The 566,755-nt window shown below is 44.0% G+C and overlaps 9 protein-coding genes, 3 long non-coding RNA genes and 3 pseudogenes across 30 annotated transcripts; 9 read left to right on the forward strand and 6 right to left on the reverse strand.

Annotated features, from left to right (window-relative positions):
- Nucleotides 1-12,472: 12,472 nt before the first annotated feature.
- LOC149127299 (uncharacterized) lies at nucleotides 12,473-56,152 on the reverse strand. 2 transcript variants are annotated; one of them, XR_016231463.1, is made up of 3 exons: nucleotides 55,436-56,152; nucleotides 20,455-20,556; nucleotides 12,473-12,754 (listed from the first exon to the last, which is right to left on the reverse strand). It is a non-coding gene; the product is annotated as an uncharacterized LOC149127299 (long non-coding RNA). The 2 variants fall into 2 exon arrangements; XR_016231464.1 differs by lacking the exon at nucleotides 55,436-56,152 and adding an exon at nucleotides 48,465-48,715.
- Nucleotides 37,685-38,168, reverse strand: LOC100358255 (cytochrome c oxidase subunit 4 isoform 1, mitochondrial pseudogene; annotated as a pseudogene).
- On the forward strand, nucleotides 50,584-78,065 carry C3H2orf80 (chromosome 3 C2orf80 homolog). 9 transcript variants are annotated; one of them, XR_016231462.1, is made up of 9 exons: nucleotides 50,600-50,759; nucleotides 52,392-52,515; nucleotides 54,296-54,377; nucleotides 56,162-56,244; nucleotides 56,701-56,788; nucleotides 57,524-57,595; nucleotides 69,778-69,928; nucleotides 71,097-71,212; nucleotides 77,603-78,065. XR_016231462.1 is itself a non-coding variant. In XM_002712561.6 (9 exons), exons 2-9 carry the CDS (start codon nucleotides 52,475-52,477, stop codon nucleotides 77,609-77,611), a joined length of 579 nt encoding a protein of 192 aa, XP_002712607.2. In that variant the 5' UTR covers nucleotides 50,600-50,759; nucleotides 52,392-52,474; the 3' UTR covers nucleotides 77,612-78,065. The 9 variants fall into 9 exon arrangements, 8 of the variants coding, with proteins under 8 accessions (XP_089185139.1, XP_089185136.1, XP_089185134.1 ...); XM_002712561.6 differs by having other exon boundaries at nucleotides 69,778-69,865; XM_089329012.1 differs by having other exon boundaries at nucleotides 50,634-50,733; nucleotides 69,778-69,865.
- A 1,651-nt stretch (nucleotides 78,066-79,716) lies between these two features.
- On the forward strand, nucleotides 79,717-81,872 carry LOC100355936 (gamma-crystallin A). Its single transcript, XM_089329006.1, has 3 exons — nucleotides 79,717-79,740; nucleotides 79,839-80,081; nucleotides 81,537-81,872. Exons 1-3 carry the CDS (start codon nucleotides 79,732-79,734, stop codon nucleotides 81,807-81,809), a joined length of 525 nt encoding a protein of 174 aa, XP_089185132.1. The 5' UTR covers nucleotides 79,717-79,731; the 3' UTR covers nucleotides 81,810-81,872.
- A 17,974-nt stretch (nucleotides 81,873-99,846) lies between these two features.
- Nucleotides 99,847-101,732, forward strand: LOC100355450 (gamma-crystallin B). The gene is made up of 3 exons (XM_002712615.6): nucleotides 99,847-100,034; nucleotides 100,138-100,380; nucleotides 101,389-101,732. The coding sequence occupies exons 1-3, from the start codon at nucleotides 100,026-100,028 to the stop codon at nucleotides 101,662-101,664; spliced, it is 528 nt and encodes a 175-aa protein (XP_002712661.1). The 5' UTR covers nucleotides 99,847-100,025; the 3' UTR covers nucleotides 101,665-101,732.
- Nucleotides 101,733-108,724: 6,992 nt separating this feature from the next.
- LOC100354942 (gamma-crystallin C) lies at nucleotides 108,725-110,363 on the forward strand. Its single transcript, XM_070071594.2, has 3 exons — nucleotides 108,725-108,815; nucleotides 108,912-109,154; nucleotides 110,021-110,363. Exons 1-3 carry the CDS (start codon nucleotides 108,807-108,809, stop codon nucleotides 110,294-110,296), a joined length of 528 nt encoding a protein of 175 aa, XP_069927695.1. The 5' UTR covers nucleotides 108,725-108,806; the 3' UTR covers nucleotides 110,297-110,363.
- An 8,444-nt stretch (nucleotides 110,364-118,807) lies between these two features.
- LOC103344942 (gamma-crystallin D) lies at nucleotides 118,808-120,761 on the forward strand. The gene is made up of 3 exons (XM_089328528.1): nucleotides 118,808-119,080; nucleotides 119,148-119,423; nucleotides 120,432-120,761. The coding sequence occupies exons 1-3, from the start codon at nucleotides 118,808-118,810 to the stop codon at nucleotides 120,702-120,704; spliced, it is 822 nt and encodes a 273-aa protein (XP_089184654.1). The 3' UTR covers nucleotides 120,705-120,761.
- A 6,919-nt stretch (nucleotides 120,762-127,680) lies between these two features.
- On the forward strand, nucleotides 127,681-130,325 carry LOC100353921 (gamma-crystallin F). The gene is made up of 3 exons (XM_002712609.6): nucleotides 127,681-127,809; nucleotides 127,910-128,152; nucleotides 129,987-130,325. Exons 1-3 carry the CDS (start codon nucleotides 127,801-127,803, stop codon nucleotides 130,257-130,259), a joined length of 525 nt encoding a protein of 174 aa, XP_002712655.3. The 5' UTR covers nucleotides 127,681-127,800; the 3' UTR covers nucleotides 130,260-130,325.
- A 71,757-nt stretch (nucleotides 130,326-202,082) lies between these two features.
- On the forward strand, nucleotides 202,083-429,162 carry PLEKHM3 (pleckstrin homology domain containing M3). 6 transcript variants are annotated; one of them, XM_070070290.2, is made up of 9 exons: nucleotides 202,083-202,280; nucleotides 211,043-211,310; nucleotides 229,511-230,423; nucleotides 255,424-256,359; nucleotides 286,651-286,796; nucleotides 304,399-304,592; nucleotides 327,903-327,966; nucleotides 391,919-392,076; nucleotides 423,268-429,162. In XM_070070290.2, the coding sequence occupies exons 3-9, from the start codon at nucleotides 229,814-229,816 to the stop codon at nucleotides 423,443-423,445; spliced, it is 2,286 nt and encodes a 761-aa protein (XP_069926391.1). In that variant the 5' UTR covers nucleotides 202,083-202,280; nucleotides 211,043-211,310; nucleotides 229,511-229,813; the 3' UTR covers nucleotides 423,446-429,162. The 6 variants fall into 6 exon arrangements, with proteins under 6 accessions (XP_069926391.1, XP_069926390.1, XP_069926395.1 ...); XM_070070289.2 differs by lacking the exon at nucleotides 211,043-211,310; XM_070070294.2 differs by lacking the exons at nucleotides 211,043-211,310; nucleotides 423,268-429,162 and adding an exon at nucleotides 405,385-405,834.
- LOC127491856 (U4 spliceosomal RNA) lies at nucleotides 210,180-210,248 on the forward strand (annotated as a pseudogene).
- Nucleotides 395,644-405,375, reverse strand: LOC149127300 (uncharacterized). Its single transcript, XR_016231923.1, has 2 exons — nucleotides 396,171-405,375; nucleotides 395,644-395,969 (listed from the first exon to the last, which is right to left on the reverse strand). It is a non-coding gene; the product is annotated as an uncharacterized LOC149127300 (long non-coding RNA).
- LOC149127301 (uncharacterized) lies at nucleotides 409,393-438,393 on the reverse strand. Of its 3 annotated transcripts, none has more exons than XR_016231922.1 (4): nucleotides 438,211-438,393; nucleotides 423,603-431,196; nucleotides 421,906-423,346; nucleotides 419,771-420,932 (listed from the first exon to the last, which is right to left on the reverse strand). It is a non-coding gene; the product is annotated as an uncharacterized LOC149127301 (long non-coding RNA). The 3 variants fall into 3 exon arrangements; XR_016231921.1 differs by having other exon boundaries at nucleotides 419,771-422,602; nucleotides 423,244-423,346; nucleotides 438,211-438,392; XR_016231920.1 differs by having other exon boundaries at nucleotides 409,393-423,346; nucleotides 438,211-438,391.
- A 48,190-nt stretch (nucleotides 438,394-486,583) lies between these two features.
- Nucleotides 486,584-487,360, reverse strand: LOC149127302 (uncharacterized; annotated as a pseudogene).
- On the forward strand, nucleotides 486,960-494,230 carry FZD5 (frizzled class receptor 5). The gene is made up of 2 exons (XM_002712605.6): nucleotides 486,960-487,584; nucleotides 487,860-494,230. The coding sequence occupies exon 2, from the start codon at nucleotides 488,122-488,124 to the stop codon at nucleotides 489,883-489,885; it is 1,764 nt and encodes a 587-aa protein (XP_002712651.1). The 5' UTR covers nucleotides 486,960-487,584; nucleotides 487,860-488,121; the 3' UTR covers nucleotides 489,886-494,230.
- Nucleotides 494,231-500,069: 5,839 nt separating this feature from the next.
- Nucleotides 500,070-540,243, reverse strand: CCNYL1 (cyclin Y like 1). 3 transcript variants are annotated; one of them, XM_051848244.3, is made up of 10 exons: nucleotides 539,763-540,243; nucleotides 528,290-528,364; nucleotides 526,338-526,372; nucleotides 518,021-518,121; nucleotides 515,273-515,308; nucleotides 512,336-512,387; nucleotides 511,190-511,309; nucleotides 507,650-507,816; nucleotides 503,513-503,675; nucleotides 500,070-502,134 (listed from the first exon to the last, which is right to left on the reverse strand). In XM_051848244.3, exons 1-10 carry the CDS (start codon nucleotides 539,986-539,988, stop codon nucleotides 502,018-502,020), a joined length of 1,092 nt encoding a protein of 363 aa, XP_051704204.1. In that variant the 5' UTR covers nucleotides 539,989-540,243; the 3' UTR covers nucleotides 500,070-502,017. The 3 variants fall into 3 exon arrangements, with proteins under 3 accessions (XP_051704204.1, XP_089186092.1, XP_051704205.1); XM_089329966.1 differs by lacking the exon at nucleotides 518,021-518,121 and adding an exon at nucleotides 525,506-525,564 and having other exon boundaries at nucleotides 539,763-540,129; XM_051848245.3 differs by lacking the exons at nucleotides 512,336-512,387; nucleotides 518,021-518,121 and having other exon boundaries at nucleotides 539,763-540,129.
- Nucleotides 540,244-566,755: the final 26,512 nt, after the last annotated feature.

A 566,755-nucleotide genomic window follows, 5' to 3' on the forward strand; every position in this document is an offset into this window, starting at 1 on the left:
TGACCATTTGTATAGTGAACCAGCGGATGGAAGACCTCCTTCTCTCTCTCTCTCTCTCTCTCTCTCTCTCTCTCTCTCTCTTTCTGTCTTTACCTCTCTCTGTAGCTCTTTCAGATAAAATAAGTCTAAAAAAAAAAAAAAGAAAAAGAAACAGCATCAATAACTCCATTAAAAAAAAAAGTCGGGACATGATTATGTTTTCATTTTATAGCACTCATGATAGTGGGGGGTGGTGCGGGGGGCACAACTACTGAGGCAGGGCACCAGTTGGGAGGCTAGAGCAGTACTTAGGCAGGAAGTGGTGAAGATCTGGGAAGCAGAGACAATGACTAGAGGACCAGATGGTCTCTGAGATGAGGAAGTTGAATGAATGGGTGATTTCAGAACGGGGGACTTGTGGGAGTTGAAGGAACAACAAACCAAAGAAGCTCCCCAGGTTAGAGAAAGGCTACTCTGCATCCCAGCTTCTTCAGGAGGGAGGCACTGGTGAGCTTTCACTCTCACATCACAAAAGACAATAAGTAGGGGGTACACATCTCTAGGTTATTCCTAGTCTGCTTTACTGGAAAGCCTGGAGTCAGGCAGGCCCTCAAAACTGCCTCAACACAAATGCCCTTGAAGACTCAGGGGAACATGGAGTCTTCCAGAATGCTATGGAGGAGAGCTGATTCAGATGAACTTTTGACCCTTTTCTCTGAATGCTGCCCCTGAGTTACACACTGTAGGCCTAGAGTCATCCGCTTGCCAGGAGTCCCTCATGCAGCAGAGGGGCCCATGTGACCTGGGCAGTTTATCCCTGACCAAACTGAAGTTAGAATCTGAACCACAGGAACTCTCCTGCTGGGGAAAACCAATTTTCACGTGGGATCAACTAGGTCTCTCAGGCAGTAAGAAAACAATTGCTTCTAGTTAAAACTATTAAGAACACCAAGAAAAAGGCAATACATATTTTCATCTTTTATAAAAGCTTGTAAGATACTTTATTATAGAAGCTTGTATAAGGGAACAGGAACCTGCAAACGTTAGAACAGGAGAAACAGCACAATATTGGGTTTGTTGGCTTTGGTGACATGGTGAGCTGGTGAATGCATTTTCAACTAGTCTTTGCCTCAGTATAAAGACATGCCAACAACTCAGTTTAACATTTATGCCTCTTAGCAGATTGGGATCAGAAAGGAAAAAAACATCAGTATAATTAGTATAATCCTTCACTATCTTTCATTTAATGGTCACCAGAATCCTATGAGATTGGTTGTGTACACTGATTCTTAATGAGAAGGAAACCAAAAATTAAAGGATGGTTAATTAGAAGTAGAGTTGATATTCTTTTTCAAAAGGCTACAGGTATCATTCCTCTCTCTTTCTCTCTCTAGTATATTTTTATTTTTATTGATTCGAAACAAACAGAGCTCCCATCCAGTTTACTCCCCAAATGCCTACAATAGCCAGAACTGGTCCAAGGCCAGAACCAGGAGCTGGGAACACAATTCACACCTCCTATGTGAGTGGCAGAAATCTGAGTACTTGAGCCATCACTACTGCCTCGTAGGGTCAGCATTAGTAGGAAGCTTGAGCTAGGAGCCAGAGCCAGAAATTGCACCCAGATACTCTGACGTGAGATGTGGGTTTGTCAATTGTAGCCTAATGCCTGCTCCAAACTCCTAACATCCAACAAGCTGGTCAAATGTAGTGCTCTTTGAATCTTTGGATATCTGGCTTGAACTTTACATCCAGAAAATATTCACCAAGTCAGATGTGTTTTGCACTTGCCTCCTGTCATCTAAATTTATCACAATCTCTTCAGATTTTTAGCCCGTCACATATCCATAAGTGCTAGGGCATTCACTGTCCTTCTGTCAACAGGATTTTAATAGATTTTAAAGCTGTTGTTTTCACTACCCCTTTGTTCCAAATAGTAATGTTTGTGGTAGATGAAGATTCTGGGTTATCACTGTATTACGAGGAAGGAAACAGACATTGAAAAGAGCTTTGTTCAAGGTAGCAAAGTACATGAGTGGCCATTTTGGACTGAACTCAAGGATCCTTACTGCTGAAGTAGGATCCTTCCCGCTATACATGCGCATTTCAGGTCTGGGTGGAAGAAGAGAATGTCTTATGGAACAAATGATGGCCTGGGCTTGGGCGATCTAAAATCATCCCTGCAGCACTCGGACACCCTGGGAGTTGATCGTGCCAGGCCAACGTCTACCAGGATCAGCACTGGCCAAGAACCTGTTAATGTTCTAAAATAATCAGCAAGTGAACAGAAGCTGACCAGTTCATCCAGAGGCTGTTGGCTTATTTGTAACAACTGAGGGTCACAATTGTTGACCTGGAAAATGGTTCCCCTTTAGAGTAACATTGAAGGCAGCAGAATCTAGGGACAAGGAAGGTAAGAGTTTCAGACAGGAATTCTCTAAATTCTGGGACTGCTTCTTAGGAGGAATTTTAAACTAAAAATATTTAATCTTTTACAGTTAGAGTCAGTTCCCCTGTGTTCTTGCCTACTACATAAAATCCTTCTATGACACTGACAATTGACCAATCTTCAATTTGAATATACAATAAAAATTCCCCCCCAAATTAAGGGTCCTGTTAGGAAGGAAATAAGAACTTAATATAAAAAGTAATAATGAGGCCGGTGCCGCGGCTCACTAGGCTAATCTTCCACCTTGCGGCGCCGGCACACAGGGTTCTAGTCCCGGTCGGGGCGCTGGATTCTGTCCCGGTTGCCCCTCTTCCAGGCCAGCTCTCTGCTATGGCCCGGGAGGGCAGTGGAGGATGGCCCAAGTGCTTGGGCCCTGCACCCCATGGGAGACCAGGATAAGCACCTGGCTCCTGCCATCGGATCAGTGCGGTGCGCCGGCCGCAGCGCGCTGGCCACGGCGGCCATTGGAGGGTGAATCAACGGCAAAGGAAGACCTTTCTCTCTGTCTCTCTCTCTCTCACTGTCCACTCTGCCTGTCAAAAAAAAATTTTTTTTTAAAAAGTAATAATGAAGGCTTTGAATATTTATATCAATACTGTAATTTTTGTTCTGTTAACACATTTGGTTTAATTTAAAGATTCATTTCTTTATTGGAAAGAGCTACAGAGAGAGAGAGAGAGAATCTTCCATCCATCCACTGGCTTACTCCCCAAGTGGCCACAACAGCAAAGTCTGGACCAGGCCAAAACCAGGACCCAAGAACCCCATCTGGGTCTCCCATGTGGGTGACAGGGCCACAAGCACTCGGACCATCTTCTGCCGCCTTCCCAGGCACATTATTCAGGAAGCTCAACCAAATGCAGAGCAGCTGGGACTTGAACTAGGGCTCTGATTTGGGATGCCGGCATCAAAGATGGCAGCTTCACCTGATATACCACAACACTAGCCCCTGTTATCACATTTTTAAGAGGTCTTATTTCAGAGTCCCTGTTTTTAATATGAGAGAAAACGTAGCTTCCAAACTGCCAATTTCTCTGAAAGGTGAAGCTTGGGGAATTCTGAGCTGAGATGCTATCTCAGACTCTGAAGCATGTGAGTCTTTCAGACATTCTGGCATTCTGTCTAAGTTTCAATTTGGATATTCCAAACATACAGAAAAATCAAAGTCATATGAATAGTATATAATTTTTACAATTCCACCATGTGGGTGTATCATTCTCTCTCTCTCTCTCTCTACACACACACACACACACACACACACAACCACTTTAGTGTTTTCAAGACATTGTACCCCTAAATATTTCAATGTGTATTTCCTAAAAATATAATGACATTCTCTTGTATAACCACAATATGATGATCAAAATTAGGAAATCTAACATTAATTAAATAGTATACAGGTTTTATTTAAATTTCAAGAACTCCAATAATCTTTACAACTTCTACTTTCCCTCCAGGATCCCAATCAGGATCACACATTGCATTTAGATGTCATGTTTCTTAAGTCTTATTTTAAAAAAAAAAAAGAATTTTATTTATTTGAGAGACAGAGTTACAGACAAAGAGGGAGAGACAGAGAGGTCTTCCATCCACTGGTTCACTCCCCAAATGGCTGTAATGGCCGGAGCTGGACAGATCCAAAGCCAGGAGCCAGGAGCTTCTTCTGGGTCTCCAATGTGGGTTCAGGAGCCCAAGCACTTGGGCCATCTTCCACTGCTTTCCTAGGCCATTAGCAGGGAGTTGGATCAGAAGAGGAGTAGCTGGGACAGTAGCTGGTGCCCGTATGGGATGCTGGTGCCTCAGGCAAGAGGCTTAGCCTACCATGCTAAGTCTACCATGCCCCTAAGTCTCCTTTTGTTTGAAACAGTTCTTCAGCCTTTCTTTGCCATTTTTGGAGAATACAGGCTAGTGAAGGGGTGAGGAAAACCTCACCACCAGCCTCTGAAGGTTCACTGGAATAAACTGACAAAGATTAAATAGGAGAAAAGGCATGTAAATTTATTAATGCACAAAGGGGGAATTATCCCAGTATGGGAAAAAAAACCACACATGATTTAGAAAGCTTATACCCCTTCATAGTGGAAGTGAGAAATGGAGAATGTCGGGGGAACAGAACAGACATAGACAGTGTCCATCGAGCCCACACAACAGTCAGTGGATCATAAGTGGTTCCCTATTGTACTGAAAAATAGGACAGCGGTGTGTGGCAAAAGTCTGTCCAGTGTGTTGACAGCCTTCAGTCTATTTGTCTGAGATATAAGTTTGTTTAGTTGTCACTGATTAATGAAATTTCAGTAAGAGGCTGAAGGCAGTTGTGTTCCTCGTTTAGTGGAATCAGTCAGGTAGATGAGGGGGCTTCGCAGAAAGCTTCCCTTCCTGTGCTTGGAGAGGGAGAAGCAAGGGCAGGTAAGGGAGACCTGGATTTTGAGGTGGATTATAAGTCCTCCGAGCAGGTCAGAGTACTCCAGGCTTCAGCATCCTGTTCTCTGAGACCCAACACTAGTTATTTTGTAGAATTTAACTCAGTTTGGATTGTCTTATGTTTGCTTGCAAATAGATTCAAGCTATGTGTTTTGGGCAGAAATACCACTGAAATGCCGGCGCCGCGACTCGCTAGTCTAATCCTAGTGTGCCAGCACCCCGGGGTTCTAGTCCTGGTTGGGGCACCGGATTCTGTCCCAGTTGCTCCTCTTCCTGTCCAGCTCTCTGCTGTGGCCCGGGAGTACAGTGGAGGATGGCCCAGGTCCTTGGGCCCTGCACCCGCATGGGAGACCAGGAGGAAGCACCTGGCTCCTGGCTTCAGATCGGCACAGTGCGCCAGCCGCAACGCGCCGGCCATAGCAGCCACTTGTGGGGTGAACCAATGGAAAAAGGAAGACCTTTCTCTCTGTCTCTCTCTCTCACTGTCTAACTCCGCCTGTCAAAAAAAAAAAAAAAAAAAAAAAAAAAGAAGAAGAAGAAGAAGAAGAAAAAGAAAAAGAAACACCACTGAGATGATAGAGTATCCTTTGTAGTGTATAACAGTAGGAGAAAGGGGAAAGGACACATGTTGGTTTGTCCCAGTGTTGGTAAAGTTAGCTTTGCTCATTTGGCTAATGTGGTAACTGCCTTGTTTCCTCACTGTTAATTTACTTTTTTTTCCCACCTTCATGAATATGAGTATTGGGGAGCAAGATACAATTTATAGATATTGCTCATCCTTGAACTTCACCCATAGTTTTAACATCCATTGGGGACTTTACACTTCTACCATAGTTTCTGCAATTATTACATATGAGGGTACTTCAAATAGAATTAAATGATTTTTTTTGCTGCAAAAATACTTTAAACTCATGCATAATTTTTATAATAGGCATCTTGATGAACCTCTTGAAGTCCCCTGGAGTGTGTGACATATTTATTTTCTATTATAAAGAGCAACTTTCCCTTTTCTCCACTCATCTATTCATTCATTCATTTATTTACATTAGTATGGATTCACAGATTTTTGTCTATTCGGGGGCTATCATATAACACCATCAGTATATATTTTAACACTGAAATTGTCTGATTTTGCCAGTAGGAATCCCATCAGATTGGGTCTTGTCAGCCTTATAACATGAATTTTTAAAAAAGTTTTTTTTTTTTATTTATTTGAGAGGTAGAGTTACAGAGAGAGAGAGAAAGAGAGAGAGAGAAGCTAAGAAAAGGTCTTCCAACCATGGTTCACTCCCCAAATGGCCGCAATGGCCAGAGCTGGGCCAATCCAAAGCCAGGAGCCAGGAGCTTCTTTCATGTCTCCCACGTGGGTGCAGAGGCCCAAGCACTTGGGCCATCTTCCACTGCTTTCCCCGCCATAGCAGAGAACTGGATCAGAAGAGGAGCAGCTGGGACAGAAATCAAAGCCCATATGGGATGTTGGCACTCCAAGTGGTGGCTTAGCCTCCTACGCCACAGCACAGGCCCCATGACATGAATATTTTGCAAGCAGTTAATTTGGCTAAAGATGATACTGCCTTGTGTATTAGACCACCCACTAGAATGATTCACGTAAGTGAGGTTTCTTGTGAGAAAGGTTTTCAGTGAGATCTTTCCTACCAATCAGATGTCCTGCTCCTTGCCTTCCTGTCCAGACCCAGACCCCTAGTGGTTCAGCAGTGTTTTAGGAGTCTCCTTTTCATGACAGATCTGCACACTGGAAAATTACTTAACAATGAAAGCTAACATTAAAGCACAGCTCTGGTATAGAAGCAAACAGCAGTACTACAGTGCGAGGGTTACGAGCTCCTGACCCTTTCGAGAGATGGGGTTTCTACTTCTAAAATTCTATTATTAAGACTATATCACAGTCTATGGGATGCACATGTGGGTGATAACAGTGTTCAGGCACAGCAAGCAGACAGGTACATGGAGCTTCAGGGCAGTGGCAGAAAAGATTATTTATTTTGAAAGAGTTACAGAGAGAGAGGGAGAGAGAGAGATCATCCAGCCACTGGTTCACTCCCCAGAAGGCCACAATGGTCAGCAATGGGCCAGGCCAAAGACAGAAGCCTGGAGCTTCATCTGGGTCTCCCACGTGGGTGGCAGAGGCCTAAGCACTTGGACCATCTTCTGCTGCTTTCCCCAGGCCATTAGTAGGGAGTTGGATCGGATTTGGAGCAGCTGGGACACAAATCAGTGCCCATATGGGATGCAAGTGTCGCAGGTGGTGGCTTTACCTGTTATGCCACAGTGCTGACCCCAGAGTTCTATTCCATAATGTAGATAATGATTATGAGTGTCTTATAAAAGTTATTTAATTATAAAGTTGTTTTGTGGTTTCCTGTATCCCCCTTTTTTATATATACAATTAAAATGTTTTTTAAAATGTTTTAAGGGACCAGTGCTATGGCATAGCCTGCAGTGCTAGCATCCCATATGGGTGCCAGTTTGAGATCCAGCTACTCCACTTCCCAGTCCAGCTCTATGATATGGCCTGGGAAAGCAGTAGAAGATGGCCCAACTGCTTGGGCCCCTGCATACATGTGGGAGACCCAGAGGAAGCTCCTGGCTCCTGGCTTTGGATCTGTCCAGCTCTAGCCATTAGAATCATTTGGGAATGAACCAGAGGATGGGAGACTCTCTCTCTCTCTCTCTCTCTCTCTCTCTCTCTCTCTATCTGCCTCTGCCTTTCAAATAAATAAACATAAATAAATCTTTTAAAAATTTAAAAAATAATTATGTTTTAAAACACATATTTTAGGGGTGAGTGCTATGCCACACAGATTAAGCCACTGCTTGGGACGCTCACATCTCATATCAGAGTGCTGGTTACAGTTCTGGCTACCCTGCTTTCTGACCCAGATCCCTGCTGATACACCTGGGGAAGGCAGGAGATGATAGCTCAAGTACTTGAATCCCTGCTATTCACGTTGGAGACCCAAATGGAGTCCCGGGCTCCTGGTTTCAGCCGGTACCAGCCCTAGCTCTTGTGGCCATTTGAGGAATAAGCCAGCAAATGATTGTCTGTCTGTCTGTCTCTCTTTCTCTGTTTGTCTGTGTGCATGTGTGTCTGTGTCATTCTGCTTTTCAAATAAGTAAATCTTTAAAAAGTTTTGCCTTTGATAGTGACACAGTTCTGGCCACATCATCTTTAATCTTCAAATATAATCTAGAAGCTTGCTCTCTAAGAATGTGCTTTATCTTGTAATTCATTTTTATTTCGTTTCTATTTATTTATTTTATTATTTTGAAAGGCAGAGGGTCAGACAGGGAGAGATCTCCTACCTGCTGTTTCACTCCCCACATGCCTGCAGCAGCTAGGGCTGGACTAGGCCCACCCTGGGAGCTGGAAACTCAATCTAGGTCTCCCACATGGGTATAGGAACCCAAATACTGGAGCCGTCACCTGCACCTCCCTGGTGTGCATTAGCAGGAAACTAGGATTGGGAGGCGCAAAGACTCAAACCCAGGCACTCTGATATGGGATGTGGGCATCACAAGTGGTTTTTTATCTGCTGTGCCAAATGCCCACTCCTGTTCTGATATTTCAATTGTACTATACATCAAGTATTATTACAAGTAGAGACAGTTGGGTTTTTGGACCTCTATTTCCTATTTTTGATGAATCCATGACTCTTTCTTGTTAGGAATATTTGGATTAAAAGCATTAATTTGATTTCTACATGAAGATTATCCTCTTCTTGCTTGAACTTGCCTTGTTCTGTCTGGAAAAGAATATCTTAGGCATTATTTATACATACAGAGACTAAGCTTCAAGACATTCTAACGGAATTACATTTTCCTATTCTCAAGTTACTAAATTTTTACTGATTTCAAATTTTTTCCTTCTTTTCAGCCATTTCCCAAGAAAACTCCCAAGTATTTAAACCATATTATAGAAGCCACTATTGACTCTGAATCTTGAATCTAATATTCTAGGACAAATCTCACTTATTTAAAATTTTTCATATTTTTTGATGCAGTTACCCTTTTGCTAGAATTATTCTATGAGATTTTTCTTCTGATTATATTTCTATTTTTATTGTTGGAGGGAGCCTCCATGAAGAATTCTAACAGGAATCTCGCCAAAATTTTGAACTTTGCTTTTCCATCTGGATGAACTTCTTTATATTAGAGGGATTTTTTTTGTTTGGTTGGGTTATTTTGTTGTTTATTTTTGTTTGTGTTTTCTGATGTCTCTGAACACAATTCACACCACAAATAGATAAGTGCATGTCCTCTAACCCTGACATCCTGACAACCTTTGGGAAGTCAGTGTCCCACAGGACCATATCCTTCAGATAAGGATTCTTCTTTCCCAGTTCAGGCTATTCTAGGTACTTTAAGTGTCAGTGCTGAGCACAGTCCGTGTGGGCTTTGTTAGTTTCCGTATAATTCTGTACTGTTCTAATGGGAATGCAAGAGTTTATTTGAAGTTAACTTTGCTGTCATTTTCCATGAACACATTCTTCAAATGTCCTAAAGTTGTAGCAAGATGAGCAACACCTTTATCTCTACTATGAGTGCTTTAATTATTAATCTTTTCAGTTTAATTGATCATATAGATAGGATTAAGTGTCAAAGGGATCACATAAATAAGACCAAGTGTCTGCTAATAACAATAGATAGAATTAAAAAGGAGATATTCCAACATGGGAAGCAGTCCACACAGCAGACTCATAGAATGACAAACGCCCTAAACAGCACTCTGACCTCAGAATCAGCCTGTAAGGCACTCTGGATTGGCTGATAAGCCCATGATAGACACAGTGGGTAAAAAAAAAGAGTCCTACATGAAGGATCTCTGTGAATGAGACCCCAGAGGAAAGAAGGGACCATCAAAGAAGGATATACTTTTCTCTGAAGGAAAGAGAGAACTTCCACTTTGCTTATTGCCCTGTCTAAATACTGACAGTTTGAGGACTCAAAAGTTTTCTATAGCCTTGGCAGCTCATGAGAAGAGCCTCTGGTGATCATTGATGTTGCAAATAAGAGTGTTAATTGTTAAATTAACAACAGGAGTCCTGTGCACTTAGTCCCCATGTAGGACTTCTGACCTTAATGAGTTGTACTATGAGAATTAACTGCAAAACTTGTTCTCAAACAGTACTTTATACTTTGTGTGTGTGTGGGAAAGTGCAAATTATTGAAATCTTTACTTAGTATGGAGTTGGCATTCTGTATATAAAGTTAATTAAAAATGAATCTTGAAGAATGGGATGGGAGAGAGAGAAGGAGGTGGGACAGGAGTGGGAGTGGGAGAGTAGGTATGAGGGTGAAAAACCACTATATTCCTAAAGTTGTACCTATGAAATTTGCATTCATTAAATAAAAGCTTTCTTTAAAAAATTATTAATTTTTTGCACGGCTGTGAGTAACTCACTGGGTCCAGTGGTATCAACGCCATATCACTAATGCACTCTGCTTCCTCAGGTAATGACTGGAAAATTGGCAGGCCTGTTAGACCACCTCACAAACTCCTGAGCACAGGGGGAGGGGACTTAAGACCCACCATGTCTTGGGAATGACTATATTTGCTTCCATGTGGTCTACTCATCCATCAGCCGTCAGATGTCACTGATTGTCTTCAAAATAAAAAGAGGAGAGACCCTCCACTAGGGGATCTTCGCATCCAGCCAGTCCCTCCTCCAAGGCAATCATGTGTGACCAAAAGACAATTATAAACAATGCTGACACATTGGAAGAGATGCAACAAACTTGGAGGAGTGAGTGACTCAGGCACTGGAGACATATTGTAGCCATGTCCAGAAGGAATAAGATAAGAAGTAGAACTCACCTGGCATTCTATCCTGGAGAGAAACTGATAGTTATGTGACACATGAAACCAAATGCCACATCTGCTTCTGTCTGGGTCAAGTGCCATTCTGTTCAAACTAGTCAAAAACATGGACCATGGCCAACACCTGGTGATTCATCCAAAAACAAGGATTGTAACCTAATTTCCAAACATTCAGCCTTTAATTGACTTACACAGGGCACTCTGTACTGGCTTGTTGTTATATTAAACAATCAGCAAAACAGCTTACACTTGTATTATTTATTTTCTAAATAAATATTTATTTTGTATTTATTTTCTATTCTAAATTTCTCTGCCTCATTTTTTTCTCTCAAACTTCATTCCTTTAAAAAATAAGTTGAAGTGGGCATTGTGGCACAGCAGGTTAAGCAGCTGCCTGTGATACTTGCATCCCATTTTGGAGTGCCTGGATTCAAGTCCTGCCTCTACTTCGGTCTTCCCTTCATGCTCATGCACTTGGGAGGCAACAGAAGATGACCCAAGTACTTGGGTTCCTGGCACCCACATGGGAAACCCAGATTGTGTTCCTGGCTCCTGGCTTCAGCCTGGTTCATCCTCAGCTATTGCAGGCATTTGAGAAGTGAAAGGAAGATCTCTTCTGTCTCTGCCTCACTGGCTCTTGCTCTGCTTTTCAAATACATAACATTTTTTGTAAAAAAAAAAAATCTGTTGAAAAAGTTAAAAAGAGAAAATGCAGTTTAAAAATCACTCTTGTGGTCCACTTAAAGGGCCCACTGTCAAAAACAGAGATGTCTCAAATAGATTACTAGTTCCAAGGCAAGGATAAGTTCAGTTACAGACACAATGTGTCTGAATAGGCAGAACATCCAATAGAAGAATTTCAAGCAGCATTTGAATACGAAGTATCAAAATCAGGGCTGGAGATTTAAAAAGCAGCTGAAGTCTTAAAAATAAACCAGCCCTGACAAAGAACATCAAATGAGAACAATAGATGGGCAATGATTGGTCACACTTTGGAAACAGGAAGGAGAATCAGTGAAGCACAAAGAAAGACTGATCTGAAAACCTGTTGGAGAACCAGGGGAGGTCAGTGTCAAAGAAAATCAGAGGAAAAGTTAACTCATGTGGAAAGGGGTAGGCATTCTGGTCAAATGGTAGAGAGCAGAGAAGCTGAATGAAAACTAAGAAAGTAATATTGCAATTCAATTGACAATTGTACTCTATAAAACAACTCAAGATTTTTAAATAAACTAATATGAAGCTTATCACATTCCAAACTTCTGAACTGATATTTCTACCATCTATGTAGACAACTAGTGTAAAATAAGCATCAATTGGTTGTTTAGTTATGTCAGTTGTTCATGGAAGATCTAGTTTTGTTGTTTCTTCAAATACAAAATGAGTAAGCATTTCTGAAGTTCTAGTCTCAACTGGCAATGTCTTAAATATTGTTTTCTTAATCTGATCTGTACAAACCTTATGGAAAGTGATTTAGGTAATATTCTGTGGGACTAGAATGGACGAGGAATGAACTATAAAGAAAACTGAAGAATGAATGCCTGCAGAGTCCTGAGATAGTGAGTGGTGACACATTCTAGACACTCTAATATACTAGAGTAGTTGGGATATATAAGTGGAATTGTGCCATGCAAATTCGAGTTATGAAAACGCAGTGTGACTCCCACACAAAAAGTCTGGCTCCTATACAAAATCAACGACTAGCTTTTTTTTTTTTAAAGAATTATTTATTTATTTGAAAGTCAGAGTTACACAGAGAGAAGAAAAAGCAGAGAGAGAGAGAGAGAGAAAGAGGTCTTCCATCCACTGGTTCAATCCCCCATTGGCTACAATGGCCGGAGCTGTGCCAATCCAAAGGCAGGAGCCAGGAGGCTTCTCCGGGTCTCCCACATGGGTGCAGGGGCCCAAGGTCTTGGGCCATCTTCTATTGCTTTCCCAGGCCATAGCTGGATCAGAAGTGGAGCAGCTGGGACTCATATTGGCACCCATATGGGATGCTGTCTCTTCAGGCAGCGGCTTTACCCGCTACGCCACAGTGCGGCTTGCTGACTAGCTTTTACGCTGACAGTCTGAAACAGTAGAAAGTAAATTGTTTTCAGTACACAGGTTTCCTCATACCAGCTTCAAGACACAAGCTTACAAAGACTACACTTCAAAACAGGGGAATTCAGTTGTGTGGCACTAGAATACAACTTCTCGGGGAAACAATGGAGTAGTAAGTCTTCAGTTTCTAAGTAGGGTAAAGGTTGAGAGAACTCATGTTTGAGTATATGGTCCTTTACAGATGTTTTCCTTAAATTCCTACCACCATCTGTAACTGCAGTTTATACAGGAAAAAAATTGGGGCCCAAGAGAATAAAAGCAACTGGGGCCGGCACTTTGGTGTAGCAGGTAAAGCTGCCACCTGCAGTTCTGGCATCCCATATGGGGGCTGGTTCGAGTTCTGGCTGCTCCACTTCTGATCCAGCTCTCTGCTATGGCCTGGGAAAGCAGTAGAAGATGGCCCAAGTCCTTGGGCCCCTGCACCCGTGTGGGAGACCCAAAAGAAGCTCCTGGCTCCTGGCTTCAGATCAGCACAGTTCCAGCTGTGGCGGCCAACTGAGGGAGTGAACCAGCAGATGGAAGATTTCTCCCTCTCTCTCTCTCTCTCTCTCTCTCTCCCTCTCTCCCTCCCTCTCCCTCTCCTCTCTCTATGTAACTCTGACTTTCAAATAAATTAATAAATCTTTAAAAAATAAGAATAAAAGCAATTTGCTTAGGGTCATCCAGTCAGTAGCAGAACAGCAATCAAGCCACCATTATCTACTGCATCTAGACAAGACATTTCCCAAAATAGGAACAAGCCCCACCTATGTGAGAACTGTCATGGACATGCAGATTATCCAGTTAGAGATCTCACTGGGAAACCCAACTGGCTATTCTAATGTCGATTCCTGAGCTTCACCTACTGAATCAGGATCTGAAGGCACGGCCTGGGGACCTCCAGTTTAACAAACTCCCAGGGTGACTTTTATGAAAGCTAGAATTTGAGAACCATGAAGGGGGCTAGGCAGTAGGTAAAAGCAACAGAAATGGTAAATTTACATGAAATTTTGATTGGTTAATATAAGCTATATATAATATATAATATAAAAAACAGGATGATGATAATTAATTGAAAGTAGTTTCTAATGTGTCAGCTTCTCTGGGTGTACACTTGCAGAAAGCTGGTGTCAGAAGGTGAATATTGGGGCCAGCACAGTGGGTATAGTCAGTTAAGCCCCTGCCTGCAGCATCTCATGTGGGCCCCAGTTCAAGTTCCAGCTGCTCTACTTCTGATCCAGCTCCCTGCTAATATGCCTGGGAAAGCAGCAGAGGATGGCCCAATTGCTTGGGCCTCACACCCATATAGGAGACCCGGATGAAGCTCCTATCTCCTGGCTTCGGATCAGCCCTTCTCCAGCCATTGCAGCCAATTGTGGGGGGTGAACCAGCAGATGGAAAATCTCGCTGTCTCTCCCTCTCTCTTTGTAATTCTTTCAAATAAATAAAAATAAGACTTTAAATAAAAGGAGTTGGTTATTGAACTCATGTATCCCGATATGGGATGTGGTCATCTTATCTGGTTACCAGTAGGCTAAATGCTTACCTCGACACTGCTTTTTTTCAACTTCCTGTATTCCATTTCTGAATCCATAGATGGTCTCAAATGATTGCCCTGGAATTCCTAGTTAGTGGACAGTGGAATTCCAGGACAGTGGCAGGGCTAGCTATGGCCCTTTGTAAAGCAGTCTTTTCCTAACTCAAGGGTCCTTGATTCTGTAGCTGCTGGGATACTTGCCTAGTATTCAGGCAACTCTGTTATTTTCCCCAGAATCTCCAGGGTAGGATACACATTTGCATTCAGAGCCAATTTGGAGGTGAAGGCCTTAGTCTTAAAGGCCATTCATCACAGATACATCAGGAAATACGCTATGATAGTATTTTCACAGCTGCATCAGGGAGAACTGATGAGCCCAGGTTATTGTTTAATGTTGCTTTGGGACAACTCTGATAAATAGCATTCAAGTTGGTGATGCAGAAACCACTGTGTGTGTGTGTCTAGACCTTTGCATTTGCCATCATCCCTCTCTCAGCATCCCTCTCTAACTTCCTCCCTGATGCACACATCAATCTTTCTTGTTTCTTTCTGTCTAGGGCTTACTTATTACAGAGAAGATTGAATGGACTGAGTCAGTGATATTGAATCCAGATTTCAGGGTGGCCAACAAAAAAAAACACGGATATCAGGGGCATGACCAGAACCTAAGGGTTAAGGATTTGGCATATTCCAAAGGCTGCAGTAGTAAGTATTTTTCCAAATGATGCTTGAACGCTTCCATCACAGTTTTGCATGCCTGCCTGCAGTCAGCATCTTTGGGTGAAATGGGCCCTCAGGGATTTCTGACTAGGCATGAGCCCTTACGGAAATCAGACTGCCTGAAGGTGAGCTCAGGACTCCAGACTCTTTTGAATCAATTCTGCTTATTTTTCCTCCTGAAAGTTATCTGTTGGCATTACCTGTAAGAATACTGTTTAAAACTATGTTTTCAGGAGGTAAGAATATGGTGAAAATTATAGGGTACTTATTTATTTTGCTAAACGATGTAGAGAAAAGGGGGCCTTAAAGATACCTTGATTTAGCTCAAATTGGAAATGAAGAGAGAAGTTATTTTTAGTGCTATTTTACAATAATGGACTTTTTCCATAGCTCAAGTGTTGCTCAAGCAATAGACACTTGCCATGAAAGAATGTTCTGAGACTCCAGGAGGCAGATTAGCACCTACAAATAACTTTTGTTCTGAAGATTTTAACCACATAGAAGAAAAATGTTACTGTGTCTGGGGTTGAGGGAGACAGGGATAATCTAATGTAACCATCATTTATATTTAGAATGTATGCTTACACCACTGTCAAACCAGAGGATAAGGGTCATCCGAGGATGTGCCCAAGATAGAAGCCATTCTATTGCCAAGTTCTGTGATTCAGTCTCAATCTCTGGGGATAAGAGGCAAAAGTCATCCATGCCATTCTGGAATTGACCCAAAGCTATGCAGGCTTTTCCATATCTTTCTTTCCTTTTTGTTATAATTTGGGTATACAGTAATAATAGCTGTAGCTAATATTTATAAACTTCATGTTAGTTCTAGCTAATTCTTCACTTGACTACTTGTTTAATGCTTGCAATAATCTGTCGTTGGTGCAGGGATTCATTTCATTAAGAAAGAAACTGAGAGACAGAGGTTCCAAGATCACAGTAAATTGTATTCTGTTCCTCTTTTGAGGAATAATAAGTTATCACAAAACTCAGTGGTTTGAAACAACAATAATCTGAGCAGGCATTGTGGCATAGGGGGTTAAGCCACCTCTTAGGACACCTGCATCCCAAGTCATATTACCTGGGATTAAATCACTGTATTCTTAGAATTGTATATATGAACTATATTGAGTCTGTTAAAAGCAAATTCAAATTTTTTAATTTTTTACTTAGTAAATATAAATTTTCAAAGTACAGTTAATGGATTACAATGGCTTCCCCCCTCCCCATAATTTCCCCCCCACTCACACCCCTCCCATCTCCCGCTCCCTCTCCCATTCCATTCACATCAAGATTCATTTTCAATTATCTTTATATACAGAAGATCAATTCAGTATATATTAAGTAAATATTTCATCAGTTTGCACCCACACAGAAACACAAAGTATAAAATACTGTTTCAGTACTAGTTATAGCATTACTTCACATTGGAAAACACACTAAGGACAGATCCCACATGAGAAGTAAGTACACAATGATTCCTGTTGTTGACTTAACAATTTGACACTCTTGTTTATGGCATCAGTAATCACCCTAGGCTCTTGTCATGAGCTGCCAAGGCTATGGAAGCCCCCTGAGTTCACCGACTCTGATCATATTTAGACAAGGCCATGGTCAAAGTGGAAGTTCTCTCCTCCCTTCAGAGAAAGGTACCTCCTTCTTTGATGGCCCCGTTCTTTCCACTGGGATCTCACTCGCAGAGATCTTCCATTTAGGTCTTCTTTTTTTTTTTTTCTCCAGGGTGTCTTGGCTTTCCATGCCTAAAATACTCTCATGGGCTCTTCAGCCATATCCAAATGCCTTAAGGGCTGATTCTGAGGCCAGAGTGCTATTTAGGACATCTGCCATTCTATGAGTCTACTGTATAATTTATTTTTTTGAAGTTCTTCTGCTTCTAGTCCAGCTTCCTGCTAATGTGCGCCCTGGAAAGCAGCAGATGATGGCTCAAATACTTAAGTCACTGCCAACTCTATAGGGAACCAAATGGAGCTCCTGGCTCCTGGCTTTGGCCTGGCCCTGCCCTGGCTATTGTGGGCATTTGGAGAGCAAACCAATAGTTGGAAGATCTCTGTGTGTGTGTGTGTGTGTGTGTGTGTGTCTGTCTGTAACTCTGCCCTTTAAAAAATAATAAATAAACTTAGAAAAACAATAACCACTTTCTTGTTGATTCTCATGGTTCTAAAGATTGACTGGTTCAGCTAGGTGATTCTCAATCAGCAATATTCATTTAAGGTCTTGTGTGGATTTGCAGTTACAGAAGGGCTGTGCATGGAGTCATCTTGAATGTTTCTTCTAGAACCCCACACATGGCCTCTCCCTGTGGCTGACTTCCCTTTGGTATTGAAGCTGGGTTCCAGAAGCAAGCATCCCAAAATGGACAGGTTAAACTTGTATCACCTTAGCACTTTTAATTTTGAGTTAATTTAAAAATATAATAATAGACTAAATGAACTCTTCACTTAGTTTCCCCCAATGGCAAAGTCTTCTATAACTGTAAAATAAGATCAGAAGCAGGAAACACATTACTGTTAATGAGATTACAGAACTTATACCAGTTTTTCAGATTTTACATGCACTTTGTGTGTGTGTGCACTCCACAAAGATACTCTCTAGTGTTCTTCCTTTACAGTCATGCCCACTGTACTCCACCCCACACCTGTCCCCTGGCAACCACTGATCTGTTCTCCATCTCTATAATTCTGTCAGTTCCAGAATGTTATGTAAATGGAATCATACAATAAGTAATCTTTTGAGACATTTAGATGGGGCTGGCATTGTGGCATAGCAAGTTAAACCATTGCAGTCCTTAGGCCTGCAATGCTGGTATCCCATATTGGAGAAGCCCTAGTTGCTCCACTTTTAGTCCAGCTCCCTACTAATGCACCTGGGAAGGCAGCAAATATGTCCCAAATACTTGGGCCCCTGACACCCACATGGGAGACAGGAATGGAGTTCCAGGTTCCTGGCTTCAGCCTGGTGATTGCAGAAGAAGGAAGAAGACCTATCTCTTTCTGCTTTTCTCTCTGTCTCTGTCTCTTTCTTTCTGTGCCACTCTACCTTTCAAGTTAAAAAAACAAGTCTTAAAAAAAGAAAAAGAAAAAAGAAATATTTAGGTGAGCAGATTGGAGGTAAAAAGATATAACACCCTTTTCATTCTCCAGCACTTCTGATCTCCTTACTTTCTGTTTACGGGAGTGCTTTCTTTTACATCTCAAGACCCCCAAGTGGAGGCCCAAGACTGTAGACAGGACCAAACCCATTATATGCTGTTTTCTCTCTACACACTATACCTATGATAAAATTTAATATATAAATTAGAGGCTCAGTAACATTTTTTTTTTAGATTTATTTTATTTATTTGAAAGACAGAGTTACAGAGAGAGGTAGAGACAGAGAGAGAGAGGGGTCTTCCATCTGCTGGTTCACCCCCCAAACGGCTGCACTGGTTGAAGCTGAGCTGATCCAAACTCAGGAGCCAATAGCTTCTTCCAGCCCTCCCACATCGGTGCAGGGGCCCAAGAACTTGGGTCATCTTCTGCTGCTTTCCCAGGCACATTAACAGGGAGTAAGATTGGAAGTGGAGCAGCCAGGACTCGAACTGGTGCCCATATGGAATGCCAGTGCTTCAGGCCAGGGCTTTACCCCACTGTGCCACCAGTACCAGCCCCTAAGGTTTAGTAACATTATTAACAGCAATGATAAAAAGACAATATTTTAACAACATAATAAAAGTTGCTTAAAACTCATGATTTATTTACATCTGGTATTTTCCATTTAATATTTGTTACCTGCAGTACCTGCTAAGCCCATCTGTGTACTTCCAGGTTTAGCAAAGAATCATGCTAAGTTAGTTTAGTGAGAATATCTCCATTCTCAGTATCTGATCACCTTCCATATTTTTTAAGATTTTATTTATTTATTTAAGAGGTAGAGATAGAGAGAGAGGGAGAAACAGAGAGAAAGGTCTTCCATCTGCTGATTCACTCCCCAAATGGCTACAACAGCCAGAGCAGAGCATATCTGAAGCCAGGAGCCAGGAGCTTCTTTTAGGTCTCCTACATGGGTGCAGGGGCCCAGGCACTTAGGCCATCTTCTACTGCTTTCCCAGGCCATAAACAGAGAGCTGGATGGGAAGAGGAGCAGCCAGAACACAAACTGGTGCCCACAGAGGATGTCAGCGCTGCATGCAAAAAGCTTAGCCTATGACGCCACAGCCTAGCCCCATCACCCTTATATCTGATCAGACTCTTCACCCTCCACCATTCCCTCCAGGGGTTATCTGATCACCTTGGACTGTCTTCACCAAGAATCCTGCTAGGTCGGTTCAGCCAGAAATTCCCTTACTTCTGATGCTTTCTCTTGACAATTTTCCATTCTTGGACCTCTGCCCTGTTCCTTGTCTATTTTTTCTTTTGTTTAAGATTTATTTATTTATTTATTTATTTATTGGAAAGAGTTACACGGTTATACAGAGAGAGAAGGAGAGGGAGGAAGGGAAGGAGGGAGGGAGGGAGGGAGGGAGGGAGAGAGAGAGAGAGAGGTCTTCCATCTGATGGCTCACTCCCCAATTGGCCACAACGGCCAGAGCTGCGCCAATCTGAAGCCAGGAGCTTTTTCTGGGTCTCCCACGTGGGTGCAGAGGCCCAAGGACTTGGGCCATCTTCTACTGCTTTCCCAGGCCATAGCAGGGAGTTGGATCAGAAGTGGAGCAGCCGGGTCTTGAACCAGCACCCATATGGGATGCCAGTGCTGCAGGCCAGGTCATTAACCCACTGCACCATGGTGCTGGCCCCTCCTTGTCTATAAATTCACACTTGCCCATGGTGTATTTGAGTTAGACCCAATCTCCCTTTCCTACTGCTGCAAGACCCCATGATAGGGGTTCCTGTTTCTGTAGTGATGATCCTAAATCATGTCTTCCTTACCATACTTCAACAAGTATCACTGAACAGTTTTTTCTTAAACAAACAGTATAGGTAGACACCTAAGAGATGGATGGGCCATATTAGTTAGGAACAGAAAAAAAACAATGAGAAGACTATTGCAACAAACCAAGAGAAGGAGGGCCAGACTGCAGCAATGGCAGTGAGGACAAAAAGGAAGACACAGCTACGGAAAACAGAGCAAAGGCTCACAGGATTTGGAACTGGGAGGAGCAGGTGGGAGACAGAGCCCCACATCTCTGTGTAAATTCTGGTACCACACAGAAAACACAAGAGGAATAATAATTTTAGAAAGTGATAATGATTCAGCTTGGGCTTTGTTTAGGATAAAATGCCTTAGGAAATATCGAAGTGGAACTCTTTTTGAACAACATAGCTAGCTGGGAGTTCCAGTGTGAAAAACAACTAAATTGCAAGGGTATCATTTTATTATCTTAAGACAAACAAAAATGAAAAGTTGGCAGTTTCAAACTGGTTTTTGTAATCTGACCTTCTAAGCGTCTGTTTTTCCACTTCCTTCTGTAAGGGAGTTCTTTTGTCTTCCATAAGCTTCTTGCTTCAATGATTTCTCAGAACTTTGAAACCCTAAAAACTGAAATTATCATATTGTTATACAGAAGAATAAATAACCTTATATACAAATATATCATCAGAATAATTACTTTCAAAACACTCCTTCTTTACAAACAAAATTCCATTTGCTAATATTTCCTTAAAATTTAAACTGTCCAATTGTAATTAATAAAATCTGATATCATATCCCGAAAAATTAGCAACACCAATTTCATGCTCTTTTTATCCTTAATTTATAGATGAAGAAACTGGTTCAGAGAAGATAGGCCATTTGCCTATCTGAAATTCTCAGTGGAATCTTCAAAAACAAAAACAAAAATAACAGTGGAATCATTTCCCCTACAGGCACTCCTGTGTGTTGAATGAATACATCAGTGGAGCGCTGCAGCTCAGCCTATGGTGATTATGGGTTGACCTAGATGAGAATTGAAGTCTGTTATTCCAAGCCTAAGTTCGTCACTAAGCCGCATCAGTTTGTCTCTCCAAATAACAAAAGGTACTCTTACAAATAATCTGCAGAATTTACTAGTCTTTCACACTAAGAATCTGGTTAGGAATGAGGCTAAGCTCTATTTAAAAATGATAATAACAGGCAGGCACTTGGCACAGCAGGTAAGATGCTGCACGGGATCCCTGCTTCCCATACTGTAGCAGCTGGGATAGGATCCCCCCTTTCCATCCTTGCTGCCATTCCAGCTTCCTGCTAATGTGCACCTTTGAAGGCATAGGTCATGACCAGCATACTTGGATCCCTGTCACCCAAATGGGAAGTCTGGAGTGAGTTCCAGGCTGCTGGTTTCTCCTGGCTTAGCCCTAGCAGTCAGTCTCTCTCTCTCTCTCTCTCTCTCTCTCTCTCTCTCTCCCCCCAACCCCTGTAAAACAAAATGTAAATAAATAAATAGATAAAATGACAATTTTAAAGTTGGATCTAGTCCAAAAAAGTGATAATAATAATTTGGAGACTATATCAATAGAAATTTAAAGAACATAAAGCACAAGGGAATGCTAGAGAAAAATAGCCTTTTACTAAATTTTTTGATTTTTTCTTCAGTTTATGTGTATAATACTATACCATATGTAGTTAAATAAGGTTATGAGATTTGCAAATAATTTTTCTGTCTTTCTCTTTTTATCTTTACCCTTCAAATTAATAAAAATTATAAACATTTAAAATACATCCTAAAGATGTAAGATGTGGCAATCTTGAAATCTAAGGATTTTCCAATCCTTTATCTGAATATTGGACCAGATTTCAGATGGTTAACAAGGGACATAGTCTGCATATTGCAAACTACTTTCAGAAGAGTATAGAACAATTCCCTCTATGAATAGCTGAATTTCCTAATATTTCTCCAGTTAAACATGGATTTTCTCACTGAATGGGACAAATAAAGACTATAGCCTTGGACCAGTTCACATCAGATTATTTAAAAAACAAAAACAAAAACTCTGAACTTTCAGGACTTTGTAGACTTTAAAATTGCTGAGACAGAATTGTAGACGTATTTGTAATATTTCATCACTTCTCCAGGAAGGTAATGATTACCTAGAGTGTATCCAAATGTTCCAGATGCAACCTACTCCACCCATGCCATCTGTCCCTCCTAAGCCCTGACAACGGACTAGGCATTCAGGACTCCAATCACCCCTGTACTTCATTCCAAGGTCACACAGACTGTGATGCAACTGGAACCAGAACCTAAGACTATAGACTTCCAATTCTAAATGCATTAATTGCTTACAGAATTACATTGTCATTTTAGTCCACTTTTTTTAACAAGCAAGAATAGAAATTCATTTTTTAGCAAAGGATTATAAAGGTTTTTTGTTTAAAAGAAAACAGAGAAATGTAGCATATTTTCATATGAGGGGTCACTTGATAAATGTCAATTGCTCACAAATTTTAAAGTTTAATGTGTTTTCTTTTTTTTTTTTTAAGATTTATTTATTTATTTGAAAGTCAGAGTTACACAGAGAGTACAGGAGAGGCAGAGAGAGAGGTCTTCCACACTTCCACATGCTGGTTCACTCCCCGATTGGCTGCAACAGCTGGAGCTGCACTGATTCCAAGCCAGGAGCCAGGAGCTTCTGCCAGGTCTCCCACGTGGGTGCAGGGTCCCAAGGACTTGGGCCATCTTCTACTGCTTTCCCAGGCCATAGCAGAGAGCTGGATCAGAAGTGGAGTAGCCAGGACTCAAACCAGAACCCATATGGGATGTTGGCACTACAGGCAGCAGCTTTACCTGCTACCCCACAGTGCCAGCCCCATTTAATGTGTTTTCAATCAAAATCCAAATGAGATTGTGGAGAAAATTTGAAAAACCAATTAAAGACCAGAAGAAAAACATGAAAGAACAGTTTAAAAAGTTTGTGAATGGAGAGATATCAGAATTCGCAGATGTCAAGTACTTAGCAAAGATGATGTGCTACTACAAGAATAAAGTGATATCCATTCATGTGGTCATTCATTATTTCAACCAAGATCTCCCGAGAATATACCAGGTGACAGGCTTTGCTCTAGGCCTTACAGAGATAGCAAGAAACAAGATCCACAGGGTCCCCCTCCTCATGGAGCACATACTGTAGCAAGAGAAGGAGATGTTGAAAATACACATCAGTTGGTCTTAGTCTTGGATGAAAAGCACGCAAGGGGGACCAGTGCCATGGCTCACTTGGTTAATCCTCTGCCTGCGGCGCCGGCATCCCATATGGGTGCCAGGTTCTAGTCCTTGTTGCTCCTCTTCCAGTCCAGCTCTCTGCTGTGGCCCGGGAAGGCAGTGGAGGATGGCCCAGTTGCTTGGGCCCTGCACCCCATGGGAGACCAGGAGGAAGCATCTTGCTCCTGGCTTTGGATCAGCGTAGCTCTGGCTGTAGCAGCCATTTGAGGGGTGAACCAATGGAAGGAAGACCTTTCTCTCTGTCTCTCTCTCTCACTGTCTAACTCTATCTGTCAAATAAGAAAAAAAAAAAAGAAGAAGAAGAAAAAAGAAAAGCAAGCAAGGAGTGACTGTAGCAGCTACTTTTGTTAATGTGCTCAGGAAGTCCCAATAGTGTCTTGAAGAAATCCGAGAACTTCAGGAGGTTAAAGAAGATGACACTTGATCAGATAACATTTTCTGCATGTTTTAATCAAAAAATTATTCGAAGAAGGAAAAAAAGCAGCATTAAGAAAGTTTAATTTGATTAAAAGCAAAAATATATGAAATAATACATTACAAAGAGCTTGTTCAAACAGTTACTTAGAGAAGTGGCAAACTTATTCTATCAGAGCCTGTCGCTCCCCCTCTTCGTGGAGGAACGACACAGGACCCTGCGCTGTTCTTTCGTCTGCTCGGCCCTCCCCGGGTTTGCTGCTGGTTCTTCCCGGGTTGGCTACTGTCCCTTCCACCTCCGTGGAAGGGCGGTTCCCCCTGCCACATTCCCCACTTCCGCAGGGGAGCGGCACACCGCCGGCCGGCTCTCTTGGGGGTTGCACAGGTGTTCCCTTAGATGTTCCCCTTAGGTGTTCCTGGTGCATGCCGTCTCTCTCCTCCTTTATAGTCCTCCTCCGCCAATCCCAACTCGGCTGCCCACACGCCGAGCACGCTGCTCTCCTCCAATCAGGAGCAAGTCCTACAGTTTATTGGTTGAACTGGAGGCAGCTGTGTAGAAGCTGTTTTCTTCTCTCCCAGCGCCATATTGTGGGAGAGCAGATGCACAGAATAAGTCTTAATTCCAGTAACCTAGTCTAGTCCGAGCTGCTCCCCACAGAGCCATTTTTACAGATATATTTAGATAAATTATTTTTTTAAAGATTTATTTATTGGGGGCCAGTGCTGTGGTATAGTAGGTTACACCTCTGCCTGCAGCACCAGCATCCCATATGGGCATAAGTTCAAATCCTGACTGCTCCGCTTCCAATCTAGACCCCTGATGACCTGGGAAAGCAGTAGAAGATGGTCCAAGTCCTTGGGCCCTTGTACCCACATGGGAGACCCTGAAGAAGCTCCTGGCTTCTGGCTCCTGGCTATGGATCAGTCCAGCTCTGGCCATTGCAGCCATTTGGAGAGCAAACTAGTGGATGGAAGACCCCTCTCTCTGTGTTTCTCCCTCTCTCTTTCTGTAGGGAGCTGGATTGAAAGCAGAGAAGCTGGGATTTGAACAGGTACTCCAGTGTATGATGAGGGCATCACAGGTGGCTTAACTCATTGTGCTACAGTGACAGCCCCATAGGCAAATTCTCATGGAAATTTGTTCAAAGCCTGTTGATGACTCTCACCGAGCATTTTGAGGATAATGACTCACATAATTCAGAATTTAGTCCCGGCTTTGTTCCCTGATCTAATACCTTCAAAAGAGAGATTTACTGGTGATGAAATTGTTACTAGTGCCAAGCTTAATAGTTTAAAGAAAAGAACCTTGTTTGGAGGTCAGAGATTGAAGCTACTTCATATGCCAATCATAAGGTCTAAATTTTATCTTTTCAGAGATGTCAGGTTTCAAATATAACATTCTTTCTTCTTTAAATGATAAAAGAAAAACATTTCATTGATCAAAATTTACTCACTGCACATACACAAGCAGGAGTCAAACTCCTTTTGTTTAGATTATTCTAGTCCCTATATATTTTATTTTCTTATTTACCTGTTTTATAACATGTACTATATGAGTATATAGATCTGGAACACTTTCGGATAATGTTGTTATCCTTCCAAAGAAAGAGGATTTTAAACACCAAAATGTTGTCTTTGAGGGCAGGCATTGAGTGGTACAGCAGGTTAAGCCACTGCTTGCATCCATATCAGAGTCAGAGTGGGTCCTAGCTTCTCTGCTTCTCATACAACGTCCTGCTAGTGCATTCTGGGAAGCAGCAGATGATGCTCATGGGTCTGGGCCTCTGCCTCCCACCTGGGACACCTGGATGGCGTTCCAGGCTCTCAGCTTTATCTAGACCCGGCCCTGGCTTTTATTGGCGTTTAGGAAGTAAATCAGCACATGGAAGAATTCTCTCTTTCTCTCTCTCTCTCTCTTTCTCTCTCCCTCTGCCTTTCAAGGAGATGATAACAAACTTTTTTTTATTTATTTGAGAGGTAGAGTTATAGACAGTGAGAGGGAGAGACAGAGAGAAAGGTCTTCCTTCTGTTGGTTCACTCCCCAAGTGGCTGCTAAGGCCAGTGTTACGCCGATCCAAAGCCAGGAGCCAGGTGCTTCCTCCTGGTCGCCCATGTGGATGCAGGGGCCCAAGTAACTGGGCCATCCTCCACTGCCTTCCCGGGCCACAGCAGAGAGCTGGACTGGAAGAGAAGCAACCACAACTAGAACCCGGCACCCATATGGGATGCCGGCACCGCAGGCAGAGGATTAACCAAGTGACCCATGGCATCGGCTGATAACAAACATTTCTAACAAATTTATTGGATACATCTTTTTAATAATTCCTGTAATGTTCCAATGAATATGCATTATTTCCATAATTAAAAAATAAGTTAGTAAAACGAAAATGCCCCAAATATCTTTCTTTTACTGATAAATTGCACAAGATTAAAAAATCACAAAGTCATGTTTCATGTCATTTCAAAGCCCTTCTCATAACAGTCCCACATATTAAAGGGCATTCACCTGTCCACAAATATTAACTTAGGAAATATTGCCTCTAATGATAGTATTTCAGGCAGAAGAGCTGTGTAGACCTGAAAAATAAAAAACTGAACTTGGAGTTATTTAGCAACACATTTCCAAACCAGAATGCCAAATTTCTCCTAAACCCTTTGGAAAACTTTGAAGCACACCCGAAATGATGCTACTATAGACTGTAGTATCATTTACATAGATGGATAGCTGATTGCTAACTGTGGCAGAAAAATGAGTTACAGAGAGGAACAAAAAATAAGTCTTCCTGCAAAATACAACTTCATTTCAGGTATGAGAACTTGGAATATTGAATTCAATATCAGCAACAGTGATTCTGACTTCTTCCTCTCAATGATAACACACAGGTTGTCAATCATGGTATCATGGTACCCAAGCTTCTGTCATTAAAGAAGTTGCCCTTTGTGGACTGCAAAGGCTCAAGCTTCCAAGAGTTCCCTGTAAAATGGGAAAATGCGATGGTCCTCTGTGACATATCCTCACCTGCCTCTCTGTCTGGAAGGAAGTAGATAGAGATGTTACAGCTACTCTGGGCTACAGAAGAAAGACATGGGCCGCCTAAGAGGGAGATGAAGTCAAAGACGAATGTCCTATTGCACAAGTTCTCCAAAGGTCAGTACTAAGAACTGGCAGGATGGTTGAACACTGAGTCCCCCAATCCACTGTACCCACAATTACAGCAACACTCCCAGTCATCCCAAAGGCCCAGAGAGGAAACAGAGTTCTTGGGCACTCCTGAGGCCGTGGCTGCTACCAGAAGCAGCCACAAGCAAATCTGACCAGGCAACCTCAAAGATTTTTTTAATGCTGGGGTTAATGCTATACAGAAATAGCTTCAATGGCTTTGCTTAACACCCACATTACATTTATGCTTTTACTGTATGAGCTTATGGTATCATTCACCATGTCTTATACCCCCAGAGCTACCATTTTAAAATGTACCAGTCTTGACAATGTGCCAGGGGCATACAGCTTAGTGCCCCTAACTGTCCTCCAACTTTGTAAAGGTACCTTCCATATACATTTCTTCATCTTTTAGTGCCTTAATCTTATGTTGTAAATGCCTCAAGAGTAAGATGTTTGAATCCTGCAGAGAACAAGCAGTGCTTGTCAGGCGCTAGCAGGTTCTGGTTGATTTACAACACTGGCAGAACAAGTTCTGAATCTGATCATGGTTGGGCATAACTGCCCCCCTCTGCATATACTCTCTTCAGAATAGGTTTTGTATTCTGTAAGCTAAAATCTGACCATTTTAAACCAAAGGAGAAGCTCCTCTGCATTAGCTAAGATAGAAACTGAAAATCTTTAACCTTACTGTCTGCTATGGTCTGGATATGGTTTGGATGTATCCCCCAAAGGTTCACATGGCAGAAGTTGGATCCACAGGGTGAGAATGCTATGAGGTGGTGGGATCTTTAAGAGATGGAACCTGGTAGGAAGTCCATGAGTCACTAGAGATGCTGCTCTCAAAAAGGATTAAGGCAGTTCTCTTGGGACCCTTAGTTAGCTCTTGTGAGGACGAGGTACTGTGATTCCTGAATCATTCTCTGGTTTCCTGTGTGACACGGTGAGCTCTTCCTCTAACAGGCGTGCCCACCACTGTGGCACTGCTTACCATGAGCCCTACATCAGAGCTGAGGTAATACCAGTCCTATGCCCTTGAGCCTCCAGATTTATAAGTTAAATAATATTTTTTTAAAATACCCTGCCTCAGATATTTAATTATAGTAATGAAAAAATATGTTAACAATGTCCAAAATGGAAATAAAAATTCAAATAAGGATTCAAATGGCCCTGACTAGGCCAGTTGATTTAGGGCTGTGTTAATAATCATATTCTTGCTAAAAATTGTTATCAAAATCCAAGATGTAGGGAAAAATATTCAGGCATAGGTCATTTAATTGGGAGGCAGGCAAAGAAAAAGATAAAAAGAGCACAGGAAGAAAGATAAGAACAAATGAGAGAAGAGAAATTTCCACACCTTCCCCAACCTTCTGCTTGGTCTAATAGAGTAGGGAATCTAGGGTTGCCAGATTGAGCAAATAGAAATATAGCACATCTAGTTAAATTTTTTTTTCACAGGCAGAGTGGACAGTGAGAGAAAGAGACAGAGAGAAAGGTCTTCCTTTACCATTGGTTCAGCCTCCAATGGCTGCTGCAGCTGAAGTGCTGCAGCCAGCGCACTGCGCTGATCCAAAGCCAGGAGCCAGGTGCTTCTCCTGGTCTCCCATGGGGTGCAGGGCCCAAGCACTTGGGCCATCCTCCACTGCACTCCCGGGCCACAGCAGAGAGCTGGGCTGGAAGAGGGGCAACTGGGACAGAATCTGGCGCCCCAACCGGGACTAGAACCCAGTGTGCTGGTGCCACAGGTGGAGGATTAGCCTATTGAGCCACGGCACCAGCCACATCTAGTTAAATTTGAATTTCATAGAAAAGATAATTTTTTTAGCGTAGGTATAACTCCATAGAGTATTTGAGATATACTTATAAAATTATTTGTTGCTTACCTGAAATTCAAATTTAACTGGCACAAACTGTGCTACAGTGAAAATAGCAAAGATTTGAAACAAGACAAACACAGGCTTGTGGGGTAGTTGTTGTGGTACAACAGGTTAAGCTTCTGCTTGGGACATCCATATCCCATATTGGGTTATTCCACACTTCTGAGCAAGCTTCTTGCTGGTTGGCAGCAGATGATGGCTGATGTGCTTGGGCTCCTGCCTTCCATGTGGGAGATCAGGATGGAATTCCTGGCTTATGGCTTCAGTGTGGCCTAGCCTTAGCTATTGTGGGCATTTTGGGATTGGACCAGTGGATGGAAGATCTATCTACCTTTCATTCCCCTTCTCTCTGTCATTCTGCCTTTCAAATAAAATAAATAAACATTTTTAAAAAGAAGTGAAAATTAAAACAGTGTGTCAAAAAGATATCTGGACTACTATCTTCATGCAACATTATTCACAATAATCAAGATATGTCAGTGATCACCCAAAGCTCTTGACTTGAGCTGCTAAGGCTATGGAAGCTTTTTGAGTCCACAGTCTCCATCAGTATTTAGGCTAGGCCATAAGCAAAGTGGAAGTTCTCTCCTCCTTTCATAGAAAATTGCATTCTTCTTTGATGGCCCCTTCTTTCCACTGGCGTATCACTCACAGAGATCCTTCGTGTAGGACTTTTTTTTTGTGCCACAGAGTCTTGGCTTTCCATACCCAAAATGCTCTCATGGGCTTTTCAGCCAGATCAGAATGCCTTAAGGGCTGATTCTGAGGTTAGAGTGCTATTTAGAATGATTGTCATTTTATGAGTCAGCTGTGAAAACTATTTATTTATTTCACTTGAAAGTCAGAGATAGTGAGAGAAAGAAAAGAAAGGAAGGGAGAGAGAGAGAAACAGATCTTTGATTCACTGGTTCACTTCCCAAATGTCCACAACAGCCAGGTCTGGCACAGGATGAAGCCAAGAGCCCAGAAATCCATCTGGGTCTCTTACATGGGTGGCGGGGGTCCAAGCACTTGTGTCACCATCAGGTACCTCCAAGGATCCTTAGCAGGAAGCTGGATTGGAAGTGGAACAGACAGGACTCTGACCAGTACTCTGATATGAGTTGCAGGCAATCCCAAATCGTGGCTTAACCTGATATGCCAAAACTCCTGCCCTGTTTATCCTTCTTAGTGCCTAAAACTAAAACTGTTCAGATAAATTATAACAAGTAAGAATGATTTTATTTTGATGCAGAAAATTTTTGAAACCCATGCATAGTTTTTCATTACATACATCTTCCATAAGCTTTTTGAACACCTCTCCTCTATAAAATGAAATATTCAGCCACTATCATTTGTGATGACATGGAAGAACATGAAAAGCCTTGACTGAGATTAGCCAGATACAGAAAGTTAAACACCAGGTGATCTCACTTACATGTAGAATCTAATAAAATTGAGTTCCTGCAAGCAAACAGAAGAATGATGGTTACCAGGGTCTGGAGATAGGGGGAATAGGCAAGTGTTGGTCAAAGGATGCAAAGTTTTAGTTATGCAGGATTAATAAGTTCTAGAGAGCTAATATATGGCATGGTGACTATAGTTAATAAAATAGTATTGTATACTTGAAGTTTGCTGAGAGAAATTATCTTAAATGTTCTCATAAAATTTATTCTTATAAAGTGATGGATGTGTGAACTATCCTGATTATTGTAATCATTTCATAATATAAAATATATTAAAAACTCTATACCTTAAATGTATATGATTTTATTTGTCAATCACAACTCAATAAAGCAGGGAAAAAATAAAGTTCCATTTTAAAAACTGAAAAACAACACTTGAAATTGGGGGTTGCATATGTGTATTTCAACAAATTTGAAAGTACATAAATTTTATATTCATGTTTACAAAAACCATATATGGAAAATGCAATGAGAATAAACATTATATCCAATAAGCTTTCCTATCACACCTATGAATTTGCTACATTAGAATAATTCAAGGTCAGTGCTGACACTGTGGCATAATAGGTAAAGCCACTGCCTGCGACACTGGCATCCCATATGAGTGCCAGTGCAAGTTCTCACTGCTCCATTTCTGATCCAACTCTTTGATAATGTGCATGGGAAAAGCAGCAGAGGATGACTCAAGTGCTTGGACACTTGCACTCGACATAGGGGGTCTAGAAGAAGCTCCTGACTCTGGCCATTGCAGCCGTTTGGAGAGTGAACCAGTGGATGGTAGATCTCTCTCCCTCCATCTGTCTTTTCCTCTCTCTGTGTAATGCTGACTTTCAAGTAAACAAGTAAATCTTAAAGCAAGTAAGCAAGCAAAGGAAGGAAGGAAGGAAGGAAGGAAGGAAGGAAGGAAGGAAGGAAGGAAGGAAGGAAGGAAGGAAAAGAAATGAAGAAAAGAATGTTTCAAGATCTCAGAAAAGCTAAATAACACTGATGATGGAAGGCATTTCTGTGTTGGTTCAAATAACCTAAGAACTTCATAATGCAAAATCAAAGGAACAAAACCACCAGAGTATTATCAGTTCTTACAGTTATTATTGAAACTCCATTGCTTTGAGCCCAATTTGGCTGTGGAAAACCAGCTTATATTTGAAAACCAAGCTCACTGTAGAAGTCTTTGTGCATTTCTGAAATCTTCCATCTGATCTACTTACTGTTAATAGTTAAACTAGATCCTAAGCAGGAAGGGAATAAGAAAATGAGCAATGATTAATCTAACTGAAGTGAGAAAGAAAAGTAAAGTTTTTCTCCTTCTTGACTCCATGTTTTTCATAATGACTTCATTAAATGTTCCATGGAGTGGGGGCAGGAAGTACATCCTCTGCTTGCATGGTTCCATAAGTAACTATCAAAGAAAGGTAAAGAGTAGCAACAAGGAAGAAAAGGTAAAATGTGTTGTTTGATAAATGATAAAAGTATGTTCTATATTATATTATAATGTTATTTTGTGGAGCCTTGTAAAAATCTTCTTGTTTCTATAACATAAATATTTAAGAAAGATGCAATGATTGAGTTTACCAACATAGGAGATGGCCTTTAAAATTATACAACCAGAGGGAGGAGCCAAGATGGCGGAATAGGGAGGGAGCTTACTGATAGTCTGGGAGGAGACAGATTAATAAAAGTGAAGGTAGTGTAATCTCAGGGAAAAATTAGGGGAAAAACAGCAAAGGAAACTCTTCCATAATTAAAGGGACTTGGTAGACCAACATGGAGGGAATGGGCAACCACAGCTTGGGGCCCCAGCTGCCGAGAGGCTCAACACCAGCACTGGAAAGAGAGGTGAGATGAAACCACAGTAGCCCAAGACACTGGTGGAAAAGCAGCAGGAAAAGCCTAGAGAGAATGAGGTTTGAATCCCCATGGGGGAAAGTATACCAGCCTAACTAGAGGAGAGAAAAAAATAAAAGGGACAGTACAGACACAATTCTCTCTCTCCACACACCTTACAAAGGTGAGTGAGACAATAGAGCAGGCACCATTTTGGACATACATAACAGCTGCACCAGCTCGGGTCTGCATCCGCCCTCAGCCAAGCAGAAAAACCTGACTCTGGTGGGAAGTAAAAACAGGAGACTAAGACCTAGTGAATGTGTGGCGCTTATGAACTGGACTGTGGAAAAAAAAAAAAACACCTCAGGGTGCATGGGAGAACTCACAGTGCAGCTGAGATGTGAGTAGTTTAGGTGGGAGATGACACAAACTCAGGCAGCCTTGGCTACCTGGTGAGAGACATTGCAGGGGAATCTGAACTTACACTGAGGACTGCACAGATCCTTTCTATGGTCCTTGGGACAAAGCAGACAAATATTATTCCCACTGGGGCTAGTGCTCAGGCACTGACTACCATCTGAGCAGAATTACTTCCCTTCTGAATAAAAAAAGAGAGAGAAAGAGAGAGAGAGGGAGGGAGATTTACCATGCCAAACTTGGGTGTGTCACCTTTGGCACACCCTTAACCCTGAAGAACTGAACAGAGCTCTCTGGCCACACCCACCACAAGCCTCTAGAGATTCACCAAAAGCTGATAGTCCACTTAATCTAGAGTCATAGTATAACGAGAAAAGCCATGGGGGGGGGGGGAGGGAACCAAAGAATATCTCTACAATGCCAAACAACAAATGCAAAAACCGAGGAAACAAGAACAAGGAAGACATCATGACGCTCCCAAATGAAATTGACACTCCAATACAAGATTATGAAGATAATGAGATGGAAGAAATGCAAGATACAGATTTCAAAAAATTTATGATAAGAACATTTAGAAGTTATCAAAAACAAATGCATGAACTACAGAAGTCCATACAGGACAGGACAGAAAATCTCTCACATGAAAATGAAATCTTAAGGAGGAATCAAAATGAAATGAGGAGTTTAGTAGAACGTGAAATTGAGATATTGAAAAGACAAAAATGAAATGAAGAATTCAATAGAACAAAGGAAAAACAAATTTGAGAGCCTTAAAAAGGGAATCAGTGAGGCAGAAGAGAGAATATCGGACTTAGAAGACAGAGCACAGAGCACAGGAAAGTATACAGACAAACCAAAGAAAAGAAGAGGAAATTAGAAATCTAAAAAATATTGTTGGGTGGCCGGCGCCAGGGCTCACTAGGCTAATCCTTCGCCTGCGGTGCTGGTACTCTGGGTTCTAGCCCTGGTTGGGGCACCAGTTCTGTCCTGGTTGCTCCTCTTCCAGTCCAGCTCTCTGCTGTGGCCCAGGAAGGCAATGGAGGATGGACCAGGTGTTTGGGCTCTGCAGCCACATGGGAAACCAGGAGGAAACACCTGGCTCCTAGTTTTGAATCGGCGCAGTGCACCGGCCGTGGTGGCCATTTAGGGGGTGAACCAACGGGAAGAAGACCTTTCTCTCTGTTTCTCTCTCACTGTCTATCTTTGCTTGTAAAAAAAAAAATATGACTAAAAAAGATCCTCAACACGACACATTGTAATCAAACTCAGCATAGTGAAACATAAAGAAAGGATTCTAAAATGTGTAAGAGATAAATGTCAGATTACTCTCAGAGGATCTCCAATCAGACCCACAGCAGACTTCTCATCAGAAACCCTACAGGCTAGGAGGGAATGGTGAGATATAGCCCAGGTACTAAGAGAAAAACAGCATGATACTGGTACAGAAACAGATAGATAGACCAATGGAACAGAATAGAAATACCAGAAATCAATCCAAACATCTAAAGCCAACTTATGTTTGATCAAGGATCTAAAACCAATTCCTGGAGCAAGGACAGTCTATTCAATAAATGGTGCTGGGAAAACTGGATTTCCACATACAAAATCATGAAGCAAGGCCCCTACCTTACACCTTACACAAAAATCCACTCAACGTGGATTAAAGATCTAAATCTATGACCCGACACCATCAAATTATTAGAGAACATCAGAGAAACCCTGCAAGATATAAACACAGGCAAAGATTTCTTGGAAAAGACCCTGAGGCACAGGCAGTCAAAGCCAAAATTAACAATTGGGATTGCATCAAATTGAGAAGTTTCTGTACTGCAGAAGAAACAGGAAAGTGAAGAGGCAACCAACAGAATGGGAAAAAATATTTACAAATTATGCAACTGATAAAGGGTTAATAAGCAGAATCTACAAAGAGATCAAGAAACTCCACAACAACAAAACAAACAATCCACTGAAGAGATGGGCCAAGGACCTCAATAGATATTTTTCAAAAGAGGAAATCCAAATGGCCAACAGACACATAAGAAAATGTTCAGGATCACTAGCCATCAGGGAAATGCAAATCAAAACCACAATGAGGTTTCACCTCACCCCAGTTAGAATGGCTCACATACAGAAATCAACTAACAGCAGATGCTGGAAAGGATGTGGGGGGAAAGGGACACTAACCCACTGTTGGTGAGAATGCAAACTGGTTAAGCCACTATGGAAGTCAATTTGGAGATTCTTCAGAAACCTGAATATAGCCCTACTACCATACAACCCAGCCATCCCACTCCTTGGAATTTACCCAAAGGAATTTAAATTGGCAAACAAAAAAGCTGTCTACACTTCAAATGTTTATTGCAACTCAATTCACAATAGCTAAGACCTGGAATCAACCTAAATACCCATCAACAGTAGACTGGATAAAGAAATTATGGGATATGTACTCTATAGAATACTATACAGCAGTAAAAAAAAAATGAAATCTAGTCATTTGCAACAAAATGGAGGAATCTGAAAAACAACATGCTGAGTGAAATAAGCCAATCCCAAAGGGACAAATATCCTATGTTCTCCCTGATTGGTGACAACTAACCGAGCACCAAAAAGGAAACCTGTTGAAGTGAAATGGACACTATGAAAAAGAGTGACTTGATCAGACCTTGTCCTGACTGTCGAGGAACAACTTACTATTTTATTCCTTTTAGTATTTTTTGTTATAATTAATACTAATGGTTGAACTCTGTAATTAACACACAATTATTCTTGGGTGTTTAAATTTAACTGAAAAGTGATCCCTGTTAAATATAAGAGTGGGAATAAGAGAGGGAGGAGATGTACAGTTCAGCACATGCTCATTCAGACTTACCCCTAATGGTAGAGTTAGAAATGTGCCAGGAGGTTCCAATTCAAACCTATTACAGTGGCATGTACCAATGCCATCTTACTTGGTAAAGTGATAAGTTTAAGTTCATAATTGATCAAAAAGATAGGATTGGCCAGTGCCGTGGCTCACTTGGCTAATCCTCCACCTGCAGCACAGGCACCCCAGGTTTTAGTCCCAGTTGGGGCGCCGGATTCTGTCCTGGTTGCTTCCAGTCCAGCTCTCTGCTGTGGCCCGGGAGGGCAGTGGAGGATGGCCCAAGTGCTTGGGCCCTGCATCTGCATGGAAGACCAGGAGGAAGTACCTGGCTCCTGGCTTCGGATCAGCGCAGCACACTGGCTGTAGTGGCCATTTTGGGGGTGAGCCAACCGAAAGGAGGGCCTTCCTCTCTTTCTCTCTCTCTCACTAACTCTGCCTGTCAAAAAAAAAAAAAAAAAGTTAGGATTAAGTGTCAAAGGGATTACATAAACAAGACCAGTGTCTGCAAATAATAATTGATAGAATTAAAAAGAAGAGAATGATCCTACATGGGAAGCAGGATACACAGCAGACTCATAGAATGGCAAATGCCCTAAACAGCACTCTGGTCTCAGAATCAGCCGTTAAGGCATTCAGATCTGGCTAAAAAACCCATGAGAGTTTCGTAGGCATGGAAAGCAAAGACACTGTGAAAAAAAAAAAAAAAAACCTAAATGAAAGATCTCTGTGAGTGAGATCCCAGCAGAAAGAGCGGGACATCAAAGAAGGCAATACCTTTCTCTGAAGGGAGGAGAGAACTTCCACTTTGAATATGGCCTTGTCTACACAAGATCGGAGCCTTGTCTATCACAAGATTGCTGAACTCAAGAGGCTTCCACAGCCTTGGCAACTCATGACAAGAGCCTTGGGTGATCACGGACATCATAAATAAGAGTGTCAATTGTTAAATCAGCAACGGGATTCACTGTGCACCTCCTCCCCATGTAGGACCTCTGTCCTTAATGTGTTGTACTATGCAAATTAATGGTAAAACTACTACCCAAACAGTACTCTATACTTTGTGTGTCTTTGTGGGTGCAGTCTGTTGAAATCTTTACTTAGTATATACTAAGTTGATCTCTTGTATATAAAGATAATTGAAAATGAATCGTGATGAAGAATGGGATGGGAGAGGGATTGGGAGATGGGATGGTTGCAGGAGGGAGGTTTGGGGGGGAGAAGCTGCTATAATTCAAAAGTTATACTTTGGAAATTTATATTTATTAAATAAAAGTTAAAAAATAAATAAAATAAAATTATACAACCATTGAAGTAAATCATTTATTTTATCGCCCAGATCCTTTTATAGCCTTTGTTAATTTTTATCTACTACTGAGTCTAGTAGTTATAAACATTTTCTTTCATCTGGGTCTTGCTATATTGTATCTGGAGAATATTGTTCAAAGTTTATGAACACTGGAACTATTTCCTGGTTTCCAAGATAATAGAACCCTCTTCTCTATTTTTATGATTTTTAAGAGATTTTTATTTATTTATTTGAAAGGCAGAGTTACAGGGTGGAGCAGGGAGAGACAGAGAGAAAGATCTTCCACTTGCTGGTTCACTCCCAAAAATGGCCACAACAGCCAGAGCTGGGCCAGTCCAAAGCTAGGAGCCAGGAGCTTCTTCCGGGTCTCCTACATGGCTGGCAGGGACCCAAGCACTTGGCCTATCTTCCCCGACTTTCCCAGGCCATTAGTAGGAAGCTGGGTCAGAAGTGGAGCAGTCGAGACTTGAACTAGCACTCATATGGGATGCCGGCGTCACACACTGCAGCTTTGACCTGCTACTTCACACAAGGCTAGCCCCAAACTTTTAAGATTTTTTTAAGTTCATTTTGACTAATACTTGAAAAAGTGTATAAGCTTGTATAGTTTATTACACATTCTTTTCCCAGATTTCAATACATCTTTTAAAAGAGGAGGCAACATTTGTTGTGGAACCTTTAGACAGAGAAATACATGGCAGTCATTAACTCTACTGGTATAGAAGTGTATCTGTGGGCATACAATGATACTTGTGATGTGGGATTGGCCAACCAAAAAGGGCACGGCAGTTACAAAAAATGCATGCTTTATTTTTGGTGAAAATATTATAAATAACAGTCAGCATCTAATGACTACTTTTGACATGTCATGTACTATTCTAAGTTGTATACATGAATGAACCAATTTAGTTCTTCTAACAGCTTCATGAGGTGGACACTATTAAAATCTTCCTTTCAGAACTGGGAAAAGGAGGTACAAAAGGTGGAGCAGTTTAGGGCACACATCCAAAATGATTGATTTTTTTTCACAGTTTCACATATGAGTTTCCAGTAAATATGCAGCATTGCAAGAGGCAACAGAACACAGGAAGGTTTGGATCCACAGCAATGAGCTCTTACTTCTTCCACTTGTTCTTGTAGTTCAACTTAGCCACGTGGCCTCACTGATACTTGGCAGAGAAGCCCTGGATGTGGCTGACCTTCATGTCCAGTATCCTCTTGGTCTGCATGGCCACCCACTCTTTGTCAAAGGTGTGCAGGATGGGGCTGTACACAGTACTTCTCCCTTATCAGAACGAGGGCAGTGACGACGATGGAGAACAGGGCCGTGCCTACAACTGTCTCCCATTCATTTGCGCCCCTGTTCCTCTCAGCAAAGCTCCCATTGAACTGAATGAAATACAAATCGACTTTCTCATCTCTGGTGACACGGCTCCAGCAGGCCTTTTCCTTCTCTTTCAAGGCCCTGTGGCTGGCAGACACCTGCTTCATATGGGCCACATTGGGCAAGGGGTAGTCACGCCAACCCACATAGCTTGGGAGGGCACAGTCCTCACTCTTCACAACACTTCCAGGAGCCCACACACACACCGAGGTGGAAATTGCTTGCTTGCCCATTAGACTAAGTACCCTGGTGGCCAACATTCTGCTGCCGCCAACCCTGCCTGCTGCCCATCCTCTACACCCCAGCTGCCAGTCACCAGAAGCCCAACGATTGATTTCATAATCCTTTCTCTGCACCCACTAATAGAGTTAGAATTTTAGGGGGCTGGCCGGCGCCGCGGCTTACTAGGCTAATCCTCCGCCTAGCGGCGCAGGCACACCGGGTTCTAGTCCCGGTCGGGGCGCCGGATTCTGTCCCGGTTGCCCCTCTTCCAGGCCAGCCCTCTGCTGTGGCCAGGGAGTGCAGTGGAGGATGGCCCAGGTGCTTGGGCCCTGCACCCCATGGGAGACCAGGAAAAGCACCTGGCTCCTGGCTCCTGCCATCGGATCAGCGCGGTGCGCCGGCCGCAGCGCGCCAGCCGCGGCGGCCATTGGAGGGTGAACCAACGGCAAAGGAAGACCTTTCTCTCTGTCTCTCTCTCTCACTGTCCACTCTGCCTGTCAAAAAAAAAAAAAAAAAAAAAAGAATTTTAGGGGGCTAATAATAAAATCTGCTTTTTCTCTTTGCCCAGATTTAGAACTGTGAGAGAGACACAGAGAGAGAATAGTCATTTGATGACTGAGAAAGCGGATATGGAAGGAATAGCTTGGATTTCTAGCCAAGTGGCCTCACTGATATCTCACACTTTCTGGGTGAAGGTGACATTTGTAAATTTCACTGTAGAATTCTCGAAGCTATTTATTACTCAGTGTTTCCAAGAGTCAAGCTCACTTTCTCCATCTAGTCTTGCAGGTATTCCTTTTTCACAGATCCTCATACAACAGCAGATGAAGTGAGTGTTCATATCTGATAAACCAAAGCATTTTTGGAAGACAGAAAGAGCTATGAAAATAACCTAGAGGGGGATTAAAATGGCAGAGAAGGGAGGGAGCTTACTGCTCTACTCTAGGAGAAGATAGTTTTAAAAAAAGTGGAGAGAGGGCAGTCTCAGGGAAGGGTTAGGGAGAAAACAGCAGGGGAAACTCTGGACAAATTAAAGAGACACAGTGGACCTAGGTGGAGGGCATGGATGCCCACAACTCTGGACCCCAGCAGCCAAGAGCCTCTGTACCAGTGTTGGAGAGTGAGGTGACCAGACTGTAGCAGCCCAAGCCACTGGTGATAAAACTGCAGGAAGAGCATAGAAGGAACCCAGCTTGGAGTCCTGTGGGGAATATTGTGCCTATCAAAGTAGAGGAGGGAAAATAAAAAGGAGAGGCATGTTTCTCTCTTCCCAGTCACATGGTGTCCTTTAACAAGCCAATAGAGTGGCTGCCATTTTGAACATACGTAACAGCTGCGCCAGCTTGTGTGTACTCCCAGCAATAAGCTGAGTGGAAACTCCTGACTCTGGTGGGGAGAACTGAAAGTGAAAGGATGGAAAAAGATATTCCATGCCAACATAAACCAAAAAAGAGCTGGAGTAGCCATCCTAATATCAGATAAAATAGACTTTAACACAAAAACTGTTAAAAGAGACAAGGAAGGGCACTATGTAATGATTAAGGGATCAACCCAACAGGAAGATGTAACTATTATAAACATATATGCACCTAATTACGGGGCACCTGGCTATTTAAAAGAAATGTTAACAGATCTAAAGGGAGACATACACTCCAATACAATAGTAATGGGGGACTTCAATACCCTACTTTCAGCAATGGACAGATCAACCAGACAGAAAATCAGCAAGGAAACAACAGGGTTAATCAACACCATAGACCAAATAAACCTAACAGAGATCTACAGAACTCATCATCCTACAGTTGCAGAAAACATTCTTCTCATCAGTGCATGAAACTTTCTCTAGCGTTGACCACATAATAGGCCATAAAGTTAAGTCTCAGAAAACTGAAAAAAAAAAAAAAAAGAAATCATACCATGAATCTTCTCAGATAACAATGAAATGAATCTGGAAATCAGACTCAGGAATCTCAAGAACATATGCAAACACATGGAGACTAAACAACATGTGCCTAAAAGAACAGTGGGCCATAGAAGAAATCAAAAAGAAATAAAAAAATTTCTGGAAACAAATGAATACGACAATACACATATCAAAACTTATGGAATACAGCAAAAACAGTGTTAAGAGGAAATGTTATAGCAATTGGTGCCTTCATCAAGAAATTGGAAAGGCACCAAATAAATGAGATATCAATGCATCTCAAGGATCTAGAAAAACTAGAGCAAACGAAACTCAAAACTAGCAAGAGAAAAGAAAGAATTAAAATTAGAGAAGAAATCAACAAAATTGAAACAAACAAATTACAAAAGATCAGCAAAATGAAGAGCTGGTTTTTTTGAAAAAATAAAAAAAGCAAAATAAAACTGACACACCATTGGCCTAACTAACAGAGAGAGAGAGAGAGAGAGAGAGAGAGAGAGAGGGAAAGACCCAAATCAATAAAATTAGAGAAAAAAAAAGTAAATGTAACAACAGACACCACAGAAATAAAAAGAATCATCAGAAATCACTATAAAGAGCTGTATGCCAAAAAAAACTGGGAAACCTAGAAGAAATGGATAGATTCCTGAACACATGCAACCCATCTAAATTGAGCCATGCCCTGCACCTGCATGGGAGACCAGGAGGAGGTGCCTGGCTCCTGGCTTCGGATCGGCACAGAGCACCGGCCTTAGCAGCAATTCAGGGGGTTAATCAATGGAGGGAAGACCTTTCTCTCTGTCTCTCTCTCTCTCACTGTCTAACTCTGCCTGTCAAATAAAATTTTAAAATAAATAAAATAAAATAAATTGAGCCATGAAGACATAGAAAACCTAAACAGACACATAACCAAGACAGAAATTGAATTAATAATAAAGACTCTCCCAACAAAGCAAAGCCCGGGACCAGATGGCTTCATTGCTGAATTCTACCAGACATTTAATGAACTAACTTCAATCCTTCTCAAGCTATTCAAAACAATTGAAAGAGAGGAAATCTTCCCAAATTCTTTCTATGAAGCCAGAATCACCTTAATTTCTAAACCTGAAAAAGACACAACAGAGAAAGAGAACTACAAGCCAATTTGCCTGATGAACATAGATGCAAAAATCCTCAACAAAATTCTAGCCAATAGAATCCAACAACACATCAGAAAGATCATCCACCCAGACCAAGTGTTTTTTTATCCCTGGTATGCAGGGATGGTTCAATATTTGCAAATCAATCAATGTGATACACCACATTAACAAACTGCAGAAGAAAAACCATGATTATCTCAATAGATGCAGAGGAAGCATTTAATAAAATGCAGCACCCTTTCATGATGAAAACTCTAAGCAAATTGGGTATAGAAGGAACATTCCTCAACACAATCAAGGCAATTTATGACAAACCCATGGCCAGCCTCCTATTGAATAGGGAAAAGTTGGAAGCATTCCCACTGAAATCCAGAAACAGACAAGGATGACCACTCTCACCCCTGCTATTCAATACAGTACTGGAAGTTTTAGCCATAGCCATTTAACAAGAAAAAGCAATCAAAAGGATTCAAACTGGGAATGAGGAAGTCAAACTATCCCTATTTGCAGATGACTTGATTCTACATATAGGGAATCCAAAACTCCACCAAGATACCAAGATACTATTTGAACTCATAGAAGAGCTTGGTAAAACAGCAGGATATAAAATCAATTCACAAAAATCAACAACCTTTATATACACAGACAATGCCAAGCCTGAGAATGAACTTCTAATATCAATCCTATTTACAATAACTACAAAAAACTCAAATACCTTGGAATAAACTTAACCAAGGATGTCAAATATCTCTTTGATGAAAATTAACAAAACATTAAAGAAAGAAATAGAAGAGACAAAAAAAAAGGGAAAATCTTCCATGTTCATGGATTAGAAGAATCAATATCATCAAAATGTCCATTCTTCTGAAAGCAATTTAGAGATTCAATGCAATACCAATCAAAATACCAAAGACATTCTTATCAGATCTAGAAAAAATCATGCTGAAATTCATATGGAAACACAGGAGACCTTGAATAGCTAAAGCAATCTTATACAACAAAAACAAAGCTGGAGGCATCACAGTACCAGATTTTAAGACATACTACAGGGCAATTATAAGCAAAACAGCCTGGTACTGGCACAAAAACAGAAGGATAGAACAATAGAACAGAATATGGGAGAGGGTTGTTACAAAAGATCAAGCCTGGCCCCTCCCCAGGCACTCTGGCTTCCTGTCTTACCATGTGATCCCAACCTCTCCCTTTCACTTTTGCCATGATGCATTGAGTACAAAGTGACACAGCTGGAGAGGACTTTGTCAGAGCCATTGCCACACTACTCACACTATTTGGACTTTCAGCATCCAAAATTGTAAGCTAAATAAATCTCTTTTCTTTATAAAATACCCAATCTCTGGTATTTCAGTAAAGTAACTGAAAATGGACTAAGACAGTAACATTTTGAGGCAAGTTTGCTTTTGAGAATCTAAGGGTGTGGAATGAAGTAAGTTTCACAGGATTAGCACAGGCATCTTGCCTCTCTTCATTTTAGGGTTTAACGATGCATGGCTTATGACTCATAGTGTCCTAAGACAAACATTATCCGTCATTTATTTCTACAAAGATCTAAAAAAAAATAGAGAAGTGATTTGAACAGCTCGGGCAACTGCTCTGCACTAAACTTTCTACATAACATTTATAACAACAAGGTCACTTGAGTTGTCGCTTAGAATCCTAGCTTCTACTTTCAGCTTGTCTGGGCCTCAGGGACATTTCTTATCTCTCTAAGCCAGAGGAAACTTTACTACATAATCTCAAATTCTTCTAGTTTTACAGCCTATGATTCTAGGATTCCAACTCAAATCCACTGAACTCCTGTCTGCTTGCACAGCCCAGATTCTATCACTGACTTCCTTCCTACCAACAAACCAGCTAGCACAGAGAAAAGTCACAAGTTAGAGGTGACAGAGTTAGCCTAGTTTTGCATATTTTGAAAAGTAATACATTCATGCTTATATTTAACATGTAACATATTTTAAATTTTTTTCTTTTCTTTATTTTTATTTTACTTGAAATGTAGAGAAATACACAGAGTGAGAGATAAAGAGAGGTCTTCTCTCTACGGATTCACTTCTCAAATGCCTGCAACAGCTAGGGCTGGGCCAAACAGAACTCAGAAGCCCAGGATTCCATTGATCTGGGAGGCAGGGACCCAAGCACTTGAGCCATCACCTGCTGCCTCCCACTGTACACATTAGCAAGAGCTGGATCAGAAGTGGAGTAGCTGGGATGCAAACCAGGCATTTTAATATAGGATGGGGGAGTCCCAAGCAGCGATATAACTATACACATACCTACAACAATATATATATATATATATACACACACACACACACACCACATACCTACAACAATAGTTAATATTTTAACATCCAATTTCTGTAACATCAAATTTCTATTTTACGTGTTTTAATAGCCAGTGTGTCTAATAAACTAGAGCTATCTTGAAGTGCAGATAAGGATGAAAGAACAGAGCTTGGGCCAGTAATTCACATTCTCCCCACTCTTTATATTATTTCTAACTGTATCTAAAATTAAAGTTGAAATAAACAAAAAAACTTTAATTGGTCAGCTTTACACATATCTTATTTCTGGATCACCATAGATTCAGAAATCATTTTATAAAAATGACATTCAGAGATCATTGTTTTATAAAGAGCACACTTATAGTTCAATTTTAAAAATTTTTAATTTCAACATTTAAAATATGCCACATTTTTATAAACCAATTTTGACCTTTTTTTCTCATTTTTCTGACTATACTGCAAGTCTGTAGAGGCAGAAGTGCTTCTCAGTCTGAGAGTTATTGCAAGCAGGAGACTGGGAGGGTCTGTCCTGCATACTGTGCTCATAAAGGACACAAAATCCAACAGGATTGGGGCCAATATTTGGTCTAACAGTTAAGATACCACTTGGGGAGCCCGAGTTCCACAGTGGAAGGTATGAATTCAAGCCCGGGCTTGGCTCTGGATTCCAGCTGCATGCTGATGTGCACCCTGGGAGGCAGCAGGTTCTTGGGTCTCCACCACCCATGGACTGAGCTCAAGTTCCTGGTCCTGGCTTTGGTCCCAGCTGTAACAGGCATCTGGGGAGTGAACTCTTAAATGAGAGTTCTCTCCCTCTCTCTTCCTTTCTAAATGAATGAATGAATGAATGAATGACTCTGCCTTCAAGAAGCACCGGAGAAGAAAAAACAGTTAATGTCACCACCTTAGTTTTTTCAGGTCACATTTTGAAACCTGGCTGTGATTAGGCTTACCCAATCCCTTATTTCTCAACAAACTTAAGGAGAGCAATCATCCTGAAATGCTACACTCGCAAATATCTGCCTTGAAACAATAAGAGCAGAACAACTCAGAAAATATTTTAATAATCCAGTTGGAAAAATAAACTTTTTTTCATGTACTTTTAAAGTTATCATGGCTCTCCTACCTAAAAAGTTTTGCTTCATAATAAAAGGAAGATCCCTCTTTCAAGAAACTAATATAAACACTAGGAGGAAAAAAGTCATTGCTGATTAAAATGTTTCAATGACAGCCTGCTTTCTGCCATTCTTGGCACTATCAGTGAGATAGTCTCCTACATCAGAACAAGTACAGTATTTGTTTTGAGAGCTCTTCCAGCAGAGAAAACACCTTTCACACACGGTTATTTGTTGAACTGACAGAAACCAAGTTCGTTGAATCAAGATTTTGTTGCAAGCACTGTACTGTTGCCTTCTCACCCATTGCCTAAGTTTATCTGCACTCTTCACATACCTGCTATCATACACAATGTGCAGATGATACCTCAGAAACATTGGGCATGTTTCTTAAGGCCATTCACCTGAACAAATGACAAAGCTTGTTTCCAAACCGGGTCTTTTCTGATTTAGGAGCATCCTCATCAAACTACAAAAATGTGAGCAAAAAAAGAAAGAACAGTATTGGATTGTAGCCCTTAGAATAAAGACATCTATGAGAAAATATTGATATAAATCAATTAAGTAATACATGGAGAAAACAGGACAGTTCTTCCTTGCAGAATTCCAACTGAAATTCCAAACCCAAATGACTAATGAAGATAAAAGGGAAATAGAGAACTTCCATTACTTAAATGGCATAGTAATATTTGCCGCAGTGGATCCCAAATATATTGATCGATCAATTGATTGATTGATTATTTTGATAGGTAGAGTTATAGAAAGTGAGAGAGAAAGAGAGAAGGTCTTCTTTCCGTTGGTTCACTCCTTAAACGGCCTCCATAGCCGGAGCTGTGCTGATCCAAAGCCAAGAGACAGGTGCTTCCTCCTGGTCTCCCATGCGGGTGCAGGGGCCCAAGCACTTGGGCCATCCTCCACTGCCCTTCCGGGCCTCAGCAGAGAGCTGGACTGGAAGAGGAGCAACCGGGACTAAAACCCTGCACCCACATGGGATGCCGGCGCCACAGGCAGAGGATTAATCAAGTGAGCCATGGCACCAGCCCCCAAATATATTTTTAACTACCACTTCACAAGTTTCCTTGAATAATGACTACATAGCGGCACCACTTAAACAAAATGGGCAAGGTTGGGCCAACACTGTGACATAGCAGATTAAACCACCTTCAACATCAGCATCCCACTTGGGTGCCTGTTTGAGTCCCAGTTGTTCTACTTTTGATCCAGCTCCCTGCTAGTGTGCCAGGTGAAAGCAGGGAGAGATGCCCCAAGTGCCTGGGCCCTTGCATCCATGTGGCAGACCCAGAGGAAGCTCCTGACTCCTGGCTTCAGATGAGCCCATTTCCAGCCATTGCAGCCATTTGTGGAGTGAACCAGTGAATGGAAGATCTCTCTCTCTCTCTCTCATCTCTCATCTCTCATCTCTCTTTCTCTCTATAACTCTGATTTTCAAATAAATAAATCTTTAAAAAATGGAAAACACTAAAATTAAATTGTGATTTGATGTTTAAAAAAAATAGTCAAGGTTAAAATCATCAGTAACAAGACATAGCAGCACCACGAACCCCATAATACAAGGCACTCGGAAGGACACACGTCATTTAGGTGATGTTTTTGCCAAGATCACAAACAAATCATGGCACATTCTAGAGAATATCTGTCCTTCAAAGGGGACAAGGTTATTGAACAAAGGAAAAACAGAGACAGTTACCAGTTGGAGGAGCCTAAGGAGAAATAACTAAATAACTAGAGGAAGACGGAAAAAATTCAAAAAGGCCTTGATTCTGACACCCTTGGAGTATCATGTTCTGACTGACAGAAGCTTTGACATAATCATTTCTGTTGCTGTGTATTGTTATATAACAGGCTCTCAAGGAAGGTGAAGGATGAAAGTTTATAAACAATCCTGCTAAGGATAGTAAGTGGAATATGATAGACACTTCCTTTAATGTGTTTAGAAATGTTATTTATTTTTATTTATTTGAAAGGTAGAGAAACAGAGTTCTTCCATTCACTTGTTCACTCTTGAAATGCTGACAACAGCTGGGGCTGGGCCAAAATAAAGCCAGGAGCCTGCAACTCAATCCATATCTCCCACATGGGTGGCAGGGACCCAGGTAACTGAGCCATCACCTGCTACCTCCAAGAGTATGCATTAACAGGAAGCTGGAATTGAAGTGGAGCTAGGATGCAAACCTGGGAACTTCCTTAAGGGATATGGGCATCCCAATCAGCATCTTAATTGCTATGCCAAACATGCAACCCTAATAGACACTTCTTGCTGTAATTTCCTATGCACAAAGTCAGGTAAGGATAATGTGTTAGTCCAAGTCAATGTTTCTGATTCTAACTGAGCAAGTCCCATAGGAACTTTAGAATCTTTCAAAATCCTCCTAAGAAGTTTTAGAGTTGTTTGCATAAGTCATGTATGATCTGTAAATTCAATCTCTAGGTTACCAAGCAACAGTCACCACTAGTTTCTTTTCTTGTTACAGCCCTTTGGGTTCCCCTCTTCCCTTTCTTAATGTTATTGGTGCACTGGGACTCAGTGTTCCTCTAATGATATCTTGCTCCCTGGATGCAGTTGATGAAGCCAGTAGTAGTCCCATGGCAGTCTGTGAAGTATCTGCTGGAGAACTTTCAGAACTGGAGCGGAGGCGAGGAGAGCAGCATGTGTCTGTGTGTCTGCATAGAGCATACAAACTTGGAAGCAGTCAATCAGCCATTTTCTACTTTGGGGGCTGGGAATCAGAGAATTCAGGTATGAAGACACACACACACACACAGAGAAAGAGAGAGAGAGAGACAGAGAGAGAGAAAAGAAAGCAGGTACCAAGAGCAAAGATTTCTTGATTCTCCAAAATACCACACACTGAGTTTAGTTCCTCAAGGCCAGTCAGCTATATTCCTGCCCTTTGAGTCCACAAATATTTTTAGTCTCCTTCCAATAAATGCTTTTTTTTATGTAAGTTAGCTCACACTGGGTTTCTGTAATATGCAGAAACATCACTTGATGTTGTCTTAGCCTAAAATAGTGCCTGGCTCTTCCATAACGGAAAATAGTAGCTTGTTCCCACCAAAGAGAATATCATTGCAGCTCTGACAGTGACCTCCCAAGGTCTGCATCACACATATTGGTGACACCTGACACCAGGCTGCTGCTGTCAGAGACTAAGGGCACCTGCCTCTTCCTGCCACAGTTGGTGCTACAGTCCCCCTTCATGTCAGAAGCTGTGGTACCATTGTTGCTGCCAACATGCTCCTCCCACAAAACCCTTTGGTGACCATGTGAAAAATATGCTTTCTGATTTTATTCATTCCTTTCTACTGCAGCCCCTCCTACCAAGGATTCTGGCATGAGCTTTTTGTTTTTTAAAGCCCAATTCAGGGACAAGTAAGATTTTACTTATTTCTTTGAGAGGTAGAGTTATGGAGAAAGACAGAAAGGTCTTCCGTCTGCTGGTTCACTCCTCAAATGATTGCAACAGCCGGAGCTGGGCCAATCTGAAGCCAGGAACCAAGATGTTCTTCCGGGTCTCTCATTTGGGTGCAGGGGCCCAAACACTTGAGCCATTTTCTACTGCTTTCCCAGGCCTTAAGCAGAGACCTGGATCAGCAGAGGTGTAGCCAGGACTCAAACCGGCAACTGTATGGGATACTGGTGCCACAGGCAGAAGCTTATCCTGCTACACCACAGCGCCAGCCCCCTGACATGAGTTTTGAGGCCAAATTTAGAGGAATGTACCACTCAGCACATCTTTGGCTAAAGTTCCCATCAATTTCCAGCTGGAACTGGTTTTAAAAATAAGATCTTTTTTCAAAACAAGAACAACTTTAAAACTTAAAAACATACCCAGAAGTTCATTGACTCCACTTTCATCCATGTAGTAGCTTCATCTTCAAACCAGCAATAAATTGGCTGCCACAGCACCAAGCATCATGTATGACAATGATTAAAGGAACAAAGAGGTCTCTCTGTTTTCTTCATGTCTTTTTTAGACAGTGAAGGAAACTTTCCCTGGAACCAAGGATTAGAGACTGCAAGACTGGAGCATTAGTAGGCTGTTCCTCAGACCCTCACAAGCACTGAAGCCTCCTTACCTGGTTTTCATATTAGAGCCATCAGAGAAATGGAAAGAACATGGGTGTCTGCGCCCTACTGCAGACACTGAGTTATTTGTCCTGGGAGTTTTACAAGCTCCTCAGGTGTTTCTGAAGTGTAGCCAGTGCTGAGGACCACTGAAGCAAATAGAATCCCAGTAACCCCACACCTCTGGGCCGCCAGACCTAGCCAGGTGTGCTGAGACATGCGTGAATACTAGGGTGAGCCCAGTTTTAGCCTTTTACTTGAATGTCTGGTCTGTTGTGCTCACAGAGTTTGCTAAATCACATGTTTTGTTAATGCAAAAGTGCTGTGCTTACTTAGACTGCCTGCAGTCTCCTCTACCCCCACCACCAAATACACCATCCTGCAAATACTGCCATCTGGTTGTAGGAGAGAGCTGTTTTCCTCGCCCATTCTATATTCATGGCTGAGGCCCTTGTAACAAAAGACAGATTAACAAGAGAAAAGCATGTGTGTAAGTGTTACACGACATGGGAGTCTTCATAAGGAAATGAAGACTAGAGAAACAGTTTAAAATTGTGTACTTTGTGCTATATTTGATGAAGAGTGGGCAGTCAGCTGTAATTGGACATAGAGTGTCTGCTGTAGTGAGAGTAATCAGGGGGACTTGGCAAGTCCTGCTCAGTCATCTCTGTTCATTCAGGTTCCTTGTGACCCTGCGTCTTCAAAGATAAGAATATTCCCTTCCTCTTGGGTAGAGGTGGGGTTGGAGGGGTACAGGGTGGCCGGTAACTCTCAGATGAGGATCTTAAGAGCTGCTTCAGGGGAAGGACAGAAAATCCTTCTTAGGTCCTATGACTTGCTTCAGGAGAATGTGGTAGGAAGGGTCAGTGAGAAGGGACACCCTGCTTTTACATTTGCTCAAATTCTTTCATCTTAACATGTTCATTATGCCAATGTACCACTTTTAGGAGTAACATATCCTGAACCTCATCACAGTTTGCCAACTCCTAGCATTCAACCAATAAGGGCAGGAAAGTTTCTACAAATAAGAGAGCAGACATTTTGCCTGTTAAGATGTTGATGGGACTCAGAATATGCAAACCCAAAATACAGTAACAACATTTGAGAAAACAGCAAAAGCAGGAAGGTATCTCTGATCTTTTTCGTCCCTTCTCCACTGAAGAACCTCATGTGACAGGTGACCTGTTACCATACGTGGAGGAAAAGAAGGGAGACATGCAGATGTCAAGAAGAATCTGAATGAGTGAAGAAAAGACATTTTTGCTCCTCTATATAGCAAAAGACTTGGTTGATGGGAAAAAATAGAAATGAGGATTAGAAGGTATTGCTGACAGACACCCAATCTTAGACCAGCCAGAATAACAAATTCTGTCTCTACCCAATGGTGTGTAGGAGACACTTGAAGCCATGATTAGGAGTTCAGATTTTACTCTAAGAGAAATGAGAAGTCATTAGCAAGCTTTAAGCAATGAACAGTGTTTGAGATATGGAGGCAAGTGATGAGCTGGGAGCCATTCAATAGGAGAGTGATGGTTCCTCAGCATTTTCACTGCTGTTTGTCTACAGCCATCAAGAGCAATGACCCTAAGGGTTTGCAGAACCCTAATTGTGGAGAAGCCAGTGTTTCACTCGCTTTTCCAGCAATCCTGCTTTATCAGTTGGCTCCTATGTCTGCAGTCAAATACTATTAAAAAAAAAAAAAAAAACAGCCCTGAGGAAGATGTGTTTCTTGTATCATCTCGGTTTTCTGATTAATCATTCAGATGAGAAACCTAAGCCTACTCAGGTAAAAAGATACATGAACTTCAGGTCAGGATCACAACCCTGTCCCCAACATAGGACTGCTTTTTTTCTCCTTCAGGACAGAAGTGTTTTAAAAATAAATTATTTGCATTTAGCCATGGTTTCCTAGCAACCAGGAGAAAGCCTGTCTTTGCCTGATGTCTGTGAGCACCAGCCGAATTCCAGCCGATGCTCGAGCAGCGTCCAGAAGCAGAGGAAGAACAAACGCACTGGGACCACTCTGCAGTGGGTGAGAAATTTCCCAAAGGGACTCTGGTAAGAATTGAGCACCTGAAAGAACACAGGCAGAGAGACCTGTATCCCATCGGTACCATATGGAGAAGGACCTGCATGAAGTGTGCAGATATTCTCTGTGGGTGGGATTCCAATAGACATGGGGGCTGTGACTTTCGGAGTGTTGGTTTCTATGACACAGCTAAAGCCCAAGATGGCTGACATCTTTCCTGTTCCTCTCTTGTATGTGCTTTCCAGCCATTGCTCTTGTTTTCTTTATGCTTTATAGATGGAAAGGAGGGTTGACTGACAGAATTCAAGACTAACTGTGCTTGGCCAGTTCAAAATCTGATGGAAGAGGCTATCCGACTGGAGACTAAGGGAAGAGTTACAGTTTGAACCCAAAAACTATCTGCTGACAGAATTTCTTTTTGTTCAGGAGTGGTCAGCTTTTGTGCTTCCAAGGTCTTCAATGGATTGGATGAGGCCACTTACATTACAAAGAGTAACCTGCTTTACTCAAAGTCCACCCATTTAAATGTTAATGTTATCCAAAAACTTTCATAGAAATATTCAGAATAATATTTGACCAAATATCTTGGTATAGTGACTCAGTCAAGTTGACACATAAAATTGATCATCCCAATTTGCTTCAAATTTTTTCAAAGAAAAAAAAACCATTGCAAATAAAGCTAAGATCTCATTTATGACTCTCTTTGGGTACCCCCATTCAATAGTGATAATTTTTTAAAAAGATTTTTTTTTGAAAGTCAGAGTTACAGGGAGAGAGGGACACACACACACACACACAGAGACAGACAGACAGACAGAGATGGAGAGAGAGAGAGAGAGATCTTCCATTCACTTGTTTGCTCCCCAGCTGGCTGCTCAGACAGGGCTGGGCCAGGCTGAAGCCAGGAGCCAGTAGCTTCATCCAGGCCTCCTAAATGGGGCCCCATCTTCTGCTACTTTTCCCAGGCCATTTAGCAGGGAGCTGGATCGGAAATGGAGCAGCCGAGACATGAACTGGCACCCATATGGGATGCCAGCATCATAGGCAGTGGCTTTATCTGCTATGCTACAATGCCAACCCCAAACGTGACAGTTTTCATAATCTCCTTTTCGTGACTTCTTTCCCCTTCTGACCTCATCACCAGATCTCCAATTTCTGGCTCAACTGTGTCAGAATTTAAAACACATTTGCCATGACCACATGTTATTTCAAGGGCCTCTTGCCCATAGGAGGAGGATTGTAGATGGAGTTCTACAGAAAAATCCATCATGAGCCATTCCATCAGGATAGACTCTCTGGGAGTCACTATGTCGAATACATAAAGAAAATCTCAAGCATATTCAGATCACAAACCATCTGTGTTTGGGGGGTTCTGCCCAAATAGCCTTATCAACTATCACACGAACAATATCTGATTTACTTGCAAGGATAAGTACATGATAAGGGTTAGAAAACCTTGGAAGGAATAAAAGATGTCGGATATATACAGGGTACAATGCACTGGCCTGCAGATCAGCATTCTGACCTGGCACTTGCTGTGTAAGAAGCCTGAACTCTGAGCACACTCGGATCCCTTCCAAAGCCTCGCACTCCATGACTGGTATTTGGAGTGATAGCATCCCTAACTCAAATTCTCTCCGATTTGCTGCTGTGGTTTCTAGGCTGAGAAAGGCTGGGTCTTCCCAAAGAATATTAGGAGCAGCGCAAGCTGCAGATACCTGCTCAGCGGAACAAGCTTTTCATCATGGAAAGGAAGCTTGTAAAGAAGGAAATAAAAAAGCTCCTGTAAGTACGATTGAGAATAACTTGCATTTATGATACTTGGCATCTAGTGAGTTTCATGTCATACATAGATGGTCAGGAAAATGGCAGGGTGGTAAAAATCTATGAAAGAATCTATTCCTGCACTATAAGAGAAGGACAGGAGGTGGTCTGGCTTCTGACTGCTGCCAGGGAGGCTCCCCACGTGGTGCAAAGCAGGATGCTCTATCTCTGGGGAGGATGCTGGCAACTAGCACATCTGAGCCATCTCCATCCTAGAGCCTGGGAGCTGAGCCCACAAGCCCAGTAGACCTCCTGGGCCGTAACGGAGGTGAATGGGTGGGTGGGGGTGGGGAGTATATGCCAATGAAAGGAGCTGGCCCTGCTGGTAAGATACAGGAGAGATCCCCAAAAAAACGTGCCAACAGCCCAACATTTAAATTGCAGCCTGTGCCTCTGTTACTGTCAGCCTTTTTGACTAAATAATGTATCTCCCTTCTCTGACATCTAAATTTTTTCCTTTAACTAAAAAGGAAAACAGCAAATTTCCCATGGAAATTTTTTCTCCTCCCATGGTAGCTTTTCTTTGACATGGTACTTGACAAAGGTTGGTAGAAAATCACAGACCATATAAAAGGGGGAAAGGTTATGCTCCATTTTACATATATTACACTCACAACAATAACACCCTTTCCATTTAAAACTTATCACAGTTCCCATCAAATAAACTTTCTTAGCCCAAATGACAATCATCTCTCAATAAGTCCGAGAAATGCTAGAATAAACTATGTATGAATTGGCATATGTTCAAATGCATATGCTTGGATGCCAATATGATAATAATCATAATAATAGCATTCCATGATCAGGAATGATAACTCCTTGATGCACTTCATCCAAAGAATTAGAATTTTAAAACTTATATAAAAACAATTTTCTATCCAAATAAAACATCTTGGCTACCTCAATTAATTAAAGTATCTTGGAATTTCACAGCAAAAATTAAAGGATTTTTATAATCCTAGAAGTTCTTAATGACTCAGTAGAAAATTTCAGTGGCCAGAAACCAGCTTTTCCTGCACAGAGCAATTAGCTCAGAGTGTCCTAGTGTGATAATTAAATGAACAGAACTGGCCTTCTAGGAAATGGCGAGGATCACTCAACCTCAGAGACATCTGGGTCCTTTTCCTGCATCCAGTTCCTCTGACAACCCCAGGGTGGCACCTCCTACATTCTCTTCCCATGGTGCTTATTCTGGACGTCATCACTAGAAAACACTCTGATAGGAATGCACTAAAGTGGAATTACTAACATATTTCCATGCATAACTCCTCCTAAGCGTTCTAGCATTCTAATGGGAAGAAGCTTTAGGGAAAAAGAATACATTGCCACAGAATCTATGTATCTGCAATTTATCAACTTTGGACATTCTGCCTGAATTTAACATGGGCAGCAGGAAAATTGTTAAACAGTGGGTCTCCATCCCTCGGGTCGCATAAAGCTTTTCTCTGTGTGAGTATCTGGCATGGCATTTGCTTTCCAGTAAATTTCAACTAAGTGAGTTTAATTTTTAGATAAATGTGATTTCAGCTAATGATGGTTGAAGCTTTTTTTAAACTGCAGGGCTGCAAAATTACTGTGTAAAGCAAACTCAAATTACTGTGTAAAGCAAGCTCAACTTGTCAGAGCATTCGTGATTTCTCTTGTATTTGGGGAGGAGAGGATGGGTTGGGAAGAAAGCCTCTTTTTGTAGACTGAACCCCCTTGTCACCCCATAGTTCAATACTGCTCTCTTACTTTTAAGGGGAGATTATATTGGCATCAGACTCCGAGAAAATGAATTTGACCCAAAAGGAAGAAGGCAACTCACCTTTCTAGATGATATGGTAAAGAAAGGCATGCTACTGCCAGTCACATTCATGTTGTGTGTGTGTGTTAAGGGACAGCACAAAATCTAGGTTATATAATAAATAAGGCTAATACACATACACAAACACACACTATATCCTCTTCCTCATCTTCTCCTCTTATGACTGTCCACATGAGCATTTCAACCCACTGAGCAGAAAGCCAAAAGAACAAGAAAATAAAAGTCCTAAAAGTTACTTGTTATTAGGAGAGAGACGATTACAATGCCAAATGATTGCAGGGTGCGATGCTGCATATCGGTGTTTAAAATTCTGACAAATTTAGCTCTCAGGTACGTGTAGTTCTCTAATTGCTTTACCATTTGCATGGCTGGGAGAAATGCAAAAGCACAAGTAGTCCTAAAACCCTTAGTGTTATTCATGCTGAAACCCAAATTCATGTTGGGCTCTGAAAGTCCACCTAATTCAAGAGAAATTGGTAAACCCTGCCCCCCACCCAGTTTTTTATGCTGCCTATCTACATGCTAACCCTTGCACTGATAAGGAAGAAAGGGTCTCCTCCCTCTCCCTCTCTCCTAACCTTTGCTCCTCCCTCCTCCTGTCTTTCTCCCTCTCTCTGACTACAGCAAGGCTCAAGGATACTTTCAAAACCTTCCTGGAGCTAAGGAAGTAGTTCAGCCTTATGCTGTGTGCACACATATTAAATGGAGAAATGAGAGGTGGAGTAGCGTTTCTGGAGTATGAATGAGATCCTGCAACAGAGCTGCTGTGATTCCAGCGATCGGGGTGGGCCGGGAATTTACATTTGTAATGAGTGAACAGGTGATGCCTGTGCTGCTGGTGCAGGCATCAAACTTGATCAGGATCAGGTTTCAACTACTGAGCACGGCCCAGTTTTCCCCATTTATTTCTTGGTTAATCTTCCGTTTGGGTCTGTCCCTGGAAAAACTACTTACATTGTTTAAAGAATGTTAGAACCATAGAACTCAACCAAAATTATAACTTTCTCTTTTCCCAGTGTGGGAATGGGGAGGAGAGAAGGAAGATTCGGACAGATATGTGGTAAATATACTTACTAAGCAAGAACTCCGAGAAGTGACCAGGAAAAAGTGGTCACTATGACAGGAACAAGAGCTGGTCCTCAGCTTTGCACTCTGCGTAGGAATCTCAACAAGTCATTTAACCAGGTCTACCTCTGGTCCTTGGCTCACGCTGCTCCCTCACACCTGTAGAAACCCTCCTCCTCCTTCTCATCCTTCCAGCCTCAGCTCCAGTAAAGCCTCCTCTCTAAAATCTCCCAGGATTCGCCCCAACTTCCCAGGTGTAGTCACAGTCCCGCCTCCAGGTTCCCACCAGATTCTAAGAAGCACCTTTCTGACATTTACTTACTGAATCAGAAAGTTTCTCTGCTGCCTTCTTCTCCCATGCTCACCTTTTTCTATTTCAAAATTGAAGGAAAATGAGGCTCAGAAAGCATCATTCACCCATGGATGTACCACAAATTGTTGGTAACACCTCGATGTGAACCTGGGTACCCTGATCACCAGTTTAGTAATCTTTCCACAAATTCATTCTTTATTTTCTGGATGACATAAATCAAATAATTGCTCTAATGGGAGATGCCTGAAGATCCCTAAATACTTTTGGCTGGGCCTCGGGTCAATAGACGTAGCTAATGACCCTTCCCATTCTGGACATGCCAACAGAGAATAGGCTTAGCAGGGCCATTGTCATTTGGTCTGGGGAGTTCTCCAGTCAACGTCCATGCCCGTTCTTTTGCTCTGTGTGCTTCCTGCTTCCAGGCACACTATGACCTGACCATCAGTGTTGCTTTGCAATGGCTGGATCACTCAGAAGACTTCTGTTGGCTGAAGGAAGAGGAAGTGTAAGTTGAAATAGGTTTGTTGTTTATCTCTTTTAATGTGTGCCTCTGATTAATGATAGAGTTCCAGCCATATCTAGCATCATCCAACACGAGGCACCCAAATTTGAGCACACCCCAGGGGGAATATCCCTCTTCAATTAGAGACTTGAAGAAACCCTATAGGTGCCAACCAGAGATAGGATAGTGATTGGTAAAACAATCAACACCTGCGACAGTCACTAGTCTGCCAGTTTTTGACAGCTGCAAAAACATGGACAGAAGAGAGCAAGTTCATCACCGTTACAGGCAGATTAATCATTCTAAGTGTGTATTTCACTGAGGGTCAATCATATCAGCTTTATAAATCAGCAAATAGCACATAGCCATGGCAGATGACTTATAGACCAACACCTTAGCAGCTATTGATGAAAACAATAACTAAACCCTTCACTCTTATTCATTCATATTCCCTTTTAGGAAAATGCCATTAAATGGTAGATCCAGATATCCAAGCCGTAGAGAACGAGAAGCCATGATTTTATCATCTTATGCTGGAATCTTAATGGTAAGGAAAAGAGCACTATTTGCATAGTTGATAGAGGCATAGATGAATATTTCATATCTACTATTTCCATATTGATATTAATGCAGATTTACATTACTTTTCAACCAATGTTTCTAAATATTTAGGATATACCAGCAGTAAATATTAAGACATGATAAAGATTGTGACTTTTTATACTGTTCTTTAAGAGAGAGAGAGAGAGAGAGAGAGAAGAAACAGACGTAACTAACCGATTTCTGGGAGACTGATTTATCCTTTTATGCAAAGTTATTTATTTAGTTCTTACATTACCCACAGTACTAGAGATACTGGAGCTATGGTAGCTTTTGTTTTTGTATAAAAGAAAAGCCATTGAGGGGCTGGCACTGTGGCGCAGTGGGTTAAGGCCCTGGTCTGAAGTGCCGGCATCCCATATGGGCACCAGCTCTAGTCCCGGCTGCTCCTCTTCCAATCCAGCTCTCTGCTATGGCCTGGGATAGCAGTGGAAGATGGCCCAAGTCCTTGGGCCCCTGTACCCATGTGGGAGACCAGGAAGAAACTCCTGGCTCCTGGCTTCGGATCGCCACAGCTCTGGCCGTTGCGGCCATCTGGGGAGTGAACCAGTGAATGGAAGACCTCTCTCTGTGTCTCTACCTCTCTCTGTAATGCTTTCAAATAAATAAAATAAATCTTAAAAAAAAAGAAAAGCCATGATATGATAATACAGTTGTTGTTGTTGCTGATATTGTTTAACAGAACAGTACCCCTATTGAGGAAGTCTTCAGACTTTATGGGGCTGATTCTTCTGCTCACTCTGGTACAACCAAGGTATGCATGACCTAAGATCAACAACAGAAGGGATTTTGAGAAACTTAATTTAGTCTACAAATTTAAAATGCTAAATGTTTGGGTGTGAAAAATGAAATCATGATTTATATCAAAATGTGCAAAAACACATGGAGCCATATCTTACTTGTGTAGCATGCTTGTAAAAGGCCATTCTTAGGTAGAGGACTGTGTGAGTAATGACAAATATATTTTGTGTAAGTTTCAGTAGGGGCAGCCAATAGAACTCTGGGCTTGGAGTCCAGATTCTATTTTACTTCTGGTGATTGTAATTCTCATTTCAACTTCTGTAATGTAGATCTTGCAGGTCCACAGTCATCCCTTGTGATGTACCACCTCATCTAGGATGAGGACAAGGCCTACCAGGTCCATTCTCAGGATAAATTGCCCAGTTCACTGCTGTCATGTTTGTTTTTCCCGAGAGACTGCCTTGAAATTGTTAACAGCGCAGTGAAGATCTGGGAGTCCATTGCCCAGGATTTGAGTTCTGAGACCAGTCCTTTCCTCTTTTTGGACCTTCAAATATTTATCTTTTCTTACAAAAATAAGTGTTTTGAATGATTTTAAAATCAGTCCAATTCTTGTCATTTATGAGTATATGAACACTCAGCAAGCATTTTTTAAAGATTTATTTTATTTATCTGAAAGGCAGAATTAGAGAGAAAGAGAAATCTTCCATCAGCTGGTTCTTTCCCTAAATGGCCACAATGGCCAGGGCTGGGCCAGGCTCAAGCCAGGAGCCCAGAACTCCATCCAGGTCTCTCCTGTGGGTGGCAGGGGCCCAAGCACTTGGGCCATCGTCTACTGCTTTCCCAGGCCATTAGCAGGGAGCTGGATCAGAAGCAAAGCAGCTGGGGCTGCAACAATATGGGACGCTGGCATTATAGGTGGCAGCTTAACCCACTTTAACAAAGCACTGGTCCCACTCGAGAAAGCATTTTAACGTGGTGTGCTGTTTAGAGGTGAATTTCTGAGCCCTTTATCTTAAAATACCCCCTGCAGAGGGAAAACAAAAAAGAAATTGGGGTGGGGTGGGGGCAGGCGGCCTGAAGGAGGGAGGGAAGGAAGTTTGGGGGAGGGGGAGCTGATAGCCTCCTACCCAGGCCTGTCCACACTATCACTCTTGTTGCTCCTCACCTGGATTTGGAAGGGATCCAAGGCAGTGGCAGGGCTGTGGCCACAAGAATGCCTGCGCCTCCTTTGTTCTTTTAACTGCAGACCATACTGCAAGCCATGGAACTCTGTAAAGGACAAGCGCTCACTGGGTCCGCTCTAAGAGTCCAGTATTTACCAAGTGTTGTAACTTTGAAGCCAACCTCTGCAACCTGACTGCAGTCCCACAGCTCCAATTACCTGGGTCACACACCTGGAAATCACGGAGGAAGTCTCTTCGGTCACTCTAGTTTCAGCTCAGTCCATTCCTTCCTTCATTCACTGGAGTTGCAGGTGCTGGGGACAGGATGGGGAGAAAACTGGATGCAATTACTCTTCTAAAGATCTTACACCCTATTTTAGGGGCTGCCTTGGTTGACATTTAAGGCACCCAGGCCTGATGGTCCTCAGAGATGAGCTGTTGTTCTTGGATTTTAAAGAAAGCCTAGCTCTCTGGGTTCCTTTGCTAGGCATGCAAACCATACTGCTTCTTTGTTGCTTGCTTCTTTTCTCCCTGCCTGGATGCCCTCCGTTCCCCTCCCCCAGCCCCCCAAACACACACACACATACACACACACAATCCTGGGCCCCAAACCCTCCTGTTTCAGTCACTGTTTCCCCTGGCATCTTCTGATGGCAGTGGGAGCACTATGGCAGGCAGAAGGCAATCACAACATAGCAGGGCAGAGAGACAGAAAATCACATCCTAAAGAAGGCACCAGGATCCTTAGTCTTAGTGGGTTCTACAACCAAGAAGGTTTGCAAACATGGGTGTCTATGTAGGTCGGATGAGTCAGGATCATCCACAGGGGCTAGAACAGGAAGGCGTGCCTCTTCAAAGTGGCCCAGCCAGTCTCTACCTATCTCCCTGGTCACTCATTTATTCATCAAGTAGCCTCTGCTCAGTGACCCATGCGGCCCACCTCAGCGAGGGGCCAGCAATGAACAGCCTAGGGGTGGATGCAGACTACATAAAGACCAGCTCTGAACAGACACAGGTAACATCACCATGCTTCTTTCAAAGGCTTGCATTTATTTACGACTGAGGGATGTGGGATATTGGCTTACTTATGATTTATATGTGAGTGGCAGTTTGCAGAATGTTAAGCACTAGGATTCTAAAGTCTGGCTACCTGGGTTTGACAGGCAACTCCACCAGTTTTAAGCAGCATTTTCCTGGCAAATTTTCTAACCTCTGTAGACAGCAATTTCATTTATAGAAACAAGGACTAGAAGATGGAGTTATTGAGTGTATGAAGAGAGTTAGTATCAAGAAAGCCTCAGTGGCTGGCACGTGGTGACCTCAAAGTAATGGTTATCTTGACGTTTCAGGTGCTCAGGGGTTGGACGCCTGACTTCTCTGTTCCTCTAAACCAGGATTTCTCAACATTTGGGGCCAGATAATGCTTTGCTGTGTTTGCAGGGGACAGGGAATGGGAATTCTCCTGTATGTTATAGGGTATTTAGCACCATCACTGACCTCTACCCATTAGATGCCAGTAACTAGAGTAACTCTCTAGCTGGGACAATTAAAAATGTCTCCAAACTTTGCCAGATATAATAATAAATGGTTAATCAAGCAATATGTGTATTATTAACAATTGCTAGCTCCACCTATTTTCCACAATCTGTTATCACAAAGGTTATGAATTGAGTCACCAATATAAGAATCTTAGAATCTACCCTGTGAACCTCACAAGCTCCTCCCTGTCTCAAGAATGCCAGCTCTGGGCTTCCTCTTGTGGCTACACATTAACTCAGCCCACGGACCTTCTCCATGTCTTGAATAAGGAATTAGCAGGACCTCTCAATGGAAACATAGCATCTAGAAGATTACACAGTAAGGCTATTTTAAAACGGTCAATTAACATAATTTTAAAATGTGATTTTGACTAAGGGAATGCAGTCATTAAAAAAGAAAATAGCTATTGCCAAAGATGCTTCTATAATTGCTGCATCTATCTGAATGCCTTTTGGTGCCCTTGGATAAAATGTCTCCTAAGCAATAGCTAAAATTCTTCCCAAGCAAAAGCTTAAAATCCTGCTGAATACTAATCAGATTAAGTAGAATGTTTGCCAACTGTGGAGTTGCCCACACGATACAATATGGGCAGTGTGCTCCAGCTTGTTAGCTTTCTCCAGGACTATTTGCTGCCACCTAGTGACAGAAGGGCATCATGGCACAGAGCGGTTCATCACCTCCATTAACCTTTGATTTTTCTTCATGATAGGGAACTATTTTTTGCTGATAGGGAGCTTTTTTTTTTTTTTTCCTACTAAGTACTCTGGACCCATAGAAAAAAAATTAAACTAAGGGCCTTTTACAAGTGAGGGGCATTGACAAGTAGCTTCAAATGACTATAAAGTACCCTACTCCATTTTAAACTGACAGAAAAGAGCAAGTCTTCTTTCAACAAATATAGCAAGTGATACAAAATATCCTTCAGCTCCATTGATGGAGAAAGACAGAAAAGAGAGAGGCCAAAGAGCAAAAATGAGGGCACCAGAAACAAGAAGGGAAAAGGGAGTGGTGAACATAAAATACCGGAATTCCTGCTTTCCCTTTTATTTTTTTAAATTAGAGACAGAGCTCCCATCCACAGCGACCACACATCCCACAGTGACCAGGGCTGTGCCAAGCCAGGAACTCAACTCAGGTCTCCCACATGAGTGGCAGAGACCACCTATTTGGGCCATCACCTTCTGCTGCCCAGAGTCCGCATTAGCAGGAAGGTAGAGTCAGCAGCAGGAGCCAGGACTCTAACCCAGGTACTCCAACATGGGATGGGTGTCTTCACCGTCAGGCCAAATGCCTACGTCTGCTTTCTCGGTTTATTCCTTGAACCTGGTCAGCCATCGTTGGAGCCTATCCTGGTATCCAAAGTCCAAAGCATGCTTCTCAGAGGTAAACAGACTGGTGTCCAGTCCCAGCTCTGTCACCCGCTGGCTGTGTAGTCTTGAATAAGTTATTTAATTGCTCCGATTCCAATTTCCCTGTCTGTACATAGGGAAACTATGTATGATTACACTTACCCAAACACACCATGTTGCTCCAAGGACACAATGAGACCTTGTATGTCAAGTACACAATGAAGTCCTCCTGTATTGGTGCTATTGTTTCCAAGCCCCCCCCCCCCCTTCCCCAAAACCAGGAAGGGCTGGCCTCCTCCTGAGAGGAGCCTTGTCTCTGTAACAGACCTAGCTTCTACCCTCTCACGCTGACTTCAACCATCTTGGAGGATGCTGACTCAGACTGAATTGCAAAAATTAAAAAGTGTCTTTAAGACACAGTTAAGGACCTGTATATTATTTTTTTGTTTATCTCTTTTTTAAAAGATTTATTTTATTTATTTTAAAGGCAGAGTTACACAGAGAGAGAGAGAGATCTTCCATCCACTGGTTCACTCCCCAAATGGTTGCCAACAACTAGAGCTGGGCCAGGCAGAAGCCAGGAGCCTGGAGCTTCTTCTGGGTCTCCCCTTCTGGGTCTCCCACATGGATGCAGGGGCCCAAGTACTTGGGCCATCTTCCTCTGATTTCCTAGGCATATTAGCAGGGAGCTGGATTGGAAGTGGAGCAGCTGGGACTCAAACTAACACCCATATGGGTATGCCAGCACCACAGGCAGCTTTATCAGATACATCCCAGAGCCAACCCCAGGACCTATATTTTAAAACGAAAGTTCAATATTGAGAGATCTTAGTACTGAGGGATTAAAAAACATGATTTCAATATGTCTACATGTATAACTCAGTAGACCATCAATATTAATTATGTCCAAATTAATACATAAGATTTATGTTTAAAGTATAAAAATTGGGGCTGACTGTTAGAAAAAGAGTCACAGACTGGTACCTCCTCACACGTGGCACCAAAAATGTTAGGAAAAGAGGTGGAGAATAGAGAAGAGGCAGTGTATGAATCTATAGCCAGACCTACTTTATTCAGAGAAAATAAATTCGTACAGGTGGGTGACCAGCTGCCCATGTGCCCATGATGGAACACATGGCAGAAGGCCTTGGCCCCAGAGGCCGGACCTTTTTATATTTTAAGAGGGCTAGGGGTGGGGGTATCAGGCAGAGGGGAATTCCTGGAACTGGTCTTTCAGATGGCTGTTGGGGGCCGTGGGAACCTGCAAAAGAATGCAGGGGTGGAGTATGAGGGTATAGGGTATGAGACTCAATTGAGATTCAAGAGCAAGGAATAAATTCCAGTGTTTACCTATGTTTTGGGCAGTGAGTGAGAATAGCTGAGGCTTATGTCTTTTTTCCATCACTGACATTGTGGTATAGCAAGCAGGTAAAGTCACCACCTACAGTGCCAGCATCCCATGTGGGTGCTGACTGGAGTCCCGGCTGCTCCACTTCTGATTCAGCTCCCTGCTAATGTTCCTGGGAAAGCAGTGGAAGATGTCCCAAGTGCTTGGATCCCTGCACCCATGTGGGAAAACTGGAAGAAGCACCAGGCTCCTGCCTTCAACCTGTCCCAATGAGGCCATTTGAGAAGTAAACCAGCAGATGGAAGATATCTCTGTCTCGCTCTCTCTCTCTCTCTCTCTGTAACTCTGCCTTTCAAATAAATAATCATTTTAAAAAAGTATATATAAGTCAAGCAACCAAATCCAAGAAGTATATGAAATAGAATAACATCAAAAGGAATTATCATTCTGTTTTACCTCTTTATAATTTCACCACATGGCATCTTTCATCCATATATTGTTTAACTTTACACAATTTTTGAATTTTATATAAATATAATAGCAAGTGTGCCATTTTGTGGCTTTCTTTTTCACACAGCATTATGTTTCAGAAATTCATTCATGCTGTGGCACTAAGCTATAGTTTACTTTTCCTGCATATAGTACTCCATTCTAAGAAATATACCAATATCACAATATATTTATATATTCTTCTCTTTTAGACATTTGGGCTATTTCTTTTAGATGTTGCATATTACAGAACAGGAGTTTCTGTATGGTGCAAAATTACTGAACTATAGGGTATGAGCACTTTCAACACTCTACATAAAACCAAGTTCTTTCCCAAAATTGTTGTAATTTCCACTATGGTATAATTTGCATCCCTATGATTACCAGTGGACAACTATTCATATGTTTCTTCTTCCATAAAAGTGCATGTTAATGTCTTTTGCCCATTTTTTCTATTGGGTTATTTGCCCCTTCTTTAAATAATGAATCTTAATTTTTGGAATAACTGCTATAAGATAAAATCAGCCACGTCCTAGATTTTATAGTGCTTTTCAAATACGAAATGGGCCTTTTTTTCTTCACAAACAACATGTTTAGAAAAATATAGTTTTTACAATATGCCAACCACACTGGGAATCTTATTGGACAGAAACAAACTGTCTTTCCAAACTATGTGCCCTGCTTTTGCTTTGGGAAATCTGACTGCTGCAAGCATGTGTTCAGTTACTTTGACACTGAGGGTCAGAAACTCCCCCAGCCTCCACCCCAGCGACACAATGGTGATGTGGTTGTAAGGGGCTGCTCCAGGAGGAAAGTCAGCGAGGCTTCTGTCTATGCCTCGTCCTTAACAATCGCCCCTTTCCCAGCCTTCCTTGTGTGCTCCTATAACTGTACACATCCTCATCTCCTGCACCGCCTCCTCAGTCTCCTAGTGAGGAGAAATTTTTGTTGAAAATGCTTTGTACATAATTTGTCATTAAGTACTTGAATTGAGAAATAATCCTAATAACACTTTTACATTGAGACAAGATGCTAATAAATAGTTTTAAAGTCAACAAGAGACTATGAATAACTGTAGATTTAGAATTTAAATTCCATCCTACATTTAAAATGATCTTCCCTATAAACTATACAAGATGCTAAATTAAACTGCTTGCGTGAGGATTCAGGGCAGTTTATAGAATATTCAAGCTGGGCATCAGTATTTGGTACAGCAGTTAAGGACCACTTGGAACACCCACATCGCTTATCTGAGTGCCTGCATTAGACTCATACTTCCACTTCTTACCCAGTTTCCTACTAATGTACACTCTGAGAGGCAGCAAGTGATGGCTCACATGCTTGGTTCCCACACACATAAGAGACCTGGATTGAGTTCCTGACCACTGGCATTGTCCTGGCCCAGCCATGGCTATTGCAGGCATTTGGAGAGTGAACCAGAGGATGAAAGATCTCTCTGTCCACTGTATCTGTCTCTCTGACTTTCAAATAAAAATAAATAAATTTTTAAAAGTCTATTCACAGGGCCGGCACTGTGGAATAGTGGGTAAAGCTGCTGCCTGGAGTGCCAGCATCCCATATGGGTGCCAGTTCAAGTCCCAGCTGCTCCACTTCCAATCCAGCTCTCTGCTGTGGCCTGGGAATGCAGTAGAGGATGACCCAAGTCCTTGGGCCCCTGCACCCATGTGGGAGACCCAGAAGAAGCTCCTGGCTCCTGGCTTCAGATCAGCACAGCTCCAGCCGTTGCAGCCAATTGGGGAGTGAACCAGCAAATGGAAGACCTCTCTCTCTCACTCGCTGCCTCTCCTTCTCTCTCTCTGTAACTCTTTCAAATAGATAACTAAATCTTAAAAAAAAGAGAGAAACCATTCACTCTAAAAGTGATTTTTAAAACCACCAAGTCATACATTCCCCATCTGAGAGGGAAATTAGAACATGCAAAACACCAGTATTATATCTAATAAGTGCAGACCTGCACCAAGAACAACACGTGAGCCAGTTCCCTTTTCTTTATATCTGACATACATTATCCTGAAGGGCTATTATCATAGACATAGTCAACACTCAGACAAACATAAAGCCCTCTTTTCAGTATTTTCTGTGTTTTAGGGTCATCTTTCTGAATACATCTTTCTGGAGGTTAGAGCCATAGTTTGTGCTTATCTTTAATTCTTTGTAAAATTAGATATGAAATAAACCCTCAATATTTTTGCCATTTTAATAAAAGATCAAGGTGAATTTCAGTAGTGCCCTAGTAAGATGGCTATAAATTGTTCTGTTAATAAAAGGAACACAGCCTCATGTATTGTTTAATCCATGTTTCCTGTGTGCAGTAACAGAAAACCCATAGTCATAGTGAAAACCAGTAGCTCACTTCCTTAATGAAAGGAGGCTGGAAGTGAGCAGACTAAGGGTTATACCACAGTTCCACAAAATTGTGCAAAAATAGGGTTTTCCAGTTATCTGTTCAGTCATTTCTATGGCATGGCCATCAGCCTCAGTATTTAAGGTGGTTGCTAGAATTCCAACCATCACAACTATGTTGTAGGCAAGAAAGGGCAAAGAAAGATTGCCCTTTCCTTCCATGGACATATGTAAGGCATCTCACAGAACACTTATCCTACATGCCAATGGTTAAGGGAATATGTTTAAGACTATAGCATAGGCAAGCATTTCTCAAACAGGATATAAAAATCACCAAACATAAGAACAAAAATGATAAGTTGACATATATTAAAATTAAGATAATCTTTTTTTTTTAGATTTATTTGAAAGATAGGGTTACAGAGAGAGGCAGAGACATAGTGGGGGGAGTCTTCCATCTTCTGGTTCACTCCCCAAATGGCCGCAATATCTGGAGCTGGGCTGATCCAAAGCCAAGAGCCAGGAGCTTCTTCTGGGTCTCCCACATGGGTGCAGGGGCGCAGGCACTTGGGCCATCTTCTATTGCTTTCCCAGGTGCATTAGCAGGGAGGCAGATAAGAAGCGGAGCAGCCAGGGCCGGCGCTGCGGCTCACTAGGCTAATCCTCCGCCTGTGGGGCCAGCACCGGGGTTCTAGTCCTGGTCGGGGCGCCGAATTCTGTCCCGGTTGCTCCTCTTCCAGTCCAGCTCTCTGCTGTGGCCCGGGAGTGCAGTGGAGGATGGCCCAAGTGCTTGGGCCCTGCACCTGGATAGGAGACCAGGAGAAGAACCTGGCTCTTGGCTTTGGATCGAATCAGCGCAGTGCGCCAGCCGCAGCGCCACAGCGGCCATTGGAGGGTGAACCAACGGTAAAAGAAGACCTTTCTCTCTCTCACTCTCTCACTGTCCACTCTGCCTGTCAAAAAAAAAAAAAAAGTGGAGCAGCCAGGACTTGAGAACTGGGGCCAATATGGAATGCCGGCACTGCAGGTCGGGGTTTCAACCCACTACACCACAGTGCAGGCACCGAGATTAAGATCTTCAATGAAATGAAAGACCAATAAAATAGTGAAAAGTTAACTCACTAAGCAGTGGAAGGTATTGAACAAAAAATAGCTGCCAACAGATTTCTATCCCAAACATATAAAATTATCATTTATTAAAAATGAATAAGGAAAATAAAAAACTCAATAGAAATATGAGTGAAAGATGTTAAAATTTTATGGAAAATAAATACAAAGGGCCAATAAATCTGAGAAAGTTTACAACTTCAGTAGTCAATACAGAAATTGAAATCAAAATCAGAATGCCAACCAACCATACCACTATGCACTCCTTTGGAGGGACACCAGTTCTATGGGAGCTTGATCACTCGGAGCATGATCATTAAAAGTTTTGGGTGACAGAGTAGAAAAAATGCTTGCCTGGAAATCTGAAAATGGATGTTTGTTTACTTGCTAATGTCTTCTGGTGTTTGCCTCAGTTGCATGTCATATAAGGATGTTTTATTAGGGAAATGACATATTTGCTGAAGTACATACTTAAAAATAATTGTATAATCATCTTTTGTTGCGTGGAAATAGAGTCCTGTAATATAAGCCACAAAATCAGCTTCTGCAGAGGGATATTAATTATTTAGGCTTCCAAGCTCAAATGACGTCCTTGTCAGTAATTCACTCAAATGGTCCCTGGTATGTGATACAGTCCTGTTAAGGAAATGGTGGCTCAGGAGCTGCCAAGGGTAATTCCATGCATTTACTGAGTCCATGAGAGAAACTGGATGATGCTGATGATGAAGAAGAAGAAATAGCAATCATCATCATAATGAAAGCTAATTTACAAGTATTGCCAATACTATGTACAAGCACCATTCCTTTTACATATGCTAACACTTTAATCCTTAGCACAATCTTATCAGGTAGTTATCAGTATTATTGCTATCACATACAGAAATAGGCACAGAGAAGGTAAGTGGTGTGCCCAAGATACACATCTTAGAAATAAATGGTGCATATTGCATTCAGTACAGTCAATGGACACTCAAGTCCATGCTGTGAACCACTATTGCCTTGACCAGTCTGGTTTTTTTATAGTTTCTCCAACTAACCAATAATATTTGAGGGCCTGCTATGTGCAAGGCACTCTCTAAGTCACTGGCTTAAATTAACTAGCTGTTAAGATGCTGATTAAGATGCCCATGTCCCATATCCAAGTGCCTGATTCCAGCTTCCTGCTGATGCAGACCCTGGAGGGAACAGGTGATAGTTCAAGTGGCTGGGTCCATGCCACCCACGTGAAAGACTTGAATTGAGTTCGCAGCTTCCAGCTTCAGCCTGTCTTAGCCTCAGCTGTTGCAGACATTTGAGGAATGAACCAGCAGATGAAAGCCTCTCTCTCTCTCTCTCTCTCTCTCTCTCTACCTCTACTTCTACCTCTTTGTCTCTTTCTATTTAAATTTTAAAATATTTTTAAAGTAACTGGCCTTCCAGCTTTCACCCTTCCATCTATTCTGCACATAGCCGCCAACATGATATTTCTCCAAACATAAATCTAGACCTTCGCACAGTACTAAAAAATACTTCAGAGGCCAGCAGTGTGGCATAGCAAGTGATGCTGCTGCCTTTGACACCAGCACCCCATAGAGGTGCCAGTTGGAGTCCTGGGTGCTCCACTTTCAATCCAGCTCCCTGCTGATGCCCTGGGATAAGTATCAGAGTATGGCCCAAGTGCTTGGGTCCCTGACACCCATGTGAGAGACCTGGATGAAGCTCCTGGCTCCTAGGAGTGAATCAGCAGATGGAAGATTCTTCTCTCTCTCTCCCTTCCTCCCCCTCTTTCTGTAACTTAGACTTTCAAATAAATAAATATTTTTTTTAATTTCCATGGTTTCACATTTCATCTTGGAATGAGTGTCGCTGTACATCTCCCCAGCGTGACCAACAAGGACTCTCATAATCTGGGTCCTGCCTCCCTCATCAGTCTCATGACCCCTTCCCCTGTTCCATGGCTTCCTTTCTGCATCCGGAAACCCATGCTTAGCAACAAGACCTCCCTCGGCTCCTTTACATTCCCTTGGCTCCTCCCTCCACCTGGCCGTGGCTCAGCCATCTCGGCCAACATGGTGTCCTTCTCAAGACTCACCCTGTCCATTCTGTCTGAAGTGGCGGCTGCCCATGCCTCTGCCACAGCACCTTGATTGATTCACTCGTTAAACTTAACCTAGTAGGTAATTAATGACCTTGACTGTCTTGTGGTTATTGTTTGTCTCGCCTTACTCAGTCCCAGAAGGTTAGGAATTTCATCCACCTTTGTAACCACAGCTCCTAAAAACAGGCCTTGGCCTGTGGCAGGTGCTCACTTGTACTTGATGAAGGAAGGAATGAAGGGACATTGCCAGCGTATTGAGGGACAGCTAAGTCATAGACATAGCACACGGCCTTGATTGATGTGCCTGCATGCCCCAAGTTCACAGAGGAGTGAAGCAGTAATTCTGCGTTTGGAGTGGAGGGGGGCAGGGGGCAGGCAGTGCCATCAGTGGAAAGTGCCATCAAGTGCACAAGCAAGTTTGTCAGAGAAGAAACCAAACAATAACTGCTAGACAACCAGGTTTGATATTTAAGCTCCATCTCACAGGAAAAGTAGGTCCTGGAGGCAGAACAGGAAGAAATGGCCATTCCCCACCAAGGGAGCTGTGAGAGGAGCTGCAGTTTTTGAAAGGTGTTCCAGGCAAGGAAGCCATGCTGAGGAGCAAAAGGTAGTGCAGGAATGATCTTAACCATGAAACATGAGCTCAGCCATGAACTAAGGACTCAGCTGGTTGAAAAGACCGAGTACAACAGCAAGCAGGTGTTAACAGCACGAGGTGTGTACAACTTTAAAAAACAAGACTGTGTTCCTTTTCAGGTTCCCCGAGCTCCATCTCTCCACCTCTCCTTGCACCCTTTTGCCATGTTAACAGCGCCCAAAGCAGCAGAATATGCCCGCAAACAGAGTAAGCCTGCCAACTTCCATGTGCTTAGAGAAACTTAAGTAAAATTGGGAGGTGGGCTCAAAGGTAAGGTCCAAAGTGTAGAGGTAATTAGATTTTTCTGCCTGGTTGAATGAAAATGAACCAGGAGCTTTTATGGTTTGATTTTCCTCCATTAATGGGATCAAGGAAATTGTCTTTCTTAGACCCTGGGGGACAGGAGCTAAGCAGTACAAAAGGGACAAATCTAAAACTGCGAATGAATCAACCAAGGTGTCCATCATCAGATGAATGGACTTTTTAAAACTATGGCATATACAGACATTGGAATAGTATTGAGCTAAAAAAAAAGGATGAAATTCTATCATTTGCAGCAAAATGGTTGGACCTGGAGGACATCATGTTGAGGGAAATAAACCAGACACAGAAAGACAAATACCACATATTCTCCCCTATATGTGGGAGCTAAAAATTTTTTTTTTTTTTTTGGACAGGCAGAGTGGACAGTGAGAGAGAGACAGAGAGAAAGGTCTTCCTTTGCCGTTGGTTCACCCTCCAATGGCCGCTGCGGCCAGCGCACTGCGCTGATCCGATGGCAGGAGCCAGGTACTTCTCCTGGTCTCCCATGCGGGTGCAGGGCCCAAGGACTTGGGCCATCCTCCACTGCACTCCCTGGCCACAGCAGAGAGCTGGCCTGGAAGAGGGACAACCGGGACAGAATCCGGAGCCCCGACCGGGACTAGAACCCGGTGTGCCGGCGCCGCAAGGCGGAGGATTAGCCTAGTGAGCCGCGGCGCCGGCCAGGAGCTAAAATTTTTTAAAATACTAAAAATTAAAAAAAAAGAAATGCCTGGTGTGTATCAATTTTGCTGCAAATACAGTGTTTTGTCAAACTTTATTTTAAATCTTTGTTAAACAAATTGATAGGAATTATATACCCCTATAGTTTTAATGATTGTTTGTGACTTTTAAAAGCCATATTATATGAGTGAAGTTGAACTTCTTTTCATTTGATTATTGTGTGTAACTTGTGCCTATGTTCCCTCTGAACCATGATCTTTCTACGCTCTATTTGTTGAACTCTTAATTTAGTGGAGCACTAAGTCTTCAACTATAATGCAAATTAAAAATATGTCATCTCAAAAATAAATAAGTAAAATATAAAGTTGAAAATATTTAAAAATAAATAAAACTATGAGTGGACATATGTTTTATAGAAGTTTTTATGCAGTATAGCTACTGTCTCTGTCTGCAGGTATCAAGTTAAGAAGGGCAACAAATAGAAATGCCACCAAGTGCTCCACAAAGGAAGTAAATGCCACAGAATGGAAACCACCAAAGATCCTTTCAGATGCACAGCCAAAGAACAAAGTAGGTCTAAAAACAGACTGAGTCAAGCTAATACCACAAGTTTTGAGAGTACTTTACTTATATGGTGGTTAACACCTAGCCTTTGTAGTTAAACACTCTGGGTTTGAACATAAAGCCCTCTATTTCCCAGCTACGTGACACCAGGCAGGCTACTTAACCCCTCTGTGCCTTCATTTCCTCCCTGGAAAATGAGAAGAACAATGATACTCGCTTCTCTTAAGTGGTTGAGATGATCAACTGAGACTACGTGAAGAGTTAAGATTATGCTTATGTTAAGAGATGACAACAGTGCTTGTCACAGAGTGAAATCTAAAATATTAGCCATTATTATATTTTCAGGATTTGACAGACACTATTCAGATCAGCTGTTGATTCAAATCAGTCTGTTGAGAAGAAGGTTAAGATGAATATCTGCATCACAAAAGTTCCCGTTCTTGGTCCCCCTCTCAGACCATTTCCTGCTGAGTATCTCCTCAGTCTGCCTGGTTCCTGAGTTGTGGGTTGCAGAACCCAGAGCATGGCCAGACATTGACAGGCTGGAGGGGAAGGTAAGAGGGAAGAGGGTTCTTTGTGTTCCCAGCTCTGGGCTTTCACCTGTAATGTGCAGATGCAAAGAGGGTTTAAAAAGAAGTCAGAGAGCAAGTTGGTCCTCCTTGTGAAAGCTGAGGGGGAGAGAATCAGAGAAGGGGCCAGGACTGGGGGTCTGGGACACAGGGCTTTGTTACTGAGAGACTCCTGGTAGCTGAAGGGTAGTGAAAAAGGAAAAGGAGAGGCAATGTTGAAAATGGATGCACTGAGTTGTGAATCGGGCTTATATCAAGAAACACATGTTGAAAATTGAAATTTGGCCTTGCGGCGCCGGCACACCGGGTTCTAGTCCCGGTCGGGGTGCTGGATTCTGTCCCAGTTGCCCCTCTTCCAGGCCAGCTCTCTGCTGTGGCCAGGGAGTGCAGTGGAGGATGGCCCAAGTGCTTGGGCCCTGCACCCCACGGGAGACCAGGATAAGCACCTGGCTCCTGCCATCGGATCAGCCCGGTGAGCTGGCCGCGGCAGCCATTGGAGGGTGAACCAACGGCAAAGGAAGACCTTTCTCTCTGTCTCTCTCTCTCACTGTGCACTCTGCCTATTAAAAAAAAAAAAAAAAAGAAAATTGAAATTTGGTTGCTGTACTGTGCAATTTTTGAATGAGAATTTTGTAATAGATTGGGATTACATGGAGTTCAGGATTAGTCTGGGGTCCAGAGGCAAACTACTGATTGTCTTACCCACAGCAGCTATAGGAATGGCCTGAATTTTGGGGGCGCATCAGGATTTCTTTATGTGTTATCTAATACCAGAATAATTGCACTGTTGGGAAGTCATCACTATACTGAGTTTTCAAAAGTATTTACTGTGATGAGATTTGCAGGTACAGATTTTGTAGCATCATATTTTTATTTCTGAAGAAGTTTTTAAAGTAAGATGTTGTCTTTTTTCTTATGCATTTGGGGACAGCAAACTTTAAAGACAAAAACAAAACATGTCAAAAACAGTAACAACAGAAAAAAATCACAGAAACAACCAAATGTGCACACACAGACCTCCAATAATCTAGATTTTAGGCTTAATCATGAAAAAGCAGGTCCCTGAAACGGGTTCACAGACAGCCCCACCCCAAGGCTCACCTGTGGTCCCAATGTAAAGAAAATCAAGCTTGAACAATCAATCATTAGTGTGTTTTTTTGAAAATAAAATTTTGTAAAAAGATAAAAACAAAAAAAAAGAAAACAAAATTTTGTCTCATATGTATTTTCTTCCGCAACCTATAACGATGGTTGGATTCTTGATGAAAACAGATCTTTTAAAAAAAAAAAAAAAGATTTGTTTTATTTACTTAAAAGGCAGTGTTACAGAGAGACATGGAGAGATAGTATGAGAGAGAGAGAGAGAATTTCCATCTGCTGGATCACTACCCAAATGAACACAAAGGCCAGGGCTGAGCCAGGACAAAGCCAGGAGCCTGGAACTCCAGCTCTGTCTCCCATGTTGGTGGCAGGGACTCAAGCATTTCTGCCATCTTTGTGTTCCCAGGTTCCCATGCACATTAACAAGGAGATGGATCAGAAGTGGAGCAGCTGGGACTCAAACTGATGCTCATTTAGGATGTCAGTGTCCCAGGCAGTGGCCTAACCTGCTGTACCATAACAGCTGCCCCAGATCTTTATTCCTTTATCATTTCCCACGTGTATGAGAAAATTCATAGACAAATGGAGTAAAATGTGAATTTTGCAGCTCACATATGAAGTGCTTTGCAGGCAGTGGAGTCTCAGTAGCTATTGTCTATGAATGGATTGGCAGTAAGTGGGTGGCCCTTGGGTGACCGCTCTCAAACACTGTGCCCTGTGTATATTGATCAAGAGGCTCCTTTCCAGGAACCAGCTGGTCTGTAACTAATCAACCCAGTGAGCCCAGAGAGTCAGAAGAACAAAGGCCAAGAGCCAGCACTGTGACAAAACGAGTAAAGCCGCCACCTGCCATGCCAGCATCCCATATGGGCGCCAGTTCAAGTCCGGGCTGCGCCACTTCTAATCCAGCTCTCTGATGTGGCAAGGTAAAGTGGTAGAAGATGGCCCAAGTCCTTGGGCCCCAGTACCCATGTGAGAGACCCGGAAGAAGCTCCTGGCTCTGGCTCCTGGCTTCTGATTGGCTCACCTTTAGCCATTACAGCCATCTGGGGAGTGAACCAGTGGATGGAAGACCTCTCTCTCTCTCTCTCTCCTCTCTCTCTCTCTCTCTCTCTGCCTCTACCTCTGCCTCTCTGTAACTCTACCTTTCAAATAAACAAATAAATCTTAAAAAAAAAAGAAAGAAACAAAGAACATTCTGTAACAGGACCAAGTCCTGAGATGAATCTTGTCCATACATACCCCTTCTAGATAATCCAACAACACAAAATCCATTTGGTGTTTCTTTCATGCTGTTATTTGTATACTTCAGGCATCTTTTTCCAATTCCTGGGTAGTGTGTGTAAAACTAGTTTAAAGTTTTATAGTAGTGAAGTAGGCATTGCAGCACAGTGGCTTAAGCTGCCACATGGGATGCCAGCATTCCCTATGAGAGCGCCAATTAGAGTTCCAGCACCTCTGTTTCTGATCTGGCTTCCTGCTAATGCAGCCTGGGAGGCAGCAGGTAATGATTCAACTGCTTGAGCCCTTGCCACCCACATGAGAGACCTGAATGGAGCTCCAGGCTCCTGGGCCAGCCCTGGCTGTTGCAGGCATTTGGGGAATGAACCAGCAGATGAAACCCACCCCGAATCCCTCTCTTCCTGTCAACCTGCCTCTCAAATAGATGAAAATAAATAAATTTTTAAATTACACATATAATAGGGTTATATGCTTACAAGTAAAATTTTCAAACCATACAGAAAATATAAAGTGAAATGTAAAAGAATACCCTCTTCCCCATACTTCTTTCCCATGTCTAGAACTAACCTCTGTTAATACTTCTGGTTATATTCCAATGTTTACTATACATATACGTATAAGTATACAAATGTGAGGAGGCTATAGAAAGCTTGTGGAAAATGGAAGTGATATTTATTCTGATTCAAACATTTTTAAATTCATGCATATGAGGGGCCTTCAAAAATTAATGGAAAATGCTTATTAGGAAAAGACCAGTGGCCAGTGTTGTGGCATAACAAGTTAAGCTGGCACCTGTGACACCAGCATCCCCTATGGATGCCAGTTCAATGCTCTGCTTCTGATCCAGATCCCTGCTAGCATACCTGAGAGCAACAGAAGATACCCCAAGTGCTTGAGCCCCTGCACCCAGAGGGAGCTCCAGGCTCCCGGCTTCAGCCTGACACAGCCCTGGCCGTTGTAGCCATTTGGGGAGTGACCCAGCAGATGGACGATCTCAATCTCTCTGTCTCTCCCCAACCCTCTCTCTAATTCTGCCTTTCAAAATAAGTAAAAATAATCTTTAAAAAAGAAAAAAAAAAAAGGAAAGACCAAGCATGGACTTCAAAAACTTTCCACATTGGAGTGGGCATTTGGCTTAGTGGTTCCTACTGCTTAGGGTCCCAGCTCCACTCCCCATCCAGCTTACTGGACAGAGACAGAGACAGAGACAGAGAGGGACCTTCCATCCACTGATTCACCCCCCAAATAGCCCCAGTAGCTGGAGCTGGGCTGGGCCAAAACCAAGAACTCAATCTGGGTCTCCCACATGCGAAAAGAACCCGAGTACTTGCCTGCTCAGTCCCGAGGGTGTGAAGTAGCAGGGAAGCTAAAATTAGAGCACAGGTGGGGCTTGAATCCAGGAACTCTGATATAGGATGTGGATGTCCTAAGGCATCAACCATTCATCACTCACTCACCTCCTAAACTTGTTATTTAACTCCATCTTCCCTGAGCTTTTTGAAGCCCACATGTACTGGTTTCTAAGAACTGTTTTTAACATAAGAGAAATTAATCTGAGCTTGTGGGGGTTCTCAGTAAAAAAAAAAAAAAGAGAGAAATTAATCTTGTATTTAAAAGATGAAAAAATATACTTTTACATTTGTTGTTTGAAAAATTTTTCATTTGATATACTTGAGCTGCTTAGTTTTTTTTTTTTTTTCCTTTATGGCTTGTGGATGCTGTATCATGACTTTTAGCTAACCTCAAGATAAAACAATGCCTTATTCAGAATTTTTTATGTATTTTCCAGCTGTGAAATTTCTTCATAAAGTGAGAGAAAAGGGAAAATTACTCTTTAAAATCTAAGTATTCCTAGAAACAGTTTTAAAATTTTTTATTATATTGGTGTTAGTTGCTCATTTATTAGTCAAAATAAGTATGAGCAGGGAGAGTACTAGGCAGAGCAGTTGAGACACCACTTGCAATACCCACATCCCATATCTGAGTGCCTGGGTTAAACCCTGGCTTTGGTTTGATTCCAGCTTCCTGCTGTTGGGAGTTAATTAGTGTGCGGGACCTCTCTCTCTCTCTCTCGCTCTCTCTGTCTCTCAAATAAAGAGACAAACATTTATTTTAAAACCAACTACCAGCATCACTGTTTCCTAGGATACTGTGTCAGTACAGAGCACATTAGTAGGAAATCAGCTTGGAATGTACAAGACGATACTGAAGAGTTAGACAACAACATCTTTTTTTTAAAGATTTATTTATTTATTTGAAAGGCAAAGTTACATAAAGGCAGAGACAGAGAGAGAGAGAGTCTTCTATCTGCTGGGTCACTCCCCAGATGGCCACAATGGCCAGGAACTAGGTAGATCCGAAGCCAGGAGCCAGGGTGCAGGGGCCCAAGGACTTGGGCCATCTTGTAGTGCTTTCTCAGACCATAGCAGAGAACTGGATCAGAAGTGGAGCAGCCGGGACTCGAACCAGCACCCATATGGATGCCAGCACTGCAGGCAGTAGCTTTACCTGCTATGTCACAGTGCTGGCCCCCAACAGTAACTTCTTAAATCCTGGCTCCCTACTTAACAACTGGAGTGAGTGATTTGATCTCTGTGCTGCAGTTTCTCATCTGGAAAAAAGAATTTAAAAGCATTCATCATACCACCTTCCTCAAAGTGTTGCCACAAGGGCTAAATGAGCTAGAATGCACGCAAGGGCTAGAAGTGCCAGGACCACAGCAAGCAGAGATGCAACTGCTTCCTTGTTACCACCCCTGAAGAACTCAGTGTTATACAAACAGGACAGGAGTGGGCAGTTTAAGAGTAAATTCAAAACAATGTATCAGAAATTCAAATTATTGTACTCTACGCACATGATACATAACTGACCCAGAGATCAAAAAATGATTTGTTTTGAGAAGGGTTGGTCACAAAAGTGTAACTTTTATTATTTATTTATTTGTAAATAATTTCAAACTTAGGGAAAAGTTCCAAGAATGGTAAAGAACTCACTTATTCCTATTACCCAGATTCACCAATTCTTTTTTTCTATTTGCTTTATCCTTCTCTCTCCCCACTTCCAAAATCTTTTCTGAGTCATTATGGAATATATATACACACACACACACACACATATATATATATATACACATATATACATATACATAAAATAACTTTACTATTATGTACTTTGGTATATATTCCCTAGGAACAGTAAAACATTTTAGACTATCTACATTAGTAGGTCTGTGTAATCTGTCCTCTCTATACCAATTTTGTCAACTGTATCATTTAAAAGCATTTTTTCTTCTGCACAGGATCCACTATGGGATCACATAGTGCATACATTGATAAATATAATCCAATTTCCAAATCTATAAGAACAGGTTCATGGAAATTTTTTCCTACCAACATATTTGACTTTAATTTCCTATATATTGAGAGCTAGTGGCTGTGTGTCCAAGCTATATTATTGGTATAAAATGATCCTTTATCCTCTATAGGTCACTTAAACTCTTGGAATTGTACCGTGGAACTTCATAATGGAAGACAATAATGGGAGAAGACAAGAAAGATCATCTTGAAGCTGCAGCTCTTGCCAGCACAGTTATCTTTACAGTTCGCTTTGGATGCACTGAAGTGTTATTTTTGTTGTTGCCCTTTCTTCTCTTAGAAGCATATTGCATGGCAGCATTTCGTTAAAAGAAAAAAAATGTATCTTTCTTATGCTACTGCATCATGACTGGAAGACTACTGGAGAATTCAGAATATATTGCATTTCTCTGTCACAGCAGACTGGCTTTGTAGCTATTTTACAAAAGTATAGCATTGAATTTTGCACAGTGGTAGAGTAAGTGGCAGTTTGCCAAGGTTTTAATCCAAAATAAAATAAACCTGTCACTGGTGGCCTTTACTGTATTCTCATATGATAAAATTTAAAATCATTTCAATAAAGCATTAAAAGAAAAGTGGGTGCAGGCTTTCTGTCAGTATAATATGACTACTAGAAGAAGAAAATATTCTTTTTTTTTCAGCACCTTTTCAAAATGTAGGCACATGTCTTAGCCTGCCCATGTAGGTAGTAACAACTCAGTCAGATAAGTGCCAATGCAGATTACACCTCTCTCAAGGCTCTGGTATCCGCTCTTCCTGAAGAACAATTTCATTAATACATGCAAAAACATGGTGCAGTTCACTGGCTTCTGCTGAAAAGGGTGGTGTGTTCCCATGTGAGGTGTGGCTGGGGAGACCCTTGCAGCCTTTTGCACACTGGTTGCTTATGGCTGTAACTGAGATAGCCCAGTAGACTTGCAGCACAAGCAGGGAGGCGCAGATGGTGTCTGTGACCTGGGATCCCTGCGTATGCTGCCAGCTGGCTAACTCCATGGGGTTTTGCCCAGCTTCCTTCTGTCTTAGCTCTGCTAGATATAAGCCACTGCTGCCTCTCCTTTAACCCTTTGTACACGAACCTTGGATGCTGCCCAAGGATTTTCACAAATGGCATTGTGAGTGTACTGCTCGCTGTGGTTTTATAGAGTTCCTGCCTGGGCCTGAAGCACAAAGACACTTGATTTCACCTTCCTGCATCCAAAGATGACCTGGGGTTTGGGGTCATCCTCTGCTCCTACATGTCTGAATAGTGCTTCTGAATCAACAGGATGGCAGCAACACACAAGGTCTTCAGGCAGTCACCCCAGTGACACGTTTGGGAGGGAAAACAGGAAATCGTGGTGCTAATTTTAAAAAGAGAAAGCAAGCTGGAAATAAGGGTGGAGGTGAGAGAGGAGCAAAAGGGTCCTGTATATTTTCCTACTCTTTTGAGTATTCCACAGACTCTCAGGAAATATCTTTACTTTTAGTTCAGAGAGGTGTTAATATCAAGATGAAATATACATATTTCTGAAATTAACTGCTTTCCATGATTAATTCAATGTCATAGTTTTACAATGATTTTACTATGCATCTCAGGAAGGCAACATATATTATAAAATTAAGGAAATAAAAAGCAACAAAAATAGATAAAAACATAAAAGTAGGGTCCGTAATCTTGCAATTCATTGATGATCATGGTTGACATGTTGGTGTAGACATAGTCCTAATCCTTTCTTTCCTATATAAAAATATGATTTTTTTAAACAAAAGCAACATCATACTGAAGAAATGTAACTGTATTTCAATTAGAGGGCTTTTAGTTTGAGATCTGGAGTTGCCTCTTCACACTTCCAGTCCTGGAACTCACGTGAGTCTCACATGTACCTCAGATGAAAGCTCCGAGCTCCATCTCAGCAGTTTCCATAGGCAAACATTGCACAATGCAGGGCATGTAATGTATTTCTAGAGTGCTGCATAGGATGAGAAGTGCGCCCTTTGTCTCCAAGGTCATAATGGCTCTGCTGACTTCAATACCTTTCACTGGAGCTAGTGAGGACAACTCGAAAATGCCAGAGAGAATGGCAGCCCCTTGCCCCATGATCCCAAATGAAAAACAGACAGAACGCAGAAATCCCCTTACACACTACCCCCAGGTCCCTTTTGTGTTGTTCTTGCCAACGCAGCAGCCGTCCTGCTATATATACTGGCTGCCACTCTCGTCCCCATCACAGTGGACGCTGAACACCCACTATCAACAGCCATGGGGAAGGTAAGCCCCTTGAGGCGTCATCCCACGGCTATGGACTGTCTACTCTGGGGGGCAGACCATCCAGCTGACTTCTGCTGTCACCTTGTTTTCCACTGCAGATCATTTTCTACGAGGACCGGGGCTTCCAGGGCCGCTGCTATGAGTGCAGCAGCGACTGCCCCAACCTGCAGCCCTACTTCAGCCGCTGCAACTCCATCCGCGTGGACAGCGGCTGCTGGATGCTCTATGAGCGCCCCAACTACCAGGGCCACCAGTACTTCCTGCGCCCTGGCGACTACCCTGACTACCAGCAGTGGATGGGCCTCAGCGACTCCATCCGCTCCTGCCGTGCAATTCCTTACGTGAGTCTTGCTTCCAGCTGCCTAGTGTGAAAGCAGTGGCCAATGGCCATTAATTTCTGCTTAAAAAAGTCAGTTTGTTCCAGCCTAGAACTTCTGTAGAGTAAGGACAGGAAGGCCTCCAAGGAGAAAAACATCAATTGTCATCTCTATTTTTCTTACTTACAGACATCAACATTGCTCTAGGACACAAGAAATCACATTACAACCTTTAAAATTAAACTTGGTACCATCCAAGTGATACCTAATTTCTAAATTAAAATCACCTTGATTAGTAAAGAAAGATATCTATCTGGATAACAATTTTTTATTGTAGTTTAATTTAATTTTATTTGAGAGAAAGGGCAGGTAGAGAGAGACAGAGAGAAAGAAAGCATTCATCTGCTGGTTCATGCCCCAAATGCCTGAGAGCTGGGATCTCAGTCCAGGTCCCCCATGTGGCTGGCAGGGACCCAACTACTTGAGCGATCATGAGTTGCCTTCCAGAGTGTGTATGAGCAGGAAGCTGGAATCAGGAGTGGAGCCAGGACTCAAATCCAGGCTCTTGTATGGGATGGTGGCCTCCCCAACCAGCATCTCAACCACTGCACCAAAGGCCTGCCCTATATATAATTCCTTCTTAAGGATTAAAAATCTAGCAGGCTATGGGTAAACAATGCAAGTATAATATATTCTGACTGCATTCGTGGTTTTTCCAGAACATTCTATGACATAATAAGTTGGAACTTAGAACAACACATCTCAGCATGTAAGTGGTTTTGTATTTCCCCAAGAGTCATTATCAACCAGTTTCTTACAAGAATATCAGAGACAGATAATTGATTAGGATGCACAGGTCACAGTCCTCACCAAAGTGCAGTTTCATCTTTTTTAATCAGGCAGAATGTGTGGTTATGCTTTCTGATGGCACCAAATTGAGCAGCAGGTTCAGGACTGAAATCAAATTTAGACTAGAACGATATGTAGATATGCAAGAACATATTTCTTTGGGCTAAGAAAAAACTCAAAAAGTCCAAATGGTTTGCAAAACATCATTTGAAAAGGTGTGTAGACTCAGAGTAAATACAAATCATGGAAAATTACAAGTGCCAAAGTGACTTAGAGGTAATCGTGACAGGTCTCGATGACAGGGAATCTGGAAACAGGAGTGAAAATCCTCCGGCAGCCTCACTAACTAGGTTGTGAGAGACGGTTGCTGACAAAGGCAATGCTTCCACTCTCTGTATTTCAGTGTTTGTTTCTTCAATTAGATTTCCAGATCACTGACCAGGGCAGCTTCATTTCAACACTCCTCCTGATTGGCTAGAACAACAACATCAGGAGTGGGATTAAGGAGAAGGCATATTTTACAGGACACTGTGAAAGCCGAGCTTCCTCTGGATGCAGGTTAACGAGGTCACTTTCGTTGACCCCAGGGATGCACACCATTAATTCTTCTTGTGTTTACTGTCACGACAGACCAGCTCTCACAGGATAAGGCTGTACGAGAGAGATGACTACCGGGGTCTTGTACACGAGCTCACTGAGGACTGCCCCTGCATCCACGATCGCTTCCGCCTCAATGAGATCTTCTCCCTCCACGTGCTGGAGGGCTGCTGGGTCCTCTACGAGATGCCCAACTACCGGGGGCGGCAGTACCTGCTCAGACCTGGAGACTACAGGCGGTACCACGACTGGGGGGCCATGGATGCCAAAGTCGGCTCTCTGAGACGGGTCATTGACTTGTACTAGACTGTGCTTTTCTTGTGATCCACATTAGAAAATGCAATAAACACACCAATCATGTTCCTGGCACTCAGTGGCTCTTGTTTATCTTTAAGTAATAATTGAATTTTAGGAAGCGGTGACCCCAAGCAACTCCCGTGATCTTGAAAGGTGTTTTGCATTTTCCTTCAATTTCTGTTGCTCAGACAACTGTATCTATAGAGTATTCACTGCTGTCATCGAAAGGAGGCAGACTGTTTCTGCCTTCCATGACCTACAGTCTGAAGGAGAGAGAAGAACATAATAAACAACTAATAGAACCCACAGAAGGGAAAGAATGTAGAACCCACCTATGGCTGGGGCACCAAAGACAAGGCATTGCTGAAAGGATTAGGGTCACTGAAGATAAGATCAGACAAAAAAAGACAGATGAAGAGAGGGGAATTTTCAAAGTAGAAAAGATCTAGCCTGTTTGGTGTTAAAAGTGTCAACAAAAGTTAAACAGCATGATTTCTTTTTAATCTTCAGATTTATTTATTTCAAAGGCAGAGACACAGAGGGAGAGCTCCCATCCATATGCCCAGTCTCCAAATGCCCACAACTGCAAGGGCTCGGCTGAGACTGAAGTCAGGAGGAGGGAACTCACTCAATCCAGCTCTCCCACTTGAGTGGCAGAGACCCAATTATTTGAGCCGGAGTTGGGAACCGGAACCAAGAACCAAACCCAGGCACTCCCAATGTGGAGCAGAGGCATCTCAACTGGTGTCTTAACCACTCGGCCAAATGCCCATCCTAGACTGCCTGATCTCTTATGCTACCTCTGCTACTTACTTGTAGAGAGACCAGCTCAGCTGCCCAGTCTTCCAGGGACTCTCCCAGAGTTAGCACTAAAAGTCTTCCATCCTAGCCCTTAGTTTCAGGGAAACCAGGAGAGCTGGTTACCCATTTATAAGCTTACTTCATTAAACAAGTAATTTCTTGTCTTCTCTGTGCCAAATGACCAATAAAAACTAACATGATAATAAACTCCCAGGATAATTATGATGAAAAGAAAGGAAAAAATTGGCCGGCGCCGCGGCTCACTAGGCTAATCCTCCGCCTTCAGGCGCCGGCACACCAGGTTCTAGTCCCGGTCGGGGCGCCGGATTCTGTCCCGGTTGCCCCTCTTCCAGGCCAGCTCTCTGCTGTGGCCAGGGAGTGCAGTGGAGGATGGCCCAGGTGCTTGGGCCCTGCACCCCATGGGAGACCAGGAAAAGCACCTGGCTCCTGGCTCCTGGCTCCTGCCATCGGATCAGCGCGGTGCGCCGGCCGCAGTGCGCCGGCCGTGGCGGCCATTGGAGGGTGAACCAATGGCAAAGGAAGACCTTTTTCTCTGTCTCTCTCTCTCTCACTGTCCACTCTGCCTGTCAAAAAATTAAAAAAAAAAAAAGAAAGGAAAAAATTGTGAACACACTGTATCACTTTTAAGCTATTATACCAATGTAAGTATGAAAAATTGATATACCTGCACTATCCTCTCAAATTCAACATCACGATATGGTCTTCTTTATTTTGGACTTGAATATGAATTTTTATCAAGCCAATTATCAAAGATTCCATTATGCAGAGTGAGGTGTTACTATTTGCTATCCAGCTCATCTCTGGAATTTCTTCCCACTGACAGAGCTACTCTCCTAGCGTGTTAGTTTCTTTTCCAAATTTATATAAACTAAAATAATGTTCTGTCCCGGTTGACTTTTTGTGGAAATTGTTAAGCTTATTCCAAACTCTATATAGACACAGAATATCCAAAATAGTCTTGAGAAAAAGCAAATAGTAGAAGAATTCACATTTCCTAGTTTCACAACTTACCACAATGCAATGGTATCCAAGACAGTGAGGTACCGGCGTAAGGTTAGACATACAGATGAGTGAAATAGATCGAAGATTCGGAAGTAAACCAAGTGTCCATGTTCAACTAATTTTGGAAAAGGATGCCACTACCATTCAATAGGGGAAGAATAATTTTTCTCAACAAATGATGCTGGGCACACTGAGTATATGCAAAAGAATGAAGCTAGACTCCACACACCTATGTAAAAATTAACTCACAGGGCCAGAGCTGTGGCACAGCAGGTTAAAGCCCCAGCCTGCAGTGCTGGCATCCCATATGCATGCCAGTTCAAGTCCTGGTTACTCCTCTTCCAATCCAGCTCCCTGCTAATGTGACTGGGAAAGCAGCAGAGGATGGCCCAAGTCTTTGGGTCCCTGCACCCAAGTGGGAGACCCAGAAGAAGCTCCTGGCTCCTGGCTTCTGATGGGCTCAGCTCCAGCCATTGTGGCCATTTGGGGAGTGAACCAGTGGATGGAAGACCTCTCTCTCTCTCTCTTTCTGTGTGTGTGTGTGTGTGTGTGTGTCTGTCTGTCTGTCTGTCTCTGTCTCTCTCTTTCTACCTCTCTCTCTGTAAGTCTTTCAAATAAATAAAATGAATCTTTAAAAAAAGAAAGAAAAAAACTCAAAATGGATCAAAGACCTAAATGTAAGAATTCAAACTATAAAACTCTTGGAGAAAACATAGACATAGTTTTGTAACCTTTTATTAGACAATGATTTCTTTTTTAAGATTTATTTATTTATTTGAAAGGCAGAGTTACAGAGAGGCAGAAAGAGAAAGAGAAGTCTTTAATCTGTTGGTTCACTCCCCAAATGGCAGCAATGGCTGGAGTTGGGCCAATCTGAAGCCAAGAGCTTCTTCAAGGAATTGGCCATCTTCTACTGCTTTCCCAAGCCATAGCAGAGATCTGGATCAGAAGTGGAGCAGCCAGGACTTGAACTGGTGCCCATGTGGGATGCCTACACTATGGGCGCAGCTTAACCTGCTATGCCAAAGTGTTGGCCCCTAGACAATGATTTCTTAACCACGACACCAAAAGCACATGCAACAAAAGAATAAATTGTACTTCATCAAAATTTTAAAATTGTATGCATCAAGGAACACTGTCAAGAAAGCATTAGTGGCAGGGGCTGGTGCCATGGCTCACTTGGTTAATGCTCTGCCTGCAGCGCCGGCATCCCATATGTGCACCAGGTTCTAGTCCCAGTTCCTCCTCTGCCAGTCCAGCTCTCTGCTGTGGCCCAGGAGTGCAGTGGAGGATGGCCCAGGCGCTTGGGCTCCTGCACCCGCATGGGAGACCAGGAAGAAGCACCTGGTTCCTGGCTTCGGATTGGCGCAGCACCAGATGTAGTTGCCATTTGTGGGGGTGAACCAACAGAAGGAAGACCTTTTTCTCTGTCTCTCTCACTATCTATATCTCTTCCTGTAAAATAAATTTTAAAAAAATCATTAGTGGTGAGCATTTGGCCAAGCAGTTAAGCCACTGCTTTGGACACCTGCATCCCACATTGAATTGTTTGGGTTTGAGTCCCAGATTCACTCCTATCCCCCCAGTTCCAGCTTCCTCCTAATGTATACCTTGAGAGGCAACAGGGGATGCCAACTAGTTGGGTCCCTGCCATCCATGTAGGAGACCTGGACTGAGTTCCCACTCCTGACTTTGGCTTGGCCCAGTCCCAATTGTTATGGACATTTGGGGAGTGAACCAGTAGACAGGAGAGCTCTCTCTAGCTCTGTCTCTATGCTTTTCATATAAATAAATATTTTTTAAAAGAGAAAGTGTTGGGGCTGGTGCTGTGGTGTAGCGAGTAAAGCCATCACTAGCAATGGCAGCATCCCATATGGGTGCCAGTTCAAGTCCCAGCTGCTCCACTTCCAATCTAGCTCTCTGCTATGACCTGGGAAAGCAGTGGAGAATGGCCCAAGTCCTTGGGCCTCTGCACCCATATGGGAAGACCCTGAGAAAGCTCCCGGCTCCTGGTTTTGGATCAGTGCAGCTCCAGTTGTTGCAGCCAATTGGGGAGTGAACCAGCAGATGGAAGACCTCTCTCTCTCTCCTCTCTCTGTGTAACTCTGACTTTCAAATAAATAAACGGATTTCTAAGAAAGGAAGGAAGGAAGGAAGGAAGGAAGGAAGGAAGGAAGGAAGGAAGGAAGGAAAACAAATGTTGAAGCAAAAATTTATAGACAGATGTTCATAACAGCACTATTCACAATAGCCAAAAGGAACAAACAACCCAAACGTCAAAAGTCCATGGACTACTGGATAAACAAAATGTGATATGCAATGAAATATTACTTGGCCATAAAAGGAAGAAGGCAAGGCCAGTATTGTGTCATTTCAGGTAAAGCTGTTGACTACATGGGGGCCAGTTCATATCCTGAATGTTCCACTTCCAATCATGCTTCCTGTTAATGACCTGGGAAAAGCAGTGGAAATGTTTGGGGCTCTGCCATGGGAGACCTAGAAGCTCTTGGCTCCTGGCTTCAGTCTGGCCCAAACCTGGCCATTGCAGCCATCTTGGGAGTGAAACAGCAAGTGGAAGATCTCTCTGTCTCTCTGTTTTTTGTTTTGTTTTGTTTTGTTTTTGACAGGCAGAGTTAGACAGTGAGAGAGAGAGAGAGAGAGAGAGAAAGGTCTTCCTTTTTCCATTGGTTCTCCCCCAAGTGGCCACTACAGCCAGCGCGTTGCAGCCGGCACGCTGCGCCTATCTGAAGCCAGGAGCCAGGTGCTTCCTCCTGGTCTCCCATACGGGTGCAGGGCCCAAGAACCTGGGCCATCCTCCACTGCACTTCCCGGGCCACAGCAGAGAGCTGGACTGGAAGAGAAGCAACCAGGACAGAATCCGGCGCCCCAACCAGGACTAGAACCCGGGGTGCAGTCGCCACAGGTGGAGGATTAGCCTAGTGAACCGCAGTGCCGGCCTATCTCTGTTTTTGCCTCTCAGTAACTCCAACTTTCAAAATAAATAATGAAAAATCTTTTTCAATAAAAAAGCACTATTACATGCTACAACATGAATAAACCTAAAAGAAGCCAGTCACATAAGACCATATATTATATGATTTCATATATGTAAAATACCCAGGATGAGCAAATCTGCAGACAGTAAGCAGATGTGTGATTGCTCAGGGATTGGGCAATGGATGGTAAAGGAGTGATTGCTAAAGAGTACAGGCTTTTTCTTTATGGTGATGAACGTGTTCTAAAGTTGACTGTAGCAACGAACGTACTTATGTGTACATACATTGAAACCACAGAATTGTATGCTTTACATGCATGGACTGCTTGGGAATTATATCTCAATAAAGCTGTCTCTTTTTTTAATTTGAAAGCCAGAGTCACAGAGAGAGAGGGAGACACACACACTCAGAGAGAGAGAGAGAGAGAGAGGGAGATTCCATCTGCTGGTTCACTCCCCAAATGGCCACAATGGCTGGAGCTAGCTGGGCCAGACTGAAGCCAGGAGCCCAGAATTTCATCCAGGTCTCCCGCATGCATGCAGGGGCCCAAGTATTTGGACTCTCCTCTGCTGCTTTCCCAGGAACATTAGCAGAGAGCTGGACTGGAAATGGAGCAGCTGGGACTCAACCCAGCACCCATACTGGATGCTGGCTTTATAGTCATCAGCTTAACCTGTTACACCACAATGCCAGCCCCAGTAAAGCTGTTTTTTTTTTTTTTAAATTAATGCCCTGCTCACAATGAAATAATGAAGATCTATTTTAAACAGAATTCCTCCTGTTGAAGAAACATACAGGATAAATCATGAATAGGAGGAAGTTATACATATTATCAAAAAGTTTGTACTCTCGCCAACACCAAATATTTAGATTTGTGATTTTGGTGCTGCTAACCTAGGTCCTTCTATGTTGTACTCAGGTGAGTAACAAAATATGAGTTCTATTTTAATAAACAAGGGAAAAGTATGTGATGTGTCTCACTGAAAATAATTTTGTTAGCTTGAAGTTTTGCTTTGTTTTAATCTGAGTGAATAGATAGGTTTAGAAAACTACGTTTTATCTAACAAAGCCAAGTCCAAGTGTCCCTCTCTATAAAATGAGGAATGTGGACAAGATGAGCTCCAAGTTTCCTCCTAGCTCTGACAGGTTGAGAATATTGGGTTTCAGATGGGTATGTCGGCGGTTACCGATGTATGCTTTCAGGTTCATGGACTTGGGTTCTGGCAGGACTGCCTACTGGCTGTGTGATCTTGAGCAAGTTCATGATACTCCTCAGCCTCAGGTTTTCCACTTTCACATTTGCATGAAGAATAAATAAAATGTCTTCTATAAATAAGCCAGCATATGGTAGCAGTCGACAAATTGGAATTACCTTTTTGACAGTTTTGTGCTAGTTGTGCTATGTGTGTGGATATTGTAAGAAAAGAAGGTCAAAGAAAGGTACCTCCTTCTTTGAAGACCTGTTCTTTCCACTGGGATCTCACTCACACAAATCTTTCATTTAGGTTTTTTTTTTTTTCCAGAGTGTCTTGGCTTTCCATGCCTGAAATACTCTCATGGGCTTTTCAGCCAGATCCGAATGCCTTTAGGGCTGATTCTGAGGCCAGAGTGCTATTTAGGACATCCGCCATTCTATGAGTCTGCTGAGTATCTCGCTTCCCATGTTGGATCACTCTCCCCTTTATTTATTCTATCGGTTAGTATTAGCAGGTACTAGACTTGTTTATGTGCTCCCTTTGACTCTTAGTCCTTTCATTATGATCAGTTGTGAACTGAAATTGATCACTTGGACTAGTGAGATGGCATTGGTACATGCCACCTTGATGGGATTAAATTGGAATCCCCTGGTATGTTTCTAACTCTACCATTTGGGGCAAGTCAGCTTGAGCATGTCCCAAATTGTACATCTCTTCCCTCTCTTATTCCCACTCTTATGTTTAACAGGGATCACATTTCAGTTAAATTTCAACACTTAAGAATAACTGTGTATTAATTACAGAATTAAACCAGTCATATTAAGTAGAACAGACAAAAAAAACTACTTTCTCTGAAGGGAGGAGAGAACCTCCACTTTGACTATGACCTTGTCTAAACAAGATAAGAGTCGGAGAACTCAAGGGGCTTCCATAGCCTTGGAAACTCAAGACTGGTGCATAGGGAGATTACTGATGCCATAAACAGGAGTGTCAATTTGTAAAGTCAACAACAGGAGTCACTGTGCACTTACTCCTCATGTAGGATCTTTGTCCTTAATGTGCTGTACATTGAGACTTAATGCTATAACGAGTACTCAAACAGTATATTTCACTTTGTGTTTCTATGGGGGTGCAAACTGTTGAAATCTTTACTTAATGTATACTAAACTGATCTTCTGTAAAAAAAAAAAAAAAAAAAAAAGAAGAAGAAGAAGAAGAAGAAATTATCAATTCCCAACTTGACTCTCACTGGGATTAAACATGACAATAGGTCTGATCTGATTTCATCATCATTTAAAAAATCATCTATTATTTTTCACTTTATGTTTCTGTGTGGGAGCAAACTGTTGAAATCTTTACTTAATGTATGTTAAACTGATCTTCTGTATATAAGGAGAATCGAAAATGAATCCTCATGTGAATGGAAGGGGAGAGGGAGTGGGAAAGGGGAGGGTTGTGGGTGGGAGGGACGTTATGGGGGGGAAGCCATTGTAATCCATAAGCCGTACTTTGGAAACTAATATTCATTAAATAAAAGTTAAAAAAAAAAAAGAAAAGAAGGTCAAAATAAATAACCTGCTTCTAGAAATTTTCCCTAATGAAAGGAGATGTGAACATCTTTGATATCCTTTTGACAGTCATCCATTACTAGGCTAATCCTCCGCCTGCGGCGCCGGCACACCCGGTTCTAGTCCCATTTGGGGCGCCGGATTCTGTCCTGGTTTCCCCTCTTCCAGTCCAGCTCTCTTCTGTGGCCCAGGAGTGCAGTGGAGGATGGCCCAAGTGCTTGGGCCCTGCACCTGCATGGGAGATCAGGATAAGTACCTGGCTCCAGCAGCCATTGGAGGGTGAACCAACAGTAAATAAAGACCTTTCTCTCTGTCTCTCTCACTGTCCACTCTGCCTGTCAAAAAAAGATTACACACAAAGAGGTGAACCAAGAATTACAAAGTCCTTCACACTCAGTTAAATACTGAGCTCTTAGAGTGAGATTAAGAAACCAGTTGATCAATTCACTAGAATTTACTAGAACTCCTGTTATAGTCAAAGATTCTCAGGGTTGGTAGTGACATAGCAGGCTATTTGGGTTTTATGCCTTGTGGACATTTCTTAAAAAGTATGAAATTTGATTGACTATGAGAAATATATGAGAAAAGATACAATATGCACATCTGAAAAGATAGCATCTAAATAGACCATTGATGTATGAAGAGGCAATTATCCTGGGTCTTAACAGCAAATAGAATTGATTTCAATTCCTAGTTCCTCCGCTCACTAGCGGTGGGTACCTTTCTGGATTTATTTCTCCAGAAGGACCACTACTGCAATTAGACCTGGTCTATCAGAATCCCTAGCCTGGGTTATTCAGAGAAGTTCACTCTTGCCTTGTCTAGCTGAACTCTTTCCCATGGGCAGGAGTTTGCAGGAGCATGGGACATGTCCATACCTCTCCTGGTAGCCCATACTCCTAAAAACTGGATCTCCAGAAATCCCTCCGTGTAAACCCAAGCTCACTTCTAGGATCTAAGTCTTCATGAGAGCTATCCTCCTGAGGCCACTGGTAGCCAAAGGGCAGCTGTTTGCCAGGGGAGGGGCATGTGGGTGGACCTTGGACATGTGAGGCAGCAGGAAGAGTGAAAGGTAGTCAGTGGAGAGGGAAAGAGGTCTCTAATTTCTTTGTCCAGATCTCTCAAATGCTGTATTTGGGGCAGTCCTAATAATTGTGCTGGGTTGACTACACGTAGTACACTGTGTGGAACATGCTAGGCACTTTTTTTTTATTTTTATTTTTTGACAGGCAGAGTGCACAGTGAGAGAGAGAGAGAGAGAGAAAGGTCTTCCTTTTGCATTGGTTCACCCTCCAATGGCTGCCGCGGCCAGCGCGCTGCAGGTGGCGCATCGCGCTGATCTGAAGGCAGGAACCAGGTGCCTCTCCTGGTCTCCCATGGGGTGCAGGGCCCAAGCACTTGGGCCATCCTCCACTGCACTCCCTGGCCACAGCAGAGAGCTGGCCTGGAAGAGGGGCAACCGGGACAGAATCCGGCGCCCTGACCGGAACTAGAACCCGTGTGCCAGCGCCGCTAGGTGGAGGATTAGCCTAGTGAGCCGCGGCACCGGCCACATGCTAGGCACTTGTTATAGCGTAAGCTATCATTAGGAGCTGTTATTATTTTTATCATCATGAGCTAAATGAGTGCAAAGTTTGCTGTGGGTTTAATCCACTGACAGAAATGAAAGCTACTGTGGCTTCCTTCTGCTGGGCCGCATCAATGATGATCACATATGAAGATTCATATGCTGAAAACACAGCTGGTTGCCAGGAAGCCAGGAAAAGAAGTCTGCAAATGTTACAGGAAAGCCCAGATTCTGAACTAAAACATTTGTATTGGGAGTGGAAAGGAAACTTTGATGGCTCCTGAATGAATTTTATTTTGGAAGAAGCCAGAGTATTAGATCTATTGAAATATTTTGATATGCAAGCTTATTTTAAACATAAGTTCCTAGAGGACCTTTAATGGTTCAATAAATATTTTTGACTTAAACAAGACCTGTCAGCGTGGGCATTTAGTCTAGGGGTTAAGACGCCAGTTAGACACTTGCATACCATATCAGAATGTACCAGTTCAATTCCCAGCTCCAGGTCTTGACTCCAGCTTCCACCAATGCAGATCTGGAGGGGCAACAGTGATGGCTCAAGTGACTGGGTTCCTGCCATCCACGTAGGAGAGTTGGATTGTGTTCCTGGCTTCTAGCAGTTGCCTCAGTCTAGCCTTAGCTGTTGCAGGCATTTGGGGAATGAAATAGTATGTGAGATTTCTCTATCTGTCTGTCTCTGTCTCTCTCTCAAATAAAGAATTTCTAGAAAGAAAATATTTTTTTAAAAGGCCTGTCTTTTTAAGAATTTTGTATTTACTTTTGAGAGAAAAAAAATACTTCTCAAAATTCAGTTAAACTGGATATTCAAATATTTGTTATAAAAGGCTCAGGCACTGTCTTTACCCCTCAAATTCTAGGATAAGATATGCTGGCTGATAACACAAAGATGTAGCAAGTCATGTCTTGTGGAATACAAGACCCAGTGTCTCATTCCATTGATCCAACCATCAATGCAAGGAAGTGGCTAGAAATCTCTTTCACTATTTTCTTTCACAAAAATGCTGCTTGTCATCTCCAATTCTCCACCACCACCATTTTTACTCTTTTCCAACCCTTCCCTACAATCTCTCTACATGAGCCACTGGGTATTTCCTAAGACCTTAACCTGACAGGCATGATTGTTGTGTTCTTGCTCTTCCTAGCAAACCCTTCCACCTCCCTCCTCCCTTCCCCACTCCCACACACATTATTTTTACCTCCCTTTAGTCTTCCTGGTTCATCAGGGACAGGAAAGAACTAACAGTATCAGAACAAGTGAATGTGGGGTAGGCCTTGAAGCACAGTGAGTTAAGCTTCCACTTGGAATGCCTGCTTCTCATATGGCATGCCTGGTTTGTGTCCAGGCTACTCAGCTTCCAATCCAGCTTCCTACTGGAACTTGGCCATCCTGTGCATCCTGGGGCTGCAAATGATGGCCCAAACACTTGATTGAGCCCCTACACTCACAAGGGAGACCTGGATAGAGGTCCAGGCTCCCGGCTTCAGCCCGGCCCAGCCTCAGCTGTTGTGAGCATTTGGGGAATGAATCAATGGATGGAAGATGTCTCTACCTCCACCCTTTTAAATAAATAAATAAATAAACATTTTTAAAACAAAGAACCACTAGCTTGTCATTGTGGCGTAATGGATTAAGCCACTGCCTGCAAGGCACAAATCCCATATGAGCACCTGTTCAAGTCTCTGCTCCCTATCCAGCTCCCTGCTAATGCACCTGGGAAGGTAGTTAAAGATGACCCAAATGCTTGGGCCCCTGCACCCCCATGGGAGACCTGGATGAAGTTCCTGATTCCTGGCTTCAGCCTGGCCCAGCCCCAGCCATTGTGGCCATTTGGGGAGTGAACCAGCAGATGGAAGCTCTCTCTATTTATCTCTCCCTCCCTCCCTGCTCTGTAATTCTGCCTTTCAAATAAATAAAATAAATATCTTTTTTAAAAAAAGGACCAGTGAATGTGGTGAGGAATGAGTGGGAGAAATCAGGTGTCTACATATATGTGACTTCTGTATCTCTGAACACCCATACAGGGTGGCCTTTAGGAGAGTCATTGTTGGAATAGAATTTGTGATTGGTTTAACTTTTTTTTTTATATTTCCAAGGCTCTATTGACCCATTTAGTTGATAAGTATTTCTAAAAAACAGAAAAATGTCACATGGTTCTCATCCTTGAGCTTATAACTTTGTTAAGACTGAATCTAGAAAAGAAAAAAAATATTTGAGAAAGACAATGCTTAAGTGCTAAGTTGTGTGGGAATGAAGGGGCTTGTTATGAACTCACAGTAACATGTTCTCTGGAGGATTTCGCTGATAATTAGCACAGCATGTTCCATTGCAGAATACTTTCTATGAGTGCAACTGCCATTCTGACATGCAGTCCTGCTTTGTAGACAGGAAGAATTAGATGTTTTGTGCTGGGGCAGATCCATCAACCACCAGCAGTGGGTGGACTTCAATGATTTCATCCGCTCTGACTGCACAATCCGCACAGACGTTACTTCTCCTCTTGGTTCCTTGCTCAGTATCACACACAAAAACCAATAGTCATCATTTGACTCAAATGTCAAAATAACCTAATGACAGATCTGTGCTAAATTACATCAAAGTGTTCCAATATATGAAATGATCCACTGATCACATTTAGTCTCCATACCATCAGCAAAACTGCAGACACAACATCAAAGCTCAGAAACACAAATATACTACTAATTGACTATCAAGGCTACAAATAAGATCATTTTAGCATTTATTAAAATATTGACAAAACCAAAATTTTACTCAGGGTTCACTGAGACTTTTACTTGACTAGGTCCACCCTTGTACCTCTCTCTGCATCCTTGTAGAAAGCAGTGTTAGCAAAAATCCTGTTAAGTTAATTTAGTGACTATGTCCCACCCTTAGTATCTGATCACTATGGTCTGTCTTCAGCAATAATCCCCTCGAGTCACTTTAGCTGGAAATCCTTTACCTTTGAGTAAGATTCTGCTCCTTGGCTGTAAATCACCACTCGTGCTTGGAGCGGGAATTGAGTTCAATCTCTCTTCTCCACTACAAGATCCCACGGTAATGGTCTCCTTATCTACCTCCATAATCCCCTTTGATCTAAGTCTGCCTTAACATCTTTTTTTTTAATTTATTTATTTTACATGTAGAGTTGTAGACAGTGATAGAGAGAGAGAAACAGAGAAGTCTTTCATATGCTGGTTCACTCCCCAACTGGCCACAATGGCTGGAGCTGTGCCGATCCGAAGCCAGGAGCCAGGTGCTTCTTCCTGGTCTCCCATGCGGGTGCAGGGCCCAAGCACTTGGGCCATCCTCCACTGCCCTCCCGGACCACAGCAGAAAGTTGGACTAAAAGAGGAGCAACTGGGACTAGAACCCGGCACCCATACGGGTGCCGGTGCCGCAGGCAGAGGATTAACCAAGTGAGCCACGGCACCAGCCCGTGCTTTAACATCTTTAACGACTGTCATGAATGATTTTTTTTTCTTTAACAATATGATTTGTTAAATCATTAGTATTACTTTACAACTTACCATGTTCTTCCAAATCCATTATCTCTTAGAGAAAGTGACTTTCCAAAGATTATAGAAGCAGTAACAGAAAGTACAGAAGTGCATGGGGTGTGTGTCGCCATTGCTTCCCTGACTGTGTACTCCACAAATACTACCTATTCAACAACTTCACAGTGGTGGATAGTACTGTGACGAAAAGTAACAAACAAAAAACTTTAGAGGAAGCAGTGTGAAAGTAAGGCCATAGGTCGGGCCCAGTCAGTGGTCACAAGTGGTATCGTTTGCAAGTGCTGGCTCCTCAATCAAGCATTGGTGCAGCCCCTGAAAGCTTCACTCACCCCTCTTTTCCACCCAGGCCAGGTCCCAGATGCTCCAACATCAGAAGGTGATGAAACAACTGAGAGGATTTGCGTGCAGACCTCTGGCTTAAGAGACATTCCCATGGCTTTGGAGTCAGCAGATGAGATTAACTCTCTCACCAACCACTGGAACAAATATTTCATTTCTAGGTATTTTAGTTTGTCCCCAATATGTCTTAATAAAGTTATTTGCTTAAGGGATCCTTTAGGAGTGCCATTGGCTTTGCAAGAGGTTGGGACAAATTCTACAACGTTATGTAGCATAGGTTAAGAAATGAGCCAGAGCCAACCCATACTCTATCATTCCATGGGGAGTCCTGCCAGGGACTGGTTATCTGCTGGATACCATGAGGGAAGCCTCTACCCTGAGTTTCTCTTTCTATAGAGTTAGAGTGCATTAGTGGAGGGACTGGGATTGAGGGTACCCGTTATTTACAGGTGTTTTCTGAGAAAACCAGTGGCCCTGTACCTAGAAACTTAGAAGCAGCAGGGATCTTTGGGGCCCATAGGTTCTTAGGGCCCCAGCCCCTGCCCAGAGAGGAAGTCATCAGCACACTGGGAAGTGGGAAGAAAGTGGCTATCTTATTCTACAAATTATGGTGAGTGCTGGGATTGCAGGTGCATTGATGTGTCTGATCAAAGGCAGGCTTCCTGATTTGTGTGACCTAAGCATGGAACAAATTCAACTTTAGTTAGGCTTTATGTGTTAAAAAAGATCTTATAAAGTCATAATAATGCCCTCATTTCTTCTTTCTTCTCTTCTGTTTTTCATTCCAGATGAACAGCCCCATAGAAAAAGGCTGCACCAGATAACAACAGAGACCTCATGCTGGAGCTCCCTGAAGACTAGTTCCTCATCCAGCATCACACCCTCTCAAGGACACCCTCCCCCAGTCTGCAGTCCTATCGAAGACTCTGGATCCCTTATGAGAGGCCCATCTGTAGGGGAGGCAAAACCTCATGAGGTTCCAGAGAAAACAGGCATCCCGCCCCTGGAGGACAACAAATGCCAACGGGAACCCTTTAAAAGGAGTAAAAATTGATACTGAAATATGTTTACCATTAAATTTCTTCTTTCAGAATCAATGATGTCCTGACTTTATGTTGCTGATAATTAACTTCCCCTTCATAGGATTACTCGTTTCTCCATCCATCAGAATCAGAGTCTGCATGAATTTATGTGACTTAAAGGATGCTTCTCTAGGGTCCTAATTCATTTAGCCTTCACACTATAGTCAAAAATCTGGGTAATCACATTAGTGCTTACCAGGTGATATTTCATCATCATCCTCAAGCGCTCACCTACAAACGGCACTGACTATATTGGGTCTTAAAAAACAGGGTTGTGAGCTGGTCACACGAACTCTTAAAGAGTTTGAACTGTCAGCATACGAAAGATTGTTTAGAATTCTCAGTGAAGCCATCGGGTGAATGGTGCTCTCCTAAAGACTGTGTAGGCCTCAGATGTGAGTATGGCTAACAAAAAGAGAGGCCAGAATAATTTCTCATTCAGTCTTTCTCTACCAAAATATAATGCTTTTATTAAAAGGTTAAATATAGGGGCCAGCACTGTAACACAGTGGATAAGCCGCCACCTTCAGTGCCGGCATCCCATATGGGTGACAATTCAAGTCCTGGTTGCTCCACTTCTGATCCAGTTCTTTGCTATGGCCTGGGAAAGTAGATGGAGATGGCCCAAATCCTTGGGCCCCTGCACCCACATGGGAAACCCAGAGGAAGCTCCTGACCCCTGGATTGGCGCAGCTCCAGCCATTGCGACCAGCTGGGGAGTGAACCAGCATATGGAAGACTTTCTCTCTCTCTCTCTCTCTCTCTCTCTGCCTCTGCTTCTGCCTCTGCCTCTCTGTAACTCTGCCTTTCAAAATAAATAAGTAAATCTTTTAAACATATATATAAGATTAAATATAATCACCTTAGTCAGCATTATTAATCACTTTATTTAAAAGATGGCTTTGGGCCGGCACCACGGCTCACTAGGCTAATCCTCTGCCTTGTGGCGCCGGCACACCAGGTTCTAGTCCCGGTCGGGGCTCCGGATTCTGTCCCGGTTGCCCCTCTTCCAGGCCAGCTCTCTGCTGTGGCCCGGGAGTGCAGTGGAGGATGGCCCAAGTGCTTGGGCCCTGCACCCCATGGGAGACCAGGAGAAGTACCTGGTTCCTGCCATCGGATCAGCGCGGTGCACCAGCCGCAGCGCACCAGCCGCGGCGGCCATTGGAGGGTGAACCAACGGCAAAGGAAGACCTTTCTCTCTGTCTCTCTCTCTCACTGTCCACTCTGCCTATCAAAAAATAAATAAATAAATAAAATAAAATAAAAGATGACTTTGAAGAAAACCAGAGCATGTCATACAGTGTCAATTACACACACACACATGGGTTTTTCATATATAATAAAAACCTGGGGGGCCGACACTGTAGCCTAGCAGGTAAGGCCACCGCCTGCAGTGCCAGCATCCCATATGGGTGCCAGTTCAAGTCCTGGCTGCTCCACTTCCCATCGAGCTCTCTGCTACAGCCTGGGAAAGCAGTAGGTGATGGCCCAAGTCCTTGGGCCCCTGCACCCACGTGGGAAACCCAGAAGAACCTCCTGACTCCAGGCTTTGGATCAGCACAGCAACGGCAGTTGTGGCCAATTGGGGAGTGAACCAGTGGATGGAAGACCTCTCTCTCTCTGCCTCTCCTTCTCTCTCTCTGCCTCTCCTTCTCTCTCTCTTTCAAGTAAAATAAATAAATCTTTAAAAAAAAAAAAAACCTGGGATATAAAACCCACAATGTTCAATGTTAACTGTGACTGACTCAGCTAGGGTTCATGATCATCCTGATTTTCCTCCTATGGTACACATAGAGTATACATATGGTACACATAGAGTACACGTATGGTACACAGAGCATACATATGGCTCCCACTCACGCCTGAGGCACTCCTTCCTCCAGCAGCTGGCAACTTAAAGCTGAGTTTGTCTCTAGGAATTTTCTGTAGCTGAAGGGGTCTGCCTTCCCCAGGTTAGCTATCCACAATGGAAACCCACAGCAAATTACTGAGCAATGCAAGAGCACAAAATTCCAGTCCCTACGCCTCAATCACAACTCTAATTCAAAAATGAGGTTGACTTGAGGCCACCACTATTCCACGACTTCCCTCTCAACTCACACTTATAGCTGTACAAGGGTCCCTTAATAGCCAACTGATAGAGGAGAAAAAAGGCTAAGCTTGTTTACTAATGGGTCGATTTGGTATGTGAGTAACAGCCAAAGATGGAATACTGCTGCACTATAGCTCACTCAGGGTGGCCCTAATATAGCGGTGAGAGAAATCCTTCCAATAAGCAGCCTTCCAGCAGTGCACCTGGTCATCACTTTGTATAGGAAGAAAACTAGCCTGAGATCAGAACAGATACAGAATCATTAGGCCATGATGAGAGCCTTGACTAGTTAGCTCAGGACTTGGAAGGGGAAAGACTGGAAAATTAGGGGCAAGAAACTCTGAGATAGAGGCAAGTGTATGGGGAAGTGGGCACACAGTGTAAAATGGTTGTCTTCCTTATTAATGCCTTTCATAAGACATCCATCATGGAAAAGACACTAAACACTCAAGTAGACAGACTGATCAGTCATCTGATACCAGCCAGCTTCTGCCATCAGCCACCTGAGTGCTGGCACAATGGGCTCATCAGCAGAGTGTTGATGGTAGCCAATGAAGCTTGTGCATGAATTCCCCGCTCACCAAAGCTACTCCTGCTACTACCAGTGTAGAATGGCCAATCTGCCAGCAAGAGAGACCACCTGTGAGTCCCAATGTGCTCCCACCTCTGTAGGAGACCAATCAGCCCTTGGTGGCAGGTTAGGTACCTGGATTCCTTCTACTTAGGAAGGAACAATGATTTGTCCTCATGAGAATCCGTATGTTCTGGACATGGGTTTGCCTTTCCTGCTCTGAAAGATCTTTGTCAGTAAACTTATTACATGCAAACATATTTTTGTGAACCATAGCTATTATATTCCAAAACAAAAACAATGAAGGGACATGTTGTTTTACATTTTTGCAAATCTCCAATATAAAATAGCCTCTAAAAAAAAAAAAAAGCGGCAGCCTAGTTGAGAAAGAATATAGGTGAAAAGGGTAAATAGCACCTTAGCATTATTATGGAAACTGTGTTGACTCAAGGAGCAGATTGAAATGGCCTCAGGGATTCCAGAGTCCTGTACCCCACTGTGATATGAACCCCGCTGAGATGCCCCACCCACCAGCATCTCAAGACTGAAGCAGAGAACAGAGCGATGCTTTAGGGTTTCTGCATGACTCCTTACACTACTCAACTCAATCTTACCAAGGGAGCAAGTGTTTTAATTGTGAAGAATAAAGAACTGTCCTGGGACCTTTGAAGAATGGCAGAGATATCACAAAGCAGGATTCTGGGCAGCCACCAGCAGAAAGAAGGATCTAGGTGCCGGGAGATGTGGCAAAGGGAGCAAAGTCACAACCATCTGCTTTATTCAGGACACAACCAAGTACTGAAGACCTACTGTGTGCCAACACCCTCTGCTCCAGGGCTCGGGAAAATGGAGAATTCCCAATTAACTCTCAAATGTATTCAAGATTAGCCCCCAAAGAACCACAAATACGGTTACAAGATCTGAATTTGAATTAAGTTTTATTCTTTTCACAGCACGCTGTCACAGGTTATTTCACTTGATTCCCTCTTCCTTAATACTCCGAATTATTTAAATTCTGGCTTTTTTAAAAAAAAAAGAAAAGGTAAAACGAACAAACAAACAAAACCAGTGGCAGAGCAGAATACACAGTGAAGTTTAATACCTTTGAAAAGTTAATTAAGCAGAGTAAGCTATAGAATAAAAGCACGGGGATAGAATTTCGCTCATCCTTTTGCTCAACCCAAAGAGTAAAGAGTCTTTTATTTTGGTGGCCACAACAGCTTTAGTGAATCAGAGCAATCCGAACCTACCAGAAAGAATGAGAGTAAACCATTCAGCCAACCCCAGTGACCAGGGGGAGGGAGAGCGGGGAGTTTGCAAATCCCCTTACTCACCGAAATGGGCCCTTTTGTGTGATTTCCTGTGGAGGCAGCAGTCAGGGCTGCTATATATACAGCGCCTCCCCCGGTCCCACACAGCACCGAGAGACCATCCCCTGCTTCCTCTCTCCACCATGGGAAAGGTAAGTCCTGGGCACTTGGGGCTCAACCTCGGTCCTGAGGCAGCATCCTCGTTGGGGGCAGGCGTCACAAATCACCCGCACGCTCCTGTGTGTTCCTTTGCAGATCACCTTCTACGAGGACCGGGGCTTCCAGGGCCGCTGCTATGAGTGCAGCAGCGACTGCCCCAACCTGCAGCCCTACTTCAGCCGCTGCAACTCGGTGCGCGTGGACAGCGGCTGCTGGATGCTCTATGAGCGCCCCAACTACCAGGGCCACCAGTACTTCCTGCGCCGGGGCGAGTACCCCGACTACCAGCAGTGGATGGGCCTCAGCGACTCGATCCGCTCCTGCCGCCTCATCCCCCAAGTGAGTGTGGCTCTCCGTCATTGTCACTGTCTCTTGGGAAATGAAACGCGTTTGAAAACATCGTCTTAAACCAAATAGTCCCACATAGAGAGCAGAAAGAGGAAGTGACTCAATGCTTGTAGTTCAATCTAAAGTTATCTCAGATGTACAGCCCGTTTTTCCCTCTACAGAGGGATTGTTTTTTGTTTTGTTTTGTTTTTCAATTACATGTTCCTAGACTTTAATTTTTATGTAATGAAAATTAAAAGAGCAAAGATTAAGAAAAAGCAAGCCATGGGAGAGACTGAATTTACCATCTCTTTCAGATATAACTTCTTTAAGTATTCATTCAGTGCCACATCAAGTCAGAAATCCAATACATGAAAATTGACAAATACTCTGGGGCTGCTCAGTTCATTAAAAAAAAAACTTCAGCTGCCTGGCCTTACTTTTCTACTGGATTATTCTTCCCAGAGAAGATAGGCCTCTAGCTTCTAGTTCCTCTTCTAATCTAGCCGCTGCCTCAGAGAGATAAGTTAGAGTAAGGTCAAATCCAAAACTAGAGTTTGAGATTGAGTGTTTTCTGGAGAGTGACTGCACACTTCTTGGGAGAGTGGCGTGCAGGAAGCACAGGACACTGGGTTAAATAGAGTGCAATGAGAGTGAGTCTTGCTGCTCAGGGCAATGAATAAACTGAGAGTAGGAGGCCAGAAAGGCAGCGTGAGACTCAGCTAGTTTTCAAATAGCAAGCACTGAATCGATGTGATAAATTTTATCTTAAGCAAATCTGAATTCCCAAGAACCGGAGACTGGGGAACAGAGATTGAGGAGCTGGGGAGCTCTGCCCCAGCTTTGCTGGTGATTCGTTTCACTCATCAGTGGTGGGCTGCTGGGGTGGGAAGGCTCCTACACTCTGCAACATGGCTATTCTCAAAGCAAACTCAGACTTCGGGGCATGTGTGGCCAGGGAGGTGCAGGGACTGTAACCTTCTCTCTTTATTGACGATTTGTTTTCTGTCTTCCACCCAGCACTCTGGCACTTTCAGAATAAGAATCTACGAGAGAGATGACTTCAGGGGACAAATGTCAGAGATCACGGACGACTGTCTGTCTCTTCAGGACCGCTTCCACCTCAATGAAATCCACTCCCTCAACGTGCTGGAGGGCTGCTGGGTGCTCTATGAGCTGCCCAGCTACCGGGGCAGGCAGTACCTGCTGAGGCCGGGGGAGTATAGGAGATACCTTGACTGGGGGGCCACGAATGCCAAAGTTGGTTCTTTCAGACGAGTCATGGATTTTTACTGAAGCATTTACTTTCCCCACTTTTTCTCCTGTAGAATCTAATAAAAATACATAGCTTGTGTTTCTGGCAATAATAGAGGCCTGTCTTTCTTTCAGTCTGTTAAGGTTTCCTAAGCAATCCTGGCACTTGGCCAAACATAATAACCTGTGTTCAAATTCTCATATATTATGTAACAGATATTACTTCCGGTACTCTTCTAATAACTAAAACACATAGGCTTAAAGGAGCGTTCAACTAGACTGAAGCCGTTTGTGGTTATTCTCACAGGATATATTTGCAGGTGCAATGATTGATTAGCACTTACTGAAATACCCCAAATTATCCCTCCAGGTTAGTTCCTTTCCTTTCTTATAGCATCCAAGTCTTAGCTGATGAGAAAAGCGGTTCTCAGCACGTAGACTCTTGGTTTAGCTCCATGCACAAACTGGTATGCTCTTACCCATTGCACTCCTTTTCCTAACAGCCAACATCCCTTTTCTCCCAGTTCCATTTCCAATAATTCATGTCACTATGAGACTTACAGTCCAAGTATAATTCACTGTCTCTTTGCTGTATGTACTTTGTAGAAGAATTTCAGGACATTTACAAAATCTCATGCAGTTGGGAAACTCAACTTCATATCATTTTTTTTTAATTTTTTTTGACAGGCAGAGTGGACAGTGAGAGAGAGAGACAGAAAGGTCTTCCTTTGCCATTGGTTCACCCTCCAATGGCCGCCACAGCCAGAGCGCTGTGGCCGGCGCACCGCACTGAACCGATGGCAGGAGCCAGGTACTTCTCCTGGTCTCCCATGGGGTGCAGGGCCCAAGCACTTGGGCCATCCTCCACTGCACTCCCTGGCCACAGCAGAGAGCTGGCCTGGAAGAGGGGCAACCGGGACAGAATCCGGCACCCCGACCGGGACTAGAACCTGGTGTGCCGGCACCACAAGGCAGAGGATTAGCCTAGTGAGCCACGGTGCCGGCCAACTTCATATCATTTTAATAGGATGTAAAGTGTTATGATTATATGTGGAAAGTAAAATCAACTGGAAAATAAGTGATTGAAATTTTCTGGAGAAGTCTGTATGACTATATTATTTCCCTTACTTTATTAAAATGGATGCAATATGCTAATAAAATATATAATGTGACAAATCAAAGATAAGTGATCAGAGGAAAATCAAGAGTAGGAGAGATGAGAGAGCCAAGAGCAAAGTACAAACCCAAAGTTGTACACTGCAAGGTGCTGGGTTGGTGATAGATAGAATCATTTGACTCCAGAAGCCCAGCCAAAGAAGGAAGCAAGATCAGTTCTATGACTCAGCGTCTAGAAGACAAATCAATTATTTATCAGGATAAGTTTAATCATCCCCAGCACAAAACCTAAAGGAGCATTTTCTTGTGGGACCTTGTAAAAGGGTACTGAGTAAACATCCTCAAAAGCATAATTAAATAAGGTTCTTGGGATGGTTTCTTGTAAAGTTAATCAAAATTCATGGCAGAATCCCACTGAGATACCAATGAATTGGCTCACTCTACCTCACATAGAGTAGGAGCTGCTTTACCCACTTCCTTCAACACATATGTCTCATGATTCTGAAGGAGTGAGTGGCTTATGCATGTCCCAGTTCCCTCTGAACTCCTGCCTCATCACTAGCTGGTCATCTCATTCTCCACATATTTTGCCCCTGCTATGCAGTACACTGACCCAGACAAGAGACAGAGTCCCTTTTCCTTCCTCCTGAACCATCCATTATGTTGATGTGTGTAGCTTGATTGATTATACAGGTGCTGGGGGAATAGATGCAAGTTTATACTATAATAGTACAATAGTATCAAATTTAATATTAGATGTCCCTGTGTTAGATGGTCTACCAGCTACACCCTGCTGCAGAGGACCTGCCTTTTGTCTATCCTTTGCTCCTCTCCTCTCAGTACTTACCCATACCTGTGGGGCTATTCTTCTTTTAAAATTTTTTATTTATTTATGTGAAGAGCAGAGAGAGAGGGGAGAGAGAGAGAGAGAGATCTTCCATCCCCTGGTTCATACTCCCTGAACTGTGACTGATCCAGGCTGATGCTAGGAATTCCATCCGGGTCTCCCACTTGGTAGCACAGTCCCAAATACTTCGCCATCATCTGCGGCCTTCCCAGGTGTGTTAGCAGGAAGCTGGATCAGAAGCAAAGGAGCCAGATCTAACTGGCACTCCAATATGGGATGCCTGCATCACAACGTGGCCCCTGTTCATTTGTTATTGTCTCCTTCCATCCCATGTCCTTTAGGAGCTCCAATGCAACACCCAAGTGTCTTATAAACAGAGCAAACATATAATTTGTTGTTTCAACTTGCTTACTTTTTTTCAGTGAACAGAGTTTACTAAAATGTTCATGTATAATTATACAAGTAATAAAAGTTATTTGATAGGCCGGCGCCGCGGCTCACTAGGCTAATCCTCCGCCTTGCGGCGCCAGCACAAAAGGGTTCTAGTCCGGGTTGGGGCACCGGATTCTGTCCCGGTTGCCCCTCTTCCAGGCCAGCTCTCTGCTGTGGCCAGGGAGTGCAGTGGAGGATGGCCCAAGTCCTTGGGCCCTGCACCCCATGGGAGACCAGGAGAAGCACCTGGCTCCCGCCATTGGATCAGCGCAGTGCGCCGGCCACAGCGCGCTGGCCGCGGCGGCCATTAGAGGGTGAACCAACGGCAAAGGAAGACCTTTCTCTCTGTCTCTCTCTCTCACTGTCCACTCTGACTGTCAAAAAAAAAAAAGTTATTTGATAAGGTAATTACTGGGACCTCAAAAAGTGGTATGGGAGGAGGCATATCCTATGATATTCACCATTGAAATGTACCAACAATTTGGGATAATCCAGTGTTATCTGCACTCTAGATACCTTACAAACACCAGTATTTCCTGCACATCCTAGTTTGTAATACTAAGCCCAGATTTAAATATTTTTGTTCCTTTTCCTTTCTTTTCTCCCCTTGAACTGATGCTGTCTTCTGGTCTATATAATCTCATAAAAGGCCCACCAAGCAAAGAACTGAAGTAGCAACTACTCCATTGAGTTATGCCCCCCAAAAAAGCTTCCCTTCATCTTACCAGCTTTCTTCAGTTTTGCTGCTCTGCTTCCACGGGGTTAGGTCCTGACGTTAGTATATATCTTATTCTCTCCCCCTCCAACCCTTAGGAATTCAAATTTTCTTCTTTGTGAGTTTGTTAAGCAAAAGTGACAATCACAAGTACCTGTTGCTTAAACAGGAAGAAATATATGTCAACTTTCTTTCCAAAACAATACCACAAGTCAAGAAGAGATGAGTCAATGATTACTCCCTGCCTACTGGTCATTGGTTGCATGGTCACTAAAGACATGTTGAGAAAGAGGATTAGATGATGGTTCCTAGTCCTTTACACAGTATCCTTGCTTAGGACATTTTAGTCTACATGGTCAGCACCCAAATGATGTCTGCTCACTGAGCCAAGCATGAACATGATACACACATTCATTTGTCATCTCAGCAGACATAAAAATTAAATTATGAAAGAGTGGAAAGTTTAGAGGCCAACACAAAATCTCTGCTTTATCCCTTTTGCTTACTCATCTCCACTGTTATACAGGACCATTAAATAGATCAAGTTCAGGGTGCTTGTGTCATCCTACACACTGAAAGTTGCAAATGCTGAATTTTGATGTGTGCATGTATGCTTGTGTGGGCTGAGCAAATGAATTTCAAACTGGAGGATAACAGTCATTCATTCACTCCCCAGGTATTTACCAGTATCCTTTATGTGACAGCCCATTTTACCAATTAGTAGGCATATAAACACACAGATGGGCTAGCACTTGCTCTCATGGGGCTTCCTCCATCCATTTTGAGGGACTGATGTGAGAGAAAATAATTAGATAAGTGATAGGTACTATTACAGAGGTATGAACATGATGCTAATGAGGCAGTGCAAAATTCAACTCAGAAGATTGGAAAGGGTTCCAGAAAACCTTTGCAGAGAAACTGATGCTTGAGCTCAGCCTTGAAAAGTGAAAAACAGAGAACTGGTATCTCAGTGAGAAAGACCAGTATGTTGGAAATGAGAGCAACGTGAAAATAAGGTGGTTCAGTTGGGAAATGGGAAGTGGTTCCTCGTGGTAGGACTGAAAGTCTGGAGACAGACGGGTCAGGTCTGGAGTTGCATGCTAAGGAATCAGTACTCTGTCCCAAAGACAGTGAGTCTGTGGAGTGTTTCAAGCAGTGAGCAGCATGACCTGGCATATTTGATGTGTTTCAATGCTCATGACCCTGGCATTCCGCACAGTGCAGGCAGGAAGAAGGCAAGACTGGGCAGATTTGGGAGGCTGTTGGAAGTCCAGCTGAGATACAAGAGCCTACTTAAGGCAGCTGCTTGGACAGCTGGGAACAAGGAGCCAAAAGGAGAAGCAAAACAATTTGAGAGGAGGTAGGAGGAAGTCCAGAATATGCCAATCTGAGACAAGACCAAAGTTCCATAATACGCATTTCCTGACCTTCTATCTCTTTTCTTGTCTTACCCAGTTCTGTCATTTAAGTGCTGATATCTCTGTTTTGAATCTCTCATTGCGTGCTTATGAACCTTTAGAGAATAAGGAAGCACACTGTAGAGCAGTTAGAACACTTGCCTACCAGTTTAAAGAGGATGTCAGTACAATTGCCAATAAAGCCTCACCTGGAGATGCCTAAAATACCTGTTTTTCTTAACAAAAATGAAGGCCTAAGAGTGAGCATTTGGGCCTAATGGTTAAGATTCCATGCATCACAAATCAGAGTACCGGGTTTCAATTCTCAGTTCTGGCTCCTGACTCCAGCTTCCTGCTAATGGCAGGCCCTGAGAAGCAGCGGCAGTGGAGCAAGTTATTGGGTTTCTGTCACCCACAAGGGAGACCTGGATTGAGTTCCCAGCTCCTGGCTTCAGCCTGGCCCAACCCTGGCTGTTGGACACATTTGGGAAATGAACTAACAGAGGGGAGTGCTCACTTTCCTTTCTTCCTTTCTCCCTCCCTCCCTCTCAAATCAATAAACTAAAACAAACAAACAAAAAGTCTAATGAAGGAATAAACCACAGCGGTATTTTTCCCAAGTTTGGTCCAAGAACTATCTGGCATTCACCAAAATTTAGCTTTGAAGGATCTTCTGATCTAATGTAGAATCCTGGGAGAGCGTAGGGACTGGTGATTTGCATTTTATCAAACAAAGTGATTCTTATGTACACTAGAGTTTGAAAGTCATCAGATGAGTTCTAAAGTCCTTTCCAAGCCTAGCATTTTTTTTAATCCACAAAATCATCTTGTAGAGGAGAAATTTTTCAGGAATTTTTGAGAGGATTGAATATCTGAGAGTGACAGACATGCTGAAGTCATCATTAATAATGTCACTCTTTACTACTATCTAACATTTATTCAGTGTTCATGTGTGCCAAGTATGTGCCAACCACATTATACACATACCACATCATATCATATTGATGTCCTTAGCTGAAAACCAACAGAAATTCAATTGTCTTTAAATAAATTGAGTTTCTTACTCATTGCAGCAAAGGAGAACACACACCATGGGAAAGCATGGACTGTCTCAGTAAGAGTTAAAAAGAACCTATTAGGGCTGGCATTTGGTATAATAGTTAAGATGCCACTTAGGATGTCCATATCCTAGAGAGGAGTACTTGGGTTCGAGTCCTGGCTCCACTCCCAATTCTAGTTTCTGGCTAATGCACCCTCCGAGAGGCAGCAGATGATGGCCACAGTAGCTAGGTTCTTGCCATCCACATGGGAGACCTAGATTCCAGCTTTGTTGTGGTCCAGCACCAGTTATCTTGTGCATTTGGAGGGTGGAACATCAAATAGGGAGTTTCTCAATCACTTTCTCAAATAAAGAAAATAAATACATTTTAAAAAGAATTTTTAAAAAGGATTTTAGTCTGGTTGGATAATTTGGGGAAGAATCTAAAAACTGAGGTTCATTCTAGATAGATGCTGTCCCAAAGCAAGATTAAGTTTATGATTGGTTATCTCATTAAATCTTACCCAAAGAGAGAGAAACTAGAATGAAGATTAAGCTATAATTGATAAAGAAATAGCCGAAAATCATTTTGGATGAGGGGGTAATATTTGGTACTGTGTGTGTGTTTTGCTGGCATTGTTTTTGCCTGTGCTTAGATAGACTAATAAAGTGGCCTTGCTTTATTTCATTCCATCAAGGGAGATTGTTTACATCCACTAGAAGAATAATACATCCCAGCTATGAGTGCCAGGCCTGCTTCCGAATGTCAGAGGTTATTCCTTTCTGTCTTTCTCACTCATCAAACCTTCTCCCACGAGATGGGTCCTGCTCTGAGAGGTAGTGGGACCTGCCATCTTCATACAGCCACCCCATGGGCCTCCCCAGCCCAGGCAGTCTGTGTCAGAATGCAGCTTCATGGTCTCCCCATCCTTGGAAAAGGGGCAACAACCAACAGAGCAACACACTTCGCAGTCTTGGGCCCATGGTCGCAGGAAGCCTTCCCTCGTTCCTAGCACAAGTTGACTCCCAGGGGCTGACATCCTGATACATGATGTGCACCTGTCAATGCGGGGTAGAGAGATTAACTACTGTGTTTTAGTGAATTGAATCAACGAAGTCAAAACCAGCTTAGATCAGAATCTAGACTTATGTCCTGCATTGAACTGACAAACTGTGTAAAGAAAAACATTTAAGACAGCTAGTTCTGTCTTCCAGAGAAAGTGGGGTGTGTAGCAGTCTGTCTCCCCAACAGCCTCTTGGAACCAGGGGACCCTTCAGGAAGGCAGAGCTTTCCCCCGGAAAATTCGTGGGTTTTAATTAAATCGTACTCCTATGCATGCAGACACGAATTTCGGGTCAAAAGTTCAGACTGGTGTGCTGATAAATTTAAAAAACACGAAGAATCCAAATAAAAGAGCAGCAGATAGAGGCCAGCGTGAGAATATACCAGAGAATGAGGGCAAAATCTGCAATCATTTCCAGTGAATGCAGCATGTAAAAGGGATCCATAAAATGCCCTTACTCACCCCCGCGGGCCCCTTTTGTGTTGTTCCTGCCAACGCAGCAGCGCTCCTGCTATATAGACCCGCCGCGCTGCCGGCCCCACACACTGAACTCCAGCATCGGTGTCAACCAGCCATGGGGAAGGTGAGCGGAGCACACGTTTAATAAAAAGAAAACAGAGCTTTATACAAGGCTTACTGGGAGCAAATGATTTAATTCGGAATCATTCTTCCTTTGCAGATCATTTTCTACGAGGACCGGGGCTTCCAGGGCCGCTGCTACGAGTGCAGCAGCGACTGCCCCAACCTGCAGCCCTACTTCAGCCGCTGCAACTCGGTGCGCGTGGACAGCGGCTGCTGGATGCTCTATGAGCGCCCCAACTACCAGGGCCACCAGTACTTCCTGCGCCGGGGCGAGTACCCCGACTACCAGCAGTGGATGGGCCTCAGCGACTCGATCCGCTCCTGCCGCCTCATCCCCCAAGTGAGTTTTGCTTGATTTGGCTCATGCTGCCTGCGTGTTCTCACTGAGTTACTGATGTGGGTTGGGGAGGTTTTACTTTATAAACAACGAGGGGCTATGTGGGTTTTCTGCACTTGCTTACACATAGAATACAGGCAAGAATCCACTTGGAGGAAGAGTCAGTTTTATGTTTAATTCTTGCTATCATTAAGACAATCAAAGTTGTCGATCAAATAGATTAGCATAATGAAATTTAAAACAGAACTTGCCAACGGGAAGCTGATTAGGCTGGAGATGGCAGTAATTTATAACAAATTCCATTCGTTTTCATTTATTTTAAAGAAATTTCTAATGACTGCATTAGGTTCTACTGTGGACTAATACACACTGAAGACTTGTTCGTATAGGATACTCAATAGCTCTTTAATTTGGGAAATCCCTTGAATCCTGGTTCCCAGGGACTATTTAAACCAACTTTTCCCTGAAGTACAGAAGTTCAAAATCCTACTTTAATGATAAATTTATATGTATATAAATAATTCTGGGAGAGACATTCTTATTAAAATATAAATTAAAATAAATTATTTAAGCTTTCCAAAAAATATATTTGAGTCACCCAGAGGGAAATAGGAATCAAAGAACTTGAGTTTCTGATGAATTCCAAGTTTGAACCTCACAAAAATATCACCTGCTAGATAAGAAACAGCGATTGATGTGCAAGAATTTGTCAGATGTTAGCAGAAGGCAGATCCACGCACAGCTATTTCAGAGTCATGATTCTTACATTGAAAATCCATGCCCAGTCTATCAAGGTCATCTTTGTTTGATTGGATGAATTCCATAAGAGGCTCATTTGCTTTTCTGGTTCCTTCTTTTTGTGCCCCGAGCAGACAAGCTCTCACAGGATGCGACTGTATGAGAAAGATGACCACAAAGGCCTCATGATGGAGCTGAGCGAGGACTGCTCCTGCATCCAGGACCGCTTCCACCTCAGTGAGGTCCGCTCCCTCCACGTGCTGGAGGGCTGCTGGGTCCTCTACGAGCTGCCCAACTACCGGGGGCGGCAGTACCTGCTGAGGCCTCAGGAGTACCGGCGGTACCAAGACTGGGGAGCCATGGATGCGAAAGCAGGCTCTTTGCGCAGAGTGGTAGATTTATACTAAAATAGGTTAACACTACCATTTTCTCATTTTGGAACCTAATAAAGTATTTAGTCTGTATTGTTGGCAATTACTGACTTCGAGTTTTTCTTGCATTGTGTGCAAATTAATTCACATATAAATACTCGCTGCTAAAGTTTGTGAAGGGCATAAGGGAGTGGGTGGAGTGGATTCAAGAGCCTGAAGGCCTGGTGAGTATGAGCAAGGCTCAGACATCAGGGAGGAGAGAGGATGCAGCCCGAATGAGAAAGAAAAGACAAGGCAAACTAGAGACAGGCAGATGGCGATGGGGGAACCCAGGCACTCCGCAGAAGGCTCTGAGGAACAGTGTTCCAAAAGTTTCCTTCCGGCCTGGAAAGTGGTTGGAAACTACAAAAGACAAAGTCAAGTGAGTTGTGAGGCCAAGTCCAGCTTGGCAAGAAGCCTGAGTAGACTGTGAGGAATTGGAGTTTTGTTGACTTTCAAGTGCAGTGTTAACATAACGAATACCAAGCTGCCATGCCTTTGCACCAGGGTAAACCTTTAGTTATTTCGGAGCCTGGCCCAAATGCTGCGTGAAGTATAGAAACTGCAGAACTGTACATGGGGTCCAGATAATGCAAATAAATTCATAAGGGAGACACATCAGTAGTTTAAGTGGTTTACATGATCTAATATATCACAAACATAAAAAGCCCTTTAACTACAAAAAAATAAGGCTCAAATTTATCTTGATGAAGAATGGGGTGGGAGAGGGAGTGGAAGATGGGATGGTTGTGGGTGGGAGGGAGGTTATGGGGAGAAAAGCCGTTATAATCCAAAATTTGTACTTTGGAAATTTATATTTATTAAATAAAAGTTGAAAAAAAAATAAAGCCATTATCAGCCTCAAAAAAAAAAAAGAGAAAGCAAAAAAAAAAAAAGGCACATTGAAGAAAGCTGTAATTTCTGGAGCTCCTTGATTAAACTACAGCCTGTGTGTTCACAAGTTAAGCCCTGCAAATTTGAAAAACAGAAAAGAAATAAAGGTGGGCAAACATTTGGAGATGGAGAACTAATGTGTTTTAACTTGAAAATTTCCCTCCAAATTATAAGCTGCCATTGGTCTGACCACTTTATACATTCTATAAAGTAAATAGAGGGGTCCTTCTGACACCTTGTTTTTGCTAATCCCTGTTGAGATTTGATGGACACCCTTCTGGAACTCCCCCCTCATTTCCATAGTTCTTTCATGAAACATAGCTCTTTTTACAAGAATGAAATCATGCTATGTATACTACTCTGAAATGTGTTTTCAAAATGCAATATAGGAGTGTGCTTTGGCCTAGCATCTGAGCTTCTAGTTGGGATGCCTACATTCCACATCTGAGTTGCTGGATTCTTCTCCCAGTTGCTGCTCTTCTCCCAGTAATAGTTTCCCTCTAATACACACTCTGAGATATAGTAGTGATGGCTCAAGTGATTGGGTTCCTGCTTCCCACATGGTAAACCTGGGTCAAAGTCCTGGTTCTTGGCTTTGGCCAGGCCCAGTTCAAGCCACTGATGGTGTTTGCAGAGTGAGCAAATAGGATATCTGATGGTCTATCTGTCCCTATCTCTGTCTCTGTTTTTCTGTTGACATAGTGTTTGAGACTCCACTTTGGATACCTGCATCCCAGATACCCGCATACCTGAGTGCTTAGGTTAGAGTCCCTGCTTTGTTTCTGATTCCAGTTTCCTGCTGATATGCACCCTGGGAGGCAGCAGGCCATGGCTCAAGTACTTGGGTCCCTATCACCCATCTATAAGACTGGAACTGACCTCTGGGTTTCCAACTTGGGTCTGGCTTGGTCCTGACTGTTGTGGGCATTTGGGGAAGGAATCAGTAGATGAAAGATCCCCATCAGTCAGTCTCTCTCTCTCTCTCTCTCTCTCTCTCTCTCCCCAGCTGCCTTTCAACAAATAAAAATTAATTAAACAGTAATAATAAATTAAAATGTAATATAATGAGGACACATATCGAAGTCTGCACCATATTTTGTTTTATGGCTGAATTGCATCCCGTTGTTCAGAGCTCTCCAAGATCATTTCATCATTTCTCCCATGATGACTCAGCTTTCCCAACATTGCTTTTATAAAGAGTGCTGCAAAGAACATTGTTATATGTGTACCCTTGCCTTGGTGTGTCATAATTTGAAGAGGATGGAGATCCAGAAGAAAGATTGCTTGTTCAGAGTGCAAGTGTTTTTTTTTTTATTGTAATACACTTTCTCAACTGTTAGCCACTAGATTTCCTACCATCCATTAGACAGAATCTTTGCCATTGAGTACCTCCCATGGGTCTACCATCTGTAGCACTGGGGATGAAGACACAATCAAGGGGGGTGGGAGGGAAGTGATGGAGGGAAGCCATTGTAATCCATAAGCTGTACTTTGGAAATTATATTCATTAAATAAAAGTTAAAAAAATTTAAAAAAAAAACAATATTCCAACCCATGGTTCACTCTTCAAGTGGCCACAATGGATGATGCTGAGCCAGGATGAAGCCAGGAGTTGGAACTCCATTTTGGTATTCCACATGGGTGGGAGAGGCCCAAGTACTTGGGTCATCCTCTTCTGCTTTCCCAGATGCTCTACTAGAGAGGTAGATTGGAAGAACAGCATCAGTGACTGGATCCAGCACTCTGATACGGGACAAAGAATTTTTGGTTGATATATTTTTTTTCTTTCAGCACTTTGGATATATATTATCCCAGTATTTCATATTGTTTAATGATATTCCAATTCTTAATCATATTAAAAATTCCATTGCATGTAAAAAAAAAAAAGACACAATCAAAACAAACAGGGGCGCAGCAGGTTAAGCCACTGCCTGGGATGCCAGCATCCCATATCAGCAGTATCCAGCATCAGAGTCCTGGCTGTTCAACTTCTGATCCAGCTCCCTGCTGATGCACCTGGGACAGCAATGGATGATGGCCCAAGTACTTGGGTCCCTGCCACACATGTGGGAGACCCTGACGGAGTTCTGCCTCCTGACTTCAGCCTGGCACAACTCTGGTTGTTGTGGGGAGTGAACCAACAGATGTCATCTGCCCTTAAAATAAATAAACAAATAAAAACTTTTTAAAAAACTAAACAAGTGAAAGTCTTGTTGCTACCACCACAAACACTACATAGAAATAATTCTACATATCAACACTAAATAATAATAATCACTTTTCAAATCAAGTACTTACCAAGTACCAAATAATACATAAAATGCTTCTGAGTACTTTGACTAAGCAATTATGACAATAAAATTTATGACAAATTTCTAGAATAATTAAATGCAACGTATTTACTTAAATATTTCTCATGGTATGAGCTTTATTCCATAGCATTCTGGAAAGGAAAGTGTTTTCCTGGCATAACATACAAACCTGACACTTCCTCACACATCTTAACTTCCTACAGAACTGGTTATTTGTGCTTAGGAACGACATATCCCATGAACACAGTTTCCTGCACGTAGAAAGCCATCGGCTGAAGTTCTGCATGGAGGAGCAGCCACTTCCTGCCTTTGACACCTTCCCTGGAACAGGAGGCTGGGAAGGAACTGGTCATAGGTTCCCTACCCCTTCCACCTCCAGGTAGCTGACCCTACTTCCATCTCTCCCCTCCTCCCACCTACCTCTATCTCCTATCTTCCTGCCCCTTTATTCTGGTCTTGGGGAACAGGCAAAGTGAACCTTCCAATGCCTATCTCATTCTTTGGGGAGAACTTTGATCATGATCCAGAGAAACCTGTTGCTTGTACTAACAGGGCTTGGGAATCACATGCGAATCTTCCAAGGAGGAAATTTCTAAACATGATACATGTTGTAAATGACTTATCTTCTCTCTTCACACACATAAAATCACAGTAAGCTTGCAATCCAACATGTAATGGCCTTTTTCTTCTTCAGAATTCTAAGACACATTCCAAGGAATCAGCTTTAGCCACTGTCCTAATTTCACAAAATTTGGATTTGTACCTTTGATGGTGAATCATGCATCTTTAGTAAAGAGTTCTGAGAACAATAAAAATTAATGATAGCCATTGATAGTGGACAAGGATGTGGGTGCTTGAGTGATATTACTTGATTTAAAGTGAAAATACTGGGACCAGAACTGGGTGTTGTGGGCTAAGCCTCCTCCTGCCACACCAGCATCCCATATGAGTGCTGGTTCTAGTCCCAGCTGCTCCTCTTCCCATCCAGCTCTCTGCTATAGCCTGGGAAAGCAATAGAAGACAGCCCAAGTCCTTAAGCCCCTGCACCCATGTGGAACACCCAAAGAAGCTTTTGGCTCCTGGCTTTGGATTGGCCCAGCTATAGCCATTGCAACATTTGTGGAGTGAACCAGCAGATGGAAGACCTTTCTGTCTCTCTGTAACTCTACCTCTTAAATAAATAAATAAAGTATTTTCAAAAAGAAAAATAAAGTGAAAATACCTGGGACCGGCATTGTGGTGCAGCTGGTTAAGCTGCCACTGTGATGCCAGCCCCCACATCTGCTCTGGTTCGTGTCCCTGCCATTCCACTTCCAGTCCAGCTCCCTGCTAATGCACCTGGTAAAGCATTGGAAAGCGGTCCAAGTGCGTGGGCCTGTGCACCCACATGGGAGACCTGGATGAAACTCCTGGCTCCTAGCTTCAGCCTGGCTCTGCCCTGGTTGTTGCAGCCATTTGGAGAGTAAACCAGCAGATGGAAGATTTCTCTCTCAACCCTCTCTGTAATGGCCTTTCAAATGAATAAATAAATCTTTAAAAATAAATAAATAAAATATCAAGTGACACAAGAAGAAGATGGCAATTTTAGACTAACAGCTGTATAAATGAAGAGCATTATCTCAAAGCAAACAATTAGCTCAATCATTTCAGCTTATCATTCTTATGTCTACTCTGGACGACATAAGTCTATTGTTTGTAATAATTGTGGAAAAAAACAGATGGTTCATTACTTTAATAACACATCCATGTTTTCAAAGCTAGTAAGAGACAAGGATGGGAATCCAGCTTGGGTTTGTCACATGTCCTTAACTGCTTAGTTGGTCCTAACATGGGGAGCTCTATGGAGGAAAATCTTGCGAAATAAACCTAAAATAGAGTTTGGAAGCATTATGATAGTCCTCTTCCTAGATGCTCACCATCTTTCTCACATTCTTTAGATCAAGTGATTCTAAATATTTTAATTTCCTGGACCAATTTTATTTAAATTAGAACCAACATAAGACTTTCAATTTTCATTTTTGCCAAACAAAGACATTTAAGACATAAATACAAAACCAAAGGTGCAGACGTGTGCACAGCAGTTAGTCACTGCTTGGGAAGCCTGCATCTGAGTACCTGCTTTTCTGAGTACCTAGCTATCCTGTTTCTGAACCAGCTTCCCGATAATGTGCAAAAGTGCTTGGGTTCCTTCCATTCATGTGGGAGATCCAGACTGAGTTCCAGGCTCTAGGGCCTGACCCTGTCCTGGCTGTTGTGGGCCTTTGGGCAGTGAGCCAGCACATGGAAGACTGATTTTTTTCTTCCTCTCCCTCAAATAAATAAATTTTTTTTAATTTTTAAAAATGTTTAAATTAAAAGCCAGTCAGCATCTATTCATTTTTTTTTTTTTTTTGAAAGTCAGAGCTACAGAGAGAGAGAGAAGTCCTCCATCCAATGGTTCACTCCCCAATTGGCCGCACGACCAGAACAGTGCTGATCCAAAACCAGGAGCCAGGAGCTTCTTCTGGGTCTCCCACGTGGGCGCAGGGGTCCAAGAACCTGGGCCATCTTCAACTGCTTCCCCAGGCCATAGCAGAGAGCTGGATCGGAAGTGGAGCAGCCGAGTCTCCAACCAGCGCCCATATGGGGATACTGATGCTTCAGGCCATGGCGTTAACCTGCTGTGTCACAGCGCCAGCCCCCAGCATCTATTCTTACATTATTTTATAAAAAGACATCACATTGACAAAAGGACATTTCAATGCTTCAAAATAAACTTCCTAAAAATGTATGGTTGAGGCCAAGAAAGAGTATCTGGAATTTGACTCAGTGGGTAGCTTTTTAGTTAGTAAAAATCAGGTAAAACTGGGAAGAATTTGGAAACTCTCCTTTGGGCTGCAAGCCAATACATTCAGGGACCAAAGAGATGATGTAATTAAATGAAACTGCCACCTTTAAGACAACAGGGAGTGAACGGGATAATGGTGAACTGTGAAAAAGTCAACCAATCCAAACCATTAAAAAAAAATCTAAATACTTCATCTGTCAAACAAAACACATCTACAGTTCCGCTGGGAAGTGCTGTCAGCCAAGAACATCATTTGATTCCCTGAGCTTCCTCTCTCCCCCCATGGAATGACGTGGTGCCATCTATATAATGTATACACACAGAACTTTACCATGGAGCACACAGAAGTGAGGAAAGATACCCCAGCAATGACTAACATTAAATTATCTCTTTTTCTGAATAGGATGAGACTTAGATTCATAGAATATTTGCATTCCAGAAAATAAGGAAAGTGGTATTCTTATAAACTTTATTTTGTAGACTGACATTTATGCTACCTACACATATTATTGACCCTGCATGTAGCAAAACCCTAACCTGAAGTAGTCTCTCTTACCATCATTTTTGTTTTGTTTTTAAAGATTTATTTATTTATTTGAGAGGCAGAGTTACAGACAGAGGAAGAGACAAAGAGAAAAGCCTTCCATCTGCTGATTCACTTCCCAAATGGCCGCAACAGTCAGAGCTGCGCTGATCCGATTGATTAAAATATTTAAGTAGTAACGAAGGACTATTTTCCTGGACTAGAGTTCAGGGCAATGTTGTCTGTTCATCATCTCTTGTTCCCCCTCCAAAGACAGTCACCATCAGTCATTACAAGTAATTTGTGTTCTAAAATTTCAATTTCTATACCACAGGAGTAAGGATTCTCATATATTCATATAGCACAGTAAACACAGCTTGGGGCTTGGGACTTACACTCATTTGTCACTCTTGGAATTTTCTGTATATCATTGAAGTTAAACTGCACTTTGGCCCAAGCCAGTCCCTTTTCAATGCTATGAAAAAACTGAGATTTTTTTTCCCCAGGCTTCTTCAACCCCAACTAAAATAATGCTTTCTCTCTTACCAGTCAATGGGAAAACCAAGGCCAGATTCCCCTTGTCTCAGTCCTCCAGGTGTATTCTCAATGGTAACTGCATCTCAGCACAGGCAGTGTCCCCCACAAACATCCCCATAACACTCCCTGAGCTTCCACGAGTTCTAATCTCCCCAAAGCATTCAGTCTGTGTTCTCAGAGACTCTGACTGCTGATTCTTTCTGGTATTTTACTATGCATCTATCAACACTTTCTCCCACAGAACACTGGACCCCCAAAAAACTCTTGAGTGAAATAATGATGATTTTAAAATATTATAAATCATTTAAAAGTTTAATTAAAAAGATGATTTTATTCTTTAGATCTAACAGCTTATTTTCCACCAAACATAAGTACATTTGCAAACACATGCCATTATACAGTGGATAACAAGAAGCCGGAAAATAGGAGTTGAAGTCATCATAATGCACATAGTTGGGGTTTAATTCATAAATACCTACTTAGTAAGATTTATGACTCAAAGACAAGACAGACTACTTCCACGGGTCAACACAGGACTGTGAACAATTCTTTGAACATGAAAGAGGCTAGACTCATAGGTCATCTTCCACGCCAGTGCTCTTTCCAGCCCGTCAAACTATTCTCTTCCAGGCCAATAAATACTTTCTAAAGTCTTCCTAGAGTCCCAGCCTTCAGATATTTATTCCTTCCTCTCGCTACACCATTCCAGCCATAGCTCCTCTTTGTATTCATACAATTGATTTCCTCTGAGTCAAAAGCTTTGTGTACTCTTGTTCGCCAAAGAACAAAGTTGTAGCCTAGAGTCTACCAGAAATGCATTTTTAGGAGCTTGGTTTTATTTTGTAGAAAGTCTAAAGAGAATCCATTTTTGAGGCTTAAATGTATTAATTTTCCATATTGCCTCAAATTTAGCACTTTCCCTTTCAATTCTTCTTTCTGAAACGATGCATCTTGAAACTATTCTCCCTTTGGAATCATAGAACCACAATGAGCCAAGAGAAAAATATCTAAATCTCAGTCTTGTTCTAAACACGATTGCAACTAAATCCTACTCAATACTGGAGACCCCTGTTTGACCCGTTTTCTCCCATACTGAAAGTCTGAAATTCTGTGGACTGCCTTGGTAAAACATCCCAGTCTCATATACTCCTCAGTGATAACGTTCTCTAAAAGGACTAATTTGAAATGTTTGCCATTCAGTTAAGCTCATTTCTTTCCTGCGATCAGGGTTGGGGCACATAAGTAATATGGTAGCTGGCTCCTACGGATTACTCTGTGCATGCCCTAGGAGACTGCATTTGTTCATTTTTTTTACTCCCCCACTTACACTTTTTTGTTTCCCTCTAACCTATACAAATAAAATTGTGGACTATATATGAAATGGCTGAAGCTCTACTTCTATTATTAAATAGACAATGTCCCAAATTACTGGTTTTGAAACAATCTCAATAGCATCCGTCAGTGATAGCAACCCGAATACTCCAGAAAGAATGGGACCAAAACCCACAATGAGCCCCGTGGACTCTGACAGCAAAGGGAAAAAAGAGAACACGAAACGCCCTTGCTCCCCGCGGGCGCCTTTTGTGTTGTTCCTGCCAACGCAGCAGCGCTCCTGCTATATAGACCCGCCGCGCTGCCGGCCCCACACACTGAACTCGCATCCTCCGGGTCAACCAGCCATGGGGAAGGTGAGCCCGCCGGGCGCCCAGGGCCCCGGGAGGGGACCGGGCACAAGGGGGCCGGGGGTCTGCGCAGGCCCTTGAGCCGTCGCCTCGCCTTGCCTTGCAGATCACCTTCTACGAGGACCGGGGCTTCCAGGGCCGCCACTACGAGTGCAGCAGCGACCACTCCAACCTGCAGCCCTACTTCAGCCGCTGCAACTCGGTGCGCGTGGACAGCGGCTGCTGGATGCTCTATGAGCAGCCCAACTACTCGGGCTGCCAGTACTTCCTGCGCCGGGGCGAGTACCCCGACTACCAGCAGTGGATGGGCCTCAGCGACTCGGTCCGCTCCTGCCGCCTCATCCCCCATGTGAGTCCAGTCCCGCATCAAACCTTGCCCACACAAATGTTAAGCATTCGGGGTGATGCCGCCTATGCAGAGTGACCCAGACTGGGCAACAGAACCTCAAGAGCTAAGGCTGATGTGTTTGATAGAGCGCTCCCCCACAAAAGCAAAGTGTTACCCAGATAAGGATCCATCGACAGATAATTTATAGAATAGGAATGTGCCGGCAGCCCTAGGAGGGGATGAGAGAGAAAAGTCCTGTCCTGGAATCATTGAGAATGGAGCTGTAGAAAACCCACTAATACCTAAGAGAAGGAGAATTAATAGGGTAGTTAGAGTATATGGGGGGGGGGGGAATAGGTATAAGGTATAAATAATAAAATAGGGTAGTTACTGTGCACATACACTATAGTTTTTAAAAGACTTCTCTCACCACTTTGCTCCTCTCTTGCATATTTTGATTATCCTCAAACTGTACAAATAATACTTTCCCTCAACGGAGAGCAGCAGAGATATTTTACACACATGCCATATGTATTTCACATATGTGTTTTAAAACACAAAACTTTGTGAAAAATTAGCCCTTGAATTCACTGATTTCTCTTTCCTATTCGTCTTCACATTCATAAATTATTGACAGTGTTCTGAGATTTAAGACAGTGACTATTTTAATATGTTCAACATAGTGACATTTGAAGTGTATTGCTATTTTAATGCATCTATTTTAATATACTAACTTTCTACAAAATGCCAAAAATTATTAATAAGCTCTTAAAATTTGACGCGGGGTACTGAGCGCTGGAGGGAATTCCTCCTGGGAAATACCTGAATGCATAAAGAGTAGGATCTCCTTCTCAATTGGTCTTGAAAAAGTACTGAATCGCTGCCCTTGGTGATAGGAGTTGATGAATAGTCAGAATTCATTCACTTTTACCATCTTTTTCAAATGGCTCAAGCAGATCCTCCCCAGGCTGGATTGCATGACTGCGTTAGAATTATTTCATGGTTGCTTTCCGTCTCTGCCTTTGCCAGGCCGGCTCCCACAGGATCAGACTCTACGAGAGGGAAGATTACAGAGGGCAGATGGTGGAGTTCACAGAGGACTGCCCCTCTCTGCATGATCGCTTCCACTTCAACGAGATCCACTCCCTCAACGTGCTGGAGGGCTCCTGGGTGCTCTACGAGCTGCCCAACTACAGAGGGCGGCAGTACCTGCTGAGGCCCGGGGAGTACAGGCGGTACCACGACTGGGGGGCCATGAACGCCAGGGTGGGCTCTTTGCGGAGAGTCATGGATTTCTACTGAGACACATGCCCCTTCACCGTTTCTCAATCTGGAAACTAATAAAATACTTTCTGTGTGTTCCTGGCACCAACCTGCCGGTGTTGTTCCTTTTGTCCTAATTTGATTTTATTGTTTCATTTACCCAGACACAGTGCAAGTGGCAGTCAAGGTGTGTGATCCATGGGTAACTGAGAACGCCCTCACAATAGAAATACGCCTTCATAGAAGCAGAACGTGGCCGTGCACACAACACCTTCACAATGCGAACGTTACTTGATTTTCGGGCCTTTTAACAACTTACTGCTTCAAGCCAGACTATCAGAAATCTGTTCCGATTTCCATTTTTCTCTGAGGAATGAGGGTCTGAGGTTCAGATACTGTAATCCACTTAAGTCACATAGTCTGAACCTGGGAACCCCGAAGGGCTTCAGAGGTTTGCCTAATCCCTGCGATGGTGTGCAAAAGTTCACCAGTCTCTATCAGACACGCTGCCCAATGCGAGGATTATGTAACACTCTCTGACCCTTGCGTCCTAAGCGGAGGAATGCTGATAGCAAGGGAGAGGACGAAAAAGTTCTTCCTTCCTCATATGAAGGGAGCAGAGGCCCTGGTGCCACAATTCCCTCTAGTTTCCATTATCTTCCGTTCAGCGGTGACAAGTAAGAGGGACAGGCCAGGAAATTTTCAGATACGTCCCTGAATCACCGCCAACAACCTTTTACCTTCAGACCTGTAATGGGAGTATAAAATAAGACCATGTTTGTTTAAGACACTGGAATTGAGTGTTCTGTTATTTGCAGCTCCACCCATGTTTCTAACTGATACAGAGAATACTTGAATTTCCCTGAGTGGCTGTTTGGAACATGTTTCAGAGTCTCAAAGAGATCCCTAATTGAAACAATGAAAAGAAGAAAGAAAGAAAAGAGGAAGCCGGCACTGCGGCTCACTAGGCTAATCCTCCACCTGCGGCACTGGCACCCCGGGGTCTAGTCCCGGTTGGGGCGCCGGATTCTGTCCCGGTTGCCCCTCTTCCAGGCCAGCTCTCTGCTGTGGCCCGGGAGTGCAGTGGAGGATGGCCCAAGTGCTTGGGCCCTGCACCCTCATGGGAGACCAGGAGAAGCACCTGGCTCCTGCCTTCAGATCGGCACAGCATGCTGGCCGTAGCAGCCATTTGGGGGGTGAACCAACAGAAGGAAGACCTTTCTCTGTGTCTCTCACTGTCTAACTCTGCCTGTCAAAAAAAAAGAAAAAGAAAGAGAAGAGGAGAGGAGTGAGGGGAAGAAAGGAAGGCAGGGAGGGAGAGGAAAGGCTGTTATGGAGGAAGAGAGAAAGGAGTGGGGGGGACCCAATAGGATAATGAGGAGCTGGAGGTCATAAGAGCAGCAGCAGAAGAAATTTGATCAAGCTTTTAATCCAGCGAATCCATTTGTAGGAATCTATCCCAACAAGTAAATTCTAAGCATGGAAAAAATTTTATGTACAAACTATTCAAATAATATTTACAATAGAAAGTTGCTAATTTTCCACTGGGAGAGGAATGAAGTAAACAATACATATATACTTAATGAATGATTTAATATTTTTTCAAAGAATTATTTATGGAATGGTAACCTGAAAAGATGTTTGATATCATTTTTCATTGAAATTAAGATTCAAAATTATATTCATGGTATATTTGCTACCTAAGCATTAAATTTGTTTACTGAAATGCAATAGAATTTTAACAGTAGTTTAATAATGAGCACCTATTGCTCTTTTTGCTCTGACTTGAGGTAAAACAAATTTGTCATTAAAAAAAATGCAGAGACCTGGGGCTGGTGCTGTGGCACAGCATGTTAACGCCATGACCTGAAACACCAGTATCCCATATGGGTGCCCGTTCAAGACCCGGCTGCTCCACTTCTGATCCAGCTCTCTGCTATGGCCTGGGAAATCAGTAGAAGATGGCCCAAGTGCTTGGGCCCCCGCACCTGCGTGGGAGACCCAGAAGAAGCTCCTGGCTCCTGGCTCCTGGCTCCTGGCTTTGGATTGGCGCAGCTCCAGCCGTTGCGGCCAACTGGGGAGTGATCCATCAGATGAAGACCTCTTTGTCTTTCTCTCTGCCTCTCCTCTCTCTTTGTGTAACTCTGACTTTCAAATACACAAATAAATCTTTTTAAAAAATGTGGAGACCTGAAAAAATATAATAGAAAGTTATCACCAATTCTACTCTCCCACCCAAGTGCTAACCAGGCCTGACGCTGCCTAGCCCCCAAGATCAGATGAGATCGGGCACATTCAGGGTGGCATGGCCATAGACCCCAATTCTACTCTCTGCCAATAAGCAAAGTTAACATTTTGGTTCACATAATTTTAGGCATCTGTGTTTTCTTAACTAGCTCATAATGCTTAAAGCATTTTTTATATAATTATTTGTTTGAAAGGTGGACTGAAAGAGAGAGAGGGAAAGGCAGAGTAAGAGAGATCTTCCATTCACTGGTTCACTCTTCAAATGCCCACAACAACAAAGTCTGGGCCAGGCTGAAGCCAGGAACTGAAAATTCATTTGGGTCTCCCACATGGGGTGGTACAGGGGCCCAAGCCTTTGGGTCATCCTCTGCTGCCTTCCCAGGCACACTAGCAAGAAGCTGGGTGGGAAGCAGAGTGAATAGAACTTGAACCAGCACTTGGATATGCTATGTTGGCATCAGAAGCCATGATTTAACCTACTACTCCACAATGCTGGCCCTACTTAAAAAGTTTTGTAACCTGCTTTCTTAATTTCTTTTTTCCTTTGGCATACACACACACACACACACACACACACACATACACACACACATCTTCAGACTTAACAGAACTGAACTCTGCACCCATTAAAATTATAATTCCCCCATATCCTGTGAACCAACATTCTACTTTCTGTCTCTACAAATCTATTCCAGATATCTCAAATAAACGGAATCTTTCAATAATTGTCCTTCGATGTCTGGCTTATTTCATTTACTGTGTTCTCAAAGTTCATCCATGTTGTGGCATATGTTAGAATCTCGTGTCTTTTAAGGCTGAACATTCCATCATATATACACCCTTTGTTCAACCATTCTTCTGTCAGTGGATATTTGAGTTGTTCCCACCTCTTGGATATTGTGATTAATGTTACTATAAATATGGACGTGAAAATATCTCTTAGAGATACTGTTTTCAATTCTTTTGGCTTTATAAATGGAAGTGGAATTGTTGGAGCATATGCTAACTTTATTTTTAACTTCCTGGAGTATCACTTACATCCTCACCAATAGAGCATAACAGTTCCAATTTCCTCACGTCCTCATCAACATTTGTTCTTTTCTGCTTATTTATTTATTTAAAATCAGAGTTACAGAGAAGCAAAGGCAGAGAGAGAAAGAGAGGTCCTCCATCTGCTGGTTCGCTCCCCAAATGGCTGCAACAGCTGGAGCTGAGCTGATCTGCAGCCAGGAGCTTCTTTTGAGTCTCCCATGTGGGTGCAGGGGCCCAAGGACTTGGGCCATCCTCCAGTGCTTTCCCAGGTCATAGCAGGGAGCTGGATCAGAAGTGGAGCAGCCAGAATTGGCACCCATATGGGAATGCCAGAACTACAAGGGGTGGCTTTACCCGCATCACCACAGTGCTGGCCCCCTGTTGTTATTTTAATAATAGACTTTCTACTGAGTGTGAAGTGTTATCTCATTGTGGTTTTAATTTGTATTCCTCTAATTATCAGTGACATTAAGCATCTTTTCATGTACTTGTCAACAATTTGTTCATCCTCTTTGGAGAAATGTCTATTCAAGCCCCTTGCCAATGTTTTAATCAGTTTACTTCGTCATTGTTCAATTATATGAGTTCTTTATATAGCCCAGATAATAATTCCTTATCAAATATATACAATTTGCAAGTATATTTTCTGATTCTACAGGCTGCCTTTTAACTATTGATCATGTCCTTTGATATACAGATATTTTTAATTTGGTTAAAGTTCAATTTATCTGTATTTTACTTTGATTGCCTGTGTTTTTGGTGTCATATACAAGAAATTATTGTCAAGTCAATTTCATGAAGTTCTTACCTATGTTTTCTTCTAAGAGTTTTATAGTTTTAGATCCTACTTTTAGATCTTGGATTCATTTTGCATCAGTTTTTGTATCTGGTGTAAGGTAAAGGTCCACTGGATTGTTTTGCATGTAGAGATCCAGTTTTCCCAGCACTATTTACTGAATACATTTTCTTTTATCCATTGACTAATATTTGCAATCTTGTGAAACTCATCTAACAATATGTTTGGGGCAAGCATTTGGTGCAGTTGTAGGCTGCCACTTGAGATGCCTACATCCTGTATTAGAGTACCTGGGTTCAAGTGCTGCCAGCTTCCATGCAGTGTGTACTCAGGAAGGCAGCTGGTAATGGCTCAAGTACCTGGTTCCCTGCCACCCACGTGGAAGACCCTGATTCAGTTCCTGGTCCTTGACTTCGGCTTGGCCCAGCCCAAAATGTTGCAGGTACTTGGGGAGTAAGACAACAGATAGGAGATCTCTCTCTCCCTCTCCCTCCCTCTTCCTCCCTCTCTCTCCTCTCTCTCTCTCTCTCTCTCTCCCTCCACCCTCTGCCTTTCCTTCTCTGCCTTCTGAATAAATAAATTATTTTAAAAGTACACTCAAGGTTCTTTTTCTGGACTCTCTGTTCTACTCCATTGGTCTGTTGTCTCTGTCATTATGCCAACATCACACCGTTTTGTACACTATGGCTTTGTGGTTTTGAAATCAGGAGGCATGAGTCCTCCAAGTCTGTTCTTTATCAAGACTGTTTTGGATCTTTCGTGTCCTGTGAGATCCCATATGAATCTCAGGATGCGTTTCTCCATTTTTTAATCACAAAATAACCATTACGATTTTAATAGAGATTATACTACATCTTTAGGTTGCATTGGGTAATACTGACATCTTAACAATATGAAGTAAGTGGGGCTGGCATTGTGGCATAGCAGTGCCAGCATCCCATATGAGCACTGGTTAGAGTCTCAACCTGCTCCACTTCCGATCCATCTCTCTGCTGTGGCCTGGGAAAGCAGTAGAAGATGGCCCAAGTGCTCGGGCCCCTGCACCTGTGTGGGAGACCCAGAAAAAGCTCCTGGCTCCTGGTTTCAGATCGGTGCAGCTCCGGCCCTTGTGGCCATCTGGGGAGTGAACCAGCAGATGGAAGACCTCTCTCTCTCTCTCTCTCTCTCTCTCTCTCTCTGCCTCTACCTCTGCCTCTTTGTAACTCTGTCTTTTGAGCAAATAAATAAAAAAACTTTTAAAAAATGAAGTAAATTTTCAAATCCATTGGCACAAAATATGTCTCCATTTATTTATATCTTCTTCAATTCCTTTCAGCAGCATTTTGTAGTTTTCAGGGTACATTATACTTGCTGTCTTGTTAATTTAATGCATAGTGAGCATTTTCCATACCCTTAAATAAGTTATATGAGAATAGGACTTTTAATGGCTGCATAACATCTCTCCAATCAGGTATTCCATACTTTATTTAATTAATGCCCTATTTTGGACATTTCATTTGCATCTAATTTTCTATATCATAAACAGTGTTCAGACAAAAAGCCACTGTGCATAATTTTTGTATGCACTGTTAAGGAATTTCCTTGGCCAAATTCATAGAGATGGAAGGATTAGATCAAAGGGTGAAAATTAAGAATTTTAAAATACCATCAACAGTTCTTGTTTTTATATAGGACTGCAGTTTAAAATTCTTTCTCTTTTCTACCAATTTATCATTTCCATATTTCCCACAAAATTTGTAGTTTTTAAAAGACAGAGATGGACTGTGCTTATTATACTTTTATGGATCATATGACATTCATTCAAGGAAAACTATTTTTTAGTGTTGGTTTAGGTAGCAAGAACCCAAACTCAGGAAGGAGATAAGGTACATAAGAGGAGGATTAGCTTCTTCTAAAGCAATGATTCCCAAGGACAAGAGAGAGGGAGAATTTGCTTCCCAGGGGACACCTGACAACGTCTGGAGACATTTTGGGTGTCACATGGCAGAGTGGTGCCACTTGCATGTATCTGATAGACATCCTATCATGCAGGGGACAACTCCCTCCCTGAATCAGAGAAGTTTGGGGCCCAAAATGTCAAAATTGTGCTGAGGTTGACAAACTCTGCTCAGGAGAGACTGGATCACCAAGAGCTACTGGGCGATGTGAGGAAAGGAAGACTCTAAACCCCAGAATCAGAACATCAACCAGAGAGTAGCCAAGGTGGAGCCCAAAGGAGCAAAACGCATGGTCCTTGCAAGAATGTGGGGTTTAAAAGTCTTAGATCCATGAATCATTTTGCATTTGTCAGAGGCGAAGCTCACCTAAGCTTAACCTTAGCAAAACCACTGAACAGAAAATTACCAGTAATAACTACCAGGGGTCACCCCAGGAGTCCCAGAATTGAGGGTTTCATTGCCTGCCATGTGGGGACAGATGTCCCTGGTCTACCCAGGCTCCAGGAAGCAGAGCTGAGAGCAGGTGCCTGAGCAGGGCTTCCCCATCATTCTTCCATCCTGAGGAGTGTTAGTTATCTCATATCCGCCATCTTCACCGACAGCCAGGACCACAGAGCGGTCTTCCCAGGCAAAGGAAAATCCCACTGTCCTTTGAGCACCCTATGGAGAAGCCAAGATCACGCCTGTGTTCACTTTTTTGCATCAATATCTAATCTAAATGCCAGCCACTGTGACTTCAGACTTGGTCTTGACTTTCCATTACTGCCTGAAAAGAGACCATTTTGAAATTTAAAAGGTAAGTTAAACATTGCATGACAATGATTAACTCGTTAAGCTTCTTCACTCAGTTCCAGTTTCCCAATTGGCTTCATTGAAAGGCCCGAGAGGCATCAGGTGACAGGTTTATCCAGGTCATCAGTTCGAAAGCTCTGGAGAGTCTAAGAGAAAACATACAATAAATCCGCACTCCCGCGGTCATTATATAGAAAACGAGAGGGAAAGAGAGAGGCTCCCGCGGGCGCCTTTTGTGTTGTTCCTGCCAACGCAGCAGCGCTCCTGCTATATAGACCCGCCGCGCTGCCGGCCCCACACACTGAACTCGCATCCTCCGGGTCAACCAGCCATGGGGAAGGTGAGCCCGCCGGGCGCCCAGGGCCCCGGGAGGGGACCGGGCACAAGGGGGCCGGGGGTCTGCGCAGGCCCTTGAGCCGTCGCCTCGCCTTGCCTTGCAGATCATCTTCTACGAGGACCGGGGCTTCCAGGGCCGCTACTATGAGTGCAGCAGCGACCACTCCAACCTGCAGCCCTACTTCAGCCGCTGCAACTCGGTGCGCGTGGACAGCGGCTGCTGGATGCTCTATGAGCAGCCCAACTACTCGGGCTGCCAGTACTTCCTGCGCCGGGGCGAGTACCCCGACTACCAGCAGTGGATGGGCCTCAGCGACTCGATCCGCTCCTGCCGCCTCATCCCCCACGTGAGTCCATCCCTCCCGGCCCCTCTGCCCGGCAGTCACATCAGCAGGTGTCATTCACACTCTGGGCAAGGATGGACCGCAGCCTGCTGTGTCCTGGCTCTCCCTCTACTCTCTTTTGTTGATGTCTCTAAGGTTTCCTGCTGCTGAAAATGTGTGCACACAATGCTTTTAACTGGGCACTTTATTTTATTTTGCTAAAACCAAATCCCCTGTCCAGAAAATAAGTAGTCTCGGTTAGGTCTGAGTGTTTATGCCAAGGTGATGAATGAGCAGCTGATGAACTCCTTGCTGTCAGGAGGCCTTAGGTCAGTTCCCTGAGCTATTTCCTCCTTTGTCACTTGTAAAATGGAGCTAACAAGTGTGGTTAATGTGTAAGATATCGGTGAGCATCAAAGGAGATTCACCGGTGTATTAAAGCCCCCCTCAAACTGTCATCATGTACACCTCTAACCCTGCCTTTTGTTTAGGCAAAACAAGCAACCAGCAGTGAGATTCCAGTAGCTCCTGCTAAGCCCTCTGTTATCCAAATGAAGCCCCAGCAGCCTGGAATTCCACAGTTAGGACTGCCTCCCATGGGAGATGTACTACTGTTGTGAGGTTTAAACCCCCTCAGAGCATGTCATAGCTTGACAGAATCCAGGTTGGCATTAGGAACCTGAAAAGTTGGATTTCTTTCATTTGTTCCCAAAAGAAGAAAAGGCTTATAATGATTGATCTTCATGTGCCAGGCTGTCATGAAGATCAGATTAGGCGGCACCTCGAGCATCCTCTGTGAGCCCTGGAGCGCTGACCAGGTGGAAGATGCCTTATTAGCAGCACTGTATGCCTCAGAGCCGCCTATTGGAATCCTTCCTAGGGCGAGTCTTAATGGCGGAAGAAGAAAACCATGTAGACAGTGGGTACCTGCTGGGAACGAAAAGCAGAGGAAGGGAGAGCAAGTGCTCCAGAAAACAGAAAGGATTTGCCCGTGACAAATTGCTCAACTTCATGTTTTCCTAAAGGCTTTATACTTGCTTGACCTTGAAGGCCTCCTTCATAATCTTGAACTTCTATGTCCGTTAATCACCTAAAACTGAGTTGTAGAAGCATATGTTAGAGCTGAGAACAGAAATTCAATCTTTATGATGGCTCTAGCTTTTCAGCATTTTAGCGTAGCGGGGCTTAGAGCAGAAAAGAAGGGATTAAGGGATTGCCTGGGCTGAACTTTCTTCCTGAATAACCAACAAGCTGTGCCTCACTTTGGGGAAAGCAATTTGACTTCCTCTCCCCCAAGCCACTTCTAATGCTATTGAGCTTCAAAACAATGTCTTTTGCCAGGGTCACGTTGTCTTTTTATTTTAATATGTGATTTCTTTTACATATCATCCAAGAAGAACCTAAGACCATCTAAGTATAGAATAAGAGCACAAAAGAAATCAATAAAAATTGTTATGTAAGAAAAATGCTAAACGGGGCCAGCATGTATGATGCATGTAGTTGTGGCCCCAGAAAACCTAGGAAGCACCATTTCTATCATAGTCAATGTGAATGGCACCCCCTTGACTTTCACAGTGTACAACCCACCCAACTCTGCATGGCAGTCTTGGTGTTGGTAGTTTCTTCCTTTCTTCCTTCCCTCCTTGTTGTCTTCCTGCCTTTTTCTTTCTCTTTCTTTCTTTCTTTCTTAATGGAATATATTCATTTTTTGTTGCTGCTGTAAGAAAAATTTGTGATTTGGTCATCTTTAATATAAAAAAGGAAAAGAAATACGCATTCCCGGGGACATGTATGATTGTTTGCCAAAACAAGGTCAGCTCTCTGACTTCTCGGCATCTGCTGTCTGCTGAATCCACAGGCCAGCTCCCACAGGATCAGGATCTATGAGCGGGAGGACTTCAGAGGGCAGATGGTAGAGATCACGGAGGACTGCTCCTCTCTTCACGATCGCTTCCACTTCAGTGAGATCCACTCCTTCAACGTGCTAGAGGGCTGCTGGATCCTCTACGAGCTGCCCAACTACAGAGGGCGGCAGTACCTGCTGAGGCCGGGGGACTACAGGCGGTACCACGACTGGGGGGCCGTGAACGCCAGGGTGGGCTCTTTGAGGAGAGCTGTGGATTTCTATTGAAATATTTTTATTCTACCCTTTTCTCCATCTGGAAGCTAATAAAATACTTCCTGTGTGTTTCATGCAGTAATGTGGTCCTGTGTTCCTTTCAGTCTGTTTGGAATGGTTCAGCAGAGATAAAGCTAGGAATGATATGGGTTTGCTTACATGCTTCAGTAGAAAGAGTGGAATGGGGTAGCAATTGAGAACACAGCCTCGAGCCAGCACTGTGTCATAGCAAGTAGAGCCACTGCCTGCAGTGCCAGCATCCCATATGGACACCGGTTCTAGTCCCGGCTGCTCCACTTGCAATCCAGCTCTCTGCTATGGCCTGGGAAAGCAGTAGAAGATGGCCCAAGTCCTTGGGCCCCTGAACCCACGTGGGAGACCCAGAAGAAGCTCCTGGCTCCTGGCTTCAGATAGGCACAGCTCCAGCCACTGCGGTCATCTGGGGAGTGAACTAGCAGATGAAAGACATTTTCTCTCTCTCCCTCTCTCTGTCTCTCCCTCTCTCTCTGCCTCTATAACTCTGCTTTTCAAATAAATAAATCTTTTTTAAAAATTTATAACTGTGTCCCTTAAAAAGAAAAGAGCACAGCCTCTGAGCTCCAACACCTGGGTCCAAATCTACTTACTAGCTATAGGTAGAAGGAGAAATTTCTTACCATGTCTGAGCCTTAGTTTTCTAATTTGCAAAAATGAGAAATAATACTTTTCACCTCATAGGGACTAAACACAGATTATTTAATCTTTGCAAGTCTCTTACAATGGAACCAGGCACCAACTAACTACTACAGAGTAAGTATTTATAAGGCAAGTGCTGCTGTGGTTGCATGTGGTTTGTCCTGGTTTGTCCCCAAGGGTTCGTGTGCTGGAGGCTTGGCACTCAGTGTGATGCTGGTAGGTGGTGAGACCGTTAAGAGGTAGGGTCCAGTGGGAGGTCCTTTGGTCAGTTGGGAGCGTGCCCTTGGAGGAGATTATTGGACCCTAATTTGCTCTCTGGTGTCTGGTTTTGTGTTATGAGCTCTTGCTTCCACCTTTACTGGCACTGTGCTGCCATCTGCTGTTAGCCCTCACCAGAGGCTCAACCAAGGGAGCAGCCTGACCTGTGACTTCCAGCCTCTAAAACTGTGAGCTAGATATACCACTTTTCTTTACAACATTGGCCTGCCTCAGGTATTTCACTATAGTGATGAACCACAGATGAATACAAGTGCCTTGGTTATTATTGAGCATTTGGACCCTATAAAATCAATTTTTCAAAATGTCAATAATGAATTGAAGATCTCCAGCATTGGAATTACCTGGGATACTTGTAAAAAGGCAGATTTCCAAGGTGATGCTTATGCAGAGGAAATTTGAAAACCACAGTTCTGGATCTACTTTTTTATAAAATAGACTTATATCTGAAAAGATGAGAGCCTCCATTCTAGACACTCTGTTCTGCTCTGGAGAACAACAACGAATAGGACAGGGTCTTTGCCTTTGAGAGTACATAGGGGAGCAGACGACTCAACTGAATCCTAATATTACAATTAAAATAGGTTTAACTGTTAATAAATTATCCCAGTTGCATAATAGAGATCTGCAAGTTCAAAGGGCTATAGGAGCATCATAGAAGAAGTATGAGACACCGATCTGAGTATTCTGAGATTGCTTCAAATGCAACCCCATTCAGTACTAGAAAGGATTTTGAATGTTGCCAGCACCATACTGAGAACTGTAAACAAAATTACCTTTCTAAAATTTATCTTGTAAAATCTCTAACATTTTCTAGGAAAAAAAAAACTTGAAACAGAATTATCACACTGAAATGACAAGCAATATTAACAGAGTGATTAGAACTCAAAAATTTGATTGGAGTTGAACCAGTTGGATTTGAATCTCAACTTGACCTTGGACTTGCTAGGCAAGAATATTAGGTTGAGTTTCCTAAGGCACAGATCATAGACCAGGGATTGGAGAAGAGCTCCCAGGAGAAAAGATGAGGGAGCAGGCAAGCGAGACAGGCAAGAGGAAGAAGTCAACCTGGGCTGAGCTTCGGAGACAGCCATGGACCAGGAATCACACTTTGGTCTCTCCTGCCTTGAGACAAAGGCTCTGAGTGCTTGCGTTCCCACATTGATCCCCTTTACCACTGTCCATGGGGTGGAGAGACACAAAACACCTCAAGCCTTTACCTGTCCTCCTTGGTGAGAGGCCATCTGCAGGAGCTGGAGTCTGAGGACACAGATCTGGCAAATAGGAGCTGAGGGTATCTGGGCAGGGCACCCCCTGTCAGGGCAAGTGAGGATCACGAAAGGGTCTACTCTCTTTGGGGTGAAGTTAAAATGATAGAATGCCTGTAAACACTTAGCACAGTGTCAGGCACACAGTCAATGCTCCCCAAGGGTCTACTTTTGTTACTGTTGGGTTCTGTGCCTTTGGGAATATGGGCATAAAGGAGACAGAAATGTCACAAATTAATCTTGCCCTGTAGGAAGGGAAGCACGGCACACACAAGGGAAACACTGATAATTCAAATTGGCTGAGGAATTAGGGGCCCAGCGGGTAGGAGTAAGAGAGAAGACAGGAAGATTGCTACGGCCAGATCTGGAAGGCAAACAGCTTTGTTGATCAGATCATAACTGAGACAGGGGTGATGTCTTTAGAAGGCTCACAAAGAGCATCTCAAACCTGAACTCCAAAGCAAGAATGACGTGAATAGAAGGTGATGGAACGTGTAAAACTGCTTCAAGTTCACATAAGCAAAAACCAACAAGGAGAAGCATATTACACTGCTGCTTCTGCACAAGCATTGCAACCACATCTCTTCCAAGAGGCTGCAGCAAGCTGGCCACAGGATCTGTGAGTGTGAAAAGGTCCTGAAAGAATCAGCACAAGCTGACTTTTTTTTTCCACTTTCACTACCACCCCACTCACTTCCTTTTATCTGAATTGTTCAAATAATTTCTGAGCTACCTGTACCTAGGGCTTTCCAGCTTTCTTCGAAAACCAAGGATTTTTTTTTTCTAAAAGCAAAATTAGAATAGTGAATACAGTATTTCGTAATATGGGTTATTTTGGTTACTAGTAACTGCAAAGACTATTTGGATAAGCTTTAAAGCAAGAAGAAAGGAAGGAGTGAGGAAGCAAACAGATGAGCACATCCAGGTAAAAGCAGGCCTTCAGGTACTTCAGGCGGGTAGTGAAATTGAGATGAGGAATCAGGTTTTGAGTACAAGGATACTTCAAAAAGTTCATGGAAAATTGGATTAAAAGATACATGTATTTTTGGTGCAACAAATGAGATCCATACACAGTTTTTTCATGATAAATATTTTCCATGAACTTCTAAAAAATACCAGCTTGGGCCCGGTACTAATGGTGTAGCACATAAAGCCACTGCCTACAATGCCGGCATCCCATATGGGCACCAGTTCAAGACCCAGTTGCCCCACTTCCAATCCAACTCTCCACTATGGCCTGAGAAAGCAGAAGAAGATAAGCCAAGTGCTTGGGCCCCTACACCCATATGGGAGACCAGGAAGAGACTTCTGGCTCCTGGCTTCAGATTGGCCAAGCTCCGGCTACTGTGGCCATTTGGGGAGTAAACCAGCGGATGGAAAACCTCCTTCTCTGCCTCTCTGTAACTCTGACTTTCAAATAAATGAATAAATATTTTTTAAAAAACAGCTTTTATAAAAAACATTTATTTTTGAAGGGCAGAGTTACACAGAGAGAGGGAGAAGAGACAGAGAGAGAAGAGAGAGAGAGAGAGAGAGAGAGATCTTCCATCTGCTGGTTCACTCCCCAATGGTCACAATGGCTGGAGCTAGGCTGGTCTGAAGCCAGGAGCCAGGAGCTTCCTCCGGGTCTCCCACGTGAAAACACCTGCTTTTGAAAAGGTGAAGCCAACAAAATATCTTGATGGGTTAAATGTGGGTGTGAGAGAGAGATGTGGTCTGAGAAACCAACTAGAAGGATGAAGTCACCTTCCACTCAGAGAGGACTACAGGGGGAAAGGGTGTGCACCCTGCTTTAGAGAAGAAGAGTTTGAGATGTTCCTGTGCATCCAAGTGGAGGTGTTAACCAGACAATTGATTATACTCTCCTGGAGTTCAAGAAAGAGACATGGGTTGGAGATCTGTTTGCCAGTCATCAGTACACAGATGGTATTTAAAGTCAGAAGTGCTGAGGCCAGTGCTGTGGCACAATGGGTTAAGCTGCTGCCTGCAGCGCCAGCATCCCAAATAGGAAGTCATTGGAGTCCCAGCTGCTCCATTTTCAATCTAGCTCCCTGTTAATGCACCTGGGAAAGCAGCAGAGGATGGTCCAAGTGCTTGGGCCCCTGTACCCACGAAGGAGACCTGGGAGAAGCTCCTAGCTCCTGGCTTCGCTCTGGCCCAGCTCCAGCCATTGTGGCCACATGGGGAGTGAACCAGCAGATGGAAAATCGATCTCTCTATCTCTCTCTCTGATTCTCCCTCTCTCTCTGTAACTCTGCCTTTTAAATAAAATAAATAAATCTTTAAAAAAAGTCATAAATGCTGAGAGTGGACCTTGTGGCACAGGGCTTAAGCCACAGCTTGCATGACTGTATTCCCATATTAAACTGCCCATTGGAGTCCTGGCTCCTCCATCTCCCATCAGGCTTCCCACTAACACATCCTGGGAGGAAGCACATGATGGCTCAAGTCCTTGCACCTGGAAAGAGTTCCAGGTTCTTGGCCTGGGCCTGACCTAACCCTGGCTATTGGCAGGCATTTGGGGAGTGAACCAGTAGATGGAAGAGTTTCACTCTCTCACTCTCTGCCCAAAAGAAAAAAAGAAAAAATGGGGGGCCAGCGCTGTGGCATAGCAGGTAAAGCTGTAGCCTGCAGTGCCAGAATCCTGTAAGTGCTCCAGGTCAAGTCCACTTCCAATCCAGCTCTCTGCTATGGCCTGAGAATGCAGTAGAAAAATGGCCCAAATCCTTGGGCCTGTATACCCACATGGGACACCCAGGGATGCTGGCATGGCAGGCAGTGGCTTTCTTTACCTGCTATGCCACAATGCCAGCCCCAAAATTAATTCTTTTTAAACTAAAGAGGTTTTTCTTTGAATAGTAATGATTTTTTTTGCCACTCCCTCAGACCAGATAAGTGTGGCAACACTGAGGTTAGAAAGAATAATGCCAACAAAATTAAAGAAGTGGAATGAAAGTGTTGATTTATGCCATTTTCAATTTTTACTCATTGCACTAGAAAGTGCTACCTACCAAATTATAAAGGGAATATTGAAAGCTATAATGAATATTGAAAAATACCATGATGCCTCTGCACCCGTGTTTAGAATTAAGAGAGAAACTAAGACTTTGGAGCTTTCATAAGTAGAGTGAGTAAAATCAGGTACACAATCAACACCTGAGATTGAGGTGAGGCAGCCTTTCCGCACTCACGGACCATGCGAATCATCCGGGCACTTTTTTAGCACACAGAGCCCAGAGACTGCCAGGGAGTGCCCTGTGCACCTGTGTGTTCAAAAAGCTCCCAGGGGAGGGGCTATGCTAAGGAACACTGAGACCCACTGAGTGAAAGGCTTTTCTCCCGAAGTGAGGTCCATAAGCCATCAGCACGGAGCATACCCTGGGGCCCTGCTAAAAATGCAGAATGCCAGGCCTTACTCGGTCCTATTGAGATCCCCAGATGAGGCCTATAAGCACATAAGTTGGAGAAGCCTTAGACTAAAGACTGCTCAAATCCCATAAATCCAGTAAAGTGGAGGTCACTGGTTCTCAACCCAGCTGCACGTAATACTCACCCAGGGAATTTTTTTATTTTTCATTTTTTAAGATATATTTTTATTTACATGAAAGTCAGAGTTACAGAGAAGGGGAAAGACACAGATCTTCCATCTGCTGGTTCATTCCCCAGATGGCCGCAACCATCAGGGCTGGGCCAGACTGAAGCCAGGAGCCAGGAGCTTCTTCCAGGTCTCTTTCATGGGTGCAGGAGCCCAAGCACTTGGGCCATCTTCTACTGCTTTCGTAGGAACATTAGCAGGGAGCTGCATCAGAAGTAGAGCAGCAGTGCTCATAGGAGATGTTGCAGACAGCGGCTCTTCCTGCTACTCCACGATGCGGCCCCCCAGGGAGTTTTTTTTAAATGCTGCTGCCTGGGTCTCTCTCAGGCACTCATTCTGAATTAATTACACAATTGTCAATGATTGCTCTCCTCTGATTTAAACGTTACTGACTTATGTGTTTTTATCTTATTTATTTTAGCTTTCCAAATATGCCTAGTATTTAATAATGATAAAACTTGATTAGAAAACAAGATTTGAATCCAGGGCCAAGTTGGGACTCACTTCCTTCCTTCCTTCCTTCCTTCCTTCCTTCCTTCCTTCCCTCCCTCCCTCCCTCCCTCCCTCCTTCCTTCCTTCCTTCCTTCCTTCCTTCCTTTTTTATTTTTTCAAAGAATACTAATCCTCAGGTACAAGCAGAACAAGCTTTCGAAGGCAGGCACCCTCCCCAGAGGGAGCAGAGCCTGGCTTGGCAGCAGGGTGATGGCCACAGCCCCAGGAGGTGGGTTGGGCAGACAGCCCCAGCAGAGAGAACCATGGAGAAAGACGGTGACAAGAGGGTCTTACACCTTCCAAGCCAAACTACCTGTGGACCAAGGAGACATTTACCAGGCTTTAGAAAAGAGTCATGAAGTGCAAAGAAGTCTTGAGAACCCAGCTATTCTTTAATTCACCTTCAGAGAGGTTAGTTAACAAGCCAGCTTTCCATTCACAGACAGGATGCCTTCTTTCTCTATGTAGCCTGCCTCTTACATTTTGCTTTAGCATTGATTCATGGCCCCTTTAAATTCTATTCTGTTTTCTTTTTAGTGAAAAGTTGGAAGCCTTTTGTACTACACATGGAGACTAATTGTATGGCAATTCCATAAGTACCAGTTCTGTAAAATAGCTTCCTTTTCTCCCTTTAGATGTGACTTCTACTTGATCTAGGTGAGAGCTCCACCCAGTGCCCACCAGAAGGAAGGCAAGTATAGTTTAAAGCTTTCTGCAAAATCACACATGGTAAGAGATTATTCTGAATCTTTTCTCTTTTTTTTTAAGATTTATTTATTTATTTGAAAGTCAGAGTTACACAGAGAGAAGGAGAGGCAGATAGAGAGAGAGGTCTTCCATCCACTGGTTCACTCCCCAGTTGGCCACAACAGCCAGAGCCATAATCCGAAGCCAGGAGCTTATTCTGGGTCTCCCATGTGGGTGCAGGCCCAAGGACTTGGGCCATCTTCTACTGATTTCCCAGGCCATAGCAGCGAGCTGGATCGGAAGTGGAGCAGCCAGGACTCAAACTGGCACCCACATGGATGCTGGCACTGCAGGCATTGGCTTTACTTGCTATGCCACAGTGCTGGCTCCTGAATCTTTTCAATAAATAACAATATCTATGCAGAGTTAGCTTATAATTTAGCCAGAGTGTTTTTCAAGCAAATATCAATCAGGGGCTGGCGCTGTGGCACAGTAGGTTAATTCTCTGCCTGTGATGCCGGCATCTGGGCGCCAGTTCGACTCCCGTCTGCTCCACTTCCAATCCAGCTCTCTGCTATGGCCTGGGAATTCGGTAGAAGATGGCCCAAGTCCTTGGGCCCCTGCACCTGCGTGGCAGACCTGGAAGAAGTTCCTGGCTCCTGGCTTTGGATTGGCAGCCATTTGGGAGTGAACCAGTGGATGGAAGACCTCTCTCTCTCCCCTCTCTTTCTGTAACTCTGCCTCTCAAACAAATAAATAAAATCTAACATATATATATATATCAAATTTAAAAGTAGAGTTTGCAATCTTGTGACACATCGTCTTCTGAATCTACTGTATGTGTCAACTAGAATTGAGCAAGTAAGTGAATGAATGATAGACAGTGAGAAAGAAGACATAAATAAGGAAAGGGGTAGGCTAAAAGGAATGCTATAGTTGAAATTCTTTGAGCGTCTGGAAATTTAGTTCCATGTACGGGAAGCTGGCCTATTGGCTCTGTGCGATGTAACCCACACATCAGGGGACTGAGCGGCTGCTCAAAGCATGGCAGGCTTGGAAGGCTGTCCTACTGCTCTCATGGTTTTTCTTTTCACCACACAGCCTATAATAATAACTGACAGCATTTACAGACGGTTTCCAATGTGTGTAAGGCACTGCATGTGGGTAGTGTGTGGCAATTGTCCTTCCACAGCAACCATATGAGTTACATACTGGTACATCTGCTTTTCAGCAGGATACAAGTTCAGGAATTAAGGGATTAATCCAGCAAACACGAATAGGAGGAGAACCAGGATTGGAAACCAGATTTCACTGCAGACAGACTCTCTGCCTTTCGTCATTAAGTTATATTGCCCTGTGAAGATACGGAGACACTTAACTAGGAAAGGGGAGGGGTGTTGTCACAGAGAGACGTGCATTACAGTTCCTGGGACATAGTCCTTCTGGCAGTAATTAACTCAATATCAGTAACAGGGATATAGAAGCAGTAAAGATAGATATCATCTGCTGCCTCCAGGGTGCACATTAGCTGAAAACTGGACTTGACTTGAACCCAGGGACTGTGATATGGGATGTAGATATCCCAAGCGGTAACTTAACAACTGCACCAAACGCCCACACCCTCTCAGTTAAATTTCTGCACAATTATGAATAGAGGAGGGATTTAAAAATCCAGACTGTATAGTTTGATAATTAAACTCTGGAGGTAAAAAGGCCTGGGTTTACCAGCTCTCTGCTGTGGCCAGGGAGTGCAGTGGAGGATGGCCCAAGTGCTTGGGCCCTGCACCCCATGGGAGACCAGGAGAAGCACCTGGCTCCTGCCATCGGATCAGCGCGGTGCACCAGCCACAGCGCGCCAGCCGTGGTGGCCATTGGAGGGTGAACCAATGGTAAAGGAAGACCTTTCTCTCTCTCTCTCTCACTGTCCACTCTGCCTGTCCAAAAAAAAAAAAAAAAAAATGGCCTGGGTTTGAATTTCTTCCCACTAACGATGAGGAGGCCAGGGGCAAGTTAGACAGCCTCTGTTAGCCTTGGTACAAGAGTGCACACGTTTGCTGGGATCAGTAAGTGAAGCAATGTAAACCAAGCACTTAGCACAGGACCTGACAAATTATATGTATTCAGTATATATAAGTTTCTGTTGTTGTTATACCTATTGTATTATATCATATTATTGTCTAGTCATGTATGATTCTTCATTATCATAAGATAGAATTAAGTTTTTATTTAGACTCAAAGCAACATAAATAATCACTACAACCTTTAAAAAACTTATTTTTGCTATTTTTGAAAAATTAAGAAAAAATTGGCATTATTTATCCTCTCTTTGGGGTAAAAAAATATAGATCCACTTTTCAGTGGGTCTCTCCCCAAGAACATGTGCTAATTTTATTTTCTTTAATGAGCCTCATCCTGTGGGGAGCAACTCGGACTAGACTGTTACTGGAATTAAGACTTATTCTATGCATCTGCTCTCCCACAATATGGCGCTGAGAAGGGAGTAACAACTTCCACGCAGCTGCCTCTCGCCAGCTTGAGTGATGACCTGCAGGAGCTGATCCTGCTCCTGATTGGAGGAGAGCAGCGTACTCGGCGTGTGGGTAGCAGAGTTGGGATTGGTGGAAGAGGACTATAAAGGAGGAGAGAGACAACATGCACCAGGAACATCTATCTGAAGGAACACCTGAGGAACATCTGAGCAGCCCCCAAGAGAGCCGGCCGGCGGTGTGCCGCTCCCCCGCAGAAGTGGGGAAAGTGGCAGGGGGAACCGCCCTTCCACGGAGGTGGAAGGGTTGGTAGCCAACCCGGGAAGAACCAACAGCAAACCCGGGGAGGGCCGAGCAGACAAAAGAACAGCGCAGGGTCCTGTGTCGTTCCTCCACGAAGAGGGGGAGCGACATAATGGTGCCGTGACTTGGATATGAAGCCTAGGCAGGGTTTAGTGTCGTTCCTCCATGAAGAGGGGGAGTGACATAATGGTGCCGTGACTCGGATATGAAGCCTAGGCAGGGTTTAGTGTCGTTCCTCCATGAAGAGGGGGAGCGACATAATGGTGCTGTGACTCGGACAGGAAACCTAGGCAGAGTTTAGTGTCGCTCCTCCACGAAGAGGGGGAGCGACATAATGGTGCCGTGACTCGGATAGGAAACTTAGGAGGGAAGAAGCAGGAAAAAGTGGGAAAATACCGGAGAGAGAGACTAGCAAAGAGCCTAGGGAAAAGCCGGACGGAAAAGGTGCCGGAAGAAGCTATTGAAAGCCTAGGCATAGACTCGGATACGGACTGTGGGAAAGAAGTTAGGATTGAAAGTGAAAGTAAAAGGAAGAAGAAACTTAAACTCGGATGCGGACTATGGCGGGGAAGCTAGGAGATTAAAAGCGAAAGTGAAAGCTAGAACAAACAGTTGGATACGGACTGTGGGGAGAAGCCAGGAGAAATGAGAGGGGAATATTGTTGTTGGAAGAAAAGTTAGGGAAACATACCGGGTAGAGAAAAAAATGTTAGGAGGATGAAGCCGCGGGGGCAGGCTGAGGCGGAGATGTAAACTATGTTGGGATTCGTCGAGTCAGCCCAGGGAACAAGGGGCGAAAATCTGGAACCAGAGGCGGAGACGTGGGCCAGGTTGGAATCCGTAAGATTAGCCTGGGGAGCAAAAGATGGGAAGCCAAACTGAAAGGCGGAGACGTGAGCCAGGTTGAATTCGCCAGGTTAGCCCGGGGAACTTAGACTGAATACCGGTGGCGGAAACGTAAGCTAGGCTGTGTGATTCGCGGAAGCCGCCGTGTGCAGAGAGCGCACGGGGCACGAACGGGGAGAGCGCACTAGGCGCAAGTAGAGAGAACGCGGGGCTAGCGCGAAGGCCATGGTGCGGGTGCAAAACCGGGAAGCCACCGCGGGGCAAGGCACCAAGAAGCAGCCTCGGGGCGTGCGCTGGGAAGCCGCGGGGATAAGAGAAACAGAAGTTTAGAAGTAAAATGAGAGAATTAGGAATTCTGGCAGATAGAAGTAAAATAGGAGAGATAGGAATGCCCGGAGATAGAGAAATAGAGAAAAATAAGGCCTCCCCACAACATGGCAATGAGAGAGCTTGGATTCGGTCTGCCTGATTAGTAAGACGATAAGCACCTGTGGGCGGCTGCAGGTCACTGAAGACAGGCACGTTATCAACACCAATAAGTCTCCCCACAATACGGCAATGAGAGGGCTTGGATTCGGTCTGCCTGATTGGTAGGGCTTGTAAGCACCTGCAGGCAGTTCTAGCAGAGCAGAGCATGCGCTGCAGGGCACTGAACACAGGCACGCATCAGCGCCTAAAAACCTCCTCACAACATGGCAAAGAGAGGACCTGGATTCGGTTTGCCTGATTGGTAGGGTTTGTAAGCACCTGTGGGCAACTCCAGCAAGCAGAGCAGAGTGTGTGCCACGGGGCACCAAAGACAGGCGCATATCAACGCCAAAAAATAAAAAGAAAGGGGGAATTGTGGGGAGCAACTCGGACTAGACTAAGTTACTGGAATTAAGACTTATTCTATGCATCTGCTCTCCCACAATATGGCGCTGAGAAGGGAGTAACAACTTCCACGCAGCTGCCTCTCGCCAGCTTGAGTGATGACCTGCAGGAGCTGATCCTGCTCCTGATTGGAGGAGAGCAGCGTACTCGGCGTGTGGGTAGCAGAGTTGGGATTGGTGGAAGAGGACTATAAAGGAGGAGAGAGACAACATGCACCAGGAACATCTATCTGAAGGAACACCTGAAGAACACCTGAGCACCCCCCGAGAGAGCCGGCCGGCGGTGTGCCGCTCCCCCGCAGAAGTGGGGAAAGTGGCAGGGGGAACCGCCCTTCCACGGAGGTGGAAGGGTTGGTAGCCAACCCGGGAAGAACCAACAGCAAACCCGGGGAGGGCCGAGCAGACAAAAGAACAGCGCAGGGTCCTGTGTTGTTCCTCCACGAAGAGGGGGAGCGACATAATGGTGCCGTGACTTGGATATGAAGCCTAGGCAGGGTTTAGTGTCGCTCCTCCACGAAGAGGGGGAGCGACACATCCTTTCTCTCACTTTGAAATCTTGCAGTTAGTTTTTAATTTAGAAAAATTTTCAGCTTTCATTTTTAGTAATAATGGAGTTTTGTAGACATTTTCAGTGATCTCACCTAAATTTGTAATTAAAGCCCTAAGTTGGCTACTTACAGAATGAACAAATACCAGGGCCAATGCTGTGGTGCAACAGGTTAACACCCTGGCCTGAAGCACCGGTGTTGCTGTGGATTCGTTCTGAGAGGAGGAGCGCGGTGGGGGCAAGAGGCGCAGAGTCACCACACTGACACCAGGAATCAGATGAAAGCAGGCCAGAGGCGAGCAGCCCATAGACTCATTTATTTCAGTTGGTACAGCAGTTTATATAGCCGAGGCAGCCAATCCAGTCAAGGGGCGGTTTATGCCCTAACCAATCACAGCCTGTTGCCAGGCAGGCTCCATTGCCATGTGGTTTCCAAAGCCATTCCTGAGTAACTGACACTCGCTTGCCAGTGGCCATCTTGGCATGGCCTTCTCATTCCACCATACACTGGCATCCCATATGGGCGCCCGTTCAAGACCCAACTGTTCCACGTCTGATCCAGCTCTCTGCTATGGCCCAGGAAAAGCAGTAGAAGATGGCACAAGGCCTTGGGCCCCTGCACCCACATGGGAGACCTGGAAGAAGCTCCTGGCTCCTGGCTTCAGATCGGCGCAGCTCCGGCCATTGCGGCCATTTGGGGAATGAACCATCAGATGGAAGACCTCTCTCTCTCTCTCTCTGCCTCTCCTCTTTCTGTGTAAGTCTGACTTTCAAATAAATAAATAAATCTTTAAAAAAAAAAAAAAGAACAGGCCGGCGCCGCGGCTCACTAGGCTAATCCTCCGCCTAGCGGTGCCAGCACACCAGGTTCTAGTCCCGGTCGGGGCACCGGATTCTGTCCCGGTTGCCCCTCTTCCAGGCCAGCTCTCTGCTGTGGCCAGGAAGTGCAGTGGAGGATGGCCCAGGTGCTTGGGCCCTGCACCCCATGGGAGACCAAGAAAAGCACCTGGCTCCTGGCTTCTGCCATCGGATCAGCGTGGTGCGCCGGCTGCAGCGCGCCAGCCGCGGTGGCCATTGGAGGGTGAACCAACGGCTTTTGCCTTTCTCTCTCTCTCACTGTCCACTCTGCCTGTCCAAAAAAAAAAAAAAAAGAACAAATATCTCCTTTGCTGAAGATTAAGTGCTCAGTGCTTTACACTTAATCCTCCAAACACTTTAGACACACTTTGCTTAGAGAGCCTCCAGTAGATGAGCAGCAGCTGCTGTGAGAATGGCTGCCCATCACTCAGCTTTCATTTCCTTCTAGCAAAACAGAATAGTAAGAGTCGCCTATGTGGGGTTAGTATACAAATGTCTCTGAACTGAGATCACTGGGACAATGTGTTTGGCAGGTCTCTTTTAACCACAGGTGACTAAACACCAACTCACACAAGGAAACCTACTGCTCCACATAATGGAACAGCTTCTGATATGGCTGGATGTAGGAGTTCAAATGAGATAGTCAGGAGTTATTCTCTACAGCTCCACCAGCCACCCCCACTTGGCTCTGCTGCTCTCTGTGTTGGCTGTACTCATGAGCAGGCTCTTTCCACATGGTGGCTGGGATGGTTAATTGTAGATGTCATCTTAACTGAGTTGAGGGATCTCAAACCCTCTAGAAAATAGGGTCAAGGTGCTTGTTGTTCTCTTAGAGGAAAGTCTTGGCAAGACCTACAAGTAATCCCATTTCTCGGAATGAACAAATCCCCTCATCTTCTGCTGCCTTCCCAGGTGCATGAGCAGGAAGCGGATTGGGAAGCTGAGCAGCTGGGATTTGAACCAGGGCTCTGGTATGGGCTGCTGGCATCACAAGCAGCACCTTTACCTGCTGCATCACAGTGCACCCTCCCTCTCCACATTATCCTATAATTCCATTTCCCATGAACTTTTTGAAGCTCCCTTGGATAAGAGGAAACATACTATGGAAATTTGCTCACGGGATGATTATGGCCAATAAGTCCCACCATCCTTGTCCATATTCAAGGCCCAAGACCTAAGAGCACTAATGTGCAAGGGTAGAGAAAAACAGCTGTCCCAGAACAAACAGAGAAAGCAAATGCACTCCTTCTGGGCATTTTCGTTCTGTTTGGATTCTCAAAGCCCGGGATGATGCCTACCCATACTGAATGAGAGAAGATCTTCCTTACTCAGCCCACTGATTCAAAGATAATCTCTTCTGGAAACACCCTCACAGACATAACCAGAAATGTTTATCATCTTTCTGGGCTTCTCTCAGCCTAGTCAAGTTGACACCTAAAATTAACCATCGCAACCACACATCCAACGTGATCCTTCCATCAATTTTCTCATTTTGAAAAGCAGATTTTGAACTTCTGTGAAGTTCTAGAGGGTTCTGAAATTAAGGGCTATTAAATCTCCTGCCTATAGCTGGAGGTGGAATTGCCAGTTAGATTTGGGGTTCAAGTCTCAATCCGTGCTTCCTCTCTCCAAGGAAGCAATCTCAGGCAACCCTCCGATCCTTCATTTCCTTTGCTTTCCAACACCTATAGGGTTTCCTACCCGATCTACCTCACCAGATTTTTAGTGAGAAGCAACCATAACCATGATCAGGAAGCCAATATTTAAATGAGAAGGTGTTCTTCATTGCAAGGCTGACAGGTGGAGTTACTCACAGAGCCCCTTGACATCTCTCCTCTTCCTGAACTCTCCTCCTCCGGGTGGGTGCCTATTCATATTTGAAACCTGTCATAAACTCTGATAGAAGTTAATTGAAGGCTTAGCCTGTCTTCTTCAGAGAAACAAAATTATTTTTTCTGCTTGAATAAGCGTTATCACTTATTTAATGAATTTTCTTCTTTTCATTGCAATTAATCTGTTTGCTTCAAATATTGTGAGACAGTCTTTCCTTCTTCTATATGTTATATCTGGCTGCCATATTTTTCCTTCTTGAATTTCTAAATCCCATAATTGGTACACACCAGTCCCCTGTGTCTGGCAAGTTCTGCACAGCCTCTTGAGGCACTTTCTTCCTCTTCTCTACCTCCTCTGTCTGTGTGACAGAAAAATCACTGCTGGGTCTCTTACGCGTCAGGCCATCCCACTGGGACATGCCACCCACCAGGGTTTCTTAGGCTGGCTGCAAATTCCAGTCCTCTGGCAGGCTTTTCAAAAAATCCCACAGCTTAGCCTCATTCCAGAAGTGAGACTGATTTGAGCTGAGACAAAGCCTAGCCATCCAGCGTTTGTAAAATTCTTGGTTTATTCTATTTGTTTTTAATTTTAAAAATTTATTTTATTTATTTGGCTGGCTGAGAAAGGGAGGACTCTTCCAACTGCTAGTTCACTCCCTAAATGAATACAACAGCTGGAGCTGGACCAGGGCTGAAGCTAGGAGCCAAGGACTCCTTCCAGGTCTCCCTGATGAGGGAGAGAATGTCATGTGGGTGGCAACAACCCACCTACTTGCGCCATCACCACTGCCTCCCAGGGCTCAAATAGCAGGAAACTGGAGTCAGGAGCTGGAGGCAGGTGTTGAATGCAGGCAGTGTGGTCCAGGATGCTGGCCTCTCAATCGACATCTTAACTGCTAGCCCAAATGCCTGTCCCCGCCTCCCCCCAACAGCTGATTCTACTGTACAATCTGGACTGGGAACTACCAGGGCGATTTTCCTAAAAACAAAGATTTTAAATAGCTGCCACCATTGCAAGTAAGGCAAATATTCTTTGCTGACTATATTTGCATTTACATTTTTTTTCCTTTCTCTCTATGGCTTGGCCACTGTATTCTGTTTGTAATGTTCTTGTCCTCTCAAAGTCAATAAAAATGGTAGCATGGAAAAGAGCAATACTGCCTTGGAGCAACAATGAAGCTGATGTTTTCATCTGTTTTTATTGCTCAGTTATTTTCTGTTATTACATTGTGTTCCTTGACCATATGAATTTGTCCATTCTTTTAAAAAATAATATAGAGCATATAAGAGTGTTAAGTATTAATTCCAGTGTCACTATGAATTCATAGATGCATTAGTTGTACAATGTTTGTGACAATTTTATTAATACATTCCCCTTTCCTTCAATCACTGGACATTATAAAGCTTTGAGGAGGTGGTAAGGGCAATAGAGACTAGGGAGCTATTACAAATGCAATGCCCAGGCAAGACACGGCAACACTCAGACAAAATCAGAACCCATCGTTACCCAGTGGAATTATTGCCACAATTCTCATCCTTGGCTTTCCTACCTCCAACCTTCTTAGTGCAAATCTGTCCTCCACTTGGAAGCCAGACTGATGTGTTGAAAGTAAACCTGTTTGTGTCGGCATCATTCCAGTCCTTTTCTACAAACATCATGATCTCCTGTAAGCATCCAGCCTTCCTCTCTTAAAAGCCCCTGCCTGCGTCTTCTCATTCCGGCCCTATCTTACTCTCTTGGCCCTTCTCTTTTTTTTTTTTTTTTTTTTTTTTTAAGATTTATCTATTTTACTTGAAAGTCAGAGTTACAGAGAGAGGCAGAGGCAGAGAGAGAGAGAGAGAGAGAGAGAGAGAGATGTTTTCCATCCACTGGTTTACTCCTCAAATGGCCACAATGGCCAGAGCTGTGCCGATCCAAAACCAGGAACCAGGAGCTTCTTCTGGGTCTTCCACATGGGGACCCAAGGACTTGGGCCATCCTCCACTGCTTTCCCAGGCCATAGTAGAGAGCTGGATCAGAAGTGGAACAGCTGGGACTTGAACCAGCACCCATATGGGATGCTGTCACTGCAGGTGGCAGCTTTACCTGCTATGCCACAATGATGGCCCCATCTTGGCCCTTCTTAACTGCCTTGCCAGCATCTTTCTGCCCAGGGCCTTTGACATGCTTTCCTTACTTGGTTAACTCCTATTTCCTTGGCTGTCCTCTCATTCTGACTAGACTCTTTCCCCCAAGTTTACTGTGTTGTGGTACCATATACTTGGCCTTCCTAGAACTTATAACCACTGAAATTTGACATCTTTTCCTGTCACTATGACTATATCATTGGCTCCAGTAGAGCAGGGATTATGCATGGCTTTTAGCTAATGGCATATCCCTGCACTGAGCACAGAGCTGACCTAGAACAGATGTTCAACGGCAAATTTTTTTTTTCAAAGAAAAAGTGAAATTTATTTAAATATTACAGTTACATTGTGTGCTGCTGGCACACTCATATTCACAGTTTATAATGAATGAATGAGAGATGGACTTGCTAAGGATCAGTAAAGGAACACAGGCCAGTAGAGTCCAGACTAGAAGTAAGAAGTAGGAGAAACTGAGGCTGAGTAGATAAGCTGAAGTCAACTCACAAAAAGCCTCAGCTGCCACACTACAGCCTCTACTCTGCAGACAACATGGCACTGCCACATAAGATTTATGCAAAGGAGGGAGGATGCTATCTCAGAGGTAACCCTGGGGGCTTGCTGAGCTGGTTCAAGGAAGCGCAGAAGGCAGTGATGACACTTCTGGGTACTTTCCTGTTTCCAGCTGCACTGGCCACTCAATCTGATGGCTTCTTCGGCCTGACTCTTGACAATCCTTCTTGCACACAACTCTGTACACTACTGGATGCAGTTTCTTCCTGCTCTGTTAGGTAAACACCATAGGCAATCAGACCCTAATACCCTTCTATCAAATTGGCCAAATTCACCAGGATTCTTCCTAACAATGCACCAGACAGGATCAGGATGTTCTACTTAGTTAAACTGTTTCTAGGCTCATCCAATTCTTCAACTTTAGTTCCCGTTGCTTTTCTATCAGTCAGTTTTTGACTAACACCAACTGGAGCCTTGGTAGTAGATGAGATGACACAAGAGAACCTGCAGCATGTGAAGAGAAAAAGACTTGAGGAAGAAACCGCAGGGGAAAATGCATTTATAAACGAATCTCCCAGCTTCAGCTCTGTCCATCTCTTTCCCTTGTGCCTCCAGACATTCAGCTTCACACTCCCAACCTCAACCCATCTCTCCACCTCTAAGCAGGAAATGGCAAACATATCACATATACAATATATGCACATGCATGTGCACATGTGTGCATTTTCACACACAGACAGAAGAAGAAACAACGTCAAAAGGCAGGAAGAAAAATAGGAAAGCGGGAATAAAATGAACAGAGGAACTAAAGAGTTATGAGCCATTGCCTAAAAACATCAGTTAACCTTTACAGTTTGTTGCTTTTTTTTTTTTTTTAACTTGAGGGGCAGAGACAGGCAGATAGACAGACAGGCACACAGAAAAAGCTCCCATCCCCTGGCTCACTCCCCAGATACCATCAAAGGCAGGGCTAAATCCTGCAGTGGGGAATTCAATCCAGGTCTCCCACTTGGGTGACAGGAACTCAGCCACTTAAGCATCACCTGCTGCCTCTCAGGGTATGTATTAGCAGAAAGCAGGAATCATGAGCTGGAATTCAAGGGCCCTGATAAGAGGACATCCTAGCCAGTACCCCAACCATTAGGTGAAAGACCCATCCCACATTGCTTCTTATTTTTCAATTTTTTTTTGGGGGGGGGAGGAGGACAAGCATTGTAGTACAGGGGGTTGAGCTGCTGCCCATGACACCAGCATTCTGTATGAGTGCCAGTTCGAGTCCTGGCTGCTCCACTTCCAATCCAGCTCCCTGCTAAGGCACCTGGGGAAAGCAGCAGAAGATGACCCAAGTGCTTGGGCCCCTGCCACCACATGGGAGACCTAGATGGGGTTCCTGGCCCTAGCCTGACCCAGCTTAGGGCTGGAGTGAACCAGCAGGTGGAACAATTTCTCTCTCTGTCTTTCAAATAATTAATAAAGATAAATTAATTTAAAGGTGTTTATTTAAAGAAAAAATATGTTGACATATGAAATTGTACATATTTATAGTGTAGCAGGGTGATGTTTTGATACATGTATACATTGTGTAATGTCCATTCAGGGTTAAATATATGTATTTCCTCAAACATTCAACATTTCTTTATGGTGAGACCACCCAAAGTCCTATCTTCTAGATAGGTATGCATGACAAATACATGAACATGTCTATCATCACCCTACTGTGCAATAAAGCCCCAGAACCTGTTACTGCTATATAGCTATAACTTAGCACCCACCTTGCTTCTTTGACTTACCAAGTGTGTGAGAGGTCATGTGTGGCTTCAGAGACATTGCTTGTGTTATTAGGATAATTTAAGCAACCTTTGTACTTTTAGACAAATGTATTTTTGGACCTTCAGAATCAATTTTGAAGAAGGAATGTACAAAACAATATGGATGAAACTCAGAAATATACTATTGGGTGAGCAAAACCAAATGTGAAAGAGCACATACTGCATGATTTAATTTTATGCAATGCAAAAGTGGGCGAAAGGAAGCCGGGCTGTTAAATGCATGATCCTGGTTACCCTTGGGGTAGGGAAGTGATTGAACGGGGCACACGTGTGTTTCTGGCAAGTTCGGTTTCTTGGTCTATATACTGGTTGCATGACATAATCAGTTTGTGTATTTTTCTGTATATATATATATATATATATATATGTTACACTTGAATAGAAAGGGTTTTTGGGAAGTTGCCTAAGTTGCTTTAAGAAAAGTTCAAGTACAGATGCCTTGAATTTGTATTTTCTCCTTATTGCAGTTATCAGGAGATAAGAAATATGAGAAGCTTGACATCCAAGCCTTCACTCCTCATTTATTTGTTTGTTTAACACGTGTTTTTTGAAGAAAGTGTCAGGCAGAAGAAGGCAAAGGAAACCTCTACCCTGCTACAGACTACAACCTCCTGTAGAGGGGAAGGAGGCCCCTGCTGTCAGTAAAACGGTCACGCAGATCCTAAGAGGCGGTGAGAAGGACTGGACCGGGGATGCTCAGAAGCCTTCGTGAGACCTGAAAGATGAGCCGGCTCTGGCAGAACCGGTGTCAGACGGGAAGGGCGGTCAGGGAGGCTTTGGGCGCTAGGCTTCACTGGTCCAGTAGAGGGCGATCACAGACAGGCGTTTGCGGCAAGTCCTAAACCAGTCAAACCGGAGGCCGCAAGTTTGCAGTTTTCATCTTTTCGTTGACTGTATTAGAGAAAGGCAAATTATGCGACAGAAATTAGAATTTAAGTGTAAATCTACAAAACGTAAACGTTACTGTATAGTCTTGTCTTACAGTATCATGCAGATTCCTACCAAATGCCTAATGACCTTGAAAACAAAGAGGATGATAAGGCATGAGTAAAAGAACCTAAATAGAAACCCCTTTCTTGGCTTTTACACATCGGCAGAGACCTGACTGCAAGCATGGTTACGCTATGCTTCTTATTTATTAGTAACTCACACATACGAGTCCCTCGTATCTGCTGCATCCCACACCACCACCTGCAGAACACATTCCGCTATAGAGTTGGTACATGGCAGTAGCTGTTTCTCACCAAGGCAGCTAACAACAAATGTAATTGTATACATTGACTATAAACAAAAGGCCAAACCATCAATAATTTACCACATCCCTATTAATTGCTCATGGATGGAGCCAGGATTGAAGACAATTCAATTCCAGTATTATTAAGAGTAGGTTTCTTGGGGCTGGCGCCGTGGCTCACTTGGTTAATCCTCTGCCTGCGGCGCTGGCATCCCATATGGGCACCAGGTTTTAGTCCAGGTTGCTTCTCTTCCTGTCCAGCTCTCTGCTGTGGCCTGGGAAGGCAATGGAGGATGGCCCAGTTGCTTGGGCCCTGCACCCTCATGGGAGACCAGGAGGAAGCATCTGGCTCCTGGCTTTGGATCAGCGTAGCAGTCATTTGAGGGGTGAACCAATGGAAGGAAGACCTTTCTCTCTGTCTCTCTCTCTCTCTCTCACTGTCTAACTCTATCTGTCAAATAAATAAAAACTTTTAAAAAAGAGTAGATTTCTTTAGCATCTACTGTATGTCAAGTACTCAAGTAAGCATGTAGGGATGTTGCTCACCTCCTTTAAAACTAATCCCCACTACAATTGAAATTCTGCTTTTTCTAGCAATGAAACAACTCTCTTGCTGTGATAGAGGGAGACCTGGATGGGCAAGCCATTGCCCATCTCCTGGACGCATCTCCTCTCCTTCCTTCCTTCCTCGCAATGCTGCCGTTCTTTCTGGTTTCCTGAAATCCCCAACTCTTGTCTTTGTTGTCTCCCTTTCCTGGAGCATTCTGTGCCCATCACTGGCAGGAAGCGTCTTGTCAGTCAGGTGACAGGTTAACTGTTACTTCCTGGGAAAGGACTTCTTAGCCTGCCTGTTCCTGTCTGCCTTGCCTGCCATGGGCAACAGATCCTTAGCTAGACACTTGGCTGCTTGGCATACCATGTTCATGTTCCTCGGCCTCCCTGGCCGCTGGATGTAGCCACATTTCTGGCTAATGGTATGCAAGTACAGGTATTTCAGTGGGCCTTCCAGAAGCTTCCTTGAAGGGAAAACACAGCCCTTCTTCCTAGTTTCTTCTTTCCTGCTCTCTGGCAGACAGATGTGATTGCTGGGGCTCCTGAAACACCCAGAGATGGCAGCAAGGATGGGGAAAGGGTGAGAACCTGGAGGGCCAATGACTCTGCAGGGTGTGGGCGGAGCACTCGAAGCCAGCCACTAGGTGCCATTCGTGTGAGAAGGAACTAGACTGGCGTCTCAGTTAGCTCACTGTTATTTGTAGCTTCCCTATCATATGCCACCAAAACCTCAGTGCTACACAGATGCAGCACACCGATCCTCAGACACATCTGCCTGTTTCCTTCAATGGCATTTCACTCCCTGGAATAGCTAGATCACTTGCGCCCTCATTTCTACTTACATGACAGGAGGGGACCTGGTCTCTCTGTCTTGTTCACAGCACCTTCTTTTTTCTTTTCTTTTTTCTTAATTTTTTTTTTTTTTTTTTGACAGGCAGAGTGGACAGTGAGAGAGAGAGACAGAGAGAAAGGTCTTCCTTTTGCCGTTGGTTCACCCTCCAAAGGCCGCCACGGCCAGCGCGCTGCAGCCGGCGCATCACGCTGATCCGAAGCCAGGAGCCAGATGCTTCTCCTGGTCTCCCATGGGGTGCAGGGCCCAAGCACTTGGGCCATCCTCCACTGCACTCCCTGGCCACAGCAGAGAGCTGGCCTGGAAGAGTGGCAACCAGGACAGAATCCGGCGCCCCGACAGGGACTAGAACCCGGTGTGCCAGCACCGCAAGGCAGAGGATTAGCCTAGTGAGCTATAGCGCCGGCCTCACAGCACCTTCTCAACGCAGGGTTTCCATGTGCGAACACCTTCCAAAAATTTCTCAGGCAATTGATTATTTTTCTGAATACCCCGCTCCCTCAGAAAGCAACCAAAAACTCAGGGTTAAATATAATAATTCTTCCTCAAGGAAAAAGTTGAACAAACTTCATGGAGATAGTACTGGTTTGGAATTCTACCAGGATCAACAGCTAGTGGTGGTGCCGCAGTAATGGAAAGATTTGGGACATTTCAACAGGTGCGCTGCTTCACCTTGCTGTAATAGAAGTGCTTTGCTCAAAAATTTGAAAAGAAAGCACCAAATGCAGCTAGTGAAGGAAGTGAACCCAGTGTGGATGTTGACTAGGGAAAGACGAAAGCAATTGCTCTGATTCAGACGATGCAAGCTGGAGCTTGCCTGATGATGTCTTTCTGGCTGTCTTTAAGGAGAATTGTAAAGCTCAACATTTTCTCTAATGAGAACTGTCCTTTGGCAAAAAGAATGAAGAGAAAAAAAAACAAGTGAGTTTGAGCTGCAAAACTCTCTGAAACACACACACAAGTGATTGAAAGATTTTTGAAGGGGCTGGCGCTGTGGCGCAGCAGGTTAAGCTGCCACCTGCAGTATCAGCATCCCAAATGGGCAGCGGTTCAAGTCCTGGTTGCTCCACTTCCAATTCGATCTCTGCTATGGCCTGGGAAAGCAGTGGAAGATGGCCCAAGTCCATGGGCCCCTGCACCCATGTGGGAAGAATGGGAGGAATCTCCTGGCTTCAGCTCCAGCAGTTGCGGCCATTTGGGGAGTGAACCATTGGATAGAAGACCTCTCTCGGATGGCCCAAGTACTTGGGCCCCGCAGCCCGTGGGAGACCAGGAGAAGCACCTGGCTCCTGCCATCGGATCAGCACGGTGCGCCGGCCGCAGCACGCCAGCCGTGGCAGCCACTGGAGGGTGAACCAATGGCAAAAGGAAGACCTTTCTTTCTCTCTCTCTCTCTCTCACTATCCACTCTGCCTGTCAAAAATAAAAATAAAAATAAAGAAGACCTCTCTCTCTGCTTCTCCTTCTCTAACTCTAACTTTCAAATAATAAATAAATAAAGCTAAAAAAAGAAAGATTTTTGAAGACCATAAATATGATAAAAAATTATTTTATGACTGCTGAAGCTAGGTTATTCATGGAAAGAACAACTTTACAAAATTGTGAAAGAGATATTAAATTGCTTAAAATTTGTTTATTGGTAGTTGAAGCATTAAGTAGTCACGATGCAAATATTCCAATCAGAAACAGAATTGTTTTGAGCAGAACATTTTACAAAGAAATTAAAATCAAGCTACTAAATGCAAAAAACACACAAAGACCTATTATCCCTAATTAAATATTTAAGCAATGTCAGCAGTCTTTATGAGGTGGACAAATTTTTGCTTTAGCAAACATGAATAAAATAGTACAATTATCAAAATCATTGATGGGAAGATGTTTGTGAAGGAAAGTATGCTTTATCAGAGGAAATGCAAAGGGGGAGTGAATGCTGTTAGAAACTACACGTGAGGCTGGCGCCGCGGCTCACTAGGCTAATCCTCTGCCTGTGGCGCCGGCATCCTGGGTTCTAGTCCCAGTCAGGGCACCGGATTCTGTCCCGGTTGCTCCTCTTCCAGTCCAGCTCTCTGCTGTGGCCCGGGAGTGCAGTGGAGGATGGCCCAAGTGCTTGGGCCCTGCACCCCATGGGAGACCAGGAGAAGCACCTGGCTCCTGGCCTCAGATCAGCGCGGTGCATCGGCCGCAGTGGCCATTGGGGGGTGAACCAAAGGAAAAAGAAGACCTTTCTCTCTCTCTCACTGTCCACTCTGCCTGTCAAAAAGAAAGAAAGAAAGAAAGAAAGAAAGAAAGAAAGAAAGAAAGAAAGAAAGAAAGAAAGAAAGAAAGAAAGAAAGAAACGAAACTACATGTGAGATCAGAAGCAGATATAGATAATTGTGGTGCCTAGGTGCAGTATCAGGAGTAGCTCCTGACTTCTGCCTCTTGCTAATAATGCAAACCCTGGGAGGCAGTAGTGACTTTTATGGGCATTTGAGAATGGACCAGAGGATAGGAGTGTATTTCTCTCTCTCTCTCTGTTTCTCTTTCTCTCTCTCTCTCTCTCTCTCTCTCTCTTTGCCTATTAAGTATACAAATGAAAGCTTTAAAAATAAACAAATAAATAAATATGAATTAACAAAGATAATATCAACTTCAAGGGAAAAAATCAAAATCAGGCAAATAAGATAATGCTTTCTTTATACTAAGCAACATGTTCCCAAATGCCCAACTTAGAGATGTTTCTAGATTCACTTTAATAGTTCAACTAATGTCAATACAAAATGAAAGCAATGTTTTATATCTGGAATATTTTTCATGAAAACAAGACCAAAATAAGCATAAAGGACAATTTTTACTTTAAATGTTTTAAAATTTCACTTAAAATTACAACTTTAAATTGTTAAATGTTAGACTATCATCTTCCAATTGTTTACTTGGCATTTATTTTGTATTAATATTCCCTTCTGTTTTCTTAGGTTTATTTATTACTTTTTTTTATTTGCAAATCAGAGACAGATCATCCATTCATTGGTTCATTCCTCCAATGCCTACAACAGCCAGGACTGGGCAAGGTCAAAGCCAGAAACAAGAACTTCCATCCAGGTCTCCCACACTGGTAGCAGGGACCCAAACACTTGAGCCATCATCAGCTGCCTCCTCCCATGATGCACACTGCGGGAAGCTGGATAGGAAGTGGGGCCAGATTTGATTCCAGCACTTGAACAAAAAATATTGGCCTCCCAGGCCAAACCCACTCCATGTTTCCTTCTTTTAGTATTTTGTCTTATCAAATGTCTTTATCAGGTAGGAATCATTTTTACATATCACTGAAATGTTGTATAATCTTGTCCCAATATATATGCACATAACAATAATAGTAATAAACCATACAAGCCATAGGTTTATTGTCAGTCAGTTTTGTCTGTTTTGCAGAAGTACCTGAGCCTCCTTTGAGGTTGATGTGGGATAATTCCTGTAAGATTCTTTCTTTTGTTTTTTAAAGACTTATTTATCTGAAAATCAGAGTTACCAACAGAGAGAGGGAGAGACAGAGAGAGATCTTCAATCTGCTGGTTCACTCCCCTGATGACTGCAACAACTGGGCTGGAACCAGGCCAAAGCCAAGAGCTTCATCTGGGTCTCCCACCTGGGTTGTAGGGACCCAAAGACTTGGGCCATTTTCGGATGCTCTTCCCAGGCCATTATCAGAGAGCTGGATTAGAACTGGAGAAGCCAGGGCTCAAACTGGTGCTCATGTGGGATGCCTGAGTCACAAGACCTGCTGCACCACAACATTGACCCAATATTTTTTTTTCTTTTTTTCTTTTTTTCTTTTTTTGACAGGCGGAGTTAGACAGAGAGAGAGAGAGGGAGAGAGAGAGAAAGGTCTTACTTTTTCCTCTTCCTCCTGGTCTCCCATGCAGATGCAGGGCCCAAGCACTTGGGTCATCCTCCACTGCCTTCCTGGACCACAGCAGAGAGCTGGTCTGGAAGAAGAGCAACAGAGACAGAATCTGGCACCCCAGCCGGGCTAGAACCCGGGATGCCGGGGCCATAGGTGGAGGATTAACCTAGTGAGCCATGGCGCCGGCCTGACCCAAGATTCTTAAAAGTGCTATTGTCCACTGAGATGGTACAGGAGACATACCCTTCGTATTCTTAGAGTCATTAGACTTTCCTGAAATTTTTCTGACACAGCCACACCGTGGGTTTAATTTTGGTCCTGAAGCCATCTCTCATTTGGGAATCTTTTATTGGGAGGTGCTGGGGATGAGCCACAGCTTTATTTTAAAACCCAGTAAACCCTGACTTCTTTGTATTTCCTCCCAGTTATGCTAAAAACTTGAACAATTTCTTTTTTAGATCATCTCTCTGGTCTCATATTTTACCACCAACATCTAGAAGAACAGTTGGCACTTGCTACCTTCTGCATGGACCCTGAGTTATTGAGCATGCTTTTTATTTTCCACACTACTGCAGGTAACAGTGTTGCCACACTTTCTGCCACCACCTAAAAAAAATCTCCCTCTTTTCCAGGCTCAGTCTTTGTCCTCAGGGCTTCTGCTTCTCTCTGACACCAGGTCCTAAAGCCAGGGTTGCATGGTCTGGATGTCTGCGGTAGTAGCACCTGATGCCAACTACCATGTCCTGTCCAAGGTGTCTGAATTTGCTCTACTGCTCAGGCCCATGGCAGGATGGGCAAGCGTTACCTTCACATATTGCCAAGAAGCTCTATGGTCACACACAGGCCAGGAGTGGCATGTTAATGCTGTGGCGTGGTGGGTAAAGCCACCACCTGCTGTGCTGGCATCCCATATGGGCACCAGTTCAAGTCCCAGCTGCTCCTCTTCCAATCCAGCTCTCTGCTATGGCCTGGGAAAGCAGTAGAAGATAGCCCAAGTCCTTGGGCCCCTGCACGCATATGGAAGACCCAGAAGAAGCTCCTGGCTCCTGGCTTTGGGTCAGCACAGCTCCAGCCATTCTGACCTTCCGGAGAGTGAACCGGCAGATGGAAGACTTTCTCTCTCTCTCTCTCTCTCTCTCTCTTTCTCTCTCTCTCTGCCTCTGCCTTTCTATAACTTTGCCTTTCAAATAAATAAATAAAGCTTTTAAAAAAAATCACAAGAAAGCCCGTTGGAACAGCCCCTTTGGAGGTGCTTTCCACACAAAGGGAATTGTGCTGAAAACATAGGAGTTGGGGATTGAAGCCAGACAAATTCTGCCACCAGGAAGTGTGTCAGGGTCCAGCCGATCAAGAACATAAAGAAACCACAGTTCTGTACCCAGTGAAGTTTGCTGGAACTTCCTGGAGGAAAATGATAAAGTTCTGGTTGCGGGATTTGGCTTAAAGCTCATGGTGTTGGTGACGCTCCTGGAGTCAGCTTTACCGCTGTCAAAGTAGCCTATGTCTCTCTTCTGGCCTTCTACACAGGCAAGAAAGAAACACCAAGATCACAAATTTTGATGATAAAAAATACAGCAGTAAGCTCCCTTATGCCCCGCCCCCCCGGTAACAGGCATTTGTTGCTGCATAATAACAAAGCATTGCTTATTAATAAGTTGTTATTCCAGCAGCGCACTCCAAGGCCAGTTCCTATCCGCTCCAGAACGTCTGGGGCTGTGCTGCAATGACTTGAATCACTGAGGGACTAGAGCTGCTAGGATCCGGCTGGTCATCTCTCCCTGTCTCTCTCTCACTTCTCTATTTCCACAGTTTCCTCATGTAGCTAGTTTAGGCTTCCTTATCTGATGACAGCTCCACATAGTCCGACTCCTTATAGGAAGCACGGGGCTCTGATCAAGGTCAAAGAGATAGGGTATGAAGCTGCCAATCCCCTAAGGTCAAGCCTAGAAGCTGGCACAGAGCCACTTCCCCTACTGGTCAAAGCAGGCCCACAGGGAGGACACAGGTCTAGCTCACTTCTCAATGAGCTTGTGTCACAGAATGTGGGGTCACTTTCATCTGCCACATTTTTATTACTGAGGTTATCATCATGTAACAAGTCTTCATGATAACAAAGATTCAGTTATAATTAAACTCCTGCCCAGGACCTTTCTTAAAGGAGTGAACTCAAGTCCTTATCTGCCACACAGTGGTATCTCGTGATCGTCTTGACACTTGCAGCTCAGCACACAGTATGCCCTGTGTTTAAAATCACTGGAGGCCGGCGCCGCGGCTCACTAGACTAATCCTCTGTCTTGCGGCGCCAGCACACCGGGTTCCAGTCCCAGTCGGAGCACTGGATTCTGTCCCGGTTGCCCCTCTTCCAGGCCAGCTCTCTGCTGTGGCCAGGGAGTGCAGTGGAGGATGGCCCAAGTGCTTGGGCCCTGCACCCCATGGGAGACCAGGATAAGTACCTGGCTCCTGCCTTCGGATCAGCGCGGTGCGCCGGCCGCAGCGCACCGGCCGCGGCAGCCATTGGAGGGTGAGCCAATGGCAAAGGAACACCTTTCTCTCTGTCTCTGTCTCTCTCTCTCTCACTGTCCACTCTTGTCTGTCAAAAAAAAAAAAAAAAAAATCATTGGAGTGCTAGCTATTTGCCACTTTTTTCTCCAGATGATGTATTTCCCCCCCTTCTCGTGCTCCGTGGCCCAGGAGGCACATCTTCATGTTCTGGTTCTGGTTGAGGTCAGCCACTGGGCAGTGCCAGCGGGAGGTCAGCGGAGCCGCTGGGGGTGAGTGAGGTCATTGTGTTTATTCTCCGGCTCTGTCCCGGCTGAGTCATTGTGGTTTGACTTCCCGGCTCTCCAGGCAGCCCTCCCCATTTGGCGACACCATGTTCTTTCTGGGTTCATTCAGAGCTGAGGGTGGGGGTGCAGGGTAATGGCTTGCTGCCTCTTGCCAACTCCAGGCTACTGTGTTGGGCTCAGTCACGTTTCCCTTAACTGACTCTCTGCTAAGTTCTCCCAGGGTATCCTGCTTGAGTCTTCTGATGGCTCATGGAGACTGTTACATGTGGCTTGTTTCTTATAGAACTAATATATTAAACTTCCCTCCTCTTCTCCCTTATTTGTTGAGCTGAAATTTGAAGAAGAAAGAGATCTATATGTATCAGTTCTGCTGCAAATACAGTGTTTGGTCAAACTTTGTTGTAAATATCTGTCAAATAAATTGCTAAGAATTATATACTACTATAGTTTCAATGATTTTGTGACTGTTTTCAAATTTACTTTATATAAATGAAATTGGACATCTTTTCATTCAATTATTGATTGTAGTACTTGCCTATTTTCCTACTCAACTGTGATCTTTTTACTTTTTTGTGTTAAACTCTTCATTTAGTAGGGCCATTAATCTTTCGACTATAAATTAAAAATATCTCAAAAAATTTTTAAGATTTATGCACGTATTTAAGATGCAGAGTTACAGACAGAGTGAGGGAGAGACAGACAGAAAGGTCTTCCTTCTGCTGGTTCACTCCCCAAATGGCTGCAACAGCCAGAGCTGGGCCCATCTGAAGCCAGGAGCCAGGAGCTTCCCCCATGTCCCCCAACGTGGGTGCAGGGGCCCAAACACTTGGGACGTCCTCTATTCCTTTCTCAGGCTATAGCAGAGAGCTGGATTAGAAGAGCAGCAGCAGGGACACGAACCATCCCGTATGAGCTGTTGGCACTGCAGGCAGAGGCCTCAGCCCACTACACACAGTGCCGGCCTCAAAAAAAAAAAACTTTTTTTAAACTTTCCCCCTTTTTCTTACTAGAATTGCCTTTTAATGTAGACAATTTTCCCATTTATCTATTGGGTTTTGGTCTTTTGTCCTTCCATTAAGGGTTCTTTACATATTAATAATATCAACCTTCTGTCTATGATACATCTTAGAAATATTTCTTCCTAATCTAATAGTTGTTTTTGACTTTGTTCATAGTGGAGTTTTTAAACATGCCACCTCAGATTTCTCAAGAGTCAAGTTTACCAATCTTTTACTGCCTCTGGATTTGAGGCTTTCCTCACACGAAGGTTAAAGGAAAATTCACCCAGGTTTTCTTCTTCTTTTTTTTTTTTTTTTTTTTTTTTGACAGGCAGAGTGGACAGTGAGAGAGAGAGACAGAGAGAAAGGTCTTCCTTTGCCATTGGTTCACCCTCCAATGGCCGCCGCGGCCGGTGCGCTGCGGCCGGCACACCGCGCTGATCCGATGGCAGGAGCCAGGAGCCAGGTGCTTTTCCTAGTCTCCCATGGGGTGCAGGGCCCAAGCACTTGGGCCATCCTCCACTGCACTCCCTGGCCACAGCAGAGAGCTGGCCTGGAAGAGGGGCAACCGGGACAGAATCCGGCGCCCCGACCGGGACTAGAACCCGGTGTGCCGGCGCCACTAGGCGGAGGATTAGCCTAGTGAGCCGCGGCGCCGGCCCCAGGTTTTCTTCTAGCATTTGTATTTAATATTTTATGCTTTGATCTCTGAGTTTTAAATTTGTTTTGCATTTGGTGAGAGGTATGAGTTTAATTTCATCTTTTTCCAGATGCGCCATTTGTTCCAGCAACATTTAGTAACAAGTGCACCTTCACTCCATGGCTTGAGATGACATGTCATTCTTCTAGTAAATTTTCATTTTATTTCTTTCTATTTCTGGGCTTTTTATTCAATTCCATTCACTTACTGGTCTAGCCAAGGGCCAGACTTCATTTTATGTTTTAGTATCTGATGCTGATAATTTCCCCCAAATGTCTCCTTTTATTTTTAAATGTTTTCCTTGATACTTTTGGACATTTATTTTCCCATATAAACTTTACTGTCAACTTGTCTGGCTCCATAAAAAAGCCTGTTGCTATTTTTATTAGGATGATGATCATTAGTGAGTTGACTTAGGAACAACTAACATCTTTGTGATGCTATCATCCTATCAAAGAATAAGAGGCGTCTTAATTATAGTTTGTTATATAACATCTGTTGATATTTTCATTGGAATTGTAATAAATTCACTAAGCGAGAACTGACATGGCCACCATCAAGTCTGATCTCTTCAATACACACACACACACACACACACACACACATACACTCCAGAATCTAAAAATTCATTCTGGATCTAGAAAGGACCAATTTCACTCTGATCAGCCATGTTCACATATTAGGTACTATTTGCAAAATGATTACCATAAAATCATGTCTCGGTGCTCACAAAGACAGCCACCTGAAGGGGGCGATAAATGACCATGGTGAGCCTTCATAGCATTTAATGGAGTATCTTTCAGTTAACAGTATCCACGTGCAGTGCTTGCTGGCTTCCACAGAGACCCACGGTGGAAATGCAGTTGGTTTACTCTTGCCTTTGCGCAGGCTGATGTATTATCATCCATTATCCTTGACACCTCTGACTCCAATCCTCACCCCAGGTGTGCTCTCTTCCACAGTAGAAGAAAGGTTCAAGATGAGACCATTCATTCATCCTACAGACATTTATTGAGTGCCTTCTGTATATGAAGGTGCCCTTGGAGCTGAACAAGAAGAAGGACCACATCCCAGCTTATGGGGTTTGAATTCTCGGGGCAGAGCCAGAAAACAAGCAAGTGAAATAACATAACCTAATTCCAGGCGGTGAGAGGGGCTTTGAGGGAGAGGAAGGTAGGGCCATTTTGGATCAGACAGTGAGGGAAAGCCTTCCTGAGAGAGAGCCTTTGGGCAGCCTGGAATGACATGAATGGATGAACCACAGGAAGAAGCTTGGAGAAGAATCTCCCATGCACAAGGGAGCATGTGCAGAGCAAGGGTCAATACATGGAGGCCTGCCTGGAAGGGACAGAAAGAGGCAGAGAGAAAGAGCAAAAAGGCCTGGGGTAGGCAGTGCCAAGATCAAGTAGGCAATCTAGGCCAAAAGGAGCTTGGATTTGGTTGTGAAAAAGGTGCATTTAGCAGAGGGAGGGCATTCATGACCTGGTGTATGCTGTAAATCTGCCATGGAGTAGATGTCTATAGTGAGGGTGAAGGTGGGAGACTGGTCAGGAGCCACTCGGCTGTTCCTATGACAGGTGACAGAGCTTGGGCCAGCAGACAGCTGTGGAGAGGAAAAGAAGTGGTGAAGTGGAGCAATATGGGAATGTTCTGGAAGACTTGCTGGCAGACTGGATTTGGGTGTATGGGGAACATAAGAGCCAAGGTAGCTCTCTGGTTGGGGCTTAAGCAACTTGGTGGCACCAGTACTATATTTTGAGAAGGGTGACCACTGGAGAAGGAGCATGTTTGGGGCAACATTACAGAGGTACGTTTCAGACACATTATTCAAGAGACTTGCTTGGAATTATATATTTGAAAGGCAGAGTGACAGAGACAGAGAAGGATGGAGAGATTTTCTACCAGCTGGCCCAAATGGCCCCAACACAGAGATCCGGGCCAAGCTGACGCCAGCCAGGATCTCCATCCTCATCTCCCACATAGAGGGAAGGGGCCCGGGGACTTGGGCCACCTTCCACTGCTTTCCCAGATGCATGAGCAGAAATATGGATCAGAAACAAAGCAGGGAGGACTTGAACCGACACTCAGTATGAGATGCCTGCATTACGAACAGTAGCTTAACAAGCTGTGCCACAATGCCAGCCCCTTGGTTACTAATTTTTAATGTACCAGCACCAGTTATATTTTCTTATTGTATTCTTCTCACATTTCCAGTTGAAGTTATTCCCAGCAAGATGTTTAAGCTGGGTGTAAAAGAAGATAAGATAAATGATCATTTGATTATTTCTTCAAGTCTCAACATTATCTTTGTATATAAATGATTAAGTCAGTGCTTTTTGATATTCACCATTGCTTGGGTTTGGGCATTTAGTGCATATTGGAATGCCTAATTTGAGTCTTGCCTCTGCTTCCATTTCCAGTTTTTTGCTAATGTGCACCCTGGGAGGCAGCAAGTGATAGCCCAAGTGGTTGGATCCCTGTCACCCACAGGAGAGACCCAGATTGAGTTACTGGCTCCTGATTTCAGCCTAGCCCTAGCTTTTGTGGGAATTTGAGAAGTGAGCCAGCATTTGCAAGATTTCTGTCTCTCTGTCTCTCTGCCTTTCAAATAAAATGCATACAAATAAGTAAAAATCTAAAAAATAAAAAACTTAGAGTTGTGATGAAAAGTTGCCTAGCATAGATATAACAATTACTTGTACTTCGTAGCATATCTAATGTGTATTGTTTCTTTAGTTATTATTGTTGTTAGCATGATACTAATTATAATTGCACTATTAAGGAACCGAGTAAAAAAATACCTTGCGGGTAGGCGTAAGTCCCAGTGAGCCTCAGTTCACCAGCATGGACTAGATGAAGCCTGGGGCCTCTTCCAGTTTTAAAATCCTCTCCAAGTCTCATCTGGAATACGAGCACTTGCTTAGATGCATTTGCTGAGATGCAAATTTTTACTTTCAAATATTATATCTAAAATACACCTGTTTTCAAGCTAAGAAAAATGGATCACATTTTGAAGGAAATTCGAAGGCTTTGAAGATGGGGCCTATTTACAGAGACCGATTTGTGTTTCTGCATTATTTTAGCGTGCACCTCTTCTCCAGTCCTGCAGCTTCCTAAGTATCTGAGGCTTCAAGAAGTGGGGGTGGAGGAAGCTTATTACCATGGAGATAGATGGGAGCAAATGGTCACATCATCAAAAGCAAACTAGAAATGTACAAAGCTTTTGTGATGCTGATCCTTTTTTTTTTTTAAGTAAGAAGAAGAAGGAAAAAAAGGCACAAATAAAAGGACAGATCTCTCTCATTAAATCTAACACTAATTTAGTAATCAGTGAAATAAAGCTACCCTTGAAAGCCTGCTGCCAGCAAATACAGCACAACAAAGAAGCACAGAAGGTTGTTGGCTGCCAGGTGTAATTTTCAGGTACTCCAAGTGCATTTCGACTCCCTGTTCTCTTAGCTTTTCTTTACAGATTGGCCATCTTCATGGTGGATTCGAACTATCCATTTAGTCACCCTGGTGTGTTATCCAAATATTTAGAAGGAGAAAAATTGCAGGAAAATAACCTTAGATTTTATAACTCTCCAAAGGAAACTGCTCAAAATTAAGAAGTATGATAAGAATGAGTGCTAATCTATTTTTCTGTTGCTATCACTTTGGATAATCCAGACAAAATATTGACAGTCGGGTAAGAGTCAAGGTCAGATAGGAGTCCAAATTATATAAAGTAGCTTATATTAGAATAAAGTCACCATCAATTACATTGCTGGCATATATGTGTGTGTATCATTCCTATTACATCTAAGTCTGGCAGAGGCTGCCAAAAACCCAAAGGCAAGAAAGGTTCACACTCAGTTCTTCAGAAGTACCCCACAGAAAGGAAGTCATTGCAGAGCGATAACACGAAAGTTAAAGAATCTGTTAAGAGTTTGCCTTCAACTTTCAGCCTATTGATTACAGATGGTAATTGCAGACTTCTGGGATGGTTTAAAGATTGGGGAGGGGGTGTTTTTAAAGTGCTTTGTGCTATTCAGAGGGAGCATACAATTACATTATATTTAAGATGTTAATTATGAGGGAAATCATCTGTTCTTACTCCTTACTTCCCTCTTTCTCTTCCTCCTCCTCCCCTTCTTCCTCTTCCTTTTCCATCTCAGATTTTTCTTCTTTGCCTACAGCATCAAAAGAGAAGGCTATCCACAATTACAAAGACATTGATTTCCTTAATTGATCTGTGAATTCAGCGTACAGCCAAATAAAACAAGGTAATTTTTTTAACATGGCAGGTCAAAACAAGAGCCGAAGTTGTGTGATTCCAATTACATAAAATTCCCAATAGGTAAATCCAGCAAGACAGAAAGTCATGGTTGCTTAAGGTTGGAGAGTGGGAATGGGGGAAAAATGGGAAGGGAATATTAATGGTACAGGAGGGTCAGGGAAGTTGACCATGTGATGTTTGCACAACTCTGATATGCCAAAACCAGTGAGCTAAACACTTTATATGAGTAAACTGTTTGGAATATGAATTATGAACCAATAAAATTGTTATTTTTTCAAAGCTTATTTAAAAAACCAATGGGGCAGCCGGGGGCCGCGGCTCAATAGGCTAATCCTCCGCCTGTGGTGCTAGCACACCGGGTTCTAGTCCCGGTTGGGGTGCCGGATTCTGTCTTCCAGGCCAGCTCTCTGCTATGGCCTGGGAATGCAGTGGAGGATGGCCCAAGTGCTTGGGCCCTGCACCCCATGGGAGACCAGGACAAGCACCTGGCTCCTGGCTTCAGATCAGCGCGATGCACCAGCTGCGGTGGCCATTGGAGGGTGAACCAACGGCAAAAGGAAGACCTTTCTCTCTGTCTCTGTCTCTGTCTCTCTCTCTCACTGTCCACTCTGCCTGTCAAAAAAAAACAAAAACAAAAACAAAAACAACAACAACAACAAACAACGGGGCATGTTGGATTTACTCATATTACAAAGCTGGATAGTAATAAGAATTTTTAAGGATGTGGACATAGACGTTCTCATGTGCTGTTGCTGGGAGTGCAAATTGGTACACTTTTTTGAATATAACTTAGTCATTGGAATCTTTCAAAATTTAAATATACCACTTTTGGGGCCAGCGCTGTGGCATGGTGTGTTAACGCTCTGGCCTGAAGCACCAGCATCTCATATGGGTGCCAGTTCAAGGCCTGGCTGCTCCACTTCCAATCCAGCTCTCTCCTATGGCCTGGGAAATCAGCAGATGATGGCTCAACTCCTTGGGTCCCTGCACCCACATGGGAGACCCGGAAGAAGCTCCTGGCTCCTGGCTTTGGATCGGCACAGCTCTGGCCGTTGTGGCCAACCGGGGAGTGAACCAGCAGATAGAAGACCTCTCTCTCTCTCTGCCTCTCCTCTCTCTGTGTAATTCTGACTTTAAAATAAATAAATAAGTCTTTTAAAAAATATATACCACTTTGTACATTTTAAAACTTAAAAATTACCATATGGATAAACTGCAAAAACCTGCCAAGATACATATGAAAATATGCTGAAACATATAAAAGTAAAATCTGAATATCTGCAGATAGCCATTTCAGGGAATATTACAGAGCTTTTTAGAAATGTTATAGTTACATGAACTGGTAGGGAAAGATCTTCAGGAAAACAAAAATAAATAAATAATATTTTCTAATTACTTGCTATGTACCAGACACTTTTCTTTCTCTTTTTTTAAAGATTTATTTATTTATTTGAAAGTCAGAGTTACACAGAGAGAGGAGGAGAGGCAGAGAGAGAGAGAGAGAGGTCTTCCATCTGATGGTTCACTCCCCAATTGGCCGCGACGGCCAGAGCTGCACCCATCCAAAGCCAGGAGCCAGGAGCTTCTCCTGGGTCTCCAACGTGGGTGCAGGGGCTCAAGGACTTGGGCCATCTTCTACTGCTTTCCCAGGCCATAGCAGAGAGCTGGATCAGATGTGGAGCAGCCGGTTCTCAAACTGGTGCCCATGTGGGATGCCAGCACCGAAGGCGGTAGCTTTACTGCTACACTACAGCACCAGCCTCCCGACACTTTTCTAAGTGCTTTATGTGCAACAGCTCACCAAATCCTCTTTGAAATCCTACATTTCTCCTATCTTTTTTTTTTTACCTTCTTTTTACTGATGATGACGCTGAGAGGCACAAATAAGCATAAATAGCTTGTTCAAGATTATACAGCCCTTTGTTGGTAGAATTTAAGCTCATTTGAATAAATTTTAAAGTATAGATCTATCTAAATAAGTCTCCATAATTCATTCTTCTTTCTAAAATACACATAAATAACTGTTGAAGTGGGGACTGGACAACCTCCTCATTGATTGCTAGAAGGAAGATCAACAAAGGCTCAAGAATGAGGTAGGATTTTGGAGAGGGGATGGAGATTTGGGAGAGCTGGTGTTCAGTTTCTGTGTTTTATGGTCTAATGTCTCCATTCTGAATTTAAACATATTGTGGAATCCATAGTCCAGTAAGACACAAGCAGTATTTTCCTGACTTTTTTTTAATCTAAAAAAATCAAAAATCAAAAACTTTGGTTTCATCACATCATTCCCTTGTACAAAAACCTTCACACTACCCCCAGGAGGAAAAGACTCTTACTCTGAGCTCAGATTTCAGCCCTGCCTTGATCTGGCTCAAATCTCTCTTTCCACTCTCCATACTAGCATTACTGCTTGCTGTATGAGATTTTTGCTTTCTCCCTAAATCAGCCAGTCCCCTTCCTCCTTCCCATCTCTATCATATCATATCCCATCTCTTCAATGTCCAACTTCAATGCATTTTACCTAGAGCCTTCCCTGATCACCCAAATTCATTATGGTAATTATAATTGCAGCATCTCTTTGTAAGTTCATCCAGAAATTCATTATCTTTATGACTAACTCTGGAAGTTCTGGATTTCACCTTCTTTCACCTGACCAGGAACCTCCTCTATAGATAACTCTCTTTCCTCTATCTTTAATATCTCATCCTTTACTGGCTCCTTCCCATCTCCATTTTAAACCTCTCAAGAGACTTTGAAGAGTCTCCAAACATAAACAAAGCAGAAAGTATGTGGCACAGTGAAAGATCTAATTTCCCTAAGAAAAGTACTGAGCAGGGAGTAAAAAGGAAAAATACTGTAGCAGTGACTTCCTGGGGCTTACACTGCATTAACCTTCAATTATCAAAGAATTAAGCAATGGACTGGCGAAGAGAGTAATAAGCATTTGGGAAAAGAGTTTAACAGGAAGAGTTGAAGATGAGTATCTCCCAGCAATTCCATCCCTAAAAATATACCCTACAGAATTCCTGAATATGTGGACCAAGAGGCAAATGTGGACCAACAACACAAATGTTCATAGTAGCATATTTATCATAGCCCCAAACAACTCAAATATCTATCAAGAGGAGGGCAAATAGTGGTGGGCACTGTTCAGGTCCTGGTTCCTCTGCTTCAAACTCAACTTCCTGCTAATGCACTTGAGAGGTAGTAAATGATGGCCCAAGTTCTTGGGGCCTTGCCACCCACATAGGAGACTAGGATGAAGTTCCTGGCTCTTGGCTTCAGCCTGGCTCAGACCTGGAGGTTTAACCAGTGCATGGAAGATCTCTTTGTCTCTCCCTCTCTCTTTGTCACTCTACCTTTCAAATAAATAAGTAAGTCTTTTTAAAAAGAGTAAATAAATGCACTTGTATTGTAATTCACGTATGTGAATTATGATGCATATGGAATGTAGAATATTACTGAGTGGTGAAAATGAATAAACCATAATGACAGGTAATAATATGGATGAGTCGCAGCAATAATTGAAAAAGAAAACCCCTGACACTCAGGAGCTGCTCTGCTAATATCTGTTAACCACTTGTAAATACATGTTGGTGTTCTGTTGAGTGACAATAATTTCACATCACATAACATTGGACAAGGCCAGTCTATGACCATGATAGATCAAAACAAAAAGAAAACTACTCTGTAATCACATCTGACCACAGACAAAACATGGATACTGCACAAACCACAACAATGACCAAATATCATCTTAGCACAGCTAATCTGAGTGATGGCTGCTGCTTTCCCAGTTGCAGCAGTAGCCTTGGGTTAGCCTTCCCTCCTTCTAGATAATAGTTCATGTGGTAGCCAGTGTAAGAATCCTCACTTCCTGATAGTATTCAATAGTGGGCAAAGTCCTTCTTCCTTAAATTCTCCCTCAAATCACCAAAGAGAAGCCCAGATCCTCTAAGTCCTAATACCTTCTTAGTAAGCTGCTCCCTGCTTCCCCCTTCCCTCAATGTAACACTGGTGAACTCAACTTGTTCAATTGCAGGAGTGCTCCTGTTGGACCAGAGGACACTGAGACACTGAAATGAGTGAAAGAAGCAAGTCCCCCCCACCCAATATAAACTTACACTGTGATGAGTTAATAAATGGCAATACTACTTAAACTATTTAGGGATGCATTACCATTGTTTACCATCGGTGATAAACTGCAGACATAAAATTATTATTACGAATTTTGACATAGAGTGAGTTCTAAGGGGAAGGGAGGGACGAGATGAGTTGGGCAGAAACAGGGAATGGGCATCAGGGTATGGCACTCCTGCAAGAGAGCCTGGTTTGGAAAGTGGCTAAAACCCAGAACTATGTAGGTGATAAATTCTCTAGAGATGTTGGAGAACAGAATTCAAGCATCATTCCACTTGAGGGAGAATGGATTCAGGAGCATATTTGGCAAAAAGCCTTCAGCCTGAACGTAGCTTACCTTGCTCAAGGATGAGTAAGAAGAACTAAACTCTGCAGCCTCGGGGAAAAAAATTGCAGAAAAGCAGAAAGGAAGCAACAGCCACAAGACTGCAGGGTGGCTCCTGCCCCAGAAATTGATTCACTGAGGAATATATAATAGGAAACTGATAGCCTGAATATGCACAAGATTGATTTCTTAAAAAGGGACAAGGTATGAGTTATTAAAAGAAGGGAATGGTGTGGACATTTGGCACAGTGGTTAAGATGTCATTTGCCAACTTGTATCTCATAGTGGAGTCCTAAGTCTGCTTCTGATGCCACCTCATGCTAATGCACACCTTAGGAGGCAGCAGGTAGCAGCTCAGGTTCTGGGGTCCCTTTCACCCCTGTGGGAGACCTACATTGACTTCTGGGCTCCTGGCTTTAGCCTGACCAAGTCCTGGCTATTGAAGGCATCTGGGGAGTAAACAAGAGAATGGAAGATTTCTCTGTCTCTCAAGTAAAGTGAAAACAAATAGAGTTTTAATTGTAAATAATGGAATAATGGAAAAACATTAGATGAAATTAAAATGCAGTGTATTAATCATTTGGCGCTGCTATAACAGAAAAACATAGACTGGGTGACTTGCTGTGGTGTAGTGGGTAAAGCCACCGCCTGCTGTGCTGGCATCCCACATGGGTGCTGGTTCAAATCCCAGCTGCTCCACTTCCAATCCAGCTCTCTGCTGTGGCCTGGGAAAGCAGTAGAGAATGGCACCCAAGCCCTTGGGCCACTGTACATGCATGGAAGATCCAGAAGAAGCTACTGGCTCCTGGCTTTAGATCAACCCAGCTCCAGCCATTGTGGCCATTTGGGGACTGAATCAGCAGATGGAAGATCTCTCTCTCTCTCTCTCTCTCTCTCTCTCTTCTTCCCTCCCTCCTTCCATACCTCCCTATGCCTCTGCCTCTCTGTAACTCTGTCTTTCAAATAAATGAATCAATATTTTAAATAACTTTCTCAAAATTCAGGAGAAAAATGAGACAAGATAGACTTTGTGAATAGCAGGTTAAGTAGCCAATTGGCATGTTCTTATGCATGTCAAAGCACCAGTTTATAGATATGCCACTTCTGATCCGGATTCCTGTCAATGCATCCGGGGAGGCAGCAAATGACGGATCAAGTGCTTGGGCCCCTGCCCTAAATGTGGGAGACCTGGATGGAAATCGTGTTTCCTGGCTTTGGCTTGGCCCAGCCCTGGCTGTTGTGGGCATTTGGGGAGTGACCCAGGGAATGGATCTCTCTCTCTCTCTCTCTCTCTCTCTCTGCCTCTCCTCTCTCTGTGTAACTCTGACTTTCAAATAAATAGCCAGCCCTAGCTATTGTGGGCATTTGGGGAGTGACCCAGGGAATGGATCTCTCTCTCTCTCTCTCTCCCCCCTCTTCAAGAATATAAAAATAAATAAACATTTTTGAAAAATAACAGTGTGATAAAAAGATAAAATGATAGAAAGGGCAGAGAGCAAAGCATAGAGAGTTGATTGCTGTTCTTTAATAAGAATTTGGAAAAGATGGAAATTAACAATCACCAAAGAGTGATTCTCCCACTGGACAGTGAGAGAAGCGTGTGTACCAGAGCCCTGGGTGGGCATATGACTGCGATAGCCCTGGAAGGAGCTGTGTGTTTTTAAATTGCAATAATGAGTGGCTGCAGGTCAGACTGTACTGTGTCTTTCAGTTGTTTTAGTTAATAAAAAAAATCAGAATCACTGTGCAATAAGATAATGCAAGACAAGATATTAAATAAATGGATGAGTGAGGGCATGAATGAAGTTGCTTAACTGTATTAAAAGTGTTAAGCCATATCGCAGATGAAAGTAGTCAGGAAAAACCCACACTGAGACACACTGAGAGGCAGACACGCAGAGAGAGACACACACACAGAGAAAAACAGTTATAGAGAGAGAGAGCGAGCTCCCAGCCACTGGTTCACTCCCCAGATGCCTGCAAGGACCTGGGCTGGAACTGGCTGAAGCTGAGAACTGGGAACTCAATCCAAGTCTTACCTGTGGGTGACAGGAATTTAATGACTTGTGCCATCACCACTGCCTCCTAGGGTCTCTGTTAGCTGGAAGCTGGAGACAGGAGCAGGAGCTGAGTATTGGACCTCGGTACTCTGACATGGGACACAAGTATTTTAACCAGTGGCTTAAATTAGGCCAAAATACCTGTCCCTGGACAAAATTTTTGAAGCAAGGATCAAGAAAAAATTTTCTACCATATTCACTTCTCTCCTTAAAAAGAAAAAAACTACCTAAAACCAACACATTTTTAGAAATACAAGCTTATCACAAGCCTTTCTCTGTTTCAAAAAAAATTCTGATGACAGTAAAGCAATGTTTAGAGGATGCTAGGAATGAGGTTGAAATAGTTTTTAGCTACCTTTCTGTTCAGGTGATGGTAATATAAAGACTTTTCCAGTTTATAAGTGTTCAGAAAGTATCACACCTCTGTGCCTTTCTTGAGAATTACTTAAGATAGACTTGAACAGACTTGTGAATCGATAAGTCATGGAAGGATGCAATCAGTGATGAGTATTAAAGTCAATTAAAATTGAGGTGGGTGGGCTTTGTGCTGCAGTGGGTTAAGGCACTGTTTGGGATCTCATGATGAAGTGTGTGGTTCAAGGCCAGTTACTCTGCTTGGGTTCCAGTTTCCTGCTAAAACGCCTGGGAGGGCATAGAAGATGGATCAATTACTTGAATCCCTGGCACCCATGTAGGACATTCAGTGGAGTTCCTGGTTCCTGGCGTCAACCTGACGCAGCCCTGGCCTTTGTGGAGAGAACTTTGGAGAGAGAACTAGCAGATGGAAGATGTCTCTCTCTCTCTCTCTCTCTCTCTCTCTCTCTCTGCCTTTCAAATAAATAAATCTTTTTTTTTTCTTAAAGTTCATGGAAGGGGCTGGCATTGAGGCACAGTAGGTTAAGCTACCACCTGCGGCACCAGCATCCCATTAGGGCAACGATTCAAGTCCCAGCTGCTTACCTCTGATCAAGCTCCCTGCTAATATGTCTGGGAAAGCAGCAGAGAATGGTCCTAGTGCTTGGGGCCCTGCACCCCTGTAGGAGACCTGGAAGAAGCTCTTGACTCCTGGCTTCAGAGCACTCCAGTTCCAGCCATTGTGACCACTTGGGGAGTGAACCAGTAGATGGAAGCTTGCTCTCTCTCTCCCTCTCTCTCTCTCTCTAACTCTCCCTTTCAAATTAAAAACAAGTTCATGGAAAGTAGCTTTAAAAGATAAGTTTATGTTGGCTCAAAACTTTTTGAAATCCATATTTTTTTCAAAATATGTATTTTTCATGGACTTATTAAAGACTTTTGGGGCCTGTTCTGTGTCCCAGCAGGTTAAAGCCCTGGCCTGAAGCACCAGCATCCCATATGGGCACTGGTTCTAGTCCTGACTGCTCCTCTTCTGATCCAGCTCTCTGCTATGGCTTGGGAAAGCAGTAAAGGATGGCCCAAGTCCTTGGGTCCCTGTACCCATGTGGGAGATCTGGAAGAAGCTCCTGGCTCCTGACTCCTGGCTTCAGATTGGTGCGGCTCTGGCCATTGCAGCCATCTGGGGAGTGAATCAGCAAATGTAAGACCTCTCTCTCTATCTCTACCTCTCTCTCTGTAACTCTGTCTTTCAAATAAATAAAATAAATCTTTTAAAAAAATGGCTTTTGCATAAGTGGATTTCAAAGGTTTTTTGCACCAACATAAAGTTACCTTTTAATTCCATTTTCTATGAACCTTTTGAAGTGAATTCATACACCTGGGAATTCTTGGGATTAACTTCCAGGTAAAACACAATGTTTACTGAAGGCTAAGTAATAAAAGGTGCAACGCTGAACCTTGCATGCACATTATTAAAACTCAGCAAACTTGGGACCGGTGCTGTGGCATAGCGAGTAAAGTTGCTGCCTCCAGTGTCAGCATCCCATATGTGCACCAGTTCAAGTCTTGGTTGCTCCACTTCTGATCCAGCTCTCTGCGATGGCCTGGGAAAGCAGTAGAAGATGGCCCAAGTGCTTGGGCCCCTGAAACTGTGTGGAGGACCCAGAGGAAGCTCCTGGCTCCTGGCTTTGGGTCAGCAAAGCTCCAGCCATTGCTGCCAATTGGAGAGTAAACCATCGGATGGAAGACCTCTCTCTCTCTCTCTCTCTCTGCCTCTCTTTCTCTCTGTGTGTAACTCTGACTTTCAAATAAATAAATAAATCTTAAAATAAACAACTCAGCAAACTCAACCATTGGTCTGAATTTGGGCCAAAAATTATTTTTCCAGGGGAGAGCATTTGCTCCCTGACTTGGCTGCCATTTGCTGGCACATGGTGACAATAAGGAGCAGTTTTACCACTGCTCCATTGCCCTGCCCCGGCCTACCTCTGATTGTAATAATTCTGGTAAATCTGGCTATAAAAGTCAATGTCAGAGCCTAGGCTAACTTTTTCTAATTTTTCTCCAAAAAAAGATTGTGGTTTAATTATTTGTGATAATGTTCCAACTGCATGTATTGGAAAGCCAACAGAAAGGTTTAAAAAAGAGGGGGAGGGGCTGACGCTGTGTGATGCCCTGGCCTGAAGTGCCGGCATCCCATATGGGTACCGTTTCTAGTCCTGGCTGCTCCTCTTCCGATCTAGCTCTCTGCTATGGTCTGGGAAAGCAGTAGAAGATGGCCCAAGGTCTTGGGCCCCTGCACCCATGCAGGAGACCCGGAGGAAGCACCTGGCTCTTGGCTTCGGATCGGTGCAGCTCTGGCCGTTGCGGCCAATTGGGGAGTGAACCATCAGATGGAAGACCTCTCTCTCTCTCTCTCTCTCTCTCTCTCTGCCTCTCCTCTCTCTGTGTAACTCTGACTTTCAAATAAATAAATAAATCTTAAAAAAAAAGAGGGGGAAATATTTTTTATGTGTCACAACCGCGAGCTGGTGGACCAGAGCTTTGCATTGCCAACCATCATCCATGTTCCCTCCAGCTTTTTTCTCCAACATCCTTCACTTCTGTCTTTCTTCCTCAGCTTCACAGGATGGCTGCTGAACCTCTAGGTGTTATGCTGACCTTCCACTCAGGAAGTAACAGAAAAAGCAAAAGCAAAATGCCTGCAGAAATTAAATCTGTCCATTTTAATGAGGAAAACGATAGCTTTTCTAGACTTCGCATCTACCAGATTTATGTTTACATCTCACTGGCTAGCACTTGTTATCTGACCCTTCCTAACTGCAAGCAAGAATGAGAAATAAAGCCTTTTTATCTGAGTGCATGACCACCCCCAAAAAATTGTGACCCTTTTGGTAGGGAAGAATAGGTATTATTTGGGAAAACTGTCTGTAGATTAAATACTGGTTATTAAATCATTTTAGATGTTGAAAAGCTACTGAAATAAATTTGGGATAAACTTGAATTCCACATGAGGAGAAACTTGTGATTGGGAATCACTGTAATTTTAATGGTTCCAATGCTCTGGGCAATAGCAATGGCAATTGCTCCAAACCCAAATTAGTTCACATTTCTGTCCATATTTTGTATTTTAATATATGTTCACTAAGGTCACTCTCCTTTTCGGGGGCCAAAAACAGTTAAAATAGTACCTCAAGATACTCAGTCACCATGAATAAATGTATGGAGGCCTAAAGACTATCAATGTAGAAGAAGACTGGCAAAAACCAGCATTTCTTTCTCCATCCTGTCATCTTTCAAGTTCTTGAATCTGCCCGGAGTTAAAGGCTGCAGTGGTACCATAGCAGTGTTAGCTACCAACCGGTTGCTTCCATCACTGGCCCCACCTGCAAAGCTACTCCTGGAAGGAAGGGAATGAGGGACACCAGTGCTGCTCTTTGGGTGGTGTTTCTCAGGGCAAAGCTGCCCAACTTTGAGGAGGTCTCAGTCTCACCCAATCTGGTCCCTTCGCTTGTTGTGTTAGCCCCATGTGCAAGATCAGATATCTGTTTTCTCAGTATCTCCCACCCCAGCAAATAGCATGGTATGAAGCATGAGCTGAGAGGAAGTAGGAGAGAAGAAAAGACTCCCAGACCAAACAGTGGTGACTGAAAGACATTTCTGATTCTAAAGATTTCCCAAAGTCTGAAAGTCTTCCCCAGTGAGCTGAGGGAACCGGTAGTGTGTGGAGTTCAGGAAGGTCTCTCTTAGAAAGATGACTCTCAACATGTCTGGGCCAGGGTCTTCCCTTTAGATTTATATGAGGTTTTGATGGATATAGATACAGAGTTAGAGCTGGATCTGGATCTAGATCTATAGATAGTAGTAGATGTAAATATAGATGTGACAATAGAGATATGGATATACACACAGAAATAGATATGAAGATAGAGGTAGAGATAAAGGTATATGTATATAAGCTATTGGCATAAAGGACTAAAGTTACTACAAGTAAAGAGTTTCAGGCCACTTAAAAAATTTATTTGGGCTGGAGTTGTAGTGTAGCGGGATAAGTCATCACCTGCAATGCCAGCATCCCATATGAGTGCCAGTTTGAGTCCTGGCTGCTCCACTTATGATCCAGCTCCCTGCTAATGCACCTGGGAATGCATTAGAGGATGGTCCAAGTGTTTGGGACTCCGCCACCCACGTGGTAGACCTGGAAGAAGCTCCTGGCTCCTGACTTCAGATCAGTCCAGCTCTGAACCATTAAGGTCATTTGGGAAGTAAGCCAGAGTATGGAAGTCTCCTCTCTCCATCTCGCCCTCTTTCTGTGACTCTGCCTTTCAAAAAAAAAAAAAAATCTTGGGGCCGGCACTGTGGTGCAGCAGGTTAAAGCCCTGGCCTGAAGCGCCAGCATCCTATATGGATGCCAATTCGAGTCCTGGCTGCTCCACTTCTGATCCAACTTCCTGCTTATGCACCTGGGAAAGCAGCAGAAGATGGCCCAAATCCTTGGGCCCCTGCACCCATGTGGGAGACCTGGAAGAAGCTACTGGCTCCTAACTTTGGATCTGCTCAGCTCTGGCCATTGCAGCCATTTGGGGAGTGAACCAGCAGATGGAAGACCTCTCTCTTTCTCTGTCTCTATGTCTCTCTGTAACTCTATTTTTCAAAAAAATAAAATAAGTCTTTTAAAGATTTTTAAATTAATTATAAGTATATTTTTAGTTATTTAACAGGCAGAGAGATCCATGTGGGTGGCAGGAGCCAAGAGACTGCTGCCTCCCAAGGTGTGCTTGGCAGGAAACTGGAATCAGGTGCAGAAACAGAGCAGGAATTAAACCTAGGTACTCTGATGTGGGACACATGTGTCTTAACAGGCATCTCAACTTTCTAATGCCTTTCAAACTTTAGTGTGTATAAGAATTTCCTGGCAGATGGCTGACGCTCCTGTTACCTGCTCACCAGAGGCTCTGATTCGGTATGACGAGAGTTGGGCCCCAGAGTTTGCATTTCCAGCAATACTTCCGAGGGATGTTGATACAGTGGGTTGTGGATCGCCCATTTAGAGGCACTGCTCTAGAATGGAACAAAGTAGGACTCATTAAATTCTAAGACTTTCTTTTTTTAGGAAGCATGTATCTCTTTCTTTAGATTGTAGGTTTCTTGCAGATAGGAACCATGTTCTACATTCTTCTACATTCTCTGCAGTGTGAGAGCCAAGAGACATGCATAAGATACATATTAATTGAGGACTGCACATGTTCTCAGAAATTTAGACAGGAGTAAAGGTTATACAAGAGTTAGCAGCAGTCTCTTCCACTAGCACCAGAAATTTCTCTGGCCCTGGCCCTGATCCTGAGCTTGAACATGTCTAGAAGCCATGAGTGAAGTCAAGGCATAGTGACCACACCTTCCTCCAAAGGACAGTTCTCACATTGTCTAAAGACACAATTTTAAAATCGGACTTCTCTCTTCGGTTTTTGGACTGTCCCCTAAATTGCTAACTCCTGAGCCTGGCTGGTGCAGCTTGCATATAGTAGAGCAGTCTGAATCTCTGTGGGCACACTAAAGGTTACATTTAAGCAGGAAATTCACTTCTAACTTCATTTTGAGAAGTCTGATGGACTTCATCACCGCATGAATGCCTGGTCCTGCTCAGTGTGAGTCAGGGGGCTGCCTGTCTTCCCAGGACAGCCAAAGCAACATGACGCAGACCTAACATGCGCTGTTGTTTTGAGCCCATCCACATCCATCCAAAACCCCATTCATTGTCCAACCAGTAGAGGGAGTGCCCAGTTTTCTTGGGGACCACAGACAATGAGAATGATCCCAGCCACACACCTTTATGCCAGCATGCCTTAAGTGCTAAGAAACTAATCCTAGACACTTCTTTGGCTAAACCCTACATTCTTTCCCACTGGATCTTGACATGACAGGAGGTATCACTAAAGCTTGGGTGTGTTTATTTGTGTCTGTGTCACCATGTGAAGGTCCACTCATTAGGGAAGTAAGGATGTGCTTCTAGTCCTACCTCTGAAACTAGAAAATTAGTCTTTAATCCTATAAGGAAGGAGATTTGACCCTCTATATTGATATGGGATCGTAGTTTCCAAACATGGTAGTCATGGAAACCTCTTAGGGAACTGAGAGGTTTGTGCTGATAAAATGAAAACAGGCATGGAGACATGGGTTACAGTACTTTGAATTGCTATTTACAGAGTAACCAATATTTATTAAGCTCTCAGGTCACAAACACTGTATCAGGCTCTGGTGCTATAATGGTACACACAACAGATGTAATTATTGCTTATGGACTTAATGGCCAGTCTTTTGAAGCTTACAGTCTCACAAGAAGATAATTGTTAATGTAAAAGCATTCTGGTGAGTATAAGAGTTTAATTACTGTTAATTGCTGTCAAGAGGAGTATATGGTGCTATAAATGCATGAAATAGAAGTCATAAACCAGGCAAAACAGCAAGGGAAGGGTTTCTGGAAGGTCTTATTACTGAGTTGAGAGCTAAAGAACACATGGAGGTGGTGCTGGCAAAGCTGGATGCATATATATAGAAAGAAATTAGATCCATACTTCCACCATACACAAAAACCAACTGAAGATGGATCAAAAACCTCAACTTAAGACTTGAGACTATGAAATTGCTGGAAGAAAATGTAGGGGTAACATCCAAGACATTGGCTTAGGGGGGCGAATGACTTCCTGGGAAAGAAGCCCAGAGCATAGGCAATAAAAGCAAACCTAAACAAACAGGATTATATCAAACTCAAAAGCTTCTGTAGAGCAAAGGAAAAAATCGAAGAGTGATGAGACATCCAACAGAATGGGAAGAAATATTTGCAACTACTTATCTGACAAAGGCTTAATATCCAGAAAAGATAAGCAACTTTAAAAACTCAACAGAAGGCCAGCGCTGCGGCTCAACAGGCTAATCCTCTGCCTTGCTGTGCCGGCACACCGGGTTCTAGTCCCGGTCGGGGCACCTGATTCTGTCCCGGTTGCCCCTCTTCCAGGCCAGCTTTCTGCTATGTCCCGGGAGTGCAGTGGAGGATGGCCCAAGTGCTTGGGCCCTCCACCCGCGTGGGAGACCAGGAGAAGCACCTGGCACCTGGCTTCGGATCAGCGCGATGCGCCGGCCGCAGTGCGCCGGCCACGGCGGCCATTGGAGGGTGCATCAACGGCAAAAAGGAAGACCTTTCTCTCTGTCTCTCTCTCTCTCACTGTCCACTCCGCCTGTCAAAAAAAAAAAAAAAAAAAAAGAAAAGAAAAGAAAAGAAAAAAACTCAACAGAAAACAAAATCAACTAATCCAGTTAAGAAATGGGCCAATGACCTCAATAGACAGTTCTCAAAAGAAGAAATACAAGTGGCTTATGAATATATGAAAAATACTCAACATCACTAACCATCAGGCAAATGCAAATCAAAACCACAATGTCAGAATGACTAAAATACAAAAGACAGAGAGTAACAAATTCTGGTGAGAATGTGGATAAAGGGGAACACTTACACACTGTTGGTGGGAATGTAAATTAGTGCAGCCACTGTGGAAAACAGTGTGGAGATTTATTTAAAAAACAAAAGCTAGAAATAGACTTGCCAGATGATCCAGCAATCCCACTACTGGGTATATACTCAAAAGACATGAAACACTGTATCAAATAGATACCAGCACCATCATATCTATAGCAGCACTGTTCACAATAGACAAAATTTGTCCAGTATCAGATAAATGGATAAAGAAAATGTGGTAAATATACATAAATGAATATTATTCAGCTAGAAAAAAGATGAACTTCTACCATCTGGAGCAAAATGAATGCAACTGGAGGACATCATATTGAGTGAAATAAGCCAGACCCAGAAAGACAAATGTTGCATTTTCTCCATTATATGTGGGAGCTAAAATGCAAAAAGAAGGAAAGAAAGAAAGAAAGAAAAATACTTGTATCAGTTTGCTGCAAATATAGTTAATTATGATTAAGAATGCTGGGTCCTGCACCGTGGCTCACTTGGTTAATCCTCTGTCTACCGCACCGGCATCCCATATGCGCACCAGGTTCTAGTCCCGGTTGCTCCTCTTCCAGTCCAGCTCTCTGCTGTGGCCCGGGAGGACAGTGGAGGATGGCCCAAGTGCTTGGGCCCCTGCACCCGCGTGGGAGACCAGAGAGAAGCACCTGACTCCTGGCTTCTGATCGGCACAGCTCCGGCCATGGCAGCCATTTGGGGAGTGAACCAATGGAAGGAAGATCTTTCTCTCTCTCTCTCTCTCTGTCTATAACTCTCTACCTGTCAAATAAATAAAAAAATAAAAAGTTTAAAAAATTTATAATCTTATAGTTTTAATGATCTGTCATTACTTTAAAATTTACTGTATATATGGGCAGGTGCCGCAGCTTACTAGGCTAATCCTCCGCCTTGCGGCAACGGCACACCAGGTTCTAGTCCCGGTCGGGGCACCTGATTCTGTCCCGGTCGCCCCTCTTCCAGGACAGCTCTCTGCTGTGGCCTGAGAAGGCAGTGGAGGATGGCCCAAGTGCTTGGGCCCTTCACCCCATGGGAGATCAGGATAAGTACCTGGCTCCTGCCATCAGATCAGTGCGGTGCGCCGGCCGCAGCGCGCCAACCGTGGCGGCCATTGGAGGGTGAACCAACGGCAAAGGAAGACCTTTCTCTCTGTCTCTCTCTCTCACTGTCCACTCTGCCTGTCAAAAAAGAAAGAAAGAAAGAAAGAAAGAAAGAAAGAGAGAGAGAGAGAGAGAGAGAGAGAGAGAGAGAGAGAAAGAAAGAAAGAAAGAAAGAAAGAAAGAAAGAAAGAAAGAAAGAAAGAAAGAAAGAAAGAAAGAAAGAAAGAAAGAAAGAAAGAAAAATCTTACAGGCAAAAGAAACCTCTAAAATGCTTAATCAAGTTTCTGGTTTCAAAGAGATACTTTGGATATTTGGGGGAGGATGGATAGGAAGAGCCAATAATACTACTGGAAGATTACTACAGTCATCCAGAGAAGAAGAAAGCTCTTCGTCTAGCTTTTGGGCAGAGCAAACGAAGAGAAGTGGACAGCTCTGGACGCTTCTGAACACATGCTGTTCCCCCACCGTGGGACGCATGCTTCCAGGAGAGCTGAGTGTTGGCAGCTGACTATAAAACAGTTTTCTGACTTTGGGTGGCCATCCCAAATTTGAAGTGTAAGTGAGTGAGTGACTTCTAGCTCTGTGTTTTTAATGAAGTAGTGGGACAGGCACTTTTTCGAGAAACAGTCCTAGGAAATAAGTAGAAGCGATGAGCTCAAGGCAAAATTCCTCAGGGGTGTCATTCTGCTTCGCTGCCACTGAGAGCTGCTGTTTCCAGCGACAAGCATCCAGGAGCCCAGTGGTCCGAGGACCCATAAGAGAAACTGGGGGATGCACCTTAGGATGAAAGAGAGAGCAAGACAAAGCTGGTTTCTAATTCTGAAACCCGAAGTCCTCAGCAGCAGGGGGCCACCCCAAGTTTTTGTACAGGTCATTTTGCAGGATGGTAACTTCTGGCTTCACTGTCAGCATCTTTAAAGACAGTCCCCCTCATAAAGGGGCCAAGAGGGGGCTGTTTTAGAGCCATTAGCGTACCCCTTCCCCCACAGCCCCATTAGGCGGCCTTATTAAGCCGACTCAGACAAAGAGCAAAGATGCCCTAGTTAATGGAGAGTCTCTGATAATTACTCTGCTCAGCCGCTCCTTTTAGGGTCTGAATGGTCTTTAAATAATGTTTCTCTTGCTGTGGTCACAGACAATGACCTAGTGGTCTGCTTTAAGCGGTGCCAATCCCATTAGCAGAAGAATAGCAAAGCCCTGTGTTTCTGCATGCCAAGGAGAGAGAGTATGTGTGTGCATGGTGAGAAACTCAGCCCACAACAGGAATCAGGCCTCAGTGTTTCTACCTCTTTTCCTCCCTTCCCTTAGACACTCATCCTTCCCAGGAACCAAACACACCCCTCTGCCTACTGAGCTATCTTTAGTGACAACCTACCCTTCCTTAACATGGCAAGAGATTCCCTCACATTCTTGTTCCCTAAGCACTTCCCTGTTGGTTGTGATTTTAAGCATGCACCTGCCCTCCAAGAGCTGCAAATAACTAAGGTCATCCCAATATACGTCTGTTGCTCACAGAAGATGTCAAAAAGCTCCGTAAATGTGGAAGAGAAAGAGTGGAGGGAGAAAAGTTCTGGGATGGATCACTGAATCCTTGAAATATCTTCCTCTGTGACCTTGCTGATGCTTACAACTCTTTTTTTTGTCTCCAAGTAATTAGAATAACTGTATTGGGGTGGGCCTATGACACCAGCATCCCACATGAGTGCATGTTGAAGTTCTAGCTGCTCCACTTCGGATCTAGCTCCTAGAATGCACCTAGGAAGGCAGCAAATGAGTGCCCAAGTGCTTGGGCCCCTGTCAATTATGTGGGAGACCTAAAGGAGTTCCGAGATCCTGGCTTTGACCTGGCTTAGTCCTGGCTGTTGCAGCCATTCAGGGAGTGAACCAGCAGAAGGAATCTCTCTCTCTGTCTCTCCCCCTCTCTATCACTCTGCCTTTCAAATATAATTGTATTTAAAGACAGTGTATACTCTGAACAGAGAGTGTGGGAATAGAATAACCTTAATTTATGTAGGGAGGATCAAATGCTCTAATAGGAATCTGGATAAGTTCAGCCATGAGCTTCTTTGTAATGAAACATGTGAAAGAGCATTCAGGAATACCTTCCATAGGGGATGGAACCCGGTGGGAACCCACTGTTGCCCACCACCTCTCTCTGAAGGACTTTTTCTTGGATTCCAGAATGGTCTGATTTGACCATAAAGAAGCGGGGTGACTCCGGTTACACAAATATATGGGAACAACTTATTTGCCCTTCAGAAATCATCATGAGGCCTCCCCAGTGCCCACACAGCACTCACATGTCAACTCCTGGGAGGAAATGAGAGCACTCCTTTCATTCATTCAGCATCATCCAAGAGCCATTCTCTGGTTCTAGCAAGACACCACAGGCAGAGAAATACTCTACATGGGAAACTAGGAGAATGCTCCATTGTTCTCCTTGTAACTTTGATCTTTTACTTTAATAACTATGAATAACTCATGCATGGGGTTCTTTCTGAAGACATTTAAGTGTCTCCAAAGTATGAATTGATAATCATTTGAGAGGTACTTATTATACACATAACATTAACAGCCTTAACAGCCATTTGCATGGCAGTTAATGTTAATACTAATAATTCAATACTAATTAATTAAAATACATAAAATAGGGCTGGCACCACGGCTCACTAGGCTAATCCTCCCCCTATGGCACTGGCACCCTGGATTCTAGTCCTGGTTGGGGCACCGGTTCTGTCCTAGTTGCTCTTCTTCCAGTCCAGCTCTCTGCTGTGGCCCGGGAGGGCAGTGGAGGATGGTCCAAGTCCTTGGGCCCTGCACCCACATGGGAGACCAGGAGGAGGCACCTGGCTCCTGGCTTCGGATTGGCGCAGCGCACCAGCTGCAGCGGCCACTTGGGGGGTGAACCAACGGAAAAAGGAAGAACTTTCTCTCTGTCTCTTCTCTCTCATTGTCTAACTCTGCCTGTCCAAAAAATAAAAAATAAAAAAAAAAAATTGCATGAAACAGGGGATGATCTGGCAGACCTGGACACCTCAGTGTTTTGTTTTTGTTTTTGTTTTTTTTTAAGATTTTTTTTATTTATTTATTTGAGAGGTAGAGTTACAGACAGTGAGAGGGAGAGACAGAGAGAAAGGTCTTCCGTCTGTTGATTCACTCCCCAAATGGCTGCAACAGCTGGAACTGTGCCAATCCAAAGCCAGCAGCCAGGAGCTTCTTCCCATCTCCCATACGGGTGCAGGGACCCAAGGAAATGAGCCATCTTCTACTGCTTTTCCAGGCCACAGCAGAGAGCTGAACTGGAAGAGGAGTAGTCGGGACTAGAACTGGTGTCCATATGGAATGCCGGTGCCAGAAGCAGAGGATTAACCCACTGCACCATAGCGCCAGCCCCCAACTCAGTGTTTTGAGTCTTGGGTTCTTTCATATTAGTGATTCCAGTGCTGGTGGAAAAGACTAAGTCATTTTAAAGCTCACTTGGGGGGCCGGCGCTGTGGCTCACTGGGTTGGCGCCCTGGCCTGGAGCACAAGCATCCCGTGTGGGTGCCTGTTCAAGGCCCGGCTGCTCCACTTCCGATCTGGCTCTCTGTTATGGCCTGGGAAAGCAGTGGAAGATGGCCCAGATCGTTGGGCCCCTGCACCTGCGTGGGAGACTCAGAGGAGGCTCCTGCTCCTAACTTCGGATCGGCACAGCAGCTCCAGCCATTGTGGCCATCTGGGGAGTGAACCAGCAGATGGAAGACCTCTCTCTCTCTCCCTGCCTCTCCTCTCTGTGTAACTCTGACTTTCAGATAAATGGATAGATCTTAAAAAAAAAAAAAAAAAAAGAGGCCGGCGCCGTGGCTCAATAGGCTAATCCTCCACCTTGCGGCGCCGGCACACCGGGTTCTAGTCCCGGTTGGGGCGCCGGATTCTGTCCCGGTCGCCCCTCTTCCAGGCCAGCTCTCTGCTATGGCCAGGGAGTGCAGTGGAGGATGGCCCAGGTGCTTGGGCCCTGCACCCCATGGGAGACCAGGAAAAGCGCCTGGCTCCTGGCTCCTGCCAGGATCAGCGCGGTGCGCCGGCTGCAGCGGCGGCCATTGGAGGGTGAACCAACGGCAAAAGGAAGACCTTTCTCTCTGTCTCTCTCTCTCACTGTCCACTCTGCCTGTCAAAAAAAAAAAAAAAAAAAAAAAAAAAAAAAGCTCACCTGGGGGGCCGGTGCTATGGCCTAGTAGGTAAAGCCTCTGCCTGTAGTGCTGGCATCCCATATGGGCGTGGGCTGGAGTCCCACCTGCTCCACTTTCGATCCAGCTCTCTGTATTGCCTGAGAAAGCAGAAGATGGCCCAAGTCCTTAGGTCCCTGCGCCCACTTGGGAGACCCAGAAGAAGCTCCTGGTTCCTGACTTTGGATTGACACAGCTCTGGCTGTTGTGGCCATTTGGGGAGTGAACCAGGGGGTGAAGGTATCTCTCTTTCTCTCTCTCCCTCTGCCTCTCTGTAACTCTGCCTTTCAAATACAATCAATGAATCTTAAAAAAAGAAATAAAAGCTCACTTGGGTCTTAGTGCAGTAAGGAGGAAAGGTTTTTAAATCATATAAGAAAGGAAAACAAGATCTACTCTTAGGGATAGGTTGTACCTTGAGTTAAATTTAAACAAGCAAAAATCAAATCAAAACAAAACAATCTTAGGGCCAGCATTGTGGCACAGCAGATTTAGCCACTACCTGTGACCCTGGGTGCTATGTAAGCACTCTTTCAAACCCCGGCTGCTCTACTTCTGATCCAGCTCCCTGCTGATGCACCTGGGAAAGCAGTGGAGGGCAGCCCAACTGTATGGGCCTGCACCCACATAGGAGACCTGGAAAGAATTCCAGGCTCCTGGCTGTGGCCTGGCACTGCCCCAGTCTTTGTGGCCAATTGAAGAGTGAACCAGCAGACGGAAGATATTTGCCTGTGTGTGTCTCCCTCTCACTCTATAACTCTGCTTTTCAAATAAAACTTTTAAAAATCATCTTGAAAACTAAATGGAATCCTGGAACCGACAGTCTTCAATATTGCAAGGATTGTTTACATCTTACTATGGGCCACGTTGTGAAGAATAACAAGTCAAGTAGAACAAGTACAACTCATGATTCTAGACTTTTTGACTAGGATAGTAGTTCAGAAGTTGTGATTCCCAACGAAGATCTTTCTCCAGTATAGCAAGCCTCTCTTATGACATAATCACATTATTACAATCCCATATGTTCACAGACAGAATATTGCATCAGAAAAGTTGATCCTCACAGAATCTCCAAGCACTGACCTGAGCTCCTCCTCAGGGGCCTGACTCCAGCCTCTCGCTCTCTAGCGAAACAGGCAAATCACCTGGAGCCCCCTCTGTCTGGATCAGTTACCTAGGGCCTCAAAAGTCCCTGCTTTACTAGTTTGGGGTCTGCCTTAGGGCCACATGTTTTTTTATCTCCAAGGGCCTGTCCTCCTGCTGGCTGACCCAGCTGCTAGTGTGTCCCCCAAAAGTTCACGTGTTAGAAATTTGATCCCGCTGGTGCCTCGGCTCAATAAGCTAATCCTCCGCCTGCGGCGCTGGATTCTGTCCTGGTTGCTCCTCTTCCAGTCCAGCTCTCTGCTGTGGCCTGGGAGTGCAGTGGAGGATGGCCCAAGTCTTTGGGCTCTGCGCCCCCATGGGAGACCAGGAGAAGCACCTGGCTCCTGGTTTCGGATCAGCGCGGTGTGCCGGCCACAGCGCACCGGCTGCAGTGGCCACTGGGGGGTGAACCAAGGGAAAAGGAAAACCTTTCTCTCTGTCTGTCTGTCTGTCTCTCTCTCTCTCACTGTCTACTCTGCCTGTCAAAAAAAAAAAGAAAAAGAAATTTGATCCCTAAATTCATATGCTAATGTATTTGGGATTGAGACCTTTCGGAGAGAATTGGGGTTAGTTGAGATCATGGGGGTGAACCCCCCGCGATGGCACTAGTGGCTTCCAAAGAAATGGAAGACAGACTCCACTTACCACGCTTGCCATGTCTAACCATGTGATGCTTTCTACAATGTCATGATATAGCAAGAAGCCCTCACCAGATGCCAACGCCATGCTTGGATTTCCAAGCCTCTAGAATCAGCCAAATAAAATTCTACTCTTTGTGAATTGCTTAGCCTTAGGTATTTTCTTATAGGAACAGAAAACAGTCTGACAGCCCTCACAGGTCTCTGGACTGGCTGCAGATGGGCACGCAGTAGATGAAGTTAGGACTTGGAGGTGTCTCCAGGCACACATGGATCCTTGTGGTGCAGGACAGGGCCTGGACTGGGAATCCCAGTGCTCCCATTTATTTTCTTGCCCTGCTGCCTGTAAACATCAGGCGTGTGCTACCATTGAGTACCAGTTCTGGGCGAGTGAGTCTTTGCTCTTTGAAACTTCTGACAGTTTAGTTCAGAACATATGTCTGAGTTTTACTAAACTCTTGCTGCCAGGACAAGACAGTCCAATAGCGCATAATTTCTGTTCAGAAGTTAGTGTGTGTGTGTGTGTGTGTGATTGTGTGATTTTCATTTTTGGTACTACTCTGCAATGTGGTACCTTCACACTTTGCTGCATGTAGTAACAGGTCACTTAAAAGAAACCAAATTATTATCAAGCACTATTACAAACACTTAATGTAAATTAACTCTTTCCAACAACACTTTGAGGTAGATAATATCATGACTATTATTATATTAATATCATCATCATCATCCCTATTTTACCCACGAGGAAACCAAGGCAAGGCAAAGCAATTTGTGCAAGGCCCAACAGCCAAATGCAAGAATCAAGATTCTTATCACAGTGCAGTGCTGCTGCTATTTCATCTCCCCTGATTTTCTACCTCAATTCTAATTATCCTGCAAAGCTGACTCAAACCTTTGCACTTTATCAAGGCCTGCCTAAAGAGCTCTGGTGTTCTGAACTCCTGCAGTTTTCTTCGCCTTCATCACTTCTTGGTTATTTACTGTTTGTAACTGACGGAAATCTTCCAAATGTTCACATATTAGCTCTACCATCGAAAACTGAAAGATGGGGGCTGGTGCTGTGGCTCAGCAGGTTAAAGCCTAAGCCTGCAGTGCCAACACCCCATATGGGTGCAGGTTTGAGTCCACTTCCAATCCAGCTCCCTGCTAATGTACCTGAGAAAGCAGCGAAGGTGGCTAAAGTCCTTGGGCTGCTGCACCCACATGGGTGACCCAGAAGAAGCTCCTGGCTCCCGGCTTCGAATCAGCTCAGCTCCCACCAATGTGACCATTTGGGGACTGAACCAAGTGGATGGAAGATCTTTTTTTCTCTATCTCTACCTCTCTATACAACTTTTTCAAATAAATAAAATAAATCTTAAAATAAATAAATAAATGAAATAGAAGTGAAAGATGACCAGACTCTTGACCAACAGTTGAGTAGGCAGATGACTGATTTCCCAAAACAAGTATAGTGAACTCTGTGGTACATTGTCCAGATTCCCATCAAAATAAAGAGCCCATTGCTCAGCTGTCAAAAGTTTGCCTTCAGTGGAGGATGGTCCAAGTGTTTGGGTGCCTGCAGCTGCATGGGAGACCAGGCTGGCTTCGGATTGGCGCGGTGCACTGGCTGCAGCACGCTGACCATAGCAGCCATTTGGGGGGTGAAGCAATGGTAGGAAGACCTTTCTCTCTGTCTCTCTCTCTCACTGTCTAACCTGTCAAATTAAAAAAAAAAAAGTTTGCATTCTCTGGTGCTGTGGTGCAGTGGGTTAATGCCCTGGCCTGAAGTGCCAGCATCCCATATGGGCTCCAGTTCGAGACCTGGCTGCTCCACTTCCTGTCTAGCTCTGCTATGGCCTGGGAAGGCACTAGAAGATGGCCCAAGTCCTTGGGCCCCTGCACCCATGTGGGAGACCTGGAGGAAGCTCCTGGCTCCTGGCTTCGGATCGGCACAGCTCTGGCCATTGTGGCCAATTGGGGAGTGAACCAGAGGATGGAAGACCACCCCCCCCCCCTGCCTCTCCTTTTCTCTCTGTGTAACTCTGACTTTCAAATAAATAAATAAATCTTTTAAAAAAAAGTTTGCCTTCTGTGGTCAGCCCCTTCAGGTATTGTGTGACCTTCAGAGAGCTAAGTCATCCAAGGCCATCATACCTCACAGAATGGCCCACATCAGTTTAATAAAGGGCTGGTCCCTTCAACAAGAGACACGCGGGAGCCAACTTCTACTGCCACTTGAGTCTTGTTATGCACCTCTCCAACTCCTGTGATACAGCATCCAGAGCTTGACATTAGGCATGGATGGGGTATTCACACTATGGAAATTGGCAACACTAACACATCAGGGCTTTTGCTTTTTGAGAGAGTGGTTGACCAATATACCATTGTTCTTGGCCCCACTCCGAACTACTGAGGCCTCTGAAGGGCCACCTTATCTCAGAGGCCTTCATAGGATTTGGCTGAAGCTGTTGTTGGGCTTCATGGCCATACCATTCTCTTCATTCTCCTTGACTCCTCTCTCCTTTCTTGTACATGTATAGATCCCAAGGGCATTCCCTGTGTGTTAAACTCTCTCTATGTGTGCATTCTCAGGGACCCAACCTGCAAAAACAACTTTCATGCCAACAAAGTTTATCTAAGCTTTACAGAGTACGTAGGAATTTTACTTATCAGAATGCTAGTTTTTTTCTCAGATGGGAGTTGAGACTACATCATACTAAAAGGTTCTATCCCATGTCAAAATTGAGACAGTTTTTGTTTTACAAGATTTTGACTTTCTAGACAATTCATTCAGCCAGTAAGCTCTTAATGTTGTGGGCAGCTGGGTCCCTGGCTGGATTTATTCTTGGTTCTTCCCTCCATGCATGAAAAAATCCAAAGTATAGATATACAGATATGCAGGGAAATAGGATTTATTGAAAGCAAAGGAAAAGTTCAGACAAGCTTGAGAAAAAAGAGAATGGACAAGAAAGCAAAACACAAAAAGACCTTGAACAAGGGAAAAAACCCACTTCACAAGGTTTGGGCCCAAGGAGGCATGGTTGGTGGTATCTGAGGAGGGGCTTAATTGAATAGTCAAAGAGGGTGGGATGTGGGGCTGGGCTTGAGTATCCTTTTTTGGAAATATCTGAAGTGTCATGGCATCAAGTATATAATGGGAGTGGGACTGTTGTCCACGGTAATTTTATTATAATGACCAAATGGTCATGTGGGGACATATCTTGGCCCTGGTTCTAAATTTGCAGCATTGTGGAACTTGCAATTTCTGCTATACAGAAGAGAGGAGGGGGTTTGTGTTGTACACAGAAAGGGAATTGTCACACCAACCAGGCTGCCAAGCAGGCCAGGCTGGGCTGTTATGCTGACCAGCTCAAACTGTTATACAGGGACCAGAGGTGCTGTCCTGAGATGGGTCGGCCAATGGAGCTATCCCACAAGGGATAGTATTAGAGCTGTCAAATGCCACCCCCAATCCCCTGTGTGGGTTTCCCTGGGCTGTCCTGTTGAACATCAACCCCATATTACTGCATGGGTCTGCTCAGCTATTAGCCATAGCTATCAAATCGCTGTCCAGCTGGGGCTGGGCTGTCAGGCCCCAATTCCTTTCTGTCAGCTAAAAACACGACTTACTTTCCCATACCGTTAATGGAAGCCCTTGGTTAATACTGACCATTATACAAGGCACTAGGAATCCAAGAATACCCATTTAGAAGATAATGAATTCCTAGGATATGCTTATTGAATGACTACATTCAAATTGCTACATTAAAGAAGTTTTATGTACATCTCCTCCCTCTCTTATTCCCACTCTTATATTTAACAGGGATCATTTTTCAGTTAAAATTTAAACACCTAAGAATAATTGTGTGTTAATCACAGAGTTCAACCAATAGTACTAGAAATATAAGAGTGGGAATAAGAGAGGGAGGAGATGTACAATTTGGGACATGCTCAATTGGACTTGCCCCAAATGGTGGAGTTAGAATTATGCCAGGGGATCCCAATACAATCCCATCAAGGTGGCATGTACCAATGCCATCTCACTAGTCCAAGTGATCAATTTCAGTTCACAATTGATCACACTGAGAGGTCTAAGAGTCAAAGGGATCACACAAACAAGTCTAGTGGCTGCTAATACTTGCTGATAGAATCAAAAAGGGAGAGAACGATCCATCATGGGAAGCGGGATACACAGTAAACTCATAGAATGGCAGATGTCCTAAATAGCACTCTGGCCTCAGAATCAGCCCTTACGGCATTCGGATATGGCTGAAGATCCCATGAGAGTATTTTAGGCATGGAAAGCCAAGACACCCTGGCGGGGGGGGGGGAAGGAAGACCTAAATGCCTAAATGGAAGATCTCTGCGAGTGATATCCCAGTGGAAAGAATGGGGCCATCAAAGAAGGAGGTACCTTTCTCTGAAGGGAGGAGAGAACTTCCACTTTGACTATGACCCTGTCGGTATAAGATCGAAATCGGAGAACTCAAAAGGCTTCCATAGCCTTGGCAACTCATGACTAGAGCCTAGGGAGATTACTGACGCCATAAACAAGAGTGTCAAATTGTTAAGTCAACAACAGGAGTCACTGTGTACTTACTTCTCATGTGGGATCTGTCCTTAGTGTGTTGTCCAATGTGAAGTAATGCTATAACTAGTACTGAAACAGTATTTTATACTTTGTGTTTCTGTGTGGGTGCAAACTGATGAAATCTTTACTTAATATATACTAAATCGATCCTCTGTATATAAAGATAATTGAAAATGAATCTTGATGTGAATGGAGTGGGAGAGGGAGCGAGAGATGGGAGGGGTGTGAGTGGGAGGGAAATTATGGGGGAAGCCATTGTAATCCATTAACTGTACTTTGAAAATTTATATTTACTAAATAAAAAATTTAAAAAAAACATAAAAAAGAAGGTTTATGTAAATTATATCAGTTATTCTTGATCTTGCTGATTTAAAGTTTTGGTAGGTGGTGATGGGTGGGAAATTATTGAATATATTGCTTTACTAAAGGCTTTTAATTTTTTTTCTGTTAACCTATTAGTAGGAGTGATGGTCGTAAGACTTAAAAACATGTGTTGCTTTGCCATTGACTAACCAGAAAGCATCCTAACCCTAATGCAACAGTACTGTCCTAGAAATACTAACTCAGTAAAATTGGATCAGGTATTAATGCTTTCAGTCTGATCTTAAGATAGGGGAGGGGTTCCTTGGAAACAGACCTTTGGGCACTTAGAAAGCAGAGACAGAAGCTTATTGGCATCTTATATGGAACCATTTCAATATTATAACAATGGATACAATTTTGGGTGCTTACCAGCTGATTAGCAGGTTCATTTATCTTCACTGAACAATTCAGTTTTTGACTTATATATTCTACAGGCTGAGTGGTTCTAATTTACCTAAGGAGACAAATTAATTATATTCTTTTGCTTTTAATGAACATTCATTTTTACTTGGACATATTTTGGGAGATGAGTGAGGTATATTTGGCTATCAAACTATTTATAGCACCAAACTTTTTTTTAAAGATTTTTATTTATTTATTTAAAAGGCAGAGTTACAGAGAGGCAGAGGCAGAGAGAGAGAAAGAGGACTTCCATCTGCTGGTTCACTCCCCAAATGGCCACAATGGCCAGAGCTGGACCAATCTGAAGTCAGAAGCCGGGAGCTTCTTCATGGTCTCTCATGTGGGTACAGGGGTCCAAGGACTTGGGCCATTTTCCACTGTTTTCCCAAGCTATAGCAGGGAGCTGGATCAGAAGCAGAGCAGCCGGAATTCAAACTGGCACCCATATGGGATGCTGGCATTGCAGACAGCATGTTAACTTGCTACATCACAGTGCTGGCCCCACCAAACATTTCTGGTTAAGCTTAAAACACATTTGATGGGGCCGGCGCTGTGGTGCTGTGGGTTAATGCCCTGGCCTGGAGTGCCAGCATTCCATATGTGTGCCGGTTTGAGACCCGGCTGCTCCTCTTCCTGTCCAGCTCTCTGCTGTGGCCCAGGAAAGCAGTGGAAGATGGCCCAAGTCCTTGGGCCCCTGTGCCCATGTGGGAGACCGAGGGGGGGGGGCGGTGGAGGGGAGCTCCTGGCTCCTGGCTTCAGATCGGCAAGCTTCGGCCGTTGTGGCCATCTGGGAAGTAAACCACTGGATGGAGGACCTCTCTGTCTCTCTCTCTGTCTCTCTGTCTCTGTAACTTTCAAATAAATAAACCTTTAAAAAAAACACATTTGATGAGACTTGTTTATTTCTTGGAAGACTGCTTTACTTTATTCACCCTTATTTATTTTTGTTTATTTACATTACCTATATTTACTTTAATGATTACTTTAGTAAATGAAGGCTAAAAAGAAGAAAACCAATGAAGGGACACATTAATGGCATACTTTACATGCCACTTGGTATTTCATTTGAAGAAATATTTAGTGAGATCACTTACTAGGTACTGTGATAAGTTGTGCAAAATGCAGACAAATAGCACAAGGTCCCTGCGTTTCAACAAGGGGAACATTTCACCTGTCAATGTCTCAGTCTGGTTTCTGTTGTTCTAACTAAATAACTGAGACTGGGTAACTCAGGAAGAAATTTTTCTTGTTAGGGAAGTGGCGAAGTTTTATCTATGGTGCGATCTACACCCTGATTTACATCCTAGGCCCTAGCCCCTCCGCCATTGCTGGAAGCCAGGTGGCCCCATGGCCCAACCGCTGTTGTCAAGCTCCACCCCCATCCTAATGGGATTCGCTGCTCCTGCTTCCCTGCCTGTCCTCCTGCAAAGTTTTAAAAAGGCCCGTTCCTTTCCACGTGCAGAAGCATGAAGCAAGACCCCTACCTTACACCTTACACAAAAATCCACTCAACGTGGATTAAAGACCTAAATCTACGTCCTGACACCATTAAGTTATTAGAGAACATTGGAGAAACCCTTCAAGATATTGGCACAGGCAAAGAATTTCTGGAAAAGACCCGGGAGGCACAGACAGTCAAAGCCAAAATCAACTATTGGGATTGCATCAAATTGAGAAGTTTCTGTACTGCAAAAGAAACAGTCAGGAGAGTGAAGAGACAACCGACAGAATGGGAAAAAATATTTGCAAACTATGCAACAGATAAAGGGTTAATAACCAGAATCTACAAAGAGATCAAGAAACTCCACAAAAACAAAACCAACAACCCACTTAAGAGATGGGCCAAGGACTTCAATAGACATTTTTCAAAAGAGGAAATCCAAATGGCCAACAGGCACATGAAAAAATGTTCAAGGTCACTAGCAATCAGGGAAATGCAAATCAAAAGCACAATGAGGTTTCACCTCACCCCGGTTAGAATGGCTCACATACAGAAATCTACCAACAACAGATGCTGGCGAGGATGTGGGGAAAAAGGGACACTAACCCACTGTTGGTGGGAATGCAAACTGGTCAAGCCACTATGGAAATCAGTCTGGAGATTCCTCAGAAACCTGAATATAACCCTACCGTTCGACCCAGCCATCCCACTCCTTGGAATTTACCCAAAGGAGTTTAAATTGATAAACAAAAAAGCGGTCTGCACCCTAATGTTTATTGTAGCACAATTCACAATAGCCAAGACCTGGAACCAACCTAAATGCCCATCAATGGTAGACTGGATAAAGAAATTATGGGATATGTATTCTTTAGAGTACTATACCGCAGTAAGAAACAACGAAATCCAGTCATTTGCAACAAAATGGAGGAATCTGGAACACATCATGCTGAGTGAAATAAGCCAGTCCCAAAGGGACAAATACCATATGTTCTCCCTGATTGGTGACAACTGACTGAACACCAAAAAGGAAACCTCCTGAAGTGAAATGGACACTATGAGAAATGGTGACTTGATCAGCATAGCCCTGACTGCTAATGGACAACTTAATACATTATCCCTCATAGTATTTTTTTTTTTGTCTGTTCTACTTAATATGACTGGTTTAATTTTGTAATTATCACACAGTTATTCTTAAGTGTTGAAAATTAACTGAAATGTGATCCCTGTTAAACATAAGAGTGGGAATAAGAGAGGGAAGAGATGTATAATTTGGGGCATGCTCGGGCTGACTTGCCCCAATTGGTAGAGTTGGAAACATACCAGGGGATTCCAATTCAATCCCATCAAGGTGGCATGTGCCAATGCCATCTCACTATTCCAAGTGATCAATTTCAGTTCACAATTGATCATAATGAAAGGACTAAGAGTCAAAGGGAGCACATAAACAAGTCTAGTATCTGCTAACACCAACCGATAGAATAAATAAAGGGGAGAGTGATCCAACATGGGAAGTGAGACACTCAGCAGACTCATAGAATGGCGGATGTCCTAAATAGCACTCTGGCCTCAGAATCAGCCCTAAAGGCACTCGGATCTGGCTGAAAAGCCCATGAGAGTATTTCAGGCATGGAAAGCCAAGACACTCTGGCAAAAAGATCTCTGTGAGTGAGATCCCAGTGGAAAGAACAGGTCTTCAAAGAGGGAGGTGCCTTTCTCTGAAGGGAGGAGAGAACCTCCACTTTGACTATGACCGTGTCTAAACAAGATAAGAGTCGGAGAACTCAAGGGGCTTCCATAGCCTTGGAAACTCATAACTGGTGCATAGGGAGATTACTGATGCCATAAACAGGAGTGTCAATTTGTAAAGTCAACAACAGGAGTCACTGTGCACTTACTCCTCATGTAGGATCTCTGTCCTTAACGTGCTGTACACTGAGGCTTAATGCTATAATGAGTACTCAAACAGTATATTTCACTTTGTGTTTCTATGGGGGTGCAAACGATTGAAATCTTTACATAATGTACACTAAACTGATCTTCTGTTTAAAAAAAAAAAAAGAAATTATCAATTCCCAACTTGACTCTCACTGGGATTAAACATGACAATAGGTCTGATCTGATTTCATCATCATTTAAAAAAAATCATCTATTATTTTTCACTTTATGTTTCTGTGTGGGAGCAAACTGTTGAAATCCTTACTTAAGGTATACTAAGCTGATCTTCTGTATATTAAGATAATCGAAAATGAATCTTGATGTGAATGAAAGGGGAGAGGGAGTGGGAAAGGGGAGGGTTGTGGGTGGGAGGGACGGTATTGGGGGGGGAAGCCATTGTAACACATGAGTCGTACTTTGGAAATTTATATTCATTAAATAAAAGATAAAAAAAAAAACAAACCCGTTCCTGAACACGTGGCTCTCTTGGCTCTTCTCTCCTGCACTCTCTTGGCTCCTCTCCTCCTCTCGTCTCTCTTCTCTCTCCTCTCTGTCTCTCCTACAGTCTCTCTCCTTCTCTCTCTTTTGCCTTCTTCGCCCCTTCCCTCCAGCCTGCTGGTTTTTCCCCAATAAACCCTTTCTCTTACTCCGGTGTTTGGTGTGCTTTGTGACGGCTAACATTTCTAGAGGTGGGAAGTTCAAGAGCAAATGTATATACAAGTATGCTTCTGAGATGCAGAGTAGAAGTAAGGAGCACTTGGGAGACAGTCAAGACACTTCCAGCTGTAAATGATAGAAATCAGCTCAAATACCTTGAACAAACTAAGATTTAACTTGCAGTGTAACTGTGAGGTCTAAGAGATGAGGTTACCTTTAGGCCTGGGGATACTCTGGGACTCAAACAAAGTCATCAGCTTTTACTCTGTCTTCCCTCCCTGTCCTCCACCCCTCACACCAAATATCCTTTTATTCCCTGATGTTCCAAGCCCCCCCCCCCCCCCAGCCCAATCTTCTTCCCATGAGACAGGAAAATGGTCGTCAGGGACATCCACTTCACAGCCTTCCATCCCTGTGACTCAAAATGCAAGACTCTTCCCATTAGCTTTAGGTGAAAAAATTTCAGGGATGGACTCTGGCTGGGTCCAGTCCCTGGAACAACCACTCTAACCAGGATATTAAGTTCTGTGGTTTGAACATGTCCTTTAGAAGTTCATTTGTTGGCTGGCATTCCACATTCTTGTAAATCACAAATGAACAAATTTATCTAGGCATTCAATGCAATCTGTTTCCAAAATATATTATTTTCTCTTAAATTTTTAGATAAGATTATAACCTGAAATTTCATATGGTTGAAAACCCAACTTTTTATTTCATCAAAATAAATTCTGAAACTTACCTATGACTAGCACCAATCTGGGAACTAAAGAATCAAAAGAACCAGAAAAAATATTTCTGCCTATCCATTGTGTATGTGTGTGTGTGCGCGTGTGTGTGTGCATGTGTACGCATGCACAAAGAAATAAACATGGAAAACATTAATGCCAGCCCTTTATGTTAATTGCAGTGTTTAATGCTTAGTTTTCCTTTCTGTTAAATCTTCTGCTACACTAGTGTGTAATGTAGTTAGAGACACTATTATTTGCTTTTGCTTAGTTGATCTATAATATTTTAAAGTACAGTTGTTATTAACCTATGACCCACTCTTGTTACCTAATGCATTCCCATATATTTCATTAAAACAGTAAATCTCCCACCTGTGATAAGGCAGTGATCTCTTCCTTGATGTTGGCCTGAGGACCAAATGAGCCATCTTTCCAGTTAGCAAGTATTATGACAAAGGATCAAATGGCAAAAGAGAAGAATTATGCATTTATGTAGCTTCCCTATGAAGGTTGAATTCTGTGCTACCTGAAAAAAAAAAAAAAAAAAAAAGAAGTTCATTTGTTGGAAACTTAATCCTCAAATTCATATGTTAATTGTGTTTGGAGGTGGAGTCTTCCGGAGCAAATTAGGATTAGATGAAGTCCTGTGGGTGGGATCCTCATGATAGGATTCATGACTTCATAAGAAAAGGAAGAGAAACTCCCAGCTAGTATGCTTGTTCTGCCTCTCCACGCGATGCCCTCCTGTGTGTAATGATGTAGCAAGAAGCCTACAAGATGCTGAGAGCTCTGCTGTGGCCAGGGAGTGCAGTGGAGGATGGCCCAAGTGCTTGGGCCCTGCACCCCATGGGAGACCAGGAGAAGCACCTGGCTCCTGGCTTCGGATCAGCTCGGTGCACTGTGCAGCTCGCCGGCCGCAGCGGCCAATGGAGGGTGAACCAATGGTAAAGGAAGACCTTTCTCTCTGTCTCTCTCTCTCTCACACTGTCCACTCTACCTGTCAAAAAAAAAAAAAAAATGCTGAGACCCAGATGCCCGTGGGCTTCCCAGCCTCCAGAAGGGTGAGCCAATACAGTTCTATTTTTTTATAAATCACCTGTTGTCAGGTAGTTTGTTATGGAAACAGAACACACTAACTCACCAGAGTACTGAAGTAATAGGATTGGCCTACCGTAGGTTATTATAAGCTTACCCTGTGACGCAGAGATAAGAGCAGTTCTCCGAAGGAAGTAGGAGTGTTGATAAAACAAAAATAAAGATGTTATCTCGAGTAGAATGAGCCAATAAGGCAGACAGCCTAAAATAGCAGGCAATAGAATCTGAACTCCTGGACTATGAGGCCATTCAAAGTTCTGCAAAAATCAAGTGGCTGTGGATCAAGGTTGGACTAGATCATCTAAGTTGCTTTCCATTATGACTATTCAAAGGGAGGACTTCCTGAATGTCAATGTATTAAATGATTTGAAAGATGGCAGTCTTAATGTAAACTGAGGACTCTATGAGATAACAGCGTGTCTGTGCAGGTTAATGGATTGTAACACACATGCCACTGAGGTGTAGGATGTTGGTAGAAATGGAGGCTGTGTATTTGTGGGGGGAACTCTCTACTTTCTGCCAATTTGGCTGAACTTAAAACTGCTCTTAAGAATATGTTTTATTTTGGGGGGGTGGCACTGTGGCTTGGTGGGTTAAAGCCCCCACTTGCAGTGCCCCCATCCCACATGGGCTCCAGTTTGAGTTCAAGATGCTCTACTTCTAATCCAGCTCCCTGCTAAAGTACCTGGGAAAGCAGTAGAAGATGGCCCAAGTCTTTAGGTCCCTGCACTCATGTGGGAGACCCAGAAGAAGCTCCCGTCTCCTGGCTTCGGGTCAGCTCAGCTCCAACCATTGTGGCCATTTGGGGAGTGAACCAGCAGATGGAAGACCTCTCTCTCACTCTCTCTGCCTCTCCCTGTAACTGTCTTTCAAATGAACAAAATAAATCTTTAAAAAAATCTGTTTTTTACAAAAAGATGGGGCTGCTGTTAGCAGACAACTTTTTAAATGGAGACATGAACTTAAATATTTTAAATTCAGAGGAGTAAAATTTCCCAGTTGACAAATCAGCAGCTACACAGTTGAGATTTTTTTTAAGACAAAAGATTTATGTATTTATTTGAAAGGCAGAGTTACAGAGAGAGGGAAAGGCAGAGAGAGAGAGGTCTTTTATCCACTGGGTCACTTCCCAAATGGCCACAATGGCCAGAGCTGGGCCAGGCTGAAGCCAGGAGCCAGGATCTTCTTCCATGGCTCCCATGTGGGTACAGGGGCCCAAGCAGTTAGGCCATCTTCCACTGCTTTCCCAGGCCATCAGCAGGGAGCTGGATCACAAGTGGAGCATCCAGGATTTGAACCGGTGTCCATATGGGATGCTAGCACTGCAGGCAGAGACTAAGCATACTTTGCCACAGCCCCAGCCTCTAAGATTGTTCTTGGCCCTACACTTTGCCTTCCTCTTCTGGGATCAGCCCTTTGATTCTTTTTTTTTTAAGATTTATTTTTTATTTATATGAAAGGCAGAACGAGAGAGAGAGAGAGAGAGAGAGAGAGAGAGAGAGAGATCTTCCACCCACTGGTTCACTCCCTAAATGACCGCAATGGTCGGGACTGGGCCAGGCTGAAACCAGGAGGCAGGAGCTTGTTCCGGATCTCCTGTGTGGTGCAGGGGCCCAAGCATTTGGGCCATCCTTTGCTGCTTTCCCACATGTATTAACATAGAGCTACATAAAAGTGGGGCAGCTGGGACTCGAAACAACACTCACATGGGATACTGGCATTGCAGGCAGTGGCTTTACCTGCTATGCCACAACACGGGCCCCCAGCCCTTTAATTCTGATGCTGGAAATCTGTATCAGTGACAGTGAGCAAATTTTATAAACATGGATTTTTAAAATGCATTTTATTTGCTAAACTGTGCATTTAATGCACAATGGAAAACAGTGACAAAGCAGGCCAGGCTCTTGGACTTCATAGACCGGTATAGTTTTGCTAAAGGAGTGACTCAAAGATAAACTGCATGGGGGTCACTTTGAGACACTTGTTATCATCACAGAATTCGGGGTCATTGGTAGACTTTTGGAATAAAAATCAAGTGACCCAGGAACCTTGACATTAGAAATGCAGCAGCATCTGGAAGCTCATCAAAGGTGCTTGGGCCCCTTCCCCGACCTGCTGAATCAGAATCTGCATTTTAACAGGAGCACTAAAGTCTGACAAGCATCCTCCCAGAAAATTCTGTTGCGTGTTTAGTTTTGAGAACTACTACTCTAACAGGAGATTGATGAGTGTCTAGAGGAAGCAGCACAAAGTAATTGAATGCATTCATAGAGGAACACATGAGTTCCTCCAGGAGTGCACCAAAAGAGCAGGGTCCCTTGTCAGGGCGGTTTCCAGAAACAGTGTGATGTCACCTTTTTCTTAAGAGCAAAGAGAGGTGCCGGCGCTGTGGCACAGCAGATAAAGGCACTGCCTGCAGGACCGGCAGCCCACATGGGTGCAGGTTCCCGAATGCTCCACTTCTGATCCAGCTCTCTGGTATGTCCTGGGAAAGCAGAAGAAGATGGCCCAAGTTCTTGGATTTCTGTGCCCATGTGGGAGACCCGGAAGAAGCTCCTGGTTCCTGGCTTCAGATTGGCCCAACTCCAGCTGTTGCAGCCATTTGGGGAGTGAACTAATGGATGGAAGACCTCTCTCTCTATGCCTCTGCCTTTCTGTAACTCAGCCTTTCAAATAAATAAATAAATCTTAAAAAGCAAAAAAGAGCAAGGAGAAGGGATTTGGCATTGTGGCGTACAGGTAAAGCCACAGTTTCTGATGCCGGCATCCCATATGGGCGTGGTCTGTGCCCCAGCTGCTGCACTTCTGATCCAGCTCCCTGATAACGGCCTGGGAAAACAGCGGAGGATGGCCCAAGTGCTTGGGCTCCTGCACCCATGTAGGACACTCGGATGAAGATTCTGGCTCCTGAGTTTGGCCAGGCCCAGCCCCAGTCCTTATGATCAATTGGGGAATGAACCAGCAGATGGAAGATCTCTCTCTGTCTCTATCTCTGTCTCTCTCTTTCTCTGTATTTCTGACTTTCAAATAAATAAAAATCTTAAAAAAAAAAAAAAAAAAGAGTGAGAAGTTAGCCAGGCTGAGGTTGGGGTAGGGGAGAGACATCTCATCAGAGGGAACCGCATACACGAAGTCCTGAGACAAAAGAGAACATTGCAAGTTTAGGCAACAAAAATACGTACCTCAAATTGCATGTTTTTTAAGGGGGCTAATTCTGTGGTTTAGCTGGTTAAGCCTGTGCCATCAGCATCCCATATGGGTACTGGTTCGAGTCCCTGCTGCTCCATTTCTGACCCGGCTCCCTGCTAACACACATGGGAAAGCAGCAGAGGATGGCCCAAGTGCTTGGGCTCCTGCACCCATGTGGAGACCCAGAAGAAGCTCCTGGCTCCTGGCTTTGGCTTGGCCCAGCTCTTGCCATTGTGGCCATTTGGGGAGGTAGACAGTAGATGGAAGACTTCTCTGTCTTTCAAATAAATAAGTAAATTTTTTTTTTTTTGACAGGCAGAGTGGACAGTGAGAGAGAGATACAGAGAGAAAAGTCTTCCTTTTTCGTTGGTTCACCCCCCCCAATGGCTGCTGAGGCCGGCGCATTGCGGCCAGCGCACCGCGCTGATCCGAAGTCAGGAGCCAAGTGCTTCTCCTGGCCTCCCATGCGGGTGCAGGGCCCAAGGACTTGGGCCATCCTCCACTGCACTCCCTGGCCACAGCAGAGAGCCAGACTGGAAGAGGAGCAACCAGGACAGAATCCGGCGCCCCGACCGGGACTAGAATCCGGTGTGCTGGTGCTGCAGGCGGAGGATTAGCCTATTGAGCCGCAGTGCCAGCCAGTAAATCTTGAAAAAAAATTTTTTTTTTTTTAGCATCAACCAAAGAAAATTAAACAAAAACCTCAATGGTTTGCTTGTCGATCTTTGGGAGAGGAAAGAATCAGATTTTTAGATTTGTATGATGCTGCCTTCCATAGTTTCCTTTTGCATCCTTCATTCAATCTTTCACTCCTAGACACTGGGCCTGTGCTAAGTGCCTCCGGGTGTGCTGATGAGCAAAACTGAAATAGTCCTGTCCTCAGGGAATTTACAGATGAGGTTGGGGGGAGGCAGGAAAGCAAATAAAACAGATAAATAAAGGTGTAATTATAAACTGAGAAGATGGCGGAGAAGGCTACCATCATGGAGAATAAGTCGAGAAACTGCGAGAAGGGTCTGTCAGCCAGGCCAGTGTATCCTTGTAAACGTGGTGGGGTCCACGGTGTGGGTAGGAGACCTTCCCTCCAAACCACCCCTTCCCAACCCGCTGGCTGCAACAGAAAAGGGCAGTGAAAACTGACTCCAAACTTGAAACGGGAGACAACCTCCATGTTCCAGCAGTCCTACTTCCAGAAAGAACCTGTCCCTGAGCAACCCTTTCAGGTAGGGCCACTCCTAGGAATTGGCCCGGTTTTAACACATTCCAAGTGTAATTTTTCGGATGCAAACTCCACTTTGGCGTTGGGAGGGGCGGTAAGAGACGGCGGCACGCGCCATTGCTTTCACTATGTGAGGGATGAGAGACTGTGCAGAAGCATTCGAAGCCTTCAGGAGGCCTGCCGGGTGCGGTCAGGCTCTGCCTGGCCCCTCAATCCCTGCAGTCCCAAAGACGCGTTCTCACCGCCTGGAACCTTGTGTGCCTGGGTCTGGCTGCCGGCCTGCCCGGGGGAAGCATTTGAGAGTGGGACCGCGAGAAGCCGCTTGTAAACAGAGAGCGGGGCCGGGATGGTCAGCGGACGGGCGTGCTGTCAGCGCGAGGCCGGCACGCTTGCCCACGCCGAGCTCCGGCCGGGAGTAGACTGCGGGCCTCGCAGGTGAAGGGGGCGAGCCGCCGGTGAGCATCTGCGGGCTGCGGTCCGCCGGGCCGGCCCGTGGGGGCGGGGAGCGGGTGGGGATGACAGCGTTGTGAATACCCGAGGAGCTTCCTGGGCTGGCGGTGATGGTGCTGTTTCTTCCAAGCGCTGGGGGCTGGACTACCCTGCCGCGGATAATGGGTGAGGGGGGGTGACATGATGCATCGCCTGCTTATTTTTCCGAATCAAGTGTATAATGCGAGTGGAAGGTAGTTGAAATGGGCGATCCTGTTCTGTGTGTTGTTAGTACCTCAGCAGAGCTTTTAGCCTACATGAAGCCGGGCTCCCCAGAGAAACAGAACGATTCTTCTTTCTGTGGACTCTGCCCATGTTTAATGTATAGTAAATGACATCACGTGACTGATGACAGGGATGGTTTGGTGGAAGGATTATCAAGCAAAAACAACAAACTAAGGAAACCCCAGACCCCCTCCCCGCCTCTTTGAGTGCTGAGATGCAGAGTTGAATGACAAAATGGGACTGGTCTGGGTATATAATTGCAATGCAAATCAAATTTTAATTTGCCAGGAAACACATTAAGCCATGCTGTTGTAAACTTATTTGGAAGGGTTTTTTTCTCCTTTTTTTCTTCCCTGGAAAGAGAAACTCCTGATTTATTTATATTTTAATTCAATAATCAAGGAGATTATGATTTGCATTTTTAAGGTATTATATTGTAAATGCCTCAAGTAAATTATACTTGGTGTACCTAAAGTAAAATACTAGGCAGTTCTTAGTGTGTTCATTTCAAGAAAATACCGTAACAAAAATTGGGCTGCCTATACAGTCTCTAAAAGGTCAGTGGACATGTGTATAACTTTCAGCTAGGAGACAGATATCAGGTTAAATTGCGCAGTGTTTTAAAATTGTGCGTATTAAAGATACACTGTTAATGCCTGATGAGTTTGTCTTTACAATGAATATTTATTATGATATCATGATTCATAGCAAGAACTATAAAGCCAGATTACTTCACTTTGAATTTCTGTTTGGCCAAGGCCTATTGTGTAACCTTGGGCAGTTTACTTAGCCTCTGTTTCCTGATCTGTGGAATGGGAAGAAAAGCTACTGACATAATTAGGAAAACTAAATGCGTAATATTTTTAAAGTGCTGAGAACAGTGTGTAGCATTTAGTAATTACCATATATATGTTTATAAGTAAATTGATGAAATAAAAAAGATGCCAATGTGAAAAGTAGAATGGTGATTACCAAGGACTGGGCAAGGGAGGGATTCTTTAATGGGTATAGTTTCAGTTGTGTAGGTTGAAGCGTTCAGGAGTTTGGCTGTGCAGCAATGTGAATCTACTTAATTGAATTGCATACTTAGAAATGATGAATATGGGGCCAGTGCTGTGGCGTAGCGGATAGAGCTGCTGCCAGTAGTGTTGGCATCCCACATGGGTGCCTATTCGAGTTCGAGTCTCGGCTGCCATACTTCCAATCCAGTTCCCTGCTAACGTGCCTGGGAAAGCACCAGGGGATGGCCCAAGTACTTGGGTCCCTGCACCCATACAGAAGACCTGGAAAAAGATCCTGGCTCCTGGCTCCTGACTTTGGTCTGGCCCAGCCCTGGCCATTGCGGCCATTTGGGGGGTGAACTAGTAGATGGATGATCTCTCTTTCTCTCTCTGTTTGCCAATATGCAACTCTGCCTTTCAAATAAAGAAATCTTTTTTTTAAAAAAGATAAGGATGCTAAATTTTATATTACATGTATTTTGCCACAAACATTTAAAATATCAGTGTTAGTAAAGTAATATATTCGAAATCTTTAGCAGCACACAATAACCCATCTACAGTTGCTTTTACCATTGTGAAATTGCAGCTTCTGCAAGTCATCAGTAAGACTATTTATTCAGAAGATTCACGTCATTGAGATTTTTTTTAATTTTAAAGATTTAGTAATTGTTAACATTTTGCCATATTCATTTCCTATGTAGATGTATAATATACACATATACTGATTTTCTTGAAAATAGGACTATTAATATCACAAAGAGTGGGATTCATGACAATGATCATAAAGTGGGGAAAGAAGGATATATTGTCATGTACATGGTATAAGTCAGTGAAGCAATATTTAAAACTATACCAAATAATATGGAATCTGCACAATTTTTTTAAAAAAAGATTTATATTTGAAAGGCAGGGTGACAGAGGGAGAGACAGATAGAAAAATATCTTTTTTTTTTAAAAGATTTTATTTATTTGTTTGAGAGGTAGAGTTACAGACAGTGAGAGGGAGAGACAGAGAGAAAGGTCTTCCTTCTGTTGGTTCAGACCCCAGATGGCTGCAATGGCCGGAGCTGCACCAATCTGAAGCCAGGAGCCAGGTGCTTCTTCCTGGTCTCCCATGTGGGTATAGGGACCCAAGGACTTGGGCCATCTTCTCCTACTTTCCCAGGCCACAGCAGAGAGCTGGATTGGAAGAGGAGTAGCCGGGACTAGAACTCGCGCCCATGTGGGATGCTGGTGCTGCAGGTGGAGGATTAACCCACTGCACCACAGAGCCAGCCCCAGAAAAAGATCTTCTATCCTCTGATTCATTCCCCAGATGGCTGCAACAGCTGAGTCCAGCTGAATCCAGGAGCCAGGAACTCCATCCTGGCCTCCCATATGGGTGATGGGGGCCCAAGACTCGAACCATTTTCCTTTACTTTCCTAGGCATGTTACCAGGGAGTGGGATTGAAAGTGGAGCAGCCATGTCTTGAACTGGTGCTCTGATATGGGATGCTGGTGTCTCAGGAGGCAGTTTAGCTTGCTATACCACCATGCTGGCCCCACCACACAGTTTTAACTCTACATATATCAACTTGCACAAATAAGAGAAAACATGTGATATTTGTCTTTCTGGGTCTGATTTATTTTACTTAGCATAATGATTTCCAGTTCCAACCATTTTGTTATAGATGTCAGGATGTCATTCTTTTTATAGCTGAGTAATATTTCATCATGTGTATATACTACATTTTCTTTATCCAGTCATCAGTTGATGGACATATAGGTTAATTCCGTATCTTTGCTATTGTGAATTTGGCTGCTTAAAACATGGGAGTGCAGGTATCTCTTTCATATGCTGATTTAATTTTCTTTGGATAAATTCCCAGAAGTGGGATCATTGCATCATATGGTAGATCCATTTTTAGTTTTTTGAGGCATTTTTTTAAAGATTTATTTTATTTATTTGAAAGACAGAGTTACAGAGAGAGGTAGAGACAGAGAGAAGTCTTCCATCTGGTGGTTCACTCCCCAAATGGCTACAACAGCTGGAGCTGCGCTGATCCGAAGCCAGGAGCCAGGAACTTCCTCTGGGTCTCCCACATGGGTGCAGGGGCCCAAGGACTTAGGCCATCCTCTACTGCTTTCCCAGGCCATAGCAGAGAGCTGGATCAGAAGAGGAGCAGCCAGGACTAGAACCAGCACCCACATGGGATGCTGGTGCTTCAGGCCAGGGCTTTAACCCGCTGCATACTGTTTTCCATAATGGTTATACTAAGTTGCACTCCCAAGAGCAGTATATTAAGGTACCCTTTTCTTCACAACCTCACCATAATTTATTATGTTTTGATTTTGAATAAAAACCTTGTAACTGGAATGAGGTGCTACTTCATTGTGGTTTTTATTTAGCTTCTCAGATGTCTAGTGATCCTGAGCATTTTTTCTTGTGTCTATGGGGCCATTTGTATTTCTTCCTTTGAAAAATACCTATTCATATCCTTTACTCACTTCCTAGGTGGATTGTTTGCTATGTTGTTGAGTTTCTTGAGCTCTTTATATATTCTGGATGTTCATCCTTTATCAAATGCATAGGTTGTGAATATTTTCTCTCATGCTGTCAGTTGTTTCTTTGTTTTGTTAATTATTTCCTTTGCTGTGCAGAAACTTCTTAGCTTTATATAATCCCATTTGTCTATTTTATCTTTTATTGTCCCTGTTTTTGGGGTCTTACCCAAAAAGTCTTTGTCTAGACTAATGTCTTGCAGTATTTCTGTATGTTTTCTTCTAGTAGTTTGATAGCTTCAGGTCTTAAGTTTAGATGCTTGATCCATTGTGAGTTGATTTTTGTAGGGAGTGTAAGGTAGGGGTCTTGTTTCAAACTTGTGGAAATCCAGTTTTCCCTTACCATTTGTTGAGGAGACTGTCCTTTCTTCAGGGAATGTTTTTAGCATGCTTGTCAAAGATGGCTTGGTTGTAGAAGCATGGATTTATTTGTAAGGTTTCTATTCTTTCCCATTGGTCTACTTGTCTTTTATGCCAATACCATGGTGTTTTGATTATAATAGCCCTGTAGTATGTCTTGAAATCTGGCATTGTGATCAGACCATTGAGATTTATCATACAAAGCCAAATAAATAATAAATCAACACCTAAGACTCTGTGGCAGGCAGAATTCTAAAGTGTTTTCCGAGATTGCTTGCCCTAATCCATGGAAGCAGTGTGTAGGATAAGATATCACTCCCTTGATTATGTTCTGTTACATCACGTAGTTGAATTTAAGATGGGGAGATTACCTGACTGGGCCTAATCTCATCACAGGTACCCAGAAAAATGGACAGTTTTCTTTGGGAAGTCAGAGAGATTTGAAGCGTGAGAAGGATTTGGTATGTTGTTGCTGCTTTAAAGATGAAGGTGGACACTTGTGAAGGAGTTTAGATGCTTTTGAGGAATGATGGAGACCTGGAGCGGTTGCAGGTGGCCTCTGGCTGACAACTAGCGCATGAGTAAAAACCCTCAATAATGCTCCTGTATTTTGGCTCACTACTTCTACTTCTAGGAATCTATCTAAAGGCACTTATGAGAAACATTTTAAAAGTTAATGTTCAAAAATGCTCAATGTAGTGTTGTTGAAAAAAGTCAAGTATTGGGTATGACATACTAAGCAAGAATTTTCTACCATTGGTAGCCTTTTGACTAATAAACTGGTCTGGTTTCTTGGTTTCATTTACAAGTAAAAAAAAAAAAAAAGAAAGAAAAGAAAGTCAAGTAGTGGCAATAACCTAAATGCCCAACAGCAGGGGAATAGTTAAATTATTGTATCATCAAAAAGAGGGCATTGCGGCATAATGGGTTAAACGGCTGCCTGCAGTGCTGGCACCTCATATTGGTGCTGGTTCTAGTCCCAGCAGCTCCACTTCTGATGCGGCTCTCTGCTAATGGGCCTGAGAAAGCAGTGGAAGATGGTCTGAGTCCTTGGTCCCCTTCCAACCATGTGGGAGACCGGAAGAAGCTCCTGGCTTCTGGCTTTGGACCAGCCCAGCTATGGCCACTGTGGCCCTTTGGTGAATAAGCCAGTGGATGGAAGATATCTCTCTCTCTTTGTCTCTTTCTCTCTGCCCCTGCCCTTCAAATAAATAAAATAAATCTTTTAAAAAAGTAAGGTGTTAGTGCAGATATTTAAAGGGGTATTTATGAAGAAGATTAATAGTCTGGAAGAGTATTAATAGTTATTGCTAAGTGAAGGCAACACATATGTTATAGAACTGTGTCTACTATATGCTTTCAACTATGCTTTCTTAAATGTGTACAGAGGGAAAATGCTTAAAGGGTCAAAATGGGGCAGTGCTTTTTTCCCATTGGAGAATGAATAAGTATTATTTAATTTGCCTTTTGTTATTTTCTGTAGTTTCAAAATGCTGATCAATGAACTTATACTTTTTTATGGTCACTAAAGTCAATAAACATTATTATAAAAACTGTCTATGTTGTGGAGAATACAGTGAATTCAAGGCTTTCATAATGGAGATAATATAATTCCATAAATTAAATGTATGCAGAAATTGATTTAAAAAATAATATGAGAAAACAAATATTAGTGGAAAGATTAACAATAAAATTGAATAAGGTTTTTCAGTAGGGTCGTCAGTGAAAGCTTCACACTGGAAGGATCATTGAATATCAGAAGCAATGGAAAAGGAAGGAACAAAGTTGGATTTTCATTAAAAGATCTTGTTTTTCTCCTACATTAATGGATTTAAGATTTGGTTTATAGACTTCACTTCAGTTATACAAGTGAAAAACAAAGAACTGTGAAGAATATATAACTGTTCTTCCCCTCCTCCCAAAAAAAGAAAGAGAAAGAAAAAGGAAGACTCTTGCATGTTATGAGAAGGAAACCCAAGTGAACCTAGGCCAGTAACATCTGCATTAAAAAAATATTCAAAGCTACAGTTTGTTGAATATTTATCAGAGATGTGGGATGCTCTATTGCATTTCACTCTAGTGTGTAACCTTTGTGTAAGATTTAAAGTCAAGTCAAGAGGTAGGCAGGTAGATGGATACTAGCTTTAATTATTAATTTTAGAAGTCCTGATCTTGATAGGTACTTGGATAAGGTTAGACGATTTGAGCAGATTTTTTTAGGATGCCTCCGTCTCTAGACAGTTTTTAGGAACACCAGGCTACTGCTGTTCCTACTTTAATTCTCCTATTGGTTTGTTTTTCATGGTTTCAGAATGAATTTGGTATTTTCTTCATTAGGAGTTGAACTATTTTCTGTCTTCTGGTACAAGCCAAATAATTCAGAGAACTCAGTAATGAGTAAGAATATGATAAAAATGGCCACTAGCAATAAAGCCCATGCTTTATTTCATAGGATACTATAGATCATACCAGAAACTAAAGAAACTTACTTGGGTCCTTGCCCACTCATGTGGGAGATCTGGATAAAGTTCCACTTCTGGTTTTGGCCTGGCCTAGCCCTGGCTGTTACCAGCACTTGGGGAGTGAGCCAGCAGACAGACAGAAGATCGACATTCTCTCTCTCTCTCTCTCTCTCTCTCTCTCTCTGTCTCTTGCTTTGTCTTCCAGCTAAATGAAAAGAAATAAATACACTTAAAAAAATAACTTACATAATTTACTATCATGCTGACAATAAGATAAAACCTTTATTTGGTCCATGGGTGTAATTAATCTTGATGGCAGTATAACTTATGAATAAAACCAAAGTAAAAATCTAGAGCCATGGCAATGAGATGTCAGGCTTTCTGTTTTCATTAATGTTTTGTTTATTTTTCATGCACACATTAATAGCCATTTTGAGTTATATGTTTCAAATTGGACTACCCAATTATGTGCCACATTTATGAGTATGGTAGAGGTTTATTTGTCTGATTATCCTGATTAGTGTAACCAGTTTGTAACAAAGCAAAGTTGCCCTGTTCTTCAGTATCCAGTTTACTTGTAGATACTTATCTAATTGGAATATTGTTAAATATTTACTTTATAGATGTGGTTATAAATGTTGATTTTCAGTCATAGAACGAGGAACATGTCCTATAGGTTAGAAAACATCAGAATTGTAACCAACAGTTTTCAGGTTCCAGGAAACTAGCTAAATGATCTCCCTCCTTTTTTTTTTTTTTTTTTTTTTTTTAAGACATATATTTGAAAGGCAAAGTAGTGACAGGGAGATTGGGAGATTGGGAGATCTTCTATCCACTTCCCAAATGATCACAACAGGGCGGGGCCAGGCCAAAGGCAAGAGCCAGAAACTCCATCTAGGTCTCCCACATGGGCGGCAGGAACTCTAATATTTGAGCCCCATCATCTGTTGTCTTCCAGGTGCTTTAGCTGGAAGTTGGATCAGAGGTAGAGTAGCTGGCACTTGAACAAACTCAGATGTGGGAGGCAGGGCTTCTCAGGTGACCGCTTAAACTTGATGTACCACAACACCTTGCCCCTCCCACAGGTTCTTGATCCATTTCTAATAGCGTTTTAATTTTTCCAAAACAGGGTTCATTGAGTTGTTGATTCAGCAAGTAAGGATTAAGCACTTTTTGTATATTGAGCAAGACAGGCACAGTTCTTGCCTTCATGAAGCTTCTAATCTAGTAGGAGCAAACAGAGTAGTAAACAGGCCCCTTTAAAATAGCATGAAAAGCTTTGTGCAGTGGCAGTATCGTAGCCAATGAGGTTTATCCGAGGTGTGATTATTGCTAATTAAAATAGCATGAAAATTATTACAATGGAGGAAATCACAGTGCAGTGGAGTGTATAACAAGACTATTCAGAATTAGAGGTGGGGGGTGGAGGAGAGTGATTTCTCAGCAAAGACCTGAAAGCTGAATTAGAATTGATTAGCTGGGATGGAATGGGGCTGAGGAGGGGAGGACATAGAGGGGACCATGGTGGTGAAGGGGATGACGGTGATAGTGGTAGAAAAAAGTGTTCCAGGCAGAGGAAACAAGGTGGTTGAGAAAGCATATGTCTGGGAAATTCTGGTTTCTGCAGATTCTTTATGGTCAGAGGTAGAATAGGATTGGGGTGGGGTGAGTGGGGGATGATAGAGGTGGAGAGTGAGATTCAGGGAATAAACCCAGGAGGGTAAGTGGCCTTGAGCTCCTTCATTCAGATGGTGTCAAGGAGTGTATTGTTTATTCAGAAAGTGACACTGTTTTAATTTTAGGAAGCCCACTTTGGTTGCAGTGTGGGATTGGAGGAGGGCAAGACTGAAAGGCAGAAGACTGGATGGCGTTGCCTAAACTCAGGCTGTGAAAGTGGAGAGAAATGGATAGATATGGCACATGTTGTAGAGGTCAGATTCGTAGGACTTGCTGATATGGAGTGATTGTGGGCGAGGGAGGCAGGAGGGCCAAGGATGATGTGCGTTTTTCTGGGTTGAATGATGATGTCCTTCACTGTATGGAGGGTGCTGGGGGGAGGGGAGGTCTGAGGGTAAGGTGAGTAGACTTTTGTGCACATTAGGAGCAAATTAGGGGTGATTGAATGTTTTTTATTCTAGAGCTCAGCAGAGAAATCTTTGGAATCTGTTCCTCGTCTGCCACATGGATCGTAGCTGAAGCCACAGGAATGAAGATGACCCTTCGGGGGAGGGTAGAAGAGGAACTGGGTAACAGGATTATGGGGAAAATAGAAGAATATTCACATTTTGGATTCAAGGCAAAGAAGGGCAGCCTGTACAGGGGAGTGAGAGGCGTATCCAGGAAGGAAGGAGAAATTCTGGAAGAGACTGTGTTGGTGGATTCATGAGGATGTGGAGTGTTCAGCAGGTCAGATACTGCTGCGTGATTGTTCAGTTCCTGGGTGCAAAGTCTCCTGAGTTTAACAACAAGGACACTGTTGGTGCTCCTTGTCTGTGAGGTTTCATCTGGAGCAGAATCAGACTGCTTCTTGAGGGGGAAATGAACGGGTGGTGAGAAATGGTATCAGAAAGTATAACGGACAGATTTCTTGAAGAAACTTAGCAGAGCTAGAGAGGAGAAAGCAAAGCTTCTTAGCTGTAGAATAACTTGAGAGGCAAAAGAGGACTTCATTTTTTCTTCTTTGAGATTCTCTTTGATCAGGCAATGCTTGCACCCCTGAATCAGTCCATTCCAAGGCCACCAGAAAGGCTGAGGCACAGTGACATCTGCTGCCTTGAACAACTCAAGAGGAAATCTTGATTAAAACTTTATCTCAGAGCTTCTGAAACTGATTGCTGTCATGACTCTTCACCAGTATGTTAGTTTATAATGTGAAAAGATCAAAGAAAATGTGGTGGCCTTTTCCTGGGAGCTATACAGGCAACTGTGGGCATCTTCTACCTGCTTAGGCATTCATAAAGCACTACATTATGACATTTTATTTGTGCCCCAGAACAACATTTGAAGGTGAGATAGGTTTCTTCACTTGCCCTATATCTGACAAAGTAACTGAAATGCAAGCTTAAATGCTTGCCCAGAATTACACTTCTGGTAGTATGGTGTGTGAAGATTGAGACATGAGTCTTCTAATGTCAGGTTGCATGGTCCAAAAGTGGTTACCCTTCACAGAGATGTTAGATATGGTGTCTGTATTTCCATTGTGTTGGTAATACAAAACCTGAGCAGGTTTCAGTAGGTTTAAGAAATTTTGTTTTGTTTGAATCCCATACACATTGATATTTGCCCCCCCCCCCCAAAAAAAAGCAGTACAGTTGGTTTTAGAAGAAGGCAGTTTATTTAAGCATGCCTTGATGGCTAAAATATATTTGAATTATCTCTAGTAACATTCAGTTTTAAATATTTTTTTAAATTCTTTTAGCAGAAACACTTGTTTGCAGGTTCTTTTAAGCAAACATTTTATAAGTGTTTCTGTTTGCTGGCTAAATGAAAAATGATGTCGTAGAGAACATTAGTAAAAGGTTTGGTCAATTAGAACTATGTAAACATTTGCAAAAGTGCTTGTTTGGCTGAAATGAAGTCACAGTTATTATATCCCTGCAAACATTCCAAGTAATGTATCCAAGATCATTTAGTTAGAGAATGACTTTTGACTGTTCAGAGACCTCTCATGTGCCATTTCCTTAGAAAACTTACAATGACACAAAAGTACTAAAGAGGTGGGTTTTTTGATAAATTAAGTATAAAGATGATAATTAGCATTTAATTCTTTGGGTCATGAGAGTAACAAATATTTAAAAATAAATTCAAGGGGTAGGTATTATGGTGCAGTGGATTAAGTACTGCTTGGGACGCCTGCAGTCCATATCTAAGAACCTGGTTCAAGTCCCAGCTCTTCCACTTCCAATCCAGCTTCTTGCTAATGCACCTGGAAGGCAGGAGATCATGGTCCAAGTACTTGGGTCATGTGGGAGACCCAGATTGAGTTCCTGGTCCATGGTGTTGCAGCTGTTTGTGGGAATCAAGGGGCAGATGGAAGCTCTCTCCATCTGTCACTCTATCTTTCAAATAAGTAAATTTAAAAACTTTAAAAAACAAAAAAACAGCAAACACTGGAGGCAAGCATTGTGGTACAGCAGATTAAGCCACTCTTTGGGACTCCCACATCCCGTGTTGGATGGAGTACCTGGATTCAAGTCCTGTCTCCACTTCCAATCCAGCTTTCTGCTGATGCATCTGGGAGGCAGCAGATGATATCCCAAGTACTCTCTGTACTCCCAAGTATAGGGAGACCTGAATGGAGTTTCTGGTTCCTGGCTTTGGCCTGGCCCAGACCCAGCTGTAGTGGGTATTTGGGAGGTAAACCAGCAGCTGGAAAATCTCTGTCTCTCTGTGTTGCTTTCTTTTTCAAACAAATGAAATAATAATAATAATAATAATAACAACAACAAGACAAAACACTTCAAATAAATAAATAAAAATGCTAAAGTTGCTGGTATTTGACACTAAAATTCAAAGCACTCTGTATGTGAAATTTGAGCCATGTTATTCTGGGGTAGTAATTGTTCTGAGTTATGATACGGGACTGTGCATTGTAGAGTCTTGTTTCCACTCACTGGCCATATTACCTTAAGCAAGTTATTCCATCTCTTTAAATCTAAGTTTCCTTCTCTGTAAAGTGATAATAATGATAGCAATTCTTTGAAAGAGTTGTTGTGAGGATTTAACAATATAATACAGGTAAAGTGGTCTTAACACAATGTCTGCTGTTTAGTAAGTATTAGCTATGACTTTCTAATCCTGAGAACTGTATTTTGTTTTGAAACATTTTATTAAATATGTTGTTCCACATTTACCATCTATTCTTCTACATTGAAGGGGTCCTCTGTTTTAAAGTTCAGTACAGTAGTAATAGTGTTCAGTGATGGGCAAATGTCTATATGCTTGTCATCCTAATGTCAGATCAAAACAGTCAAAGGACTGTGATCAACCATGACCCAGAATTCAACTCCAGAATGTTCACAAATTGCAGAATTTGTTCACAAATTGTGTAATGGTAATAGTTCATAATAAATGAAATTTAAAACCAGATTTGGAGGATAAAATGACTAAAGTTAAGTAGTTTGTACTGTTTTTTTTTTTTTTTTTTTTTTTTGGATTGATTTATTTACTTGAGAAACAGTTACAGAGAGAGGGAGTTTACTCCCCAAATGGCTGCAATTGCCAGAGCTAAGCAGATCCGAAGCCAGAAGCCAGGAGCTTCTTCTAGGACTCCCATGCAAGTGCAGGGACCCAAGCACTTAGGTCATTTTCCACTGCCTTCTTGGGCCACTAGGAGAGAGTTAGATCAGAAGTGAAGCAGCCGGAACTTGAACTGGCACCCATATGGGATGCTGGTACCACAAGAGGATGCTTAGACGACGACTATTACTTCTACTTCCACTTCCACTTCCACTTCCACTTCCACTTCTACTTCTACTACTACTACTACTACTACTACCGGCCCGTTGTTCCTACTATTCTTATCCTTCATTCTTTGTAAAATTGTCTTCTGTCCTTTAGGATAGGCAGATTTCTCCTGCCTTCCTATGTTCATAGTTAAATAACAAAGACTTATTCTGTTATTTTGCCTTATCTTGTGCTTATCTTTGAGGGTCAGAGACAGTGTTTTGTCTGCCTTTGCTTGTTTCCTGACTAAATTGGGAAGAAGCTGATTGGTAGCAAAGGTCATTGTCAGAGATAAAGCCCAAAAGTGAGGTAGGGGTCATGGATGCAGCCATCACCACTGAGTCTCCCTGTCATTTTAAACAAGAGGTGAGTCACCTTTGCTTAGACCTTACCATCTGTCTTGTGCTGTTGGGATATGGTTTAGCAAAGACCCAGGCCCCTTTTTACCAGGTTCAAGTGCAGCAGAGAAAGAAAAACATCACTTAATTTTTTCTCATGTACACACAGTCTAAGTGCCCCTAGGAACTACTTGTGAAATATGCAAATGCATAAAATGTTTTGAAGGCTAAAGTTAAGTATTCTCCCATCTGCCACTCAGTTACATGGCCTAAGGAGTCAAACGCAACAGGAAATGAGGCAATTATTCATTTCACATGACTTTTTGATCACCCAGTAAAGGTCTCTATTAGACTGGAGAGTGTGGTCAGAGACTTGAGCAACTTGTGAGGAAGGTTTTTGCATTCCTTCCAGAGGTGCAGTTGTTGGGCCACATGGCTCACTGCTTGGGGGCTTTGTTACTTCATAATGGCAGCTTCTGCAAGAACATCGCTTCTAGGGCAGGTACAGTTGATTTTGTATGTTTCCTTTCTCTTCGATTTCTTTCAACTGAAGTCATCTCTGCATACATATCATTGTGCTTTTATTGTGTTCTGTTACTTTAGATTCTTTACTGTCTCTTGATTAGTAATGATTCCTTATTTGTTTTTGCGTAACAGCTTTTATGTACTTCTTCTAAGGCGTTTTTTGTGCTTGCTTTTGTGTGTTTCCCCACTAGCAATTAAGCTAGTTGTGAGCTGTGTTTTATGCTCCTAATACCTAACATAGTGTTTGGGTACTTGGTCCATCCTCTGTCAACTCTCATTGCGTATAAATATTTGTGGTTAGGAATGAGTTAGCCTCTAATGGGAATAATCGTTTTATATTTTATGAAGAACTTTCACATATATTACCTGCATTTGTGTTTCTCAGTTCTCTACTGTAGATGGGGCAGGCATCTGCAGTATTTACATTTTGCAGACAAGGAGGACCCAAAGGCCCTGAGTCAGCCTGACAAGCTGGATATCATTCTCTTGGAAGGCAGTGTGGGATATGAACCTTTCCCTAGTGCCAGAAACTTGTGTTTTTCCCATTGCCATGCCTCTGCCCCACTGAACAATTTTAATACTTAGTTTGAGTGGCTCATGCTTTGGATTCAACCTACTGCTTGTTTTTGTTTCTGTTAATATCAGGGCCCCTGTGAGATTTAGGGTGATTTTCAAGGTAAACTTGGGTGGCCCACAGGACGCAGTAATTAGGATTCCAGGAACTTCTTTATCTTCCCCATGGGAACTTTAACTGAAAATAGATGAGTCATCTTGGTCTCTCTTTCATCATCTTTAAAATAGTCTTACTGCTTTACTCATCTCTCTCTTTTGAGATTTTATTTAAGTATTTATTTAAAAACCTATCAAGTACTTTATAAACCAAATTATACTGTAATCCATGCATGTAAAATATTGTCAGTGAAACCAAGTGATTTTTTTTTCCTTAAGTTAGCTTGACCTTAGGAGTTCTATAAGAAAAGTGGATGAAACTCAGTCCTATGTTGGCTTTGAAAACGCAGCCCTCATCATTCAGGCTCAAGCAGATGATTCTAAACAGTTACATGAGCTGATGATCTTTCAATCTGAAGCAACTACCAGTACCCTTTTTGGATATCCTATATATGTGGGTCTCAGCATACCTCCTTGTTACATTCATTGTTGCCATCTGTTGAGCATTCAGCCCATGGAGCTAGTGTGGCTGCCATGGCACCTGCATACATCTAGCCACTTACTCCTTATTGCAGTTGGAGGCAGACTCTGACAACATGATTTTTACCAAGGACATTTTCATCTTCTTCACCCCAATCCAGGATGAAGATAATTGAGTGGCTCCTTTGTTTCTTTTTTAAATCACCATTCCCTGCTATGGAGACCAAGGGAGATGGAAAACCTCAGGTCTGCATTTTTAGACACTTACATAACTGAAATTTGTGTCTGTTTTGTTTCTAGGAGCAGGACATACTGGAACTCTGGTGGTTTTATGAAACTGGGCTTTCCAACCAGAAACCTTGGCTTTCCAATCCAGTGGTTGACCTACGAGCATAATAACATTGCTGCCTTTGGTAGCAAAGCCACCTGAGAATGAAGTGCCATGTTTATATTTAGTCTGGTTTCTGAGAAAACATCTCCAGGCATCAAATGTCTCAATAATTTTGCAGGTGGCAAAGAAGAAGCAAGTGCAGGGCTGTATTGAAAAATGTCTTAAATTGATTATTTCAAAAGGACATCTCATTACTGATATTAGAGCTCTGAGTCACTAGAAAATGAGACCAGCCAAGTTGCTGGTGTTGTAGTGGTTCACAAAAGCATAGATGCGTTTGTTTCTAAAAAAGGTCTGAGTGAGGTCTTTGCTAACTGACCTTTGCCATGTTATTCCCCACCCCCACCCCATGTCATGCTGTTTTTAAACCCTGGTTTCAATAGCTAGGAAGCTTTATTTATCAAGAAAAAGTTAGAAACTTTAGTCAACATAACATTTTGGAATCAGATTTTACTTAAATGACCTAATGAAGAATGCAAATAAATTTTTACAGAAAACTAGAGTAATATTTGTTTATGTATTTATTTATTAAGCTAGTTGTGAGCTTTAAAATTATACTGTTAATTCGGTTATCCAGTCAACAAATGTATACCAAGTACTTCGTGTGGACTAGTCACAGCTGTAGATCCAGTGTGATAGAGTTGGTACTCTCAAGTTGCTATAAGCCCAGTATGTAGGTGTATGGTCTCAGGCAGATTACTTGGTATCTTTGTGCCTCAGTTTCCTTATTTAGAAAATGAGAACAATAACACTCATATTACACGTTGTAAATCTTAGAGATACAAAGTCCCAAGCAACAAACCTGGCAGTAGATAGAATTTTAAGTAAGTTGTTATTCGTCATCATTTCAGAGAGAATATGCTGTATGCATTGCACACGTGTGTTGTGGGGGTGGTGCCAAAGACATTCTGTGGCAGCTTAAGAAAGAACAAACCATTTTTGGAGCATGGATCCAAGGAAGTTTATGGAAGAGGAGGCATTTGAGCTGGATCTTGAAGAGTAGATAGAATTTAAGTAGGTAGAGGTTGGGAAAGGTTATCTCAGTGGTAACTGCAGGCAAAGGCTTAGTATTGGAATTTTTTATATATATAATTTTTTCTTTTTTTAAGATTTATTTATTTGAAAGGCTGAGGTACAGAGAAAGAGAGAGGGAGAGAGAGTTAGAGACAGATTTTCCATCTGCTGGTTCACTCTCCAAGTGGCTGGGGCTGGGCCAGGCTGAAGCCAGGAGCCTGGAACTCCATCTGGGTCTGCTATGTGAGTGGTGGGGGCCCAAGGACTTGGGCCATCTTCTGTTGCTTTCCCAGGGTCATTAGCGGGGAGCTGAATTGGAAATGGGGCAACCGAGACTCCAACTTGCGCCCAGATGGGATGCCGGCAAGGCAGGCAGCAGCTTAACCCACTGTGCCACAATGCTGGCCCCCATAAAGGATTAAAACTTGAGCAATAGCATTTCAATTGGAGGAAAAGAGTGTGTCTAGAAGAGAATGCAATGTTGGACAGGCAAACAAGGCCAAGATTCTGAGAGGCCTGTAATATTAAGTTCAAGAGTTGAATCTTTCATCAATGGAAACTTCACTGAAGGGTTTTATTCACTGCTTTTTTCCCCACCAGCTAACCCTTGGTGAGCACTGAGCAAATATTTATTGAATAAATAGCAGAGTGTGAATTTAGATAAATTGAGCTTAATTTTGCCATGAAATAAGCTAAGTAGAAATGTCTTATAAATAGTTGGGGACAAAGGATAAGTGATCAGGCCCGAGATTGATATTGAAAGTAGAAATTTGAGTAGCATGAATATAGAACTAATTATTGAAATTGCAAGTGTGGATACATTAACTTAAGGAGAACATGTAGCTATAGGTAGAGAAGAGAGCTCTGGTACATGCCCCTAGTTAATGAGGGAGCCAGTCAGAGAGGGAGGAAGATGGAGAGTGTAGAGACCGTGAAACCCTGAAGAAACTTCATAGAGGCCGGCGCCGCGGCTCACTAGGCTAATCCTCCGCCTTGCGGCGCCGGCACACCGGCTTCTAGTCCCAGTCGGGGCGCCAGATTCTGTCCCGGTTGCCCCTCTTCCAGGCCAGCTCTCTGCTGTGGCCAGGGAGTGCAGTGGAGGATGGCCCAAGTGCTTGGGCCCTGCACCCCATGGGAGACCAGGAGAAGCACCTGGCTCCTGGCTTCGGATCAGCGCAGTGCGCCGGCCGCGGCGGCCATTGGAGGGTGAACCAATGGCAAAGGAAGACCTTTCTCTCTGTCTCTCTCACTGTCCACTCTGCCTGTCAAAAGAAACAAAAAACAAACAAAAAAAACACAACAACTTCATAGAGGAGCTGGGTCACAGCATGAAGGAGGGTAAGGACCTTGAAAAACATTGTGGCTGTGTAATGAGAAAGTCACCAGATAGTTGTAGATGAGAAGCTTGTTGAGTGGGGCCTTGTCTCTGGTTCTTAGGTATAAATAATGGGCATAGCCTTTCCTGGAATGATTTTTTCTTTCCCTTTCTTCCTGCCTTCCTTCCTTCCTGCCTTCCTTGTTTAGTATGTTTCGTATTTGCTGCTGTTTGCTTTTGGGGGCCTTTTTTTTTTTTTTTTTGACAGGCAGAGTTAGACAGTGAGAGAGAGAAAAAGGTCCTCCTTTTTCTGTTGGTTCACCCCCCCAAGTGGCTGCCACGGCCGGCGTGCTGCACCGATCCGAAGCCAGGAGCCAGGTGCTTCCTCCTGGTCTCCCATGTGGGTGTAGGGCCCAAAGATCTGGGCCATCCTCCACTGCACACCCGGGCCACAGCAGAGAGCCGGACTGGAAGAGAAGCAACTGGGACAGAATCCGGCGCCCCAACCCGGACTAGAACCCAGAGTGCTGGCGCCGCAGGTGGAGGATTAGCCAAGTGAGCTGCAGTGCCAGCCCGGGGCCTATATTTAAATAGACAGTGTGTCCAGATTGCATGTGTAGTCTTGATTCCATTAAATATTGGACCAAAATATACTTGTTGATTTACATTCTTTGAGTTATGAGTTTTTGACTGATTTTTATTTTCATTTCATTATCTGTCAATATTTTCTAGGTATCTGTGAGTGTTTATTGATTTGGAAACAGAAAAGCAACTGTGCCAGTTATGATTTTTTAAAGATTTATTTGAAAGGCAGAGAGAGGGGGAAAAAGAGATCCACTGGTTATTGTTGAATGCTGGCAGCACCTGGGGCTGAACCAGGCCAAAGCTAGGAGCTTGAAACTCCATCTGGGTTTTTCACTTGGGTGGCAGTAATTCAAGTACTTGAGCCATAATCTGCTGTCTCCCAGGTGCTTAATGGGATGCCTGCATCACAGACATTGGTTTAACCTGCTGTGCCACAATACCAGCCCTCCAGTTACATTTTTGAAAGGTGTGCTTTTAAGTATTGCTTGGTAATAGTCTTTTTTACTGACGTTTGGATGCAGTGTAGCCCAGGAAAATGGAAGTGCATCTGTGTTTTTGCTGCCTACCTCATCTGAGAGCCTCCTGAGCTCTTTTCATGAGGTCCACATTGGTTCCCTGCCCCTGTCTGCTGTTTGGGGCATGCCTGTGTTCCATTAGCATACTGATGTTAATCTTTATGACAGAGCACCACAGAAAAAACATAATCTCTTTAACGTTATGATCCAGAAAGGTCATTTGACCTTTATGTTATGTAACTCTAGAAAATTCTCAGTCAGCATAGCCTAACCCAAGTGAAGAACATGTGCAAACCATGAGAGCCATCCTTGTAATCATCCTTACTTCTCATTTTTGAAAATGTCTTAGGGCTGGTGCTGTGGCACAGTGGGTTAAAGCCCCAACCTGAAGCGCTGGCATCCCATATGGGCGCCGGCTCAAGTCCTGGCTACTCCTCTTCTGATCCAGCTCTCTGCTATGGCCTGGGAAAGCAATAGAAGATAGCCCAACTCCTTGGGCCCCTGCACCCACATGGGAGACCCAGAAAAAGCTCCTGGCTCCAGGCTTTGGATCAGCTCATCTCTGGCTGTTGCAGTCATTTGGGGAGTGAACCAATGGAATGGAAGACCTTTCTCTCTCTGGCTCTACCTCTCTCTGTAACTCTTTCAAATAAATAAAATATTTTTTTTTTTGACAGGCAGAGTTAGACAGTGAGAGAGACAGAGAGAAAGGTCTTCCTTTTCCGTTGGTTCACCTCCCAAGTGGCTGCTCCTCTGGCACGCTGCCAACGTGCCAACACAACGCGGTGTGTTGTGCCGATCCGAAGCCAGGAGCCAGGTGCTTCCTCCTGGTCTCCCATGCGGGTGCAGGGCCCAAGGACCTGGGCCATCCTCCTCTGCACTCCCGGGCCACAGCAGAGAGCTGGACTGGAAGAGGAGCAACCGGGACTAGAACCCAGGGTGCCAGCGCCGCAGGCAGAGGATTAGCCAAGTGAGCTGCGGCACCGGCCATCAAATAAATAAAATAATTCTTGAAAAGAAAAGAAAAGAAAATGTCCTGATAGACACAAGTTATCCCAAGTGTCTTTGGCCTTGCATTTTCCTTCCCAGTTCAGCTGTTTCTAAAACTACATGGTCCCAGACACCTTCAAAACTCATTAAATTCTGATTACAAGTCATTTAGTCAAGTGGAAGGAAGTCAGCACTTTTACAGTCCAGCTCAGGAGCACACAGCATCTCTGTGTGTGGCCAGACTCGTGTCATTACTCATATCTGCCTGTACCTCTGTGTGGAAAGACTGCTGTATTCATCCTAATGAGTATGTAAACAGCAGATCTGATCTCCTTGTTAGAAATAGCAAAACACTGACTGTCCATTCTGTTATGTTTTGATGCATGCATGGCATTCTTTGGGTTGAGCTTTTTTCTTGCCATACTGACAAATGAACTACAAATTTTCACTCTACAGTAAGTAGGGGAAATATGAGTGTACTGCAGAAAGTTCATGAAAGTGGTTGGCACTATGTCACAGAAGGTTAAGTCACTGCTGGTGACACTGGTATCTCATATTGGAGTTCAAGTCTTGACTGCTCCACTTCCATTCCAGATTCCTGCTAATAGCCCCTGGGAAGGCAACAGAAGATGACCCAAGTACTTGGGTTCCTTTGACCCATGTGGGAGACTGGGATGGAGTTCTTGACTCCTAGCTTCAGCTCAGCCCAGACCTAGTTGGTGTAGCCATTTGGGGAGTGAGCCAGGAAATGAAAGGTCTGTCTCTCCCTCTGTCTGTCACTCTACAATTCAAAAAAATAAATAAATACATTTTAAAAAAGTTTATGAAGGCCGGCGCTGCGTCTCAATAGGCTAATCCTCCTCCTGTGGCGCTGGCACACCGGGTTCTAGTCCCGGTCGGGGTGCCGGATTCTGTCCCGGTTGCTCCTCTTCCAGTCCAGCTCTCTGCTGTGGCCCGGGAGGGCAGTGGAGGATGGCCCAAGTGCTTGGGCCCTGCACCCGCATGGGAGACCAGGATAAGTACCTGGCTCCTGCCATTGGATCAGCGCGGTGTGCCGGCCGCAGTGGCCATTGGAGGGTGAACCAACGGAAAAGGAAGACCTTTCTCTCTGTCTGTCTCTCTCTCACTATCCACTCTGCCTGTCAAAAAATAATAAAAAAATAAAAAGTTTACGGAAAATGTGTATAATGAAAACACTGCATGAATTTCAAAAATTTTTGTACCAAGACAAACTTACCTTTTTGAAACAATTTATTTGAAAGGCAGAAAGAGTAATTTCCTGTGTTTTGCTTCAATCCCAAAGTTCCCACAACATCCAGGGCTGAGCCAGGAGCCAGGAATTCAATCTAGGTTTCCTACAAGAGTGGCAGTGGCAGGGATCCTGTACTTGAGCCCTTATGTGCTGCCTCCCAGTGTCCGGATTAGTAGGAAGGTGGAATGGAGAGTGGAGGCAAGACTCAAACTCAGTCACTCTGTTGTGGGATATGTGGTGTCTGCATAATGCCATCCTTCTTGCTGTTTTTTGTTTGTTTGTTTTTTGTTTTGTTTTGTTTGAATTCAAGAGGCAGAGAGAGAAACAGGAAGAGGGAGAGACAATACATGAGGAAGAGCTCTCTCATCCACTGATTCACTCCCTTATACCTGCAACAGCAGGGACTGAGCCAGTCTGAAGCAAGGAGCCAGGAACTCATTCCGGGTCTCCCATGTGGGTGGCAGGGACCCAACTACTATAGCCAACACCTGCTACATCTCAGGGTCCACATTAGCAGGAAGCTGAAACTGGGAGTGGAAGCAGGACTCAAACCCAGTCATCTTAACTGCTAGGCCCTAAACTGACCTTTTAATTCTTTTTTTCCATGAACTTTTTGAAATCCCCTTATATACTTTTTTAACAGAGGATATTTTATATAAATATAAGATAAAATGTCTATGGTCACTGAGTTTGGCTGAAATGTAGCCAAATCCTGGTAGTTGGCTGATGACTTCGCCTTTGTGGGGCTGACAAATCAAGGAGAAACCAGGTTGTTGAATGAGTGAGGTTAAATGGAATATTCCCTAATTATAGATCAGTTTACATTTTTAAAGGCATGTCTAAACAGCTACCTAGTGCATGATCCACATGAAAAGCAGTGTGATATTAGCAACTTTATTGGATACAGGTGAGTGAGGCACCCAGTTGTTGGAGGGTTTGCTAGAGGCCACCCAGCAAGTGTGTAGTAGAGCCAGATTTAGAAGATGGTTCTAATTAGCTCTGGGTCTAGAGTTTTGTGCTGGAAAAAATCATACTTCACCCCCACACTCGAGTGCAGATTATCAGAGGAAGGTACCCTTATTTTTGACCTGTTTGAATTATGCTGTTTTTTAATAAGTTAATTTCAAAACCAATTTGGCACAGTAGTGCAGACACCAGCATCCTGTATCAGACTGCCTGGGTTTGAGTACCTGCTCTACTTCCTATCCCTGTTCCTGCTGATACACATCCTGGGAGGCAGCAGGTTGATGGCTGAAGTGCTTGGATTTCTGCCACCTATGTGAGAGACTCAGAGTTCCTGGATCCTTGTCCTGGCCCAGCCCTGACATTTGCCATAATATAGGTAATGAACCAAAGGATGGAAGATCATTCTCTCACTCTCTCTTATTTTTTTTTTAAGATTTATTTATTTATTTGAGAGATAGATTTACAGACAGAGAGGGGGAGAGACAGAGAAAGGTCTTGCATCCACTGGTTCTCTCCCCAAATGGCCACAGTGGTTGAAGCTGGGCTGATCCGAAGCCAGGAGCCAGGATCTTCTTCAGGTCTCCCACGCAGGTACAGGGACCCAAGCATTTGGATCATCTTCCAGTGCTTTCCCAGGCCATAGCGGAGAGCTGAATTGGAAGAGGAGCATCCAGGACACAAATCGGCGCCCGTATGGGATGCCAGCACTGCAGACGGAAGCCTAGCCTACTATGCCACAGCTCTGGCCCCTCTCTAATTTTGCCTTTCAAATAAAATTAATGAATACTTTTGTTTAAACTTTAAAAAATGTTGCAAATTAGTAAGTTACCCAGTTATAGAGCCTAAACTTTTAAACCCTTGTACTGTAGTGAATTCAAGGTCTGTGGGGCTCAAGGAAAAGCTGAAATTCCAGAAAGAGCAGGTTGGCAAATTGAGCCCTAAAGACAAGAAGAAATAGAGCTCGTATAGGAGTGTAAGTGAGGCACCATGTGTGCTGTCAAGTAGCTCAGAGTTTAGAGTGGAAATTAGAGATTGGCCAGTCACTTCCATTCGTTGTGGCAAATCCAGGATGCTGTGGTAGCCTGAGTGATTAGAAAAGCTTCCTCAGCTTGACAAAAGCATGGAGGAGTAGTGACAAGGAGGGTGCTGATCAAGAACTACCAATTGGGGTGGTAGATAGCCATGGGGGCAGTGAAGAGCATGCAAAGGAATAACAATGTATTACTCAGCATGTGTCTGTTAGGGAGGGGCATTGTGCAGCAGGTTAAGCCTCTACTTGAGACATCCACATCCCACATTATGTAATGCCAGGGATGGAGTCCTCCACTCCTCTGCTTTCAGTCCAGCTTCCTGTTAATATGTCTCGGAACGTAGCAGATGAAGACCCAAATACTTGGATTCCTGCATTTACATAGGAGACACAGATGGAGTTACTGGTGCCTGCATCAGCTCTGGCTGTTGCAGGCATTTGCAGATAAAACAGTAGATGGAAGATAATTTCTCTCTCCCTCTCTCCCTCTCTCTCTCTCCCTCCCTCTCCCTCTCTCCCCCTCTCTCTCCCTCTCTCCCCCTCTCTCTCCCTCTCTCTCCCTCTCTCCCCCTCTCTCTCCCTCTCTCCCCCTCTCTCTCCCTCTCTCCCCCTCTCCCTCCCTCCCCCTCTCTCCCTCTCTCCCTTTCTCTCTCTTTCTCTCTCCCCCTCTCTCCCCCTCTCCCACACTCCCTCTCTCTCCCTCCCTCCCTCCCCCTCTCCCTCCCCCCCTCTCTCCTTCCCTCCCTCCCCCTCTCTCTCCCTCCCCCTCTCTCCCTCTCCCCCCTCCCTCTCTCCCTCTCTCCCTCTCTCTTCCTCCTCCCTCCTCTTTCCCTCCCACTTCATCATGTTGCCTTCCTAGATAAATAAGTCTTAAAAATATAGAGAGACGAAGACTTTTTTAATTGTCTATTTAGTACCTTAGTACTATTCTCTACTTGGTACACATTAGTGAACAGAATGAACATAAATTCCTGGACTCATAGAGTTTATATTTGAGTGGGGAGAGAGAAACACTGAACATTAAATAAGTAATATGTTAGAATGTAGTAAATGCTCATGGGAAAAGAGTACCTCAAGCCAGGTGATCAAGGCTAACAGGAAGTCAGGTTGATAGTGTGTATCCTTGATGTGGTATGATGAGAAGCCCACTTCACCTCTGTGGACTTCCTATCAAAAACATGGCCTGGCCTAATCATAAGAAAAACATCAAACTAATTCCAAATGAGGAACATTCTTAAAATACCTGTTCAGTATTCCCTAAAACTGTCTGGGTCATCAAAAACAGTCTTACATGCTATCATAGTCAAGAGACACAGCAACTAAATGTCATGGAATCCTATATAGGATCCTGGAATAGCAAAAGGACGTTAGAGAAAAAATTGAGAAAATCCAAATGAAATATAGACTTGTAAAAAAATGTCTTTATATTGGCTCATTTATTGTGACAAATATACCATAGTAATGTAAGATGTTGCATAGAGAAAGCTGGGTGTGGGTATACAGGAACTCTGTGTTCTGGCTTTGTAATAATTCTGTAGACCGGGATCCAGTGCTGTGGTGTAGTGGGTAAAGCTCCCGCCTGCATGTGGGAGCTGGTTTGAGTCCCAGCTGCTCCACTTCAGATCCAGTTCTCTGCTATGGCCTGGAAAAGCAGTAGATAGCCCAAGTCTTTGGGCCCCTGTACCCGTGTGGGAGACCTGGAAGAAGCTTCTGGCTCTTGGCTCCTGACTTTGGATTGGCCTAGCTCCAGCTATTGTGGTCATTTGGGGAGTGAACCAGTAGATGGAAGACTTCTTTCTTTCTCTCCCTCTCCTTCTCCCTCTCCTTCTCTTTCTCCTCTCCCTCTCCCTCTGCCTCTGCCTCTGCCTCTGCCTCTGCCTCTCTGTAACTTTGCCTTTCCAATAAATAAATGCATTTTTTATTTATCTTTTTTATTTAAATAAATCTTTTTATTTATCTCTTGGTGCCAATCCAAAGCCAGGATCAGGAGCTTCTTCCAGGTCTCCCATGCGGGTTCAGGGGCCCAAAGACTTGGGCCATCTTCTGCTTTCCCAGGCAATAGCAAAGAGCTGGATCTGAAGTGGAGCAGCTGGGACTCGAACCGGTGCCCATATGGGATGCCGGCACTGCAGACTGGGGCTTTAATCCACTGTGCCACAGTGCCATTCCCAATAAATAAATCTTTAAAAAAATAATTCTGTAGACCTAAAACTGTTCTAAAATGAAAAGTTCATTTTCTAAAAACAGACAAAGTAAGAGAGGTCAAGAGTCCAGGGCAAGGATGTGTGTTATACTTTTATTTTTACCTGACAAAATTTAAGCTTTATTGTTGTGTATTCTCTAAGTCAGTTCAAGCTCTTCTCCTTATTTTATGAGCAGGTGGTGTTAGTGCTGGGCTGTGGTCAGGTATGGCCTTTTCAAATTACAGAACAGTAACAGCAGTTCAAAGGTAGACAAATTTTGCCTCCTGTCAACTAGACACCCAATAGGTTATAAAATAAATGTAATTTAGCTCCAGTTTGAAAACATGGCACTAAAAACTTTAAGCTTCACGTGGCATTGCATGATGTTCTGTAAGGCATTTCCATGTTATAAAACATCATTCTGTCACCCTAGTATGTAATGATTTTTAATAGGGTAATCAGAGTAGGCCTCATTGAGCAGGGGGCTTGAATAGTCACTTAGGAAATGTTGGTCAAGTTGGTATCTGGAGGAGCAGCCATAGCAAAGGCCCTGGGGTGAGAGCATGTCTGCATGTTTGAGAATAGCATAAAAGTGTCCGTGGGACCTTTCAATCTCTCAAAGCCTTAGTATCCTCTTCCATGAAGAGTGGATTTGAGTGCTCGCTTTGGCAGCACATATACTAAGAGTGGATTTGAAAGTTTGATCTCAAAGGAGAGGTCATGTCCTTGTCTGGTCGCCTATGGTTTTAGACCATGTGGGACAGAAGTGTTCTGCAAGCCAGCAAGTGCTGGCCCTAAGTGGTCATTTTCTTGTAACCAACCTGAGAGTACCTAAGCAGGGAGTACAAAAAGTGTAGTCACACATATTCTGATAAGTCAAAGCAGGAAGGAAGGAAGGGTCATTTTGGAGGTATTTATTTTCTCTCTGTATAGCATGGTTGGAGACTGAATTTGAAACACTGGGTATGAAAAGGGATATTTGTGTGGTCATAGGTGCATAACTCAATGCTCTGCACCTTGGTGCCTCTACAAAATAAGAAATGTATACTTTATGTTGATTTGATCTTGTAGTAAAGAAAGAATTAAAAGTTTTGTTATACATTTCTCTTCCTCAGTCTCTGGTATACCAGACAAAATTGAAAGAAATTCCTAAATTCCTGTTTCAAACTTACAGAAGTACTAAAACCCTGTTACATAGTTCAGGAGACTGAAGGTTTAACTTTAGATTCGGGAAAAAAAATATTGTGCAGCTAGAAAAATTGTGAAGTGCTATCATAATAAATGTCAAAATATACAAAAATTGGATAACTTCTAGTAGTTCTCATTTCACAAGAGAACACAGTTTGATCGCCGAGTTCTTGTGAACTGTAGTACTCCTTGATCTAAAATCAAGGTCTTTGTATACTTGTCCAAATGACGCATACTAGACATACACTGTAAGTTGGTGCTGTTGATATAAATATAATGGTTTGATGACCTAAAATTAATTTAACTAACCATAAAAATTATATAGACTTTTTAAAAAATAATATTCATTTATTTGTTTGAAAGTCAGAGTTACAGATAGAGAAGGAGAGACAGAGAGAGAGAAATCTTCCATTTGCTGGTTCATTCCCCAAATGCCTGCAATGGCTGGGGTTGGGCCAGGCAGAAGTCAGGAGCTGTGAGCTTCTAGGTCTCCCACGTGGGTACCTAAGGACTTGGGTCATCCTCCACTGCTTTCCCAGATGCATTGGCAGGAAACTGGATCAGCAATGGAGCAGCTGGGACTTGAGCTGCTGCCAATAGGGGATGCCAGCACTGCAGGCAGTGGCTTAATCTGCTACGCTACAACGCTGGCTGCAGTCTATTTGTCTTTGCAGCAACATATAATGATGTTACAAATTGCCTAGTTTTACCTACTTGTAAGCAGTATGGAGGGTGGAAAAAGCCGTTGTCTAGTTTTTTTTTTTTTTTTTTTTTTGCTAAAGATACAAAATAATAAGTGACCATCAGGCATTGGAAATGTGGTCAATGTGACTAAGGAACTTTGATTTTAGTAAATTTAAGTTTAAATAGCTGTGTGTGGCTAGTATCTCTTGTATTGGAGAGCATCACTGTCAAGATCTGAGATAATTTTGCCTGACCTTGGAGAGCTAGCATTCCCCAGAGGGTGAGCTGATACTCATGTGGGATTCTTTGTGCCCAGGTAGAACTGTAAGCTTTGGGACTTGCAGTCTAGAGAGAGAAGAGGATGTTCTAGCCTGCTACTCAGGCCATAATTCCACCTTTGGCTCTTAGCCACCCCACCCTTCAGGCTGGACCTATACTCTGAGGCCTATCCTGGAAGACTTAGGGAGTTAGGAGCCTCAAAGTTTCTTCCAAGAAGATTGGAGGAATTTTAAAATCCAGAGTTATCATTAGGCATTATCAAACCAAGGAAGCACAGGACCAATAGCACTGGTATTTTGAATAAAAGGAGCCTCCTTCTGGACTTGTACCATTTCACCCTGCAAATCATGAGCGCTTTCAAGCTTTGTCAAAAAACTCAAGCATTTATGACTTTTAGATTGACTGTGATATTGGCCCGGTCACAGAATTCCTGGTCTCTTTCACTTACTATTTTAGGTCAGCATGTCAGGGATTTGCCAGGGCAGCCTTTTTTACGAATGCTCTCAAAGGCTCCTCTGTGTGAGTAAAAGCTGTTGACCTTATTTCCATGTGCCAAGTTCTCCACCCTGCTCTGTGTAAGTCTTAATACAAAGCGAGGAGTGATGTGTACCCCTGATGCTGGAACTTCTGTATGGGTGTTCACCTTTGCACATGACTGCCATAGAAGAGGGGTAGATGTGAAAATGGGTGGGCAGATTTGTATACTGTAGAATACAGTGAACCATGTGCCAATGTTGTCCTGTTTATTTTCTTCCAGGAAATCAAGGATTGGCGTGGCATTGCTTTGACAAGCACTTCCTGTTGACTTCATAGAGATTTCACTGAAGAATAATCTCAAAGGAATATTTGTCTCCCCATACCCCTGGTAGCTAGCAAATGTTTTTAACCACCTGGAAAACATCAGTGACCTTTGGGCTTGGCCTGCTCCAGGCAACTGAATGAAGGTTTCTTCCAGTTGTTTCTATAGCTATATGGCAGAAGCATCTCTTTGCTAGGTGAACGTTCCTGAAGCCCTTTCCTGAAGCAGCTTAAGGGGCTTAAACCTTTTGGAGCCGATGACATGGAAGCTTTGGAAGTGGATGATATCAGCCCAGCCTTAGAAGTTACTGAGGATTTCTTTAGTACTTTTGATAGTAAGCTAGAAAAGGCAGTGCAGCAAGCAGAGGTCTATGGGGTTCAGGAGGTTCCTGAGTTGGTGGGGCACGAGGTACTCAGTAACATAACAGACAATGGTGCTATGAGAAACACTGTCTCCTTGGGCAAGGGGAGCATGATTTGGGACCACTGTAAGAGCAGGCTCTTGGAAACCAAAGCTCAAAATGTCTTCCCTGCCAAAGAACAGTTTGTGGTCCAGAGAGGGACAACCCCTGACAATCTTTCCTGGATAGAACAAAAGGAAGCATCAACCTTCAATTTTTTCAATGTCTGTCAGCGTCGCAGGGACAGACCGCGTTCTGTGAATGACTTATTGGATGAGACCTCAGCCTTCAAGCCAGGCCATGCTCGTTCAAGGTCTGACATTACCCAAGTGGACTGGAGGGCGGTCCTTAAAACCATGCCTTTGCAGCAGCAGCCACCTCAGCAGCCGCCTCTTCAAGGCAGTCATCTCACCAGACCCTCTTTTCTGTTGCCCTCACCAAATACATTAGAAGATGCTCAAGGAAACACTGGTAAGTTTTATATCTGCCTTCTTCTGAACAGTTGTTGGTTTTTCATTTGTCTCTCATGGATGAGCTCATGAGAATCTTTTTCCTCTAGTATCTATGTCTGGCTTTGCATATTTAAGCTTCTCTTTCCTTCCTTTTTCTTTTTTTCTTTATATAGATAGATATAGATAGATTTTTTTAATCTTCGTTTTTATTTGAAAGACAGAGAAACAGAGAGAAACAGAAACACACAGACAGAAAGAGGTGTCCCATCTACTGTTTCACTTCCCAAATGCCTGCAGTAGTCAAGACTGGGCCAGACTGAAGGCAGGATCCCAGAACTCAGTCTGAATCTCCCATGGGAGTAGCAGAGACCCAAGTGTGAGCCATCACCTACTGTCTCCTAGGTTGTACATTAATAGAAAGCTGGAATTGGAAATAGACTGGGACTTGAACCCAAAGACTCTGAAATGGGATGTGGGTGTCCCAAGTGATATCTTAACCTATTATACCAAAGGCCTACACCCTCTTTCATTTATTTCCAACTTTACCTTGTTTCACATTGATAGTCTTCTTAAGGGATAGTTAATGAAATGACAAATATGGCTAATTCTTCCTTTCTAATCTTGCCTGATAGATTATTCTTGTATATAATGTAGTTTTTTCCTTTGAACATTGAGCAATACTGCTTATTTATATCAATAAATGTTTATTGGATCACATGTTGGGTTTAGCCTTGGGTTAGGAAGGATTAAAAGATATGTGAAGACACAGTCCATGCCTTAAAGAACTTCCCATCAAGCTGAGAAGATAAGGTAACTATCAGACTCACGGAGTACGCAGTCATAATGGATGGTAGATGATCAGGTAAGGTGTTTGTGAGGGAACTTTTGTTTTACTCCATATGTGAGTCAGCACAATGACTATGAGAAGACAGAGGAAGAAGACACTGGGCTGGGCCATCGGGAAGGGCTTTCAGGGAGATGTGGAGCTGAGCCACATGTCCTTGAAGGACACTAACGTGCAGTGTCGCGGAGGGGACACTGTTGGGTGGACAACGGTGAGGCAATGGAGGTGCCAAGGAGAGCAAGCATATCCTTTGAATAGAGTGGAGGATCCTGCAAGTAGTGGGAGGAGAGGGCTAGAAAGGATGGGTAGGACCTCATGGTGGGGGGCCTAGGGTTTCTTTTTTCCTCATAATTTGTTCAATATATATGCACATGAACATGTACTCATGTTCTCACACATGAGCTTTCTCTGTTGTGAGACACAGGAAAACATCTCCATTTCCTCCAGCATTTTCTTCAAGAGAAACTCAATTATAAAGGTTTTCAATTTTTATTACTGATGATTTTTTTTAAAGATTTTTATTTATTTATTTCAGAGATGGAGTCACAGACAGAGAGAGGGAGAGAGAGAGAAAGGTCTTCCATCCACTAGTTTACTCCCCAAATGTCCACAATGGCTGGAGCTGACTGATCCGAAGCCAGGAGTCAGAACCTTCTTCCTGGTCTCCCACATGGGTACAGGGGCCCAAGGACTTGGGCCACTTCTACTGCTTTCCCAAGCTATAGCAGAGAGCTGGATTGGAAGTGGAGCAGCCGGGACTCAAACCGGCGCACATATGGGATGCCGACACTGCAGGTGGCGGCTTTATCCACTACGTCACAGCACCCTGGGCCCCAGTGATGATTCTTCGGTCACTCATCTTAACCCTTAGATGTCAACCCTTAGCTTCCTTGTTTTTTATTGCCATTTTATTTTTCTTTTCAATTTATTTTTTATAAGAGAAAGAGAGATACGCACAAAGGAACACATGAACAGGGACTGAGTCCCATCTGCTGGTTCACTCCCTAGATGCCCACAACAGTTGCTGCCGGACCAGGGCCAAAGCCAGGAGCCTGGCACTCGACCCAGGTATTCCTCATGGGGCAGGGACCCAAGTACTTGAGCCATCACTGCAGCCTCCTAGGGTCTATGTTAGCAGGAAGCTGGAGGCAGCAACTGGAACCAAGAAACAAACCCAGGTACTTCAGTGTGGGATGTGATCATCTTAACTGCCTTAGCTGCTGGATTAATGCCTCCTGCCTTTATTGCTGCTTTAGATCACTTCAGTCTCTGTCATTGCCTGGTATTCCACTGGCATATTTAGCATTTTCATTATGAAGGTTAGTTTATAATTATAACCTGAAACAAAGATTTAGTAATCTATTAAGGGAATGCAGTGTTCCCACCTATGAGATAGCATATTATCTTCAGATTTAATTCCAGATTTAATTTATCCTTTAAAATCCCTTTCTTCCCTCCAGGCAAATTCAGGACTTGTAATTTCTTATTTCTATGCTGGACTCTCTCCAGTCTTCTGTAACATCTAATGAAGAGTGACGATCATGGTTAAAAAAAGAGAAGGATGTTACAAAGCATAGAGCTTGGTGACTGACTAGATATTCGGGGACAAACAACTTGTGACACTAGTTTTTGAAAGAATGGTAGCTTTCTTTGAGCTCATGTACAAGCTGATGCACTCTTTGATTAGCAAATAACCTCCATAGTTTTTTTTCTTCTAAAGATTCACATAGAGTTATATCACTAAACCACCATAATCATTCTGAATCCCTGGTATAGCCCAGGTTAAGGGGATGGAGTATCTCCAGTTTCATTTATCCTATCTTGTTTTGGTTTAAGTAAAAGAACAAGACCTTCATTAGGTTCTCTAAAGCCCTGACCTTCTCCCTAGAGTGTGTGACAGACCATGGTGGTTGTTGTTGTTGTTGTTATTATTATTATTATTATTATTTGACAGGCAGAGTTAGACAGTGAGAGAGAGAGAGAGAGAGGGAAAGGTCTTCCTTTTCCATTGGTTCACCCTCCAAATAGCTGCTACGGCTAGCGTGCTGCACTTGGTGCGCTACACCGATCCAAAGCCAGGAGCCAGGTGCTTCCTCCTGGTTGCCCATGTGGGTGCAGGGCCCAAGCACTTGGGCCATCCTCCACTGCCTTCCCGGGCCACAGCAGAGAGCTGGACTGGAAGAGGGGCAACCGGGACAGAATCCGGTGCCCCAACCGGGATTAGAACCCGGGGTGCCGGTGTGGCAGGCAGAGGATTAGCCTAGTGAGCCGCGGTGCCGGCGGTCATTATTTTTTAATTATCAGTTTTTTAAAAAGTTGAATATTACATGATGTTAAAATGTAAGTAATGAGTAGTATTTTGAAAAGTAAACTGTTGCCAGTGGCCTTGCAGTATTGGTAGGGTATATCCTGGCCAGCTCTCTGTCATCTATGAGATACTCATCATAGCAGGAATGAGCAAACTCAGGTAAATGGCACACCAGATTTCTCACACTTTCTCTCCAGCATACTTTGCTGGACAGGCTAGATAAATCATGTTGTTATTGATCACCAGGTGAAGGGCAGGGGTAAGCAGTGGCCATTCATTCTTGGGCTGGGAGAAGAGAGGAGTTCTGGATGCATGGCTAATTACCCAGCTTGATGACTTTCATTCTCACCAGCATTGAGGAGTATGCCAGCATCCAGGACACATGTGCTAGTCAGAATAAGCCATGGTCTTTGCGTAAAGGTTGCTTTAACACCTTTGACATTAATAATCCAAACTGAGGAAAGACTCATTGTTTCTCCTGGGGAATATACCAAAAGCAGAAGAACGCAGGATAGTGTCTTGGTTGGTGCTGCAGATGCGGACCTAGGAGATTTGGGGTCAGCCAGGCCTGCAGACTCGCAAGTGTATCTGTGTAGCAAACATTTCTGTTAGAATGTTACACAGGCGCCTCGAACTGTGTGTGTCCTAAAATGACCCATGTTGCTCTCATTTCCCACTCCTCTTGTTCTAAGACTTAACAAAGGTTAATGAAAGGCTGGGGGGACCTCAGAAGAAATAAAATGTAATCAGATGGGTTTTGTTGCAGTGAACTTCGCTTTGTGTCTAGTCCTGTCCTGCTGTTCCTTGTATTGTTAACATTGCATGGTCTTCTCTTTTTTTCCAGTTGAGGTCTACTCTTCCCTCCTGGGTGGTTTTCTGATCTCACCTTGGATAGCTTAAAGACTTACCCAGAATGGTCTCATTTTACTTGTACTCTCCTTTCTCCTATTCTATCCCAATCATACCCTTTCTCTCCTCCAAAACAAATCTGAAGATAACTTCATTAGATAGGACCTCTGCGTCTGCATCTTAAGCTTCAATGGATATTATATTTCTGAGTCCCTGAGCCTTCCTGAGGATAAATGCTGCTTTGGATATAAAGGGATTGGATTCTGGTGTAAGGGGCTAGCTGGAGTGTAGTGGCAGCTCTTTTGCTAATTGGTATGACTGTCCGAAGAACGTCTTCTACTCAAACAAAGTGGCATATTGTTAAAAAATACTAACCCTAGGGGCTGGTGCAGTGGCGTAGTAGGCTAAGCCTCCACCTGCAGTGCCAGCATCCTATATCAGTGCTGGTTCATGTCCCAGCTGCTCCTCTTCCAATTCAGCTCTCTGCTTGTGGTCCCAGAAAGAAGTGGAAGATGGCGCAAGTGCTTGGGCCCCTGCACCCATGTAGGAGACCTGAAAGAAGCTCCTGGCTCCTCGCTTTGGATTGCTCAGCTCTGGCTGCTGCAGCCATTGAGGGGTGAACCAACAGATGGGAGGCTTTTCTTTCTATCTCTCCCACTCTCTGTAACTCTACCTCTCAAATTAATTAATTAATTAAAAATTAATTTAAAAAGTACTAACCCTAAACCTAGACTGCTAGCTAGAGTTTCAAAACCTTCCGTGCTTATCAGCTGTATAACATAGGGCAAGTTTCTTAATCTCTCTCTGCCTTCATTTCTATTCTTTTCTTTTGCCATAAAGTGTTGGATAATAGTAATACCTTAATTTCTTATGAGAGTGAAGTAGGTTAAAACATCTAAAGTACTTTTTAGAACCATGTTTGGCAAGTACTAAACACTTGGTAAAAGTTTTACACATTTAATGAGAATTCGGTGTTTGGGATAGTGGTTAAGACACCGCTTGGGACACTCTCATCCCATATTAGAATTTCTGGTTTGAGTCCCAGCTCCTCTTCTGATCTAACTTCCTGCTAATGTGCTCCCTATGAAGCAGCAGGCAATGGCTGAAGTGCTTGGGTCCTTGTCACTTACATGGGACACCTGGATTGAGGCCTGGCTCCTGGCTTTGGCTTGGTCCAGCCCTAGTCATCGTGGACATTTAGGGAAAGTTAGCAGAGGGAAGAAGTCTGTCTGTCTTTCTATTTCTACCTTTCTAAATTTCAAATAAATAAATATTTTGAGGAATTATTTATTTGACAGGCAGAATGATAGAGAGGCAGAGAGAGAGAGATATCTTCCATCCACTGGTTCACTCCCCAAATGGCCCCAATAGCTAGGGTTGGGCCAGGCTGAACCAGGAGCCAGGAACGCCATCTGGGTCTCACATGAGTGGCAGGGGCCCAAGCACTTGAGCCATCTTCTGCAGCTTTCTGAGGTGTGTTAGCAGGGAGCTGTGTTAGTAGCAGAGCAGCCGGGAAGTGAACCAACACTCTGATACAGGAGGTGAGCACTGCAAGTGGTTGCTTAATCCGCTGTCCCACAACACCGGCCTCTAGAGCTGACTTCTTTTAGAAGGAATGTTGCTTGTGGTGGTGGATATAAAGAGTGCTACCCAATGGGTCCTGCTAAATGGTAGTGTCAGAGGATTAGGTCATGCACTGATGGGAAGGAGAAAGTCTGAGGCAAGGTGATAGCACCATCAGTTATGTCTAAAAGAACCTCAGTTATGTAGTGGGGACAAAGCTTCCTCGGGATCAGATCCTTTCTTAACTGCCATCCCAGTGTCTGCCACACTTTGGGCAGTTTACAGCTGTGTGAGTGTAACCAGCCCTGAGGGAGGGCCTGATCCCATCACAAAATGGATCAGTTCTAGTCCTAACACTCATTTGAGTTCTGTGAAGACATGCTTTTGACTGGAATCTATACTTACTCTTTTCCCCTCTGTATCATGTCATCCTGGTCTTGCTCATTGAGTAATGGTACAGCTGTGGCATGAAGGAATTGCCCATGGGACAAAGCAGACCGGTTCCTAATACACAGAATACAATCCAAATATAAATACATCTTGTATTTTAAAGATTGATTTATTTATTTACTTGAGAGGCAGAGTTACAGAGAGAGGGAGGGAGAGAGAGAGGAAGAAAGAAAGAGGTCTTCTATCCTCTAGTTCACTCCCCAGATGGCTGTGATGGCCAGAGCTGGACCTATCTGAAGCCAGGAGCCAGTAACCTCATCCAGGTCTCCCACACAGGTACAGGGGTCCAAGCGCTTGGGCCATCTTCTGCTGCTTTCTCAGGCCGTAGCTGAGAGTTGGATTGAATCGGAAGCAGAGCAGCTAAGACTCGAACCGCTGACTTTACCCACTATGCTGCAGTGCCAGCCCCTAAATATATCTTTTTTTTTTAAATTTATTTATTTACTTGAGAAGGAGAGTTACAGAGAGAGAAAGAGAGATCTTCCATCTGCTGGTACACTACCCACATGGCCACAACGGCTGGAGCTGGTCTGATCCAAAGCCAGGAGCCAGTTCATTAGCAGGGAGCTGGATTGGAAGTAGAGCAGCCTGGACTTGAACAAGAACCCATATGAGATACCAGCACTGCAGGCAAATGCTTAACCTACTACGCCTCAGCGCCAGCCCCTAAATATATCTTAAGAACATAAAAATTCGCATGAGGGGCCAGTACTGTGGTATAGTGGGTATAGCCGCCACCTGCCATGCCGGCATCCCATATGGGCGCCAGTTCAAGTTCTGACAGCTCCACTTCTGATCCAGCTCTCTGCTATGGCCTGGGAAAGCAGTAGAAGACGGCCCAAGTCCTTGGGCCCCTGAACCCACATGGGAGACCCAGAAGAAACTCCTGGCTTCTGGCTTCAGATTGGTGCCCCTCTGGCTGGTGTGGCCATCTAGGGAGTGAACCAGCAGATGGAAGAACTCTCTCTCTCTTTCTCCCTCTGTCTCTTTCTAACTCTGGCTTTCAAATAAATAAATAAATCTTTTTTTAAAAAAATCTTACGAACATGTGGACATTAATATGTCTTCAGGAAATGGAATTAAATGACAAGTTTACTTTGCTGCCAATTTTTTTAATTCCAAAAGTTAATGGAAAATGGGTATTATGAAAAAACTGGGCTGCTGCTGTGGCGCAGCAGGTTAACGCCCTGGCCCAAAGCGCCGGCATCCCATGTGGACGCCAGTTCGAGACCCGGCTGCTTCACTTCCAATCCAGCTCTCTGCTGTGGCCTGGGAAAGCAGTGGAGGTTGGCCAAGTCCTTGGGCCCTTGCACCTGCGTGGGAGACCCGGAGAAAGCTCCTGGCTCCTGGCTTCAGATTGGCGCTGTTCTGGCTGTTGCGGCCAATTGGGGAGTGAACCAATGGAAGGAAGACCTCTCTCTCTCTCTCTCTCTCGCTCTCTCTCTCTGTGTAACTCTTTCAAATAAATAAATAAATAAATATTTTTTAAAAAAGAAAAAACTACACAAATTTCAAAATAAACTTATTTTAACTCAGTTTTCCTACCGAAGTACCCCTATATGAAAAACAGATTATATACATGCAAACACAGACTTAGAAGTGTAGACACAAAGTACAGGAAGATGAATCTATATGGAAAACTCAGCTAGAACTTGAAAGTATCCTATCCCAACTCTCACTCACTATGTAGGTTTGGAAAAACCACTTATTGTCTGTTATCTTTGCTGCTTAAACCTACTGAGGCAGATTGCCTTATGCTTACAGTCTTTCCCAGCTCTAGAATTATATCATTCTAGAATACATTTGAACTGACCCTGACTCATGCTTGTGTAGGAGCTAATTACTATAGTCAGATTCAAAATGAAAGGTCATGATGGGAGTGTAGGTATATACTTGAAATTATTTAAAACAGAAAGATTTCTGTGTGCTTTGTAACTCTACTTCTAGGTGAACTGCTGTTTCAATTTTTAAAATAAAAAATTATAAAAGAAATCCTTGCATTAGTTGTAGACTTAGAAACTCAACAAACTACCAGAATCTAACTTACTTTTCCCTCCCTGACTGTGTTCACATTTTCATCTGCTTAGCAAGGGCAGTGGTCAGCTGGGCTTTTGTTCCTATGGGTTGCACTCTGTGGTGACCCGGTACCAATCCTATGCCTGTATTTCTTGTTCTGAGTACTTTATGAGAAGGTCTCAAGCAGAGATTTTCTTAAGGGCTAGAAAAACCATGGCAGTTTAGTTCTTTATGCTGGGTTTTATGTTACTCTCTTTCAGTTCCCTTTTTCCCCATTTTCACTTAAAAAAAAAAAGCCAAATTTGGGACTTATACTAAAATGACTACTTTTTCAATTATGGTGTTTCTCAAAAGCCTTGGAGCCAGTGGAGGTGGGAATATTCCTGCAGACTTCGAACAAGTGAGGTCACCAGGACATGGTCTCTTGCTGAATTTATGATTCACCCTTCAGCGGGATTACTCAGAACAAAGAAGTTGCTAAAATAGGTCACGGAAAGTTGATTTTATATGGCTCTATAGTTTCCATTGGTTACATTATTGAATGTTGGCTGTGGCAGCTATTTGGAAACCCAGTGTATTTCATTGACAGCCTGCACTCTGATTCCTCACACATCTATATGGCAACCTTGAAAGTGGAGTGTCTATCCCTTGTGCTTGTTCTGTTTGTGAATTTTATCTTTTTTGGTTAAGGAAAACTGTGGTTACTGGTTTTACAGACTTCTTGAGTTATCTTCCTAAAACATGGACATTTTCGTGCTAATCTGTTCTCAAAAATGAATCTTGGTTCTCCATTCCTTACAGAATCAAGTAAACTTTAGAAAGCATTAGGTATCTTTCCAGTCTTATTGTCTGCTCCTTCCTCCACCCCAGCCTTTTTGCTATCTTTTAGTTTGTCATGTACTTTCATATTCCTGAGCCTGGGCTCTTGCTTTTTCTTCATCCCAGAAAACTTCTTTTGCCCTTTTCCCTTTCCAAAAATCCTCCATTATCTTTTAAGGACCAATTCAAATGCCAAATCCTCCCTGAGACTTACCCATATTTTTCTCAATTGCAATCCATTTTGTTCTTCACTTTGTTTCCAAAGCACAGCTTTATTCTGTCGTACATTACAGTTAATTGTTTTCTATCCATCTTCTACTCTAGGTTAGGCATCCTTTGAAAATATGAATCACATTATAGAAAACTTTGTACTGTAATAAGTATGAGCCTATGAAAGGTTGAATGCTATGTATTGGTGCTTAAAAAATCTTGGCAGAAAAATTCTGTTGTGGTTTTTCCCTCACTAAAATGGAAATGACTTCTCTTTCCTTTCTCATACTTATAGCTTGAGTCAAGGTGAGTGAAATTTGTTACTAGTACCGTCTATAAAAGATACAATTTAATGAGATTTAACTTTACATCTAATGCTGTGCTAGAAAGTGTTCATTCATTATCTTATTTAATATTCACTATAGTTTTACAGGATGGGTGTTATAATCCTGACTATAGAGATAAAAAAACTGAGGGTTAGAGAAATTGAGCCCATACCAAGGCCATACAAGTAGTGTATGGTAGGGCAGGGATTCTAAGGTAGGCTTAAACCCAACTCCTGAGCCAGCGTATAACCACACCATTTTTTTTTTTAAAAAAGATTTATTTTATTTATTTGAAAGAGTTAGAGAGAGAGGTAGAGATACAGAGAAAGGTCTTTCATCCTCTGGTTAACTCCCCAAATGGCCACAACAGCTGGAGCTGGGTCAGTCAGAAGCCAGAAGTTCTTCCGGGTCTCCCATGTGGGTGCAGGGGCCCAAGGGCTTGGGCCATCCTCCACTCCTTCCCAGACATATGACCAGGGAGCTGGATTGCAGGTGGAGCAGCTGGGACTTGAACCTGAGCCCATATGGGATACAGGTGTTGCGAGCTAGGGCTTTAACCTGCTGCACCACAGTGCTGGCTCCATAACCCCACTATTATACTGCCTCTGAAGCCTGAGGAAGTTTAGGACTTGCTTCCTCTACTGCAAGTAGCTTGATCTAGATTGAAAGTCTGAAGGTTGGAGTTCCACTCTAAACTTGCCCAGTTTGTGCTATAACCTTGGCCAAGTCATTTGGCTTTCTGGAACCTCTTTCCAAATCTGTTAAATCAGTTAGAAAGTTTTCATTAGCAAGTTGTAGACTGCTCAACCGAAAGTGGGTAAATAGTAAGGCTGTTATCATCTTAGTTTTCATCTATCTACCAGAAAACTGTTGAACATTTTGTGAATGCAAGCAATAAACACTTAATAAGAAGATCAGAAATAGGTGGTCCCAGGGCCATCAAGGATATAGGCGCTTTTCCAACTTTTTTTTGCTTTGTTATTGTCAGATTATTGGTAATATCTCATCTTTTCCCTCATTGGAGCAAAGTAGCCACAGCAGCCTCGTGGGTTATTTTCTAATATATCAACAGCCGTAGTCAGGAAGGCAAGCAGGGCATCTCCTCTGGGGTTGTTTCCCAAAGCTTCTCAATAGCCCCTTCCTTAGTGGCCTGACCTAAGTTGCAGGCCCCTCCATAAGGCAGTCTCTGTCAAAGGGAAATAGTATTCTTGTGATTAGATTCAACAAACTATGCAATTATTTCCATGGGGCAAGGCGAAGCCATGTCTTCTGAGCATGTTGCCACCATACCTGAACAAAATTAGGGCTCTGTTGATGAAGGCAGCTCTTGGGTTCTGCCTCAGAACGGGCTGCAGTAGTGGATTGTAGATCTCTATGGCTCCAGGTTTCTGTGGTCTGTAGGTTGCACAAACATATAGTAATAGAATACCATGTATCTTAAAATAGGGGATCATTTTATACTTAATTCCTAGAAATTAGCAAAATAGGATAAACTCATCGTGGCAAGGCAAAGAGTGAATATAGTTTGAAAGCTGGTGTTTGAAATTTGTTTTCTGTTTCACAAAGTTCTAGAAAGCCTAAGGCTTACCCTTATCATGGATGGCAGCCTCTGCTTTTAAGAAGTTGAATCTGATCTCCTAGTCAAGCTCACGCTTGAGAAGTGAAACTGGCCAGGACTGTAATGACTTGTGCTGTATTACTGTTGCCCATAGCAAAGAACTTAGATGGAAAAAATTCCTCAGCTGATACATCCAGATATGTTACAGGTCTATTTCTACTAGAGCCTAAACAGATAATTTGTCTTTTCCCTGAGGTTTACAAAGGAAAAAAAAAAAAAGAATATTCTTTTTTTTATCCATAAATAAAAGTTTCCAAAGTAGCCATAGAAGGATCTTACTTTAGCCTCATTCTTTTCTAGCAAGTAAACTGGTTAGCAATATCTATGGGATAACATTGGTGCACTGCACTGGCTGGCACTGTACTGGGGCCTGTGGAGCACATTTACAATTCATATTCACAGTCCCTCTGTTTCTTGTAGGGTCACTCTCTCCATGTCCTTTGCGATGGACATTTGTGGCAGTGTCATGATTAATGTGGATCTCATCAATTTCACTTTTCTCATGTAATTGTAATGAAGAGAATAAAGGTGTAAAATTAGTTGGAATCTTTTCCCTAGTTTCTGGCTTAAACACAGAGAACTATAACCTGAAACAAATAGACTTGGAAAATTGTGTTTTATTAACCAGGAATGCAAAGGAAAGAGCCATAATTGTGATCAAGAATGCCGGAGGCCTTCATTGAGGAAAGGCTGTTTCAGCTGAGCCATGGGGTTGAGACTAAAACCAATGTGGGAAGAGCACACACAGTCTCTGTGTGGGATAATCAGGGGCCAGCCTGGAGCAGGGGTCTGTGTTAGAGAGGAGTGGGCTGAGGTATGGAGTATCTGCAAAGCCAGACAAACAGACTCAGCGTGATACGTTTGTCAAGAAGCACTCAAAAATGTCTTGAGAGTCTAGATCAAAAGAGTCTGGAAGTTGGCAAGGTAAAGGGTAGTGATGGGGGAGTGGTGATTCTCCCTTCCAGTAGCCTTATGTGTTCATGTGAAGGGACATCAATTAGAATAGCACTTCTGGCTCCTCTCCCACCTTCCCCTTGTATACTCCACCCCTGAGAAGGAAGAGTGACTTACCAGCAAGTTCAAGAGAGGAACCAGGTAGCTCAGTGTCTCTCACAAGAACCCCTGAATCTAGTCTGCTCTTCCATATCTGCCCTCCAGGTCATCGGTCTTCCAGGGGCAGTCTCCCAGTAGGGGAGCCTGTGGCTCTCCTGTGGCTCAGAGGTAAGTCTGTATAACCCTGGGATTTAGTTCCTTGTTAGACTATCCTCCAACTGGCTGTTTTCATCTCCTTGTGTCTATTTGTCAATCTCAAATGAATGATGAAAAGGGATGATTTTATTGGATCTGCTCAGTCCTGACAGTCTTTAGAATGAATTGGCAGGTGGAAAGAACTGGAGGGGCTGGCTGGCGCCGTGGCTCCCTAGGCTAATCCTCCGCCTGCGGCGCCGGCACCCAGGGTTCTAGTCCCGGCCGGGGCGCCAGATTCTGTCCTGGTTGCTCCTCTTCCAATCCAGCTCTCTGTTGTGGCCCGGAAAGGCAGTGGAGGATGGCCCAAGTGCTTGGGTCCCTGCACCCGTATGGGAGACCAAGAGGAAGTACTCGGCTCCTGGTTTCGGATCAGCGCAGCGCCGGCCATAGCAGCCATTTGGGGAGTGAACCAACAGAAGGAAGACCTTTCTCTCTGTCTCTCACTGTCTATAACTCTCCGTGTCTCTCTCTCTCTCACTGTCTAACTCTGCCTGGCAAAAAAAAAAGAAGAACTGGAGGGGCTGGAAACCAATTAGAGGCCATAATCATAATGTGAAAGGTTGTGGACTCAGATTAGTGCGATTTTGGCAAGGAGGGGAAAGTGAGACTTGTTAAAAGAGGAAGGGGGTGGTGAGAATTGTATCTGGGGCTAGCTGGAACATAATGGATGAAAGAAAGAGAAAACCTAAGTAAAGGCCCACCATCTGCGATGCCCACTCCCCCTTCCTGCCTTCTCTGAGTGTCCAGTTCCATCCTCTCTTCAAAACCCATTTCCGATACCACCTCCTCCTCAAGACATTCTTCCCAGGCAGAAGTCCTCTCCCTCTTTCCTGAGGTCTTGAGCCCTTCAGCCGTGCTGTCAGAGACTTTGAGTACTGCACACTTGCTGTGGCAGAAACTATTGGACTTGTCTTTTCTCCCCTACCAGGCTGTCAACTCTGTTGACAGGATCTGTGTCTGGATTCATTTGATATCTCCACAGATGCTAGCATAATCCTTTGTTGCTACATTCAACAAATATTTAGGAACTTAAATTAGGGTAAGAGAGAGCAAAATCCCTGCTCTTAGGAAGAAAGATCTGTGATGGAAATAAAGCAAAGTGGTATGATAGAGAGGGACTGAGAGGAACTCTTTAACTTGAGTGGTACAGGGTTGCCTCACTGAGGACAGCACCTTTGAGGTGAGAGGCAGAGGCAAAAATGCAGTTGAGCTGGTGAGGCAGGTTCCAGACAGAGGCTGCAGCAACTGCAGAGGCCTTCAGGATGGAATGTGCTTGCCTTGTTCAAGGAACATTAGAGAGGATTGTGCCTGAGTGAGAAGGGATGTGGCGTGATGTGAGATGAGGCCAAAGTAACAGTCACAAGCCAGATTGTGTGGAACGGGAAGTGGAGGCATTAAAGAATTTGGAATCTAAAGCAGGGAGATAGATTGAGCCAGAGGAGAGGCAGGACCAAGTGGATTTTTTTTTTTTAATTCATTTTTTTGAAAGGCAGAGTGACAGAGAGAGAGAGAGAGAGAGAGAGAGAGAGAGAGAAGAAAGAGAGATCTTCCATCCACTGGTTCATTCCCCCAAAATGACCACAAAAGCCAGAGCTGGGCCAAACCAAAACTAGGAGCAAGGAACTCCCTCTGGATCTCTGTTGTGCATTAGTAGGAAACTGGATCAGAAGCATAAAGTAGCCAAACTCGAACTGACACTGTACTGTAGAATATTGGCATCCCAGGTATTAGCTTAATCTGCAGTGCCACAATCCCCATCCAAAGTAGATAAGTTTTAATAGGTACAAACAAACCTTGGGATATGGAGGGTTAGAGGAAAAAATATTAATAAAGGAAGGATTTGAATGTTTTATAGAGGAAGGGGTCTGGAGAAGTAATAGAGTTAAGGGGGTCAGCTTTAACAAGGACACTAGAAGTTTCTTCTGAGACTAAAAATTAAAGCAGGAAGCATCTATTGAACAGTTATTTTGTGTCAGACATTGTTCTAAGAGCCCCTTATTTCTTCCTCACAACAGTACAATGACACAGGTTCTATTATTATAGCCTACTATAAACATAAGGAAACTGAGACCTCATTATTGAGAGTAATTTGCCCAGGCACATACAACCAATGAGCCTGAGCTGGGATTCCAACCAAGGTTGATTGACTCTAGCAATTGTGGCCTTAACCACTGGTGCTCTATGGCACTTCTGCAGGATGTTAATGAGTGTGATGTTAAAGTGAAGCCCAGTGTAATATATATAAAGGAACCCCTACAGTGCTTAGAAGCAGAGATGGTGAAATTAGGTGTTTGGAGAGTTAAAATACTATGGAAGCATTATTCTGGAAATTGTATTTAGGATCCATTGAATGAATAAAAGAATGAGTTGTCAGGTTAAAGATATGTTATAGTCTGAATGCCGTGAATCTTTATTCACCCTTCTTAGCCCTTCCATGTCTTGCTCAAGAAGGCTAGACTTGAGGTGGGCATTGTTGAGCAGTTAAGTTGCCACCTGGGATGCCCATATCCCCTATCAGAGTACCTGGGTTCAAGTCCTGGCTCAACTGTCTGTCACGGCTTCTTGGCAATGTGCATCTTTCAAAGCAGTTATGATGGCTCAGGTACTTGGGTCCCTTCCATCTATGTGGGATACCTGGACTGAGTTTCACTTTTGGCTTCAGGCTGACCCAACCATGGCTCAGCTGTGGCTGGTGCAGGCATTTGGGAAATGAACCAATGAATAGGAACTCTCTCATGTTTATGTGTTATCTCTCTCTCCCTCTCAAATAAATAAGCAAATAAAAATTTTAGAAAAAGAAAAAAAAAGGTCAGTTTAAATAGAGAATATAGATGAGATTGATGATCCAGAATCAGTGATTTTCACAAAGAGAAAATATATTTTAACTGTTGACCACAGAATTTAGAGGGGGGAAGAAATCCAGTAGAACAGGAAGAGCTTCTCAGGGGTGAGATGGGAGGGTTTTGTCTTGAAGGCCCTCATAAAATTGGAATGGATGGTCAGTTTGTGAGGTAGATGGAGAAAATGTGTAAAGAACAGAATACAAAGTTGAGATTAGTAAATACTTTATGATTAAGGGTTCTAAGTGGCCTAGGATGTTATTTTTGTAGAAGAGAATTGGTATCTAGAGTCAAAGAAGGTAAAGATCTATGTTGAAAAAGAGCCTAAAACCAGAGGGCAGATATGCATCTTTATCCACCTCAGCACCTGCACGGCACTCTTTTCCACTACGTCCAGGTGAATCTCAGCATCTTTCTCAGTACAGAGTTCCAGGCAGTCAATGAGAGTTGCCTTCTGTCTCTGGTTGAGACAATGCCAAGAGGAGCTGTTCCTCTAGGCAAGGGGTGGGCTAGAGCAGAGTCTCAAAGCCCAGAGGTTGTACCTAACCACTGACAAACATACAGTCTTGGAGAAGAGAGTCAGGTAGCAGGTGATTGGAAGATTCTTAGGGGGCTCCATGTCTCTGAGGAAGTTGGATCACATTCTCCTACTGTACGCTGTCAGTGTAGTACTGGTGGCACCTGGGCCAGAGCTATGAGGTGAAACAAGTGCCATTGTAGCCTGGAAAGCTGGAAATAGGATCCACACGTCAAGAGACTGTAGCAGTTGAGTACAGGTCATTGATGTTGGCTGTAAGTGAAGCAAAGCAAAATCAAAGGAGTGTCTTTGTTCTGCAGTGACACTGTGGTTTTCCTTTTATCTTGAGATAATCAATTTATATTGATGTTGAAGTCTCATATTAAAGTTACTTCTTAAATCAAATTGTAAGCACCTTAAGAACTTACGTCACCTTTATGTCCTCAACAAAGCTTAGTGCCTTGCTTTGCGCAAAGATGGTGTTCAGTAAATGGGTGTCAGATTGCTTTGCTCCCTCATCATTAAGCCTATTAACAGTTATAAACCTTGTTTCCTAGACTTTCTTTTTTTTTATTATTTATTTTTTGACAGGCAGAGTGGACAGTGAGAGAGAGAGACAGAGAAAGGTCTTCCTTTGCCGTTGGTTCACCCTCCAATGGCCGGAGCGGCCGGCGCGCTGCGGCTGGCACACCGCACTGCGGCTGGCACACCGCGCTGATCCGAAGGTAGGAGCCAGGTGCTTCTCCTGGTCTCCCATGGGGTGCAGGGCCCAAGCACCTGGGCCATCCTCCACTGCACTCCCGGGCCACAGCAGAGAGCTGGCCTGGAAGAGGGGCAACCAGGACAGAATCCGGCGCCCCGATCGGGACTAGAACCCCGGGGTGCCGGCACCACAAGGCGGAGGATTAGCCTAGTGAGCCGCGGCGCAGGCCCCTAGACTTTCAGATCTTAAAATCATCTATCTTTCTAGCTAACTATAGCCTAGATAACTTGTAGAGAAACTGAGAAGAATGATATATAAGCTTGAAAGAAGGGTAATGTACCTGCTGAAATTTGCCCAAAATGCAGTCCTGATGGGCCTGTCCAGAGTACCCTGTAGTACTATCAGGAGTTCATCCACTTTCCATTTTGGCTTTCTTTTCTATTTATTAATCTTGTTATAAGAATTTAAGTATTTCCTTTAAATTTTCATAGATAGTTTTGATTTGGAATATTGGCACCACGTGGACTTTAGAGTTCTTTGGAAAGGTTAAAATGCACTCCTTGTCTTCCTTTCCAACTAATGCCTGATCTTCACAGTCCTATTTCTGGGTCAGTTCATTATACTGACTCAGAAAGTCCAGGTTTTCTTAGTAAACTAGACTACCTAAACCTTTCATTTATTGTCATCCGGGAAAAGGTGTATTTAAAAAGGCAGTATCGCAGGTGGTCATTGTTCCAGCAGTTAAGGTGCTGCTTGGAACACCTTCATGCCTTGGTTTAAGTCTTGACATCAGTTCTGGTAGAGCTTTCTGCTACTGCACACTTTCAGAGGCAGCAGGTGGTGGCTGAAGTAGTTCATCCCTGCTGATCAGCTGGTAAACTCAGATTGAATCCTGGGTTCCTTCTGGCTTCAGCCTGGCCCAGCCCCAGCTGTTGTTGGCATTTGGGGAATGAACAAGAAGATGAGAGATGTCTCCTTGTATCTTTTCCTTTCAAATAAATAAATCTTAAAAACATAAATAAAAAAGGTAAAATTGCATGAAGTAAGCAAATTGAAAGTGCATAGTGGTTCAATAATTATATCTGCTAATATATGTAACCACTCCTAATTATTTTACCATATATATTTATATTTATGAATGTTACACAATAGAGTCTGGGCAGGAGGATTCTGGATGCAAGATGTTGAGCCAGCCTTTTCCAATTTTTCTTTATTGATTTTGGAATATTTTTATTCTGAAATTTAATAAATATTTGAAAGTGGAGCAGCCAAGGACTCGAGCTGATGCCCAAAATGGGATGCCGGCATTTTGAAATATTTTTTTTATGAAATTTAATAAATATTTGATATATGAAATAGTTTTTGAAACATAAGACCAAAGTGACAGGAGTCATCAGAGTGGTACAGACACGGAGGCTCAGAAAAGGATGGCTGTTTTCAACTAGGGGAATGAAGAAGGACTTCAGGTGGATAGGTGAAATTTCAGACTGACTCATCTGAGGAGAACACGGGCAACAGAGATGAAGGGAAATGCTTGTGGGGAAGTAATAAGAAAATGAGAAGGCTGGGAAGGGGTGAGTAATGGAAACAGCAATCAGGTCAGCTAACTGGAGAATCTTGACGAGTGGTGTCTTGTATGATAGATGCCCAGGGCTAATATCTTATCGACTCCCCAATCAATTTTAACATCTCTTAAAGTGGGACAACCACTTGTGACATAATCTTGGAAAAAAACCAAAACAAAAGCTCCTGATCCCAGAAGCATTTGACTGAAAACATGGGAAACAGGAACCGTTAAGCAATACCTTGAAGATATACTTTTCCAAATCCAGAATGTGGAAGGTTCTACAGGACAATTAAACCAATTTCTTAAACAAATACATAGCATAAGAAATGGAAGAAGAGGGAACTGTTGTAAATGTTAAGAGACTTAGAGGCTGGCATTGTGGTGCAGCAGGTAACGCTGCCTCCTGCAATGCCGGCATTCTATATGGGTGCCAGCTCAACACCTGGCTGCTCCACTTCCAATCTAGTTTCCTACTAATAGCCTGGGAAAAGCAGTGAAGGATGGCCAAGGTGTTTGGGCCCCTGCCACCCACATGGGAGACATGGATGAACCTGGCTTTGGCTTGGCCCAGCACTGGCCGTTGAGGTCACCTGGGGAATGAACCAGTGGATGGAAGATTCTCTCTCTCTCTCTTTCTTTCTTTTCTTTTTTTTTTTTTTTTTAAGATTTTATTTATTTATTTGAGAGGTAGAGTTATAGACAGTGAGAGAGAGAAACAGAGAGAAAGGTCTTCCTTCTGTTGGTTCACTTCCCAAATGGCCTCAATGGCCGGAACTGCGCCGATCCGAAGCCAGGAGCCAGGTCCTTCTTCCCAGTCTTCCCATGCGGGTACAGGGGCCCAAGGACTTGGGCCATCTTCTACTGCTTTCCCAGGCCATAGTAGAGAGCTGGATTGGAAGAGGAGCAGCCAGGACTCAAACCGGCACCCATGTGGGATGTTGGCATTGCAGGCTGGGGCTTTAACCTGCAGTACCACAGTGCTGGCCTTTCTCTTTCTCTTTCAAAATAAATCAATTTTAAAAATTTAAAGAAACTTAAAAGACATTATCACCCAATCAATGTATGAGTCTAACTTATACAAATCACCTGTAGTTTAAAAAATGTTTTCAGGGGCAGCACCATGGCTCACTTGGCCGATCCTCTGCCTGCAGCGTCAGCATCCCATATGGGCGCCGTTTCTAGTCCTGGTTGCTCTTCTTCCAGTCCCGCTCTCTGCTGTGGCCCGGGAGGGCAGTAGAGGATGGCCCACGTGCTTGGGCTCCTGCACTCGCATGGGAGACCGGGAGAAGCACCTGGCTCCTGGCTTCAGATCAGTGCAGCTCCGGCTGTGGCAGCCATTTGGGGGGTGAACCAACGGAGGGAAGACTTTTCTCTGTCTCTCTCTCTCACTGTCTATAACTCTACCTATCAAATAAATAAAAAAGAAAAAATGTTTTCAGGAAAGATTAGACAGACTGAGTACTAAATAAGGAATTACTAACTTGGGTGGTGAGAATGGTGTCATATATATTTTGAAGAATTATATATATTAGAATTGGAGATAAATGCTGGAATATTTTCAGGTGAAATGTTAGAATGTTTGTGATTTGCTTTCAAATATACCAGCAAAAATAAAATAAAAATGGAGAGTTAGAAGAGGGGTGGAAGAAACAAAATAAGAATGGCTGAAACTTGATTTTTGAAGCTGAGTGATGAGTACCCAGTGTTCATTTTTATTTTTCTACATGCTCTTTAGTGTGTTTGTGATTTGCTGTAATGAAATATTTAAGGCTAAGCTGAGGATCATGTGACACCCTGAAAACTGAAGAGTTTTGTCCTGGGGAAGGGTGTGGAAAGGGCCATGAGAAATTGAGAAAACAGCTTAATAGCAGTGACCAAAATGGCCAGGAAGAACGAAGACTAGACCTTGATGGTAGCAGTTGGTGATGAGAATAGAAACTTTCCTGAGAATAGATAGAGGAAGTGATAGTGAAAGAGGAACTCTTTGTGGTCAGGCAATAAGGAAGTGAATCAGGGGCATGATGGGAAATTCCCTTCTTCCTCTTCAGTCAGTTGTGGTTGTTATCCTGATGCCACTGCTCTGGGTACTGTAAAGACAAGGAAGAGAGTATGCCAGGATCTCCATTGAGGAGGAGCTGAACCAGGTCTTCTTTCTATCCAGAGTGGAAACCAAAGGAGAAATAAGAGTTGCTTTCTTTTTATGAGGAATTTCTGTCCTGTGGTTTCAGTATGTCATGCATAGGTATAGTTATTGGAAATAGTGAAAATCTTGTTAATGATTCTATCTTAATAATTTATATTAGTTAAGATCAAGATTATTTATTCATTTGTAATACTGAATGCTTTAAAAGAATATGTGTGGAAGGGCTGGCTGTGTTGCATAAAAGGCTAAGCCTCTGCCTGCAGTGCCGGCACCCCATGTGGGTCCTGGTTTGAGTCCCAGCTGCTCCACTTTGAATCCAGCTCCCTGCTAGTGCACCTGGGAAAGTGGTGGAGGATAGCCCAGGTGTTTGGGTCCCTGCAACCACATGGGAAACCCGGATGAAGTCCTGGCTCTTGACTTCAGAGTAGCCCAACCACAGACTGGAGCCATATGAGGAGTAAACCAGTGGAAGGAAGGTCTCTGTTTCTCTTTCTCTTTGCCTTTGAAATAAGTAAATAAATCTATTTTTTTTTTTAATATGTGTGGGGTTAACTCAATGAATTGAATGACATGGTCTTAGGAAACAAAAGAACTGTGGTAGATTAAAGAAAGCTTAGGTGGGTAGGCCTTGTAGTGCAGTGGGTTAAGCTCCCAGCACCCCATATTGGAGCACCTGGGTTCAAGTACTGCCTCTACTTCTGATTTGCCTCCTGCTGGTGTGCACCCTGGGAGGAAGTAGGTAATGGCTCAAGTATTTGAGTCCCTGTCACCCATATGAGAGACCCAGATGGATCTCCTGACTCTTGGCTTCAGTCTAGCCTAACCCCAGCTGTTGCAAGCATTTGGAAAGTGAACTATTCGATGAAAGATCTCTCGCTTAAAAGACTTATTTATTTATTTGAAAGGCAGAGTTAGAGAGAGAGAGAAAGAGAGTCAGAGAGAGAGATCTTCCATCTATTGGTTCATTCCCCAGATGGCTGCAACAGCTGGAGTTGGGCCGATCCAAAGCTAGGAGCCAGCAGCTTCTTTCAGGTTGCCCACATAGTTACAGGGGCCCAAGTATTTGGGCCATTCTTCTGCTTTTCCAGGCTATTAGCAGAGAGCTGGGTTGGAATTGGAGTAGCTGGGACTTGAACCGGTGCCCAGATGGGGTGCCAGCACTGCAGGCAGCGGCTTAACCTGCTATACTGCAGTGTCAGCCTCTCTCTCTCTCCCTTTCTCCCTCCCTTCCTCCCTCTCTCCCTCCCTCTCTCTCTCTTTCTTTCTCTTCCTCTGCTTTCAAATAAATAAAAATAAACTTTTTTTAAAAAAGAAAGCTTAGATTTAAATATATACATCTGATTTGTCAATAAATCTAGTCACCCATAAAGCAGTAGATAGCCCAAGAGAATAGTTTCTCAGTCATATTTGCTGTCTTCTTCTTCTTGATTCTTATTTTTCAAGAAATTACAGTAGAAACTAGAGCCTGTAAGAGTAGGCCATTTCCTATGATTAGCACTCTGTATCTTCTGTCCAACATACCAGCTTGAGAGGACTGAAGATGAACTGGGGCAGCAGAGATCAGAACCACAGCTTGTTGAGTTGGAAAACCATGTCGAAATAATGCATTCTTGCTGGCGCCTCAGCTCAATAGGCTAATCCTCCGCCTGCGGCGCCGGCACACCGGGTTCTAGTCCTGGTCGGAGCACCGGATTCTGTCCCGGTTGCCCCTCTTCCAGGCCAGCTCTCTGCTGTGGCCTGGGAGGGCAGTGGAGGATGGCCCAAGTGCTTGGGCCCTGCACCCCATGGGAGACCAGGAGAAGCACCTGGCTCCTGCCATCGGATCAGCGCAGTGCGCCGGCCGCAGCGTGCCGGCTGCAGCGGCCATTGAAGGGTGAACCAATGGTAAAGGAAGACCTTTCTCCCTGTTTCTCTCTCTCTCACTATCCACTCAATCTGTCAAAATAATAATAATAATAATGCATTCTTGATCCTTATTCTGCTTTTAGGAAGTGAGGGGACTTGAAGATTCACTGGCAGGACTAGTACACTCATGCTGTCATCTACCACCCACCTTACACTGGCCAGGACCCAATTAAAGTAGAATTTCTAATTCATGGTAGTTGTTCTAAAAAGCTCTCAGGGAGGTAAGAGGAGAGGAAATTTTCTGGCTAAAAGCAAGAGGGATGGTTTTTACTTTACTCAAGGATGCATGGCTGAGCTGCTGGGTCACAGGAGGGCTGGTATAGAAGGAGACATGGTTGTAAATCTTATTACTGAAAAGGTAGAGCCGTCATCAATGTTGATGAAAATGAGAAATGGGGAGGCAGCCATAGCGTCTGTAACAACACTGCATTATCGGAAAATAAAGATAACCTGAGAGTGGCCATCCATTATCTCTTCTTACAAAGGGATTAGTGTGGGTTGCAAGAAATTAATGGCTCTTGAGTTGCCGCACAAATACTAATGAATGTCAGGATCAGAGATGTAAAACAGGTAAAATTGGTTTTTCTCTGCGTCATTTCTCTCATTTTCTCTTTTGACTTCTATTTTTAAGATCTAGATCTGTTTCAGTCTTTTTCTTTAGCCAGAAGCAGAAACCATACCCTTTGGGATGTGATTTGTCTTCTTTAGGGCATGACTCAATTAGTTTATGACAGTCTTCAATGTGTGTCAGCAAAGCAATTTAGAAACATCTCTGAAACCAACATCTCTAGCAGGGTGGAGTACTCCCTCTGTCATGGATATCATTTTCATGTCTGATAAAAGTCTCAGGAAGTCTCTCAAGTAACAGTCGCCTTTTATTAAAGTACTAAACTGGTATGTGTTGCAGTTAATCAATGATTAGAGATGGCATGGCTAGATAAGCTTGTGCAACTGAGGAGAAAGGAGAAAATAGAAAGAGAACCAGATTATACCTACTGTGTTTAGGGAATTATGCTGTGAGTTTTGTTTCCATTTTAACAAGTACCTAATTAAGCACTTGCTGTGTACCAGGCACTGTACTACATACTGTGATAAAAGTATAAAAGGGAAGACTTCACTCTGCTGTTAGTGGAGCTCATTGTCCAGTAAGGAAGGGCATATTAAAAAAAAAAAAAACTTTGTAAATTATTCTGTTTAGACATCTATATAAACTTTTTCAAAAAATATTTATTTATTTGTAAGTCAGAGTTACACAGAGAGAGGAGAGGCAGAGACAGAGAGAGGTCTTCCATCCACTGGTTCACTCCCCAATTGGCCGCAATGGCCGGAGCTGCGCTGATCCAAAGCCAGGAGTGTCTTCTGGGTCTCCCATGCAGGTGCAGGGGCCCAAGGACTTGGGCCATCTTCTACTGCTTTCCCAGGCCACAGCAGAGAGCTGGATTGGAAGTGGAGCAACTGAGTCTAGAACCAGTGCCCATATGGGATGCTGGTGCTTCAGGCAGGGCATTAACCCGCTGTGCCACAGCACCGGCCCCTACATAAACTGTTAGAATACAGCCTGATAGGGGCCAGTGTTGTGGTGTAGTGGGTAAAGCTGCCACCTGCAACACCAGCATCATATGTGGGCAGCATCCCATAGGGGTGCCAGTTCAAGTCCTGGCTGTTCCACTTCCTATCTAACTCTCTGCTAATGTGCCTGGGAGAGCAGCAGAGAATATCGCAAATGTTTGGACCCCCGCACCCACGTGGGAGACCCAGAAGCTCCTTGTTCCTGGCTTCAGCCTGGCCCAGTTATAGCTGTTGTGGCGACTTAGGGAGTGAACCAGAGGATGGAAGATCTCTGTCTTTCTCTCCTCTCTCTGTAACTCTATCAAATAATAAATCTTTTTTTTTTTTTTAATACAATCTGATAGAAGCCTGTGAGACAGGAATTATATCCTAGGGACACCAGATACTGACCCAGGGGCATGTGTGTGCAGGTGAGGCAGGGGTAGGAGTTGGGGAGTCACAAGTCACTTTCTAAGGGAGCTATGTGTGTGGCCCCAGCTGAAGCAGTGGAAAGGAGAGTTGCAAGCCAATGGACAGCATTAGCAGTCAGGCTCAGAGAGAAAACTGCCATCATAACAGAGATGTAAAAAGTGAGCTAGTCAGGTCAGGTCTGACAAACTGGCTAACTGGTAGAAGGCCTATGAACTGGATGTGAGGGCCAGGAGATGCCTGAGACTTGGGACTTGTGAGCAGCACACTTTATGCACTCTCTTTTCCATTGACCTAACTGAAGGAAGAGAAGAGTATGAGCAGGGTGTTAGGTCTGATGGCAGAAGGAAAGTTTTCCTTTGTTATTTAGTACTCTGTAGAATGTGACCTAAAACCAGGAATCCTGGGAAAGTGTGGTTGGTTGCTAGTGTGGTTCTACAAGGTAGAAGCAGTCATGGTTATTCCAGGATTTTTGTTTTACACATAGACCTCTGCATGACATGACCTTGCATGCTTCCATGCTTACTCCTGTACTTATAATTCCTTCCCAGTTCAGTTTTTTAGATCTGGGATTCTTACCAGTTACATCTTGCCAACTAGGAATCATCTTAGAATTGTACTGCAGCCGGCGCCGCGGCTCACTAGGCTAATCCTCTGCCTGCGGTGCCGGCACCCCCGGTTCTAGTCCCGGTCGGGGCAGAGGATTCTGTCCCGGTTGCTCCTCTTCCAGTCCAGCTCTCTGCTATGGCCCGGGAGTGCAGTGGAGGGTGACCCAGACCCTTGGGCCCTGCACCCGCGTGGGAGACCAGGAGGAAGCACCTGACTCCTGGCTTCGGATCGGCGCAGTGCGCTGGCCGCAACAGCGCTGGCCATAGCGGCCACTTGGGGGGTGATGCAATGGAAAAAGGAGGACCTTTCTCTCTGACTCTCTCACTGTCTAACTCTGCCTGTCAAAAAAAAAAAAAAAAAAAAAAAAAAAAAAAAAAAAAAAGAATTGTACTGCTTGTACTCCTTGTACTTTGTTCAGTTGGAACCAGAAAGATGTCAACCCTAATCTGTTTGGTTTCCTATACCTACCATCTTATAACTAATTAATACTTTTTTTCTCCTTTCTAGAACACAAGCAAACATTCCCAAACATTCTGAAAAAGGGATACTTGGAGATTAGGAAGGACCATGACAGTTACTGGCAAAGCTGTTACGCAGAACTCTCCCCCTACAACTTATACTTCTACAGCCTTGACAGCAGTGGGAATCAAAACCTCTATGCCACGTACCAGCTTTCACATTTCCAGAGCATTTCTGTTTTGGGCAACCTTGAGGCCAGGATGGTGGATACCGTTCTGTATGACAACACCCAGCTACAACTAAAGGCAGAGTCACCGTGGGAGGCTTTGGACTGGGGGCAGAAGCTGTGGGAAGTTGTGCATGCTGCTGTGCCTGGTTCTGTGGGACGTCAGGATGAGCTGGCAAACTCTCCAGGGCTTGGCCATCATGTTGACTGTACCCACAGCCATTGTTTACAGAAGAAATCCAATGGGCTGCCGCCGCCATCCTCTGTCTCGGATAATCCCAAGCAGTACCAAAACATCCTCAAGTCAGGGACACTCTATAGGCTAACCGTCCAGAACAACTGGAAGGCATTCACATTTGTGCTGAGCAGGTCCTACCTAATGGCTTTTCATCCCGGCAAGCTGGACGATGACCCCCTGCTCAGCTACAATGTGGACGTGTGTCTGGCTGTCCAGATGGACAACCTGGATGGGTGTGACTCTTGCTTTCAAGTCATTTTCCCGCAGGATGTCCTCCGCCTCCGAGCTGAGACCCAGCAGAGGGCTCAGGAGTGGATGGAGGCTCTGAAAACGGCTGCCAACACAGCAAGGAGTTCAGAGCAAAATCTGCAGGTCACACTGAGGAACAAACCCAAGGATCAGCCTGGCGGGATCGAGCTCAGGAAGAACAAGCGCCAGTCCGTGACCACCAGCTTCCTGAGCATCCTGACGACTTTGTCTTTGGAAAGAGGGCTCACCGCACAGAGTTTCAAATGTGCAGGTATGAAGCCAATTTTCAGTCTAAAGCTCAGTAAAGAACCAACCTGAATCTCGTGATCGAATGATTTCACTTTAAAGAGCTCTTTGATAGAACAGTTGTAGCTGCCATGGGTTTATACACCTGATCTTAGCCAAAAGGCCAAGAAGCGATACAATGTGTTCATAAAAGGCATCTCTCCTCCAAGGAGTTGCTTTTTAAAACATCTGTCTGTTTTCACTGTGCCACTGAAAAAAGAAAACAGAAACAGCCATGATCCTCCGCCCCCCCCACTGCATCAGTCACTTGGCCAAAACCTAACCAGACTAGAATTTAGGCTTCTTGCCTTGGCTGCAATCCCATTTTTTCTGCCTTCTTGAATAAAGGTCACTGTGAACATGGATGTCACAGATTGTCTCATATGAGACATTTGGGTTCAAAGCTGACAACAGACACTCCTCAGGCAAGGCAAATGTGCTCAATAACTATCACTGATGGTGACCTTGTCAAATCCTGTTAAGGTATAATCTAAAGTAAGCCTTGACAGAAGACATAGAAGTGGCTAAAAGCAGGGTGGGTGATTATTCAGCAAATGGCCTCTGAGTCATGGTGGGCCTGTGCCTCATCATGGGAAAGCCTGGGACTTCCGGAACTGCTGTGTGAGGGTGAGACACAAAGTGGAGTTCAAGGCCAGTAATATTTCAGTTTTTTAATTCTTATTTTTTAAAAAAGATGTATGTATTTGAAAGGCAGAGTTAGAGAAGGAGAAACAGAAAGAGAGATCTTCCACTCTTTGGTTCTCTCTCCAAATGGCAGCAACAGCCAAGCCTATGTCAGGCCAAAGCCAGGAGCCGGGAGCTTCATCTGGATTTCCCACTTGGGTGGCAGGGGCTCAAGCACTTGAGTCATCCTCTACTACCTTCCCAAGCCATTAGCAGAAAACTGGATCAGCCAGGAGATGAACCATAGACCCTAATTTTAATTTTTTAAATTGATACAAATCTGTGACTTTTTAAAAGATTTATTTATTTACTTGAGAGACAGTTACAGACAGACAGACAGACAGAGATCATCCATCTGCTAGTTTGCTCCCCAAGTGGTGGCAAAGGCCAGAGCCGAGCCGATCTGAAGCCAGGAGCTAGGAGCTTCTTTAGGGTCTTCCACATGGGTACAGGGGCCCAAGCACTTGGGCCATAGTCTACTGCTTTCCCAGGCTATCAGCAGGGACCTGGATCAGAAGTGGAGCAGCTGAGACTCAAGCCGGCGCCCATATGGGATGCCAGTGCCACAGGCAGATGCTTAACCTTCTATGCCAAAGCACTGGCCTCCATATATGTTATTTCTTAAATTCTCATTATTGCTTCTGTCCTTTATTCCCCGTTCTTCCTATCTTCCCCAAAAACATAAAATAGGAGGGGAAAAAAATCCTCACTAAACCAGATCTATACGTCTGCCATAAACTAAATCAAATTTATTTCCCTTTCACTAAACCCCACAATGTGTAACAGCAGTTTACCATGCAGATGGCTGATTTGGAAGGTTTCAAGCCCATTAGCTTTATATGTGCTGTTTAAAAAAAAGAACAAGAAGTTCACTACTAGCTAAGACCACGTTTACAATTTTATTCTTGTTCCTGCATTAAAAAAAAAAAAAGGTATTAGCAAAATGAAATCCATGTCTTATATTTAGGTTTGTTCTGATGCTGGCCTTTTTACTGAAAAATAATTTACCTAAAATGGGGATTGGATCATGTAAATCATCCCTGCTTTGACCCGAGGGTCCCTGGGACTACAGAGTAGAGAGCTGAAGGGTGGGATTGCAGAGGCTGGAAACATGGAGTTGGTTAAGAAGCCCTACTAAGTGAGGTGCTGCAGGACACCTTGTGATAAGTCAGCCAGCTACTTTTGGTAAGTGGTTGAAATTAAGACACACTAGTTTTAGCAGTTTATTGAGTTGTTTAGAAATTATTGATATTTTTGTGTCTTAATTTTACTGGTTCATATGTTATATTTCATAGTCTAGGCATTCAGTAATAATTCACCAAGTGCTTACTCTGTGGACATCCTAGAATTATATACACCTGTGGCTTAAGTTTGCTGATTAGACCATCAATCTGCTGTTGTTGGAATAAGGGAAAACAGCTCAGCTTAGTTCTCTGGATAGAGATGGGAACTGCTGAATCAAGAAACTATAGTAAAAGGGGAAGAAATGCCTGGGATGATACACAGAGGTGGTCACCTATTTGTCACCTCATTCACCTTTTTCACTAGGTTTGCTTCCTAGTGGAGAGTGCATTGCCCGCATTCTTCACTGTAGTAGTAGCCTTACTATCCTCAAAGGAAAGAGAGATGCAGGTAGAGGGTACCATTCAGCAAGCCCAGGGCACCCAGCAGTCAGTGAAATGAAAAGAGGAAAAAGACCCAGGTGAATATAAGAGATAGGAAGAAGGGAGCTAAGTAGAAGAGAAGTAGCAGGTACCAGGCAGGAGTAGCTCTTCCTGGAAGCTGCTATAGGCTTGAGTGATAGGAAGCCTTCCTTTGCTGTCTGAATTTGGTGCTCCTGAAATCTGGCAGTTGGAGGACAGGCTGGGGAAAGGTAGAAGAAGGGAATTCAGGGAATAGCGTAGTGTAGCCTACAGCTCTTTTGCTCTGCTCAGCTTTTACCTTCGCCTTGCATTTGGAATTCTGAATGGGGCACAGGTGGATTTCTATCTGGGGTGGAGGAGTCAGTCCCAATTGATCATCGTGTGATAGATCCCAGAGTTAAAAAAAATATGACTGAACAATGAAATTCTTTTAAATGACCCTTCTTCCATCAGAAAGTGTTATATACAGTGGCCTTGTGATACACACAGTGCGTTTCATCCTACTTGACACTGCGCTGTGGCATACTGGTTTCTTTTCTCAGGTAGGAACACTTCATCTCCTGTAGGGGGCAGAGTCTCAAAAGAAAAAGGCAAAACACTTGTTAAAGCAAACCTGTGAATGTTTTTTAAATTACTTGGGAGGCTGTTCATTATAGCATAGATTATTATAGCAGATGGAACTTTAAAAATTGATGTGTGTTTCTCACAAACACAGTTAATCTAAGCCAGCTGCCTCTTCCTTTGGTACCTGTGTCCTCCAACTTTGTAGCCTCATAAAAACACATGCTGTGGAAAAGCTAGTTACATAGCCTGTTTACCTCCCTCAATGCCACCAAGTCCAATATGTTGTTTATAGTTAGTGTTGGCTATATGTGTTATTTAAGGACAAGCTGATTCACAGTATTTTCTGGTTCTAGGGAACCTCTGTAGATCACAAGTTTTTGTCTACTTAGTCCCTTTCCCTTTAAATATTTTGGATGAATAAGCTTTAAAAGTGTACTGTGTAGCTCTTGATTATGATGTCATTCAGTTGCTATTCATGGGAGCCACGAATGTTGGCTTTGTATCTACAAATTAGTGCAACTAGCTTTATGAGTATTTCACCATATTTTTTTCTTTAAGTAAAGAGTTTTCTATATCCTTCTTTAAAACTTAAAGTGCTCCTACAGAGAAGATGAACCATGACCATCCAAAAATGCCTGAGGTTAAAAATAGTTTTGAGAATATATGCTGATTCATAACTTGGAGAGTATATGTAATATATTTACTTATGTTATACGTGTTATATATATATATATATATATATATATATATATATGTTAGCTTGTTTGTTTATTTGAAAGGCAGAGAGAGAGATATTCTCTCTGCTTGTTCACTTCCTAAATAACCACAACAGCTGGGACTGGACCAGGCTGAAGCGAGAAGCCAGGAATTCCATCAGGTCTCCCACATAGGTAGCAGGAACTTAAATACTTGAACCGTTGTCTGTTGCTTTCCAGGTACATTAGCAGGAAGCTGAATGGGAAGTGGAATAGATGAGACTCACACTAGCACTCTGATATGGGATGTAGATGTCCCAAGTGGTAATTTAACCTGTGTCACAATGCCTGCCCCATAAGTCTGTATTTGTTAACATGTACTTGGCCTTTAGATATATTTTTTAAAGATTTATTTTTTTATTTATTTGAAAGGCAGAGTTACAGAAAGGCAGAAGCAGTGAGAGAGAGAGAGAGAGGGGACTTCCATCTGCCAGTTCACTCCACAGATGGCTGCAGTAGCTGGAGCTGCGCCGGTGCGAAGCCAGGAGCCAGGAGCTTCTTCCAGGTCTCCCACACGGTTGCATGGGCCCAAGGTCTTGGGCTATCTTATACTGCCTTCCTGGGCCATAGAAGAGATCTGGATCAGAACTTGAACTGGCACCCATGTGGGATGCCGGTACTGCAGGCAGTGGCTTTACCTGCTGAGCCACAGTGCCAACCCCAGCCCTTTGATATTTGATTGTAACTGTTCCATGGCTTCTTCTCCAGCTCCAGGGCCTGCAGTTAGGAAGCTCTGGCCACAGTGGTTTTCTTTCTGTTCCTAGAACTTACCATGGTCATGCCTGCCTCCAAGGCTTTTACACTTGCTGGTCCTATGTCCTGGAATTTGAAAATTAAATTCTTCCATTCATTCTTTCATTTATTGTGTGCACAGAAACTTGAGTGCCCAGAGATGAGTCAGTGCTGCAGGAAAGCAGGTATGGCTCTTGCCCTTGTGATCCTGGCAGTCTCCTAGGGAAGATAAGATATTGATCAAACAGCTGCATCAGCGAATGTCAAGTGGCAGCTGTGACAGAGCTACAGAAGTGAGGCCCACATGGGATGAGAGATTGTCACAGGTGGGGCCAGGAAGAAATAAATGAAATTGTACATCTCTAGCCATTTTTGACAAACAGAAAAAGACAATCAGAATGGTTGAACTAAACATTTTAAAATTTTAATTATTTTTTAAATATATATTTATTTGAAAGACGGAGTTACAGAGAGAGAGGGGTAGAGAGAAAGAGAGAGATTTTCCATCTGCTGGTTCATTCCCCCAAATGGCTGCAACAGCCAGGGTTGAGCCAGCCTGAAGCTAGGAGCCTGGAACTCCTTCCACGTCTCTCACATGGATGCAGGGGCCCAAGTACTTGGGCCTTCTTCTGCTGATTTCTCTGGCACATTAGTGGGAGGCTTTAATTGAAGTGAAGCACAGCAACTTGAACTGCTGCCCATATGGGATGCCTGTGTCTCAGGCAAGAGTCCTAACCCACTGTGCCACAACACTTGCCCCTGAATTTAACATTTAACCTGAAATCACAGGGTTTTTTTTCCCCCACAATTTTATTTATTTATTTATTTAAAGATTTTTATTTATTTATTTGAAAGGTAGAGCTACAGACAGTGAGAGGGAGAGACAGAGAGAAAGGTCTTCCATCCGTTGGTTCACTCCCCAGGTGGCCGCAATGGCTGGAGTTGCGCTGATCCGAAGCCAGGAGCCAGGACCCTCTTCCTGGTCTCCCAGGTGGGTGCAGGGGCTCAAGGACTTGAGCCATCTTTCACTGCTTTCCCAGGCCACAGCAGAGAGCTGGATTGGAAGAGGAGCAGCCGGGACTAGAACTGGCACCCATATCGTATGCCGGCACTGCAGGTAGAGGATTAACCTGTGCCGTGGTGCCGGCCCCTCAAAAATGTTTAATTATTGGAAATTTTTTATTAAAAGGGAGAGAGTGAGAAAGGTCCATCACCCATCTACTGTTTCACTTTTCATGTACCTGTAACAACTGAAAGACAGAGAGATCTCCCATATATTGATTCACTCCCCAGATACCTATAACAACTAGCGCTGGGCCAGGCTGAAGCCAGGAGCCAGGAGCCAGGAACTCAATCTGGGTCTCCTATGAGCATGACAAGGACCCAAGAACTTGAAACCATCACCTGCTGTCTCTCAGAGTATACGTTAGCAGGAAGCTGGAATCATAAGTGAGGCTGGGACTTGAACCGAAGCTCTCTGATATGGGGTACAGATATACAAAAATGAGGTCTTAACCACTGTGCCCCAAAGAAAGTTCTTAACCAGTGGAGCACACATGATGGAAATGGGTACTAATTTGGTGTGGTTTAGTACAGTATTTCTGAAACAACTCGATTGTAGAAAGTGGGGTACACTTCCTTTATGAAATTAGTGATTAAAACCGAGAATTATGTATGGCAATGGGGAATCTGTGATGTTAAAATATTAATGCTAAGGCAAATTATCATGCAACCTGTTAAAATACTTACGAAGTATGTACTAGAAGTATATAAATTAGGTTGTTCACAGAATGCTGTGTAAATTAGGTCATCATGCAGAAGTTCTGTTTCTTTAGGAATTTGACATGTGTACCTCCCTTATAGTTTCTTTGGCACTTGTACATGCAGGATATTTTGCTTGTAATTTCCCAGCACTCAAGAAACCTACTGGCAGGCATTGTTGGTGTAGCAGGTTAAGCCACTGTGTGGGACACTCACATTCCATATGAGTGGCGAGTGAGAATCAGGTACACTGTACTTGCATTCAACTTCCTACTGATGTACCTGGGAGCAGCAGAAGATGTCCCAAGTATTTGGGTTCCTGGCTCCTAGCTTTGGCCTGGGTGAGTCCTGACTGTTGGCATTTGGGGAAGTAAGCCAGTGGATGGGAGATTCTGTCTCTCTCTGTTTCTATGATTTTCAAATAAATTAATTAATTAGGAAGAGAGGGAGGGAGGGAGGGAGGGAGGAAGAATGATAGGAAGATAGAGAGAGAGAGAGAGAGAGAGAGAGATTGAGTAGAAAAGGGACATGATGCAAAGTTCACCCTTGGAAGTGTCCCTGGGAGGTGAAGTTATATGGCCCGTGGTGGGGCACTGCTGCAGACTGAACTGTGCTTGAGCTTGTGAAAGGCAGAGACACTGAGAGAACACGGAAGGCGTTCCTTACACCATTTCTACACTGTCACTTTTATGGTTTTACTCCTTTGGCTGCTGTTTAACCTCTTGGGTTGCTGTTGGTAATTACATCTCCCTGGCTTTTAGAGTTTGTGCTTTCCTTTTTTTCCCCTCCAGCCTTTGGGAGGGGTAAACCCAATGGGGGGAAAAGTTTTGCTGTGAATTCTTCAGCCATTTAGTGCAAATTCCTGTAATTACCGGCATTGTGTCTTCCCTGAATGGCACATAATACAGCAGAAGCCATTCCTAATTGAGACCTTACAGGAGGTACAAATCCCCTCTTTGTTCAGCCTGACAAATTAGTGCCAGAAAGTGGCAGGGTCCGAGTGGGAATCAAAGGCAAGAAACACAAAGATGGAACTTAAGGCTACAGTAATAACTCTCTCTTGTCCTGACGGGAAAAAGTAATGACCAATGAAAAATGAAGCTTTTTTTGTGATAAATTCCCTTGACATGACAGCACCTCAGGGCTGCTTTATTTATTTAGCAAAAGTGATTAAATAGTAATACAACAGGGCTGCCCATTGTTCCCTGGATGCCCCCACCTCACAGACTCCTGCTGCCTCGGCTAATTGATTGACAATGAACCTCTGATAAAGAAGCATGTTGTTAGGACCTGGGGTGGGGGCAGAGTTTCCCCCCACGTTGTGTATCTGATATTGTGTGTGTGTGTGTGTCACTTTTTGTGTGAATTGCATTCTAGTTTCTCTTTGCCCCTCCCTCTTTCCCCCTCTTCTCACCCTTGCCTTATTTATTCCCCTTCTGCAAGAACTGTTCTCTGGTTGTTCCGAGCTGGCATTCACAAACAGGTAGAGAAGAATTGGAGTTGTGCAGGCCTTCCACAGAGTGTATCTTTGAGACTGACTTCCCCGCTGTCTGCCTGAGCCGCCGTGTAAGGCAGAACAGCAGTGTGAGAGAAGAAAAGGGGAGCAGAGGACCGATTGGCTGTGCTTTGAGACCTGAAAAGTGTTGTGTTGTTGTTTACTTTTTCATTTGTGGGAATGGATGTCTGAAACTTGTCTTTGCACTTAGACTTTCTCTTAAATAAATTTCTTGCTCAATTAAAATCTGTGCACTAATAACATTTATGTGTTGTTGCTGGGGGCCAGTTTGTGGAACAAGAAATGAAGACTAGAGCCTTTTCGTCTCCCCTCAGTTCTCGAAGCCATGGTTGGTTGTTTGAGGATCAAATCTGGCTGCTGCTGATGTAGCTCATGACCACAAGGATGCTGTAAGTTGTGGGAAGATGACCAGAGGCCTCGAGACATGTAATTAATAGCTCCTGGTTATGTATGCTCAACTAGCTAAGCTGAAGCTAAATCCCTAATTTAACTCTGTTACAGCTGCAAAAACAAATCATTTCAAGCCCCTATGAAAGAAAAATATATTAAACAAACAGTATCGACCTTGTTAATTCCACATGGCATTTCATGTGATAAATGAGGGAGTATTTCTAGCAAAAGCCTGTTTTATGACATCGTTTAGACATAAAGGATACCTTTAACCTAGCAATACAAGCATCCCTGATAGAAAGTATAGGTGGTTAATTATTCATTAGATAGCTGCCAGTCTGGAAATAAGCATTATTTCTTTATTGGCCCTAGTTGTATTGGACTCATTGGCCTTGGGGTAAATAATGCAGAATGACAATTCTTAAGAAAAAGAGAAACTTTATTTGGGAGCTAATTATGCATGCATCTATGCAAAGAAAGATCTGTTAGTTTATAAGTAGCAAGCAGGACAGTTGTATATTATTACACTCTTGTGGGAAACAGAAGTTCTAGGGTACCCCAAATTAGTTCTTATTCTCATGGAAAACTATTAGGGGATCCATTCATAGCCAAAGTGCCAGATGTTCTAAGGAAATGAGAGGTGGGAACAGAAGGAAATTGACTTTTCTTGATATTCCAATTCTTATCTTTACTGCTGTTTTCAAATTTGCCTCCATCTTGCTGGAAATAGAAATAAGGTGAAGATTTATCTGGGTTAGGGAACAGGCAGGTAGCCAAGCAGAGGAGGAAAGTATAGTGAAGAAAATCCCAGATAGGCCCCCAAACATGTACAGCTTGGATAAATGAGAATTGTTTAGTTTGTCGTTGCCTTCTCACATTAAATTGTTAGAGTCATTTTTTATTGTTTCAGATCCTTGTCTTCCAGAGGAGAACTCCCTGGGACTGTGTGTGTGTGTGTGTGTGTGTGTGTGTGTGTGTGTTGTGTGCTTTCTGCAACTGTGAACAGGACCATTGAGGAATTGCTGGTAGTAAAATCCTTAAGTGTAGTTTTAGCAGAGGGTGCATTTCAACAAGACTTTATTAAACCCTTCATGTGCATCACACATGCTCTGCCAGGCACCTCCAGACGTGCAAGTAGGAATGAGGTGTAGACTTTGCCCTTCAAAAACTTATAGAATCCTTCTCCTCCTGAAAAAGCAGAGAAAGCTCCAAGGGAAAGAGCAGGAGAATGGGAATGGCTGACCAGTGCTCATATCACTATGTCCACTGGCTTGGAGGCCATCACATCCCTATCTCTGCTTATGCTAGGGAGTTCCCTGTTCTGGAGAATTTGGAAGCAGAACAGCTAAAATGGTTCCCCACATCCTAGCCCATTTAAAATGTTCTCTTTACATTTCCTATAGAATTAAATTCAGGGAAAATCACCTTGGTTTTTACTACCGTCTATCAAAGATAAAATGTGAGTTTTTCTTATGTGCTCAGTATGTAGTAGGCACTGTGGGAGATACAAGAAAAGTATAGTTATGGTCTGCAATCCCAGGACTTTATAGGATACACAAAGGAGAACAAGAGATGGTAGATTATTATGCCAGGTTCATGCTGTGTAGCACTTAGTGTTAAGAAAAGCATCTGGCAAAAACCTCAAAACATCAAATTGGTTTCTCAGAGTTTAAGTTACATTGCTTTGTGAATGATTGGCAGTTTTACCCAAGGGTTGTTGACTGATGGATCCCTTCCAACCTAGAAGGTTGTCAGTAAAGGTACACGATAATAATGAGAAATGGCATAATTTAGTAATAAAGAACAAGGACTCTAGAGCCAGACAGCGTGGGTTTCCAGATCTCAGGAGCTGTGGAACCCTGTGTGGATTACTTAACCTCTCTGACTCTGCTGTTTTTTTCTATGATGTGAGAACATACTCACCTTTACTTTATTACTTGGTAGTGAGAATAAATTGAGTTACGGGGCTTACAAGAGTGCCTGGCACATAGTAAGTGCTATATAGAGTTAGGTATTATTAGTATTTGGTCACTTATAATAATTACCTGGATAAAAATATCATAGACATACTTACTAGATTTGCAACTATCATGAAGCACATTGGGCAATTAATATGTTGAATGACAAAATTGAGATTCTGAAATATGAACTAAAGGAATGGATTAAAACAAACAAGATGAAATTTAGTAGGAATAAATAGTCCTGTACTTGTATTAGAACCTTAGCTGCAAGAATAGCAGGTAGAGGAGACTTGATCTGACAGCAGCCTATGTGAGCACACACATAAAGCAGCTAGGAAGACAGTATTTGTGTTGGTGCAACTACATCAGAAGTATCCACAAAACAGATCCAACAAGAAAAGAGAATAGTGTTTCCTTAGTGTTTTCTGCCCTAGACAGACCATCCTGGTAAAGTTCAGTTATGGATTCTGCTCTTTAAGAACTCTCAGAGTGTGATAAGATAATGAAGGGACTAAAAGCCATAGCATGCAAATAAAACCTAGGCTAGGGAAGACACAAATGTCATCTTCATGTATTTGAAGGCTACCACATAGAGGAGAAATGCACTTATCCTATAATTCCATTGAACCAAGGTAACAATATCGTGGATGGGTTGGTTTTTCCCCATTTAAGAAAACTCAATGGCAATGGGTGAAAAAGAACAGCGAGTGGCTTGGCCAAAGAACTTAGAAGAGATGGAATTTTGAACTGAAAAGAAAGTTGCTTAACATGTCTGATCCAGAAGTTTCTTATCTGCAAGATAAAGAAATTCATTCATTCAGGCCTTCTGCAAATGTTTATTGAAGCCGTGCACTGTATGTAGGGAACAAGACATTCATATTGTGTTCTCACACAACTTAAAAATTGGAAGTTAGACAAATAAATAATTACAATACACAGTTGGACTTAAAGGTCCTTGACTTTATTTCCAACTCTTCATCACTGTATGGCATATCTTAGAGGAAACAGCCATATTCTGTACAGTACTTTTTATCTTTCATTCTGTGATTCTTTGAATATCTGGAATATTAGAACAGGTTAATATAGTCTCCTATTTAAACCTCATTTAATAAGTAAGTCCTTTTGTCTTTCAAGAAGAGATCTTAAACCACTAAATATATCAGTTGACTAAGAAAATAGGAGACGGGAATCCCTTTTCCTGGCTCTGATATCTGTCATTGGATAAATTACTTAATTTTTGCCCTTTTTTGTTAAGTTTCTAGGTAGGTCCAGGAAAAATTTTAAATGAAAATAAATGTATAAGGAGAATATGAATACACATTGAAATAGTAATGTGAGTCTGTGAAAGAAGAAGAATGTTATATAACTTGTGTTTTAAACCATTTCACATCCTAAAATTCAAAGAGATTTGATCACTTTATATAAGGAGACTGTTTGATTTTACAGGATATAAATTTGCTTTTTTGATTTATTCCTGGTATTCTCATCATAGAAGTCACATGTTCGTCTTTGATATGTTTCAGAAGAATAAAATCATTTTGAATTTCAGAAGATATGGGTCTTTTGATAGACCTTCCTGAACTTCATAGGCCATAGCTGTGCTCTTTTTTTTTTTTTTTTTTTTTTTAAGCGGTTCATTTCTCCCAGTCTTTGTTGCTATACTTTGGTCTGGAAAGTTCTTGTCCCTTTTTGTAGCTTTCTTTTTGGTTAACATTGTTCTCATCATGTGCTCATTTCTGCTCAACTTCTAAAAGAAAGTGTTAATGTACCATTGGACTCCACATTAAGTTAGATGTTTATATTTACTCTCTTTCCCTGGGAGAGAAATTGGTCTAGGTGAAATTTTAGGATAAACCAGGGTCGAGATCCTCCTTAATTCTTGCTAAGTTCCTTTAAAAACTAAGCTTTTCATGGACCTCCTAAGAGAAAGTGCTGTCTGAGAGGCTTTTTAGTACAATCCATTATACTTCCTAAGGGCAAAAATATACTTAAGTGAAAAACTTAGCATTTTAAAAATATATCTCTAGATAAACAAATTTATTAATTTAGCAATATCAATTTATTCTTAAAAAGATTTTATTTATTTATTTGAAATTCAGAGTTACAGAGGGAGGAAAAGAGAGAGAGAGAGGTCTTCCACCTGCTGGTTCATTCTCTAAGTGGCTACAATGGCCAGGGCTGAGCCAAGTTGAAGCCAGGAGCCAGGAGCTTCATCTGGGTCTCCCACGTGGGTGCTGGGGGCCTAAGTACTCGAATCATCTTCTGCTGCCTTTCCTAGACCGTTAGCAGGGAGCTGGATCAGAAGTGGAGAAGCTGGGACATAAGCTGGTCCCCATATAGAATGCCAGCGTGGTAGACAGCAGCTTTAATAGCTACACCATAATGCCAGCCCCACCAATTTATTTCTTGCATTGATATATTCATTAAATCATTAATTCATTAAACATGGACCACTTATAGTCCAAGAAGTTGAAGTTTGAGAGTAAACTAAACTTCTGCCTATATGTCTTTATACCTTAGAATATGCTAACACAGAAAATGTTTTAATTAACTCAGATTATTACAAAAGCAAAAGATCATGAAACTCCTTCCCTGGTGTCAGCTAAAAACTGGAGCAGTCCTGTAAAACCATGAGTATTGGGATCAAGGATATCAGCCCATGTTTGGTTGTTCCTATGGTTCTGGATACAGGTCTGTACTGTGCTTTGTTGGAGACTTTCTTTTTTTATGATTTATTTATTTATTTATTTGAAGGTCAGAACTACAGAGAAAGAGATGTTCCATCCTCTGGTTCATTCTTCAGATGGCCCCAGTGGCCAGCATTGGGCCAGGATGAAGCCAGGAACCAGGAGCTTCATCTGGGTTTCCCACATGGGTGGTAAGGGCCCAAGCGCTTGGGCCATCTTCTGCAGCTTTTCCCAGGCCCTTAGCAGGGAGCTGGATCAGAAGTGGAGCAACCAGGAGACAAACTGGTACTCAAATAAGATATTGGTACTGCAGGCAGTGGCTTTATCCACTAAGCCAGCCCCTGTTGGAGACTTTTGAGTGTGAAAAATCCTAACTTCAAAGACTTTTATTGAAGCCTTTCCTGACCACCCTCCCCTTCTGCCTGCACACATTGGCCCAGGTAGAATATTCCCCCTCCATGATCCCACCCCACTCCACTCATGGAATTCAGTCACAGGCCTAAGATGTGTGCTTCATACTTTTGAGGGCAGGACCACAGCACCTGTGAGTCTACACAAGGATCTCTCAACATGTGGCCTGAACATCATTTGCATCACAGTCATGAATGAGATGTGGGGAGGGATGGATGGACCCTTCCTGAGACCTGTTGAAGTAAGAATCTCTGTGATTTTTAATGAACAGATATATCTAATTGATTTGGATGTACAAAGTTTAATAAATCGCTGGCCTAGCCCATAGAATGTTCTTAGTGAGTGAGGCAAGCTACAATTCAGTTTTCTGAGGGTTATATAAACACATTTCTTTAACCTGTTTTGTCTGTATGGGCTCAGTATTGGCTATCAACCTGCTGTCAGACATCTCCAGGCTTCCATTTCTTCCTTAAATTTTGGAAACATCAGTGATGTTCTGATGGGAGTCTCCTCCAAAGTACAACGAAAGCGAAGGGTTAGTTCAAATCGTTTACCTGCATTCTGGTTTTCTTCTAATACATCCTGGTGTTATGGTGAACTGTTGTTTTACACTTGATAAGCCTACTTAGTATTTGAATTTGAGACAGCCTTTCCCTCCCACACATTTTCTACTAGCCAAGTTTTGTTTCACCTCAGTGACCACAGTGGCCTCCCAGTCAGTCTTTCACTCTAACCTTTCCCAAAACTTAACTGCAACCTTTCCCAAATCTTAACTGCAAATCTTAACTGTTATTAAAATTCAAATGCTGTGGCTTAGTAGGCTAAGCTTCCACCTGCAGCGCTGGCATCCCACACGGGCACTAGTTCGTGTCCCGGCTGCTCATCTTCAGATCTAGCTCCCTGTTTATAGCTTGAGAAAGCAGTAGAAGATGACCTAAGTGCTTGGGCCCCTGTACCCGCGTGGGAGACCCTGAAGAAGCTCTTGGCTCCTGGCTTCGGATTGGCTCAGCTCTGGCTGTTGCAACCATTTAGGAAGTGAACCAGGAGATGGAAGACCTTTCTCTCTGTCTCTCCCTCTCTCTGTCTGAAACTCTGCCTATCAAATAAATAAAATCTTTTAAACAATAAAATAAAATTTAAATTGTCCCCAGTGGTCCTTTCTTTTGGCCTAAAGATGAGCATCCTCACCAAGACCCTGCGACCCTCCTCAGTTTTGACTCCTGCCCTCTTGCCAGTCTCTCCACACACATTGTGAGTTCCAGCCACTCCGGCTTTGTCCTGCTCCTCAGAGGCACCACCTGCTCCTCAAATGCACAGAACCTCATAGACTTCACATTGCACTTGCCTCTCCTTGAAATATTGCCAGCCCCTTCAGTATCCTAGCTCACTCTTTTAGGTCACTACATAAATCTTGCTCTCCCAAAAATACCTTTCCCAGCTGCCAAACTGACCTAAGTCCTATTAAATTCCCTCCACTGTAATGCTGGTTTAGTGCCCACACTCTAGCACTGGTTATAAATGGGATTGTATTGTCAGTTGTGTAATTGTTTATTTAGTGTCTGTCTCCCCCACTTGACTGCAGATGCCGTGATGGTAAGGGCTGTGTCAGTCTTGTTCGTTGTGTCCCCTAGCTCTGTGTCTGGCCTGCAGTAGACATTGCTAAATATTTCTGAGCATCTCTCTTTTGAACCTCCCATCAGTGGGTTTCCTACTTTTGCTGTCTTCTAGGAAACCCTGGTTAGAGTTTTCTGCAGGTAAAATGAACAGTCTTCTAGGTTGCTTAAAAACATGCATGTGGTAGGCCCCAAACTTGCCCTTTTGGAAAACCAGTTATAATCTTGTAAGTTCCTGAGGACTGTTTTTTATTTGTTTGTGTTTTTAATTATTGATTACAGGACCTCTTAAAGCCTTTATTACACTAATCTGATGAATGGGTATTTCTAAACTGATTAGCCATATTACCTTTGTTTTGCCAGAGTGGGGTTCCTCAAATGTAAGGCGCAGCTCTCTGTTCTGGACAGTGGACTATTCGTTCATCATTTGTGCATATTGTGTTTCATCCACAACTGGTGCACTGCAGTTCAGTTCTGACATTATCCACCCAGAATTAGCACAGATTCCAGAATTTAAGGGCTCAGTTCTCCACAAGATTGCCTCACTGAAAATGCCAAGGTCAGGGGTCCCCAGGCCTCTCACACTCCAATTGATTGACTGTAAATTAGAGGTTCCCACAACCTTCTCAGATTCGGTAATTTGCTAGAACAATTCACAGAACTCAGGAAAGTGCTATACTTAAAATTGCAGGTTCATTAGAAAGGATACAAATCAGGAACAGCCAAATGAAGAGACTCAGAGGTCAAGTTCAGGTCACTCTCCCATCACATCGGTGTGTTCATCAACAAGGAAGCTCCACTGAGCTGCAGTGTCCAGGGTTTTTATTGGGGTTTCTTGGCCTGGTGACTGAACTCAGTCTCGAGCCCCATTCTCTTCCCTGGAGGTCAGGCTGGCTCAAAGCCCCAACCCTCTAATCATGTGGTTGATCTTTCTGGTGACCAGCCCTCATCCTGAAGCTATTTAGTGGCCTACTGAAAGTTGTCCATTAGCATAAACCTAGGTTTGATCTAATGGGCTCATGAATAACAAAGACACTGAGATTTTAGAAGTTCGCTGCCAGAAACTCTGGCCAAAGACTAGATGAATTTCTTTTTATTATTTAATAGCACGAGATATGGAATGGCTATTGCTGTTTCCCAGCAAAAAATAGAATCCGGGTGAAAAGGAATGAATGATGTATGTGGTTGCCCCTCAGAAAATAAGGAATTCTCAGCCACTCGCCATTTCCAGAAAGCTGCTGGGCTATAGCTTCCAGCTTTGGCTGCCTCTGCCTTGGGGAGAGATTTCTGGTGCCATCTTTCTGGGTGCTTCTGGGAGCAAGCAGCTGCAGGAGCAGACAAAAAACGGCTGGCTCTGAGCTGGCCAGCCAGGCTGCAGCCCTCTCAGTGCCCCAGGTCTGGGAGATCAGATGATGGACAGGCATAGACAGTGACTTTGTCATCCCCAGTCCCTAACCCAGTAGGATTCTCACTCTTGAATTAAAATAGAAGGTATTTCCTTTTTTAATGGACATAAAGGTAACCAACAAAATTAATTTTATTTATTGTTAACTGAAAAAAATTCAGTGTGTGCTATATGCCACTTCTAAAAAGAGAACTAGGATTCCAAAACCCAAGATGTGGGCTTGTATCAGTTTCTAAAAGACTGAAAATCACCTTCTTTCTTTTTAGGCTTATTTGAAAGGCAGAGTTAGAGAGAGATAGGGAGAGACATACAGAGAGAGAGGTTGATCTTCTGTCCTCTGGTTCACTCCCTAAATGGCTCCAGTGAAGCCAGGAGCCCTGAGTTTGTTCCAGGTCTCCCACATGTGTGTAGGGACCCAAGCACTTGTGCCATCTTTGCTGCTTTCCCAGGTGCATCAGCAGGGAGCTGGATTGGAAATGGAGTAGCCAGGTCTCAAACTGATGCCTGTATAGGATGCCAGTGTTGCAGGCAGCAGCTTTACCTGCTATGCCACAATGTCAGCCCCAAAAATCACTTTCTAACCAGATACATACCAATGTAGCAACTATATGTCTTGCACTAATTTTTTTTTTTTCAGAAAGAAAGTATATCATGTGGGGATAAACTGAAAGCTTTGCTGAAAACCATTTTCCTTTCAAATCACCAGATCTGCACTTTTGACACATAGGGTAGACTTGATTTGAAAGTGTTGATCTCTTTCTCCATCTTTTTGCCAATCAAGATATTCTTCTTGAGCCCTAGATTTTAGAAATCAGGCCAAAAAAAAAAAAAAAAAAAAGACACACATGATGCAGTAGCTGGGAGGAGTCCAGATGTGGTAGGATAAGTGATGGATCAGCATCATAAGAGCTCAGTCTTGTGTTGATAGACCTGTCACTGATTTATCACACAACCTGGAGCCAGCCTTGCCATGCTCTCCCTCTCATAGGTTAGCATCTTTGACACTGTATCGTGAGGGAAGATTAAACTGCCATGACTATGTACAATTCAAATGTTACAGAACATTGGCTTGACTCAAAGTTGGGTGTCTTAATTCAGAATAGTGTACATCACTGCATTTTTTTTTCTCAGAAAATATGAGGAGCCCCCCCCACCCCAAGTAATCTCTTGGACGAAGAGAATCTTATTGTATCCTCACCATGAATGGGAAACCTTGGGACAAATGATGTTTCTCATCCATTATTAGGATGGGGAATTTTAATTTGAGTAAAAGGTGCCTGATAATGCCAAGGGTTCCTTGGCAACCCCTTGAGCCCAGCTGCATGGTGATCTCACTCTTCACCCACCAACATGCATGTTCAGAACCCATCCCCTTTCCTCCCTGCTCCCATGATCAGATGCTGCCTGGCTGAGCCATGGTCCCTCTAGAGGTTTAACAATGTAATAAATAATCCCTTTTCATTCTCCTCCCAGGGCCCAGGGAAATGTATATTCTTTATCAAATACATTTGTTACATAATGTGACCCTAAATTAGACTAACTTCACCTGGTCACAGGTAGCATCCCTAAGACTGTGCCCTCTGACCACAGAAGACAGAAAACCTACCCCCTGAAGGCCAGGTGAGCATGTCAGGGTCCTCCTTCTAAACTCATCAGTCACATGGCTCACCACTCTGTGGAGAAGGCTAGATAGCGGGTGGGCAGAGAAGCTGGGAATATTACTCTAGGAAATTCCTTTCCAGTGGCAACATGAGTGTCAGAGAACAGGCATTTCCCACCTGTAGGCATTTTTTTGTGTGTCTTACTTACCAAGTCTTTTTTTTTTTTTTTTTTTTTTTTTTAAGATTTGTTTACTTGAAAGAGTCAGAGAGAGAGACATATCTTCCATCCCCTGGTTCACTCCCCAGATGGCCACAATGGCCAGGCTGGGCCAGGCTGAAGCAAAGAGTTTCATCTGGGTCTCTCATATTGGATGGCAGGGGCCCGAGGACTTGGGCCATCTGCTGCTGCTTTTCCCAGGCCATTAGCAGGGAGCTGGGTAGGAATTGGAGCTGCTGAGACTCGAACTGGCTCCCATATGGGATGCTGGTGTCTCAGGCAGTGGCCTTGCCTGCTAGGCTACAATGCTGGCCCCCCTACCAAGTCTTTAAAACTTGATGGAAGCAGCCCATCTGCAGATGCTAAACTTTGGCTAGAAAATGAGCTTTGGAGATAGTTACAAACGTGTTTTTAGAGAGACAGAAAAGGTTGCAAAGAAGTCTTAAGAGAAAACAAAGAGAGGCCGGCACTGTGGTGCAGCGGGTTAACACCCTGGCCTGAAACACCGGCATCCCATATGGGTGCCAGTTCTAGTCCCTGCTGCTCCTCTTCTGATCCAGCTCTCTTCTATGGCCTGGGAAAGCAGTAGAAGATGGTCCAGGTCCATGCCCAGATGGCACAGGAGACCTGGAAGAAGCTCCTAGCTCCTGGCTTCGGATTAGTGCAGCTCCAGCCATTGCAGTCATCTGGGGAGTGAACCGGCAAATGGAAGACCTCTTTCACTGTCTCTACCTCACTATGTAACTCTGTCTTTCAAATAAATAAAAATTTAAAAAAAAAGAAAAGAAAAGAAAGAAAGGCTGTTCCTAAATCTTGTAGAACATAAAGAATTTGGTTTGGGGTGAAAAATGAGGAAATTCAGGCCTGGGTTTAAAGGAAGCTGATGAAAGTAATCTTTTTCACTTTGAGACTGTTCTAGTACTACCTGGATCCACTCTCATGACTTTAATTTTATCAAATTGTTGTCATTACTAAAATAGCTCAAGTAGAAATTACTCTAAGAGATGCTGTCAGGGTTTTTTTGGAGGTTTCAGCAAAGAACAGGAGAGGTTGTGTTTTAAAGATACTGTAAAGTTCAAAGAGATGAAGCTCTCATGAAATATAAGAAGGAGAAGCAGGCATTAAGACTAGGGAGTGACACGAAAGAGAAGCCAGAGGGGACCCTGATGGGACCCTGTGTGACAGAAGCTGCGGGCTAGATGGGGCTGATGTAAGGGGAGACTTCTAACATCAAGCTGGAAGGAAAGGTAAGTTCTAGAAACAGTGAGGAAAGATTGGCTGCTTTTCAGGTAAACCAAGAAGATAATCTAAACTTTTAAGCCAATAAGAGATTTTGACCTGTCAAAACAATCGTAATTGAGATGTAACTAGGGAATCGTGAAATGAGAGTTAGTGGTAGTTTCATATAATGTTCAACAGCATGAGGATTCACTGTAGAAAGAGCAGAGTTGGGGCACACATTGGATTCTATGTGAAGAGTGCAGTGCAGGGCATTGCTTTGGGTACAGAATTTAAGGGGTTGTCAACAAAACCTCAGTAATCAAGACAAGTAATATCAATGTAATTTTTTTAACAATCAAGAACAAAATCTAAGGGCTTAAACAGGGACAGCATCAGTATTACTGTTTTTTTTTTTTCTTTTGTCTCATGCTCTAAAGTGGTTTAGTGCTGGTTTAGAGGTCATTCTAAAAGACCATTTCTTCGCAATAAGCCATCTTCTCCTAAAGCTCTCTCTCGAGTATCCCAAGTCAGCATTTCCCTCGTTGCAAGGTTGGCTTCCCTTTCCTGCCTGGGATTGCAGGAGAGTATGTGGTGAATCCTGGTACCCCCATGTTTTAAGATAGCACTGACAGAGAAAGGGAGGAAAGTATGACGAAAGTGCATTACTGCCACCACAGTCAACTTGCCTGTCTGAAATAATCAGCTTAACTAAGCCCTTTCTGATTCTGTACTGTCTTTCAAGAGGAGTCTTGGTGGGCAGGTGCTTCCCCAGAGGAATTAATCTGTAGAGAAAAGAGCCTCAAGCTTGGTGCAGATGTTACTTACTAGGTAGCCCGGGAGGGAGTGGTGCAGTGTGGACGAGGCCTGTCTGCCATGGCATTTCTTTAAACTAACCTAGCAGCATGAATCGTTTTCTTTGGATGAGAAAGTAGAGCTGATGAGTGGGCTCCTTCTCCTCCCTAGAATATATGGTGGAGCCTTCGCTGTCAGAGGAAGTGATAGAGTAGGATCCGTATTCAGATCTTGCATTTTGCTCTCTTGTCTTTGTACTGTGTCAGGGTTTTTCAACAAAAGCACTACTGGGGGGGAGGGGACTGGCGCTGTAGCGCAGCAGGTTAAAGCCCTGGCCTGAAGCACCGGCATCCCATATAGGTACTGTTTCTAGTCCCGGCTGCTCCTCTTCCAATCCAGCTCTGCTGTGGCCTAGGAAAGCAATAGAAGATGGCCCAAGTCCTTGGGCCCCTGCACCCATGTGGGAGACCAGGAAGAAGCTCCTGGCTCCTGCCTTCAGATTGGCACAGCTCTGGCCGTTCCGGCCATCTGGGGAGTGAACCAGTGGATGGAAGACCTCCCTCTCTTTGTCTCTACCTCTCTCTATAACTCTGTCTTTCAAATAAATAAAATAAATCTTAAAAAAAAAAAAAAAAAAAAAACAAAGCACTATGGGTATTTGGGGCCAGATAATTCCTTGTTATGGAGAGGCTGTCCTGTGCATTGTATAATGTTTTGCAGTATCTCTGCTATGTGCCACTATGTGCCAAAAGCTTTCCTTGCCCACCTTTTTGTGACAACCAAAACTGTCTGCAGACATTGCAGATATCCCCTGTTGGGAAAAAAATCTTCCCTAGCTGAGAGGCACTGTGTATGCCTACCACTAACCACATTCACACTTGCAATAACTTTACAACAGGTTCCCTCCCTTTCTGATTTTTTTCTTGCCAATTAATCCTTTCTTTTTTAAAAAAAAAGATTTTATTTATTTATTTGAAAGGCAGAGTTACAGAGAGGCAGAGAGAGAGAGACAGAGAGAGAGATGTCTTCCATCTACTGGTTTACTCTCCAAATGGCCGCAACGGCTGGAGCTGGGCCAATCCAAAGCCAGGAGCTTCTTCCAGGTCTCCCCCGTGGGTGCAGGGGCCCAAGGAGTTGGGCCATCTTCTACTGCTTTCCTAGGCCATAGCAGAGAGCTGGATCAGAAGTGGAGCAGCTGAGACTCAAACTAGCACCCATGTGGGATGCTAGCACTTCAGGTGGTGGCTTTACCCACTATGCCACTGAGCCGGCCCACCAATTAATCCTTTAAAAGCTCCTATTACTATTCTGTTTCAAACCACTCTGATCCTTGTACTTTTTTTTAATTTAAAGATTTACTTATTTATTTGAAAGAGCTACAGAAAGGGAGAGACAGAGGATGAGATCTTTCCTCCCCAGATGGCTGCCATGGTCAGGGCTGAGCCAGGCCGAAGCCAGGAGTTTCATCCAGGTATCCCACATGGGTGCAGGGGCCCAAACACTTGGACCATCTTCTGCTGCTTTTCCCGAGCCATTAGCAGGGAGCTGGATGGGATGTGGAGCAGCTGGGACACAAACTGACACCCATATGCGATGCCAGTGTTGCAGGAAGTGGCTTTATGCATACTTCACAATACCAGCCTTCTGTTCCTATTTCTTATTGATCAGTAAGGATTCCTCACCCTGAACATTTGGTACTTTTATGTTTTAGCTCTATTTTTATCATTTTAAGCTCTTCTTTCAACATCCCTCTACTTAACTTACAATGAATCCCAGATAGCTAGCATATTCATTGTTTTCCAAACATGTTCTCGTTTTTCTGATTTGAACTTTAGTAATGTGCTCCTTTCTAAAATCTCTTATCTTCCTCTATTCCCAGCTCAAATGTCCCTTTACCTGTAGATCCCGCTAGATCTCCAAGCCCATTGTGATTGCTTCCTCCATTGCGCACCTCTTACTGCCTTCTGCTTTCCCCGTATTCATTCACATGCTCCCCTTCACCCTCCATATTCCGAAGTGTGACTAATGCTTATAAGGTCCCGTGCTAAAATCATTGATGAACTAAGTCATATTGTTTTGTATAAATTGATGCATATTTTATGTCCTTGTCATTTTGTTATCTACAGGGGGACAGTTTTTATACCATCCACAAGGAGATAGCTACATGAAAATTCACCTTTTTAGTTGCTTGGTGTTGCTCATAAAGTGCCATATCAGCCACTTCTATTTGGCTCTGCCTTTTTACCAGCTATACAACCTTGGTCAGAGTTACTTTATCACTCTCTGCCTCAGTTGCTTCATTTGTAAAATGAGGATGGATATTATAGACCATGTAGAAATGATATGAAGATTAAGTGAATACGCACATGAATGTATATAAGGTGCTTGTAACAGTACCTGGCCTATGGTAAGCATCATATATTTACCTATTTATTGTTTACTTGGTATTTTAATTTTTAAATTGTTACCATTTTCTGTTTTTAAAATTTATTTAATTTAAATTTATTTGGAGGGTATAGAGATCCAGAGAAAGACAGAGAGAGGGAGAAAGATCTTCCATCTGTTGGTTCACTCCCCAAATGGCTGCAACAGCCAGGAGCTAAATTCAATCCAGGTCTCTCACATGTGTGGCAGGGACCCAAGTATTTGAGCCATCATCTGCTGCATCCCAAGTCATGCATTAACAGGCAGCTGGAATTAGAGCTAGAACTCAAAAATAGGTATTCCGATATGGGATACAGACATCCCAAGCAGCACCATAAGCAAATGCGCCATAAATTATAAACTTTTTTTCTTGTTTAAAGATTTATTTACGTATTTGAAAGAGCTACAGAAAGAGAAGGAAAGACAGAGCAAGAGCAAGAGCAAGAGAGATCTTCCATCTGCTGGTTCACACCCCAAATGTCTGAAATACCTGGGGCTGGCCAGACAAAGGCCAGGAGCTTGGAACTCCATCTGGGTCTTCCACATGGATAGCAGGGTCCCAAGCACTTGGGTCATCTTCCACCAATTTCTCAGGGCATTAGTAGGGAACTAGACCAGAAGTGGAGATGATAGAGACAGAGGTAAATGAGAAAGTCAAGCCATGGACTGGTAGAGGAAAACAAGGATAGGAAAACAAAACTAAATGTAGACTAAATTAATACACTTAAAACATGTCTTAGAAGCTGAATTTATAGCATTTCATTATTAAACTTATTTTGCACTAGTATAAACATTGCTGTTGAAGGGCCTTATGAGAAAAAATAAAGTAACTCAATAACAAATCATGTGTTTAGATGTGCAAATCTGTGTCACATGTTACACATTATATTTACAATGCAACATAGATATTTGTAGATAGAAGAAGTCAGAATCTCTAGAACAGAGCACATATTTACTTACTTGCCTTAGCAAAAATCAAGATTTATTGCCTTTCAAGATAAATTTTGACTAAATATTGACTTTAGGTTCTCAATCATTGTTTACCTGAAAGACCAATAAATCTTGACACTTCTCAACTCAAGTTGGAACCTACTTGGTATTTATTAATTTATTTCACACGATTTATAATCCTAATAACAGCATTCCATGAGATTAAACAAACATTGTAGAATTTAGCAAGTTTATATTTTCAATCAGCAGTAATTACTTGACACACCTCTTTTCTTACTTAAATACAGTATCTTTAGCGCTGTTAATACATAGGCCCTAGAAGTCAAAGCTGACTTAGCTATTTAAATATTCAGTGCAAAAAAAAAAAAAAAAACCCCAAAAAGTTCACCTAACAATGTAGAGGATACCTTTAAATTTTAAACCAATTAGTATTCTTATTGGGTTTTCTGAATTTTTTGTCTTTCTTTGGTTGCCTTATCCCTGCAAGTATAGCTGACATGATTATGCTTCATAGACAGCGTGTGTCTTGGACAGTCGATGTCTCTTTGTCTCAGTTGCTGTTTCTATCTCTATGGATATAATGTGTGTAATACTTTACAAGCACATTTGCCACATTGCTTTGCTGAAAGGAAAATTCTTTAGTTGGGTACATCCATTTTGTCCAGGAGGAGTTATTTACTTCTGTTATATTCTGAAGGCCATAGCTATCTCCACAACAGCTGCAGTCCATTCTGCAAGTGCCAGCTTAAGTTAACCTAAATGTGTGTCAGCCATAGTAGGAACCATTTCCTTCCAAGTTTTATTTATGCTTTTTAACATGTGTGAGCCCTCTGTGCGGCAGAAATTTATGAGTCAAAGTTTCGGCCAACAAGTAGTGACAATTTCTCATATGTCATCTCTCGCTGCTATAAAATTTGTAGATGAGCATAAAATAAAGCCATCATGAAAGCACTCTTTTTTGATGAATAGAAATAAATGTTGGTATAGCTTTGGATGCAGTCAGTCAGTGCATTTCAGGATTGTAGTTGAGCATGTATTTTCCCTCTCACCTGGGAAGGTTTTATTCCCTGGGGAAGGGAGCTTATAACCTTAAGGAGGAAATCATTTTAAAGTGTTACAAGTGGGTCCGTAAACTCAACAAAGGACTATCAGCAGCATGCCATACTATTCTTATTAGCAATTACAAGTGGTGCACAATTGATTTTTCTGAGTCCCCATACCCACCCCGCTTTGCTCACTCAGTGGTATGTACCTGAGTCTCCATCCAAATGTTTAACATCTTAATTGATTGTATGACTAAGTTGATATCTTCTACTTTATGGGTCACCACCTTGTCCCAAAGATAGAGTGACTTAGATACTTGAGATGGGAAAAGTTTTAGATCACTGATTCCTGAGTCGGTGTTTCTCAGTGTCTCTCACCTTTTGTCCCAGTTCCATTCTACAGTTACGTAGAATTCTGTAACATCAGTTCTACCAAGTTTCTTGCAACAACACACGTGTGGTCAGTCTCATATCTCAGCTCCATCCCCTCCAACTATGGAAGATGCAAGGCTTGGGCCCAGTTTGCTTTGCTCCCACTTCCTTTAATGGATATCAGAGCTACACTGAACATATGGCTGTGCCCTGTGCCAAACAATCCTTTGTTTAAACACTGTGCCCAGCTCTGTGCTAATCCCAGGCTGGATAAACAGAACTTTCAACTGTATACCAGATGTAACACTTTGGTTTCTTTAAGTGTATGTTAAACACTTAACCACTTAATGAGCCAATGATTATAGACTGTAAGCAGGGAAAGCTAAGTTCTTTATGACTTTCCCCTTAAGTCTTGTAAAATGGCAAGTCATTTAGCCTCCATTTCTGGTTTCCTTTATTTTGGAAAATCTGGTCTCAAGGGAATGTGATCAAAGTCCAGGCCTGCAAGCAGCACTTTATATAGTGCTTACCACAGCTAGCTGGCCCTGCCAGGACCGGGCAGGAAAGGAGAAGAGACGGGGCAGTCGCCCTTCTCATTCCTGTGGACATCTCTCCCCACCCCATGTCTGCAAAGAGGCTGTGAACCTTGACAGGTGTTTTCCTTTCTTCCTTTTTCATCAGAGCAAGTGAAACTGTGTCCTCTGTATCTTTTTCCCTTCCTATCACAAAGGCACCTTGTCTTTTTTTCTTTGCCCCCCCCCTTTTTTTTCTTAGAGCATTTTTACTCTCCAAGTACAAAACCCTGAATTGATCTAACCAAATTAGGTGGAAGCTTACTTTAAAGACACAGAAAGGGGCTGGCATGACTACCATGCCTGGAAAGCATCACATGAGTTCTTCCCAAAGTGAGAGTCACCTGGGTACAGCTTCAGATCTTGTCGCTTCCCTCTTATGCCCTTGAGTTTTCCCACTGCTGCTCAGTAGAAGGAGGGCTGGATTGGTAGCTGGGCAGTAGAGAGAAGGTAGTTGGCTCATCCTCAAGATCTCAGCCTTCATAACACCACAAGGCGGCCAATTGAGCTCACTGGGTACACTTGTAAGGAAGATTGTGCTTTTTTGGAGAATTATGCCAAAATTTCTGCTTAGACCCCCAGCAACAGATTCTTTTGGGCGTCTTAGTGAAAGGCCATTTGGGAAATAGACTGTACATGCAGAAAATGGGATTTCGGTTAAATGGTAACATTTGTTTCCAAAAGTGTATCAGAGGAGAAGCTAAGCTCTTCAGAGCATGTGTTCATTAACGATTTGAAGTGGGGTGGGAAGCAATGAAAAAAAAAAAAGGCCAGTGGGTTCTCTTGTGAGATAGGTTTTTGTTCCTCTGAATTGAATACACTTTGAAAAGTTTCAAAAAGAGACTAGGAAGAATGTATTTGCTTTGATCCAACATGTTGAGTGTTCCCTACTACAAATGCTCTTTAATTTAGAAACATTGTGGAAAAGTCTGTTTGAAAGCACATAAAAATATATGTAAATAAGCTCTAATTAGTTATTTCAATTAATTATTTTTTGTCTCTACTCTGCAGCTCTATTTTTCTCCCCATAATGTCGCTTTTCAGAGTCCAGCCTTGGCACCCTCCAAAAAAATGTGTTTTTGTCACTGTCATTATTAAGAAAACACATTTTTCTCCTGTTGAAAACTTCACAATGATAAAGTAAAATCCCAGATTGTGTATCTTTATAGGGGAATTGCCGAAGACATTTTTAGTCTCTGATTTACTAGTATAATATTAAAGGAAATCTTGCTGTTAATTGAAAGGACGGGTGTTTCCTTCTTCAAATAAGTGGTGTGTGTTGTTTTTTAGAAAACGAGTCTACATTGGACCACTAATGAGCCTCTAATCTTCTTTCCCAACCATCTTGTGTTCTTTCAAAGACAAATACATTGCATTTGGGGGTTAAAAGTTTTGATTCTGTCTCAGCTGAATAGAACACTTCCCAGTGGAGACAAGAATGCTCTGGAAAAACACTGGTAAAATGAGCTCAGGTTGTTTCTACATGGCCAATTTTTAGAAATCAACTAAGAGCCTGAAATGTTGATTTTGGAAGCCTAGAAAGTAAACTGTGTGACAAATTATGAGCTTTTCACTGAGAAGTCTGTGTACCTTCTGCACTTTTTTTTTTTTAATGTAGTCAGAATTTTATTAGAGCTTGGAGGGACCTTGGAGGTTACCTTGAAATTAGGGAGCACGTCTCAGCATTTACCCAGAATCCCTGCTGGTGATGCCGGTGGCAGTGGTGGGTGGATGCTCACTAGAAATGCGAATTCCTGGTTCTTTCTCCAAATCTACAGAATTAAAAATCATCAGGGTTGGGAGAGACGCATATCACCAGAAAATTCAGATGCTTACTGAATTTGGCATCACACCAATTTAAGCTATGCCTTTAATAATTTTATGGTGAGGAAGGCCGGGTAAGAAAAGACCCAGGCCTTTAGCTTCTAGAGCAAAGCTTATCTTTGCACCACATGTCCAAAGCAGTCCCAAGAAGGCAGGCAGGTTCAGACCTTCTTCTGGGTCATTTGGGTGATTTTGGTGCTGACAGTGGAATATCATGGTTCTGATTAAAGTAGGGAGGTAAAGACACCTGGAGACAGGAGTTTATCTGCAGTTGCTTTAGTCTAAGCCAAAACTTGAATAAACCTTAGCCATATAACTCACCCTTTCCACAGTGCACCCAGACACCTATGCAAAGCTGTGAATTCATTTTAGTTAGCTCATGTACTTCACTGCCTATAATATTGGGTTTGGACCTGTGTGCTCAAGTTGATATAAACATTTTTAGGTGTTATCCTTCACTAAAATGCATATTTGTTTTAATATTGCCTATATCTTGCATCTAGAAAATTATAATAAAATCAGTAAAATTATAGACTGATAAGCCCAGCAGTACCTACTAAGGAATATATAAATATCTAGCAATTGCTTACTGATGTTTATTATATCAAAAATTCAAATAAACATAATGCTAAAATAATCTGTTATGTTTTCAGCATTATATGGTGAGAATTTCAGCTATAATAATGATCCTGAATCTCTGCAAGATCATAATCTTTTTTTAAAAAATATTTATTTATTTATTTATTTGAAAGGCAGAGTTACAAAGAAGCAGAGGCAGAAAGAGAGGTCTTCCATCCACTGGTTCACTCTCCAAATGGCTGCAACAGCTGGAGCTGGGCCTATCCGAAGCCAGGAGCCAGGAGCTTCTTTGGGGTCTCCCACATGGGTGCAGGGGCCCAAGGACTTGGGCCATCTTCTGCTGCTTTCCCAGGCTATAGCAGAGAGCTGGATCGGAAGTAGAGCAGCTAGGACTCGAACCAGCACCCAAATGGGTGTGGCTTCACTTGCTATGCCACAGCGATGACCCCCATAATCTCCTTCTAAAACATGAGGAGTGACTGAGTTCTATGCAGTGTCATTTCAGTGTTAAGTCAATTTGACGGTCTGCTGATTGTTGGGAATAGCAATATCCCAGTGTCCAGGGTGTGTCAGGATCCCCTGAACTCTGCCTCACAGTTCAAGTATGAACACAGGTATAATATGTAGTTCTTAGAAAGGGCAATGTGTTTTAACAGGGATACTAATGGAAGTTGCCTGCTATGAGAGGTAAGTGAACAAGTTAAGAGGATCAGTTTTAGTGTGGCTATGGGAAATTAAAATCTCTTATGTGTATGTGAGTGTACATGTGCCAAATAATACTGTTTGTCATCCCGTCAACATAAACATTTATTGGTTGTCTGCTATGTGTAAAGCTCTGTGTTAAGTGCTGAGGATAAAAAAAAAAAAAACCAGGTCTGAGCAGTTTATATTGCAGTCCTAGCTGGGCAAGCCCATAAAAAGGCAGACAGTTCAAGGAGGCACATGCTAAATGCCTAATGAGTAATGCAGTCGGTGAGTGCAGGAAGCAGCATTCCAGCAGTCACAGCCCTGTGATTATGACAGTCTCCTCTGTCAAACAGAAGCGTGTTTGCTTCTTCCTTGTCTTTCACACATTTCTCATTCCTCAGCCAGTCAGATAAACAGGAGCTTATTATGGTTTTGTTGCTACTCAGTCATTCTAGAAAGGAACAGGATCAAGCTCTTGAAGCATAATACTAACATTTATTTACTGTCTTTCAGTACCTCTTGTGTTTAAGAACAGTAAGATCTAACTCTTACTGGAAGATGGAAACTGTTTGATTACTGATGCCATTTTACTAGGAATGGAAATGAAAGTTCTGTTGAATGGGAGTTCATGTGAATCATTGTCTTCCTAAGTTGACTGTTGGTTAAATAAATGTGTTTGAGCATCTTGTAATGGAAATGAGGTGCAATATTCATCATTATAGTATTATTATTATTGAAATAATAGTTCCTTTTTGGTATCCACATCATGAAATAGACTTCATGTCAGATCTTTTTGATCAATTTCGTTCTTGACACTGAGCCAGGAAATGGGCCAGATGGAAGGATCTCTAAAATGAAAACCGCCAGTCAGAAACTTCAGACTCTCTAAAATACAAATTGCTGTTTGTATATTCTTGATTACTTGTTCTGGGGATTCTAGGGGTTTGTTTTTGGAGATGATAGGGACAGAATCTTCATACTTATCCGTAGAAGATAAGGTAATTCATCCTATCTAAAGAAAAATAATGGCTTCTTTATGGTAGGGCCAGGTCCCCTGACAGTGCCAAGACTGTGCTTACAGAATCGTGGACCTTCTTGGCTATGGAAGGGGCAGTAGCAATCACTTTGCAGGCCTTGAATAGTGGGCAAGATTTGTTGAAGTAGAGAGCTAAGAAGAGGGTATTGTGTAAGGAGAAGTGATGTGCACAATATGTGATGAATGGAATGAGCACGCTGTGTTTATTTGCAGCACAATATGTAAGGGAATAAAGAGGTGAATACTCCTATTGGAGAAGAGTTGCAAAGGTGAGCTGGGGCCGAAGGCTAACTTTCTTACATTGATTTTGTAAGCAAAGGAAGGCTGCATTATCAGTTTTAGGATCATTTTAGCATCTGACAAGCTTAGAGCCGAATCCAAACTCTAGCTTTTATTGGCAGAGTGACCTCGGACAAGCTTTTTCACTTAGTGAAAATCCTGGTTCTTCATCTGCAAAATAGAGTTGATAATATCCTCTGCATAGGGGTTGTGCAGGTTAAAACAGATCCTGTGAGAGAAGCTCCCAACCAAGTGTCTGGTGGGAATAGAATTTCTGAGCAGGCAAGTGAGGAGATAAAGGCAGGGTTATAGAGAGACTGATATCTGGCAGCAGAGATGGAATCAGAAGAGGCATGAGACAGGGCACCAGTCAGGTGACACAGAAATCCCTGAGGAGGCGAAGGATGCGGGCTGTCAGACTAGGAAGAAGGTGACACATCTGTGCATGTATTCTCTGTGACCTCTTGCCTGATACAGATTTTTATTTAACTTGAGTTTTGTACAGCCCTGTTTTGTACAGCAATAATCATGGATTCTTTCTTTTGTCTTTTGACCAGGTTGCCAGCGATCCATTGGCCTTTCCAATGGGAAAGCCAAGGTGTGCAATTACAGTGGTTGGTATTACTGTAGCAACTGCCACGTGGACGACAGCTTCCTCATCCCAGCCCGCATAGTCCACAACTGGGATACTTCAAAGTATAAGGTGGGTACAGAAACTGGGTTCACTTAGTAGTAACAACTTAGGTGTTCATATGTTGTCAGGTGGATTATAAAGATAAAACAATTTGGAGTAATCCTGACTAGGTAGTCTAATAAAAGCTACAAGATCTTATCTACTACCTACCCTATATCTTACCATTGAAAACTTCTTAACTATGACTCTTACTGAGTTCTTTATTTAAAAAGATATGTATAGTAGTTTTTATGTTTGGGCCTTCATAGCTAGCTATAGATGCTAAGAGAGAAATCTGATGGTGAGAGAAGACCTCTCCTTTGGTTTTTCTTATTAGATAACAACATGGGAAAATAAAAATGGGAAAATAATGAATGCATAAGCATGCTAGTTATCTTTGGAGAGGACTTACACAATCCAAGGTAATTCTTATAGTAGAGTAGCATTCCTACTTATGTGCAGGTCAGTATGCAAGCAAATCTAGCCCACAGAACTGGAACCCTGAGAGAAGCCATGTGGGCTTTTGGGTAGGGCCTATAGCAAACAATGTGCTGAGCCTTCCCAGGACTTCATTTGGGCTGTTGTTTATTGTAAAGGGGAAACAAGATGTGTAACTGTATGCTAATAGCTTTGCAAAGTACCTGCTAACAGCCAAGAAGGATATGCAAGAAGTGAAAATAGCAGGTTTAGTAGCTGCAAAAATCTGAGTCAATAGAGAAGTAGAAGACCCAAAGCATACTGGGATACTCCAACTTAAGAGAATAGGGAGAAGAGGAGGGCCGGTAAAGGAGGTCAAGAAGGAGTGAGCAGTGAGGTAGAAGAATCCCAGGGTGTCTGACAAGCCAACTGAAGATTGTTTCCAGATGAATTGTGACAGATGCTGATGGGTCAAATAGGATGAGCACTGAGACTTGACCATTGACTTTTTGTAATGTGGAGGTAATTAGTGACCTTAATGAGAGCAGTTTGAATGGAGTGATGGGAGCAAAGGTCTGATTGGAGTGGGTTCAACATAGAATAAGAAGAGAGAAATAAAAGACAAGAACAGCTGACCCTTTTGAGAAGTTTTGCTATAAAAAGAAAGAGAGTAATGGGGAAAAATAGTTTATTTTCCATCATGATGTAGGCTATCCAGGAGAGAGGAGAGTTGGTAGAATGATGTGGTTGAGGCAGTGAGAATGGAATCAGGTAGACAATAAGAGATTTGTCCAGTACTTTGCGTATGGAATAAGAGAAAAAGCAAAATCTTTGGACACATGTGCCAGTAAATAGGCAGGTAAGTATGGTTTGGGGAGCTTATATAAGTTATCCTCCATTTGCATCAGGTTCATTCATTTCAGTGTCTGTGATCTGAAACAATAAATACCCAGTCCTACTCTGGGAAGTACCTTTACCTTGGACTTCACAGAAATAGTAGGAGTGATTAGGCAGTAATTCCATCATCCCACCTACAGACTTGTCTTTTGCATCCATCCTCATTGTCTTCCTTCCGGCCATGGAAGAAACATGGTAGTTTATTCCTTCCACCTTTGTTCATGATCTTTACTCCACTGTTCTCAATTACAGTTTCGCCACACCTTGTTGACCCTTGGCAGTTTCTTGTTCTGTTAGACTTTTTTGGCATACCACACTGCTTGAATTCTCTTTCATTGGCCTTGATAACATATCCTTGGTTCTCTTCCTGCTTCCAACTCTTCTTTCTCAGTCACCTTCTCTGATTTTTTCTTTTGCCTACATCTTTAATATTAGAATTTGTTAAGGTTCATTCTTTCATTTCCTTTCCCCACTTTATACTCCTCTGTTGGGTCATTTGCTCACCACCAGAGCCCATATAGTGATGATTTTTGCTTCTATCACCAGCTTCAGTTTGGGTACTGAAATCCAGGTCTGCAGCTTTTATTGTCTAATGGACAACTTTATAAGATATGTGAATTGGTTAGCTGTCTTGTACAGCATTTCTACCCTTGCACAAACAAGGGAGTAGAATTTGGCAAGTGCAGGAATTTAACTCCTCACTGGATCACTAAGGAATTACGATTTTATCATGGTCCCTGTGTCTAGCTCACTAAGCAGATAACATAATTATTTTATCTGACATGGCTAGAAGCTTTTCTGTTCCTTCTGCCAGAATTGTGACATCTGCTTTGAGTGAACATTTCCATGCAAGGTACTTAATACAAAAACAACTTATCTTACTGTTTTTATGCCTCCTTGCTGATAGCTGTCTGAGGATCACTTGCTTTGTTACTGGGAGCAAGTAGGTCAGGAAGGGCACTGTTGCTGTCGATTGCTGGAATCTTTGAGTTCTACAATGAACATGAAAATTGTGAGTTACCAGTTGGCTTACATCCTTTTCTATATACCTGGGCAGCTCTCTCCTGTTCTATTCAATACCACTCAAATCTTTACTGTCTTCAAGCTGCCTTATCCTGGGGCCGGCGCTGTGGTGCAGCAGGTTAACGCCCTGGCCTGAAGTGCCGGCATCCCATATGGGCACCAGTTCTAGTCCCAGCTGCTCCTCTTCTGGTCCAGCTCTCTGCTATGGCCTGGGGTAGCAGTAGAGGATGGCCCAAGTCCTTGGGCCCTGCACCCACGTGGGAGACCTGGAAGAAACTCCTGGCTCCTGGCTTCGGATCAGCGTTGTGGCCAACTGGGGAGTGAACCACCAGATGGAAGACTTCTCTCTCTCTCTCTCTCTCTCCCTCCCTCCCTCCCTCCCTCTCCTATCTCTGTGTAACTCTGACTTTCGAATAAATAAATAAATAAATCTTAAAAAAAAAAAAAAGATGCCTTATCCCAATCCTTCTTGGCATATGACCTTGCCTCCTACTTTAAGGAAAAAATTGAAGTTATGAGATATGGATATGAATATCTATAAATTTATATTTCTGTCAGTCCTTACTGCTTCTCTTCCATGTCAAAAATATATTTTAAAATTATTATCTATTTTTACTTGAAAGACAGAAAGAGACTAATAGAGATCTTCCATCTTCTGGTTCATTCCCAAAGTACCTGCAACAGGGCTGGGCCAGGCCAAAGCCAGGAGCTCAGAACTCCATCTGGGTCTCCCACATGGTTGTCAGGGACTCAGGTACTTGATTCATCATCACCTGCTGCCTCCCAGAGTACGCATTATCAGGAAGCTGGAATTCAAAGCAAGCTGAACCAGGACTTGAACCCAGGACTAGGATTTGGAATGTGGGTACCCAAAGTGGCATCTTAACCACTGCGCCAAATGCCTGTCCCCTCTTCCATTTTGTAGTAAAGCAGAGACTTTTCATGTCTCATGAGCATCCCTTCCATGTGTCCTCCAGGTTTTTCTAGCCATCTGGGGGATCCCTGCTCCTTCTTCCTGAGTGAATACAAGCGTGTCCTGCTTAGTGAAACCTTCTGTGGGTATCCTGCCCCACCCCCACTTTCTACAGTGTTCTCACTGCTCTGTGCCACCATAATGTCATGTGTGACTCGAGAATTACATTTAATCAAGGGTTAATAACAGGAGCTTGAAGTTAAACAGGCATTTGAGAAAAATCATACCATTACCTCTTTGTTCAGAATCATAAAGTTACTCTTAATCCCTTGGAGTGTGCCCCACAAAAATAAAACACATTGGGAAGGAGTAAGCCCCACCCAAGAGTTGGAGAGGAAGGCAGCAGACCCAATGGAGACCCAGGATAGAGGCACCGCCGTTGGTGCTGGGACCTAATGAATGAGCACAGCAGGAGGAAAGGCCAGCACGGCGGGACTAGCACCCAGCATGCAGGCACAGAGCAGGAGGGTTGGACATGAAGCCACAGAACTCATCCTTGGGTTCCTCCTTCTTGTTTGCCTATCTGCTTCTGCTGCATGGTCTCTGAGTCCCTTTGCTTGCCCTGAGTCACTCTGCTTTATCTTATCCTTCAGATAGGCAAGCTCATGGTGACAGCAGTGGCTTCAGCCTGCCTCCCTTGCATTCCTTTGTTCTGGGTGACATTCTACCTTTACCTTTTATCACGTGCTTGATTTGTTGGGACAAATGACTCATGCTTCCCTGGGCCTCAGTTTTCCAGTCTATAAATGAGCCCAGACTGTCTTGGTTCAAGTCTTGGCTTTTTCACTTATTAGCTGTCTAACCTGGGCAAGTAATTTGGTTTGTCTGTGTTTCCATTTCCTCATCTGTAAAATAAGATTAGTAACACCTCCTAGAGTTCTGCTGGTTAAATGGGTTGGTGCCTGTGAAGTATGCCTAGCACATAGTGTGCCCTAAATAGACATTTGTCATTATTGTAATTCATGTGCAAGCATTTACCTGAGAGATTTGTGTGAATTTGGGATAAGAAAAACAGTGAGCAAATGTCTGTGATCAACACTTAATGAATGGAAGTCATGATTGTTTTCATTAACATCACATTTATGTGACAGCTCTTTGTTTTCTCTATAAAGATGAACTCCCTGAACACAGGGAACTTGTCATAACACAACTCTGGCACACAGTAGATAAATAGGAATGCGCTTGGAAGGAATGAAGCCTTGTCCTCTGGGCACCTCAAACTCAGTGTGCCCCAAATTGATTTTAATCATGCTCAGCAAGTGTCCCCAGTGTACTTTGCCTGCATTACGAATCCCATTGCTAGACTGGGTAGCCATCCTGGATTCCTCCCTCTGCCATATGTGCCCCGCCTTGGCAGTTAGCGGTGACAAATGTATTTATAACCTGAATTTTTTCACTCTTGAGATCATGCTTTCCACCACATTAACAATCCCGCTGTGCTGACCGAACCTCAGCATCATGCAAACAGTGGAAGTCAGTGGCCGTCTCACACCTTCTTGTTGAGTAATATTTCAAAAAAGTCCTGCTCTGACCTTTTTTGCCCTCTTAGTTTCTTCTCCTTTAGAATGGAGGAAATAGTAGTAGCTATTTCATAATTTTGCTGGCTACTTAAATGATCATGCACAGAAAGCACCTCACAGTGTCTGTACATAATAAATGCTCAATTTAGGTCAGCTTTTACTATGACTATATACAGAATAAATACAATTCCCTCAGCCTGACATGCAAGACCTTTTGTGATCTGTAGTCCCTGCCTGTCTTTCTAGCCCCTTCACACCATTCTCTTTATTAAGACCATATGTGGGGGCCGGTGCTGTGGTACAGTGGGTTAAAGCCCTGGCCTACAGTGCCGGCATCCCATGTGGGCATCAGTTCAAGTCCCAGCTGCTCCACTTCCGATCCAGCACTCTGCTGTGGCCTGGGAAAGCAGTAGAAGATGGCCCAAGTCCTTGGGCCCCTGCACCCACATGGGAGACCAGAAAGAAGCTTCTGGCTCCTGGCTTCAGATCAGTTCAGCTCTGGCTGTTGTGGCCATTTGGGGAATGAACCAGCAGATGGAAAACCTGTCTGTCTCTCTGGCTCTACCTCTATCTGTAACTCTTTCAAATTAACAAAATAATCTTTAAAAATAAATAAATGAATAAAAGACAATGTGTCTTTCCTGCTTACAGTCATGCCAGGCTAGTTCACACCTTGTCTTCCTCTTGCCCTCACACAGCACAGCAAACTCTAACACTCAGCTTATATTTCCTTTCCTGATTTTTTCCTTTCCTCTCTACCAGAGTTATCATTCTTTCCTTTGCATCTTGTACTCGACACTTGTATAGCCTATAAATATATTTGCCACGTGTGTATTAGATAAAAACATATTTAGAAGGAAAGAGAGCTAATTGAGTTTGGTTTAATGGGTTTAGTAGATTAATCAGCCTGGAGCAGGCCTTTGACAGCTAAGTAAGGTGCATGGAGAGCAAGTGAATGGGCAGGCCTAGTCCCATGATCCATTGGGAACTTGGGCTGGTGGCAGCTGCCTGCAGAGTACACCCAATTAGTGGAGCAAAAGCAGAAAAGGTAGCACTGAATGAGGAAAATGAAAAAAGCAGGCCTGGTTCATGAAGGCAAGAAATGGAGAAGGAGATCCAGGGCTGTTTGCAGGGAGCCCTGGAGGCTACAGAATCATCAGTGTAGCCATCATTGATCTTGGAGTCTACCAATCAGGATGTTTTGTTGCGCTCATTCAAGTGACCAGATTTGATTCCAAGAGGATGGATAGCTCATTGAAAGTATTTATTAGGGACACACACTTTAACCATACTGAACATGAGTAAAAGCTCCTTTGCCAGACACTTCTTCCCAAGTTCTCAGTGGGCCAGGGAGGGTTGTAGAGCGAGATCATAGCTGTTGAGTCTTATCTGGATCATCTCTTCCTGGCGTTAACTTGCTCTGTTCCATTTAGTCCAGTGTCTGTCTGTCTTTTCTCAGACACCAGGATTTAACTTAATGCATTTAATTGTGAAGGTCAACTCAGACCTATCAGTTTCCAACCCCAGAACTCGTCTGTTAGATCTGCCTGCTCTGCCTAATAGCAAGGATGTGGCTGGCTTGAATATCTCTTTAAAAGAAAGGAAAAAAGTTGATTTTGCAGAGCAAAGCAAAGTCTGTCATCTTAAGCATTTCCTTGTCTGTCCTGTGGAGTATTAATAATCCTAATTATTTTTAAAGTAAGATCTCATCTGTTTTCTGGTGTTCTGCAGATTGAATTGAACAACAAGATTATGAAGCAACTAAACCCCATCCTTGAATTCTATAGCCATTTTCTAATGAAATTCTCTTTGAAGATAACTTTCTTCTACACCCTGTTCAAATATATCAGGCATAACAAAGAGATGGTAAGGACCCCAGACAGCCTCAACTCTTTCTAAATATTTCCTCGTAGTTGTGCTTTATTAAAACATTTTTTTTGTATCCTAGCCTGCACATTCACATTCCATTTAATAAGGGGTTTTCCATGTTACACAAACCATTTCCTATCTCTGCATCTTGAAAGGCATTCAGAGCAAGCTCTGCTCCCTTGCAAAGCGGGAGAGCTCGCTGATGGGAAAAAACCCACTTGATCAGAGTCATTTGGCGATTTTGAGAACACACTGTAATTAAACTTAGTTTCCTGATTCCTCCTCAGTGCCCAGTTTAACAGAGCCAAGGGGTCGTATGGAAGACTTTGGCTATTCTTTTTCTCAGTAGAGATGTAGAGAGCTACTGGAAAGAAGACTTATACCAAAATAAGAAGTGCTTATTTTGCTATGGCAAATTATGGATGCTGTTTTTTTCCTTGCCTGATTTTTATTCTCCAGATTTTCAGTAATGTGATTGTATTTCTTTTATAATTTGATAAAATTTAACTATAATTGATATATTCTACTTGAAAATATATACATTAGAAATTATCCTGTTTACTATTTTTAAAATTTATTTGAGAGACAGAGCACTCCCATCCATTGGTTCGCTTTCCAAATGCCTGCCCCAAATGAACCTTTTTAATACCTCAGAATGATAAATATTTGTAATAAATAAATAATTGTTAATAATAGTAATAGATAATACATAAATAATTTATCTTGTGATGTATGACCTCAGAGTTTAATGTGATGAGGGAGGTTGTTTTCCTAAATACCTTGGGTTTACACTGCTGTACTTTTATTCTTTCTTCTTGTTTTGGGTATTGTATACCTTCACAAATTTCAGGATTCAAATAGTGTAAAAGGACATGCATATGTAGTTCTGCCCACCTCATTCAGCTTTCATAGGCAACCAAATTACTCCTTTAGTATTACTCCAGAGATATTTTACATATAAGTGTTTTTTTCTTACAAAAATGGCACTAAGCAATGTAGCCTACACTGTATTTAGAAAGCTTTCCATTTAGATCATAAAACTAACTCTCTTGAACTTTTTGTAAAAGTTTGTTTATTTTCACTTTATTTGGAAGGCAGAGAGAAAAGAAAGCGAGAGATTTTTTCCATTTGCCAGTTCATCCTCCAAATGCCTATAGCAGCCAGGGCTGGACCAGGCCAAATTCAGGAGCCTGGAACTTAATCCAGGTCTCCCACATGGATGACAGGGACCCAAGTACCTGAGACATCATCTGCTGCCTCCCAAAGTTCACATTAGCAGGAAGCTGGATCGGAAGCAGAGGATCTAGGACTTGAATGCTAATGTGGAATGCAGGCAGGCATCTCAAGTGATATCTTAACCATGGCACCAAATGCCTGCTTCCTCTTTCTTTTCTTACAGTCACTTCATATTCCAACAAGAATGACACATTCTTACATACACAAGTGTATGTGCTCATGCTAACTTGTCTAACCAGTCCTGTTCAATGGATGTTTAGGTATTTCCTTTCTTTTACTATTATGAACAGTGGTTTAATGAATAGCTTCATACATTATTTTGAATAAAAGTGATTTCATTCCTGAGCAAGACTATCTGTAGATGGCATCCTTGATGTAGCTGTGCACATTCGTGAGTTTGCTGGACATTGCCAACTTGCCCTCAGTTTGGGTTGTAGTATGTCTCTTTTTTTTTTCTTTAAGTAATTTATTTAAGGATTGGGGATGCAGGGCAGAGAGAGACAGAGAAAGAAAGAGATCTTCCATCTCTAGTTCACTTCCAAATAGTGAGGCCACAGCCTGGAACTTTATCCAAGTCTCCCACATGAATGGCAGAGACCCAAATACTTGGGCCATTCCATACTGTCTTCCCAAGCATTTTAGCAGGAAGCTGGACTGGAAGTAGAACAGTTGAGGCTCTAACCAGCATTACCACGTGGGATGCCAGTTTTTGTAAGCAGTGGCTTTATCTGCTGGGCTGGGCTACAGTGCCAACCCACTATTGTGTTTCTACCTTGAATCTTCTTGAACAATGATAGGTACCATTGTTCCCTTAGTAACAGTATGTCAGCTATTACTTCTGTTGTCACTGTGCTGCCTCTAGCTGCCCTTCCTTTTTTTTGTCTTTATTGACCCTAAGTATGTTATGAATTTAGAAACAAATAACCAAGCTGTTAGAATTCTGTCTAAAGTAGGAATGTGTAGTTCAAAGTCACGGCTGGGATTTCATAAATTACTCATTTATCTGTTGATGTTCCAGACACTGGGGACGTAGTCCCTGCCCTCCTAAAAGCTCTTATTCCAGGATAAAGAATGAAATACATAAATAAATGACTTTTGGATAAATGAAATGTTACTGGACTTTAGTTTTTATTTTACAGTTAAATGGGAGACTCATGTCAGGGCACTGCCTAATTACATAATAGACCAGTCTCCATTTGTAGCCTACTTGCTTTCTATTTGACAGGGAGGAAAGGCAGAGAAGGGCTTGAGATCGCCTGTTTCATAGAACCATGAGCTGATAGGTTGTGGTAGAATAACTTAAAAATGAAAAGAACCATGAATGTAAACGATGCTGAACAACATGAAGTGAGGCATCCAGAGATGTGAGTTCCTGCTCCAGTCTTGCCACGAAATGACCACACATAAGTTACTTATGCTCTCTGAGTTAAATTTTCTTCTTCCTTTCTTTCTTTAAAGGTTTATTTTATTTATCTGAAAGGCATGGCTACAGAAAATGGGAGAGACAGAAAGAGAGAGAGAGAGAGAGCGCGTGAGCGCTTCCATCTGCTGATTTACTCTCCAAATGCTCTCAATGGCTGGGACTAAGCCAGGCTGAAGCCAGGAGCCTGGAACTCCATGTGTGTCTCCCACGTGGGAAGCAGGGGCCCAAGCATTTGAGCCATTGTCCCATGTTTTCCCAGGCACATATAGACTGGAAGTGGTGCAGCCAGGACTTGCACTGGCACTCCAGTATGAGATGCCAGCATTGCAGACAGTGGCTTAACCTGATACGCCACAACCTTGGCCCATGGACTCAGTTTTCTCTTCTATTAGTGTAAGTAGTGGGTTAATTTAATGTTTCTCAAAGTGGATTCCATGAAGCATTAATAAGTCCTGTATATGTCAATGGGTGTTACTCAAAAAGAGGGCTCTACAGGAAGGCCACTGGTAGGCAGTGGTAGGAGATTTAGAAAGGGGTTCCCCAGGAAAACACAGTCCAACAAGCTCACAGCCTGGCAGGGAGTAGAATGTGTTAGAGACCTTTCCTCCAGGGATGAGCAGACCTAGGCTGGATTTCATCTCCTACCTTCTTGCTCCTCAGAATTCTTGCACAACATGAAATAGCTTCCCTGTGTCTAGGTTAAGCAGATTTTCTTTAGTACAAGGTATCTCAGGGTTTTTTGTTTTGTTTTATTTTTTAATTAATTTTAATTATGCATATTTTTGGTGTACAGAGTGATAATTTGATACATGCATTCATTGAGTGATGATCAAACCAGTTCCTTAGCATCTCCATCTTCTTAAACATTAAAAAAATTTTGGGGTGCTGGCACTGTGGCACAGTGGGTTCAACAACCTTCTGCAGAGCCAGCATCCCATATGGGCACTGGTTCAGGCTTTGACTACTCCATTTCCAGTCTAGCTCCCTGCTAATGGCCAGGGAAAGCAGTGGAAGAAAGCCCAAGTGCTCAGGCCCCTGCACCGACACGGGAGACTCGGGTGAAGCTCCTGGCTCCTGGCTTCCACCTGGCTCAACCTTGGCTGTTGAGATGGTTTAGGGATTTTCCATTCCATTTGGATGGAAAATCTCTCTGTCTCTCTCTTTCTCTGTCTCTGTAACTGTGACTTCAAATAAATAAATAAATAAATCTTTTTTAAAAATTTTTTGATTAGCCTGTAATAATTGTACATACTTATGGGACACAGTGCAATATTTCAATAAATGTGTATGGTGTATACTGATCAAACAAGATGATTAATGGCTCCTTCTCCTTGTCTCAGACTTTTAATATACTAACATTTTGCCCTGTGAATTACTAAGAAAACCAAGAGCTGTGTGGTCTATTTCTTGTTGGACCTCAGAATATCTTTTTGTGTGTGTGGGGCTGGTATTCCTTGGATCACAGGTTGAGAAAATTGAGCTAGATTATCTTCACCAGTCCTTGTTATTCTTAGATTTTATGTTTGATGTTGATACATTTTCTTCCCTTAGAAAAATGAATCCTCTCCATTACTATCACCACCACATCATCATCTCTAAATTTTTGTCTATGGTTATATAGCCCTTTTGCCCCATTACTTTCCCAGGACTGCTTTTGAGGAGGAATGTACCAGAAGACCACAGCAGAACTTCTCTCTCAAGATTATGCAAACTTCAACAACATTTGAAAACTTTGTTTTTAAGAAGTAGGTGTCAAAAAAAAAAAAAAAAAAAAGAGCAGTTGTCCCCAGCATAGCAAAAGACAAACTATATTCAAATTTTTACCATTGGCACTTAATGTTCAATTCAAATAGCACTTTTTTTACTTATAAACAAATATGTATAGATATCAGATTTGGTCATGATTAGTTTGTAGCTAAGTATGATGTAGGTGTGATGTTTCCACCAGTTCCTGAATGAGAGACAGAGGAGGAAACCTGTTTCTCCCAGGACTTGCTCCTTCCTATCTCTCTTGAATCATATGGATTACAGGGCTTTGTAAAAGAATCCATTCACAAACTACAGCACAACAGAATCAGAGTTGAGTTCTTATAGCTTTAAACACTTCAATTTATAAACTAAAAGAGCTATGGAAAGAAATTTGTTTATATGAATAATATTAATATCTTCACTAAATATTAACCATTGCTTGATGAAATACTAATAGGCCAGTAGGTTTAAAAAATGAATCTTTGACCCAGTAAAAATTGATTCTAACGTGAATGAAGTAGGATCTTGGACAAGAGTGCTAGTCAGGCAGCTGAGGGTATTGCCGAATGCTATGCCAGCATTCCATATGAGCATCCAGTTCGAGTCCTGACTGCTCCACTTCCAATCCAGCTCCCTGATAATGTGCCTGGAAAGATGATGGAAGGTGTTCCAAGTGCTTGGGCCCCTCTACCCACGTGGGAGACCTGGTTGGAGATTCAGGCAGCTGGCTTCAGCCTGGCCCTGTCTTAGATTGTGACCATTTGGGGAGTGAACCAGCAGATGGAAGATCTTTCTCTCTGTTTCTCCTTCTCTATCTGTGACTTTGCCTTTTGAATAAATAAAATATATATATTATTTTAAAAAGAGTGCTAGGGGCCAGCTCTGTGGTATAACAGGTAAAGCCACCATCTGCAGTGCTAGCAGCCCATATGGGCACCAGTTCAAGTCCCGACTGCTCTACTTACAATCCTGCTCCCTGCTAATGCACCTGGGAAAGCAGTGGAAGATGACCCGAGTGTGTGGGCCCCCGCACCCACGTGGGAATTCCAGAAGAAGCTCCTGGCTCCTGGCTTCAGATCAGCCATTTGAAGAGTGAACTAGCAGTTGGAAAATCTCTCTCTCTCTCTCTCTCTGCCTTTCTGTAACTCTGACTTTAAATAAATAAATCTTAAAAAAAAAAAAAAAAAAAAAAGAGCGTCAAAACCAGTCCCTTTTTTTTTTTTTTTTTTTTTTTTTTTTTTTGACAGGCAGAGTTAGACAGTGAGAGAGAAAGACAGAGAGAAAGGTCTTCCTTCTGTTGGTTCACTCCCCTAATGGCTGCCACGGCCGGTGCTGCGCTTGATCCGAAGCCAGGAGCCGAGTACTTTCTCCTGGTCTCCCATGGGGTGCAGGGCCCAAGGACCTGGGCCATCCTCCACTGACCTCCCAGGCCACAGCTGGACTGGAAGAGGAGCAACCGGACAGAATCCGGCGCCCTGACCGGGACTAGAACCCGGGATGCCGGCGCCACAGGTGGAGGATTAGCCAAGTGAGCCACAGCGCCGGCCAGTCCTTTTTTTTTTTTTGTAAGCAGAATATTGAGCTCATCTATTTGCAGGTGACTCTGAGCTGAGTTGTTATTTACATCAGAAATGCACTTAGGCTCATGTTTTTCGTAATTTTGATTGGCAAGAGTTAGGACAGTAGCTCTTAGTTGGAACATTCTCAGTGTTCACATATAAGTCATGTAATATTTATGTTAACAAGAAAGAAACTTTCTCTCACATAAACTTTATCACCTAAGAATATCATTGGCTTCTTCCCCCCCCCCCTTTTTTTTTAACAGTTTGTGTTCTAAAAAATGCTTTTCATTTCTTGTTGAGTTTGAGAATGGCATCGTTAAGCCAGGATACAGAACTTAGGAAATCAGTGGGGATTCAATACTCTATTTTGCAAAACTAGTGTTTCATGCCAAATTTGAGTTCTCTCAAGAATGCCCTCACCAGCCTTAGTGGCTGATTTGCAAGAACTTGAGCTTGTACTCACCCGTGCTGCCAAGAATGGCCTCTGTGGCAGGTATTTGTTCACAGGCGTGAGCAGCAGTGGATTGATGGGCTCCATGTGCTTCTTGCTGGTTAACAGCCTGGGAAGGCAGTGCCTTCGATGGTGTTGAGACCACCTCTGTTTTTATTTTTCGTAATTTCAGTTTATGAATACTAATGTCAGTAGCTGCCATCCCATTTGTCTCCCTGCTTTTACTGTCTCTGTAAAAGATTTTTTTTTTTCTTTTGAGCTTAAGTACCACCTGAAGAGAGAAGCCTTTTAAGGCCTGGGAGACTGAGCAGTGCCCTTTGTCCTTCTGTTCACCTACTAAAAGGTAGCCCTGTTAGCCTAATTCAGCAGGGGCGCTGACTCAGTATAAACACTGCTCAATAGAGCCAGAAAGACTAATTGAATTGTACAATACATCATTTTTTAGCAACAGTTTCAAGTGGATTGTACTTCGTTTCCCAGAACACCATTAGTTTTTTCCTCATTTAAGATATTTAAATACAGCAAATATTTAAACATGTTAGAGAAAATATTTAAATCCAATTCTGCCTTTTCCCACTGAACTGTGAGCTACCTGAGGACAACTGGACCAAGCCTGTTTCACCTTCCACGGCAGTATCTGGAACGTTCCTGTGTCTGTATGCCTTGAGAATAAGAGCGTTATTTAGTTCTGTTACTTTGGGATAACTATTATTTTCAGCCTGATTCAACAGTCAAAGGATTTGGTGAATTTTAGGTGACCCTCTTGGGACATGGATTTGCAAAGGCCATAAATTTCTCTAAGTCTGTAACACTGGAGGATGCCATACATCACACAACACAACAGGTACCTCAAAAGTAATTGCTTATAAGGAACAAACATAAGATCTTTATTTAACATAAATGCATTTTTTGCATCACTCTAAGGAACGTAAATTTGGGTATGATCTTTACAATAGCAAATGATAACATTGAATTTCATGTATGTATATAATACATTTGTGTTTGTAGTTCACCCACCATGGCCATGCATTTAATTATCACATGCGCATGTTAGGGGTTTTGTCCTTAGGTCTGCCTATGGCACTCTCCACTCTTGCCCACCAAGTGAATTTCTGTTTATCTTTCTGGACCAGATCCTGTGTGATCTGCCTTTCCAGGCCTATCTTGACTCCTAGCCCTCTGCCCACTGGAGAGTGGATTTCCCCCTCCAGTGGGCCTCATCGTACTTCTTTTTCTTCAGGTCAACAGCCTTCATGCTGTATATGGTTTTTGTTCTCAGTCTTTGTTATTCATGCTAAACAGTGAGCCCATTGAGGTAGGGACTATCTTTCTTACCCTCATTAATAAGCGAGCCTGAAATGTGGAATATAGTGGATTTTCATTGTTCTTTTTTTTTTAAGGTTTATTTATTAATTTGACAGAGTTACGCAGAGAGGGAGAGACAGAGACAGAGACAAAGACAGAAATCTTGCATCTACTGTCTCACTCCCCAGGTGGCCTCAATGAGCCATCTTCCACTGCTTTCCCAGGTGTATTAGCAGGGAGCTGCCTAGCAAGTGGAGCAGCCAGGAGTTGAGCTGACACTCATATAGGATGCCAGAGGTGCAGGTGGTGGCTTAACCCACTGTGCCACAAACTGGCCTCTCAGTGTTCTTTTCAACAAGCAGAAGTGCTTATTTGTTTTAATGTTGAATTCCAGTCTTGCTTCTAGAGAGGTTTCAGTGGAAACTTTCTGAAGAGGTTTTATCTTCCATAAATAGAAATTGAGCCAACTCTTTATAAGTGATATCCCTTGCCAGTCTACATCTCAGTATCAGTAAATTGTTACATGGAGTCTCAAACATTACCACATGTTATGCATTAAGCTGCTCCCTCTGTAACTCAGATGCCTTGTGCTTTCCATGAATTGTGTTTGTTTGTTGTTTAAGCTTGATCTATTTACTTTAAAGGCAGAGTTACAGAGAGACAGAGGGAGAGTCAGAGAGAAAAGTCTTCCATCCTCTGGTTCACTCCCCCAGATGGCCACAATGGCTGGAGCTGTGCTGGTTTGAAGCCAAGAGCTTCTTCAGGATCTCCCATATGAGTGCAGGGGCCCAAGCATTTGGATCATTCTCTGCTATTTTCCCAGGCACATTAGCAGGGAGCTGGATCAGAAGTGGAGGAGCCCGGACTCAAATTAGCGCCCTTTTGTGATGCCAGCACCACAGATAGCAACTTCACCTACTACACCATGGCTCCAGCCCCAACAGATACACTATTTTTACTGATGACAACAGTGACATTTTAAAATCAACTTTCATAGTCTTGTCATTTACTATCAAAAGTGAATATAGAATTGGATGGATAAAGTGACCAGGGTCAGCCCCAGTTCAAAGTTGTTCTAATAAAAACAACACCTTCAAGGTCTCTGAAGTGGTATGTTTGAGTCTGTTTTCTATGCAGTCAAGTCATTTTGTATTTAATACCTTTCTCTTTTTGAATATCATTTTATTCCTTTTGAATTTTATAATGTGTGTGGCTTGCATATATTTTTAAAGTATTATGAAATACATAGTATATATGCACATATATATTTATGTAGTTTTTTAAAAATTGTCATTACTGTTGAGTCTTAATGAATTCCATTTTTTCTTTTTATTTTGCAATAATTATAGATTCACAAGATATTACATAGATAGTACAGAGTCGTGTGTACCTTTCACTCAGTTTGGTCCATTGGTTACATCTTAGGTGGCACAGTACAGTATTCTAAAAATAGAACTCCATGGTGTCGGCATTGTGGTGCAGTCGGTTAAGCTGCGGCCTATGGCTCTGGCATCTTGTATGAGTGCCAGTTAGCTTTCCAGCTGTTCCATTTCTGATCCAGCTCCTTGCTAATGCACCTGGGAAAGCAGTATAAGATGGCCCAAGTACTTGGGCCCCTGCCACCATCCTAGGAGACTGAATGGAGTTCCAGGCTCCTGCCTTCAACCGAAGGCCAATGCAGCCATTTGGTGAGTGACAGCAGATGGAAGACCTCTCTCTCTTACTCGCTCACTCTCTATCTGTTGGTCCCTTGTAACTGCCTTTCAAATAAGTAAGTAAATCTTTAAGAAAACGAAAGAGGGGCAGGCTTTGTGGCTCAGCTGATTAAGTACCACCTGCAATGCTGGCATCCCATATTGGCTCTGGTTTCAGTCCTGGCTGCTCCACTTCCAATCCAATTCCCTGCTAATGCACTTGGGAAAGCAGCAGAAGATGGCCCAAGTCCCTAGGCCCCTGCCACCCATGTGGGCTCCTGGCTTCTGGCTTTGACCTGGCCCAGTCCTTGTTTATTGCAGCCACTTAGGGAATGAAGCGGTGGATGGAAGATTCATTCTCTCTCCCTCCCTCTCTTCTTCTTTCTCTGTAGCTGTGCCTTTCACACAAATAAATAAATCTTTAACAAAACAAAACAAAAAAGAACTCCAGGCCGGCGCCTCAGCTCACTAGGCTAATCCTCCACCTTGCGGCGCCGGCACACCGGGTTCTAGTCCCGGTCGGGGCGCCGGATTCTGTCCCGGTTGCCCCTCTTCCAGGCCAGCTCTCTGCTGTGGCCAGGGAGTGCAGTGGAGGATGGCCCAGTGTGGGGAGCAACCCGGACTAGACTAAGTTACTGGAATTAAGACTTATTCTATGCATCTGCTCTCCTACAATATGGTGCTGGGAGAGGAGAAAACAGCTTCTACCCAGCTGCCTCCAGTTCAACCAATAAACTGTAGGACTTGCTCCTGATTGGAGAGCAGCGTACTCGGCGTGTGGGCAGCCGAGTTAGGATTGGCGGAGGAGGACTATAAAGGAGGAGAGAGACGGCATGCACCAGGAACATCTATGGGGAACATCTAGCTGAAGGAACACCCGTGCAGCCCCCGAGAGACCCGGCCGGCGGTGTGCCGCTCCCCTGCGGAAGTGGGGAATGTGGCCAGGGGGAACTGCCCTTCCACGGAGGTGGAAGGGATAGTAGCCAACCCGGGAAGAACCAGCAGCAAACCCGGGGAGGGCCGAGCAGACAGAAAGAACAGCGCAGGGTCCTGTGTCGTTCCTCCACGAAGAGGGGGAGCGACAGCCCAGGTCCTTGGGCCCTGCACCCCATGGGAGACCAGGAGAAGCACCTGGCTCCTGCCATCGGATCAGTGCGGTGCGCCGGCCGCAGCGCGCCGACCGTGGCGGCCATTGGAGGGTGAACCAACGGCAAAGGAAGACCTTTCTCTCTGTCTCTCTCTCTCTCACTGTCCACTCTGTCAAAAAAAAAAAAAAAACCTCCAGTAAATAGTAAATAGACATTGGTATAATGGGTCAGTCTAGCTGTGTCATTTTATCACATGTGTAGATTCATTTACCAGTTGAGAAGGCAACATTTATGTTGAGTTCAACTGTGGGCTTTTTCATTTGGCTTCATTCAGAAAATTGATATTTAAGCTGTGGTTCCTACTTTGAGCAGGTGCAGAAAGCTGGCTGATCCTCCAGAACTGACTGACCAGGCTTGTTTTGCAGGTGTCCAAGCAGGCCAAAGAGTTTCTGGAGTATGTGTACGAAGAGCCGCTGATCGACATCCAGCAGGAGAACCCCATGCTGTACCTCCACGCCGAGCCGCTGGCCAGTGTGGTGCGGCTGCGGCAGCAGCTCAAGTCACTCCGAGCCTATCTGTTCAGCTGCCGGGCAGCCGTGGCCGAGGATCTGCGCCGCAGGTAAGAGTTGTAGTGTCAGCCGCTGCAGTTTGTTTTTTCTTTCCTACCCTAGGAGAATGGTTAGATGCTCTCCTAGTGCCTCTCCAACAGGTCTCATGGTCTCTAATTCTGTGGCTCTCCCTCCACCTCTGCACCACTACTTCTCTCTGGGCTCATCTTTGACTTTTTCCTCTGAGCCTCTCTGTTTGAGCCAAGCAAAATGAAAACAATGCCTGGTGCAACCGAAGGCTTCTAACCCCAGGATGGAGCATGCGGGACCATGAGGGCTTCTCACCCGTGTGCTGATTTCAGTTATCATAGAAGTACCTACCGCTTTCAGATTGTTTTATATTTTTCCCAAATTAACTTCCTACTTATCATCAATAAAAGCATGTATGTTTAAAATGTTTCATGACTAAAAAACATTTTTGGTGGGAATAAGAAGGTGGTTATTAAAATCTTACTTTCCATGCAGAAACAAATAACCAAACTTGGTAAATGATGCAAGTGGTAGAGCTGGAATTAAAATGCCCAGGCTCTGCTTTTTCACTTACCACTGGTGCAGGTTACTTCTCCATAGCTTAGATAGCCTTTAGTTCATAGAGTGCTCAAGTCTAAATCAGGCTCGGATTCTGAAAATAAAATTGAAATTAAAATGTGCCTGCTCTCATAAAATTCCTTCTTTTACAGTAAGCTTTTATAGGCATTTAAATTCCTGCCCTTGGTGTGTATGAACTAGCTTAGGCTTGAAATAATAGTTGATGGTGTTCGTAAGTCCCTAAAAATACCTTTTTAATTTTTTTGTTTTGTTTTAATAGAAATGACCAGCAGCATACATTAGTCATGTTAAATGTTCTTGGAGCTAAGCCTGTCTATGTTAGAACCTTTGGGAAGTATTAATGTGATAGAGTTTGCAATTTGAGCTCCAATTAGATCCAAAGAAATTGACATAACCCCAGGCATCTGAAGAAGAAATTTCAAAAAGAATTAAAAGTAGATAGTGAAGGACACATAATATGTAGACAAGCTCTCATAAAATAATAATGAAAAGGCAGATCCATAAAGCAAAATTCTTCTCGGTAGTAGTCATTCTATTACCTAGTTGTTTTTCACAAAGCAATTGGGATTTATACTTATACTTTTTAGGGATTCTAAAGCAGATCTTAATTTCAAAAGATTGGTTTTTTCCTGGAAGGCAATAGAATCACATGCCTCAAACTAGTTTACCAACTAAACTAAATATAAGATTTTTAATGTTCAAAGTATTTTTGTTCTATTATTTTCAGTACCTCCTGGTTTTGCTCAGAGTATATTTTTCTTGTGCTTATATTTTTAGATGATATTAAAATCTACACATGGGAATCATGTTAGGTACCTTTCTGGTATAATGTTTTGCTTTGGTTAAAATATGCCAAATCAGGGCACACATTTAGAATTAAATGGGAGGTCCGCTCCCTGTGGATGACTAAGTACCCTCCTCTATGCCAGCAGTCTGGTGGTTTACCACCATGTACTGTGCCTTATGGCCAGACCACCAGGAGAGAGATGGAAGTTCTAGAAAGAAGGCACTCCCAAAGCTATGAGAAAGAAGACAGCAGTTTTTTACCCTTTCCTTTCCTTTTTACCTTCTGGATTTGTCCGTGACCCTTGTATAATGCAAAGCCTAGCACAAGGTGGGTGCGCAGTAAGCCAAAGGAAAGAAGCAGGGAGGGAGGGATCAGTGGATATTAAGTGTTGCTTTAGACCACTGAGCCACGGCTAGTTTTGAGGGAGAGATCATCTTCAAATTATTTTTTTGTTTACCCATCTATCACCCTCAAATCAAATCATCCTCCCGGAATTTAGTTTGGTGCCATTTTGAAGTAACTCAGATTTTTCCTCTCCTTTTTACTTCCAATGTATCACCTTCATTGCAAATTAACTTATCTGTCTAACTTTAGTTTCTTCCTTCTCCCATCCAACTTTCGCTTGAGACAAATTATCAAAGTACAAGTATGGAATTTAAGAGCTGCCTATATCTAGCCCAGGGTTACTCTGCTCTAAACATCTGTACTTCAAGCAAACATTATTTAGCTCTTCCCTCAATATATTGTTATGAGAATTAAATTAATTTGTAACAACTAGAGTGTTGAAAACAGTGCTTTGAGAGTGGAGATGGGAGGACATTGTAGGGCAGCAAGTTAAGCCTGTACTTGGGATGCCCAGGTCCCACATCAGAGTGTGGTTCAAGTCCAGGCTGTTACACCTCCAATCCAGCTTCCTCCTCATGCACACCCTAGGAAGCAGCAGATGAAACCTTCATGTAGTGCCTGGCCCCTGGCTTCAGCATGACCAGCCCTGGCTGTTACAGCCATTTGGGGAGTGATCCAGTGGGTATAAGCAATCAATCAATCAATCTCTCTGTTTCTCTGTCTCTCTCCCTCTCCCTCCCTCCCTCTCTTTGTCACTTGGCCTTCTATATAAGTAAATCTTTTAAAAATAAAGTAGTTCTGTGTCAGGAGAGGAGTAAGCAAGGAAGTGAGTTGGAAAGCTAGCTAGGCACAGACTGCAGTTCCTAGGTTCTCAGTGCATAGGCACCCATGTGGCTGCTTCCTAACGTGGGTGGAGCAGAGTCTCCCTAAGAGCAAACATGGAGACACTGACGTACAGACGCTTAGAGGAGGCGCATTGATATATATATATATATACACACACACACATATATATATATACACATATATATACATATATTTAATTTGTGATTTTAGATTCCCTATACTTTTTTTTATTTTTTGACAGAGTTAGACAGTGAGAGAGAGAGAGACAGAGAAAGGTCTTCCTTTCCCCATTGGTTCACCCCCCAAGTGGCTGCTGTGGCCGGCGTGTTGTGGCCACTGCACCGATCTGAAGCCAGGAGCCAGGTGCTTCCTCCTGGTCTCCCATGCGGGTGCAGGGCCCAAGGACCTGGGCCATCCTCCACTGCACTCCATTGGAGAGCAACAACAGCAAAAACCCAAGAGAATCCAGTTCTTATCTAGTCGTAAATGACATTCTCTCCCTGCCTGGTTTTTACCTCAGTGTAAGAGTGGCCATTAATCTCCAGCAAGTAGGCCAGCATGCTGAAGACCTGTCAGCACCATATAAACAGAAAAAAGCAAACTGTTAATATTGCTGTCGCGAGAACACTGAAAACAGACTGATTAATCGTATTGGCACTCGCCTGCCAGGGAGCCAACTTTGGTCGTCACCTTATTAGGGAAGTCACAGTTGGCTTTCAGGCCTTTCCTTGTTATGACTGTCCAGTTTTCATCCTCACTGTTTTTCTGATTGTTGTTAAATAAACGCCTTGTCCTTGAACCCATACCGCAAATCTTGACTGGTGGGGTGATTAGTTTAGAAAAAGTCAGCATCCTCTGTGAAGCCTAAAATGTTTACAGTGCTGCAGAATCACTGTTTCTGAGGACTCCCAGATGGTGACCCTGCTGCCTTAGTTCAAGGCCCAGCTAGCTTTTCCTGGGAATTATTTACCATGTCGCACGTGAAGGTGCATGAACAACTGTGGAAAATCTCAGCATGCACGGCCGTGTCGGGACACATCCGGATCAGCAGCCACGAGGGGAGTCCTGGCCTCAGCCCTCCGCGTGTTGCTGAACGCATGGGAGGATGTGTGTAAATCGGAGGTCACAGACAGGCCCCGCACGGCTGGGCACCGCTGGCCCAGCAGATGTGATTTGTTTGGCCATGCAGAGGTGGCCCTCGTCAGATTTTGATTTGATGAAATAGTTAGTGATGTTTAAATAATCAGGGCTTTTCACATACACACAAAATCAACTTTCTGATTTCTCTTGGGAAACAGAACCTCTGATTACCACAGGGTTTACCTCATTTTTATATAGCAACAAGCAACTTTACATACTAGACAATCCACTTTGTCATACCCTCCACTGCTTCTGTTATCTCCCCAAACCCAGTACTACTGGGTTTCCTTTTTCTTAATTTATTTTTTACTTATTTGAGAGTCAGAGAAAGAGTGAGAGAGAGATAATCTATCCTCCTGGTTTACTCCCCAAATGCTCACAACAGCCAGGTCTGGGCCAAGCCAAAGCTAGAGGCTGGGAACTCATTACAAGTCTCCCACATAGGTGGCAGAGACCCAAGTGCTTGAGCCATCATCTGCTACTTCTCAGGGTGCTCGTTAGCAGGTAACTGGAATCAGGAGTGGAGCTGAGACTCAGGCACTCTGGACCCAGGCACTCTGACGTAGGATGTGTCCGCAGTGCCAACTGCTGCACCAACATGCATCCCTGCTGCCTGTTTTTCTTATCCCCAGCTCATTTATGGTAGCACTTGGGCCTGTAAGTATTTGAGGTTTTGACCTCAGCTGCATGGAATTGAATCCAATACTGGATCTGTAACTCTTATTTTGGTTGAGTGGTCCATCCCAAAGGGTGGTCTTAGATTTGACTTTCTTGGAAAACAAATACGACGATGCTTATAGAACTAGAAGAAATAACATCAGGTCAGCCTCGATGTCCCTTAGAAGCTAGGTTGCAGTGCCCCAGGGCTGGGGCCAGGGGATTACACAAGCCCTGCAGGCACCGGTAGTGTGAAGACTTGAGGCACCATGACCTGGTGCAGCATCCTTTGGTGACTCCTGGACACCTCAGAGCTAAAAGTTGGAGCTGAGTTGCTATGTCCAAGTGGGGCAAACTGAGAAAAGAGAATAAAGTGAGAGCACAAGCAGAGGTGGTTTCTTGTAGTCCCTGAAATTCCGCTGCCAGAGCTCACCAGTTTCTCTAATAGCCTTCAGAGTCGGTAGAGGAGGTCTGAGGATTAAGAGTTAATGCCTGGAACAGAGTGAGTGCTCAGCAAATGTTAGTAGCCGTGATCTTTATTATAAGTCAGTCAGAATTCAGGAGGAGCCAAGAGGTGAACAGGTAGAAAGGTGAACCAGCCTGAAGGCATCCAAGAGCCCAACCCTTATGGTTGGTGATAGAACCCATGTAGGAAATGGGTGGAAGATGGATGTGTGAGTACAGGGTAGAGTCAGGTCATGAAGATTCTTCAATACCCAACCATGACTGTTGCTTTATCCTGCAGGTAGCTGAACAGTCTACTATCCAGTAAGACCATTTTATGGCAGCATGTATGTTACAGGGAGTGGAAAGATGAGCCACGGGAGGCAGGATTCCCACTTAGACAATCAAGGAGTCAGGGTTCTGCCACAGCTTTCTGTTCAGAGCACACAGCCTCAGTAGGGCTTACAAGATGTGGGACTCCAATGGTGATTACAGCAGGGTCCTTCAAAGGCTACTTCCCCTAATCCCTTCCACTTGCTTGTATATTTAATGTCTTGCTCATCAACTTTCTTCACCTGTCCTATCACTTAACCTGCTAGTGGGAAAAATACTTTTTCCTGCTCATACTAGCTAAAGTCATATCTACTGTCCAGATTCTCAGAAATATGTTTCCTTTTTGCCCACCCACTTCTTATATGACCCTCACAGCCTAACCATGGATTGCGGTCTTCACTGACACTAACTTCCTGAGGCCTTCTCTCCTTGACTTCCTGGGCATTGCTGGCCACCCTTTCACCAGGCCTCTCTCCTCTTCTTTGCAGTCCGTCCTGTTTGGGTCCTTGCTACTTCCACACTGTGCTCTAACTCTGTGACATGAGAAATGCCCAACACGTGGGCTGTCCTTCTGCATGCTTCTCCAGCCCTAACAAGAGCCAGTGAGGCAACTGTGTGCAAGTTCATGTAAGATACCTCTTTCTCAGGAAATATTAGTGTCATCCAGGGAGTCATATTCCCTATAAATTTACAATGACTAAAAAGTGATGCGAGGGGCCAGCGCCATGGCACAGGTTAGTCCTTTGCCTGCGGTGCCAGCATCCCATATGGGCACCGGTTCTAGTCCTGGCTGCTCCTCTTCCAATCCAGCTCTCTGCTATGGCCTGGGAAAGCAGTGCAAGATGGCCAAGTGCTTGGACCCCTGTACCTGTATGGGAGACCTGGAGGAAGCTCCTGGCTCCTGGCTTCAGATTGGCACAGCTCTGGCTGTTGCAGCCAATTGGGGAATGAACCAGCGGAAGGAAGACCTTCTCTCTGTCTCTTCCTCTCACTGTCTGTAACTCTACCTGTCAAATAAATAAATAAAATCTTAAAAAAAAAAAAAAAAGTGATATGTGACCTGGCTCTCTTCCTTGAGGAGATTGCCCACTGGCTTGTTTTCCCCAGTCACCTACTGGGAATCTCCGCTGAAGTCTTTAAATGGAGTCATTATTTTTCCCTGAAAAATATATCCACTGTGGTCAGGTCTGTTTCAGTTAATCACCACATCATTCTTTCAGTTCTCCATAGTGTGAACCTTAACATTGTCCAGAAGTTTCACTTTGAGGTTCCCTCATAGCTGGGCACACCCTTCCTCTACTTTTCATTCCCACTTCCATTCCCTGAGTCTGTACTCTCATCACCTTATTTCCCTAATTGTCTAAGTGGGAATCCTGCCTCCCATGGCTCATCTTTCCACTCCCTGTTACATATATACTGTCATAAAATGGTCTTACTGGACAGTAGACTGTTCAGCTACCTGCAGGATAAAGCAACAGTCATGGTTGGGTATTGAAGAATCTTCATGACCTGACTCTACCCTGTACTCACACATCCATCTTCCACCCATTTCCTACATGGGTTCTATCACCAATCATAAGGGTTCCCTAATGGAACCCAACCACGCCACCTAGCCCAGATGACATGCCCCTGCCTCCAAGCCTGCTCTACTTAACTAGGCTACTCTTAGTGGAAGGCCAGCTCAAGTGCTGCCTCTTCCCATCTGTCCTTCGCAGCTGATCCTTTCTCTGATCTGATCCAGCAGTGGTCATCTGGACCACTCATGTGGCACTTTGGTGGCTAAATGGTTTTCATCTCCTTATGTGTGTACCCTTTCATGCTGGCTAGATTGGAAGGCTCATAAAGGTCAAGACTGTCCCATTCCTTCTCATAGGCTAAAATAGAAAACTATTACATACTATCCATGAAGTAGGAGCTTGTTAATAATTGTAATTGTGTCATACTTGTAGACCAACTTACTGTATATAAAATAATTATGATTTTACCAATTAAGAAGTATTTTCCTATAAAAACATGGTTTGTTCTTTACAGCAGCCCTTTAGGCAGGTAGGGCAGATAAAATTTAGAAAGAGGAAGAGTTGTGACAAAGCAGCAGGGTACATATAGGACCAGGATTTCTGATGCATCTGTTGCTGCTGCTTTCCCCAGGGAATTTGTTCTCAGTGAAGGTGAGGACCAGAGGTTTCTGTGCTGCTAAGAGGAGCCACTTGTAAGTCTCCTGAAACCTCGATTGAGGTCATTTTTGCAGAGTGCAAAGAATGACAGGGGGTGACAGACTGTGAGTAGGGTGCCAGCATTGCTGACAGGCATGCTGTGGTCACTGGCAGGTCCCAGCACCCATGGAGAGCCAGCCATGACAGTTGGCTTAGTTTCAATGAGTACATTTCCTCTAGGTCAGCATTTGCCAGACCTTTCTGTTTTCCAGACCTATAAACATAAAACAGAACTGTAGAGATATGTAAAGGATTGCCTTATATCTTTAGCCAGAGCATACATAAAAACAAGTAATACATTATCATCTATTTCTCACCATCATTTCATGTAAGAACATGATATCCCTTAAAAAAAAAAGAAAAAGAAAAATAGGTGAACAACCTCAGAGATCAAACTGCTTTTTAAAATCAAGTAGATTTAAAGTCATTCCATTCATTTTTTCCCCTCATTTTACCTTGGGCTGCTAAAAACATCACTAGATACCAGCTAAGTCATATTTTTTTCTTCTGAGTCCTGAAGCGAAATTATGTAGTGAAGTCATCCATTCTAGGGAAATTTCTGTGGATGATTGAGTATTTCTCCTTCTCTGTCATCAGAACTGTGACTTAGAGACTCAGGATGGCTGGCACAGCCAAAGTTCCCATTAGGATATAACTGTAAAACTAGTTTCCCTCCAAAACTAGGTGAGGGTAGTAGGCAATGCCAAGCCTGCTTTCCCAGTTACTTAGAGTATAATTGTGTCAGTTCTCAGGGAACATCAGGTGCTCTATGTTTGTCACATCTGTTCCCTGGCTTAAATGGTTCTGAAGCGACTTAATGGCTTGACTTGACAGTCTCGAGAAAATATGAAACTGGATTCTTCTGCCTTCTAAACTACCTCTTCTTATCTCTGGACTCATATTTCATTTGAAATTATAATATCCAGCATGACTTCCCACTGAACACTGAAATAATTCTATCATAAAGATTGTCATTTAAAAACTTTTTGAAGAATAGGCATTGTGGCTTAACAGGTGGTTAAGCTGCTACTTGGGAAACCCACATTTCCTTTCGGAGTGCCTGGTTTGGGTCCTGGCTACTCTATGCTTCCTGTTAGTGAGCCTGGGAGGTAGTGGGGGATGGCTCAGGTACTCAGGTCCCTGCCATGCCGAGGAAGACCAACATGGAGTTCCTGGTTCCTGACCTTGTCCTGCCTTAGCGCTGGCTGTTGTGGGCATTTGGGGAGTGAACCAATGGATGGAAAACCTCTCCTCACTCTGTTTATCTGTCTCTCCCTGTCACTCTGCCTTTCAAATAAACAAATTGTTTTTTAAAATATTTTTAATCATTTTCTTTTTAAAGAGAGGCATCTTCTACCCACTAGCTCATGCTCCACATATCCACAGGAGCCAAAGCTGGCCCTACTGAATCCAGGAGCTGGAAACTATCCAGATCTCCCACAAGGGTGGCAGAGATCCAGGTACTCAAGCCATCATCTCTCTGCTATCTCCCAGGATGTGCATTAGCAGGAAGCTGTGTTGAAAGCAGAGAAGCCAGGACTTGAACCAGGCACTCTGAAATGGAGTCCCAGGCAGCCACTTAACTGCTGTGCCAAATGCCTGCCTTGTTTGCCAAGCCGGGGTGGGATTGCAGGGAGAACTGTTTGTAATGTGTTCACTGGAGGTGAAGCTAAGTCCAAACATTGAAATATCCTTTGAAGGTCTAATAACATCTCAAACTTAACAGATCCAAAACTGACCTAAAATCTTTATGCCTCACCCCCACGTGCATTGCAGACTGCACCACTGGCACTTCTGTTCATGCAGTTATTCAGGCCACACACCTTCCTCCTACATTCCACATCAGGCTATCAGCAAACCCTGTCAGCTTCTGCTTCAGTTTTCACTTCTACCACCAGAGTCCATCTACATCTTTTGCCAGGCTTACTGCAGTAACTGGTCTCCCTGTTCTACCGTTGGCCCCCTCCAGACTGTTCCTAAGACTATAACTAGAGTTAATGTGTAAATTAGGTGTCGTCACTCCTGGCCCTAACTATGGAATACCTTCACCTCTCACTCCAAGCAAAAGATAGACTACAGACTCCTGCAGAGTCTCATCCCCCATTCCTTCTCTCTGTATTTCCCACTACTTTCCCAGGCACACTCAGCTTTCTGTTGGTCGTTAAGCACAAGGAGCTCTACAGAGTTGCTATACTTGCTTTTCCTTTCCACTGGTAACTGCAAAACCTGCTTCCACACCTCCTTTAGATCTTTTGGTAATTGTCACTTTATTTTAACTTGCAACTAGTATCTGCCTACCATATACCTCCTGTCTTCTTCCCCTGATACCACCCATAGATAACATGTGTTTCATTTTGTCTGTCCTCCTCTCTTAGGCCATCAGGGATGGACGTAGAGGCTGTGCATGCATGTATGGCCATATGCAGTGGTCCTGCTTCTCCGCTGGGTAGAAGCTGCACAGGTCATGGCTGTGTATCTGTTTTAGTCACTGCTATATCCTCAGGGCCTAGAACTGTACCTGACTTATGGTGATGGCTAATAAATGTTTGCTGAATGAAATACTGTTACCAAGATTCTGCTCACTCGATGTTGTCAGATTTCTTTTTTTCTTATTGCAAAAGAATTCTGTTCATCATAAAACACAAGAAAAAGGAAGCTTTCATTATCCTGCCACTTCGGTGCATATCCTTCCAGACATTTCTTCTGCAGATGATTTTCTCCCTTGTTAAAATGGTTCCATCTGATACATAGTATTTTCTTTTTTTCTTTAACTTTTATTTAATAAATATAAATTTCCAAAGTAAAACTTTCAGATTATAGCGGCTCCCCCGCCATAACCTCCCTCCCACCCGCAACCATCCCATCTCCCACTCCCTCTCCCATCCCATTCACATCAAGATTCATTTTCAATTATCTTTATATACAGAAGATCGATTTAGTATATATTAAGTAAAGATTTCAGCAGTTTGCACCCACACAAACACAAAGTATAAAGTACTGTTTGAGTACTAGTTATACCATTAATTCACATAGTACAACACATTAAGAACAGAGATCCTACATGGGGAGTAAGTGCACAGTAACTCCTGTTGTTGATTTAACAATTGACACTGTTATTTATGACGTCAGTAATCACCCAAGGCTCTTGTCATGAGCTGCCAAGGCTATGGAAGCCTCTTAAGTTTGCCAACTCTGATCTTATTTAGACAAGGCCATAGTCAAAGTGGAAGTTCTCTCCTCCCTTCAGAGAAAGGTACCTCCTTCTTTGATGACCCGTTCTTTCCACTGGGATCTCACTCACGGAGATCTTTCATTTAGGTCATTTTTTTTTTTCCACAGTGTCTTGGCTTTCCATGCCTGAAATGATATGTAGTATTTTCAAACTGATCATTTTAATTAGTATATTGAAAACATCTTTTTGTGCCAGTAATATTGGTCTAAAGCATCATGATCACTGAGTGAAGATGGTGTTTTGGTGTGTGAGCAAACCCACATATCACTGATCTTGGAGGAAGTAAATATGATTATTGTTCGGTGTACTGAACAGAAGATTGTATGAGCAATCTAATAATAAATAAGCTGGTAGAATCATTTTATGCCAATACCTCCTCTTCTCTCACCCTCTAAAAAGTCAGGCATAATAGGTGGAAAGATTATCTGATGCAGGGAGAAAAGATTGCATGCTCTTGGGAATCAAACATGTGTAATTCAGGAAGCTAGCTTAAGAACATATATCTTAAGGCAGCATAATTCTTACAACATAATCTAAACAGACTGGACTTGCTCTCTTTCTGAACATTATATATGGAATATCTCAAAACTGAACTGTGAGATCTAAGACTACAAAGTAGTTAACACTGAATTTTAGAAGAATAAGTCCTGGACCGGCACTATAGCGCAGCATGGTTAATGCCCTGGCCTGAAGTGCCGGCATCCCATATGGGCTCCGGTTCGAGGCCCGGCTATTCCACTTCTGATGCGGCTCTCTGCTATGGCCTGGGAAAGCAGTAGAAGATGGCCCAAGTCCTTGGACCCCTGCGCCCACGTGGGAGACCTGGAGGAAGCTCCTGGCTCCTGGCTCCTGGCTCCTGGCTCCAGATCAGCACAGCTCCGGCTGTTGCGGCCAACTAGGGAATGAACCATCGGATGAAAGACCTCTCTCTTTCTCTCTGCCTCTCCTCTCTCTGTGTAACTCTGACTTTCAAATAAAATAAAATAAAATAAATGTTTTTTAAAAAAAGTCCATTTTTGCAACAATACTATCACTAAATTAATTTAATCAAAAGACCAATAATTATTAGTGCTTCAAATGTACTAGTATCAATAATACTTCTCAAGCTCAGTGAGTGAATACAGCTATTTGTGTTCTCTGTAAAATTTAAGGTTAGCCAGACTTTTGTGTCTACTTTCCTTTCTTTTCATTTTTTAAAAGAATATTTTTCTATTTATTTATTTGAAAGGCAGTGTGACAGAGAGAAGAGATTTTCCATCTGCTGGTTCACTCCCCAGATGGCCACAAAAGCCAGGTCTGAGCCAGGCTGAAGTCATGAGCCAGAGACTCTATCTGTATCTCCCATGTGAGTGGCAGCGACCCAAGTATTTGGGCCATTTTCTGTTGTTTCCCCAGGTGCATTAGCAGGAAGCTGGATTGGAAGCAGTGTACTAGACTCAAAGCAGTGTTTTGATATGGGATGCCATTGTCACAAATGGTGGCTTAACCCACTGTAGCACAACACTGGCCCCCTGTGACTAGTTTTCTAGTCAGTTAATTCAAAATATCGTTAGGGGCAGGCATCTGACTCAGTGGTTGAACCTCTGCTGGGGTTGCTCTTGCTCGCATCCTGTATTGGAGTGCCTTGTTCAACTCCTGATCCGCTGCTTCTAACCCAGCTTCCTGCTGATGTACAGATGATGGCTCAGGCACTTGGGTTCCTGCCACCCTCGTGGGAGGCTCAGATTGCATTCCCTGCTCCTGGCTTGAGCCTGGCCCAGCCCTGGCTGTTGCAGGCATTTGGTGAATGAATCAGCAGATGGAAGATCTTGTTCTGTCCTCCTCACCGCAGATCTGCCTTTCAAATAACAAGGAAAATTAAGTAAATAAAAATTTTAGAAATACTGATCATTAGCTGAAGTTGGTGCTGTAGCCCAACAGAGTAACTGAATGAATCTGTTAGGGCTCAGAAAACTTTTTTTAAAATTTTATTAATATAAAGAAAACAGATGTCTTTTTTTTTTAAGATTTATTTATTTATTTGAAAGTCAGAGTTACACAGAGAGAGGGGAGAGGCAGAGAGAGAGAGAGAGAGAGAGAGAAAGAGATCTTCCATTTGATGGTTCACTCCCCAGTTGGCTGCAATGACCGGAGAACTGTGCCAATCCAAAGCCAGGAGCCAGGAGCTTCTTTCTGATCTCCCACGTGGGAGATCTTCTACTGCTTTCCCAGGCCATAGCAGAGAGCTGGATTGGAAGTGGAGCAGCCAGGTCTCGAACCGGCGCCCATATGAGATGCTGGTGCTTCAGGCCAGGGCATTAACCCGCTGCGCCACAGTGCCAGCCCCAAGAGAACAGATTTTATAGGGCTCAGAAGCTATTAAAAGAAAGGATGTCATTTTGCTAGTTTTTGAAAGCAACTGTTGTTCTCATTCTATTTCAAGAATTTTTTTCCCCTTGGATGGCTTCTCAAGTTATCTGTCTTCCTGTTCTCGTAATAGCTCCTCCCCCTTCCTACGTTTTCTCTAGTGATCTCATTCAGCAAATGTCGCTCCCCCTCTTCATGGAGGAACGACACAGGACCCTGCGCTGTTCTTTCGTCTGCTCGGCCCTCCCCGGGTTTGCTGCTGGTTCTTCCCGGGTTGGCTACTATCCCTTCCACCTCCGTGGAAGGGCAGTTCCCCCTGGCCACATTCCCCACTTCCGCAGGGGAGCGGCACACCGCCGGCCGGCTCTTCTCGGGGGCTGCACAGGTGTTCCTTTAGATGTTCCCCATAGATGTTCCTCGTGCATGCCGTCTCTCTCCTCCTTTATAGTCCTCCTCCGCCAATCCCAACTCGGCTGCCCACACGCCGAGTACGCTGCTCTCCAATCAGGAGCAAGTCCTACAGTTAATTGGTTGAACTGGAGGCAGCTGTGCGGAAGCTGTTTACTTCTCTCCCAGCGCCATATTGTGGGAGAGCAGATGCATAGAATAAGTCTTAATTCCAGTAACTTAGTCTAGTCCGAGCTGCTCCCCACAGAGGAGAGCAGATGCATAGAATAAGTCTTAATTCCAGTAACTTAGTCTAGTCCGAGCTGCTCCCCACAGATCCCCCTTTCTTTTTATTTTTTTGGCGTTGATACGCGCCTGTCTTCGGTGTCCCGCAGCACACACTCTGCTCTACTTGCTAGAGTTGCCACAGGCTCTTACAAGTCCTATCCATCAGGCAAACCGAATCCGGGTCCTCTCTTCGCCATGTTGTGAGGAGGTTTTTAGGCGCTGATGCGTGCCTGTGTTCGGTGCCCTGCAGCGCATGCTTTGCTCTGCCTGCAGGGGCTTACAAGCTCTATCAGGCAAACCGAATCCAAGCCTTCTCAGCGCCATATTGTGGGGAGGCTTATTGGTGTTGATTCGTGCCTATCTTCGGTGACCTGCAGCTCATACTCTGGTCGAGCTGCCTGTCGGTGCTTACCGCCCTAATCAGGCAGACCGAATCCAAGCCTCCTAATTGTATTGTGGGGAAGCCTTACTGATGTTAATTCGTGCCTGTCTTCGGTGACCTGCGGCGCATAAGCTGCTAGCCGCCGCAGGTGCTCATCGCCTCACTTAATTGGGCAGACCGAATCCAAGCTTTCTCACTGCCATGATGAGGGGAGGCCTTTCTATTTCTCTATTTCTCTATCTCCGGGCATTCCTATTTCTCCCATTTTACTTCTATCTTCCAGCATTCCTATTTCTCTTTTACTTCTAAACTTCTGTTTCTCTTATCCCTGCGGCTTTCCGGCGGCGCTCGCCCCGAGGCTGCTTCTCGGCACCTCGCCCCGCGGCAGCTTCACGGCTCTGCGCGGCTTCCCGGCGCCTCGCCCCGCCGGCGCCCGCCCCGCGGCGGCTTCACGGCTCTGCGCGGCTTCCCGGCGCCTCGCCCCGCCGGCGCCCGCCCCGCGGCGGCTTCACGGCTCTGCGCGGCTTCCCGGCGCCTCGCCCCGCCGGCGGGTTCCCGGCTCTGCGCGCACGCTCCGCGGTCTCCACGCACTTCGCGCCCGCACCACGGCCTTGCGCCAGCCTCGCGTTTCCTATCTGTTCACGCCCCGTGCTCTCTCTGCACGTGGCGGCTTCCGCGAATGTTTCCGCCACTACCGGCATTCAGTCCAAGTTCCCCGGACTAACCTGGCGAATCCTGGCGGCCCACGTCTCTGCCTCTGGTTCCAGATCTTCGCCTCTTGCTCCCCGGGGTGACTTGAAGAATTCCAAGATGGCTTGGCCTGCACTCGCGGCTTCATCCTCCCTAACATTTTTCTCTACCCGGTATGTTTCCTTAAGTTTTCTTCCAACAATATTCCTCTCATTTCTCCTGGCCTCTCCCCACAGTCCGTATCCAAATCTAAGTTTCTTATAGGTTTCACTTTCACTTTCAACCTGCAGTCCGTATCTGAGTCTAAGTTTCTTCTTGCTTTCACTTTAAATCCTAACTTCTTTCCCACAGTCCGTATCCGAGTCCAAGCCTCCTCCAGGTTTCACTTTCGCTTTCAATCTCCTAGCTTCCCCGCCATAGTCCGCATTCGAGTCTGTGAAAGCTTTCACTTTCGCTTTCAAATCCTAACTTCTTTCCCACAGTCCATATCCAAGTCTATGCCTAGGCTTTCAATAGCTTCTTCCGGCACCTTTCTCGTCCGGCTTTCCCCTAGGCTCTTCGCTAGTCTCTCTCTCCGGTAATTTTCCACTTCTTCCCGTTTCTTCCCTCCTAGGTTTCCTATCCGTCCTAGGTTTCCTATCCGTCCTAGGTTTCCTATCCGAGTCACGGCACCATTATGTCGCTCCCCCTCTTCGTGGAGGAACGACACTAAGCCCTGCCTAGGCTTCATATCCGAGTCACGGCACCATTATGTCGCTCCCCCTCTTCGTGGAGGAGCAACACAGGACCCTGCGCTGTTCTTTCGTCTGCTCGGCCCTCCCCGGGTTTGCTGCTGGTTCTTCCCGGGTTGGCTACTATCCCTTCCACCTCCGTGGAAGGGCAGTTCCCCCTGGCCACATTCCCCACTTCCGCAGGGGAGCGGCACACCGCCGGCCGGCTCTTCTCGGGGGCTGCACAGGTGTTCCTTTAGATGTTCCCCATAGATGTTCCTCGTGCATGCCGTCTCTCTCCTCCTTTATAGTCCTCCTCCGCCAATCCCAACTCGGCTGCCCACACGCCGAGTACGCTGCTCTCCAATCAGGAGCAAGTCCTACAGTTAATTGGTTGAACTGGAGGCAGCTGTGCGGAAGCTGTTTACTTCTCTCCCAGCGCCATATTGTGGGAGAGCAGATGCATAGAATAAGTCTTAATTCCAGTAACTTAGTCTAGTCCGAGCTGCTCCCCACAGAGGAGAGCAGATGCATAGAATAAGTCTTAATTCCAGTAACTTAGTCTAGTCCGAGCTGCTCCCCACAAGCAAATTATACACACACACGCATGCACACACACACAGCACTCTGAAAGGGAGCTACAGACGTCTGCAAAAGATAGTGTCATTCAAAACTATACGGACTTAAAAGCTTTGAAAAAGGAATTCTGGAAAATTATGTGTTAATTTCACTAAACTATACAGATACATAGCTCTTTACTGAGAAATCCTTCAAAAAGTTATAAAAGTTATATTTTATTTTGAGATTAAATTTTCTAAAATAATTTTCTAAGAACCAACAAAAAATGAAACTCATTGTAGGAAAAGTTTTATCTTCTTGAAACTCTTAAAAAATACATTATGAATTTGAACTAGGACATGTGATAGCTGTGATATAATGTTTCATTTTTATAATCAGGCCCCAGAATAATCACAACCAAGATTACTGCCCACATATTTCTACTCTGGGCTTTAGATTGTTGCTAAGAAAACTTAAGCAAAATTTCTGAATGAGCAGGTGAGAGACCCCTATTTCCTATATCTATCTGCCAAGGTATAATATCTGATGCAATCTTGCCACTTTCCCAGCCAATGAGATTAGCAAAATGAGGTATCTGGAGATATGATTGAAGCTTGTTTCTTCCGCATGGGTTGCTATAGAAAGATCTGCCTTTGATTTAAAATTGTTTTTCCATTAGCTTGGAAGATGGCTGGATGTGTGAGTCCCGTACACATCCAGCCTAATGTAACTGTTTCAGGAAGAGTTTGTAGCCCATATCAAGAACACCAAATTGCATCTCCCTGGGTTGCTTCATAGTGCTTTTTGCCGATTTCAACCTGGGTGCATGTGCCCTCCAAAGAAAGACACTGTGGCTCTCTCAACTCAGTACAGATGACCTACCCTGGAACATATCTTCTTGGAAAACACAGGAATACTATGTGAATAAACAGTTTTCCTTTTAGAAGCATTCCTGATGCCCCACTCTGTGTATTCTTTTGTATACTTATCATTAGAATCAGATTCTGGAGGTTTGCTTTTGGTGTTGTGTTATCATTTTGATTTTGTGTATGATGTGGGTCTTTAAAATGTGTCTAAAGAGAAATATTTCCAGTGCAGATTTTTTTTTCCCATTTTAAGCTCTGGATTTTTTAAGTGTCATTTATGCATGTGTAAGAACTGAGTTTGAGGGAAATAGTGATACATGATGTTAAATCTATCAGAAGCCTGCAGAGGGTCTGCCTCCTTTAGAGCCTAACCCAGTGCCTTTTCTCATGAGCACCACAGCTTGCTGGAGCTGAGTTGAAGTCCTCAAAAATTAGTCAAGTTAGATGAGTTTTGATTTATTTGACTTAATGTCATGGAACAAAATGGAATGAGGACCCCCTACCTTTTTTGTTAAGACTACTACCTTTCATTTTACAGGCAATTATGCCCCAAGTGCCAGCTGCATAGTATAGGGCTCTGAATTATATATGACCTTTTTCCTTTTAATTTTCATCTTTCTTCACCTTTCTCATTAGAGCAATCTATAAATGAAGCCTGTTACCTTTCCAGTGTCAGGCAATTGTAAAGATGATAAAATAGAAAACGCTGGCCCTGGAAACCGAGCTAGTGGATTTTCATGGTCCTTTAACAGGTTTCTTCAGTGTTCTGTGGTACCAGGGAACTCCGTAGTGCTACCTGCCAGTGGTGTGGTTTCCTTTGCTGGACGAGTGAAGTATGGAGTTGATTCTCCTTATCTCTTTTGTCCTTTGGCTTTAGTGTCAGGGCCGACCAGATGAACTTGCGTGGTGATGAGAAGAGCGGTGCATGTGGTTGGCCTGCTGAAGCCGCACTGCCAGACCTGGTGATTAATAGGACTGCAGTGCAGCAAGGTCACCTAATGCACAGAAAGCCCTAAACAGAACAGCAACCTCAGAAAACAAAAGGCAGTACTCTCCTGCGGCAGGAATCCTGTTTACCCAAGGACTGCTAAGTCAGATAACCTTCTGTTTATTTGTAGCTGTGGGGTCCTGTTGTACTGAAGTTTGGGGATACAGTGGAGAAATTCATAAGTACCTTTTATATACCATTTTAGTAAAAACTTGAAGTATTTCAGTGAAGAAAATACTGTGTGTGTGAGAGTGTGCGTGCACGTGCATGTGCAAACTTGTGTATTTGAAAGCACTTCCAGCTGGGTCCGTATCCTGTTTCCTGTAGGCTTTTCCAGAGGCAGGCTCCGTTAATTATTCCTAGTTCTTCAACTTCTGCTTCTGTCCTGACTTCTTCATTTTAGCACATAAATATGCCCAGGTCTCCCATCTTTTCTTAAAAAAATAAAAAAATCCTTTCTTAATCCTACCTCCTTCTTTAGCTGTGGCCCAGTTTCCCTCCTTCCCTGTAAAGTTAACTTGTTAGAAGAGGAGGCTGCAGTCACTCCTCTGCAGCCTGGCTTCCCTCCTCCTCCCCTGAATCCGAGCTATCTGAGGTCACTGAGGAATTCCTGTTTTCCAAATCCAGCAGGCACTTTCCCGGCCTCATGAGTGTCTTCCTCGTGTTACTTGACCTTTCCACTGCCTTCTTCTTTCTTGAAAGTCTCCTTCCTTGGTCCCCTGATGCTGGCTCCTCTGTTTTTCTCTTCTTCTCACACTGCTCCTTCCTAGTCGTCCCCTTCATTTACTCCTTATAGTACTGTTTCCCCAAGACCCAGTCTTTTCTCATTTCCCAGTGCATGTTGTCCTGGGCTCACTCTTATTCTCATGCCGTCACCTGAAACCTAGAGGCTGGCGCCACACATTGCCCACATGGACTTGCAGGCGGCTCCACTAGGGCGTTTTGTGGACAGCGCCGAGTTCCCCCCTGAAATTATTCCCCCTGTAAGTCTTTCTATGTAAATTGCCTTCTGTTCTCAGTGATCTTTGAAAGGCACAAAGCTACCCCTGTCATTCTGCTTGAGGACTTCTGTGGCATCCCATCTCCTTTGGGGTAGGCTCTTAGCAAGCCATTCAAATCGCCTTGTGTTCGGCTGCAATTCAGCTTTCTATAGCCCATACCCTGTAGCTTCTGCTCCCAAACGTGTGTGCACATTCAGCTCTTTACCCCAGGCAGCTAGTTCCCTAGCACCATCATACCCAGCGCAGCCTCTGGGCTCTCACCCATGCTGCTCCCTCTCCCAGGAATACCCATCTTGCTTCTGTTTCCCATTGACTCCAGTTTGTCAGCTTTCTGAGGCCTTTCCTGACCCTGTGTCCTACTGGCTCCTCTCACCCACACATACATCTATATTAAAAAATGGTGTCTTTTCCAGATCACCAGGGCCCAGCTCAGTGTCTGACACATATTATGTATTCAGCATCTACTTACTGCAATTAAATGTGTGCTGCTTTGGGGTTCTGAACCACAGAGGCAAGTCACACAGATCAGAAGGCTGGCCTGGCGTTATTTGCTTTAAATTCACAGGACATATGGAGACACCAGTGTTTTCTGAAGAAAAAGAAAAAAGTACAAACAATCATCCTTTCTTTGTTGGATACCTTAATAGTAAAATTCTTTATTGAGCACATTAATAGTAAAATTAATGCTGACATGACTCTCTTAAGGGAACACCAGACATGAACAGCTGCCATTTGGAGCCCTGTCTTCCCTGGTCCTGAGCAGGTCTTGGGCCACCAGCTTGTCTGTAACCCCTTCTGAGTATTTGGAGTTTAAGAACAGCTGGCCCCTGGGAATCCTTGCTTATTCTATCCATTTCCTAAAGGGCTCTTGATTGATGGGCCAATTTGTAGAACCTAAACCACATCAGGGAAAAGCCCTTGGTGTCACCCAGATTGGCAGCTATGATGGCCCCACACTTTGCTGAGCTTAGCGTTTATGTCCATAATTTATCCTGCGCTTACCCTGTGGTTGGTCTGCCTGCAGAAGATATTCAGAGAATGTCTTGAATGTCAGCCTGCTTCAAGGAAAGAGGAGCAAGCTCAGTGAGCTGTAACTTATCTCTTTCCGCCTTCCAAACCCTCACCTCTTGTCAGCAAAAGGAGCTGCAGAAAATCCCTGTCTAATCTTATTTATGTTAGAAAGTGTCCTCATATGTGGCGTGTGTGTAGTGCAGCAGTTAAGTCACCACTTGGGATGACCACATCCCATATTTGCCTGGTTCAGGTCCCAGCTACTCCACTTCCAATCCAGCTTCCTGCTAATGCACACTTTGGGAAGCATCACTTGATGGTTCAAGTGCTTAGTCGCTGCAACCCATTTAGGGTATTCAGATTGAGTTCTAGCACCCGGCTTCGGCCTGGCCCAGCCCTGGCAGTCGCAAGCAATGGGGGAGAGAATTAGCAGATGGAAGATCTCTCTGTGTATGTCTCTCTTTCTCTCTCTGCGTGTGTATGTCTCTTTGCCTTTCAAAGTAATTAATTAATTAAAATTAAAGTATGCATTTTCATACTTACCAGTCTTCCCTCTCAGGAAGTTGATTCTCACATTTGACTGTAGTATTTCCATTATCTGACTTACAAGTCAGATACCCCAAAGGAGATGGGATGCCACAGAAGGCCTCAAGCAGAAGAATGACAGGGGTAGCTTTGTGCCTTTCAAAGATCACTGAGAACAGAAGGCAACATACATAGAAAGACTTACAGGGGGAATAATTTTAGGGGGGAACTCGGTGCTGTCCACAAAACGCCCTAGTGGAGCCGCCTGCAAGTCCATGAGGGCAATGTGTGGCCCCACTAAATTGGCCACCACTAAATCTCCTGGTCACAATGAGCTCAGATCCTTTATGTTTTCTGCATGTATTATACTTTTTAGTTCTTTATGTCTGTTATAACTGACCTCATGTAAATTATAGCATTAGATACTAATGAGTGATAGAGGGAGATGGTAGACAAAGTGCTCCTAGAAAGGCTTAGAGACTCTTCTAAAGGGTGAGAGAAAATAAATGCATGAAACATTTGTACACATAGAAACATGATACAAAAACATAGCCAACTGGGGCTGGTGCTGTGGCTTAGCAAGTAAAGCTGCCACCTACAGTGTGGCATCACATGTGGATGCTGGTTTGAGTCCCGGCTGCTCCACTTTCAGTACAGCTCCCAGCTAATGTACCTGGGAAAACAGTGGAAGATGGCTTAAGTTCTTGGACCCCTGTACCCACATGGGAGCATCACAGCTTGCTCCAAGCTCCTGGCTTCAGATCGGCCCATCTGTAGCTGTTGTAGCCATTTGGGGAGTGAACCAATATTTGGAAGACCTCTGTGTTTCTCTGCCTCTGCCTCTGTAACTCTGCCTTTCAAATAAATAAATAAAATATTTAAAAAAGAAAACAGCCAACTTAATCTGTACAAACTAATCGGACTTGCCCCAAATGGTGGAGTTAGAATCATGCCAGGGGATCCCAATACAATCCCATCAAGGTTGCCTGTACCAATGCCATCTCACTAATCCAAGTGATCAATTTCAGTTCACATTTGATCACACTGATAGGTCTAAGAGTCAAAGGGATCACACAAATAAGACTAGTGTCTGCTAATACTAGTTGATAGAATCAAAAAGGGAGAGAACGATCCATCATGGGAAGCGGGATACACAGTAGAATCATAGAATGGCAGATGTCCTAAATAGCACTCTGGCCTCAGAATCAGCCCTTAAGGCATTCGGATATGGCTAAAGAATCCATGAGAGTATTTTAGGCATGGAAAGCCAAGACACCCTGGGGAAAAAAAAAAAGAAGAAGACCTAAATGAAAGATCTCTGTGAGTGAGATCCCAGTGGAAAGAACGGGGCCATCAAAGAAGGAGGTACCTTTCTCTGAAGGGAGGAGAGAACTTCTACTTTGACTATGACCCTGTCAGAATAAGATCGAAGTCGGCGAACTCAAAAGGCTTCCATAGCCTTGGCAACTCATGACTAGAGCCTAGGGAGATTACTGATGCCATAAACAAGAGTGTCAAATTGTTGTCAACAACAGGAGTCACTGTGTACTTACTTCTCATGTGGGATCTGTCCTTACTGTGTTGTCCAATGTGAAGTAATGCTATAACTAGTACTGAAACAGTATTTTACACTTTGTGTTTTTGTGTGGGTGCAAACTGATGAAATCTTTACTTAATATATACTAAATTGATCTTCTGTATATAAAGATAATTGAAAATGAATCTTGATGTGAATGGAATGGGAGAGGGAGCGGGAGATAGGAGGGGTGTGAGTGGGAGGGAATTTATGGGGAGGGGGGAAGCCATTGTAATCCATTAACTGTACTTTGAAAATTTATATTTACTAAATAAAAAATTAAAAAAAAAAAAAACAAATTAATGTTGAAGGAATACTAGAGATGATTGTGCCCAAAACTGTTTAGTTATTGTGAAAGGAATAATGAACTGGGTTTAGAACCAGAAGGACCCAGCTTAGTAAGGAGAAGCTGGAAATCCTCTTTGTTGTTCATCAGTTGGGTTCATTGAAGTATCCATCTCTGATACTTGGCTCAATGCTTGGCTTACTTGAGGTACTCAAGTAAGTGTTTTGTGACTGGATTACTGACTGGCTTACCATGCTGTAGGATGAATATGCCCGTATGATTTGGTTTGTAAATTTGTAAATAAATTCTTATATCCTGTTTACTACCTTCCACACCAGAGGGCATTTCTTGAGAGAAGCTAATCCCGCATGGAAGAATTGAGCGCTTTTCCTATACCCTGTCAGCTATCTTGGGAGTGTGCTCTGCTGCCTGCCGTACTCGCATCCCTGAACCATTAGAGTTGAAGGAAGCCCAGCCCAGGAACTGTACTCTGTTGTCTGGAATAGAATGCCCTTGTCACCCAGTTGGGCTGTTCTCATTCCTGTGAGTGAAGTCAGTAGAATTCTTCTGTGCCTTTTTCTAGGAGAGCTCCAGACTAGAACATGCCTGCCTCAGTCTCCCATGGGATAAGGACTTTTTCTAATCAATTCAAAGCTCTTTTTTTTTAATGATTTATTTATTGATTTGAAGGGCAGAGTTACAGAGAGAGAGAAGAAGAAACAGAGAGAGAAAAAGAGAGATCTTCCATCCACTGTTTCACTCCCCCAAATGGCTACAACAGCCAGGACTGGGCCAGGCCTTCTTCCAGGTCTCCCACATGGTTGCAGGCGCCCAGCTGCTTGGGCTATCTTGTACTGCTTTCCCAGGTGCATTAGCAGGGAGCTGGGTTAGAAGTGGAGCAACTGGGACTCAAACCCGCACCCATATGGGATGCTGCTATTGCAGGTGGTGGCTTAATCCACTGTGCCACAACACAGCCCTCAAGGGTCAACCTTTTACTTCCATTATGGCATCTGTGTTTCTCATAAGGCTCGGGGAGAGGAATGTAGAGAAAGAGGAGAAGACAGAGAAATGAAATTCTTGAGTGAGACTTTGCAACACGGGGAAAGTGTATTTTGTGGCAGCACCCGAGTTCACTTATGTTTCTTCCCTTGTTTTCAGGATTTTCCCCAGGGAATACCTCCTTCAGCAGATCCACCTGTACTCCCTTGCAGACCTGCAGCAGGTAAGTGATTAGAGGGGCCGTATCATATTTGTTTTCTCCCTGGGGAAGTCTCTGTGTTGACTATGGTCTTGGCAGTGGTTCCGCCATCATGGCAGTAGTTTTCATCACAAGGCTTGGTACTCAATTAATTTCTGTTCAGAATAGGAAAACAACTCAGTATAAAAAGATATTATAGAACAATAACAAATGCTGGCAAGAATGTAGAGAAACTGGAGCTCTTACACATTGCTGGTGGGAATGTGAAGTGGCTCAGCCACTTTGGAAAACAGTTTGGCAGTCCTTCAGAAAGTTCAACACGGACTTAACACATGACCCAGCAATTCCACTCCCAGGTTATTACCCAAGAGAATAGAAAGCATATGTCCACATAAAAACTTGTGTGCAGATGTTTGGAACGGCATTATTCATGATAGAAAAGACATGGAAACAACCCAAATGTTCATCAGCTGATGAGTGGATGAACAAAATGTTGTATGTCTGTACAATAGAACATGACTCGGCCATAAAAAGGAGTGAAATACTGATACATGCTGCAACATGGATGAAACTTGAAAACAGCCTGCTAAGTGATAGGCGCAAAACAGAAAGAGTACATATTATAGAATTTGATTTACGTGAAATGTCCAGAGTAGCCAAAGCCATAGTGACAGGAAAGTGTTAGTGATGGGGAAGGCCTGGGGATGGCTGGGAAATGAGCAACTGCTAATGGATACAAGGTTTCTTTGGGGACGACACAAGTGTTCTGTAATTAAATAGTGGTCATAGTTGCACAGCCTTGTGAATGGACAAAAAAATCACAGGATTGCTTACTTTAAAATACCAAATTTTATGATATATGAATTTTATCTCAATAAAAAATTATATGAAGAAAAAGACATAAAAGGCAATTAATATATTATGCCCTTTGATTTGTGCTCAAGCTACAGCTGAATGACTTTTAAAGTTTAATAAAACATAACAGAGCATATAAGAGTCAAAATCATCTTTTTATCCTTTTATTAGTACATGGGCTTTTAATGATTGACCAGGGTAGCAGCCAGGAAGAAACTGAAGCTTTGTGTGTTCAGCTCTAAGTTCTAAATATGGTAAGCTTTGGTTAATCATTTAAATCAACAACTCACTCCCTAAGAAGCTGTTAACCACTAAATGAAAATGTTACTTTCCTTTCTATATGTGTATTGATTCTTTCAAGAGTCAATTAAACAAAAGTAATTGTGACAACAACCGCTGTGATTCTGTCCTTTTGTTGTTGTTTTTCCCTCTGGAAAGGTCCACTTTAAATCTAGCTTCTTAGCCTTCAGTCATTTTTTTCAGACATTAAATTACTTTTCAAGATTTTTTCATATGTGTCCCTCCCTTTTTCTTTAATTTAAAAACTTAAGGCTTTTGTACTCTTTGTCCATCTGGAGGAGAAAAGTTATTTTAAATGGTAGAAATACTTTTAGAGCGTTTGGTTGGAGAGGGTCTAGAGAAGACTTGGGATTTTAATTTCCACCTGGGTGTCAAGTTTAAACCTATTTGTACATGTTGGACCCCCAGCTGCCCTTTGCTGCGTGGTGAGGCAGCAGTGATCTGCGGCGGCAGAGACAGGGATATATTTTTAATTACAGTCATCGTCAAGGAGAAGAACCAGTTAAAACACTCGTTAGATGTGAGTCTGTTTTCTAATAGTCTCTGATCAGCACACCTGAGGACCTAGATACCACCACTTGAGAAGTATGCTCCAAGGCACCCAGCATTCTTGTCAGGTGTCTGAAATAGAATGGGTGGGCTCCACAGTGAGCAATCTTTGAAGAAGCCTTTGGAGTTTTTGATATTAGAGGAAGAGAAAGAATCAGAGTAACTCAGTATTCATTTTAGGGTGTCAAAGTAGTATATACATTTGGCATAATAAAGCCTGCTTCTTAAAGCTTCCCTATATCCTGCTGTCTTTTCTTCCCCTTTTGCTTTTTTCACCCTTGTAATAATCAAACCATACATGCCAAGCAGCTTACTTAAATCAGCGGCTGTGCTGCTCTTGGTGGGCCAGACCATTAGCCCCTGGAGCCCCATAAGCAGCTTAATCAGTTTTCAGGCTGGGCAGTAAAGTGATAGAGGCAATCAGCAGCTTATCAAACTCCCCGTGGGCGGGGCAGCTGGAGCTCAATGCATCCATTTACTTAGCAGCTCAGACTAACCTGGTTCTTTGTGCCTGGCTTTAAGAGCCTCAAACTTATCATATTTAGAGGAAGTTTAATTCAATTACTTATTCTGCCTGAGGTGGGTGAAATTGGATTTAGCTTTTGATCTGTCTGCATCTTGGCTATCAGCACTGAAGGGCCCCATCTTCTTTTGGTTTCTGAGTAAATAAAAGCATATTTTCTAGATCTGCACTGTTCTTGCAAATATGTAAGGCAAGGGACGAATGGAGAAAGGAAAAAAAATGCTATTGCTTTGTGAAAGAGCATGGTGGTGGCAGGAGACCTTCCGCAGCTGACCCAACCACCAACCCTATGTTGTCCTGCGACATTTTGCCCTCTCCTTTTCTGCTTCACTTTGGGTTTCATGTCAGCTTCAGGAGTCTTAGAGTAAGTTATTTACCCCTGTTTGATTCCCTCCTTAATCCCACAGTGTTCTATAAAAATTGACCCTTCGGGGTCTGTGCTGTAGCGTAGCAGATTAAGCTTCCACCTATAGCACCAGTATCCCTTATGGGCACCAGTTTGAGTTGCAGCAGCTCCACTTCCAGTCCAGTTCCCTGCTAATGCACCTGGAAAAGCAGTGGAAGATGGCCCAAATCCTTGGGCCCCTGCACCCATGTGAGAGACCCAGAAGAAGTTCCTGGCTCCTGGCTTCAGTCCGGCCCATCCCTGACCGTTGCAGCCATTAGGGAAGTGAACCAGTAGATGGAAAATCTGTCTCTCCCTCTCTCTCTGTAACTCTGCCTTTCAGATAAATAAAATATTTTTTTTAAAAAGGAGATCTTCCTATCATGTAAATAACTATAGAAAAAATCATTTTGAAGAAAAGGAATTTTGTTATACAGGTTTTGTAGAAGCAAAGGAAGATAAGCTAAAGCAAGTGACTGAAGAGTTAAAGACCCTGAATAATAATAATACAAATATCCTTCCTGAATGCAGATTCCTTTCCACAAATTTCTCTTAAGTGAATTTTATTTTTCCATTAGCTTTCATTGAAGAAACAAAACATAGGCTTTTTCTACTCCAAAAAGAAAAAGAAAGGTAACAATTGAATAAATAATGATGAAGAAGTATTTATAGTGTGTAGGTAATTTTAAAATAACATAGTATACAAGGCACTAATAATACTTAAAGATGCTGAAAGAATTCTGGTACCAAAACATCTGCAACCTTTTTTTTCCTTCTTGAGAGGCAGAATAAAGACAGAGGGAAACAGAGCTTTCATCCACGTCCAGATGCCTACAACAGCTGCAGCTGGGCCGGGCTGAAGCCAGGCACCTGCAGCTTAATCCAGGTCTCCTGTGTGGATGACAGGGACTCGAGCACTTGAGCCATCATCTGCTGCCTCCCATGATGCACATTAGCAGGAAACTAGAATTGGAAGCAGAGCTGAGATTTGAACCCAACACTCCATTGTGGATACAGGCATCCCAAGCAGCGTCTTAGCCACTGCACCAAACAGCTGCCCCTGCCATCTTCCTATCTCTCTCCAGTTTCAAGTGTATAAACAACAGTCCCTAAAGTGTTAGCATATAGACTCAATTCAATGATTTGATTAGCGATTAGCAGCTACCTTAATGTTTCTCTTGTTACATTCAAGACAATTCTCCTCTTTTAATCATCTGAATGTACTGGTCTCTGGGTGCGAACTCCCTTCTCCCTTACTATTGAACCCTTAGACCTGGAGGAAGTAAATAGCAAGGACTGACAGTTGCTTAGCAAAGGGGAACTCCTTCCAGTTATTCTAGAAGCTGTAGTCACCTGCTCACTGGTTGCTGAGCACCAATTAATGGCAAAATTTATGCTGGTGCTGAGTCCCTAATTGTCTATTCATTTCACCAGTGATTAAGTTGCCCACGGGAGAAGCTGGCAGTTGCACAACACATAGTTACTAGCTGGCTGTAATAAGTTGACAGAATTTAACTGAAACATGTTAAGTTAGAGCCAAGTACTCCTTTCCTAGTGGTAGAGTTGAGGAAGGAGCATAAGAAGGGAGCAGGGGGCCTCCAAATCCTAGGAGCTCCGTGTTTACCAGCTTCATTCACTTCATTCTTAAGCAGATATTGTTAGAAAAACGTATCTAATCCATATATTTTGAATGTAAGTCTAACAGAACATACTGTTGATATTTTTAAAGAAGTCTTGTGAACAGAACTTTATTTCCGGATGTATAAATGCATAGTGGTTTTTTGAGCTGATAAGGTCTAGCTCCTTGTAAAGGAAGGACTTAGGAGATAAAGTACTAATCATATGTGAACCATGGACATGTACTGGCGCATATTTTGAATGGAGAGACTATGGTACTACTTTTTAAGAGCTTTTTCTTGGTTTGATAATTTGAGAAGCGGAGGTAGAATACAGTTTGCCTTTTGTTATTTTCAGTCAGTCTAGAATTATCACAATCCATGGAAATCTTGAAGACAGGAAGACCATAAAAATATAGACTCAAGTGAGATAGCAAGAATTCCCTAACTCTCAGAGCTAGTAGCTGTCTCCTTTCCACAGTCACCACCTTACCCACATCCCCTTGGCTCTCTTAACACTGATAAACAGGCTCCAAATGTTACCAATAGAATACATTCATATAGGTAAGTTAACTTTCGAATTCTTAGTTGTTCTCCAGGAGCAAAAGCAGAACCCTGGTTTACTGTGTCATTCCTCGGACTGTGTAAATGATAGAAGTCTTCTAAAGTTCCTCTGCCTGCTGAAAGGAAAGGTCAGATTTGACTTCTACATTTTGGCTACCTGTACTCTTGTGACAAAACCTAGAATGTATATTAATGACCAGCTCTTCTGGTGTTACTCACCTTGGGGCATTTGTAAGCTAAGCATTGAATGATTCTATTTGTGTGTGATTCATGAGAAAGGATACTGGATGATCCCATGGGTGAGGTGGCTGTTAGAGCAATCCCTCCCCACCTCTTCCCTCCTGGCCCCCTGCACCCACCTCTCACTCCTGAATATACATACCCCTCTTGTGAGACAATCGAAGAAGCAGATTTTTCCATTATTCACCTTCCATGGGTCTTAAATTTCCAAACTATTCCCCATCTTTAGGTTAAAGCAGTTTGTAATATAGTTAATGTAATAAAATATATTGCCCAGGAAAACTAAATTATTATTTTGAAATAAATTCATTTATTAGTAAGTTGGAAACACAACATGATATTTGGGGGTGGGATACGGTAAAGATTTCAACAGATAAGCTTTAATGAAGAAAGAAAGATGGACAAAGCTGGAATTTGTAGTACTTCCTGAAGAGTTATGAGTGGGAAGGGTGCCAGAGGGGAGTAGCCTCAGCACTCAGGAGCCACAGAAAAGGAGAGCGGAGTAAGCTAATGCACACTACTCTTCTGGACCTGCTGAGAACAGTCCAAACCATTTGTTTTACACTAAAGCAATAAACATTTATACTAAGTCACTGACATAATCTATGGAGCATGTAAATATTCAGCAAATGGATGGGTAGATTAATCTAGACATTCACACCTCCAGGGTGCTTCACAAAGTTTGTGGAAAAAATGGAATTAAATGCCAAGTTTATTTTGGTGCAAATAGCATTTGAAATCCATGCAGTTTTCATAATATGCTTTTCTCCATGAACTTTTAAAAAGTTTTAGAAATTTGTTTATTTGACGGGGGCAGAGTGTACTGGCATGTGTTCCCATCTGCTGGTTCACTCCCTAAATGCCCACAAGGGCCAGGACTGAGCAAGGCCAAAAACAAGAGCCAGGAATTCAATCCAGGTCTCCCACATGCATGGCAACAACCCCATTAATTGAACTATCACCTCTGCTTCCCAAGGTCTGCATTAGCAAAAAGCTGGAAAGGGGGCCAGCATTATGGCATAGTAGATTAAGCCTCTACCTGTGGCACCAGCGTCCCATTTGGGTGTGGCTTGTGTCCCAGCTGCTCCTCTTGGGATTCAGCTCTCTGCTTATGACCTGGGAAAGCAGTGGAATGTGGCCCAAGAGCCAGGGCACCTGCACCCACATGGGACATGGAAGAAGCTCCTAGTTCCTGGCTTCAGATCAGCCCAGCTGCAGCTGTTGTGGCCATTTGGGAAATGAACCAGCAGGTAGAAGACCTCTCTGTCTTTCCCTTTCTGTAACTCTGCCTTTCAAATAAATAAATACATCTTTCAAAAAAAAAAAAAAAAAAAAAAAAAGTTAGAGCCAGCAGCCAAAGCAGGGACTATAACCAAAGCACTCCAGTGTAGCACATAGGCATCTTTACCGCAGGCTCATCACCTGCCCCTCCATGAACTTTTTCAGGACCCTTCATGTATATACTAATGCTAGCTCTCTCTCCTCCCAAAAGAAAAGCAAACTAATTAACACTAGCCCCAAAACAAACAAAATTACAGACACTGATCTGTGAAATAACAATGCACAGAATTCTAAATCCAAATAAAAATGTCAGAACAATGACGAATTGTTGAATGTTGCAACCTTTCTGAATACTCACTAAACATTCCTGAATGGCTAACTTTTCAGTTATGTGTTTGCTGCTCCCTCATATCCACAGAGCCTAGAAATTGTCATCTGTGTGAACAAAATACTTGTCCGAATTGACCCCTGAAGAAAGAATGCAAGTGGAGGTCCCACCTCAAAAGTTTCCTGGTGTTTTTCAGAAAGTGAATAAGATCCCCAGAAAGCCATGTTTAAGGCATTCCCAGGCCACTTTTTAAAAACAGACTTTGCTGAATTCTTCTTCAAGAAAGTTATGTGAGTTATTTTGCATGGCCCTGCCCCTCCAAGCAAACACATAATCAGAGAATGTTATTCTCTGCGGGTGTGGTTATTCACAGCGCAGCAGACAAAGGCCCAAGCCTAAGTGGGCACCCAGCGCAGCTACCCTTTCACCGAAGAAGTAACAGGAGCTGACCTTCATTCACACGGAGGTTGACATCTTTGAATCCACAGCCCACAGGAACGCAGCACCTCGGTGCCCACAACCAAGTCACCAGTCCCAGAGCCTCAGGATCCCGAGGGACTTGTATTCACAGCCTCTCAGCAGCCCTGATCCCTGCGCCATTGTCCATCCAGGCGTTAGCAGGCAGGGTAACTAATTAGGAGCATTTGGATTTAACAAGCAGAAAAACAAAGCGTGACAGCTCGCCTGTGTTGTTCAGTAGCGGGTGCCTGTGGCCGCTGCTGCCAGCCCTGTGTGCAACCAGGGGCGAGTCGGGAATTCCACCTCCATTAAAACATCACTAAGTCTCTGTTAGCTACTTTAGCTGGGGTTGCCCCAACCCATTAACGAGCTGGGAAAGAGGACCCTACGCTATTTGGGGAACAAATCATGCCTTTGAAATGAGTGGATTTTAAAAAAGTGAATGTGCTTATTTCTCTTTTGGGGTGGGAGGCTTGAAGGCTTGACTGGTTGGCAGCAGGGCAGATGGAGAGTTGCTGTTCTCAGGTGTGTCCTGAGCAGGTGCTGGCAGTGCCTGCCTCGTGCTTGCTCTCCCAGGGCGTTTCAGATCTTGTGGGAAGGGAGAAGGGCAGAGTGGTGACCGCTGCCAAGTGCCAGGCCTGGAGCTGGATCTCCCGACTTCTCACCAAAGCCCAGCAGTCACTGGCATCTTTCCTACCTGCTGATCGTATCCACTGGGTTTTGGTGATGGGATCAGTTGGCCGAATGGGTAAACAGAGGTGATTAACAAGGTGATGGTGCAGGTAGTTCTTTGTGCACACTAATTAGTCTTTGCCCAGAGAAAACTTCCTGTTCTTCAGACTCAGACGCCATAGCCTGCTGCGGCCCGTAGATGCACTGAAGGACTGGAGGAGGTGGGCAGCAAAGATAGATGTGGATAGCTAAGTGTACAGTTACTGCCTTTTCTGAAAGAGCAGAAGGATGACTGTGTGTATTGGACACAGAGCCCTGTTGTCCAAGTGAGCAAGAGCTTGATTGAGCAAAGGATGGAGAAGCCACCCCTGGCTGCTCAGATGTAAACAATACAGTCACAAGTGAGGATGCTGCTGCAGAAGTGCATGGAGTCTGATCAGTGCCAAAGTCACTTTCCCAGGAGTCCAGACTACTGGTCCCCATGCCTTGCTTGGCTTCCAGTCATCAGGATGGTAGTAATGTTGGTTTTTTTTGTTGTTGTTGTTACTTCCCATTTATAAAAAAGCAGTCATAACATTGACTATGTGAAAGCCATTTACAAAGACCACTCACTTAGAGAGTAACATTGGTGTCAGTCTAGCTGGTAAGCTCTTCCCTGCCTAACTGTTCAGCCTGCTACCTCATGCAGGGCTGTTGTTAGTCACTAGGAGCCAATGAGAGAAGATCTGGGTTAAAAAAAAATTACATAATGAGAGACTGAAATGCCTGCTGAAATACCAACTGTCGGTTGGTTAGTTGGGGCATATTTTTGTATACTGGTTATCTTTGCTGTATGAAAAATACTCCAGAGCGTAGTAACTTAAAAGTAAACAGCAGTTGTCTTGCATGGTTTCTATGGGTCAGGAGTCTGGGAGCAGTTCAGCTGAGCAGTTTGGGCATGGGGTCTGCTCTCTGGTTGTAGTCCAGATGTTTAGTAGGCCTGCAGCTGCCAGCTGGAGCTGGGGGAACTGCTGCCAACATAGGCTACTCCCAGGGCTGGAAGTTGGTGCTGGATGTTGGTGGGAGTCTGTTGGCTATATGGGCCTCTGCATGAGCTGCTTAAGTGTCCTCATGATGGGCGGCTGGCTCATGAATGGTCTGAGAGAATGAAAGCTAGGCTATGCTATCTTTTTATGACCTTGTCTTAGACAACAGGTAGCATCACTTATGCCACATTTTGTTCACTGGAAGTGAATCTGTAGGTACAGCCTTTGTTTAAGACTAGAATTAGACTCCATCTTTTAAAAAGAGATACATTAAAGAGCATGTGAACCTATTTTAAAACCACCATATCCTGTAATAATAGTATCTCATATCTGTATTTTGCTTTACACTTTAAGAAGCATTACTCCTAAAACAACTTTAAGAGATAAGTCTGCTTTTTAAAACATCCATTGGATAGGCAAAAATACTGAGACTTAGAGGTGGGCTAAAATGCATATGTTTCGTTATCAGGGTACCTGGGTTTGAGAACTGACTTAGTCCCTGACTCCAGTTTCCTACTAATGCAGATCTTGAGAGGCAGTGGTGATGGCTCAAGTGACTGGGTTCCTGCCACCTGTGTGGGAGACCTGGGTTGAATTTCCAGCTCTCACCTTCAACCTTTGCCCAGGCCTGGCTGGTACAGGTATTTGTGGAATGAACCAGCGATGGGAGCTCTCTCTCCGTCTCTGCCTCTTAAATTAATTAATTAATTAACTAAAAAGGTTTTTTAACTACAGAGACTTAGAAAAATTAGCTGGCTCAGCAAGGCTGCGTAGCTTCTACCAAGAGATGAACCGAGACTGATGCCCAGGTTTTCTGACTCTGTGTATATGGTCTTCTTTCGACTGTATGAGATGGGTGCATGAGTATAGAAAACAGGCACCCTCTAGGGTAATCTCACATTTGCCATGTCCACGGCACAGAGCTATAAAGGGAACAGATTAAGTAGTAGTTTCTTTTTTTAAAAAGATTTAGTTTATTTATTGGAAAAGCAAGGTTACAGAGAGAGGTAGAGCCAGAGAGAGAGAAGGAGTAGGGAGGAAGGGAGGGGGAGAGAGAGAGAGAGAGGTCTTCCATTCTGCTGGTTCACTCCCCGAATGACTGCAATGGCCAGAGCTGAGCTGATCCAAAGCCAGGAGCCAGGAGCTTCCCCCAGGTCTCCCACGCAGGTGCAGGGGCCCAAGGACATGGGCCATCTTCTACTGCTGTCCCAGGCCATAGCAGAGAGCTGGATCGGAAGAGGAGCAACCGAGACTCAAACCAGTGCCCATATGGGATGCTGGCATTGCAGGCTGGGGCTTTAACCCGCTGCACCACAGTGCTGGCTCCAGTAGTATTTTCAAAACATTCAAGGAAGTCGGCGCCATGCCTCGCTAGGCTAGTCCTCCGCCTGCAGCGCTGGCACTCCGGGTTCTAGTCCCAGTTGGGGCACCTGATTCTGTCCCGGTTACTCCTCTTCCAGTCCAGCTCTCTGCTGTGGCCCGGAAGTGCAGTGGAGGATGGCCCAAGTCCTTGGGCCCTGCACCCACATGGGAGACCAGGAGGGAGTACCTGGCTCCTGGCTCCTGGCTCCTGGCTCCTGGCTCCTGGCTCCTGGCTTTGGATTGGCTTCAGCATGCCGGCCATGGCTGCCATTTGGGGTGTGAACCAATGGAGGGAAGACCTTTCTCTCTGTCTCTCTCTCTCTCTCTCTCTCTCTCACTAACTCTGCCTGTCAAAAAAAAAAAAAAAATTAAGGAAAAGAGAATATGAGATTCTTTTAAGATCATGAAAAATAAAATTAAAAGATATATTTATTTTGGTACAAAATTGAAATCCATGTATTGATGGGGCCTTCAAAATGTTCATGGAAAATATATTTTTAAAAAGCTACTAATGTATTTCAAAAAATTTTTGCACCAAAATAAACATCTTTTTATTTCATTTTCCATAAACTTTTTAAAAAGCCCACAATGTGAGGTCAGTGATGATTTTTTCTTTTCTTTTATAAGATTTTTTTATTTATTTGAAAGTTAGAGAGAGAGGGAAAGACAGCAACGTCTTCCATCCTCTGGTTCATTACCCAGATCAATGCAATGGCCAAGGCTGGGCCAGGCCGAAGCCAGGCATTTCATCCAGGTCTCCCACATGCACAGCAGGGAGCCAACACTTGGGCCATCTTCTGCTGCTTTTTCCAGGCCATTAGCAGAGAGCTGGATCAGAAGTAGACCATATGAGATGTTGGCATTGCAATCAAGAACTTACCCACTGCGCCAGAATGCTGGCCTCTTTACCTTACTATTCATTGTCCTCCTCAGACTTTCTTTGTGTCACTGCAGCCAGCATGAGATGAGGGCACCAGAAGTTCTTCTGATACTTCGTTTCTATTCAGCTCAGTACAATAAATATGTATTTATTGTCTTGTGTGTGCCAGGAGCAGAGGAGGAAAAGGTAAGGAAGTCAGGGGCTGGTGTTGTGTGCAGTGGGTTAAACCACTGTTTGCAACGCCACTGTCCATATTTGGAGATCAATATGAGTACCTGCTTCTCTGCTTCCAGTCCAGCCCCCTGTGCTGCTAACATGCCTTGGAAAGCAGCAAAGATGGCCCAGGTGGAGTTCTGAGTTCCTGGCGTTGGCCTGGCCTAGCCCCAGTTGTTGTGGCCATTTAGGGAATGAATCAGTGGATGGGAGATTGATCTCCCCCGCCCCCAGTCACTCCGCCTTTCAAATAAATATTTTTTTTTAAAGATGCATGAGTCAGTCATGTCCCTCAGTGAGTTGACAGTGTAATGAGAGAGCCAGATAAGCAATTTATTTTTAAGTCAATGCAGTTGAACACAAGATACCTAGGTGTAATATAGCTAGTGCAGTGTGGCCTATTGTAGTTGGCAAAGGTGGTCACAGCAGGATTATGTCTCCCATCCTATCTGCCCTGCCTTCACCGTGACTTTGGCACTCTTCCCTTTGGAAGGTGAAGTCTGTTTCTTTTTCACAAATTTGCAAGGGCCTGTGATCATGGAAATGATGCCATGGGATTTCCACGGCCAGGCCTTGGATGATGATATAGCTTCCACCTGGCATTCTCTGGAGACAGCTGTGCTGAGACCCAGCCGCCATGTTGAGGAAGCCACACTAGCCAATTCAGAGACCACAGAAGCTGACAACCCAGCTGAGCCCTAGCTGACAGCCATCATCAACCACCAGACATGTGAGTGAAGATAGCTCAAAATGACTCCAGCTCTTAGCCTTCGGGTCTTCTCAGCTGAAGCTACTCATGTTTCTCCACTGTGTTCTGCCTCAACTCTTGACCTACAGAATCTATGAGCATAATAAAATGATTACTTTATACCACTACGTTTTGGGGCAGTTTGTTTTGCAGCAATAGTAATTTGGCTGTCAAGGAAGGCTTCTTAGATGCTGAGATTGTAAGCTAAGTTGTGGGACCAATAAATATGAGTCAGGACTTTCAGGGTTTCTTGGCCTCAGACCTCCCAGTGACCTTATCCGTGGTGATCCTGTCATGGAGACAAACAGGAGAAAATTTTCATTACTGCTTTGACACATCTAGAGAACATTCTGTCTGTGTGCTTCAGTATTATTTTGATAAATTGTCTCAATAAAACATTCATGGAATGACTATGATGGGGTAACTTCACTTTCTCAGAAATGAAAGATTACATGATGGGCCCCAAACTGCACAGGGTTAGGAGTAGAGTCTTTAATCTTTCCTTCTCACTTGTGCACCTAAACTGTGAGCCCAGCCCTCTACCACCAAACCCCGGGCTGGGTGTCTTCTCCATATTTATTTATTTGTTCATCAAGCATTTCTTAAGCATATACTGTGTGCCAGAAGCCACACCAGCCCTGAAATTGAAAGGGTTTGTTTGCTCAGAATTGGACTAGTGATGCTCACTGACTATTAAACTCCTGTACTCTTCCTGATGCTAAGAACTTCTAGTAGAAGCTATCCATGATTTCTCTGAACTTAGTGATGGCCTATCGATTGTCCCCCCGGTGCCTTGTGCCACCCATCCCACCATGTTTGCAGTGGTTATTCAAGAGGCCAGAAGGATAAGAAGGCTCTGGCGAGACAGGTGTTCAGGGCTGAGACAGTTTCAGCACTTCATACAGTGCAGTTACTTGGTGATGCCTGGGAAGTGGAACCCAGCAGTGTGGCAGCCCCACAAGACTACAGAGGTAGCACACGTGTCCTGGCTGACACTGCTGAGAGAGTGATGTGCAGTTCCAACTCCGTTTAGAACTGGAAGCTTTTCAACTCTATAACCCCCCCCCCCAATCTTTCTAAGGAAACCTTAAAATTCTGACTAAGAGGACAGTTTTCCATATCTATTGTTTGGCTTTTATTTTCATTTCTAACTATATCCTTTAATTTTTAGCAAGATTCAAGATCAGTCGTGACAGCAGGGAAGATCTTTGCAGCATAACAAATCAAGAAAAGGTACCTGGAGCAGCATCGGTCACTGAAGAAGCTGCTGGCATGGCAGTAAGCCTGGACTTCCGTAGCTGCTGAACAGGTTTCTTCTCAGCCGGAATTGCAGTCTTCCTGTGAGCTAGCCCTTTGGTGATGCCTCCAAACATGCAGGAGGTGATAAACCTCTATTATGGATCTGCACTTTCTGTTGCAAGTGCTGGGCACAGGAGGGCACAGGAGGGACAAGGTGCAGGACAGGATGCCGGCCTCTGTCCTGCGCTGGTGTGACAGGTCTGATAGAGACACAGCCTCGCCAGCCAGGCCCGGGTTTTAGAGGAGGGACTGGTAGCTTCGGAACAGAGCTGTGTCGCCTCGCATTCCTGCAGAGTGTGTGCCCAAAGCAGGACAGAGGTTCTGATTCCAGGTTGTGGTGATGAACCAGAGACAGCCTCTCCCTCCGAAGGGGGCAGCTGCTACTCACAGGCCCCAGAGTCAGCAGCTCTTCCCGTTTTCCAAGAGAAGCCGGAAATCCGTATTTTTATGTGAAATTTCTCAATATTTAAACACTCTGTAGGCCAAACAAAACACAGCCACCGGTTTTGACCTCTGCTTTATAATAGAGAATGCCTGCTTTTGTTCTGGCAAACTAATGAATGCTCAATTATAAGAAGGAATTTGGAGGTTAGTGTTAAATTCTGCTCCTCAAAAGGCTGCAGACCCCGTCCCAAACCCTTGAGATCCTAATTGACAGACTTGCACAGGCTGACAGCTGGACTCTGAAAGTGGACACACACAAGGAAATAGGCAAGCTATTCCAGGTCACTCTGCAAGGTCAGGGCAGCAATGCAAACATTAGGAAGGCTGAAGACAAAGGTCAGGTGGTAGCAAGGAGGCCCTACATTTCCCTGAGTTGTTTGTTGATAAATCATATTCCAAAGGAGTCACCAAACCCCCTCTCCTTTGCATTGCTTTGTGAGGTGGAAAATTAAATAGAAATCAAAATTAAGATGGCTGTCAGGAGCTCTTAGGAGATCAGCATGCCAGTGTGAGGCCAACACAGGATGAAGTTTCTGCATGGAGCAAAGGTCTCCAGAGGGGCAATGATACTTAACGTCGGGCACCGCAGAGGGGCTGACCATTGCAGTGGTCACACTTTGAGCCTGCCTGCCCCCATTCAAATGCCAGCTCACCCCAGATGCACCAGGCGACCCTGGGTGAGTCATTTTTTCTTCATGCCTCAAGCACAGCATCTCTGAAGTGGCGATCATAGCACCAGCCAGCAAGGGTGTTGTGATGCTTAGCACACATTAGGCCTTGTAAAGCACTTGGAGCTCTGCTGGTGTGAGGTTGGCTAGTGGAACAGGTTGCTATACCGTGCAGACTTTCATCAGTGGCTCCCTGGACTTTGCTGCAGCATCACAAAGACCCTGGGTCTGTGGACATGAGACTGCAGCTGTCTCTGCAGAAGGAATGTGTGCTATGTGGTAGATTTTGCTGGGGGAATCTAGGCCACAGCAACCTGCTACAGCCGCAATGGCACAGTTGCCAGAGGGAGCAGCAGCTCCAAAGGGAAAGCAGGACAGCCCTGGGCTGCTGACTCTTCCTGCCTGCAGGCTGGTCATTGACCAGACATCCCCCAGGTGGGGGTAGGGGTGGGGAGGCTGGGCAGGGGTACACCTGGAGACCACCACCCTTCAAGGCAGTGAGCTCTCGCAAAGGCAAGCCCAGGGTGAGTGAGGTACAGCCTGCCCTGGGAACCTTGCCACCTTTCCTTGCTCTTACTAAGAGGCCTTCAGAGCTTGTCCCCAGAAGAGGGGTTTTTCTTTAAAGATTTATTTATTTGAAAAGCAGAGTGACAGAAGGATAGAGGGAAGGAGGGGGAGGGAAGGAAAGAGAATGAGAGAGGAGTATCTTCCGTCTGCTCAGGAGCCAGGAACTCCATCTGAATCTTCTACATGGGTGGCAGGGGCCCAAGTACTTGGACCATCATTCACTGCTTTCTGAGGTACATTATCAGGAAGCTGGATGGAAAACAGAGCAACCAGGGCCTCGGACCTGTGCTCCAGTATCTGGTGCAGGCATTGCAAGCAGCAGCTTAACCTGCTTTGCCGCAGCAGCAGCCCCAGAAGGTTGGTTTTGGCTTGCTGCAAACAGTCAGCACCTTCTGCACCCGTGTCTTTGAAGAACATGTGACCTTTTGGTGGGTTGTGCAGATATCATTTCAATTTTAGCAAAACAATGATCTTTTCATTAATTTGTAGACTCACAGAGTATACATTTTTATGCTTCAAGAACACCATTGAGTCCATACTCTTTCTGCAGCTATAGAAAAGAGACGCTTGCCAGACTGAAATGTTGGCAGAAACAAAGAAAAGCCATGTTCCTTCCCACCTGCAATTATAGTTTTACTGGCTTGTAAAGCACACATAGAATTTGCAGCACATTCTTCCCTTGCAGTAGGGGAGAGACCCTGCTGTGAATGTAATTGGCTTTCTAGCTTCCTTTAACATGGAGGTGGAAGGGAGCTGGACTGAAGGGCCTTTGCTCTCAGAATTAACTGATGTTGAATTGTGTTTCAATTCCATGCATCTCCCTGAATGCATGTGTTCCATTAAGTATTCGTCAGAAGTGGAAACCCCGCTTACCTCTGAAAATACCCCCATCCCTGCCACTTCTCATCACTTTGTGAAAGCTGAGATTCTCTCTCTCTCTCTCTCTCTCTCTCTCTCTCTCTCTAATGGATTTCTAACTTAACCCTGATAGGGGTTATATTGAACCCTGTTAACCCCTGTTAAAGATATACGTCATCTCTAAATGATGATTTCACACATACATCCCGTTCCAATCGCTTATTACTCTGACTTTGGCTTTGCATTGTCTCTGTTCCCAAGAAGAGGACAAGAGGTATATATGTGGATGGATAGCATAAGTCCTTGTTACCCCTCAGATCCTGAATTTCTTCATTTATTTTTAACTGAGAAGGTTGAGCTAATCAATCTTTTTCTTTTTTTTCTTTTTTTGACAGGCAGAGTGGACAGTGAGAGAGAGAGACAGAGAGAAAGGTCTTCCTTTGCTGTTGGTTCACCCTCCAATGGCCGCCGCAGACGGCACGCTGCAGCCGGCGCACTGCGCTGATCCAATGGCAGGAGCCAGGTACTTATCCTGGTCTCCCATGGGGTACAGGGCCCAAGTACTTGGGCCATCCTCCACTGTACTCCCTGGGCACAGCAGAGAGCTGGACTGGAAGAGGGGCGACCGGGACAGAATCTGGCGCCCCGACCAGGACTAGAACCTGGTGTGTCAGCGCTGCAAGGCGGAGGATTAGCCTAGTGAGCCGCGGCGCCGGCCAAGTTAAGCAATCTTTACAGCCCCTTAATACCTGAGGGTGTTGTGCCAGGGTTTTATGATTCTAAAGAAGTGACTATGACATTGTAGAAGCCTCTTTAATTTTTTTTTTTTTTTTTTTTGGACAGGTAGAGTTATAGACAGAGAGATATGTCTTTCTTCCGTTGGTTCACTCCCCAAATGGCCAAAGCCAGGAGCCAGGTGCTTCTTCCTGGTCTCCTACGCGGGTGCAGGGGCCCAAGCACTTGGGCCATCCTCCACTGCCCTCCCAGGCCACAGCAGACAGTTGGACTGGAAGAGGAGCAACCGGGACTAGAACCCGGTGCCCATATGGGATGCTGGCGCCGCAGGCAGAGGATTAACCAAGTGAGCCATAGTGCCAGCCCCCTGTAGAAGCCTCTTAAGTTTATCTACTTTCTGGCACTTCCCAGCCAGTTTGCTTAAAGCCAGCAGGCTTCTGGGTATGTCAGGGAACCTGGAATGATAAACATCTCTGACTGTGGGCTCAGCACCTTCAGTTCTGAAGTGGCAGGATTTCTATAACTTTCTGTCATTAAATAGTTTTAAGCATGTTCACACATATAAGGGGGTCTTAAAAAAGCATATTACATAAAATACATATTATATAAAAACTCTGCATGGATTTCAAAAATTGCACCAAAATAAAGTTAAAACTTTTTTAAAGATTTATTTGAAAGATAGAGATACAGAGTGGGAGAAACAGAGAAGAAGTCTTTCTGCTAATTCATTCCTCAAATGCCAACAGGAGAAAGGGGTGGGCCAGGCTGAAGACAGGTGCCAGGCTCTCTATCTAGTTCTCCCGCATGAGTGGCAAGGGCCCAGCTGAGCCATCACTGCTGCTTCCCAGGGTGCACAGCAGCAGGAAGCTGGAATCAGGAGTGCAGCCAGGACTCAAACCTAGAACTCTAATGTGGAATGTGGCTGTCCCCAGTGGTGTATCAAGCTGTGCCTAATGCCTTGCCCCCATAAACATATCTTTTAATTCTATTCTCCACAAACTTTTTAAAGTATTCTTGTATGATCTGAAGGACAGATTATAAAAATAAATTAAATATAATGATTTTATATATTCCTTAAATAACACATTGTCTTTTTGATAGTTTACAATCCATTAGTGGTTAAAATAATGCCCAGCAAAGAACAGGTCTTCAAAGAAGGAGGTACCTTTCTCTGAAGGGAGGAGAGAACCTCCACTTTGACTATGACCTTGTCTAAACAAGGTAAGAGTCGGAGAACTCAGAGGGCTTCCATAGCCTTGGAAACTCATGACTGCTGCATAGGGAGATTACTGATGCCATAAACAGGAGTGTCAATTTGTAAAGTCAACAACAGGAGTCACTGTGCACTTACTCCTCATGTAGGATCTCTGTCCTTAATGTGCTGTACATTGAGGCTTAGTGCTATAACGAGTACTCAAACAGTATATTTTACTTTGTGTTTCTATGGGGGTGCAAACTGTTGAAATCTTTACTTAATGTATACTAAACTGATCTTCTGTTAAAAAAAAAAAAGAAAAAAGAAGAAATTATCAATTCCCAACTTGACTCTCACTGGGATTAAACATGACAATAGGTCTGATCTGATTTCATCATCATTTTAAAAAAAATCATCTATTATTTTTCACTTTATGTTTCTGTGTGGGAGCAAACTGTTGAAATCTTTACTTAATGTATGCTAAACTGATCTTCTGTATATAAAGAGAATTGAAAATGAATCCTCATGTGAATGGAAGGGGAGAGGGAATGGGAAAGAGGAGGGTTGCAGGTGGGAGGGACGTTATGGGGTGGAAGGCATTGTAATCCATAAGCCGTACTTTGGAAATTTATATTCATTAAATAAAAGTTAAAAAAAAACATAAAAATTGAAAAAAAAAATAATGCCCAGCACCCAAAAATGGGCCAATAAAGATGTTCAGAGGGTGGCATGCTATCTAATGGGGTTCCATTAAAACTAAAACGGGAGACATCAACCAGGTCATCTGGTGGGTGTCTGTGTCTGGGCTAACAGCAGAGAGCCTGTTGCAGCTCAGTGCAAAAGGTGAAACTATTTAACAACTTGTTATATAAATGACACATAGGGCAAAATAAGAGGTTTTAGAACTGAAGAAAACAGGAGGTTAGGGAAGGAGGGTTGTGGCTGGAAAAGAGGTCAAGGGTGCAGAGAGAAAGTAGGTGAGGCAATGGCAGGCAATAAAACTACTGATTTGAGTTTCACCTCTTTCTGCCTTCACTGCCTACTGGCTGCTGGGGACAAGGCAGGCTGGCAGGAGCTAGAAAGGGCCAAGATTCGCCTGCCCGCTCCATCCCTGAGTTGCTGAGGCACAGTCTTCCCGACCAGGGGCCTGCTCATTTCACTCTTCCTAGCACTTTGCCAAGAAGGGAGAGGGAAGGCCTGCCAGATACCCCACGCCCCAGGATGACAACAACAGTTTATCCTTTACCAAGTCACATAATATCTCTAGTGCTTAAAATCTTTGTCTGTAAAATGAGAAGGTTGTGCTAAATAATCAGAGTAATAATAGCTCCTTTTTATCATATGCTCAAGAAATGTTACTTACTCTTAGTATTGAGTGCTGACTTTAGGCCAGCCGCTGTTGTAAATCGGCATGGATTATCTCATTTAATCCTCACAACAGCCCTTGGAGATAGGTACTATTATTATCCACATTTTTTCCAATGACATTAACCTGCCCCAAGCCATCTAGCTGAAGTGGAGGAACTGAGATTCAAGCCCAAGCTGTCCTGTTCTCACACACAACCTGTTAGGTTGGAAAGGTGTTTTTTTTTTTTCCTCAACTTTGTGAGAAATGTTTTAGACTTCCTAGAACATATAAAGGGGCAAGCATTGAGGCACAGCAGGTTAAGCTGCTGTTTGAGATGCCCACATTCCATATCAGAGTGCTGGTTTGAGTTTGGTTATTGCCCTTCCAATCTAGCTTCTGGCTAATCCTGGGAGGCAATAGAGATGGCCCAAGTGCTTGGCTCCCTGCTACCCATGTGGGAGGTCTGGGCAGAATTCTGGGCTCTTGATCTTGATGGGCAGTTATAGAATGAACCAATGGATGGAAGAGCTGTCTTCATTGTGCCTTTCAAGTAGATGAAAATAAATAAACATTGTTTAAAAACATGGGCAGCATGGTGGCATAGTGGGTTAAGCAGTCACTTGCAATGCCAGCATCCCATATGGCCGCTGGTTCAAGTCCCAGCTAATCCAGCTCTCTGCTAGTGTACCTGGGAAAATAGTAGCAGATGGGCCAAGTCCCTTAGACCCCAGCATCCATGAGGGAGAGACCCGGATGGAGTTCCAGGTTCCCGGCTTCAGACTGGCCCAGCCCTTGCCATTTCAACCATTTGGAGAGTAAGCCAGCAGATGGAAAAACCTCTATCTGTCTCTCCCTCTCTTTCTGTAACTCTGCCTTTCAAGTAAATAATTTTTATACACACGCATAAGAACTAATATTACCAGCTAGTACCTTCCCTTGAAAGATTCCCTGCAATGGAGAAATAGGCATGCATTCTGAACCCCTTCACATTTGACTTCCCTTTCAGCGCCAGCACTCTATTTCAGGAGGCAAACTGCATCCAGATCCTCCTGGCCACAGGGCAAGGCAGCCCACCAAAATAAAGATCTGCCACGTCTTTCCCCTGGGTAGAAAGAAGAAATAAAAGGGCAAAAAGGAGAAGAAAAATAGGCACATGCACCAACACCAGCCCCGAACACCAGCACCACACATTGTCCCACACCCCGTGCCCAGGGAGACTCAGTATGGATGCAGTGCTCATATCACTCAGGCCCAGCTTCCTGCCCAGGCTCCCCGAACTGGGCCGTAACTGTTAAAGCAACTAACAAGTCAGTTTCGACCAGTGCCATGGCAGTCAAAATATTTCCATGTGTGCAAACCAATGACCTGTAGTCATCAAAAGCAGCAAGATTCTAGTACAACAGGTACTAGACTATTCCACAGAATATGTTGCAGTCCAAAAGAGGAAGACTAATCACATAGAGATTTATGATATCATGAATTTGCTTTTTGTTTAATTTTTCAAAAATTTGGGGTTAGTGGCTTGTTTATTTGTAGCTATGACTGGTCTGTATCGGTGTGCTTATGTATTTATAGCTAGCTATTCTGATTCCAAAAGGGGTAGAATCTCTCTCTGCTTCCCATTCCCTCCCTCTGCCTCTTCTTCTTGCGTATGTATGTGTGGTTTCATAACTATGACTAATTTTGATGCCCTCTCCTTCCATTGATTTGAAGCATTGGGGTAGCACTTACCAATGATGATCCTTTGCAACTCAGGGTCCCTCATGTCTGCAGTCCTGTTAGTATCCCTCCCACAGAATGTGGTTAGAAAATCCAACCCTTCTAGAATTGCCAGCAGCCTGAAAGGTTCCCTCCAGCCCCTGGAAGAATAAGAGAGCAAATCTGTGATGCAGCTGACATTTAGGTGTGTGTATAATTTACCAAATTGTTGACCACTCAGCTCTTAGTCAGTGGTCACAAAAGGAATTAGCAGCCCTCCTCTGCTACCCAAAAACCCGAAGAAGGAAGGGTGTTACTTGGCTTTGGCCCAGAGGCCTATTGGCACTCACTCTCAAACAGCAGCACAATGGTACATTTTGCCCACAAAGGCTTTGGGGTGGCAGAAAGGGCCAAAATAGTTGTGGCATAAGTTAGCCAGGATATTAAGCAAATCTGAGTTTAATTTAACGTAGAGATAACAACCCTTTTTCTGTTTTCCAACTGGCTGCTGCTTTCTCTGTCTCCATGGGACTGGAGATTTCAGCCAGGAGTTAGTTCATGAGGGCATTCAAGTCCTTTCAAAGAGACATGGAATGGTCTTTTACACAGGCTCTCACGTTGCTTGGGCAAGATGGAGTAAGGATAAAAAGGCACATGGCTAGCTGATAGTGGCTGAAAATGGATCTTAAGGCTTGAATTCCTTCTGTGAGTTTGCTTAAGCCACATTGCCTGAGCTTAGAATAGAGAGGCAGGCAGTCTGTCTCCTTGGGATAAGGAAGGATTTGGAACTCAGCGACTGTGAGGTCTTGGCCCCTCCTATGCTTTCTGGTTTGTTTTGTTAGCAGGAGCAAGTTATTCTAGTTGCTTGCTTCTGGGTTTTTCTTCAGCACATTTTAAGTGATGAGTCTCCACACCACTGATGGCAATGGGGTGGATGGAATGGCTTAATGAAAGGGGTGGAGAGAGAAGTTGATTCAGCTGCTTAGGATGAGGGAGACGAAGAAACTTCAGAGTTCAGAGCCAGCTTCTGAACCCTTCAAGGGTGGAAAGGGCAGAAGTGCACAAGATTGAAGTCACCCCAGTCTACGAGAGAGCTGAAGTCTGAGAAACTCGCAGGGCCAGTGTGCTCGTTAGGAGAACCAACTTATTGTCAGAACTGTGGCTTAATTAACCCATGAAATGGTTAACACTGGAGGAGAAGCTATAGTACTCAGAAAAGGAATCATGATGTATAACCAAAAATGATTGAGATGCACCTAAAAATGGATAAACTGGTAAGTTTTATGTTGTTATCATTACCACAATAAGAATTCCTTTTATAAAAAAAATGATTTCAAGTACCTCAAGAAAGTACTGGCACTCCTGAATTAGGGGCTGTATTTACAGCCTTGCAAGGTTGTTAAATGCAAGTACCATGCACTATGATGCAGTAAATTCAAAATATGTATGACTAGACACTCATTCTGAGTAGGCATGTGCTGCAACATTCCTTTAAGCTGAAAGGAGAGAGATTTGGGAGGAAATGAGCAGCCCGTTAAACCCAGGATCTAGAGGGGCCTGCCCAGCAGTTCCCAGGCTGGGAGCCTGGGAGGGTACAACTTGGTGATTCTTGCCCAAACTATGTTGTGCCTTCCCAAAATAAAATATCATTTGATTTACTGGGTTTGTAGGCTTGCTTGTAAGTACCTTTCAAAATAATCCATACATGAAAGATTCAAGCTGGAATGCCAGTCTTTTATCTACCCTGGACTCCATTGTTAAGAACAGTTCTGGGCAGGTGGAAGTGCCCAATGAACAAGGGGTGTATGAGAGAAGAATGAACTCAAGGATGCTGTCTGTTCATTCAAGCCATGTTCTTGCTTACGTGAACATTTGTCATTTATCGTTTTTCTCTAGGACTTTATGGATTTTTTGTTTTTGGCGCTGAGTTCAAGTAAAAATTCAAGTAAATTTTTAAATAATCCCATGTGTGGGTTAGCTTCAGCATACTGTTTGAAAGATAGTTTACTGTAACAGTTAAGGGTATAGCCTGGAGCCATACAGCCTAGGTTTGAACCTCGGCTGCATCCCTTACCTACTGAGTAACCTTGAGCAAGTTAAACATGTTATGCCTCAGTTTCCTCTCGGTAAAATGAGGGTAATCAATATGTCTTACAAGCATGTGAGGGTGAGGTACAAATATGTAAAGTGCTTAGAAGAACGCATTGCACCATTGCACCTATTGATGCCCTTCTAGTACTACTGTTGAAACTCCCTCACTATAATGTTGACAAGGCTCACTTGATTTACAAGACTGTAATGCGGCTCTAGCAGACCTCCTGTGATCACAGATTCGTACTTTCCCTAGTTTTTTATTTTGACCAGCAATTAAAGGTCCCCATGAATAGCAAAAACACCTTGACTGACATTAGGAACAATCTGAAATGTTACCAAGGGGATTCCCAAGATGGACAACTTGACATTTATTTCTCATCCTGTTTCCACTACTACCACCAATCTTTTCTAGTTTAGGTGGCCTCACTTTTTCTCTTTTTGACATGGATAATAATTTACCTCCCATGACTGATAAGGAAACTAATAAAATATATACTGAAGTTTTATTGAAGTATGTTAGTCAATAATTAAATGTAATAAAAATGCTTTTTCAAGTAGCCAGGCAGAAGTCACTGATTCTGGCAGTTTATGAAATGCAATGAAAGTCATAGATGACTTGCTTTGGTAATCATATACTTTAAAGACAATATTGTAAATAGCTGACTGTTTATTATAATAGGAACAGCAAAAGCAAACAGACAAAAAAATACATAGCCATCATGACATAAAGAATTTTCAATAAAGAAATTCAAAATCCAAGTTTAGTGAGGTGATATCATTTCCAACATTACATATTAAATGATGGTCTTCTCTATATTCAGGTCCTATGGGATGTTCTTCAGTAGTAAAATACTTTGTATGTAAATGTATACAAGTATATTTGCATATGTCATGTATTATATATATGTTATATATATAGTTATGTACTTAAAGAAATGCTCTTCTTTCCATAGTTTGAAAATCCTTGGCAACCCCTTTTTATATTATTAATATACATTCTCACTTATACTTAATTACCTGTTTCCTAGGATGCCCTATAATTTATACTCCTAAAATCATCTTGTGACAAGGATTATGGGTATGATAGCCAATTTCCAATTCTAAAAAGCAAATGGAAATGAAGAAAAAATTAGTAACCTGTGATTGGAGAAGACTGGGGGATGGCAGGAGGAAGGCAGGAAAGCAAGTTGGCCCAGAAATGGCATTGCAAAGGGGTAGAAAAGAGAGAGCTAAATGCCTCAAGACGTGTTATTTTTCCTGTGGCTTCTTGCTCCCTCAACCCCCACCTCTTCCAGTCTGAGCTTTGAGTACAGTTGAGTTTTCACCACAGAACTTGGCTAAGCCTCCTAAGGGACTTTCTCTTTCCCATCTTTCCATAAATTATAGGTTTGTGCATGAGAACAGAACAGATGATTCCCATTATCTTTTGGGTTGGGTTAGGGGTGTGTGTGCTTGTGTGTGTGTGTGTGTGTGTATGCCTGTGTGTGTTTAAAAAGGAAAAAAAAAAAAAAAAGGCCTCCTGCCCACTCTCAAATGTGTATCTTAATTCAGGCTAGTGGCGCTTTTGTTACCATAAGGGCCTGTCCATCAAGGAGGCAGTCCCCTGCTCTTCAGTAGGATGATTTTAACCTGGTTTCCTTGACCTGTGTTGACTGCAGTCATTTTTCCTGGCCTTTAAATATTTGACCTGTAAATTGAAGTCAAGGCCTTACCATAGCAGGGCCTTGTCTAAGTTAGTCACCCGTATCCCCAGCACCTGAAACAGGGCCACTTGTACTGCAACCTCCTCATGAAGGTATGTGGAGATTTATCTCCTTTTTGGGTGACAAAGTGACATTTCTAAGATACTTTTTACTTTCATAAATGACCCATTCAGATCTCTCTAAAGTAACTGGACAGATCCAAAAAAGTTCACTTACCCTAGAACATAGAGACCAGTTACAGTTAGAGGGCAGAACCCAGTGAAAACTGGAGCCACTGCTAACAGTTCAGTTTAAGATGCTCCAACCTGGACCAGCACAGTGGCTCACTTGGTTAATCCTCTGCCTATGGCACCGGCATCCCATATGGGCACCGAGTACTAGTCCCAGTTGCTCGGTTGCTCCTCTTCCAGTCCAGCTCTCTGCTGTAGCCCAGGAAGGCAGTGGAGGAGGACCCAAGTGTTTGGGCTCCTGCACCCACATGGGAGACCAGGAAGAAGTACCTGGCTCCTGGCTTTGGACTGACGCAGTGCCGGCTGTGGGGAGTAAACCAGCGGAAGGAAGACCTTTCTCTCTGTCTCTCTCTCTCTCACTGTCTATAACTCTACCTGTCAAAGAAAAAAAGAAAAAAAGAAAAAAAAAAAAAAAAAAAAAGGATGCTCCAGCCTGTGGCACTCTTTTTGATTAGATACTTGTGCAAATGCAGCAATGGTTGGGGAAAAGGAGTTTACTGCTGTAGTAATCAAGTGGAATTTAATTTGCTTTGGGATCTGGGAAGACTCTGTTGATTATAGAGATAATAGGAGTAAAGAAATTATTGCCCCATACCCCCAAAAAAATGGCCCTGACACTAGGTGAGGAAGGCGAGCAGTAGGAAAGGGCAGACAGCATTTAAAGAGAGAACATTAATGTTTGATGTGCAATTTGATAGGGAAATCGAATGGCCTATGTCAAAGAGCAGAGCAACAGGATGGTGACTTGGCCTCCTCCGAAGAGAATCAGCCTCGCAGTGGAGAGATTATAGAAATGAAGGAACTGTGTAACCATGTTCGCCACAGCATGGAAGGTGACAGCTAAAAGGCCTTGTTGTAGTACAGTGCTCAACATGTGATGCTGGCAGAGGACATCACCAGAGTGAAGCAGAGAAAAGGGGAGGGGACAGAGATTTCATCAAGAAACATGGTGTAGGGTTGGGAGAAACTGCCCTTCCAGTGAGTGGCCAGAGACTGGGGAAGACAGACATTTTTAGTCCAGAGACTTCCAAATGAGACTACCAGCAAGTTACACCCGATATCAGGTCTCAAGACCACTATGAATTTCCAGTATGATCTTGTCTTGTAGCTTAATAAGCCAAATATGTACTTGTCCATTGTCTCCTGCCCTAACCTTGACCAAGTCCTACTAAATTAATACCCTCTCTTTCTACATGACTGCTCTGGCAGCACTGTTCTCTCTGTACTAAATATAGTTCCAGGGACAAAAGGGATGAGACACATGACAGGCAACAGCTTAGGATATGTTAATATATGTCTTTCTTGTTCAGGACCAACTAATCCATCTTAGGAGCCCCCTAGAACTCTGCTTTTTGATGTTAGCATTTTATTTGATGAGGTACTCATGAGTAAGTCCTCCCTTACTGTATTTCATAATATGAATTAAATTGTAACATGTGTAGCCACTCTGAGGATTAAATCCTATGCTAATTGTGTTGTTTACTCTAAGTAGATGAGACACTGATTTCATAATTTAAAAACTCATGTACTTAGACAGCCTTGTTTTCCTAAGTAGTGACTTATGGTTAAGATCCTGAAAGCCTTTCTCTGTGGTGTGACATTTTTGTGTCAAATGCAATGTGGATGATGCCTCAAGGACAAAAATATATCATTCAGACTCACTGTTAATCAGGTAAATGAAGCATGCAAGGAAACTTAAGCAAAATGAACAATAAATCGCTTAGATGCTTATGTAGTTACTCATTTTCATTTAAATTAGCAAATAATTTATCATTTTTATTCTTTAGCTGTTGTGCTTTCTAGAAATGCATTGCTGTACCACTGTGTGCCTGATATAGTGTAACATAGACCAAGTCCAATGTTCTAATTTGATGTTTCACAAAATGTGGAATAATAGGACTAATAACATTTTTGGCCTCTTAATGTGTGTCAATTACTGTTCATTTTTAAATGTTTATTTTACTTATTTGGAAGGCAGAGAGATGGAGAGAGATCTCTCACCTGCTGGTTCACTCCCCAAATGCTCATGACAGGCAGGGTTGGGCTGGGTTGGGTTGTATCAGGCTGAAACCAGGAGCTGTGAACTGAATCTGGGTTTCCTACATGGTGGGCATGGACTCAACTACTTGAGCCAACCCCTGCTGCCTCCCAGGGTGAACAATAGCAGGAAACTTGAATCAGAAGTAGAGCTGAAATCCAAACCCAGGTACTAACACGTGGGGCATGGGCATTCCCAGCAGTCTTGACCAGTGCAACAAATGCTTGCCTCCCTGCTGAGAGCTTTATGTGTATCTACTCATTGAATCCTCACACCAACCTATGAAGCAGGTACTGTTATCCTTATTTCATAGATAAAAATCTTAGAAGGTTGAGAGAAGAGAAGGTTGCTACATTGTTCAAGGTCATTGAGTACATGAAAAGGTCAGAATTTGAACTCAGGAAAGGAATTTTGACAATTTTAATTACTATGTAAGGATACCTCTGATACCTACGAAAACACTATTAGATGGTATAGAAAATGACTTGAGGCGGTATATGGATATGGCTTAAGATAACATTGAATTATATAATGATAAAATTATTCCTTTCAATTCTCTTTAAGTCTCATTCTGCTGCTGTGACTTGAACCTCTAACACTTGCTAATCTCTTTTCAACAGAGTTGGTTGCAGGCGTAGGGCTTTCTCAAACCTATGTTAGCCTGATTTTATAGCAAGGGATACTAGTTTTCCATTTATGGTATTCATGTAACGCTTTCATTTTAAATAAACGTATTTAAGTACACAAATGACTTAACTAAAACATTAAATAAATAATAACACAGGTGGAATGCGGCTAGGCCAGTGCTATTTACATGACTGACGTCTGGGAAAACTGTCCCAGTTCTTCCATTTTGAAATTCACTTTAAAACAATGGGTTTGGCTTCTAATGACTTTAATGGCTTTTATTCTATAGATTATTTCTTTTTGTCTCTCTCCTTCTTATTGGAATCCCCTATACTCATATCACAAAAATTCTCAGCTTCCCTCAGTAAATCTGCAGTTCATATGGGAAGGAATATTTCACTAGACCTTAATAGTAGCACATATATTCAACTTAAAATATTTCTTTTTTTCTGAAATCATGCTGTTAGTACAATTTTTTGTGTTAAAATCTCCTTTCCTTTTTTTGTGATGGTGATAGTAAATGATAAAGTTTTTTTTTTTCTTTTGTGTCCATGCTTGGCAAAAATAAAAGTTGAGAACTTGTAAAAAATTGTGTTAATCCAGAGTAAGACAACTTGAGTATCACTGCTCAGTCTTCCGCAATTGTGAGCTGCCCAGCAGTCAGGCAGCACTTCAGGCAGGATGGTATGAACTCACTCCTATCTTTTTAAGGTGTATTCAAGCATTTTCATCAGGGAAATTTTTTTTTTTTTTTTGACAGGCAGAGTGGACAGTGAGAGAGAGAGACAGAGAGAAAGGTCTTCCTTTGCCGTTGGTTCACCCTCCAATGGCCGCCGCAGCCGGCGCATTGCGCTGATCCCATGGCAGGAGCCAGGAGCCAGGTGCTTTTCCTGGTCTCCCATGGGGTGCAGGGCCCAAGCACCTGGGCCATCCTCCACTGCACTCCCTGGCCACAGCAGAGAGCTGGCCTGGAAGAGGGGCAACCGGGACAGAATCCGGCGCCCCAACCGGGACTAGAACCTGGTGTGCCAGCGCCGCTAGGCGGAGGATTAGCCTAGTGAGCCGCGGCGCCGGCCCATCAGGGAAATTTTTAAGTGTTGCTGTTTGTGAAGCTCTCTTATGTCTATTACCTAGATTATTCTTTTTCTATCCATACTGCAGCCCTAATTGTTAATGAAATAACTTTTAAAAGAAGAGGGATCTGAAATAACTAATTATTATGAGCAACCAATTCATTTGAATAATTGTACTTACTATGTTGATTTCATGTTCACTTCCAAAATGGGAAATTCTGAGAAATACTTAACCATCATTGCTTTTGTTTGTTAGTTTTCTTTTTGTTTTTCTTTAATACTAATGCTGCTGTTTCTAGGTCTTGAGAGAACAGAAAAGCTAAAATTTTACATGTATTTAAGAAAAATTTAAAAGGTTGCTGTTTCTCCATCTCTGCTCCTTCATGTCTTGCTTTGGAGAACACATTAATCTGCATGGGATTTCAGAGCTGGGTCACAAAGAGGCCCTTTGGAGTTGCTGATAGATTTGTAAAAGGGAGAACAGGAAGCCCAAAATGCCCCATGTAAAGGAGGCCAGAGTTGGAAGAGTTAATGGCAATGCCAAAGCACAAAAAAGAAACAAAGTTCTAAACTCCCACAAGATTTAAGGCAGTTTATCAGGATATGGCATCGTCTGAATTAGCCAAGGAAGTGCAAAGTCAGATTAGCCAGCCCACCAAAGCAGCAGGATCACTGCTGAAAGGAAGAGGCCCGGCTGCTCCACTTCTGATCCAGCTCCCTGCCAGTGGCCTGGGAAAGCAGCGGAAGATGGCCCTAGTGCTTGGGCCCCTGCACCCAGTGGGGGACCCAGAAGATGCTCCTGGCTTCAGACTGGCCCCAGCCCCAGCCATTACGGCCATTTGAGGAGTGAACCAGAAGACAGAAGACCTCTCCCTGTCTTTCTCTGTAACTCTGAACTCTGCCTCTCAAATAAATAAATAAATCTAAAAAAGAAAGAGATAGAGAGAGAGAGAGGGAGGGAGGGAGGGAGGGAGACGGGGAGGGAAGGAGGGAAAGGAACTGGTTAGAGTTCTCAGACCAATACATTATACTACTTGCTGATATGAAACCTGGATGCTAATCCTAAGGTATCTGAGTGGCCCTGTTCCCTATATCATTTCCCTTGTACCTTAAAAGGATCTTTGTAGTGAAATATGTAGGTTCTCACCCTCATCTTCTCATGGGCCTCTGTTTCAGCAGCCTACAGTAGTACCTGTTTCTAGTCTGACTTTAAGTCTCATGTCCATCTGAGTGCTTCATGATCTAGTCCAAGGGGTAACAGAGCAGTTCTGTCGGACTGATGTCTTAAAAGTAAACATGACTGGGGCTGGCGCTGTGGCTCACTAGGCTAATCCTCCACCTAGCGGTGCCGGCACACCGGGTTCTAGTCCCGGTCAGGGCGCTGGATTCTGTCCCGGTTGCCCCTCTTCCAGGCCAGCTCTCTGCTGTGGCCAGGGAGTGCAGTGGAGGATGGCCCAAGTGCTTGGGCCCTGCACCCCATGGGAGACCAGGAGAAGTACCTGGCTCCTGCCATCGGATCAGCGCGGTGCGTCGGCCGCGGCGGCCATTGGAGGGTGAACCAACGGTAAAGGAAGACCTTTCTTTCTGTCTCTCTCTCTCTCTCACTCACTGTCCACTCACTGCCTGTAAAAAATAAATAAAAAAAAAGTAAACATGACTGGGCCTGCACTGTGATGTAGCAGGATAAGCTGCAGTCTGCTGTGCTGCATCTCAGATGGGTACCAAGTTCAAGTCCACTTCTGGTTCAGCTTGCTACTAATGCATCTCAGAAAGCAGTGGAAGATGGCCCAAGTGCTTGGGCCCCTGTACCCACATGGGAGACCCAAAAGAAACTCTTGACTCCTGGTTTCAGTCTGGCCCAGACCCATCTGTTGCTGCCATTTGGGGAGTGAGCCAGCAGATGGAAAATCTCTCTGTGGGTCTCCTTCTTTGTCTCTAACCCTGCCTTTCAAATAAATAAACAAATCTTTCAAATAAATAAAATAAACGACTTAGAATACCTGCAAGAAGCAGAGTCAGACTGAACTATGTGGACACTCAAGCAGGATAGTCATTAGGCATCCTATGTATTGATACTGCTGAAACATTTTCAATATATATTTAAAGAATATTCAATGTATTTAGTAGCTAGTGGAAAAGAAACTGATTTCCTATTAATATGTGCACAAGAGGTTCTTCCAAAAGCTTGTGGAATATGCATATTCTGAGAAAACAGAGTGGATTTGTTTTCACTTCAAAATAACTTATCTTTTAATTCTGTTGTGAAGTCCCCTAATGTGTATGCCTCTTTCTTTGTATTTCTAACAGTAATACTACCCTTTTAACTTATTTGGAATAGATTCCTAATAAGTTTTTCCATAACTGAAATGGATAGTGTTAGTCATTTAGTCTCTCAAGTAGAAGCAACATACATGGATATAGTTACAAAGTCTTGTTCAAAATATACTTAAAAGTTATTTTTTCTGAGTCTCATGTCTACAAAATGTTTCCAACTTTTCTATATACAAGATCTTGTCATCTGAGACTAAAGATAGTTTTACTTCCTCCTTTCCAATCTGGAACTTTTCGCTTCTTTTACGCCCTGATTGCCCTGGCGTAGGAGTCCCTGTGCAGCCTTGAATCCATGTGGGGAGAGCAGACATCCTTAAAGATGTTTGAGCTTTCACCATTAAGTAGGATGTGAACTCTGTGTTTTTTCCTAATACCCTGTATCAAGCCAAGGAAGATCCCTTCTGGTCCTAGTTTGTTGAGTGTTTTCATCACAGAAAAATGTTGGGCATTGGCGAATGCTTTTTCTGAGTCTATTGAGAAGGTCATATGGTTTTTGTCCTTTATTCTATTCGTGTGGTCTATTACACTCTGTGATTGTCAGGTGTTAAATTGAGCTTGCATTCTTGGGATAAATCTCAATTGATCTTAGTGTATAATTCTTTTTATAGTTTCTAGATTCAGTTTGCTGGTATTTTGTTGAGATATTTGCATCTTTTTCCAACTTTTTATACTTATTTTCTCTAGTTATTTGTTTGCAATTTTTACCACATCAGTTGCTTTAACCTTTATATAATTAAATCAATCACTTGCTCTCAAGTAAGTTGATTACTAACTCAGACAAATGCCAGCCACCTCATTCTAGGGCTGCTTTCCTGGCTTATAGTCTGTGCATCTCATACAGATTCACCACCAAAATGCTCAGGACTCACTGCTAAGGAAAATGTTTTAAATTTTAATTTTTTAAAATAGTTAACATTTTCCAGTAATATAAGAATTGACTATGGAAACCCAAACTCACTGGCACCTTATTTCAAATTATTTGTGATCATTTAGTGCAGTTTACCAGTTCGTATTCTGGGGCTCAATAGACTATACCTCAGTGTAGTTGTGATGATGGGGGCCTGGGAAGAACCTAGCCAGTAGACTCTGATTTTTTTTTTTTTTTTTTCACTTGAGAGGTAGAAGATCAGAAAACCAGAGTTAGAGAGAGAAAAAGCAAGAGAGAGTGCTCAACTACTGGGATCACTCCCCAAATGCCCACAACAACTGGAGCTGGGCCAAGCTGAAGCCAGAAGTTGAAAATTGAGTCCAGGTCTCTCATGTGGATGACAGGGACCCAACCACCTGAGCTGTCATTGCTGCCTCCCAGGATGTGCATTTTCAGGAGGCTGGAACCAGGAGTTGGAGCCAGGGATTGAACCTGAGCATGTCCTTGTGGGATGTGTCCTAACTGACATCTTAATCTCTAAGCCAAACTCCTGTCCTTGGACTCTGATGTCTTGATGCTTAGTTCCTGATAATCAAAGTCTACCTAAGATCACAGAAAAGAGCTCCCTGGAATTCTTTGCATTTGTGCTTTTCCAGCCATGGTTTCGGAAAGCATAGTCACAAATAATACTTGTACCTTATCGTCCCTTTTCTTTTTTTCTTCTTCTTTTTTTAAGATTTAAAAGTGATCGATTGAGGTAGAAGGAGGAAAGAGAGAGAGATCTTTCATCCAGTGATTCACTCCAAAATGATCACAATGTCCAGGGCTTGGCCAGGCTGAAGCCAGGGGCCAGGAACTCTATCTGGGTCTCCCACATGAGTAGCAGGGCCCAAGTACTTGGCCCATTATCCATTGCTCCCCAGGCACATTATTAGGAAGTTAGATTAGAAGTAGAGCAACCAGGGTTACAATTAGCAACCAGGACTTGAAGGAGCACTCCAATATGGGGTCCTAGCATCGCAAGAGGCAGATTAACCTGCTGCACCACATCACCATCTTCCATCTTCACTTTTTAATCACTTTCTTTTGGAGAGAGGAGACAGGACACTCACACTTGAGCACATGATGCCTAAGCCTTGCCAAATGTTGGTAAAGTCACAGGTGCAGAGTCTCCCAAGTTTGGAATGTATGTGTGGTTCCATATGGCTGGTTGAGCTAGTATAACAGGTATCAAGGCATAGAATCAGATCTGCCTTTTAGTCTGAATGAACTACATCATCAGTAGAAAATGATTTTTGTTATTTGATTAAGGCTATGGGATTAGCCAACTCTAACTGTAATAACGCAGGCCTTCTTTAACTTTTCAGAGAGAGGGAGAAAGAAAACAAGAGAGGACAACTCCAACCATGGTGTAAGAGCCAGGCTTCTGTCACTAAGCAATAAAGAGGAAAAAAGCTCAAGTAGCCCTTGCAGAAGTGGGAATTTGTGGTTTCGAAAGCTGCCCATTCCCCAAACGACTAAAATATGTTATTGGCATTTGGCACTGTTTCCTATGTTTTGCTCTCCTTAAATTTCTTTTTAAAAGGGTTTGAGTTTAAAGGCAGAACCACTGAAAAATGCAGTTTAATCACAGAACTGTGAAAGGCCAAGCCCAGAGTTAACCCCAGGATGCCCTGTGTTGTTCTCTTACACCAGGACCTTGAAGCAGGGCTATTCCCAGAGAGTGCTAGAGAGCATAAGGGTAGGCAAGAGGTAAGCAGTAGAGAGGCAGAGGACGGAAATCGAGCAGGCCAGACCTACGTAGTGATGGGGCAGCCAGGCCTTCTCTCCCTCGCTGGACCAAATGGCTCCATGAGGTGCCCTGGAAAGCAGAGGAGAAAAGGAAGGAAATGGAGGAGAACCCAGAGCCAGGGAGGCGAGAGGACTCGTGGTAGTAGTTATCCCCCATAGCATGGACTGTCTTGGGACAGAACATATAGCTTCAAAAGGCCTTCAGGGTCCCCATTCACCTTTTCTGTAAAGTTGTATTTCTTCCTGATAAAAAAGTATCCTGATTGCAGAGAATTTGAAAAGCACAGTTAACTAAAGAGAAAATATTCCTCCAGGCAGCAGGCAGAAAGGTTCAAACCCAAGCCCTTGTTTCTATGTATGTATAAAACATGACTCATTCTTATACAGTATTTCAATTTTTATCCTACTTTTTAATTTTTAAAACTTATTTAAGGCCGGCGCCATGGCTCACTTGGTTAATCCTCCGCCTGTGGCTCCAGCACCCCGGGTTCTAGTCCTGGTTGAGGCGCCAGATTCTGTCCTGGTTGCTCCTCTTCCAGTCCAGCTCTCTGCTGTGGCCCAGGAAGGCAGTGGAGGATGGCCCAGGTCCTTGGGCCCTGCACCCGCATGGGAGACCAGGGGGTGACACCTGGCTCTTGGCTTTGGATCAGCGCAGTGTGCCAGCTGTAGCACACTGGCTGTGGCTGCTGTTTGGGGGGTGAACCAACAGAAAGGGAGGATCTTTTCTCTCTTTCTCTCTTTCACTGTCTAATTCTGCCTGTCAAAAAGAAAAAAAAAAACTTATTTAAAAATCTTCAGAAGTACTAGCTGTGTTAAATGCTTGTATAAGGTCTGCATTGCAATACTTAGTTTAACCTTCTCCTTTTTAATTCACCTTCTCCTTTTTATTGGACATTTAGGGGATTTCCAATACTTTAGTGTAAATAACACTGTGATATATATCCTTGTGTAAAATAGTTCTGATTGTTTAAGATAAATTCAGTAAAGGAATTGCTATAATCAGAGGATTTGAACCTTTTAAATAGTTCTGGGTACAATTTCTACACCCATCAAGAGTGAAAGCAAGTTCTCCTTTCATATCACTGTAGCATTAACCATTGTCATTTTAAAAAACACAAGTCTTTGGTAACTTTAGAGGTAAAAAGAGGTTCCTCATTGTTGCTTGATTTTGCATGTCTAATTTTTATTATTTGTGAAGTAACTTTTCATGTTTATGACTACATCTATTTTTTAATGAATTGCCTGATACCATCTTTTGCCTATGTGGAGGTAGGCTGATTATTCCATTTCTGTGAGTTCTTTGTAACTTGAGGCAGGCAGCATTTTGTGTGTGATGTCTTCATTAGTTTTGTTGTCAGCCCTTAGGTTTTATATATGGTGTTTTTGCTTAGCAGACATTTTCAACTCTTATGTGTTCTTCTGTGTCTGTTTTTCACTTGTGTGATTTCTTCTATGGCTTTAAAACCTTCAAAGACCTTCCCCGTACTCAGATCAGATAAATAATTGTTTGTATTTTCTTGTCATTTTTAGTAGTTTACATTGTACATTTAATTATTTAATAAATTTTCTGGAGTTTATGATACAAAGTGAGGATAGATCTTGATGTTTTTTCCCAAATGGTTAAGTAATTCAGCTGTTTCTTAGTACCCCTTCTCATGTTAATTTCTTTTTTAGAAAGATTTATTTATTTATTTGAAAGTCGGGGAAAGAGGAAGAAGAAGAGAGAGAGAGAGAAAGAGGGAGAGAGATCTTCCATTCGATGGCTCACTCCTCAGATGGCCACAATAGCCAGGGCTGGCCTAGACCGAAACCAGGAGCCGGCAGCTTCTTCTGGGTCTCCCATGTGGGTGGCAGGGGTCCAAGCACTTGGGCCATCTTCCACTGCTTTTCCCAGGCCATTAGCAGGGAGCTAGATCAGAACTGGAGCAGCCTGAATGCTAACTGGTACGGAGAATTGCAGCTTTGCCCACTATACCACAAGGCCCCCTTTTCTAAGCACTCACTTCTGTTTCCTCAATAGCAACTTCACTGCCAGTACCAACTATTTTAATGTTGTGATAGATTTTTGATGTCTGAGAGCACAAATGCATCCTCATATTCATATTTTTAAAAATTGTCTTTTATTCTTTCAAAGCATCTTTGGAAGCACTTTGTCAACCCAGTTTATTTTTGAATTATTTTAACTGTTGTGTTTATTCTGAGTTAATTTTTTAGTATTTTTAATTTGGGACTTAAACATATGTAGTTTAAATTTTTGTAGTTAAAAGTTCTAATGCTTTTATCATGTTAAATGCATGTAAGACTGAAAGATCAACAGTCTTGTCAGGAAGCAGTTGTGGAATCAGCCACTTCCTGTTACCTTGTGAGACTGAGATTACACATTCAACTTCACTTTTGATGAACAGAAGAAACCAAACATTTACCAAATATTCCAATATTTCAGTATATTTTATCCTACATTATCAACAAGAATGCTAGCTAATTCAGTAATAAAATGCTTCTTAAAATCAATTCAAAAGTTTCCCCTTGTGGCCTTTCTGGCTGCCCGAAGAATTCATCCCCCCTCGTCCTCATGTTTAGAGGGAGCTAGACAGGTCATCCCTCAGGAATTACATGTGTCCCAAGATCTCATGAATCACACATCCCCTGCAAGCTGTTCTTAAGAACATGTGGTGCTTAACTGGCAGCAGCTTCTCTGTGTTCACACCATTAGACCAAATCCCCATCTGGTCAGAGCTGCCATTTTTGTCCGGACAGAGTTGGCAATTTAAATGTTTGGATCCAGGGCCTGAAGAGGAATGTTCCAGGAATATTCAGTTTTAGCTTTTGGAATGCAAAGGTTGAATGCACTTGAGAAGACCTAGAATATGAAGAGGGCGAGAACCATTCCTCCTTAACGACTTTTGGATGGCAGTGAAAGGAGCAAGAGGGGGCAAACTGTGACCAAAGTCAAAAATGCCTTAGACAGGAAATGACATTTAAGCTGGGTGTGAGGAGATGTGACTTAGGAAGAATTGTATTAAAAGAGGAAGAACTAAGATTGAGATCAGACAGGACTGAGTTCAAACTCCAGTTTGGATGGTTATTGGCTCTCTAACCATAAAATCCCTTAATCTTTTTATGTTTCAGTTTACTTATCTATAAAATGAGTGTTACAAGAGGGTGCTTCACAAAGTTCAGAAAAAAATGGAATTAAAGGGGCTGGCACACTCTGGAACAGCAGGTAAAGCTGCTGCCTGTGGCACTGACATCCCATATGGGCACCATTTCGAGTCCCAGCTGCTCCACTTCAAATCTAGCTCCCTAATAATGCACCTGGGAAAGCAGCAGAGGATGGCCCAAGTCCTTGGGCCGCAGCCCTCACATGGGAGACTCGGAAGAAACTCCTGGTTTCTGCCTTCAGACCAGCCCAGCTCTGGCAGTGTGGCATTTGGGGAGTGAACCAGCAGATGGAAGATTTCCCTCTCTCTGCCTCTGCCTCTGCCTTTCTGTAACTCTGCCTTTCTAATAAGTAAATAAACCTTTTTTTAAAAAATGAATTAAAAGATATGTCTACTTTGGTGCAAAAATTTGTTTTGAAATTTATGTATAGTTTTCTTTGTAGTACAGTTTTCATGAACTTTTGAAGATCTCTCATACTTATTTTGGGATACTTCAGTAAGAATTAAAAATAAATGTGGAAGGCACTCACAACTAATGCATAATAGCAATAAGCAGTAATTATCATGATCATAACTTTCAGGGAACAGGAAGAAAATGCAAGAGCAGATTTTAATTTTATGATACAGTCAAGGAGTAGACGCAAGTGTGAACAGTGTTCCTGGCTGGTTGGAAGACCTGGTAGGGCATGCCAGGGCACTGAAACCTCAGCCTGTAGAGGTAGAGGAGACTTGAAGGGATTTTATTAAAGAAATACCAGCTCTGGCAAGGCACTAAGCATAGTGACTAGGGCTTGGGCCCTAGGAGTCCAGCTCCCTACTTTACTTCCAATCTGGGTGGCCTCGGACACATGATGGTCTCAGTTTAAACCTATGAACTGGTAAAATGATAAAAAGTTTTGACCTTTCAGGGCTTCTATGAACAGTAGTATAATAATAGTTATTATTTATGTAATGCTCACCATGTACCTACAAATGTTCTCAGTGTTTTGCACATATTATAATAAGTTGCAAGTTGGGACAGTGACTGACACACATTAAGCAGTCAGTCCCTGCTGTGGGGGTGGTGGTGATTGTTACTGATGTCATTATTATTATTTGGTCAAATGTACATTTTAGTAAGATCCTTCTGGTGATGGTGTAGAGGATGGGTTTAAGCATTACAACCGTAGTAGTTTCACATACATGTTTTAAAATTCATCGCGTTGTACAGCTAACATCTGTGCATTTTACCTTATCTATAAAGTTATATTAAACTTTTAAAAATATATATTACAAAGAGAAATAACCAAGGGAACCCCTCCTCTCAGTTTGTGTGAGCTACTCTAAAACTACTTAGAGTTTCAGTTAGCTGAGTTCTCTTCACTAAGGAAAATGGACTGTTTTCAATTCTCCACACTTAAGGAGAGAGAGCCCAAGGAAAAGTGAGATCTCTACAACTCATACAAAATTCTTTCTTGGTCAATAATTTTCTCTCTGCTAGAGCTGACAGCAGAAGGCAAATGATTGAGGGCAGGTGCTGTGGTATAGTTGGCTAAGCCTCCCTCTGTGGCAAAGGCATCCCATATAGGAGCCACTTTGAGTCCCGGCTGCTACACTTCTGATCCAGCTCTCTGTTATGGCCCAGGAAGGCAGTAGAAGATGGCCGAAGCCGGCGCCGCGGCTCAACAGGCTAATCCTCTGCCTTGTGGCGCCGGCACACCGGGTTCTAGTCCCAGTCGGGGCACTGGATTCTGTCCCAGTTGCCCCTCTTCCAGGCCAGCTCTCTGCTGTGGCCCGGGAAGGGAAGGCAGTGGAGGATGGCCCAAGTGCTTGGGCCCTGTACCCCATGGGAGACCAGGACAAGTACCTGGCTCCTGCCTTCAGATCAGTGCGGTGCGCAGCGCGCCAGCCGTGGAGGCCATTGGAGGGTGAACCAATGGCAAAGGAAGACTTTCTCTCTGTCTCTCTCTCACTGTCCACTCTGCCTGTCAAAAAAAAAAAAAAAGAAGAAGAAGAAGAAGAAGAAGATGGCCGAAGTGTGTGGGCCCCTGCATGCAAGTGGGAGACCCAAAAGAAGCTCCTGGCTCTTCTGATCAGCCCAGCTCCAGCCATTGCAGCCATTTGGGGAGTGAACCAGCAGATGGAAGATCTTTTGCTCTGTCTCTTACGCTCTGTCTGTAACTCAACCTCTCAAATAAAATCTTAAAAAAAAAAAAAAAGGCAAACAAGGTAGTACAATGAAAGACATTAGGCGCTGGACTGACGGCAGTACATGACAGTCTGTACATTGACTTTTCCCTGAATTAACGTCAAACTAAGTGGTAAAAAGCATTAAATTGGGTAACATACTTCTACACAAACCCTGGGAGAAGTGATACTATTGGTACCTCTGAATAGATGGAGACTGGATTTTTAAAAATCGAATTCAGGTCAGCTATTTGACCTTGCAGTTAAGCTACTGGTTGCAGTGCCTGCATCCCATTATTCAAATGCCTGAGTTTAAGACCCTGCTCCCCTTCCAACCCCAGCTTCCTGCTGATGCACACCCTGGAAGACATCAGATGATGGCTCAAGTACTTGGGGCCCTGTCACCTATGTAGGAGACTTGGATTGAGTTCCTGGCTCCTAGCTTCAGCCCCCTCCAGGGGCCATTGCAGGTACTTAGAAAGTGAACACCCAAATGGAAGCTCGCACTCTCTCTCACTCTCTCTCTGAATCTCAAATAAAATAAATAGAAATTTCTAAAAATCTGACACAAATAGTATTTCTCTTCTTTTTTTCCGTTCATTAGAAAAAAACAGTAAAAAAAAATGAGTATGATTTATGAGACCAAGGAGGTGATCCAGGTCCAGTGGTATGCCTGAGGGATCAAAGTCTGATACAGGTTATCTCTGATGGGGCAAGAAGGTAAAAGCAAGATCGTAGTTAAAAGGTGACATTTGAAATATTTAAACGAATTTTCAGAAAATGCAATATGCATGGCCGGTTCTGTCCCCGTTGCTCCTCTTCCAGTCCTGCTCTCTGCTGTGGCCCAGGAGGGCAGTGGAGGATGGCCCAAGTGCTTGGGCCCTGCACCTGCATGGGAGATCAGGAGAAGCACCTGGCTCCTGGCTTTGGATCAGCACAGCGCACCGGCCGTGGCAGCCATTTGGGGGTGAACCAATGGAAGGAAGACCTTTCTCTCTCTCTGTCTTTCTCTCTCACTAACTCTGCCTGTGGAAAAAAAAAAAAAAAAAAAAAAAAAAAAAAAGAAAATGCCATATGCATCCTAAGTGATTGCTTGCTTTCTAAATCCTAATCAAATATCTAAAGAGAGAAGGTTGAATGTCTAGAATTCAGTAATAATTATGTAAACAAAAATCATAACCCTAAATTGCCTGGTATTGTATATGGTTATTGACATTCCTCTACATATCTTTTCTTTTTTTAAAAAAAATTTATATGCGTATCTTATAAGTCATTTCTAATTGAATGGGCAAGGATACTTTCCAAAAACAGGGGAAAAAATCCCATAAGTAAGGGAACATTCTAATTAGACAAATAGGTTGTCTTGGATATAAGTGTCAAGTCTGATGTACTCACAGCAATTTCACTGATATGCAGTTTTCAAGAATCTTTTTGAAAATACAAGAGTACGTCAAAAAGTTCATGGAAAATGAAATTAAAAGAAGCTTATTTCAGTGAAAAAATTTGGAAATCTATGCATGCTTTTTTCATAATGTACATTTTCCAAGAATTTTTAGAAGACCCATATATGCATTTCTTTCTCTTTTTTTTTTTAAAGATTTATTTTATTTCTCTGAGAAGCAGAGTTACAGACAGAAGGAGAGAGAGAGATCATCCATCCACTGGTTCATGCCCCAAATGGCTGCAACAGCCAGGGATGGGTCCAGCCAAAGCCAGAAGCCAGAAGCTTCCTTCAAGTCTTCCATGTGAGTGCAGGGGACCAAGGATTTGCACCATCTGCCACTGCCTTCCCAGGTGCATTAGCAGGGAGCTGGATAGGAAGTAGAGCAGCCTAGACTAGAACTGGCACCCATATGGTATGGCAGTGTTGCAGGCGGCAGCTTAAGTCATTGTGCTATAACACCAGCCCATATGCATGTATTTCAAAATTGTTTTGCAACAAAATAAACTCATCTTTTAAAAAATGTTTATTTATTTGAAAGACAGAGTAAATGATGTACCTTGTGGCACAGCAGGTTAAACCACTGCCTGAGACACTAGCATCCCATATGAGCACCAGTTCAAGTCCCCACTGCTCCACTTTGGTTCAAGTCCCATTCCAGCTCCTTGCTAGGGCCCCTGCCATCCACCTGGGAGACCCAGATGGAGTTCCAGGCTCCTAGTTTCAGTCTGGCCCAGCCCTGCCTATTATAAACATTTGGGGACTTAACCAATGGATGGGAGATATCTCTCTTAATCTCTCTGTAACTCTGACTTTCAAATAAATTAAAAAATCTTGAAAAACAAACAACAGCAACAAAAAGGCATAGTAGCAAATAATAGAGAAAGACAGAGAAAGATCATCCATCCAGTAGTTCACTCTGCAAAGGACAGTAACAGCCAGGACTAGGCCAGGCAAATGCCAGGGTCCAGGACCTCCATCTGGGCTCTGTGGGTGACAGGTGTTCAAGTGTTTGAGCCATCATCTGCTGCTTGCCAGGCACATTAGCAGGAAGCTGGATTAGATGTGTAGTAGCCAGGATTCAAAGCAGCACTGATATGCAGTGTAGACCTCTAAATTTGCAGCTTGACCCAATTGTGCCACAATTCTGGCCCCATAAAGTCATCTTCAATTCCCTTTTCCTTGAACTTTTTGAGGTATCTTCAACATGTTATTAGGGACAAGTGAAGACATAGTTCATATAAAACCAAAAATGAGCATTTTCTTCATTTTTATCATGTTTACATAAATGCATATGCAAATTCACATTTGTATGTTGCTAAAGTCATGCCTTGTGATCTCTGGCAATTTCTATTCATTAGTTAAAATCAAAGAATACAGAATTTTATAATTTTTTAAAGATTTCTTTATTAGAAAGAGTGACACAGAGAGTAAAAGGTCTTAATTCTGCAAGTCTACTCCAGAAATGGCCACAATGGCCAGGGATGGGCTATGCCAAAGCCAGGAGTTGGAATTCCATCCAGGTGTCCCAGATGGGTGGCAGGTGTCACTCCAATATGGGATGCTGGTATTGTAGGCAGCAGCTTAACCCACTCCACCACTATGCTGGCCTCCAGAATTACATTTTTAAACTCTGCCCTTCTCTCCTCCACATCCCACTCTACAGAAGTAGCTTTTGTGAACCGTACCAGTCTGTCCTTTCAGCCAACTGTACACATCTACCCAAGGATTGATTTTTTAATGGGATCAAATCGTGCTACTTCTGTAGCTTGCATTTTCCTCTCAACTATGTTCTGTGGACATCTGAATATAAATGTTCCACAGCTAACATTAGCTCACTAGGCTAATCCTCCACCTTGCAGCGCCGGCACACCGGCTTCTAGTCCCGGTCAGGGCGCTGGATTCTGTCCCGGTTGCCCCTCTTCCAGGCCAGCTCTCTGCTGTGGCCCGGGAGGGCAGTGGAGGATGGCCCAAGTGCTTGGGCCCTGCACCCCATGGGAGACCAGGATAAGTACCTGGCTCCTGCCATCGGATCAGCGTGGTGCGCCGGCCGCAGCGCACCGGCCGCAGCGGCCATTGGAGGGTGAACCAACGGCAAAGGAAGACCTTTCTCTCTGTCTCTCTCTCTTTCACTGTCCACTCTGCCTGTCAAAAAATAAAAAAATTTTTTAAAAAGTTCCATGCACATACATGTTGGCCTCGTTCTTTTTATCAGCTGAACAGTACAGAGTTGCCTTATAAGTAATTTAGATTTAAGTTAGGTGTGTTAAGTAGCTTAAACCTGAGTCTTTTTTAACTTGTGCCAGTTTGTCTTCATCAAGACCTATGCTGCTATGAAGAACATCCCCTGCGTTTCCCTGTATACTTGTGGGAAGGTGTCCATGTGTAAATTCATTAAAGTGAGATTGCTAGGTCAAAGGGTATTCATGCTTTGCATGGTTTGATAGATTTGCCAGTTGCCTTCTGAAAAGGTGGAACCAAGGTACTGTGTTGTCAGTTGTATTTTACTACTTGTTGATACATTAAGGCAAAGAATAAAAATTACTGACATTCTTGGGCCACGGTATGCAAGCTAATAAAGAGTGCCTATTTTAATTTCCTCATCAGTGACCCGGCCGTTTGTTAAACCACAGCCTTCTGACCAGGAACTCACTTTAGTTTCTCATTTAATCTCAGGCTTTGCTGGTCCCATAAAAGCTGTTCAGTAATAATAATGTTGAGCCCTGATATTGTACTTTTCATCCCTAAAGTACTATATAAACATTAGCTAATTAAATGTGTTGATGAAAGGGAGGGATTTGCAGACGGCCTCAGAAAAACCCGTATCTGGTTGCACACCTGTGAGGGGAAGATTACTAAAAGGCCTCACCTCCCTCTTTGAGTGGCAGTCAGCAAGCAAGGAAATCAAAAGTTGGTGACATTATTTCACTTCTGTTGAAAATGTCCTGGGGTATCTTCTAATTAGTCTGGCTGAACTCACCTTTTATCCATCTCCCCAGATACTCCCTTTCTACATTCCTGGGTCTATTCAACAAGCTTCTTTTGATGTTTTCCCCATTGGTTAATCACAAAATCAGAGAATCTTCAAAATGGAAAAGATCCTTATTGATCATGTAGTTTTAAATGACTTGGCACAATCGGTTTATTTTGTAGATGAGGAAACTGAGGCATGGAGAAGTTAAGTGACTTACAATAAAGGTCACATAGCTTACCATGGACATAGCTGTGAATAGAATCCAAGATTTCTAACTCCCGTTTCAGATCTCAACCAGCTCCATCCTTTATTCTGCTTTGTGGGCATCTGTATTGCCTTTCTCCAGCTTTTCGTCTTTCTTTTTATTTTTTTACTCCCTTCTTTTCCCTCCTTCTTCCCTTTGCTTTTGGCCTTTGGTGTCTCTCCCAACTCTCATGGTTCACTCCCTTGCCCCACCAGGCAGTGTTGCTTTCATCTCTCCTCTGTTTCTACAGCCCTTTAAATGTGAGGTCTGTTAAGATGTCTCACGTTGGCCTCCAGTCAAGCCCTCTGTGAAAAGCCCTGTCTCTTCAGTTTCTCCCACATATATGCACACAGGGAGTCGGCTGGCTTTGCTTTGCTTTGGGTTTTTTTTTTTTTTTCTTTTCCAGCTGTGTTTGTTTCTCCCTTTAACAAAGCTACTTCTCTAGTCTTGGTAAATAGCCTAGGGTTTATGTTGATGCTGTTTTTGTCATGGAAGTCTGTGCTACTATCATTTATGAATTTCCCAGTAGTTCAACCAACACCAAACAGTACTCAAAATCATCTTCATATTCAGAAAATTTCACCAGCTGTGACCAGTTAAGAGAAGTTTTGTACAAGCACTTTGTACAAGGACTAAATGCACTCTCTCTCCATCAGCCAAATGCAGATCCAGTTCATATCAGAACTGTGGATGTAAACCCAGGCTGATCTAGATTGTGCATCGTGCTACTGTGCAGGGACTGAGTGCATTTTAGAAATCCCCATTTCTACATGGTGGATCAGGGCATCCATGACCTCAGAATCCTGGGACTGCCCTCTTGACTCCAGATGCCCTCAGAAAGGCCCCTTCCTGGAGCAGTGAAGGGTACTTAGGAAGAAGGGTCAGGGTCTGTTGCTGACTGAGTCAGGCAGCTCTCATCATCTCTCTGGGCTGCAGTATTAAGTATATTGACTGAAGAAGACTGCTTAGGACTTTTTTTCATTTATTATTCACTGAGCAATACCATCTTAGGTAGGGCCAAAATGAATAGAGGTGCCTAAATCAGACTCATTTCAGGCATGTAATGAAGTAACTCAACTCAGAAGCAAAATTCTGCTAATCATCTTTGAGAATTTTCTGGAACTATCTTTTTTTTTTTTTTTTTTTTTTGACAGGCAGAGTGGACAGTGAGAGAGAGAGAGACAGAGAGAAAGGTCTTCTTTTGCCGTTGGTTCACCCTCCAATGGCCGCCGCGGCCGGTGCGCTGCGGCTGGCGCACCGCGCTGATCCGGTGGCAGGAGCCAGGAACCAGGTGCTTTTCCTGGTCTCCCATGGGGTGCAGGGCCCAAGCACCTGGGCCATCCTCCACTGCACTCCCGGGCCACAGCAGAGAGCTGGCCTGGAAGAGGGGCAACCGGGACAGAATCCGGCGCCCCGACCGGGACTAGAAGCCGGTGTGCCGGCGCCGCTAGGCGGAGGATTAGCCTAGTGAGCCGCGGCGCCGGCCTTGGAACTATCTTTATTTATTTATTTTTTTTTTATTTTTTTTTTTATTTTTTGACAGGCAGAGTGGACAGTGAGAGAGAGAGAGACAGAGAGAAAGGTCTTCCTTTGCCGTTGGTTCACCCTCCAATGGCCGCCGCGGCTGGCGCGCTGCGGCCGGCGCACCGCGCTGATCCGATGGCAGGAGCCAGGAGCCAGGTGCTTTTCCTGGTCTCCCATGGGGTGCAGGGCCCAAGCACCTGGGCCATCCTCCACTGCACTCCCTGGCCACAGCAGAGGGCTGGCCTGGAAGAGGGGCAACCGGGACAGAATCCGGCGCCCCGACCGGGACTAGAAGCCGGTGTGCCGGCGCCGCTAGGCGGAGGATTAGCCTAGTGAGCCGCGGCGCCGGCCTTGGAACTATCTTAATTTAAACTATTTCCATCTATTTTCTCCATAAGTGTTGCACATGTGCCTTTATCAGATCATGCAGTCTGTGAACACTGGAACCACATTATTGTTCTTACTCTTTGCCAGTGTGTCACTCAACGTTTTGTGGAGTTGGGGCTTGACTAAGCCACCCTGCTTGAGAGGCTGTCCTTAGTGCAGAAAAACCACTCACATAGGCCACATAAGAAATGTGTGTTCCTGGGTTCATCTTTGCCACTCTGACCGTGGAGGAAAATTGCAGTTTCTTTATCTTTTATTCCCTAAGACTTAGTTTCCAGCAGAAAGCAAAATTTAATTTGATAGGAATGGTGATGGCTACTCACATCTATCCAATTACATTAAGCCAGATTAAATTGTCACATAGTTTCCAAAGTTTAAGTAGAAGTTGTCACCTTTGGAAGAGACAGATAAGAGTTAATTGGTGACATCATAATCCCCCCTCAGTGAAGTGCTTAATTAGCCAAAATCCAAGTCCTGTTAGAGCAATCTCAGAAGGAAAGGGGGCAGGGTCAGGGAGGAGGGAACCGCTAATTAAAGGGACAGTTTTGTGTTTATGTACAAATATCCCAGCATTGAGCCATGGTGATGAGCTCAAAGGTCAATGATGGGAAAATGGGGTTTTAAACAACTTTCGAAGTATGAATATCCCATATACTTCCGGTAGTATGCTTTTTTTATTTTCTATTTTTAAGATTTTTTGAGTAAGCAGGATAGAATTGCAAGTTGAATAAAGCATTCTTACTGAGGGATAGAATTTTCAAGCTAGAGCAGATTCCACAGGCTGTTTTTTCCTAACTTCCTGTGAGCTTACCTGCCCTATGCCACTTGACTTCTTCACTCTACCTGTTAAGGCTGAGAAATGACACACAGAGACAAAAATACCACCTTTCATGGTCATTTGGCTAAGCAAATGCAAACTAGATTAATTGGAAACTAATTCACAGTGTGTTACAATTGTGATTCTTCCATTTCATCAAGCTAGCTTATTCCTAGTGAGTGGCAGGTGGCTTTATTCAACATGAATTGCATCTTTTGGTTGGACTTCTAAAGAAGGAGCTATTTGTCAAGTGCAGCAACCCTCTTCATCAAAGTATTCTCAACAGTTGTCCAGCATCTAGATGTCATGCAATGCCTAAGGAATGTTTGTTTTGAAATGGAAGGTAACTTGACAATCAGAGGGGAGGAATTAGCCAATGCGTAAAAAATTCAATGAGAAACAGCCTTTTCTTTCTTTTTAGCATCCAAGTTATTCGTGCTGTATCTCCTTCCCCGTGGTGATTCTGAATTTTGTGGTGGTGCCAAGGGAGTGAAGGTAACCGACATAAAAGAATCATGTGTGCCCGTTTCCCAATCCCACAGATATCTATTGGCTGCAGATGCTGAACATGACACTGCAATTTCCTGGTGCCACACATGAGTAATAAGCAGCTGTTTCTCAAACTGTGGTTTGGAGAAGGCAGCACTAGGTTATTTTTTAACTTAATTGTAATTTTTGATTGGTCTGCAAGAAAGTAAATCAAATAAAGTCTGTTGTCTTAGTCTGCAAGAAAGCCATGGGCCTCAAATTCCAATGCCGACCATCTTGACCAGAGGGAGAAAAATGTGTGTATGCCAGAGCTGGAAGTTCAATCAGGCAGCTTTCGTGGGCTGCCTTCACACAAGAAGGGTAAGCATATTTGGTGTGTCGGTTGACTGCATTATGGAAACTGAAAGTACTTGAAACAAAATGAAAAGAACTTATAGAAAAACTACAAAAGGAAAAGTGGAAAAATCTGAAAGAAGATATTGGCTTATGCTGCATTTTGTCCTTGTCCTACTGTACAATATGGTGGCATAATTCCTCACTACAAATACGTTTCATTTAAGTGTTTGAGGGGTCTTCAAAGAGTTCATGGAAAAGTCAAACTAAGAGATAAAAACTTTAAATATTAATTTTATTTTTCCACATAAGCTCCATCAAGTTGAAGACACTTTTGTAAGCCCTATTAACTGCTATTTAGTACACCCATGAAGAATTGAGAGTCCTTGGAATATAATCGTGTCAATGTTATCTTTTTTACATTACTAACTGAAGAAAAATGGGTGTGCTCTAAAGATCTTTTAAGATTAAGAAACAAAAAGAAGTCAGAAGGAGCTAAATCAGGACTAAGATAGGTGTCTAATGATTTCCCATTGAAATTCTTGCCAAACTACCCTTGACTGAGGACTCTGGTGAAGATTCTCTGGGCATTTTACTGCTACAGCTTTGGTTAGCTTTCTCAAAACACTCCATTAATGTGCAGATGCTATTATTCTCAGGCCCTCCACAAGCCAACTGTCCTGAGCATGCCAAAAAATTCTTTTGCAAGTCCTTGCTCTATTGGCCTACTTTGGCTTGCACTAGACCACTTCTACCTCTTGGTAACCACTGCTTTGATTGTGCTTTGTCTTCAAAGTTGTACTGATAAACTGTTCTTCCAAGAAATGCTTCAGGATCTTGATCCCACTTGTTTAAAATGTCTTTTGAAAGCTCTGCTCTTTGCAGCTGATCTGAGTACAATAGTTTTGGCAATTGTCAAGTAGAAAGTTTGCCTAACTTTAATTGTTCAATCAGAATTGTATAAGCTGGGCCAGTTGAGATGTCTGTGGTATTGGCTGTTGTTTCTGTTGTTAATCATTGGTACTCTTCAGTTGTGGCATGAACAAGATTGAATTTTCACTTGTAAATTGTTGTGACTGGTCTGCACTGCAGGTCTCATCTTCAGTATCATCTTGTCCCTTCTTAAGATGAGTTGTCCATTTGTAATCTGCTGATTTCTTTGGGGAATTGTCCCCTAAACTTTTTGTAAAGCATCAATGATTTCATCATACTTCTATCCATTCAAACATAAATTTGATGTTTGTTCTTATTTTAATTTTAATTAAAATCATTAATTAAAATTCATGTTGATCTGATAGAGGCTCTCTTTGAACTGATATCTTTTTTCCCCTGAAATACACCTTTTATATAAGGAATACAAACTTCATGCATTTCATAAGTACAATTTTAGGAATATGATTCTTCCCACCATACCCACTCTCCCACCCCTCCTACTGCTTCCCCTCCCATTCCCAGTCCCATTCTCCAGTAAGATCCATTTTCAATTAACTTTATACACAGAAGACCAACTCTATACTAAGTAAAGAGTTCAATAATTTGCACCAAAAAAAAAAAAAAACAAAAAAACTGTTCCTCAACAGTTGAGACAAGGGCTGTTCAAAGTCATTGCATCTCGAAGTTAATTGCACTAAAGAAGCACCCAAGAATGATATATCTTTTGTGAGTAATTAGATATAACTATAAGACATAAGATCTCCATTAAATACATTAAAATAAAATAAGTCCTTGATTGCAAGTTTTATCATTAATTAAGGAAGCATCTAAGAAAACAAGCAATAGATTTGGACACTTAGGCATAACTAAAACTTATGGAACATAAGAATATCCTCCACTTCATACACTAAAATTAAATCAATCTTTGAAAACAAGTTTTACTGTTAACTCTCATAATACAACTCTTTGAAGACAGAAGACCTGCATGGGAAGTTTAGTGCACAGTGACTCCCGTTGTTAATTTAACAGTTAACACTCTTATCTATGATGTCAGTGATCACCCGAGGCTCTTGACATCATCTGCCTAGGCTATGGAAGCCATTTGAATCCACAACTCCATCAGAATTTAGACAAGGCCATAAACAAAGTAGAAGGTCTCTCCTCCCTTCAGAGAAAAGTACCTTCTTCTTTGATGACCACTTCATGTAGGACATTTTTGCCATAGTGGCTTGGCTTTCCATGCCTGAAATGCTCTCATAGGCTTTGCAGCAAGACTTAAACTGCTGTCTTATCCTGTATGCCTGATCCTATTCAGACATGTTTAACAAGTTAGCATAAGTTTATTATGGTGCAAAAAAAGTTTGAAATCTATGCATAGTTGTTTTCAAGATACATATCTCCCATAAATTTTGATGACTCCGCATATATTCTTTGAACACCCAAGTCACTATAAAACCTCTGAAATAGTCATAGATACCTACTCCCCAGGTAAATGAATCAGAGTAGGGCTTTCTTAGTACATGAATGAAGTTTAGGGTCCAGCTTTGTGGAGCAGCAGATTGAGTCACTGCTTGTGATGCCAGCTAATGCACCTAGGAGGCAGCATACGATGGCCCAAGTACATGGGCCCCTTGCTGTCCATGTGGGACACCTGGCACTTCTGACATGACCTGGACCAGCCCTAGCCATTGCAGCTGTTTAGGGAGTGGGCCGGTGGATGGAAGATCTCTCTGTGTCTCTCTCTCCCTCTCCCGCCCCCCCACCATCTCTGTTACTCTGCCTGTCAAATAAATAAATCTGAGGAAAAAAGGAAATTAAGTTTAATGGAAAATAGAAATAAACTCTCCTGCCCTATTTTGAACATCTGCCTTTTCTCATGGATGTAGGTCAGTTCGGTATATAGTGAGGTGAAGGAGGTTGAGTAACACAGGTTGAGGAGATAGGAGAAGAACTACATACATTTTCTGCTAGTTATTTTGTCAAGATTTTGTTCATGTAGGTATGTACTTTGGAGAGAATAAATGGAGAGATAGGTAAGCTAAGATAAAGGTTTATTTTACCATCACTCATGATACCCAGTTGACTACCTGGTTAACTAAAGCCATTAGCTTTCTTTTTTCCTCACCCTCAAAGAAACCATTTATTTAATGAGTACAAATGTCATAAGAACAACTTTAGGAATATAGTGATTCTTCCTATAATACCTGCCCTCCCACCTCCACACCCACCATATATCCTCCTCCCTCTCCCATTCTGAGTCCCATTCTCCATTAAGAAAAAAAAAAAAAACTGTTCCTCAACAACCAACACAAGGGTTGTTCAAGTCATTGCTTCTCAAAGTGTCAATTTCATTTCTACAGATTTTCTTTTAGATGCTCTGTTAGTTATCACAGATCAAGAAAATATATGATATTTGTCTCTTTGGGACTGACTTATTTTGCTAATTATGATGTTTTCCAGAATCATCCATTCTTTTGCAAATGACCAGATTTCGTTTTTTTAACCACTGTATAGTATTCCATAGACAACATATCCCATAATTTCTTTTTTTTTAAAGATTTATTTATTTACTTGAAAGAGTTACACAGAGAGAGAAGGAGAGGCAGAGAGAGAGAGAGAGAGAGAGAAGTCTCCCATCCACTGGTTCACTCCCCAGATGGCTGCAACAGCTGGAGCTGTGCTGATCCAGAGCCAGGAGCTTCTTCTCGGTCTCTCATGTGGGTGCAGGGGCCCAAGGACTTGTGCCATCTTCTACTGCTTTCCCAGGCCATAGCAGAGAGCTGAATCAGAAATGGAGCAGCCAGGACTCGAACTGGCGCCCACATGGGATGCTGGCACTGCAGGCAACAGCTTTACCTGCTACACCACAGCGCTGGCCCCAATATCCTGTAATTTCTTTATGCAATATTAAATTGATGGGAATTTAGGATGATTCCATATCATAGGTATTTTTAATTGTGGTGCAATAAACATGGGGTACAGATAACTCTTTTATTTGCTGGTTTCATTTCCCTTAGGTAAATTCCTAGGAGTGGGATGGCTGGATCATATGGTAGGTCTATTCAGATTTCTGAGGTATCTCCACACTGTCTTCCATAGTGGCCTTACCAGCTTGCATTCCCACCAACAGTGGATTAGGGTACCTTTCTCCCCACATCCTCACCAGCATTTGTTGTTTGTTGATTTCTGTATGGAAGCCATTCTAATTGGGGTGAGATGAAACCTCATTGTGGTTTTGATTTGCATTTCCCTGACAGCTAGTGATCCTGAGCATTTTTTTCATGTGTCTGTTGGCCATTTGGACTTCCTCTTTTGAAAAATGTCTGTTTAAGTCCTTGGCCCATTTCTTAACTGAGTTGTTTGTTTTGTTGTTGTGGAGTTTCTAGATCTCTTTATATATTCTGGTTATTAATCCTTTAGTTGCGTAGTTTGCAAATAATTTCTCGCATTCTGTCGGTTGCTTCTTCACTTTCCTGTTTCTTTTGCCGTACAGAAACTTCTCAATTTGATGTAATCCCGTTTGTTGATTTTGGCATTGATTGCCTGTGCCTCTGGGGTCTTTTCCAATAAATCTTTGCCTGTGCCAATGCCTTGCAGAGTTTCCCCAATGTTCTCTAGTAATTTGATGGTATCAGCTTCTAGATTCAGATCTTTAATCCATTTTGAATGGATTTTCATGTAAGGTGTAAGGTAGGGGTCCTGCTTCACAGTCCTGCATGTGGAAATCCAGTTTTCCCAGCAACATTTGTTGAAGAGACTGTCCTTGCTTGCTCCAGGGATTGCTTCTAGCTGCTTGGTCAAATATAAGTTGGTTGTAGATGCTTGGATTGATTTCTGGTGTTTCTATTCTGTTCCAGTGGTGTTTCCATCTGTTTTTGTACCAGTACCAGGCTATTTTGATTATAATTGCCTTGTAGAATGTCTTGAAATCTGGTATTGTGATGCCTCTGGCTTTGTTGGTTTTTTGTTTTGTTTTGTTTTGTTTTTTTAAGATTGCTTTAGCTATTCAAGATCTCTTCTGTTTCCATATGAATTTCAGCTTCATTTTTTCTAGATCTAAGAAGAATGTCTTTGGTATTTTCATGATATTGCATTGATTCTATTAATTACTTTTAGAAGAATAGACATTTTGATGATATTGACTCTTCCAATCCATGAACATGGAAGATTTTTCCATTTCTTTATTATCTTCTTCTATTTCTTTCTTTAATGTTTTATAATTCTCATCATAGAGATCTTTGACATCCTTGGTTAAGTTTATTCCAAGGTATTTGATTTTTTTGTAGCTATTGTGATTGAGATCAATCTTAGAAGATCTTTCTTCAGCTGAGGCATTGTCTATGTATACAAAGGCTGTTGATTTTTGTATATTGATTTTATATCCTGCTACTTTACCTAACTCTTCTATGAGTTCCAGTAGTCTCTTGGTGGAGTCTTTTGGATCCCCTATATGTAGAATCAAGTCATCTGCAAATTGGGATAGTTTGACTTCCTCATTACCAGTTTGAATCCCTTTGATTTCTTTTTCTCATTTAATGGCTCTGGCTAAAACTTCCAGGACTATATTGAATAGCAATGGCGAGAGTGGGCCCATATACATTTATAATAGTCACATCTTCCTGTTGGATTGAGCCCTAAATATTACATAGTGTCCTTCTTTGTCTCTTTTAACAGTTTTTGTGTTAAAGTCTATTCTATCTGATATTAAGATGGCTGCACCAGCTTTTTTTGGTTTCTATTGGCATGAAATATCATTTCCATCCTTTCACTTTAAGTCTCATGCATCTTTCTTAGTGAGATGTGTGTCTTGTAGTCATCAAATAGATGGGTTTTGTTTTCTAATTCATTCAGCCAGTCTGTGTCTTTTAACTGGAGAGTTAAGGCCATTTACATTTAAGGTGACTATTCATAAGCAACGACTTTGCCCTGTCATTTTTCCATAAATATTCCTATTTTTTTACTTTGTATTTCCTTTGTTCTTTTACTGGGAGCTTTCCTTCCTTTACCTTCTTCCATAGTGATGACCATGTTTCTGTGTTTTTCTGTGCAACACATCCTTAAGCATCTTCTGCAGGCCTGAACAGGTGGTGACAAATCTTTCAGTTTCTGTTTATAGTGGAAGGTCTTTATTTCACCTTCATTCATAAATGAGAGCTTGGTAGGGTATAGTATTCTGGGTTGATGGTTTTTTTTCTCTTAAGACTGGGACTATATCTCACCATTCTCTCCTAGCCTGTAGGGTTTTTGATGAGTTTAATTGGAGATCCTCTGAAAGTAATCTGGCATTTCTTTCCTGCACATTTTAGAATTGTTTCTTTATGTTTTACTATGCAGAGTTTGATTACAATGTGTCATGGTGAAGATCTTTCCTGGTCATGTCTACTAGGAGTTCTGTTTGCTTCCTGTACTTGGATGCCCCTTTCTTTCTCCAAATTGGGGAAATTTTCTGTTATTATTTCACTAGAAAGGCCTTCTAATCCTTTCTCTCTTTCCATGCCTTCAGAAACTTCTAGAACCCAAATGTTGGGTCGTTTGATAGTATCCTGTAGATTCCCAACAGTATGTTTTAGTTTTCTAATTTCTTCTTGTGTTTCATTTGTCTGTATAATTTCCTATGCTTTGTCTTCTAAGTCAGATATTCTTTCTTCTGCTTCACCAATTCTGTTGTTAAGGCTCTCCACTGTATTTTTATTTGTTCTATTGAATTCTTCATTTCCAATATTTCGTTTTGATTTCTTTTTAAGATCTCAATTTCATGGGAGAAATTTTCTTTCATGTCATATATGGATTTCATTAGTTCATGCATTTGCTTCTGGTTACTTCTAAGTAATCCTATGATCAATTTTTTGAATTCCATTTCTGGCATTTCTTCAGTCTCATCTTCGCAATCTAGTATTGAGGTATTGTGTTCTTTTGGGGGTTTCATGATATCTTCCTTGTTCTTGTTTCTTGGATTGGTACATTTGTTATTTGGCATTTTCTGGGGATACTTGTTGATTTCTTTGGTTTTTTGCTGTGGCGGCTTTTATCTTTGGACGATGTCTGATTGGATTAATGGAATGTCTGCTTTCAGGGAATACCTAGAGTTGTGTCATAAGAGTGGTCAGGGAGCTCTGCTCAGTGCTCCAGCGTAAAGGGTGTGTCTGAGGTTCTGAGGTGACACACCCAGGTTTGACGTGGTAAATCTCCTTTTTTTTTTTTTTTTTTTTAAATCAGAGTGGAGGTTTCTTCTTGTCTGTTGGCATAGACCCAGCTGAGCTCTTCTTGAAGGAGACCAGTCGTGGGCGCTTGCCCCAGTGAGTATATTATTCATCTGCTCTGCCACAAGGAACACAACAAAGGGTCTGTGCAGTCCTCAGTATAAGCTCAGATTCCCCAGCAATATCTGTCACCAGGTAACCAGGGAGCTCTGATCATGTGGAGCCTCCACATGACTGCCCAATGTCCCAGCCACACCCTGAGGATTCCCACACAGTCTCAGTGTTGTCAAAGTCCTGGCACACAAGCCTCCCAGTCACTAGCACCCAGTCCCCAATGTGTTCTCCCCACCAGACTCAGGAGTCCCTGCTTGGCTGGTTGATGGGTGCAGACATGAGCTGGTACAGCTGGTACAGATGTCCAAAATGATGCCTACTCTCTGTCTGCTTGTTACAGGGTACCTTTGCAGGATGACTGGGGAGAGAGAAAGCGTGCACCCCCTTTGTTTTTTTCTCCTCTAGTTTGGTGGGTACACTGTGCCCCACAGGGCTCCAAGCCAGATTCCCTCTAGGCTTTTCCTGCAGCTTTTTCACCAGTGGCTTGGGCTACTGCAGTCTGGTCTCACCTTACTCTCCAACACTGGTGTGGAGGCTTACGGCTGGTGGGGTCCTAAGTTGTGCATGTCTTCGCCCGCCATGTGGGTCCACTGTGTTCCTCCAATTTATGTAGAGTTTCCTCTGTTGTTTTCTCCCTAACTCTTCCCTGAGACTGCACTTTTTCCACTTTTTTTAAACTATCTTCTCTTAGACTCAAGCAGCAAGCTCCCTCCCTACTCCGCCATCTTAATCCAATCTCTAGCCTTCTAATACTAAAGATGAAATGTCCTTCTGACTTCTGATGGATTGATATAAAGTTATATTAACCATTCACTAGTTTAATTCCAAGGGGAAAAGAAGTAAGAAAGACAGTTTCCAGATGTTGCTAAGGTATTATCTTACATAAATGATCCAAGTAAGTTTGAATTGTGTTAAGGGTCTTCTCCCAGCATTTTGGCCTTGGTAAAAGTATGTATGCTTGAACTAGTCTTCTCTTATTTACAGCAAATATCAAGGGAAATGGTTCTGAGTGCTTTAAATTTTCTGCTAGTCTCATCCAAACAGAACAGCCTGATATCTTTTTTTAAAATGACATACAAACATCATACCTTTTCGTCTTCTCCATATCATAAATCTCAAGTGTTTGAAAAGAGAAATCATTAGTGGTCAGGATGAGAATTAACTATATTTGTAAATCTGTGTATATGAAATACATGAAATGTGTATACCTTAAATAAATTTTTTAAAAAAAAGGAGGGATGGCTCCAATAGAAAATTTCTACATAGATTGAAATCAGCTAATGATAAACTACACGCTGCTCACTTGCTCAACTCAGACACAGTGCTCAGTGCTTTCAGTGTATGAAATCCGATCCTTAGCAACCCTGCACAGCAGACTACCTCCTAATTTTTCGGTTGAGGAAATCAGGTCTCAAAGAGCTTCAAGGACTTGCCCGAGTCTTGGAGTTGGAAGTGGATGAGCTAAAGTTTCGCTCAGATTAGCCTTGCCTTCTCTACTCTACCCACGGTTTCCCAGTGCCCAAGCATCAAAGCTCTGTCCTGCCACCCTCTCTGGAAGACACCCTAATGAGTTAATACAGTGTCTGCTGGAAAGATAAACCCATTTTGTCAAGAGGCAAAAACTACCATGCCTTGATAATGTTTTTAACAAACTTTGTTCAGGTTTATTGAGAATGTACTATTGTAGTTTACTTTGTTCTGCTTGGTCCTCCCTTTTTCTCAACAATATTGGAATCTCCTGGACTGGCTGCAGCCTGAGAAGTTTGTAAGGTTTTTACCCTTCCTGGGACCCATAGGGCGCCATCATCACTCCAATCAGGCACACCAGTTTAGAGATGACATAGAGTTTTCACATCTGACTTCCCTCATAGCTATGCACTTGTTGGCCCCATTTGACTTGGCTCCACCCTTAGTCATTTTGTAAGCCCGGTGGTATCCTGGCAGCTCTTCTCTACTGTTCTTTCCTAGTTAGAACCTGAACGTCAAAGACTCCTCTGGCTTTTGTCTTACTGAGGTCACAATTTTCCTAGTGTTTGTAAAATATGGCCCTGGAGCCAGTGTTGTGGTATAGCAGGTAAAGCCACAGCCTGCAATGCTGGCATCCCATCCAGGTGCCAGTTTGAGTCCTGGCTGCTGCACTTCCAGTCCAGCTCCCTGATAATGCACCTTGGAAGGCAGTGGAGGATGGCCCATGTCCTTGGGCCCCTGCACCCATGTGGCAGACCCAGATGAAACTCCTGGCTCCTGGCTTTGGCCTGGCACAGCCCTGGCCATTGCAGCCATTTGGGGAGTAAACCAGTGGATGGAAGAACTGTGTATGTGTGTGTGTGTGTCTCCTCTCTCTATAACTCTGCCTTTCAAAAAAAGAAATAAATCTTTAAAAAGAAGAAAAAAATATGATCCTAAGCTCAAGCCCCCAACAAGATGGCTAGGAAGTTGGAAGTAAAAGACACAAGGCTCTTGGGTAGTGGAAAGGAGGTGGTGGGAAAGAAGATACTTCATTTATAAAAGAACCCTTGGAAATGTCACCTCTGGAGCCCACTTATTCATACTGATGAAATCACTAGACCAGAAGCCAGAAATAACTGGATTCAGTTCCCAATGCTGCCAGTAATTGTATCCAAAGACAAGATTTAAACCTGAAAAACGCATATTTAACCCCTGGAAAGTTATAAGTATAAAGTTTTCCTTTCTATAATATTAGAAGAATGTTTGTAAATTCTAAAATGCACTTATTATATTACTTTACTTTTCTGGAAGGAATGACTGTCAGCAGCTTCAGCCATTTGGAGCATGGCCATGAACCTAAGCTGACATGAGTAGAGCAATTAATCAAATATAAAGAAGCAGATGCATCTCTGAATCACTGAGCTGCCACCACCTCCTTGTATTAAGCTCCTCCCTAAATCACATAGCAGAAGGATTTCAAATGTTTGTGACATAAGGACAACCCCAAGATACGACTCTTGACAGCCAAGAGAAAGACAGGAAAGTATCCTGAGTCAACAACAACTAAAGTTCTAGGAAGAAAGAGAGTATTTAAAATAAATTTGAGACTCAGTTTTTTCCATCATGTAATTTATATTCTCCTAGGAATTTATATTTCCCTGTATAAAATGCCAGTTTTACAGGTAAGAATAGTCAGATACCATTTTTCTATGTTATCTATAATTGGATAAGCAGAGCAATCACACTAATCAATAACAAACAACACCAATAGCATCAAGTACTATATATATTCAAATATAGAATGTGGAAGCCAATGTGTAGGAAGAAGCAGCAACAAGGGATCTGTGGTGGCCCAGTAGCCAAAGCTGGCTTTCCACATCAATCCAGAACCGATCTAAGCTGTAAAGTCTATGTGAGATGTAGGGGTGTTAGGAAAAGAAGAGAAACTCCAGATAAGGGAAATGCCAGGGGTGAAGGCACAGGCGCAAGAGACAGCATCTGCCACCTGGAACAACTGCTCTGAGAGGCGGCAAGAGAGCTGGAGGAGTGTGGAATCAACATATGGAGACACTTAAACACCAAGCAAAACATAAGTGCCAGAGTTTTGTCCATTTCTCTCTTAGAGTATCTGGGACATCATAAGTCAACATAATTGTATGCAATGAATTAAAGGAGAGTTTTGATTAATGATAAATTAAGAATTCACAGAAGATTTGAGGGTAGAGATGATACAGATGTAATGGTGTCCAAAACTGATAAATGTGTATGCTAGGCAGATCAGAGGACAAAAACATCCAGAAATAAAACTGGGAGATTATGTCTTTGTTGTTGTTAGTTTTTTTTTTTTTTTAAGATTTATTGATTTATTTAAAAGGGAGAGTTACAGAAAGAGAAGACATAAAGGGAGAGAGATCTTCCATTCACTGGTTCCCTTTGCAAATGTCCGCAACAGCTGGGGCTGGGCCAGGCTGAAGCCAGGAGCCTGAATTCCAACCCGGTCTCCTATGTGGGTGCAGGGTTTTCATGGGGGCAGATTAACCCACAGTGCTACAACGCAAGACCCTGGGAAATTATTTCATTAATTGAGACAGGGTGAAAAGAATCTGGGGTACGATGGAAAAAGAGACTTACCCTGGAGACATTTTAAAGAAAATCAGGGGCCAGCATTGTGATGCAGCAGGTTAAGCCACCACCTGAGACACTGGCATTCCATATGACCACCACTTCAAAAACCTAGATGCTCTACTTCTGATCTACCTCCCTGCTAATGTGCCTGGAAAAGCAGTGGAAGATGACCCAAGTGCTTGAGCCTCTACACCTACATTGGAGACCCGGAAGAAGCTCTGGGCTCCTAGCTTTAGCCTGGCACATCCCTCCCTGGCTGTTGTAACCTTTTGGGGAGTGACCCAACAGATGGAAAATTCTCTCTTTCTCTCTCTCTCTCTCTCTCTCTCTCTCTCTCTCTCTTTCTCTTTCCCTCTCTCCTTCACTCTCTGTAACTCTACCTCTCAAATAAATAAATCCTTAAAAACAAAACAAAGAATGTGAACTTTGAAAAGTTTTTGCTAAATGAGATAAGCCAGTCACAAAAGACCACTGATTTTGTGATTCCATTTATGTGAAATATCCAACCTAGGAAAATCTATAGAGACAGAAAGTAGATTATTGATTCCAAGGGCTTGGGGACGTGGTCGGAGAAGAAGGGGAGTGATTACTAAAGGATATGGAGTTTTGGGAGAAAGCTGGTGAGATATTAGAAAATTAATTGTGCTGCTTATACACAACTCTGTGAGTAAACTAAGAACCATTATTGGGCCGGCATTGTGGCGCAGTGAGTTAATCCTCTGCCTGCGGTGCCAGCATCCCATATGGGCACCTGTTCTAGTCCCAGCTGCTCCACTTCTGATCCAGCTCTCTGCTATGGCCTGGGAAAGCAGTAGAGGATGGCCCAAGCGCTTGGGCCCCTGCACCCACGTCGGGGACCCAGAAGGGGCTCCTGGCTCCTGGCTCCTGGCTTCAGATCAGCACAGCTCCAGCCATTGCAGCCTTTTGGGGAGTGAACCAGTGGATGGAAGACATTCCTTTCTCACTCTCCCTCTCACTGTAACTCTACCTGTCAAATAAATAAATAAAATATGGTGAATGGTAAGATTTATGTATTTGGTGGAGAAGTTGAGTCATTTGGTATAAACGCCATAATTTCCTATTTAATTCTCATTGGAATATCAAGAAGTGGCCACTAGCACCATTATTGTTTACTATTGTTTTAGGAGCCCTGGATGATACAATGAGGCATGAATCATAAAGAGAGTATTAGAAAAGAAGGAACCAAGCCGGCGCCGTGGCTCAATAGGCTAATCCTCCACCTTGCGGCGCCGGCAAACCGGGTTCTAGTCCCGGTTGGGGCGCCGGATTCTGTCCCGGTTGCCCCTCTTCCAGGCCAGCTCTCTGCTATGGCCAGGGAGTGCAGTGGAGGATGGCCCAGGTGCTTGGGCCCTGCACCCCATGGGAGACCAGGAAAAGCACCTGGCTCCTGGCTCCTGCCAGGATCAGCGCGGTGCGCCGGCTGCAGCGGCGGCCATTGGAGGGTGAACCAGCGGCAAAGGAAGACCTTTCTCTCTCTGTCTCTCTCTCTCACTGTCCACTCTGCCTGTCAAAAAAAAAAAAAAAAAAAAAAAAAAAAAAAAAAAAAAAGAAAAGAAGGAACCAGTTATCATGGCCAGAAAACCTAAAAGAATCACCTAAAATGATTAGCATAGATGAAAATTCAGTGATAAAGTCATACAACATACACAGATGTCAATATATTCTAATATGCCTAGCATTCACAAGCAAAAAAAAAATACCTACAGAATTTTGTGGTGGTTTTTTTTTTTTTTTTTTTTTTTTTGGACAGGCAGAGTTAGACAGTGAGAGAGGGGGGACAGAGAAAAAGGTCTTCCTTCCATTGGTTCACTCTCCAAATGGCCACTTTGGCCAGCGTGCTGCGGCCAGTGCACTGCGCCAATCCGAAGCCAGGAGCCAGGTGCTTATCCTGGTCTCCCATGGGGTGCAGGGCCCAAGCACTTGGGCCATCCTCCACTGCCTTCCCGGGCCATAGCAGAGACAAGCACTTGGGCCATCCTCCACTGCCTTCCCGGGCCATAGCAGAGAGCTGGACTGGAAGAGGAGTAACCGGGACAGAATCTGGCACCCCAACTGGGTCTAGAACCCAGGGTGCTGGCGCTGCAGGTGGAGGATTAGCCTAGTGAGCTGCGGTGCCGGCCTACCTACAGAATTTTAACCTTGAAGTAATCTAAATAATAAATGTGAGTGACTTATACAAAATAACAAAATTTATTAAGTAACAATAAAGAAAAATTTAATAAAAATGGAGTTTCTTGATATCAGATTCTTTGATAGGAAGACTAAATATAAATATATCAAGTTTAAGTTTTTGTTTTCTTTTTTAATAAAAAATTATTTATTTAAAAGGTAGAGCAACAGAGAGACAGGCAAACAGAAATCTTCCATCTACTGGTTCACTCCCCAGATGGCCACAACAGCCAAGTCTGGGCCAGGCCAAAGCCAGGAACCAGGAACTGGTTCTCATCCTGGTCTCTCACATGGGTAGCAGGGACCCAACTACTTGGGCCGCCTTCTGTTGCCTTTCCAGGTGCATTATTAGCAGGAAACTGGATCACAAGCAAATCAGCTAGAATTCAGGACTTGAACACTGTCTGATATGGGATGCCACTGTCATAAGCAACAGTTTAAACTGCTGTGCCACAAAGCTGGCCCCTTGTTTTCCTTTTTTTTTTTTTTTTTTAGCAATAATTTTGTTTTCCATTTTATTTATTTATTTGAAAGGCAGAGAGGCACACACCACAGAGAGAGACATACAGAGAGAGCTCTTCATCTGCTGGTTCACTCCCCAAATGCCCATAACAGCCAGGCAACTCACAAGCCCAGAACTCGATCCAGGTCTCCTACAGAGGTGGCAGAGACCCGACTACTTGAGCATCACCTGCTACCTCAGATGCACATTAGCAGGAAGCTGGATTGGAAGCAGAGCTGGAACTGAAACTCAGGCTCCCCAATATGGGATGTGGGCATCCCATGCTAATGTCTTATCTACCGTGCCTGATGCCTACCTCCCCCCACCGATAAATGTTTTTAAGTGTGATAAAGTCCTACGTAAGAATAAATATATATTGCTGGCAGTGTACATTTCATGAAATCTTGCAGACCTTTCCAAATATTCATACTCTTGTCCCAAGAAAATCTTCTAAACAGAAAAAAAGCTCTGCCCGCTCTTTGCCTTTGGGTCCTGGCTAATAACCCTTATGTCTTCCTCAGGACATTCTCTTCCAGTACCCAGCTGTCTCAGACATCCTTTACTGGCCTGGTTTCTACACTGTTCCATGTCCTAGTTGCTCTCCCCTAAGGGAATAGAGTTGGCTAGTACCTGTCTTTAAATGTGTCATTAATCTTGATTGTTTCTGGAAGAATTAAATAAATAAGGAAAACAAAACTCAACGGAAGTAGTGCTACCTCCATGTAGAAATTACCCTGTGACAGGTGGGAAAGTATTTCTTGGTGGTTGGGTATATGATTTGGTAGCGGTTGTTTCTTAGAAAGTATGCATCCTGTGTTGGTAAAAGGAGCTTTATCAGAGTTAATGCATCCTTAAAGAACCTAAGTAAAAGGAGGTCTAGCTACAGCTTCCATTGCCTTGGGAACAGAAGTCTTGCAGACACAGGAAAGGAAAGTGCAATCCTTTACTTTATAAAACAGGAAAACCGCCGTTGCCATGGCTCAATAGGCTAATCCTCCACCTAGCGGCGCCGGCACACCGGGTTCTAGTCCCGGTAGGGGTGCCGGATTCTCTCCCGGTTGCCCCTCTTCCAGGCCAGCTCTCTGTTATGGCCCAGGAGTGCAGTGGAGGATGGCCCAAGTGCTTGGGCCCTGCACCCCATGGGAGACCAGGAGAAACACCTGGCTCCTGCCTTCGGATCAGCGCGGTGCACCGGCCGCAGCGCGCCAGCCGCGGCAGCCATTGGAGGGTGAACCAACAGCAAAGGAAGACCTTTCTCTCTGTCTTTTTCTCTCACTATCCACTCTGCCTGTCAAAAAACAAACAAACAAAACAAAACAAAACAAAACAAAACAAAAACACACAGGAAAACCCTCTAATTTTAATTAAAGGGAAGGAGACATTAAAGAGTGGTGGAAAACTACTCCAAAGCAGCCCTGATAACTTCTGTTCCCTTTATTAAGAAAAAGGACCACAAAGCAGTGCATGTAATATTCTACAAAGCAGTGCATGTAATATTTCTGTTCTATTAATCTATCTGTACTTTAGTGCAGAAACAATACATATTCACTATTCTTAAAATGCAGTAACACATTGACGAGTATATACAAAGTGACAGACTTGCTTCTCTGACTTATTCCCTCCCCAGAGTTAACCATTGTTATATCTGTTTCTAAAGCATCATGGGCTCCCTCTTTTCTTTGGTGTTGTGTATAGGTTCATGTATTGTAAAAGACATGATTACATGCTTTGTGGCCTTTTATTTTTGCAATACAGTCACTACTACTTACTCACCTGGACTTTGTAATTTCTTCTACCGTATGTTTACCACATTTCCCTCAGATGTTATTTTTATGTAAAATTGTAATTTTAACCATGTAGTCATTTGAAAAAAAGTATCCAGCTATTGCCAAATTAAATGCAATCTTCATTTCTTTTCTTATATCTAAATCAGCATGTATATGCACATGGGTTAATGAGGGGAAAGTAGTGGCAGATTTTATCTTGTTAGTGTGTGAAGTGCTGCAGTCTTTGAAGCCCATACATATTAATTAGGTGAGGAGGGATTTGACTGTGAGGTCCAAAGTCATGGATGTTTGTGGGGCAAAAGGTGAGCACCCATGGGAACCGAGCAGATAGGATCACCAGGGCATGGTGGGCACGACTGTCAAGTGGGGAAGGCACTCCTCTTCGAGAGCAAGCAGCCCCTACTCAGAGCAAAGAGTCCTCCACAGATTGGAATTCAGGTCTTGTTGTGCTAGATTTCTGATTTTTCAAAAGAGGCGAATAATCTGAATTTTTATGTGAAATCTCCTAATTTAAACCATACAAGATAAAAATCTACAAGACAGAAACGGTCCTCAGACCACCACCTCTTTATCATACCATCAGCAAAAGAAATACATTTTTCTATATTTGCTATATATTCATGGAGAAGATGGTGAAAAAAAATCCTGTTAATTCAACAGAGAAAACATATTACTAAATAGACATAACGTCAACTTCCACATTCATAGTTATTCATAGTTATTGTATGTTTTCAGTCTGTTTTGGGAAACCTACCACACTTCTCTTGTACTGCTTTGTAACTGTATAAAGTCGGGTTCCCCATTTGTCCTGAGTTGCCTTTGCCACAATACAAAGAAAGATTAATGCAAAAGAAGTTTTGGAATCTTCATTCTCTAATTTCTGCTACTGGCTTAAACCAGAGAATTCTTTTGGAGAAAAAAACAAGTATGTCTTTTCATCCTCAGAGTTACAAGAAATTATAATTAGAGGTTTTCCTGTTTTATAAAGCAAAGGAATGTACTTTCCTTTCCTGTGTCTGCAAGACTTCTGTTCCCAACAAATTTGCTTCCCTGTTCCATTTCTCTTTCTGCAGGTGATAGAGGGAAAGCTGGCTCCATTTTTGGGCAAAGTCATTAAATTTGCCACTGCGCACGTGTACAGCTGCAGTCTTTGTAGCCAGAAGGGCTTCATCTGTGAAATCTGTAACAACGGAGAGATCCTCTATCCTTTCGAGGATATTTCAACAAGCAGGTACATAATATCTTCTCTTATAAAAGACTACTTGTATTCTTTTTCATTGCAATGTTATTTGGCAGAGAAAGCCTACTTTTAGTCAAGTACTATATGCTTTTCTCTTACCCTGCACCAGGATTCCCTTGTACTTGGAGATTATTTTTGCCCTTTGGTATTCTATATTTATTTATTCCCAGCTCTTCTCTACCTTTTATCCAGAATGAGATAACAGAGTTGCAAGGAAACATTGCCTAACTCTGCCATATTAGGTAATAAAGAATGTTCAGATTCATTTTTAGAATGAAGATTGTGGAGGCAGAATCCCCTCTCCCAGGCCAAGTGATAGGCAGTGGGAAGTTACAATCTCAGAGGACAGGGACCAGATGAACCACTGAGAATGAAACTGGAGAACACTGCCTGCCCACCACATGCTTTTTCCACAGATGCTCTGCAGTGTAGTGGTGAAAGTTTTAGGACCCAAAGGAGAGAAAAGTGGGAGTTTTGTAGGATTATTTTTCTAACCAAAGTAATATTTGGGCATCATCACATTCGTTGATTGATGGATGATTTTGTCTAACTTGAGATCAGGGTTTTTACTATTTCCTTTTTTGATTCACAAATGATACATATCACTTTTCCTTTTATCCCAAAAGTATAATAGAAATATACCCCATGTGTGTATGTGTGCACTGGCTGCTTTGGACATGAATGTCATGGCTCATTTCCCACTCTGCAGGGCTCATTTACACTGTGGTTCGGAACACAAGGTGAGGCACGTAGCCAGGGAAAGTTGAAGCATGTGGGGTAGAGCTGGGATGGTGAGAGTTGACTCAGCCCCTTTTGGCCTCTTCTTCAACCAAAGACTATTTGTAAACATTCAGGAACTTGGACTGGCCCTATTCACAGGAATACAGATGCATAAACACATAAGGAAACATGTACACACAGAGCATCCAATCTCTTGTTTCCTGGTACAGGTACTTTGCTTATACCATGGAGATAAAACACTTCATAAAAATGTGCACCACACAAAACTTCTATGTAAATATTGAAAGCAGAAGTATTTATAATAGCCAAAAAATGGAAGTAGTCAAATGTCAACTGATGAATAGATAACTAAAATGTGGTAGGTCCATACAGTGAAATATTACTTAGCCATAGAAGGAATGAAGTACTGATACATGCTACAGCATAGATTAACTTTGTAAATATGCTAAGTGAAAGAAGCCAGACACAAAAGATCACATATTTTTAAAAAATGATTCATTTATTTGAAAGGCAGAGTTACATGGGGCTGGGGGCGGGGGTGGGGAGAGAGGAGACTGATCTCTCCGCTAATTCACTCCCCAAATAGCCATAATGGCCAGAGATGGCCAGGCCAAAACCAGGAGCCCAGAGCCCAGAGCCTCTTCAGGGCCTCCCACATGGGTGCAGGTGCCCAAAGACCTGGGCCATCTTCTACTGCTTTCCCAGGTGCATTAGCAGAGAGCTAGATAAGAAATGGAGCAGCTGGGACTGGAACCAGCACACATATGGGATGCCAGCATCACAGGCAGCAGCTTTACCTGCTACACCACAGCGCTGGCCCCAAAAGACCATGTTTTTATGATTCTGTTTGTATGAAATGTCCACAATAGACAAATCCATAACAGACCAAAATAGAATAATGGTTGGGGCTTAGGAGAAGAGGGAAAGGTATTAACTGCTGATGGGTACAGGTTTCTTTTGGGGATGATGAAATGTTCAGAACTAGACTGTAATGATTGCATGATCTTGTGACCACACTAAAAATCAGTGAATTGTATACCTTACAAGAGTGAATTTAATGGTATACAAATTATATTGTAATAAAAAATGTTAGTAAAAATACTAAAATTAAATTTAAAATGCTTCCAACTGAATAAGCAATATGCTAGGCCACAAAATACATCTCAGTACATTTTGAAACTCTAAAAAATGTGTTCTAGCATATGAATGGAAAGATCTACAGTAGGAAAGAAGTCTAGGAAACACCAAAATACTTGAAACGTAAACTGTGTACTTTTAAATATTTCATGAGTCAAAGAAGAAACCACAAGATAAATTTTTAAATATTTGGAAATGAATAAAAATTAAACACTAAATATAAAAATACATGGTATGCTAGTAGTGCTTAACAATAAAATGTATAGTTTTAAACACCTATATCAGAAAAGAAGAAAGCCCTCAAACTGATAACCTAAAATTCTACCCTAAGAAACTGGATAAAGAAGAGCAAACTAAATCCAAAGCAAGCAAAAAGGAAGGAATAAAAATTAGGTCAGAAATCATGAAATCAAAAACAGAAAAACAATAGCTCAGTGAAACCACAGGTTGATTTTTTTTTAAACTTTTATTTAATGAATATAAATTTCCAAAGTACAGCTTATGGATTACAATGGCTTCCCCCCCATTACATCCCTCCCACCCGCAACCCTCCCCTTTTCCACTCCCTCTCCCCTTCCATTCACATCAAGATTCATTTTCGATTCTCTTTATATACAGAAGATCAGTTTAGCATACATTAAGTAAAGATTTCAACAGTTTGCTCCCACACAGAAACAAAATGAAAAATACTGTTTGAGTACTGGTTATAGCATTAAATCTCAATGTACAGCACACTAAGGACAGAGATCCTACATGAGGAGTAAGTGCACAGTGACTCCTGTTGTTGACTTAACAAATTGACACTCTTGTTTATGGCATCAGTAATCACACTAGGCTCTTGTCTGAGCTGCCAAGGCTATGGAAGCCCCCTGAGTTCACTGACTCTGATCATATTTAGACAAGGCCATGGTCAAAGTGGAAGTTCTCTCCTCCCTTCAGAGAAAGGTACCTCCTTCTTTGATGACCCATTCTTTCCACTGGGATCTCACTCGTGGAGATCTTTCATATAGGGTTTTTTTTTCCCCCCCATAGTGTCTTGGCTTTCCATACCTGAAATACTCTCATGGGCTTTTCAGCCGGATCCGCATGCCTTAAGGGCTGATTCTGAGGCCAGAGTGCTGTTTAGGACATCTGCCATTCTATGGGTCTGCTGTGTACCTCACTTCCCATGTTGGATCATTCTCTCCCTTTTTGATTCTATCAGCTAGTATTTGCAGACACTATTCTTGTTTATGTGATCCCTTTGGTTCTTAGTCCTATCATTATGATCAATTGTGAACAGAAATTGATCACTGGGACTAGTGAGATGGCATTGGTACATGCCACCTTGATGGGATTGAATTGGAATCCCCTGGTATGTTTCTAACTCTACCATTTGAGGTAAGTCAGCTTAAGAGAGGGAAGAGATGTGCAATTCGGGATATGCACAAGTTGATTCTTTAAGAAGATCAACAAAATTGACATCTTCTGGTTAGCTAGCCTGAACAAGACACTAAGAGAGAAGAAACAGATTGTCAAAATTAGGAATTAAAAGGGTATAGAAATTAAAAGAATTATAAAGGATTTCTATAAACAACTTTATGCCACAAGTTAGACACTTTAGAAGAAATGAAAACAAAAAACCTCTACAAATTACCAAAACTGACTCAAGAAGAAGCAGAAATATTAATACTAGACTGCTTTTTTTTTTAAAGATTTATTTGTTTACTTGAAAGAGTTACACAGAGAGAGAAGGAGAGGCAGAGAGAGAGAGAGGTCTTCCATCTGCTGGTTCATTCCCCTGATGGTTGCAATGGCCAGAGCTGTGCTGATCCAGAGCCAGGAGCTTCTTCCGGATCTCCCACGTGGGTGCAGGGGCCCAAGGACTTGTACCATCTTCTACTGCTTTCGAAACCCATAGCAGAGAGCTGAATCGGAAGTGGAGCAGCCAGGACTCAAACGGGTGCCCATATGGGATGCCGGTGCTTCAGGCCACTGCACCACAGCGCCGGCCCAATGCTTGACTTCTAAGTAAATAGTTTCTCAGTGAATTGTGTTGAATATTTAAAGAAATAAGTTCTTCACAAAAGCATAAAAAAGAGGTCAGTTTTCCCAAAAAACGTAACAACCCTTAACATGTTCAAGCAGAAAGATAAACTACATGGGGCAAAAGCAAGTAAAACTACAGGAGAAACAGATGAGTCCGACTATTAGAGAGTTCAACACACCTCTGTGCATAACTGATGGATCCAGCAGGCAGAAAACCAGTAAGGTTACTGTTAAACAGCACGGTACTGTCAATCAACTGGATCTAATTGACATCTATAGATCACTGCATCTATTGGCAGCAGATTATACATTCTTCTCACACTCACATGGAATGGTTACCAAGAGAGACCATATTCTGGGCAATAAAACACATCTGAAAAAAATTAAAAGAATAGAAATCATGTAAAGTATGTTTTCACACTACAATGAAATTAAACCAGAAATCAATGCCAGAGATACTGGGAATTCCCAAAATATCTGGAGATTAAATAAAATACTTCTAAAAAAACACAAGTTTGTAATTTATGTTCACACAAAAACATGCACATGGATGTTTATAGCAGCTCTCTTCAAAACTGACAAAAACAAAACAATGAAGATATCCTTCAGTAGGTTAATGGATAAATAAATAGTGGTATATCCATACAATGGAATATTATTCAGCAATAAAAGAAATAAGTTACAGACCACAATAAAACATGGAGTAACCTTAAATCCATGTTAAATGAAAGAAACCATTGTGAAAACACTATGTCCTATATGATTCCAACTATATGACACTCTGAAAAAGGCAGCACTACAGCAACCATAAAAATAGTGGTTTTTGCCCAGGTCCTGGGGCTAGAGAAGGATAACCAGGTACAACACAGGAGATTTTTAGGGCAGTAAAACTGTTGTCTCTGAGTTTTATAGTGGTACATACATCACATTGTACTTTAGTCAGAATCCATAGAACTGTACAACAAGGGGTATACCTTACTTCCAACTTAATGATGATGTATCAGTATTGATGCATTGATTGTAACAGTAGTACCACAATACCATACTAATGTAAGATGTCAGTAATATGGAAACTAAGGAAAATGAGGTAGGGAGACACAATATAGGAACTCTTCATCTTTTCAATTTCTCTGTGGAACTAAAACTGTTCTATAAAATAGTCTACGAAAAAAATTCCATCTAGATAGTTGACTCTAAGATCAAAGCTAAGTAGACAATTTCTAATAAAGTTTATTGGAACAATTTTAGATTTACAGAAAAATCGAAGATGGTAGACAGAATTCCTACAGACCACACAACCAATTTCCCTATTAGTACCATCTTACTTTAGAAGGATCCATTTGTTATCAGTTAATGAACCAATACTGCTAAGTTGTTCTTACCCAACATTTGTGTTTTCAGAGTTCCTCAGTTTTTACCTTATATCCTTTTTCCAGTTCTAGGGCCCCACATCGCAAAACTTGAGAGTTTTGAGGAACGCTGGTATTTTATAGACTCCCTCTGTTGGGATATGCCTGCTATTTTATTTAGGATTAGACTGGATTTTATGGGAGTGGAAAAGAAGACCAAGGGGTTAAAAGTCATGTTTTTACCACATCGTCTCACAGTTACACACTAATGACACAGCTTAATTCTGTGGTGTTTAAGTCAGGTTTCTCTATTTGAAGGTACTCTTTCTTCTCCTCTTTCCATACTGGGCTGTGTGGAAGAGATCACTATATGCAGTCCATACTTAATAGGGAGGGAGCGGTGCTGTGGTGTAGTAGGGTAAGCCTCGTATCCCATGTGGAGCAGGTTCATGACCCAGCTGCCCCTCTGAGCCCGCTCTCTACTCATGGCTTGGGAAAGCAGTGGAGGATTCCCCAAGTGCTTGGGTCCCTACACCCACGTAGGAGTTCTGGAAGAAGCTCCTGGCCTCTGGCTTCGATTCTCTCAAGTTCCAGTTTCTGCAGCCATTTGGGGGAGTGAACCAGTAGATGGAAGACCACTCCGTCTCTCCCTCTCTCTGTTGGTAACTCTACCTCTCAAATAAATAAATAAAATCTTCAAAAAAAAAAATAGGCAGGCATTGCTGCAGTGGACACCTGCATTCTCTCTGAGAGTGCCAGTTTCCGTCCACAGCTACACTGTGCTTCCAATGCACCTTCCTGCTACTGCACCTGGGAGGCACCAAATGTTGACTCAAGTAGCTGGACCCCTATCACTCACTTGCGTGACCCAGATTGAGTTCTGGGCTCCTAGCTTCAGCCTGGCCCACCCTGCTGTTGCAGGCATTTGTAGAGTGAACCAAAGAATGAACGATGTGTGTGTGTGTGTGTGTGTGTGTGTGTGTGTCTGTCTCTCTCTCTCTGCCTTTCAAGTAGATGAAAATAAATAAACATTTAAGAAAACAAATGGAAATTATGTTCCATTCTTTTGGAAGCAGCATATGTACAAAATTATTTGGAATCCCTCTATATGGGAAATTTGACTTTCCTATCCCATTTTTAAAATTTTTAATTGGGGGCCAGCATTGTAGCATAATGAGTAAAACCACTGCCGGTGATGCCAGCATCCATATGGGCACTGGTTCATGTCCTGGTTGCTCCACTTTAGATCCAGCTCCCTGCTAATGGCCTGGAAAAAGCAGTGAATGATGGTACAAGTGTTTGGGCCCCTGCTGCCCACATGGGAGACCAGATGGAGTTCCTGGCAAATATCTTTGGCCTAGCCCAGCCTCAGCTATTATAGCCATTTGGGGGAATGAATTAGTGGATGGAAGATCACCATCTCTGTGTGTGTGTGTGTGTGTGTGTGTGTGTGTGTGTCTGTAACTCTGACTTTCAAATAAATAAGGAAATATTTAGAAAAAAAAGTTTGATAAAAAATGGTACATATTTATGGGGTACCATGTGATGTTTTCGTTCCTGTATACATTATGGATGTTGAAATCAGGGTAAATGTCTGTAGCTCCTCAAACATGTATCATTTTGCTATGGTGTATTTATTTTTTCAATTGTTTACTTATTCATATCAGTGTAGACTCATACATGTTATTTTATACTTTGGGTTATAGTCCAATACCACTTTATTATTCAACTGGTGCAGCTTTCACCATTGAAGCTCTCAGTTGCTCCTGAATCCCTTCAACATACCTCAGTTTCTGTGGGATTTTTGTTTTGGGAATTTTTTTATTTGGAGGGGAGGGGTTGTTTGTTAGCATTTCCTTGTGTTCTGGCACTGCCAGATGCTCCAAGCTCAGGCTACTCTTTTTTATTTTTTCTTTCAGTCTAGAAGCAGGTATCTTCCCAAGGAATCCTGCTTCCCTTTGTTGGAGAAGGGTTTTAGAAACCAAGATCTGGGCACCGAGTTTCACACACATGTGTGAAGCCCTCAGTCCTTGGGCTCGTCTCCTGACTGGGACAGAGATGCTACTTCTGTAATTTCCTGTAGGACTTGGTCTGTTTACATCTCAGAATCTGAATCCTCACAAATTCTATAAGATTCTGACGCACCATCAGAAGAGAGAGTCACCTCTCTAGTTAGAGGGGCTGAATTCTCACCAAAAGAGCCCTGTTGGCACAGCTGAAAGCTCACTGGGACCTTGACCCAGCAGGAGAGAACAGGTGGCTGTTTAGACTCCTCTCTCCCTCGGTCAGAGCAGTCCTTGTAGTTTGCACAAAGTCTGAGTCAGAGAAACCTTGACCGACTTTCCTGGAATTCCAGGTTGATAACACTTTTCAGGAACCTGCTGAGCTTCCTTTGGTGTTCTGTTTTCAGTTAAACACTGGAAGTGCTTTAGACAAGTCTGCTGGAAAAGGTATTAATGAAAAACATATTAAATGAAAACTTTATTCAGAAACACCACGTTGCTAATTCCAAACATGCAACAAAGATATGTTGAACAAATTAATATGATAAATGGAAAGAAATTTGAATAGTAGAGCAAATTTTTAAATCTGTGTGTAACTGAAATCTTTATGAATTAAGCAGTATGGTATCTGAGATTTGATTACAAATTATCTGATGGTGGAGTAAGGGGCATGGATATAAGTGAAAGAGATTGCCATGAATTGGTAACAGTTGAAGCTAAATGATAGTTACACAGGGTATTATTATTCTATCATGTCTTCTTTTGAATATCTTGAAATTTCCCATAATGAAACATGTTTAAAAATCTATATGTAGGAGCTGGCATTGTGGTACAACAAGTTAAGCCACTGCTTGCAATGCCGGCATCCCATATCCAAGTGCCAGTCTGAGTTCCAGCTGTTCTGCTTCTGATCCAGCTCCCTGCTACTGCCCCTGGGAAAGCAGTGTGAGATAGCCCAGTGTGGGAGACCCGGATGAAGTTCTTTGTACCTGGCTGTTGCAGCCATCTGGGGAGTGAACCAGCAAATAGGAACTATCTCTCTCCCTCCCTCCCTCTCTCTCTTATTTTCCCTCTCCCTCCCTCCCTCTCTCTCTCTCTTTCCTCCCCCTCCCTTTAAATAAATAAACAAGCAAATATTTTTTGAAATATGTATGTAAATATCTGAGAAATGAAGCATTTAGTGAATGCATTACCACATCTTTGACCATCCTGCTAAATTCAGCACTTTTTTGTCCTTAGAAATGTATTTACCATCCTTTTAGATCCAAATATCCTTTGAGTAGTGTAATTACAATTCAGTAAAAAACATTTCACAAGTGTTAGGACTCTTCATTCTTTCAGAAAATGATGTACTGAGCATATTATGTGCATTGCTCTAGCTTCTGAAGACACACAGTGAACACAGCCTGCTCCTGGCTTGCAAAGAGGTTGCAGTCTAGTGAGAGAAGAATCTTGGGCCGTTCTACTGAAGTGTGGCAGGAGCACAGCAGAGGGGTGGACCTGAGCTCCAAGGAGGCTCTGCCATCCACAGGAGCCCTGTGTATTGTGGCTGATAAAAATTAGCTCCACAGTTTCAAAAAATGTTAGTGAGCTCCCTGCTGTGCTCCAATGCACTGGTTTATGGTCTTCAGAGTTAGAATGTACTTGGTTTTAACATGCTGATTTCGTTATATATCAAACATTGGTCAACTCTTTAAGATGTTCTTTTCCTTATAAAATTGGTCATTATATAGTAAGAAGCTTCATGAATATGCAATTTAAAATGTACCTCTAATATTAATTTCCGTGACCCTGTATCTGACAGATACAGAGACTGTGCTGAGATTGCAGGGGGGTGTTGCTAACATTTAGGCTAGAAATCTACAGATCTCTTTTTCAATTCTCCTTTGGTCAGTCCTCTAAGCCAAGAATGTTACCTCCATTTTAATAATAAGGAAACCTAGGTTCAGAGAAGGCAGTTAACTTGGTGCAAGAGATAAGGCCAAAATTTGAACCCAAATACATCTGACTCTAAAATCTATAGTTCTTTCATTATACAACATAACTTCTTCCATACCCGTAGTTTTCAGCCCATTCTGCACTATACCTACTCTACTAATTTGACAGAAAATATGTACCTTTGTCATGAAAAAAGCCTCTCCTTGGCTGGTGCCACGGCTCACTAGGCTAATCCTCCACCTGCGGTGCCAGCACCCCGGGTTCTAGTCCCGGTCAGGGCGCTGGATTCTGTCCCAGTTGCTCCTCTTCCAGTCCAGCTCTCTGCTGTGGCCTGGGAGTGCAGTGGAGGATGGCCCAAGTGCTTGGGCCCTGCACCCCATGGGAGACCAGGAGAAGCACCTGGCTCCTGCCTTCGGATCAGCACGGTGTGCCGGCCAAAGCGCGCCAGCTGTAGCGGCCATTGGGAGGTGAACCAACGGCAAAGGAAGACCTTTCTCTCTGTCTCTCTCGCTCACTGTCCACTCTGCCTGTCAAAAAAAAAAAAAAAAAAAAACCAGCCTCTCCAAACTGTTATTTTTAGTTGTCCCTTTATTTGCTACCTTGGGAGTTTGTTTCTTGGAGAGTGAGCTGTGGTTAGATTGGGATGAGACAGAGATGTCTTTTCATTGTAAAATGGCCAAAAGAAGAGAGGACAGCCGAGCTTCCACCTCAAGCACATGTCCAGGCAAGAGAGGCTGGCAAAGATGTACCTACAGAAGCTCAACATATGCATTATGCATATCAGGCTTCTGTGTGCAAACCCTCCCCCCACCCCCGTCAGAAGATAATGCTGACAGTTTTACCTTGAGATATTCTTCTCAAACAGAAATTAAATTCATACCCCCTCATTAACCTGAGTAGGAAAATCCTAAAATTTAAAGTGCAAGGTTTAAAATACAACAGGAAGATCCTGAAAGGCAAACTGCTTTGCTTAAGCCTAATCCAGACTTACTTTCCCAGAGGACAAGGAAGGCACAGCTTTAGGGAAAACAAATGTGCTGTTAAAACAAAGACAAAATCCTATATCCTAAAGAAATAGAAATGACAAAATTCACCTTCCTTGATTTAGAATGAGAAACAAGAGTTCTACTTTTTAAGAATTACAAATAGAAGATTAGGCAGATACTGCCCTAAGATTTAAAGGAAAACAATGAATATAAAAGCCAAGAAGCTTTATAAATCCACTAAATGATCCAGGACTTGGATTTTTTTTTTTTAAATCCTTAAATTGCCTCATCTGCAGCTTTCTTTCTAGCGTCTCTACAGGTCACTAATCTCTTGTTATTAAGGATACCTTCCTAAGGCTGCTACGGACACCATCTTGCTTTCAGCATTTCGGTGAGGATGCCATTCCTGCATCTTGAAATGCTTCCAGATCACAAGTGCATAACCACTCCGTCTTAAACACACTCGGCATACGTTTTACCATGGGATTTGCAAAGTAAACCAGCTCGCATAAATCGGTTGTATCCTTTCTATCCTGATCCATTTGCTTTGCTGGGTTTATCCTGTGACATACAAGTCATCCCCACAGTTTTTCAAACTTTCTGAGCTGTATTCAGATGTATTCTCTACGATGAATATGCTTAACACTGAATTTGGTGTCCTCCAAATACTAGGCATTCCGTAAATATTTATTATTTGTGTCAGCTTACCCAAGTATATGTACATTCATAAGAACACTGACGTAGCTTTTTAAACAAACTAATTAATTAAGGGAATTTAAAACACTTCCAAAGATAAAGAATCATAGCAGAAGTCTGAGGTAACAGCACAGCTTTATATGTGTGGTTGAAGGAACTGACCTACCATTTAAGGTATGTCTCTGCAGGAGCATGGGTCTGCCCTGCTCAGCCACAGTAACACGTCCTAGCAAAGGCATCAGCGGTGGCAGTTCTCCTGTGTTACTGGGGTACTGCAGTCCAGCGGTGACTCTTCTAAAAGGGTTAATTGCTTTTTTTAAGAACACCATGGTTCAGATCTGCAGACTGACCACTGCTTGCCAGTTTTTCTTTGTGTACAAGTACTTGGTCACTCTCTTCCCTCCTCCAAGAAATAATGATGGCATCCAGGACCTTGAACTTACTAAAACGAACTCTGCCACCACTTCCAGCCTCCACACTTTTAAAGAACATTTCCGACATCACTCTTGAGAACAAACATCAGCCTCCTGGAAAAGTCCGTAGCAGTTGAGTTTCTAACAAGCTTATCCTCTTTTTTTGTTGTTGTTGTTGTTAAAATCTACTTTGTCAGGTTCATTTACAGAAAAAGAAGTCCTCTCAAAAAACTTGTTTGAATTTTCATTGCTTTTATCCATCTGGCCAAACTCCACAGATATCCAACTTGTCTTAAAGAACAAGGACACTCCTCCCAACACACTGACCTTTAGAATTAGTCTTTGTCATCTTGCATTTCATTGCCGTCTATACCACCCTGCCTCTGAGGACCTAAATTTGTTGAGGCACAGACTTTGTTCTTTGTCTTGGCACCTTCTGACCCCCTTTAAGCTTCAAATACCTAATTGTAGTCAAGCCTAATAAAGATTTGTTTAAAGAGAAATAACCCTTTTTATTATAAAGTATAAGATTACTTCCTCCCATAGAGGATACTAAGATACTTAATCTTCCTCAACACAACTGGAGCAACTCATTATTTCCCTCTGATTGGACCACTTTAGCACCATGCATGGAGAAAGTTACGTGGAGGCTGAATGTGGAGATGACTTTGCCTAAAATGTTCACTTGCTTATGTTCCCAAAAGCCATCAAACCCCATGTTTGCCAGAAGCCTTTCAAAGACTTCCCTGTTTATCTGGGGAGCCAGTTGTACTGTGTTATATTTTTTTTAGAAGATTTATTTATTTGAAAGACAGAGTGACAGAGAGAGGGGGGGAGACAGAGTGAGATATCTTCCATCCACTGGTTCACTCCCCAGATAGCCACAACAGCCAAAGCCAGGAGCCTGGAACTCCATCTGTATCTCCCACGTGGGTAGCATCTTCCACTGCTTTCCCAAGAGCATGAGCAAGGAGCTGCATCAGAAGTGGAGCACCAGGTGGGGCTGGCGCCATGGCTCACTTGGTTAATCCTCCACCTGCGGCGCCGGCATCCCATATAACCGGGTTCTAGTCCTGGTTGTTCCTCTTCCAGTCCAGCTCTGTGCTGTGGCCTGGGAAGGCAGTGGAGGATGGCCCAAGTGCTTGGGCCCTGCACCCGCATGGGAGACCAGGAGGAAGCACCTGGCTCCTGGCTTCGTATCGGCGCAGTGCCAGCTGTGGTGGCCATTTGGGGGGTGAACCAACGGAAGGAAGACTTCTCTCTCTGTCTCTACCTCTCACTGTCTAACTCTATGTCAAAGAAAAAAAAAAAAAAAAAAAGAAGTGGAGCACTGGGACTGGAATAGTGGACGCTGCCATCACAGGCAGGAGCTTAACCCTCTGTGCCACAACACTGGGCCTCATTTAGTCGTTTTTTGCAAGAGTTTCATGTGACATGTTGAAGCAGAAAATTTGGGGATGAGGTTGAGGGGCTACAGGCGGAACAAAACTCCAGAGGAGCAGAGAGCAGTACTGCCCCAGAAGCTGGTCTCCCAATGTGGCTTCCTATTTGCTCAGCCTTGGTTTTTGTGAGTCCTTGTACAAACAGACTGAATACCTGGATTATGCCCTCATCTGGACGCCAATACACATACATTACATACCCCTTTCTCGCTAATCAGCCTGACACATTCCTTTGTTGGTAAAAGGTTCCAAAACAAACACTGTCAGTGCACCTAATTAGCAGGTTTGTGGGCTGCGCTTGGCAGTCTCCTTACATCCTGTTCAACAATAGAGAACAACAGCCTTGGCGAGGCTGGGCTGCGGGCCGCAGCAGCTTCCCCCAATGTATATACGCTTGTTTCATGATATTTCCTTTCTGTGGCTTTTCTTGGGAAGCAGCCACTCAGTGAGTATTACAGAGAGGTGTATGGTCTTAGAAACAGCTCAAGGAAGTCGGGATTCCTCCTCCTGGGTACCTTTTCTGAGAAACCATTTGCTCCGGTCTGCCTGTTGCTCTTTTCTCTCAGGGACTGAGAAGAAGCAGTTCAAAGACCATTCTTAATGACCCTGTAATACTGATGGTGAAGAACAAGACTCCTGCCTGCATGTTGGAATCATGAACTGAGATGGAAGGGACCATCTGTACCTTTCAGGAGTGGCAAAACTGAAGCCCAGGTGCTAGAATTTGGCACAGCAGTTAAGATGCCTCCTGGGTTGTTGGCATCCCATACCAGAATGCCAGGGTTCGAGTCTTGGCTCCACTTCCCATTCCAGCTTCCTGCTGATGCGTACCTAGAAAGCAGCAGGTGATGGTTCAAGTAGTTCTGCAGGTGCCTGTCACTCGTGTGGGAGATCCAGGCTGAGTTCTCATGCCCTGGCTTCAACCTGGCCCAGACCCAGCTGTCACAGGTGTTTGGGGAGTAAACCTACAAAGAGGGGGTCTCTGTCTTTCAAATAAATTAAATGAAAAAATAAAACTAAAACCCAGAACCCTCAAACATTTTGTGAATGGCAAAAGAAGGATGATGACTTGGCCAAGATGGAATTCTCTTTTTTGATCCTATGACTGCCCACTCTACAGTGTATTGATTATGTTAGTGAAGATCTTTCTTGATTAAAAGAGAGAAAAAAAAAACTTCCACACAATGCTAGATTGGTTGGTTGTTTTTTAAAAAACTTTGGTCAAAGAATAACTTGGTAAATAGCATTTCTCCTTGGCCTGGTGGCTTCCATATTCATAGGTCAGAGTGTTTCAGAACAGCTCAGACTTTTTGTGAAACCCTCAGGGCTGCCCTGACACTTTATGCCTTTAAGCCACTAGATAAATATGGTACGCTTCTGAACACAGCCCTGGCTGGTGAGGCCACCGTGTGTCTTCAGGCCATTTGGTTGCTTCCCTAGATGACTGCTGTCCCCACTCAGACACATTTCTTAATAATGCTTCTAGTTAAAGACTTACAGTTACAAGTCTGGTTAATATTATATTAATTGTCTTAAGCATTTCTAACAAGCTAATTGCTTTTTTATTCAAATGGGGAGATATTCGTCATTGTCAATAATGTTTTAAGTTTCTAGCTATAAAATTACAATTCATTGTAGGAAATTTGAAAAAGTATGCAAAAGCATAAAAAATCCCCTGTAATTTATTCTTTTTCTACACATATGTATCTATATGTAAAATGAGACCATATTGAATATGTAATTTTAAATCTTGCTTTTTATCACATTGGAACCAGGAAAATAGTCATATTTAATGTATTAATTTTTTTAAGATGCATTCTATTTTATTTGAAAGGCAGATTTAGAGAAGAGGAGAGACAGAACGAGATCTTCCGTCTGCTGGTTCACTTCTCAAATGGCCATAATGGGCGGGGCAGGACCTGGCCAAAGCCAGGAGCCAGGAGCTTCCTCTGGGTCTCCCACATGAGTACAGGGGCCCAAGCACTTTGGCCATCTTCTGCTGCTTTCCCAGGTGCATTAGCAGGGAGCTGGATCAGAAGTGAGCAGCTGGGACTGGAACCAGTATCCATATGGGATGCCGGCACTGCAGGCAGCAGCTTAACCCAGTAGACCACAGTGCTGGCCCCTGTGTATTAATTGTTTTAAAGATTTATTTATTTATTTGAAAGTCAGACTTACAGAAAGAGGGAGAGACAGAAAGATCTATATGCTGGTTCACTCCCCTGATGGCTGCAATGGCCAGCATTTGTCCTAGCTGAAAACAAGCCAATGAAGCTTCATCCAGGTCTTTCATATGGGTAGCAGGGGCCAAAACACTTGGGGCAGCTTCTGCTGCTTTTCCCAGGCCATTAGCAGAGAGCTGGATCTTCAGTGGAGCATCCAGAACACAAACCGGTGCCCATATGAAATGCTGGCATCACAGGTGGCAGCTTTGCCTGCTACAACCTGATTCCCGCTCCTAATGTATTGCTTTAAAAAGATTTATTTAGGGGCCGGTGCTGTGGCGCAGTGGGTTAATGCCCTGGCCTGAAGCGCCAGCATCCCATATGGGCACTGGTTCAAGACCTGGCTGCTCCACTTCCTGTCCAGCTCTCTGCTGTGGCCTGGGAAAGCAGTAGAAGATGGCCCAAGTCCTTGGGCCCCTGCACCCACGTGGGAGACCGGGAAGAAGCTCCTGGCTCCGGATTGGCACAGCTCCGGCCATTGCAGTCATCTGGGGAGTGAACCAGAGGATGGAAGACCTCTCTCCCTCCCTCTCTGTCTCTGTCTCTCTCTGTCTCTGCCTCTCCTCTCTCTCTGTAATTCTTTCAAATAAATAAATAAATAAGTGTTTTTAAAAAAGATTTATTTATTGGAAGGCAGAGAAAGAGGCCATTTGGTTCCCTCCCTAGATGTCAACAACAGCCTTTGGTCTGGGCCAGGCCAAAGCCAAAGGCCAGGAACTCCATCCTCCCACATGGGTGGCAAGGACCAAGTACTTGGGCCAACTTCTGCCACCTTCCCAAGCACATTAGCAGGAAGTTGAGTTGAAGCAGAGCAGCTAGGACTAAACCATTATTGATAACTACCTTCTACAAGAAGAAATCTTTAAAGTCATTAAGATTCATTTAATATTTATAGGTAGGTTAGTTCATCCAATGAGGACTAGCTTAAGAATAAAGAAGTCTAGCCACTAATTTGCCGTGGACCTTTGACAAGCCATGAACACTTTGGACCTACTAGGCATATGGTGGTGTTCTAAACTCTTATTGACAGAAGAGGTTAGAGCTTTGCTACAGCTTCATTGCTTAGCATTTTGTGATTGTCTGTTTGATAGTTTGCCATGATATTTTTAGCGAAGTAGACTGATTTTGATGCTATTTACCCAACAGAATTAAGGTACAAATTTAGGCGGCAGTTCATCCACTGTTATGAAATAATGAATGTTCTGCGAGCAAATAGACATTTTCTGTTTTGCTCACTACTCCATCTAGAACAGCACATACTAATTGCTCAATAAATAATTCATGATGAGTGACGCATTACTGTATTTTAATTTTTGCAAAACTGTAGCTATAAACGCATTTTAAACAGTTCTTAAACTGATCCAGTGAAATTGTTCTCTAAGTAGTTATTGCCAAGATATGTCGCTGCACTGAGTGATGGCTACACTCTGTTATATGTTAATGACAGATGTGTTTCCCTGGGCCAATAGAGACTGTAATCTGAGGAAAGAGATGATGCCAAAAATTTGAATTTTGCCAAATTATATTTAATTTAATTTTCAAAGTATCTTTTAGGTCACTTTTTAGCAAGTACTTTTTCCTTCCCCGTCAGACTGTAAATAAGTAACCCGAATACACAATAGGGAAGAGAAGGAGTATTTACCTTTCCATACAAAAATGTTGACATTTCAGAGTGAGCAGTATGTTCTGAAATGAACTGCTTTACGTTTTAGAATTACAAAAGGTACAATAGTATCTTGGTCGTGTCAGTTTATGTTCAAGATATCTTGAGACTTTTTCTGTACAGGTAATTATGGGAAAACAGTTATGTCTCTAAAGTTGCCTCTGAAAAACTATAATGTGTTTTAATTTCAACATCTAGTACATATTATTATATCTTTATTAAGCCTTTCAGTATTCTGAATATTAAACCACTCAACAATGCTGCATCAGGAAACACCTGCACATGCTGTCTGCAACTGCCATTGATAATTATCTGTTCTGTTCCTGTTGCTTTCAGTGCACTTAAAATAGAGATAAAGGGGCAAGCATTTCACCTAACATTAAGATGCTGGTTAAGACACTCACATTTCATATTGGAGTACCTGGATTTGATGCTCCTGACCAGTTTCCTGCTACAGTGCACCCTGGAAGGCAGCAAGTGGTGGTTCAAGTAATTGGGTTCCTGCCTTCCACATGGGAGCCTGGACTGAGTTCCTGGTTCCTGGCTTCAGCCCCACCCAGTCCCAGCTGTGCAGGCAACTGAGAAGGGAAGCTGCACAGTAGAACTCTTTCTCTCCCTGCCTATTTCTCTCTGTGTATATCTATCTCTGTCTCTCTGCCTCTATAGTAATTTTTTTAAGATTTTACTTATTTATTTATTTGAAGGCAGAGTCACAGAGAGGCAGAGGCAGAGAGATAGAGAGAGAGGTCTTCCATCCACTGGTTTACTCCCCAGATGGCTGCAACGGCTGGAGCTGCGCTGATCCGAAGCCCGGAGCCAGGAGCTTCTTTCAAGTCTCCCACGCCAGTGCAGGGGCCCAAGGACTTGGGCCATCTTCCACTGCTTTCCCAGGCCATAGCAGAGAGCAGCATCGGAAGTGGAACAGCCAGGACTCGAACCAGCATCCATATGGGATGCCAGTAGGCAGCGGCTTTACCTGATACACTACAATGCTGGCCCCTCAAACAATTTTTTTAAAACTTTTAAATAGGGGCTGGCACTATGATGTAGCGAGTTAAGCCACCACCTGTGATGCCAGCATCCCATATGGATGCTGGTTCAATTCCCAACCCCTCCACATCTGAGCAAACTCCTTGCTAATGCACCTGGGAAAGCAGTGGAAGTGGGAGACCCAGAAGACGATCCTGGGTCTTGACTTCGGTCTAGCCCAGCTCCAGCTATTGCAGCCATTTAGTGGGTGAACCAGTAGATAGAAGAACTATCTCTGTCTCTCTGTTTTGTCCTCTCTGTAGCTCTGCCTTGCAAATAAAATAAATAAATCCTGAAAAAAAAAAATAAAACTTCTACATAGAGATAAAGGTGCCATCTAAAGATGCTCACACTCAGTACAGGTGTTACCATTTGAGGGCTGGCATTGTGGAGTAACGGGTTAAGCCTCTGCCTGCAGTGCTGGCATCCCATATGGGCACCAGATCAAGTCCTGGTTGCTCCACTTCCAATCCAGCTGCCTGCTAATGTGCCTGGGAAACCACAGAGGATGGCCCAAGTCCTTGGGCCTCTGCATCCACCTGGGAGATCCAGATGAAGCTGCTGGCTCCTGGCTTCGACTTGGCCCAGCCCGGGATCATTGCTGCCATTTGGGGAGTGAACCAGCAGTTGAAAATCTCTCTCCCTCCCTGTCTCTGTAACTCTGCCTTTTAAATAAATATTTAAAGACAAAACACAAATGAATTTGGACTGAATTATACCAGAGTGTGGAAGCTTTGTGGAGCCAGGGGAGCTTGTCAGTCACCTGCTTTTGACTGGCATCCCTCAGAAGCCAGACTTCCCTTTCAGCACCACATGCAGAGCAGCTGAAGCCCAGTGCGGCGCTTTCTCTGCACACCCTGTTGTCAAACACTAGCTCGGAAATTTGGGGAACCCACAAACCAACGTAAGGGCAAAAACTCCACCAGCCTTAACTAGCTAGACTTAACTTCTCACCACCCCAATTAATGGGGTGAGTTTTGTAGCTTTTGGGTACAAAAATGCAAAGATTGCATCAGAATGTAGTAATTCCTGTGAAAAACAAAAATATGAGAATTGTCATTTTACAAACTCAGTAACATAAGAGAGACACTTGGAAATAATGAACCAGTAGCTGGTTCAAAGTGTGCTTGGACAATATTAGAAGCCGCTGACTTTGAACTGATTTTATTCACACTAAAAGATCTAGTTTGTCTTCAGGAGCTGGAAGGATGAAGAGTCTTAAAGCCATTCTTTAAGAAGGGAGTTAGCACACACTTATTTCCTAGAAAGGGACTCCTATGTGGTAGATGGAAAGGAAATTGAAAAGACCTGGTGGGGAGGGCAGCTTGTGACAATGATTTGAAAGAAAATCATGAAAAGCTGGAGTGCGGAGACCAGCTGAAGAGAAGACCCCAGAGTGGGGAAGGAGCTCTAGGTGGGGCCTGGCAGGGCCGAGGTGGCCTGCAGAGCAAGCAGGCTTCTCGGGCAGCGCCGGAAAGCAGCAGCAGTTGCGGCGTGCAGGGGCGCAGGTGCTGTGAACGCCAAAGCAGCAAGCAAGGAGGCCCTTCCCCTACCTCCACTTCCCTGGGAGTGTATTTCAGGTATACTCGGAAAGCGAGGGACCTGAGTACTGGAGAGCACTTCAGAGCAATATGGAAGCCGTCTTCTCCCAGGCTAACCCCACCCAAAAGTTTCTGGGGCCTGCTTTTCCCACGGAGCGGTGTGGAGAGCCTGCTCAGGCCACCGCCCAGAGACAATGACAGAGAAAAAGCATTGCTAGGAGCACGGATGTCCCTGGCTCTCGCCTAAGCTAAGGGCTCACATTGGCTTCTCCAGTGGCTTCTCTTTTGAGAGCGCCCTTTGCTGAGTACTACTAGCCTAGAACAAAGTATTAGGAAATGATGAGCCCATCTTGTTAGGAGAGCTGTCTGATGGCAGGAGACAAGTAGGGCAACAATCTGAAGGAATGACAAAATGCTTTGTGTCTTTTGTTTGAATGCCTTTCTCCTCCTAAATTTACATCAATAATCAACAACCAATAGCAATTCTTAAACAACTAGTCTTGCTGCTCATAAAATTGTGTAGGGCTGATTTTCTGGACTTTTTTACATTTTTCTAAGGCACCCATGCTTGACATCTTTAATTTTAGCTCTACTAAGTGTCTTAGTACTTTGAGGAACTGAAATGTGATGTTAAATAAAAGTGTGTCAGATATATATCCTCCTATAAATTATTATTTCTCTTGAAAAGGCTTACTTGAAGAATTTGACTGTTAAATTTTTCAGTTTTAGCGAAAAAAAAAAAAATTTTTCAGTTTTACAGTAAAAAGGTAGCACGGTGAAACAACATGGTGTATATATAAATTTATTTCTTTCTTTTATTTGGAAGGCAGAGAGACAGAAATAAAGGCAGAGATAAATCTCCAACTTTGGTTCATTCCGCAAATGCCCACAACAGCTAGGGCTAGGCCAGGGCAAAGCCCAGAGACAGGCACTCAATCTGAGGCTCCCATGTGAGAAACAGGAACTCAACCACTTGAGCCATCACCTGCTGCCTCTCCGAGTGTGCATTAGCAGGAAGCTGGAATCAGAGCCAGGATTCGAACCTAGGCACTCCAACATGGGATGTGGGTGTCCCAAGCAGTGCTTACCCTTAACACCAAACACCTGCCCCATGTGTACACAAACCAAAATCATTTATTTTAATCTGTATTAACCTAATCATATCCTCATATTCAATTGCCTTTGCCTTAGATGTAGCTAGACATTTCTAAACATCTTTTGAGCTCTTGGGCATTTTGAACCATTTAGAAATTTTTACCAAAAACCATTGCTCTCATTTGTAGTTCTCTATGGCTACAGAAACAGTAGAAAATGTTTAAAGCCTCCTGTCATTCCCTTACTTTATCAAACACTAAACAGATTTTCCTAAAGTAATCCCAAGAAAGGACAGGCATTTGTTTCTTGAGGATTATATTTACAGCTAGGTGAATCTTAAAATGAAAACTTAGAAGTGTCAGAAATATCAGTTTTTCCTATCCCCAGAAAATGATTTCATTCTTGTCAAATCTGTTATGATTTTCTGCATACACCTAGAGCATGACTGAAATGTCCTGTCATGGATACAGAACTAGTCAGAAGCATTTATTAAGCACTTGCACAAAGGATGCTGGTTGAGTTAATGTCCCCAGTAGGGTAGCAAAATTAACAAATGAATTAATTAACCCTTGTTTACATTCTGTTTGAAAGCCAAGATTTTAAGTAATGCTTTTGTCAAAGGTATTAGCTGAGCTTGGTTTACAAACTAAAAGTGCAAGACCTGTGAAAGCCAAATGCTTTGTGGCCTTCAATCAGGGAAAAAACCCTCCTTGATTAACTCTGGGGCTTAAAGAGTAGATAAAAAGATCATTGCCGGACATGCCAATTGTTCTTCCCAGATTTGGGTCTTAGCAGGTATTTAAGTATGTGTTGAATAACTGAAGGGACCATGTGGCTGGTAAACGGAAAAGAGGGCCAGATTTCAAGACAGAAGCCTGGAATCAAGTCCAAAGTTGTTTGGCCACTTTCTAGCCTGGAACCAGATAGATGGCTAGGCATTGCATTGTGTCTATTTATTTACTTAATGACTAACTTAATCAAAATGAGAAAATAAATAATACTTAGAGAGCTGGTGTGAATATTTTAAAAATTAATTTATGTAAAAAAGGAGCAAAGGGCCATACAAATATTACCTAATTTAAATGTCTAATTTTGAATTTACTGAATCTGTATTTACCATTCAAAACTATCAGAATAGCTCTACAAACTATTACACACACCCCTGAATTGGCCAGACATTTAAACAAAGGAGCGGATTTTTGCAGTCTCAGACAATTCAAATCAAACCATTTGGATACATTTTTAGCCATTCCACCTCCATACCTTCAACCAAAAAAGGGAAAGTCACAATGAAGAATTGCCAAATGCCCAAACCTAGTCCATTTTTTGTTCTGCAAGGATCAGCAGTATGTAATCCAACATTTCTGGATCCTTTCCTGCCTTCCTTACCATCCTGCCTGCTTCGCCGGGAGTCTGCACTGCTGAGCAAAGTTGAAAGCATTTGGAGAGTTCAGATTTTTGGTTAACCTGGAGCAAGCTTTGACTGAAGGTGGTGCTCCAGGCAGTGGCTGTGAAACCGGAACACTGTCTCCCCAGCTGTCAGCACTCAGCCATCATCAGTTTCTTCCTGAAATTGTATATTAACCTTTCTCTATTTTAACCTTCCTACTCCTCCCAAAAGCATAGATCTGTTGGATCGTAACTATTTGCTTACATTTTATTCATTTTACCTTAGACTGTTTATAACATGATCTGAAAAGCATTCCTCTCTAAGTATCTGCACAGCGCATATACACAGGTGCAGACACACACTGTGCATGGCACTGGCTCATTTCCTAGGTAAGCGAAATTACAGATTGTTTGCTTATGTTTGTTTACTTACACAAAACAGAAGAAAACACCATCCTAAAACATTAAAATAACCAGGCCCCAATAACTACCTCCCTTAGCTAAAAGATTTAAGTAATCATCTTGGTTTCTTGGAAAAACCAGTAATAGCTAGTGGCCGTTCAGGGCGCCTCACATAGTAGCCATTCACAAAACCGCACTCGCATGCCTGATAACGTGCACTTATTTCTGCACCCCACCCTACTCCTTGCGGGCTCTGCAAAGTGGAAATCAGCCAGCCCTGCCCTCTCTGCAGGCCTGTCCTTTTGCTTGTCAGAGATCCAGCCAAAACTAAAGCCTGAATTTCAATCCAAGTGAAATATCTGAGGCCATTGCCTGAGCCAAAAATAAAAACACGGCAGGAGGAGAACTCCACATGAACAGAGCAGAAGCGTTTCAGTGACCTCAGCTTGAGGCAGGGGCCTCTAGCAGCTTCCTGTGACCTCCCTGTGTGCAGTTAGAATCTGGAAGGGTGCAGACAAAGCCATCGAGCCTGTCTCTAATTGGTCTCACATCATCAGCATTCCAGAACAGGAAACTGTCTGCAGCCAGGAATTCTTGCTTCTCTGCCATAATATTTGAGAAGCCAACCTTTCTCCCTGCACACATTTAGTTCTGCTAGCCTGCAGCAGGTTTGTTTTCTTGGTTTCCATACCTGTAATGAGAACATCATGTCTGTCCAATCTCTTGGCAATGGGCTGTTGGATTTCTAGGTTAGGAACTTGCCCCTCACTTGCCGTGGGTCAGTAAGCTAATATTTAGGTCGAAGACTGTCCATAAAATGTATTGTCTCATTTCAGGGTACATGTACCAAGCCGCAAAGTGAGATGTGAGATGTGTGTTGCCCCAGAAAGGTGAAGATGTTCCCATACTCCATCCCAAAACAGGCCCCCATTTGCCCAAGTAGACACATTAAAAGCGTTGCCCGGTCCGTGGAAGCAGAACTCCTGTCTTTCCTTCCCAGGCCCACACCCTGTGGCACATCCAGTGCTGAAATACAGCCGGTTCACTCCAGTGCAGCTGTCTCAATGGTTAAAACACCAAACTGTTTCCATATAGGGTGCTCAATGGCTGCTGCCTCTTACTAGCCCTTCCCCGCCCCCAAAACACCCCACAGCATTTAACAATTCTGTTTTGTTCCTGGGGAGGGGGGTGCTGATGAGGCCTGGGAGAAGGCTTAAAAAGGAATCCTTAATGTTTAACTGAAATTTTATGAGGTAGTAGCAGAGTCAGCTCTTTTTGGCCAAGTTCCTGATAATCCCAGCTATTCATATACACGACTTCATGTAAGCTGTTTCATAGCTTGATTAACCAGTGCAAATAAATAAAATTAAAAGCAGGCATGTATACCTTAAGGCTCATCTCCTTCAGTCCTGACTTGTCACCCTGAGACTTTCCAAGGAGGAAGCAAAACACGCAAGCTCAGTCCCAGAGACCTTGAAAAAGGAGGGCACAGCCCGGAGTGGCTCCGTCCCCTCAGCCACACACAGAATCTGCGGGTGAGGAGGAAAGCTAGTCACACCTAACCCAACCTTCTCTTTTACTTCTGTGGAGAGTGAGGTTTAGAGAGAAAGTAACGTACCCAAGACCACTGTGATGCCAAGACCAACCTGGGCCTGGGCTCCTCATGCCAGTCAAGCTCTCCTTCTGCAGTAAGACATCTCCCGGATGTTTCACTCATCTCCTTTTCATTGCAGAAGTTGCTGAATAGAAATTTCACAGTTGCATAAAAGCAATGTATTTTTTGAAGCAAATGCAAAAAGTTTTGTCTTTGATTTGTCAAATGCCCTGGATAGGGCATGAAAAAGCAGAAAACACTACAGATGAACAGCTCAGGGAGTGTTGGCCAAAGAGCAGATAAACACAACCGAGGAGTGGGGAGGCACATTTGGCATAGTGGTTAGGACACACGCATCCCACAATGAAATGCCTGCGTTTGACTCCTGGCTCCAGCTCCCTGGGAGGCAACAGTGATGGCTCAAGTACTTGGACCCCTGCCACACAAACGGGAGATCTAGGTTGAGTTCCTGTTTCCCATCTTCCTCTTGGCCCACTCCTGGCTGTTATACACATTTAGGGAGGGAGCTATCAGATGAGAGATCTCTCGTGCTCTCGCTCTCTGCCCCTCAGTAACAGTAGTAATCATAGTAATTTATTTATTTATAAAAAGTTGAATTGAGGCCGGCGCCGCGGCTCACTAGGCTAATCCTCCGCCTTCCGGCACCGGCACACCGGGTTCTAGTCCCGGTCAGGGCACCGGATTCTGTCCCGGTTGCCCCTCTTCCAGGCCAGCTCTCTGCTGTGGCCAGGGAGTGCAGTGGAGGATGGCCCAGGTGCTTGGGCCCTGCACTCCATGGGAGACCAGGAGAAGCACCTGGCTCCTGCCATTGGATCAGCGCGGTGCGCTGGCCGTAGCGTGCCGGCCGCGGCGGCCATTGGAGGTTGAACCAACAGCAAAAGGAAGACCTTTCTCTCTGTCTCTCTCTCTCTCTCACTGTCCACTCTGCCTGTCAAAAAAAAAAAAAAAAAAAAAAAAAAGTTGAATTGAAAGTCAACCACCAAGATGGCTTCTGGGTAGAACTGAAAAATCAGAGTTGACAGATTGCTCAGTAACGCTCTTAATAATTTTAACAATGCACAGAATTGTATTATAGGTATTGATTTCTAAAATGATATTCACATTTTAGAAATTATCTTTAGAAATCACTGGATAGGGGGCTGGCTCCATGGCTCACTGGGTTAATCCTCCACCTGCGGCGCCAGCATCCCATATGGGCACCGGGTTCTAGTCCCAGCTGCTCCTCTTCCAGTCCAGCTCTCTGCTGTGGCCCGGGAAGACAGTGGAGGATGGCCCAAGTGCTTGGGCGCCTGCACCCACATGGGAGACCAGGAGGAAGCACCTGGCTCCTGGCTTCGTTTCAGCATAGTTCCGGCCATGGCGGCCATTTGGGGAGTGAACCAATGGAAAAGGAAGACCTTTCTCTATGTCTCTCTCACTGTCTGTAACTCTACCTGTCAAATAAATAAATAAAATCTTTAAAAAAAAAAAAAAAACACTGGATTGCTAATTCCAGTGAGTTGCAGCTGTTTTAATCAAATGATGTGTTAAAATATATATTTTTGAAAGTTATTTGAGTTAAGTACACTATGCTGGACATTACTGGTTGGTGAGAGTATAAGTAGCAGCAGTTGATACTTGCAAACGCAACTGTTCAGGTACCCTGGGCACTCCCCCTGTGATGCCTTTCCACGCAGGCTAGGTCAGTGGTTCGCAACAGGGCTGATCTGGTCCCTCATGGCTGTGTCTGGGGACGGTGCTAATTGTGACAACTCAAGGATGGAAGGGGACGCAGGGGAGGAGTTGCTTCAGGCATCCAGAGGAGCGAGGTAAAAGATGCTGCCGAACGTCCCGCAGTGCACAGGACAGCCCCTCACATCAAAGAACTCGCCATGGTAAAATGTTAATAGTGCTGACGGTGAGATGCCTAGATTAAGGGAAGCCATGGATGGTTTCAAGAAAATATTGGAAAAATCCCTTGGATGACTTTGGTCAATAAGCAGATATTTCTCCCTACATTCACATTCTCCGTGCTCCTGGGAAGCCGGAAGGAATGGTCCTTGTCTTCTGTGGTGTACAGCAACAGCCAAAAACCAGCGGCAGTGCTTATTGCTGGGACTGGCTGACTGCGAAATGAAGACACTGGCTTTCTTTTGATGTATCATGCAGGAACACCAAAGGGATCTTTAAAAGCTCTTTCATCACCTGTTGCAATTTTCAGCAGTGATGATTACACTGGTAGATTTGCCTGACATGAAAGATACATTTCTGCAAAGTTATGTGTGTTAAATTTTACTTCAGACAGAGTCAGGAAAGTCAGTAAATACTTGGGAGCCAGTGAATCTTCTTACAGTGGAAAACTCATCAGCAACAACAACAGACAGTCCAGTTAAGGCATTGTCAAGGGATCTGAACAGACATTTCTTGGGAAAAGAAATGCACATGGCCAGCAAAAACATGAACAGTGTTCAATATCGCCAGCCACCAAGGAAATGCAGTCACAACCACAGTGAGACATCATCTCACTTCCATTAGAATGGCAGTTATCAAAAAGACAAAAGCTAACACATGCTGGCGTGTGTGTGGGAAAAGGGAATCCTTACACACTGTTGGTGGGAATGCAGGTTAGTATAGCCATTCTGGAGAGCAGTGTGGAGGTTCTTCAAAAAACTAAAAGCAGTTCTGTAGGACCCAACCTGTTACTTCTAGACGTATGTACAAAGGAAATGAAATGAGCATATGAAAGAGGGACCTGCACCCCCATGTTCACTGCAGCACTATTCACAGTAACCAAGATAGGGAATTGAGGTCGGCACAGTGGCACTGTGGTTTAATCCGTGACCTGCAGCACCGACATCCCACATGGGCACGGGTTCAAGTCCCAGCTGCTCCACTTCTCATCCAGCTCCCTACTAATATGCTGGGAAAGTAAAAGAGCATGGCCCAAGTCCCTGGGCCCCTGCCAACCACATGGGAGATCTGGAAGATGCTTCTGGCTCCTGGCTTAGGCCTAGCCAAGCCTGGTTGTTTTGGTCATTTGGGGAGTGAACCAACAGATGGAATAGCTCTCTGTCTCTAACTCTGCCTTTCAAATAAATAAATACAGAGAATCAACCCAGGTGTCCATTTGTGGGTGAATGGCAAAAATGTGATATATATATATGTGTGTGTGTGTGTGTGTGTGTGTGTATAAACATATATAATATATCTCACATTTTTGCCACACACACATATATACATAAACAACACAGTGGATGGAGATCATCATGTTAAGTGACAAGCCAGACACAGAAATAATGTGTGTTCTCTCATTTGAAAGTTTAAAAAAATAGTCAAGGGGCCGGCGCTGTGGCAAAGTGGGCTAAGCCCCTGCCTGCAGTGCCCAGCATCCCATATGGGTGCCAGTTCAAGTCCTGGCTGCATCCCATATGGGCACCAGTTCAATTCTCGGTTGCTCCACTTCTGATCCAGCTCTCTGCTATGGCCTGGGAAAAGCAGTAGAGAATGCTGAAGTGCTAGGGCCCCTGCACCTGCATGGGAGACCTGGAAGAAGCTCCTGGCTGCTGGCTTCAGATCGGCTCAGCTCTGACCAGTGCAGCCATGTGAGGAGTGAACCAGTGGATGGAAGACTTCTCTCTCTCTCTGCCTTGCCTCTCTGTAACTCTGTCTTTCAAATAAATAAATAAGTCTTAAAAAAAAAAAAAAAAGTCAATCTGACCTTAGGATAGTAACTCTAAGGACTGGGAAGTGTGGGGGGTGGGAGTGGAAGGAAGCTGGATAATAAGTATCACAACACAGTCAGATAGGGGTAACAAGTTCTGGTGTTCCACAGCACAGTATAGCAACTGTAGTTCACAATACAGTGTTATATGCTGTAGATAGAACTTCATGAGCAGGGCTGGTAGACACCAAACGCAAGGAAACAGAAAGGCTAGCTATCTGCTTTGATTCGTTTACTATATGTATATGTGTTGGAATGTTCTTCTGTACCCCATAAAAATAGAGAAGTATTGTATGTTACTAAAAATTGTTTTAATCTTTAACTGAAAAATTTCTTTTAGCAAAGTCCTATCCTTTAAGAAGAATACACCTAAATAATGCGTTTTAATGCAAATGCTGTGCTTTTCTTGCATGTTAAATTTTTATTACAAAGTTCCATGAATTTTATGTTACAATTTTATTACAAGGTTCCATGAACAGTTTCTCTGTTTCCTTCCTTTTCCTGCCTTTGTTCTTGTCCTTTAAAGAGAAAGTTGAGGGTAAGGGGAGGGGTTAACTATAGATGTATCTGAATTGGGGAAGGTCATTGATCAATCCATCCATCCGTACAACAGTTTAAAAGATGCCTGCTGGGTTACAAATTATTAGAAAAAAGGACTTGGTTCTATATTTAAATCATTAATTTTTTTTATCTCATACTTTTTTTTTCTGTTTCAGTTACTGACCTTTGGCTAGAAGGAGCAGGTGCACTGGGCCCTGCACTACTCTATGGGTGTTTGTTGCACCAGAAATATCCGATAAGGCTCACTCTCTTCACTCACTGGGAGCCTGGTATCAGCAGAGATAAGGGAGTGGCACTGAAGGAACCCAGTTTTCTCCTTATCAATCACTGCCCTGGGGCAACATCCCCGGGTGTATAAACCACTGACTAACCCAGCAGGGCAAAGGGGCAAGAAGGAGGAAATTTATTTGATAAAGCTATCATTAGTGTCACTTTAGTGACAGGAGGTTATAGAGGTGTGACCCAGGTAGGACAAAGCCACTGCCACTAGGAAGGAGAAGCATTGGGAGACCCGGGTCTGACCTTCATTCCTGCTGGAAGGAGGGTGGGGGCTAGGGAGAGGCCAGAACTGACCTTGCCATGTCCAGGACAGCGCCAGTCAGGGAGGCGATGACACACCTGCCATTTACATGGTCCTTCCACTTATATTTGCTCAGTTTTTCCTCACAGCAACCCAGCGACTGGGAAAGGCATCATTGTGAGCAGCTTGTGGCTGCTTGGTGCCAAAGCACCAAGAAAGTAGTAGTCCAAGATCCCTGAGCTACAAAGAAACCTGTGAGGAGGCTGGCACTGTGGCATAGCGGGTTAAGCCACTGTCTGCAGTGCTGGCATCCCATATGGGCATCGGTTCAAGTCCAGCTGCTCCACTTCTGATCCATCTCTCCGCTAATGCACCTGGGAAAGCAGTACAAGATGGTCTAAGTACTTGGGCCCCTGTACCCACAGGAGAGCCTACAAGAAGCTCCTAGCTCCTGGCTTCAGAACATCCAGCTGTGGCCATTGTGGCCATTTTGAGAGGAAACCAGGGGATGAAAACTATCTCTGTTTCTCCCTCTGTCACTCTGCCTTTCCAAAAAAATAAATAATAATAATAATGACGATGGTGAGGATAATAAAAAGACACCTGTGACTTGGCGAGGATATTCTGATTGGAAGCCCTGTGCTTCCATGTACCAACACGCTGGGCTCGCTCCCATGACCAGATTTCAGCTGAGCAGCATGGCACACACAAGGAGGCTTGTCTGGGCTGCCAGGAGTCCTGTGTTAGAGCCACGGCTCCGTCTTCAACTCCCTGCGTCCCCCGGAGACCGTCAGTGGCCCTCCTACAGTCCCAGTTTCTCAAGTGCCAGGAAAGGGTTCACTGAGATGTCCTTGGGTCTCCATAGTGACACAGGTGAGGTCAGGCCGCAGGGCAGCCCGGGCGGTACAGCAGAAGGAGCAGACCCAGCTGAATCGAGAGGCACTTAGCCCGTGCCCACCTTGCCTAGACGCTGTATCCGTGAGCCCGTCTGAGCTTTGCAGCTCCCTGTGAGGTGCTTGCTCAGGCAATCCCTGCTTGGATCAGGACTGAAGCTCAGAGCCAGGCACTTGCTCGACAGCCTTGTCTTACTAGGGCTGCCACACCAAATGCCGCAGACCGGGAGGCTGGAACAACACCAGCGTGTCCCTGCCAGGTCTGGAGGCGGGAGACCTCAGGTCGAGGTGCCATGTGCTCGGTGGCTGGTGAGGTGACTTCCTGCCCGGAAGGCAGCAGGTTTCTTTCTTTTCTCACGCGACCCTTCCTCAGAGGCCTAGAGAGGAGCTTCTTGTAGGACACCAGTCCTAGGCGATGGGGAGTCACCCTGTGACTTCATTTAACCTTACTTACCTCTAAAACACCCCATTTCCAAACGCAGTCCCAATGGAGGCAGGCCTTCAACACATGACTTCTGAGGGGGCACAGGTGAGTCTAACAGCCAGCCATCCAGGAAGCGAGCTGCAGCACCCTGCCTGCTCTCCTGACCGTGGCACATTGCACTGGGCCCAGGAAGCTGCGTGGGGTAGGGGTTGCTGGGTGCAGCAAAGCCCCGGGGTGCTGGGCTCTCAGCTGGACCAGACAGCCCCTCCCCAGGGTCATCCTTCCAAGTCTCTGCCCGCACCCCACCGGCCGAGGGTGGAGAGGAAGATCCTCCTTTGGCCAGCCTCTGTGACTCTTGAGTGGTAGCAGGGCTAAATCAGCGGCAGGCCAGGTCCTCAGGGCCGCCCTTGCAGCCCTCTCGGAACCCAGTCCAATGCTGGACCCTCCCCAGAGGCTGCTGGCTGAACAGGATTCTGCAGGCGCCATTCCTTGGCTGCTGGGATGAGCCAGAGTCACTTGGCGTCACTGAAGCGTGGAAGGCTGAGGACTCAGCCCACATCAGCGGGGCTTTCACTGGGGCAGCGAGAGCTGGGCCTGTCGGTTATTCATTCTCAAAACCTGGGCAGTGCAAACAAGCTCTTCAGACTCCCGAGCAGGGCTCCACTCAGCCGAACCACAGGCGAGTCATCCGCCGGGAATGTCTCCTCCGTAAATCATACTCTCTGTCCTGCGGTTGGGGAAGAGGAGGAACGTTTTCTGCACCACTCTCCGTGCCTGACTTCTCACACTCGTGTTGCAGAGGTGGGAGGGCTTTCCTGATGTTTAAAAAAACCTCACAAGAGTAAGACCTCAGACAGTGTAATGAAATACTCAGAAAATGAAAATGTGTCCTTAACGAGTAGAAAGCCACATTTGCAGGCACGTCACGCTGGGCTGGTCACCGGCATGCGAGCGTTGTTGGCTGGCAAGGCACGTGGCCCTCCCTGCACCTCACTTCACCCTAGAGTTGCCACCCACACTTCTCTCCTAGTAGAGAGGAAACCAGCGCGGGGCTTCTGGTGCTCTGCCCCTTGTCACTGTCATCACAAAGCCACTAGTTGACTGCCAGCTCCCCTTCGTCACAAGCCATAATTCTCTCCTCAGTCTACTTCTAATCAGGGGGAAAAGAAAAAAAAAAAAAAAAAAACATGTTTTTCAAGAAAAATTTAACCTTGAGCATTTTGGAAAAGGAAACAGCCCATTTCTGTGAGTCATTTCTCTTCCCAAGTGCAGGAACGTCCAGACCGTAGAATAATAGATGGTGTCCCCGCTGCCCCACAGGCCACAGAACTGCACGCATCTGTGTCCTGTTGGTCCAGTCTCACTCACCCCATCCATGGTTGCCTTTTGCAGGTGTGAAAGCTGTGGAGCCGTTTTCCATTCCGAATGCAAAGAGAAGTCTGTCCCCTGCCCGAGGTGTGTCCGCCGAGAGCTGCAGAAGAAGCAGAAGTCTTTCTGGAGGCGGCTGAACATGGACGAGAGCCTGGAGGAGGCGTGCGCCATGTTTGAGCTCTCCTATCAGAACACCTGATTCAGGCCGGCCCCCCAGCCAGGATTCACCCAGCAACCACCCACCAGCCCCAGGTGGCTTCCTAACTAGCCAGTTAGCCCCCTTTGGAAGAGAAGCCTGTCTCATCCTCAGCTAGATATAGCTAGATATATATTTATTTATTTATCTATACACATACCTGTACGTCCTGTGCGTATGTTCTGTATAAATCATTGTCTGAAGGTTCCCAGAACCTCTGGGGCTCAAGAAACTACCAGTCTGTGAATTACATTTAGCCATGAATTTCAGCTGCTCGCCCCCAAGCAAAACGTGGTTTCCACGCAAGGCTTCCTAGTGCAGACTTTTTCTTAGTTGGCCGAGTCCACTTTATGACACAAGACACAGGTGGAAGCATTGCCTGCAGGACAACAGTGCTCCAGGTTATTTCTGTGTTATTTATTTTTAGCTCTCACAGAGGCTGAGGTGACTGGGGCAGGCACCCATCATCATGTGTTTCATAGGAAAATCTTCAAAACACAGAAGTGCCCTGGGCCCTTTGCAGGGCCCAGTGTCCCTTGGCTCTCTCGCCTCAGCTTTTCTCGGGGAGGTAGGCATCACCTAGGCAGGGCAGAGTGACTAGAAGGCAAGTGTGCCAGCTCCCGGCCGGCACGAAGCATCCGCAGGAGAGCCCGTTCTGCTCTGATCTGAAGTTAATCTCAGAAAGCTCTTTGCCTCAGAGAGAAGAGACCCCTGCAAGTAGTGACCGCCTGTTGCTGGCCCATTTGCTGGTACGAATCGCGGCCCTTGCCCCAGGATGTGCCTGGCGAGTTGTAATCATGGCTTTCTCAAGAAGAGTTTCCAAGGGCATCGGGGTGGTATTTACGATGTCCTAGGATTATTGTCACAGCCACTGGTGTGTGACTGGCAGACAGGGTATGTAGTGCATATATTCCGAGACACTCTTCAGTTCCTTCTCGCAGGTCCTGTGCCGGCAACTCCCACCCGACTGCTACTAATGCTTTATTTCTCACTGTTCGTCACTGCACTTTCATTGAGACATTTGTCAATGTAGCCACTCTTGCTTCACATTGTTTTAGTTGATTAAAAAATCAGAGTCACCTGAAACTTAAAATAACCAGCTTTATTATAAAGGAAATACCAAGCTTCCAGTCATGATTAATGAATTAAACCTAATCTTATTTAAGTAAATACATGCATATCTATTTTCCACCTTACAACTAAAAGCTCTAATATAACATAATTGGAATAAGGAATCTAATGAGTTGCTTTGCTACTTGGTAGGATAGCACTTCTCCCACTGCAGTGCCCTTTTGAGAGCCAGCAGAGCAGCCACGGTGACCGAAATGGCAGGTTGGTCCGCACTGGACACCTGACGGCTCTCTGCCCTTCTGCCTTCACCCTTTCCAAGACAGGAAGATGTGCTGGTAACGCAGCGATTCCCCGTGGACTTTGCGGGAAGATGCCTTCATGGGTCAGCGGTCCCACCGCTGTCCGGAGCCGGGGAAATTGCTGGCTCACCAAGTGCATGAACGTTCAGCCCCACTGCTCCTTTCCCCACCTCCTGCTCCCTCCAGCTCCCAGCCCGTGATACTCCAGGAGGCGACGTTTCAGCCTGACGTGTGCGCTTTAGACGTTAGCGTTCCACCTCGCAGCCCGCGCCACTTCTTTTGGCTCTAGAACACACAGCTGCGCCTCGTAGCTGAGCACCACACGCGCATTTCTTTTCTGAGTCTACAGTAGTCACAACCAAGGCATGAAAACTTGTTAAGAGTTTTCACGAGCTGCCTCGTGGTGCCTTTTACTCTTAGAAAAAACAGGTTGACTTTGCCCTGCCTCTAGTTAGAGAGAAAGTTGTACACAAAAGGAAAAGGATGGAAAATCTCAAACACTTGGCAAACAGGCAAACAAATTTGGTCATCTCCTCTCCTCCTCCCCTTGGTGAAATACAGTATTTATATTTTCCAGCCTCGGAGAAGATAGCAGAACATGATCTTTCACTAGAGAATTATAGACCTGCTTATTATAAAACAGATGTGCTCCCATGGCGAAGTGCCTTCTCCCTCCGCCCCCAGCTCCCTGTCACTGTAGCTTACTTTTGCCTTCGCTGTAATTAATGTATCTGTGATTCCAACTGTCAGCAAGGCCATTCCCAGCACACTGCACTTGGAGACCTGAAGTGCACGGCCGTCCTCCCCTTGTGACGTGTTTGCTCTGTGTACAGAGGCTCCTGGCCCAGCTTGCAGACATCCGGGGCTGGAGCTGCCGAGAGGCCAGGGTGAGATCCCGGGTCCCTGATCTAAAACGCCTCTGTTTCCGCCAGTGCCCAGGGAGAGGGCCCTGTTCAATCAGGGCAATGCGCCCCCCCCCCCCCGAACTCCGAGGGAGAACTTGCCTCCCACAGCACTTTCTGCTTATTTTCAAAAGGGGAAAAAAATAGATCACCATCAGCTACCCAGAATGGGAACCGGGTCCCAACTGCTTCTGTTTTCTCTCCTCTGTGGACAACCCTGATGGCCTGGTCGGTGCCGGCCGCAGGCCTGCGTAGACATTCCTTGCCACCACCACCCCCCAAATCAGAGGACAGAGCTGTGCCAGCTGAGGAGCTGGGCCTGCCATGAAAACTCAGAATTGCTGTTTTCAGCCCAGAATGCCTTGGAGCACATGAACGCCCTTACTGTTTGCAAGCCTAACAAATTACTTGGTGCACTGTTAGGTAATTGTTCCCCTGCTTAGAGACTGTCGAAACAAAAGCAGAGCTGTGGATTACCACCTCCTTAAAACCAAGCTAATACCTGCTTTTCCTCGTGTTCCGTTTTTTATCCCATATTAAATATCTCACACGTAAAAAGCATCCGAGAAAATGGCCAATTAATCTCCTGGAGCTGGCCGCCGGCTCCGGGGGAGCTGCTTCTCACTGACAGGCCCGTTCCCTGGAGTGTCACTGGAGGAAATCCCTCCTCCCAGTGCCAGAAACTCATGTGTGAGACGGTCCAACCCTGGTGAAATGTTGGCATCTAACCCCGCAATAAAGAAGCCAGTTCCTAAAATAGACCTCACTGCACACGGCTGCAGGAAGGCCACAGAGTACTTAAAAAGACGGCAACTGGAATGGGGGCCCTGCTCCCCGCCTCCCCCAGGGCCGCCTGGGCCCAGAGTTGAAAGCCTCTTTATACAAAAACCATGTCCACTCTTGCCGGCCGCCTTCGCGTCATTGTCTTCTCCAGGGGACTGTGTCGTGGTCATTTTCATGGCCGGAGTGCTGGCTGGCATGGCAGGAGCCAGACGAGCTGAGAGGGCGGTCATGTTTCAGCTCCTCAAGGCCAGGTCTCCACCGCAGAGGCAGTACAGCTAGTGCGTAGGATGTGTGGTTGCCAACATGGCGCCGTCCTTCAGACATGTGCACCAGGACCATGTCCTGACTTCCGGCCACAGAGAGAACTGGGCTGGTCGTATCACTTGGGCTGCCCTGTACAGCCTGACTGAGCCGCAGCACGGCCTGGGATGTAGGGGCCCCTGTTTCTCTCTCTGAGTGCTACATCTACATGCTGAATATCGACACCTCAAAGAGGCCTCACTTCCAAACCTGAGGCCTTCCTCCCTACTCACTGGCCAAAACAGGCCCTCCATAAATTAATCATTTATCAGGTGGAACTGACGATGCTTCATGCACTCACCACTTCCTGCAAAGGGACGCTGTTCAAAAAAGACACTGCCTTCCCCTCCCTTAGGGTAGAGCTGATGGGGTTGCTCATACATTTGTGCAGAATTAGTGACCCCTCCACTGATCTGTTACTGGATCAACTTCAGCTTTTGCTTCGCACACTGCCTATCTTCAATGCAGCGGTTATTTTTATTTATTTATTTATTTATTTTTGCTTCTCACGGTGAACAGAGATGTGTGCAATTTTCCCCCTTTTCTGTTTCTTGAGTTTTCTAACCCATTTTTCTCCTTATTCTGCAATGGAGCAAAAAGGTAGGGAACCTGGAGTAAAACTGCAAGAACACGAGTCATAAGCCGTATTCTCCTCTTCTCCGGACTGCACTCGTTAGTACCAGGCACCAGGAGCTTCGCGCCAGCACCTTGCACCTCGCTTCCGAGCCTGAGTAGAAAAGAGCTCACTGCTCTCAGCGGACTCCAGCGAGGAGCAAATGAGCCCTGCTCGGTTCATCAAAACAGACAGATGTTGATTTTGATCACGTGGGACAGTGTTTTGCCAGCAAAGTCTAGCACCCAGCAGGCGTCTTACTGGCACAGAATTCTAATTTCATTGGACTCAAAACCACTGACTCCCGTGTTTTAGTGGATGCACAGCTGATGTGAAACCCGGGTCGTTGTTCACCTCTAGTCGGGCATACCCGTGTTGTCAGGGGTCTTATTTAAGACAGCTTCCAGATGATCCTGACATGGAGCGCTTGCCTCGGATGTGAGGGAGGGAAGGCCTTACTAAATGCAAATGAGACAACAGCAGGTTTTCTTTGGTTCCTGGTGAGAAGAGAAGCCACTTGCAAACCTCCTCATCTTGTTAGGGAGCTCCTGAGTGAAGTCAGTTGTTGCCAGGGTAGGAGACTCGGGTGCCTCTTCAGTGAGATCCCCTCCTACTGGTGGGACAGCTGCCAGCCACCCTCTCCCCTCATTCCACCCCCAGCACGTGCCCCATACTTCCATCTTCCTTGCCCTGAGTTCCGAGTTTGGAGTGCCAGCCCCAATTCAGACCTCGTGGCTCATAAGCCAGCTGGCAGACGCGGCGGTCCTGTGGCTCCTTCTCCATGCCAGCCTTCCCGTTTGTTCCCCTCCCTGTAGGAGTGCCTTATAGTACCGCCTCGTGCTTCCAGAAGCCTGCAGCTTCTCCAGCTCAGTGCTCAGCCCTTTGCTTCCTTCCTGCTGGCCACTCTTCATACAGACGTGCTCAGCGTCTGTATATTCTATGAGGCATGTCAGACCTCTCACCTCCCTTGAACCGGTGCCTTAACTGCACAAGGAGAGGAGTTCAACCACATGGGTAGTAGAGAGGTAAAAACACTGGCGACTCAATCACAGAAGGTTTTGGCTTTGTTTTATGCTGCTTTTTTCTGCACTCTTTTTGTTTGCTTTCTGACTCTCATTAACCAAACTCAGGGGAACATCAGGCCAATGGGTAGAGAAATAAAACCCACGATCCAGAACAGAATGTATAACATCGGTGAACTTGGCCATTTTCAGGCTCAAAATTTACACACAAGGATTTTACTTTTTCATTTACTATATAAAAGATGTTCTTTTGCCATGTGTTTCCACATGGGAAGTGGGAAGCCTCTTAGATAAACTGTGACATTGACAAATGTCTCTCAGTGTGGTGTGGGCAGCCCCTTGAAGTGATTGGGCGTTCACCACGGGCAGTGAAGGGTAGTGACCATGGCCGTGCAGGAGATGTCTTCTCGTCACCTTTCCTTATTTTTGCTCATTCAGCACAGGACTGACGAAAATGTTGGGTTTGGGCTATTAGATCACTCCTATTTGTAATAGCTAATGTGCTAACTTACACATATGTTCTTTCTACTTTCTGGATATCATTGCCTTTTGTTTCAGCATAACAACCATATTTTTGTTTGCATCATTTTCCAAAATATAGTAACTGTAATAATGTAAAACTGAGGTGTTGTTGACAAGACCGCTGGTTTTTATGGTTGTCCGTCACATAACTAAAGTGCACCAGTTCCTAATGTACAAAGTGATCTCTCAATAAACTACGCAGAAAGTACTTCCTCTTCTCTTAACTTCATTCTTGTTTTTGAAGAAGTGGTGAACATCCACGATGTCTGGATGTTTCACAGACAAGATTTATTGTGTTGAAAGTCAGCTACCAGGTTTTTAAATATAGCTTAATTTTACAGATAGACTTGGTTTATCTCAACTCATCACTCTACATTATTTGCATCAGCCCTCCCTATGCTCTTGAAAAATACAACTTGGAAAAAGGTGCAGGTGTCCTGGTCTGGGCCTTGCAGGCTGCATCCACGCGTGGTGACTTCCAGCGCTCACACTTGCAAGCCTTCCTAACGAACGCCCTTCCTCAGCCTTCTTGCCCTGGCCCCATCCACCGCTTATGGCTCTGCAAACCAGAGGGGCTGTGCCGGCCAGGCAGCACTAGGCAAGGGCACTGGTGCTTCCTGCAGGCTATTTTGGGAGCAGTGAAGGGATAAAGAGTGAGAAGCAAAGAGTAGATACTGGTGATTAGATGCCACCCTCTGGGAGTTAGGAAGTGATTGGAAATCTCTGCACTGCCTCCCGCCTGGGCCGGTCACCCTTCCACCAAAGGGCCATGGGGCACAACAGCCGTCCACATGGACCCTTTGAAAAGCACCATGGAAATGCACTTTCCCCAAGACAGACGAAAAGAAATGAGAAAAGGCACAGCTGGTGAAACATTTACCAAAGGCACAGCCTGGGCCTTCCTGCCTGACACACCTAGACAAATTCGCCCCCACCTCTCCTACCTCACCCTCAGGAACATGGTCCCGGCTCACGCCCTCTCTTTCCAAGGAGTCATTGGACTTCATCCTCACACGACACCGCCATGATCCGTGATAAAAAGAGACAGGTTAATGTTTCACTGATCAAGCTAGATACACAGTGTGGGCAGAGCCCAGGTTCACGTGATTCATAGGACAGGTTCACTTGTCCCTAGTGGAGCAAACCAGAGGAGCCGGATCACGCCAAAGTTCAGGTACATCAAGTAGGCCCATACAGACGCTGTCAGAGGGGTGGAAAGAGACTCCATTTTGTCAGCTCTTGCCGTCCTCAGGGAAGGATATTTCCCCTGTTCTGCTCTTTGATGATGGCTCAAGATGCTGCGATAGTCCCCACACAAAAATGAGAGTCTCATCATAGATCCTGGAGGAAGAATCTTCCTGAATGAGGCCTGGCGATCTGTATTTTTTAGATGCTCTCAGGCTGATCCTGATGCATTGTGAAAGTTTAAGAACCACTGGTATAAACGAAGCAAGTGACCCTGACATCAACATCTTGGTGGTCAACAGTGGAACGACACAGAAAGGCTGTGGAGGGAATGCGGGCCTTCCTCCTCAAAGACACAATGGAACTTTGGAACTTGCTCAGAGCAATCGTCTTCATAAAATCTCACCTTTACACCCACTTCATCTTCTTCCAGGGTGTGGCTAGTTTCTGTTTGCCCAGTCTGTACCCCGGCCAGAGCCTGGTCTGGAAGTGTCCCGTCCCGAGCATGGCTGCAGGTGACTAAGCTGGCCTACAAAGCGAGCCTGGAACTCTCCTTTGTTGTTTTCACCTCCAGTTATTCTGTGGTTGGTCCTGTAGTGAGGAGTGGCTGCTTCCTAATCAGGCCCAGTGAACATAAACGCCATCACTCTGGATGGCAGTGTTGAAAATGAAAATCCCAAGGTGCTTCTTGCCCAAAATGGCTTAGAAAATTCAGGAAATCCTGAGCCGTGTCCAGATTCGCCTTGGTTCTGTAGAAGAACCACTCATCCCAGATCCAGACACCTGTTGAGTTGATGATGTCTCACTTCAACTACAAGTCACAGGTGAATGGAAACTTAAAAAGACAGGGATTCTTTCAAGTATTCCTCGTGGATGGAACACTTTGCCAAAGAGGTCAGGCTCCCTTAACAAAGAGGTGACGCCCATGCCCATGCTGCTGAACACATGGGAAGCATCTATAGCAGCCACGGCTTTACTCTAACTCAGGCAAGAACTGGGGTCCATGGGGGTCTTCCCTGGGACTTGCTCCAAGGCAGCATCATTAGAAGCTGTGCTCCTGATTGGGAAAAAGTATTTAACATGATTTTTGTAAGAGGACTCTTCCCCCAGGATAACTAAGGCCCTAGTACACAGTACCCAGGAAGCCCAGGGCAACACACACCCAAGAGAAAGATGAAGTTCACTCTCCCTCATTTGCCTCTATTCTCTCCTAGCTGAGGCAGAGAACTCTCGCAGGAAGGACAAATTGTTCCCATAGCTGAGATACAGAAATGCTGATTTATGTACACTGACTCCCCAGCTTACCTGGACAATAGGAAAATTCATTACTCCCCCACCTCTATTTCCTGCTCCTCCATTAAGAGCTGTTGGTTTTAAGCAAATCAGCTAGAGTCCACAAAGTTCATACACAATTTCAGATCCTGCCACACAGGCTCAGGCAGCTGTGGGGCCGCGGGAAATTCCTCCAGCTTTTGTGCAGCCTCTCCCAGTACGGTCTGTTGTTCTCAGGCTGAAGAGCTGCTATTAGCACAGTAATTTTTCCAAATGAACATTGAGCTAAATTATCTCAAATGTATAAAGGAACATCTCTCACTGTGTTATGGAAAATTGCCTCCTAAATTACAAGACTATACAAAGCACATATTAATTCTGGGCCCAAGGACATCCAAATTGCCTTAGATTCCACACTGCATTGTGGTAACACACTCTTAATAATGTCAGGCTCTGAGCACACCACAAAGTACATACACGCTCTTAGGAAAATACACTGGAGTTTTTCTCCATTAGGATCATCACACACACGCCCAAACCCAGCTAGAGGCATTTTGCTCTGAGATTCAAGCCTTTAGCAAAGGAAATAAATTCCAATTGCACAGGCAGGGAGTGAATTTTAATTCTAAACTGGGTCGATGGCTTTTTCATTGCTGCCCATGAGGGAGGCAACCCAAGAAGCAACTGCTGGCAGCCATGGCACCCCAGGTAGATGCCTGACTGCAGATGTCTCCAGAAGTGGCTCCTGCTAACACATTTCAACTCCATGACAAGCTTCCGGGAGAAATCAGAGGCTAAGGCGTCGGTGACAGACTATGCCAAGTGCCAGTGCTTGCAGCGACCATGTCAGCACGTGGTGGAACAGTCAGGTCATACTATGCCATCCCTAAGACAGCGTTTTCAATGAGGATTTTGAAAACTAAGAATTATTTGGGGTTTTGTCCTCATTTGTTTTGCCTACTCTTATTTTTTCATTTTTTTAAAGATTGATTTTATTTATTTGGAAGACAGAGTTACGGGGTCGGGGAGGGGAGATATTTTCCATCCACCTGTTCACTCCCCAAATGGCCACAACAGCCAAAGATAAGCCAGACTGAATCCAGGAGCCTGGAACTCCATTCAGGTCTCCTACAAGGGCGGCAGGGACCCAAGCACTTGGGCATCACCAGCTGCTTTTCCAGGCCGTTAGCAGGGAGCTGGATTGGAAGTGGAGCAGCCAAGAACCAGCACTCGTATGGGAAGCCAGCGTTACAGGCAGTGCCTTAACCTGCTGCACCACAATGCCAGCCTCTCATTATTCTTTAACATTTTGAAGAAATATTACAAAGTAAGCCCTAGAAACAAATGACCTTTTATTGCCACATGCCTCAGTAGACATCTAAAAAAGACGTTTAAATTGTTTTTTATGTAGTCATGGTGCCATTCCACACCTAACAAAATCAACAGTAATTCCTTGGTGTTATCTCAGTTTCTAACACTGAGATATTTATTTAATTGTCTCAGATTGTCTCTTCTTGCCTTGTTGGGACAGCAAGTCTTTCACAAAATTAAAATAAGAACATGAGGACCTCTCCTGAAGCTTTGATAAATGTTGAGCAGGCACCTCTTGTCATCCCTGACCCTGCTGGAAGGCAAAGGGGCCCCACTCCCCCCCCCCACCCTAACCCGGGTAGTCCTATTGGCTTATCAGTCAAAGTCCCCTTCTTTCCCAATCTTGGCAGCAAGAATTTTTTATTTATTTATTTAAGTGGCAGAAAGAGGGAGAGAGGAGAGGAGGAGGGAAAGAGAGAGACTTCCCATCCACTGGTTCACTCCCCAAACACCAGGAAGCTAGAACTTAACCCAGGTCTCCCATGTAGGTAATAGGATCCCAATTATTAGAACTGTCACCTGCTGTCTCCCAGGGTACACATTAGCAGGAAGCTGGAATGGGAAGCAGAGCCGGGACTCATACTCAGATATTCTGATATGGGATGTGGGTGTCCCACATGGTGTCGTAACCACAGTACCAAATGCACACCCCTGGCCGACAGGAATTTGATTTTGTAGGAGCCTAAGCACATACAGTGGATTGCCACCTCTGAAAACATTGTCCATTAGTTCCTGCTCCTCAGAAGGTACCACAGGGGCCAGCACTGTGGCACAGTAGGCATAGTAGGATGCTGTGGCACCAACATCCCATGTGGGTGCTAGTTTGTGTCCTGGCTGCTCGTCTTCCGATCCAGCTCTCTGCTTATAGCCTGGGAGAGTAGTGGAAGATGGCCCAAGTGCTTGGGCCCCTGTACCTGCGTGGCAGACCCGGAAGAAGCTCCTGGCTCCTGGCTTCCGATCGTCTCAGCTCTGGCAATTGCAGCCATTTGGGGAATGAACCAGCAGATGGAAGATTTTTCTCTCTGCCTCTCCCTCTCTCTGGCTATAACTCTACCTCTCAAATAAGTAAATAAAATCTTAAAAAAAGAAAAGAACGTGCCCTGAATTCTGTTCTCCCAAAGAGCTGATCTTTTTAAGTCTTTAGATTCTATGACAATACAACAAATGGCTTCTCTGTTGAAGTTAGCCAGAGCTGGTTTCTGACCCAATAGATTTCTCCATAAAATTTCTCCCTACAGCTGCCCCGTTCCTGTGCATTCGCAAGGTCTTCCTCACCTACACAAACAACACACCCACAGCATGGACATGCGACAACAGGGACCCTGCCAGGGCTCCATTGCTGACCTCGGCTCAGAGGGCAGTCCCAGGGCTGGGAGGGAACCTCAGCTGGCCAGAGGCTCTTCAGAACCTCCTGCAGCTGATGCAGCAACGACTTGACCAGCAGCCACACTGAGAGAACCAGAATGGCTCTCCCTGTAGGTACCTGATCACGCCACCGTGGCCAAGGGCGGACGCACCGATCCCTAAACACACACTGCCTGTGTCAAATGGTACAAACAGCCACCTGGCTGGCCCCCAGATCAACCTGCACAGTGTCTCTCACCTTGGTGAAAGGAGCCGGGGAGTAGATGTTACCAGCAGCTTGAGTCACCAGGCAGGGAGTCCCCCCTGTCCCCACAGTCATCTGTCACTTGGCACGGCCTGTACTTTGCCTCTTCTGCTGAACTATGGTCCCGGCAGAGACACATCTCAGTGCTGATAACACCTCAGGGGCTTCTGGGACCCCAGGCTGTGACAAAACTGTGTAAAGGAGGGATGTGATAAGAGGCACAAAAATCTGTGAAAGTGAAGAAATCCCTGAAAAGGTTTTCCCAAATCAAGGAATCGATCCAGATAGGTGGGTATTACACAAGTTCAGGGGAACATGGAATTAAAAGCTAAGCTTGTTGGCTGCCGCCGCGGCTCACTTAGCTAATCCTCTGCCTACGGAGCTGGCACTCTGGGTTCTAGTCCTGGTTGGGGCGCTGGATTCTGTCCCAGTTGCTCCTCTTCCAGTCCAGCTCTCTGCTGTTGCCTGGGAAGGCAGTGGAGGATGGCCCAAGTGCTTGGGCCCCTGCACCCACAAGGGAGACCAGGAGGAAACACCTGGCTCCTGGCTTCGGATCGTCTCAGCATGCCGGCCATAGCAGCCATTTGGGGGGTGAACCAACGGAAGGAAGACCTTTCTCTCTGTCTCTCTCTCTCACTGTCTAACTCTGCCTGCCAAAAAAAAAATTGAAATCCAAAAAGTCTTCAAAAGAATGTAGGAAATACATATTACAAAAAAAGCAATACAAGCATTTCACAAAATTTTTGCATCTAAATAAACTCATCTTTTAATTCCATTTTTCATGAACTTTTTGAATTCCCTCATATTTTCTAGAAAATGTCACTGCTTGCAGTACGGTGAGCTGGGCGCACAACTGATCCTTTTCCCCCAATCAGATGTAGATGACTGTTTGATTACGATTGTGATTTAAAGCAAGCGAGAGCCTAAAATTATCTATCATTATGGTCAAAACTTTTCAATTTTAATTTCCCCTTAATAAAACTCTTGATCTCAGGCTACAGAAAGGCAGGGATATGGAAGGAAAGGAATTCCCTGCTGCGATACGAACATCGCACTGCAGCCAGAGTGTCCGTCCTCAGGCCAGCGGCAGCTGAGAATGCGTTAGAAATGCGTGTTCCTGGGCCTGCCCTGGACCTGCCATCGCAGACAGCGGGTGAGGGGAGGAGACAGGCATGTGTGTTTCAGCAACATCCTCCCCCTCCCCCAACCTACACCCACCCACCCACCCACCCACCCACCCCCCCCCCGCCACGGGATTCTGAGGCCAGCTGAACACCACCGCCAGCAGTACACCTCCCCGGAGACCCTCCTGTGTGCCAAGGGCTCAGTTAGTGCTAAGAGGCCTCCCGCTGTCGGTGAGCACAGGGTGGGCTGCGGGGGCAGCAGCAGGGACCCATGCAGGCGGTGCTCAGATCGCTGGCTCCTCCGCCATCACCCCGGCGGGGCTGGTGCGCTGAAGGGGCCACAGTTGTCACATTCTCCTCTTCCCCACGGGGCTGTTGTGAGACTCAAGTGAAGCCATGTGCACGAGGCACTCAGCACTGGGCCTGGCACACACGAAGAGGGCTAGAGAGGTCAAGGACTGCTTTCTCCGGGTGCGGAGGGAGGATGTGGTCCACCCTCCCTGGCCCGAAGGCATCCCCGACGCTGGGCTGGGCAGGTGTCCTCCTCTGCAAAGGAGGGGTGAAGCCGGGGCCCAGGTGGCTCTGAGTAGGCTCCCGCAGGGTGCAGGTGACCTTCGGGGGGCTTCCTGGGCAATCTCAGCCCAGTGCCATTATTTGGCTACCATTGTGTCCTTGTCCACCACGCTACCCGACTCTTCTGGAGGATCATTTCCAAGGTCAGAATAGCCTTCCGCATCCCCTGACTTCCTGAGAATATGAGTCCCCAAAATAAAGAGCTTTGCCTTCTCCCTCTCTGGCTCCCGTGAGGGCTTCGCCATCCAGCAAGCTCAACATCCCGGCTTTCCAGCATCCGGTACGTGGGTTTCCTACCGGATTCTCCCACCTTCCCAGGGAGAACCCAGGAACGCGGGATACAGATGCCAGCTCCACTGTTTCCCTTCCCACAGAGTTGTCCCGGAGGAGTGAGCACCCCCACCCCTACCCACACCCTGGGCTCTGAAGCTGACTGCAGCCAAGTCTTTCTGGTCCGTCCCCCCCCCCTCCCCGAGTAATTCTTGTCTCTATGTTTATTATTACTTTAGAAAGCCCCACACAAACCGAAGTCCTGTGCCCCCTCTCGGGGCCTACCCCCCCATCAGGAACCTGGGCCCCCTGTCCTCCTCCTCCCCACCCCTCCTTTTATTTCTGCGGCTCCCTGATTGGAAAAGCACAGCCCCCTCCTTCCTCCCCAGCCCCACCATTATCACCGCCAATTAGTGCATTGTTAGGACACACAATGGCGTTACTGTAGCCAGCGGAATGGGAGGCCTTTGTGCTTCTCCAACCGGCCGTGGGGGCAGTCAAGTTTCATTTAGAGACTTAAAACACAACGCCAGAAGAAAAATGCTATCAGAAAAGCAAAGAAAAAAAAAAAAAAAGAGGGCGGGGGTGGGGGGCGCGCGCGCACACACACACACACAGGGGGGGAAAAAAAGGTAAAGATGAAGATGAAGGAGAAGAAAGGCGGGGGGGGGAGGGGGGCTGCTATTCAGGAGTTGGCCGAACCCATGAAAAGCCCCAAGTGGCCGCTGCACACTGCAGTCCCGCTCCGAGCACAAAAAGGGCCCGAGCTTAACAGTAATTAGTGGCCTGGTCGTGCTTGGAACGCTCTGTGTCTTTAGAGGCTTTTTCCAACTCCCCCACCCACCCCCGACTTCACCGTTAAAGGGGGTGGGAGGAGAAAGGTAGGGGATGCGAAGGGAGGGCCTCCAAGCGCGCCCCCACCCCACCCCGCCGCCTCTCCACTGGACAGGTAAATCGGGTTTGATTCTGCAAGGCTTGTGGCTAATTACGGAGGATGTTTCTCTGTAAGAATGTGACAGATGGGTGAATTTGCGAGTCACGGTTTTGTTTGTTTCAAGTACCTTTCGAGCAGCCGAGCGCTTTTCGCAGCCTGGAAGGTGCCCCCAGGGGCCCAGGCCCTTCATCCGGTGCCCAGGGGCTGCAGAGCTGTTCCTGGGTGCGAGCCGCGGCGCCCGAGCTGGGCCCGCCGCCCTCTCTCCCCGCGGGGCCCGGCCTCGGCGCGTCCAGGTGCGCTGCCGACGCCGCCCGCCCCCGGCGCTGCTCCTCGCCGCTCCCGCCCGGCGCGCCCAGGGCCGGGGGCTGTGGGGCCACCGAGCCGCCCGGACGCTGGAGTCCCGAGTCACCTCACGGCTCCTTCTGCTGCCTCCCCTGCCCCACCACCGCACCTTCCAAGTCCTGGGAAATCCAGAGCCGCCTCGTCAACTCAGATTTATCACCAAACAAAGGTATTCACGTGGTGGTGTTTTTGTTTTTTACATTTCTGGGACCAGCACAGCCGGTTTATTCCTGCTCCACTCTGCAGCTCCCCTCGAACACACGGAATCTACTACCCACCCCTTTCCCTCTCTCGGGGTCAGACCCCGACTGGTAATATATTTATTTGTTTACAAACAAGCTCAGGGAGACATGCACCTCACCAGGTTTGAGTGAACCCCTGTGTGAGAAGCAAGACAATCGGAATTTGTTCAGGACGAGCCGCCTCTTTCTGTCTGCTCCCGGGCACATTCCTGCCCGGGAAGGAGACTTGGTGTGTTGGGGAAGGAAAGTGAAGACCGGAGTCCTAATCCACGTCCCCCCAGCACGTGGCAAGAGCCAGTGTGTGCCTGTGTCAAAAGCAGGTCCTCTTGCTCACCTTCGGACGTTGTCTCGGGAAGGAAAGGAGACAGCCCCTCTGTAGGGAGGAGTGGGTACTCCAGGCCACTGGCTGGGGCCTCCCTTGCCTCCTGGAGGTGCCTGGGTGGTGTCTGTTGTTTCCGTAGTCCCTCCACGCTGTGATGTGGCATTGAACTGGTGGATGCCCTGTCACAGACTGGCTCCCTCACCACTACCTGCCCCACCCTAAATAAAACACCTGTCCTGATTCAGCCAGGAAATGAAAAGTGAACCCCTCCCATGCTGGCCCATAAAAACGTCACAGATAGTCAGATGAGAAATGCAAGTCTGAGGGAGGGGTTGTTGAAATAATGATGATTAGGCTTCCGCTAAACTCTGTATTTAAAAAAAAAAAAAAAAGATTAATTTATTCTAATGGCAGAGTGACAGAGAAAGAGGGAGAGAGAAAAAGAGATGTTGCATCCACCAGTTCACTCCCCACATGGCTGCAGCTCCATCTGTGTCTCCCATGGGGTGGCAGGGACCCAAGGATTTGGGCCATCATCTACTGTTCTCCCAGTGCATCAGCAGGGACCTGGATTGAAACCAAGCAGCTGGCACAGGAGCAGGCACTCCGATACAGGATGTCACAGCTCAACCCACCGCACCACAAAACCGGCTCCCAATGTTGTATTTCTACAGTAGAGTGGGAAGGGCATTTATTTGGCCCCTTAAGATTTGGATTAGAAAAAGCACTGGCCTCAGTGGAAAACACGGTAGAGGATTCCTGAAAGGGTTCTTGGCCAGGGGCAGGGGGCAGGTGCAACCGCAGCTCCTCCCACTTTCCTTCCACCCTCTGCCTTTTGCTCTGGGTTGGGTTGAGATCCCAAGAGATCTCACTGGAAGGCAGCCCTGGCCGCACAGAACATTCCCAGAACCCGGCCCACTGCTGGGTACACCTCCTACCTACCTTTCAGAGCCTGCTCTTCCTACTCACACCACTCTGGTCCTGGTTCCCTCTCCAGGCCATTTTAATCACCTCTATCAGTCTTCCTGCTGACCTCAATGTGGCCTTTGTGCAAGCCTGATCTTGCCTCACCCCAGCTTAAAAAAAAGCACATGCAGGACACTGTCCAAGCTCCAAGGCATGACCTGAAAACCCCTGGATGAAATGGTTCTACCTTTCTTCTTTTTTTTCTTTTAAAGATTTATTTCTTTATTTGAAAGTCAGAGTTACACAGAGAGAAAAGGAGAGGCAGAGAGAGGGAGAGGTCTTCCATCTGCTGATTCACTCCCCAGTTGGCTGCAACAGCTGGAGCTGTGCTGATCCAAAGCCAGGAGCCAGGAGCTTCTTCTGGTCTCTCATGGGGTATAGGGGCCCAAGGACTTGGGTCATCTTCCACTCCTTTCCCAGGCCACAGCAGAGAGCTGGATAGGAAGTGGAGCAACCGGGACGTGAACCGGCACCCATATGGGATGCCGGCATTGCAGGTGGCAGCTTTACCCACTACACCACATTGCCGGCCCCCCTACCTTTCTTCTTAACTTCATCTCCTGCCACCAGGATGGCTTTGATGTGGGCAATGAACATGATAATTTTTGATCCAGGTTCTCCTCTCCCACAGAGAGAGAAACTCGAAGTGAAGACTGGAGTCCTGCACAGGTAGGAACAAAGTTTGTTTGGCAGTGAGGAAATAGACGTATGTTCGCGTGTGAATGTGGGATGCCCCATACTGACAAATACCCAACATGAATGGGCCAAAGAATTATCCATGAACTACAGAAAGAGGGGAAAAAAAAAGGTGGCTCGGGGAGAGGTGCATCCGAGACCAGTGCACAGTGGAGACAGCAGAACACGAGAGCAGCAGGTCCCAGTGCATTCCATGGAGGAGAGAAAACAGGAGCAGCGCCCCTAAGTGAGGTCCGTGGCAGAAAGAGAGCTCTGTCCCTGTTCCACCTAAGGAAGGGGGTAGGGTCCAATAGGATGTGCACTTGGATGGGGTCTTAGCTAAGTGCCCTGGTCCCAGAGGCAGATGAGACAGGTGCATCCTGGGAAGTTGCACAGTTAAAGAGACAGCGTTGTCGTGCAAGGATACAAGAGTTCCAGCTCACCTAACTCCCTGCCTAGGCATAGGAATTGTGCATCTGCTAGATTTAAAGCTCACCTGTCACCATCTTAAGATTGTGAAAGTTTTTTTTTTTTAAGTATTTATTTGAAAGAGTGACAGAGAGAGAAGAGGGAGGAGAGAGAGAGAGAGAGAGAGAGAGAGAGAGACAGAGACAGCCAGCTTCCATCCACTGGTTCATTCCCTAAATGCTTATAACAGCCAGGGATGGGCCAGGCCAAAGTGAGAAGCCAGATCTCCAAAGTGGGTGGCAAGGAATCGTGCACTTGAGCCGTTATCTGCTGCTTCCCACGATACTGTAGCAGGAAGCTAGATTGGAAACAGAGGCAGAGGCGAGACTCAATCCTGATAAGGGTGGGTGGGTGTCCCAAGGTGCAGCTCAACCAGCGGCACTACAGTGGCAACCCCCCTACTCTTCTCTCTGCTCATGCGCTCCCTGGAAGATGATTTCTCAAATAGCCGAGTCCCCTGCACGTATCAGAGACTCATCCTGCGTTCTGGGCTCCTGTGTGCAGGCATTTGGAACAGAAACCAGCAGGCAGGGGTTTTCTCTCCATCTGTCCATCTGTCTGTCTCTCTGTGTCTTGCAAATTAAAGAAAATACATTTGTTAATAATAATATTTTTAAAATAAGAAAAACAAACAGTAGGTTCCATCTCTTGCTCTCTTGGCCCTTCTGCCGACCACAGCCGATGAAGCAGCGAGAGGCCCTCACCAGGCGCTGGCGCCTTGGTGTCGACTTCCCAGTGACCAGAACTGTGAGGAATGAATTTCCTCTCTGTAATTGGCCTAGTCTGTGATAGTCTGTTACAGCAAGACAAAACCGACCAACACCCCCGGCAAGTGCGAGGACCGGTTCTGCCACTCTCCTCCCACTCCACGTTGTTCTAACAGCTGATCTGTTCGAGTCGGCCAGAGGGTTTTGCGGTTGCCTCCGTTTGGAAGCTTCTCCTCTGCCCTTGTTTATTTGCAAACTTCTAGTCACCCTTCAAAACTTTGCTTACTCTGTCCTCCAAATGGTTTATTTCCCTTTGGCAAGTATCCACCTTCCAGCCTCTCACAGCGTGTCATTATGTATTTCCTGCCTCAGCTTAGAGGTTACGAACTCCAAGGGCACGGAAGTTATGTTTTGGACAGTACTAGGGTTTCTGATGCTTCTGGGAGTGATACTGAACCAAGTGCTATGTTTAAGAAGTAAGTGTCAGGGCTGGCGCTGTGGTGTAGCTGGCTAGGCCTCCGCCTGTGCTGCTGGCATTCCATATGGGCGCTGGTTCGATAACCGGCTGCTCCATTCCCAATCCAACTCCCTGCTAATGTCCTGGAAAAGCAGTGGAAAATGACCCAAGTGCTTGGGCCCCTGCACCCATGTGGAAAACTCAGAAAAAGCTCCTGGCCCCTGGCTTCAGATCAGCCTAGCTCCTGCCACTGTGGCCATTTGGAGAGTGACCCAGCAGGTGGAAGACCTCTCTCTCTCTCTCTGTCTCTCCCTCTCTCTGTCTGTAACTCTGCCTCTGTTTAGTTAAAGTGTCACTAAACACCAATGACCATACACCTGTATTATCTTTACAGATTTATTGTGACTGTATCTTGACTCCAGCTTCACACCCTGGGGCCATGGTATGGCTCACCATTGCCTGGGGCCAGGTAAGTAGCTGCCGCTATGCAGTGTGGTTTATTTGTTTTTGACATTTACTTATTTATTTTAAAGAGTTACAGAGAGAGAGAGAGAGAGAGGTCTTCCATCCACTGGTTCACTCCCCAAATGTCTGGAAAGTCCAGGGCTGGACCAGGCTGAAGCCCAGGACCCTGGAACTCCCATCTGGGTTTCCCATGTGAGTGGCAGGGGCCCAGGCACTTGGGCCATCTACCACTGAGTTCCCAGGTGCGTTAGCAGGGAATTGGGTTATGAATGGAGCCCGCATCAAAGGCAGCAGCTTAACCCACTGCACCACAATGCTGGCCCCATGTGGTTTGCTTTAGAGTTACGCCGTCCAGTGGAACATTCCAGGATGATGAAAATGCCCTGTGGCTGTGCCGTCCAGCATGGTGCCACTGGACACATGCAATGTGACCAATGCAACTGACAGCCTGAATGTTCAACTTTATTTCATATGTCACTTAACAACGGGACTGCCTGAGAAAGGGGTGCGTAGGCAGCTCATCCTCGTGCGGCATCACAGAGCATGCTTTCACAAGCACAGATACCGCACTAGGGACCCGCCCTCAGACAGGGAATGTCCCGTTACGGTTACCAGGGTGATTACACTGGTCTACGGTTCCTCCAGCGTTCTGGAAGCGTTCTTGTTAAAGTTATGGCTCCTCACAGGTCCTGTGTGGCCAGGACCCTGGTACTGGGGTGACACCAGTGGAGGGCCATCGGATGCTGAGACTGAGTGAAGCGGAGAGAAGATTCTGTTTTCAAGGTGTCATTGTGTAAGGGCTCGTATAATGGATACAGGTAACAGTCGATCACCTGGCACAATTTCTCTGTGAGAGCAGCTGGGTCAGTAGCGATCACATCAGATCTAGACGGCCCAGCTGCAAATCACAGGAGAGGGAGTCCCACCCCCATCCTCTTAGCATTTGAAGTGGCCGCAAAGTGGTAGAAAGGAGAAAACTCCTATAGGATCTGAATTATAATTCCATATGCTACTTTTAAAAAAATATTTTCTTTGAAAGGCAGAATTACAGGGAGGCAGAGAGAGAGAAAGAGGTCTTCCATCTGCTGGTTCACTCCCCAAATGGCCAAAACAGCGAGAGCTGGTGATCCAAAGCCAGGAGCCAGGAGCTTCTTTCCAAGTCTCCCACGGGGGTGCAGGGGCCCAAGGACTTGGGTCATCTTCTACTGCTTTCCTAGGCCATAGCAGAGAGCTGGATCAGAAGTAGAGCATCTGGGATACAAACTGGCACCCATGTGGGATGCTAGCACTGCAGGTGTGGCTTTACCTACTATGCCACAGCGCCAGCCCCATCCAAATTCTATTTTAAATTATAATCAAAACGATAGATTAATTTCAGTCCTCCAAGCAAAATGTTCCTTCTCCTCACTTTCAGTGCTCCCCCACCACCACCACCACGGCCTCCGGCTTTCCTGGCCCCGGGGCAAGCAGGAGAAGTTAGCCGATTAGCGACACCCAGAAGTTAGGATGAAAATGAGGGAAATCATTGCTGCCACTGTGAGTGGGAGATGTTTTTAAGGATCTGCTGGTTGCATTTAGAATCAGGTATGCAGCATCCTCTCCCTTTGAGGGGTTCTTTCTCTTCTTTCTTCCCCTCTAGGAAACACTCGCTCATCCTAATTACCCTTGCCAACACTTACAGAGGCTCTGAAATGGCCGTCCACTAAAAGTGTACTTTGGCAGTCAATATTTGAGTCCAGTGTGCTATTTCAGAAGAGTTGTGTGCAAACATGTGGCTCAGGTGGGAGGCGTCCCTGTGTATCTAGTGGATGGGGAACAAAGTAGAGGGAGCAATGCAGAAGTGAGCGTCAGCCTGAATTAGGTTATGAATTACAGGCGCCCTGTGTGGTCGGAGGTGGAAAAGGCAGACATCTCCAAGGCTACAGTCAGGAGGCAGTGCCACCGAGGGGATGGCCAGAGCCTGCAGGAGGGACAGTAACTTGTAGCCATCATGCTGGCCATAGAGGCTTTTCCAGTCCCAGGACCCAGTGTGACCTGGAGCAAGAGAGGCTTGGCTATGGCACTGTGGACTTCACACTTCACCCCGCATCCCCACACCCAACCACAGGACACCAAACTGAACCATGGGACCCCTTCCTGCTCCCCTTCCAAACACACACTGCAGGGAGTGACCCAGGGTCATGGAACAGAGTAGTGGAGAACAAGGTTGTTGTGCCTAACACCAAAGGGACAGGAGTGAACACGGAGCCCCACCTCCTCACCACGCCCATGTGACCTTCGAACCGCACCTGACCGGGCTTTCCTGAGCACCCCGCATCTATAGAATGAGGAGGATTCATCCTTTGCTGGGTTGTGACAAAAATCACGTGAGATAAGTAGAGCTGCGGGTGCTGGGGGACGACTCCGCACAGACTAAGCCCCGTAATAAGTGGGAGCGTTAGGATAATCCTTCCTGGAGAGGAGCTCAACAGAGGCATTAACAGCTGTGACCCTTTGCCCCCTGTTTGTTTTTGTTTCAATCCTAATCTATGGGTTATCAGGCCTCTAACAATTCTCATTAGTGCTTCCCAAACAGTAGAATCTTGAAATCTCTACAAGTTTTTGAAAAGACCATTTGTTTTATTTTTTAAAGATGTGTTTATTTCATTTGAAAGGCAGAATTAGAGAGGGAGGGACGGAAGAAATCAGAGAGAAACAGAAAGAGAAATTGATCTTCCATCTGCTGGTTCACTCCCCACAAGGCCACAATGGCAGGACTGGACCAAGTTGAAGCCAGGAGCCAGGAGTTTTCACCTGGGTCTCCCACATGGGTGGCAGGGGCTAAAGCACTTGGGCCATCTTCCACTGCTTTCCCAGGCACATTAGCAGGGAGCTGGATTGGAAGTGCAGAATCAGGACTGGAGCCAGAACTCCACTATGGGATGCCAGCATTGCAAGTGGCAGGTTAACCTGCTGAACCACAACGCCAGCCCCTCTCCAATTTTTAAAGCAATTTGGCCTAATTCTTTTTTTTTTTTCTTCTTAGGACTGGCAGAACAGATTAAACTTTGGGAAGATTACGCAGTGAGGTATCATGAAACATTTAGTTTCTGGATTTGACTGATCACAGTAAATCATAGAAAGAGAAATGCTAATGGAACCAAATACACCCTGAAGTGGATATAATTGTTCCTAAAACGTGTGCAGCACCCACCCTGGGGCAGCCCATGCCACACAAACACGGCTGCCTGCTGTGGGCTCTTATTTTTATAATAGTAGAACTTGCATCAATGAATCTCCCTTAAATAATCAGAGATAATTGATCAACACTTGCGTCAGAAAGGATGTAAAATCTTGTTTTTAAATGTGTATGATTTGATATATGTAAAAGAAAGAAGTATCAGGTTATATAAAGATTATCTTAAAATCCCATTAAAAATCATACCAGACTATAGGAAATTTACAGAAAAGAAAGCTTAAATAGTCAATAAACACATGAATGATACAACAGACTACTATGTTGTGGTTAAAAAGAACAAGTTAATAGAGCCAACATTGTGGCCTAGCAGATTAAGCCACCACCTATGATGCCAGCATCCCATATGGGTGCCAGTTTGTGTCCCAGCTGCTCCACTTACAATCCAGCTCCCTGCTGCTGGCCTGGGAAAAGTAGCGGAGGATGGCCATAGGGTTTGGGCCCCTGCCACCCACATGGGAGACCCAGATGAGTCTAGTGGCTCCTATTTCTGGCCCAGCACCAGCTACTGAGGTCATCTGGGGAGTACATCAGCAGATGGAGACACTCTCTTTCTTTCTCTGTGTCTCTCCTCCTCTTGCTGTAACTCTGACTTTCAAAATAAATAAAGAAATCTTTTTTAAAAAATAGAATAAGTTGACATAGAATTACCACATGATCTAGCGTGTTCTCCTCTAGATATATACCCCCCAAAAAATCAGGGATCCAAATATTTGCACACCTATATTCAAAGCAGCACTATTTGTAATAGGCAGAGGATGGAAACCACTCCAGTGTTCAACCATGAGTGTGTAAGCACAATTTATATACACAATGAAACCCTATTCAGTGGCTGGCACTGTGGTATAGCAGGTAAAATTGCCGCCTACAGCACCAGCATCCCAAATGGGCACTGGTTCCTGGCTGCTCCATGTCCAATCTAGCTCCCTGCTAATGGTCTGGGAAAGCAGCAGAAGATGGCCCAAGTCCTTGGACCCCTACACCCATGTGGGAGATGCAGAAGAAAGAAACTTCTGGCTTCTAGCTTCGGACTGGCCTGGCTCTAGCCATTGCGGTCACTTAGGGAGTGAACCAGCGGATGGAAGATTCTCTCTCTCTCTCTCTCTCTCTGTCTTTCAAATAAATAAATCTTTTTTTAAAAAATAGTATTCAGCCTTATGGCCGGCGTCGTAGCTCAGTAGGCTAATCCTCCGCCCTGCGGCGCCGGCACACTGGGTTCTAGTCCCGGTCGGGGCGCCGGATTCTGTCCCGGTTGCCCCTCTTCCAGTCCAGCTCTCTGCTGTGGCCCGGGAGTGCAGTGGAGGATGGCCCAAGTCCCTGGGCCCTGCACCCAGATGGGAGACCAGGAGAAGCACCTGGCTCCTGGCTTCAGATCAGCGCGGTGCGCCGGCTGCAGTGTGCCGGCCGTGGCGGCCATTGGAGGGTGAACCAACGGCAAAAGGAAGACCTTTCTCTCTGTCTCTCTCTCACTGTCCACTCTGCCTGTAAAAAATTAAAAAAAAAAAAAAAAAAGAAATGACAGGTGGAAGCCTGCTACAATATGGAAGAATCTTGAAGATGTTATGCTAAGCTAGATACAAAAAGGCAATAGTGTGGTTCCACTTACATAAGGTACTAACGCAGTTGAATTCACAGAGACAGAACGTGGAAGGGGGGTTGCCTGGAGCTGGGGAACGGGGTTGGGGAGTTTGAGCCTAGTGGGTACAGAGTTCAGTTGGAGATGGAGGGTGCTGCCGATTGCACAACACCGTGAATGAGTTGAAACACACTATATACATAAAAGAGAACTGTCTCCAAGGAAACTGGTAGCCAGATTTGTTTCTGAGGAGAATGGGGGGAGGGTCAGTGGGAACTGAATTCTCTCCATTGCTGAGTAATGTAACAACAGACCCTTGAGGCACATGTTTGGCATAGCGACTACTTGGCATAGCGACTACTTGGGACACCCACAACCCATCTTGGAGTGCTTGGGTTCGAGCCCTGGCTCTGCTTCTGATCCCAGCTACCTACTAATGCACATCCTGGAAGGCACCCAAGGATGGCCTAGGTACTTAAGTCTCTGCTTTCCATGTGGGAGACCCAGATGGAGTTCTTGGCTTCTGGGTTCTGGCTGGCTTGGCCCTGACAGCTGTGGGCATTTGCGGAGTGAACCAGCAAGTAAAAGATCTTCCTCTGTTTTTGTCTGACTTTCTCTCTCTCTTTCTCTGTCTTTCAAGTAATAAATAAATAAATACAATTTTTAAACAATACACCCTTGGAGCCAGCACTGTTGCATAGCAGGTAAAGCCAACACCTACAATGCCAACATCCCCTAAGGGTGCCAGCTCCTTGCTAATGTGCCTGAAAAGCAGCCCAAGTGCCTGGGGCCCAGCCACCCATATGGAAGACCTGGAAGAAGCTCCTGGCCCAGGGTTTCTGTCTAGCCCAGCCTTGGTCATTGTGGCCATTGGGAGTGAACCAGCAGATGGAAGATCACTCTGTCTCTCCCTCTATGTGCGTAACTCTGAATTTCAAAATAAATAAGTTTAATCTTAAATAAAAAAAAAAAAAGACCATAAATCCCCAGTAGCAGAGTAAGAAGGCTGGGGTCTTCTTTGGCAAAAGAAATGTAGGACAGCCACGTATGACTTGGCTGACAGTCAGGCTACTATGTGGCCAGAGTATAAGGGAGAGTATTCAGATGGCAAATATTATGAACTGTTGTCTGTAAAAATAAAACCATACCTGTGAGACCATGAGTTTGAACTTTCAGTGTGGAAAATATGAGCGACTGTCGTTCTACTTCTAGAGGCCAGGAGCTAAGACTTGAGTCTTGAGCCAGAAATGTGTCCACGTAGTATGAAACTCTTTTCATTGCTGTGCTGTAGGCAAACTTTAATCTCTCCAAGCATCTGTTTCCTCATCTATAAAAATGAGGACAATCACAGTACACATATGGAGGGTGGGGGCTGTAAAGTTAATAAAGCTGCTGGCATATACCAAACACCAGCGGATATCACTTTTGTAAAATAGAGAGATCCTATGTCTTGATAAAGGTACCTGGATATAGGTTTTTCAAAAACCCAAGCCAGAGCTCTTTCTCTCCTTTTCATAGTGCCTGGAATTTAGGATCCCTAGTGCTCCTTCTCCCTTGGATGTGTCATCCTCAAACCTCAGTGAGGTTCTAAGTAATCTGAGAAGTTTGTTACAAAGTAGGCAGACACTTAGCCTAGTGGTGAAGACGCCCGCATCCCAGCTGCAGCTCCTGACTCCAGCTCCCTGCTAATGCAGACCCCGGGGAGATAGCGGTGACGGCTCCGATGATTTGGTCCCTGCCACCCACGTGAGAGACCTGGGTTGAGTTCCCAGCTCCCAGCTTCAGTCTGTCCCAGTCTGGGCTGTTGCAGGAATTTGGGGAGTGAGCCAATGGGTAAGAGCGCTCTCCCGCCCCCAAACTACTCAGTTAATAAAAGTAGATTCCAGGGGCACCGGATTCTGTCCCGGTTGCCTCTCTTCCAGTTCAGCTCTCTGCTGTGGCCTGTGAGGGCAGTGGAGGATGGCCCAAGTGCTTGGGCCCTGCACCCCATGGGAGACCAGGAAAAGCACCTGGCTCCTGGCTCCTGCCATCGGATCAGCGCGGTGCGATAGCTGCAGCGCGCCAGCCTTGGCAGCCATTGGAGGGTGAACCAACAGCAAAGGAAAACCTTTCTCTCTGTCTCTCTCACTGTCCACTCTGCCTGTCAAAAAGAAAAAAAAAAAAGATTCCAGCGTCCACTCTCAGAAATCATGATCCGCTTGAGTTGGCATGCAGCCTGGGAATCTTCGTGTTACCTCCAGGGCCATGTAGGGAACACTCAGGAAGTCCTGAAGGAATCGTTGAAAGCCATGAGGGAGCATCTGAGCGCCCTCGCCCAACCCAAGTTCTCTGCTGTCGTGTGCTTGCCTTTCCTTCTAGACAGGCGACTTGCCTGTGTCCTCTCTCAGACCGGAGAAGTGGTCTCTAGGTAGGAAGTCCTGGATATTTTTTCCCAAAGTCTCCAAAGGACTATTTTGAAAAAAGAAGGGAGGAAAGGTATGGGAAATGGAAAGGAAGGAAAAAAAAATACCAGCTCCTTGAAGATGGATTAGGAGGACACCCAGCAGAGAACAGGGAGGCCTTGGGATTAAAACTTAAAAATCCTGAACTGTCCCATCTGATGCACAAACGGACCTTTCCACCCTCTGGAACACAATCCAAAGGGTTTTCCAGTTAGAGGAAATCGTGGAAATGCAAGGGAAAGGGGAAAAAGGGCTGGAGAGCGGGTAAAGGACATAGGACTGCAAAGTGACAACCACAGGACTTGGCCTAACTCCGATCTGGTTAGGTCCAAAGCAAAGGTCCTTGTTCAGGACTTTTTAAATAAATAATAAAAAAAAAAGGTCAACAAATAAAAATAAAAACTTGCCTAATGCTCTTTTTAGTTTCCTGCTGTTTTGCAAACACTAACTAATGAATTCATCTGCCCCGGCAAGACAGCCCCTGCAGAGGGAGGTAACTAGTTACAGGTTCTCAGGCCATATCTGCTAAGTAAACTCACAAAACAATGGGCTAGAAGTTAAGCCCCTTGTGCGGGGAGAGGCAGCATGAAATTAATTAATTGCATCATGTCTGCAGCTGATAAAGCAGGGCTAGTGGGTGGCATATTTTACAGGCACAGGCCTTTAGGTGTAAGTGGAAAATCCAAATAGTTGCTTCTCTAAGAGATTCGAGATTCCAGGATCAACCCTGTTCAAACTAAGGGCCCCAAATGAAGGGGCGAGTTGATCAGAGCAAAGGGACGAGCTGGGGTTGGCTGGGAAAGGAGGGAGGGCTGTTTGTTCAAGTCAGTAACTAATGTAGCCATTTCCATTTCCTGGACTTTAAAATGCACATTTAGTTGCTTTTATTTGTTTGAAAGGCAGATATACAGAAACAGAGACAAGAGCTCCCACTCACTGGTTCACTCACCCTGTGCCCACAGCAGCTGAGGCCAGGAAAGGATTAAGCCTGGGACTGGAGCTCAGCTGGGTGGCAGGGACTTAACCACTTGAGCTATCACCCACTACCTAGCAGGGTGTGAAATGATAGGAAGCTAGAGTTGAGAGCGGAGCCAGGACTGGAACCCAGGCCCAACAATATGGGACGCAAGTATCCCCAGCTGTGACTAGACCATTTAGCCAAATGCCCACCCCTTATCTGGATGTTTAATTCAAAATGAAGATGAAAAACAAAAAGACAGTGAAGATGTGTGCACCAATGCAATGACATTCAAGATAATGTTTTTCTCTGCAAGCAGAGTTTATCCAGCAAGGACCCCTCCCATATCATCCCTATGCCTCCCATACCTGTACCCTCCTATCCAATGTGCTTATGTATGTCTTTTAAACTGTATCATATAGAATTTCAAAGATACATATGAACTCGCCACCCCCATGTACCTGTCACTGAGCCTCAACCACAGTCAACGCGTGTGGTGAACTTGCATGGATTTGAGGCCCACCTGAGGGTCTTGTTATGCAGATTGCTGGGTCCTACCAAAGCTCTGACTCAGGAGGTTAGGCTGGACCTGAGGATTTGCACTGTTAACAAGTTTCCAGGCGATGCTGGTGCTCCCTGTCAGGCAACCACACTTTGGGAACCATTGATCTGTATGCATCCATTCATTTTTCCCTTCTGGTATTATTATTAAAGCTAGTCCCAGACATATCACTTCATCTGAAATCGTCAGGGCTCTAAAAGGTAATGCTATTATTACATCTGAAATACTTGATAATTCATTCACACACATTTAATCATTAAACATACAGTGAGTTCTCTAATTTCCAATGATTTGTGAATGTCATGTTTTTATATTTATTTTTTGATTATTTAAAAAATTAATTTGAAAAACAGAGCCAGAGAGAGCAGGAGAGAGAGAGAGAGAGGAAGAGAGAGAGACATCTTCCATCTTCTTGTTCACTCCCCAAATGTCCACAATAATTAGGGCTAGGTCAGGCTGCAACCAGGAACCTAGACTCAATCCCGGTATCCCACATGGGCTGAAGGGACTCAAATTCTTAAGCCCTCGCCTGCTATCTCCCAGAGTGGGCATCAGCAGGAAGCTGGTTCAGAAGTAAAGCAGGGACTCAAACCCAGGCACCCTGGTATGAGAGTGCGTGTCTTAACCATTGCACAAGGCACTCCTACGGTTTATTTTAATCAGAATCCAAATAAAGTGCAGTGTTGTGATTGCATGCTATGTCTTTAAGTGCTTTAATCTTTTTGAAAACTTTAATTCTTTTTTTTTTTTTTTGAGAGGTAGAGCAAGAGAGAGAGGACACGCTCCCGTCCTCTAACCCCCTCCTCAAATGCCCACAATAGCCAGGGCTGGACCCTGAAAGCTAGGACTTAATACAGGCCTCTCCCTTGGAACCTAACTATTTGAGCCGTCACCTGCTGCCTCCCCGGGTGTACATCAGCAGGAAGCTAAAATCAGGCATGGAAGCAGGATTCGAACCCAAGGACTCTGATGTGAGATGTGGCCCTTCCAGAGTTTTAACCACTAGGCAAAACATCCACTACACGCCCCTTAATTTTTAACCATTAACTCTCCTCCAGTTCTTTTAATTTCTAGCAATTAACTTGCTGAAGGACCTTTATCAGTTTTTAACAAGCAGAATGGCATAGCAGTAAGCTCCGAAAAGTCCACTTATCTGCTTGGCTCCGCCACAAGCCTTGTGACCTTGTCAGGTTGGGTGACCTGTCCCTGACACTTAGGTACTGGTAGATGTTTAACAACCAGCTATCTAGGAAAAAAAAAATGCAAACTCTGATTTGTACATTTGCCAATTTCCGTGGTGTAAATATCCGCGCCATGGCCACTTTCAAGGGGTAACTGCTATGACACTGCACGGAGTGTGGGGCAGAGGAGGGCAGTTGCACTTTCTTTCTTTCTTTCTTTCTTTCTTTCTTTCTTTCTTTCTTTCTTTCTTTCTTTCTTTCTCTTTCTTCCTCTCTTTCTTTCTTTCTTTTTCTTTCTCTCTCTCTCTCGTTCTTTCTTTCCGTCTGTCTTGCTTTCTTTCTCTCTTTTTTGTTTTTATTTAAGAAGTAGAGTTACAGACAGTGAGAGGGAGAGACAGAGAGAAAGGTCTTCTTTCCATTGTTTCACTCCCCAAATGTCTACAACAGCCAGAGCTGAGCTGATCCAAAAGCCAGGAGCCAGGAGCTTCTTCCGGGTCCCCTACCCGGGTGCTGGGGCACAAGGGCTTGGGCCATGGCCATCTTCCACTGCTTTCCCAGGCCATGCAGAAAGCTGGATTGGAAGAAGAGCAGCCAGGACTAGAACCGGCGCCCATATGGGATGCCGGCACCACAGGCGGAGGATTAATACACTGTGCCACAGCATTGACCCTCTGCACACTGATCTACACTATGGGGAGTCTGCAAAAAGAACATGGAAAATGCATACGAAAAAACTATGCAAGGATTTAAAAAAATTATACCATTTCCATGAAGGTACACTCATTTTTCCACAATACAGATATGAAAGGGAAAACAGCCTCAAACATAGATGCTCCTGAAATGGAGCCAAATGGGGCTGGTGTTCAGTGTGGAGGTTAAGCCACTGCTTGCCCACATCCCAATATCGGACTACTTGAGTTCAAGTTCTGACTCCACTTCCAATTCCAACTTCCTGCTAATGCACCTGCTGGGAGACAGCAGGATATATAATTTAGATACATACTTTTTAAAATATAACATATTTAATGATAAATTTATGGAATTTTTTAATCATAGCCTCATTTAATTAGCAGCCAGCTTTCCTAATGCTTGGAATTTTAACCATCGATGCTGGCTCTTGCATGCTGCTGTCCGGAAGCTGGATCCTTCTCACCTTGAACTGGGATGCACCTGTGGCAGTAGCTCTACGTGGCAAGGACTGTAGGAGAGTACATACTCTAGGACCGGTGCTATGGTACCTCGAGTTAAGCTGTGACTTTGGTGGCTCACGTCCCATATTGGGGCGCTGGTTTGAGTGGCAGTTCAAGTCCTGGCTACTCCATTTCCAATCCAGCTTCCTCCTAATGTATCCTGGGAGGCAGCAGATGATGACTCAAGAGCCTGTGCCCCCACCACATAAGTGGGAGATCTAAATGGGGTTCTGGACTCCTGGCTTCATCCTGGCCCAGCCCTGGCTGCTGCAGGCATTTGAGGAGTGCACCAGCAGATGGAGAATCTGTGTGTTTGTGTGTGTGTCCCTTGCTCTCATTCTGCCTTTCAAATAAATAAATCTTTTTTTTTTTTTTTTTTTTTTTTTTTTGACAGAGTGGACAGTGAGAGAGAGAGAGACAGAGAGAAAGGTCTTCCTTTGCCATTGGTTCACCCTCCAATGGCCGCTGCGGCCGGTGCGCTGCGTGATCCGAAGGCAGGAACCAGGTGCTTCTCCTGGTCTCCCATGTGGGTGCAAGGCCCAAGCACTTGGGCCATCCTTCACTGCCCTCCCGGGCCACAGCAGAGAGCTGGCCTGGAAGAGGGGCAACCAGGATAGAATCCGGCACCCCGACTGGGACTAGAACCTGGTGTGCCGGCGCCGCAGGCGGAGGATTAGCCAAGTGAGCTGCGGCACCGGCCAATAAATAAATCTTTTAACAACAACAACAAAACCCACAAGGATTGTTTAAAAGGAGAAGGCGAGTGTACACTTGCGCACACAGCAGCAGTTCAGTGTTCGTCCTTAGTCAAGTGCATGCCACCCGCCATCACCTGGCTGGGCCAGGAAAGAGCAGTGCTGTGGCCTGGGTCAAATCCACACGAAATATCCACACGAAGCCACTGTCCGAGTTCCTGGGGCCTGAGCAGCCTGGAGGACGTGAGTTCCCCGGGGCCCAGGAGTTGACCCTTGGGCCTGGCCTGGTCACCGTACAGATTCCAGCTGCCTCAGCAGAAATGGGAGCCAGGCAGCCTGCTCCGCCCCTCCACTTTACACAGAGGCCACTTAAACTGTTTGCTAAAATCAAGACCCTTCTTTTGAGGTGGATCAAGTTACTCCCAAGGTGATTATTGTTTCTAATGGTCTGCAAACAGCTTCTCAGCTATTAACCCCTCCAGCCTCTCAGGGACACTTGGACAAGCCTGCCCCAGCAAAGGCAGACTCCAGCACCAGGAGCTATTGGGACCAGATGGAATGGGGTCCTGTGCCAGCCAACAGGTTGCTGCCAACTCACTGCAGGCTCAGCGCTCAGCGCTCCTCTTCCCCAAGCAGCCTGCGACCCCACCTGCAGGGGCTCTGCAGGTGCCTGGGAAGTCCTCCAGTTTCAGCCTCCCAGTTGCTGTGAACGTTGTCCCCAGAGCAGGGAAGGAAAGGGGCAGGATCAAGTAGCACTAAATCCTTCCTGCTCAGACTTTGGATTCTCAGCCACCACTGCGCACAGGATGAGCTGCTCAGTTCTCTGCACTTCAGTTTCCTCGTCTGTTCAGTGGTGATCACAACACATCCACCCTGTAGGGTCGTGGGGCAAATTATTTATTTTTTATTAAAGATTTACTTATTTATTTATTTGAAAGTCAGAGTTACACAGAGAGAGGGGAGAGAGAGAGAGAGAGAGAGAGAGTGAACCATCTACTGGTTCACTCCCCAATTGACTGCAATGGCTGGAGCTGCACCAATCTGAAGCCAGGAGCTTCTTCTGGGTCTCCCATGAGGGTGCAGGGGCCCAAGGACTTGGGCCATCTTCTACTACTTTCCCAGGCCATAGCAGAGAGCTGGATCGAAAGTGGAACAGCTGGGTCTCGAACCAGTGTCCATATGGGATACTGACGCTTCAGGCCAGGGTGCTAATGCACTGTGCCACAGCACCGGCCCAGGGCAAATTATTTATAATGTGTGGAGAGCACACCACAAAGTACCTGGCATCTGAGAAGCTCAAGATAAGCAGCTGTTGCTATTATTGCTATTTTAATATTTTAGTGCATATAGGCGCTGCTATGGCTAATAAAATTAAAATTCACTTAAATGCAGTACATTCAGTTGTTCTTTCCATAGGCTTTTTTTTTTTTTTTAAAGTTTGTTTATTTGAAAGGCAGAGTTACACAGAGAGAGGAAGAGACAGACAGAAAGATCTTCTATCCAATACTTCACTCCCCAAATGGTCACTACAGCCAGGACTGGGACGATCTGAAGCCGGGAGCCAGGAACTTCATCCAGGTCTTCCATGTGGTTAAGCAGGCGTCTAAGCACTGATTGGGACCATGCTCTGCTGCCCTCCCAGGCACATTAGCAAGGAGCTGAATCAGCAATAGAGCAGCCAGGAGTTGAACTGCTGTTCATGGGTATGCCAGTGACCCGCTGTGCCACTACCCCGGACAGTTTAAGATGGATACTTTCTCATTTGATAGATATCAGAAGTGTCCGAAGGAATGTCTTCGGAGGGACCAGGTCCTCATTCTTAGGGAACACTGATCTAGCCCAGGGGAGCTCTTCACTGCCTCCACACACCTCAGGAGGGCCCAGTCTGAGACACCCAGGTGTGATGGAGAAAGCACGGCCCGAGAGTAAACAGTATCACCTTGCAGGCCAAGAAGAAAGAGGCAGGAATGAGGAGAAGGGAACCTGGGATGAGGTGGGGTGGGAGGGTGTGGCTGCCTTAAAGGAAAAACCAGCCTGGAAAATAGGACGTCAACAAAACATTCTTGTACCCATTAGTGACACCCTCAAGATCTGAGTGTTCTAACATGGAAAAACAGTGACTGTTCAACAAAACAAACCAGCAGTGTTGAGACTCAGCGATGACTGTTTTCCGCCTTGGTGCTTATCACACGAAAGCCTTCCCGACCTGTGCTGTCACAGAGCGGACTACACAGGCGAGCCCCTGGATGTGGGTGCACACTCGTGACTCGGCCACCTGGAGAGGGTCTTGGCAAGGCTATTGAAGGACATGAACAGCAGTTAGCTCCAAGAGGGAAATTTATCTTTTTTAGAAGACTCATTTATTTATTAAAAGGCAGAGAGAGAGAGAAAGAGAAAGCTTTCCATCCACTGGTCCACTCCCCGTTTGGCTGTAATGGCCGGAGCTGGACCGATCCGAAGCAAGGAGCCAGGAGCGTCTTCTGGGTCTCCCACACAGATGTAGGGGTCCTGGGCCATCTTCTACTGCTTTCCCAGGCCATAGCAGAGAGGTGGATCGGAAGTGGAGCAGCCAGGTCTTGAACTGGCGCCCGTATGGGATGCTGGCACTATAGGCCATGGCTTTACCTGTTACGCCGCAGCACCGCCCCCTGAGAGGGAAATTTAGATGTGGGAAAATAATCACATTGCTTACTTTGTTGTTTCTGTATAGTTCTACAGTAGTCATGCACTGTATTTTTCCCTGTCAAATTCACATATAACTGGAATGATAATGCAGTATATGGTTTGTAAGCACACAGTTTGTTCAGTTCTTATTTTAAAACATTTTTGTGCTTATTTATTTGAAAGACAGAGTGACAGAAAGATGGAGAGACAGAGAAAGAGAGAGTGCTTCCATCCACTGGTTTGCTCCCCAAATGTCCACAACAGCTGAAACTGGACTAGGCTAAAGCCAGGAGCCTGGAACTCCTTCAGGTCTCCCTTGTGAGTGGCAGGGGCCAGAGTACGTGGGCCATCTTCTACTGCTTTCCCAGGCACACGAGCAGCGAGCTGGATCCAAAGAGGAGCAGCTGGAACTCAAACTGGCACTCATATGAGGGATGCCAGCGTCACAGGGAACTGCTTAACCAGCTGTACCACAGTGCTGGCCCTGCCCAGTTCTATTGAATGCACACACCTACGTCACTCACACCCCTAACAAGACATGGAGCACTTTCAAGATGCAGAGCTTCACCAGATTCTCTCGTGCCCCCTCCCAGAAAATGTTTTCCTCCTCCCATGGCCCCCACCCCCCATCCTCCCACCCGCTGCAGGCCCACACTGACCTGATTTCTGGTTTTGCCTGTGGGAGAACATACACAGTATGTTCTCTTGTCTCTGGTTTCTTCCACTCTGCGTTCACCCTTGTTGTCACACGTGTTAGCAGTTTGTTCCTTTTCATTGCTGAGTAATATTCCATTGCAGATCCCACCACTGTTTGTGCCTTCGTCTGTCAGGGGACGCCTGGACTGTTTTCAGTTTCGATTATTAGGAAAGAAGATTCAGGAAAAACACTCAAGTCTAAGTCTCTCTCTCTCTTTTTTTTTTTTTTTTTTTTTTTTTTTTTTTTTTGAGGGGACAGTGAGAGAGACAGACAGAGAGAAAGGTCTTCCTTTGCCATTGGTTCACCCTCCAATGGCCGCCAAGGCCGGCGCACTGCACTGATCCGAAGCCAGGAGCCAGGTGCTTCCTCATGGTCTCCCATGGGGTGCAGGGCCCAAGGACTTGGGCCATCCTCCACTGCACTCCCGGGCCACAGCAGAGAGCTGGCCTGGAAGAGGAGCAACCGGGACAGAATCCGGCGCCCCGACCGGGACTAGGACCCGGGGTGCCAGCACCGGAGGTGGAGGATTAGCCTATTGAACCGCGGTGCTGGCCTCATGTCTAAGTCTTTTTGAGGACGTATGTTTTCCCTTTTCAGAGGATACCTGGGAATAGGCTTGCAAGATTAAAGTCAACTGCTTTATGCATTCTTTTTTTTTTTTTTTTTTTAATTTTTTTTTTGACAGGCAGAGTGGACAGTGAGAGAGAGAGACAGAGAGAAAGGTCTTCCTTTGCCGTTGGTTCACCCTCCAATGGCCGCCGCGGCCGGCGCGCTGCAGCCGGCGCACCGCGCTGATCCGATGGCAGGAGCCAGGAGCCAGGTGCTTTTCCTGGTCTCCCATGGGGTGCAGGGCCCAAGCACCTGGGCCATCCTCCACTGCACTCCCTGGCCACAGCAGAGGGCTGGCCTGGAAGAGGGGCAACCGGGACAGAATCCGGCGCCCCGACCGGGACTAGAACCCGGTGTGCCGGCGCCGTTAGGCGGAGGATTAGCCTATTGAGCCGCGGCGCCGGCCCTGCTTTATGCATTCTTACCACTCCTCAGGGCCTCATAATCCACTGCCAGGTTGAAACTGAGTCTGGGCTAGGGAGGAGGCATTATGGTGCAGTGTGTTAAGCTGCTGCCTGGGACTCTTGCTGGTTTGAGTCCTGGCTCCTCCATTTCAGACCTAGCTTCCTGCTAACGCATTCCAGGAGGCAGAGGTGAGGCTTCAGGTGCTTGGGCTCCTGCCTTCCACATGGGAGACCCAGATGGAGTTCCTGGCTCCTGGTTTTGGCCTGGGCCAGCCTTAGCTATTGCAGTCGTTTAGGGGCGTGAACCAGAGAGTGGAAGATCAGTGTGTGTGTGTGTGTCTGTGTGTGTTTGCTTCGTTGTCACTCTGCCTTTCAAATAAGCAAATAAATCTTTAAAAACAAAAAAGGAAAGAAAAAGAATATGAGGGGAAAAGCTGGAAAGAGGAGGCAGCATGCTTTGAACAGAAAACCCAGGCGCTGTGATTTGGAAGACCTCGCCCAGACCATTTAGGGAAGTCAGTCTCTCAGGGTGGGTCTTTTCAGGTAGACACCCCAAGAATGAGGGTGGGGTATCATCCAAGGGCTCCCCTTGACCTTGAGTTGGGAAAACAAGGTCAGGATCCCTGTCACTGAGCACACGTGAGGAAAAGATGGTGTTCAGCGCAGCTCTGTGCACCTGGCTCGGAAAAACCAAACGAGGGGCTCGTCTCGATCCGAACAGCTCTGTCTTTGACAAGCCTCCAGTTTGCAGTCTTGGGATGAGTTTTGTCTTTCACTCCTGTTCTTCCTACCCCTACGACCCAGCAGGGCAGGTGAGTGATCCAAGCCAGATTCCACCTGCTGACAGCGTGAATTAGGGAGCAGGTGGAAGGGGAGTGTGCCACGAGAGGTTGAAGGAGGGGCAGGGGTGCCCCTCGGCCCTTGTTGAGGGGAGCCCTGTCACGGAGACTTCAGCCCTGCACCCTCGCCTTGACGCCTGCTGGATTGCTGGTCACCATCTACCGTGGCTGCCACGTAGTTGTTTTCTTCCCCACTGCACTGTGATAAACAAGAAGCCAGGAGAACTGTGTTTTCAGGTCGTGTCTCTTCAAGTTCCCATGAGTGGTAAGAGTCCATTGAGCATTGAATGAATGAGCCATCCTGCTTGTGGCTGCGAGTTGGTGGTGGTGGTGGGGCGGGTGGGGGGGGTGGTGGCTGAGGCATCATTTTGAAGGCAGTGGAGGGAAGGCTGAATTGCCTGAGTGACCTAATGCTGGAATCACTATTTCCAGAGTGTTAGATTTTCCTGCTGCCAATTCCAATGTAAGTGTCAGAATTCTAAGTCCCTCCCGTGAAACCTTTCCCTTTGTTTATAGGAAGGAATAGTTTCCCTGCCTCTGGCAGGATTTTCAACATGGTCAGGGCAGAACATACATAGCTCAAAGTGCTTTCAGGGAAGGGAGAGGAAAGAGGGAGGAATGTGAGCGTTAGGATTTTACGGATTTTCTCCTCCTGGCCAGCGCAGTGTTTGCGGCTCTGATTGCAATAATTTTGTCTGGACCTATTATTCTTTCTTTGCTCCCACAAGCACGTTCCTGGGAAAAGATGCTTTGGCAGCTGAGAAGAGTAGGAGCAGGAAGGCGGCAGGGCCTCTGGATTTGATGCAAGGCCAAGGCTGGAATGAGAAAGCCGTCAGAATGCTTATTTCTGAAGGCTACAGATGCCCTCTGATTAAAGTACCCAAGAAACAATGATGCCACTGACTTTTATTTTGTTTCAAAGAAAAAGAATGAACGATACTTGAAAAGAAATCTTGGCTGCTAGTCCTGATCCATCACTATACAAGATAACTTGGCCAGACCACCTCCCACCTGGACCCTTCAGGGGGCTTTCATTCAGCAAGACCCATAAGGGGATTAGGTAAAAAGACAAGGGGAGGGGGCTAGAGTTGTGGCCCAATCGGATATGCCGCTGCCTACAACACAACCCATATGGGCATGGGTTCAAGTTCTGACTGCTCCACTTCCCATCCAGCTCCCTGCTGATGCACCTGGGAAAGCAGCAGAGGATGGCCCACATGTTTGGGTCCCTGCACCCGCATGGGAGACCTGGATGGAGTTCCAGGCCCCTGGCTTCAGTCTGGCCTAGCCATAGCTGCTGTGTTCATTTGGGGAGTGAATCCATGGATGGAAGATCTCTCTTGGGGTGTGTCTCTCCCTCTCTCTCGAACTCTGTCTTTCAAATAAATAAATCTTAAAAAAGAAAAAGAAAAAAAGAAGGAAAAGAAAAAGACAGGGAGGGTAGGAATTCAAGAACCTGCAATGAGCATCTTGCCCAGTTTCTCTCTCTCTCTCTCTAATTTTAATTTTAATTTTTTAATTAAAAAGTAGAGAGTTAAAAAAAAAACACAGAGATCTTCTGTCTGCTGGCATATTCCCCAAATACCTATAACATCCTGGACTGGGCCGGGCTGAGGCCAGGAACCTGGGCTCAATCTGGGTCTCTCACATGGGTGGCAGGGACCCATCTGCTTGAGCCATCACCCGCTGCTTCTCAGGGTGTGCTTTGGCAGGAATCTGGATCAGAAGAGGAGCCAGGACTTGAACCCAGTGTTGCTGATAGAGGATGCAAGTGTCCCAGGTGGCATCTTAACTGCCATGTCAAATACCACCCTCTCCCCATCACTGCCAAAAGATCATTTGGTGGAAAACTACATGACTTGCTTTTAAAAATACAGGTAATTATATGCATACAAGCATAATCTAGATTGTACAGCTGAGCTGCCCACCAGGGTGCTATTGAACTCTTGAAATGTGGCCAGTCTGAATTGAAATTGCTATCTGGGTGAAAAACACAGTGGATTTTGAAGATTTAGTACCAAATTAAGGATGTAAAATATTTCAGTAATTTATTTGAATAGTGTGCTGAAATTATATTTGGGATATATTGGATTCAATAAAACACATCACTAAAATTGATCTCACCTTGACTTAATTTTTTTTTTTTTTAGTGTGACTCTGAGAAAATGTGAAATTGCATATGTGGCTCACATTGTTCTCCTGTTGGCAGCTCTGTTCGAGAGCAGAGGAGGTAAACCCCAGTCTCAGGGCCAAGTCGGCCTGAGTCCTGCTTTTGGGAATTAAGTGTTGCTGGAACAAAGCCAGGCTGTACTCACTTGGGTATTGGCTGTAGCTGCTGCCCGAGACTCTCCTTGGACCAAAGTTGAGTCAGACTCCTCTGAGTTTTCTACTTGTCTAGGCCGACCTTGGGCTTCCCTCTCTGTCCTGGTAGAATCCAGTCTGAGCAAGGTCTTGCTAAATCAGTTGAGTGAAAATCCCCCACCCTCCATATCTTATCACCCTGGCCTACCTTCAGCAAGAATTCTGTTGAGTCGTCCTGGCAAGAATCCCCTTACTCCTGACGTTTCCTCCTAGTAATTTTCCACCCCCTCACCCCTGCCCTGCTCCTTGAGCCGCAATAGCCAGGGCTGAGCCAGGCTGAAGCCAGGGTCCAGGAGTGCTTTCCAGATCTCCCACATGGCTGCATAGGACCCAAGCACTTGGGCCATCTTCTATTGCTTTCCCAGGCACATTAGCAGGGAGCTGGATCGGAAGTGGAGCAGCTGGAATGAACTGTGCCCATATGGGATGCCAGCACTGCAGGCGGTGGCTTAACCCACTGCACCACGATGCTTGCCTAATAAACAAATATTTAAAAAAAGAAAAAAGGAATACATGGGGCAGGCATTTGGTACAACAGTTAAGACACTACTTTGGGAGCCCATATCCCGTGTCAGAGTGCCAGGATTTGAGCCTTGGCTCAGCTCTCAAATCCAACTTCGGGTTAATGCATACTCTGGTGCAGGAGATGGCTCAAATGGTTGGGTCATTGCCACCCATGTGGGAGATGCAGATTGAGTTCTGAGCTTCTGGCTTTGGCCGGCCTCAGCCCTTGCTATTGCTGGTGTTAAGGGAATGAACCAGCAGATGGAAGCTCTTTCTGTCTCTCTCTCCCTCTCTTTCTCTTTCAAACATATAAAACATGTTTTTTTTTTCTTTTTTAAAGATTTATTTATTTATTTGAGAGGTAGAGTTACAGACAGTGAAAGGAAGAGACAGAGAGAAAGGTCTTCCCTCCGTTGGTTCACTCCCCAAAAGCCAAAATGGCTGGAGGTGCGCTGATCCGAAGCCAGGAGCTTCCTCCAGGTCCCCAATGCGGGTGCAGGGGCCCAAGGACTTGGGCCATCTTCCACTGCTTTCCTAGGCCATAGCAGAGAGCTGGACTGGAAGAGGGGCAACCGGGACTAGAACCTGCGCCCATATGGGATGCCGGTGCCGCAGGCGGAGGATTAACCTACTGTGCCATGGCGCTGGCCCCTAAAACATTTTTAAAATAGAGAAAACACTATTTCTGTCAGCAGTGGAGAAAAACCTGACCTTAAGCGGTGTACGTTTTAGGAAGGGGGCAGGCCACGTATAGAGCTGAGGAGTCCAGGAGAAGTACAGGGTCACTGTAGGTATTTGGAATGTTAAGGAGACAACAATAAAACTAGCTGGCAGTTCCTGAAAGCTTTCTGAGTATCTGCCATGGCTTGCAAAGTCATGTTTAAAAAACAGAAATAACTTTATTGATTTTTATTCTTGTAAGTGTAACCCATGCTCCTTGCAAAATTCAGAAACATAGAAAAATATGAACTCTATAATTTTAATGGAATTAGTCTATAAATACTGTTTGATAATCTACTGTTTTCACCAACAGTAACTTTGAACATCTTTCTGTGATAACACATATCAATCTGTAGCCACAGAATATGCTGTTGTATAATTGTCAAATTGGACTTAATGCTGATTAGTAATGTCAATTAATTTAGTTTTTTAAAAAAGATTCATTTATTTATTTGAAAGGCAGAGTTACACAGAGAGAGGAGAGGCAGAGAGAGAGAGAAGCCTTCCATCTAATGGTTCACTCCCCAGTGGGCCACAACGGCCAGAGCTGTGCCAATCCGAAGCCAGGAGCCAGGAGCTTCTTCCTGGTCTCCCACACAGGTGCAGGGGCCCAAGGACGTGGGCCATCTTCTGCTGCTTTCCCAGGCCATCACAGAGAGCTGGATCGGGAGAGGAGCAGCCAGGTCTCTAACTGGCCCCCATATGGGATGCCGGTGCTTCAGGCCAGGGCGTTAACTCGCTGCAGCACAGCACCGGCCCCAGTGTCAATTAATTTAATCTTACCTCACTTAATGACTCCGCCTCCGTTTTACAGTTGAGGAAATGAAAGCCTGGAGACATGAAATAACTTGCTCAACTGTGCATATTCCACTCCTAACCACGCTGGACCACACTGGGGAGCCAGCCTGGAGAAGTAGCACCCACAGGACTGAGGAGGACTTGACTATTGCTCTCCCTGCCTGTATTGCCCCAAACTGCACTTCTCTCCATTTTCCTAGAGTCGACTTAAGCCCAAGCTGGGTCATGTGGGAGCTGTGCTCCTCTGGGATGTGCTGACTGCTTTTGAAAGTCTCTTCATGGTGAACATAACCTGCTTGTAAACGGTTTGAACAATTCAGAAAGCAACTTTCCCGTCCTGGCCCCTCCTCTAAGTATGGAGTCTGGGAGGCCTGGCCCAGACCTGGAGGACCGTCTCCCACACTGCACCGTCCTTGAAACACAAGCAGTGCTTTTAGCAGAATGGGTGTACAGTGATACTCTCAGGAGACTTGCTGTTATTGCCTAACCATACAGCATGGATCTGTTTACACAGTAGCACTCATAATCTATTTAATTGTTTTTAACAGCTATTTTAGTAATTGCTTTTTAAATGAAAACGTCAGTTAAAGTTCTGATTGAATACTAGAATAATAACTTTAAAAAAAAAGATTTATTTTGGGGTCAGCGCCTTGGCATAGTGGGTGGAAGCTGCCACCCACCTGCAGTGCCGGCGTCTCATATAGGCACCAGTTCAAGCCCCAGCTGCTTCACTTCCAATCCAGCTCCCTGCTATGGCCTGGGAAAGCAGTAGAAGATGGCCCAAGTATTTGGGCCCCTGCACCCACATGGGAGACCTGGAAGAAGCTCCTGGCTCCTGGCTTTGGATTGGTATAGCTCCAGCAGTTGTGGCCATCTGGGAAGTGAACCAGTGGATAGAAGATCTCTGTCTCTCTCTGCCTTTCTTTCTCTGTAACTCTGACTTTCAAATAAATAAATAAATATTTAAAAAATTATTTTATATATTTGAAAGGCAGAGTTGCAGAGAGAGAGAGAGAGAGAGAGATCTACTAACCTCCAGTTCACTTCCCAAATGGCCTCCACGACTGAGGTTGAGCCAGGCCAAAACCAGGAGCCAGGAGCTTCTTCCAAGTCTCCCACATGGATGAAAGGGTTCCAAGCACTCGGGCCATCCTCCACTGCTCTCCCAGCCCATTAGCAGGGAGCTGGATCAGAAGTGGAGCAGCCAGGACTCAAACTTCTGGCCCCTAGAATAATAAATTTTAAGAACCATTTTACTCTTTTGTCTTTGCCGTCAGCAAGGGAATTCATGTTCATGATCTTGCACTGGGCACAGTGGCCAGTGAAGCACAGCTCTGAGTCAGTGTTGCAAGACAGGGTCCCCATCAGTTTTCCATCTGTGACAGTCTGGGAGCAAAGGACAGGCAACACCAGGGAATGTGATTGTCTCTGACCCTCCTGTTCTTGCACAATCAACAGCGTCACACACCTGTAAAACCCAAAATAATAACTGTCGCCGTAATTACGACCTGTCACGGGAGGTAAGCATGTGTTGTGGAATGTCAAAGTCGTGTCCAGGCAGGGTCGGCTGAAGAATACCGACTCAGTGTCTGTCCCTCTTTTCCTGCGTTTGCAGCCACCAGCTCGACTTGAGTCTCTTCTCCATCGTCATCTCCAGGGGCCTCCTGACTACAGACTTCCTCTGCTACAATCCACTTGACTGATCACACTGCCTCAAGACACAATTTTCTACACATTGCCCCTGGTTCAACCCCCTGGACAAAATCCCAGCTCTGGACCTTGGCATCCAAGGTCCTTCGCGATGCAGCCCTGGCTACCGTTGCCTTATCTCTGAGTCACTCTATGAGCCCATCTCGCTCTCCAGCCAAAAGGTGTCCTTGGCCCTCCACATGTCTTGCTCATTGCTCAGGCCTCCTCTGCTAAGTCTCTGGCCTCGTGGGCCCTGCCTGGCCCCCCAGGTTGTCTTGGGAAGACTCCTGAGCACTCCTGGTCCTCACCAGTCCAACATAGCGTTGGCTCCATCCTCATTCTCCTGCTGGTTTTGTTGCTTATTTTTCCTATGTAAAGATTGTATCCCAACTAGACTATACTAAACACGAAAAGGACTTTCTCTCCTAGCATTTCATACCTTCTAGAAAACATACCCAAGCACCTTCCGCGTCACACATAGTCAATAAAAGAGCTGACACAAATTGCTTAGGGCATCCACAGTGCTTCTGAAGTGGTCAGGCCACGGCGACCTTCTCTTTCTGGAATCCTGGGTATCTTGCCTCCTCTCCGGGCCGTTTATCACACTGTTGGTACTTAACAGGACAACTTGGAAATGTTCCATGAAGGTATACAGAGCCTCCTTCCCCGCCACGTCCCACCCAGGATGACCACAATTTATCTCACTGTGCTCTACTGATGACCGTTTAAATTATTCCCAGTCTTTCACTAGAAAAAAAAAAAAAAAAAAAGCGGCTCTGAAAATCTTGAACCTCTGTGGATATTTCTGCAGGGTAAGTCTCTTAAGGTGAAACTATTAAGACAACAGGCATGTTTGTAGTTTCAAGATATATTTTCTGGCTGGCGCTGTGGGGCAGCAGGTTAAAGCCCCGGCCCGAAGTGCTGTCATCCCATGTGGGTAATGGTTCTAGTCCAGGCTGCTCCTCTTCCAGTCCAGCTCTCTGCTATGGCCTGGAAAGGCAGTGGAAGACAGCTCTCAAGTCCTCGGGCCCCTGCACCCACGTGAGAGACCTGGAAGAAGCTCCTGGCTCCTGGTTTTAGAGTGGTTCAGTTCCAGCCGTTTCGGCCATTTGGGGAGTAACCCAGCGGATAGAAGACCTCTCTTTTCTCTGTGTTTCTATCTCTCTCTGTAACTCTGTCTTTCAAATAAATAAAAATAAACTTTTTTTAAAAAAGATATATTTTCATATTTCCCTCTTTGAAGCTGTTTGAGAATGGACACTCCCCAGTGATGTACGACAGGTAAGTGATTGTGTTCAGTGTTTTCAATGGATTCTAAGGAGCAGAAGAACCATATTTGATTAAACCATTCTCTGACTTTTCTGTTTGGGCTTTGTCTCTTTTCGATAGATAAACCTACTTTGTTGTCCTAGAAACTGAGAACTTGATCCTTTGATTTACAAATCACATAGCTTCTGCTTGGAACAGGAACACAACATTGAAGCACCTAACTGGCAGTGTTCGGCCTATCGGTGGAGACACTGGTTAGGATGTTTGTGTCTCCTGTGGGTGCCTGGGTTCAATTCCCAGCTCCAGCTTCTGACTGCAGCTTCTTGGTAATGCAGACTCCAGGAGGCAGTGGTGATGGCTCAAGTAGTCAGGTTCCTGCCACCTACATGGGCAACAAGCTCCTGGCCTCATTTCAGGCAGTAGGGGAGCAGAGTAGAGATTGGGAGCGCTGGCTCTCTCTCTCAAGTAATAAAATGGAAAATAAAATAAAAAATAAAGCACCTCAAGCATTTTATTTGTGTGGAAGGATGTACTTCTAAAACAGTGTGAAAACACAATGGTTTGTGTATATAAAGTCCAACAACTGACACGGCGTTCGCCAGACAACGCAGATGTTAGGGTCGAGAGGCATGGTTGAGGCCATCATTGTGGTACAAGGCGTTTAGCTGGAACTTGAGACACTTGCGGGAGACCTGGAAGAAGCTCCTGGCACCTGGCTATGGTCTGGCTGAGCCTTGGCTGTTGTGGCTGTCTGGGGAGTGAACCAGCGGATGAAGGATTCTCTTTCTCTTTCTCTCTCTCTCTCTTCCTCTCTTTCTCATACTTTCTGTCTCTCTCTGTAACTCTGCCTTTCAAATAAACTAAAAAAAAAAAAAAAGAGAGAGAGCATGACCTTACACTGTTGTTGGGAAGCAAACCATCTCAAAATGTAGAGGCTTAAAACAGCAGTCAGGGTAGGAAATATCACTGTATTCCTAAATCTGTATATACGAAATACATGAAATTTATATAACATAAAGAAAATTTTAAAAAATAAAAATATTGATTATTGACATAAGTTGATGATAAACAATAGCTAAATATTTTTAAGTTCATGTGAAAATAGCAGAAAAAGCAATGTGCATTTCCCATGATTTTGTGTGTGTGTGAAATGGCCTACATACAGATAGTATGGTGTAGATTTGTTTGTAGTAGAAAAAAGGCAAACAATCTAAATATCCTTCAAAGAGTGTGTATGTGTGTACACATATCTATATCTGTAAATAAATGTTCTGAGATGAAGCACACACACACACACACACACACACCAGTCACTTCCCACTGCAGCTCCTGCATCTGCAGTTCATCTAAAGACTGGACAGGTGACCGCTCATCTTGACTGGATTTGCTCCTGTGTCTCTGGGTCAGCTGGATGGCTCTCTTTTGGTCTGAGCTGGGCTGGAGCAGCTTCTTTGGGCAGCTCTGTCCCACCGGTCTCTCATCCCCTTCCTGGGAACAGCAGGCCAGTCCAGGCATGCTTTGTCATGGAAATAGGAGAGATGCGGAGAGGGAGTCCAACCACACTGGCTGGCTTTCAAGCCTCCGCTTGTATCACCTCTGCTAGCATCCTATCGGCCACAGCAGATACTGTGGTCAGGATCGGAAACATTCTCATCTCCTGATGGAAGAACAGCAGTCAGGGAAGAGGCTACTGAAGATATAGGGAGGGACGAAGAATGGGGACACTATCACCACCTGCCCCAGCCCCGCAACTCCAAGGTGCCTTGGGTTAAGTTAACTCGTGCTCCAAGTGCAATCTCATTCTCCAAAGCGTGATCGTCACTTCCCAAAGGCACCCAGAGCACCTGAATGCACCAGGAACGGGCATGGAAGTACCTCCAGCACAAAGGCTACACTTTGTCTGCTGCAGCAGGGTAAATAGAGGAGGTTGACAAGCCAGCACTGGCTCAAGCCAGCGCCACATCCAGCAGCCCCCACCCTAGCAGCGTCTTAGAATGTGATTCACTGCGCTAGCAGGAGAAAAGTAATTGAGGGTGTAATTTATATTGGGGAAAATTGCTCTGAAAAAAAAAATATAGCAACAGGCCAGACACTCTGTCTCTAAGGAAGTTTAACACCAAAAAGAGTCAAGAAGACTGTGCAAAGCCAAGTAGAGGAACATGTTGACGGAAGAGTAGGTACCTTTGGAGGTGAGATGGAGCTCAAACAGACGAAGAGAGAGCTAACATAGAAGAAAAACTGGTTTACACAGCAGGAAAAAATTCTGAAAAAATCATAGAGGGGAAAGACGGGAAAGCAACATGCCTTGCATTTTCTGACCTTTGCCTTGCTTTCTGCAAGTGCTCGAGGGAAAAGACAAACACAACGCGGAGTTTCAATGGAAATGCCTCAGAGGTTGCTGTCCCAGCCTACCCCTCGTCCTGTCGTGGGAGGAAGCCAATCGCACACGACGGGAAATCCAAACAAAGTGAGCAAGCGCAGGGAAACTCGAGAGAACCCAGCTTCCAACTCGGATTCCTTTGTGATCCTTGGCTCTCTGTCTGGCTTAGATTATAAGCTCGCTCTACAGAGCTTTTTGTAATTATACTTGTACAAAAAAGCTATTCATGAGTGAATAAGCTATGAATGTTAAATCAAACAATGATAGTAACATTACCAGCCACAGAGTTGTATTTTGTAAAAAACCACAATGTTGTGCATTGGAAGGTGAGAGGAGACAGATTGAAGTCCCCAGTTGGTCGTGAAGGTTTTACCTGTCCTCTTCCCAGGAGTGCTTAGACTGTCTCCATTTTCTCATTCAGTCGGAGTTCACCCCAGACCTTTTATGTTTCACTTCTTTGTCTCTAAAGCACAGAGGTACAGCTCCATGATTATGGAAGTCCAGCCCACGTTGCTGGTTGATTCTGTGATTTTTCTACACTCCCATCCCAGCTCATGGCACAGTCCATGGAAAGAATGAAATTGGTGTGGCATTAGTCCTTGTTCAGGCCTTTAATAGCAGAGGTAAGTTGGCACAGAGTTTTAAACAAAAAACCACAGTGAGGTCATGGCAAGCAGAACGCCTACAGGGGTTGCCAGGTACACACTCTGTGCTCTGGGCTAGTTGCTTAATCTCTGTATGCCTAGGTTTCCTCCTCTGTAAACGGGGAAATAGAGACCCTCGTATTACTGGGTGTTGTGAGGATTGCATGAGTAATACATGACAGAGTTAGTGAGGGGCTTAGTACATAGAAAGTATTCTGTAAATTTTTTATTAATGTCAGCAAATGTGATTTTTGGCAACCCTCAGGATGCCAGGTGTTCTTTCACTAAGATGGATGCTAAGAAATTTTGTTTATAAATACAGGATCTTGCAACAACAACAACAACAAACAGATCAACAACAGCAAAAAGCAATGTTTTCCATTCTTGTTGACTTGCTGATTAGAAGTAAGACTCACACGTGTAACACAGAAGGCAGCACCCTGGGTTGAGAGTTAGTGTAGCCTGGGTTTCCTCTTTTAAAAAAAAAAAATTATTTGCATTTATTTGAAAGGCAGAGGGACAGGGACAGGCAGACAGACAGAGAAAAAGCTTCCATTTACTGGTTCACTCTCCAAATGCCCACAACAGTTGGGGTTGGGCCAGGCGAAAACCAGAAGGCAGAAATTCCAACCAGGTGTCCCACATGCATGGCAGGGACTCAAGGATCTGAACCATCACCGCCTTCCTGGGTGTGCATTAGCAGGAAGCTAGAATGGGAAAGGGAGCCAGTCCTTGAACCCAGGCAACTTCAATATGGGGTGCAGGCATCCCATAATGCATCACATCACCACAGCAAACACCTGCTCCTGGGTTTCTTTGGAACGCACTTTATTTTGGTTTACTTGTGTCTTTGCATTTAGCGCATTTCATTATACTTCTCTACCTACAGCCAGTAAGATTATGATTCTCAGCTTTGGCTGAAATCATTCAGGGAGCTTTAAAAATCCTTATGCTCAAACTTTCTGTGCTGTGAGAAATCAGGGTAGGGGCTGGTGCTGCAGGTTAAGCCACGGCTTGTGACACAGGTCTCCCATATCGGATTGCTGGTTCCAGTCCAGGCAACTCCTTTTCTGATCCAGCTCCCACTTAATGCACCTGGGAAGGAAGTGGATAGTGGTTCAAGTACTTGGGCCACTGCCACCAACATGGGAGACCTGAATGGGGTTCCTGGCTCCTGGCTTTGGCCTGCCCCAACCCTGACCATGGTGGCCATTTGGGGAGTGAAGCAGTGGATGGAAGATATCTCTGTGTGTCTCTCTCTGTAACTCTGCCTTTCAAATAAATAAATCTTTAAAAAAAAAAAGTCAGGATAGAGTGTGTGTGTATTGAGGGGTCCGGGGTTACTGAAGTGAGCATGTGACACACTTCTAGGGGACATAAGAAGTTCTGAGTCTTTAACGGGGCGTTGGTTACATAGGTTCTTTCTGTTTGTAAAAATTCAATGAGATTCATACTTAGTGTACCCACACGTTTCTACATGTGTAGTTTTTTTCAATAAAAAGTTAAACACATATCCCCATGTTGAAATTGCTCTGAGGACCAATTAAATCAAAATATTTAGGGGTGGGACACTGGCGTGAACATTTTTGTAAAATCTCCCAGGTAATTGCAATGTGTGGCCCACATGAAGAGCTGCGGCCCAGGTTCCCTTGGTTGCAAGCAGACCCAGACCTCACAAATGGCATTTCGAGCTGCAAGTAGAAAGTCCTCGCTCAGAGCAGCCAGGAGTCAGATGGATTGACCTGGGATTGGTAGGTCCAAGGTCCAAAGGCAGTTGGGCGGTATAGTAGGCAAAGGGAACAGATAGAAATCTGGTTTCAGTGTCCCCCTCTGCCACTCACTGGCTGAAAAGCAATGAGCCAGTCATGCAGTAACCTCACAGCATTGTTGCCACCCAGGCTAGAACCCCCACCGATACCGGGGTGAGCGTGCATTCTATGGATCAGGGCTCCACTCATGAGCTGTTATTGTGTGGTATTGCCGATTTGAAAGGAACCCCCCAAAAGCCACTTGGGCTTTGCCTCTGGTATCAGACAGTGCTTCCAGGCAGGATTTCTGCATTTTGACTGTGACCTCCCATCACTCCCTCTCCTGCCCTGGACTGACGGGGAAGGAAGAGGCACCCATCGGAGTTTCTGTCGCAATGGAAGACTAGCTGCTTGCACCTTCGTCTGCAAACTCAGTCTCAATGGCATTTGCACGGGGAATTGGCCACTGCATGGCTGCACCCATTTGGGGTATCCCTTTGGTAGGGCTGATCTAAGTAAGGCAGCCCAGCTTTTCTTAACTCAAAGAGCATAAATTCTCTTGTCTGCACTTTTTGTTTACTTCCACCAAGATTCCAAGAATCCGAGAGTCAAACAGATTCTTCCTTATGGGCTTTTGATTGTTAATTTTATTTCTGTGTTTGTGGCTGAGTTTCCTGCTTCTCTTAATATTTGGGGGAATGAAGGAGTATCCTGGTCAATGTAACTCCTTCATGTACTTGACCATCATTAATGGGTTCTGTCTTCTTTCCCCCTTGGTTCTATATTTGAGCATTTCGGGAATTTTGGATGGTCTCCCTGGACCTTCTTCATTTCCTTACATTCTTTTTGTAAATATGACTCCTCAAAATTATATTTCTCTTCAGCACTTATCGGGGTATGCTACATAGAACATTTTGGAGTTGGGCAGTGAATACTGTTGATGCATGGCTTAAAGTAGCCCTACAACTAGGTAGATTCGAAAATAATGTTAGCACAAAATGGAATAATCAGGTGCTCTACAATATATTTACAAACATAATCTCAAGGCAGTATGAGGTCAAGAACATAAGTCCTGTAAATGACTGTTACTGAATTGCTTTATATGAAAAAACAGGGTCTGTAATTTGTAAATTGTTGATTGAATGTTTACATGGTGTTATAACTTGTTTTTGTGTTATTCCTCCTTGCAGGTGCCATTACCTCTTTGAAAATTCCTGCTATGCCAAGATCAAATAACTTTTTTAAAAAAGTAACTTGTTGGGGTGGACATTGGCATAGGGATGCCTGCAGACTGTATTGGAGTACGTGAGTTCTATGCTGCGTACTCCATCTCCTGCTCAGGCAGACCCTGGGAGATGGCCGTCTTGGCTCAAATAATTGAGTTTCTTCTACTTACTTTTGGCCAAGCCCACCCCTAGCTGTTGCAGGCATTTGGGGAGTGAACCAGCAGATGGAAGATCTTTCTCTCTGTGTGTGTGTGTGTGTGTGTGTTTCTCACCTTTCTATTAAATAACATTTGATTTTAAAAAATAAAATCTATTTTTAAAAAGTGCACCCTTTTGTTTGACAGTAAGCTATCTTTGCAGAGCACTTGCGGACAACAAGCAGTGACTCAGCATAGCCAAATTTGGCAAAGGGTTTTGAAGACAATGAGCCCTCAAAATCATCCCTCAGCTAAGGTATGAATAGGAACGATGGAACAGAGCAGGAGGTGGTATTCGGGACACAGGGTTCTTCTTTTTAGCTGTAACCCAAGAGGCTTTGGATACACAAAGGCAGCCCAGCAGAGGTGGTGCTGCCCTGAGAAACAAGCCGCACTTATGACTTATTTTAACCAAATAACCTAAATATCAAATAATTCATCTGATGTGATCTTGGGTTTACCCATTTGTACAACTGAAAATACTATTTGTCATAAGTATGGCTGTGATGTTTTCAAGTCTTCCTTCAGGATCTTAACAAAAAAGCTAAAATATTCTCATATAGTCCAATAGTGATAAAGAATGGGTGCATGCTGGGCATGCAGATATGTTACAAAGGAAAGTGAGGAATGCACTTTTTTTTTTAAGAGAGAGAGAGAAAAGGAGAGATGGAAAGAGAGGTCTTCTATCTGCTGGTACATTCCCAAAATGGCTGCAATGGCCAGAGGTGGGTCAATCCATAGGCAGGAGCCAGGAGCATCCTCCAGATCTCCCAAGTGCAGCGGCCCAAGTCCTTGAGCCTCTGCTGCTTTCCCAGGCACATTAGCAGGAATCTGAACTTGAACCAGCACCTACCTGGGGTGCTGGCACTGCAGGCTATGGCTTTACCTGTCACCAGAAGGCAGTTCTTCAGAGTTTGTATTTTCAAACAGCTCTTCTAGGCACCAGATGTTTTCTTATTTTCATTGCTGTTATTCTCTTACTTGTTATGTGAAAGTTTTCCAAGATTTTATACCATCATGAATCAGAGGGACCTTAGGGGTCTTATTAATTTTGCAAATAGGTTTCTACTGAGTGTTGTCAAGCTACTTGTTGTGATTGATAGAGTTTGTCACTCCACCAGTGAAAAGCAAGTGACCCTCCCCATATATACAAATATATACATATATACTAGTGCCTCATAGTAGGCATTTTGCAGGAAGTTCAAGATCAAAGATTAGAAGCATTTCCCCCTCTTGAGACTGGAGAGTGAAAATTTAATAAGACAGGGCCGGCACCGTGGCATAGTGCGTAAAGCCACCGCCTGCAGTGCCAGCGTCCCAATGGGTGCTGTTCAAGTCCTGGCTGTTCCACTTCCAATCCAGCTCTCTGCTATGGCCTGGGAAAGCAGTAGAAGGATGGCCCAAGTCCTTGGGCCCCTGCACCTGCATGGGAGACCCAGAGGAAGCTCCTGGCTCCTGGCTCCTGGCTTTGGATTGGAGCAGCTCTGGCCGTTGCAGTCATCTGGGGAGTGAACCATCGGATGGAAGACCTCTCTCTCTCCTTCTCCCTCCACCCCTGCCTATCTGTAACTCTGACTTTCAAATAAATGAAATAAATGTTTTTTTAAAAAAAGAAAATGTTATAAGACAAAGCAGGATGCAGAGCTTAAGAGGTAGGCTACTTCCCCAGAGGTTCTAAGATTCACACCTCTAGAAGGAATGTTTAGCAGATGAGAACCCAAGCGGGAAGAATCCTGGCTGAGTGGTGAGGAATGCTCTCCCTAAGCCCCAGATGGGGACTGACTGTTTTCTTCTGTGTGTAGGAAAGGACTGGGGAGAGAGGCCAGATTCTCTGAGATTCACCTGACTATTTCCTCCTGCGTGGCTTATTTGGACAATGCTCTTTTTCCCTCTCCAAGCTTACCAGGTGGCAGAAGCCGTGGCCCCACCTGTTCATTCTCATCACTTGGTGTGAAGCTGTCCGGGCACAGTCATCCAGTACTGCAGCTGTGAGGTCTACCCTGAAACTGACAGGAGCAGGGAGGCGGGACCGAGGGAACTCCAGGGGCTGTCAGTTATGTCACCAGAGCAATAGAGTTTTGGTAATTGAAGGCTTATTGGGATTCTATTTTAGGGAAAAGATAAGCTATTTTTGTTTTTTTTGTTGGTCCCTACAGCTCACGCCTTAGATTACCAACCACTTTCTGTGAATTTGTGTCGGAGATGTTTCTAAATGACTGGCAAATCCATGGAATGTTAAGGGTAAAAGGATCCTCTGGTTGAAGCTCCTTGTGTTGTACACAAGAAATATGAGTCCCCAGGGGGTTGAGTGCTTTGTCCAAGGGCACACAGCTGGCTCACAAACTTAGACTTGACTCCAGATTTTCCTATGCCAGTGTTCTTCCCACTGTACAATAATAGCCTTCGAGAATGTGCTTACTGCCTCTCACAGAACTTAAAGGCCGTATTTTAATAACCTGGAACAAAACTCATGACTAATTAGACTGGAGTGCTCCACCACCTTAAGTCCCCAGCCAAATCCAGGGCTCCATGTCCCAGTGCACCTGAGGCCTCCTGGGTGACCAGCACAAAGAAAGATGATTGCCTCAACTCAGTCCTCTGTGTCTAGGTCCCCACAAAACGGAAATCGCTTTACGTGGGGAAGAACAAGAGGACAAGATGAGATGAAAAGGGAGCATGTTTAAAATGGATAAAAGCAGGCACTTTTTTCCCCCACTACACACAATTGACCCGGGGAACTCACTGCAGCAGGATATTAAGATCAATGGTGAAGATTTGTGTTTTAAAAGATTAGACGTTTCCCATGCATATCATCAACAGTGAGATTCAATAGGATGAAAGTCAGGTGGATGAAAGTTAGCAAGCTTCAGTGCATAAGTTGGTCACCAACTGGGTCAGGTGTAAAGGAAGAAAAGGTGCCCATGTCATCATCGAGGATTTCACAGCCAGGCAGATTAGGGGATATTCCAGTTCCTGCCACTTCAAACTAGTGGTGTACAATGGCAGCCATTTGCTATCACGCTGGATGTTGTAGGCCAAGAACTTGGAGAGGGCATAGTGGGGATGGCTTGTCTGTGCTTGGGAGGACATGAACAGCTGGGGGCTATAATCATCTGGAAGTTTCTTTACTCACATGTCAAACAGCTGGCCTGGATGACTTGAAGTCTCGCTCAGCTGGGATTGACAACTGAGAACTAAGCATGGGTTCCAAGAGGCAGTGTCCCAGGAGGGAGCAGTTCAGGCAAACAGGGTTCCAAGAGAACCGGGTGCAAGCAGCATGGCCTTCCGTGACCTGTCCCTGGGACTCCCACAGTAGCATTTCCAGCAGGTTCTATTGGTCAACACCACCACAAGCCCACCTCCCTCCCTGCTCTATGGGGAAATGTTAAGATCACATTGCAGAAGAACATGTGGGATGGGAAAAGTTTTCATAGCTATCCTTGGAAAATGCAACGTGACAGGGAAGGGGCAGGGCATGTGAGACAGTGAGAGCACACCAGCTAGTTGAGGAAAACTGATACAGGCACAGATAATCCAAGCACAGTAAACTCAATGGCCAGACGTGTACTCCCTCCTTTTTCAATGCTGCCATAGGATTTTCCCCTTTCATAAGAGCCATTACATTTAAAATTTTCATCCACTTTCTTCCCACTAGATCAGAATCTCTGTTGCCTCTAACTAGCTTCCTGCTGTTGCCTCTGAGCCTAAAAGGGTACCAAGCACTTAGTAGGTGCTCATGCTCAGTAAGAAAGAGTGAGTAAATTGTTGTTAACAGGGGGGTGGGTGAAGGACTGTCAAAGTGCAGGTGGAAAAACTGACTCAGCTTGACAGAAATGACATTTGAGTGGGTGTTGAATGCTTTTGAAGGATGAATAGTAGTTTTTCTGGTAAAAGGAAGGAATAACTTTCTGTCCTTACAGCTCCTCCAGAGACTTTCATTGGCCAAGTTTAAGTGGACATGGTCTCATTCCAAGTGTGTGGCTGCATGGAGTAGGTAGGATGCTTTGGGTCACAAGTGACAGAAAGCACTGCTTCCACTGCTTTGAGAAATAAACCACAGATCATGTCCCTGCCAAGAAGTCTAGAGGCAAGCGACCTCCGTACCATCATTTTTCAAGAATTGCTTAATTCTTGCATTGTTGCGTGGTGGCCCCCACAAAGGTTGGCATCACGTGCAGACAAAACAATGCTCAGTAGAAGAGATACTGTTCTTTTGACCCAAACCTCCCCCGCCTTGACAGATGGACCTCACATCGGTGCTCTCCGTTATCGGTCAGAACTGGGTCTCGTGCACAAGTATAGTCTCCATACTGACAAAGAAGAAAGCACCAGTCACGTGTTAGTTACATCATGGGGCTTGGACTGGAGCTCCAGCCTTCCCTGAGGCTCACGCTGTACTGAGAAGGACAGATGCATAAAAGCTAAAGACAAGGGAAGAGTGTCTAGCCTAGTGGTAAAGATGCCTGCATCCAGCATTTGAGTGCTTGGTTTGATACCTCTGGCCAGACTCCAGTTTCCACCAGTGAGCCCCTCAGAGGCAGCAGTGATGGATCAAATGACTGGGTCCCTGCCACCCATGTGGGAGACCTATTTGAGTTCCTGACTCCTGACTTTGGCCTCGACTCAGACCCAGGCCATTGCAGGCATTTGGGAAATAAATCATCAGGTGAAAATTCTTTGTCTCATCTCTCTCTCTCTGCCTCTCAAATAAAATTTAAAAAGTATAGAAAGACATAAAGCAACAACAACAACAACAAAAACCCTTGAGTTTCAGGAAGGAGAAAGGAGAGACAACTCGAGCATCTCTGGGATTTACGACACTGAGGCTGAAGAAGGTTAAGGCTCTGAATTGAGTGACTGCACCCCAAACTTAGGCTAAAAATTTTAAAACATTTTATTTATTTATTTGAGAGGCAGAAAGAGAAAGAGATAGACAAACAGGCAGCTCCCTCCTGCTGGCTCACTCCCCAAATGTCCACAACAGCCAGAACTGGGCCATGCCAAAGATAGGATCCCAGAACTCAAAACAGGGTCTCCCTATCTGAGTGCTGAAACCCAACCCAAGTATTGAGCCAACAGCTTCTGTCTCCCAGGGCCCACGTTAGTAGAAAGCTGTGCTCAGGAACCAAAGCCAAGTATGAAACCTGGGCATTCCAATAGGGGACATAGGTATCTCAACTAGTGTCTTAACTGCCAGGCTAGCGCCCACCCCTTATGTTGAAATTTAATTGCCATAGAACCAACATTAAGAGGTGGGACCTTTAAGAGGTGATCCAGCCACAGGGGCTGCATCCCGATGAATGGAGCTGAGTGTGTTATAACCCTTTAGCCTTCTGCTTTCTTTTCTTTTCTTTCTTTTCTTTTTTTTTTTTTTTTTACTTGACAGGTAGAGTTATAGACAGTGAGAGAGAGAGACAGAGAGAAAGGTCTTTCTTCCGTTGGTTCACCCCACAAACGGCTACTACGGCCGGCGCTGTGCCAATCCGAAACCAGGAGCCAGGTGCCTTTCCTGGTCTCCCATGCGGGTGCAAGGCCCAAGCACTTGGGCCATCCTCCACTGCCCTCCCGGGCCACAGCAGAGAGCTGGACTGGGAGAGGAGCAACCGGGACTAGAACCTGGTGCCCATATGGGATGCCAATGCCTTAGGCGGAGGATTAACCAAGTGAGCCACGGCGCCGGCCCCGTAGCCTTCTGGTTTCTGCCATAGGAGGGTCTCACCTGGTGCTGGCTCCTTGATCCCAGACTTCTCAGCCTCCAGAACTGTGAAAAATACATTTCTGTTCTTTATAAATCACCAGGCTCAGATATTTAAAAAAATATTTTATTTGAAAGTCAGAGTTACAAAGTGAGAGGGAGAGATAAAGGAAGAGAGCTTGCATCCACTGGTTCACTCCCCACATGACCACAACTGCCAGGGCCAAGCCAGGCTGAAGCCAGGAGCCAGGAGTTTTAGCCAGGTCTCCCACATGGGCTCAGGGGCTCAAACACTTGGGCCAAATCTACTGCTTTTCCCAGGGCATTAGCAGGAGCTGGATCAGAAGTGGAGCAGCTGGGACGTGATCTGGCGCTCATATGGAATGCCAGCATTGCAGGCGGCAGTTTTACTGCTGTGCCACTATGCCAACTCCTCAGATATTCTAACAACACAAAACAGACTGAGATAGGCTCTGTTTTCCTTGTGGATAAGTCTTGTTTAGCATGTTCACTTTGTGCCTTTTGCTCATCTCCTTTGTCCTTCTGCACAGGCATCAAATCCAGGCAGTCGCTGAAGAAATCAAGCACTGGCTCAGTGAAGGACTCTTACGGGTAGGATGTAAGTATGACTCCAGTTCATGAAAAAAGAAAAAGCTCTGGCTAGGAAAGTAATTCCGGTAAAATGCTCAGTTCAGATACTTCTGTTCCTCCTTCATAGCCTAATCCCCAGCTGTCGGACGTTGGAAACATGCTCTTCTGGCCTTGTGCCATTTGCTTAGGCTGATTCCTCTGTCTAGGATGTCCTCACTTCTTTTTTTCATCTGCAGTAAATACCAAGGAATGACACTTTTTTTTTTTTTTGACAGGCAGAGTGGACAATGAGAGAGAGAGACAGAGAGAAAGGTCTTCCTTTGCCGTTGGTTCACCCTCCAATGGCCGCTGCGGCCGGTGCGCTGCAGGCGGTGCACCGCGATGATCCGAAGGCAGAAGCCAGGTGCTTCTCCTGGTCTCCCATGCGGGTGCAGGACCCAAGCACTTGGGCCATCCTCCACTGCACTCCCGGGCCACAGCAGAGAGCTGGACTGGAAGAGGAGCAACCGGAACAGAATCCGGTGCCCCGACGGGACTAGAACCTGGTGTGCCGGCGCCGCAGGCGGAGGATTAGCCAAGTGAGCCACTGCGCCGGCCAGATTGACACTATTGACTTGCAGTATATTCTTCTAATAATTTAGTTGGTGGAGGGCAGGGACGTTGTAGCCCAACAGGTTAAACTGCCACCTTCGTCTTCACATCTCATATGGGTGCTGGTTTGAGCCTCAGATGCTCCACTTCCAGTCCAGCTCCCTGCTAATGCCCCGGCTAAGCAGAGGAAGATGGCGCAAGTACCTGGGCCCCTGCCACCCACGTGGGAGACCCCGATGAAACTCCTGGATCCTGGCTTCCACCTGGCCCCGCCCCAGAGATTGTGGCCATTTGAAGAGTGAACCAGTAGATGGTGCATCTCTCTCTCTCTCTCCCCCTCTCTCTTTGTAACTCTGCCTTTCAAACAAATAAATCTTTAATGACAAGAACAATAACAATTTGGTTGGAGAGATTGGAAATGTCAAAACTATATTTTCCAGACTCCCTTGCAGGTATGGCATGGATCTGAAATAAGTTCTGTCAACCAGATGCCCTCATATGAGATTTGCCAGGATGAGCAAAGCAGACGCATCCCTTGGCTGCTGTTGCTGCTGCTAACTGAGGCTGGAGAGATTATGTTAAAAGGTATTTAATGCTGATGACTCAGTGTCTCTTCTGAGTGTCCAGTCAGCTCTGGGGTGTGAAAGCATTTGGACCACCACCATCCCGGCTTCTGGATCACAGCTACTATGGAGGGCCCTTCAATTCAGGACTCCAGGGGAAGCCCCAAGACTTCTACCCTCCTGCCCTTCCAGCAACAGTGTGAGCCCCTGCTTGATTCTCAGCAGTAAGGATTTTGCTGCTTGACATACCTGGAGTGGTTTCTGTTTCTCCTACCAAACCCTACCCCACAGACCACCCAAGGCGAGCCCAAGCCTTCCATGAGCTAAGTGGCTCTTGAGCTTCCATGATGCCCTGCTTTGTCAGTCCGTGCCTTCCCTTTTTTGTGTCTCTGGCACCAAAAGCTTGGGCCGAGACAGGTGGAAAGGGAATGTTTATTGAACTGAAGCTTCCTTGGCTAAGATAACAGAAGGTGCTGAAATCTAGACTGAGAAGGACTCTACCTCATGCCTGGTATGCAAAGCTGGAAGAACAGGTTGGCTACAGACTTATACTAGATTCTAGATAAATCTACAGCCCTGTCTTACCACACTTTAACTCCTCCTCACAGGAGACCGCACCAGAATTGAAGATTCAACCTCCTTTCCAGGAGAGGGATGCCAAGAACAAAAACAGTTGCTTACTTCAAGATTTAACATCTGATGGGTCTTAGGACCCCATATTTGATGACATTTTCTATTAGGTCTACAGTGAGGCCTGCAAGGGGTGGGACCTAGGCTTTGGAGTTAGAAAAACCTAAGCTTGGGAACTAGCACTGTGGCGTAGCAGGTAAAGCCACCACCTGAAGTGCTGGCATCCCATATGGGCACTGGTTCAAATCCCAGCTACCCTCTTCCAATCCAGCTCTCTGCTATGGCCTGGGAAAGCAGTAGAAGATGGCCTAAGTCCTTGGGCCCCTGCACTCACATGGGAGACCCGGAAGAAGCTCCTGGCTTCAGATTGGCGCAGCTCCAGCCATTGCAGCCAACTGGGGAGTGAACCAGCGGATGGAAGACCTCTCTCTCCTTCTTCCTCTGCCTCTCTGTAATTCTGCCTTTCAAATAAATAAATAAGTTTTATCTTTTTTAAAAAAGAAAAACCTAAGCTGGGAGATTGCAGCATTTGGCAATTTACTCAGCTTGTCTGAACCAAAGTTTCTTCATCTATGAAATGAGATAATGATATCAACCATACAGGGTTCTTGGGGAATAGCTGTATGTAAAATGCTTAGCACATTGGCCGGCGCCATGGCTCCCTAGGCTAATCCTCCGCCTTGCGGCGCCGGCACACCAGGTTCTAGTCCTAGTCGGGGTGCCGGATTCTGTCCCGGTTGCCTCTCTTCCAGGCCAGCTCTCTGCTGTGGCCAGGGAGTGCAGTGGAGGATGGCCCAAGTGCTTGGGCCCTGCACCCCATGGGAGACCAGGAGAAGCACCTGGCTCCTGCCATCGGATCATCGCGGTGCGCCGGCTGCAGCACACCGGCCGCGGCGGCCATTGGAGGGTGAACCAACGGCAAAGGAAGACCTTTCTCTCTGTCTCTCTCTCACTGTCCACTCTGCCTGTCAAAAAAAAAAAAATAAAATAAAATGCTTAGCACAGTGCATGCATACAGGAAGTGCTCAGCACTTGTTAGTGGCTGATATTATGAACACGGTAATTAACACATTTTATCACAGTTCTGTTGATCTCCATAATTTTTCCTTCAGCCTAAACAAACTCAAAAGTCATTAGCCCAGAATGCACCTCCTGCTGCCTTCTCCTGAGGTCTCATTTTACACACAGATGTGATTCATCATCTCTGCCAAAGAGCCAGGCAGGCCCAGGTTTGGGGCTGTACTGAGCAAATGCTAAAACCACCTCTGTCAATGACTCGTGACCCGCGCTGGGAACTACTCACCGTGGAGGAGAGGCGCAGGTTAAAAACAATGTCTGGGTCCCTTGACCAGAGATTCCGATTCAGTAGAGCCCATGCCTGCCCCTTTATTTCTTCCTTTGAGGTTAACTTACTTGTTTGAAAGCAGGGTTACAGAAAGGTACAGAGTTACATCTGCTGGTTCACTCCCCAAATGGCTGCAGTGGCTGCGGCCAGGCCAGGCCACAGCCAGGAGCCAAGGGCTTCATCGAGTGTCCCACGTGGGTGCAGGGGCCCAAGTATTTGGGTCAGTTTAGCTGCTTGCTGGGCACATGAGCAAGAAGATGGGTCAGAAGTGGAGCAGCTGGGACTCCAACCAGTGTCCATATGGGACACTGGCATCGCAGGCTATGGATTGACTTGCTAGGCTACAACAACAACCCCGCTTTCTTTCTTAGAGCTTACCAGATGATTGCAGCGTGCAGTCGAGAGCCCATGATCCCTGTAGGAGAGATGAGTCCTTCCATGACAAGTGGAAGAAGAAGCAGAAAGCATCTTTGAGTTTCCTATAATCTCCATCATAATGTAGGAAGGAAGAGGACTAAAGATTGTAGTTGAATTATTCCACTTGTAAATGTAAAAAGACATTCTCATTATCAACCTAGAAAAAATGGCTAATTGTATTATTCCTCTGGTAAGTGTCTTTATTTCTTATCTAGATGTGACTGAAATAACTGGGGGTGGGGGTGGGGTTAAGATGTTCCAGGATAGTAAGCAGCTGGTCTGGGAATAGCTATGGGAGAATCAGGTGAGCTCATGAGTCTCCATCCTGTGCCAGCACGTTTACACACATGGGGTTGCTGATGTCAGATGTGTGCACTTTGATCCTGGGCAAGTGAAATGATTGCTCTTTGGCATTAAATTTATAGATATCTAAGTGTCAGAGACAGCGAAAAGTGTTCTCAAAAATAAAGTATATCTGAAAATCACAACTTTTTTTTCATTTTTAAAGTAATATACAAAACATATGAAGCAATATACAAATATAGAGAATTGGAAAAACAGGAAAATAGAATACAACATAGAAGAAACTAATAATAAGAGCTAGGACCAATATAAACTTAGCAGATGTTAGACATGGTTCCAAATCCTTTACTGCGTAACTCTCTGAGGTCGATAACTGTCACTCCACATTACCGACATGGAGGAAGGCCTGGAGCTCTTAGGTGCATGCTCCAGGGAACACAGCTAGTAAGGACAAAGGAAAAATGTGGACACACAGAGTATGCCCGACATCAGAGATGTACAGTTCGTTAGGTAAGCTGCATTTGAGGACTCACTGCCAATTGCTAAGGTGAAAACATCAGTCTGAGTTGTCAATCATTCACTTATTTCATAAAGATTTACTGGAACTGTCTTATGTTTTGCATATCATTCCAGGCTTGATTATCAAGACATTGAATAGTATATAAAGACTACCTGTTTATTTATTCAGATAGCATTGAACTCTCAAATATCTCAACAGAATAGCACATGTATAAATACCATAACTCTAGTAAGATTAGAAATGCTGAGGCTGGTGCTGTGGTGTAGCGGGTGAAGCCACCATCTGCAATGCCAGCATCCCATATGGGTGCTGGTTTGAGTCCCGGCTGCTCTACTTATGATCCAACTCTCTGCTAGGGCCTGGGAAAGCAGTGAAAGATGACCTAAGTCCCTGGGCCCCTGCATCCTCGTGGGAGGCCTGGAAGAAGCTCCTGACGCCTGGCTTCGGACCGGTCCAGCTCCAGCTGTTGCAGCCATTTGGAAAGTGAACCAGCGGATGAAGACCTCTCTCTCTACCTTTACCTCTGCCTCTCTGTAACTGCCTTTCAAACAAATAAATAAATCTTAAAAAAAGAAAAGAAAAGAAAAAGAAAAAGAAAGAAAGAAAGAAAGAAAGTTCTGTAACTCATCCTTTATGACAAAATCCAAAACCAATGCTTCAAAACTTATGGAGGCCAGAGCCGTGGCTCACTAGGCTAATCCTCCACCTGCGGCACCGGCACCCCAGGTTCTGATCCTGGTCGGGGCACTGGATTCTGTCCTGGTTGCTCCTCTTCCAGTCCAGCTCTCTGCTGTGGCCCAGGAAGGCAGTGGAGGATGGCCCAAGTGCTTGGGCCCTGCATCCGCATGGGAGACCAGGAGGAAGCACCTGGCTCCTGGCTTTGGATCGTCACAGTGTGCCGGCCGTTGCAGCCATTTGGGGGGTGAACCAACAGAAGGAAGACCTTTCTCTCTCTCTCACTGTCTAACTCTGCCTGGCAAAAACAAACAAACAAACAAACAAACAAACTATGGAATGTAACTTATTAATTGGAATATTTAGCATTATCTTCTATATTTTCATCACTTATAAATATACTTTGGACAATCCAGATCTCCCACGTGGTTGCAGAGGCCCAAACCCTTGGGTCATCCTCTGCTGCCTTCCCAGGCACACCAGCAGGAAGCTGGATCAGAAGTGGAGCAGCTGGAACTTGAACAGGCACCCATATGGGATGCCGGCACAGGCAGCAACTTTACCTGCTGCCCCACAATGCCAGCCCATTAATCAATCTTTAAAATTAACAAGTAAAAATTACCTATATTGATGATGTACAACATGATGTTTTGATTTATGTATACATCATAGAATGGCTAAATTGAGCTAGTTAATATATGCATTGACCTCACATACTTGTCATATTTTGTGGTGAGAATAAAGTCTACTCAGAGATTTTCTATTATAATATGTTGTTACTGACCCCAGTTGCCACGATGCATGGGAATTTTGATTTCTACCCTTTCCATGGACTAAATAAATAACTTCAAGCAAGTCATTGTGGTGCCAGCTTCTACATCTGATGGTTGGGAGGGTTAAATGAGGTAACATACATGAATTATTTAGCACCCTGACTGAAACAAGTTAAACAGCATACTTAAACCTCCTTTCAACTGAAGTAATATATGGGAGGAAAAAACGGACATTAAAGTGATGCAAAAAAGCTGTGCAATTCAAAATAAGTCTCTTTTGAGAAGCTTCTCTGCTGTTATTGCTATTAGGGATCTCCAAGGAAAAATGAGATTTTTGCTCCTTATTAAGCAGACAGAAGGTTCACAAACCAGCCCATGATGTTTGAGTCACAACCAAGCGAAATAACAGAAGTATTCTGACCAAATTCCAATGTGAGTGATTAACATTCTCCAACTTCAAATAATTTTTATTATTAGCCAACACTTGTCCATCCCCAATAATACACACGTTGCATAAAGGGCTCAGAATGAGACAGGCCTCCCTTGGCATGTTCGCAGCCTGTGCATACTTTCCACTGAGGCTTCTCCTCTCTTCTGGACTGCTGTTCCGTTGCTTTTCCATTCCCACCACACTCGGCCCTGGGATGTTCCCTCGCCCAGAGTGCCAAGTATTCCAAAAGGCAGATTAAAACAGGAGCACCTGAAGAATTCCAAGGAAAAAAAGAGGCAATGTGCCTTTTCGATATACATATGTATGTGTGTATAGGTGCATATGTATATAGATATTACAGCTGTCAGTTCCCTGCAGCATATTTGCTCTTGTTTAACCTTGAGGCTGGGATTCATACACAGTATTCTTAATTACTTTCTACAAAGCCTTGCTGAAGAGCAGGAAGCCCATGGCTTTTCTGCAACTAGGAACCCCAGTCTGTAAAAATAAATAAATAAAGGGGACCCAGGAGCAGAGGATTCACGATACCCCACGGCCAGCCTCCAACCACTGAGTCCGTTCAGGAGACCTCCAAGTGTCTCCTGGCCCTCCTGTGTTGGCCTTTATCCCCCGGGGAGAGTAGGGGTGGGAGAGCACAAAACAATTTAAACCCTCTTCCTAAGCGTGTGAATGAATTTCAAGTATGCTACAGCCCTCAGTCTTCCTGCCTAATTAGAACACACAGAAAAGAGGCGTTTCAGAGCATTTTAAAAACTTGGAGCAAGTCGATCCGCCTGGGGAGCACCGCCGGGCGTCCTCGGGGGGGGGGGGGGGGGGCTCCAGCGGCTCCGTGCGCCCCGGGCCACAGGCGGCGCTCGACTGCGCGGCTTCGCACCGGGCAGCCCCGGGGGCCCGGAGCCCTGCGGCTTCCCGGAGCCTGGCGTCGGGGCTGCTTCCCTCCGCGGGCGACTTGGGAACTGCCTCGGATGATAAACCTCGACTGGGCGAGGACTAGCATCTCTCCAGTCTTCCAAGGCAGGAGGAAGTTCAGTTCCTTGTCTCCGCAGTAAGATGTTAAATGCGAAGGTAGAGGTCAAAGTCTGGGAGATGGGGATAGTGTGTGTGCGTGCGTGTGTGTCTGCCAAGAGTGTGGATGCCCAACCACCTGGGTTCAAATCCCAGTTCTGCCATGTGGGCACCTACTGTGTGCCAGACGCTGGGAACACCGCAGTGAAGTTTCTCCAGCTCGCGGCTTTCTTGGAGGCTCCATCACCAGTTCGGTTGCCTCGGTCAAGTTTCTGAGTCTGGGTTCCTTCACCTGCAAGGAGTGCCTGCCTCTTGGAATTGTAAAGGTCAGAGATATCGTATGGAGATGTAAATGATTAACGCGCTGCTGGGTGCACAGGAAGTGCTCCGTAAGTGTTCACTCTTCTCTCACCTGTACCCGAGACAGCGCAGCGGGGAGACAGGTGCCACGGCCAGGAACGACTCCACGAGCGCTGGGCTCTCCGAGCTTAGCTGCAGAGGAGGCTGCTAGGAGCCCCGGAGGGAAAGGCTCATAAGCCAGCAACTTGGCCGGAGAGTGAATCGCCAGACCCTGGGAGCAGGCAGAGACCTCCCGAGGGACTTCTGGCCAGGCTTTCCCGCCAGGCTTCTCAAGGCGGCCCGATTAGCATTCGCCCCGCCCCCGACGTCTCCTTGCCCGCGATTGGCCAGCGCTCCGGGGCGGCCCGCTCCGGGCGGGGCCGGCGGGCGCCGGGGACGCGGCGGAGCCCGCGGGGCAGTGGGCGGGGACGCGGGCCGAGCGGCCCACCAACCGAGCCCGGGCCCGAGGGGGCGGGGCCGGGACCGGGGCGGGGCCTCCCGGCGGGCATTAGAGGCAGGTGACCCTGGCGGGGCGGGAGAGGGCAGTCCGCCTGCGGCCGTGACTCTGCCGCCTCCGCGCGCCGTTCAGTGCCCGCCGGAGGTGGGCGAAAGGGTGCGAGAGAACGCAGGGGGGAGGAGCCGAGCCGGGCGCGTCCCGAGAGCGCCGCCACCGCCCCCGGGAGTCCGCTGGAGCGCGGAGCCCCCTGCAGGGGAGGAGGCGAGCGGCGGGCGGGACGCGGCGGCGGCGGCGGGCGCTCACCATGCAGTCCCGGCCCGGCCAGCGCAGGCTGCTCGCTGCGCCGTGAGGCTGCGGGGTCCCGGTCGCCGCGCCGCCCCTTCCTCCCGCCCAGGTGCTGCCGGGCGCGCCCGCCTTGCGTCCGGCTCCCGGACCCCCGGTGCAACGCACTGCCTGCTGCTGCCCTGCTCCGCCCGGATCATGCGGGGGGCCCCAGAGGAGGAGAGGGCGAGTGACTGGGCTGCGCCGGCTGTGTTCGGGAGGCGCCCCCATCTCTGAGACGCCCCCACCTCCTGCCATGTGCCGCCGCAACGGGTACCCAGCCTGCCGCTAAACTTTGCGGGCGCCGGCCCGGCTCCGAGTCACGTTTCCGAGAGAGCAGCAAGTGCTGGGGACCGCCTGCCCCTCTCCAGCGGGATCTGCGGAGGTGAGAGCCTGCGCCAACCCCCTCTCCCGGTTCCTTTGCCCTTTTCCTGGGGACTGAGGACTCTGACCCCGGGGCCCAGCCCGGAGGGCCAAGCCAGGAAGGGGAGTGCGGGGAAGTCGGCAGTTAGATTCCAGGAGGTGGAAGGGAGGGAAGGGAGAGAGGGGTTGGCTAACTTAAGAGCTTTGCAACCGCTTGCGGGGACCGAACTGTTGACGCCTAATGGGAGCTGGCTGCAATTTTTCGTCTCCCCCATCTGTTGTTTTTTTTTTTTTAAGAGTCCTTTGCCTGGAATCGGAGCCCTGACCGTCTCTCCCCGAGCGCTGCCCGCGGAGGCAGCGCCTTCCCGGAGCAGTTTATCTTTGGACGGCTTTCTCTAAGAGAAAAAGAAACCAACAGGTTGCCAGCCCCGGCGGCGCGCGCGCGTACACACACAGAGAGAGACACACGAGGGACGCGGAGAGGGACGAGCCGGCCCCGGATTCCTCTGCCTGCGCTGGCCCCTCTCGGGCAGCGGGAGGCGAGGGGAGGGAGGGGGCGATGGCTCGGCCTGACCCGTCCGCGCCGCCCTCGCTGCTGCTGCTGCTCCTGGCGCAGCTGGCGGGCCGGGCGGCGGCCGCCTCCAAGGCCCCGGTGTGCCAGGAAATCACGGTGCCCATGTGCCGCGGCATCGGCTATAACCTGACGCACATGCCCAACCAGTTCAACCACGACACGCAGGACGAGGCGGGCCTGGAGGTGCACCAGTTCTGGCCGCTGGTGGAGATCCACTGCTCGCCGGACCTGCGCTTCTTCCTGTGCTCCATGTACACGCCCATCTGCCTGCCGGACTACCACAAGCCGCTGCCGCCCTGCCGCTCGGTGTGCGAGCGCGCCAAGGCCGGCTGCTCGCCGCTCATGCGCCAGTACGGCTTCGCCTGGCCCGAGCGCATGAGCTGCGACCGCCTGCCCGTGCTGGGCCGCGACGCCGAGGTCCTGTGCATGGATTACAACCGCAGCGAAGCCACCACGGCGCCCCCGAGGCGCTTCCCGGCCAAGCCCACGCCCGCAGGCCCCGCAGGGGCGCCAGCCGCCGGGGCCGAGTGCGCGGCGGGCGGCCCGTCGGTGTGCAAGTGCCGCGAGCCCTTCGTGCCCATCCTGAAGGAGTCGCACCCGCTCTACAACAAGGTGCGCACGGGCCAGGTGCCCAACTGCGCGGTGCCCTGCTACCAGCCGTCTTTCAGCCCGGACGAGCGCACGTTCGCCACCTTCTGGATCGGCCTGTGGTCCGTGCTGTGCTTCATCTCCACCTCCACCACCGTGGCCACCTTCCTCATCGACATGGAGCGCTTCCGCTACCCCGAGCGCCCCATCATCTTCTTGTCGGCCTGCTATCTGTGCGTGTCGCTCGGCTTCCTGGTGCGCCTGGTCGTGGGCCACGCCAGTGTGGCCTGCAGCCGCGAGCACAGCCACATTCACTACGAGACCACGGGTCCCGCCCTGTGCACCGTTGTCTTCCTGCTGGTCTACTTCTTCGGCATGGCCAGCTCCATCTGGTGGGTCATCCTATCGCTCACCTGGTTCCTGGCGGCCGGCATGAAGTGGGGCAACGAGGCCATCGCGGGCTATGCGCAGTACTTCCACCTGGCCGCGTGGCTCATCCCCAGCGTCAAGTCCATCACAGCGCTGGCACTGAGCTCCGTGGACGGGGACCCCGTGGCTGGCATCTGCTACGTGGGCAACCAGAACCTGAACTCGCTGCGGGGCTTCGTGCTGGGCCCGCTGGTGCTCTACCTGCTGGTGGGCACCCTCTTCCTCCTGGCGGGCTTCGTGTCGCTCTTCCGCATCCGGAGCGTCATCAAGCAGGGCGGCACCAAGACGGACAAGCTGGAGAAGCTGATGATCCGCATCGGCATCTTCACGCTGCTCTACACGGTGCCCGCCAGCATCGTGGTGGCCTGCTACCTGTACGAGCAGCACTACCGCGAGAGCTGGGAGGCGGCGCTCACCTGCGCGTGCCCGGGCCCCGACGCCGGCCAGCCGCGCGCCAAGCCCGAGTACTGGGTGCTCATGCTCAAGTACTTCATGTGCCTCGTGGTGGGCATCACGTCGGGCGTCTGGATCTGGTCCGGCAAGACGCTGGAGTCGTGGCGGCGCTTCACCAGCCGCTGCTGCTGCCGCCCACGGCGCGGCCACAAGAGCGGCGGGGCCGTGGCCGCCGCCGGGGACTACGCCGAGGCCAGCGCCGCGCTCACCGGCAGGACCGGGCCGCCGGGCCCCGCCGCCGCCGCCTACCACAAGCAGGTGTCCCTGTCGCACGTGTAGGAGGCCGGGAGGGGAGGGGGAGGTTTTGTTTGGTAGCTTTGCCAAGGTCACTTCCGTTTACTTCCGTGGTGCTGATGCCCCCTCCTGGGGGCGACGTGGAGACGGGGAAAGGCACCGGTTCGAGGGAGTGCCTGGCCCGGTTCTTCTTGGAGGGGCTCAGCTCGCGTGCGTTGGCCTTTGCGTTTCTTGCTGCCTTCTTGGGGGGAGCCCTCTTTTTAATTTATATGTGTGTTTTTGTTTTTCTTCATGTGTAACTTTGTTGCATTTTGGCAACAGCATCATCTACCTTTGCTCTGGGGTCTTTACAGTCCGAAGGCTGGCGTTGTAACGAAGTTCCACTTGGTTCAGGTTTCTTTTTGAACAGTGTGGTCCACGTTGGGAAAATCTATTTCCTGTACGTGTGTCTTTGAAAACAATGTGAACAGTGAAAGTGTGGTGTGCTGTGACTTTCGGAAAGTTGCCGCCGGGTGTGCTTTTTCATCAGTTTAGCCTCTTGCACTGCTGCAAACCTCCGAGGCGAGGTTTTCAGGAGAGCGCTTGCTGGGTCCTGCTGATAGCCCCAAGTCCTATCAGGGAGGGGAGCGTAATGTGCTTAGCAAACACCCCACCCCCGCCCAAAGTGACAGGGTGAGGGAGCGCTTGGGGATTTGGCCTTCCTCACTGGCTTTGTCCAGCCAGCTCGGGTCTCTGCTGCGGCACTGGTGAACAGCTCAGTGTCAGTGTCCTGAGTCAGTCTGAGAGCGTCCTGTATAAATATTTGGAACAGAACCTGGAGGCTGGCGATTGGCCGAACCGGTGAACTGTGTGCCCCAGAATGGGTAGTTCTTAATAGACTTAAGCAGATCTGTTCTTAAACAAAAACAAAAAGGAACTTGTGTTTCGATTTAAGTGAAAGTAGTCCCAGTACCCTCTTCTGAAAATACTTAATGATAGTTGCTAAGGGAGGCTTGGTTTGGAGTGTAAGGGCTAAAATTGGGTGTACTTCCAGTAATTAAAGTAAATTTCCAACACTTCCCTTATCTGCTCCCCCCACCCCGCCTCCTTTATCATGTTAAACAGTCTTTCTGCTTTTCTTATTCCTCCTCTCCTGGAGAGCTGTGATTAGAAACCACACCCACCCTTGAATGAAGTGCTTGAACTGGGGGAGGGGGCTGGCTACCGTGAACAAACATTGGCCCAGGACGAGGGAAAATAAGTGTTCGTGGACTTTGGACTAGTTTATGGCCAGATATTGCAAAGGAAGCCAGACAGCGCTCTCCGCAGTTTCTGAAAACAAAGGACACTCATAACATACTTGCATATGCTTTTTAAAGCTGGGCAGAGTGTAGTGCTATCCTAGGGGGAAGGCGCCTCGTCACACACACACACACAGCCCATAGATATTTTTCTCTTCTGAAAAAGGCTATATATTGATGAGCATACACACACACACACACACACACACACACACAGCTTCTTTGCTCTTACAGAATCTGGTTTGTTTTCCTAATCTTTTTAACCATTCCTTCGCTCCTATATAAAAGCCTATATACTGATGAACACACACAGACACACACACACACACACACGTTTCTTTGCTATTGGAAAATTGTGTTTGCTTTCCTAATCTGTTTAACCATTCATTCATGAAGAGTGTGAGGCCATTTCTGGGGAAGAGGGTGACTGCATCGGCCAGCAAAATACCAGTGACCAGGACTGAGTAGACACTGAATGTATGAAGCTAAAATGGCCAAAGGCATTAAAATTGAGAAAGCCTTCCTAGGGAAACAACTGGAGCCTGGGCCTTCAAGCTTCGTTTGTACCAAAGTTGGAGCAGTAAAATTTAAGTCCAGGTCACGTTGTCTCTATTGAGTAGGCAAATGCGAAGTTCCCATAGAGAATTCCAACACTTTGCTGGCGGGGAGAAGCCTAGTAGCAGAGTTTTATAAAAGTGCACCACTCTCACACAACTCATTCTCTGAATCAAAATTAAGCTGTATTGGATTCAGTGAAATCCAGTACACAGTTACAGAACCTTGTGTACATCTCGTTGCCTTACTCAGCCCAAAGCCTCTTCTGAGAACCTGGAAATGGGTCCTGAGTGCCCGTTCCTCTCCCATGTTTCCGATGAGGACCTTTCCTGACCCCCTTGCCCTCTTCCCTACGTGGCTGTGTTGCCCCAGAAAACAGAGCTTGTCCTGCTCCCTCCAGTCATTGTCCCTAATTTGGGTTGTGCCCCCACCTTCCTTTTCTTTATGGAGAGATCTAGAAACGATGCATAGTTTATCTGAAAGTTGTAGAATGAACTGGATGAAGGCAATCTAATTCATTTTTTTTTTAAATTACCTTTTCATTTTAGCCACTTGCCAAATCTAAAGAGAACACCTAATTTGCTTAAAATGTCAGATAGCCAAGGAGAAGAGATACAGGTAATAGTTTTTGGGGTCTAGCTTCAGACCAAATTTCAGAGGCACCTCGTGTCTGTGCTGTCACCCCTGCTGTCCTTTTTGCCGCCACCCTCTAACAAAGATGAAGCCCACCTGCTCTCCTAATGTTGGCCGTCCCCAACCCAGCCAGGGAGGAGACGCTGCACCTGCAGATGGTCACCCCGTTAGCATCTGCACAAGGATTTTCCCCTGGCTTGCATTTTTCTGTAAACAGATGGTACTCCTGAGAACAGTTACAAAATGAAAGGTCTTGGGGGTGGTTGAGCAATTTGGGCTTGCAGGGTGGGGGAGACCAAAGGCTTGCTTTGGTCTTGTCCATCCACCTCACAGTTCAACTTGAAGTCTGGCTTCCAAGATAAGGGCAGGAGAGTTTAGATGCAAGGTTGTCTAAAGGAACACTAGGTGTTCTCAGTGACTCCAGTTGACCAGATCTTAGGAAGACTGTTTATATTATTTCCGTCTTCACTCTTTGAAGGTGTCTCACATTGGTTGGAAATCTTTTTTTTTTTTTTCTCCCCTCTCGGTGCCTTATTGGTTTATCCTTGCAAACCTTTGTCATGATTTCGCATGACCACTGTCAGTGGCCAGGGCCAGCATGGAAGTGTTGTGCAGAATTATGTGCATGTACAAGCTTAAATAATGTGCCGGCAGCACTGTTTCAAAGTTGGTATTCATTAGGCTGTTCCCTCCTGGGCCAGGGCGGCACTAATCCTGACACCGGCTGCCAGGAGAAAACCTCCTGGATCCCACACCGAACCTTAATAACAGCAGCCGTGACCTGCACTCTCCAGTACAGAATGGGAACCCCAGAGCTAGGAAACCTAGTTGTGTATTTTAATGAACTGCTACCCCTGCTACAGCAGCTTCTTTCACTTTTGTGCTCTACAGAAAGACCAAGGGGGGTAAGAGGGACAAAGCTTTGAATAACTGCTTTCTAACACCGAATGTGGCAGACAGGACAGAGAACATCACAAATCTAGGCAGGTGCGAGGTACAGCGGCTGCGAATTGCCTGCTCCCTCTGCGTGCCCTTTCTTGTCTTCCCAGTCCAATCAAGTGATCCGGGGAAGGAACATGCCTGGCCTGGGGAGGATGGCTCTGAAAGGAAAAATCGACCATGACATTAAAGAGGGGTGAAGGGTAGGCAGGATGTAAGTGACTAACCTGACTCAAACTTTCAACGGCTTCTAGCAGCTTGGTGACAATTACGGGATTTATTTCAGCTAGGATAATGTCTGTCTGTAGTCTGTCATTTGGAGACAATATCACTTCATGTTGTTACAAACTATATGTATAGTATGTATGTTTTGTGGGTATGTATATACATAATATATATATATTATATATATATATGAGAGATTTAGTGACTTTTGATACGGGTTTGGTGCAGGTGAATTTATTACTGAGCCAAATGAGGCACATACCGAGTCAGTAGTTCGAGTCCAGGGCATTCAATACCTTTCATGATTTCCATACATGTATAGTGCCTGTCCTATGCAGTATTGTCACTGTCACGTCAAATTCAGAACTCACAAATCAGAGCCAGTGATACTTTATTTGTAGACAATCAACTTGAACCCTTAAGTTCCTGGCAGATGATTATAATTCTGAGTCCATAACACTAACAAAAAGAAACCCAGAGCATCTTGATAAGTTTATTTTTGTTTTGTTCCTGGAAGTCAGTAGAACAGCAGATGTGGTAATGTTAGTCTCAAGACACTTAATTTGTTGACCTTATTTCAGAAAAATTTTGTATGTATTATATTTGTGGGAAGGTAAGATAACAGTTTGAGATTTTTTATCAAATATGGAGATTAGTTATTTATGAAAAACAAAGAAATGTCTATTTTTGTTTCTTTGTTCCCAATTGATGTAGATAAATTTTAAAATGCATTAAAGCAATGATAAAGAAAATTAAAAGATGTTGTAGATGTCTTTTTCTCATGTTTTTATGGTGATATGCTGCTTTCCCAAGAGTTGCTAACAAAAGATGTATGGGTTCTAATTTCATAGATCTCTCAGATGTGCTTAAAATGTGACAAAATTATTAGTAAAATCAAGCAAATTCCAATCACCAGAAGAACTAATTAAAACACGTGTGTGTGTGGATAGATGCCTAGGCTTCTCCTACCGACCCTGCGATGGTTTCATAACCACTTGAAGAGAGGGCAGGAACTCCCAGAAGAGCCTGAGCCTGCATTCCCTTTCATCAGCCTTCCGTCTGTGCTCTGTATGGGACCCGCTTGAAGAGGCACTGGTGTGTGTGTCCGGTTGCAGAATTCCCAAAACTGCTCATCATTCAACAGTTGGATTCACACTTGGCACTGAACTCTTAATAGAAGTCAGGGTTCCCAGAGGAAAAGAAATACATCGATTTAGAATACATTGGAAGTAAATGGAAAACACCTCCCTGAGGATCTGAACAGACGCCTAAGCCAGAGATGACAGTACCATTGCCACACTGCCTTCTGTGGACTGCTGCTTTGGCAAGACAGATTAGCCACCACTCTGCCAAACACCACCCCTGTTGGCAAGGATCTCCCACAATGCTCTGAGGCATAGGAATGTGGGGAAACATGGGTAATTAGGAACTTAAAATGTGGTTTGAGGGGTTGGAGTTTGGCCTGGTGGGGAAGACACCACTTGGGACACCTGCATTCCATGCGTGCCTGGGGTTGAGTCTTGGCTCCAGTTTTAATTCCAGCTTCCTGCTAATGCATACCCCTGGAGACGGTAGGTGAGGGCCCAAGCAGTTGGGTCTCTGCCACTCATTTGAAAGATCAGGACTGAGACCTGGGCTCCTGGCTTTGGCTTGGCCCAGCCCTGCTACTGGCAGGCATTTGGGAATTGAACCAGGAGATGGGAGCTCTTGCTTTCTCTGCTCCGCTCAAATAATAATCTTGTTTGGGGGAGACAGCACAAACCCAGTAAGAAGTGAAAAATGAGAGTCTGTAATCCAGCATCGACACGAGTGCCATGAACGTCAGTTAGGGCAGCTGGGAGAGGCAGCCTAAAATACACAGTAGTTGAGATGAATCCCGACAGACATACCTTACATGTCCAAGACCCTAGGGCTGACACATCTTCCCCATGCCTTCTTGTTGCTTCCCGAGTTGAAACAGGGAAAAAAGCAGCTACAACCTGGAGCAGAGGAGCTGTGGAACTGAGACGTTTGCAGAGCTCGGTGGGCTCATGATGCTGTGATTGGTGGTAATGCTTTTAATGACTCAGTTTGTCATGGATGGAAACAAGCTTGAGAGGGAGAATGGTTTAAGAGGAGGTTTGGAAGCCAGCCTGGGATTCAAATGCCAGCTCTACGACTTATGGACTGAACACTTAACCTCTCAGTATTTCAGTTTTCTTATCTTTGAAAAGGGAAAAATAATATTTATACCTTAGTGTTCGGAAGAGTTAAAGGATTAAATCAGCTTTAGGCAGGTTAAGTAAAGCAAAGAAGCGGCTGTTTAGGGAAGGGAATGAGATCCGCAGGTTGTCAAATTCGAGTTAGCATAAGAATCATTTGAGGCTCTTGCTAAAAAAAAAAAAAAAAAAGACAGATTGCAACCCTAACTGGTTTGGGGGCCCATGCTGAGTTTTTAAAGATAAACTATTAATTTTAGAGTAGATCTGCTAAGATAATTGTTTCCTGAATGCCCTTCCCATTGGCCCCTAATGTTAACGTTTCATGGTATCATGGCACATCTGTTACAACTAAGAAGTCAATGCTGGCACATTGCCATGACCTGCAGGCTTCATTCGATTTCCCACTAAGTGTTCTTCACCTGTGCCAGGATCTTGTATTGCCTTTAGAGAAGCCTGGGTCTTACAGCTGATGAGAAGCAGGTAGTTGGGGACATCTTGAGAAACTGAAGGACTGAGCAGTCAAAATGCCCCATTTCCAATTTGGGGTGATGTGCAATTTTAAACAAAGTCAATGAAGGGTGGGTATAGAAGATTGGATTTAGCGTTAAGAGATGGAATCCACTAGATGAGGAGTTACCAATTGGGCATCCAATGCCCGATTTAATTCATGGCTTTGGAATGTGGAGGTGCTTGCTACCCTGTTCTCAGCGACAGGGGCTGTGAGGTCAGGGGAGCGGGTAAGAGAAACAGCTGCTTTGGGGAACACAGGAAGGCTCAAACAGATGATGAAAGGAGATTTCAAGAGGCCCGTTAGCCTTTGAGCCATACAAAACCTGCATTTCCTGGAACATGGTGCTAATGCTTTGGAAGTCCATCGCAATAACCAACATCAAACATCACCACAGCGGACACGAGAGGGGTCACACAGAGAAACTGGGATGGTCATGCTGGGGGTGGGTCCTAAGGGACCTGGTGAAGCAGGTGGTGGATGAGCCACTGCTGGGCTGCCAGGAAGTGTCCATTCTCAGTGGAGGTGATCTCAAAGCCAACATTTAGGGGCTAACAGGTAAAGGTTTGTAGAATTGCCAGGGTCAGATGAAGCAATAGACTTTTGCTATTTAAAATAGCAAGCACATCTGAGAATCCTTTGAGGTTGTTTGAAGTAGATACTACTGTTACTGTATTGAAGACCTTACGTTCTTGGGACTATTCCTGAATTTTCCTAGTCACAAACTACTTAGCTCCCTTTCCAGCCTGTAAATAACCCTACTACCTTGTTCTTTTTGTTCTCCCTGGAGATTGTTCCTGTGCACCAGTGGAATGGGCTTTACCCAAAGGCTCCAGCTTGTGCATCGCTTGTTGGCACAATGTCAGGCCGACCAGGTCGGTAAGTGGCTGGCAGTTAAGGCTGTAGGTAATCCAATCCTTAACTTGATAGAAACCAGGTGTAATCTATAGATTCTGCACAGCAATCACCTACCTGGGAGACTTCTCTGCCAGCTGTCAAGTGCTTTCCCAAGTAGTTCTATACTCAGTGGAACTGTTGGGCCTGGGAACAGTCAAGTCAATCATTTAAATGTGGTTAGAGAGGGTTGGGTGGTGAAAAGACTTTAGATATCCTGCATGCTGTAGCTAAACTGGTTTCTAAAAACACTGCATGACCTGAATCTAGACTGCATGAAGACTGAACTGTTTTTCTGATTATTTTTTTTTCCAAATCAAGGACTACTATACTCAGAGATGTAGGAAAACTAAACCAAGAAATGAACCTTGAGCTGTCCTAAAACCAGGATCCAGTGCTATGGGACTTCAGTAATGTACAGACATATATGCATCACAAAGAAAGAATGTGAAAGGGCTGGGGTGGAATCTGATACAGAGTAGAAAAAAATCTCTATAAGCAGAAACACTGAACCATAACTTGCTATCTTTTTTGACTGGATCTTTATTTTCTCAAAAAATTCAGTTCACAATAAACCAGAGTTAAAATTTCACTGAGGTCTGTATTGTAATAGGAAAAATCTCTAAAAATGAAAATAGGTTGTCAGATATTCCTTTTTATGGTCTTGTGCTACAAGATAAATCTTTCCTAGGTATAGAGCACTCTAAGAAAACAACCATAGCTAATACACTTCCTGCAACTTAAATTTCCATGCCCCATAACATGTAAAGAACTCACCCACTTTCAGTGTCATTTTCATTCTTGCCCTAAGGTAACAATAATTCTCCCTTTATCAAAATATCTGTATGTACAGCCTAACAGAATTAAAGCCAAAGGGAGAAGAGCAGTTTTTAGTGATACTACTTATTCTGCCAACTGGATCTTCAAGTCAAGAGACTTATGTCCACTTACCTCCTCAAAACCTTTTTTTGTTTTTGACCTCTGACCATTTATATAAGTTAGCATTTTTGCTTATGGGCTGGTGTGTTATTATTGGGAAATAAAAAGACATGATTTTTCTTCCCTAATAAAATCAGATCATTTATTGTGATTTATCAAGAACAAAGTGATCAGTGATTTAAAGTCTGACCTTAAGTACTAAAATATTAAAGTGGATGAAAATACAGCAACACTTTCAGGATTTAGAAAGAAAATTGCTGAAATTCATTGGCTAGCCTCTTACTTTTACAAGAGATTTGGTGTATTTCTAATTGAAAATAGCATGTTAAAGTCAAGCCATGTGACTTTAAGTCACTCTCTGTACAGCAAGCCCAATTCTAGTTCTTCACTTTGTATTTTCTTTCCTATGTAACTGAAATCCTTCTTTTTTTTTTAAAGACTTATTTATTTGGGAGCTGGTGCTGCGGAGTAGTGGGTGAAGCCACCACCAGCACTGCCAGTATTCCATATGGGCGCCTATTCGAGTCCCAGCTACTCCTCTTCTGATCCAGCTCTCTGCTATGGCCTGGGAAAGCAGTAGAGGATGGCCCAAGTCCTGGGGCTCCTGCACCTGTGTGGGAGACCTGGAGGAAGCTCCTGGCTCCGGATTGGCGCAGCTCCAGCTGTTGCAGCCAATTGGGGAGTGAACCAGAGGGTAGAAGACCTCTCTGTCTCTCTGCCTCTGCTTCTCTCTGTAACTCTTTCAAGTAAAAAAAAAAGACATCTTAAAAAAAAAAAAAAAAAGGTTTGAAAGGCAGTTATATAAAGAGGCAAAGGCAGAGAGGTCTTCCATCTGCTGGTTCACTCCACAAATGGCCACCAGCAGCTGGAGCTGAGCTGATTCAAAGCCAGGAGCCAGGACTTGGGCCATCTTCTATTACCCTCCCAGGCCACAGCAGAAGAGCTGGATCAAAAGTGGAGCAGCCAGGACTCGAACTGGCACCCACATGGGATGCTGGCATCACAGGCGGCAGCTTTACCTGCTATGTACACCACAGGGCCGGCCCCTTCATATTCTAATTCTATGCTGTCCCTGTAATTTCTCCCTCTTTTGTATAATTTACCTAATTTTATATTCTAATGTGCTTTCCCCTCTCAGGTACAATAAAAAACTATTCACAGATTCCATCTAATGCACTTTGCAGCCAGTGGTTTCCAGTGTAACAAATTATCTTCAGGGGTCAGGCCAGCGTTGTGGCATAGCAGGTTAGCTACCACCTGCAACCTGAGTGCTGGTTTGAGCACTGGCTGCTCCTCTGATCCAGCTCCCTGCTAATGGGCCTGAGAAAGCAGCAGATGATAGCCCAAGTACTTAGGTCCCTGCTACCCATGTAACAGACCCAGATGGAATTCCTAGCTCTGGCTTGGCCCAGCCACAGCCCTTTTGGACATTTAGTGAGTGAACCAGCATATAGAAGCTCACTCTCAGTCTCTGTCACTCTGCCTTTCAGATAAATAAAACAAATCTTAAGAAAAAATAAATCTTCAAGTTGAAAAACAGTAAGCAGGGGCTGGCGCCATGGCGCAGTAGGTTAATCCTCTGCCTGCAGCGCCGACATCCCATGTGGGTGCTGGTTCTAGTCTTGGCTGCTCCTCTTCCAATCCAGGTCTCTGCTGTGGCCTGGGAAAGCAGTATAAGATGGTCCAAGTCCCTGGGTCCCTGCACCCACATGGGAGACCGGGAAGAAACTCCTGGCTCCTGGCTTCGGATCAGCGCAGCTCCAGCTGTTGCAGCCACCTGGAGAGTGAACCATTGGATGGAAGACCTTTCTCTCTCTCCCGCTCACTGTCTGTAACCCTATCTCTCAAATAAATAAATTTTTTAAAAAAAGTCTTTAAAAAAAAAAAAACCAGTAAGCAAAAGCAATCAATTACATCTTAACTACAGGCATGGATCAAACCAACTTATGAATGGTCAGTTTTAAAATGTTTTAAGACTTACCAGGACTGACTTAAAAGTCAGGCAGAGACATGCTGCTATATGAATAGAGGAGTGTTATAAATACGCTACCCATATTTAATTAAAATAGAGTTTATTAGCTTTTCTTTTAATATAAACACAAGAAAAATCACGTGAGCTGTAGCATTCTTTTCAAAATAAAATCGCAATCAACACTTGAATCTCCAAGCTCTGAACTCCATAAACGATGTTTTTTTCTTTGAGGTGGTAGATTGTAATATTTATATACCATTATTTATGTCTCTGTCCTTTAAAAATGATGGAACCTGTAACACTCAATATCATGTAAAGTGTTGCTATATTTAGAGAAAATATTCCTGGCCCAGAAATGCTTTGTTTACAGGTCAAATTCCTGGGATTATACTTGAAAAGGTAGGAGAAACAGATTTCATATAGTTGAGAACACTCATTTTTTTCCCCAATATTTCAAATCTAGGGTGATATTGTTACCAATCCCCTAACATTATCTATTCCTTGTCCTTTAAAGCCTGGAAGGTTCCTAAGATTTACATAAGTTTCTGCTTAAATAGCAGGACTTTAAATGGGACGCTTCCAGCCAGGTGAACATGTGGGATTAAACAACCGTTTTGTATCACCTACAGCTATTTAGGGTCCAGTCCTTTGTTGTCGATCACATGTGCATTAACACTGCTCTTCATAATCTTCCTTTACCAGATCTAGAGGAAAGAGAGGTGATCCAAGCAGAGAGAGTACAGCTCTGCAAAGAACTACTTTAAGAAGGGAGGTACTTCTAGGTGACAACAAGGTATTCCAAAACTCTTGGTGCTGCTGTAAGCTTTGATAGCTGTAGAAGTATAAATGCTACAGACTTACATACAACACATTATCTGAAAGCTCAGTTATTTCTTTTGGACTTACTTAGGTTTGCAAATTTGGAATATTAAACTTTAATTCTATTTGGGGAAGGGGGTTTCAGTCAATGTGTACAATCTAAAATTGTACTGAAATAAAACATTAAAATTAAAAGCTTAACATTCCAAATTTACAAAAAAACAAGTTTAAAAGAAACTAAACTTTCATGTGATGTTCTAAATTTGTAGCATGTCTACTTCTGTTGCAGTGCCCTGGAGGGCCCACCAACACACAAATGCTTAAAACTGCACTAACTTTCTGGACACCTTGTATTTTACTACTTGCTTGTTATTCCTGGACCACCATGTTGGCTGACATTAGGAAAGTATCTTTTAATACAGTTATTTGATAAATAAGGAAAATTATCAGAAGATGAAAAGCACCGTTACAGTTCATGAGAAATACAGCATGGCCCCAACAGAAGTAGGTCATCAATAACTGATACTTTCTCTTTATGACCCCAAATATGCTAAAATGCTAGTACGTAGTGCTTGCAAAGAACAGGAATGACAAGTGTTATCCAGCAGCTTTTTGGTTTAAATTGATTGCCAATGATGACGATGATGAGCAGCTTCAATGATGCAGGAAGAACCCTCAATTCCTAATAATGCTACAGTCTGCTCCTACATGGTTTTGTGAGTTGGTCAGAGTCCCATGTTTCAAGGATAATACTGCATTGATTCTAAAGGCATATGCAGCAATACTGGAAGAGGGTAAGAAAAATAGGAAAAAGATAAAAGTTATAGGGTTAGTGTCTGTAATGTCTAAAAATTTTAACTATTAATTAAAAAAAAAAAAAAACCTCATGTAGTTCACAGCTATTGGCCTACATAGTAAGCAAATATCTGTGTGTGGGTTGGGAGCTTTCCCTTTCTGAAGTGTGTGTTTTTTTTTTTTTTTTTTAACTCTGTTTACATTAAAAAGGACAGAAGAGTGTGTTGTTGCATTAACAAGGTCCCATTCTTTCCTATGGAGTGCAATCCTCCTCATTGTCCACCAAGTCTCTTGAATTCCATGTCTTTGTTTTCGGTGAAAATACTAACTTTGCTGGTTTTTGAGCGGGAGAGGTGACAATTCTCCAGTCCTTGTAGATGATGGATTGAGGATGTTAGAACCCTCTCATTACTCCCTTTAAGAGAGGATAGCATTAGAGCGCTGAATGCCAATGAAATTATCAGCGCTGAAAGATCGTCTCATAGCAGCTCTACACAAGTCTTTGTATTTGTCTTCACACAATCTGGAAATGGCCTAGGAAAGTCAAATAAAATACAGATAGGATTAAAAAAAGAAGAAAACTCCAGCCTTATGGAGCACCACTGACCAGAAGCCACATATACAGACTCCTTTAGACAGTTCATAACTACAGTTGCTTTGGCTATCTGCAGTCTACAATGCCAAGTTCAGGGCATGCTATTCCCTGCCAATTCACTAAGTAGCATCTATCCTTGAAGAGCCATGATTAGATTGCTGGAGCAAATGGGAACTTTATTAAGTTACTTAAAAACTGGGTTCCCAAAAATGTGACAAGCTCCCAACAGCAGTATCATCTATCACCTGTGCACTTGTACAAAAAGCCAGTGTTGGCCGGCACCATGGCTCACTAGGTTAATCCTCCACCTGCGGCGCCGGCACCTCGGGTTCTGGTCCCGGTTGGGGCACTAGATTCTGTCCTGGTTGCTCCTCTTCCAGTCCAGCTCTCTGCTGTGGCCCGGGAAGGCAGTTGAGGATGGCCCAAGCACTTGGGCCCTGCACCTGCATGGGAGACCAGGAGGAGGCACCTGGCTCCTGGCTTCGGATCTGCACAGAGCACTGGCCATAGCGGCCATTGGGGGGGTGAACCAACGGCAGGAAGACCTTTCTCTCCGTCTCTCTCACTGTCTAACTCTGCCTGTCCAAAAAAAAAAAAAAAAAAGCCAGTGTTTATTTACTGGCCATTATTCTACACTCTAGGCAAACTTCAGTGAGTCAGGCATGTGGACTTTACTGGAGGGTAGGAGAGGTCGAATGACTGGAACATCGAAAGTTACCTCTCTTCAGTTGCAAATTACGGCAGAACATTCTAAACCACCAAAGGACAACAGAAAGTGCCAGTTGTAAGATGTGTCCAATTCAGCTATGAATAACTTTGGTGGATACTTGCCAAAAGTCATTCTGTCTCAGTTAAGTTAGAATTTCCATTAAAACCCATATACTTTCCATATCCACTATCTGAAATACACATTATACATTATACATTCAAAGTACAGGTCTCTTGGCATAGGCACTAATGCTTTGTCAAATAAACTCATAGAATTCAACTGATGTATAAACAGTGATATGAATTTGAAAACTTGCTAACAACAGTCAAGAGTAGTAAGTGGATTATGTACATAGAAATGATTAGGGCTACAACACCAGGAAATTTCTCTGGTATATTTATGTGGAAGAGTGGTGGTACAAAAGGAAAATCAGTAAGAGTAGACTAAATTCGATTAAAAGTATTCTGAATTATGGTCAACAGAGGAAATAATAGCTATAATTTAAAAAGGCACACCTTGTATAAACTATAAAAGACACAGGAATTATGATGCCAAAGGGTTATAAGCCCTTTGACGAGAAACCCTGCTTCGTGATTTCACGGCCTTACCTCTAGGTTCTGTGCTCTTTCCTTGCTGAGCGGAGCAAACAGAAAATTCAGATTGTTGTCATCTGCTAAGGAGCGAAGGTCAAAGTAGTATTTGGCATAAACACTGGCAGGAACATTAATATTAAACTGAAGTAGCTCCAAAAAATGCCGTTCCATCTCATTCCTAGGGGAGGAGGAATACAATAAAACCAACACAGGACAATTTTAGTCAACTGGGCTATCTTCAAAAATATCATTCCGAGCTACTAGGCTGGCTCTGAATTCTGTTTTGAAACAAATAAAGGCCACCCGCTGCATTAATGTACTCCTGTTCAAACAAGGCAGCTATCTGGGGTCCTGTCTGCATCCCAGCACTGGGAGTTTGGGACGGGGGAAGGTTACGGCCCTCTTACGCACTCGCGCTGCTGACTCGGGGCTCACTCTTCAGAGTTCCATTAGTGCAGCTGTATGATTCACGCTCCACACTCACTCCCAAGGCCCACTATAGTGATCAGATGAAAGGGATGATGTATGCTGTTTATTAGCTCTGAAGAACTTGCAGACATTTTCACTCGGCTGATAACAGGAAGGGGCTTATTGAAGTAGAGAAGCGCCAACAAAAGGAGTGGGCACATCACCACGGCAACAAATGGATCCATCAAGAGCCACCGCTATTATCTCTGAGGGGGAAAAACTCTCGAGGCAACAAGGATTCATCTCAAATAAATAAATAAGCTACATTTGCCGGGAAAGGGAATCCCCCTGCCCCCGCACACACGTGAGGCTAGGCCAAAGGGCATAACCAAGATGCCGCTCACCTTAGTATGACCAAGGTGACAAATTGTCACTGTGACAGGGCAGGGTATCTTTTTAAACTCTGGGAGGCAGAAAGATCAAAGACAAGATGTCTTGGCAAGACTAAACCCACTTTACAACATGACCTCTGGTGGAGCAGTGACTTATACACTGTTTCTCCTACACTGGGAACGCACCACCACCCTGAGCCAAAACACCAGGTATGGGGAGTGAGTATCATAGGGTGGGGAAGGGGAGGGGAGCAGCGCCGGGCGATGCTGACACACAGCTGCCCTCCCCACATGCCTAACTAAATCGTCGCCCTTTAACAGTTATCTCCGGGAAGAGTTAATTGTATAAAAATCACAAGTACTTAAACCTGAGAGAGGCTTATTTTACATTATTTGGTTTCTTGGTTTTAAAGTTTTAATATTTTATCTACTACCTAAATCAACAAACATCTGATGATCTCTATGGAGAGCAGTTACAATATGAACAGAGATGTGATTTCCTCATTTGTTAAACTTAAGAACCTGACTGAGCCTACTTCCAAATTAATTTCCTGTTCATATGGCAATAAGTCTATAGAAATGTAAATCAGACAATGTTTTGATAATCAGCTAATCAGGACTTAATTTACTACAGGAATAAATGCACTTCACTATCCCTTTTATATTTTCTCCACTAACACATTTTAACTGTGTAGAAATACAGTACTTCATAGGATTAACATGTCTATTAATAGAGGTTTAATCACAGAAGAAAAGCATTACGCATATGCATCTTATGGGGTTTTTTGCTTTTTTTTTTTTTTTTTTGGTAAATGGCTGAATAGCATACCCTTTACAGGCACAGCAAATTTTCTACGTAGCAGTTGCTTAGCTTAACTTATTCTTTTGAAAGGAAATATATTCTAATAACACATGTAATGCTGGAAAGTTAAGAAAAATCTGATAGATACCAATTTTTAAATTTGACTCAAAATGAGACCAATACAAACATTCAACAGCAGAGGCAAAAGACACATGGGTATAAAACACTCTGCTATAATGCTTTCCTATTTGCAAAGACTATAAACAAAAGCAGCCTTAGGAGAGTTTGGAACTGGTCCTCTGTAACCGCCCCTGCTACTCCTGCTCCCAGGTCCTACTACCCTCCCTCTTCAATTTTATAACTAGAATCAGATCCCTGGATAAGCTCAGTTGCTGAGAAATGCGGGCCTAGCATTCATGACCACAAATTGCACCTCCTTTAAGGGACCAGATTGCAAACTCATGACAGTAGCCATTCCAAGTCACTTTAGCTTCTGCAACTTCCAAGAGTATTTGCATTCACTTAAATCCATTCACTGTCACATCCTTTTGCTAAGGTTACCAGCAATATCACCATGAACATTCTCAGTTTATACTACTATCAAAGTGGTCATTTTCACCAAAAGCCACTTCAACAGCTACCAACAATCACTAATTCCTTCTCAGACACAAGTTATCCTCACTTCAGTTTTAATTACTGAGTCTGGTAATTCTGAATGACAGTGTTATCCAGAATAATGGTCAAAAGTACCAAAAACAATGCCTGCCACTGCCTGTCATGACCTTGATCTGTCTATGCTGCACAATATAATCAAGAAGTGTTTCTTCAATTTTTCCTAAATTCCCCTAACAAAGATATTTTCATTGTTAAGTGAGCACTCTGAGGGTCTGCTGGAAAGAGTTCCCTGGCTCACCCTGCCTAGCCCCCTCAGGGCCCTTCCCATCAGAGCAGTCGGACACCAGAGCAGAACCGCTTGGTAAGCTGCTGTTGCAGTCCCATGCTAGTGTGCCATCTGGGAGGAGGCCCATAACTCAATAACCTGGCACACTCGTAGCTAACTCTAGGCCCCACCAAGTGCCCATGAGGCTGACAGGGTGGGAAACTGCTGACTGTGACAGCACAGGTGGTAACTCCAGCAGTGTCTGACTGCCTTAGGGGAATCCTGGAGCTGCCTAACTCCTCAGACCCACTGCTAAACAAAGGCAAGGGAAGAGGCAGAAGCACAGGGACTAGAAACCCTAACTTTTGTAATCTCATGGTGTCTGTAACAAGGGATCTTCAGGTTAAAGTAGGAAAAGAGAGGCATGCATTTGGTACAGTGGTCAAAACGCCACCTGGGAAGACTGCATGCCACACTGGAGTTCCTGGGTTTGAGTCCCAGCTCTGCCCTCCCCCCCCCTTTTTTTTTTTTTTTGACAGGCAGAGTGGACAGTGAGAGAGAGACAGAGAGAAAGGTCTTCCTTTTTGCCATTGGTTCACCCTCCAATGGCCGCCACGGCTGGTGCACCGCGCTGATCCGAAGGCAGGAGCTAGGTGCTTCTCCTGGTCTCCCATGGGGTGCAGGGCCCAAGCACTTGGGCCAGCCTCCACTGCCTTCCCAGGCCACAACAGAGCCAGCTCTGCTTTTTATTCTTGCTTTCTGCTAGTGCACATTCTGGGAGGCAACAGGTAACAGCTCATGTACTTGGATCCCTGCCACTCACCCTGGAAACCTGAATTGAGTTCCAGGCTCCCAGCTTTGGCCTGGCCCAACCCTGGCTATTGCAGGCATGTGAGGAGTAAATAGCAGATGCAAGATCTCTGTGTCTTTTTGCCATTCTTATAAACAGACAAAAATTTTAAAAGCAGAAAGGCCAGCAAAAGCAAACATACAATGTGTGATCAGACTGAAGCTGTTAACTTCTCAATAATCCCCAGGCCCTGAAATTTAACTGTGGCCAAACACTTAATTCAGCTCCTCTGCTCCTAATCCAGCTTCCTATTAATGCTATTAATGCACACTTTGGGAAGCAACCGACCATGGCTCAAGTATTGCGGCTCCTACCCCAACAAGAGATCTGGGTTACATTCTGGGCTCTTGGCTTCAACCTGACCCAGCCCCGGATGCTAGTGGAGGGCGAACCAATGAATGCAAGATTTGTCTCTCTTTGTCTTCTCTAATAAAATGAAAACGTACAGAAATGTCAGACATGTGTCGCTTAAAAAGGGAATGGTACAGGGAGGCATTTTTTAAAATGCCATAAAGCTTGTTACCATATTATGTTGTTCTGGTGGTAAGCTTGTAAGATGTTTGCCAAAAACTATCAGAAAAATATACTTCAATTTATAAAGTAGGTTATTATTACAGGAGTAACACATCAAGGCTGAACAAGTATTGATGGAAAATCTGGATTGTTATACTATAGCTAGAAAGAAGCATGAAGCTGCATACCTATATCCATTATCTGCACCATGTAACCTTTAAAAACTACTTCTTAAAATAGAACTTTAGGACAGCAAATGGAGCACTGAAAAGTGGATAGAAAGTTCACCAAAACCTTACAGACTCACATGTCCTCAACCGTGATGTCCTTGAGGATCTGGCAGTAGTCCACATTCCACACAGCCTGATCGTCCCAAACCTTGGATGCAAGAAGAATGGCTCCCAAGACAATTCTCTTCCAGTTAGTGGGACAAATGTCGATCTCAGCATAAGTTAAAAGTCTTTCTAAGTAAACCTGCAAAAGTAGAGCACTGGTCTTTGATTTTAGTTCAGTTTACATACTATGGTAAGAACTGTTAGGATTGACAGATTCTTTCCATTTATGACTAGAAAGAAAGAGCCTTTTATTCTTAGGTTCTACAAAAGAGGCTGCCTTCTCTGCTCATGCAAACTTCCAAGACATTTCTGGCTGCAGGAATGACTGGACATCTCCGCAGAGGGCATCCTGAAGCGCTGCTGCTACTCCCCTGCTTGGGAAGGAGAGCAGACACAGGCCCGGTGTGCACTCAGGTCAGTCAGTAAATGCTTGTGTGCTGCCACATGCAGTGTGCCCAGCCCGGCTGGTGTTACATGGTGATTTTATGGTATATCATGTGTGATTACGTGTGAATATCTAAGACAAGCACGTGTCTTTTCACAGTAGCTAACCCTTCTGTGGCGTTAGCTTGCAGAAAAGAACTGGTGGACAAGGGAGCCTCCCAGTGGCCACTGTGCAAAGCAGAACAGGCACAGGTCTGGAGCAGGTCAGTGTTCCCGTACTCACTGCCTGTGTAAGGTGCACATGCACACAGAAGAATGGTCCTTCTCCTAGCCCCTATTCTTCACATCTTTACTATCACTTCATGAGAATTTGTTTTCTGTATTACTTCTTTTGTCTACAACTTACTCAATTCTGTAAGTTTTATAGCAGCAGTAACAGCCACCAGTCTCTGTATCCTGGGACTCCACGCACTACACCTACCAAGCAGCTTGTGAGGCAGTCTCACCCATTATTTGCCATACCTGAAGTATCTATCCTATAAAGGTGGAAAGACTGAGAGATGAGAGGTAATGAGAGATTACAGAGGTAAGCTGCGGTTTTTTGTTATCTCAAAGGATGTTCTGCAGAAGAGTATGAGAGCATATGCTATTTGAACTCTTTGTATCAAGATCAAATTTTAAAAGTCTGTTTACAATCTGAATGTTGTAAAACTAATGGCTCAGATTTGGCAGTGTTCTCCACACTCAACTGTGTTTGCAGAAACAAATGCCAGTTGAATATTACATGTTCTCAGACTGTGCTCCTATTTCCCAAAACCCAGTGCTCTCAAGTTTCCTAGAGTGAGCTGCCCTCCCAGGGTTCAAGTCTCTACAGAAATAACAAGCAAGCACTGAAACACTGGCAGCCCTTCAACCTCTGGACCCATTACTGATAGAGCCTGTCATCTGCTGACATTCACTCACACCATGTACTCCCTGTGTCAGTGGCTGAAGCAGCTCCTCTATCTGTGAAGCCAGTACAGTCCACTTCTGCAGAACACTGTTCCTGTACTTTTCTTTCAGACGCCCTCCCTCTGCCAGACTTCCCCCAGTGTGAGTGTGTTTACATTGTTCCCAACCCTCTCCCCACCATTCCCAGAATACTTTCTCTCATTCTGCTCACATTACACCCTGATGCTGCCTTCTCATTTCTTCTCCAATTCTCTCCTCAACCCTCTCTCATTTGTCCCCAGCCACTCTTTTTCTATTTTAGACCACTCTTGCCAAAGCCGTTACTGCCTTCACACTTACAAACACTCCTCAAGTCTTTCCTAATGTTGTCATTTGCCTATTGCTGAGGCCAAAAACCTACTTGTGAGCTACCTGTTAGCAACTCGAGAAAGCGACTACCTTTGCTGGTGCTCTGACTGCTTTCCATTCTGAGTGGCCATGTGTCACTGCTCATCTCCACCACCGGAGCTGCCTTCTAAACCTCCACTCTGCACCCACCTATGGATGATTCTCTCCAAAGCAGTGACAATAACCTCTTATGGGTACTTTACCCTGCTCCATATCTACCAAGTTACTCATCTAATCTGAATAAAAATCTAACTTCTAACCACGACCTGCAAGCTACATGGTGCTTTGAGATTGCCTGGGTGACCTCGCCTCCTCTGTTCTCTCATGCCCCACTGCATCCATGCTGGCCACCTTGCTGCTACTCAAACACACAGCCATGCGCCTGTCTCAGTCCTGGTACTTGTTCTACAACCTATAATGCCAGAGCTCCTTAGCATCCTCATACAGAGCACCTTTCAAGTACTACTTCTCTACAGAGGCACTTCCTGATTTTCCACCTAAAAATTTTAAGTCCCTCTAATCACTACCCCTTTACCCTGTGCTTTATCTTCTTGATATTTACACTACATCTGAAACATCTGTACATTTAAAACAGTAAATTTCTTCTGGACTAGAACAAAAGCTCATAAAAACAAAACTGTGCTCAACCTGCTCTCTCCGGTAAGCCAGCACTTAGATGAGAAGCACAGAGTAGGTACTCAGGCACTATTTATATAGCCAGTAACTTCTGGGCAGACAGCATTTAGCACTGAGGCTACAGCTTCTCTTCCTACTCTCCTGGCTCTTCCTCCTCCCAATCTGGCCACTCCTCTAAGGACCTGTCCCTTAATGCTGATAGTCCTGACAGATCTCTCTTTCTCTAACACCTTCCTCGGCATTTGAGCAGCTCCCCTTAATTCCTTACGATAGCTCAGATACATGTTCCAGTCCCATATATCCACATGATGACTAGACACTGCCACTCTGCTGTCTCACAAGAACATTAAGCTTAACTTGTCTACAAGCCTCCTCCCCTAAATTCTAACTGGATGCTAAAGAAGTGCTGACCTCAGTACTCTTTTCCGCCCTGTAGTTAACTTTCCTCTGTCTTGCTGTGAGGAGGAGTAAAACAATTTCAACTGCTTGAACAGGATTTACTATTCAGAATGATAAAGGATTACCACAGGAAATATGTACAAATGACACAGGGGTCATTTGACACAGCTGTCACTTAGGAGGCCAACAAAGGCTTCCAAGGACTCCTGACACTCTGGCATTTTCTAAGCACTAATCAGCAGCTTCATGAACAGACACTCCAAGTCATCAAGGCTAGGTTATCTATTACCTATTAGCCAAGGAACAGAGACTGAGGGCACTAGCTCACAATCACAGCACACATCAGAAGTGCCTGGGGAATACAGCCTGGGGTTGGACTGACAACTACACTATACCAGTCTGTGCCTGTGGACCAGATGGCTTTGTCATTGCTCCCCTCCCTACCATCAGCCACAGGTCTTTTACATATCTGTGTGCACGCAGCATGTACATGTGTGTACTGAAATGTGGGGAAAGAACACTCCTCTCTCCTGCCTTTAAAAGCAATTGTTTTGTAGTGAGAAAAGCACTGACAGTATTCTAAACCACAAAGACTATTAAACCTGAATGTGTGTATTTACTTTTTTCCAACAGATTTTCTCTTAACAAAGTTGTGATGATAATTTCAGAAATCTACTGCTATTTGAAAACATAGGATCATACTCTGTGTAGAACACCAATTTCTAAATATCTTTTAAGCATAAGAAATATCTTACCAAAGTGACTATTGCACATTCAGCTGTAAGCTGTGCAGCACTAAAAAGAGTACGAACAAATCTGTAAATAAACTTGTGTTCGGGATCATGCTTAAAGTACTCCTCCGGAACCTTTTCTCTCTGAAAGAGAAGATGCCGTGTAAGTACGCACTGAGGAAAAAACACTTTAAGTATTCTTAAGATAGCCCTCTTTCCATTTGTGCCCATGGGTTCCTTCAAATGATCCTGTCTTCTAGTCTCTTCAACAGTGGAAATACTATAAAGGCTCAATACTCATCTCACATTCATTAAAGAAAAGTACAAGCACAAATTCAGGAAATTTTCATGTTTCTTTCCACAGAATTCTATGCAAATGTAAACTACATTTATGTTCCAGAGTCTTACTGATCATGTATCATACGTCTCTGAAATAAGCTTTGAAAAACATTTTGAGTTTCCTATAGCCATAAGGCTCTCAGGTTGCACTGGCCAATACAATAATCACCAGCTACATTGAGCTAAGCAAACACTCAAAAGTGGCTAAATTACACCCGAGGAAATAAATTTTTAAATTTCTGTCATTTTACTCAGATTTAATTTATATATCTATTTAAAGTAATTCAATTCAATTAATTGAATTGATTGAAACTATTTAAGTTGAAGTACTTTTCTAATTCTTTTCTTACATTTGGTATCCAGTTATATTTAGTTTGATGTTACTGAAAGTTATCCTTCAGAAAGCTATATTTTGTTATTTGGGTAGTACATTTACTCACTTTAGCTCACTAATTACACAAAGCATCAAATCAGACCTTGCTGTACTCTATTCCTTATGTACCACTCCTTTTATAAGATGATCAGATACAAATGGGAGAGGGGGAGGTTTAATGGAAGACAAATTGAATTCAAGCTAGAGAAAGTAATTTCCTTCTAGTAATTAATCTCAAAGTAAATCAGCATGAAACACACATAACTCTATAAGAGAAAAATACTGGGAGGGAAGGGAAGGGGAGAGGTATTGCTATGTTGTTCCTAAATCTGTATATATGAAATACATGAAACTTGTATACCTTAAGTAAAATAAAAAGGTTTGGGGGGGGGGGTAAAAATTTTATGAGCAAAAGTGAGAGAGAGAGAGAAATACATTAGAAAAAAAGTGACACTTACTGTGAGTGGATGTGATCTCTCATCAAAAATATCCAGGGATCTATTTGCATCTCTATAAAAACAATGTGCATTTAAAATATTAATTCAGGAATTGTTAATATGAGTAAAAACATCGAGTAGAGGGTAGATAAGGGTGGAGGAAGAAGCCTCACCTCAAGTAAATAGTTTTACAAATTCTTCTCTTGGGCCCTGGGGCCTCAAAATGGCTTCACGACCTCATTTTACTCATCATTTTAAGTACAACACCTACTAGACTTGCCTTTAAGTATGGACCCTCCCTAAGAGTAATGCAATTAATCATGGGTTTTTTTCACTCCTCTAACCTCACACTGAAACAAAGCAGTAGTAATGGGTAATGAAGTCTTTAGAACTTTAACGAATGTGAATATGAGATCCAGACTTCCTAGGTTTTCCAAAACTCTTTTTAGTTATCAACATTATATTCTTATGTATTTTTTGCTTCTTTTAAATAGTCTCAGTTAAAAACTAACTGCCTTCAGGCTGGCACTGTGGCATAGTGGGCTAAGCATCCACCTGCAGCACTGGCATCCCATATGGGTGCCAGTTCAAGTCCTGGCTGTTCCTCTTCTGATCCAGCTTTCAGCTTATAGCCTGGGAGAGCAGAAGATGGCCCAAGTCCTTGGGCCCCTGCATCTATGTGGGAAACCTGGAATAGGCTCCTGGCTTCAGATCAGATCAGCTCAGCTCCAGCCATTGTAGCCATTTGGGGAGTGAACGAGAGGATGGAAGCTCTCTCTCTCTCTCTCTCCGTCTGTAACTCTACCTCTCAAATAAATCTTAAAAAAACAAACAAACAAACAAACAAAAAAAACCTGCCTTTTTATTTTAAAAGGAATCAGTCTTTTCATGTAAAAGTTCACCAAATGAATACACTGTGTCCCAAGTGTGGTTCCCATAAGGTCAGCACAGTTCTTATGGGAATACTAAGGCCTTACCTGCTTTCTCGAGTCAGATGTGCAATGATCGGATAAAAGCAAAAGTGACTAAGCTGCTGCTTCTCAGCATGAGTCAAGGCTGTGGTTCTAAATTATACTGGCTGCCATTCTGTTGTCCACTACAGTTTAAAAATAAAGCTTCACCTAAGAATGTCCTTGAGGAAAGTTTACATAAACTACTTCTGCATATTGAAGTGTAGTGGATTAGTAAGGAATCACACTTGTGATCTAGTTGTGAGCTAAGGAACTGTTTTTGTTTTTTGTTTTTCACAGAACACCATTTTTATGTGAAAGTACTGAGCTGGCACTGTGGCAAAACAGGTTAAGCCACCACCTGCAATCCACATTCAATCCAGGTTCCTGTTAATGTGCCTGGGAAAGCAGTGGAAGACTGCCCAAGTGCTTGGGTCCCAGCACCCACGTGAGAGACCTATATGATGCTGCAGGTTCCTGACTTCAGCCTGGTCCAGCTCTGGCTGCTGTGGCCATGTGGGGAGTGGACCAGTGAATGGAATATCTATTTCTGTGTGTGTGTGTGTGTGTGTGTGTGTGTGAAATTCTGCCTTTCAAATAAATAAATAAATCTTTAAAAAAAAAATAGAATAACTATCTTCTCAAAAATGAGGACAGTGAGCCTGTCAAGGAAAATATTTGTTGCAAGTAATAAAATTGAAGCTTTCAAGTTAAAAATAAGGATATTTTCCATTATGAGCCTGACAGCTTGTCAACACCTAAAGGACTTTTTGGTAAGACTGACTGTGATACCAACAAAAATGCATTTTTGACACTATAAAGAACAATGAGCCAACATTTTTCCAAACAACAAATGTGTAAATGCATAATATAAAGTCATGTACAAGTAAAAGATCTATTCATTGTGCATGATAAACAGTAAACACTAATGTAACAACTTCACTGATACGTAAATTCAATTATAACAAGCTTAAAAAAAATCAACGGTTGTGGAATTTGTATGTAATGCTGAGTATTTCACAATTATTTGAAAGATTTTAAAATATACCTTTTCCTAACTATATATCCACATAAGTTAAGTATGGACCCTCCCTAAAAGTAATGGTATCATCCTATTGCATCTTCAAAATACACTGCAGGGACCAGCACTGTGGCATAGTGGACTAAGCCTCTGCCTGTGGTGCCAGCATCCCATATGTGCACTGGTTCTAGTTCCAGCTGCTCCACTTCCTAGCCGGCTCTCTTCTATGGCCTGGGAAAGCAGTGAAAGATGCCCCAAATGCTTGGGCCCCTGCACCCACGTGGGAGACCTGGAGGAAGCTCCTGCCTGGCTCCAGATCATTTCAGCCATCTGAGGAGTGAACCAGCAGATGGAAGACCTTTCTCTCTGTCTCTTCCTTTGTCTGTAGCTCTACCTCTCAAATAAATAAAATCTTTAGAAAAAAAAACGTAAGAATACAACTGTTTTCTATTAAACCAAATATTAGAGATTTGCAAAAATGTAAATGACTTATTTTTTACCTAATTTTTTTGTTGCAGAAAAGAGCTATTTCCCATGAGAAAAATATTATTTAATTTTAACAATGCAGTTCTCGGAGCGGCTTTGTCCCCCAGAACACATTTTTGTTTGGAAGTATGTGAGGGGAACTGCCACTGGTAGGTATCTGGTGGGTAGGGACCAAACATCCTGTAATGCACACATGTGACAATCCCCACAACAAAGAACTCCCTACTTTAAAATATCAATAGTGACAAGCTTAAGAAACCCGATTTTAGCATACCAACAATTCTCAATTTTAATTTCTAATATGGTAAATATCCATATCACCAACATAAACATACATTCTTTTGCAATCCTCAAGAGTTTTTAAAAATCTGAAAGACATGTTTCAGTATTGTAATAAAAGCATTTGTCAGTTAATGTGTACAGTTATGACCTAACACTAAATCTGCTATCATGCAACATTATAGTAGGTGGAATAAAAAGACAGATTTTTAAAGAGCTCACCTGTTCTTTATGTGGTAATATATTGCTAAGGTCACACTGTGGAGGGAAAAAAAAATTTTTTTAACAGTTGATTTTATGTTAGGCCTAGAGCATTTTTTAAAGGGGTGTGGGCAGCCCTGAAATTCCTTTCCTTTTTAGTTCATTGGCTTTTAGAAAAAATAAGAGAAGCAAAATGCTATACAATATGCTATTAGACTACATGTTTCTGCTGATTATAATGTTGAAATTATTACATTTCCCATCATTTGTCCTTCTACTCATGTTACCTCCCATTCTGTGCAAGTTATATTTGTACACTTGTTTAAAGTTAACCTAAGTTCCAAGTTTTCAGTTCTAAGAATTTTTCAATGACATTTATTTCAAAGTTACCATAAGTGGTGCTGAAGTCTTTATTGGCATCCTATATATAGGACAATTAATAGGTTAGCCATAAAATTGGTTGGTTGGTTTGTTTTTAAGTCATTAGGCCCTATGTATCAGGTTGATTTAGTTCACCATCCACTGACCCACCCTTTTTCATTACTTCCATAAAGGTAAATTATAAAAGAACTGTGCTTCAAACAAAAATATTTAAGATCACGTTTGCATGGTTATTGGTAAAAAATTTATAGTAAATGCAAGAGTCCACAAAATAATGCTAAGTCTAGCTATCCTGAAATAAGCAGTGCTAACAATGCAGCACAGTACTACATAATATAACACTAACGGCAAGTATTTCCAAATTAATTTAAATAGATTACTAATGAACAAACAACTCTTTCAGACATGTTACTGTGTTCCTGATTTAGCCACAAATACCGTGTACTAGGGATCAAAAGGGTTCTCTCTTAGGTAAGTTATATGCTTCCATTTGCCCTCAGTGTCCAAAGTGAAATTCAAATCAATTGAGGGAAGGCAAATCTGAATTTTAAAAGTAGATTTATACAACATTTAAACATTTTAAATGTAAATTTTAAAGTCTGTAACATTATTAGCATCAAAGATGGATACTTCTATAGTGCTTCAGTTTTGTCCTCAAATTTTAAAATCACAGAATTTGAAGTTAAATGCTGAAAAGGACCACCAAACCTTGCATGACATTTAATCCAACGGCCCACTTAACAAAGGAACCAAGGCTCAAAACTGACTTGCCCAAGGTCCCTCCAAATAGAAGCAGTTTCCTCCTACACTCTGAATTAATCAGTGGTTCCCAAACTCTGCTGCATACTGCAATCACAACACCCAACTTCTACCTTTAGATATGCTTATTTAACTAATTTAACTGGCATTGGGTATGACTCAACCGTTTTTCAAAGTTACCCAGGTGATTCTAATGTGCAGCAAAGTTTGGGAAACACTGAGCTTTTAAGATCAGAATCAGTATGAAGTTTTTGCCCATATAATTACACCTCACATCCCTCCCCAGTTTCCTACAAGGCTGGGAGTACCTTTTAGGAATGGGAGGGAAGATGGAAGTAGAAAAATGCACGTGTTTGCAGATATGTATTTTGAAAAAGGTTGCACAAGTGATTCCAATATAGCTCATCCATCCCACTGAGAACAATGCATTCACATCCCAAGATAAACTTTTCAAAATCTTTCTAAAAGTCAATTTGCCCTATTTGTTCAATAAACCTTTATTTCACCAATAGTGAATTTGCAAAACAGTCACCTGTGAAGCATAATCAGAGAAAATTAAAACTTACTGAACTTTCAAAAAGAGACTTCTAAAAATTAGAAACTAAGTTGAGAAAACCTGCATGAAACCTACTTGTTTGAACAAAGTCAATCTTTAAAATTACTTTCAAATTATATACTGAAATGCCAGAATCTTCTGAATTAAAAAGTCAAGGACTCTAGCTTGAGTAGAGTGGTTTCTTTTACTTAGGGATTTTTTAGGGCCTTGGTTGAACATATTCAGTGATTACTTGATAGGTGCCACACTCAAGACTTCAGAGTCTGGGTTCAGTTTTTGCTGAAAATTTGATTTTCACTGTTGTTGAGAAAGGAAAGTTTTATCATCATGCAATTTTTGAGTAGAAGTTACTAATAAATTGGCTAAAGAAGCTGCCATATTACAAATAAAGTTCATCAGCTAATTACATTTTTTGACTAAAAAGTAAGACTGGTATAAGGATATTAATATTCCAAAGCATTTCCCAAACTGTATTCTGAAAATCAACATCCACAACCCAAGGAGACGCTAATAATGTTCCCTAGATGACCTGATATAGTGGGGAAGCTCTGCACCTTATGTTCTTTGCTGTTTTAATAAGCTTGAAAGGTCTATCTTAGAGTGTTTTGAAAGTACATCTCCCAGTGTGACCTGTGAGATGCTCAGGCAGATGCACTATGGTGTCAATAGAGGACAAGCTGTCCTTTCCTCCAGGAGTCCTTACTAAAGTTGCAAACATTGTTTTAGACCTGTAACTCACATTGAACTAATTTTTTTCTAGAAACATCCAACAAAAAGCACCTCTCCATATTATGTTCAACAGCGCCTTAACAATATAAATGCATCAAATAAGGAGGTACACTTCTGGGATTCCTTATTTGCTAACTGGCTTTCCCTTCTACCATGCAAGCTAAGATTAAAATGTAAATTCAAAATTCATATTTAGGTTCTTAAAATCAATATATAGTTGACCCCCATTTCTTAAGCTGATCACTGAAAAGGACAATCACGTGGCTAAAATTACCAAGTACAGCTGGGATGCTTTTAGCATAAGGGGTCTGTCACTTAGCCCTTGGCAACCTAGTTGTACTCACCATTTTATTGTGGTTCTAAGATTAGGCTGGCTGACTGTGCTGTCATCTAGAAATATTGTTGAGCATGAGCTATACTTTTTAGTAAGCTGCCCTGGAGATACCTGAAGGGGAAGGGAAATAGAAGAAAATGTCACAGTAAGTTAAACCTATAAAATGTGCTTTTTTTTCCCTTGGTTAAAATGTCAAACGATAAAGCATTAAGGTATTTCTTACACTACATGAACTGATTGAGTGTGATATCATGTGTGGGTCCATGGGAAACCCATTGGAGGCTCTTAACTCCCACCGTGTTCCAGGAATGGGTTATAAAATGCTGCCCTTGATATTTCACCCACAGTCAAACCTGGCAAGTATCTATTACAAATTCCCTTTATAAATAATGTAAGAAGTTTACAGTAAGATTTTTTTTCTTAAGCAATAAAAAGAAGCTCAAATTTCCTATTTCCACTACTCATTTACAACAACAAAATGTAATGTCATTAATAATATTGGTGCAAGAGCATTTTATTGCAGTAAATGAAAGCCTAATACTAAACTTATTAATTGACTGATACTAAATGTCTTAGTTCAGGAGACATGAGAAATGAATGCTTTAGAGTCAGGGGCTCTGTGTGCCAGGGCTGCCAGATCAGTAAGCAGCTAAAGGGCCATGGGTCTCCTGGGCCTGTTTCCCTAAGTGGAGAGTAAAAGCGAATCACTTTAAGATTCTCACACATCCAAAGAACACAGGGCAAAAACAAGTTTGGGCATTTAACTTTCATCTCAAGTTTAAATAAGATTGTCATCGTATTATGCAAATGAAAACCTCAGAAAATACCTTGCATTTCAAAATTTTATTCATTTTTATCCTCCAAGTCATATGACACAAGCACCATGACACACTCCCACTCCATTCACGCTGCTCTCTACCTACAAAGCCTTTTTCTTCCCCCGTCCCAATCCACTTGACCCCACCAAAGCTTGCCCTCTGTGTACACTCATTCTTCTCATTCCCCACCTGGGGCACACTAACTAAGAAAGTGAGCCTCCACAGGGAGAACAGGGCTTTTCCTCTTGCTGCCACCCGCTGGCTGCCAAGCCCAGAATGGTGTAAATTAGGGAGTTCAAGTGTCTGATAAATTATTATTCAGCACCATTTACCATTTGAAAGATAAATCTTACTACAGATACAAATTAGAATCTGTCTATAGTGGTACTGGAGAGGTGACAATAAACTTTTTTTGCCCCCGAGAGAAATAAATTATCTTTAAAACACTTTAGAAGTATCCATTTATTTGTGAAGAGTCAAGAATATACCAGTAGTCAAATACTCAAAGAGCCTAAACTCTGTAAAGACAATTCTCTTCCTTAAAAGTAAGGCCAAGAACCAAATCTCATTCGACAGTTGAAGATAAGAACATTCTTTAAAAACCACAGAATACCATTAAAGTTTAACTTTTTTCAAAACTAATTCAGATGAGCCTTCCTTCCTGATAATACAAAAGTTTTCAGCATGCTTTCCCACGATCCCATCAGTATCCCCCACAAACACATGGAAGACAGGCCAAGCAAAAGATGTACCTTTGCTTTTAAAAGTACGCAGTCTTTCAAAACTGCCAGGAGCCATAATCAGAAATACATGTATAATCTAGAAAACAGCACTTGGCTTGTTTTAGATGTTTTTATTGAAAAATTGCTTTTCCTTATTAACAAAGTCTCAGATATTATGCTGTTAAAAAGTATTACTAAATGGAGGATGCAATTCTCTCAAAGCTAGAACTGCTTTAAGCCTATCTAAACCTGGTGTTTCTTAAGGTATTATCCAGTTAATGTATATTGTTTACATGAACTAAACAGATGTGCTAATGGCAGTGTGTATACTTTTATATCCTCAAAATATAATACAACATGAAAAATGAAAATTGATTCATTCAAATATTTTTATTCTAAGTGGAAGAAGGTGTCTTTTAAGGTCAGTATGACAGGTTGAGTATTCCTATCCAAAATGTGTGAGCCAGGGCCAGCGCTGTGGCAGAGCAGGTAAAGCCACTGCCTGCAAGGCTCACATCCCATGCGGGCAGTTGTTCTTGTCTTGGCTGCTCCACTTCAGATCCAGCTCCCTGCTAATGGCCTGGGAAAAGCAGTGGAAGATGGCCCAAGTGTTTGGGCCCCTGCACCCACAGGGGAGACCCAAATGAAGCTCCTGGCTCCTGGCTTTCACCTGACTCAGCCCTGGCTGTTGTGGCTATCTGGGGAGTGAACCAACAGATGGAAGATCTTTCTCTCTCTATGTAACTCTGAGTTTCAAATAAGTAAATCTGTAAAAAAAACAAACAATAGGGACTGGCTCTGTGGCGCAGTAGGTTAATCCTCCGCCTGCAGTGCCGGCATCCCATATGAGCGCCGGTTCTAGTCCCGGCTGCCCCTCTTCCAGTCCAGGTCTCTGATATGGCCTGGGAAAGCAGTAGAAGTTGGCCCAAGTCCTTGGGCCCCTGCACCCGCATGGGAGACCGGGAAGAAGCACCTGGTTCCTGGCTTCGGATCGGCGCAGCTCCGGCCATTGCGGCCATCTAGGGAGTGAACCAACGGTAGGAAGACCTTTCTCTCTGTCTCTCCCTCTCACTGTCTGTGACTCTATCTCTCAAATAAATAAATAAAATCAAAAACAACAAAGCAATATGTGTGGGTGTCAGATGTATCTTGGCTATTTTTGGTATAGTTTACACATATATAATAAGATATCTTGAAGATGCAACCCAAGGGTAAACACAAAATTCATTTATCCTCCATATACACTCTATACACACAGCCTAAAGGAATTTCCTGTGCTATGTTTAGTGTACCTGCATTTTCACCCTGATCCATCACACAAGACTGGGACAGAATTTTCTACTTGCGGCATAGCATGGGGGTTCAAAGGTTCTGGGTTTGGGAGCATTTCAATTTCTGGTTTAGGGCTGCTCAACATGTATCTGGGGGTAAAATGGCACACACCACACCTGATGAAAGTCAGTTCTGATGAGAAAAATTTCTGTAAGGAAATAAAAAGGGAGGAAATGCACCAAACTATAGTTTTAAATGAATTTGTTGATTAGATGATGACATTTTCTCCCATTTTTCCTCCATTTAAAGGTTCTTTTCTATATGAATGTACTGGTTTATTTTTGAAACATTCATGCTAAGACATTTAAATTTTTTAATCAGACATGGTCTTACAGCCTCTAGAGGCTCATTTAGCACCTCAGCAATGTATGGTCTATGCCTAGATCCAGCCAAAGAAACACTGAATACTTCCCCAGGTGCTATTCTGGCTTGCTTTAAACTCCTACTCAACAACCAGGCAAAGGAATTTTCAGGGAAAAGACTATTTTGTTTTATTTTCCCAACCAGGTCATTTCCAAACTTCAGAGTGACCAGAAAACGTGACATGGCACTTTCTTCCAACTACTCAAACTTCTCATTATCAAGAGCATCTCCATGTGTCTTGAGACTAGAGGTGGGCATAATTAAGCCTTTGAGCAAAATCTGGAACCCGGCTGCCAACAAGTAACTTTCTCCTCCCTCAGCCTGCCTGAAAATATAAGACAATTGTCCTTTATGGTTAAAGCCTTACCACTGCTGGCTCACAACCTCAATGAACTATACTGACAAACACATGGATATAAAACACAAATTACTAAACAAGCCAGTCCCCAAAAGACAAATACCATATGTTCTCCTTGATTTGTGATAACTAATAGAGCACCTAAAAGGTAATCTATACGAGTGAAATTGACACTTTGAGATGCCATGACTGAACAGCCCTTATCTTGACTGTTGATGAAGAGTTTTTTTTTTAATTTATTTTCATACAATTTGTTGAACTTTTTACTTAATGTAGGGTTAATCTTATGTGTATAAAGTTAGTTGAAAATAGATCTTAGTAAAAAATAAGAATGGGAATAAGAGAGGGAGGAGGAAGAAAGGTAGGAAGAATCACTATGGTCCTAAATTTGTGTATATGAAATGCATGAAGTTTATATACCTTAAATAAAAGTCTTCTAGGTTAAAAAATGCAAATTACTAAAAAATCAAATCACAAAACCGCTACTGACTGACAGTTATTAAAACACACGGGGGAAGGCGCCACAGCTCACTTGGCTAATCCTCTGCCTTCGGCGCCGGCACCCCAGGTTCTAGTCCCGGTTGCTCCTCTTCCAGTCCAGCTCTCTGCTGTGGCCTGGGAAGGCAGTGGAGGATGGCCCAAGTGCTTGGGCCCTGCACCCGCATGGGAGACCAGGAGAAGACACCTGGCTCCTGGCTCCTGGCTTCAGATCGGCACAGCGCACCAGCCATAGCGGCCATTTAGGGGGTGAACCAATGGAAAGGAAGACCTTTCTCTCTGTCTCTCTCTCACTGTCTAACTCTGCCTGTCAGAAAACAAAACAAAACAAAACACATGGGGACAGGAATAGCATTTATCTTCACTCAGACAGCACAAATGACAGAGTATGGAATATTACAGTCTTTACAAGGAAGCAAGGAGACACTTAGTAGACTGTAAACCAAATGAGAAAAACTAGAAAATAAATCTTTCTAGTAGTCCAGTAAGTCCCAACCCCACCTTATCATCAGAGGTCAAGTATATACAGACATTCTACCCCCATGTACTAACTTTACCCATTGTGCCTACTATCCCTTATTTTAACCTATTTAAAAAAAAAAAAAACTGAAATTCACTTTTTTATCCTCTCTTTTTTACAAGGTATGTTTTAAATATGTTTAAGAACTAACAACTTCTAATTAACTTAAAATTTTCCAACACTTTAGCCATTAATTGAAATTACTCCATTACACAGTAATGGGACAATGGCACTACAGGGGACAAATACGACAGGGTGAGTGGTTTGAATAGAATTCTTAAATCTTTAGTAGACAACTGTAATTTGCCAGTTGTAGCAGAACTAGAAATGTCTAGTTAAATAGTATTAATTACACTGAATTTAAACTTAGATTTACACTTTAAGTTTGGGTAAAATCTGGTAGACTGACAAGTCTATTTCCTCTGCCTCCTGAAACCTCATTAGAATTAACAGTATAAAATAAAAAGTTTACACGCAAGATTGGGAGACAGTATTGACAGCAGATGTTTTTTAATGTCTGAAACATGAAAAAGATAGAGGAGAGATAACTGACAGTGCAGAGCAAACACAACTTCGGCACTTATGGAGAGTGACAAGGAACGGAACAAGCAAGCCAGTTTATCTTGTAAAACACAATACAGGTTCAGAGCACAGAGGCACACAACCCCTTGGAAGGTAGAGTAGAATATAAAACCAAGGCCAACAGCTCTCTGCTGTGGCCCAAGAGTGCAGTGGAGGATGGCCCAAGTCCTTGGGCCCTGCACCCCACGGGAGACCAGGATAAGTACCTGGCTCCTGCCATCGGATCAGCGAGGTGCGCCGGCTGCAGCGCACTGGCCACGGCGGCCATTGGAGGGTGAACCAACGGCAAAAGGAAGACCTTTCTCTCTGTCTGTCTCATTGTCCACTCTGCCCATCAAAAATAAATTAAAAAAAAAAAAAAAAAAAAAAAAAAAAAAACAAGGCCAAGAGTCATTTGAAATTCTGTGGTTAATGTAACCCCTACCCACCCACCCCCAGTCCGAACGACTGCACTCTCTCAGGTCCTGTCTGGAGAGGTGCCCATCTGTCCTTACGGATGTCCCTTCCCTAATAAACCTTGCTATTTCACCTCCTAAAAAAAAAAATAGAAAAAGAAAAAGAAATTCTGCGGTTAGAGCTTGAAGTCCAGCTAGTCTTTTTTTATGTTTATTTATTTGAAAGTCAGAAAGAGAGACAGTGAGATCTTCCATCTGCTGGTTCACTCCCTAGATGGCCCAATAGCCAAGGCTGGACCAGAACAAAGTCAGGAGCCAGGAGCTTCTTCCAGCGTTCCCACACAGGTAGCAGGGGCCCTTGAGCACTTGAGCCATCTTCTACTGCTTGCCCAGGCCACAGCAGGGAGTTGGAGCCAACAGCAGGCAGTTGGATCAGAAATGGCACAGTTGGGACATGTACCAGCATCCATACAGGATGCCAGCAATTGCAGGAGGCGGCTTTACCCCGCTATGCTACAGCTCCAGGCCTATTAATATGCTTTTTATAAGGAATCTAGATGTGTATTCTCTAGAGGGATTAAACCTGAGGGCTTCTGGGCTCAGTGCTGTCAGTCTTAGGGAAATAATGGGGGGAAACTGTGTACGGAAATGATCTCCAACTCCTGGCCCAGCTTCTGGAAAGAAGACAGTCTTCAGGCAGAAAACTGGGAGATCCTTCTCTGAAGAAACATTAAGATACCCAGATAAAACACTGAAGTACCCCAAATCCTCCCAGCGATACCCTTCAGTTGACAAGTCCTGCTCACACTGGTGCTTCCAAGTAGAGAAACCCAGGGGCCCCCTACATTTGACAGAAGCTTCCAATAAAAGAGATCTAAACAAGAAGGGGTAACCACTTAGGGTGCCTGCATCCCATAATGGAGTGCCTGGGTTTGAGTGCCAGCTCTACTTCTAATTCCAGCTTCTTTCTGAAGTGCACACTAGGAGGCATCAGACGACGGCTTAAATACTTGAGTTCCTGCCAATGTGGGAGACTGGCTGGAGTTCCTGACTTCGGCCTGGCGTAGTCCCAACTATTACAGGCATTTGGGGAATAAACCAACAGATGGAAGATCTCGCTCTTTGTCTCTCTCCCTTTTAAATAAATAATTTTTAATTTTAAAAATAGTAAGAAAAATAAACTCATGAAAATAATAAAACTTTAGGAGCAAATAAAAACTTAAAAAAAAATTCCTAACACCCTCAACAAGATGAAAAATTCAACAGAAGTATCAGAGCATAAGTCATGGGCTCTCCAGAAAGTGTAGCGAAAAGAGAAACCTGAAAATAAGAGTGAAAGAAAATTAGACATTTTGTGCAGAAACAATGGTCTGGTCTAAGAGGCCCAACATCTGAATAACATACAAGAAAAAGGAACAAACAGAGAAAATATCAAAGAAGAAAATTCTCTAGAAGAAGGCATACTCTGCACATTAGTGGTGCCAATAAAATGAACCTGATCATACCAAATCGTATTATGAAATTTCAGAATCCAAGAACGGAAGAATGGAGCAAAAATGACTAAACCTGGCTAATGTGTATCATACAATGGCAACAGATTTAAAAGCAACACTATACACGAGAAGTCAAAACAGAAATGTCTTCAAGAACCATGAGAATTAGTTTCAAGCTGCAATTCTACACTCCATCAAACAGGAGGGGTTTTTCAGACAGGGGAGATCTCTGAAAATGCCCATGTGCCCTTGCCAGGAAAATGAACCCTAGTAAAATGCATTCCAGTAAAACAAGGGAGCACAATGAGACAGAATAAAACAGAATCTAGGACACAGAGGATCTGACACAAGAGAGCAGTTATGTGAGATCCTAGATGACTTCAAAGAGATATCCCAGGAAAACAGAGAGCAGACCTAGTGAAAAACCAGTCGTCTCTATTGGAGTAGGATGACAAAAGGCTGAGGAAGTTTGTCTACAAGAGAAAAACAGAACAGATGTGTTTTAGTAGATGGAAAATATTTCTGATAGGCATGTGACAAATGTTACAACATTCTGAGGGGGAAATACTTGTTAAAAAATAGGCAAGTGAATACAATCAGGAAATTATTTCCACACAAAAATGAAGAATGCGAAAGCAGGAAGACCAGCCAAGGGCTACTGCACTTAGGTGTGTGAGCTGATGTTGACTAGGGAAAGGGAGATTATACAGGAAAAATGTTCGAATTTTAGAGATCTTTAAGACAAAGAATGATGAGTATACTCAAAGGAGGTACAGTCAGAATATTGTTTGACTCAGTAGTGAACATATTTGCACAAATATAATGTAAATACTGATTACTGACCTAATAAAAAATGTAATACATGTCAAGGAAATGGAGGTGGGGAGAATAAGGCCATAGGAGAGTGAGGGAGCTAAGCTTTTACCTATCAGGCTAAGAAGTTAACAGGTAGCACTGAAAGCTAATTTTGATATTATAATTGCGTTACTTTGATTAAAAACAAGACTACAAAATTTAAGGCAGATTTTATATTACAATGATGTAATTGAAATTTAACTTAAATGTCAGAAAACCTTAAAAAATGGCCACTACTAAGCCAAGGACTTTCCTGAATAAATCTGATACTTGGGAAAAATAAGGTTTAGAAAATCCACAGAAAGTATTCCCATTATATTTTTCAGATATCATGGCAGACATATTTTCAATGCAAAGCATTCATTTCTTAACTTTTTAATTGTTTACTTACATGGTTTAAATGGTTGCTCTTCCTCTTTTCTCGCACTAAGAATAAAAAACATTGATTAATTCTGATACGAATGCCATAGAAGAATAAAAGTCATTGTTAAAATAGTCAATGAATTACCAACGTACAAAATAACATAAAATTCCATTCTTTTTCATAATTTCTAATGAAATCAATAATTTAAATCATCTGGCAAGGTGAGTCTCATAAAGGAAAATCTAAAAACTTACTTTTACTTTTTGGACTAACAGGTATTCATTAGGTGCAAATGAAAAGATCTCCAAAAATAAAAAAGGAGGGCAAAACAAATCAGGCCAGTTGAGAAATTTTGATAAGAAAGTCACCTGTCACATATCTGAACTGCTACCCAATAGTGTTTTCTGATTCTATGTTTACATATACACATACAGCTTCCATTCAGTTCTAGGACCCAACAATTGATAATGCTAATGACCAGTGCTGCACCAGAAGCCCTGAAGCATCCTGAACCACCCCTGGTAATCTATGAAAATGTGCTACTAGGCCGGCGCCGCGGCTCACTAGGCTAATCCTCCGCCTTGCGGCACCGGCACACCGGGTTCTAGTCCCGGTCGGGGCGCCAGATTCTGTCCCAGTTGCCCCTCTTCGAGGCCAGCTCTCTGCTGTGGCCCAGGAGTGCAGTGGAGGATGGCCCAAGTGCTTGGGCCCTGCACCCCATGGGAGACCAGGATAAGTACCTGGCTCCTGCCATCAGATCAGGGTGGTGCGCCGTGGCAGCCATTGGAGGGTGAACCAACGGCAAAAGAAGACCTTTCTCCCTGTCTCTCTCACTATCCACTCTGCCTGGGGAAAAAAAAAATGCTACTGAAAAAGTCTTTACACAAGTGTGAAGTATGTATTTTAAATTTAAATCTTAAATGAGGTTCATATGTAACTGAACAGGATTATGTACAGCACACAAAATCATTTTGCTCTAACAAAGGTCAGGAAAAGTAAAAGCTCCAGAAAGGGACTTTATTTCCCACACACCCTCCTCATCCACTGCTAACCAGGCACGATAAGCAACCGCTCCTGACCACTGAAGACACATGGGCACTTGTTCCTACATAGACTCTTCTCTACATGAGAAGCCCCTGGCTGCAGAAGAAACTGGGAAATACAAGAACCCTAACCAGAAATGACTGGCTTGAGACAAGTGACATACAAACTACGAAATCATACTTTAGAAATACACCCCCCCCTTTTTTTTTTACTGTGCTGTCACTCCCAAATATTATTACTGAACCTTTGCTTCCTGTATTCTTGCTATCATAAGTAATTGGATAACTTGAGCATGCATGGCTTTTTAGCTAATAAACTAAGATTTAACATAACATTAAGAAAAATAAGCAGGAAGATTCTCATCCTAAAACTAACGGGACACAGAAAATGTATAGCAGTTTCACGCACTGAGTCTCTTTTACTACATTAAGAAGAAAAAGCTTTGAATAGCTTATAAGTTCTGAGTAGCCTTAGATGGGATGTGAGACAGGCCTATTTGTTTAGAACACTGTAAAATGAGGCCAAAATCACAGATTCTATCACCATATATAAAAACTGATTTCTGTGATTTGTTAAAATGAAAACCTAACTGTAACCAAAATCCCATTATTCATTTTTAAAACATGTTTTTCACAACAAAGCAAAAAGGGCAAAGTAGCATAGAGAAATAACTCCACAACTACTTCTAAAGAGTACAGCTAATCATGCTGACAAAGAGGTGTCAATGTGTATAACCATAAAGTTCTACATGTTCTCATTAAAACAGTGACAACTAAAGGAAAGAACATCAATACACATTAAAAAACAAATGACTATTTAAAAACTTGAAAAATTTAAACAAATATGAACTCTTCTAAATACTTTCTATAGTATATGCCCCATAAAACAAATTGTTTTTTCAGTCTTGTCTTTGGACCAGGAGGATTTTGTCTTACCATCTGTTTGAGATTTGCTCAGGAAAATTGTGCTTGCCCTTGGATGATCAGAAGGGTTTGATTCCAAAGCTAGATCTATAGAGAAAGAGAAAAAATATGTGATAATTCAGTTGAGTAGAAAAGTAGACAGCTTTAAAAACAGCTACACATCAATTTTAAGCACTTTTAACAGTCTTGGAGAAACTTTAGAAATTAAAGTTCCAATATAAAAATTCTGGAAAATACAAAATCATAGAATGTCTCTATACATGGACTAAAACCAGCCTATATCTAGACTTTTTAAAAAAAATCTGCATTTAGGCCGCCACCGTGGCTCAATAGGCTAATCCTCTGCCTGCGGCGCTGGCACCCAGGTTCTAGTCCCGGTTGGGGAGCCGGATTCTGTCCCGGTTGCTCCTCTTCCAGTCCAGCTCTCTGCTGTGGCCAGGGAGTGCAGTGGAGGATGGCCCAAGTGCTTGGGCCCTGCACCCGCATGGGAGAACAGGAGAAGCACCTGGCTCCTGGCTCCTGACATCAGATCAGCGCGGTGCACCGGCCATTGGGAGGTGAACCAATGGCAAAAGGAAGACCTTTCTCTCTGTTTCATTGTCCACTCTGTCAAAAAAAAATTTTTTTGTTTTAAAAATATGCTTTTAAATAATCAGATGCAAAGAAACTAAACTGATACATGCCCTCTTCCCCTCCCACTTACCAAGTAGAAATGCAGTCCCCCCCCTCCTCTATACTGACACTGCCAGCATGTTTCAGGAACAGTCTCAAGCAGCAAGTGATGCTGTGGCCAATGACTGTCAGCTGCCAGCCCAATACATCAAATATGCTAACACAGAATGTTGTTTCAGGCAAATGTTTTTCAATCAAATGGCTAAATCTAACTCTGTTCAACCAGGGAACTCAGTTAGTTAGCTGTGATTTATCTGGAAGTTATACATCATGGCAGATTTAAGAGAGCTATATACAAGTTCAATGTTCTAAGCTATAACCACTTCCATCATAAGAACTGATTTTTAGCTTTTCTCCTCAATTTCCAAAGTTAAATTCTCATCTTTTCCTTCTAACGGCATGATTACTTTGGGGCTTCAAAGTATATTTGTTAAAATATCTCTTTTAAGTATATCATAGTACTGCTTCTAAAAAATGTTGGCTTAACATCAAGGTAGCTGGCTGCAGTCCACTTTGCACAAAGCTGAGAAACTTCTTCAATTCAGTCAAGACTATTAGAGAGATTCTTGAATTTTCATGAAACAAATTTTGCCCTCAGGAAATTATGACACTTGTTGTGAGGGGAGGAAAAAGAACCCTGACACTCCTCAACAATGTCCATCTCAAGATACCACTTCATCTTGTAAGAAAGTGGACCAAGATCCAGAAAGAATAATAGCGAACAATATATTTGACAGTGTTTCCCAAGTTACATGTTGGTAATCGTTCTACCTTTTAAAAACAAGCCCAGTGGCCAAACCTGAATGTACTATATATCTCTGTATTGTATAGTAAGTATAGTATAGTATAGTATAGTATAGTAATCTACCTATTCTATAGTACATGTGTACACACAATGCTTGGCTCTTAAAGAATCAAAATGCACAATGATGTATTAAAAATCAGTCTACAGGTGACTACTGCCTCTAAACATTCCACAATCCTTCTTTACCTTCCAAGTAATATGGTTACAATGTTGCATGAACATATTTTGGGGATTTTCTTCTTTAACAGAAATCGGAGTCACCATTTTTTAGAGTGCTGCCAGCAAAAACTTACATAGCTAAACCAACTGCTTTGTTCTTCATGAAAGTACTCACTGATTTAAACTTTATTAAACTTTAATAGTTTTAGAGAAACTCAGTCTTATGTAAAAGACCCACTCAAAAACTATTTTAAAGTTTTCTTTTCTTCACATCTTTGAAAAGATGAGACGATGAGAGCAATTAGGAAAAATGAAACTATTTTTGTACAAAGTGACAGGCAGTGACTTTAATAGCTGTATCTAGCCTAAAGCTTAGAACTACTTCCTACCAAAAGAAAGCAAATATACTACCACTTGAAATTTTTTCAGGGTCGGTGCCATGGTGCAGCAGGTTAAAGCCCTGGCCAGAGGCACCAGCATCCCATACGGGCACCTGTTCTAGTCCTGGCTGCTCTACTTTCGATCCAGCTCTCTGCTATGGCCTGGGACAGCAGTAGAGGATGGCCCAAGTTCTTGGGCCCCTGCACCCACATGGGAGACCTGGAAGAAGCTCTTGGCTCCTGGCTTTGGATCGGCACAGCTCTGGCCATGGCAGCCATCTGGGGAGTGAACCAGAGGATTGAAGACCTCTTTGTCTCTACTTCTCTCTGTAACTCTTTCAAATAAATTAAAACAAATATTTTAAAATTTTTTTCAAATTACAGAATTATTAACAAAAGTAGTTGTATTATGTACATGTCATAAAAGTTTAATTCACAATTGTCAATGCAGTAGAGGAAAATTAAATATCAGAATCAAAGAGCAGCTGGCTTAATACATACATACTCACCAAAAATATCTGGGAAGGGGAGGGAATGGAGGCAGGCAAGGAAATGACAGCATGCAGGGAAAAAGCAAATTTAGCCCAAATGACAACTGGTACACCTCCAACACAGGGCTTTAGGGTGGGCACACGAACCAGGGCTGGCCAATCAATCACAGCTCTCCTGAGACTCCCGAAGAATCAGAGAAAGAGCAGTCCTCTACGATCTTTAGCTAGTCAGGAGTTGCTGGTGGCTCCTTTTACAGAGAAAAGTCATTTTAGTAGAGATCAATAGAAAATAGAATTGTGAACGGTTCTAAGGGGACTATTTTATTCCTGGGTTAAGTAGCACCTCACTAACTCCATGAACTCCCTGGTTTATACAAGAGATTTTTTTTCTTTGACTTCCAACTCTGACACCTGGTTTATCAAGTAATGCTAATGATCACATTAAAGGTAGAAACACCTAAAAAGCCACTAGCTTATTTAACAAATGCTTCTCGTGAACAACTATCTGCAAAAGCCAAAATAACATTCTGTTTAAAAGTTATCCATAAGGGCCGGTGCTGTGGCATAGGGGCTAAAGCTGCCACCTGCAGTGCTGGTGTGATTCCTGGCTGTTCTACTTCCGATCCAGCTCTCTGCTATGGCTTGGGAAGGCAGTGGAAGATGGCCCAAGTCCTTGAGCCCCTGCACCATGGCAGGAGACTCAGAGGCGGCTCCTGGCTCCAGATAGGCGCAGCTCCAGCCACTGTGATTGGCATGCAACCTAAGTCTTCTTTTGTTACAGAAAAACAATTTCTACCTCAGTGTAGCACAGGCTCACTGTTTAATAGATACAGAATGGCCAATCACATGGTATTCGTTACCCAAGCCCCCATGTTCAGAATTTAGGCACTCACAAAGTCCTGTTCTTTTAAAATTATGATGAAAACCTCAGTGCAAATACTATTTTAAAATAACCTTTATGGGCCAGAGGGCCAGTGTCCTGGTGCAGTGTGTTAAGCCGCCGCTTGCAACATCAGCATCCCATATGAACCCTGATTTAAGTTTCAGCTGCTCCACTTCCTATCCAGCTTCCAACTAATGCCCTGGGGAAAGTAGCATAAGATGGTCTGGGGCCAGCGCTCTGGCATAGTGGGTAAAGACACCACCTGCAGTGCCCTCATCCCATATAGGCACCGATTCGAGTCCCAGCTGCTCCACTTCCTATCCAGCTCTCTGCTGTGGCCTGGGAAAGCAACAGAAGATGGCCCAAGTCCATGGGCCCCTCCACCCACGTGGGAGACCCAGAAGAAGCTCCTGGCTTCGGATCAGCGCAGCTCCAGTCATTGTGGCCATCTGGGGAGTGAACCAGTGGATGAAGGACCTCTCTCTCTGCCTCTGCCTCTCTGTAACTTTGCCTTTCAAATAAAATAAATAAATCCACATGTTTGAAGTCCCTGCCATCTACATGAGAAACCCAGATGGAGTTCCAGGCTCCTGGTCAGCCTGGTCTAGCCTTGGCCATTTGGAGAATGAACCAGAAGGCAGAAGATAATCTCTTATTCCTCTCCCCCCTAACTCTGCCTTTCAAATAAATAAAAGGTTGAAATATATAAATAAATTATCTTCAAAAAATATCCTCAGGCAAGGTTTTCACAAGCAGGATGACTAGAACAAAGCCTGGATCATTTCCACAGCTCAACTAAGTTGTTAAGTTGCTTTCTAAAAGAGGTAAGGGAACATCAGGGTATAATTCTATCAGTTTTAGCTCCTACCCCAACTTTGGATACTAAACAGTTTCCACTGATATGAAAGAGAAATACCACCAGTGGCTCTAATTTGGATTTATTTACAAATGATCACATTTGTAGGGTGATCATTTTCCCATAGTTGGTCATGATACTTCCACTTTGGTGAATTTCCTATCTGTATGTACTGCAGGTATGAGGTTTGCACAAACTATTAATTTCCTTCCTAGAGCTACCAGTTTTCTATGTAAATGGTACTTTCTGCTAATGACAAATACCACACTTTGTTATTTTATAGAATGAATATTTAAGTTATTAGGCAATAAACTCTCACACACTTACAATTATTTTTGTACTCCCCATTAACTCCACGCCCAAATGACTAGGAGGAAAAAAAATCACTATTTTAAGACTCACCACTTTTGTACTATCTGGTTAAATAGAAGCCTAATTTAACAGCATGCTACATTACTGTAGAAAAAGCATGAATTCAAAAACATTAAACTAGGATTTTTATGCAAACAGACCTCAGAAGAAATCTGTAAAACACCACTGACAGCAAATATTGCTTTTCCTCTAACCAAGTTTCTTTCTTTCTTTCTTTTTTTTTAAGATTCTATTTATTTGAAAGAGTTACAGATGAGACAGGGAAAAATCTGCCATCTAATGGTTCACTCCTCAAATGGCTGCAATGGCCTGAGCTGAGCCCATCAAAAGCCAGGAGCTTTTTCCGGGTTTCCCACAGGGGTGAAGGGGCTCAAGGATTTGGGCCACCCTGCCTGCTTTCCCAGGAACATCAGCAGGGAGCTGGGATTGGAAGTGGAACATCCAGGACTCAAACCAGCGCCCATATGGGATGCCAGTGCTGCAGGCTGGGGCTTTAACATGCATTGGCCCCAGCTTTTTTCACTGTTGAAATCCATCCCAATTACACAGATGTTAAAATTGTGAAATGATACAATGATACCCAACTTACAGTAAACAAAATGCATTACTAAAGGCTACAAGTGTTACAATTAAGCAATCAAACTGTCAAGAAACTATTTTTCTTGTCAAAATATTAATGGGAGAGGGTAGTGACCAAGAAATTCTCTGACAGCAGCAGCCTATTTCAGAAAAGATTGATTTCAACATATCCCAATTAAATAGAAGCTTTCAGCAGTTCCTAGGCACCTATTTATTTAAAGATTTACTGAGCTGCTCTATCATCCCTACACTGCACATTGTATTGGTTTTATGGTCCATAACACAAACATTTCATGTCTCACAATTACCATGTAAACGGATGATTTTATCTCCCTGAGTCCACATTTTCCACCCTTCAGGTAATTCCTACCCGCTGGCCTAGAGCAGGCCTTCCTCACCAGAGGGCACAGAGCACAGCATAGCCTGTGTGCCCATCTAGATCAGGAACTAGCAGGTCTGGAAGCCCACTTTTTTTTTTTCTTTTAAAGATTTATTTTAAAGACAGAGTTACAGAGAGGCAAAGGCAGAGAGAGAGACAGAGGGAGGTCTTTCATCTCCTGGTTCACTCCTCAAGTGGCCACAATGGCCAGAGCTGGACTGACCCAAAGCCAGGAGTTTCTTCTGGGTCTCCCATGTGGGTGGCACTTGGGCCATCTTCCGCTGCTTTCCCAGGCCATAGCAGAGAGCTGGATGGGAAGTGGAGCAGCCAGAGCTCTAACCGGTGCCCTTATGGGATGCTGGCATTGCAGGCGGAGGCTTTACCCACCGCACCACAGTGCCTGCCCCACCTTTTCACTTTCTTGAAGATGTATTTTGAGGCACGCATGCTTTAAGTTGATGTTTAATTCCTTTCTTTATTAAAAAAGATTTATTTATTTATTTGAAAGGCAGATAGTTACAGAGAGGCAGAGGCAAAGAGAGAGAAGAGGTCTTCCACCCGCTGGTTCACTCCTCAAATGGGGGCAACAGCCTGACCTGGGGCAAACTGAAGCCAGGAGCCAGGAGCCAGGAGCCAGGAGCTTCTTCCGGATCTTCTACTGCTTTCCCAGGCCATACACAGAGAGTTAGATTGCAAGAGCAGCAGCTGGGACACAAACTGGCGTACCTATTGGATGGTGGTCCCACAGGTGGAAGCTTAGCCTACTACACCATAGCACCAGCCCCATGGAAGTTCACTTTTATACCTGCTCCCATGTCAGTTCTGTCTTGCCTTAACTGTTTCAGTCCTCAACCTATGCTTCTGTGACCATAACTAAGACATGGCATTTAACATACCACAAAATAACCTTCTTTTAGTTTTATATACCTAAAGGCATTTTCCTTGATTCCTTAGAAGTAACACTTCTGGGTTGTAAAGTTACCTTCATTTCACCAAACAGAAAATGTGTGCATATGTTGTTTAATAACTGTGGATTATAACTTCAGGGTATATTCCTCAAAGTAGGATTTCTGGATTAAACGCATTTGCAATGTTGTCAGACATGCCAAATTCCCCTTTATGGGGGCAAACCATTTTACATTTCTATCAGCAATATATAAATGTAGCTTTCTTCACAGCCTCAAAGAAAACCCTGTCACATTTTCTGGATTTTCCATTAGCAAGAAAAAAATTTGCACTACAGGTTTCAAGTGCATTTCTGTTTGAAATGCTGTTTAAGGATCTACATTTCTTTTCTGTGACTTGTCTATTCATATCCTTGTTTCCTACACATAGGTTAACTTATTTAAACCGGCCTATTTCAGCTCCTTATCTTTTGTTCAAGCCATTATTGACTCTCACCCTGAACTACTGCACCAGCCACACAGCTGGGCTCCCTGCTTCCACCCTTGTCGGCTTGATAGTGAATTCTCACACAACAGCCAGTCCAATCTTTTTTTAAATAAGAATTAACATAGTTCCCTGCCTATAATTCTCCAGTGGTTTCCCATTACAACTAAAGGCCATATTCTTTGTCAAGGCCCACTAGACATATGAAATCTCATCCTACCATACAAGGGTACTCAAAAAAGTTCATTGAAAAACAGAATTAAAAGATAATGCACACTTCCCACAAACTTTCTGAAGCACTCCTGTGCTCCTCCTGGCATCCTTGTTATTTTGCTGCAGTTTGCGTTGTGTCTTTCTATGCTTCGCACAAATCAAGTGTTACCATCCAGGAGAACTCCAAAATGAGCTATCCCTATGCATGGAAGCCTGCCTCTCTCTCTCTCAGCTCCCACTATCAGCACTACTGACACATCACTCAGGGAGAGCAACCACCTGTCACCACCCCAGCTACAACTGCCTTCCTCCCCAGTCCATTACCCTGTACTTTCTTCCCAGCACCTCACTGCCTGATGGTCTGGATTTCATTCAAATGTTGTCTACCCGGACCTGCTTCAGAACGCGAGCATCAGAGCTGAGATAGAGGCTTTTCCTCAGGTTCCACTGCTTGCTCAGAAACACTGCTAAACCACTGAACAGTGCTCAATAAACATTTGTAGGGTATCTGGAATGAGTGGTTTGTCCCAGTTTTCCCACGCCATCTAAGTTTCTTCTGATGCGGCTTCTTGACCCATCATGTAAGACCAGCATGACTTTGACATCTCTTAACAGTGGTGGCTATTCAGAATTAAAGACAAAAGACAGGCCAGGAAGATCAGAAGAAATCAAAAAGAGGAATTCTAATGCCCCATAAAAAAGTCAAGGATAACTTCTATTTAGAATGAGAACACTTAATACTAAAATGTCTTAAGGCCAGAGCCACAGCTCACTAGGCTAATCCTTCGCCTGCGGCGCCAGCACCCGGGGTTCTAGTCCCGGGGGCGACGGATTCTGTCCCAGTTGCTCTTCTTCCAGTCCAGCTCTCTGCTGTGGCCCGGGAGTGCAGTGGAGGATGGCCCAAGTGCTTGGGCCCTGCACCCGCATGGGAGACCAGGAGGAAGCACCTGGCTCCTGGCTTTGGATCGGCGCAGCACACCGGCCGTAGCGGCCATTTGGGGGTGAACCAACGGAAGGAAGACCTTTCTCTCTGTCTCTCTGTCTAACTCTGTCTGTCAAAAAATAAATAAAATGTCTTAACTACAAAATGACATCATGTAGATTTAAGTAAAATCAAAATGCAAGTATACTGTCTCAATTCTATAAAGAGGTGATGTCTTTATCTCTGTCCCAGAATCAAACATTTAATGGGACTATATGATTTTATTATTAAAAGGTGCAAAGGAAGGATAAATGAGGCTCCACCCATTTGATGGTAACTTCCAGTTACCAAAAAAAAAGCATAAGTCATAGCAGAGTGCACTAGCATAAACGACACCTTACGTGTCAAGCACTGTTCCAGGAACCTCTCTGTCTTCACTGCTTTAAGTAACAACTTCAAAACAGCACAATATAGTGTGATCTTATTTTTTTGTAAAATAAAATGTTACGTCTATATAAAAGGTTCAAAATAGAAATAAACATGACTCATGGGTACACTGAACTTAAATAACTTCAGTATTTTCTAAATTTTATACTTCAAACATATCAATATTAAGTTTTAAAAAGTAGAAGGGAAAAGAAGAGGGTTTAAAATAACTATTGAAGGGGCCAGCGCTGTGGCTCAGCGGGTTAATGCCCTGGCCTGAAGCACCGGCATCCCATATAGGTGCCAGTTCGAGACCCGGCTGTTCCACTTCCAATCCAGCTCTCTGTTGTGGCCTGGGAAAGCAGAAGAAGATGGCCCAAGTCCTTGGGCCCCTGCACCTGCGTGGGAGACCTGGAAGAGGCTCCTGGCTCCTGGCTTCGGATCAGCGCAGCTCCAGCCATTGCGACCAACTGGGGAGTGAGCCATCAGATGGAAGACCTCTCTCTCTCTTGCTCTCTGCCTCTCCTCTCTCTGTGTAACTCTTTCAAATAAATAAATAAATCTTTTTTTAAAAAAAATAACTACTGAAAAGAGGAAAGCTCTATTGTTCCGAGGTTTTTCTACACCACATTGCCAATCCCTTGTGTACCCTCACCCTTCAGAGGGAGGACGAGCAAGGGGTCACATGAGAGCAACTTTAGCCAGCAGATTAGCAAAGCTCCGAAAGCCAGAATTCAAAACGCTGTAGGAAAAAGTTGTTGAGTAATAATAAAATTGGGTAAAAATTTAACTGTCATGGTAACAAACATAAAATGGTAAGTTCTGTGCTCACAACACAGTCCTGTGCCTAATGCCTGGGACCTTACTCGTTCTCCTCAGGGCTCCTGTTCAGGTTCCTCCCTCCAGGGGCCTCTGAGCTGCAGCTCCGGACTGTCAGAACAAGCTCTAAAATCCGTCACCACAGTTATCTGCTGGGTAGGTTGCAGTCATCTGTCATCCATGCTTTTATACATCACAGGGAATGGGTATATAGATATAGGATGGCAAGATAAAATGTTGCCTCTGAGTTGTATAAAACAAACCAAAAAAAATTTCTTAATAGAGCAGGAATGTTCTAAGAGATAGACCTACTTTGCAGGTGACATATGACATGCATCCTGAAAAGTTCTTAAAGTTTCTGAAGAACTGAATTTGGCCTATCTACCACAGCCATGTCAGTCTGCATCAGCAGGGAAATCCTTAGTTCTTCCATCCAGGAGCTGCTTAGTCATTTCAGATCTTCATTCATTTGTTAGCAACACTGGGAGATCACGCACAGGCCTTATTTGTATTTGGAAGGGTTAAATGAGATGCACATGAAAATACACCGTAAATCTCAAAAGAAGTCTATAAAGATCTTATTTTGGGCTGTAATCCATCACTACCCATCTACTACCTGGTTTGTAAAATCACTTGGGGGCTTACCTTGCACCACCCAGTAGAGTGCTGTTTTCACAAGTACTTACATGCACTGTGTTTAAAGGTACAATTAATTCACATGATACCTTTGTTCATTCCTTCACAATTTTTGAGTCTGCTGAAAACTGAGTACTTCCCAGTTACACAGGAATATCCATCATGAGCCTTAATCTTTCTCATTTTTAAATAACTTAAGAGCCCAACGAAAGTTAAATTACAAGACCTTTAAGATCTTTCCTCCTGGAAATGAAATCATCCCTGACATTTAAATGAAACAAACGGGCCAACCTGGGCTTAAATACGTTACAATGTTTTCTACTTCAAAGCACTCAGTCATTCAGGACCACCGTGTTGGCCAGAATTATTTTTACCTAGATTCAAAGCTTTCCAAAAGAGCCCAAGTTTTTACATACACACACGTGGTTCCTCCTCTCTTCTCCCTCCCCCGCCCAGCCCCCTCAGCATTCTCAGTAAAGAACTCGGCTCGGAGTCTAGGAAGTGGGGGGAAGGGAGGGGAGGGAGCCAGGGAACCAAACACTACCGCGGCCGGGGGCTGGCATTTTAGTTCCCAGACCTTAACAAGTCAAGAGTTCTCGATGGGCATTTGTCTCGTGTGAAACTTTGGAGCAGCACTGAGGAACCACTCCCACACCTCCCCACCCTCTCCTCCAGAACAGACGAGGTACGTGAAGTCGGTTAAGTCATCGGAGGAGGGCTGCACACAGATTTCCGTCAAAACGGGAATTTTTAAGCAATCTGAACTCCATGCCTAAACTGCTCGGATTTAACACACACACACACACACACACACACACACACACACACACACACACACTTTCCCGCAGTCCTGGCAGTAGCGCTTCACACCTTTCACAGTTATTTTAAGCCCTTCATAATATTTTCCTGTTCAAATGATAGTTGGAAGGAACTCGGCAGCTTCGACGGGGCGGGGGATGGGGGCAGCAAACAGTCCACTTAACACCAGGCAGACACCGGAAGCAACATCTAGCCTGAATTTAAATGTGTGAACTGTGCGGGGTATCCACTACTCCAACGGGTGCGTGGCAGGAACCTCGGTCCTTACCTGGCTCCTTCCCTTAGGCACCATCAGGATGGGCGAGGGCGGAGATGGGATGCACACCCCGAAATCCGGGTGTTTCAATTTTCATTTGCGAAAAGGCAGAGAATGTACCCAAAAAGTCTTGATAAGGTCCCATGGGAAGATGAACAACGCTGCAAACAGGAAGGGCCGCGCACAGGAGGGTCCCAGGCCGGGTTGGGGACAGAGCACTGAACGTTCGCGTGGGGCCAAGGGAAGCAAACGGCACAGATCGTCAGAGAAAGAATAAGGGGTGGGGACGCGGAGCTGAGCCAGCCTTCAGCCCCGGTGCCCAGCCCAGGGAAAGCCGGCTCCCGGCAGGAAGGACCCGAGGCGGCGGCCGCCTCCCGAGGGACCCGGGGGGCGGCGGAGGCCAGAGTGCGCCCGCCTCCTCCTCCTCACCTTCGGGCATCTCCCGGTCGCTGATGTGCTGCAGGTGGTGGCCCTCGCCGGCTCCGAAATCCAACTCGGTGGGCTCCACGGCAGCGGGTGCCGGCGCCACAGCCACCGCGTCGCCGGCCGCCGCCTCGTAGATCTCGGACTCGTAGTCCGGCTCCGCCGGCCCCGCGCGCCGGCCCAACTTGGGGCTGGCATTGGGGGACACGCAACAGGTCAGCGTGTTCCCCATGGGGCGCCTCCGCTCCTCTCCGCCACCGTCTGCGCCTTCGCTCGCCCCCGACTCCGCGGCGCTCGGCAGCCGCCCCCTCCCCCAACAATGGCGCGGTCGGCACCGGCAGCCCCGGGCTATGCCGGGGCTGCGGCGCGCATAGAGACACGGCCTCGCCCGCCGCTCGCCCGCCCGCCCTGCCGCCCGGCCCCGGGCAGGGCTCCGGCCTCGGCCGCACCCCCGCCGCCGCGCCACCGCCGCCTCCCTCGAGCCGACTTGTCTGCGAGGGCGGCGACCAGCCCGGCTTATTTAAAAGGGGTGGGGACCCGCCAGGCGCTGAGAGACGCAGCCACTGCCGGCAGAGAGCGCGGTCGGAGCCCCTCCTTCTTCCGCCGCCGCCTCTCGACCGAAAGCCACTCACTCTGGCTGGCGCCTACCAACCGGAACGCGTCCTGTGGTCACCTGGTTACGAGGAACCAATCATGCCCAGAGTTCCCTACACGCGCCCGCGGGGAGTCCAGGCACGTGACGCACAATGCCCCGCCCCCGCGCGGTGCCCCGCCCCTCGAGAGGTGCGTCCGGGACTCCGGGTTCCATTCATCGCCCGGTGCCCAGAGTTTTCCGGTCCTGCGGGAAGCGCCGGGGGCGTTCGTTGGTCGAGGCAGCCCTCGGCAGGGGGGCTCTGCAGAAAGCCCCGGTGAGGAAAGCGCCTGCTCCGCCAGCAACTCGGTTTCTCCGAGTCCGACGGCTTTCCTTTGCTCACCAAACTTGGTGGCACCTGAATTGCCGACCGTTTCTGTGACCAAATGCTGCGCTCCGGTCTTCCCAAGTGCTGGCTTTCGCCCGCGGCTGACCATTCGGAGAGACCGGGGGCCCTGAAAGGGCTGTGGCCGCGCGTCCTGCGCGAGCCCTGAGGACACGTCACCTCTCCACTTCCTCGTCGGGGAAACGGCCCGCGCTGCTCCCTCCCCGCGCCGGGACGCGAGCCACACCAGCCCCGCGTTCTCGCCTGTTTCTCCCGCCCACAGCCGCCTTCCACTGACAACAACGAAGGTTTCCTCGAACAAAACCGAGAACCACAGTGGGGGACCACGGGCCTGATTCGCTGAAGGTGATGGTAACAAATCGTTAACGTTTGGCCACGATGCGCCCGATGCTCCTCCAACTGAGACATTCATTTAACCCTCAAAAACCGTCCCATTTTACAGAATGAAGTTGAGACCCACACGCGAAGTAACTTTCCCAGGATCACGTGACCGCTTAGGGTGGGGCCAGGCCATTCCTGATGGTGAACGTAAAGGTAGAAGTCGGACTTGGAAGGAAATGACGTTACATAGTAGGATCTTTCTTTAAAAAGGAAGGATTTTTTTTAAATGTTTGCTTATTTTCCTTTATTTGACAGAGAGAGAGAGAGAGATCTTGCATTTACTGGCTCACTCCCCAGGGCTCACTGGCCAGGGCTGGGCCAGACCAAGGCCAGGAGCCCAGAGCTCCATTCAGGTCTCCAGCGTGGCTGGCAGGGACTCAACTACTTGGGCCATCACCTACTTACTGCCTCCCAGGTGTACACCAAGCTGGAAACTGGAATCGGAATTACATCCAGGACAAAACCTGGGCCAGCCAACAGGGGGTGGGGGGATGTCTCAGGTGGCATGCTAGCACCTGCACCAATTCCTTCTTCTCCCAGGACAATACTTCGATTGGATTTAGTATTGCTCAAGTCCTGTGTGCCAGGCACTACATGTGTGAAACAATCCCAGTCCTCAGTGAGTTCAGGCAGATGAGAAAACAAAGGCTTAGAGAGTCCAGTCTCCTGAGGTCACACTGCTGGACAGTGCTTGAATCTGGGATACAACCCCAGAGCTGTCTGCGCCAAATTAGATGCTGGGGGACCAAGAGCTTGAATTTTATCCTGGAAACACCGGAGGCACTGAACAATTTGAAGTTGAGTGGCTCTCCAGTGTGTTTGTGGTGAGGTTACTCTGCATAGTAAGAGGGGATGAAGAAAGCTATGCCAGCACCTGCAATCCTGACATCTCATATGTGTGCCAGTTCGTATCTTGGCTGCTCCACTTCCAATCCAGTTCCCTGCTAATGGCCTGGGGAAAGCCACAGAGGATGGCCAAGGTGTATGGGCCCTTGTCACCCATGTGTGAGACCCAGCTGAGGCTCCTGGCTCCTGGTTTCACCCTGGCCCATCGCTGGCCATTGCAGCCATCTGAAGGTGAACCAGTGGATGGAAGATCTCTCTCTCTCTCTTTCTGTAAATTCAACTTTCTAAATACTTCTTTAAAAAGAGGAGAAAGAGCCGGCACCATGGCCCACTAGGCTAATCCTCCACCTTGGGGTGCTGGCACACCGGGTTCTAGTCCCGGTCAGGGCGCCAGATTCTGTCCCGGTTGCCCCTCTTCCAGGCCAGCTCTCTGCTGTGGCCAGGGAGTGCAGTGGAGGATGGCCCAAGTCCTTGGGCCCTGTACCCCATGGGAGACCAGGATAAGTACCTGGCTCCTGCCACCAGATCAGCGCGGTGCGCCGGCCGCGGCAGCCATTAGAGGATGAACCAACAGCAAAAAAAGGAAGACCTTTCTCTCTGTCTCTCTCTCTCACTGTCCACTCTGCCTGTCAAAAAAAAAGAGAGAGAGAGAGAGACTTTATATTCCCCTAGGAAAGGAGCAAGGGTTCAAACTGAAGGCAATGACTGTGACTGAAGTGGAATTAAAGGATTTGTAGTCATGTGAGAGATAGAATAATAAGTATGTGGTGATTGGATGGGGGAGGCAAAAAGGCTGCTAAAGTTCTAATTTAGGAAACTGGGTAGACAGAGGTGGCTTTCTCCTGAGAAAATCCAGGAAGGGAATGAGGTTGGGGCAGAAGATAGCTTGTGACACTGTTAAGTGACATTGAAATAGAGCTCTCTGGTTGGAAGTAGGAAGTACTTCTAAAGGCTAAGTCCATTTTGTAACATCCCAACTCAAAGCTTAAAAAGTAACATTGTGTATCTCAGTCAGAGTCACACATGGCAGTGGGCATCATAGATCACTGGGTTAAGCCACCTCTTAGGATGCCTGCATCCCATATGGGAGTTCCTGGTTCAAATCCTGGCTCCTCCACTTCCAATCCAGCTACCCAGATGGAGTTCTAGACTCTTGACTTCAATGTGACCTAGTGCTGACTGTTGTGGGCATTTGGGGAATGAAAAAGCAGATGAAAATCTCTCTCTCTCTCTCTGATCTGCTTTTCAAATAGGTGAAAATATTAACAACAAAAAAAAGCTTTACAAAATTAACACACTAAATCAAACCAAAACGAATAATTGAACAAATTTATTAAAACGTCCACGCTAATAATATCACTTTCTTTTAGTGATTCCTTTCATGAAGTTACTTGGAATCTTATGCTTTTAGCAAATAAAGTGTTGCATAAAATAAAGCTGTTAAATGAAAACTACACTTAAAGTTGTCTTGTCATCAGAGATTGTGAAAAGTAAGTGAAGCCATGGGTACTAAGTGATTGTCTTGAGAAGATAACTGGGTGCAGGGAGGAGACAGGGAGATGTAAGTGGCAATAAGTGAGGCTTACAAAGATGAGCAGCAGCATTCAAGGGGCCTGAGTATTAATCAAGAATGGATGGGGGCCGGTGCTGTGGCTGAGATGGTGTTTATACAGGTTTGGTATTAAACTCACTCATTCACCGATTTCATACCCACTCAGTACCTGAGCTCATGTCACATGCCACATACTTTTTATATGCTGGGAATATTGCTCCTGTTCTCATGAAACTTACCTTTTACTGGGGAGTCAACAGATGGTGTTGCCCTTCACCCACAACCTCATGGCCCAGGAAGGTTATTGAGTCTCCATTCGGGACGACAGGGTAGAGGAAAGGAAGAAGATATTTTGGAAGATCCAGTGCTTACATGTAACTGTTTAAAGCTTGGTCATAGGGCCACACGTAGAAGGAGGCTCAAAATACATGATCGTCCAGCTTGGGCATGAAATGCATACGGGACCCCTGGATGTTGGAAGGTGATCAGCACCATATGCCATGATCTGTGAAGAAAGCAAGCTTAAAGCAAGAATGGTTATGATAAAATCCCTAGTGTCTTATGACCATTATGCCAATTTTATACTGAGCTTCTTTTACGCTAATAAGACAGAAAAGGCAGAGAGAGGCTTAGATTTTTGAAACTTCACATTAGATGCAAGAAAGATTTGATGGCAGTTAAGTGATTAGGGAGCTGTATCATGAGTGTTGTGACTAATTTTCATCTCAAGTACCATAATGAGTTATAGAGTAAGATTTTATGTATAGGTCATATGTGCATTTTTTCCCCTTAACAGTGGGTCTATAGTTATATTTTCAAAGTCATCTATGGGAGTGGTCATTTAACCCGGTGGTTGAGACACTTGAGTCCCACATCAGAGTGCCCAGGTTTAATTCCCAGCTCTCCTTCCTGACTCCAGCTTCCTGGAGGGGGAGGCAGCAGGCCCCGGCACTCATGTGGGAGACCTGGATTGAACTCCAGGCTCCTGGCTTCAGCCTGCCCCAGCCCTATGTATTGTGGGCATTTGGGGAGTGAACCAGCAGATGGGAGTGCTCTCTCTCTCTATCTCTCTCAAAAAAAAAAAAAAAAAAAAAAAGTTTTAAGTCATCTGTGAACAAAAATGTTGATAATTGTCATTACACCTGATCTGATATGGCACAACCCAACTTCTCTTTTTCTCAGTGTTAAAAAATATACTCTGAAATTTTCACCAAATTGGGTGTTTGATGGTGCTGGTACTCATAAAATGTAGTAAACTGTCTGATGTCTCTACCTGTCTCTCTCCATTACTTCTACTGTATTATCCACTTGCTCTTTTCTCAAAGCACATAGGTTTGTTTCTGCCACGTGAGTCAGTTGGGATGAGATTGGAAATCTATTTGAAATGATGGTCTGAAAAAAATTAAAAATATGTTGATTTTCCATCCATTCAGAATAGATGGCACTCATCAGTTAGGTAGATTCTGGCCCAAGAGTCGACTATGATTATGAGTGCTGAAATCAGGGATTTTTATGAGACAAGTTCTAGGAAAGACCTGCAGCTTTAAGAGAGCCTAAGAGCTTGCTTTCACCTTCCTGGGCCCCTTATTCTTCTCTGCCTTGGAATGGTTTATTTGCTTCCAGTTCCATTTTTCCAGATACTGTCAAAACCCTAAGAACTTTCTCAGTCCATTTAGAACCTCCTCAGATCACCTCCCAGTTTTCTTTTATTTTTTAACTTTTATTTAATAAATATAAATTTCCAAAGAACAACTTTTGGATTATAGCGGCTTTTCCCCCCATAACCTCCCTCCCACCCACAACCATCCCATCTCCCACTCCCTCCCCTATCCCATTCTTCATCAAAATTCATTTTCAATTATCTTTATATACAGAAGATCAATTTAGTATATACTAAATAAAGATTTCAATAGTTTGCACCCACACAGAAACACAAAGTATAAAGTACTGTTTGAGTACTAGTTATACCGTTAATTCACATAGTACAACACATTAAGGACAGAGATCCTACATGGGGAGTCAGTGCACAGTGACTCCTGTTGTTGATTTCACAATTGACATTCTTATTGACATTCTTATTTACGACGTCAGTAATCACCCGAGGCTCTTGTCATAAGCTGCCAAGACTATGGAAGCCTCTTGAGTTCGCCAACTCCGATCTTATTTAGACAAGGCCATAGTCAAAGTCTCTCCTCCCTTCAGAGAAAGGTACCTCCTTCTTTGATGGCCCATTCTTTCCACTGGGATCTCACTCACAGAGATCTTTCATTTAGGGAAGGTAGTGGAGGATGGCCCAAATGCTTGGGCACCTGCACCTGCGTGGGAGACCAGGAAGAAGTACCTGGCTCCTGGTTTCGGATAGGCATAGCTCCAGCCATAGCGGCCATTTGGGGGTGAACCAACGGAAGGAAGACCTTTCTCTCTGTCTCTCTCACTAACTCTATCTGTCAAAAACAAAACAAAACAAAACAAAAACAAAACAAAACCAACAACATAGCTTGCAGTCTACTGGGGCTAGGACGTTGACTCCTGTGCTGAACAGGCCCAGGTTGAATAATGCCACGCACTCCATAAGCTGTTACTTCTCTATTGTACTGACCACACAGGTGAAATAGAAGACCCCTGTGAAAAAAAACATTCTGGTTATGCAATCCATACTTTTCCCAGGCAAAGCAAGACTCTGAGACCACAGCAGCCATTGAAGCAGAAGCATCCAAAACAGATCCACGTTGCTCTCTGTAGCCCTACTATTAGCTCCAAAATCTAAAGAGTTGGGAATGAGTAGATGCTATGGTTTGGCCATCTGGTAAACTGCTCATGCATCAAGGCGTATCTGCATTGAGCAGGAGCCTCCTCTGCAATGCTGATTCTTCACCATCAGTAAAATCAATTTCTTCTGCAAGTCCTCACTGTGGAGGAACATCATATCACAATGTGGGTGACTATTTACTAGTCTGACTGCCATTCTACACTAGACATCTCTGAGGACAGAGCTACTCATTTTTATGTGACCTCAGCACTAAGTGCAGTGCTTAGCTTGTAGCAATCACAACCCATTTTTCTTGAATGAATGGAGAAAGGAATGAAGAAGTTGGATGGAGAGTACCAAGAATCACCTTTTGAGAACTGTTCACAACTATTCCTTATTTTTCAGTATCGGCTTTTGTTTCTAGTTTCTCTTCTCGCACAGCATTTTTTAAACACCCACCATTTTATGATGCTCATGATAAGGGGTCAGGAAATCAGGGCACAGCGGGGACTGTCCATCCCCACTTCAGGATGACTGGATGACTGAGCCTTAGCTGGAGCAGATTGATCCAGCAACTGGACGTGGCTGAAATGGCTCACTTGGGGCCGTATGTCTGCCATGTCAATTCCAGCTGTCAGCTGGGTTCCTTCGTTCTTCTCCATCTCATGTCTCTAAGCCCGGAATGTCCATGACGACTTCTTCCCTGGCGTGTCAGGCACACGTTCTGTGAAGTTTGGGACGTTTGGTACTAGTTGGATATCTGGTACAGCATGGTGGTCTCAGACTAGGCAAACGTTCTATAGAATACAGCAATACAAAAACACAGAGCAGGAAGGGGAGGTGTGGAGAGCTACATTCCTTGAATTAAAGGGGAAAAAAAAACCGTTAAATGAATTTCTTCACTGTTGTGAGGTTCATTCTGATATCACGTTATGACAGATTATGCTGAAATTACTGAAAGCAAATCTAGGTCTTAGATTTGGTTATCCAATAACCCTTCTCTACCCTTGTCCTCTGGTGTTTGTTTGCCTGTAGCTAGGAAGAGCACAAATTTCTGCCAGTGCTTACATGAACAAATTCGCTATAAGTCCATTTTGTGATAACTAAAGTCATATTCTCAAAAAACAGCACACACATCAAGTCAAACAGAGAAAAGGGGAGATTTCTTAAAAGTTACACAATAAGAATATCACATTTTTCTAGCGATTACTTTGCTAAAGCAACTTAGAATCTGTGGTTACCAACAAACTGGGAGTCTTAAGTAAGATGAAAGCATCAAGTGAAACAAGATTTTAAATGTGATGAATGCTGTTTTTAACTAGCAGTAACTCTGATTGTAACAGTGTGAAGTACTTTGCATGGGGGTAAGCTAACACTTGCAAAACTCCCATAGGTTGGTAATACAAAGCCCCCAGCAAAAAACCTTCCGGTGGGACTGAACACCTGCCTGATTCCACCGTGTCAGGATTTTTCCTTCTCCTGTTTGCTGTTGCCTGTATTTGAAACCAGGTGTGCCAAGGTCTGTGCGTCCTTCCCTGAGAGCGTCAGGGGAGGGCTCCAACATCTGGGAAGCCTGCTCAATGCTCTTTTGAGTAGAAATCGTGCTTTGCTGGCATTTTCTGTTTCTATAAAAGAATGGAGAGAAAGCTGCCCCTCGGGGCCTCAGTGAGGTGAGAGCAGTGATTAGACAGCAGTTGCAAGTAGATATCATACTAGTAAGTATCATAAGGACGAAAGGAAGGAGTACGCACAGTCAGACAATTCCATTCTCTGCTGCTGTCCCGACAGGGCCCTAAATGAAGCCAGAGAAGCAAGAGGAAGCAGTTCAGGATCTGAGGCTCAGGATGACTTGGGTAATTAATCATAATGAAGAAGTAATTAATAGTGATTTTGTTAATTGGTGGTCCCCTATGGTCTGTCTGTGAGCTGGAAGCAGTGATTTGCTAAGCTTTCCTGGGGCCCGAGACAAAGGAAAGCTCAAGAAGACTTGGCTTGTCTTAATCAAAATTGTTGATAACTTGTTCACTGTAGAATTTACATAGCTTGTTTTTGAGACTACTGGATTAAAATAATGCTTATCCTGATTATTGAGGTTTTTCAGTGCCCCTTAAATCTGAAACTGTGGCAAGTGCCTCGTTGTCTCATTGCAGTTCAGATCCTGGGCCCAGAAGCAACGTGAGGGGTGTCTGGGTATTTCTCATCCTGCCCTTGACAGAGGAAATGGGGTGAGCATTTGGCGCCGCAGTTAAGCCGCTGTTTGGGACACCGCATCCTATTTCAGAATGCCTGAGTCCCTGCTCAACTCCACATTCCAGCTTAGTGATGCAAGTGCTGGGGTCCCTGCCATGTGAGACACCTGGATTGAGTCCCCAGCTCCTGGCTTTAGCCTAGCCCAACCCTGGCTGTTGCAGGCATTTGAGGGAGTGAATCAGAGGATGGGAGATCTTTCTCTGTCCATCTCTGTCTCTCTGCCTTTCAAATAAGTTACATTAATTAATTACTTAAAAACGAAAAGGAGAAAGGGAAGATAGGAAGAACTAGATCCTTGAACTAGTCCCTGACCCTTGGTGACTTGACATTTCCAAATCATTGAGATCCAAGGAATCAAGCACCCGTCTGGGCCAGAGACAGGAGGGAGCTCAGATGTCCCGTGGGTACCGTCATTGACCCATTTTACAGATGAAAGATCAGCACTCCCTGTGGATGACAGACGTGCCTGAGATGGCAGATCCAGAAGGTAGCACATGGGGACTTGAATCCAACCTGGAAGGATTCTGTGGGCCCTGCTTTCTGTCCGTTGCCCCCCTGCTGTTTCCTGTTTCCTATTGAAAAGTAATGGATTTTTTTTTTCTTGCTGAACATTCCAGTTAATTAAGTTATAAAAATATCTTCTGTTAAATTTTAATACCTTCCTCCCCATACAGAGTAATACATGTTCTTTGTAGAGAAAGTAGGAAATATGTGCATGCAAGAAAAATAAAAATAAATTGAAATCCCACCCCGAGTTACCTACTATTAGCATTTTATTGCATATTTCTCTAAGTTTTATTTTAATAAAAAATAAATTTAGGTATATGACTTTAAAATGGAACTATGCTACCCATGCAGCTTTTGTAATTTGCTTTCTTTTCTTAGCGGTGTACCTTGAACATCTTTCTCTGGTGCTGCTTTTTTGCAGAGTAATTTGTAATGGCTTCATAATATGCATTCGTCTGCTCAGGCCTGCTTCTCTCCAGGAAGTGACGTAGACACTGGAAATACATCAGGCAACAAAATAATGAATTTGGTGCCCTGAGGTTAACAATCCATAAACGTGTGTCAGTTAATAGGGACACTATTTTTTTTTATCTCTCTCTCTCTTTTTTTTTTTTTTTTTTTTTTTTTTTTTTTTTTTTTGACAGGCAGAGTTAGACAGAGAGAAAGATCCTCCTTCCGTTGGTTCACCCCCCAAATGGCTGCTACGGCTGATCTGAAGCCAGGAGCCAGGTGCTTCCTCCTGGTCTCCCATGCGAGTGCAGGGCCCAAGCACTTGGGCCATCCTCCACTGCCTTCCTGGGCCACAGCAGAGAGCTGGACTGGAAGAGGAGCAACTGGGACAGAACCTGGCACTCCAACCGGGACTCAAACCCGGGGTGCCAGCACCGCAAGCGGAGGATTAGCCAAGTGAGCCATGGCGCCAGCCTAGGGGCACTATTTTATAAGGCATGGTCAGGGAGTCTTCTCCCATCAAGAGCTAATATGGGCTGAGTTGTGTGCCATCTCCCAACTTATATGCTGAGAAGTCCTAATACCAAGTATCTATAAACATAGGCAAATTTGGAGATAGGGTCCTTCCAGAAGTAATAAGGTTAAAAATGAGGTCATTAGGGTAGGCCCTAATGTGGCAGGAGTGGAGGAAGTCAGATGTAGAGGGAAGATCATGCAAAGACTCAGGAAGAAGACGGCCATCCGTGAGCCAAGGAGAGAGCCTGGAGAGGATCCCCCTCGTGGCCCTCAGTGGAAACCCATCCTGCCAGCCCCTTGGTCTTGGGCTTCCAGCTTCCAGAACTGTAAGGAAATGCATTTCTGTTGTTCAAATGACCCAGGCTATGGGACTCTGTTATGACAGCCAGAGCAGATCAACAGGGGAATGGAGAGGGATCTGAATGAAGTGGAGCAAGCGGACTGCAGGAACAGCCCCAAGGTGGAGCCTGGCAGTTTGCAGGGAAGCAATGCCAAGGGAGCCTTGTACCTGGGAGGGATCTGCAGGCAAGGTGGGGGAGATTGGGTCCGCAGACCTTGGTAAAGACTCAAGAGTGTGTCTGGGGCAATATTCTGTGGTCAGGGAGGCTTCTGGGAAGCCATGGGCCCTAGTGTAAGCTACAGGACTTCTGTGTGGAGCCCAGCTTGAATGACTCAAAAAGTTTGTCACCCTTTTACAAATCAAGCCAGCTGACTTCGCGGTGCAACTTAAATAGTAGGAGAGGGAGAAAGAGGGGTGTCTGGGACTCTGGGCCTTGGTCATCCAGGGGACCTCTCCTCCCCCAGCTTAAGGCCTCCCTGTCCCCTGTGTCAGTTCCCTGGCCCTGGGTCTTGCACCCAGGCTCTGAAGCTCACTGGCACCAACTGCCCTCTGCCAAGAACCCAGTGTTTGTTCACGCGCTCTCTCCTCCTCTGTCCATCATTGCTGGCTTCCTCCAGGGACTGCAAACATATAAGCCTCCTCTGATAGCCGCAAAGGGAAGTCCAGGGACAAGGACAATCTCCAGCAGCAAGTCACGAGTCCTCTGCCCGGTTTGGAAGCTGCTATCAAGTCAGGGGTGACAGCTATGTGGGAAATCATACAGGCCAGGGCTGGAGCAAACACTGACCCGTGTGCTCCTTCCTGGAGCTGTTGTTGGGCTCCAGACTCCTGTTCTGCTACTGAGGGGCACTCTCTTACAGAAAGAGTCTCCTCGCTCACATCTCAGGCACATCTGTCATCCACAGGGAGTGCTGATCTTTCATCTGTAAAGTGGGGCAATGACAGTACCCAGGGGACACCCGAGCTCCCTCCTGTCTCTGTCCCCATGCTCTGGGCTGCTTTTGAGTCTTCTTATTATTATTATTATTTAAGATTTACTTATTTGAAGGCAAAGTGACAGGGTGGGAGGTGAGATATCTTCAATCTGCTGACTATTTCTCCAAATGCCCGCAACAGCCAGGGCTGAGACTGGCTGAAGCCAGGAGCTTGAATCTCCATCCGAGTCGCCCACGTTGGTGGCAGAGGTCTGAAATACTTGTGCCATCTTCTGCAGCTTCCTAGGCACATTAGCAGGGAGCTAGATCCAAAGCATGGAGTAACAGGGACCCAGGTGAGATATGATATGTAGTGTGAGTGTCCCAAGTATAGCTTCATCTGTTGTGCCAGTGTCTTGACAGTTACTCATTGAAAACAAGGGATCTTGGGGCTGGCACTGCAGTGTGGTGGGTAAAGCTGCCACCTGCAGTGCTGGCATCCTATATGGATGCCAGTTCCAGTCCTGGCTGCTCCACTTCTGATCCAGCTCTCTGCTACGACCTGGGAAAGCAGAAGATAGCCCAAATCCTTGGGTCCCTGCACGTGCGTGGAAGACCAAGAGGAAGCTCCCAGCTCCTGGCTTCGAATCCTCAAAGCTCGAGCCATTACAGCCATCTGAGGAGCGAACCAGTGGATGGAAGCCCTCTCTCTCTCTCTCTCCCTCTTTCTCTCTCTCTCTTGATCTGCCTGTCTGTAACTCTGCCTTTCAAATAAATAAATAAATAAATAAATAACAAGGGATCAGATTCTGAGTATGTGAATTGAAAGCAATAAATAAATATAAAGAACGATGCCATTAGAAAGTGGGCCAGTTCAGCCCAGGCTCTTGGTCTGATCTGCTCATCTGACCACAGAAGAAGGTTGACATCAGAAAGACAGCAGGGGCAGAAGTTGGCATAGCAGTTACGATGCTGCTTGAGATGCCCACATCGCATATCAGCGTGCCTGGATTTGAATCCTCTCTCCGCTTCTGATCCCAGCTCCTGCTAATGCACATCCTAGGAGGCAGCAGGAGATGGGTCAAGTACTTGGATCTCTACCACCTATGTGGGAGACCCAGTTGGAATTCCTGGCTCCTGGCTTCTGCTTGGCCCGGTCCCAGCCATTTGCAGGTATTTGGAGAATGAACCAGAGGATAGAAGGTCTCTGTGTCTGTCTCTTTCTGTCTTTAAGTAAATATAAATAAATAAATTTTTAGTGTTTATTTATTCATTTTTATGGCATGCGGGTGTCCCAAGTGGTGACTTATCCTCATGTGCGAAAATGTCCTCCCCTAATTAATTAATTAATAATGGAAGTTATAGCTACATATGAGAAAGAGGTTATGGTGTTCTCTTGCATAGTAGGCTGACTATAGTTAATTTTGATAACGGACAATGTATGTATATATACATATTTATTTGTTTCAGATATATTAATAAATATATTTTCAAAGCCTAGAAGAAAGGGTTTTGAATGTTTTTACTATAGAGAATTGATAAATTAGTAAATATATTTGTCCTGATTTCAACCTCATATAATGTATAGTATTGAAACATACTCTAATATTCCATAAATATATACAATACAATTTTATATGTCAGTTTTAAAAATTAAAGAAAAAGATAGGCAGTGTTACCTATAGGAGCTGGAAATTTCCAAGTGCAAAGACTAAGAAGCGGGCACCAGCAGGACCCAGCGCCTCCCTGCCACAGAGGGCCTGCATGTTACCAGGTCATCCCCATAGCTACAGACAGGACTGGCGAGTTAGAAGAAGACAGCATCACCTTACTTTAACTGCGTGTCTCATTACTGCACCTCGTCTGGCATGAACTATGAACCAATGTTTTTAATAAATCCCCCAATAACTCCCTTAATCATCCTGGGAATTGCATGACTATATTCTATTGAATGTGTGAGCTGATATTGTTTACTTGTTAAATGGTGCTGTTGAACGCATTTCACAAATTGGGTAACCCTATTTTGGCCCATCTTCTTCTTTTTGGTTTTTATTTAGTATGGAAGTGGCCAATGCCTCTCTTGACCTCTGAAGGGCCCTATGAGAACCTGAAACCGAGGCAAGGTGACAAAGTCTGGTCATTCAGCACTAAGGGCCTCCTCGTGTTACTTCTTCACTCAGTACAAGAAGATTAAGAGCCACCAGTGTTCGGCCCAGGCCCTTCAGCTTCTGAATTCTTAGATTTTTAGCTGAATTTAGACATCAGGGAATTTCCTAGATAAGAAATATCTGGACAAAACCACAACAAGAGCTCAAGTGTGAACCCATAGCTTCAAGGTGGACTTGAATCAGAGGCGCGGGAAAGCAGGTGAGCAAAGACGCTGACTGGCACCCCACACAGTCGCCTCAAGTCAGGTGCAAGGTGAGGACCAAGTTGCACATGTCTGGCTGCCTATCTTACCAGACTCCCGTGATTTTTCTCTTGAGCAATGCTAGTACACTTTAATTAAGAATGCTTACAAAATCATGGGTTAACCTCTGTAACCATTGTAGATAGCCAGAAACTAACATGCCCATATGTTCAGCACAGAACTGGCAGCAGGAACCTTTTGACAACATTTTTCCTTTGTGATAATACTGTCCTCTTGAGTTAGACAGACCGGGACACTGTCGGTATGTAGTTTTATATTCCCCAGTGATGCCAAATATATTTGTGTCAACAGATACTGTTCCAAAATAACAGAGTTCAATTTAGCTGAATACTAGGAAACTACTCAAATTACTTTAAAGGAAAGAAATGTATCTCTAAATCTTCAACTCATATGAAAAACACTGACAAGTCAGAAAGCCTGTATTACAAAGTGTTAGAAAGCAATAAAGACATTTCCAGAAAGACTAAAATGTTATGTTTTCTTTAATTACATTATTGTAACCCTTTTCAGTTCATGCTTTTATTGGTCACATGTGAAAATGCTGTTTTTACCAATGCTTAAGAGCTTCTAATTAATTAGTAATGCTGAATCTTTGCTGTTAGAAAAGCAGAAAACTGTCTTATAATATTCAGTATATTAAAATACTATTAATCATAAGAAGTACATGACCAAAGTAATATCTAACCTTGAGTATTTGTTATGAGCTAGAAACTTCACTTAGTGCTTTCATGGAATGTCTTGCATAAACCTCCCAACAATATTATGAAATAGGTGAGATAATTTGCTAATTCATGCCCTAGTAGTCATAATGGCTAAGACTTTTATTGCAAACTTGCTGTGTGCCAGGTGCTATTCTAAGTGTGGAACATAAATTAATTCATTCATTCCTCATAACTGCCCATGAAGCAAAACTCTCATTGCTGTCATCAAGGAAACTGAGGCACAGAGTTACCTTCCCAAGGTCACATAGTGGTGACAGAGCCAACACACTCACACTCAGGCATTCTTGTTTTTTTTGTTTTTTTTTTTTAAGATTTATTTATTTCTTTGAAAGTCAGAGTTACACAGAGAGAGGAGAGGCAGAGAGAGAGAGGTCTTCCATCCGCTGGTTCACTCCCCAGTTGGCCACAATGGCTGGAGCTGTGCTGATCCAAAGCCAGGAGCCAGGAGCTTCTTCCAGGTCTCCCTTGCGGGTGCAGGGCGCAAGGACTTGAGCCATCCTCCACTATTTCCCTGGCCACAGCAGAGAGCTGGATTGGAAGTGGAGCAGCTGGGTCTCGAACCTGGGCCCATATGGGATGCTGGCGCTTCAGGCCAGGGTGTTAACCCGCTGCGCCACAGCGCCGGCCCCCTCCTGCATTCTGACTCCAAGTTCACTCTCTCCTTTGCTAAATGACTGCTCAACACTAGCTACATTTTTTTTTTTTTTTGAGATTTCTGTGTGCCAGGTGCCATATTAAGTGATCTTCATGGATTCGTTAAATTATTTCCCCATTATTTTCCCCATTTTTCACATGAGGCAAGAAAAGGACAGGCTACTTGCTCGGAGTTCAAAGTTAGGATTCAAAGCCTAATCTTGCCTGACTCCTGAGCTCACGTGAGCTCTTTCCACCCTCATACTCAGGAGAAATTGGTACGGCTTCTACAGGAGCATAGTGACTCTAAGGGCCAATATATGCACAGTGAGGATGCAATTATTCCCATCATGAAATGAGAGAAACACCTGCCATCAGTGTGCCAACATCAGACACAGAGATGGGGGTGGAGAATTAGAAGCACTCTCTCTGTCCCCCGACATCTTCCGGGGTGCTAGCCCCTGGGAGAGACTAAAGTGGAGCAAGTGAAACTATGACCTTCAGAAAGCCAGTCCTTGAAGACATTCATCAGTCTTGGTTGTAGCAAATTCAACTTTTGGTTGGCCTGCTGGGCTAGAAGAAAAAGGATCAGGATGTAGCCTTAAGGTTTGTTACGTTTTTTAGTTATGTGTTTTAGGCTAATGAATTCAAAAGATTCAAGGGACAAGAAAGCTGGGAAAGTCCCAGAGAAATTCTTCTTGCAAAGTGAAAACCAGCTTGGAGTTTTTCCTGTTGTGCACTTTGAGTTTCCCATTCCTCACAATTGAAACGTGTTCCAGAATGATTCAGATACTAAATTGTAGTAGTATCTATTTTCTTACATTTCTGTTTTCTTAAATTCTGACATCCATTACTAGCCTCGGCTTTTTAAAAGATGACTTATTTAGGTGTTTGAAAGGTAGAGTGACAAACAGAGGGGGAGACAGATCTTCCATCTGCCGGTTCACTCCCAAATGGCCCCAACAGCTAGGGCTGGGCAAGATCCAAGCCAGGAGCCTAGAACTCCATCTGGGTCTCCCATGTAGGTGGCAACCCAAGTACTTGAGCCCTATCAACTGACTTCCCAGGTGCATTAGCAGAAAGCTGCATCAGCAGTGGAGCAGCTGGGACTTTAACAGGCACTTGTATACAGGATGCCAGCTTCACCAGTGCGGCTTAACCCACTGCTCTACAGCGTCAGCCCCTAGAGCCTCGACTTTTCATAGCGACTTTTCAGAAATTTGGAGATGGTGCCAGTCTAGCCTGGCGCATTGTGTAAAAGATGTTTCCCCAGCAAAATGGCATTTGATTTTACTGAATCACGTACACTAATGCCACTTTTCTTTGTTTCTTTGGAAACAGTCCCTAGTGTCATTTCTTCTTTCTGGAGCCATCTCAGCATATTGCATTACTGAACTGCAGTGCCAGCTAGGACTTGCCATGAATGGTACCCTTTAGGACTATTCTGTGTATGAATGCGCCACACACGAGGCCCTGCAGTTAGAGCTCTGGGCTAGAACTGGGCACTGAAGCAGAGAATTTAATAACACAAACTATGATCCTTAATTCCCTCTGTCTCTCTTCTCTGTGTACAAGTGCTTTGCTTTATTTCTTGGATTTTAGCACTAAGATTTTTAAGTTATTGTCTCTGCTCTTACTGAACCTGGACAGACAAGCAAAATCATGTATCTGCCCATGTGCCCAAGACCAACAAGAAATCAGTGTTGGATTATTTGAAATAGGCTCAACTTAATCTTTACAGATTTAGGTTTTCCAAGAAATTTTTGCTGTGGAGTAAATCTGGTTCATTTGCTCACTAGGTTGGTGTTCCTTCTCTTAGTTGGAGGTTGCAACATGGCTCTGATACGTATATGTTTTTGTTGATTAGACATGGTGGTGAGGCAATGTAGTTTCTGGATGTAGCTATAAAAATTGCCATCAAATTCAGAATTTTAATAGAAGAAAAGGAAGTGGTCACTTGGTTTGTCTTACAGGTTTAGGACACGCATAATCTGAAGATCCGAGGAAATGAATCAACACTCCATCGCGTTCACACCTAACAAGTAAACTTGCTTTAAAAACTTTTTCAGTGCCAGAGCAAAAGTTCTTCTGACCAGAGCTTTCTCTTAGATCCTACCAGCTGAACACAGAAGTGGCGAATTCTCTGTTGTCTCCTCCTCACTGCTCTTTTTCTTTTCATTACACACATACATATATCAAGTTTTCTGTAGAACAGGTGAAGCCTTTGATAAGAAGAGGGAAAAAACACAGAAAGTTTATGGGGGAAAGTGGCTATTCTGTAAATCTTGCTGAATTGAAATAAAATACATTCAAATAAAGAATTATAAAGAATACGTCTTGTCCCTTGATTTAAAATATCACGGATATAGTCTAAGGACATAATCAAACTCATAAATAAAAATTAGTATATAAATATTGTTACAGTTATAACAAGGAAAACAGAGGCAATCTAAATGTGCAAAAATTAGAATTATAAAATGAATAGTATATCCATGAGGAAATATCATGCAACCATTTATATTACATTGATAACCAATTTTAAAGACAGGGAAAATGTTTATGACACAGTGGTAAATTTATAAAATAAAGGGTATATGTAATAATATTTCATTGTCCATTGCTACATAAGAAAACATTGTGCAGGAAAAGGAACTAGAAGGGAATGTGCTTAATTACTAACAATGCTCCTGCATAGGGAAACCCCTGATTTTTCCTGTTGCTTTTTCATATTTTAGAATTTGTTTCAAATAATAAAGATGCATTGTTTTGATAATTAGAAATGCTTTTAAACTATTAAAATATATTAATATAGCAGCACAAAATCAATGAAACATACACACATTTATGATCTAAACTAGACTGTCAGGTGCCCTTGAGTTTGACATTGACCCACTGAGAGTTCATAGTTGAGTTTCCATAATCCCTGCAGGTAATTTATCCCCAAGTGCAACCAATCACACATTCTCAAGCTTACCTTCAGTTCTCTAGTTTCAGTTTCACTCCATGTCAAATCAATCATTTTGTGAACCATGTAGACTGATGTAATATTCTAACATCTCTTTCACTAGACATTCCTTTTGTCTTTCCTGACTTCTGTTTTCTAATTGTGTTGTCATTATTTTTATTTTATTGTTTCTTATTTTATCGTCCTTTATCTCAAGTTCTTGGGAGTGCTAATTCTCCCATGTATTGTCTCTTGACTATACTTCCTTGGATCATTTCCTCATGTTGTCTGTAATTTTTAATTGTGAGCACATTCTTAGCGTGGTGCATTGTTTCTGTAGCTGTCCCCTGTGCCCTGAGTTACAAAAATGTCTCCCAAGAGAGATTTGTGTTTACTTCTGTCAGGCTCTCACTGATACCATCCCACTTAAAATCACTTTTTATACTCAGTCCTAGTCTTGCTATTCTCCTACCATGTGGCCAGGACAGATTCAGATCTTTTATATACTTTTTTTTTTTTTTTAGATTTATTTATTCATTTATTTGAGAGGCAGAGTTACACAGAGAGAGGTCTTCAATTTACTGGTTCACTCCCCAAACAGCTGCGATGGCCAGAGCTGGGCTGGTCTGAAGCCAGGGACCAGGAGCTTCTTCTGGGTCTCCCACACTGGTGCAGGGGCCCAAGGACTTGAGCCATCTTCCGCTGCTTTCCCAGGCACATTATCAGGGAGCTGGTTTGGAAACGGAGCAGCTGGGAAATGAACCAGCACCCATATGGAATACCAGCACCACAGGCAGAGTCCTAATCTACTATACCACAGTGCCAGCCCCACAAATTCAGATCTTACACCAGGTTTTCTTCCTTCCTCCAAGGAGACCGCCCACAAGTTCCCACAGCACAAGCTTCCTTTCAGCCATAGGTGTGGTGTGTCCTGTGCTCTTTCCACTAACGGACCGGTCTTCCCAACCTTCTGCTATTAGGCAGAGGTCTGGGTTCCAGCTTCTGAGCTCAGCAGCAAGCGTTCAGATGGCCTTCATCCTGCAAGGAGCTGCCATGCCAGCTCACGGTCGTTAGGATCGCTGAGTACCTTGGTCCTACCGATGACTTTAACATCACCTCCTTCACAGAGCCCTCTGGTTTTGAATTCTATACTGTGTTCTGGTGCCCAAGTATTTTATATTTTTATATAGGCTACATGTGTATTTTAAACATTATTAGATTTGACTCAGAAGTTTTATCATTATTATCATTATCATTATCTTATGCATTCTGTGAAACTCTTGGAATTTTGGAGTAGGAAGAGTTACTTCAATTGGATATCAAGTCCTCAAGGAGTTTTCTATAGAATAGCATCCCAGATTTATAGCACACCTGGTGAGTTGCTAGAGCATCTAAATTTTCTGATTTTTCACTTATAATAAATTCAACATACATGATACTTATGGTATGTTAGCAAGACCCTTACTTCTTTGAAGTCTTTATTGGGTAGAAAGTACTGAAGGATTTCTTCAATGTGTGTTGAAGGGCAAGACCACCCAGCAGACATCCTGGATGGCATCCATTGCTCCTCTTAGGCACCATCCGCAGATGTTCTCAACACCAACCCATTGCCAAAGTCACTCTTAGAGAGAAGACACTGTGCCGCATAATGACAAATAGGAACCTGGGTTTACATTCTGCATCTTTCCCAGATTCTTCTTATGATTAATTCCCAAGTGCACTTTGACCCACATGAAGCATAATTTGCAAATTATGTGCTGTTGGGGGCCGGCGTTCTGGTGCAGCAGCTTGATGCCCTGGCCTGAAGTGCCGGCATCCGTATGGGCACCGGTTCGAGACCCAGCTGCTCCACTTCCGATCCAGCTCTCTGCCATGGCCTGGAAAAGCAGTAGAAGATGGCCCAAGTCCTTGGGCCCCTGCACCCATGTGGGAGATCCAGAAGAAGCTCCTGGCTCCTGGCTTCGGATCGGCACAGCTCCGGCTGTAGTGGCCATTTGGGGGGTGAACCAGCGGAAAAGAAAGACCTTTCTCTCTGTCTCTCTCTCTCTCACTGTAACTCTGCCTGTCAATAAATAAATAAATAAATAAATCTTTAAAAAAAATTATGTGCTGTTGCTGCCTAGTTACCCTGTTAGGAAAATGAATTAGGCTTCTTCCCTCATCACAAGACTAATTCTGAGCCCATGAAAAAGCCCAATAAAAGAAAAATGAAACTTTCTTAATGGGGCATCCCTGATCTTGTGCCTCTTCCAACCTGGTGCATTCCTAACTTGTGCTAGTAGCTTCCCTTGCCCCTGAGATCTCTGGTGTTTATAAGCACTTTGTCCTTTTCAGTGGTGAAAAAAATCAAAGCACAGCTGGATACAAATAAGCATAACCCAAAGATGATTGCCTGGGCGGGTCTGCTTTTTCCCTGCATCAGTTGCATGGTTGTCTTCAATTATATGACACCTCAAAGAGAACAACAGTAAGAATTATCTTTAAAAATAAATTGTGGTTGGCTGCATAAGACATTGCCAAGACCTTTTAAAGTTCCTATTCTCTCTTGTCACCTCACTGACTTTAAGAAAGTCCTCTAGGTGCCAGCACTGTAGCATAGCAGGTAAAGCCACCACCTATGGTGCCAGAATCCCATAAGGATGCCAGTTCTAGTCCCAGCTACTCCGCTTCTGATCCAGCTCCCTGCTAATGTGCCTGGGAAAGCAGTGGAAGATGGTCCAAGTGCTTGGGCCCCTGAACTCATGTAGGAGACCTGGGAGAAGCTCTTGGCCCCTAGCTTCTGATTGGCCGAGCTCTGGCTATTGCAGCCCTTTGGGGAGTGAACCACCAGGTGGAAAATCAATCTCTCTCTCTCTGCCTTTCAAATAAATAAATAGTATCTTAAAAAAAAAAAAGTCCTCTAAGGAAAGGAGTTAATTACTGCTTTCATTTCCCAGCAGAAGCTGTCCAGTGCCATAGTGCCATAGAAGCCACAGCTTGTCACTGAGTGGCCTTGGGACAGCTAGGATCACACTGATCTGAATCTTTCCCCGACTCGAGTTTTGCATCCATGGTCTTGAACCAGCCGTTCTCTCTAAATTTTCTTTCTGGTAGCTCAATAGATGGATCTAGCCCTCTCCCTCCAATTCCTTCTCATTTCAGTTCCACCACTGTGGGAAATTCTCACACATACCACTGCCTTACCACCATAAATCTTCCCCCTATTGTTCCAGAAATGAATCTACACAGGCTTTCACATGAGCCAACCACACATTTATCATTTTGGCTTATGTTGATCATTGGCCATAATCTTGTAAGTCATAACAGATGAACCATTATGATTCATGCAGGAATGGTAGGAATGACTGTGACAAATCTTTGGAAAGACAAACATTATTTTGTATCTCACTTATGATGGGAAAATAGCCTAACATTCAAAAGGCATCTGAATTTATTGGGTTCATATAGCTCTACTGTGACTACTAATACATGGGATTTTTCTCACAGTCTGATAACAGCTTTATTACATAGTAGTCCTTGCCATTTATTGCTTCCTAGGACTATAAAAAATGAAAAGGGCATATTAGGCCTTGACTAGCTGACTTGAATTTGTGATTTATTTGACCAGAAATGTGCCCTCTAACCTGGCAGTTCAGTTTATGGTCCTTGTTGGTTTGACAGTAAATTTAAAAATGTAATTGGAGAGTGCTTTGGAAGTTGATCTACTTCCCTAAGCTGGAGTTTCCAATCTGGTAATTTATTTTAGGTACAAACTCTGGTTGAGTTTTTATTTTTACCCTGTAATTTTATGAACATTACACAGACAGGTCAAAAAGGCTAACAGGGCAATAAAAAGGCCATAGAGTCTCTCCATATTACCCTAGCCCTGAAGAGAAGGCTCTGTCCAGGGCAGCACTTGTATGTGTGAGAACTAGGAGGCAGTCACTGGTACCACAATGCCGGTCCTAAGATCTTGTCTTCTAAATGCCATTTTGCACTACAAGAAATCAGATTTTCTTAGAGAAATGGCTGATTCCAGGACTGATCAAGGAAAGTTCAAGGCAAGCCTAGAATAGCTTGTTATGCCAGAAAACAAGGAGATATTCAAAAAATAAAAGGGATATGTCCAAAAGACACAGAAGCTAGCTTGAATAAATTCCCACTTGCCAAATCCTGGACAACTTGGGCACCAACATAAATGATGATAACAACAGATTGCAATCCAATGAATAACATGAGAATCCTTGAGCTCACACAGATTTAGATGAATGAATAAATGAATGAATGAATTCCAAGTGTGAAGAGAAATGGGATATTTCCATAGCTTGAAAGCATCTTCCCACAGTGTTCACTAAGTACAAAGAAAGGAAGAATAACTCCACATTGAAGAATCCTCGCAGCCACCACCTCAATCCCATGGATCCAATGAACACCTCGGCAATGCTGCGCCACCCACAGGGATGCAGTGAGTTCAGCATCACTTCGATATTTTTCTTGCCAAAGATTCATAATAAACTTACATATATTCCCAAGAAACATCAGTTAAACCAAACTGAGGGTCATTCTACAAAATAATGGGCCTGCGCTCTTCCCCAGCATGGTCGTGCGGTGCAGAGAAGGCTGAGCAACTGTCGCAGTACGGAGGACACAAGTCAACGTGACGCCTACTTCCGAACCAGATTCTTAGGCTGTAAGAGAATTACTGGGACCCTTGCTGGACTTGAATGGGGACTGAGTATCATTTGTTGGTAGTAGTGTGTTGGTGTTGACTTCCAAGTTTTTATTGGTTTGCTCTGGTTATGTACGACCTTGTTCACAGGAAAATAGATACTGAACTATCTGGCAGTTATGTGGCATCAGCTTTACAGCTTATACTCAAATTCCTCAGAAACCTGAATATAACCCTACCGTTCGACCCAGCCATCCCACTCCTTGGAATTTATCCAAAGGAATTTAAATTGGCAAACAAAAAAGCGGTCTGCACCCTAATGTTTATTGCAGCACAATTCACAATAGCCAAGACCTAGAACCAACCTAAATGCCCATCAACGGTAGACTGGATAAAGAAATTATGGGATATGTACTCTTTAGAATACTATACCGCAGTAAGAAACAACGAAATCCAGTCATTTGCAACAACATGGAGGAATCTGGAACACATCATGCTGAGTGAAATAAGCCAGTCCCAAAGGGATAAATACCATATGTTCGCCCTGATCGGTGACAACTGACTGAACACCAAAAAGGAAACCTGTTGAAGTGAAATCGACACTATGAGAAACGGTGACTTGATCAGCATAGCCTGACTGTTAATGAACAACTTAATACATTATCCCTCTTAGTAGTTTTTTTTTGTCTGTTCTACTTAATATGACTGGTTTAATTCTGTAATTAATACACAGTTATTCTTAAGTGTTGAAATTTAACTGAAATGTGATCCCTGTTAAACATAAGAGTAGGAATAAGAAAGGGAAGAGATGTACAATTTGGGACATGCTCAAGTTGACTTGCCCCAAATGGTAGAGTTAGAAACATACCAGGGGACTCCAATTTAATCCCATCAAGGTGGCATGTACCAATGCCATCTCACTAGTCCAAGTGATCAATTTCAGTTCACAATTGATCATAATGAAAGGAATAAGAGTCAAAGGGAGCACATAAACAAGTCTAGTACCTGCTAATACTAACCGATAGAATAAATAAAGGGGAGAGTGATCCAACATGGGAAGCGAGATACTCAGCAGACTCATAGAATGGCAGATGTCCTAAACAGCACTCTGGCCTCAGAATCAGCCCTAAAGGCATTCCGATCTGGCTGAAAAGCCCATGAGAGTATTTCAGGCATGGAAAGCCAAGACACTCTGGCAAAAAAAAAACAAAAAAAACAAAAAAAAAAACACCTAAATGAAAGATCTCTGTGAGTGAGATCCCAGTGGAAAGAACAGGTCTTCAAAGAAGGAGGTACCTTTCTTTGAAGGGAGGAGAGAACCTCCACTTTGACTACGACCTTGTCTAAACAAGATAAGAGTCGGAGAACTCAAGGGGCTTCCATAGCCTTGGAAACTCATGACTGGTGCATAGGGAGATTACTGATGCCATAAACAGGAGAGTCAATTTGTAAAGTCAACAACAGGAGTCACTGTGCACTTACTCCTCATGTAGGATCTCTGTCCTTAATGTGCTCTACATTGAGGCTTAATGCTATAACGAGTACTCAAACAGTATATTTCACTTTGTGTTTCTATGGGGGTGCAAACTGTTGAAATCTTTACTTAATGTATACTAAACTGATCTTCTGTTAAAAAAAAAAAAAAGAAGAAATTAGCAATTCCCAACTTGACTCTCGCTGGGATTAAACATGACAATAGGTCTGATCCGATTTCATCATCATTTAAAAAATCATCTATTATTTTTCACTTTATGTTTCTGTGTGGGAGCAAACTGTTGAAATCTTTACTTAATGTATGCTAAACTGATCTTCTGTATATAAAGAGAATTGAAAATGAATCCTCATGTGAATGGAAGGGGAGAGGGAATGGGAAAGGGGAGGGTTGCGGGTGGGAGGGACGTTATAGGGGGGAAGGCATTGTAATCCATAAGCCGTACTTTGGAAATTTATATTCATTAAATAAAAGTTAAAAAAAAAACTTTAAAAAATTGAACTGGCCAGGGCAGTGGCTCACTTGGTTAATCCTCCGCCTGCGGTGCTGGCATCCCATGTGGGTGCCAGGTTCTAGTCCCGGTTGCTCCTCTTCCAGTCCAGCTCTCTGCTGTGGCCCAGGAGGGCAGTGGAGGATGGCCCAAGTGCTTGGGCCCTGCACCCGCATGGGAGACCAGCAAGAAGCACCTGGCTCCTGGCTTTGGATTGGTGCAGCACCAGCCATGGTGGCCATTTGGGGAGTGAACCAACAGAGGGAAGACCTTTCTCTCTCTCTCTCTCTCTCTCTCTCTCTCTCTCTCTCTCACTGTCTATAACTCTACCTGTCAAATTAAAAAAAAAAAACTGAACTGTACTTTCAAATTTTACATAACCATTTCAAAATTTAAATCTAGGATTATTTTAAATTTTTTAAAATCTAAAAGTATAGCTAGAAAGGCTAAGATACATGTTTCTGTAGGTTCATTTGGGTATTCTTTATAACACCAGAAAACTAAAAACAATTAAAATGCCTAAAACATGTTGGTTGAGTGTCTTCATCTGATAAAAGGTATACTGTTTAATATTGTGACATAAACCTTACCGAAGGAGCCAGTACTGTGGCACAGCAGGTTAAAGCCCTGGTCTGCAGCACCGGCATCCCATATGAGCATTGATTCGAGTCCCAGCTGTTCCACTTCTGATCCAGCTCCCTGCTGATGTGCCTGGGAAAGCAGCAGAGGATGGCCCAAGTCCTTGGGTTCCTGTACCAATGTGGGAGACCCAGAAGAGGCTCTGGGCTCCTGGCTTCAGATCAGCTCAGCTCTGGCCTCAAAGGGTGAACCAGCAGATGGAAGACTTCTCTCTCTCTCTCTCTCTGTCTCTATCTCTCTTTGTAACTCTGTCTCTAATAAATAAAATAATTCTTTTAAGAAAAAAAAAACCTTACCAAAAAGAGAAAAAACAGGATACTAAATTATATGTACAGGTTGATCTCAATTGTGTTTAAAAATATGGAGGGGCAGGTATTTTGCCTGGTAGTTAAGATACTAGTTAGGACCCCCACATAACATATCTGAGAGTTTGCATTTGATTCCCAGTTCCTATTCACTCCCTCTTCCTGCTAAAGCAGACTCCGGAAGACAGAAATGATCAACTCAAGTAATTGGATTTCTGTCACCCAAATGAGAGACTTGTATTGAGTCCCTGGATCCTGGCTTTAGCCTGGCCCACCCTTGGCCATTGTAGCCATTTAGGGAATGAACTAGCATGTAGGAGTGTGCGTTCTCTCTCTCTCTCTCTATCTCTATCTCTCTATCTCTCTCTCTCTCTCCCTGCTTCTCAAAATGAATGAATGAATATATATTATATACTATATTATATATAGTATATATAATATAATCTTATACTATATATATACTATATAGTATATATAGTGTATATATATATATATATATACTATTTATATAAAAGACTAGAAGGAAATATATGACACTTCTAAGATTATATTTTCTATATGGAAGGACTATTTCTTCAGGGGCATGCATATACACAAAGAGTGTTAATGGGGGCCGGCACTGTGGCGCAGCGGGTTAAAGCTCTGGCCTGGAGTGCTGGCATCCCATATGGGTGCCATTTCAAGTCCCAGCTGCTCTTCTTCTGATCCAGCTCTCTGCTATGGCCTGCGAAAGCAGTAGAAGATGGCCCAAGTCCTTGCACCTGCATGGGAGACCCGGAAGAAGCTCCTGGCTCCTGGCTCCAGGCTCCAGATCGGCACAGCTCTGGCCATTGTGGCCATCTGGGGAGTGAACCAGCGGATGGAAGACCTCTCTCTCTCTGTCTCTACCTCTCTCTCTAACTCTGTCTTTCAAATAAATAAAATAAATATTAAAAAATAAATAAAAAAGAGTGTTAATGTTCACCAGGAGTAGATAATAGACTTTAATCATAAAATAAATATATAAGTGAAGAAAGGGATTAGATGAAATAGTGTGAAATAAATAGAATTTAAGAATACAGTAAAGTTCATCATATATGTTTTAAATTTCTTTTTAAGTATTTAATTTAAGAGATAGAGGCAGAGCGAGAGCGAGAGAGAGAGAGGAGAAAGGTCCTATACACTGATTCACTCTCCAGATGCCCACAATGGCCCTGAGTTTAGGGGCCAGGAA

The sequence above is a fragment of the Oryctolagus cuniculus genome, chromosome 3 (assembly GCF_051225735.1).
Source record: "Oryctolagus cuniculus isolate XC-2025 breed Fujian yellow rabbit chromosome 3, ASM5122573v1, whole genome shotgun sequence".
Taxonomy (NCBI): domain Eukaryota; kingdom Metazoa; phylum Chordata; class Mammalia; order Lagomorpha; family Leporidae; genus Oryctolagus; species Oryctolagus cuniculus.

Coding starts and splice junctions, on each gene's coding strand:
- C3H2orf80 (XM_089329007.1), top strand. CDS start 50,642: ATGTCTGTGAGCACCAGCCGAATTCCAGCCGATGCTCGAGCAGCGTCC. Junction 56,789..57,523: donor CTTATGCTGGAATCTTAATG/GTAAGGAAAAGA, acceptor ATTGTTTAACAG/AACAGTACCCCTATTGAGGA. Junction 69,866..71,096: donor AGAATATGCCCGCAAACAGA/GTAAGCCTGCCA, acceptor CTCTGTCTGCAG/GTATCAAGTTAAGAAGGGCA.
- LOC100355936 (XM_089329006.1), top strand. Junction 80,082..81,536: donor CCTGCCGTGCAATTCCTTAC/GTGAGTCTTGCT, acceptor CTGTCACGACAG/ACCAGCTCTCACAGGATAAG.
- LOC100355450 (XM_002712615.6), top strand. Junction 100,381..101,388: donor CCTGCCGCCTCATCCCCCAA/GTGAGTGTGGCT, acceptor TCTTCCACCCAG/CACTCTGGCACTTTCAGAAT.
- LOC100354942 (XM_070071594.2), top strand. Junction 109,155..110,020: donor CCTGCCGCCTCATCCCCCAA/GTGAGTTTTGCT, acceptor TTGTGCCCCGAG/CAGACAAGCTCTCACAGGAT.
- LOC103344942 (XM_089328528.1), top strand. CDS start 118,808: ATGTCCCAAATTACTGGTTTTGAAACAATCTCAATAGCATCCGTCAGT. Junction 119,081..119,147: donor GTCAACCAGCCATGGGGAAG/GTGAGCCCGCCG, acceptor GGGTCTGCGCAG/GCCCTTGAGCCGTCGCCTCG. Junction 119,424..120,431: donor CCTGCCGCCTCATCCCCCAT/GTGAGTCCAGTC, acceptor TGCCTTTGCCAG/GCCGGCTCCCACAGGATCAG.
- LOC100353921 (XM_002712609.6), top strand. Junction 128,153..129,986: donor CCTGCCGCCTCATCCCCCAC/GTGAGTCCATCC, acceptor CTGAATCCACAG/GCCAGCTCCCACAGGATCAG.
- PLEKHM3 (XM_070070290.2), top strand. CDS start 229,814: ATGGAAGCTTTGGAAGTGGATGATATCAGCCCAGCCTTAGAAGTTACT. Junction 286,797..304,398: donor GGGATACTTCAAAGTATAAG/GTGGGTACAGAA, acceptor CTTGTTTTGCAG/GTGTCCAAGCAGGCCAAAGA. Junction 392,077..423,267: donor GAGGATATTTCAACAAGCAG/GTACATAATATC, acceptor TGCCTTTTGCAG/GTGTGAAAGCTGTGGAGCCG.
- FZD5 (XM_002712605.6), top strand. CDS start 488,122: ATGGCTCGGCCTGACCCGTCCGCGCCGCCCTCGCTGCTGCTGCTGCTC.
- CCNYL1 (XM_051848244.3), bottom strand. CDS start 539,988: ATGGGGAACACGCTGACCTGTTGCGTGTCCCCCAATGCCAGCCCCAAG. Junction 518,122..526,337: donor AGAGCAACCATTTAAACCAT/GTAAGTAAACAA, acceptor CTTCCCCTTCAG/GTATCTCCAGGGCAGCTTAC. Junction 515,309..518,020: donor CTTAGAACCACAATAAAATG/GTGAGTACAACT, acceptor TTCCCTCCACAG/TGTGACCTTAGCAATATATT.